Below are 576716 nucleotides of genomic sequence, written 5' to 3'. Positions count from 1 at the left end.
AATTTATAAAGCATACAATTTACAGAGAATAACAAAATAGTCCTCTATAATTACAGTTTATAAAGAATAATACCATTTACAGAGACATTAAATTAATAATTTATTTATATGTAATAATAGATGAATAACAAATTAAATAACACAATTTACAAAGCATACAATTTACAGAGAATAACAAAATAGTCCTCTTGATTGTAAGCTCCGTAGAACAAGCTGGTTTTCACAGAATAATGCAGCCTGTTTTTGCTGAATCCTTAGCCAACCTGTTTGCCATGGATCTAATCCCACGAACATCGGCTGATGTTTTCGTTGACGTTCAGGAGGAAGAATATAAAGCAACGAAGATGCTGAAACAAAGTTCCGATGCCAGAACTTCACTAGTTTGTCAACAGCAAATCTTTGCTGAATCAGATCATCGTTTTCAAACACGAGAAGAATATTTTCTTGACTTTTTGGTACTCTTCTCAATGTAAATGTATTTGTAAATTTAACCTGCATGATTAACACTTTTCTCTGTTATGTTCTTAAGTCTAGACAACCGACAAAACAATGAACGAGCCCCGATTCATAGTATTTGCCAGTGACTGTGGTGTAAATACTCCCACCAGGGCCAATTTCAGCCTAACCGCTGAGACATCACCGAATGAGAATTAGGAAGAGGCCCTCGATAGCACAGCATTAGTTTTATTTATTTATTTATTTATTTACTTACTTACTTATTTATCTTTGGCTGTGTTGGGTCTTCGTTGCCAGTTGCGGTGAGCAGGGGCTACTCCTTGTTGAGGTGCGCGGGCTTCTCATTGCGGTGGCTTCTCTTGTTGCAGAGCTCAGGCTCTAGGCGCATGGGCTTCAGTAGTTGTGGCTCACGGGCTTAGTTGCTCCGCAGCACGTGGGATCTTCCCGGACCAGGACTCGAACCCGTGTCCCCTGCATTGGCAGGTGGATTCTTAACCACTGTGCCACCAGGGATGTCCAGCATCAGTTTTAATCTCACCACATGGATTCAATGGACGGAAATCCCCTGGAGAGAGCACATAATAGGAAAATGTAAACTAGTTAATAGGAACTAGGAAGTTTGGGTGTTGAGCCCCTTCACTGAAAATATAATTTATTTGATTGTAAGTTGATACCATTTTTTTAAAAAAGTAAGGACTGTGTTTTAAATGGAGTGCAAAATTCCGAAAATGTAGCTGTTGGCTCTTGGACCCACTCTGAAAGGGCTCCCGTGCCCCCCGGGGTTGGCTTGTGCTGCATCCCTGGCCCCTGACCGTCATCTCTTGCATGGTACGCACTCCGTAAAAGCTTGGTCGTTCTGGGCGTCCTGGAACCAGAGCATGCAACGTGAGTCCACGTGCCTCAAACCCATCCTTCCCTCGAAGCTCAGAGAATGTTACTGCAGGAAGAAGACCCACAAAATAATCTCGTCCTGTACTTAAAAAAAAAGATCCACAGGAAACCAAGGGTGCACTGGAGCTACTGGAGAAGATGAAGAACCCCCATCCCAACCGGGGCAACTTCACCATTGTCCACTTCCTTTACTGGAGTTCTAGGCTGAAAGACACATGCACACATACATGCAGACATGTGCACATGTGTACACACACATGCACACACATACACACACATGCACACAGATGCTCAAATGCACACGCGCATGCACGCGCACGCACACACACACACACACACACACAATACTGATTTGTCCACCAGCTGGGAACACACAGGCTCAGAAGCAGCTAGAGCTCAAGTTTTCATCTTCCCCGGGAACCTGGTCTCCGCCCCACTCCCCCTGTCTCTCTCTCCAGAGCTGTGATCTCCACGTTCTCTGCATCTCTGAACCCCCAAATCCCTGACAGCTGATGCTCCCCATTGTTGCCTGCATTTCAACTGCCTGCAGAGCTCACAGTTAATAAGAAACGCGTGGAAGTGTGGGGTGGATGTGGTTCCAGCTCACATCTGTGATGGGTGGTCTACCCACGAGGGCATCTATCGTTGCCAGGGTGGAATGCGGGGGCAGAGAAGGGATGAGGGCCAGGGAAGATGAAGGGACTGGCATCCTTGGGAGAAAAATAAGCTCTCGAGTTATCCCCTAAAGTAACCAGCACGACGTTCTTATCAGCATTTCTGAGTAGTGATGCTGTTAAGGGCATTGGGCACGCATGCCTTTCTGTCTTACCCCTGCCTTGGGCTGAAGTAAGCAACGCACGAAGCTGGAATTTCTAAGGCCTGGATCCCTCCAGGTAGTGAATGACCCGGACTCTGGAACAAGGCAGATTAGGGGCAGGAGAGAAGCACCGCCCATCAGCCACGTGTCTGTGGGCAGGAATTCGTGGCTGAGGTCTGCGCTCCCATGGAAGGGACAGCCATGGGTCCAAGGACGGCTCCAGCCTCCCTGGAAGCTGGCAGAGAAGCTTCCAAGGGCTTCGTGGAAAAGGCAGGAAGTTCAAGATCCTTTTAATGAGTTGACTCAGCTTTCGGAATATCAAGTATTTGTTTTCCTAAGACTGGAAAGAAAGGGTCACCAGCCGGCTCCATCCTGGGCAGCCCAGCTGGCTTGTCCTCGATTTGCCTGGGCCTCCAAAGAGCTCCCTGTCATCAAAGGCCTCTCGCACCTGAGGCCCCATCACCCGCTGCCTGCGACACAGGGCTTGGTAATCCACTCAAATCCCCAGGCCAAACACTGGCACCAAACAGCCCTGCCCCAATGTCGCTTTGAACTTCCATCCCGGGAGGCGTTCTGGTTTAAGCAGGACGGTCTTTGAAGAGGAAGTCCCTGTCTTCTGTGAGCCGGAGGGGAGGACGGGCCTGGGCAGGGCTGAGGTGCGGATTTGCCCAGCCGGCCCTCCATCCTCCGTGGCGTGTCCTGCATCCCCCACCGGCTGCCCACCGGCCTTCCCAGGGCTGCTCTATCCCTTTAAGGGCTTCTGTCATGTTGAATTTTGACATACTTTCAGACTTATGGAAAAATTGCAAGAGTAAAGAGTAGTACACAGGATTCCTGGATACCCTTTATTCAGATGCCCTACATCTTAACATCTTACCATATTTGTTCTCTCTCTCTCTTTCCATATATACACACATGCACATATATATATATGTATAATTTTCCCTTTATCTTTCAAAAAATTAATCTCTAATGATACAATTAAACTCATTCTCCTTATAAAAAGCAAACACGGGCTTCCCTGGTGGCGCGGTGGTTGAGAGTCCGCTTGCCGATGCAGGGGGCACGGGTTCGTGCCCCGGTCCGGGAGGATCCCACGTGCCGCGGAGCGGCTGGGCCCGTGAGCCATGGCCGCTGGGCCTGCGCGTCTGGAGCCTGTGCTCCGCAACGGGAGAGGCCACAGCAGTGAGAGGCCCGCGTACCGCAAAAAAAAAGCAAACACGTTCCAGGCCCAGGTAACATCCTGCCTGACCACACCCCCTTCCCACTTGGTCCTCCCGCCGTCCTCCACAAAGGACGTTTCCCTCTGCATGCGGGTCACGCACGTGACTGGAATCATGCTGTTCGTCTTCCTGTACCGTGTTTTCCATCACTCCACACCGTGTTTTTCTATACCCTGTACCGTGTTTTGTTCGCTCAACGATTATCTCAGAGATCTTGCCAAACTCGTACGTAAAGTCTACTTCATTCTTTCTTAACTGGTGCCTTTTTGTTTTCTCATCAGATTGGCCAAAAAATTAAAGTTTGATACTATCGAGTATGAGGGAATGTGTTTGGGAGACGTTCTCATTGGTGGGAGTGTAAATTAGCAGAGAGGCTTTAGGGCAACTTGGCAAACCTACTGCAATTCAAAATGCGTCTGCTGTCTGACCCGCGATTGCAGCTCTCTGGATCTAAGGATAGATGGGGGCTCAGGCACATAGGGGCACACAGCAGGGCTCACCCACAGCCTGGCTGCATGCCAGCTTAGAAGCTGGGGGATGACGGAGGAGATCATGCCCAAGGTGGTTCTCAGCCCTGGCAGCCCATGAGAACCCCATGCAGGTGCTTTCACAAACAGCTATACTCAGGCCACATCCCCAGTGATTCAGTTTCATTTAGTTTGGGGTGGGATTCGGGCATCAATATTATTTAAACCTCCTAGGTGATTCTGCTGTTCAGCCAGGATGGGGAACCACCACTCTGATGATTGTGGTAAAATGGTGATGATGATGATGATGGTGATGGTGATGATGAGGGTGATGATGGTGATGATGGTGATGATGATGATGATGGTGATGGTGATGATGATGATGATGGTGGTGATGATGGTGATGGTGATGATGATGATGGTGATGATGATGGTGATGGTGGTGATGATGGTGATGGTGATGATGGTGATGATGGTGATGATGGTGGTGATGATGATGATGGTGATGATGATGGTGATGATGATGATGGTGGTGATGATGGTGATGATGGTGATGATGGTGATGATGGTGATGGTGATGGTGATGATGGTGATGATGGTGATGATGATGGTGATGATGATGGTGATGGTGGTGATGATGGTGATGGTGATGATGAGGGTGATGATGGTGATTATGGTGATGATGGTGATGATGAGGGTGATGATGGTGATGATGGTGATGGTGATGATGGTGGTGATGGTGATGATGGTGGTGATGATGATGATGGTGATGATGATGGTGATGATGATGATGGTGGTGATGATGGTGATGGTGATGATGGTGATGGTGATTATGGTGATGATGATGGTGATGATGATGATGGTAGTGATGATGGTGATGATGGTGATGATGGTGATGGTGATAGTGATCCCTCCTGACCTCTGGTTGGTAGCCAGCCAAAGTGGTACCTTCTTTATGTGACTAGACCTAGGGGTGACTTCTGAAACCCACCTTCCTGATGGTGGGAGGGGTGGCAGTCTCCCGGTAGGCCAGCACTGCAGCACTGGGGAAGCCTACCCACCAGGACTTCCAATGACTTTGCAAGAACCTAATCCCCTGTGTTCAATCCCTTCCTGCTCAAGATAACTGGAACAGTTTCCATTCCCTACGACCGAATCTGGACTGATAAGCTTCCTCTCCCACCACCCACCATGTCTCAGCCTTACTGACACAGGTCTCACCCTTTCTGCAGTAACATGGCGTTTGCCCAGTGCAGGCCTGTGTTACTCCTTCCTGGAAATTCTATAGCAGCAGTCTTTGGAGTCACCTCGCCTCTGGCTCTCCACATTATAATTCCAGCCCCTACTCCTCTGGTTGGGTTCACAGCTGCTGAGGAAGAGAATACTCGAAAGTATTTAAACATTTAAAGAGTTGACTTATCGCCAAAACCCACGACTGACGTTTGTTACCACCTGTTGGGCTTCGTCTTAAGAGCTTAAGGTACGTTAATTCACTGTTTTGTTCTAACAACCTTCTGAGGTAGGTACAAGTATGATCCCCACTTCTTATGAGGAGTCTGAGAAACAGAAGTGATAAGTGATGGGACTTCATGTGTATTTAAGGGAGAGGTGGGTCTAGGAGTCAAGATCAGGCCTTGAGTCAAGGTCACAGCAAAGAAGGGAATTCATTTTATATCACGGTCCACACACATCAAATGAAGCAGACATCTCATTAATTGACACACTTAGCATGTATTTTGCACTAGGATATTTTCTGATTGATCCTTTTCTATCTTATTGATTTTATTCTAATCCATTTTATCCAATTCTGTTCTATTCAGTACAATCTATTCTGTTAAGGCGCCATAGACTCTGATACTGTCTATTCTATTCCAATTTTATTCCATCCTCTTCTCATCTCTTCCATTCTTTCCTTCTTTTTTTTTTTTTTTTGCGATACGCGGGCCTCTCACTGTTGTGGCCCCTCCCGTTGCGGAGCACAGGCTCCGGACGCGCAGGCTCGGCGGCCATGGCTCACAAGCCCAGCTGCTCCGCGGCATGTGGGATCTTCCCGGACCGGGGCACGAACCCGTGTCCCCTGCATCGGCAGGCGGACTCTCAACCACCACGCCACCAGGGAATCCCCCCATTCTTTCCTTCTTAACTGGGATTCTAAGAGAAGTAAGCCCTGGCCCCAGCCATCCACTGTACATAAATAATTAACTTCCCCTAGGCACCTCCAAGGGTACTAGTTGTGTTCCATCCTTGAGAGAGTGGAGGAAATGTTTGCAGATCATTTTCGATGATCAAATAAGAAAGACTGGCTTGGAGTCTAAAGTGACTTCACACCGCTACTGGGTCACTCATTCCATCTGCCCTTCAGCCTCTTAGGTATGTAACAGAGTCCCACCCAGGCAGGGCTCACATGTCAATACACCTCAGGTTTTCGCAGCCCTGTTTGAGCATTTGTTTGCTTTTTTTTTTTTTTTTAACATACCCGGAGTTCCCCAAATCGATTGGCCCCCATCTCTGTCAACGTCCAAGGTGCTGACCCCTCCCTCAACATTTTCCATGGCTTCCTGCTTCTTACAGAGTAAAGTGTAGTCTCCGCATTTTGATGTGTAGGATCCTTCATGGCCCAGCTTCTAGCTGCCCCCGTTGCCACTGCCATTCCTCCTCTCTGTCCCCTGACCACACTGCTGCTTCCTCCAGGCTTCCCTCAGGGACTGCACCTGGCCTTCCATGTCCGGCTCTGGCAGCCCTTCTCTCCACACCCTTTATGCCCCAGGTTACTCCCCAGGGGGAAGGGGTGGCTGTTTGTCTGTCCTTCTGAAGCCATTTAAGCATCATCCCGAGGCCGTGTGAGGCAGACCTGGTGCTGGGCACTGGAGATGCTGCAATGAAAAAACAAGTCCCGGTCTTTATGCTCACGGAGCTCAGTCTCATTAAAGAATATTCATGATCGATAACGTCTTTATGTGGCACTTACTAAGTGTCAAATATTGCTCACAACACTTTACATATATGTGCTCACTGAATCCTCAAAACAACCCTGTGAGGCAGGTCTCACTGTAATTCTCACTTTGCAAATGAGGGCAGAGGCACAGAGAGGGTGAGTCATTTGCCAAAGGCCACACAGCTTTTGAGTGGTCAAGCTGCAACTGAACTCCTGCTGTCAAGCTCCACAGCTCATGCTCTGAAACATTTAGTTAAAAACCAGAGTCTGCACACAAAGGAGAAGTACAGAGACAATCCCAGGATCTTGACCTGGTCTGTGTACTCAAGAGAGGATTTTCTCTGTCTGTACTCTGCCCCAGGTGGATTCTGTCCAAATTTATTTACTGATGACTCCAAATTTATTTCTCAGACCCATTTATGCAGGTGCCTCCTTGATATTCCCGCTGAGATGCCTAATCGGCCCCTCAAACTTTACCCGTCACCCCCACTTCACTCATCTTCCCCACACTCATTCCCCTCCTCCACCCTCATCCTAGAACCAACAGCCTGGTCCTTCCTGTAGCTCGGCCCCCAAGTCACAGCATCATCCACCTTGCCCCCCTCTTGTGTGCACGCAGGACCCATCAGCAGGATTACACCCAGCATCCCACATACCTGCCTTCTGCTAGCACTGGTCCAGCCTCAGGGCCTCTCGTCAGACTCTGCCCAAGTCCTAACTGGGCTCCCAGCTTCCTTTCTCAGTTTCTTTCCAACACAGCAGCCACAGGCTCCTACTAGGATGCAAATCAGAAAATGCCACTCCTCTGCTCAAAATCCTTCCAGGCTCAAGCAAACACACGCACACGCGTGTTCACAGCATCACTATTCACAGTAGACAAAAGATGGAAACAGCCCGTGTCCCTCTACAGATGAATGAATAAGCAAACTCGGTATATGCCCATGGTGGAATATTATTTGACCATAAAAAAGGAACAAGTGACTGATTCATTTGACAACATGGATGGACCTCAAAACCATTTTGCTAATGAAAGCACCCAGTCTCAAAGGGTCACCTATTGTATGAAGCCATTGGTATGAAATGTCCAGAATGGATGAATCCATAGAGACAGACAGCAGGTTGATGGTGGTCAGTGTCTGGGGGAAGAGGAATGGGGAAGTGTGCAGGGTTTCCCTTTAAGGTGATGGAAATATTTTGGAACTTGAGAGAGTGGTGGTTGCATGACATTGTGAATATACTGCGTATCAACGAATTGTTCACTTTAAAATGGCTAATTTCATATTATGTGAATCTCACCTCAATAAATTATTATTTAAAAAACTCTCAATAGCAGAAACGAACACACTGTTGTAAAGCAATTATACTCCAGTAAAGATGTTAAAAGAAAATTAAAAATAAATAAATAATAAATAAATAATAAATAAAATAAATAAATAAATAAATAAATAAATAAATACCACTCAATGGCTCACTATTGACCTCAGAGAAAAGTTCAAGTCCTGGCAGTGCTCCCAGGCTCTGGACCTCGGCCTCACTGCCCTTACCTCTTGCTCTGGGCCCTCGTCCACTCCTGGATCCCTCCAGGTAGTGACACCTAAAGGCCCTCTACCCCCCTTCTGCCACAGTGGCCTCCACTCCTCCAACAGGCCAGGCATGCTCCCTGCCCAGGGCTTTTCATTTCTCTTCCATTTTTGTGGACTCTCTTGTCTGAACACCTACGTACGGCTCCTCTCGCCTCCGGTGGGTCTGTACTTGTGTCTCGCCTTCTCCGACCACTGTAGTTAAAGTGGCAGCTTCCCATGTGGTGCTCCCGTATGCTCCATGCCTTATTCCCCAACACCGTCCTCATCAGCACACAGCTCTTTCCTTACCGCTCCTGGTGACAGTCTCCTCCACCCGAAGAGTGCTTCTGTGAGGGTAGAGATTTTTGTTTTTGCTTGTGTTCATTGCTGTACTCCCAGCATTTAGTTCAGGGCTGGGCAGGCCTTCTCTGTAGAGGTTAAGATAATAAATATTTTTGGCGATTCAGACCCGCATGGTTTCTGCTGCAGCTACTCCACTCTACGGCAGTAGCTCCAAAGCACTCACAGACGGTGTATAAATGAAGGCGCTTGGCTGTGTGCTAATGAAACTTTATTTGTAGACACTGACATTTGAATTTCATATAATTTTCATACATCACGAAATATGCTTCTTCCTTTGACTTTTTTTCCCAACTAGTTAAAAAATGGAAAAATAATTCTTAGCTGGTGGGCCATGTGGAAACATGTAGCCATCTGAATTGAGCCCTCAGGCCATAGTTTGCTGACCCCTGATCTAAAACAGAGACCGGCACGTAGTAGGTGCTCAATAAATATTTGATGACTGAGTGAATGAACAAATGAGTGAAGTGACTTTTGGTTTCAGATGTGAGGGATGAGGAGGATTAACCAGGTAAGGATGAGAGAGAACCAGTGAGATGGAGGGAACAGGATGGGAAAAGTGCTGATACAGAAAGGAAAGCAGCTCATTCCAGAGCTTGAGGAAGCTCAGGGTGGCTGGAGTAGAGAAAGCTGAGTGCCGAGGATGAGGGTAGAGAGGTAGCAGGGCCTTGGCGTCCCTTTGTTCGTGGCCGTTGTCACAGTGGGTCTGGGTAGTGATGACTGATGCTGATCCAGAGTTTACCTGTGCCAGGTACACTTATACATTCCTCGACCATCACTTTGTCCTCCCAGCCCTCCAGTGAGGCAGGCACCATTCTCATCCTCAGTAGACAAATGTAGTAATTGAGGCACAGAGAGGTTAGGTCAAGTGCCCAAGGTCACACAGATTGTAAGCAGCTGAGCTAGGATTCAAACCCAGGCAGTCTGCCTCCAGAGCCATTCTCCCAAGTGCTGGGGTCTCACAGACGAGTAGGATTGCCATAGTTAACAGATAAAATATAGGACCCACCGTTAAATACAGATTTCAGGTAAACAAGGAATGGTATTTTAGTATAAGTATGTCCCGTACGCTATTTGGGACATACTTATGCTAAAATTATTTCCATTGTTTATCTGAAGTTCAAATGTAACCAGATGTTGTGTATTTCATCTGGCAATTCTATGGGACAGCCTGAGGCGAGCAGAGCTCAGTAAGTGCTGAGCATGTGAGGACGGGACTCTCTCCTGTCAGTCTGGCCCGTTGTGCTCCCAAGGACGCCAGCAGTGGAAAGTGCGGGCATCCAAAGTGTGGCGCGGCAGGATCACAGTTAATGACCTAGGAGATGCTTAGCGAAAAGGAGCAAAGCTGGAGACGGGGGACCGTACAGAGAGCCCTCCGACGCCGCACCCTGGCTGAGAGTCAGACACCCCGGTCCCTCTGGAATGCTCCACGATGGGCCGCTTCTCGCACTCAGGGTGAGAATCGGAGGCCGCTTGGTGACCTGCACAGAACCGGGCAACAGGACAGAGGGGCACAGCCCACCCGCCCTCCAGCTGTCTACCGGGCACAGTAGCTTCTAATTCAGAGGAAAACTCACGCTGGGCAGCTCAGGTCTTCATCAGGGAGACAAGGAAGAATGCTCCTCTGCTGCTTCTTTCTCTCCTGCTACAAAGAGGGCTGAGGAGAGTGGGTGAGCTGCGGTCACTACCCAGAACACTGGCAGGCTGTCCCAGCTCACCTGGCTTCTGCATTAAAAGTTATGGGCGACAGAGGCGACCTTTGTGAACCTTCAAGGCAACAGACGTCTCTTCTGGGAGCAGAGCTTTTGTTAATGAATTTATCAATGCACTCCTTGAATCCACCCTATTCCCCTTGCTAATAAGGACAATGTTTGCCCAAACTTACAACTGCTGAACAGTGTTGGGGAAAGAGTGTCCAGTGTTGCCTGGGGAAGTGGCAAGCTATCAATTCCAGTGTTTTCCCATCACGAGGACCCTGGTGATAAGTTTGGGCCCTGGGTTTTGAGAGGGCTGCTGGGAAGCCAGCATTCATGTAGACCAAAGTGGCTTAAACCTTGAAGAAGCTGGAAACTGTTATGTGTATCTGTGGGAACCAGGCAGGTGCGTGATTCACGTGGCCTTGATGTGTTACCGTAGGGATTAGTGAGGCCCCATCTGGAAGGGGACGTTGCTACTTAGCTTTGGCTGAATGTTGCCATCGGTGAAAGTAGGCCAGACCTTCCAACGTTTCAACTAAAGTTGGAAATCCAGATTTTTTACAATGTAAATTCTCCTAAATTCTAAATATTGTCAACTATATTTTTAAAGAAAGCAATGTATGGGACTTCCCTGGTGGTCCAGTGGTGAAGACTCCACGTTTCCATTGCAGGGGATGTGGGTTCGATCCCTGGAGGGGGAACTAAGATCCCGCATGCTGCACGGCATGGCCAAAAAAGAAAAAAAAATTTAAAAAGCAATGTAATATCATATGGGAAAACGGAATGCATCTGTGGGCCAGATTTGACCTAGGGACTGCTAGCTTGTGATTTCTTATTCAATTATACTGCTGTCTCTGGTTATAGCAAGAGCCATGACTACAATTCACGGGTGTGTAGGGAGATGTGAGAAGCCGTGGATAATAACACGCACACGCACACAGGTGCACACGATGAGAAAAGTGGGGTTGGAGAAATTTTATTCAAAATTGAGCGATCAGAAAATCTAGAAGGAAGGTATTATATTGCAGAGTCCATGATTAACCCTAACTGCAGGCTAACTTATAATGAGCACTTACGGTGTGCCAGGCTGGACCCTTGAGATTTTATATGCGCCCATCCCATCCTGAGGAGCATCCTGAAAGGTAAGCGCTGTTATTACCAGCCTCCTTTTGAAGATGAGGAAACGGATGGAGATTTTCACTGGCCAGGCACCTCCATCCACTTCTTAGAAGTGCGGAGGGAGGGAGGAGTTGCTGAGAAACTCACACGGGGGATGTTCTGACCCAAAGGATGCTACTGTCTCCCTCCGTGAAAGGCACTGACCCGGCCCAGGGCACCCTGAATGCCAGCGCATGTGACACCCACACCCTCTCCTGCCACGAACTTCTGAAAGCTGGTTGTGTACGTTTCCAAACGTGTTTAGGCCAGCTGTATCTGTTGCTGTCAGCGCACGTTTTAATAAAACGTAATCTCAACTGGTGAAATGTGAACGCAAAATTGTTTCTGTGAAAAATACTTGGCATACTTTGGAAAAATTTAATCAAAGCAGGTCGCCAAAAAAATGGCCTTCAAAGTCAATGTGGACCAGACAACTGACATCTCTGGGTGATAAATCATGAAATGCATAAAAGAATCCTGGGCTTGGGTTGCTCCTGAGATGCCTTTGTGACCTCACCGCACTTTACAGAGACACATGTGCCTTTTGCACATGGTTTTGCAACGAAGAAAGTGGAACGCCTGTCAGAAGGCTCCCGCCGAAGAACTCATTCCTGCACTGAACTATTAGCAAATAAATGCACATCTCCTTTCTCTGCTGTGCCGCATGGCTTGTGGGATCTTCGTTTCCTGACCAGGGATCGAACCCACACACCCTGCAGTGGAAGTGTGGAGTCTTAACCACTGGACTGCCAGGGAAGTCCCACATTTCATAGTTTTAAGTTAAAAGAAAATATTTTTGTCTCTGTGTGTTAACTCATTACCACTGTTCTAAAGTCATCGGTTACTTTCCAAAGTTTCCACAACTGAGATAATGTGATTCTGATGTGGGCGAGGTAAATTACTTTTGAAATTCACGAAGTCTACGTTAGGGCAGACCTCGTGTTATTGCCCTTCCCAGATACTGAGTGTCTATAAATTGAAGGTTTTGTGGCAACCCTGCCTCAAGCTTATTGGTGCCACTTTTCCAACAGCATTTGCAGACTTCATGTCTCTGTGTCCCATTCTGGCAATTCTCACATTTCAAACTTTTTCATTATTATTATATGGGTTATGGTGATCTGTGATCAGTGATCTTTGATGTGACCGTTGCAAAAAGATTATGACTTACTGAAGGCGCAGAGTATAGCTAGCATTTTTTTAGCAAAAAAAGATTTTTATATTAAGGTGTGAACATTTTTTAAGACATAATGCTATTACACACTTCACAGACTACAGTATAGTGTAAACACAACTTTTATATGCACTAGGACACCAAAAAATTTGTGACTTGTTTTATTGCAGTATTTGCTTTGTTGCGGGTGTCTGGAATGGAACCTGTAATATCTCCAAGGTCTGCCTGTTTAAGCAAAAAGGAGGCTCCTTGAGCTTCTGTCAACAGTGCACAGGGGGAGAATTTACTGCATAACTGGGTTTCTGTTACTGCATCATTTCGTCCCCTCTTCTCCCATGTACCTTTTCACTGCATCGTTTTCATCCTCCTGGTTTCCCCACCTAGCCAGCTCCACCTGCGTGCCGTTCACCCACCCACCTGCACAGCTGGCTTCTGATCAGGACATCTAGGCATCTAGATGTGATCAGGACATCTATGCATCTAGGCAATACGTACTGATTTGAAGAGCAAACGCTCAGTTTGCAAGGAAAAACCCTCTGCCCCAACTGAATCTCATCAAAAACACAGAAAGGGGCAAGTTGGCTAACTGTTTTCTCAGATATCCTTTGGGGGGAACTGTCTCAAAGAATATTAACTAAATCCACAACTTTTTTTTAAATTTAATTTTTATTTCATATTGGAGTATAGTTGATTTACAATGTTATGTTAGCTTCAGGTGTACAGCAAAATGATTCAGTTATACATATACATTCTTTTTTTTTTTTTTTTTTTGCGGTACGCGGGCCTCTCACTGTTGTGGCCTCTCCCGTTGCGGAGCACAGGCTCCGGACGTGCAGGCTCAGTGGCCATGGCTCACGGGCCCAGCCGCTCCGCGGCATGTGGGATCTTCCCGGACCGGGGCACGAACCCGTGTCCCCTGCATTGGCAGGCGGACTCTCAACCACTGCGCCACCAGGGAAGCCCTATATCCATTCTTTTAAAAATTCTTTTCCCATTTAGTTTCCTACAGAATACTGAGTACAGTTCACTGTGCTATACAGTAGGTCCTTGTTGATTATCTATTTTATATAGAATAGTGTGTATCTGTTAATCCCAACCTCCTAATTTGTCCCTCCCCCAACCTTTCCCCTTTGGTAACCATAAGTTTGTTTTCGAAGTCTGTGAGTCTGTTTTGTAAATAAGTTCCTTTGTATTTCAAAAAGTCTATAAACAATAAATGCTGGAGAGGGTGTGGGAAAAGGGAACCCTCCTACACTGTTGGTGAGAATGTAAATTGAAGCAGCCACTATGGAGAACAGTACGGAGGTTCCCTAAAAAGCTAAAAATAGAGCTACCATATAATCCAGCAATCCCACTCCTGGGCATATACCTGGAGAAAACCATAATTTGAAAAGATACATGCACCCAAATACTCACTGCAGCACTGTTTACAATAGCTAAGACATGGAAGCCACCTAAATGTCCATCAACAGAGGAATGGATAAAGAAGATGTGCTACATGTATAACACAATGGAATATTATTCGGCCATAAAAAAGAATCAAAATATCATTTACAGCAACATGGATGGACCTAGAGATTATCATACTAAGTAAGTCAGACAGAGAAAGACAAATATCATATGATATCACTTATACGTAGACTGTAAAAAAACGACACAACTTTCTTCAGTATTAGCCTGGGAACATATCACCTGTCAGTCATCTGGGACAACATTCCAACGTCCATCTTCAAACTTCAAAAGTCCTCCCTTTGAATCTTGCTGGGGACTCAGGAGGCACTTGGGACCATAGTGATTCAGATACACAGAGCAAATAATGATATATTCTAGGAAAATCCGGGACGGGTCCCCACTTTTTCCTTCTGCTCTCTGTCCTGCTGATAAAGATGTGGGTAACCTGACTTTTCCATCCAAACAAGCTTCAGATGAACGTAGCTCAGATGCCACAGCCTAAAACAACTTAAAGACAGTTTTTAAAGAAATACATAGACAAAAATTTCATTAAGAATGAGATTGAGCACAAAAACAGAAATATAGATCAATGGAACAGGATAGAAAGCCCAGAGATAAACCCACGCACATACGGTCGCCTTACCTTTGATAAAGGAGGCAAGAATATACAGTGGAGAAAAGACAGCCTCTTCAATAAGTGGTGCTGGGAAAACTGGAGAGCTACATGTAAAAGTATGAAACTAGAACATTCCCTAACACCATACACAAAAATAAACTCAAAATGGATTAAAGACCTAAATGTAAGGCCAGACACTATCAAACTCTTAGAGGAAAACATAGGCAGAACATTCTATGACATAAATCACAACAAGATCCTTTTTGACCCACCTCTTAGAGAAATGGAAATAAAACCAAAAATAAACAAATGGGACCTAATGAAACTTCAAAGCTTTTGCACAGCAAAGGAAACCATAAACAAGACCAAAAGACAACCCTCAGAATGGGAGAAAGTATTTGCAAATGAAGCAACTGACAAAGGATTAATCTCCAAAATTTACAAGCAGCTCATGCAGCTCAATAACAAAAAAACCTACAACCCAATCCAGAAATGGGCAGAAGACCTAAATAGACATTTCTCCAAAGAAGATATACAGACTGTCAACAAACACATGAAAGGATGCTCAACATCATTAATCATTAGAGAAATGCAAATCAAAACTACAATAAAATATCATCTCACACCAGTCAGAATGGCCATCATCAAAAAATCTACAAACAATAAATGCTGGAGAGGGTGTGGAGAAAAGGGAACCCCCCTGCACTGTTGGTGGGAATGTAAATTGATACAGACACTATGGAGAACAGTATGGAGGTTCCTTAAAAAACTAAAAATAGAACTACCACACAACCCAGCAATCTCACTACTGGGCATATACCCTGAGAAAATCATAATTCAAAAAGTGTCATGTACCACAATGTTCACTGCAGCTCTATTTACAATAGCCAGGACATGGAAGCAACCCAAGTGTCCAACAGCAGATGAATGGATAAAGAAGATGTGGCACATATATACAATGGAATATTACTCTGCCATAAAAAGAAATGAAATTGAGTTATTTGTAGTGAGGTGGATGGACCTAAAGTCTGTCATACAGAGTGAAGTAAGTCAGAAAGAGAAAAACAAATACTGTATGCTAACACATATATATGGAATGTAAAAAAAAAAATCGTTCTGAAGAAACTAGAGGCAGAACAGTAATAAAGAGGCAGATGTAGAGAATGGACTTGAGGACAAGGGGAGGGGGAAGGGTAAGCTGGGACAAAGTGAGAGTGTGGCATGGACATATATACACTACCAAACGTAAAATAGATAGCTAGTGGGAAGCAGCCACATAGCACAGGGAGATCAGCTGGGTGCTTTGTGACCACCTAGAGGGATGGGATAGGGAGGGTGGGAGGGAGACGCAAGAGGGAGGGGATATGGGAATATATGTATGCATATAGCTGACTCACTTTGTTATAGAGCAGAAACTAACACACCATTGCAAAGCAGTTATACTCCAATAAAGATGTTAAAAAATAGATAGATAAATAAATAAAAAGAATGAGATTAAGAACATCCAAATCAAAAGGGTTCAGGGTGTTAAAAATCAAGGGGAGAGATAAAAGTCTGTCATTTTTACAGCGCCTTTGTCCCGTTAGGAAAACACACCCCTCGGGGCTGATTCAGCCACTCTGATGTGAGGGTTAGCTAGCGAACTGTGGTAGGTCTGGATTAGAAGGAAGTATCCCTTCTCCAGTTTCCTGGACTAGTGCCCTTATGCAGTGTGCAACCTGCCCAACAGTACATAGCAGCCCTGAGTAATAGGAATTTCAGCTTCCTCTTCCAGCTCATGGAGCTTTGTGAAATCAGGGTCACCTGAAAGTCCCCTCTTCCCTGGTGGCTCCACAACCTCAGAGGTCCCTTAGAGTCGCTGAGATTCAGAATGTCTGGATGGTAGGCCCAGCCCTGCCTGTTCTGTTCAGGTTTCACATTGAAGCCACAGTTATAAACATGGGACAACACTGGAAGCTGTCCTTTGCTCTGAATTCTCTAGTCTTTTATTTTCAGGGTTTTTTTTTTTTCTGATTAAAATGTTAAGAAAGAACCCGACATAGGTTCAACTCATGGTTTTATTTCAATCACCAAGTTATTGATCAAAATGAAAAAAGAGCTTCGCACCAAATAAAAGAGTTCGATTACTGCTGTGTTTGTGGCAGACAGGATGGAGAGAAAATAAACCAATGTACGGGACTCGGAGGCAGTGGTGTCTTCCAAACGGCTCACACAAGCTCACAAAAGCCCAATGTTAAATGTTTAGGAATTTTGTGAGCCGGCTGACAGCAAGTTGGCGACTTGAACTCGGCCACGGTCGGAGTATCTACACTGCAGGAACTGGCAAGTGCTTCCGAGGAGGGTGATCGTTTTGCCAGCCCATCCCTGACTCAGGGTCAGAATACAGGCTGAGGGTCAGAATGCCTAGGTCCTGGTTTCGGTTGTGCCATGAAGTAGTCATGGGGCAGCTCTCCTTCGTCATGTTTAAGATCGGAAGAGAAGTAATTGACGTTCCCTGCAACACAGAATTGCTGTCAGAAGCCAATCAGAGGCGGCGCTTTGTTTGTTCATTTTTTTGTTTTAACTTAAAAGATGTATAGAAAGGAGGGTAGAGGATGTGTTTTGAAAGAGGTGTCCCCAGAAAGTCTGAGAGTGAACCCCCAAACCCTGGAACTTCTCAAGACAAACCCGATTTCTCTGGCTACAACACGGCCCCTCTGCACTGCTGCCTGGACATCCAGGCACACGCTGCCCTGCCTTCCTTCTGCTCCCGCTGAGGACCCGTCCCTGAGGGCTAATTAAAGCAGAGGTTCTCAGACACCGTCAGCCAAACCGAGCAGCGTCAGCGGCTTGGAAGGACCCGGGATGGAGGTGACCTTGGCGGATCTCCAGCCACAGGGTCCTGGGTTTGGTTCACCCTCCCCAACCTGTTTCTGTTTGTTTTTTTTTTTTTGCAGTACGCGGGCCTCTCAGTGCTGTGGCCCCTCCCGTTGCGGGGCACAGGCTCCGGACGCGCAGGCTCAGCAGCCATGGCTCACGGGCCCAGCCGCTCCGCGGCATGTGGGATCTTCCCGGACCGGGGCACGAACCCGTGCCCCCTGCATCGGCAGGCGGACTCTCAACCGCTGCGCCACCAGGGAAGCCCCCAACCTGTTTCTTTATCTTCAAGACGGGGAAAGATGACCTAAGTCAGCATGCCTGTCATCCGGAGCGCGTGGTGCGTGTCACGGAGCGCACTGCATCCCTGGCGGCTCTGGGATGCGGTCTGGTTTGAAGAAGGGCCTGCTCCATCCGGCTCCTTCATTTCCACTGAAAGCCCTCGGCCGGCGTTCTCTGTGTCTTGGTTTTAATTCTGAGAAGTTGGCAGTTTTGAGGCTGGAAAGGAAGGTGAGGAAATGCTACCTTTTATCATCCCAGTGATGGCTCACGGAACAGAGCTTATGGAGACGCTGAGGCATGGCGGGGGGGGGGGGGGGGTAGGTGAGGAGGGAGGGGGTAACCCACCACCTGCCTCAGGGAAGGGGCCCACCCACAGGGAGGGGACCCGGCCCAGGGATTCTGCCAGCACGCCCGCCTCTTAGAATGATTGAGCTCCATGGTTAGGGTGACTGCACCCCAGAGTCAGCCCCTCACAGGAGCAAACAGAGCTTCGAGCTCCCACAAGCCCCCTGGGGGTCCCCTGCAGCCACACCCCCTGAGATGACCACTGTTCTGACTCTGTCACCATTAGTCGTCCCCACCCGTGAACTTTGCACCAGTGGAAGCACACGGGACATTCTTTTGCTTCCGGCTTCGTTTCCCAGACTTGGTGTGAGTGAGATTCCTCCACGCGTGCCGGCAGCTGAGGACCTCAGTTTCCCTGCCCTTTGTGCAGACACGCCGCCATTGATCGACCCATTCTAATTCCCTGTGGGTATCCGTGTCGTTTCCAGGTGGCGCTCGGATGTATACGTTTGTCGGGGCTGCCTAACAACCACAGGCTGGGTACCTGACGGGGGCAAAAATTTGTTTTCTCACAGTTCTGGAGACCAGAAGAGCCAGAGGAAGCTGTGAGCAGGGTTGATGTCTCCCGAGGGTATGAGGGACAGTCTGACCCTGGCCGCCTCCTTGGCTTGTAGACAGCCGTCTTCTCCCTGTGTCTTACATCATTTCCTCACTGTCACTGTCAAAGGTCACTGTCCCTGTCTCTGCGTGCAAATTTCCCCCTATTATAAGGAGCCCGGTCATATTGCATTAGCATCCACGGTAATGACCCCACTTAGCTTGATTCCCTCTGTACAGACCCTGTCTCCAAATCAGATCGCATTCCGAGATTCTGAGGGTTGTGATTTCAACATATAAATTTGGGGGTGGGGAACACGACAGGTCTCTCACCAATCAGATGGCCGCGGGTCCTTGTAGCTTTTCTCTGGTGAACATATATGTGCCCTTCTGTTGGGTGATGAGTCTGTTTTGAGTTAAAAATCACGGTTGTTTCCATTTTAAAAGAAGCTTTAAGAGATGTCAACTCCACCTAGGATGCAAGGCTATAAAGCTGGGGGCTCAAGGAGAGGCCAAAGCCTTAACCCACAGATGCTGGGTCACACAGACGCTTGGAAAATTCTGGGCTGCATAGCTTTGCATCTGATTGGGCATGAAATCCTTTTAAAAATAGCTAAAATGTATTGAGTGCTGGCTAGGTAGGCACTGTGCTAAGTGCTTTACACCCAGTAGTTCCCTGCCTTTCTGGAGACCGATGAAGACACTGAAGGTCAGAGAGGCTAAGTATCATGCCCGAGGTCACACAGCAAGGGAGCGGCAGAGCAAAGCCTTGAACTCGGGTCTGTCTAACTCTAAGCCTGTGCCCTTAACCTTGGCCATGATGTCTTTACTTCCACAGGTAGCAGGAAACTGACTGCAAGAAAAGAACACCCAACTCAAAAAGGCATAAGTAGTTGGGTACTTATTATTTCACATTATAAAGGACCACAAGCAGACTCAGGGTTGGTCGTCTCAGTGGAGCAGGAACCACCAGGTTCTTTGCATCGTCCTCAGCGTGTTGGCTTCTATCCTCAGATTTGCAAGATGAGGTTGCAAGACGGCAGCTCCAAGAAGCGTCACCTCAACCAACATCTTCCAAAGGTCTGAAGGGGAGAGGTCCATCTGTGGGTGTAGGAACTTGACCCCGCGGTCCGGCGAGTCCATGGCAAGTCCATGGCTTTGAACCCAGGTGGCCTGCATCCAGGGCCACCCTTTCAACACTAATCCTAACATATGGCTCATGTTAACACAGTGTTTCCTTAATCAGTTCTGTTTTCAACCAGAATCATAACATCTCATAGTGATACCATGCACGCAGTCGTCTAAAATACGGTTTGTGCAATAAGTGATAATTCCACAGAATTACTGGCCCAACTGGCACAAAAGATGCCCCGTGAAAATCAGACTCTCTGAGTTCAAACCCAGATTTGAAACTCCCTGGCTGGGTGACGTGGGAAAGCCACTGAAGCCGTCTGTACTGTATTTCCCTTATCTCTAAAAGGAGCATAAGCTCACGCACGCCCCGCCAACCTCAGAACTCGGCCAAGGACCTCAAGCGTGACAAGGCGCAGGGTCATGCTGGAGAGCTCAGGCCAGCTTTCCAGGGCTGGCCACCACAGTGACTAACGCTGCCCTACTTCCACTTAGTGCTGGGAGATGAATGAAAGCCACACACCGCCCCCCCCACCCATAAAGGAGAGAATCTGAATTTACTCCACGTCACGTTTAGTGACAGCAAATGTTGCCTTATAAAGAATGGTTTATTCGGATTAAGTGTTTCCCCTGTCCCAGGCACTGGGACAAGTTAACCTTGATTATTTTGTAGTCACCCTTTGGAAAGCATGAAGACAATTGGCTGTATTTTTCAGTTTTGTACTAATAGCAGGCATATGTAGACACCAGTGACTGTCTGTAGTTTAAAATCTGACAGTAGCTTTGCTCAGATTATAAATCATGGCTTGAGAAGTCATCTTCTCCTTGTAGGAAGGTCAAACACCATATTATTTTTGTTATCTTCAAATTTAGCTTTAAAAATAATTTAAAAAATTAAAAGTGCTTACTGAATATTATGTTCTGCAGCTTACCTTCCTTCAAGACCTCTTCCCATCTTCCCAATTCACACTGGCCGGCGTGCGCAAACTTATCATCAATGTCACGTCGTGAACTGCAAGACCTTTGAATTCAGATGGGTCTTGGCCAGCCTGAGAAAACTTCAGAGGGGGTGGAAAGCAGCGGGATGTCCTCCTCAGAGTGGCCACTGGGACCCGTGTCTGACCCTAGAAGGTCCGGCTGCAGGTCACAGCTGCAGAAGGTGTGGGAGCCCAGGTGGTGTCCAGGAGACACCAGGCTGTGCTGGGTGTGAGAGATGGGCCCTGGTCCCACTGCAGCGTGGGGCACGGCGCCTGCAGGGCTGCAGGAGCACAGCTCCATCTCAGACCTTTCGGTGGAGACCTCAGGGATCTCTGATTGTCAGCACGGTCGTGAGAGTCACCAGCAATGCTTCCCAACAGGGATGGAGGTCTGCCCTGGAAAGAAAGCGATAGACACTTAGCGAACACTTCACTTTGTGCCGGGCACTGTGCTGAGAGCTTCAGATGGACTGCTTTCTTTATTTTTAAAATTAATTATTATTGGAGTAGAGTTGCTTTACAATGTGTTAGTTTCTGCTGTGCGGCAAAGTGAATCAGTTATACGTATACATGTACCCTTCTTTTTTAGATTCCCTTCCCATTTAGGTCACCACAGAGCACTAAGTAGGGTTCCCAGTAGGTTCTCACCAGTTATCTATTTTATACATAGTAGTCTATATATGTCGATCCCAATCTCCCAATTCATTCCATCCCCCCCCTTTCCCCCTTGGTAATCATAAGTTTGTTCTCTATATCTGTGACTATCTCTGCTTGGCAAATAAGTTCTAGAGGTACTATCTTAAAGCCGTTCCCCATAACAACCCTGTAGATGTTATGATCCCCATTTTAGTGGCAACAGGGCCCCCCAAAGGCAGGGGTAGGTGGTGAGTGGACACACCACAGTAAAGAGTGTCAGAGGTGTCAGAGAGCAGCTAAGGCTGGGGGCGGTCCCATACATCTAGAGGTGGTGTATTGGTTATCCGCTGTTTTGGAACAAGTCACCCCAAAACCTAGCAGCTTAAAATAGCAAGCCTGTATCGTTTGTTTCTGTGGTTGAGAAATGTGGGCATCTGGTGCAGGGGTCCCCCAAGGCTGGGCTACAGTTCTCTAAGGGAGGGCTGGAGCGCCCGTCTCCAAGGCGAGGTGCTGGCATGGCTGTTGGCAGGAGGCCTCAGTTCCTTGCCTTGTGGGCTTCTCCAAAGGGCTGCTTACGTGTCCTCATGAAGTGGCGTCTGGCCTCTCCTGGAGACAGTGCTCTACGATACAGCAGGGAGAAAGGCAGAGCGCCTCCGGGGACCTGGTCTCAGGAGACACACCCTATCACTTCTGCTACTATTTTATTCCTTAGAAGTGAACCTCTAAGCCTCCCCCACCCTCAAGGGAGAGGAGTTAGTTTCCACCTCTTGAAAGGTGGAATGTCAAACAGTTTGTGGACCTGTTATAAAACCACCCAAGATCTTTTTAGGGAGTGGTACCCACAGTAGCAAGTGGGCGTGACAGGCTGACGAAACACGAGTAGCCACTCCTGCAGAGACCCCCTTTCCCTGGAGTCACGTGGGCACACGCATGTCCACACACAGGTGTGGTCGACACACTGGACACACACTACGAGTGACCGTGCACCGTGTTCCCTCTCCTCTTCTTTGCTCTCTGAGTGGCTTCTGATTCTTTTTGCTCAACACATCAGCGCTGCTATGACCACTTGGTAGCGTGAAGACAAACTCAGGATCCATTCAAACGCTCAGACGATGCTCTCACTGGGGGATGTGATCCAATCACAGTAGCACAAATATTTCTTATGTCATCGGAGAATCCCAGGACAGAAACAGGCCCACTGAGCTGGGGGTGGGATGCATCCCTCTTTAGTGGGAGAGCTGACAGGGGTGTCTCAGAGACCTTTCTCAGGGCCCTTAATTGTCTCTCTTCCGTGTCTGCTCTGCAGAAGGTGCTGGACGATGTGTCCCCTGAGTAGACTTCTAGAGTCTTCTGGAACAGGTGCTTCTGAGTCAACAGAAAACCTGCTGTGCCCCTGTTATGAGCAATGAGAACTAAGGATAAGGGACCGGAAGTAAGCAGTGCCCATGAGTGGCTGAGAGCGCTGCCCTGGATGGGATGGCGGGGAAGGCCTCCAGTGGAGGTGATGTGGGTGACGTTTGTGCAAAGGCCCGCGTGCAGTCGGCACAGAGCTGTGGGCTAAAGAACCAGGGTGGGGGCGGCAGCAGGAGCAGAGAGGAGCCCGTGGCACAGCTGGGGCCTCGGGAGTGTTGTAAACATGGTGGAAACCCCTGGAGGGGTCGGGGGAGCAGGACTTGCAGGTGGTTTTGGAAGAACCGCACTAGCCTTGGGTGGAACATCGAGTGTGGAGGGAGGATGGGGGAAGGGGTATGAGTGAGGAGTCTGTGGTCCAGGAAGGAGGTGATGGGGGCTGGACGTAGGATTGGGAGCTGATTCAGAGGGAGAGATTCCGGGAGTGGCCCCGACCCACGGATAAGAAGGGGAAGTTCTTGGAAGGCAAAGCAGAGCTGTTTTATTTATTTTTTTAAAAAAAATTCAAATTTAAATTAAAAAAAAATTTTGTATTTAAGTATTTTTTTGTATTATTTTGACTTACAATCATGCAGGTGTACAGCAAAGTGATTCATATATAATATATGTAGTGCATATATGTATTCTTTTCCATTATAGGTAATTACAAGATATTGAATATAGTTCCCTGTGCTGTACAGTAGGTCCTTGTTGGTTATCTATTTTATCTATTTTATATATAGTAGTGTATATCTGTTAATCCCCAATTCTCAATTTATCTCCTGACCACCTTTTTCCTTTGATAACTCTGAGTTTGTTTTCTCTGTCTGTGAGTCTGTTTCTGTTTTGTAGATAAGTTCATTTTGCATCATTTTCTTTAGATTCCACATATAAGTGATATCACATGATATTTGTCTTTCTCTGTCTGACTTACTTCACTTAGTATCATAACCTCTAGGTCCATCCATGTTGCTGCAAATGACATGATTTCATTCTTCTTCATGGCTGAGTAGTATTCCATTGCGTATATGTACCACATATTCTTCTTTTCAGCAAAAAATAAATTTATTGTCTCCAATAAAGTATAGGGTAGACCTGGTTTTGGGAAAAACTGAATGTAAAATTCAAATCCTTTCTTCAGAGTGTTCTCTCTCTCTCTCTCACACTGTTTTAAGCATCTTAAGTTATGGGATAGGAAATATGACAAGAGCTGTACCACGTGGCATCTCGTTCATTCCTCCCCATAACTCTAGGAGCTCTGCCCTGTCATCACGCCCATTTCCCAGATGAGGACACTGAGACTTAGAAAGGTTACATGACTTGCCCAAGGTGAAAAAGCAGGAGGTGGCAGAGCCGAGGTCTCTTAGGGAACAATATGCAAGGTTTAAAAAAAAATTAAAAGATGCACTACCATTCTACTTATTAACAGAATGTGACAAAATTTGCCTAAAATCGACATAAGTAAAGCAATATTCCTTCTCCACGTGTTATGGCATAAGTGCAGTATAAACTCCATTTTTCTCATTTTAAAACAGTGTCCTAGTAAGACAACATTGTAAATCAACTATACTTCAGTAAAATAAGTTAAAAACAAACAAACAAAAAAGCGTCCTACGGTCAGCCAAGTAAAAGATGAGAGTCCATTCAAAGGCTCCACTCGACTTTTCTCTCGTACTTCATATCCCCGGTAAAGCAGACCTGCTATAAAATCACTCTATTGCTTCTGTTCCTGACTATAAAAGTGATGTCCATTCACCCGAGAAATAGTCACTAGTAACAGTCTGATATATTCCTTCTCATCTCTCTTACCCCCAGAGTTTATGTAAATGCTAGCTTGTGCATGTGTAACTAAAAAAATATTATAATTCCTGTCCAGCGAGAAGCATATCTTAAAGAAGAGAGAAGTTGTCTTGTCAACACGAGGAGATGCAAGGGTCCCGGTTGTTCCCAGATAAAGGCAGTCCTGGAGACCCTTGGAATGCCAATACCGTCCCGCCGGCCACACCACACTTCCCGGAGGCTCAGCGACAATTTCCTCTCCTCTTTGACCAGATGACATTATCATCCACTCAGCCTTTTTGTTTTGCTTTGTTATAGACTGTTTTTGAAAGTCTCCAGACTTCCTGTAGACTTGTTTGTTTTCTAAGCTTTTCTCGTCCTTTCCCTTAACTGTGTAGATCCAGGCAACACTCACTCTCAACGGATCCCCTACCTCTGGTTTTATTTAACGAGGAGCTAGGTCTATGTGAGGCAAAACGAAGATAAACAGACGATCGTGATGGTGACGATGACATCGATGACGGCAGATAATCCGTTTTCAAACACATTTATATGCCAGTTGCAGTGTTTAGAGGTTTCCATGTGTTCAGTCACTCAACGCTCATCACTATGGCCATTTTTCAAATGAAGAAACTGAGACAAGCCATTTGCCTGAGGTCACACAGTTGGTAAGGATCAAGTGCTAGTCTCTTTGACTCTAAAATGTTCCTAATCACTTATAAATGTTGCCTCCAGGGGGATAAAGGAAAAAAGAGATAGATAAAGAAAAAGGAGAACAACAAAGAAAAATGAGGGAAGATGACAGACACGAAGGTGAAGGATGTCTCTTGGGCAAGACAACCATAAAACCGTGAGGTTTCGTCTTTGCTCAAAGGTTGATTGTGTGGATGGTCAAGGAAGTTGTCTCATAAATCAGGCAGTTTTGCAGCAAAATTAGACAGAGTGTGAACAAACGCCAAAAGAATGTATGACTGAAGTTACCATGAAGAGAGATCAGTAAGAATGTGGGTTGGAGAGGGAAGGCTTCTTGAGGAGGTGGCTGTGAAGCTTTGGAAGGTATAGAGGTCTTAGAAGAATTACAATTCTTTGATACCCTTCCCATGGAGAGAGGGAGTCTCTGTTATTTCCCCTTGGATCCGGGCTGGCTTGTCACTGCTTCACCCCATGGAGTACAACAGAAGTGACCCCTGAGGCTGGGTCCCCCTTCATTCCCTGGAGCATAATCTGTGGAGCCCCCAGCTGCCACGTCAGCAGCTCAGCTACCCTGGGATTCCCACACTGGACACTCTGATGGATGGTCCCAGCTAAGCCCAGCTCTGCTGAAGCTTTTAGAGCAAGATGTTTTGCAACCCAGCAGAGTATCAATAACCAGCTTAGCAAAATACAATGCAGAAAGCAAGCCACTATCTGAAAATATTATTTCTGGATTATTTGTTCTCACAGAGTTGGGTTCAGATAGATGGAAGAGAATTAAATATTAGAACTAATTATTGTCACTTAACTTACTAGGAGTTTATTTTTTCCAGTGTTACAAGGATTCTGGAGGCAGCCTACCCTAACTGCTCTAGGGACCAAGTTCTTCTTCTCTCTTTGCTCCATTGTATTTATTTGTGACTTTTGCCCTTATGGTTGCAAGGTGACTGAGAATTGCAACCACATTCCAGAAGGTGAAAGGTTAAGGTCAACAGGCAGAGCCAGATCAGCCTACAACCCCTTAGAAGAGTTTTCCTGGAAGCCCCACCCACTAATATCTGCTTCAATCTCATTGGTCAGGATGGGTCCCATGACCATCCCTGGCCCAGAGGGATTCTGGGAAATTGAGTTCTTTAGGCACATGATGCCTTCCAAACAAATTGGGTTTCTGCTAGTGAGGGAGAAGAGGAAACTGAATATCGTTGACCAGTCCTCTGAAATTGGGCCCCCTGGATTGTGCCCCAGAAGCTGTTAAGCCTCACAGGTGGTGGGAATCGGGAGGCGCTGGGAAGCTACCAAAAGTCATTAAAAGTAATTTGGTTCCAGGTAACAATTACGCCCCACCTGCGTGGCTTTCTTCCCATCCACCCAAGACAGCTCTGGGCACTCGCCCCGCTGCTCTAGGAGTGGGGTCCAGGAGGCCCCGGGGGCAGAAACTGACGGGACAGAGAATGATGGCAGAAGCCTAGAGTGATGATGAAATTCTGAACATGAGGTTTATGATCCTCTTGCACAGGTACGAGGTCAGGTAGAGGTGAGGAGAGAGTCAGGGATGAAGATTTCAGTGGACATCTCCATGGACCACAATGGGTCCTGCTTCTCCTGGGCTCAGCCATCATCCCCGAGCGTGCACACCGCAAACCCCCGCTAGGGGCTGCAAATGTAAATGTCTCCCGGGGCTGACCTGGTAACATTACTGAGTGTATAGGCTGGGCTTGCCGTGGGGGGAAGGAAAGCCCTGCCTCAAGAGGGTGCCGTTACCCAGCCCCTGCCAGGAATCACCGTGAGACAATGAAGATGCGAAGTAGCAAAATCCTGGATTTTTTTCAAGGAAAGGAGGAAGTCAATTCATTTACTTTACATTTCCTGGTCTTTAAATTACGGCAATTTAAACAATCCAGCACTGTGCAAGTCAAACAGACATCTGAGGACAAATCTGGTCCACCTGCCGCCGGCAGATAGCCTCCCCCTCAACGTCCATCTCGATTTAGGAGATACATGCCCTGGAATACGCTTCCTCCTGCAGGACTGAAGGTTTTTGTTTTGTTTTGCTTTGTTTTGCTATTTCATGTTCTGATTGACCCTTATATGTTCCCTACTGGTTTTACTTTGAAGCAACAATGTCTTACATATGTGTCCCCTTTGTGCTTTTAAAAGGCTTTCATATCTTTCATCGCATTCGGTCTTCAGAAACCTGGAGGTAGACTGGGCCATCCCGTTTGCAAATAAAAAGTGAGCAACTTTAGTAAGCAACTTTAGATAACTCTTGCTCTTTGCAAGATCCATGTTTAAAACCAAAGATTCTGTCTGTTCCTGAGAGTAGAACTGAACGACCTACAGACTTGTTTCGAAGTTATTCTAAGACTTGTAATTCTAGATCCTTTCTACTCAACCACACCAAATTTCCATTTCTGGGATTTATTCTCATGAAACAGACCAAAGAAGACCCAGGGAGTACTTGAGAATGATACACAGATATGGATAGAATTCCCCAGCACGTTTTCTGCTGGCATGACATATTATCAAGTTGGGTCAATCCAAATTCCTCAGAGTTCAGCCTCCATGTCAGTGAGCATTCTTTTTTTGTTGCTTATAGCAACATCTTTGTCTCATTAAAGCAGAGGATCATTTACTGGAATTCTACAAGGGAGCTCCCATCAGTAATGGGAGGGCCGGAGGAAAGAAAGTAGCCCTAGGGACCTCCATAGCAGGAAGAGCTTGGAGGTCTCATCAGTTGCCACTGGGATGAATCTGCTTAAATTCATTAAACAAACAAACAAAAAAACAAAACACTTTTTTTTCTGTCCAGGCAAATGTCACTCCAATTTAAAACCCATGGGAGAAAATCTGCTGCCCATCACCGCTGGAACTTTGATGACCTGTTGGGAAAGACCTGGGACTGTCTGAAACTAGTTGAGCATTTACACCAAGCCCAAAGGCCAGTTAGTTGGCCAGATTACACATCCCCTGTGGTGCTGCCTTACTCTGGGACCATGGTGGAGGATTTCTGCATAAAGATTCACAAAAATCTTATCAAAGAGTTTAAATACCCTCCTGTGTGGGGTCTCTCTGTGAAACATAATCCTCAAAAAGTGGGTAAAGACCATATGTTGGAGGACGAGGATGTCATTCAGATTGTGACGAAGTGACACCATCCCCTTGCCCACCTGCCGGGCCAACCATAGCAGCTTTCTCCATGATCGGACACCTGACTCCAAGCCTTTCCTGGCCTTGGCAGACACTGGATCACGATACAGGGGCGGGAGAGGGAGGCACCCAAATTGAACTTCACTTGTCTTAACTTGGTGTCACCTTGTATGTTGAGCTGCATAAAAGACCTGGTTGGCCAAAAAAATAAAAAAGAAAAGAAAAGAAGGAAAAGTCCATTCGGCCAAGTTTGGATCACACGCCCATGCCTTGTTGAGAAGAGGCCAGACGACTTGATGTACAGACCCACTAAGACTGCACACTGAGGGTAGAATTCCTTAAGAGGTTGATTTCTGAAGTCCATTCTCCCCTCCTCCTTCCGGGAAGAGATCTAGTTTGGCATTCCCCAGCCTCCTTTGCAGCTAGATGTAGCCACGTTCCTCCGTCCCGGCCAGAAGAATGTGCGCAAAGGTGACCCCATCTGGCCCAGGAAACGTCTCACTTGCTCTTGCCGGGCTCTCTCCACCCATCAGCTCGCTGGAATGGTGGTTGTCAAAGGTCATCATGGAAGCTGAGGGTTAAAGGTGGCGGAGTCGAGCTTAGCCTGGGTCCCTGAGTGACCACAGGGAACGCAGTGCCCCACCCTCCACTGCCTTGTGCATCAATAAGACATAAGCTTTATCAGGTTGAGTGATGGATTCTGTGGTCTTTTAGCTACAGCAGTTTGATCTCTCTTAACCTATAAATGCTATTACCCAAATAAGGGTAAGTGGCCTTTTGGTGGTCAAAAAACAAGAAGCATCCCCTGTGTTCACAGAGAAGGAATTAAAAGGAACCTGGAAACTCATGTGCCTGGCGTGAAAGTAACATCCCCTCTTTTTTTCAACATGTTAGGAAGAATTTGGCCAATTTGGGGAATTAGAATAACCCAGCTTCTCAAGGGCCATCTGTACCAGGTCACATGTAACTTGGACACTCCCCAGAGACCCTCCAAGGAGCCACATACAGAGATCACTGGGTCCTCTCCCATCCCCCAGCTGGTCTGTGGATTCTCATAAATCCCGATCAGCAGGGCTGGTCTCACTGCTAAGCATTCTGACTTTCCTCTCCGCCCCTGGCACGTTTTTCTGCCTAATCCAGTGATAACAGAAGCTAGAGGATTTACCCACCTTCTTCCCTGCCCTTGAGGTTACTGAAAAAACATAACTCATAAACCTGGCCTCACTGGGGGCCTGACACTGTGACACAGAGACACAAGATCTTTTTTGAGCACTTGTGGGAAAATCAGAGAGAGAAACGGCTGGCCCATGCAAGCATTCCAAGCCCAAACACAATAATGAATTTTGCACACATCAGTGGGTTCTGACTCTGTTGCCAATTAAACCCTCCGTGGGGGGCAGGCAGTCCACTTAATCTTCGCTGCCAAAGACACAATCCCCCCAAATACCACAGGGGTGGGGGTGGGCGGAGGGGTGGAAACTGTATTACAAAGACGACCCCAAATCCTACCCTATTTCTCTGAAGTTTTCCTCATTCTCTTTCAGTCTACTCATCCCTGACTCTGCCCATCAGTAAGGAATGACCAGACACATGGAAGGGGAGTAAGTCCCCCCCGCTGACCTGCATTACCAGAAGTAGGAGTCTGTGTACTTCAGGTGCCAGGAAAAGAGTGGTCCAGCTACCCAAAGGGTGAGTGTTTTTGCCTAATATGAATTCAAAGGGAGCTTCTGAAACAAAAATGAAGGGGATGTGGGAGTTAACATAAGTTGTGGTATGAAATTCTGCCAATAGCGTCACTCAGAATCGAGAGGTGTTTGCGTTTTCGTTCCTTCTTTTATTTTCTTTTTAAAAGAAGAACCCCCAAGGGGTTATCAAATCAAATTTATAGTTAAAATAATCTTTAAAAACTCAGCTTAAAAGAAAAACTGGCCCCAAATGTAATGATTAAGCTGGAGCCAAACGACAGCCTGGGAGAAGCCCCCCTTTGGAAACAGGGCCTCCTGGGTTCAAGCGCATCGATGCCCCACAGTTCGCTCTTTATACTGGCGAAGCCCTGGCTGCCCCGGGCCTCAGGTTTCTAGTTTGTAAAACAAAAACAATGATTTAAAGAGACTGTAAGGTTTCTGGCACGTAGTAGGAGCTTATGCAATGTTAGCTATTACTATTGTGAGCAGGGGTGTTTAAACAGAGCTTAACTTGCATTTCCTGTAGGGACTTAATTAACTTCTTGGCTTTTAAAGAAATGTTTACGGCTGGCCTGGAAGAGTCTGGTAGAAAAGAAATAAATACTAACCAGCCTTTGTATAATATTGCTATTTACACACGCAGAAGAATTTTTGTACATACTACTTCGTTTCTCATTACAACTCTGAAGCGGCTAGAACTGGTATCCACTCTATTTTCTCTGTATTTTACAGAGGAGACTATATATCAGAATATATATTATATATATATAATTATATATATAATATATCTGAGAATATATATTATATATATAATATATCTGATTATATATCAGATACATTAGATATATGTGATTTTATACATTATACTTAATATATAATCAGTTTTCTCCTCTGTAAAATATATTTTATGCATTATATGTGAGTATATGTGGATCTATATGTATACATGTTATGTGTGTGTATGTGTGTTTACATGTGTATCATGTATACATATGTGTGTGTATGTGTGTATGGGATATCTATGCATGCATATGCGTGTTTATATGTGCTCCTGTGTGTGTACCGGTACACGTGTGTGTGTACTCACATACACAAAGTCAGGCAGGTGACAGTAGTTAGCGGTGACTGTTTCCTCACTGAACACAGAGTATTTGAGCTGAAATGTAAAGAATGAGCAGAACTGGCCCAAGGAAGTGTTTTTAAACGGGAACAAAACCCACGGAAGACACACAAGGGATAGGACCAAATTAAAAACTCTGTACAACTCTCCTGGCCGCAAACAAAAGAGAAGCTAGAACAGGAAGAAAGTACTTGCAGAGTATATCACAGGCAAAGGATCCTTAGCCCGGGGAGCCCGTGGCACATTCAGGGGGAGACGCACAGCAGGAGATCCGAGGAGAAGGGGCCCTGGGAGTCGGGAAGAGCTGGGTGGTGGCTGACAGTCACGGACAGGAGAGGTGTGCAGAGAGTGGGGAACCGGGAAAGAGCAGAGCCTGGAGGACTCGGCCCTGGAAGGGAGAGGTGGGGAGAAGAGGAGGGAGTGAGGCAGCAGGGCGGGGGATGGTAAAGTGGGGAAACCAGGGAGCAGAGGTGGGTGGGAAGGGACCAGTGGAGGTGGAGGGTAGCGAGCCAGGCTCAGGGGAAGTCACCTTCCAGGGCAGTCACAGTGGGGAGAGGAGAAACGTGGGGCTGCCGTGTTGGGGGAAGCTTTCTTTGTTGCCAGGGGTAGGTTTTGTTTTGTTTTCAGTGATGCAGGAGGCTTAGCCTCTTCCTATTCCGGAAGGAAGGAAGGAGATGGGCCTGGGGACCAAAGCCCAGGAGCCTCGGCCATCAGCCCAAACCTTGGTCTCTTTCTACAGAAAGATGTGGTCTCCATGAGAAGCTCTTCTCACAAGACCAAAGCAGCGGGCCCCGCAATAGACCGTGAAGCAAACTTATCTTTCTGGGGGAAGGAACAGGGATGCCACGGACCTGCTGAGACACAGGCTAACCCAACAACCCACCTTGATGGGCCCTTCGTCCCTGCCGGCCAGATTTGCGGCTGGAAAGAAATGTTGGCCAAGTGATGGGAAAACTACGAGATTCCACAAAGAGAATTTGGGAAGATGTAGATCCTGAAGCTTGGCCTGTGCCGGCAGGACCTCAGGGCATGCTGACGGGGATGGTGTCTGGCAGACCTCAGCGTTACAGAGTTTAGACACGCCTATTCTGTTCAAACTAGTTATACTAACGCTACGTCAATATACTTTTAAAAATCAAAGCAATACCGTGGCTAAAGAAAGGCAGGATGGTGGTGTGGCTGAGCGCCAGCCCAAGGCCAGACCACCGGGTTCAAGACCTGGGCTCTGCCCCTGCAACTGTGCGGGTCCTTGGTGAGAACTTACCTTCTCTCTTCTTGCCTTTCCCATCATTGAAATGCAGTTACCTCACAGAGCTCTTGTGGGGCTTAAACAAATTCCTACACGTGAAGCACTTAGCACAGAGCTTTGGCATAAATAGTAGCTACTCAGAAAACAGTAACACCATAAGGGCCTCGAAGGACTCCTTTGACCATCGCCCTTAATATGGTACTCCGCCCTTTCCCGTGGGAAACCATACTTGCCCGTTTCACGGGTATTCCTCTAAACCCTTTTCAACTGATTTTCATGAATATATGGACAAGAATATGACCTGGTAGATTTCCATTTTTACATGATGGCATCATATCCTATAAATCAATATGATGGTTTTTTTTTTTTTTTTTTTTTTTTTGCTGTACGCGGGCCTCTCACTGTTGTGGCCTCTCCTGTTGCGGAGCACAGGCTCCGGACGCGCAGGCTCAGTGGCCATGGCTCACGGGCCCAGCCGCTCCGCGGCACGTGGGATCTTCCCGGACCGGGGCACGAACCCACGTCCCCTGCATCGGCAGGCGGACTCTCAACCACTGTGCCACCAGGGAAGCCCTGATGGATGTTTTGACTCAGTAGCATGTCTTAGAGAGCAGTCCATGGACTGACGTGTGGGTCTAAGTGACTTTCTGGGTTGTTTTTTCCCTAAATGACTTTCTTTAATCACGATAATCTACCATATGACTCTTCCTGAGTTGAGCCATCTTTGGTCACCTGGGTCATTTCCTGTTTGTCATTATTACAGATAATATGTCTGTAACATCCTTGTTCCAGACTTTAAAAATTATAAAACATTCCAACATGGAAAAACGTGACAATAAGATAACAAAACTCATGGCCCCTGCCCCTAGATTCAACCATTATCACCATTTTATCCCAGTAGCTTCATCCATCCCTTTTCCTCTGGTCTCCTCCCTCCCTCCCCCTCCCCCTTCCTTTCTCCCTTATTTGGGATGTAATAGTTTAAAGCAAATCCCTGACTTCATGTCATTTTGCCCCTGATCTCTAACCCTAAAAAGGAACATGTCCACTCATTTAAAGTGATGGCGATGGGGTGAGGGTAGTTTCAAGAGAGAGAACCCCATTTCTCACCCTGGGAGACAGAGCGCTTGGCTGTAGGTGCTCTGACACTGCTCGGCGGGGTGAAAAGTGCCTTGCAGGTGAGAAGCGCCGTTTTCGTGATCCCTGCTGGAGAACGTTCCTGAAAATACAGGAGGAAAGCCACAGTTCTCTCCTGACTTTTTGGGCCTCACATTGCATCATAGTTGTAACAGATGTTTCGGCAATCGGGACTTACAGACCACCTGCGTCTCCTCCGGTGTCAGCTGAGGTTGGTAAATCCCTGCCAATCCTACAGCACCTTCCAGAACCCAGGGAAGTGGCTCCCACAGATATGGTGGAGATGAGCCGGCACCGTGGTGTTCAGTATGCAGACCTGCCCTCGTTGTTCACGATGGGAGGAGCCCCGTTATCATGACCGCCATTCCCCCTATTTAAAGCAAACTAGCAAAACGTGGCAGTCAGACACCCGGGGCGCTGTCGGATGGAGGGATGCGGCGTCAGCTGGCGGGGCCCCCTGGTCGATGGCAGTCACTGCTGGGTGAGAGCTGGGCCCTCTCCCTTCACAAGAACTCTGAGGACGGCAGCGCTGATAGCCTCGGCATCAAAGCTCTAGAACATGTCAAAGAGTCGGGACACGGGGCGGGTGCCCAGCCCAGCCGCCCACCTGCAGGGGCCTGTCAGTCATCCTCTGGGCAAGGATGCTCCCTCCTCTGTCTGCAGGTTCCAGAGGCCGACTGAGTGGGTTCGGATCCAACTTCTCCTCAGGCACCTCGTGTTCTTAGCTTGACCGTGTCCAGAGCAGAGCTAGCAGGGAACACTCTCCAAGTGTCGCTGGTGAGTCACCTGCTTAGGGTGATGGTGTCGGGGACACGTGAGGAGGCAGCTTCCCTGGACAGAGATTCTTTTTCACCATCCAGAGGCTGCGGGGCAATGGCTGCCCCTTGGATTCACTAGAATGGGCCAGCGCAAGGCCGGCCTCTCTGGCTGAAGCAGACGGAAATGCCAGAACACAGCAGGCCCAGGCCCAGATGTCTGAGGCTCTGGGAGCTGCTAAATTCCAGGAGTCCTTCGATGTGTCTGCTCTTCCCAGGTGAGTGGGAAAAGCAAGGACGCTTCCTCTACCCCACCTCTCCACTGCCCACCCTCTTCCCTGAATTTTCCAGTATCGTGGAGCTCCCCCGGGAAGGGCTGAGCAATAACTCCACTGCCTGCCTTCCCACAAAGCGGCCCGCGTTTCCTGCCACCCCCATCCAAAGCCGCTGCTTTGCACATCTCCATCTGAAAAAAGGTAAAAAAGGAAAACCATCGAGGGAGATAACGGGCTACACAATGCCGTGCGTCCAGGGCCCACCGCATTCAAAGCCCGTTTGCTCGATTTTACGTGCGTTTCCTGTGCCCCTCACGCCCTCCTCCTCGCTTTGTCTTTCATGTCCGAGCTGCAGAGATTCGCGGGGATGGATTATAACTTTCTTCCGAGGTGAGATCAAAGGGTCTGGGAGAGGCCTGCTTGTCGTTTTCCGACAAAGCAAACTTCCCAACGTCTGTTCCGGCCTCTCGACGGGCAGGGTGGCTATGAGGATGCTGCAGACGTGCCCGACTTTCCGGGCGGGGTTTTCAGCCCCTGCCCTCCCAGAGGTAACAGTTGAGCTCTAGAAACGCAGGGGCCCGGGTCTGGACACCGGCAAAGGGGGCAGGCCTACGCTGGTTCACACCCCACCGGGCAGCACACCTGGAGCGTGACGTCATGCTGTTGGGACAGAGCCCAGAGCCTCGCCGCGTACCCAGGCGGGGTTTTGCCTTCTTGAAACAAACATGTATGAATCCCACCTGCACCGCTTGAGGAATTTTTCCACGGGGACGTCCCCAGTGTCCCCAGCATCCTGCTCTACGTTCAGAAGTTGAGATGATCTGTCCTCCTTTGGAAGCTGCCTTTGACTCCCTACCTGTTTCCTGGGGCTTTAAGTAAAATCTTCCCTGGTTTGTGACTTCAGGGCTGTGGGACAGTAATAAAAGTGGCCGTGCTTTCTTTTTTATTAATTTTTATTTTATATTGAACCACAGTTGATTTACACTGTTGTCTTAGTTTCAGGTGTACAGCAAAGTGATCCAGTTATACATATACGTGTATCTATTATTTTTCAAATTCCTTTCCCATGTAGGTCATTAAAGAGTGTTGGGCAGAGTTCCCTGTGCTACACGGCAGGTCCTTGTTGGTTACCTATTTTATACACAGTGGTGTGTAGCGGCTGTGTTCTCTTCTTCCAGAGTTTTCTGTCCGTCTCCAAGCTTCGTTCCAGAGGCCCTGGGAAGGAGTGTGTGTGTCTGTATGTCTGTCTGTATGTGTGTCTGTATACAAGTCTTTTGTAAGTGTGCATGTGTGTGTGTTGGTGTGTGTTTATGTGTACACGTGTGCGTGTAAGAAGAAGGCAGCTTTTGCCCTCATTCTGTTTAGTCAGACTTTGTGGAAAGTGATTTGCTTTTTCAATCACAGTCCGGGCCCTTGGAGTCCAAACTGCAGTCAATGCCCTTGTTTTGACTTCCTCTGCCCCCAACAGGCCGATCAGCACAGGAAGGAAAAGAAAGATAGAACCTCCTAAGGCTTTATTTAGCATCTCCTCTTTCAGCAAGGCTGTCTGCGCCGTTAGCTGACCAGCATCCGTCTGGATTCCTCTGGTCCGGGCAGTGGCTCCTGATCAGGGAAACAGTAAGGCCCTGAGTTGAACTGTTAGGGGTCTGGGGCCCCCGGGCGGGACCGACTTCCTCCTAGCAGGACCCTGACTTACGCTGGGCCCTCAGACCCAGATTCTGGCTTTCACAGCCACTGCGTCCAGCAAGGGTCCACACGGGTGAAAACCCTTCAAAGATTTGCCAGATTCTCCCGTAAGCCTCTGTAATTGTTACCGACCAGCGTTCTTGGCCCCCTTGATCAATAGAAATTGATCAGAGGCCAGACAAGAAATTCAGGCAAGGCTTTACTGGGGCGCCTGTAGGGGCTGCTGCAGGGGGAGCGAGAACCAGTAACAGGTTCCCTTCCTTGCCTGCTCCCTGCGCGGGGTGCCGGCTGGTTCCTTATATGGGGTGAGGGGAGGGGTGTGTCCAGGGGTCGGGCTGGAGGCGTGGCTTAGGTGGTCTGCCCACCCCTTTGGTGGTGTTGAGTGCAGGGGGCATGCGCAGTGCCCTGCTTTTGCCCCCGACCCCCTGTTTTTGCTCCTGGCTCTTCAGAAGTGGCAGTTGGATTTTTTTTTTTTGGTCTTTCGTATCTTTTTGTCTATAATTTGCCAATTCTTTTTAGTCCCATATGATTTCTTTGTATTTTGTTGCTCAAGGAGAGGTGTGTCCAGGTGCAAGCCCTGCAGCAAAGGGTCCCAGGCCCCAGGTCCCAGCCTGTCTCCTAATGGTGAGAAGGGGATTCGGAAGTTGGCGGAGAATCGGCACGGGCAGCTTGTGTTAGTGGGTGCCTGTGTCACGTGCATCCCCTCACTGACCTTCATCCTGACCTGGAAAGAAGGGGTGATGATCCCATTGTGTGGACAAGAGTCTTGAGGCTCAGACTTGAGGCCTGCTGCAGCGTGGACTGCCCTCAGTGAAAGAAGACGAACACAGAGAGAGACACACTGCGTGATTCTGTGTGTGTGAAGTGTCCACCACGGGCAAGTGCATGGACACAGGAAGCAGAGTGGTGGTGGCCAGGGGCTAGGGCAAGAGGAATGCGGGTGACTGATGAAGGGGCACAGGGCTTCCTGGGGGGGGATGAAAACGTTTTGGAGCTAGACAGATGTGGGCTTTGCACAACACTGTGCGTGTACTGATTGCCACAGAATTGTACACAATTAAATGTTTAATTTTATGTAGCGTGAATTTTACCCAAGAAAAGAATATATAACTAAAAAATATAACTAAAAAAACAAAAACAGAAACTTACTGAGATATGCCTACTCACACACAAGGATGGCTAAAATGATGGACAGCACCAAATATTGGTGAGATGTGGGGCGGCTGGACGTCTGGGGCACCGTGGGCGGGCGTTTAGGACAGTGTGACTGCTGTAGTGGAGTGCTAGGGCCGCTGTGACAGAGGCCACAGGCCGAAGAGCTTCGACAACAGAAAAGGACTCTCTGGAGGCCAGGAGTCCAAGACCGAGGTGTCGGCAGAGCTGATTCCTTCCAAAGGGAGGGATCAGCTCCAGGCTTCTCTCGTTGGCTTGCAGACAGCTGTCTCCTCTCTCCGTGTCTTCACGTCATCTTCCCTCTGGACATGTCAGTGTCCAAAACCCTCCTGTTAGGAGGACCCTCGTCATGTTGGATGAGGGTCCCCCCCCCATACGACCTCCTCCGAGCTTCCTTACCTTGTAAAGCTCCCACCCCCAGTACAGTCACACTGTGAGTTAGCAATTCATCACATGAATCCTTGAGGGGACCCGATTCGGCCTATAATAACTACTCTGAGAAATTGCTTGGCCAGTTCTTAAAACGTTAAACATATACTTACCATACCATCTACTAGTTCTGATCTAAGTATTTACCCCAAGAGAAATGAAAACATATGTCTCCACGAAGGCTTACATATACATGTCAAAGCAGTTTTATTCACAGTGTTCCCAAACTGGAAACCAATGTCCACTAACAGCTGAATAGACATAATTCGCGGTATGGTTGTAAGTGGAACAGAACTCAGAAGACGGAAGGGCTATAGGTGGTTCATTCGGCGACATGGCTGAACCTCCAAAAGGATTAACTTGCTTGCTTTAGGTCCTTCCTTTAGGTCCAGGCATTTACAAAATGTTTTTTTTTTGGGGGGGGGTCAAAAAATGGAAAGACTAGAACTAGTTGAACATGTGTCTCTTAGAAGATGAGAATCTGTTCAGGGGATCAGTTATCTTTTTCTTTCTGATTTGTCAGTACTGAACCTCAAGATGGCCTTTGTACTCAGAACGAAAACATCTTCTAGTAAAGACCTCGAGCAGGATGGAGAAGATCTGAGCTCTCCAGGGTCCTGGGTCATGTGGGTGTAAGAACAACAATCTAGAAGAGGACCTTAACGGGGAAGGAGGAACGGCAGCTATCGATCAAAAGAAACAGGAGAAAAGGCTCCGTGATTTAAACGGCCATGGATACTTGCAATGAAACCACTGGGGAGAGATGTCGGTGCAATGCTGTAATTTAAATGAGAACTGGTAATGTGGAGAATGGCCTCCCGCATCCTGGTCCCTGGTCCTTGAAGAGTTTTCTTCTCCAGTAGGAGCCTCCCATGACACCATGGTTTCATTTAATTTATGTGTGTTGCTGGTGAGAGGACATAGAAGCCTGACAGGTTATAATGCAGACACTTCGTGGGGGGAGACCGAGAAACTGTTTCCCGGGATGAGGGGCACAAGCCTGAAGCCAGATGCCAGGGTGCTGAACAGGTAGAAATGCTGTCATTCCAACTTCTATCAAAGGTTGCGTCGTTAAAAACTGGGGGTTGCGTTGAGAATGGAGAGCTTCTTCCCTGAATGCTCAAGCCAGATCTAGAGTTTGTGTGTCCACCCTCTTACCTCCTGGACCCTGTGCACGCCAGCCCCCTGCCCCCTGCTCCCACCTTCTCCCGTCACGGAGCTGCCTGCATTGTAAAGTGTCAAGTGTAAATACCAGGTTGTTACGAGGATCAAATGAAATAACAAGCAGGAAAGTGACTGGCGGCGACAGGTCCCAGTTAATGCTGCTGGAATACTCGTCTGGGAGGGAGACGGAGTAGGGTCTGGTCTCGCAAGGGTTGAGTCCCACCTCTGACATTTCCAAGCTGGATGGCCTTGTCTCCCGGTTGAAGAAATGGGTGTAATGGTAGCACCTGCTTCCGTGGGTGGTGGAGATTGAGTGAGTCGGCTGGGCTCATTTCCAACAGACGGGAGTCTGCTGCATCCCAGCAACAAGGCGTGAGTGCTACGGCCTTGGCCGTGAAAGACAGTGGGAACCGTGAAGGACTCAGTGAGAAGAATTCCTAATTCCTGAGCACCTCCTGTGTCTGGCTGGCCCTAAGCACTGACCGTACCCCGTCTATGCAGCCCTCACCCCGGTCCTCTGAATGCAGGTGCTCCTACACCTTGGGAGGAAACCAAGCCACAGAGAGGCCAAGTGACCTACATGAGCCTTTCCGGCCAGTTGGTGACAGAAGCAGAATTCACACCAGGGATGCTGTGATTCCAGGACAACTTACCATGCGGTTTTCAGTGAAGGGAGACCTCATCAGCCAGAACAGCTAGGAAAAATTTTGTAGGCGTAGGAATTGATCTAAACCCAGATTCTGCTGTTTGGGTTAATTAATTGTGCCCTGCTCCCCCGGAATCTGTCTCCCCAGCTGGAAAACAAACTGGTCATTCACCCCAAACTGATTGACGTCTGTGCACCACTGTGTGCAATAGACAAGGAAGAAAAGCCAGTTTCTTAAGGAAATGTTTAGTATGAGAATAATTGCATTTCGGGGCAATGGGCATCACCACCAACACACTAGAATTCTCTTCCTCTACTACGGAGATCTCTGAAGATTTACCTCTGGGCCAACAATTCAAACCAAAGGAACGATTCGAGTGCGTTCATCCCTTTCCTTCCTTCCTATCTCCTGCCTGCTCCTCTCAAACGCACACATCCTTAGAAACACATCCCAAATCATTTTGCCCGCCCTGATATACCCCTACCGACCCTTATGCAACCAAACATTTTTCCCTTAGCAACAGTTTGAAGACAGAAGACTTTTAATTATGCCGCATTCAAATGGGGAGCTCTTTAAGTCATCATCTCTGGCGCTTTCTTTTCATGCAAATATGATTCTGGGTTCCATGGCCGGTCTTGATTTTTAAGAACTCCAGATGTTCAGAGGAAGCAATCGTCATGCTTTCCCTCTAAGTGCCTTAATGGAAAGTTTGCGTCTAGCATGTTTCAAAGTCCCCCAAAGAGAAGCTTTCATACTCGAGAGCAAAGTAACTGAATTCAAAACTTTTATTAATCACGGAAAAGGCTTGTGTGACACACAGAAGCTAGAATAATACCGGGAAATCAGAGGGGACTTTGCTTTACCAAAAAGCCTCCAGAATAAAGGTTGGTCTTGATTGGCGGGAAGGAGGGAGGGGGCTGAGTGGGATGGGGTGGGTGGCGTCTGCATGGAGAAGGAGGTCAATGTCTTTCTCTCCCTAGAACGCTAGTTCTTATCCAACTTTGAGACCAGGGTCTGCCAGTGCTGTCCTGGGACAGCACTTTAAAGCCTGTGGGCTTTAAAGGAACACTTGTGGGTATCGGTTGTTTTTTTTTTTTTAACATCTTTATTGGGGTATAGTTGCTTTACAATGGTGTGTTAGTTTCTGCTTTATAACAAAGTGAATCAGCTATACGCATACATATGTTCCCATATCCCCTCACTCTTGCGTCTCCCTCCCTCCCTATCCCACCCCTCTAGGTGGTCACAAAGCACCGAGCTGATCTCCCTTTGCTACGCGGCTGCTTCCCACTAGCTACCTACCTTACGTTTGGTAGTGTATCGGTTTTTGATCCAGCTCTGCCGACCTCCCCTCTGGGGGCAGCGTGGCTATTAAACATTTTCCCTCAACGCCCAAGCAGACCCTCGGCTTGTAACGAGGGAAGAGGCATCATTTGCTTCTTATTCTTAAAGCAGCGACTTGCCCACGTTAATACCAGGCGCTGACTGAAGCGGTCTTCCAGACGCCCACAGCTGTTTTCTCCAGATCCTTAGCTTGTTACCGAAAGTGGGATCTGTCTGCTTGCCCCTCGAAAGTGAATACTCGAGGGGCAAGGTTGGTGGAAAGGAAAGTTTGCTTTAATTTGGAGGCCAGCAACCTGGGTGGGGAGGGGGGATGGCGGACTCGGTCCAAAGTCCGACTCCCCTCTGACAATCAGGGGACAAGAGCTTTGAAAGGAGAGTTTCAGGGGTGCACAGGCTGAGGGAGGGGCTCCACGCAGAAACAGCACAGGCAGCTCCGACAGGCTCCTTGAACTTGGTCATGCGGTGGTCTGATCGCTGTCATCTTGACGGTTCTTAAGTACAGTTAATCTTTAGTTGCAGGGTCAGTTTTGTTCCCATTTCCTTGAGGCCAGTTCTCGGACTTGTGGCAGCTTGTGTCATGGCTACAGTCTGGTCATCACGTAGTTAACGTCTTCCACCTGGTGGGAGCTTCAGTATCTATAAAACAGCTCACAGGACACGGCTCAGAGTATTATTTATAGCCATGAAAGAGGAGCTAAAGGTCCTTGACTTTATCTAATGGCTAAAGTATTATTATTTTGTCCTGTTTGCTTTTCCTTGCTTCTCTGTTTTCTCACTTTTCTGATTAAACTTATTCTTTGGCTAAAATTTTTCTACAGACAAAAGGTAGGCTGAGGACATGGGTGGTGTGGGGAGGGGGGAGAGCCACAGGGTCCTGCTCTGTTGTGTGTTTGGTTTTGGAAAATGTGGCATGTTTGATTTCACTTTGGTTGCTTCTAAATAAGAGGTCAGCTAACTGACCTTGATGAAGTTTATTGAGTTATTGAAGTTAACTCAGTAACTGTATGAATTTACATCACTCTCCTCTTTTCCCCTCCTCACCCTCCTCTTTTCCCCTCCTCACCCTCCAATTATCTGTGTTCTAAGGATTATTTTCTTAAGTCTCTGCAAGTAGGAAACAAAAAGAACCTCAATTATTGTGTTGTTTCCTTTATTTGGGGCACCTGCTTGCAGAAATTTAGGTATAGTCATGATTCTGTTTGATTTTTTTTTTTTTTTTTTTTTTGCAGTACGCGGGCCTCTCACTGTTGTGGCCTCTCCCATTGCGGAGCACAGGCTCCAGACGCGCAGGCTCAGCGGCCATGGCTCACGGGCCCAGCCACCCCGCGGCATGTGGGATCTTCCCGGACCGGGGCACGAACCTGCATCCCCTGCATCGGCAGGCGGACTCTCAACCACTGCGCCACCAGGGAAGCCCTGAAACTTAAAAGCTTTTGCACAGCAAAGGAAACCATAAACAAGACAATAAAACAACCCTTGGAATGGGAGAAAATATTTGCAAACAGAGCAACTGACAAAGGATTAATATACAGGCAGCTCATGCAGCTCAATATCAAAAAAACCACAAAACCCAATACAAAAATGGGCAGAAGATCTAAGTAGACATTTCTCCATAGAAGATATACAGATTGCCATCAAACACATGAAAGGATGCTCAACATCATTAATTATTACAGAAATGCAAATCAAAACTACAATGAGATATCACCTCACACGGGTCAAAATGGCCATCATCAAAAAATCTACAAACAATAAATGCTGGAGAGGGTGTGGAGAAAAGGGAACCCTCTTGCACTGTTGGTGGGAATGTAAATTGATACAGCCACTATGGAGAACAGTATGGAAGTTCTTTAAAAAACTAAAACTAGAACTACCATATGACACAGCAATCCCACTACTGGGCATATACCCCAAGAAAACCATAATTCAAAAAGTGTCATGTACCACAATGTTCATTGCAGCTCTATTTACAATAGCCAGGTCATGGAAACAACCTAAATGCCCATCAACAGATGAATGGATAAAGAAGATGTGGCCCAAATATACGATGGAATATTACTCAGCCATAAAAAAGGAACGAAATTGGGTCATTTGTAGAGATATGGATGGACCTAGAGACTGTCACACAGAGTGAAGTTAGTCAGAAAGAGAAAAACAAATACCGTATGTTAACACACTATATGGTCTAAAAAAAAAAAAAAAAAAAAAGGTCCTGATGAACCTAGGGGCAGGACAGGAATAAAGACGCACATGTAGAGAATGGACTTGAGGATATGGCGAGGGGGAAAGGTAAGCTGGGAGGAAGTGAGAGAGTGGCACGGACATATATACACTACCAAACGTAAAATAGACAGCTAGTAGGAAGCAGCCGCAGAGCACAGGGAGATCAGCTTGGTGCTTTGTGACCACCTAGAGGGGTGGGATGGAGGGAGACTCAAGAGGGAAGAGATATGGGAACATATGTATATGTATAACGGATTCATTTAGTTATAAAGCAGAAACTAACACACCATTGTAAAGCAATCATCCTCCAACAAAGATATTAAAAAAAAAGAAATTCCTATATTTGGTAGCAGATTTGTTTTGAAGATTATATATATATGCACATTATTCCTATGGGTGCTCCAAATGGAATCCAGCCAGGCAGAGGACAAGTACTCGGCCCTCCCAGTCTTTGCCTACCACGCATTTTTGTTTTGTTTTGTTTCAGCTGTGCCGGGAGGCATAAGGGATCCTAGTTCCCTGACCAGGGCTCGAACCTCTGTCCCCCATAGTAGAAGTGCAGAGCCCCCAACACTGGCCCGCCAGGGAACCCCCATCCTAAGCAATTCTCGTGTAAATAGGATAGGTAGCCTTTTTAAATCTTAACTTTTCATTAAAGTGTAACACACAAGGAAGGGTCAAAATCATGAATGTTACCCAAAGAATTTTCTCAAAGAGAAGGCACCTTTGTAACCAACACCATACCCACAGAGAGAATTTTGCCATCTTCCCAGAAGCTCCCCTGAGGTCCAGTCACTATGCCGCTCACAGGCTGACTGCATTTGTCACTGGTTTCGTGCCGTGGATGGTGCCAAAAATGCTTTCAAAGTGCTCTTACCAACTCACACTCTCCCCGTGGGCGTCAGAGTGTGCTTTCCCGCACCTTCCCCAGCCCTGGCTACAGCCAAGCTTTTCAATCATTGCCGCTCCAAGAGATCAAAAATCATAGGTGAATATCATCTCAGTTTGGACTTTTAGAATTATTAGTAAAGCTAAGCCTTTGTTTCCTTGTGTTTATTGGCCCTTTTCTGGGACACACCTGTATTGCTCTCTCATGACAATAGGAAAAAAAGAAAAGAAAAAGAAAAACAAACATCTGGTCTCCACATCGGGATCTGGCTGAATAAACTATGGGAGTATACTGGCAAGAGATGACCCTGCAGTTACTTGAAAAGAATGAAGGTACAACTATAATTGCTCTACCAAATGATCACCCGGATATAAACGTAATGAGGAAGGCAAGAAGCCAAAGCTTGTATAATAGGATCCAATCTTGGTTCAATTTTTTTTAAAAGTATGTGTATCACAGAATTCTGGATGAATATTCCAGAAATCATTGACAGTGGCTATCTCTGTCCAGTGAGACTGAGAAGAAGATGGGAGAAGATTTTTAGCCTTTAATTTCTTCTTTTTTTTTTTTTTTTTTTTTTTTTTTTTTGCGGTACGCGGGCCTCTCACTGTTGTGGCCCCTCCCGTTGCGGAGCACAGGCTCCGGACGCGCAGGCTCAGCGGCCATGGCCCACGGGCCCAGCCGCTCCGCGGCATGTGGGATCTTCCCGGACCGGGGCACGAACCCGTGTCCCCTGCATCGGCAGGCGGACTCTCAACCACTGCGCCACCAGGGAAGCCCTAATTTCTTCTTAAATAAACATTTTATTTGGAAAGGTTTTGATTTACAGAAAATGTGTAAAGATAGTACAGAGAGGCTATGAACTTAAAAGTGTTCTAAAAACAAAAGTGCCCTCGTTTTGTAAAAAGTAGTCCAGAGAGTTCCTGTATGTTCCTCTCCCAGATCCATACCCGGCACGTCTGTCAACGCTAAAACACCAGCTCGGGGACGTTCCTCTCCCCCAGACTCCATGCTCTCCTCGGATCTCACCAGTGTCCCCATTAATATCCCTCTTCTGCCCCAGCATCCCATCTGGTCCCACACCGGATGCAGCCCTCAGATTGCCTCACTCTCTTCTCATCACGGGCATTTCAATCTTTCCTCCTTTTCCAGGACCTTCGCTGATGGGGAGGAGAAGCACTGATCAGGAATGTTATAAAGTGTGCCTCAGTTAGGGTTTGTCAGGTGGCTTTTTCTTGATGAGACTGGGTGTGGGGAGAATGCTGCAGAGATGACGTGCCCTCCCGTTTGCACCACATCAGGGATATAGGACATCCACTTGGTACCCTGGCAATGGCAACCTTGACACCTGTGGTGTCCCCACGTCAAGGTACCGCTTGTCCCTTCTGCATCCTCTCCTTAGAAACGAGTCTCTATTGGATTCCACAGATAAGTGATATCACGTGATATTTGTCTTTCTCTGTCTGACTTACTTCACTTAGTATGATCATCTCGAGGTTCATCCAGGTTGCTGCAAATGGCATTATTTTGTTCTTTTTTTTAATTGAAGTATAATTGATTTACAATGTCATGCCAATCTCTGCTGAACAGCACAGTGACTCAGTTATACACATATAGACATTCTTTTTTTTCATATTCTTTTCTATTGTGGTTTATCACAGGATATTGAATAGAGTTCCCTGTGCTCTACAATAGGACCCTGTTGTTTATCCATTCTAAATGTAATAGTTTGCATCTGCTAACCCCAAACTCCCAATCCATCCCTCTCCCTTCCCCCCTCCCCCTTGGCAACCACAAGTCTGTTCTCTATTTCCATGAGTCTGTTTGTAGATAGGTTCATTTGTGCCGTATTTTAGATTCCACATATAAGTGACATCATACATATTTGTCTGACTTACTTCACTTAGTGTGATAATCTCTAGTTGCATCCATGTTGCTGTAAATGGCATTATTTCATTCTTTTTTATGGCTGAGTGATATTCCACTGTATACATGTACCACATCTTCTTCATCCATTCCTCTGTCAATAGACATTTAGGTTGTTTCCATGTCTCGGCTATTGTGAATAGTGCTGCTATGAACACTGGGGTGCATGTATCTTTTCAAGTTATGGTTTTCTCTGGATATATGCCCAGGAGTGGGATTGCTGGATCCTATGGTAGCTCTCTTTTTAGTTTCTTAAGGAACCTCCATACTGCTCTCCATAGTGGTTGTACTTATAAAAATGAACTTTTTTTTAACAAAACAGAAACAGACTCACAGATCTCGAAATCCAACTTATGGTTACCAAAGGGGAAATGTGGGGAGAAGTGATAAATTAGGAGATGGGGAGTAACATATACGTGCTACGATATATAAAGCTGATAACTAACAAGGACCTACTGTATAGCACAGGGAACTTTATTCAATATTCTATAATAACTTATATGGGAAAAGAATCTGAATAAGAATATGTATATATATATATATATATCTGATTCACTTGCTGTACACCTGAAACTAAAACAATATTGTGAATCAACTATACTCCAATAAAAAAATAAAGAGTTAAAATTTTAAAATAAAATATTTATTAAGCAAAAAAGAAAGAAAGAAAGAAAGAAATGAGTCTCTAAGTGCGGCCCGCCCTCCAGGGGCGGGGCCGGGGGCCGGAAAGTCTCCCCTCCCGGAGGGGGAAGAGCCACACATTGTCTTTGCCAATTTTCTTTTACCTTGAAGCCCTTCTGTAGCATCTTCAACCTGTGCACATACTCCTTCCATAATTGAAAAATACAGTTCCTGGGGCTTCCCTGGTGGCGCAGTGGTTGAGAGTCCGCCTGCCGATGCAGGGCACACGTGTTCGTGACCCGGTCCGGGAAGATCCCACGTGCCGCGGAACAGCTGGGCCCGTGAGCCATGGCCACTGGGCCTGCGCGTCCGGAGCCTGTGCTCCGCAACGGGAGAGGCCACAGCAGTGAGAGGCCAGCGTACAGCAAAAAAAAAAAAAAAAAAAAAAAAAAAAAAAAAAAAAATACATATATATATATATATATATATATATATATATATATATATATATATATATATACAGTTCCTGAAACAAATGGGAGTTGCTGATTAAAAATCAAGGGTAGGTCTCCTTCATATTTTGCCAAAAGCAAATATTTTGTTCTCCGGGAAAGAAAACACGCGCAGTTCACTTCCCGATCCTGGGCAGGGGAGATCACGATGACTCCATCTCTGTCTCGAGGAGGTAGGTGTCCGAGATGAAAGACACTTTGAGCCAAGACCCCAGCCCTGGGCCAGAGGAGGCTGCCAGTGTTCCGGGACCTGCTGCTGGGGCCACGTGTTGAATGGGGGAGGGTGGAGGACGAGCGGAGCAGAGGCGCTGTCAGAAGCACGCAAGAAACCAGAAACTCATTAGCTGCAACCTCAGCTGTGACCTTTGCCCCGCATGTGACCTTGAGAAAGCCTCTTAGCTTCCATGGCCACTTCCGTGGGGATCAAGTGAGCATTCCGAGTCCTGCCTGCCTGCGTGGAAAATATCTTTTGATGACTGATTAGCTAATGCTTGGAAACAGCGCCGGCGCTAGAAGCCAGGTCCCAAGAAAGTGCTAAGCAGTGTTATTAAGGGATCAAACAGGAGGGCTTTTGTGTGTGATGCCAAGATGATTTTGTTAAATTATGAAACTTGCTTTGATAAACTGCCTGGAGGTACCATCTGTGACATGCTTAATGTTTTTTTTTCCCACTTCCCTGAACTTATTGAATTATTTGTACACAATTTATTTTACTTTCATAGGGCATTAAATTACTCTGAGACCTTGAAATATTTTACAGCCAATTCAAGGGATCTAGAGGCTGTCAGGAGAGTTTTTGATGAATTTCTGTCTTTAGGAGATGAAAGGGGGGGAGGATACTGCAAATTGGGCGGGGGGACTCATGGTGTGGAAAAGGAGCTTTCAACTCTGTTCAGCGTGGGTCCTTTAAATTCACAGCTGCTGCTGAAATGTTTTTATAAACTACAGCAAGGAATTGGAGTGCATTTCGTCATCTCCGTATCTTAACCAGAAACATTGATTGAAACCTTTTATTATAGGAAATTTGAAATATGTATATACATAGAAAGAAGAATATAATGAATCCGTGTCTGTAACATACTGCGCCCGTGACCATCAATGCAGGACCAGCCTTGTGTTTTTGCTACCCCTTCTCACTCCATCAGTCCCATGGGTTATTTTGAAGCCAAGTCCAGATATCACAGCGTTTCATCTGAAAATAAAAAAAAAAACCATTTTTTGTAGGATAAAAGATTTGTAGCCACTTCCTCTGGGATGTGCCAACTGTGACATTAAAACAAGCCCTGCTTCCCTGATGGCGCAGTGGTTGGGAGTCCGCCTGCCGAGGCAGGGGACGCGGGTTCGTGCCCCGGTCCGGGAAGATCCCACATGCCGCGGAGCGGCTGGGCCCGTGAGCCATGACCGCTGAGCCTGCGCGTCCGGAGCCTGTGCTCCGCAACAAGAGAGGCCATAACAGTGAGAGGCCCACGTACCACAAAAAAAAAAAAAAAAAAGCCCTGGTCTGTCCCTGGAAGACAGTTGAAACCACTATGAACACTTGTTTTTGTTCTTGTGACACTGAAGCAGCTCAGTGGCTGGAAGAATCCAAGCATTAAAAGGGCACCATGGTCCGGGCTGCTCAGCTTGAAGAAAGGGTTGTCCAGACAGGTGGGAGAATCCCTGGACATCTCTACCTCACTCCCACATCTAAGCCCCGGCCCTGGGAAAGCGAGCAGAAATGTTTGTCTTGGATCACATGTGACATCACAGAGCTGGGCCTCCCTGCTTGGCTGTGCTAACCCATGACCCCTCTTTCTGCAACATCTTCTTGCAAAGCAGCCTCCTCTACCTTTCCTCGGCTGTGTCTTTCAGAAGCTACTAGCAGTGCATTGCCCCAAGTATCACAGCTCTCAAACGTTTCTGTATCTCAGGATCTCCTGGGCAGCTTGTTAAACATTTTATTATCATATACACCCTACTTGGTATAAAATAGATAAACAACATGGAGCCAGTGTACAGCACAGGGAACTCTACTCGATATTTTATAATGACCTATAAGGGAAAAGAATCTGAAAAGAGAAAGAAAAAAATATATATGTATGTATAACTGAAATCACTTTGCTGTACACCTGAAACTAACACAGCACTGTAAATCAACTATACTTCAATTAAAAAAAAATCTTACCTACTCTCACACTTCACTGATGGAATTGTACATTAATGATGTAACCTATAGGAAGTGCAACTAGGCTGAAACTATCACAATTTTGAAATGCTCATATCATTTGACATTTAAAGAGTCCTGTGTCTTAGGAAGACTTGCCCATGTGTGAATGACATCCATGTGGCATATTTCTCATAGTCAAAGACTGAAAGCAACCTGCAGGGCCTATGACATAATAACATAAGTGAGCGCCCATCCACACAGGGCAATATGGTGCAGGCATTCAAAAGAATAAAGACTGGGCTTCCCTGGTGGCGCAGTGGTTGGGAGTCCGCCTGTTGATGCAGGGGACGTGGGTTCGTGCCCCGGTCCGGGAGGATTCCACATGCCGCGAGCGGCTGGCCCCATGAGCCGTGGCCGCTGAGCCTGCGCGTCCGGAGCCTGTGCTCCGCAGCGGGAGAGGCCATAGCGTTGAGAGGCCCGCGTACTGCAAAAAACAAACAAACAATAAAAGAATAAGGACCATTCTCCGAGATGTATGGTTAAGTGAAAGATCCAAGGTGCAGAACTGCAGAAATAGAATGTTGCCATTTGAGAAGGGAAAATAGAATATATGTGCATGTATTTCTGTGTAGATACAGATATACAGAGATGGATACTTATACATCTATTATACTTTCACAAAGGAGATCAAACATATTTATACACATAGGTTGTACACGCATATGTTTTATATATACATGCTTGCATATGCTCATATCTACTTTTGTTTAAAAATATGCATGTAGATGCCTAAAATATCTCTTCAAAAATACCCAAGAAATAGCAACAATGTCCAGTTCCTTCTGAGGATGGGAACTCGGTGGCAGGTATCAGGGATGGGCAAGAGGAAGACTTATTTTTCACTTCATATTCTCCAGTCCTGATGAGTTTTGCACCCTAAACATTCATTACCTTTTCGAAAAGATAAATACATGATCTGTTCAGTGAAGCTGCTTGGACCCCTGTCCAGATCTACCGAAGCAGAAACTTCAGCTGTGGGACCCAGGAACCCATATTTTGAGCAAACCTGCTCTGGGTGTCCTGATGCACTCTGGGGCTGAGAATCTCTACCCTCCAGCTCTGCCCTTTTGATCTGGACTAATCTGCACTTATGGCGTGTGCAACACAAGATCTTTTCAAGCGGGTGTGCTTTGTCTCCCCGATTACTTAAGCTTCTGAGGGCAGGGGCTGATTTTTACATGCATGCATGGAAGATAGGAAGGTTTTGAAATGCACTGACTTCAGTAAGTGGCCAAAATGCAGAAAGACAATAGCCTGATACTCAAATCAGTTCTTGGACTGTGCATGGTAGATAAGAGATGACTGCTGCTCCCCGCATTACGAGATGAAATTAAATTCCCTTTCTCTTGAATATCAGGTAGCCTCGCTGACTTGCTTCATCAGTAGAATACGGTAGAAGTAATGAGACTTCTGGGACTACATGGTATGAAGCCTTGCAACTTGGAACACTCATTCCGGAGGAAGCCAGCCCTATGTCGTAAGTCAACCTACCATGAGACCACTGTGCTCTGAGGAAGTCCAAGAAGCTCCTGCAGAGAGACCTGCAAGCCAGCGACCCCCGTCGAGCTTCCGATCAATAGGCACCTGCCACCGATGCCGGGTGAGTGAGCCCCAGGACTGGACCCTCCAGCCCTGGCTGAGCTGCTGCAGCCAACACCGGGTGGAGCTGAGACAACCCGGTCCCACCATGTTCCACCCACATTGCAGATTCTTGAGCAAAACAAATGCTTATTGTTTTTTTTTTAACCCTAGGCTTTCGGGGTAGTTTGTTGTTCAATAGTAGATAAATGGAATATTCTATGTACATGAGGCAATTGTATGCAAGTGTTGTAGGATGCGATTTGGATCAAAAGGTTCTCTTGACTCTAACTGATGAATAATTGCCCCCATTTTTGAACATTTACCATATGCCAGCCTGTATGCCAAGTACTCTCATTAAAACCTATAATTATCCTATTTTCCAGAGTTTATGGATAAGATAGGAAGACAGATGCGAAGCATGCTACCAACAGGGACGTCTATCCAGCCCTCCCTTTTCCTTGAAACAGGTTCCTCAATCATACAGATGCAGCAGCGTGTGACCAATAACCGTGTTGGGATAACATGGGTTGTCATCTAGACAAGAGCTGATTGAACCAGGAAGGGATGTTTTACCTAAGCTGGACTAGAGTCCCTCCCCTGGGAATCGGGAAGTGGACCTAAGAGATTGTCAACTCGATCTGACTTGAAAATAGGAGAGAAGTGAGTGGCTTTGGCATCAAGCAGACTAAGAAGTGATGAAGGTCTGAACTGCAGCAGACATGCCCGGGTACCACTGAGATAAGACAGGACACAGACGTCCCCATAGCGATCCTGGCCTGAGGTCCAGCTGGTCTGGAGGCACAGCTGCATCTGTCCTCTTGGGTTTCCCCAGGAGAGTTTCCATTCTTCGCTTTTGCTGGCTCTAACTGGTTTTTTTGTTTTTTTTTGTTTGTGGTTGTTGTTTTTATTTCTGGCTGCACTGTGTGGTTTGCCGGGTCTTATCTCCCCAACCAGGGACTGAACCCATGCCTTTGGCAGTGAAAGTATGGAGTCCTGACCACTGGACCACCAGGGGATTCCCAGGTTTCTGTTGGTTTTGATGAAAATAATATCATGTGTTTCAAAGAGGGTCATTTTCCTAAGGTCCCGACATCACAGCTCTCAGACTTTCCTGTGCACCAGGATCTCCTCAGCAGCTGGTTAAAAGCCTTGCTGGCCCTCACACGTCACTGATGGAAGTATCCATTAATGCTACTGCCCATAAGGAGTGCAGTTAGGCTGAAACTCTCCCAGTTTTAAAATGTGCATACCATTGACCCTGAAAGAGGACTGTGTCTTAGGAAGACTTGGCCATGTGTGAGTGACATCCATGTGGCATATTTCTCATAGCCAACAACTGAAAGCCACCTACATGGCCTGTGACATAATAACATAAGTGAGGGCCCATCCAGGGAATTCCCTGGCGGTCCAGTGGTTAGGACTCCAAGCTTCCACTGCAGGGGGCGCAGGTTCGATCCCTGGTGGGGGAACTAAGATCCCATAAGCCGCGTGGCACGGCAAAAAACAAACAAAAGAGTGAGGGGCCATCCACACTGTGCAATATAGTGCCGACATTCAAAAGAATAAGGACAGTTCTCCAAAGTGTATGCTTAAGTGAGAGATCCAAGGTGCAGAACTGCAGAAATAGAATGTTACCATTTGGGGAGGGAAAATAGAATATATGTGCATGTATTTCTGTGTAGATACAGACATATGGAGATATGGACTTGTATATCTAATTTCATAAAGGAGACCAAACATATTTATACACATAGATTACACACACACACACACACACACACACACACACACACATTTTAAGACACATCGTCACACATGCAAATGGGAAGGTCAAGGTGGAAACCCTGCTCTGTGCTCCTGACTCCTTAGTTACCATGGCAGAGGCTGGTAGACCTTCTCCTCCTCCCTCTAAGACTTAATGAAATATCAGCAAAGCTAAAGTCTCCACAACTGCACTCTCGTCTCACCTTTGGCTCTAGAAGGGCAGCCCTCTCTCCATCCATCCAGCTGACTTTTGGATAATCATTCTAGAGTAAGTTGCAGACATCAGTATCCTCCACCCCTAAACAGGGCAGTACACAACCTTCCCTAATCTTCTATTCCAAAACCTTGCCACACGCATGCCCGTGACTTGGCATTTACAGAGCTTGTTGATTTATCCAGCCGGGTGAGTGGTAGGAATTTGTAACCAACACACAATTAAGAGGAGATGCGGTTACTGCCCCAGAGCTTTCTTATACCACATTTTATTACAAAAATGTTAAACACACAGAAAAGTGGAAAGGCTCACACAACCAATATCTGTGTACCCACCACCTAGTTCCTACTATTCATATTTTCCTAGTTTGATTTATCATGTCTCTCCAGTGATTCTACGCACCATTAGCACATCTTTATAAATGCATTTTCAAGTCGGCTGCAAACGTCAGGATGGTCCTCCACACACACGTCAGCCGCAGACCTCTTGTTGCTTGTGTTCTGTAACCAAGGCATCTCATGTCCATCCCCACCATCCCCACGGTTACCAGTATATTAAAAAGGAGAAGGAATAAGCAAGCTTAGGGCATTAACTTAGGATAAACTGTGATGTTTATCATCATGGCAGGAAAGATCATTGACAGCATCTATTTCTCAATTAGATTTCCTCCATGCCAAATTCTCCCTGTGCACCCGGACCATGAAATGAAAAGAAACACCGTCCAGGTTTGGGTCTCTCCCAGTGCCTGGAATTCAGTGGCAGATCTGATTTTTAAAAAATTTGCTTGTATTTTAGAAGTTCTGTGTTATACGGGTAACCCACCCACTGTACTACACTCTTTTCCTTTTTTCCCTCTAGGGAAAGCTTTTATTAGTTATCAGATCTCTAACATGAAACATGCGGTTAAGAGAAAGTAGTCTCAAAAAGAAAGAAAACAGAAAAAAGAAAAAGAAGAGAGAGAAAATAGTCTCATGATTCTTTCCCTGCCTTCCCATGTCTGATGTCTGCATCTCCAGACTGACAGAGATTAATGTGCAGTTAACCTCGTGTCGTCTTCTCTCTGCTTCACGCTCTGCAAGTTTTATTCTTTCAAGCAGTTGTAAACTTTTGGGATCAGATACACCCAGTGGATCTTAGCAGGGCTGAGTGAAGAGAAGAGGAAGGGGGAAGTCAAAAGGAGAGTTATAAATATTGATAATAGTACTAAGATGTATTTGGCAATGACCGTGTCATGCTCTACACCAGGCCCTTTGCACATGCGATCTTTTCCAATCTGTTCAATCCCGTCAACAGTTCTGTGAGACGTACACCACAAGCACTGAGCCCTCTTTAGGGGATGTTTCTCAATTGGGTACCCAAAGCCCAGTTTAGGAATTTTCATAGAAATGAACTCTTAGGGATGGGTCTAGCTTTGGGAAGAATAACAGAATATTCATTGTGCACTTGCTACACTCCAGCCGCTGGCTGAACACACAGCATTGTGCCGTCTGAGCTGACTTTTGTGATGCTCCGAGGGAAGTCTTATTATTTCCCCTCGTTTTATACATGAGGAAAGTGAGTTACAAAGAATCAAGAGTAAATCTCTCTAGAGAGTAAATGTTTCAGAGATGGGCTACCTACAGGTCAAATTGATTCTGTTTCTGAGTTTGAAGAGCCCAGGAACTTCATCACTCAGTTCAGCTGACACGCTGATGAAGGGCTTCCCTTGTACCGGGGGCCGGGGTCGGGACGCTAAATGATGTACGGCCTTCCACGCCCTCGTTGGCATTTAGTCCAACTAGACGGATCCCTCAATATTCCACTCACGCACTGCGTGATTGGCCTCTAGAAGGAGAACCAGACAGATGGTCCAGAACCGTGGGACACATAATCAAATGATTATCGTTGGGGTGATTCGTTCCACAGGAGAAGGTGAGTGGGGCTGCGGCTCTGGGGGAAGAAAGCAGCAGACCGGGCCGAGGCGGGAGCTGAGCTGCAGTGCAGTCACTCAGAGTCAGCGCCACCTCTCCGGGGCCCTGAGGCTGGGATGGCCCTGCATGGTGTCCCAAACTGGGGCACAGGGCATGCCTGCAGGCCCCGGCATTTTCACCAGATGCCCGCCGGCCCTATGGAACTGCGGCGTGACCTTGTGCCGGGAGCTCTCTGTAGCCTGGAGATTGCAGGGCGATCGCTGGGAGGGGCCTGATGCGGAGCTGTCAGTCACCAGAGGGGGAGGTGGGCTTTCGTCCAGAAAGCGTGGAGTGCAGTGGTGCCGGGCCCCCTCAGGCTCCAGGCACTCAGGACGGCTCTGACTTCTTTTCGGCTGCACTGTCAGGTCCGTGCAGACCAGTGGTTACGTGATGAAGGGTCCTTGTTGTGGAAACGACCTGGTCGATCCTCAAAGCTAAACAGAGGCCACATGACCCAGTAGTGCCACTCCTGGGTGCGCCCAGGAGAAATGAAACCATGCTCTGCACAGAAACGTGTACACAAACACTGAGCAGCTCTGTCCACAGTGGCCCAAACGTGGAAGCAACCAGTGTCCCTTCGCCGACGACACGATGCACAGTGTGGCCTGTGCATACGACGGAACTCGACTCAGCCATGAAAAGGGATGAAGCACTGATGCCCTGGCACCGTGGATGAGCTTTGAAAACCTCGTGCCCAGGGAGGGAAGCTGGCTCAAAAGGGCATTATCGCATGAGTCCTTTTTTTTTCTTTTTGCGGTACGCGGGCCTCTCACTGTTGTGGCCTCTCCCGTTGCGGAGCACAGGCTCCGGACGCGCAGGCTCAGCGGCCATGGCTCACGGGCCCAGCCGCTCCGCGGCATGTGGGATCTTCCCGGACCGGGGCACGAACCCGTGTCCCCTCCATCGGCAGGCGGACTCCCAACCACTGCGCCACCAGGGAAGCCCTCGCATGAGTCCTTTTACGTGAAATGTGCAGAATAAGCGAGTCCACAGAGATGGATGAATTAGTGGTTTCCAGGGGCCAGGGATGGGGGCGGGACTGCTCACGGATAGGAGTTTTCTTTCGGGGATGATGGCAATGTTCTAACCTGAGATAGTGGTGGTGGTTGGACAATTCTGTGAATATAGTGAAAGCCACTGAATTTTACACGTTTAAACCTGTAAAGATATGGATTCTCTCTCTCTATGTGTACATATATATATTTAATATTTTATATAGATTATATGTTTATATTTATATATATCGTATATGTTTATATATTTAGAAAATATATATTACATATATTTATAAATGAAAGCCTTCGAGGCAGAAGGTAGGGGCTGAAAGCCTGACTCTGCTTGTGATTGTGTGACTGTGAGTAAGTTTCTCGACCTCTCTGGGCCTCTGTTTCTTCATCTGCAAAGTGGGGGCAATAACTGGGCTCCCACGGGGAGCCCAGAAGTGAAGGGGTCTGTGTGCAGGCCGTGCTCAGCTCAGCAATGGGCGTGTAGTATGGGACCCATAAGTGTTCACTGTTCCTACCCCATGTCCCTTCCCGCCAGTCCCCGCTCAGCCCCGTCATCTGGACCTGGACCGCTGCAGACACCTCCTCCCATATGCATCTTCCAGCTCCCATTTCGCTGGGGAGGGTCTGCTCTGCGGCCGCCCATCCCGCCTTCGTGCACAGAGGTTGGAGCTGCGCCCAAGCCCGAGTCCCCGGCCCTGCCACCTACTAGCTGCACCTCCTGGGTCAAAGCCAGCTTCTTTCTTGAGCCAACTTTTGCTCAGGTGTGAATGGGAATCATAAAAATAAATAGCATAGAGGGTTATCGATATCATAATTAATAGGTATAAAGCAAGTCCCGAGAATGAGAGTGATGGGGAGTTAATGTTGAACGTTTACCATGATGGTTACTGTTAACCTCCTCTCCTTTCCCTCTTCCTGGACCGGCTTGCCATCCGCATTCTAAGTTCAACAAGCCTGGAAGGAGGGCTTCTAGGTGCCAGGGACGACCCCTTTTCACTTCACCCTCACTATAACGCCGTTTGAGAGATGAAGACGCTGAAGCCCAGAGAGCTTCAGTCACCGCCTCAGGGTCACACAGCTGGCGGGGGCCAACGCCAGGTCCATCGGCCTGAAGTCTGCGCTATTTCCCCCACACACCAGTGTCTTCTAAGTGATGATATGCACCTCTGTTGGCTCACAAAGAGATTTTAGGTGTAATGCAGGTAGACATTAGCACAGAAAGGCTACTGTATTTATGTATATTTTATTAATAAGAAAAATATTTACATTTACCTCCAAGTGGTCATTTCACAGGTATTTTTGCTTATCTTGAAGCCAAGATGGAAAGTCAGTCGATTTTTTTTTAAGTTACAGTAAATAAGTTTTACTTTGAGTTTAAGTAAATAATATTGTAGATAGTAAGCGCCAAAAAAAAAAAAAAAAAATGTAAAGGCATTTCTGTCCCTTTCCCCACACACTGAACTCACAATAGGGGTCCGACGTTTCCTCCTGGAAGAGTTTCCTGCTCACAGCAGTTGCCCTGCACACAGCCCACGACTTTTTGTGCAACAAAAGTCTATCTAACAATTGTGCAAATGACCAGAAGGAAATACATGGGGGGAGGGGGACGGCGGGGGCCTGGTGGAAATTGGCATTTCCATCCCAACTGGAACCAAAGCAAATGTGACTCACTTCGGTGCATCAAGTGATATTTTAAAATCTCAAACACAGAAACCATCTGAAAAGATTCTGCCTCTGGGTTTCATCCGGAAGAGCAGGAAGCAGCCTCGCCTCAGGAGTCAAGGCTTTTCCTATTTATTCTCCATCACCGTGTGACGCTGTGCTGCTTCTCCAGCGCCAGCTGGAAGTCCAGCTCTGTCCCTTCTGTCTGTCCTCACCTGGGGCATCATTTCCCAGCCCCTCGGTGAACGGGAGGAGAAGGCAATTAGGGGACCACCAAAGGTGTGGAGGGAAGTGTGTCACCAGGACGCCCTGCCAGCCCATCCTGCCGTCCGGGTTTCTCGATGGTGGCCGGGTAGCCCTGGTTAAAGTGTGGTCACGTTTTACCTCAAAGCCTCCTTTTGGGGTGGGTGGTAGGTGAGTTTCTTCAAGACAATTTCTAATGTCCTGTGACCAGGCCATTGAATTCTAACATTCTGCTCTGCAAATGACCTTTAAGCGCTGTCTTGCAACTAAACCAGCAATGAATAATAATAATAATAACAATAATAATAATGATAGCTATTAGGTATCCAGCTCGGTGCCAGGGATGAAGTGAGCATTTTTCCAGCGTTCCCTCTTCAATTCTCACTCCAATCTTAGAAGACAGGAGGAAGGTCCCCTTTAGGACCTGGAGAAAGTAACTTTCTCCAGTTCACACACCTGGTCTGAGGCAGAGCCAGGATTTGAACCCACAGCCAGGAAGGCCCCTGCAGGCGGGGTTTTGGGGAGCTCAGCTCCATCCCTGGGCCTCACACAGCACTCAGTGAATACTTGGTCAATGAATGCATGTCGGACTCTGGTACATCTCCTGATGCAGAGGTTCTCGGAGACGAGCCATTATTAAATGAAAAACGCCCAAATAAGGAAGGAAGATGATATGGGATGCTTCCCAGGGCGTGGCTCAGCTCTGTATGTGCCGGCGAGCCCAGCAGGAAAGGTTATCAGTTCTCAGTCCACCCCTGGGTGCAGCTGACCGCATCCTAAGTCCATCAATCGCTACCACAACAGCCCCGTCCTCGGCAGCCCCAGCTCCTTCTGTGCCGGCCAAGCAGGGGTGCCCTGGGCTGTGGCCTCCCGCAGAGGAGGGGTCGGCTGGCCCTGGGAGCTGCGCATCGCTTCACACTTCCATCCTTGTGTGAGCGGCTCTCGCGGACCCGCTGGCGCCTTTCTTGTGCGCAGCAGGGGTGAGGCGGTGATGAGAAGCTTGTGCGCTTCAAAGAGCAGGCGGGCGGACAGGGCTGCCCTTTCCGCGGCTCCCTCCCAGCTCCCAGCTCCACGCAGGGCTGGTCCCCAGGCCGGGCAGAGCCTCTGAGCCCCCATGGGGCTGTAGACCCCAAGCCAAGGTCCCGGAGGCCCGGCCTCGGTCCTGGGGTCCCCCCTGGCTGCTGCTCTTTTCTCCCCCTAGAAACTCGCTCTAAGATGCTGGGGAAATGCGGGGGGAGGGGGGAGGGGGAGGGGGCGGCTGGGGCCCGTCCCACCCCTCAGGGGTCAGCAGAGAGCGTTGCCTCTCACTGTTAGGACTCCATCACTTATTAAGAAAGGAAGCCTGGGGCAAACAAGGCCTGGGACCGGCAGTGCCATCTTTTATTATTCTGAACTCAAAAGAATGGCGCAGTTGCAATAAATGTGGCCAACCCAGAGCATCAGGATTTCTCCAGAAAAATAAAGGCAATTTCCTCAGGAAACTATGAAATCCACCTTGGGTCTAATGAGAGTCATTTGCCCTTTGTAACGCAGAGGTTGCATTCTGTTAAGGCTGCCTACCTGCACCTGGTGGAATGTCCTAGGCATGATTGTGCTGCCTGTAAGGTCACCGCAGGGTTTATTTTAAAAGTACTGCCTCCCGGTCAGTACTGAGTACTGAGTACTGAGTACTGAGCTCGGCCTGGTAGAATGCGCCTTCCTTCCTTCCTACGGGCGTGTCTGGGGGCAGCGGAAGGACCCCATGCGGAGGCTGTGGGTAGGCTGGAGGTCTTTTCTGGAAGCGAGCTCAGGCCAGGCTGAGGGGAACGGCGAGGGGGTGGGGGACTCCGTGAATCCACCCAGCCAGGCCAGCCCTGGTCTCCATGACTACAGAGAATGTTCTAGAAAAGCAAGGGCGATGTTCACCTCAGGGCAGGAGGCCTGGTGAGCAAGCCGCCCGTCAAACTTCTCATGTTGTGGGTTCCACGTGAACAAGAGTGGAAAGTCCCAGGAACCCCTCCGGGGTCTGAGACCTCCAGCGCTGGGATGGGGGGAGCAGGGGCTTGGGCGTCCGGCAGAGATGGGTCCCCTCCCTACCAGGCTCCTAAGGTTTGTGTGCCTGTGTGTGTGTGTGCGTGTGTGTGTGTGTTTTGTTTGTTTGTTTTGAATCCTCCAGAAAACTGTGGTTTTCCAGGTAGCTTCAATTAAACCTTGGGCGCCTTACTTCAAGCACTTACACGGCTGACATTTCAAAGGCCTGATGCTCTGGCTTGGCCGCTGTTTGACTTTGCAGGATCCCTGATGAAGAGCATGTGTTTGGGATCGTGAGTCCCCTACACACGAACCTCAAGTTGCGAACTGTCAGAGATGCAAACCTGGGCTTCCCTGGTGGCGCAGTGGTTGAGAGTCCTCATGCCGATGCAGGGGACACGGGTTCGTGCCCCGGGAAGATCCCACGTGCCGCGGAGAGGCTGGGCCCGTGAGCCATGGCCGCTGAGCCTGCGCATCCGGAGCCTGTGCTCCGCAACGGGAGGGGCCACAACACTGAGAGGCCCGCGAACCGCAAAAAAAAAAAACACAAAAAAAGATGCAAACCTGCCTGCGCATGTCCAATCACGTAAGCTAGTTCACGTGTCTGGCGTACGTGGTCACGTGCGGGCATCCTCTGCAAGTGGTTGTGCTTTTGTGTACTTTACTGTACAGCACTGTACAGAGTACAGCAGTACAGCATCCTTATAGATAGAATTGAATCCAGCAAGGAACCGGCACCCGAGCCGTCAGCGTCAGGCGTGAGTGCGATTGCAGCTCGCCCTCCGTCTGCGATGGCTGAGGGTCCTTCAGCTCTACCATCTCCCACCCCCCTCCCTCCTCCAGTCAGTAACTCGTCCTGCCTGTTCACTCGATGCCAGCCCCCGTGTGCCAGCTGTTGTACGGCACTACTGTTCTCTTCAAGGTCCTGTACTGTAAGATCAAAAATGTTTTATTTTGTGTGTTTGTTTTGTACGTAGTATTTGTGTGAAAAGTATTGTAAACCTATTACAGTACAGTCCTGTAGAGCCGATTGTGTTAGTTGGGTACCTAGGCTGACTTTGTTGGACTTACGAATGTACTCTCGGGATGGAACTCGTTCGTCCGTAGGGGACTTGCTGTATTTCTGAACAGCAAATGAGATCCTCCAGGACCCTTAGACTGCAAGACTGGCCTCACGGCTCCAGCGGGGGCCGAGGGGACCCCTGCCGGGCAGGGCAGGCCAGGCCCACTCTCTTCTGCTGCCCCTTGGCCTAGACACCCAGGCCCTGCCCGAAATCTAGGACGCATCACTTCAGGCACTAAGGGAGCAGGTCAGGAGCAGGTTCTTGCTGGTGGGAGATGCAGGAAAACTCCCCTTTCTAGCGGGCTGTTTGGGTTTAGGTTCTTGAGTCTGTGTGGTTCCCCCAGAAGATGTCCATGTCTTGATCCCTAGAACCTGTGTCTCTGGGGAAGAAGGCATTGCTGGCGTGGTGGGTCAGGGGTGGGGAGATTACCTGGGTTAGGTCACCAGGGGCATAATGAGATGGGCAAGAAGGTGGGGAGAGGAGGTAGCTGTGATGCAGAAGCAAGAGATGAGAGTCATGCCAGGAGGGGTGGGCAGCCAAGGGATGCAGGTGGCGGCCTCCAGAGCTGCGAAAGGCGAGGGAAGGTTCTCCCCCAGAGTTGCCTCTGGAGGGATGCACCTCCTCCCACACCTTGATTTTATTGTATTGTATTTTTAAAAATTTTTATTGGAGTATAGTTATATATACAATGGAGTATAGTATATATTTACAATATTGTGTTACTTTCAGGTGTACAGCAAAGTGAATCAGTTATACATACACATATATCTACTCTTTTTTCGATTCTTTCCGCATATAGGTCATTACAGGTCATTACATAGTTCCCTGTGCTATGCAGTAGGTCCTTATTAGTTACCTATTTTACCTATAGTAGTGTGTGTATGTCAACCCCGGTCTCCCAGTTTATCTCTCCCTGCCCCTGACCCCCTGGTAACCATAAGTTTGTTTTCTACATCCATGACTCTATTTCTGTTTTATAGGTAAGTTCATTTGTACCCTAGTTTTTAGATTTCACATGCAAGTAATATCATATATTTGTCTTTCTCTGTCTGACTTACTTCACTCAGTATGACAATCTCTAGGTCCATCCATGTTGCTGCAAATGGCCTTATTTCATTCTTTTTTATGGCTGAGTAATATTCCATGGTATATATGTACCACATCTTATTTATCCTTTCATCCATCCATCGGTGGACATTTAGGTTGCTTCCATGTCCTGGCTATTGTAAATAGTGCTGGAATGAACACTGGGTGCGTGTATCTTTTCGAATTATGGTTTTCTCCAGATATATGCCCAGGAGTGGGATTGCAAGATCATACAGTAGCTCTATATTTAGTTTTTTAAGGAACCTCTGTACTGTTCTCCATAGTGGCTGCACCGACTTACATTCCCACCAACAGTGCAAGAGGGTTCGTTCCCTTTTCTCCACACCCTCTCCAGCACTTATTGTTTGTAGATTTTTTGATGATGGCCGTGCTGACCGGTGTGACACCTTAATCTTAGCCCGGCAAGACTTGTATCTGACTTTGGGCCCCCAGAGCTGTAAGACAACAGAGTTGTGCTGTTGAAGCCTCCAGGCTTGTGGACGCTTGTCCATCAGCCCGAGCAGACTGATGTTGACAAAGCCCCGTCCCACCCTGACCTTGACCCTGCTCGGTGACGGACAGCCCAGAGGGCCCTGCCCTCCTTCCATGAGGGTCCACCTGGAAAGCAGTTAGCAGATGCAGCCTCAGGACTCTACAAGCAGGAATTCTTATCCATCCCCAAAGCAGACACAGCTTTGGACCCCAAGACACCGGGATCCGGAGACGAGGGGTCTCCAGCAGGGCGTCCAAGCCCATCTCTGCCACACTCAACCCCCCCAGCAAACCCACTTTGGGCTCACTCCCCACCCCCCATCCAGTGGGCGGTCTCTGGACTTGCTGCCCTCCAGCAGAACTAATCAAGAAGATTACAGGGCAGGCCATGCAAGAGGATTCCTTGGTTTGCCGGGAGAAACCAGGGGAAAATCCCCTGGCCCCATTTCCCCAAGCTTTCCTTTGATTTTTTTTCTTTTTCTTTTTTTTTTTTTGTAAAGTGTCTTCATCACAGATTTCCGGATGCGTCGTCACTGGTGGCTCACACAAGTCCTGGCAAAAACCAAAGCCTTACTTCTCATCGGGCTGGAGGAAGTTTGAGCTATGCCCACCCCGCCACCCAGATGCACGAAGGAGTAAACTCCCGCAGCCCAGTTAACGAGCAGGGGCCGGGATGAAAGGAATTCCAGCCTGTTGACAAACTGCACTTCTCATTTCCACAGGAAAGTCACAAGGTGGAACTTGCCGTCCAGCTGGCTCGGGGAGGGGGTTAGAAATGTGGGCGGCAGGAGGCTTACAACGGATGCGGGGCCTGGGGCATCCCTGCTGGGGTCCCGAGCTGCCCATCTTTGCTCTGTTACCTGCCCCGTGGGCCCCCGGCTCACACATCCAGCCCACTCCACGCAGCAAGGCGGCTGCAGGATGGCAGGGGCGACAGGTCTGTAGCTCTTTGCAGATTCGGTCACGTCATGTGTGAGGCGGGGCTGACACCACCACCAACCTGTGGGCTGTGAGCGGGTTCGAAGGGGCACCCACGTGGAACGCAGCATCGGGCAGGAGGGTGCTCTCGGAAACGGCAGTGCTCTTGGCATCTGTGTCGTGGTTCCTTACTCCGCATCAGGACCATCCCCCGCCATGCCGCCCTCCTGGACCAAGAAAACTAGCCCCCACGCTTCCTCCTTGTAGAGTTCCCCGAGGCCCAGGGGAGAGCTGGCCACACAGCAGGTGCTCAAGAACGGTTCCTTTCTTTGATGCTGTCTGGCTGCTGGGGTTTCTCTTTTGATGTGGGATCTGCACTGCACGCCCCCAGGTGTGAGTGCAGGGGTGGGTGGCCGTCCCTGTTACATTCTACTTGCTGAAATGGGCTGGGGCCTGAGACTGTGCTCCTTACACGCTCTGTCACACACACTCACACACTTACACATGCACTCACATGCTTACACGCTTGCACATCCTTTCACACAATCCCGCATTCGTTCACAACAGGTACTCACATTCACACACTCACAGGTTTGCACAGGCACACCCCCAACCCTTGTTTGCACACATGTACACTCTCCCGCTCACACCCCTTAATGCTCACATACAGTATGCACACTCGCCCACACGCTCACACCCATCTTCGCAGGACCAGATGCCTGGCCTCTCCAGCTGTGCCCAGGGCCTGGCTGGGGGAGGGGCCATCCAGCTGGCTGTGGAACATTCCTCAAGACAGGAGGCCTGGCCCAGGGAAATTCCATCCCCTCCAGGCCCGCTGACCCTGCCCTTCTTTCCCTGGAGGCCTGACCTCGTGCTAGGGACGCTGCCCACAGGCTGGGCCAGGGACACCCTTCTTTCCCCGGGGGCCTGGGGACACATTTGCTGCCCACAGAACTGGCCCTTGCAGATGTGACACCCGGTCTGGAAAGCCAAGCACGGCCCCATGAGGCTTCCACGCCTGGCACGCCTGGGATTCCTCCCGTGCCCTTCCCAGCACCATGGGTCAGGTCCCAACTGAGAGCCCCAATGTATTCACAACCGCTTCTCACGGACGCTCCTGGAAAGTGCAGCCCATCCTTGCGGAGGCCCTAGTCATCCTGTCCACAAGCACTGCTGACCTCTCCAGGGCCTTGATGGGAGTGTGCAAGCGGGGGCCTGCCCGGAACCCCCCAGCCCCACCTCGCACTAGTCAGTGCACCTGGGGCCACAGCCGCTGGAGGCTGAACCAGGGTGAACCCCGGAGCCTGGTGACAAGCTTGTCACCCAAGGGCGGGTCCTGTAATTCTGCAGCTGCTCCTGAGGCTGAAAGACATTCCAAGGAGGGGGAGTCCTCCAGGCACCACGTGGCACACGCCGTATCCCCAGCCTCGCTGGAGTTCCCATCAGATCCAGGGTCTGCAGGGGGCTGGGGACCAATTCCCTCAACAAGCCCTATGTGAGCCAGCTTCCCCGGGGCTGGGGTGTTCAGAGGCGGGCAGTAACGAAAGGTGCACCAAGCGCTTCCCCAGCCCACAGCTATTTCTGAGTGGCCTCCTTAACAGTGATCTCCATGGAAACAGCCCAGATATCCATCAACGGATGAGTGGAGACACAAATGTGGCCCCTCCACACAATGGAATATTATCCAGCCCTATACAGAGACAAAGTACTGCATGCTACAACACGGCGTTCTCGAGTGCTCAGCCTCAAAAACACGAGGCTAAGTGAGGGAAGCCAGACACCCGAAGTCACGTGTTGTAGGATTCTATTTATAGGAAATGGACCAGAAGCGGAAAATCCGTGGAGACGGAAAGCAGAGCGTTGGCTACCAGGCTCTGGGAGGAGGGAGGGATGGGGGGTGATGACTGACAGATACTGGCTCTCCTTTTGGGGTGACGATAATGTTTGGAACTAGGTAGAGGTGGTGTTTGCACGACACTGTAGACGTTCTAAATGCCACTGAATTGTACACTTTAAAACGATTTATTTGGTCACAGGCATTTTACCTCGATTTTTAAAAAACGTGATCTCTGGCTTATAAAAGGCTAGTTAATATTTCAAAAGACACATGTGACAACCAGAAAGTCCCTTTGATCTGTGGCCCAAACGCTTAGAAGTCAGGAGCTCTGCCAATCATGGAAATTTCATAAATACCGGGCATTGGTTTTACTTGGAAAATTGGACCAGACTGCTCGGCTATCAGCTTAGTTACGTATTACATGCAAAGGGTCAGACACCTCTAACTCACAATTTCAGCTGAGTGGGGGAACTGAAGCCCCAAAGTCCTAAACTAGTATGTTAAGACAAAACCCCCTAGCCATGCTTTTCCAGTGGGCCCTTGGTGAGGGGCATCTAGTCTTCCCTGTGACAGAAGAGGAGAAGGTGACCATCCCAGATGGTGATGTGAGGGGCCGGGGGATGGGAGTCCATGGGCTGGGAATAATCAAGAAGAAAATGGGAAATGGAGTCGTTTGACTTGTGCAAGATTTTCCTGTTGTGTATCTATTGAATGTCTTCAGGCAGCAGAATTTTTCTGGGTGCTGGGAGAAAAATTCAGTATAATAGTCACCGTGGCCCCAGCAATAATAATAACACTACTAATAATAATACCCTTTACGAGGCTGTCACACGTGTCAGCTTATGCAGCAGCTGGTATGACATTGGGCAACCAATTAATCCCTCTGCATCTGCATGTCCACGTCTGTACAACAGGACGAATAATAGTGTTCACCTCGTGATGCTGTCATAAATATTAAACTAAGGCTCAACAACAAATCTTCCATTTTTTAACAAAAGGTTCAACTCACATTGACTGTCAAGCATTAATGTCATCTGGGTCCGGCTCCACAGTGCCGATAGGAGAGACATACGTTCCTTTCATATGATACACAATATTTCTAAAGAGTTTCACCTGCATTTCTCAAAGTGATGATACAATCACTAGTCTTAAGAAGTTTGCAAAGCTATCCAGAAGGTTGGACTGTGTGCATGAACAAAGAGATAATACAAAACAAAATAGTGCAAAACAAAGGAGATAATACCACAAAAATCATAAAATGCTCTAATAAAAATTATGCTGTCTATTTCCAGTGTGGTCTTGGGAAGGTCAGCTCTAGATTACTGTCCCATGCTGAATTTAAAATGTCTACTGAAATGAAGATTAGCTAGTTGTTCTAAAGGAAAGATGAAAAGATTCCCACAGGCAATGGCATAATGTTGGAGTGCGAGAGGATAGAAAATCCTAATAAAAGGAAGCGATAACATCAGGAAGCATAAATCCATTTTCTATTATTTCAGCCATGTGGCTGACAGGGTCTTGGTGCTCCAGACAGGAGTCAGGCCAGAGCCTCTGTGGCAGGAGAGCCAACTTCAGGGCATTAGGCCACCAGAGACCTCCCAGCCCCACATAATATCAATCAGCGAGAGCTCTCACAGGGATCTCCATCTCAATGCTAAGACCCAGCTCCACTCAACGACAAGCAAGTTCCAGTGCTGGATACCCCATGCCAAGCAACTAGCAAGACAGGAACACAACCCCACCCATTAGCAGAGAGGCTGCCTAAAATCATAATAAGTTCACAGACACCCCAAAACACACCACTGGACGTGGTCCTTTCCACCAGAAAGACAAGATCCAGCCTCATCCACCAGAACACAGACACCAATTCCCCTCCACCAGGAAGCCTACACAACCCACTGAACTAACCTTACCCACTGGGAGCAGAAACCAAAAACAGTGGGAACTACGAACCTGCAGCCTGTGAAAAGGAGATCCCCCCCAAACACAGTAAGTTAAGCAAAATGAGAAGACAGAGAAACACACAGCAGATGAAGGAACAAGGTAAAAACCCACCAGAACAAACAAATGAAGAAGAAATAGGTAGTGTACCCAAAAAAGTGTTCAGAGTAATTATAGTAAAGATGACTGAAATCTTGGAAATAGAATGGAGAAACTACAAGGAATGTTTAACAAGGATCTAGAAGAACTAAGGAGAAAAAAACAATGATGAACAACACAAAAAATGAAAATAAAAATTCTCTAGAAGGAATCAGTGGCAGAATAACTGAAGCCAAACAATGGATAAGTGACCTGGAAGGTAAAATAGTGGAAATAACTATAACTATAATATATAAATAATAGAATATATATAAATAATATAAATAACTATAAAGAATATAAATATATAAATTTATATATAAATATATAAAAATATATAATATAAATAACTATAAATATATAAATAAGTATAAATATAAATAACTATAAAGAATAAAGAAAAAAGAATGAAAAGAATTGAGGACCGTCTCAGAGACCTCTGGGACAACATTAAATGCACCAACGTTCGAATTATAGGAGTCCCAGAAGAAGAAGAGAAAAAGAAAGGGACTGAGAAAACATTTGAAGAGATTACAGTTGAAAATTTCCCTAATATGGAAAAGGAAATACTCAGTCAAGTCCAGGAAGCACAGAGTCCCATACAGGATAAATCCAAGGAGAAACACGCCAAGACACATATTAATCAAATTGTCAAAAATTAAATACAAAGAAAAATATTAAAAGGCAGCAAGGGAAAAGCAACAAATACCATACAAGGGAATCCCCATAAGGTTAACAGCTGATCTTTCACTTGCAGAAACTCTGCAAGCCAGAAGGGTGTGACAGGACATATTTAAAGTGATGAAAGAGAAAAACCTACAACCAAGACTACTCTACCCAGCAAGGATCTCATTCAGATTCGATGGAGAAATTAAAATCTTTACAGACAAGCAAAAGTTAAGAGAATTCAGCACCACCAAACCAGCTTTACAACAAAGGCTAAAGGAACTTCTCTAGGGAGGAAACACAAGAGAAGGAAAAGACCTACAATAACAAACCCAAAACAATTAAGAAAATGGTAATAGGAACATACATATCGATAATTACCTTAAATGTAAATGGATTAAATGCTCCAACCAAAAGACACAGACTGCCTGAATGGGTACAAAAACAAGACCCATATATGTGCTGTCTACAAGAGACACACTACAGACCGAGGGACACATACAGACTGAAAATGAGGGAATGGAAAAAGATATTCCATACAAATGGAGATCAAAAGAAAGCTGGAGTAGCAATTCTCATATCAGACAAAAATAGACTTTAAAATAAAGACTATTATAAGAGACAAAGAAGGACACTACATAATGCTCAAGGGATCAATCCAGGAAGAAGATATAACAATTGTAAATATTTATGCACCCAACATAGGAGCACCTCAATACATAAGGCAAATGCTAACAGCCATAAAAGGAGAAATCCACAGTAGCACAATCATAGTAGGGGATTTTAATATCCCACTTTCACCAATGGACAGATCATCCAAAATGAAAATAAATAAGAAAACACAAGCTTTAGATGACACATTAAACAAGATGGACTTAATGGAAAATTATAGGGCATTCCATCCAAAAACAACAGAATACATTTTCTTCTCAAATGCTCATAGAACACTCACCAGGATAGATCATAACTTGGGTCACAAATCAAGCCTTGGTAAATTCAAGAACATTGAAATCATATCAAGTATCTTTTCAGAACACAACGCTATGAGGCTAGATATCAATTCCAGGAAAAAAACTGTAAAAAATACAAACACATGGAAGCAAAACAATACACTAAATAACCAAGAGATCATGAAGAAATCAAAGAGGAAATTTAAAAAATACCTAGGAACAAATGACAATGAAAACACGACGACCCAAAACCTATGGGATAGAGCAAAAGCAGTTCAAAGAGGGAATTTTAGAGTAATACAACCCTACCTCAAGAAACAAGAGAAATCTCATATAAACAACCTAACCTTAAACCTAAAGCAATTAGAGAAAAAGAACAACAACCAAAAAAACCCCAAAGTTAGCAGAAGGAAAGAAATCATAAAGATCAGATCAGAAATAAATGAAAAAGAAATGAAGGAAATGATAGAAAAGATCAATAAAACTAAAAGCTGCTTCTTTGAGAAGATAAAGAAAATTGATAAACCATTATCCAGACTCATCAGGGAAAAAAAGGGAGGACACTCAAATCAATAGATTTAGAAATTAAAAAGGAGAAGTAATAACTGACACTGCAGAAATACAAAGGATCATGAGAGATCACTACAAGCACCTCTATGCCAATAAAATGGACAACCTGGAAGAAATGGACACATTCTTAGAGAAGCACAACTTTCCGAGACTGAACCAGGAAAAAATAGAAAATAAAGAGACCAATCACAAGCACTGAAATTGAAACTGTGATTAAAAATCTTCCAACAAACAAAAGCCCAGGACCAGATGGCTTCACAGGCGAATTCTATCAAACATTTAGAGAAGAGCTAACACCTATCCTTCTGAAACTCTTCCAAAATATATCAGAGGGAGGAACACTCCCAAACTCATTCTATGAGGCCAACATCACCCTGATACCAAAACCAGACAACGATGTCACAAAGAAAGAACACTACAGGCCAATATCACTGAGGAACATAGATGCAAAAACCCTCAACAAAATACTAGCAAACAGAATCCAACAGCACATTAAAAGGATCATACACCATGATCGAGTGGGGTTTATCCCAGGAATGCAAGGGTTCTTCAATACATGCAAATCGATCAATGTGATAAACCATATTAACAAACTGACGGAGAAAAATCATATGATCATCTCAATAGATGCAGAAAAAGCTTTTGACAAAATTCAACACCCATTTATGATAAAACCCTCCAGAAAGTAGGCATAGAGGGAACTTACCTCAATGTAATAAAGGCCATATATGACAAACCCACAGCCAACATTGTTCTCAATGGTAAAAAACTGAAACCATTTCCACTAAGATCAGGAACAAGACAAGGTTGTCCACTCTCACCCGTATTATTCAACATAGTTTTGGAAGTTTTAGCCACAGCAATCAGAGAAGAAAAGCAAATAAAAGAAATCCAAATCCGAAAACAAGAAGTAAAACTGTCAGTGTTTGCAGATGACATACTAAACATAGAGAATCCCAAAGATGCCACCAGAAAACTACTAGAGCTAATCTATGAATTTGGTAAAGTAGCAGAATACAAAATTAATGCACAGAAATATCTTGCATCTGTATACACTAATGATGAAAAATCTGAAAGAAAAATTAAGGAAACACTGCCATTTACCACTGCAACAAAAAGAATAAGATACCTAGGAATTAACCTACCTAAGCAGACAAAAGACCTGTATGCAGAAAACTATAAGACAGTGATGAAAGAAATTAAAGATGATGCAAACAGATGGAGAGATATACCATGTTCTTGGATTGGAAGAATCAACATTGTGAAAATGACTATACTACTCAAAGCAATCTACAGATTCAGTGCAATCCCTAGCAAATTACCAATGGAATTTTTCAGAGAACTAGAACAAAAAAAAATCACAATTTGTATGGAAACACAAAAGACCCCGAATAGCAAAAGCAAACTTGAGAAAGAAAAGCAGAGCTGGAGGAATCAGGCTCCCTGACTTCAGACTATACTACAAAGCTACAGTAATCAAGACAGCATGGCACTGGCACAAAAACAGAAATATAGATCAATGGAACAGCATAGAAAGCCCAGAGATAAACCCATACACATATGGTCACCTTATCTTTGATAAAGGAGACAAGAATATACAGTGGAGAAAGGACAGCCTCTTCAATAAGTGGTGCTGGGAAAACTGGACAGCTACATGTGAAAGAATGAAATTAGAACACACCTTAACACCGTATACAAAAACAGACTCAAAATGGATTAAAGACCTAAATGTAAGGCCGGACACTATAAAACGCTTAGAGGAAAACATAGGCAGAACACTCTATGACATAAATCACAGCAAGATCCTTTTTGACCCACCTCTTAGAGATGGAAATAAAAACAAAAATAAACAAATGGGACCTAATGAAACCTCAAAGCTTTTGCACAGCAAAGGAAACCATGAACAAGACAACCCTCAGAATGGGAGAAAATATTTGCAAATGACACAACTGACAAAGGATTAATTTCCAAAATATACAAGCAGCCCATGCAGCTCAATATCAAAAAAACAAACAACCCAATCCAAAAATGGGCAGAAGATCTAAATAGACATTTTTCCGAAGATATACACAGTGCCTCCAAACACATGAAAAGAATCTCAACATCACTAATCATTAGAGAAATGCAAATCAAAAGTACAATAAGGTATCACCTCATACTGGTCAGAATGGCCATCATCAAAAAGTCTACAAACAATAAATGCTGGAGAGGGTGTGGTGAAAAGGGAACCCTCTTGCACTGTTGGTGGGAATGTAAATTGATACAGCCACTATGGAGAACAGTGTGGAGGTTCCTTAAAAAACTAAAAATAGAACTACCATACGACCCAGCAATCCCACTTTTGGGCATATACCCTGAGAAAATCGCAATTCAGAAAGAGTCATGTACCACAATATTCACTGTAGTACTATTTACAATAGCCAGGACATGGAAGCAACCTAAGTGCCCATCAATAGATGAATGGATAAAGAAGATGTGGCACATATAGACAATGGAATATTACTCAGCCATAAAAGGAAATGAAATTGAGTTATTTGTAGTGAGGTGGATTGACCTGCAGTCTGTCATACAGAGTGAAGTAAGTCAAAAAGAGAAAAGGAAGTACCGTATGCTAACACATATATATGGAATCTAAAAAAAAAAAATGTTCTGAAGAACCTAGGGGCAAGACTGGAATAAAGACGCAGACGTAGAGAATGGACTTGAGGACACGGGGAGGGGGAAGTGTAGGCTGGGACGAATGAGAGAGTAGCATGGACATATATACACTACCAAACGTAAAATAGATAGCTAGTGGGAAGCAGCCGCATAGCACAGGGAGATCAGCTCGGTGCTTTGTGACCACTTAGAGGAGTGGGATAGGGAGTGTGGGAGGGAGACGCAAGAGGGAGGAGATATGGGGATATACGTATATGTATAGCTGATTCACTTTGTTATAAAGCAGAAACTAACACAACATTGTAAAGCAATTATACTCCAATAAAGTTGTTTAAAAAATAAAATAAAATAAAATGCCTCCTGAAAGTAGAAAAGGGAGGGTGGAGGGTGGAGGAAGAAATTTTGGACAGAGACCAGGAGCAGGCCTCTGAAAAGACACAACAAAGGGGAGGATTTTTTTTTTTTTTTTTTTTTTGCGGTACGCGGGCCTCTCACTGTTGCGGCCTCTCCCGTTGCGGAGCACAGGCTCTGGACGCGCAGGCTCAGCGGCCATGGCTCACGGGCCCAGCCGCTCCGCGGCATGTGGGATCTTCCCGGACCGGGGCACGAACCTGTGTCCCCTGCTTCGGCAGGCGGACTCTCAACCAGTGCGCCACCAGGGAAGCCCCAAAGGGGAGGATTTGAAGGCTCTCAAGAAGGCTGTAAAACTGTGCACCCTGCAGACCTGGCTGAGGTTATGAAATGCCTTCTGGGCAGAAAGGACCCTAGACAGAGAACTTGCCAGCCTTAACTAGGAGGGAATAGTTAGAGCAGCATGGATAAGAAAGACACATAGGAAAAAGCAAAAAAAAAAAAAAAAAAGTCATCGTCATCACAATCATCACTATCACCCCCATCATCACCACCCTCACCGTCATCACCACCATCACCATCATCACCACCATCACCGTCATCGTCGTCACCATTAACATCAGCATCGTCAGCAACGTCAGCATTTTCTGAGCACTTGCTTGGTTCCAGACACTGCAAAAAGGCTCCATGTGCATTATTTCATTGAATCCTCCCAACAGCCTTATGTTGTAGGTTCTACAATGACCCCATTTAACAGATGAGAAAACTGAGGCTCAGGGAAGCTAACAACTTGCCCAAGATCAGACACTGGGAGTGGCGGGATCAGGATTTGGTAGAAGCTGGGTGTTGTAACCCCATGTGGCCACTGGAAGTGTTGAGTGATTAAGCCGCGTGCACGGGAAGCTGGGGCTGCGTCCATGCCTCCTGGCAGGGGTCTGTTGTGCCGGGGATAATTACCAGATGTGACTCTGCCAGCTCACTGCAGTTTAGTAATTCTAAGACACGTGTTTTTCATATATTAACATCTTTGAAGTTGGGATGGTATGTCATAGTTTGCTCTTAGATGACATATAATAATGGAATCAATGGTGTCTTCAACTCAATGAAAAGTGAGGGCTTAAGTTCCTAGAAGGAATATGTTTCGTTTTTATGGCAGACACTGATTGTGTTGTTGTTACCATTAGAGTTAAACGTGAAAAAGAAAAAGCAACTCCTCGATTAGATGTGTATGTAAACGATCTGTTGTTGTGTAACAGATAATCACAGAAGTTAGCAGCTTACAACAACCTTTGTGTTTTACCTTGCAATTTTGTGGGACCAGAATTCCACAGGGCTCATCTGGGTGACTTTCTCTTCCACTCGGCACGGACAGAGTTTCCTCGGAGGTATTTACCTATGGGAAGGGCTGTTCCTGAGGGCCCAAATGACGTCACTCACTCCTGGACAGGGTTGGCTGTAAGGCTCAGCTAAGCTAGCAGCATTGACCTGAGCACTGCCTGTGGCGTCTCTAACGTTGGCCTCAAAGCAGAAGGGCATCTTCCACCGTGGCTGAAAGCATATGTTCCGAGACCCCGAGGCAGAGCTGCAAGGCCTTAGATGGAGTAGCCTTGGAAGGCACGTGGCATCTCTCTGATTCCGCGTGGGAGAGACGTTCATGAGGGCGCGGGTGTTGGGAGGTGAGGATTGGACGCCATCTTGGAAGCTGGCTCCCAGCCCAGGCATGAATAAGGCCTCCTTCACCATCCACTCGATTCACTCGATGGCTCTTATCGGACACCTACTAGCTGTCAGGGACTGTCCTCAGCAACAAATAAACAAGAGGCACACGGTTCTGTTCTCACAGCAGTGACCCTGCGACAGGAGGTGGGGTGGGGAAGAGGCGGAAATATAGCAAGTAAAACATCAATAGGGTAGTTGGGAGTAGTGACCCCCATTTTAGAGAAAGACCTAGAGGGAGTTCCCTGGCGGTCCAGTGGTTAGGACTCCACATTCTCACTGGCGTGGTCCGGGTTCAATCTCTGGCTGGGGAACTCAGGTCCCACAAGCCATGTGGTGCAGCCTGAAAGAGACAGAAAGACCTAGATAAAGCATGGAAATATGATTGATCTGAATGACGAACCGGAAGTGATTCTCTGGGGGAAGAGCATTTGGGTTGAAGGGAACAGCATGTGCAAAGGCTGTAGGGTAGAATGGAGCTCAGGTTCTCAAGGGACAGAGGACAGGCCTGTGAGGGGTGGCATGTGGGGAGATGGGGTGAGCAGCTAGAAGAGCTTAAGAGGTGGGGAGGCCAGACTGGGGCGGGAGGGCGTTGGAGACCACGATAGACGGTGTGGGCTTTACTCCAAGTGGGACTGAGACAGGGACTTGCCCCAAGGCAGGAGTCACTGGGTAGCTGGGTTTTGTGTGGCTTGCAACTAGCTGGGTACAAGCAGGGGTGAGGTGATTCAGCAAGACCAGCCTGCCCTTAGCACAGCTGCAACACAGGGGAGGCGCGTCTGCCGCACCTACACACCTCCCAGGCCCTCCCTGACGCCTCAGGCGGCTCCCTCCCGGGGCTTGCCACTCCTGCCCACATGTATCTCACAGCCATACCAGGAAACCATGTGCAGGGCTTGGCCAGCCAGACAGGGAGAAAAAGGTGCTGATTGAAGTTGATGACAAGAAAGCTTCACCCAAGAGAAGGCTCTAAAACTCAGCCTAGGAAGGATTCCTCCAGTCTCTCTGTGTTATTTTGCATGTGTCTTTCGAAAAATCAAAGGAGAAAAGTGACTCTTGTTTTGGCTGTCAGCAAGGAGCCCCAGGGTTGCGCATAAGTACAGGGGAAGCAGTTCAGTTTTTAGAGTTCTAAACACATCAGACCTTCAGTCGTGGGACATCTGAACCTGTGGTTTCTCCAAGCTTTCTTGATTCGATTTGATTTTGTTACTTTTTCATAACCCCTTTAGTCCTCCCCAAAGAGCGCAGTATACAATCGGTGCATAATAAATGCTTGAATACTAATTGTGTTAGGCAGAACAATGTCCTCCCCGCCCCACACTCCGGAAAGATGTCCGCATCCTAAACCTTGGAAGTGGTGGCTGTGTTACCTTCCAGGGTAAGAGGGACTCAGCAGATGTGATTAAAGTTAAGGATCTTGAGGGGAAATTGTCCTGGACTATTCAGGTGGGTCCAATCTAATCATATAGATACTTAAAAATGAAGAACCTTTCCCAGCTGTGATCACAGAGACGTGATGACAGAAGAAGTGTCAGAGAGGTGAGACATCAATGACTTTGAAGATGGAGGAAGGGGCTGTGCGCCAAGGAATGTGGGAGTCTCTAGGAGCTGGAAAAGGGAAGGAATGGATTCTCCCCTTAGAACGTCCAGAAGGAACACAACTCTACCGACACCTTGATTTTAGTCCAGTGAAACGCATTTTGGACTTCTGAACTTCAGAGCTATAAAAGAATAAAAATTGGGGTTGTTTTAAGCCACTAAATTTGTGATAATTTGTCAGGGCAGCCATAGAATCTTTTCCAGGAATTCTAACTCACACCTCTTTCTTCTGTTCTGTGGCAAGATGCACCTTCTTTTGGAAGGTATATTCTATTATTTTTGAGATGGGGTAGGTTTTAGCCAGGACTTTTTCATTTATGAGCCCCTGAGACCCAACTCAAAATGGCTTAAGAAACAAAAAAAAGGAGTGTATTGACTCACTTAAATGGAAAGTTAAGAGTCTGAGGCATGGTTAGATTTAAATACTATCATCAAGAAGATTTGGTGGTATATTTCTACAATGGAATATTACTCAGCCATAAAAAGGAATGAAAGAATGCCATTTGCAGCAACATATGGATGGACCTAGAGATGATCATACTAAGTGAAGTACGTCGGACAGAGAAAGACAAATATCATATGATATCACTTATATGTGGAATATAAAAACAAATGATACAAATGAACTTATTTACAAACCAGAAACAGACTCATAGATGTAGAAAACAAACGTATGGTTACCAAAAGGGAAAGGTGCAGGGAAGGGATAAGTTAGGACGTTAGGATTAACATATATACACTAATGTATATAAAACGGATAATCAGCAAGAACCTACTGTATAGTACAGGAAAAATATTTTGTAATAATCTATAAGGGAAAAGAATCTGAAAAAATATATACGTATATGCGTAACTGAATCACTTTGCTGTACACCTGAAACTCACACAGCACTGTCAATCAACTCTACTCCAATAAGTAAATGAATAAGCAAATCTCCCAGCCCTGCCCTCTTCCACACGTCCTCACTCTCAGCGTGTTGTTTCCCCACAGCATCCCTAATTTAGAGTCCCCAGCTGACAACCTCTCTGCTTCAAGACCGGTGGAAACAAAACATTCTCTCTCTCACCTGTGTGAACAGAAGTTCTCAGCTTGATGGTTATTGGCCAGGATTGGGTCACATGACTATCCCTGAACCAATCAAACGGCCAAAGAGATACAGTGCTCTGATTGGCCAGGTGTGATACCCACAAGCATCCCAGCGGACAGCGAATGATGGAGGTTGTAAATACGGAGAGAGGTTCCTCAAAATTTCGGAGACTGTTACCCAAAGATGGAGAAATGGATGCTGGGTGACAAAACAATGTCTACTACAGGAATACTGGGCATTCACTGGTTTACTAGAAAACCAGCTGGTTCAGCACTGTGGCCCCTTCCATGAAACAGTGTTTGGGGGATACGGGGGCACCGTTTGCAGAAACCATCCTTTCAGTGAACCCTCAGATCCACCCTTCCCGGTCCCTCCAGCAAGAGACGAGGACACTGTCATGGATGCTTTATTCCCATGTGAAAGTTTACCTCTGGGTCTGGTCACGGGCACTTAACCTTGGGTCTTTTCCAGTTTCTCTACAGTTTCCCATCCTGCAGCTGCCCTCCTGGAATCCCTTCTGGTTGTCTTCTGTCATGCTGGGACTAGGAATATTCACTCGTGTTTGTTTTCAAACTGGAGTCTTGGCCTTAAACCAGGGAAATAAGGCTTTTTCCATCCGCCCACCACCATCCCAAACTGGCTTCCGGAAAAGCCCTGGGAACATTGTGGGCAGGACTTCTGATGAGCCAGAGAGAAGGGTATCCCAGTTGAAGCTTCCAAACAAGCTAGGCTTCCTTGCCAGCCCTTAGCACCTGCCCACCGTGGTTGGGCTCCATGTCTATTGCCCAGGCGAAATTCTTCTTTCCTGTGAGTGGGCATTTATCCTCTCCCAGCTACCCTGGTACCTTATCAGATGCTCAGCGATGGCTCCAAATGTGGAGACCCCATGGGGACATAGAGCCCAGGGCCCAGGCCTCTCTTTCCCACAGATCTCTGTGATACCAACCCCACCTTCAAGGTCCGACACTGCAGAACTGAAGGCCAAAGTACATTCACCCCAGGACGTCAGTCCTTCAGGGCAGCAACAGAGAGCGAGTCGCAGCTAATTCTGCTTCGGCTGCCCTCAACTGGCACAGCCAGACCAAAATATTTTGGGCTAATTCATTTGGCAAGAGCATCAAAGCCCAGAGAAGATTGAGTCCAAGTTTTCTCCTCTTTTAAAAATAAAATAAAACAGAAACAAAAACAAATCCTGGCATGAAGACTAGCAAAACTCTGATTACCTTTCATCTTCTGCGTTTGCTAGAACACAGGTGCCATGAGGGTGTGACTCCTGCCTGGTTTTCCTCACCAGCACACCCCCTGCACCGAACATCATCCCTGGCACACTGTAGGTGCTCAGGAAGTGTTCGCTGGATGGAGTGCTGGTTACTATTGCTAGATAAGAAACCACTTGAAACTTAACAGCGGAAGACAACCGTGTGACTATACCCATGAGTCTGTGGGTTAAGAATTTGGATAGGGCACAACACGGATGGCTTGTCTTTTCTCTGCAGCATCTGAGGTCTCAGCTTTGAAGACTCAAGTTTGGGGGTGACTCAATGGCTGGAGCCTGGAGTCACCTGGAGGTCTCTTCACTCATGTACTTGGCATTTGCTTTCCGTCGGTTGGGACTTGGCTGGGTTGCCGGACACAACACCTACATGGGCCTCTCCACGTGGTCTTAACACATGGGTAGCTTGGTCTTCTTCACAGCATGGCAGCGTCTTCAAAAGAACCAGGAAGAAGTAGTGTCACCTTATGTGACTTATTCTCAGAAGTCTGGTAGCATCACTTCTGTAGTCACCAGCCTGCTCAAATTCTAGGGGAAGGAACATAGATTTCTCCTCCTGATGTGAGAGTTGGGGTCAACGTCACACTGTGAGAAGAGCATGTGAGATGGACGGTGACGTTGCAGCCATTTTGTGACATACAGTCTGCCACAGACGGTGAATGGGTGAGACTCCGATAGGCTAGTCAGTCAAGGTATCTTTGCAGTGACACGCTCCACCCCATTCCAGGTGTTTTAAAGTAGTCGTAGGCACCATGAAATAGCCTTAAACGTCACTAAAAGTGGACAGATTGATCTCAGATTCAGCGTTGGATTAAAGGCATCTTCCCGGAGAAAACAGCATATCAACCTGGGTGGTAACAGTGTTTGGGTTAAAAGTGAAGCCAGACCCATGTCCACATCCTGGTCATGATATTGTGCTGTAGTTTTGTCAGATGTTATCATTATGGAGGAGACTGGGTAAAGATATGCAGGCTATCTCTGTGTTATTTTTTATGACGCTCCAATTATTTCAACAATAATTTCAGTCAGAAGAATGTAAAGCCAGGCTCTTGGGATTCAAATCCCGATTCTGTCACTAATCAGCTGGGTCTGTGCACACCCACAACTTAATGTATCTGTGCCTTTCTCACCTGTAAGATGGGGCCAACAACAGTAGAGACTCCCCGTAATAGGATAAAATGTCTTTCTATTGGATCCGCAGGCATTCAAGACAACACAAGTATTCTGAACGATTGGAAAGAGAAAGCTAATGAGTACCCTGGAAATATCACCACGCCAGCATTTTCGCCCCAGAGACCTGCTGGACAGTTGTCTGTTCGCTGACTGACGTTGGCTGCAGGCATTGCCTGGGACATCGGTAAAAAGAGCCAGGGCGAAAAAAACATAGCAAGTGTTTAAAATACCTGGTCATTGGCCGAGGAGTCAAGACACACACGACCCCAAAGAACGACTTGACCGAGAACCTGTGTGCTGACCGTTTCCCAGACGCTGAAAGGCCTGTGCACGGAAAAGGGAAAATCCAAGCTCAGAATCTGAAGGGTCACGCCCTGCTCCAAGCTCTGTGGCTCTGGTCTCATATTTAGGTCTTCGAACAGCCTATAAAACACTATGATGATAGATTGATAGATTAGCTCGTGAAGGCTCAGAGAGGCTGCCATTTGCCTAAGGCCACACAGCTCAGAAGTGGAGCAAACCACGGCTGGAAGCCAGTTGGCTGGCTCAGAAGTCTGTTTTCTTCTGCTACTCCTTCCCCTAGGCCTGCTGCCAGAATCAGAGACAATCCCCTCGGCACTCTGCACACCACGCTCCGCCCCGCTCCCGAGGGGCCTTGTTGTTAACTCCCGTGCCTGCATTTTTGCCCACAGACGCGCTCACGTGGGAGCGTCTCCCCCTGCCAGGTGCAGCAACGTAAGCAATGCTGTGACTGACGGCAGCAGAGCTCCTCCAGCCCCACCCCCAGAGCTCCGCCAGGGCCAGCAGTGCCTGACCGTCGCACACGTGCCGGTGAGGGCGACCCCAGAAAAGCAGCCAGGAGGGCTCTGCAGCTAGACCACGTGTATTTAAATCCCAACAGGACGGCCGTGGCCTCAGCTTCTCCATCTGCAAAACAGGCATCACAAGAATGCCAACATCACGGGACCCTTTGGAGGATGAAATGAGGTGATACCTGCACAGAACTTTGGGCTCCCCAGAGAGACATCTAGATAAAGTGAGCAAAAGAAAGGGACGAAAAGCATCAAATTCAATGGCACGTCTTCCCTGCACCTTCCTGGACTGTCCATCTTATGCGGGGAGGGGATTCTAAAGCCTTTTCAGGACCCTCCCAAACAAAAGTGGAGGAGGATGTTTGTTCTCAGATCTCATCTGCACCCTCTCCACCCTGCTGGGCATCAAAGCAAGCTTCACGTCCGGGCTCCCTTGCCATCTGGCTTAGGGTGGATTCAAACAGAGGGAGGCTGACCAAGGTAGGCAGAAGCGGGGAGCACGGCCGGAGGAGGCAGTGTCTCGCCCCCTCTCCCTCTGCTCTGGTACATGTGGCTTTTCCTCCGTGGCTCCAGCCCCCACTGAGGGTCCCTCCTCCTGGGTCCCTCTCCTGCTGTGCAAGCCCCGGCCTCCGGTTTAGATCCGGCTGGCTTCCCAGGTCAGGCGACACCGTCTCTCCTGCTGTCCCTGCGGCCCACGCGGGTGGTGGCTCCCTGCCCCTGCTGCTCTCTGGGCGCTGACATGCCCTGTTGGGAAGCTGCAGGATCCTGTGGGGCAGGGATGGAATTTGAAGCCAGGCGTCTGCGTGAAGGCAAGACCCGCAGGTCTTGGACCACAGCATCCCTGACCCAACGAGCCTCTGCCCCGCAAACCCCAGATACTCTTGGTAGTGGGTTGAACGGTGTCTCCCCAAATGCATGTTCACCCCAGAAGGTGACCTCATTTGGAACAAGGGTCTCTGCAGACGTCATGAAGGTAAGGACCGAATGAGATCACACTGGATCAGGGTGGGCCCTCCATTCAATGATGGGTGTCCTTAAAGAAGAGGACAAACAGAGACACGTGATGACAAAGGTAGAGACCGGGATGAAGATTCTACCAGTCCAGGAACGCCAAGGACCGCCGGCCACCCCAGGAGTTGGGGAAACAAGGAACAGAGGCTCCACGAGGAGCCAGCCCTTCTGACACCTCGGTTTCAGATGTCTGGCCTCCAGACCCCTGACACCCACAGGCCCTTCATCTGGGATTCGACTCCACTGGCCGCTCCCCCAACTGGGCGCCCCTGGGAGATGGGTTCTCCACGAGGCCCAGGTACAAAGTGCACAGTTGCCCTTTAAATACATTAAAAGAGATCCTGTGAAGAGTAAAAAAAATAAACCTGATGAACAAGATAAGACTTCAACTTGGACTTGAAAGATGGGGGAAGAACAAGACGAAGCGGGGCCCGGGCAGAATCCACGCAGCTCAGCTCCCGCTGCCTCAGGCCATTAAACCACCGGCGATCCGGGGAAAACAGCTCAGCAAGGCAGGCCCCTCCCGTGTGGACGTCTGAGGCCTGTGCCTGCCCAGGCCCAGCCGTCCCCGTGGCAACGGCAGACATTGGTCAGGGCAGGCAGAGCTGTGGCCCACCGGCAACCCCAGGGCTGAACACACTCACATCGAGGGCTGATGGGGGACGGGCTGGGGTGGCAGGGGTGTGTGTGTGTGCAGGTGTGCATGGGCATGTATGTGTGAGCGTGCACGCACGTGTCCATGTGTGCTGTGTGCATGTGTGTGAATATGTGCATGTATATGTGTGTGGGCGTGCATGCGTGCACGTGTACACACGCACACATGTGTGATGTGTGCATATGCATGTTTGTGTGTGTCAGTGTGAGTGTGTGTGGGGGGGGGAGGGTCTGTTCCTTCCACCCAGCGGCTCTGCCGTCCCCTGGGGCTCTGAGGCCCCCGCTGGGTCCTCCAGGCCTGGCTCACAGATAAAGAAAGAGAGGCGACATCCAGCAGAGAGTTTGCAGGGGCCACCCTGGAAACATGACGCCACCTCCTTCCAATGCCACTGGCCACACTGGGTCACGTGGCCACGTTCAACTACAAGGGGACCAAGAAAGGTCCCATTCTGCATCCCGAGAGGAAGGGGAACGGGCCTGGGGATCACATGGCACTGCCTCCCCGCCCAGCTCTGACGTCCGCATTCTCAGTGCGTGTTTCATGTGGGGACAGCCTCCTGCCCTCCCTTATCCCACCCCTCTAGGTGGTCACAAAGCACCGAGCTGATCTCCCTGTGCTATGCGGCTGCTTCCCACCAGCTATCTATTTTATATTTGGTAGTGTATATATGTCCATGCCACTGTCTCACTTCGTCCCAGCTTACCCTTCCCCCTCCCCGTGTCCCCAAGTCCATTCTCTACGTCTGCGTCTTTATATGTTACAGCCTTGAAGCAGGATTTCTTCCTCAGGAAACCTCAGTGTTTGCTCTTAAGGCTGTCAGCTAATTGGATAAGGACCACCCACACCCCGAAGGATAATTTCCCGAACTTAAAGTCACCCGATTGTGGATGCTAACAACAGCCATGAAATACCTTCACGGCAACACCGCGAGATTAGGGTTTGATGAAACTGCCTCACCGAGTAGACACATAAACCTGACCATCACATGCTGCGTTTTTCAGATGAGAAGTTAGAGGCTCAGAGAGGTCACCACCCTGCCCAAGGTCACAGAGCTAGTGATCAGTGGAACAGACTGGGCGGCCGCGTCTTTGGATCTCCGTTGCCTGTGCTTTAAAACCAGCAAAGTGTCAACCACTTCAACTTCTTTATTGTTTTGGCCACGCCGCGTGGCATGCGGGATCCTAGTTCCCCGACCAGGGATGGAACCTGCGCCCCCTGCCGTGGAAGCGCGGAGTCCCAACCACTGGAGCGCCGGGGATGTCCCTCAACCACCTCAACTTCTGTTGACCTGAGTCGCAGGCGTGGGGCACAAGGGGGACCCCAATCTTGAGCGGGACCCAGGAAGGCAGGACATCTACCATCAAGCACGCCCTCTTGCCAAGAACTCTGTCCTCCTGCCTGAGAAATTTTTCCCTGCAAGGGGATGGATGGGATGGTGACCCCTAGGAGATCCCAGCGGTACCCCAGCCCTATCCTAGCTTTGCAGACCACCCAGAAATTTCTCCACTGCCTCTTCTCCTGAGCCCTCCTGCCACACCTAACCCAGCCCAGGCTAATGGGTCGCTACAGAAAGAGAAGTTTCCAGCAAAATGCCGTCTCATAATCCTTTTAAGAGGGGCCCTCGCAGAAGTAGGCATGCAACAACACTTAGCTCTCAAAAGCAATCCAAGAGGAAAAGCATCTGTCCCTGCATATTCCACAGACCCTCCCGCGGGGTCCCAGGGACTGTCATATTGTTTCCAGTTGTGTTTATGGTAAACTCAGGGCCATAAAATGCCTTTGTCGTCCTCGTAAGAGACAGAAGGAGTCTTAGGAGATAAATTTTCATTCCAAAACTTTGAGGTGCATTTTCCAGGTGGTGGATTGAAACAGAAAAACATGAAGTGGCTCAGGACAGACCATTTTTCCCTCCAAGCCAGAGATTAAAAAGTGAAAAGCATTAGGTTAAGATGGAAAGGAAAAGAGATATTTTGCAAATTGAGTGTATACAGCCCGAGGAAAGGGCTGGGGGTTGAGCCCACGGAATGTTGAAAACTCTCCAAACACAGGCAAGAGGGGCAGGTCAGAAAGGCTGATGTGCAGATTCTGGGTTGCAAAGAATACAACAGAGGCCCTCCTCACTGTCAAAGGGAGATGGAGGTGTTTTTGAGGGGCCGACTCCCAGCCCCGGGGGTAGCTGCCTTGGGGCTCCGGGTATCACTTAGCTCTGTGCCCTAGGGTCAGCGTCTCCACCACTCTGGCGTTACCTCATCTCACCCCCGGAAACCTGTCCATCCAGATAGGGGACTGGGGTGGCGTGGGGCTCGAGCCCTCCCACATTCTCAGCACAGCCCCAAAACTGGATGAACAGCCAGCTTGCACTCTGCACGGGGAACAGAAACCAGAACCAAGCTTGCCTCGTGTGCACCCCACACCAGAAGCCAAAAGTCAACCTCCCGTTGGCCCGGAAACCCAATCACCAAGCGTTTCAGGGAGAACAAAACCACAGCTAGGTTGAGTTTTCTAAAATGGTGTAAATATGATACTGAAGATAAAATGTTACATTGAGAAGTAAAAAACTGGAAATGATCTTAACGTCCAATACTGGGGGAATTCATGAAACATTGTGACACAGTGGAGTGTGGACTGGCCATCACAGTGATCTTTTAAAGGGATATTTCATGATAGGGAAAGATTCTCGTGGTATCTTATTGAGTGAGCAATAAAGCAGGTTATGAAAAGGTAGGTACAGTACGATTGCGCTTACAGAATCACACATAATTGCGGTAGGTAGCCTTTCCAAAAACAACACCCCACACCAAAAAGGACTGGAAGGCTCTGCATGAAACAGCAAAAGCACGGGGGTCTCTGGGGGTGGATTCCGGTTTTGACTTTAATCTTTTTGCCTGTGTTTTATGTTATACACACTTTATCTACGAACATGTGCTCATTCTGTGATCAGAAAGTAAGCTTTTATTATTATTTTTAAGACAGTTTTGTAAAAGGGATTTCTGGGAAGGATCAAATTTCAGAGGACAGCGTGGTTGGGACCGGTTTCATGATAGCTCTGTTAGTGACGCCCGGCCCCCTCCCAAGGGCACGGCCAAGGCCACCCGTGGTCTGGATTCCTGCCAACATCATCAGAACCTCATCCTGTCACCCCACGGCTCTGCCTACCGCCCCTCCTTCCTGTGACATCAGCACCACCGGGCAGGCGAGGCCGAGGACACAGTGGTTGAGTGACAGGGGGAGGGTTGTATCTATGTCTTTGCTGTGGCACTTGTGGACCCAGTGGACCAATGAGGGCCCAAAGCCCTGAGTCCCAGAGGTGGACCAAGCCATTCAGGGCGCCCCTGCTGCCGTGGGTTCTCAGCCACACAGAGGGGGTCATCGGCTTCCACAGCTACATCATGCAAACTGTCCGTGTTCTTCTTCTTAACCTGTAACAGCTCAGAAGTCACACTCCGACTAGCCCCTTCGAGGGCTCTTCCCTCCCCCCCAGCACCACATGAATGATGAAGGTCACAGGCTCTGAGGCAGTGGGCACAGGCTCTGCCCCGTGGCTCTCGGTGACCTCGAGCAGATTGCTTAAACTCCCCGGCCTCAGTTTTCAGGGCTGTAAAATGGGGATAGTAATGTCTGATCTACCTCTGGCACTGGTGGCGAGGATTAGAGGATGTAAAAACACAAAGGAAGTGCTGGGGCAGTGTTGATATTATCAAAACTGAGGATGATTTCCACATAGAGCTGGCCAAGAGTTCTTCACACCATCTGTCCATCCATCCAAGCTCTGGCCTGGGCACCACAGAAAGGGGAAAAAAAACTGAGAGAGAAAGGAAATTCTTGTCTCCAAGTAGGCAACGTCTTCAGAGGTCCGAGTCAGAGAGAACAGGACAGCGCTGGCCACACTCAACAGCGTGACCCTGATTGGAGGAGAGATGAGGGGGAGGGGACAGTCAGCCAAGGCTGGCAGGACCGGGTGCAGCGGTGTCACCGATGTCACAGCAACGTCTCCGTGCTTGTGTCTGAGGACAGACATTTTTTTGGTTTTGTTTTTTTGTTTTATGTTTGTTTTTTTTTAACATCTTTTTTGGAGTATAATTGCTTTACAATTGTGTGTTAGTTTCTGCTTTATAACAAAGTGAAGCAGTTATACATATACATATGTTCCCATATCTCTTCCCTCTTGCGTCTCCCTCCCTCCCACCCTCCCTATCCCATCCCTCTAGGTGGTCACAAACCACCGAGCATATCTCCCTGTGCTATGCAGCTGCTTCCCACTAGCTATCTATTTTACGTTTGGTAGTGTATATATGTCCATGCCACTCTCTCACTTCGTCCCAGCTTACGCTTCCCCCTCCCCATATCCTCAAGTCCATTCTCTATGTCTGCGACTTTATTCCTGTCCTGCCCCTATGTTCTTAAGAACCATTTTTTAAAAAAATTCAGATTCCATATATGTGTGTTAGCATAAGGTATTTGTTTTTCTCTTTCTGACCTACCTCACTCTGTATGACAGACTCTAGGTCCATCCACCTCACTACAAATAACTCAATTTCGTTTCTTTTTATGGCTGAGTAATATTCCATTGTATGTATGTGCCACATCTTCTTTATCCATTCCTCTGTTGATGGACATTCAGGTTGCTTCCATGTCCTGGCTATTGTAAATAGAGCTGCAATGAACATTGTGGTACATGACTCTTTTTGAATTATGGTTTTCTCAGGGTATATGCCCAGTAGTGGGATTGCTGGGTCACCATATGTGCGTGGGTTTATCTCTGGGCTTTATATCCTGTTCCATTGATCTATATTTCTGTTTTTGTGCCAGTACCACACTCTCTTGATTACTGTAGCTTTGTAGTATAGTCTGAAGTCTGGGAGCCTGATTCCTCCAGCTCCGTTTTTCTTCCTCAAGATTGCTTTAGCTGTTCGGAGTCTTTTGTGTTTCCATACAAATTGTGAAATTTTTTGTTCTGGTTCTGTGAAAAATGTCAGTGGTAATTTGATAGGGATTTCATTGAATCTGTAGATTGCTTTGGGTAGTATAGTCATTTTCACAATGTTGATTCTTCCAATCCAAGAACATGGTATATCTCTCCCTCTATTTGTATCATCTTTAATTTCTTTCATCTGTGTCTTATAATTTTCTGCATACAGGTCTTTTGTCTCCTTAGGTAGGTTTATTCCTAGATATTTTATTCTTTTTGTTGCAATTGTAAATGGGAGTGTTTTCTTAATTTCCCTTTCAGATTTTTCATCATTAGTATATAGGAATGCCAGAGATTTCTGTGCTTTAATTTTGTATCCTGCTACTTTACCAGATTCATTGATTAGCTCTAGTAGTTTTCTGGTAGCATCTTTAGGATTCTCTATGTACAGCATCATGTCATCTGCAAACAGTGACAGCCTTACTTCTTCTTTTCCAATTTGGATTCCTTTTATTTCCTTTTCATCTCTGATTGCTGTGGCTAAAACTTCCAAAACTATGTTGAATAATTGTGGTGAGAGTGGCCAACCTTGTCTTTTTCCTGATCTTAGTGGAAATGGTTTCAGTTTTTCACCATTGAGAATGATGTTGGCTGTGGGTTTATCATATATGGCCTTTATTATGTTGAGGAATGTTCCCCCTATGCCTACTTTCTGGAGGGTTTTTATCATAAATGGATGTTGAATTTTGTTGAAAGCTTTCTCTGCATCTATTGAGATGATCATATGGTTTTTCTCCTTCAATTTGTTAATATAGTGTATCACATTGATTGATTTGCATATATTGAAGAAGCCTTGCATTCCTGGGATAAACCCCACTTGATCATGGTGTATGATCTTTTTAATGTGCTGTTGGATTCTGTTTGCTGGTATTTTGTTGAGGATTTTTGCATCTATGTTCCTCAGTGATATTGGCCTGTAGTTACCTTTCTTTGTGACATCTTTGTCTGGTTTTGGTATCAGGGTGATAGTGGCCTTGTAGAATGTGTTTGGGAGTGTTTCTCCCTCTGCTATATTTTGGAAGAGTTTGAGAAGGATAGGTGTTAGCTCTTCTGTAAATGTTTGATAGACTTCGCCTGTGAAGCCATCTGGTCCTAGGCTTTTGTTTGTTGGAAGATTTTTAATCACAGTTTCAATATCAGTCCTTGTGACTGGTCTGTTCATTTTTTCTATTTTTTCCTGGCTCAGTCTCGGAAGGTTGTGCATTTCTAAGAATTTGTCCATTTCTTCCAGGTTTTCCTTTTTTTTGGCATAGAGTTGCTTGTAGTAATCTCTCATGATCCTTTGTATTTCTGCAGTGTCAGTTGTTACTTCTCCTTTTGCATTGCTAATTCTATTGATTTGAGTCTTCTCCCTTTTTTTCTTGATGAGTCTGGCTAATGGTTTATCAATTTTGTTTATCTTCTGAAAGAACCAGCTTTTACTTTTATTGATCTTTGCTTTCATTTCTTTTTCATTTATTTCTGATCTAATCTTTATGCCTTCTTTCCTTCTGCTAACTTTGGGGTTTTTTTGTTCTTCTTTCTCTAATTGCTTTAGGTGTAAGGTTAGGTTGTTTATTTGAGATGTTTCTTGTTTCATAAGGTAGGATTGTATTGCTATATACTTCCCTCTTAGAACTGCTTTTGCTGCATCCCATAGGTTTTAGGTCGTTGTGTTTTCATTGTCATTTGTTTCTATGTATTTTTTGATTTCCTCTTTGATTTCTTCAGTGATCTCTTGGTTATTACATAGTGTATTGTTTAGCCTCCATGTGTTTGTATTTTTTCCAGATTTTTGCCTGTAATTGATATCTAGTCTCATAGCATTGTGGTCCGAAAAGATACTTGATACGATTTCAATTTTCTTAAATTTACCAAGGCTTGATTTGTGGCCCAAGATATGATCTATCCTGGAGAATGTTCCATGAGTACTTGAGAAGAATGTGTATTCTGTTGTTTTTGGATGGAATGTCCCATAAAATCAATTAAATCCATCTTGTTTAATGTGTCATTTAAAGCTTGTGTTTCCTTATTTATTTTCATTTTGGATGATCTGTCCATTGGTGAAAGTGGGGTGTTAAAGTTCCCTACTATGATTGTGTTACTGTGGATTTCCCCTTTTATGGCTGTTAGCATTTGCCTTATGTATTGAGGTGCTCCTATGTTGGGTGCATAAATATTTACAATTGTTATATCTTCTTCCTGGATTGATCCCTTGATCATTATGTAGTGTCCTTGTCTCTTGTAATATTCTTTATTTTATAGTCGATTTTGTCTGATATGAGAATTGTTACTCCAGCTTTCTTTTGATTTCCATTTGCATGGAATATCTTTTTCCATCCCCTCACTTGCAGTCTGTATGTGTCCCTAGGTCTGAAGTGGGTCTCTTGTAGACAGCATATATACGGGTCTTGTTTTTGTATCCATTCACCCAGTCTATGTCTTTTGGTTGGAGCATTTAATCCATTTACATTTAAGGTAATTATTGATATGTATGTTCCTATTGCCATTTTCTTAATTGTTTTGGGTTTGTTATTGTAGGTCTTTTCCTTCTCTTGTGTTTCCTGCCTAGAGAAGTTCCTTTAGCCTTTGTTGTAAAGCTGGTTTGGTGGTGCTCAATTCTCTTAGCTTTTGCTTGTCTGTAAAGTTTTTAATTTCTCCATCAAATCTGAATGAGATCTTTGCTGGGTAGAGTAATCTTGGTTGTAGGTTTTTCTCTTTCATCACTTTAAATATGTCCTGCCATTCCCTTCTGGCTTGTAGAGCTTCTGCTGAAAGATCAGCTGTTAACCTTATGGGGATTCCCTTGTGTGTTATTTGTTGTTTTTCCCTTGCTGCTTTTAATAGTTTTTCTTTGTATTTAATTTTTGACAGTTTGATTAATATGTGTCTTGGTGTGTTTCTCCTTGGATTTATCCTGTATGGGACTCTCTGTGCTTCCTGGACTTGATTAACTATTTCCTTTCTCATATTAGGGAAGTTTTCAACTATAATCTCTTCAAATACTTTCTCAGTCCCTTTCTTTTTCTCTTCTTCTTCTGGGACCCCTATAATTCAAATGTTGGTGCGTCTAATGTTGTCCCAGAGGTCTCAGACTGTCCTCAGTTCTTTTCATTCTTTTTTCTTTATTCTGCTCTGCAGTAGTTATTTCCACTATTTTATCTTCCAGGTCACTTACCCGTTCTTCTGCCTCAGTTATTCTGCTATTGATCCCTTCTAGAGTATTTTTAATTTCATTTATTGTGTTGTTTATCGTTGTTTGTTTCATCTTTAGTTCTTCTAGGTCCTTGTTAATTGTTTCTTGCATTTTGTCTATTCTATTTCCAAGATTCTGTATCATCTTTAGTACCATTATTCTGAATTCTTTTTCAGGTAGACTGCCTATTTCCTCTTCATTTGTTAGGTCTGGTGGGGTTTTATCTTGCTCCTTCATCTGCTGTGTGTTTTTCTGTCTTCTCATTTTGCTTAAATTACTGTGTTTGGGGTCTCCTTTTTGTAGGCTGCAGGTTCGTAGTTCCTGTTGTTTTTGGTGTCTGCTCCCAGTGGCTAAGGTTGGTTCAGTGGGTTGTGTAGGCTTCCTGGTAGAGGGGACTAGTGCCTCTGTTCAGGTGGATGGGGCTGGATCTTGTCTTTCTGGTGGGCAGGTCCACGTCTGGTGGTGTGTTTTGGGGTGTCTGTGGACTTATTATTATTTTAGGCAGCCTCTGTGCTAATGGATGCAGTTGTGTTCCTGTCTCGCTGGTTTTTTGACATGGGGCCTCCAGCACTGGAGCTTGCTGGTCGTTGAGTGGAGCTGGGTCTTGGCGTTGAGAAGGAGATCTCTGGGAGATTTTCGCCGTTTGATATTACGTGGAGCTGGGAGGTCTCTTGTGGACCAGTGTCCTGAAGTTGGCTCTCTCACCTCAGCGGCACAGCACTGACTCCTGGCTGCAGCACCAAGAGCCTTTCATCCACACAGCTCAGAATAAAAGCGAGAAAAAGTAGAAAGAAAGAAAGAAGGTAAAATAAAATAAAATAAAATAAAATAAAGTAATTAAAATACAAAATAATTATTAAGAAAAAAAATTTTAAAGTAAAAAACAAAACAAACAAATACAGACGACAGAACCCTAGGACAAATGGTAAAAGCAAAGTTATACAGACAAAATCACACACAGAAGCATGCACATACACACTCACAAAAAGAGGAAAAGGGAGAAATATATATATATCTTTGCTCTCAACGTCCACCTCCTCAGTTTGGGATGATTCGTTGTCTATTCAGGTATTCCACAGATGCAGGTGCATCAAGTTGACTGTGGAGCTTTAATCCGCTGCTCCTGAGGCTGCTGGGAGAGATTTCCCTTCCTCTTCGTTGTTCTCACAGCTCCTGGGGCTCAGCTTTGGATTTGGCCCCGCCTCTGCGTGTAGGTCACCGGAGGGCGTCTGTTCTTCGCTCAGAGAGGAGGGGGTTAAAGGAGCCGCTGATTGGGGGCTCTGGCTCACTCAGGCCGGGGGAGGGAGGGGCACGGCTTGCGGGGCGGGCCTGCGGCGGCAGAGGCCGGCGTGACTTTGCACCAGCCTGAGGCGCGCCGTGAGTTCTCCCGGGGAAGTTGTCCCTGGATCCCGGGAACCTGGCAGTGGCGGGCTGCACAGGCTCCCGGGAGGAGGTGGTGGAGAGTGACCTGTGCTCGCACACAGGCTTCTTGGTGGCGGCGGCAGCAGCCTTAGCGTCCCATGCCCGTCTCTGGGGTCCGCGCTGTTAGCCGCGGCTCGCGCCCGTGAGGCTTTTTAATTAAGTGCGGCCGCCTCCGTGGCACCATCACTGTGCCCCTTCCCCCATAGGTGACTTAATGGGGACCCGGGCAGTAACCTCCTTATTGAGGTCCTTCGACAACGCCAGCCTGAGGTCCAGGGTCCTGCCTTCTCCTTTGATCTGGGTACAGGGACCAGCAGAGCACAGCCCCCGGGGCCTTAGGGCCCTGCGGAGAGACAGGACGACCTCACAGCTTGTTCACCAACCAACCTCCCTGTGTCCGTGGGTCCCTCCCTCTTCCACGGCCGGGTCTCCTGCTGGCCTTGTCAGCCCCCAAGTCCAAACCCACCACCAGCCCGCCACCAGCCGGCCCCGCGGGGCAGGAAGGTCACCCGTCTGGTCCCGTGGCAGCGCTGGGAGCCCCGGCTGGTGAGGGGGGTCGGCTCAGAGGCGGGCTGAGAATTACGCTGCTTCGGGCGAAGCGCCCGGTGGCTCCGTGCGTTTGAGACGCCCATCGCCACGGTGCGTCTGAGTTGAAGGTCGGAAGATAACGGGGCATCCGTTTCCCGACACTCGGCAGCCCTGGGCCCGCAGCCCTTACAGGGGAAAGGCCTGGATATTTAGAGGAGCCGCTCAGCCTGTCTGAGTCAGGCCAGGCCAGCGTCCTCCGAGGCCGCCGCAAAACAGCTGTTTGTGTTGGCAGAGCTGCCTGTATCCATTAGCCCGATGACTCCCCTGGCTTTAGCTTGGAGCCTGAACCCAAAGCAGAATCTCAACGAGAACCCTCCCCACAAGTCCTAAGCCAGCCACCCCGCGGAGCTTCCCAAACAGTCATTAAGCTTCCCAACTCCCATCTGTACATACAAGTATGCCCACTTCACACGCAGCAAACTGAGGCAGAGCCCTCCACTGGCTCAGATCTGGGGACTGGGCTGTCACCCAAGTGATCTTGTCTCATTGTCTAGCCTAGAAGCAGGGGTCATCCTGGATGAACTGGGACGTATTCCCCCAAGCCTTGGATCTGGGTCAGTCATCGCCTGCCCGTGGCCCCAAGGCCACACCCCAAATGAAAGTGACAGCAGCAGCACGGGGCCCACAGAGAACTGGACCCCAGGGGTCCTGTCGATGGGGACAGTGACCTCTGTCTCCAGCCAGATCTGTGCCCAGATCTGGAGATTTCTTGAGAATCTGAAAGTGCAGTATTTCTGTGAAAATATGGCAATGTTGTAAAGTTACTAATCAATTAAACTTTCTTTAAAACACTGCCCAGGCCAAATAACTCATGTGTGTGGAGTGGGTTTAGGAACACATCTGGACCGTTTACCTAGATCAGCATAGTCTGACGGAAATGTGATGTGAGCCACATATGTGATTCTCCGTGTTCTAGTTGCCACTTTAAAAACGTAAAGGTAGGGAGTTCTCCCTGGTGGCCTAGTGGTTAGGATTCCAGGCTTTCGCTGCCGTGGCCCAGGTTCAATCCCTGCTCGGGGAACGGAGATCCTGCAAGTTGTGCGGCGAGGCCAAAAAATAAGTTAAAAAACTAAAAATAATAAAACGCAAAGGTAAATTACAGGTAATTGTGATAATATCTTCTATCTAACCCAATAATCCAAAATATTATCAGCACAATGTGCATCAGTACAAGGGCTACTAATGAGACGCTTAAGTCTTTGAAATTCTGGGTGACTCTTCCCTTAGAGCACGTCTTCATTTGTACTCGAACTATCTCAAGAGAGGGCAATTCGGACAAGCTCCCATGGGATCTGGGGCTGCGCAATGGGACAGCTCGGCTTGACAGCCTATCAGATTCTATACGATTAGCATTTTCGGTAGCATTTCCATCGCCAGCACGTTATTTCCCCAGCACTCAGGCCAGAAACTCCACTCACCCAACCCCCATCTTATCCACCAGGCAGAGAGCATTTCCAAATAGCCCTTGAATGCATCCCTTAAAAGAAAATGTCCTCAACCTCTTTGACCTAAACTGTTTGAGTGGATACCTACTAAACCTCTCTACCTTCTGTCTGTACACCCTCTGCCCCAATCCCTTCACACTGCTGCCAGAAGGACCTTTTGAAAGCCAGCATCTGACCCTAGGGATGCATCTCTGCTCCCCAAACGTGCTACAAAGCTTTGAGACCCCGTGCCTTTGTGTGTGCTGTTCCCTCCACTTCGCATGCCCTTCCCCCTTTCTCAGTCTTTGGGATTCCTACCCACCTTTCTAAGACTGTTGAAATGTTGCCTTTTCTGGAAACCCCTCTCCTATCTTCCAAAACAAAACAAATCATCCTTGCCTTTATCCTACCAGCCCTTCTCTAGAAGACTCGTCACACAGTCCTGAACTTTCACGTGTGTCCTCTCTTTCCTGCCGCTACTAGTTATTAGAGCACTCGGTAGGTAGTGCCGCAGCCTGCCCAGGGTGGGGTCTAAGTGAACTGCACCCCTAGGGCTGTGTGGTGCACAAGCCGCGTAAGTGATGGAGTGTCTTTGTATCAGGTACTGCCGTTCGCCTTTACATGTTACCGTTGCCCTGAGTCCTACTATTATTTTGTTGTTAAGAAAACCGGGGCTCGGAGAGGTGAAGCAGCTTGCCCAAGGTCACAGAGCACTTACGCGGTAGAACTAGACTCCAAACCCAGGGATCTGGTCCAACCACTATGTGAGGCCACTTGGGAATTCCTGAATGGTGACAGGGAACAGGACTTCGTAACATTCTAGCACCGTGGCTGGCACTCAGAATGTGCCACGTGCTTACTGAGTAAGGACTGCAGGAAGATGCACTCCGGGGCTCGGTGCCCAGAACTTTGCCTGCCGGGCTTGTTCTTGTCTTCCACATTCAGGACAGATGTCACCTCTTAAGAGACCATCCCTGACCACCCCATCAAAGCAGTCACCCTCCCGCCACTCAGAGGGCTCCAATATATCACAGAGCTGGGACAATCAAAGTGCAGTAAGACTGGAAAATCTGCCCCATAGACACAGGCAAATAGAATCACGTGTCCCTGTGATGACCCCTCTGCTCTGAGAGGCAGCAAAGGCTTTCTCCAAAGGTCCAGATAATAAATACTTTCCACCTTTCAGTCTGGACAGTCTGTTGCAATGACTCAACCCTTATTGTCTTGGGAAAATAGCCATCTGCAAAATGTCAAGGAGTGGGTGTGTTTCGATAAAACTTTATTTACAAAAGCAGGCATTGGGTGGATCGCAGGACGTCGTTGCCAGCTCCTGCTTCGTTTAAGGAAAGAGTTGTCATATAAATAAAAGAACCAGCAGACGGCTAGCACGGTGTTTAAACATTGTCCTGAAATATAGGGCAGAGGCATATTACGTAGAGGATTTGTTCACGAAGATCTTGCCTTTTGTAAATCTGCTGCATAATTCAAGGCTAATTTTTGCAAAGAAGTACATATCAGGAAGGACCTTGTCAGTATTTCTAGCTCAAAGGGGACAGAGCTGCAGCCATAAATGCAGTACTATTGACTTAGTCTGCCGAGTTTCACATGATTTGATTTTTTTCAATTGAATTTTAAAATTGGGGTGTAGGTGCTACTATGTATAAAATAGATAACCAACAGGGACCTACTGTATAGCACAGGGAACTCTACTCAATATTTTATAATAACCTATAAGGGGAAAGAATCTGAAAAAGAATAGCTATATATGTATGTATAACTGAAACACTTTGCTGTACACCTGAAACTAACACAACATTGTAAATCAACTATACTTCAATAATATAATAAAATAAAATAAAACTGGGGTGTAGGTGACATTTTTTCCAATTTTGTTTTAGTGAAACTCTATTAATATTTGTTGTACCAACCTAGTTGACATTCACATAATGTGAATTTACGCAAAAGGCAGCCACCTTTTGGTGGCATCTGCCTCCCCCACTGGCCGTAATCTCCCCAAGAGCAAAATGCCATCTTCCCACCCACCCCTTTCCTCCAAGTGGGGGTCCCGTGCTTGCTGCGTGGCAGACACTCAACACACACACACACGCACACACGCACACACCCATGATCTGAACGGAGGATCTGTTTTACCTCTAAGAGCAAATCAGGAAGGAATAAGCTTCAACTACAGCTGTGGCGATTTCAGGGAGATACCAGCGCTTTCTGATTACAAAGAATGTTAAACGCTGCAGCTTCCGGTGGTTCTGCAGTCTTTTCTCTGGAAACTCTTTGTGTGTTTGTTTGTTTTGTAACAGCCATTCATGTTGGATGGCATAGAGACCCGACCTGGCAGGAAGCAGAAGGAGGGAGCAGGAAATATTCCCGATATCCTTCCAAACTTAGCATCTAGGATCTGAACATTCCTTCTTTACAAAGTATGGCCTGTGCCTTTTTTCCATACCCTGCACCAAGCACTTAAAATTCACATGTCACCGTGGCCTCGTAGCTTTAATAAACCACATCAAAAGCATTTTGCAAAGATGCTTCTTCCTCTATGAAACCTGAAGCCGTAAGTGGACCTGCTATTAGGCTGGTAATTAAGCCGCTCCCTGGGCCCAGTGGATATGCATTCAACCTGCCAGAAGATGATGCAACGCATGCCTTCCTCAGTGGGATCCTCAGGGCCTGACTCCCGTGTTCCCCCAGATACCTCGCTCCAACTCTGTGTGCAGCCGGGGAGGTACCAGCGTGTGAAACTCGGTTTCAACCACAAAACCCAACTGACCGCAGCAAACAGCTCTCACCAAAGAGCCACGGGGTGACCAAAAAGACGGCTTTTCCTACTGTTCTCCCTGAGGAAAATGCAGTCACTGCAGTCAAAATGCCGTCTCCCTCAGCTCACTGCCTTGGCTGTCCTCTGAGACACCGAAACAGACCTTACAGATGCCTGTCCAACCCCTGTTATTTTCTCCCCTGCCGATGAGGCCTGGCCCTGCTTGGGTACCTGCCCTCCTCCCCAGGGCTCCAGGGCTGCATCCCATTTGGTCCACGCCAATCACAGGGCTCTTATTGCCCCAGCCTCTGTCAAAGCATCGCCCTTTAAAATCCCAGATAGAGGGAACTTCTCTGGTTTAAGCCAGCTCCAGTTGAGTTTTGTCACTTGCTAATGAGACTCCTAACTAATGCAATGAAAAACAAATGCTCTAATACTAACAGATACCAACGTTGATGGGTGCCCCGTGCTCGATACCATGATAAGCTGTTTGCATAAATTCTTTCATGTAACCCTCCCCATAACCTGTTGAGGACATAGCTCCCATATCACAGGTAAGGAGCAGACGTTCAGAAAGACTTAGTAAGCTATCTAAGGCTGTCTACAAGGTAGGCACCAGCCCTTGTTTGAAGTAGGAAAGGATGGCCCCTCTCAGCAGAGGGCACACACCTCGGTGGAATGAGATTTCAGGATGCTTCTGCAAATTGGAAGAAGGGGCAGACACAGGCCCAGGCCAGGGAGCATGGTTTAGGAGTGAGGTAGCGGGGGCTGGATTGCAGCTCCCTTACCCCCGTAGCTAAGTGCCTTTGTGTGGGTCACGTCTGCACACCTGAACAGAGTACAGCGGATGACCCCACTCCGATGTCGCGCAACCAAGCCTGGAATCTCCATCCATCTGACCCCAAAGCTTCTTGACCAGTGTGTTAGTTAGGGGCCAACCAGAGAAACAGAACCTACAGTAGGAGGTAGAGAGAGAGATTTATTGCAAGGTATCAGCCTACGTGATTTTGAGGGCTGCTGGCTGGGCAAACTTGAAATCCACAGAGCAGGCTGGAAACCTTAGTTCTCTTATGATCTTTCACCTCTTGGTACGAGGCCCACTCACGTTATTGAGGATAATCTCCTTTACTTAAACTCAACTGATGTGGATGACAATCACCTCTACTAAACACCTTCCCAGTAATACCTGGATGCAGGTTTCATTGAAAAACCTAAGTGTCCATCATCGGATGAATGGATAAAGAAGATGTGGCACATATATACAATGGAATACTACTCAGCCATAAAAAGAAACGAAATTGAGCTATTTGTAATGAGGTGGATAGACCTAGAGTCTGTCATACAGAGTGAGGTAAGTCAGAAAGAGAAAGACAAATACCGTATGCTAACACATATATATGGAATCTAAGGGGAAAAAAATGTCATGAAGAACCTAGGGGTAAGACAGGAATAAAGACACAGACCTACTAGAGAACGGACTTGAGGGTACAGGGAGGGGGAAGGGTAAGCTGTGACAAAGTGAGAGCGTGGCATGGACATATATACACTACCAAACGTAAAATAGATAGCTAGTGGGAAGCAGCCGCATAGCACAGGGAGATCAGCCTGGTGCTTTGTGACCACCTAGAGGGGTGGGATAGGGAGGGTGGGAGGGAGAGAGATGCAAGAGGGAAGAGATATGGGAACATATGTATATGTATAACTGATTCACTTTGTTATAAAGCAGAAACTAACACACCACTGTAAAGCAATTATACTCCAATAAAGATGTTAAAAAAAAAGCAAAAAAAAAAGCTGGAGACAATGGCCTGGCCAAGTGGACACATCATGCTGACCGTCACAACCACCTGCGATCGCTGCTCTTCTCACCGTGTCACAGGTGTTAGGCTGGAAGGGTCTCTGGTCATCTGTCTCCATCTGCAGGGGTGGCCCAGACTTGCCTGGTTCCCCCTTCGTGTCCCAGCGTGATTAGTTATATGGTACGTTAATCACATATAAATCAAACCCTGCGAGCTTTTTGACCCTCCTGCAGGATCTGTAAAGCTGCCCTTTCCTTTCTATCCCACCTCCTAAGCTCTGGCATCTCTGCTTCTACCGTCAGAGGCTGAAGGGCAGCGGAAGGGAGTGATGCGGAGCCTGGCTTCAGGGTCTGCCTAAGGTCTTCAGGCTGCATGAGTGACTTAACCTCTTTGAACTTTAGTTTCCTTCTCCATAGCACGGAGATAACGATAGTCCCAACTAGGTGGGGCTCTAGCAAGGATGAAAAAAATGACAAAATTCCTAAAGGGCTGAGGACAGTGCCTGGCCAGTGGCAAGTGTTCAATAAACGAGATCACCATGGTGATCAGGACGCTGAGGATGCCCCTCTGGTTCCCTCACTTCCTCCTGGTCCAGGCAGCATCTCTCCAGCCATAGTCCTTGTGATGTAGCTGCCCAGAGTCTTCCATCACACAGGGGCATCCTAGGACGGACCCGTGCATCTCGCTGCCTGTATACACGGGACGGAACAGGAGGAGGTTCCTCAACGTCTTGAAATTATTTTCGATTTGTAATTATTACGCAGACTTTCAGGAATGAAGGGAAATAAATATTTTCTAATATTCAAGGAACAAAAAAAGGTTGAGTCTCCTCTTTCAGCTGCAACCTCGGGGATTTTGAGAGGGCACGATCTTTTGTGTAGGATGTCAGTGTGGAAAAAAGTCACCCACAGAATCATTGAAGAGACATGCATTGGGCATGGTTCTTGGTCCTGGGAATGCAGAGAGGATCGAGTTTGGAAGTTCAGCTTGAAAATTAGACTTTGAATACACATATAGATTTATATATCTGTATTTAGATTATATAATTAGATTATGCATTTAATACATGTATATTAGACAGAAAGAGAGAGAGAAGGGGAAAGACGTTGTCAGAAAAGAGAATCTTTATTCTTCAAGTTACCATTCTTAACTACAAGAACAGTCACAAAGACCTTCCCAAGTGTTATATTATGAAAAAAAAGGGTGAAATGCATGCAGGGACAGCAAAACTATCTTCCCTACCCTATTCTGGGCCTTAAAGAAAAATGGGATTTTGCATTTGAATTGTCATTTACAAGGAGGAGAGCGGAGCAGGTGATCTGAAGGAGTTTCTTTTCTGGAAGTGAAATTCACAAGAGAAACGAACTGTTTCTGAAAGCAGCAGAAATTCATCACCGCGTTTCAGATCTAGGCTGGAGGTAAAGGGGAAGCAGACGTCCTGGAAAGGGATCTGCAGCCGCTGAGAGTGGTTCCAGCAGGAGGATAGGGACTCCGCAGCTGTGTTGCGAGGCCCACCCCCATCTTTGCTTCCAACTTGTCAGCTGCTTATTCCTAGTTAAATTCAAGGAAGCAGAGGGAAGCTATAAGTGTAGCAGTTGGACTGGAAAGAAAAAGACTCGTAAATGATGCTATCGGCAGACTATCTTGCCTTCTAACCAATGACGATAAATGAAGAAATTAACAAAGAAAAGTCAAAAGGCGACTGACCAGAGTTTATACACTGGTTAATCCCAGTGCCAGACACAGTTCGAAGCACTTTGAGTTGTCTCACTTAATCCTACCCCAGACCTTATAAAGGAGGTGTTGGTATTATCCTCATTTTATAACAAAGTTCAGAGAGGTTAAGTAACTTGCCTGAGATCACACAGCTGAGGCCAGGGGTAAACCAACACAGGAAACTCACACGTGGTGTTTCCTCTACCTTTTCCTCACCATTTGTGACCCTAAAGAATCCCTTCAAACACAAGAAAGCAGAACATCAAAATGATAAGAAAGTGGCAGATGCCTCCCAGTCCAGGAGGAAAGGAAAAAAAAGCCATAAACCAGGGCTTTGTCCTTCTACGGGCTGCTGACATGATACCAAAACAGGGGCCCTTTCTGAGAGTCGGCACTGAGTTCCTGCACACCTCCTACCCAGGGGCAGGCAGGGCAGTGGAGGGAGCTCGGAGCCCACTGCCCGGTTTTGAATCCTGACTCTGCCCCACCAGCCGTGTGGTCTTGGCAAGTTACTCAGACTCCCGAACTTCAGTTCCTCACTGGGAAGTGGGAATCTCCCCTGGACCTGCTTCATGGGGTCACGTGAAAGGCTTAGAACAGTGCCTGGCATGGGTCAAATGCTCAATCAACGTTTACTCTGGTTAGCACTTTAATTATTGACGTACATGATTATTGGCTTATATTATTTCAGGCCTAACATTGTCATTGCCCAAACCCCCTGCTCACTAATGTCACGCCCTGTTGCATCCTTGATGGTGCTCTCAGCTTCCACGGACCCTGCATTGCAACCATCGTGACAGCTGCGGTGAACCCTGCACTTGTTAGCATTGCTCTAAGTGCTCCGCGTGTATCACAGCACAATCCTCCCCATGCCCTGTGAGGTTGGAACCCCACTGCTGCCCATTTTTCAGATGAGAAAACTGAGGCATGGAGACAGGAAGGAACTCTCCCTAGGTCATGAGGCTAGAACATGGGGCAGGGGATTAAGACCCAGATCCTACATAGTCACCACCACGGGTTAGAGCTGCCCCTGGTTTTGGCAAAGTGGTTTCAGACTCATCAGGGCAAAACTGGGAGGTTGGCTCTTTTCCCTTTCTTCTTAAGGCAGGACCAGGCTTGTGGGTGTATCCGCTCTGTCCCTGAAGGGAAGGTCTCCCCATCTAATCCGCCCCCCTCACCTGTGCAGGGGCAGCGGCCTCTGGAGAGGGTGGTACTGGCCTCTTTCTTAGCATCCCATCTCAGGACAGGCAATGAAAAAGGGTCCCAGGGTGGAGGCGCAAAGCAGAAAGGAAACAGATGGGAAGGTGAGTAATTAAATCAATATACACCCAACAGCCAAGGGGGGGAGGAGGGGGCGGGGCAGAAGCAAAGCAATCCCATCCAAAACTGAAGTCTGAGCTCCTATCATGTGTGTTCATTTCCAAAAGGCCGTTTCTTAAAGCTGTTTGGAATATAAATGCAAAACAAAACAAAACACACACACCCCATCCCTGCAACACACACACGCACGCATACACACAAGGATGCCCTTTTGTTTCATTTTTCTGGAATTCTGATTTTTCTTCCCATAGAATTCTCCTCCCACCCCCCGAAGCAGCTCCGTACAGAATTACAGGTTTAAGTACTTTGATGGGGCCGGTTCTGTCAGAGGTGAAGGGTCAATTTGTTTGTATTTTAGAGCAGACGTGTGCTAAGCCTTCCTATATTTTAAACAGATAATGTCCTTGTAATCTGGAAGCACTTACATCGAAGGCCGGCTTTGTCCCCTTTTTCAGCGTGTGTGTCGCTCTCGCCCGTCTCTGTTGAGATGAAAAAGAAATACTGTATCTTTAAATTAGGAGGCGCCGGATAATGAATCTTGGGCAGTGAAAAGGCTAATGCCATGTGGAGGAGAAGGAGTTTAATCTAATTTAGTTGGAGGGTGTCTGTCTGCGGTGTTGTTTTTGGAGTGTGGGAATAGAGGGGAAAGCTGTCCCCTTGAATGGTCGCTCCAGCGCCAGAAGCAGTGGGGAGCCGCGTAGACGCCAGTGATCCAAAGCCGGGCCTTGAAAGGGGGATTAGAGACATGCTCTGATTTGCAATTCACACTAATGCACCCCGTGGAACCTTTGGTAATATTTCAAACCACGTTTCAAGGGAAGTGGCCTTAAAATCGCTGTCTAAATTGTGCTGGGGAGACAGAGTGCCCTCCAGTCATCCGTTTTATGATGTGGACGCTTTGCTGTTTGTTTCTCATCGCCCCACCCCCATCTCAACCTCTTCCGACGAGTGTTTTTAGGTGGAATTGAAACTTCTGTGCCCGCTGAATCTGCTGCAGCTCGCCTGGCTTCTCGGGTGGCGCATGCTGTGTGTTTAGTAAAGCATCCCTTCAGATGACCAAAGGTATTTTCCTTGGAGAAAAATGTGGGGCGGTAGGGGTGGGGGGAAAGGGCACGCTCGCTTGGTTAGAAAGCAGAATTCTCCATGCCTGCTTTTTTTTTTTTTTTTTTTTTTTTAAATCTGATAATAAGTGTCTGCAGAAACGTAACCCAAGAGGAGGTCAGGGAAAATGGCGCCTTTTGGTATCAGAGATCGCTCTGCATGTCGGGCAATTATGAGCATCTCGTTCTTACTTGAAAGGAGAATCGGAACCGCGCTGATGAAATACAAATATTGATGATAGTAGGAGATAAAAGAAGTAACACCACGCTCACTTCATGGGATCATCAAACATCAATGTGCCAAGAGAGATGCTCCCAGCAACTGATCCTGGAAAACACAGATAACCTGAACCACTTTCTACCTTCAACTTTATTAACACCCTTCTCCTTTCCTAAACTCTGCTGATATGCTACAAGTTCACTCTCGCAATTAGCTTGTAACGTGCTAAGTCTATGGTTCAATTTCTCTCTATTGCTGAAAGAGCTAATACTTTTTATCTGAAAGAGATTACTGTGAGTTTTCTCAAATCTCATTTCAGAAAGATCTCACACAGTGCTTATAACTTCCACTGACTAGAACACCGTAAGAGGAGATACCACTTTGATTTTTAGCAATATCTGTGTCAGAGTGTTTTCTACTTCGGACCTCGCTAGAACGAGATGAAACTCTGCCTCTCTCTCAATTCCCTTCCATCCCAAAGTATGTAGTTTTCCATCAAAATATTGCCTGACTCCTGAAATCATATTCCCATTCAAAAACCTTATACTTTTCTGGGCAAACATTTGCAAGAACTTGAAGGTAGTTAATGTTTAAGAGTGTCTCTCCCATATATATATTTTTAGGCAGTTGGGGTGAAACATATATATATACAAATATATATACAAATATATATATATATATATATATATATATATATATATATATATATATATATTCCTTGTCCCGGCATGTTATTTGAAATCATGTTTAATTATAAAGTTTCATTAAAAACCTTTGCTCAAAATTTTAGAGGCCTAATAAGATTTCCATTAATTTAAACATATCGCTATTCCCACGACAGCCCCAAATGCTTTCTTTTCCCTCTTTCATCCGTGGTTAAATATGTAAATAAAATGTCTAAAGTCATTCTTCAAAGAAGACAAAAGAAAAAAGAGCTGAGGGGAGAGACAGCCATAAAATTCCTCCCAATTCTCCATAACATTTGCCAGAGGGGGGCCAGTTGCCAGCCCGGGCTAAGCAGCAGGGAACCCGCTGCTTCTTAGAATCACACATCTCAAATCCCACACACAGGAAAATAAAATAAAATATCTTTTCAGCCGGAGCCATCAAAAGACCCTTTTCATTTATTAGTTACAGAGTTATCTTGCAGTTGGTGATTTCTCAGAGCCTCATTTTTCTATCATAATGTCTATTTGTTGGTTTCCATCTCAGCTGGGCAGAGCGAAGCACTTCTGCAGACATTTTTTCTAAAAAAAACGAGAGAAGAAAGCAATCTGAAGTGGTTGTAGTGAAAATAATGGGTCTGAACATGGCCGAATTAAAACAGCACAGAAAAGATCAATTAGGGGGCACCTTCTCAAATAGCTAACACCCCACTCCCGGTGTTTGGCACTGCCCCTGACTCTCTCACATTTATATTTTCAGAGCTTCTGAGGGAAGGAAAGGAAAAGGAAAAGAAGGAAAATGATGTCCAAGGAAGGATCTTGGCAAGGAAAATTCTAGAAAAGCCAAGGGATGTCCACTGAATCTTTTTTAATGGAAAGGTTTGGAAAACAGCTCACTAGACTCAAAAAATATATACACACGCACAAAAAAACGCCCATCCCCAAACAAACTAACTATCATAAGAAAACTGGCAGCCTTGGAAAAAGCATCTCGGCAAACAATCCAGTTGAAGGCGGTTGTTCTGACTGCCTTAGCGTTCACCTCGACCACCTTTTTCTCCACTCTCTTCCTCACCCGAACCTCTTCCAACACCTCACACTGAGATCCAGGGACACTGATTCAGTGCCCGGTGCAACTCCCAGCCTCATTCGTCTCAGTGTTTGCTGGATGGATGGATGGATGGATGGATGGATGGATGGATGGATGGATGGATGGAAAGAAGGAAGGAGGGAAGGAAGGAAGGAAGGAAGGAAGGTGGATATGTGAGTTCTCCCAAGTTTACTAGATGTAAAATCCTGAGACTTGTTTCAAATAAAAGCCAATACTCTAAAAAGCCTTCTCAGAGGAAGTGCCCCACTTCTGCCCCCGCCGACAAGAAGCTTCCTAGCAGTAGTGTTTCCTTCTTCGGCGCTTCCTAGAAATAGCCAGGGACCCGCAGCGCCCGCCGCTCCTGCAAAGCCCCGGGGGTGGGGGGGAGGCGGGGGGGGCGGCAAGACCGGGGGCCCCCCGCACCGACTCTCAGGGATGTCTGGACACACGGTACACCCCTGCAGAGGGCTAACCCCAGAAAGGCAGGAGGACAAAGGAGGCCCCGGTCCGCAGGGCCCGCTCCTCTGACCTCTCCTCCCGCCCGGGAAAGTCCTCCAACTGCCCCCGCTATGCGTGATCCTGGGAGTTTCCGGAAAACTTTAAGAGATCTTGATCTCGAGAGCGGCTAAGAGGAGAGAGGCCCGGCCACCCCCTAGGGGTCCTGTTTACTGAAGGGTTAATACGGGCAGCCAGGTGACGCGACGGGCAAGTTCTCTGGAGGTGGGGCGTGGGCGTGCGTGGCCGAAGTGACTTCGTCCCCAATTGGCGCCCCCCATCCGAGGGGGGTGATCTAAGGGCACTGGGCCAGGGCGCTCCCTCCGCACCTTTTAAGAGAACTGAGAGGCACGGGCGCCTCCCCTTGCCCGGGGAGTTGGGGACCCTCGGAGCGAGCTGACTCAGCGCCCGCCCACCTCCCACCCTCAACGCCGCAGCATCCCGCGGGTCTGCAGCCCAGGAGGGAGCAGTCGGGCAAATCACTGGCCAAATAATATAAATACCCGACGAGCGAATGACTTCCTATAATAAATAAACCCAGCCGCCCAGAAGAAATCAGCAGCCCTGCCTGGCGCGAGGCCCCTCAACTCCGCGGCGCTGTCGGGGGCGCGGGTCCCTCTGCTACACGCCAAGCCCCCCACGGCCCGAGGCGGGGGGGGGGGACCTAAAGAGCCCCAGGAAGCTGCCCGCCCCTCCCCCTCCTCCTCCCCCTCCCCGCCTTCTCCGCGGAGACCGCGGAGGAGCGGTCCTAAAATCTGGATTCCCAGAGCCCTTCCCCCCCGGCCCTTAGCTCTACTCTTTGAAATTTCAAAGAGACCCCTCCCCGGAGCCGGAGACCCGACGCAGGCCTGGTAACTCCGCAGCCTCGGGAAGATGCGAGCAGGTTTACAAGCTAAGGGGCCACTTTATGGCCGAGGCCATAAAACGCAAATCCCACCTCGCTTTGAAAGCGCCCTCCGCCCGGGACCCACCATAAAAACCAGGGGCGACGCGCCCCCAGCCTCGGCCGCGGACCAGCCCGCCCCTCCTCCGGCCAGGCTCCGAACTCCCAGTCACCCCGGCGTCCTTGGGCTGCGGGGGACGAGGCCGGGGGCTCCCCGGGAAAGGGGGCGCAGGCGGGGAGGCGGCGGGAGGCCAAGTTGGAGGCCGGCGCAGAGGGCGAAGGAGCGGCGGGAGGGACGCACGGGAGGGCGGCGGCGCGGGGCCGGGGGCCGGGGGCCGGGGGCCGGCGGCGGGAGCGGGCGGCCCGGAGCTGCGCTTTCTCATGCAAAGCAGCGGCGGGGCGGGGCGGGGCGCGCGGCCCGGGGGCGGGGCCTGTCACCGCTCGGCTGTTTCCCCCTTTGCATTTTCGCTCGGCGGCTCCGGCCGGGACCAGATCTCCGAAAGGCTGCGGGCCGGGCCGGGCAGAGGCCGGCGCGGGGAGGGCGGAGCCGCCGCCAGCCGCCGGCCCCCGTGCGCCCGCGCCGCCCGCCCTCTCCGCGCGCTCCCACGAGAGGCCAAAGTTGGCGGCGGCGGCGGCGGCGGCGGCCCGCGCGCCGAGAGCTCCGGGGGTCCTGTCGCTTCCCGGTATTGTTCGCAAACTTTGCTCGTCTCCTCCGCGGCCTCACCTCGGCGGAGGCGGCGCGCGGAGAGCGGGGCCGGGGGCGCTCCGTGCGCATCGCTCGGGTTGAGCTGGGCGGGCATGGGCGGGGGCCCGAGCGGGGACGAGGAGCCGGAGCCGGCAGCCCGAGCCCCGGAGCGGCGGCTCTGAGGGCGGCCGACCTCCCCGCGGGGACACCTCCGACGCCACCATGCAGCGCCCGGGCCCCCGCCTGTGGCTGGTCCTTCAGGTGATGGGCTCGTGCGCCGCCATCAGCTCCATGGACATGGAGCGTCCGGGCGACGGCAGGTGCCAGCCCATCGAGATCCCGATGTGCAAGGACATTGGCTACAACATGACCCGCATGCCCAACCTGATGGGCCACGAGAACCAGCGCGAGGCCGCCATCCAGCTGCACGAGTTCGCGCCGCTGGTGGAGTACGGCTGCCACGGCCACCTCCGCTTCTTCCTGTGCTCCCTGTACGCGCCCATGTGCACCGAGCAAGTCTCCACCCCCATCCCCGCCTGCCGGGTCATGTGCGAGCAGGCCCGGCTCAAGTGCTCCCCGATCATGGAGCAGTTCAACTTCAAGTGGCCCGACTCGCTGGACTGCAGCAAACTCCCCAACAAGAACGACCCCAATTACCTGTGCATGGAGGCGCCCAACAACGGCTCGGACGAGCCCGCGCGGGGCTCGGGCATGTTCCCGCCGCTCTTCCGGCCGCAGCGGCCGCACAGCGCGCAGGAGAACCAGCTGAAGGACGGGGGACCCGGGCGCGCCGGCTGCGACAACCCGGGCAAGTTCCGCCACGTGGAGAAGAGCGCGTCGTGCGCGCCGCTCTGCACGCCGGGCGTGGACGTCTACTGGAGCCGCGACGACAAGCACTTCGCCGTGGTCTGGCTGGCCGTCTGGTCCGTGCTCTGCTTCTTCTCCAGCGCCTTCACCGTGCTCACCTTCCTCATCGACCCGGCGCGCTTCAGGTACCCCGAGCGCCCCATCATCTTCCTCTCCATGTGCTACTGCGTCTACTCGGTGGGCTACATCATCCGCCTCTTCGCGGGCGCCGAGAGCGTCGCCTGCGACCGGGACAGCGGGCAGCTGTACGTCATCCAGGAGGGGCTTGAGAGCACGGGCTGCACCCTGGTCTTCCTGGTCCTCTACTACTTCGGCATGGCCAGTTCCCTGTGGTGGGTGATTCTCACGCTCACCTGGTTTCTGGCTGCGGGCAAGAAGTGGGGCCACGAGGCCATCGAGGCCAACAGCAGCTACTTCCACCTGGCCGCCTGGGCCATCCCGGCCGTGAAGACCATCCTAATCCTGGTCATGCGCAGGGTCGCGGGGGACGAGCTGACCGGCGTCTGCTACGTGGGGAGCATGGACGTCAACGCCCTCACCGGCTTCGTCCTCATCCCGCTGGCCTGTTACCTCATCATCGGCACTTCCTTTATCCTCTCGGGCTTCGTGGCCCTTTTCCACATCCGGAGGGTGATGAAAACGGGCGGGGAGAACACGGACAAACTGGAAAAGCTCATGGTGAGGATAGGGGTCTTCTCCGTGCTCTACACGGTGCCGGCCACCTGTGTGATTGCCTGTTACTTTTACGAACGCCTCAACGTGGAGTATTGGAAAATCCTGGCCACGCAGCACAAGTGCAAAATGAACAACCAGACTAAAAACCTGGACTGTCTGATGGCCGCCTCCATCCCCGCGGTGGAGATCTTCATGGTGAAGATTTTCATGCTGTTGGTGGTGGGCATCACCAGTGGCATGTGGGTCTGGACATCCAAGACTCTGCAGTCCTGGCAGAACGTTTGCAGCCGCAGGTTCAAGAAAAAGAGCCGAAGAAAACCGGCCAGCGTGATCACCAGCAGTGGAATTTACAAAAAAGCCCAGCATCCCCCAAAAACCCATCTCGGGAAATATGAAATCCCTGCCCAGCCTCCCACCTGCGTGTGAATGGAGGGAAGGCCGGCGCGGAAAACTTTCCCAGGGAGGATGCAGTGGCAGAGTCAGAGCCAAACATGGTGCTTTTCTCCGTCGGTTGGTTGCTTGCTTGTTTTTTTTTAAATAAAAGTAAAAGGAAAAAAATAAAAAGCTTCTACCCTGAAATTCAGGATGCTGTGATAACACTGAAAGTCAAAATGTACTTAAAGGGGTTTGTTTTGTTTTTGTTTTCAGTGAAGGAGAACCCTCCCAGTTAAGTAGCCTCTTGTGTAACTAATTTGTGGTAACATAGTTGATTCAGGCCCCCAGAAGAAAACTTTTGTTTAGAACCTTCCATAAATATACATCTGTGTGTTTGAGTTGGCTTTGCTATCCTTTTACAAATCAGAGAAGAGATAACTTCTTTGCAAATTAAAGAGCCTCTGCTGAGTTTCAAAAAGGGAGAGAGAGAGAGAGAGTCACTGTCCGGCAGGGGAGCCCAGGGCCACCCTCAGGAAGGCTGCGTGTAGACAGCAACTTCTGTGCCAACAGGAAGAAAGAGAAAGCCTGACAACTCAGTACCCTCCAGTGGATTTGGAGTCACTTAAAAGAGACTCCAGCCTCCACAAATGGTCTTTCTCCGACATAGAAACTTCCACCAAACCTCATATTGGTCAATGCCAACGATGTGCAATACATTTTTTTTTCTCTTTACGTGAAAATCAAAAGAGAAAAAGTATTTTGCTGTACATAAAGACAACAAAAGAAATCTCCTAACAAAAGAACTAAGAGGCCCAGCCCTCAGAACCCCTTTAGTTTTACAGTTCGTGGCTTTTTAATGGAAACCAAGCCAATGTGACACACGTTTGGACTGATTCGCGGAAGGGTGGGTGGAGAGGGGGGAAGGATCCTTCAAAAGTGCCCAAAGGGCTCATTGACTCTTTCTATTGTTAAACAAATGGTCTCCATGAATAGACGCGGGAAGCCATGTACCAACCTTGGAGTTTATTCTCCTCACCAGGAAACGCCAGGAAAGAGTGGTCCTGCTGGTGTCTATCTGTAATATATGATATTTTTCATGCTTCACTATTTTATTAAAAATAAAAGATGTTCTTTAGTTTGGCGCTGCTCCCTTGTGCGTTGTTAGGTGACCCTTCTCAGTGCGTGGAGAGAACAGAGAAAACTTTCTCCTTCTGTTTGCTTTTCAAGCAAATCCTGCGTGTGCATCTCTGTCTAGAGGTCATTGGTTATCTATGTGAAATGGCAAATGGACGGATTCCAAAGTGGGCACAGGATGATTTAATTTCAGGCTTCCTCCATGCAGGAAGCGGCTGTGGTTGGAAGTTGTCTCTTGAGCGGCAGGATGCAAGGGCTCGGTTATAGCACAGTTCATTAAGGAGCAGCTTGGGTACCAAGCGGGGATACACTCGTGCCCCTGCACTAGGATCCGGAGAATGGAGCCAGCCAATTAGGAGAAGTAAATCAGAGTAGGGCTCAGTTGACCTGCTGGGGTCAAATTGTACTGAGATAGAATGGTATACAGCCGTCCAAAGGATGCTGGCTTTACAGCGACTCCTGGACGCGTTTACAAAACAGACTGTAGGTCTGGACAGGATAAACTATCTGCCATGAGTGCTGAGTCATCAAGGAGAAGTTCGTCTGCTTTGCACACCCTCGTACTCGCTTCTCCTCCCGTGTTTGCTGTCTGAGTTGTGTGCTGTAGACCTCAAGTGGGCCTGGGTTCCTCTTGTCAGAGGCACCGCTAAACTCAAGTTCGAACCCAAGGGCACCGTTCAGACCAACTGCCCTGGGGATCTGGTAGCACAAGCCCAGCCATCTGTGGGTCATCCTGATGCCAAGGTCCAGGTTGAACAAAGAGCTCTTAAGCATGTTGAGCATTGATTAAACACTTATCAAGGATGGACAGAAGCCTGAAGGACAGGGCAGCCTGTTTCCTGCAGATGGTGTTTAGGAATTAAGCCTGAGGACCCAGGCCACCCTTGCATCAATGACACTAGAATTGAACAATGGTATCAATCTTTTTTTTTTTTTTTTAGGGGGGCTCGGAGGGGGGTTTGCTGTAGCATATACAGGAGCAGGGAACTTGGATGATTTGAGAAACAGCAACTAGGTAGGTCAGGTAATTTAAGGTTAAATCCAGAATAGCCTTCAGTGCATTAAAAAAGAAAAAACGTTTAAAACAAAAATGCCCACAAAGAGAAACCTATTTGTCGACTGTTCCCATGTAGCTCCCGAAAAGACTAAAGATATTTACGTACGTGTGTAAGTATGTCACGTACCCTTTCTGTAACTCCGAGGAAAAATAAAAAGGACATTTGGGGAGCTCGGAGAAGTCGAGGAAGGTAACTGTCAGAGCACTGCGGTGAGAGTCCAAGCTGGGTACGAGCTTAAAATACTCAGTTCTGAAATCATTAGACTAATTGGCGGTTTCGGGTCTGCCCGTGTTCAGGTACGTAGGCTTTTGACGGTGGGTCCAAGGGAAATCAAGGCATCCATGAGAGCCTTTGCTGTTGTTTAGAACAGCGGTCCCCAACCTTTTTGGCACCAGGGACCGGTTTTGTGGAAGACAATTTTCCACGCACGGGGTAGGGGGCGGGGGCACGCTTCAGGCGGTCATGCGTGTGAGTGACGGGGAGCCGCTCACCTCCTGCTGTGTGGCCCGGTTCCTAACAGGCCACGGAGCCCTGGTTTAGAATGTGCAGGATTTCGAAAAGGACTGTTGACTTCCTTCGTTTGGAGACCTCCCCGCACCAAAGGCTGCGTGCGGCCTTTAGCTCCAGGAAAATGGAAACCTGCCTTGGGTGACAGATCGGAGGGGTGAGGTCCTGGTAAGAAGAAGCTCAAAGAAGGTGATGGGCCAAGGTCACGCTGCTGGCCACAGCTGTCCGCTCATTCTTTGATTCATTCCGTTATCCACACGCAGGTATCCACCACCCAGTGTATATGCCAGGGCCCGGGAAACAGAGAAGCAGGCTTTGGCTTCAAGAAGGTCACAGCCTGGTAGAGGAAACCTGCGTAGCTATAACGGGCGCTTGGGCACGACGCATCTTATATGTACTTATATTCTGAGTCAGGGACGCATCCCAGGGGTGGCTCGAAATTCACAGAAGGCAAAAGACTCCAGGCGTATAATTTCACTGCAGGGTGAAATTGAAGCTACGTGTTGATGGTTGAGTTACACACAGGGAATAGAAAACTGCATGAGGACCTAGACTATGCCCGGCACCTCAGAGTCGTAATAATAACTACAACAGTAACAATGATAGTCACAGTGTAGCAGACCTTTCAGAACACTTCCTGTGTGCTGAGTGCTTGACAGTGTTGTGTCATTTAATTATCAGGACAATCCTTTCAGGTAGGTACTCTTATCAGCCCCACTTCATATATGGAGACCCGGAAGCACAGAGAGGTTACGTAAACTCCCAGCGTCATACAGCAAGCAATCAGAGCCGAAACAGGAACCTGGTAGTATGATAATAGATCGCAGTTCCGTACGTAATTGTTGAATGGAATGATAGCTTAGCCCTTTTTTTTTTAGCTTAGCACTTTGTACCAGCTACTACGCGAAGCACTTTACATGCACTCATTCAATTCTCTAGCAAATTTTGGTAGAGCTATTCTTATCCCCCGTATTATAGATGAGGAAATTAGAGCACAGAGAAGTCAAGTCACTTGCCCAAGGCCACAGGGTAGCAGGCAGGGAGCCCAGAATGGGAACCCTGGCTTTGTGCCTCCAAACCTGCCCCTCTGACCACTAGGCCCTCCTGCCTCTCTCAGTGGTTCTGAGGACTTGACGTGGATCAAATCATTTCGTCTTCACAGCAGCCCTCCGTGCCTTTGCTGCAGGCAAAAGAGGCCCAGGATCACGTTGGCGAAGTACAAAGCTCCCTTCGCCAGCATGGGAGGATGGAAAAGCAGGGGGTGTGACAAGCCGCCTCTCTGCACTAGTCCTGAAAGTGAGTTGAGGACATAGCAGCGGGGATGAGGAGAGGGTAGATCGAGAGGCACTTAGAAGGGAGACGCAGCAGGGCTTCGCTTTACGCAGAGAAGGAGCAAGAGGAAGTGGATGGTCAGGGAGGACCGTGTTTCTGACGTGGGTGGTCAGGGGACCAGCGTGAATGTCCCCGGGACAGGAGGAGATAAACAGAAGAGAATGGAGCGAGGCGTGTGATGAAGGAGGAAAGATGAATGCGGTGTAGACACTTGGATCGTATCTGATACCTCCATGTGGACAAGGCTGTGATGGGGGTGTCACACAGGTGGGTGTCCAGAGATGGTCAGGGCTGCAGGGGAGAATAGTCAGGCGGGTGGGGGTCTCTCCAGGGACAGAGGAGGGAGGAGGACAGAGTGCAGTCAAGCCTTGACTTAACCCCTCAGGCTCCAATTCATTTTTATAGTAAAAGGATCGTAGGAGATGATGGAAATGGTCTCATCCAGAGTCAGCATATGTGATCCAGATAGAGATAAGGGGGAGTTAGGGGGCTGAAGGCCTGAGACCCCTCCTCTCTTACCCGCCCGTGCCTGGGGCACTGCCTCTTTCTCTTTAACCCTTGGGCCACCCGAGCAAAATGGACGTGAGCCCCACAGGCTGGCATTCTTTAATCCTCGCACCTACTGAGCTGCTCCAAGATGGAAAACCAGAAAACAAAAATCAAGACGTATTATCGAGACAATAGATATGATGCTATTGACCATATGATTTTTTAGAAGAGAGAGAGAGAAACGCAGCAAGGAATAACAGGTCGGAGTGCAAACTGGCATCTTACACTTAAAGGACGTGGGGCTATAACACAGTTTAGGATTGAACAGTATCTGGCTCCAGCTATGCCCTGGTGTCCAGTCTGACGCAGCCCCTTGGGAAGTTGCTTTACCCTGGGCAAGGCTGCTGCAACTTTAATCCATAAAATGGAGGTGATCGTGGACCCCCTCCCTGGGCTGTCACTCCCTAGGTGCCCAGTGGTTTCAATAGCTCTCTATGCATTAATCTGTCCATTCCTCACCACAGTCCAGGAGATATGAGATTCAATAAAATCATATGTGTAAAGTGCTTCGAAGATTGTCGGCATTGAGTTCGTCTCAATAAACACTATTATTGTTTATTTCCCCTCCCCCAGAAAGTTCAACCCTGCGCGCTAATAAGTAATGATCTTTAAAGAGAATGAGTTTTTCTTTTGTTTTTCTTAGAGAAACACTTTTTCCAATGCCCGTGTTCAGGTTCCACAGAATACCCCGCTGATCTTTCAAGTTTAAAAGGCAGGCACAGTGCCTCTGCAGCAGTGGAAAATATTCTCTGTCTTTCTCTTTGAACACATTCACATCATAGCCGACTTCCCAGGAAATCAGACCTCACGCGCGGACGACGCCTCTGTACGCAAATGGATAAGATGGCTGTAATGTGGAGATGGAGAAAAACGGCCAGACTTCAGGGAAACTCGCTGAACACACTCTGGCAACATAGTGTGGAGTGTTTTTTAATGTTTTATTAAGAGTGTGAAGGCCAAGCTGGAGGGAGGAGGGAAGGAGATGCGTTTGAAATCTGCAAAGAATAAGTTTCAGTTGCCGAGGTTGTAATTGGGGACTTAAACAGTCCCACCCCTACGAAGATGATGCTGTTAGATCCTGCACAATGGCCACAGCCCGGTCGGACTTTTCCAAAGTCACTGAGTTTCACTTTGTTATTTTAAGACATTTGGGGGGGGGGTACCAGGCTGGCATTCAGGGGGCTTCGGTTTATAGGAAGGATTCATTAAAATCCATGCTTGGAACACACCCACCTCCATCCCACCCAAAGGAAGTTTTGCAGTCGGTGGCTTCAGGGGTTCTGTAATGGTGGGAGAGGATGTTCTCAGGGGGTCTCTGACGACAGGTGGTGTCTCAAAACAGATGTCCCCAAAGGGAGCAATTTGTGGCATTTTAGGGACTATTTGCACTAAAAAAACAAAAACAAAAACAAAACCCTTAAAAACCTATTCTAACAGAGTTTTCAATAGTTTAGGCAGAACTACAAAGTCATCAACCTGACAGATGATAAATCAGTGTCTGCTTTAAAAGGTGGGAGCCGGTGATTATGAGGTGCAGGTGCCGACTTTGATCAGAAGTGACAAGCCCTGGGGTTGGGGCCACTCTTCTCCCCTTCTCACCCCAGGGCAGAACAGCCCCTGTGTACCTTCCAGGGCCACCCCTCTCATAAAACAGTTGGATTTTGTTGGCTTTGAGTAAGATACTTCATTTGCAAGGTGATTTTCTTCCTGCAGCTCATCTGAAGCCATATTCCTGAAGCTGTGTCAATATCATGTAGGTTTCATTGGCTTCCAGGTTCATAGCAGATGGCTTCAATTTGAACTAAATTCAGAAATAGTTTTGGCCAACTGAAATATTGTTGTTGTTGTTGTTGTTTCTGAAAGGGACTTTCTTTAAAAATTGAGAAAATAAAATCCACACACGGCGTAAAGAGAACATGAGAGATTTGTGAGGAGTTTGTACTTCTGATTTTGCTATAATGGTGACACAGGTCGATGCGGACCAAACAAAAACAATATGGAGGATAGAAAAAACCAATTATAAAGTTTGCCATTCTTTTATGGGTGTCATGATTGCAACCCTTTTTTCAGTCAGCAAAACCCAATATGCAGCAATGCTCAGAGTATTGGGTCACATCTCTTGGGTAAACAGAGGATATTAGAAAAAACAGGAGAGCATCAAACAAAGTTAGATGTGTCATTTTTACTTTCAACCCACCTCTCCCTTCTAAAGGTTTTATTCTTACCAAGGCAAAATTTTCCCACGTATCCCAGGGGATGAACCAAAATTATCAATACTAAATCAGGTAAAATAATCCCACTGGATTAGGGGTGTACATGTCACTCAGACCAGTAAGTGAGATGTAAGATAAGTTCTCCTGGTGGGATAGAAGAATGGGAATGTGCAGGTGGAAGTCAGGGAAGATTCAAGGAAAGATTCTCCTAGATGATAAAAAGACAGATGTTGAGGAAGCCTGTCGTTTTCCTCACAGAATGTGGAGTGTGAAAGCCGTATGTGGAGCTACTGCAATCATTTTGTGACCATGAGGCAATAAACTCAATATTCAAGCCCACACTCCGAGGACGGTAGGTGCAAAACAAGAGCCAACTTTGTGATGACTCACTGAGCTACTGCACTTCCAGGCTTCTTGTTATTCAAGGTAATTAACTGCCTATATTCTCTGAATGTCAGCAAGTTTGGTGTTCTGTGACTTGCAGGAAAATATATCTGTTAGAACCAAATAGTCCAGTGCTTCCCAAACCTTAAGGTGCATACAAATCACCTGGAGCTTTCACTAAAATGCAGATCCTGATTCCATAGGTCTGGGTGGGACCCAGGATTCTGCACGTGTAATAAGCTCCCAGGTGAGGCTGACGTTGCTGACTTTCCTGACCCTACTATGATCTACTAATAACCACCACTTGGGTGTCCTATCTTGGACTAGCTCTCAGTTTTGTTTTGTTTTTTAAATGGCAGTGCCACACTTTTTTTAAAAAAAAAATAATTTATTTTTGCCTGCGTTGGGTCTTTGTTGCTGCACGCGGGCTCTCTCTAGTTGCAGCCAGTGGGGGCTACTCTTCGTTGAGGTGCGCAGGCTTCTCACTGCGGTGGCTTCTCATGTTGCAGAGCACGGGCTCTAGGTGTGCGGACTTCAGTAGTTGTGGCTCGCGGGCTCTAGAACTCAGGCTCAGTACTTGTGGCGCACGGGCTTAGTTGCTCCGCGGCATGTGGGAACTTTCCGGACCACGGCTCGAGCCCGTGTCCCCTGCATTGGCAGGCGGATTCTTAACCACTGCACCACGAGGGAAGCCCTAGCTCTCAGTTTTAAGGCATGTCTTATATTGAGTCAAAATCTGCTTCCTTATGACTATTTCCTACTAGTTCTACTTTTATGACAGTGGTCCTCCTATAACACATCTGATGCATTTTCCATATGAAAGCACCTTATGTCTTTGAAGTTGGGTGTTATGTGCTCTCTGCATCTATTTTGATTCTTAAAACTGCTGCCCAAATAACTTGGTTCTCCCTTTGCTGACTGTCCTCAGAGTGTGCTTACCTTGGTCTAAGCCCTTGCTAAGGAAGATGCCCACAAGTGGATGCAATTCTCCAGGAATTGTTTGACAAGGATACGATAGAGTGGGATCATTGGACACCCACAGCAAATATTATACATAATAATGGGGCACTAGACGCATTTTCATCAAAGCTGGAACCGAACAGGGCTGTCAACTATGATTCGATGTTACCCTGGCCGTGTTAGGCCATGCAGTAAGGCAAGAAGAGGTGAGACAAGGTAAAATCATTGGAAAGTGATTGAAAGGAGAATTAGCCAAAAGTGGAATGGATGAGAATTGATAAGGAGACTTAGACAAAACAGATCTACAAAAATCAGTAGCTTCCTGTATACCATCAGTAGCCAGTTGAAAATAGAAACAAAATAAAAGACCACCTTTACAATAGCTACAAAAACCATAGGTACTATATATAAAATAGGTAACCAACAAAGACCTATTGTATAGCACAGGGAACTATACTCAATATTCTGTAAGAACCTATAAGGGAAAAGAATCTGAAAAAATATATATATATATTTCACTTTGCTGTACACCTGAAACTAACACGAAATTGTAAATCAACACTTAAATTTTTGAAAAAAGTGTAGGCAGACTACCTAGAAATAAACTTAACAACATGCAAACGTTTTGAAAAAAATGTTGCTATCTTACTAAAAAGCATAAGTAATTGGAAAAATTATGCCATGTACCTGGTAATATGTCAATTATCTGCCAAATTAATTCCTAAATATAATGCAATTCCAATTTTAAAAGCTGTAATTTTTGGAACTCTACAAAATGGTAGGAAATCCATCGTATTTGAACAAATACCCAAGGGGGGGGAAAACTGTAAAAGTGATGAGCAAGGGCAAAATCTATTAGATAGTGAAATGCACTGTAAACCTACAGTAACTAAAAGAGCATGGGACAGGCATTAAAACAGACAAATTAATGGAACAAAATATGGTGACCAGAAAGAATTGCAACTGAATTTGGAACTTTATTTCAAATAAGAAAGAATGGATTATTCAATCACTAGTGTTGAGGCTTGTTTTAGATTTGGGGATATTTTTATATTAAACCTTTACCTCATGCCTTTTATCAAAATACATTTTGGATTGTTAAAAGATTTACATTTATAAGATTTAAATCTAAAAATAAGACTACCAGTAGGGGGGAAAAAAGTTCTCTAAAATCTTCATTCAGTAGAAAGGAAAGGCAGGTGAATACTTTTATAAACTTATCAAGAAGCAGTTTTCTGGGCTTCCCTCGTGGCGCAGTGGTTGAGAGTCGATGCGGGTTCGTGCCCCGGTCCGCGAGGATCCCACATGCTGCGGAGCGGCTCAGCCCGTGAGCCATGGCCGCTGAGCCTGCGCGTCCGGAGCCTGTGCTCCGCAACGGGAGAGGCCACAATAGTGAGAAGCCCGCGTACCGAAAAAAAAAAAAAAAAAGAAGCAGTTTTCCTAGCATGACATCATAGCCAAAACTATTTTTAAAAGTCATGATTTGGCTACATAAAAATATTAAAATTCTGTATGACAAAAAGTTAATAAATAAAAAATTTAAAGATGCAAAACCTCCATTACAAAAAAAGCAAAAACTGTAGTTTCCTGTCTGGGTCTGTGCATCACCAATTCAAATTACAAGAAATACTACTCACCCATAAATCTGCGGAAAGATATTTAACCTCACTCACGATAATCACAGGATACATGTGTAAAAACAAGATTTTTGCCTAACAGATTGGTACTTTTTTTAAAGGCTGTTAATACGTAGATTTGGCTTGGGTGTGGAGAAACGGGCTCCTCATACCATGCTAGTGGGAATATAAAATGGATCATCCTTTCTAGAGAGCAAATGCAACATGTAGCCAACATTTAAAAAATATATATGTATCTTCCGACCCAGCAATTCTACTTCTATTAAATGTGTTGAAAATCAGGAACAGCCTAAATGTACCCCAGCAGGCTGACTGTTCAATTACAGTAAATTCTTAGAAAACTGTGTAGTCATTGAAGTAATTATGTAGAACCATGTTATTAACATGGGAAAACGGCGACCACATTTTACTGAGGCTGCTAACGTCAGCCAGGACGGACCAGCACAGCCCGCTGGCTGTTTACGTTTGGCATGTTTTCGGATTTGTTCATATCTCTGCCATATCAGTGGTTAAACATTTTGAATATTATCCCTGTTATAAGTTGACAAAGCAGGTTATATAATGCATTCTGTGTAGCAGCATTTCAGTTTTTGGAAAATGTGTGTATGTACCTGGACAGGCATAAAACGTTTACAAAGGATGTTTGGTGCAATTCATGGATAATCTTTACCTTCTTCTTTATACTTTCTCAATTTCAGTTTTTGTCAATAAACATGTATTAGATAGATAGGTAGATAGGTGATAGATAGATAGATATAGTAGATAGATTAGATAGCTAGATAGATAGAATGTTAGATGAGAGATGGATGGATGGAGAGAAAGATGAGAGAGAGATTGCAGAGCAATAAAAAATAGTGGAATAGGGCTTCCCTGGTGGCGCAGTGGTTGAGAGTCCGCCTGCCGATGCAGGGGACCCGGGTTCGTGCCCGGGTCCAGGAAGATCCCACGTGCCGCGGAGCGGCTGCGCCCGTGAGCCATGGCCGCTGGGCCTGCGCGTCCGGAGCCTGTGCTCTGCAACGGGAGAGGCCACGGCAGTGAGAGGCCCGCATACCGCAAAAAAAAAAAAAAAAAAAAAAATAGTGGAATAACAAGGTACGACTGTATAGCACAGGGAACTATATTCAATATCCTGTGATAAACAATAATGGAAAAGAATATTTGAAAAAAGAATGTATATAAATGTATATATATATCTGAATCGCTTTGCTGTACACCAGAAATTAACACATTGTAAATCAAATATACTTCAATAAAATAAATTTTAAAAAATAAATAATATTTTTGATGCAAAAAAGTGGGATAATCACCTACTTTCTTCTAGATCAGGGGATGCAAATTAAAATATCTATAGGGGCTATAGGAAGACAGTGCGTGAAACAGTATCAGACAATAGACAAGGAGTGTTATAGGGACTATGGGATCTGTGTCTAAAAGGGAACCTACAGCTAAGTTCCAGACCATTGTTGCCATTGAAGATTTGAGAGCTTGGTGTTAATAGAAATTCCGATTTTTCTTTTTTCTTTTTTTTTTATTTACGGTACGCGGGCTTCTCACTGTCGTGGCCTCGCCCGTTGCGGAGCACAGGCTCCGGACGCGCAGGCTCAGCGGCCATGGCTCACGGGCCCAGCCGCTCCGCGGCACGTGGGACTTTCGCGGACCGGGCCACGAACCCGTGTCTCCTGCATCGGCAGGCGGACTCTCAACCATTGCGCCACCAGGGAAACCCTAGCATGCTAATTTTTAACTCAAGGTTTTATCCTTGAAAGAGGCAGCTTAGGAGCGATTTTGTCAACCGTGCTGACAGGTTTGGACTCCGGGTCTGTTCACCAGGCCGGTGAGGGACATTTTTTGTGGGCTGAGTTTGTTTACTTCTGGAAAAACTTGGCTTCCTGTTTCTAAGGGGGAACAGGTTTAAAAGGCCTCATAAAGAAGGGCTCTGAGCCTCTAACCATCCAATGGCTCTTAGAGAGCAACACTTGATGAGTTAAGTGTAAAGGAATCAGCAACATAAGGGTTGAATTTCCTCGCAGATACACAAAGGTTATAAATTAAGGGGGGAAGAGTCATGTCAAAACATGTTCCAGCTCGGAGCCAGAACTGAAAACATTTGGAAATTGATTTGGAGATGGTGGAGGGACCCGTGTCCTATCTCAGGACATCCTTCCTGGTTTGTAAGATTTATTTATTTTTTACAGAAACGGCACAGGAGTTTCAGACACAGGGGCGGTTCTCGTGTAAATCACCAAGGTTTTTTGTTTTGTTTTGTTTTTTCTTCCTGAAAGATAGTCCTGCATGGGGGCGCTAAGCATTCTTGATTTGTGTTGGTTTTAACTGAGGTTTCAAAGAAAGGACTGTAGCTTTTGTGCTTTCAGTGTGTTTCTTATTTCGATGAAGACCTCAGGAAGCATAAGGCTCATTAAATTCAGGGCTCTATCGGAGTGACTACGTGGCCTTTCTTTCACCTGTTGTCAGATTTATTCATCGACAACCTTTACATTTGATTGTGGGTAGAGGAGATTCTCTCACTTGGCACGTGAACGAAGAAGAAGTAGAAACCCCAAGACTGAGGGGGCAGATGCCCATGAAAAGAGAGATGTGGGAACTTCTGCTTGAGACAATATTCCTGGGAAATGTTTAATGATCTAGGACTGCAAAGACATGAACACATTATTTTTTTCTTTTAAGATTTTTATTTAAAAAAAAAACTTTGAAAATCTCACTGTTATGAAAAATGGATATGCTACTGCTGTCCAAAGTGGACTTTTTAAGCACATACATGTCTAGCGTGCTTACGTAATTTCTTGAATTCATTTACAAAGGGTGGTGTGAGCTCTGAGCAGATTGAAAACAAAGCCAGGATACCAAGGGGTCCACACCAGAGACATTTGTTTCCCTCCCATCTTTAAAAAATAAAATTGGCAAGAAGAATGTTTTCCTAAGCCACTCCACCTACTAATTATGTCGCACCACCAGCTCCGCTCAGCAGAGACCAGAAAGACTGGTCACCAGGACCTGAAAAACAGCATAGACTTGTCCTCCTAAACCACCTTCGGCCAAGGTGCCGGCCGGTAAGATGCTCGCGATTCCTAGAACTGCCTGTTAGTTCCTGTTCACAGGGATGCCTAGCAGGGATGACACAGGGCACAGACGTCGTCACGAGTGCAGCTGAGTTCCTTAAAGTGGCAGGTAATTATTTGTCACCGGCTGGATACCTTTGTCCATGCTTGGTGCTGTAAATATAAGAAGACTAGGGACTTCCCTGCCAGTCCAGTGGTTAAGGCAGTGCACTTGCACTGCAGGGGGCATAGGTTCAATCCCTGGTCGGGGAAATAAGATCCTGCATGCCTCGTAGCACAGCCAAAAAAACACACACAAAAACACAAAAACCAAGAAGAATGGAAGGAACCACAGATGATGTAGGCATCCATCACTAACTCTATCTGGGTTATTTGGGAAGGTCCAAGTCCCTCTAAGGACCCCCCCCCCCCCCCCACACACACACATTCTCTGCTGCTTCTCCATTTGCTCCTTCAGATTCACTCTCCTCCCTCTCTGTTCCCTGGGAGGCTGACCCCTGCTCTCTGTGTCTCCCAAGGCTCCTTGACCTCTGGGTTGGGTCACTTTTGGCCAATGGGAGAGCAGAGGATGGGAGAAGGGTGTGCCCAGGTCCAGCGTATTTCCTCTTCATCCTGGCAGTGGAGGGATTCCTTGCCCTACAGCCCCACTCCTGTCTGGCTGCGGGTCCTCTTCAGGGCTCCATCCATTGCAGGGTGCCCTTGCTCACCTCTCCTCTGCCCCATCAGACCAGAGGCTTCATGGAACCCCTCTTGGCGGTTCTCTCAGGGCCCTGCCATTCACTTTTGGTTCTTTTAAGCGTTGCCACACTTCCATCAAGAATCCCTCCTTGGGCTTCCCTGGTGGCGAGGTGGTTGAGAGTCTGCCTGCCGAGGCAGGGGACATGGGTTCGTGCCCCGGTCCGGGAAGATCCCATATACCGTGGAGCAGCTGGGCCCGTGAGCCATGGTCGCTGAGCCTGCGTGTCCGGAGTCTGTGCTCCGCAATGGGAGAGGCCACAACAGTGAGAGGCCCGCGTGCTGCAAAAAAAAAAGAATCCCTCCTTTAAACTCTCCCCAGGTAAACCCTCTCTTAGCTCAGGCTGCTATAACAAAATACCATAAATTGGCTGGCTTCAACCACAGACATTTACTTCTCACAGTTCTGGAGGCTGGAAGTCCATGGTCAGGATGCCAGTGGATTTAGGTGCAGGTGACGACGCTCTTCCTGGCTTATGGATGGCTGCCCTCTGGCTGTAACCTCACACAGCCTTTCCTCTGTGTGTGCAGAAATCTCTCTGTTTTCTCTTCTCATAAAGGCACTAATCCCATCCTGGGGGCTCCACCTTCATGACCTCATCTCAACTGAATCACCTCCCAAAGGGCACTCCTCCAAATACCATCACATTGGGGATTAGGGCTTTAACATGTGTATTTTGGGGCAACACGAACGTTCAGCACATAACATCCTCTGAGTGCCATCCGTCTTCTTCAGAAGCTTTACTGAACCGCGTCTCCTTGCCATGTAAGAATTTAATTCATTTCCACATTCATTGAATGTCTATCTGTGGGTAGGCATGGGAGAAAAAAGGCAAAGCTTACAACTGAATGTGCGTTAGGGTTATAAAGTGTTTGAAAGACGTGATCTCCTTCCGTTCCCACAGAGATATGGTGTTATCCCCATTTTACAGGAGGGGAAAATGAGGATTCAAGAAAAGAAGGAGAAAGAAAGGACACAAATAACAGAGCAGACACTGGTCGTCTAAGAGCTCCTGGCATGGGCTAAATTGGCTCAGTCAATACGCAGAATTTTTTGAGACAGCAAATACACGGTAGAAAACAGTGAGTGGCGAGAACTGGGGAGCCCTTCCCAGAAGTCAAGAGAGAACAAGCATCTGGTTCAGGCAGTAACTGGATCTGCAGTGTCATCTCCTAAATATAGCGCCGGCAGCCAGTTGCACTGGGGCTGCTTACAGTTTGCAACCTGATGATTTCAAGGCTTTTGCCCTGGAGGTGGAGACAGTACTCCTGCCAGGAGGGGTCTGTGTTTCCCCTGAGGTGTCACCTGTCAGAGCGGTCTGCAGCCATCCGCACCTGCCCTGCAGAGCCCCAGGTACGTGACTGCAGAGGTCAGGCTCTCCCCAGCTCTGCAGCTCGGGGGGGACACCTGGTCACCATGGTGGTCGCGTTGACGGATCTCCTGGAATTCCTGGGTGACCCGATTGGTCCCACTGCACACTTGCTTCCCTCCCTGCTTCACTTTTAGGTGGATTTTTCTTTAAATAATTATTGAGGTGAAAGTCACATAACAGAAAATGAAGCATTGGAAGTATACACGTCAGTGGCACGTAGGGCATTCACTGCGTTGTCCAGCCAGCACCTCTATCAAGTTCCAAAGCATTTCCGTCACCCCCCAAAGAAAAGCCTTTCTATTTAGCAGTTGCCCCCATTCCTCCCCACCACCCCCACCTCCTGGCAGCCAGCCATCTACTTCCTGTCTCTGTGGTTTAATCAGTCCCCGATATTTCACATAAGTGTAATCGTATAACATGGGGCGTTTTGTGCCTGGCTTCTTTCTTAGCATTATGTTTCCAAGGTTCATCCATGGCGATCAGAATTTCCTTCCTTTTCAAGGCTGAATAATGTTCCAAGTACGGACGGGCCACCTTTGTGTATCCACTCACCAGTTGGTGGACCCTTGGGTTGTTTCCACTTTGGGGATACTGCGAATAGTGCGGCTGTGAGCATTTGCGTACGAGTTTCTGTGTGGACGTGTGTTTTCATTTCTTGTTAGGTTGATATTTTAATCCAGTTGGATGGTAGGTTTGTTTCGTGTAGAGATTAGATGGTTCCAGGGAGAAAGTTTGCAAAGAGGAGGGAAGCATTTCTCTTACTTTAGGACAGATGGGCTATAATAGAAAACCACGCTCTCCCACGCTGGCTGGGCCCCTTCTGCTCCTCTGGGGTCTTTCTAGCCCCTCTGATTGGCAGCCCCGTGTCATGGAGTGTCATCCTCCCCAGACCCTGAGCTCCACCGGGTGCTCACACGCTCATCAAGACCAGCCACACTCCTCCCTGCAAAGCTCGAGGGCATGAGGCCACCGTGGATCCCAATACGTGACAACTGTCATCACCCTTCTCTCACTCCTGCCTTAAACCCAAGTCTGTGCCCTTGCCTAAGGTGGATCCCCCATGTGTTCCCTCGTTCCCAGCCCCTCCTGTGTTTCTCACGGTTCATTTCTTTCATTTCCCCGTCCCAAACGGAATGAATAAACTCCCCTGGAGGGTTTTGAATTGGGTCCTTCAGAAGACACGTCTGAGTCCTGACCTCTGGTTCTGGGAATGTGGCCTTATTGAGAAGAAAAAGGTCTTCTCAGATGTAATCAAGTTAAGGATCTTGGGATGTGATCATTCTGAATTTAAGATGTGCGCTCAGTCCAATGACAGGCGTCTTTATAGGAGAAAGGAGGGGACTTCCCGGGCGGTCCAGTGGTTGGGACTCTGCGCTCTCACCGCCGAGGTTCCTGGTTTGATCCCTGGTCGGGGAACTAAGATCCCGCAAGCCACCCCCCCGCCAAAAAAAGAAAGGAGTGGGAGATTTGAGACGCAGAAACACGGGGCAGAGGACCAGGTGAAGATGGAGGCTGAGATTGGAGTGATGTGGACACCAGCCGAGGAGCCTGGCATCACCAGGAGCTGGAGGAGGGAGGAAGGAGGTCCGTGGACAGAGCACAGCCCCGCCCACACCTTGGCCTCACACTTCTGGGCCCCTGAACAGTAAGAGAACAAACTTCTGTTATTTTAAGCCATCGACTTGGCGCTCATTTGTTACGGTAGCCCCGGGAGGCGAAAAACAAAGTATGTTTAACGAGTGGCTGTGACGACACAGATGCTCGAGTCGCCCGGGCTGAGTCCAGACCCCGCCTCCTGGTATCCACGGGCTGCATGGCCTCGGGCGAGTCATCGCACGTTCGCCGGGCTCACTGGAAAATGAGGACCCGTGGCCGTGCTTCTCGGGGCAGTGAGGACCGCAGTCCGTGCACCTGTCCAGAGCATCGCCTGTGACTCAGGGCCAGGGAGACTGGCAGCTGCGGTCCACCCCTGCCGTCTCAATCCGTGAATAGCACATCCTTATCCAAACCCAAACCCTTGGCCACCATTTTTAAAATGCGAGTATCATTGATTTACAATGTTGTGTTAATTTCTGCTGTACAGCAAAGCGATTCTGTTATACATACATACATATATGTATATATATTCTTTTTCGTATTCTTTTCCATGATGGTCTATCACAGGATATTGAATGTAGTTCTCGATGCTCTACAGTAGCACCTTGTTGTTCACCCATCCTATATATAATAGTTTGTATCTGCTGACCCCAACCTCCCACTCCATCCCTCCCCTAACCTCCTCCCCCTTGGCAACCGCCGGTCTGTTCTCTACGTCTGTGAGTCTGTTTCTGTTTCATAGACAGGTTCATATGTGTCCTATTTTAGATTCCACATATAGCTGATAACACATGGTATTTGTCTTCCTCTGTCTGACTTACTTCGCTTAGTATGATCATCTCTAGGTCCACCCATGTTGCTGCACGTGGCATTGTTTCATTCTTTTTTATGGCTGAGTAGTGTTCCATTGTACACACGTACCACATCTTCTTGATCCTTGGCACCATCTTGAATCCCTCCTTCCCTGTCCCTGTATCCAAGGAATATCTGTTCTGCACTGGTCTGTAAGAGCGCTCTCCTGCTCTGCTTTTCCGTGAGCCACGAGCCGATTTTTCAACCCCCACCTACCATCTGGACCAGTGTACTTGCCTCCAGATTGGTCTGGTCGCCAGCATTCTCTCACGCCCCAGTGCGTGCAATGGAATTTGCCCCTCAGGGATTTTTGGAAAGGCAGTGAGTGTGGCCTTCTCCCAAGTCCTGCTCCCATGGGAGGCACGACCCCATGTCTTTTTTTGGCTTAAGAAATGTGAAATCTGGGCTTCCCTGGTGGCACAGTGGTTGAAAGTCCGCCTGCCGATGCAGGGGACGCGGGTTCGTGCCCCGGTCCGGGAAGATCCCACATGCCGCGGAACGGCTGGGCCTGTGAGCCATGGCCGCTGGGCCTGCGCGTCTGGAGCCTGTGCTCCGCAACGGGAAAGGCCACAACAGTGAGAGGCCCGCATACCGCAAAAAAAAAAAAAAAAAAGAAATGTGAAATCTGTGGGTACAATGATCTGAACAGGGTGAAGAGTGGGGCTCAGAGAAGCACCCTGGGGTGGGCACAGAGCCTCCAGGTGGTACCCAGTGCACCTGGGACGGTCCCAGGGGACACCTGTCCTGTCTTCCCCCCCCAGCCCTCCCAATGGCAAGTCACTCTGGGGACGAAGGGCTTTCGCTGTGTCAGCCAGTTGTAGCCACTTCAGAGACACAGCAGAAGCAGGACAGCATCAGGAGGTAATGGGTGATGATGACCTGCTCCCAGGCCGGCCACCCTAAACCCTCTCTCCACGCCGCAGTCCCTCTGGGAGCAGAGCGTGGAGTCTTGTCACGTGACATCAAACAAAACAGTCACCAGGGTCCTGTGGCTTCAGGATTTAGGCTCTGAAATGCAGGGCATGTACCGCCATGTGCCGCCTGTGTTTGTCTCGGGGTTATCACGTGTCTGCATCTTCTGGAGAGATCAGAGATCGCAGGGGGCTCTGCCTGCCTGGTCCCGCCCTGGCTGTCTGCAGTCTGGGGGGGCGGGGGCTAGAGGGGGGGCTGCACCTGCTGAGGGTCCGTTGATGGATGTGGTCCACCCCGCGCCTCCCTTTTTCCTGGACACGGGGCAACCTGATGATTGAAGGCACGGAACACGGAGGTTCGGTTGCTCCAGAATCAAGGAGGCAGAGCTGTTTCTCCAGTGACGTCATCTTCCCACGGACTGCGACCCGAATTCCAGATGAAACGCAGCAGACAGAGCCGGGCCCTTCCCCCTCCCCACCCCGGCCACCCCTCGTGCTGACTCAGGCGTTTGGGGACAAGCAGGCAGAAACAACTGCCCCCGGGCCTGGAGTGAAGCGCCGGCTTCAAAAGTCTCAACAGCTGTTTGCCGGGACCTGGCTGCTCGACCCCACCCCCCTCCGAGCTCGTCCAGGGTCGTCCCGGCCAATGCCTGGCCCGCTGGCCGCGGAGCAGAGTCTGGGGGACATCTGACCATCCTGCGTCCAGGAAAGCAGAGACGGCGACCTTAGGTCATTTGTCATGATTTTCAAAAATCCCATTCTGCTGGCCAAGCCTACCCGGCTGCCATCCCCAGGCTGAGCCGGGTCAGAAAGGACAGGAAGCTCTTTGGGCTTCTGTAGTGGGGAGTAGGTCTCCAAGACAAGCTCTCAAGAAGGCTGAGGGATGCTTTCTTAGGAAAAGAGGGCTGGATGGTGGTAACCCCTCCCCACGAGAGGGCAAACCTCAGCGGTGCGGCACAGCGCATCCTGGGAGACACCCAGGAGGGCAGTAAGTAAGCGTGGGCTGGCCCTAACTGGGCCACGGTGGTATTTTCCTCTCTCTGTGATGCCGGGCTCCACCTGAGAAGCCCTATATGATCCAGGCGTCTATGGGTGTCTCCCCTCCCCCTCCACACCTCCCCTGCCTGGCCTGCCTTCAGGGGTCTCTGCAGAGGGCAGCCCAAGTTCACGCAGCTGGGGCTTGGGGTGGGTCCGCATCTGGTAAGAGACGGGGCCTCGACACAGGCTGGCCTTACATCCTGGGAATAGGCAAGCCAGTCCCCTAAGAGAGCGATGGGAGCCCTCTCCCCTGCTCCGGCTCAGACTGCAGCCCAGCAAAAGACACCAACCTGGGGACTCTGACCTTGACGCGGCCTTCCCAAGTGCAGGAAGCCGGGCACCAGACACCCGATCCAGCTTCAGGCGGATAAACAATGCTACGTCCTGAGCACGCGCTTTTCTCCCCGGCGGCATAAGTCACCGCAGAGATTTCCTCTCTGACCGGTGCCGGGATACCTAATAGGTCGACTAATGACGTGTCTGAGATGCCAAAAAAGTGGGGCCGCCAAAAATGCAACTTTAAGAGTCTGATATTTCAAAGGGAGCATTAAAGACCAGTCTGCATGGGAAATCCTGGACATTCGCTGGACCTTTACTTACCTTTTGTTTTGAACTGTGTCCAGGGGCAGGGGGTTACTGTAATGTTTCCCAGCGGTAGACATCTCTGAAAACCTATCCAGCCCGGCTCACCAAGAGAAGGGCCAGTGAGACTTCACAGCGTGACACTTGAAGCTGATAACAAACTGCTTCTGTTCTCCCCTCGTTGGGGCAAAATTAGAAATTACTTTGTTGTGGTTCTTTGCTTTCCGCGGGTGAAAATTCATTTGGCTAAGTTTCCACTGATGTTTAGTTTTCCTGCAGCTGAGACCGTCCGCTGACTTAGACCCCTGGTTCTCAAAGTGTGGTCGCTGGGCTGGCAGCATCAGCATCGCCCAGGGAATTGGGTGCAAGTAGAGAACAAGCCTCACCCCAGACCCGCCAAATCAAAGACTTGGGAATCACTGACTTAAGTAAAATAAATCGAGAAATCACACCACTGTATCTCACAAGGATAGCATTCCTCCAGTCCACACAGGCCACTCACTTCTTCCTAGGAGGATCCCAGCCACCCTGGAAGAGGGGCTGGTAAAAGAGGAAGCCGATAATAATTGCATGGAAAGTTTTTATTAAAATGCGTTACTTTTTAATGAATTTGGCTAGTACTGAGAGCTTTACTTTATTCTTCTTGAAGAACCTGTACATTTATTGAGGTCCTTTTTAGATGAGCCTCAGAAAAATATTTTAGTTTTCTTCCTGGTTTTATACGTTATTCCTGGAAAACAAAATAAGAACAACAAATATATAAAGGGTGTGTATGTGTTGTGTATTTTTAAGTATATTTAGAAAATGTTTGGGTTTCTTGTATCATCGATTTGTTTCTTTTACTTCGATTTATTTCACCTTTTTACTTTAATTATTTTTCATATTTGCATTTATTCCTCATTTTATTGTATTATATTCCTTGGAGAAATATGTGTGTGTATAAATCACTTTGATATATTATTTGTTACCTTTGTTAGATTCTTGATTTAAATGGGTGTCTCTGTTTTGCTCTTCTTCTCTGAAGTATTCTTTCTTTTTTAAAATATTGAACTAATTGGGGATCAGTAAAACTTCCCGTGAGATCAGCTTTGGACATATCCAATACGTTTTAATATTTCATGTTTTTGTCATTATTCTTCTTATGTCTCTAATTGAAACCCTGTTTCCTCTATTCCTCAAGAGACTTTTAGAAGGTACATTTTTATTGTTAGAAAACTGGGTTTCTTATTTAAACCTTTATAATTCCTCTCGCATTCTGGTCAGAAAACATGGCCAATGTCAACACTTTTTGAATGTATTAAAGCTTCTTTGTACCCAGTTGTTGTTTCATCACTGGTCCACAGGTACATGAGTGAAGGCTCTATTTCCTGGGGGGCGGAGAGTTATGGCAGTGAGTTGTGGTCAGTCTTAGTGTTGGATGTTTCCTCTTTTCCCCGTCTTCTAGAATTTAATTGGGAAGTCTGGGGGAGTCACAGGGGGTTGCTGCCAGTGCTATTTTGAACAAGAGGGTCAGCAGAAGGAAGACGAGGGGCCTTGCTGCTGGGATGCGCTGCTGCATCTAAGCAACGCCTTAACTGGAAAATGGGGAGAGGAGGAACAAAATAGTATTAATAGTCACATATTTTTCTCATCAGTGTAGCTATTGTTACTTAAATACCTACAGCCATGCCATGTTGTCATCTGAGGCAGTGACTTTATGTACTAGGTGGGTAGGAACTGTCTTCATTCAAGGAGGCATTTCACGGGGAAGCTGTGGGCAGAGAAATCTCCACCTGCTCTAAAGGAGAAAGTCAGACACGACTGATCGTGTGTGTGTGCGCGTGTGTGGGTTGTGTATGTGTATACGTGGGCTGTGATACAGTGAACAGAGAAAAGCAAATCCAAGGTGTTTCTGGAGACGCTTGACTGACAGTAACACTTCTCAAACTTTGGGTTTCAAGACCTGTTTATACACTTAATAATTACTGAGGACCCCAGAGAGCTTTTGTGCATGTAGGCTATATTGTATACCTTGTTGGAAATTAAAACTGACAGTTGTTAAAATAATTATTTATTCATTTAAAAATAACAATAATAAAACCATTGCATGCTAACAAAAATAACATTTTGTGTTACAAAAAACATTTTTTTACAAAAAATGTCATGTCAACCCTTCTCTGCCATGTGTGTGTCATGAACACATTGTGTGGTTTCAGAAATAAAGCAAGACGTGGCCAGAGGCCCCAGATCCTATGCATCCAACCAACAAGTGCCTGCTGACTATACTTTCCTGGGAGTAAAGCAGAATTATCCAGGGCCGTTCTTAGTTTTTTCTATATTTTAGTTAGGATGCAGGCAAAGCTGCAATAAGAGGCAGAAGTATACTGACTGATGAACATTTAATTTATTTCTGCCACTTGTAGAGTCACAGAGGTGGGTGGCCCAGGGTGGGCAGGTCTGTCTGCTCCACGAGCTTATCCAGTGACCCAGGTTCCTTCCGTCTCATGGCTCTTCCAATCCCTAGAGCCTCACCCACATCTGCCCGGTAGCAGCTGTTTCACCAGCACCCCATGGGCGCTCAGCCCGCCGGAAGGGGAAGAGGCATAAAGGATGAGCAGTTAGAGCCCTTCCTCAATACCGGATGGCTCCAGGGCTGCACACGTCACCCCATGTGCAGACTCTCCCTAAGTGTTCACTTCAAACCCAGGAGGATCTATTTCTACAAAGAAATAGGGAATCGGGGAAGAACGGATTCTTGGGAGCCTCTGCCACATCCTGAGGCCTTTGCAATTTTAGTCATTCTGCCTTTGGCCTTTTGCCCTGGGTCCCAGGAACCCATCCCAGTGGTAGGCAAGGTTTAATCAATATGGACATTTGTTTCTGAGAGAGGCAACTCATTTACTGAGTGCCTTAGTGGGTTCAGGCTGCTAAAACTAATTACCATGGGCTGTGTAGGTTAAACTAGAAATATTTATTTCTCACAGTTCTAGAGTCTGGGAGCCCAAGATCAGGGTGCCGGTACCGTCAGGTTCTGGGTGACAGCCACGCCTCACTGTGTCCTCACTTGACAGAGAAAGCAAGCTGGCTCTTCTTTTAGGGCACTAATCCCATTCATGGGGGCTCCACCCACATGACCTGATCATCTCCTGAAGGACCCTCCTCCTAATACCATCTCACTGGGGATTAGATTTCAACACTGAGTGTTGGGGGGACACAAAGCTGTGCTTAGCAACATTCCTCTTGAGGTGACTTTCTTGATCAAGAAAGGTGGCTTCTGGTGGAACAAGGCTCTTTTAGAAGATTTTCCCCATTTGGTCTGGTTTGGTTGGACTTTTTTTGGTTTCCATATTTGGTCTCTGAGACCTTTGACCTGCCGTGCCTAAAATCTCCATTCTCGTGTGGTCGCCTCCTTGTGAACCAACACAATATGCCATCTCCAAACAGGGCAAAGCAAAAACAGAACAAGACAATAACCCAACCCCTGCATAATCACGTCGGAGAACACCGAGCGTGGTCTCGGTCAGCTCACGTTCTGATTTGTCGTGTGGCCTAACCAGTATTTCATTGCCAGGAGCCGCCTCAGAGTGTCTGAATGGACAGGCAGCTGCACACAATGAAAGCGGCTCCTTAGAGCTATTTTTGTCACAAGGAGTCTGCAGGAGGCAGCAGTGCGTTCATCCTGACCCACTTCCCTCGGTCCCCTCCCAGGTGCACGCACAGCCAGAAGACATCATTGGAAAGGATTTCCCATCAGCACCTCACCGGCTTCCCCTCTTCCCCTGACTGCCTGGGATGGAGAGGCTGCCTGGCTCCTATTAGACTTTCAGGTTATTAGACAGCCTTCCTAAAAGTAAGGAACGGGACGTAGGGACACTGGGTGCTTCACAGTCTTGCTAACCCTGCTGGCTCCTGCAGACGTATATCTCCATTTACGTCTCAATCACGTTTCCCCGTCTCACATCTATGACCTCAGCTCAACACCTTCACTGAGAGGCTAGTTTTAGGAAGGAAGATGCAGAATACTTTTGGGCAATGAGTTAAAGTGCTGAGAAGGAGGGAAGAGGAGAGAAGAGCATGAGAAGAAAGAAATAGTGCTCAGGAAATAGTTCCACACTCTTCTAGAAACAGAGGCCACCTCAGAGGATTTAGAGCATGAAACAGGCATGCAGCACAAAAACTAACAATCTCTTAGAAAATCCGTTGTTTAGGAAGTCGGATAAAGTACAGAGCCTCCGAAAACCAAAGGAGCATTAAGATGTTACATAGCCCATGCCGCCGTCTTTGAACAAAAACTTGTCCCTCCTCGAAATACAGCTGCTTCCAGGAAATACTCCAAGGGCAGGAGTCTATAACTTATCTCGGTCAGGTGCTCATTTCTTGAGACCATATTGTTGATAAGCTCTTCCAAATGTATATTTCCCCTGTTCTGATTATAGTTTGTGATGATAACAAAGGACCACTCCTAATTCGTTATTTCACCAGCTTTAAGGTGGTTAATTAGGTCTCCAGACGCGCCCTGTTAGATACTTCCCAAACTCTTCCAATCAAAGGGCTACTTCAGTACAGCAAAAGATGCCTCCCTGCCTCACGCTGCCATAAAATAATAATCATTAATTGGAAAACTATTGCTCTTGATAAATGAGTACTTTATTAAATATCATAAATTTGATATGACATTTATTAGAAATTATAAATAAAATGTTATTTCATGCCAGCACTGGAGTGTAGAAATTACTGTAAACATTATCTTGTCAAAGGAGCTAACATAGTAAGATGATGCATTGGGTTGATTCGCACTCCATCTGAAGGACTGTCACGCTGCTGTGTCACCCACGCCTTTAGTTATCCCATTGGAAATTTTAACTCAGAACCACACTCCAACCCCTTCATAATCATGTCAGAGAACACCGAGCATGGTCTCAGCAGTAATTCCTAGAAAACTGTTCTCCAAAAGTACTTGCATAAGGGCACATAGGTGTGAGGACAAAGAGGTTCATTGTATTATTTTTGTAATTGCAAATAAAATAAAATAAAAAGGAAGCCAGATGTTCACACGTGGTTAACGAACGTATTTCATATTTCGGATGAGTATGGAGCCATTAAAAGAACAGCTAAGGTTTACAGAAGCTCACAGAAAAGTCTCCAAGACATATATTTAGTGGAAAAAAGCACGGAGCCGACAAGCAAGCAAATCACGATCGTACTAGTACAAAAATAGACGCGTGTGTTCATTTACTCGCGTGAATATTGGGTTGAGGAAATGGCGGCACACACGGAAATCTTAATAATGGTAACTTTATGGCACGGGGGTGACAGTGAATCTGTGTGGGCATCAGCTGTGTAAAGAGGGGCTTTTGGTCTTTTCCTCTGTATTTTCTTCTGTTTTTGTTTTTGGTTTCATATTAATGATACAAAAATACAAATTTATAAATGGTGGGAAAACCAACAGTCTTTAACAACAACAAAAAAACCTTCAGCAATAATTGAGGAAATTGAACACAGTCTGGGTATTATATTAATGAATTACTGATCATTTTGTTGAATATGACAGTGGTATTGTGGTATATTTCAAAAAAATTCTTATCTGTTAGAAATACATAAGTATGTGTAGATAAAGTGGTACATGTGGCTTTAAAAACTCTCTCTGAAAAGGAGCCCTCCTCCTACACTGTTGGTGGGAATGTAAACTGGTGCAGCCACTGTGGAGAACAGTATGGAGGTTCCTCAAAAAACAAAAAATAGAGCTACCATAGGATCCAGCAATCCCACTCCTGGGCATGTATTCAGAGAAAACTATAATTCAAAAAGATACATGCACCCCTGTGTTCACTGCAGCTCTATTCACAATAGCCAAGACATGGGAGCAACATGAATGTCCATTGACAGATGGACAAGAATGAAATAATGCCGTTTGCAGCAACATGGATGGACCTAGAGGTTACATACTAAGTGAAGTAAGTCAGACAGAGAAAGATAAATATCATATACTGTTTATATGTAGAATCTAAAAAAAAAAGATACAAATGAACTTATATACAAAATGGAAATAGACTCACAGACATAGAAAACAAACTTATGGTTACCAAAGGGGAAAAGGGGGGAGGGATAAATTAGGAGTTTGGGATTAACATACACACACTAGTATATATAAAAGAGATAAAAAACAAGGACTTACTGTATAGCACAGGGAACTCGGCTCAATATTCTGTGATAACCTATATGAGAAAAGAAGCTGAAAAAGAATATATATGTATAACTGAATCACTTTGCTGTACACCTGAAACTAACACAACACTGTAAATCAACTGTACTTAAAAAAAGTAAAAAAACATAAAAACTCTCTCTCTATATATATACATACATATATACATGCGTAACATGTATATAATCTACAAAAAGTAAATAAAATTATATTATATAAAATTTGCAGCTATTAAATAAGTATTTTCAAGATGACCAAATAAAGAAACAAACAAAATGCTATGCAGTTTTATCCTGAGAAGGGGCAGAATTACAAGAGCCTCCAGGAGCCAGGCAGGTGATGACAAAGAGGAACTATCAGGTATGAGGTCACAGCGGGTGGAGGGGTCCCCGCTCCATTTCCAGGGCCAGGTCCACCTCAGAGCCAGCCTCCGGGTCCACGTGAGGATTCTGGCCCCATGTGGTCAAACCTTCTGAGTTCTCAAAAGAAAGTCGACGTCCAGACACTGGGGTCTGACTCAGGGGAGGCTGCGAGGGGCTTGGGCTGCCAAACTGAAGGCGGCATCACTCTGGGGGCTACCCCACCCTCGCAGACCTCAGACTGAGCCCCACTCAATGATGTTCCAGGCTTCCGCTTGCCCCCAAATCAGGCCCTGTCCAGGCAGGGTATTTACATCCTAATACGTAAATACTGAAGATGAATACAATTCTGTGTGTGTGTGTGTATGTGAGTCTGTATATGTGTGTGTGTATATGCGTGCATGCCTGTGTATGTATATGTGTGCGTATGCGTGTATATGTGTGCATGTGTATATGTGTGCATATATGTGTGTGTGTATGTGTGTATATTTACACGCGTGTGTCTGTGTATGTGTGTATGTGTGTGTATATGTATATGTGTGTGTGTCTGTGTGTGTATGTGTGTATATGTATGTGTGTGTGTGACTTGTGTGGTGAAGGAGACCGTCTCTGAGGGCAGTAGAAGACCAGAGTGACTTCTCAGCTAAAAGAGTCCCTGTGAAGGGGCCCTTCCCTCCCACAGGGAATGAGACCCAGCAGCAAGTGGCTGGGTACTCAGGACCAAGCAGGTGGTTAAAATTTTGCCCAGAGCTCCTATAACCAGTGGCCAGAGGGAAAGGTCACTTCCGACCACTTCAAGGTTGGTCTGCACTCATCTCGTCTCTCTAAATGTGTCCTTTGCAAATATTCTGTTCAACAGAAGCGTTTCTTACCCCAGAGACAGCTACCCCATCCAAGTCACTCATGTTTGAACCCCCTTACTGGGTATAAATGCCTTTATAATTTTTTTTTTAATATAAACTGGGGACATGGTCCCAACACTTGAAACGCTTTCTGTTACCTCTTCTACAATCTGAAACCTGAACATCTAGGCCTTGTCGGATAAACCTCAGGGGAGAAAGACACCTTCAGTTTGGAAAGAGACGTGGCCTTCGAGTGGACCCAGTGGGAAATTACAACCCAGGATGAGTGCAGGCATGTGGGGCTGTGGGCCCTGAGGGGGACAGAGGTGCACTGGGACCATGATACAGGAATACCACATCCCATGCTGGCCAAGGGGCTGGTTTGCCATCGTTCAAGACTCAGTTTCCTGAGTGCACGGGACAGGCACCGTTCTAGGCACGGAAGATGCCACTGTGAACAAGACAGAAAAGGTTGTCCTTTTTATCATGGGGATTTTAATCTAATAGGGCTGCAGAAAATACACGTGGAAAATACAAGTCCACAAGGAGATAAGCTAGATCATCCCAGGAGGCACTCAAAGAAACTGAAACAGTCTCGTGTGAGGGGAAGTGATGAAAGGCTGGACCCAGGGCAGAGTCAGAGATCTGGGGGTGGAGGGGAGAAACGGTCCGGTGCTCTGCCCTTCTTAGTAACTCCAGGCTGAATCCCCGCTCATCTGGGTCACTGCCACGTATGCCATCGACAAGGAAAGTTTCTCTAGTGCACGGGGTGCAGGATCCATAACAAAAATCCCTTTGCACTCACCCCTTCTTCCCTTTGCTCTCTGATTTTTTATTTCCACCCTCATTTCTCTCCTTAACTTGCTCAGCTAACTGGCTTCCGTGCTTGTCTTCTGCATGAAAAAGATTCGGGCTTATGTTGCTTGCTGTGTTTGGGGCAAAGCGGTGAGAACAACGTACCTTGGGATGGATGTCCACGTAAGTTGAGCAGGTGATTGTGTTCGATACTGTGACACTGGAGCAATAAAAAATCTGCCTCATGCAAAACGAAGGGGCTTTTTAGACGCGCAAGCAGGTGGCTTCCCTTTTTCTTTAACTTTAGGCTTGGAAAATGCTGGGGGAGGGGCGCCTTTGGAAAGGTGGGGAAGTCTTTTACCTCAGGTTTGCCTGAGTAAGAGGTTCCCGCGGAGACACTTGAAAGCCCGACAGACACGTCTGAATTTATAATACACCCTTGAAGTGTTCATTCATAATCCTGAAGGGATTTTCAAAGCCATGAAGAGGATGGATGACTTTTGACCGGCTCACGTGTTGGGGAGTGTGTCTACGAGGCTCTCAGTGCAATGGTATTAAACAGATTTGGGGGGAAACGGCAGCCCTAGCTATGAATACTGAAAACTCCCTGGCACTTCATTTGATTCAGATACTTAGTGTGTGCTGTCTGTGGAGTACAGATTTAAAGAGGGCAAGAAATACTCCGAGGTGCATGTGACTCAGTTCCTTATCTGAGTTGGAAGGAGCATCGGATAATCTTTCCATTCTCTCTGTATGTGTATGTGGTCCCTGCTATGTCCAGAGCTCTCTGCTGAGCGCTGGTGTCCAAGAGCTTCCCACCCGGGGAGTGGAGAGGAAGATGCGTACTAGTAAGAATGCTGATAACTGCTGCTTACAAGGGCTGCCATGTGGCAGGCTCCGCTGGCGGTGGCTTACTTACGTTACGTCATATAAACAGATCATTACAAAAGAACAAGGTGTGTGAATGGTAGGAATATGAGTGAGGTATTATGGAAACATCAAAGAGGAATTCCAGGGCTTCCCTGGTGGCGCAGTGGTCGAGAGTCTGCCTGCCGATGCAGGGGTCGCGGGGTCGTGCCCCGGTCCGGGAAGATCCCACATGCTGCGGGGTGGCTGGACCCGTGAGCCATGGCCACTGAGCCTGCGCGTCCGGAGCCTGTGCTGCGCAACGGGAGAGGCCACAGCAGTGAGAGGCCCGCGTACCGCAAAAAAAAAAAAAAAAAAAAAAAGAGGAATTCCAGGTTGCGGTGAGTGTGGGCTGGGCTGGGGTCAGGGAAGGCTGCTTGGAGGAGCCGATTCTTGTGGGAAAAGGCAAAGGACTGAAAGAAGTAAGTAATGCTAAGAGGAAATTCATTCCACAAACACTCACTCAAAAGGTTATTGAGCCTCTATTATGTGCCATGTGCAGTTGTAGACCCTGGGGATAAATGAGTGAACAAAACCTGCTATCATGAAGCTTACATTTGTGGACGGGTGGCATCGATGACCAGATGGTATGTAAACTACAGAATTTGTTACTGATGAGTGCTAAAATGACAAGGAAAAAACAGGAAAAACAAGGCTGGGGTGTCCCCTTTTTAAATAAGGTTGCAAGGAAAGTTGTCACTGAGCAGGTGGGATTGGAGTCAAACCCTAGAGGAGGTGATGAGGTGAATCGTAGGAATGTCAGGGAGAGGAGTGCTGCAGATAGCAGACCAGATAGTGCAAAGGTCCTGAGGCAGGGACTGCCTATCCAACAAAAACAGGCAAGAATGCAGAATGAACGTGGGAAGAGGGATGGAAGAGGAAGTTATAGACGGGATGGGGGATCCACTATACTGAGCTGTAGTGACCACTGAAAATTCTTTGGTCTGCTTTGAGGGAGGTGGGAATTGTTGAGGTTCTATGAGCAGATATTCCTGGCGGGATTGGCTGGCCAATTAGATGTGGGATTTGAGAGAATGAGAGATGTGGAGAATGATTCCAGGGTTTGGGGGGGGTGAGCCAACAGAAGGCTGGGATTGCCTTATGTTGCCATGGGGGAGACTGAAGGAGTGACGGGTCTGAGGCTCAGGGCAGGCACTTCAGAGAGTTCATTCCGTACAGACGAAGCCACGGGGATAAAGCAAAGCAGCCAGGATCATGCAGTCATGTGCGTGGAGGGCCACAGCCCCTGGAAATCACAAGAGCAGCCGTGGGCTGGGTGAGGTCAGAGGTGCCATTCCATCCATCCCAGCTTGGAGTGTTGCTGGGCAGGTCTGGCAGGCAAGAGCCATGCAAGGACTCAAGGATGCTCCTGAGAATCTGTGTGTCATCCCATCTACGACGGCATCAGTGGTAAGACCTGTCACTATTTTAGGTTCCTTTAAGAAAGAAATGATGCCAACACTTCAATTGTGGTCTGAATACTGTGTTATCACGTAGAATGTGCATTTTGTGCATAATACATGCATATTAAAGGCACTCTTTCAGACTTATTTACATGTAGAGATTCATATCATCTCTCTCCACGTGCATATGCAGAAAAGGAAAACACAAAGTTGGCGAGGGTGTTTGCGCACTTCGTCACATTCAGAGTTCAGCTCCACTTCGTCACATTCAGAGTTCAGCTCCACCGAAACGTTTTGAGACCAAATCATCAATTTCCAGGTTTTCCCACACACCTGGTAACCACGTGTGATTGGGGGCAGTGGGTGAGGCTGCCTTTCTGGAAAGAGTTCTCGACGATGGTCTCTGCTTTTCCCCCAAACCACCGATAGCCATCCTGCAAGTATTAAAGCTTTGTAAGTACTTGCTTCTCTAGGACAGATCAGGAAGAGCAAATACATCACTGTTGCCGCTGGACACAATCAACTGTAAGATATCCTGAGATCAGAGATGTTAAAATACAAAAAGTACACATTATGGAACCAGTGGCATATGGTTGGATCCAATGGCATATGGTTGGATCCAATGGCATATGGTTGGATCCAATGCCTGATGAGAGCGTCCAGACTAGGAAGGGGGAAAAGAGAACTCAGAAGAAATGGATGTAATGAAGCAGGTCTTGAAGCTGTGATCCGGCTAAGTGCAGTAACGCGCAGCCACAGACCTTCGCAAATCCCGGTGACCAGCGAGCGTCTGCGGCTCACACATCTGGGAGGGTCCGTGGCCAAGTGACTCTGGGGGATTCTGCCAGGCTGGCTCACGTGGGTGGGCTGGGTGTTGGCTGATGTGGGCTGGCCTTGGTTCCACGTGTTTTTCACTGTCCGGCAGCATAGCTCAGGCTTGTGCCCTCATGGTCAGGACCACCAGGGAGACCCAGTGGAGACGCACAAGGTCTCCTGAGGCTTGGGAGTAACACACTATCACTTGTACCACATTCTATGGTCCAAAGCAAGTCCTGGGGCCAGCCTAGACTCAAGAGGCAGAGAAATCGACTCTGCCTATCTCATGAGAGGCACTGAACACTCACGTGACAAAGGGAGTGGATACAAAGCTGAAGAAGATTGGGAGTCATCATTCCCATATGTCACTATAAGGTTGAAGAGAACTTGTACTTGGAATAACATTGTGACAAGTGCAGGGTAGAAGGACGCGGTCAGACTCAACAAGGTTCTGGGGTGAGATTATTCCAGGTGCTGCTAAGATGAGGGTGTGTCCCTTGGTGTGGGTGACTGAAGCAAAGTGGACTTAAAGGGGAGTCAAAAATCTCTAGCTGTGACTGTTGGAAGGGTTGTCTTCCTGGAAGGTTAAGTCTCCTGGGATTGTGGTAGGATACAGGATGGAGAGGGTATTAGTGTATTAGTTTCCTGCAGCTGCTGTAACAAAGTACCCCATGCTGGGTAGCTTAGAACAAGAGAAATTTATTCTCTCACAGTTCTGGAGCCCAGAAGTCCCAAATCAAGGCTTCAGCAGTGCCCTGCTTCCTCTGAAGGCTCACAGAAAGGGTCTGTTCTGTGCCTTTCTCCTGGCTTTTGGTGGTGGCCGGAAATCCTTGCCTTGTAGGTGTATCACTCTAATCTCTGTCTCCATCTTTACATGCTGTTATCCTCTCTGTGTCGTGGTGCCTCTGTCCTCTTCTCATAAGGACACCTGTCACACTGAATTTAGGTCCCGCCCTCATGCACTAACTCATCATCACAAATTATATCTGCAAAACATTATTTCCAAATAAGACTGCATTCTAAGGTTCTGGCTGGACGTGAATTGGGCGGGGGGGACATTATCCAACCCAGTGCAGAGAGGAAGACTGAGTCGGTTCTCCAAGTCATCAGTGAGAGGGAGGGATGGAACAGGAGGTTGGTAGATGACAGAGATGTGAGAGGAAGAAGTAGTACGACCAGATGGTGCAGGCCGGACGCTAGGGGGCCTCGGGCTTGGTGATGTCACAGATCGCCTCTAGTCACTGGCTCAGCCTGAACATCCAATTAAAATGCTCCATTCCCTCCATCCCATCACCTTGGTGAGCTCAAGATGCTCCAGGGCACTGGGGCTGGCTGGCTCTCTGCTGCCACCCCTCCGTGTCCACTCCAATCCTTGCTCTCCGAACACTCAGAGGATCGGTGCTTCTGACCTTCCCTTGATTCCTGGACCATCCTTGCCCAGATACAGGCTCTAGCCCAGCATCCCTTGGCAGAGCTCCAGGCACACTTACTGTTCAGGAGAGAATATTACACATCAAAGGAGTATGAAATTTCACACGAGAGGAGAGGAGAAATGGTCCGGAATTGACGATGGAGACCAGGGAGATGTTCATTCCCAGCTGTCCCTGGATCGACAGTCGGAACAAATGATGACATCTGAGGACACAGCTCCCTCATCTGTGAATGCTACGGTCTGGTTTAGAAGACCGACCATTAAGGGTACCTTTATAGCTAACATTCTATCAGTTTAAAAGCAGGAGTGGGCAAGCGAGGCATTGGACAGGCATTTCTGATTCCTTGTCTGTCTTTACAAAGAGTATTTTTCCCGCGACGGCTTTAATTACTCACCTCTTCTGTGGAAGTAGCTCTCAAATCTACAATCTGCAGGCAGTAACTCGGTTTAATGAATTCTACTGGAAAGAGAAAACAGCTAGTATAGCATAGATGTTTTAAATTCCTCTGTAATTCAGTTTCCATTTTATTGGCATGCTAGTATCACTAGTTTTGTATATACAGGTTGTGGGCAGGATAATGAAATTATGGCCACCTCCCAAAGATGTCTATGTCTTAACCACAGAACCTGTGGATATGTTAGGTTATGTGACAAAGGGGAATTATGGTAGCAGATGGAATTAAGGTAGAAAGCATCTGACCTGAAATAGAGCATTCTGTATTCTCCAGGTGAGACCAGTGTGATCACTCAGGGCCAATCTGACTCTATGTACACCTTCATCCACTTTCCCCAACCCTTTATTCTTTTATTCATAAATATTTCAGAGCGTATCTCTAAAAGATAAGGATCCTTTCTTTGACATAACTATGATACCACTGTCTTAAGGTAACAATAAGTCCTTGATATCATCAAAAATCCACTCAGTGTTCAAATCTCCACCTGCCTCCCCTACATCATGCGTCATCCAACCACATCTCTATGGTTTTATTTTTTAATATTATATGTTTTGGTTTGAATTGGCAGCTGAAATATCTCCTCACATGGCTGCTGGTTCCAGTATCTCTAAAGTGTCTTTTAATCCCTACAGCCTCCCTCCATCTTTTTTTTCCTTTAATATTTATGGAAAAACTATTTTGTTCCTTTTTATGGCTGAGTAATATTCCATTGTATATATGTGCCACATCTTCTTTATCCATTCATCTGCTGATGGACACTTAGGTTGCTTCCATCTCCGGGCTATTGTAAATAGAGCTACAATGAACATTTTTCGTACATGACTCTTTTTGAATTATGGTTTTCTCAGGGTATATGCCCAGTTGAGTTATTTGTAGTGAGGTGGATGGACCTAGGGTCTGTCATACAGAGTGAAGTAAGTCAGAAAGAGAAAAACAAATACCGTATGGTAACACATATATATGGAATCTAAGAAAAAAAAAAAAAGGTCATGAAGAACCTAGGGGTAAGATGGGAACAAAGACACAAACCTACTAGAGAATGGACTTGAAGATATGGGGAGGGGGAAGGGTAAGCTGTGACAAAGTGAGAGAGTGGCATGGACATATATACACTACCAAACGTAAAATAGATAGCTAGTGGGAAGCAGCCGCATAGCACAGGGAGATCAGCCTGGTGCTTTGTGACCACCTAGAGGGGTGGGATAAGGAGGGTGGGAGGGAGGGAGACGCAAGAGGGAAGAGATATGGGAACATATGTATATGTATAACTGATTCACTTTGTTATGAAGCAGAAACTAACACACCATTGTAAAACAATTATACTCCAATAAAGATGCTAAAAAAAAAAAAGATAAACTAGTTTCTTTCATCCCACAGTGCTTCCTGGTTTGGCTTTTACCAATTACGTCTTCGTGGTACCCGTTTAATAATTTTCTCTGTCTTTTGTGTTTTCTGTAAACTGGGAGTCAGATCGACAGGCTTGATCAGTTCTGATTTGAATTTTTGGCAAGAAAACGACCCAGGGCATATTGTTCCAGCAGGAGATCAAAGTCCAGCTGTCCTTCCTTGAATGATGTCAGGAGACACCGTGTGCAATGCCGGGTCCATTATTTCAACAGGGGTTGCGGAATGTTAATAATCTGTTCTTTCTTCTTCCTCTGTTTGGCAGAATAACTCTACAAAGAGAAGATTCCCTTCAACTGCTCTTTGGTTATTCATGGCCAACCTTCTTAGAGTTGTTTTTTCATGAACAAACATCACCAACAAACTTAAGATTTGCTGTATGTGTGGAGCCTGAGGGCTCCATGTGTTGAAGACTCATAGCTCTGGCTCCCTGACGAATTCCAATACGTCACTCATCGTCATTGGGTCATTGGTTGGGGACTGGGAGATAGCGGATAAGGGGATGACCACTGTCCCTTTGAAAGGTCCTCTGCCTCCAGAGTTTTTCTTCCTTAAGACTCCTCAACTTTTCCATCTTGGCTTGTGTTGAAGTGTGTCCCTCCTCCCCCCAAATTCATGTGTTGAAGTCCTGCCAGATGAGGTCACATGGGTGAGGCTTAATCCAATATGTCTGTCCTCCTTATGAAGAGGAGACATTTGGACACCGACACACACATGAGGAAGGTCACGTGACAGGAAAGCAGGGGTTGGAATGATGTATCTACAAGCCAAGGAATGCCGAAGATTGCCAGCAACCACCTGGAGCTGTGACAAAGGCAAGGGACAGATTCTCCCTCAGAGTCCTAAGGGACCGGACCCCAGCACAGTTAATTCGTGGCAGTGTTTATGGACAAGATAAGCTACACCTACATCTCTCTGCCCACTTCTCCTCACGCACCCTTGTTGCATCTCCTGCTTATATAGCATTTTGCATCTACACAGCATTCACTCAACAATATTAATCCAACAAATATTTATGGAGATCTTAGGTGATGCTACTGAATGATGAAATCAAGCATGTCCCCTGCCTCCATGCTGCTCACAGAATGCTTGGGAAAATAGGCACATAAATAAATATACGCCACGGTCACTCGTGACTCCTGCATTTTCATGTGAGCGTGAGGAAAGGACGATGCGCCGGGTCTGGGAGGCAGGGTTTGGAGATTTGAATGGGGGAAGGCTGAGAAGAGGGAGGGGGTGAGACTCCAGGGTCTGCAGCCCAGGTGCTTGGAGACACAGAGGTACCAGCCCCCAAGATGGAACTACAAGAGGAAGAGGGGTTCAGATTCAGACTTGTTGGGCTGTAGTGCCTGAAGGATATCCAGGTGGAGAGCTCTAGCAGACACCTCCATAAATGAATCCGCAACTCCAGGGAACAGGCTGGGTGAAGCTCTGGAATGAGGCCCCTTGAGCCAAGGATGGAACCCTGGGGACAAAAACCTCTTAAGAGCATTCTTTTAACTTCAGAATATATTAAGGCCGGGGGTGGGGGGATGGTATTCAGATGATTCAAAGACTTCCCTGTGGTTTCATGTGTCAACTTGTAATCCGTTAAGGGAGAGAATATTAAGTAAAACCCCTGTAGTCTCAACAGAGCTCCTGAAATTGGAAGAGGAGCCAGGCATGATTACTTTTCCTGCATGAGCTGCCTAGTTTTGCTTTTTGTTTCTCCCGTATTCCTTTCCAATACTGGGATAGGAGTAAATTTGGTAGCAGCCGTGGGCACGCCACCAAGCCAAAACCACCAGCAGGAGAGCAGCGGAGGAAGAAAGAACATGGGCTTTGCAAGTAAACAGGGCTGAATCATCATTCCATTCCCATCACTTACGAGCTCAGTTTCCACATTTGCAAACTGGAAATAATCACAGGGACTTCATGGTCTCATAAAGAGCGTTACATTAGACTAGGTTATGCCTAGCTCCAAATCATTCCTTCTTCTCCTATTTATATAACCACCCTTACCACATTACATATATTTTTTTCCTTTACCAAAATTGGGAATAAGAACACAAGGGTCTGTGAAGACGAAAAGTGGTCTGAGGTATTTGCTGACGTCCAAAATACCAAGCTCCCAAATGAAAGAGCGAAAGGGACCCTCTTCATCTTGTGTCAATCAGAAAAAAAAACACTAAATTTTCATCAGAGGACATCATCTTGCTTTGTGGCTCAGAAGTCCCAGATTGTGTGGACGGCGTTTGTGTCCATATCGTAGTTTCTAGATCCACTTAGAAATGCTTCAGATAAAGTTCTCAGGAAGCAAGGAAAGTGGAGGCGTAGTTTCTGTTCTCACAGCTAAATATATTGTGCCTAATAGGAGAAATATGTTTAACATATGCGAGCTGAAGCACGGCTCCCCATTTGTCCACTTAGCTCTTTTGCGGAAATCCCTGAATTCTCGCAAATTCTCCAGGAAAGACTGGTCATGGTGGAGGAGAAAGCACGTTCCTGGCTTTGGGTTTTTGTGGGGGATTTTTTGGTGGTGGCAGAACGAGACGAGTTGGAGAAACACAGCACACGTGAGTGTGTAACAGGGAAGAACAGCTCTGACTCCATATTAGATCTGCTCTGTTGCCTGTGCTGAGTCGTGCTGGCTCCGCCCCTTTTGTAAAAGAATGTTGCCTTTAGCCCGAAATATACAGGAGAGCCCATTCTCAGGGCTCTGACCTTTAAGAGTTGATTCATATAGAGATAAAAAGTTGCAGAACAGAGAAGAATACTTGTTTTATTGGAGGTTTACAGGAACATCATGACCTGACCTACGTGCACAGCTGAGAGAACAAAGGATTCCCAACACCAAGAAGTTAGCAGCAACCAGCCACAGCCCTGCCCTCACCTGGCCTTGAAAAGTGTTTTGCTGAAACCCTTCGAGGAATTTGAGATTTTTTAGGCATGAGCCACCGGTCTCCTTGCAGGGCCCTGCAATAAACCTTTCTCTGCTCCAAACTCTGACATTTCGGTTTGTTAGGCCTCGCTGTGTGCCGGGCACACGAACTTGGGTTTGTTGACAAGCGTAGTTGGGAGAAGGGATGAAAGGGCTGAGATGGCCCGGGCAGCACAGCTTGGTTGACAGGAAGGTAAAAGGCCCCGTAAAAGTCCAGTTGCCTGAAAATAGTTGATAAAACTCTGTAGTACGTGATGTCATGCTGTAAACACGCAGACCTCTGTAAACATTCAACACGGACAGGAGAAAAGCCCAACGTTTTGTTTGGAGCCTGCTAATTACATTTAACCCTCCTTCAGGACTGGAATATGTGGGAGGGGTCCTGCTTTGTCAGAATCAAAGCAGGTGTCCCGAGTGTGAAGGCTGTCTCTGCTTCCTGCACACTTGCAGTGATGGGCAGGCAGTGAGGCTCTTGATGGAGTCCAGGGAGGATATACTGAGTAGAACATCCCACAGCTGGTAAATAGAGCATCTGAAGAGAGGTGCAGTCTGGGGCTGGCCCAGTGGGCCCGTGGCTGCCGGGAGGGACACGGGGAGAGAATTCTGTGGGCAGAGTCTGCATATATTGGACGTCCCTTCCAGACTCCAAGCATTCAGCTGGCTGAACCCTCTCTGGGAAGGACTCCTTCCAAGGTGGGAACCACAGGGCTGTATCAGAAATGGTGCCTGTTTAAAATAAAATGCAACCTCCACCAGGGGGTTCCTACCTGAGCTGGCATGTGCAGCGAGGGTGACCATTCACCCTGGTTTGCCTGGAACACGGGTCCTTTGGTACCGGAACCTGGCAAGTCACCCTACCTGGGACCACCTCTCCTGTGCACTGCCCTCACACACTGGGGGCTTTGGGCATGTTTCTGGAACACTGGCCCTTGCTCCTCCCTCTGTCTAGAACACTCTCGCCCCCTAGTCTTCGAGTAGCAACCTGACTGTTGTCATCCAGGTCTCAGTCCAAAAGTCACCTCCTCTGTGAAGCCCTCCTGGATGCCCCCACCCCCTCCTCACTCTGCTTTACTTTTATCATAGCAGTTGGTTATCTCTACCGGGAACGACTTCATTTAGGTGTTTGTTTACTTGTTTAATGTCTCTGTAATCCTCTAGGAGGTGAGCTCTTTGAATATTCAATGAATGAATGAAAAGAATAAATGAAAACATAAATCGGAAGTAGTATTTTGGCTGGTATTGAAGCGAGGGGAAGGGACGAGGGGAAGAAAGAATCGAAGAAACCCCAAGCCCTCAAAAGCACAGGTTTCCTTCGTCCCCACTGGTACCCTGCACACGCAGGCACGCCCACAAGTGTAATTGCACGAAAGCGGGCTGGCAGTCATGCATGGGGGGTGGGGGGATGGTGTTTTTAAGTGTGTGCATTTCCTGTTTGTGCCAGGGCAGCTCTTCTTCTGACTGCAGGCTCTCGGTTTACAGTTTCACCGTCCTCCTAGCTCTTAATGCTATTACATCTTTATTTCCCAACTGGGCTTTTTGAGATTTATATCCACCCGATGGCATTTTTCACCACCACCACCATCCCCTTTCTGTTCTGCTCCCTCCTGCTGGCAAACCCATCCCTGCCCCCCCGGTCTCTCCCACTCTGCCCATCCGACCCATCACCTCTTCATTTGCTCGATTTCCTCCTTTTCTCCAAAGATAACTTGGGCTCTAAAATGTAGGTCTCAGACCCAAAATTTGCTTAGGTTTAAAAAATTTTATCGGTATTTCTTTTTCCTTTTTAAATAGGCTTTTTTTTTTTTAAGAGCAGTTTTAGGTTCACAGCGAAATTGAAGGGAGGATCCACAGATTTCCCGTATCCTCCCTGCCCCACCCATGCACAGCCTCCCATTATCAACATCCCCACTGGAGTGGTGTTTGTTACCACTGATGAACCTACAGTGATACATCATCATGGCCCAGAGCCGTAGTTTACATCAGAGCTCACACTTGGTGTTGGTTGCTCTGTGGGCTTCGAAAAACTGTGTAATGACACGTATCCACCATTATTATAATATCACACAGAGTAGTTTCACTGCCCTAAGAACCCACTCCTCTCTGCCTATTCATTCCTCCCCTCTAACCCCCGGCAACCACAGATGTTTCTACTGTCTCCGTAGCTCTGCCTTTCCCAGCATGTTGTATAGTTGGAATCATACAGTACATAGTAGTCTTTTCAGATTGGCTTCTCACACTTTGTAACATGCATTTAAGGATTCCCCATGGTTTTTCATGGATTGGTCCTTTCTTTTCTGTTTTTTTTTTTTTTTTTTTTTTCGGTACGCGGGCCTCTCACTGTTGTGGCCTCTCCCGTTGCGGAGCACAGGCTCCGGACGCGCAGGCTCAGCGGCCATGGCTCACGGGCCCAGCCGCTCCGCGGCATGTGGGATCTTCCCGGACCGGGGCACGAACCCGTGTCCCCTGCCTCAGCAGGCGGACTCTCAACCACTGCGCCACCAGGGAAGCCGGATTGGTTCTTTTGATTTTCTCCCTGTACCGTTTGTCCTCTCATAGAGCATCTAGATAACTCAGCAACCCAGATGGGGTACAGACAGACTGCTCAATCCAGTGCAGTCTCAATCCAAGGAAGTGAAGGAAGAATCCTGGAGCTTCAGAGTCTGAACCAAAAGGATGTTTTGGGAACTTCCATCCTCTCGCAGGTCCTCACTGGATGAGCCTCCGTCCCCAGATTCTCGTCTCACTCACAGTCACCCCCCAGCAACCCATCAAGTCCCATAAAAATACCAAACGAGAAAGTAAAATTTCTCTCCGTTTTTCAAAAGCAAATCTTTAACGAAGGGTCTTTGATCCACAAATGTAATTAGCATTAGAATTGGAGATGGAAAGGATATTTGTCTAAAAGCATTAATTTAATTCCTGGCCCAGTTTTTTTGCTTTTTTGTCTTATCAGTGCTCTAATTCTAGCAGTGCCTGTGGCAGAATCAGAAATCAGAGGGAAAGGACAAGTGGGTCTTCACACAGCAAGAACACAAATAGAAATTACATTGAAAATATTTTCCAAATCAAGACAGATGGGGGGACCCAGGGAAGTGAGTTGATCTTGCATATTGTCAACCCCAACTTGCTCCCAACATATGAGTGACTGAGCCGTGTAACTGTCTTCATACTCCCTGCTCATATTCAACAAGTTCGAAAATAGAGCAAGGAGGATGCTAAGGACAGAAGCTTCAAGCTATTGTCCGTTGGCCCCCAAACCCATGTGCCCCCAGGTTTCTTTGGCTGGAATTTTAGGAGTCACTTTGATTTATCATCTAGAGTTTACAGGCCATTATCTTACAGCCCAGGTTGTAAAGTTCCAACGAGGATTGGGGGGATGGAAGATGCTTTTTATTATTTAAAGTGGAAATACATGTGAATTTAAAATTCAATTCTTCTAGCCACCTGCTGTATCACAAAATATCACAGACATTTATTTTTTATTTTTGGCTGCGTTGGGTCTTCGTTGCTGCGCGCAGGCTTTCTCTAGTTGCGGCGAGCGGGGGCTCCTCTTCGTTGCGGTGCGCGGGCTTCTCATTGCAGTGGCTTCTCTTGTTGTGGAGCACGGGCTCTAGGCGCTCGGCTTCAGTAGTTGTGGCTCACGGGCTCTAGAGCGCAGCAGGCTCAGTAGTTGTGGTGCACAGTTGCTCCATGGCATGTGGGAATCTTCCCAGACCAGGGCTCGAACCCGTGTCCCCTGCATCGGCAGGTGGATTCTTAACCACTGCACCACCAGGGAAGTCCTCACAGACATTTATTGTCTCACAGTTCTAGGAAGTCCAAGGTCGAGGTGTGGGCAGGGCTGTTTCCTCTGAGGCCTCTGCCCTGCGCTTGCGTGGCAGCCTTCTTGCTGTGTCCTCCCATGGTGATTCCTCTGTGATCACCCACCCCTCCTGCCTCCCCCTCTCATAGGGACACCAAGGACATTGGATTAGGGTCCAGCCTAACAACCTCCTTTTAACTTAATCACCTCTTTAGAGAACCTCTCTCCAAATACGGCTGCATTCTGGGCTCCTGGGGGTTGGGACAAATGAATGTTCAGCCCATAACATCCGCTCAGACGAGCATCCTTCAAGCCCCAAGTACGCGTCTCACCAGCAGGAAACCCGTTTCTGTCTCTAACTCATGAGTCCTCTCTGTGAACCTAAGTTCATACAGTACAGGGGGAAATGCAGAGTGTTCACAGCCAGCAGAGAAGCCAGAAGCCGCCCCAATTAAGCCACCCATCCTCTGCCCATCTCAGATAACCGACCGCTCCCTAGAAGCTGGAGTATGTGAACTATCCCACGTATTTACACCCAGTTTTCCTTTGCTCCTTAGAACGTACTGCAAAGCCTGCAGTTCAGCCCTCATCACCCTGATGTCTCTCTCCTTCGGCTAGAGGATTAACGGTTTTTTAAAGGTTAATAACTTGTAGGTGTTTCTCCACTCCCTTGATGGTGTTGTGTCATCTTCCATCTTTTTTCATTTCCTAAGGAGGAAAATAACTTTGGCGGAACAAAGGCTGAGTGACTGAGCCAAAGGCGGCCCTCAGAACTGTATCAAAGCCCCACCGAGTGGGAATAATTACTCGGGCTCAGCTGGGGGTGCCAGTGACACCATCTGAGCACGAGGATCTCTCACGCCTTTCAACGAGGAGAAATTAAAAAGAAAACACAGGAGAGATTCTGGGGAGCGGCCAGCTATTCAGAGACAACCGAGGCTGCTGGTGGTCACCCTCTCCCGAGAGCGCCCCACGGGCCCTGCCGCATCAGCTGTAAATGGTGTTTTTTAAAAATTGTAATATGAGAAAGAAAAAGGACAAAATCTTCCTTTATCTTCCATCTTGAAATCAGAAAATCCAAAAGGTTGACTGGTGAGGACATTGTGGGTTAGTTGGAAAACTTTCCCTTCTTTAATAATTGGTCAGGCAGCTCTTCAGAAAAGTCGGCTCTGATTCCACTTTTATTTCAAAAAATGTATAAACTTGTGTAAGAGGACAGCTTGAAGCCCTCTCTGGAAGTCATGGGGTCCACCTCCAGCCCCCGGCTAGACCCTGTATTAATTTGCCAGCACTTCGACCAGAGGATGGGTTATGTAAGTCCCCACATCAGGTCGTGCTCGAAGGCAAATGATGTCACATCCCTCCATCCTTTGAAATCTCTGTCCGAGGGGCTGCACCCCCAGAAGAGCACGAGATGTGAGCAGGGACCCTTAGATAGAGACCTGGGGTGTCACACTGGGTGAGGGCGAGGGCCAGAGTGTCTGTGCATGAGTGAGTGTGTGCACGTGTGCACACAGTGTGTGGGAGTGAATGTGTGCGGGTGTGTGCGGGTGTGTATGAGTAAAGTGTGCGTGTATGTGTCTGAGCGTGTGCACACGTGTGTGCATGTGTGAACATGCATGTGTCGGAGAGGGTGGCACACATGCATATATGTGTGTCTGAGAGTGTATGCACACACATATGTGTATGAGAGTGTTGCATGCACGCATCTATATGTGTGTATGAGAGTGTATGCACACATGTGTGTATATGCATGTGCGTGTGAGAGCGTGTGCATAGGCATGTGTGTGTGAGAGCGTGTGCACGCATGCATGTGTGTGTGAGAGAGCGTGTGCATGTAAGTGTGCACAGGCATGTGTGTGAGAGAGTGTGTGTGTACGGTGTGCCTTCCACCTCCACAATCACTCTGGACCTGACGGTCTCAGCGCGGGTAGACCCGACGGCCTTGTCCGCGGTGACAGCTCCTCTCCTCTTCCGGGGCTGGTGACGAGCAGCCAGCGAGCAGAGGCCGGTCTCTCTTCCTCGTGCTTTGTTCATGTGGATAATGACCCTACCGCTCATGGAAATGAGTCCCACCCGCCTCTCGGATTCCCACTCCTCTGGAGATCAAAAGCCCTGCGTAGTGGGCTGCACAAAATGGCAGGGGAACTGGGATGAAAGTCACAGGGAAGAACCTGGGAAACGGCTGGACGGCGGACCTGCTCTGGGGCAGCGACGTAACCACTTGCTAAAGGGGTCCCTGGTCACTACCCTTAGAGATCTGGTCAAACAGCCGACTGCCAGCATGACGAGAGAGGGCTCGCAAGCTTGAAGGGTGGACGGTCTGACCTGCATGCAGAGAGAGGGAAAGGCGTTTCCCTCCCAGGAGGAGGCACCCCGTTCTGCAGGAGGGGCGGCCCCTGGGGTTGCGCATCCCCAACCTGGGGGCCACGCAGTCGCCAACGTCCAGCATCTCCATTCAAAGCTGAGCAGCGAGCGCCCTCTATCGCACGGCTATCTGAACTGCTAGAATACAAAAAGATCTCTGGCTATTTCGTAATCCCTCAAGAATAACAAAATACGGTCCTCGTTCTGATAAAGACAGGCGAGGGCAGTCAGGGAATACGTGGAACGAAGCACCTTTTCCTTTTCACACGCAGCCTTTGTAGCCAATGTAGACAAACCCAAGGCAACTAGAGAAATGGTGGATTACGTGGGCAGGAGAAAATGAAGCGAGAGTTCCTTCAACCAACGCTTCTAGCCTTTGCCTACTTGTGGAAGGCGCTGGATGAGCCCCTGTGGCCCATCCTAGGTTCTGCTTTCTGTCTTTTGAAGTGATCTAACGGCAAGGCTCACCGCACGAAGGCAGGTCTCAGGTGGTACTTCAGAAGGGGGCTTCCTGCGGAGGTCGGGGTCGTGATAAAGAGCAAAGCCCACGCAATTGTGAGCTTGGGACGTGCGCGGGATGAAGACTTCCTTTCTGGAATAAACAAGTTGATGGCTCTCCTCCCGCGTCCCCTCGGCTGCCAGTCTGCTTAGATTTTCTGTAACAGAAATAGTCCGTGCAGGGCACGTGTTCGGGAAGGCTGGTAGAACCGTTTTCCAAATGAGTTGAGTACCAGGGGGAAAAGTGCTCTCCATTGTCGAAAAGAAATGGTTGGTAGGGCTTTCATTTTTTTTTTTTTTTCCCTTCAAAAAAAGCAGTAGCTACTTTCAAAGTCAGGAGAGGCAATTTTTTTTTTAACACAAAGAAAGAAATAGTCACAGCGGGGTGTTGCCTCACTCTGTCCCTTTAACATTCCAGCTTCAGGAGATGCTATTAATTTTCTCCTTTCTCTTCTGGCATGAGGTTGTGAAAAAGGCCCGTGGTGCTTGCAAATCTCCAGGCAAGTTATCTTAAGAGGGCTTCCCACGCTGGATAGGGAAGGGGGAGGAATTCCTTCACCAGCTGCCCCCTGCCCCAGGCGCTGGGCACCCCAGTTCCACCCCAGGGGTGACTGGTGACCACATGGCCCGAATCCTGCTGACTCCCCCTTACAAGAGCAAATGATAAGTTCTGTGTCCGCTTTGCCCCAAGAGGCAGGGATGTGTCACGCGGAAGCAGGTCAAAGTGCCAAACATCAATAGCCACCATCCCGCCTAGCTACCCACCCTCTGCCAGGAATGTAAACTGCTGCAGTGCGCTGCTCACCTTTGCCCCCTGCCAGCCTCATGGCTCCTCCCTTCAAAGGATGCTCTTCACGGGGAAAACGCTTTATGGAGAAAACAATGGCCATCGCTACACCATTATTTTAGAAGCTCGACATTGTATTTTAACGGAGGGCAGACGGCCTGGCTGAAGTCTGGAGGGCTTTCAAGATTGAGATCTAAATCCCGAGGTTCAGAAATACGCAGGTCAGAAGTACAATCAGCCCAACGTACGAAGCCTATTCTTTGCTCCTTGAAATATATTAAATTAAAGACTGAGTCGCGGTTTGACAACTCACCTCACCGTTTTCAAATAAAGAGGACAAAATCCCAGTGCTAATGAAGCCTTTTTTTTTTTTTTGAGAGTTGGATTACACTGATGATTATTTTATAGCTCTTCGAGCCTTCCAACAACAGGCACTTTGAAATGTCGGCTGTGCCGGGAGAGGAGGCTGTTGACCTCTCTGTACGGGGATTTCTCTTCTGGATTTCACAGCCTAACCCTTTCCTTGGTGAAGTATAATATGAAGATGCTACATGTCAGCTTTGCAAAGGGGAACATGGAGGACAGCCCAGAGCAGAGAAAGTGAACGGCGCAGAATCAAAGGTACCGGTGGGCTCAGTCCCGACATCACCTGAAGCTCAAACACGTCATTGGGGAAAATGTTAATTCAACAGGAGGGTTACAACAGTAACCACAGTAGCACGCCGTACAAAATGGGATCCCACAACTCAAAGAACCCACCTGTCACCTAAAAGAAAGCATCCAAGGGAAGCCTCCAAAGAGAGATTTTGAATGATTGAGTAAAAGAATGAAGGAAGGCATAGAAAACACAAGCGAAACCAGGGATCTTCTCCCATGAAGCCAGAAAGAAGCACATTTTAGATCAAGCCTTTTGAAGGATTTTGCTCTCCCAGTTCTATTTTAAAAGATTATCTATAGAAGTTGGAACAAATGCTTCTTTTTCTCTTAAAAATTTCCATCAGGATTCTGGAATGGGAAGTGGCATGGCACTGTTTTTAACTCTCAGAAGTTCCTCGCGAAAATATACAGAGAGATAGGAAAACCAAAGGCTCATGGTAAAATCTACAATAAAACCAATGATGAGAAAAGCCCCACGAACCTCAGAAGACACACGGGAAGCACGCATGGGAGGGGGCAGACCACCAAGAACTACCATACGTGTCAGCAGCCGTGCAGGAGACAGAGAAAGAATGGGACATCTGATGGACCTGAGGGTTTCCAAAGAAACTGGAAATCTTGGAGGACTAACGAAGACAAGACGCTGAAACAGAGGGATTTTGCTCCAAGAGGAGGTGAGTTCAAGGGGTCTAAGTGTTACCGAACTCAGGTCCGGCTGCTAACTGCTCAAAAGCCAATCATCTGAGGGCTTCCCTGGTGGCGCAGTGGTTGAGAGTCCGCCTGCCGATGCAGGGGACACGGGTTCGTGCCCCGGTCCGGGAAGATCCCACATGCCGTGGAGCGGCTGGGCCCATGAGCCATGGCCACTGAGCCTGCGTGTCCGGACCCTGTGCTCCGCAACGGGAGAGGCCACAGCAGTGAGAGGCGCGCGTACCGCAAAAACAAAACAAAACAAACAAACAAACAAAAAAAAAAACGGAAAACGGGAGGAAAATCTCAGGGAATCGTAGAGGCAGGAGGGTGGGTTCTGCATCCTATTCTGTTGTGTGCAGATTGGCTGACTCTTCAGATGTTATTTTGCCCACGTGATCCCCTGCAGGATTGCCAAGGGAACTGCTGGGGGTAGAGGGCTAGTCTTGTTTAACTACTTAATTCTTCATTCTGACTTCTTTTAATCTAGGAAAAGAATCAACAGGTTAGGCAAGGCATGAGTGCATTCAGGAGAGAACACGTCAGAGTTCAGTTAAATTGCCTAGTGATCTCTTTCCTATAATTAGGTTCTTTTAAGGTCAGAGGGGAACAGAAATGTACAGACAGGAAAGAGGCAAACGTGCTGCCTTTACAAGGAAGGTCGGAAGGGACAGAATCACACTGGACCCCACGAACTCTTGAAACTTAGAACTCCCCTACAGGGCAAAGCTTTACACCAAGAAGAAACTTCTGGAAATAGAATCCAAACTGGGGGCACTGGGACACTACAGAGAAAATGAAGAGGGGTCCGTCAAAAAGTGTGCTGGAGAACAGGAGACATGTCATCTCAGAAAGTAGGTTGCCGTATAGTTAAAAACAGAAGAGAGAGCTCGGTAACTTGGCGCTCAGAAGAGGGCCTCTAAGACATGCCTCCTTCTCAAATTTTAAGAAAACTATGTTCCCATGACACTGAGCAATAGAAGGGATTGGGATTAAATCCTATAAACCGTTAATATAAACGAAGACAGAAGAGGCAGAAAAGTAACCCTACGGACAGTGAAAGCACAGCGTAAGTCAGAAGAGAATGTGGCTCTTTTAAAATCAAATGACACAAGACTTTTAAAAAAGAACAGTATAACTCAGAAATGAGATGAGAGAATTTAGGAAAGAATTATAAATAAAAGGCAATATTATTTTAGTAATGAAAACCGTACTAGAAGGAACACAGAGTGAATAAATACATCAGAATGCCTTAACGGATATGGAAGTGGAAAGGAGGACATTTTTGAAAATTAAAACGGAATGAAAGAATATTTAAGAAAAAATATTTTCGAGAAAGTGACAAATTTAGAAGACAGGTAAAGCAGATGCAATCAACATAAAATTTAAGTCCCCAAAGAAGAAAATCCAAGCAAGCAAAGAGGGTCAACACTAAAATCATGAGGCAACAAAAACATTCATGAGATAAAAAATAAATAAATGAAGTGATGTATGGAGAGCACACATCCCTTATTTGAGAAATTTGCCCCAGAACATGAAGTCACTTGTAAAGAAAAGTTAAATTGTCATCAAATTTTTAAATGCCAACATTCCTTATTCAAGAAGAAGAAATGTAATCCAAGGGTTTTAGATCTCACCTGTCGACTTTTCAGGAATAAAGGTTGCCGTCAAATTGTTGTCACCCGGTAAGAACTCAGGGAGTATCACTCCGCTGAGTCCTTCTTGAGAATCTATAAGAATACAGCTTCAGACAACCAAAATGATTAGAGAGATGTCAGTATAACTGGTGTGACCTATGAATATGTGTTTATTTGTAGGTGAGACTAACTAAGGGTCATAAGAAAGTATAGTACGTAATCACTGCACGTGCTGACAAAGTTAACAGAGGACACCTGTGCAGATCAGGAAGTGGACGGGAGAGCAAAGACAAAAGGGTTTTACTCTCTTCAGTGGGGGGGTGTTTGCTTCGTGTTTCTGAGACTCATGTGTGTGATGCGGCATAAAACAAATAAATAATTACGTGATACACTTATCTGGGATTGAGAACCAGGGTCATCTCTGTGGAAGGTACGTGAGACAATGTAAAATAGAACATGTTAAGTTAAAAACCTACAGTCCTGAATTTGAACTGGACGGATCAGTATGAACGCGGGAGAGAGTTTTTTTCTTTGCAGAGCTAGATATGGAAACATACAGTTCCTAACTCTGTCCATTGAAAAGGCCTAGAATTAATGAACAGACTCATAGAAATGAGCCTAGAATTAATGAACAAACTCATAGAAATGAGCACCCTTCGTGTCCAGATTGTGGTTTCCAGGATGGGGGCAAGATAAGTAAGGATGAGCCTGGAAGGTCTTGTCATTCTAGTCGGTAATGAAGGTATGAAAGTCTTCCAGAGTTAAGTAAAAATATCTCAAAAACCAACTTGAAGAAATCCCCACTAACTAAAGGTGAGAGAAGTTGAACATTAATAAGAAAAACAAATGCAATGAATTGAAACCTATGACGCATGTTTAAATCCATGAGTTCATAACGATGCTCCTAGAATAGAACTGGTTGCCTTTGAACGTTAAATTAACTCATTATTTTGAAAATAAGTAGCAGAAGAGGAAGAAGACAGTACTATATGAATTGTCCTGTAGGAGACGTATCACTAGATAATCCAATAATAGATGAGGGAAATTGCCTTCTTATGAAATGATTCCTGCTAATAAAGAAAAAATAATAGAATTAAAATAGCATCATTGTGCTACTTCTAATAAATGAATGGTTCTCGGCACCGAGGATCCATGTCTGCTGACCTCAAAACAAGGAGACAATCCGTTATCATGTCTCCTGATGGAGAACCACCATGCCACCTCTGAAGCAGTCTTACTGGAAAAAAAAAAAATTGAACCGGAACCTTATTAAGTTTATGTATTCCACTACTCGCTTACAGGAAATACAAAGAACAGAAGAACGTTAGATCACACCACAGGGGTGCTTTCAGGAATATTCCAACCATGGGAGTAAAGCATGTCAAACAACTTGGTTTCTTCAACAGATAAATTACATCGAAAAGAAAAAAGGAATAAAAGAGAAATCTATAGGTTTTTTTAAAAAGACTTAAAAGACATATTAAAGCGGACAAAACCAAACTACGGTGTTTAGAGATGCACACTAGAGTGATAAAATTATAAAGGGAAGTCAGGAAGTGATTATCACGTGATCAAGGTGGTGGTGCTTTCCAGAGTGGAAGAAAGGGCTGTGAGTGGGCCAGTGTGTACAGACCCTCGTGGGATGGGTGGGGGACAGGGGAAGGGGGAGGCAGCAAAGTTCTATTTCTTGTCCTGCACAGTAGCTACAAGGTTTCAGTTATAATATTTTATTAGGCTACATGTTTTCTTCATGTAATGTTCTGTGTCTATTCTATATTGTATACTACACTGTAGACAATAAAAAGAAAAAAATTTCACATAACAAACAAACATGTTCAAATTTATTCTGCAAATTCTAAAGCTGCACTTGAAAAACGCCCTGTGATTCTCTATTGATAACACCCTTGGGATGTGTTTAAAAAGAGACCATTTTGCTAGTGAAGATGGTGAAAAAGGAAATCTAAATGAAGAAATATAGTGTGAATAGTGCTGTAAGTTGTGAAATGGTAAAAGGTAAGGAGTGAGTGTGTGCGTGTGTGTGTGTGTGTGTGTGTGTGTGTGTGTGAGATCAGTCTGGTGAAAACCCCCAGTAAGAAAGAACAATTAACTACTCTGCTGCACGTATGTCTAGTCTCAAGGCAATTTATTTATTTAAGGTGTTTTGTCTTGATCAGAAGTATTATCGCAGGAGCATATCTGATGAGCCTGGCTTCCTGATGTACAGGGCAAGAGCTGTTATTGTCAAATACAAATGTAAAGGTTGGGCGGCTTCATTCACTAAAGGAAGAACTCTTTATTTAAGTCAATATATAAACAGCTTTGGGAATAAAAGTATAAATAAAATCTGTGAATGTAGATGAATAAGAGTGAATAAGTGCTGTGAATATTAATCAGGGCATTTCCAAGACTAGCTATGGGACCTTCAGCCAGATTTTTCCTTCGTCTTAGCTGTAAAATGGGACAAGAGTACCAACCGTGAAAGGACATTTTGAGCATTCCGTGAGATGATACATTCCAGATGCATGGTAGATATTCTTTGAAAAAGCCTCCTAGTGATTCTGATGCAAGTTACTGGAAAAAAAGATGAGCTGGAGGGAAAATAAATTTCTACCTGGAGATAGATTCAGGGCTGTTGTATCAGCGCAGGCAACAGAGTGGCCCAGGTGCAGGAGGTGAAAGAGACAAGACTTGACATCCAAGCGGATAGGATTGGGAGCCACTGACATCAAAAATGACCCAAGAGGAATCAGACTTGGGTCATGGGAGAGTGAATTTAATAGTAGACTTGTTACATTTGACATACCTAGATACCGCTTAGAATGTGACATTCAGGAAGCACTTGGGAAATAGCATTGGCTCAGAAGACAGGCTGGGGTGCAGTAACAGAGTTCACAGTGTGGTAGCAACTCCAGGAGCAGATGCGATGCTCAGGAATGGTCTGCAGAAGAAAGAGGCAGCAGACTGACCAAGAATGGGACTCAGGGCAAATGTGTCTGGGGACAGGAGGGACGGAAAAGGAGTAGCAGCCAGATGGGCAGAAGGATAATCCCCCAGAAATCAAAGAGAGGAAGAATTTTAAGAGTTGGATCATCACAGTGTCAAAAGCTCCTAGGAAATCCGATAGGATGAGAACTGAAGTTACACATGGCACCTGATCATCAGAAGGTCAAAGGGGACCTTCACAACATCCATTTAAGAAAACTCTAATTTGAAAGGATACAGGCGCCCCTAAATTCACAGCAGCACTATTTACAATAGCCAAGACATGGAAGCAACCTAAATGTCCATCGACAGATGAATGATAAAGAAGATGTGGTGTATATATATACAATGGAATAGTACTCAGCCATAAAAAAGAACAAAACATTGCCATTTGCAGCAACATGGATGGACCTAGAGATGATCATACTAAGTGAAGTAAATCAGACAGAAGAAGACGAATACCATACGATATCACTTACATGTGGAATCTAAAATACGACGCAAATGAACTTAGTTACAAAACAGAAACAGACTCACAGACATAGAAAAACTATGGTTACCAAAGGCAGGTGGGGAAATAAATTAGGAGTTTGGGATTAGCAGACACAAACTACTATATATAAAATAGATAAACCACAAGGTCCTGCTGTATAGACAGGGAGCTATATTCAATATCTTGTAATAAACTATAATGAAAAAGAATATATATATGTACACCTGAATCACTTTGCTGTATACCAGAAACGAACACAACATTGTAAATCAACTCTACTTCAATAAAAAATTAAAAAGTCCTGCAAAATCTCAAAAAGAAAAAAAAAACAAACCCACATCAATTTAATTAGAGGACACTGGGGATGGAAACCAGGCTCATCACGGGTTGAGGGGTGAACAGGAGAATGGGCGTTTGGGATGCCCTAGGTGGAGGGTAGTACCCGCTTGACAGGAAGCAGCAAACAGGGAAGAGTTTATTTAGCTCAGAAGCAGGTGGAGGTACATTCGGTGCCTGAAGGGAAGCAAGGGCGTAACCATAAGAGCATCAGTGGGGGGATAACACGAGGAAAGAAGAGGTATTTTGTTTTTCTCCGAAGAAGAGATTGGGTACCACTGTAGAAGTGTTTATAACCAGAGGATGCGGAAGTAGGGGGGCATTTTGGCTTGAGGACCTGTATTTTCCCTGCGAAGGAGAAAGTCGAAATAATGGATTTTGTGGGTGGCCAATTTGTACAAATTGGGGCAGCCACCCAGAAACACACAGAGAAATGGTGTCTTATGAATCCATCTTTAGGGTGAGCTATATGTGTTCTTTCTTAGAAGATGGGGGTGGGTATTTTGGCCCCTGAGGTCCATTTTTACCTGCTGATTTGGGGAAATGCCTTTTAAGAACTCTGGAGAAAACAGGATTAAAGAAAATGGGGCTGGTACTGGGAGGGCCTATGGTCCTGGGGTGTTTGGTGCTTTATGGATGTAACTAAAAATTCCACTTCTGAAAATATGCCAACGCTAAACTCAGGAAAAAGAAAACGCATTTGTTGACAAAACTGACTGTTAGACACTTTAATTTGGAAAATATTTTGGAGTAGGGATTTCCTTTCTGGTCCCTTAAGAGGTAATAGAGACAGATCTGAAACATCTTCCCCCATGTTCTGAAACAAGGCTGAAATGCTTTCATCGTTAATTGGATTGTGGTTGGGTTAACAAAGAATGCATTTTGGTTTTCTCTCTCTCTCTCTCTCTCTCTCTCTCTCTCTCACACACTGTGTGTGTGTGTGTGTGTGTGTGTGTTTGCGCGCATGCGCACACGAGCTTGCTTCTCTCTTCTCTCTCTTTAGAAAAGGCATATGGCCCAACTTTATTATTCATTAGACATTTTGCTTCATCCATTAACTTTGCTCATAAAATGTTTCTGAGATTCTAAAATGAGACGAACACATGCATTCTCCCCATTCCCCTCCCCTACCTCCTTTTCTTCCTTTCCGGGATCACAGCTTCCTTTCACTTCACTCCTGTTTGCAATCCTTCCTCCTTTTGACACTGCACATCTTTGCAGCTACGGTGTCTAGAAAAGGGAAAGCATTCCAAGCTGAATTCAACTCAGCCTACAGATTTTAGCATTTAACCGCTTCTGGAAAAGCAAAAAAAAGAGTCAGAAGAGGTTAAAAGATGAGTGAGATGAGAAATAGATGGGTCCCACAGCAAAGAGGAGAAGGAAGGTTGAAGGAGGACCATACTCCGGTTTTGACTCTTTTCTGCTGGAGAAACAGGTGGGTCTAAGGGCCAGAGACAAACACCTACTACGTTCTGGGGGAATCTAAATAGGGCAGGTGGAGGAGGTGGCAGAAACAGAGTCGTGAAGGTGATGAGCTTTTTCATTTCAGAGCACTAAGCAGAAAAGAACCATTCAGACAGGTAACATCCACCTATGAAGATATCTTATGAATAGAATTGTCCTGGGGGGATGCGAAAGGACAGGTCATTCCCACCAAACCTGAAGGCTATTATGAAATCAGGACTCTTCCAGTCCAGGCTGTGGTCTGGCCATATTTTATATTTCATCTGCACCAAATCATCTTTGTGTGTATAGAATTTCTGCCCCCAAAACATTCCCATGAAAACCTAGAGGTCAGACCGAATCAAGTGACAAAGTGTAAAGTAAAAGTCACCTGCCCAGCCAGTTCTCACCTTGGTGCCTTTATTTCTACTCCCTAGTGGTCACTCCTCTGAACAGATTGCGCATATCTTTCCAGAAATTTCCTAGGCATGTGCGAGAATGTATATAATATGGATATCCTTTCTTTTTTTAAATTGAAGTGTAGTTGATCTACAATATTGTGTTAATTTCTGCTGTACAGCAAAGTGACTCAGTTATACATATGTATGTATAACTGATCCACTTGGGAGTTATTATCAAGAGTCCAGAAGAAAAAGAAAATAATATATTATTTTAAATTACAAAGTTTTACCTACATATGTAGGTAAAACTTGTCCAATATCCATCCATCCATTGACACATCTATCAATCATCTGTCTATCTATCCATCCATCCATCCATCCATCCATCAGTCAGTCATCTATCTATTCGGCCATCCGTCCATCAACACATCTATCAATCATCTATCTATCCATCCATCCATCCATCCATCCATCAATCAATCACCTATCTATATAATTGAAATGACATAGAATTCAACAGTGCTCACTTCCACTGCCACCCACTGGTCCAGACTGCCTTTATCTCTCACCTGAATTATTACAGAAACTCTCTGACTGGTTTCGCTGCTTCTGCTCTTACTAACTCCCTCAGTTTATTGCCCATACAGCAGCCAGAGTGACCCCATAAAAGCCAAAGTCATCACTCCTCTCCTCTGACCCTTCTAGGAATTTTCCACCTCACTGGGAGTAGAATCTGAAGTCCCTAAGACTTCTCCGAGGCCTTTTGTGGTCCTGGTCCTCTTACCTCTTCAACTTCATCTCCTGCTCTAGTCTCCACACATCCTCAATGGTCCATGTTTGCCCTACCTCGGGGCCTTTGAATTTGCTGTTCCCTCAGCCTGGGATGCTCTTCCTTCTGATAGCCACTTAGCTCCTTCCCTTTCCTCCTAAACTCTCTGCTCAAATGCACTAGGTCTCTTCTGGAATCACTGTCGAAAGTTCCAGCCTGTAACCCCGGCACTCCCTACCTTCCTTCATTGCTTTCTTCTTTCCATACCCTTGTCACCATCTAACACACTGTATACGTTAACTATTGATCTTATTTAACCCCTGTGTCCACCCACTAGAAGGTTAGCTCAGGAAGGCAGCCCTTTTTGGTGTGTCTTGTTCACCACTGTGTCCTCAGCATTGGCAACAGTGTTGGCACACAGTAGGTGCACAGTAAATATTTTTTGCATGAAATGAATGGATGAAATTATAATTTATAAATTGGGTTTATAAACAAAGTGAAGTCATGATAATAGATGAGAAGTTTCTCTTTTAGGATAAAATAAAGATGGTGCATTCAATGGACTTTTGTGAGCTTAGCACCCCAGGGTGCTGAAAAACCAAATAAAGAAATGTCCTATTCCTTTACGTACCGTCTCCTTTTAAAATATCATCAAGAATCCTGTTATTTGGGGAAGCTGGAAAGTTCAGACACTTTGATCGTGATCCGTTCATTGATTTTTCAGGAAGAACTTTAGGTGGGGTTTTGACTGTGTTTTATGTACCTGATTAGAAAGCGAAGGTTCTCCCACCTAAGTTTCTGTTTTAAAAGCCTAGATCTCTATGTAGATGCTCACAGAGGTGTATTCTGCAGACTTCAGTGGGTTCATCCAAGGATCAGGTTTTGTTCATTTGGAAGGGAACAGCATCTAAAGGATTTTGAGATTCACTCCCACTTCTTGGCTAAATTAATTTTAGAGTCAGCCCTCTCTAGTCTTGAAGGTGGGAGATGTCTTCCTGCATTTTGACTTAGAGCTATGCTTAGCTGGGGCATAGCATGGGTACCTTTGAGCAGAATCCTATATTTTTCACTCTGCAGATTGCTGTGGTCATGGGGTAATGACCCAGGTTTTCTCATCCTCTTTGGGCTCTTTCCTCTTCCTGGGAAATTGTCAAACAATCCCTGAGAGTCAATTACTATTATTATTCCCAACCTACAGATAAAGACAATAAAGTTCAGGAAGTGTAAGTAACATGCACAAGGTCATATGCTAAAAAGCACTGGAGATATTGAGGTTTTTTTAACGCATAGTCATATTTTAAAAGAAACTGGCGAAATCACCATTTGGCAAACTGCAGTAATGATCGTTTCAGACAAGAATCATCAACGGATGCTAAAATTAGTGGGCGAAAGTTTGATGAGAAACAGCATTATTCACGTAGTTTCAAAGTACCCTCCTCATAAGATACTTATTCCTTACAAAGGGAAGAATAGTAACTTTACAGAAGAGAAGTCTGGTCAACCCCATCTTAGAGTTGCATTATTCATTCATCCAGCATTTACTCCCTGCCTCAGAGGATGTAAAGTTGAATAAACCACTATCCTCGACTGAGAAGTCACCGAGAGGAGCAATCACTCATCTCTATCTTTCTTCTGCTGTAAAGGATGTTTGAGGTCAAGGCAACTTTTATTACTTGTTGAAAAGATTAAAAGAGTAAGTGTGAAGGGTGGGGCCAATGCTGATAGGATGAGGTTGTATAATGAACATGTTGTATGTCTCTACTCCCACCAGGCACAAGTCAGTAACCTGGAGAGAAAATCCAGTAAAGTCGTGTTTATGTCAAGTCCTTCTTCTGTGAAGAGTTAAGCAAACAATGAACTGTCCTTTCACAGAATGCACACATTCACAGAGAATTCCATGTTTCTCCCACCTATAAAATGTGAAGATTAATAACAAGGACTACATTTTAATTATCTCTGTGTCTTGACGAAATGGCACATGGTATTTGGTGTCCTATAGACTCCATGACTATTTTTGAATGAATTGATTGATAAAATCATAGGTGTTCCCTTAATTTTGAATCTCAGCTTCTTAATAACGACTCTTGTTGTGGTGGGAATGTAGATATCAGCCATTATTTAGGATAATAAAATGATGTAGTAAAGTTGAATCCAAGTAATCGATTTTTATTTAAAAATGTACAGAAAGGGGCTTCCTTATACTAGATAGTTAAAATAGAGCAAGACGCTTTTCAACTGTGTTCTATGAAACCAAAAGGTGTTTTGGAGGACACCAAGTCATCCTGTCTGGGTATTTCACTAGTGGAATGAAGTCTCCATACTTTAAGTGTTTTGAAAGCCTAGTTTCCAGCCCAGTTTCTTCCCGCCTTCTATCTTCAGGTTACCTTCTCAGGCTTAGATTGTCTCCTCTGCAGCATTCATTTGTAAACACCTCCTAAGCGCTGACTCATTTATTTATTGAGTTAATGCTTACTGAATGCCCACTCTGCCTCAGGCGTGTACTGGGCTCTGTGGGAAACCTTAGTAAAACCAGGTGAACCTGCTCACGGGAAGCTTAAAGTCAAGAGGAGGAAACAGACGTTGGATAAGCGATGGCAAATGTGGGCATCGGGCCAGGCAGGAGGCACAGGAAACGCCTGGGGAGACATCCAGTCGCTGCTCCCCAAGGGACTCAGGGATTCCTCCTGAGTAAAGAAATGAACAATAATCATGACACTAGGAGGAGATACCCAGCTATATGCCATTTACAAGCGACACATTATAGATATAAAATGTGTGAAAATAAAAGAATATAATAAGAGTGTAATATTAATATTAGACAAGTAAATTCTCAGGGAGAGTCCAGAGAAGAAAACGGTAACCTTAGATTATCAAAGGTATAATGAGTAAGAAAATGTGACAACCACAAAATCTTAAGCCCCAGAAGTTATGGGCCAATCTTGCACGTGAATATAAATACAAATTTCCTAGATAAGTGTTAGCATCCCGGGTCAGCAACACATTAAAAGGGTAACACATCATGCCAAAGTTGAGTTTATCCCAGGAGTCTTTAAAATGGTGAAAGAAATAAAAGAAGGAACGAGAAAACCAGAAACGAATAGGACACTTTTTGTTTGTTTGTTTTTTAGAAAAGTATAGATTTGCAAAAGAAGCCCATAGAGATTCCAAGGTGAAAAAATACAGTGATTGAACCAAAACACTTCATGGATGGATTGAAGAGCAGATCGGATTCAGCTGAAGAAGGAATTATGGAACTGGAAGATAAAGCTGAGGACATACCCACAATACACCATGGAGATAAAGGGATGGGAAATGTAAGAGAGAAGTAGAGTTGTAGGATCTGCAGGCACATATACAAGTCTGGTCCTTAGTCTGATGTGACTTTCCGTTCTTTTATATTGCTCTGATCTCCCATCTGCCCTTTTTCTCATTCCAACCTCTTTGCACCTCATAGCTTTCTATGTGCTGTTCCCTGTGCCTGGGTCTCTTTTCTCCTGACTCTTCACAGCAATCATTTCCATTTTGCAGGCGTCTGCTCAAATACCACTTAATTCACCCAAAAAATATCTGCTGTGTACCTACTGTGGTCCAGGCACTATGGATACAGATCCAGAGAGCGTCCTTGTTCTCATGAAGCTTGCATTGAAGATCTGGAGGTGGGGTGGGGAACAGATAATACACAGAATGTAAATTAAGAAGTACAGTTTAATTTGTGATGAGTGAATGAAGCAAATAAAACAGGGCCTTTTCAGGGAGGCTTTCCTTGCCCATCTGATCTAATGTGGCCCCACTACTCTCTAAAACATTAGCCAATTTACTACATCTATTGAATAATATCTTAATACCTGATAATTCAGCTCCCTGAGAGCAGAGACCTCAGCACTCTGTCCATGGCTGTATCCCCAGTACTAAGAATGCACTATGTGCTGGTCCAACAAAGGAACTTTCAAACCAGTAAATGACTTTCTGGCTCTCAGATGCAAGTGCTGGCGTCACGTGGCTACATTTTAGCCCAAGCACCTCTTGAGTCATCCATCTCCCACCACCGGCCCCCAACATGGCCAGTGTGGTGCTGGTAAATGTTTAACAACCAACTCTTCAGAGAAACAAAGCAACAGCAAAAATAAGTACATTTTAAAATAACCTTGATTTACAACGTTTGCCAATTTCCATGGTTTAAACACTCCCACCTTGGTCAATTTCAAGACACCAACAGGACATCACCAATTAGAGCTAGAAAGAGATACACTGCAGCCTTGCATCAGGTAGCACTCCCTCCCTAGGGATAAACCAGACGTAATTAACCTCAAGAACATAGGTCATAGTAAAATACAGCAAAATAATTAGGAACTGATAAACGTTGAGGATTTACCACCTTTGTTTCTAATACACTTTACATAATTGTAAATATAAAATTAAGTTTTTAATAATGGCTACATTTAACAACTGGCTTACAAAATTCCTGAAAAGTAACAATCAGTTCTCACGAGCCAGCATGAACTGATTCCATCACACCACTGCCTAATGCTGAGAATTACCAGAAATTTAAGAGAGTTGAAGAGAAGAAGCCAGGCTGTTAACCCTCGTATGGCTTAATATCAAACCACACGAAGCATCTTCATTCACTGACACAATGAAGGGCAAAGACACGTTTTAGTACAGAGGAGGGGTGCAATATGCCATTTGATTGTATTAATGGAACCCAAATGGAACCCAATGGAACCCAAAACCTCCTTTTGTGAGCCCTATTCTTGCAGAATCTGAAATAAATGGGTTCCGTCCTCCAGAATCCCAGCTAATTCAGCTAATAGGAATGCAAACATTGATCTAAACTGAGGCCCAAGAATGGTCTCTTACATCTTCCTCGCCCCGGGGGGGATGAATGGGAAAGATTACTTGCGGATTATAATTGCTTAAAATAGGTCGTGATGTAAAAATCTAATCCCGTCTCCTCTTCAGTAGTAAAGTTCTACAGACAGAGAAATTATGCTTAATGCCAGTGTCTTGAAGGTAAAAAGAAAATTCTGTTCTCCCTCTGGGGGATGAGAAAGGACATCTTTTTAGAGCTGTCAGAATTCACAAGCCATAATAAATTATTCTTTTTCATTACTGATTTATTAAGCAGGCTGCTTGGTGTAAAGGCAGAAAATTTCTGTTTAATTTTCAGAGTATTAGACTACTGTGATTCCTGATCTGAAATCAGCTTGAGTTATTAAAATAAGGGAATGTACTTAACATGATGCGTTAGGGTTTGTCTTTACTAAATTCTCCCAAGTGCAGGGTTGAAGCATTTATGTAATATGGTCATTGTTTGGCTGGACGCAAGGCATCAGCCGTGTTCTTGGGACAGTCTCCATCAGGTGTGAACACCTCAAGACTCTGCTCTTACAGTGACTGGCAGGTAGATCACCTATAAAATACTAAAAGTGTGTCTGGAAATCCCAAGGCAAAGAGTCCTAGGAGCCAAAGAATTCTCATTTTCACTGGAATTAGAATTGTTTTTAATGACAAGCGATCGACGACAACGTTAGAATCATGTAGCTAGAATTTGGGTAAGTGTAGGATGTTTCAGAAACCTTTCAAATGCATACATAAAATTATAATTATGTGAGCAATGTGTGAGACCATGAGAATCAAAATTTATTCTGTTTCCCTGTATACATCGCCTCTGCTGATGAGATGGTCTCAGACTGAATTTTCTTCCTTCCACTCACAGATCTTCTATAAAACAGCATTCACCAAGCTCTTACTAAGGAATGCTCCAGCCCACCAGGAGGTTTTGAAATATCCTGGGGAAGACAGCTGTGTATAGGAGGTCCAGATGACATACGAGCTGTACAGGGCAGGTGTGGGGAGGCGTTGAGGAATCAGTGACCCATACCCCCTGGGAGGATCTGCTGATTCTCACTCACCAGGTGCATCGCAGCTGTCTTTATGGATTTTGTGGAATTTACCTGAAATGGAAATTATAAATAAATCTGGTAGCTTATTGCCTTTTTTTTTTTTATTATTGCGGTACATGGGCCTCTCACTGTTGCAGCCTCTCCCATTGCGGAGCACAGGCTCTGGACGTGCAGGCTCAGCGGCCATGGCTCACGGGCCCAGCCGCTCCGCGGCATGTGGGATCTTCCTGAACCGGGGCACGAACCCGTGTCCCCTGCATCGGCAGGCAGACTCTCAACCACTGCGCCACCAGGGAAGCTCTGGTAGCTTATTGCCTTTTACAATGAGACATAACTATATTTTACTGAACTGGCAGAATGACTGAGTAAAAGGGTACTATCCTATTCCAGATAGTATAATTTCTAGATTGTTCTACCAGGGCTCATTTTGTAATCCACCTCTAAATTTGCAGAAACTGGTCAGGTATAAACTAAGCGTATGATTGTATCCAACTGAATGAACTTGGGACTTTTAACCACATTTTAAATATTGCCTTTGGGTATGCACGAGAATATTCACCTTTTTCTGATTTAGTTGGCCAAATGGTAGAGACCGTTCCTGGCATCCTCTATGGTGCTCTGCTCTTGAAACAAACTTTAAACATGATGCTCTTTTAAAAATTGAAGTATAGGGCTTCCCTGGTGGTGCAGTGGTTGAGAGTCCGCCTGCCCATGCAGGGGACACGGGTTCGTGCCCCGGTCCGGGAAGATCCACGTGCCGCGGAGCAGCTGGGCCTGTGAGCCACGGCCACTGAGCCTGTGCGTCCGGAGCCTGTGCTCCGCAACAGGGGAGGCCGCAACAGTGAGAGGCCCGTGTACCGCAAAAAAAAAAAAAAAAAAAAATTGAAGTATAGTTGATTTACAATGTTGTGTTAATTTCTGCTATACAATAAAGTGATTCTGTTATATGATCAAGAAGATGTGGTGTATATATATATATATATATATATATATATATATATATATATATACACACAATGGAATACTACTCAGCCATAAAAAAGAATGAAATTTGCAGCAACATGGGTGGAACCAAATGATGCTTTTTTATTACTAGGGCCACACTGAGGACAAATACCACTCATTCTCTATGAATAGGGGGACTCTGTCTCAATCACTGTGGATCACTCACCACCTAGAAGCATGCCTGGCACACAGGGAACATTCAAGAAGTAAACACTGGGCTTCCCTGGTGGCGCAGTGGTTAAGAATCCGTCTGCCAATGCAGGGGACACAGTTTCGATCCCTGGTCCGGAAAGATCCCACATGCCGCAGAGCAACTAAGCCTGTGCGCCACAACTACTGAGGCTGTGTGTCACAACTACTGAAGCCCGTGTGCCTAGAGCCCGTGCTCCGCAACAAGAGAAGCCACCGCAATGAGAAGCCCGCGCACTGCAATGAAGAGTAGCCCCCGCTCGCTGCAACTAGAGACAGCCCGCGCGCAGCAACGAAGACCCAACACAGCCCAAAAATTTAAAAAAAGTAAACACCGAGTGAACAATACCATCTGGGCGCCCAGTTTCCTGCAACGTGCGCTCAGCGGAAGGAATTGGCTCACCCACAAATAAGTTAATTCAGGTAAAGGTAAATGCTTTGAAAAGAATAAAATGAAGAGATAGAGAGGAACATCGTGCCAGACGATTGGGTGAGGGAGGAGGTGCGTACATGGATCCTTGAGGGCTGCGCTTGGCCGAGGCCCAGCTGAACAAAAGGGCCGGTCTTTGAAGAGGGATAGAGACAGCAACCAACATGGCGCCCGGCGGAGAGGGATGGCCGAGCAGAGTGCATGAGAGCTGGGCAGGCGCCAGGCCATGCAGGGCTCTGCAGCCACCCACTAAGGAGTCTGGATTTCCTTCTAAGAGAACTAAGGAGCCACTGAGGGTTTAAGCAAGACAGTGATGTGAGCTTCATTTTAGAAGGATCCCACCGGCGGCAGAGTTAGGAGGGCCAGAGGATAGGAAAGGGAAGGCAGGAGACCCTGAGACTCAGATTGTCCTCAAGGCATGAGATGAGCCAGCCAGGACTTGAGCGGGAGTGGACAGGAATAGAAGTGGTGTCCTTGGGACATATTTTGGGGGTTGAAACAACACATCTTCCCGACTGGCTGGATATGGGTGAGAGGGAGGGGAAGAGTTAGTGTCAAGAATGACCCCTACATTTTGGGGACATGACACTGGTGGATGGACTTGCCGTGACATCGCATGAGGAAGACAGAGAAAAGAGCAAGGTTCGGGAAGGGGTGGATAAGGACGGAGGAATCCCCTGCCTGTGGGATGATTCTGTGCTTGTACTTTTCTGCCTCTGACCAGCACGATCCCCTGGGCCCGGGACGTGTAACCACCGCATCGGTCCGTGGCCGGTCTCCCAAGATGGTGCCAAGAAACACAACAGTGAATCTTCAAGGAAAGAGAGACGTTCCCTGCCAAGGAATTCCAGGCCGTTTCAGAGGAGGTGAGGTTTGTTTGAATAAAACCCAGTCCTCCTGGGTTGCCACCATCTGTCTCTTCCCCAGGAGCTCCGCCTCCGTGGACACCTGGATGCTTTGGTCTTGGGGTAGGTGGTCGAGTTTGCAGATGGCGGAGAAGGGGTAGGAATTGTATTCACAAAACCCAGCGATCCAGAAAACCATTGTGAGGCAGGATTTTCAGTTTCAACGAGGGTGGGGGGGAGAAGAAGCAGAAACAAAAATAACAAGGCCATTAATCTTTCATTAAGTTAAAGGGATGAAAAGGAACTCCTTTAAAGTATCATTCTTCCCTTGCACCACAAGCATGTTGCCCCCTGCTGACTTCAAAGGCCCTGACGAGAAGTTGGTTAATGTTGTTGGCACAGTATCAGGCCGTGGTTTACTTTTGCTTAAGTATGATCTTTTTTTTTTTCCTTTTCAACAAAGAAAGCGTCAGGGTCGGGCACTCTGATGGGAGGAGGCCCACCACGGAAAAGATGCCTTTGTGCTGCGTGCAGAGGCCTTCCGAGGTTGGCCCTGCCGACACGTGCTGTTTGCACACTGTCTGTCACAGACCCGAAAAACTGCCACACACATACACACAAAGGCCTACCAGAAAGAGCACAGAGAATAAGACCATTGTCCTCGTTCACTCTCCGCTTCCTGCCTCTGGAGAGTCAGGCCTGTTCCCCAGCTCGGCATCTGGGCTCCTGGTGGCCTTGATGGAGATGCAGTCTGCAAGAAAGCAAGCCAGCAACCCCACTGCTTCTCAGCCCAGCATCTCTCACCTGTGCGGGGGCAGCGGGGAGGGACCTTTGCTGCTTTGGGAGGCTGTATTTTTCTCCAGGGTAGCGCTGTTTGTACTGAAAGCGAAGCTAATTGGCGGTGAGTGGCAGGGTTCCGTGGTCAGGCCCTGGCTCTGTGCTGCCAGTTGCTGAGCGTTTAGGGCAAGCTGTCCTACCTGGCAAGTGCAAATGCCCTGGAGCAGCAAGAGGATGAGGAGGGGGTGTCGGGAGGGTCTGTGACCTGCTTGAAGACTCCATTGCTGGAAGCCCACCAGAGGGCTCCTGCGGTGTGAGGAAGTTGTTTCCAGGCCCTTTTCTTTTTGTTTTCATGAGAAAGGCAGGGAGAGCATGAAGGAAACCAGTTGCTTGTCTTTTTTTTTTTTTTTTTTTTTTTTTTTTTTTTTTTTGCGGTACACGGGCCTCTCACTGTTGTGGCCTCTCCCGTTGCGGAGCACAGGCTCCGGACGCGCAGGCTCAGCGGCCATGGCTCACGGGCCCAGCCGCTCCACGGCATGTGGGATCCTCCCGGACCGGGGCACGAACCCGTGTCCCCTGCATCGGCAGGCGGACTCTCAACCACTGCGCCACCAGGGAAGCCCTTTGTTTTGTTGTTGTTGTTGGCTTGTCTTTTAAGAAAGATTCTGCAAATTTGATTCGCTAAGTGCAATGTTTGTTGGGTGCCATTGCAGGTAAGCGTTAAGTCTTTCAGTCCCAGAGAGGGAGAGGCGACCAGTGGTCCCAGTTTTCCCAGAACTGTCTGGAATACACAGAATTAAGAGTCTCTGCAATCCTCGACTTTCGCTTTTTGAAGCACCTTCCCCCGGAGTCAGATTAAGCCGGGTGGGATCCCGGCTCTGTCCTCACTCCTTGTGAGATGCCGAGCAGGCTCCCCACACCCCAGCCCTGCTCTCCACTTGGTAAAGGGACAGTAACTGTCCCCAGGGTGACCGTGAGGACCGATGGGGACAGAGTGCGTGAAAACAGCCGGCTCCTACACGGGGTTCAGTGAGTGTGGCTGGTTCCCGCCATCATCACAAACATCGACTGCCCCTGCTGAATGCCCGTGCGAAAGGGCACAGCCCGTGTTAACTCTGCCCCCAAATATTGACTTTAGAAAAGGGAGGGAGGGTATGGTTTGTTCTTTAAAAATACCACACGTAGAGGCTTAAATAGGATATCATGACAGCTCCCCTCTGCATAGAGAACCAAAGAGGGCACCGTGGGGAAGCAGAAATAAGCTATGGGGGAAGGGAGGGGTGGAACAAAGGTCGATCCCACCGCGCGGGCTAGGGATGCAGCATCGGAGCCCGCAGCCACTTGGGAACCACACGCGGCAGGCTCCTCCCAGGGCTTTTGTGAACAACAGAGGCCAGGGCGCCTGCGCCCAGCACCACTCAGGGTGAGCGGTTCACGTCATCAGCACTTTTAATAAGGGAGCTGACCCAGCTCAGGCCCTTTGGAGCAGAGAGCTCCTAATTTGGAGTTCTACGGGAGGTCTGGATTATTACCATTTAAAAAAATTTAAAAACTTTTTTAATGTAAATTTTTTTTAATTTTAAAAAAAATTTTAAAAATTGTAAACTTTTTATTGGGGGGATTATTAACAGCAGCACGGTGAGGAGTCCTGTTCTGCTAGGTCCCTTTTTTCCCGCTGGAATCCCCGACCAGCGTATCCTCACATGTACGGCTTTGCCGTTGGGATTTTCAGGGCAGAATCAGAAGCTGAATGGGGGTCTCTCTGCCCCGGTGAATTCTGACCTGCTGCTAACTTTCTGCACCGGGTCGAGCCCTGGTTGACCTTTAAAGGCGCTCCAGCTGTCCTTGTGTCTTTGCCTGGTGTCTTCCTCCTTCAGCTGTGTCCGCGTGCCATGTCCTCACCTGGATCGGATGGTCAGTAAACATTTGATCCATCGGGCTTCAGCAGGACAGTCTACCTGGGGCCGAATGGAAACAACCAACACCGATAGGCAGGTGGGTAGGCAAATGGGTATGGGCGTGGGTATGGGCATTGGCATGAGTATAGATATGGGTATAGATATGAGTACGGGTATTGATATGGTTATGGGTGTAGATATGGGTCCGTCTACAGATATGGGTATGTGTATCGATAAGGGTATGTGTATTGGGTACGTGCATGAGTATGGATGTCGATACAGATATATAGATACAGGCATAGGTACAGATACAGATATATGGATAGAGATATAGATACAGATGTAGATATAGCATGTTTTTTTCAAAACAGGCCACTGGTGGAGAGTCAATAGCCTTCCAAGGCTCGGGGGATGCTGACAAGAGAGGCATTTGGAAAGCACTGAGCATTTGAGAATTTTATAAATAAGCGATTCCAATGCTGCTAGTAAAATAGGCATTTTTTTAAAAACCAACTTTCTTAACTGCCGGTTAACTTCTCTTCCTTTCAGTTTGGAGAATGGAAGTATTTCCCAGCCCATAGTGTCTGTAAGATAATCACCGAAATACCGAATTCCCCACCCCTAATCCCGGACGCTATAATTCAACCATGAGCATCTAGATCTATATTCACATCTGTGTGTCTGTCGGGATAGGCTAGGTCAATTGCACTGATAAACAACTGCAAGACCAAAGTGATGAAAGAAACCAGGTTTCTGTGTCGCTCAGGCTCTGAGCCCATCATGGATCTCTGGGGGTCCTGCTTGTCTCGTCCCCAGTCGGGGTGCAGCTGAAGCATCCACCACACAGAAAAAAGCGATGTGAGGGGACCTGAAGGTGACCCGGGGCCTGGGAATGACCCACACTGTTTCTATTCAACACTCAAAGCTCAGAACTAGACACGGTCCCACCCGGCTGCCGGGGTGGGGGTGGGGTCAGGAAGTGCAGTCATACCCGTATGTAGCATCCGGTGTACCAGCCTCAAGATTCGGAATACTACCGATACCCAAGCACCACCAGCACTCCTAAATTCATCCAAAGTCATTTCTCCAGGCTGAACCTCTTCCCCGAACTCCAGACTCACATATCCAACTGCCTTCTTAACATCTCCATTTGGATATCTTCAGGGTAGCGCTGTTTGTACTGAAAACGAAGCTAATTGGCGGTGAGTGGCAGGGCGGTGAGTGGCAGGGTTCAAAGATCTCAAGGGTAACATTCCAAAACCCAAACCTCTGGTATTTCTCTCCAAACATGCTCCTCCCACAATGTTCCTCAATTCAGCGGATGGTAATTCTATTCTTCTAGTTAGTTGTTCAGACCAAAACTCTTCAGCTCATCCTTGACACAACCCTTTCTCTCAAAACTCACACCTAAACGATCAGCAAATCCTGTAAGCTGTCTCCTCAAAATACCCAGGACCTGGCCTTCCACTGCCCCTGGCCTGCTCTGAGACACCATCTCTCTTGCCCAGATTATTGCAATAGCCTCCAAACCAATCTCTCTGTCTCCATCCTTGTAAATCTTCAGTCTAATTCCTGACATGGCAACAAGATGGTCCCTTAAAAGATAAGTCAGTCCAACACCTCTGCTCCAGCCTGCCAAAGGCTTCCCATGATAAATCAGAGTGAAGGGTTTTGTGTTGACAATGACCTTCGAGGCTCTCCATGTTCTGGTCGCCTGTTACCTTCATAACATTATGTGCTCTGTCCCCCACCACTCACTCCTCTGCAGCCACACTCTTCTTTACACCCAGCAGGCACTCGTCCACCCAGAGGCTCTGCGTGTCCTGTTTCCTTTGCCTGGTGTCTTCCTCCTTCAGCTGTGTCTGAGTGCTGTGTCCTCACCTAGATCAGATGGTCAGTAAACATTTGATGAATCCAAGAATGAATGAATGAGCGAAGGTTTATGTTCACTGGGAGTTGAAGCCTGGGCCATAGAAGGTGCAATTTAAGAGTCAGCGTTAAAACTACTAAATCTTTCGAGAAGCAGTATGTATTCGCCACCGTCCCCTAGAAGGGGGACAAGCGATTGTGCCACATGAGGGCAAACTCTGATGGAGAGGAAATGAGTGAGCTTGACACACAGTGTGGAGCACAGGTGACTCAGGGGCTGTGCACAGACTGCTAAACGATTTTATCCCCAACTATCCCCCAGTTTTACGTGGGCACGTGACCACCCACCTAGAGACGCTATTCTGTGGCTCTTCCTGCAGCTTCGTGTGGCCAGAAGCTAAATTCAGATCGATGGATGTGAGCAGAAGAGGTGGAGGCAATTTCCGGGTTCTAACCTTCCAAGGAGAGCCGGCGGACGGGAGGCTAGTGCAGCCAGCTTGGCCCCGGGATAGAAGGCATGTGTCCAGGTCAGCAGAGCCCCGTCCACCCCAGACTGCCTCTCTGCACTGAATGGTGAGAGAAAGAAGCTTTGTTCTTGTCTCTCGTTTGAACCGGTCTATCTTGCGGTCCCTTTGTGATTTTGCAGTTAAACCTATACCCTTAACCGTATTAATACAGAGCTAGGGGCAGGGCCAGGGTTGGCCTTTCAATGACAGTGGCGGATAAAGAATGAGGGTCACCAAGGGGGAAATCATGGCCTAGGAAAGTGGACATTGTCCCCTAAAGTGTGCTGAGAGATATTTTATCAAGCACACATATTTTCAGAACAATTAAGAGACCACGGTCTTTATGTCAGCAGAAAATAAGAAGAGGCAATACATTGAAATTTGGGGGAAGATAGCCTTCTAAGAGTTTTAGCACAAGCTTTCCTTCACCTAGTTTCCTCGACTGGCCTCAGGTTTTACATGAGAAAGGCCTTTGGAAGGCAGAACAAAGGAACTGTATGCCTTTAACCTGTGCATTTACGTATCTATATACTTACACATTTTCCCCTTTACCCCGTAGCCCATGTTACTAACTTCAGATGTTTGTCCATTTCAGAATTTCATAGATCTGAAAATTGAAGATCCTACATATCTTTGTTTCCTGGTCTGGTCACTCTATTCTAGAATAATATCTTCCCCGTTATCGAAAAAGCATTTCTTTGAAACTGTCTCCTTAGAGAGTTGGCTTACACATGAAGAACTGTGCGCATACCTACCGGGCTGGGAAAGGCATTAGGGTACAGAAGTGATATTGCATTAAAGTAGCACAGGAGAGTGGGGTGTCTTGAAAATCACAGAATCAAAGGAAAATGAGCCAATATTTCAAACAAAATCACGTCTCGTGTATTTCTGCTCCATTACAATAGGGTAAGTTAGATCTAGTCTTACAGAGGCTGCTATCTTAGACGTGGAACTCTGTAAGTGCTTGAAATGTCTTCTATTTTATTACATATACAAAGGAGCTCTTTAATACAGCCACTGTCTGTGACACGGAAGTCATATCTCAATTTTCTTTTTCAACTAAAACCACTCTAAACTGGAAAGCTATCCCACTACTGAAGAAGTTATCTCCCCAGTATTCCCCACAGGCGAATAGGCAATACACCTTACCCTTTCTTAAAAAGGAAACTGTTCATTGGCTGAATTATCCAAATAGTCATATGTGAGTTGCATATTTTTATGAGTTTTAATATCTTCAAAATATTTTTTGGTCAAAACTTAAATCTGCAAAGTAAGCGTTTTCTCTAAAATTAAAAAGGAAGCCCTTTGTAATTATAAATAGTTTTTCCCCTCTCTTTGTTAAGCTTTGAAGAAATTTAAATGCTTAATGGTTTTAGAAAGTAAACTTTCTGGGATGTAATTACTTTTTCATAATTTATCCATAAGCAGACCGTCATAAAGGCTCACTGTCTGCTCCATAAAAACAAATCTAAAGTTAGTGAACCAAAAAAATGTTGCAAATCTAAGACCAAGTTTATGAGATGCATGACACATGTATCCTTATAAATGACTAGTTTTATGCCCACACTCTGACGATCATGGCTTTGGTCGTCCTCAAATATATCAATACAGGAAGTAACATGCAGCAGCTTTCGAGAGCTGGCTATAAAAACGTGGTGTGGAATCTCAGTCTTTTCATATTCATTCAACGTATGCTCATTGAGAATCTGCTATGTGTTGGCAATAACACTGTCTCTGTTCTCATGAAATCAACCATCAAATGAGACCGACCACGAATAAACATGTGTAAGAGATCTGACGGTCCTGCACTAGATCCCTTTTTACTGGAGGAAGCACAGAGCATCATGGGACTGTATAAAAGGGTACCTTGATTGTGATGTTGGGAAGATTTACCACAGAAATGACATCTAAACAGATTCCTGAAGAAGACGTATGAATTTTCCAAACTAAAAGTAGAAGTTACTTTCACCACACTGAGCAGAGGAAATAGCTTGAGAAGCAAGAGAGAAGAGCAATTTCCAGGGACTGAAAAAAATTTCGGTGTGGCTGGAGTGTAGGCCATGAGCCAGGGATGATGTTAGAGAAACAAGCAGGGGACAGGCGATAAAAAACTGAGCACGCCCGTGGGGATGGAGGAGCGACTGCTGTGAGAGGTATTTGGGTGTTGGGATAGATAGAACTAGATGCTTGGTTAGACAGACGGGGGGTTGGGGAAGAACGGAGAATGACACAGATTTCTGGATGGACAAAGACAGGGAACCCAGGGGAGGGAGGGAGAAAGTGAGTTCCAGTTTGGATCTGTTGAGTTAAGGTGTCTGGAGATCTCTAAGAGAAGATAGACAGTTCCCAACTGGACACATGACTCTATAGCTCAGAGACCTAAAAGTCAGTGAACTGAGTACCATCACCAGATGGGATGGTGCCCGATGTGATGAGAGACAGGCTTGCTTCATTTGCTAACCAGGGAACCCAAGAGGATCCTTTTTCATCTCATCATTTAAAGGCTCAAAAGATTCTGAGATGGGAGACTGTAAAATGAGACAAGACAAAAGTGATGGAACCACGAGGGTAGACAACCTCTAGCAGATGCGCAAAGAAAAATGAGTCAGCAAAAGGGACTTGGAAGGTAACCAAAATCTAGGAAGCGGCATCTAGAAAGAAGGGATAGATTGGACACCGGGGAGCAGGAGGAACAGGGACCAAGGGTCATCCATCAGGTAAGAACAGGGACAAGACAGCAGGGAGAAAGGAAAGCAGGTAGGATGAAAAAGGAGGAGGAAAATCTACCCTGCTTCTCGAGGAGTTCGCTGTGTGGGGAGAAGAGATTGTGCAAAAGGGAAACTGTATCGCAGGAGTGTTTTGTTTTCTATTGCTTTGTTTCATTGTGTTTTAAGACGGGAGGGACTGTAAGTCTTTCAACTCACGTCTGTGTCTGTGAGATTCCAGAGGTGAAGGTATTTTACACATGCATTTCCTGTTCACTGCATTTTAGATCCTAGTTACTCTACAGAGCCCCCCAGTGAACTTACACGTCTCAGTATGGAAACTCACCTTTAACCATCCAGGTTAAGTTACTACAAAACCCTACCCAGGAATATCCAGGCAGACAAGGCATCAACTCACTCACCCTCGTCCCTGTGCGTGTTGCCGCTGTTTCACTTTTTCTTGCTTTTTAACTGTATTTTGTTAGACACAGGCTTTGTCGACTCCCCATTAGAACCATAGAAAACAAGCTTTGTAAGAAATCTTGAAAGTTAATCTTCTCCAACATGTATATCCTTCATGTAACCCCATCAAGGAGCCCCCCAACCTCAGCCTGAAAATCTCTGGCGACTAGCTAGTCACAATTTCCAGAAGCAGCCTGGTCTGTCTTGGAGCACGTATGACTTCCAGAAAGTTCTCCGTTACATGGAGTTCAGACTGGTCTCCTGACAAGTTTCTTCTGCTTGGGAATGATGAGTAGAAACTTTCACGTCAAACTTGATAGTTTCCAATTCCTGCTCTGCCAGTAACGGGTCATGTGACTTGGGCAAGAAACTTGACGTCAGCTGCCTCAGTGCATTCATCTGTAGAATGGGCATGAATGTCAGAACCAGCGTCACAGGGCTTTTGCTCAGAGGAATCCAGGTGGTCCACGCAAAGAGTCTGGACCTGAGCTCAATAAATGTTAACCATTTAACATTTGGTTTAAATGTTAATTAAAATTTTTTTAAAAAATCCAATAGCCTTGATATGCCCTAACCTTTGAAATACTTCAAGGAGACTATGTCAACTCCGCATGTTTCACTTTTAAATTCCATGAGTTTCTTCACATCGTCTCATCTGACACAGCTTGACATGCCTTCACCATCCTGCTGCCTTTCCTCTGGACACTGGTTTATTTATATCCCCTAAATCCAGTTTATTTATACCCCTCCCCTCAGAGAGAGCGAGGGCCTGGAATAGGATCAAATACTCCAGGATGGTATGTCCTGAGCAAAATGGAGAGAGCTTATCACTTCCTGTTTTCTTTATGCTGAAGTGCTATGAAGGGCACCCGAGGTGCCCTTAGCTTTTGTTGTTCTTATGGTCACGGCACACAGCTGATGCCTGTGGGACTCGGTACTGAGTCCACTGTAATCCCCGAGCATTCGCACACGTGCTGTGCCTGTCCCAGGTGGAATACACAGCAAACTGAGGCAAGTCCTAGCTCCGTCCCACCAGCTGTGTGCTGGTGAGCGCACTTTCTGTGCCTTAATTTCATCATGTATAAAATGGTATAATTATAGTTTTCTCCGTATATAGGCCCAGGAGTGGGATTTCAGGATCATATGGTAAGTCTATGATGATGCAATCCCACTCCTGGGCATATATCCAGAGAAAACTATAATTCGAAACGATGCATGCGCCCCAATGTTCATTGCAGCACTATTTACAATAGCCAGGACATGAAAGCAACCTAAGTGCCCATCGAGAGATGAAGGAATAAAGATGTGGTACATATATACACCATGGAATATTACTCAGCCATAAAAAAGAATGAAATAAAAATAATGCCATTTGCAGCAACAGGGATGGACCCAGAGATGATCATACTGAGTGAAGTAAGCCAGAAAGAGAAAGACAGATACCGTATGATATCACTTACATGTGGAATCTAAAATATGATACAAATAAACTTCTTTACAAAACAGAATGAGACTCACAGACACAGAAAACAAACTATGATTACTAAAGGGGGGTGAGCAGATAAACTAGGAGTTTCAGATTAGCAGATACACACTACTATCTATAAGACAGGTAGACAACAAGGACCTACTCGATAGCACAGGGAACTCTACTCAATATGTTGTGATAACCTATAAGGGAAAAGAATCTGAAAAAGAATTTATGTATATAAATATATACACGCTGTACACCTGAAACTAGCACGACATTGTAAATCAACTCTACTTCAATAAAACTTTTTTTAAATGGCACGATGATAACTACACCGACATCACAGAGGCCGTTGAGATCGAGAAGGGCTAATACATGCCAGTTCTTGGCAGTGTGCCCAGCAGACAGTAAGCCCGGCACAAATGTTAGCTATTATTATTGCCCTTTAAATTAGGTTTTCTATCCCACGTGTAGGATGTTACAGAATTCTGCCCTAACGCGTGTTTCAAAAATACAAATTTGTTCCCGCGCAACTGGTGTATTAGGGGACAATTTGAACATAACACGGAACTCGTATTTGCTCAGGGGCGATCTCGTCTTTGAGAAATGCTAGGGGAACACAGAAAACTGCAGGCAGCTGAATCAGGCATGGAGAAGACACACAACGCACACACGCACACACATCAAACACCCACCGGCGACCCCAGCTCTCTGAGGTTTCGTGAGGCACTCCTGACCTACCGGCTGACATCTCTTCCTTCGATTTCAGGGAACCCTTTCCACCATTTCATGGTAACTCACCAGTTACCACGCTTCCGAGGCCACAGGCAAACGTCAGTTCTTTTCCCAGGTAGAGTGCCACAGTCATTGTAGTATTGATGTGTTTTTTAACCATTTAACATGCATAAAAGCATGCTGGCATTTTTACTCTGTTCTTATTTTTTTTAAGCGTCACTGACGAAGTTTCTGAGTGCTGTGTCCCAACCCCATTTTTCTAGTAAACCGTGAGATTTTTCATAGCACCGTGGTTTCTCGCTAGGCATATGACCCGTTACAGCAGAGCTGCCTATAATTCTCTCTGCTAAGATTTGCAAACTCTCAAAATCTTTAGATCCTGATTTTGCTATTTCCAGTCTTCGTGTTATGCATGAATTTGATGTGACTATAACACCAAATATCTGTAAATCATCGAAGGGAGAGGCTATGTGCTGGGGGAGAATCTGACAAAAAAATGAAACAGGCATTTCCTGCGGGAGAAAGTATTTTCAGGATAATAATGAAGCTTAAAGAGTGTTATCAAGCACATAAGCTATTCTCCAATTTAGCTTGAAGAAGGAAAATCTGAAAACCTCAAGCCCTGTGGGACTGGACTCTGGATGGCTCATGAGGAAACATCTAGTCCAAATCTCTTTGCTCGAGGTGAGTCAGCGTGGCTCTGGGAAACGAACGCCTTGCTAAGTTCGCCCAACTTTACTGGTGGTGATGGAGCCAAGTTTCACGGCTGTTCTTACGATCCCAGGCTGACTCCCAGTTACATGTTGTACAACTTTATATCCTTGTAATAACACGACAGCTTATCCCAAACCAGACCTACCCATTACCGCAAGGATGGTTTCGTACAGTAGGCAGCTTCTCAGACTGTACGGGGAGCAAGAGAGGTGACAGCCTTCAGAAGAGGACAGACAGCCTGATGCTGCTAACTGGGCAGCCACATCCCTGCCCACGCCATCTGCCGGGGGTGGGGCAGTCGCCCCAAGACGGAGCAAATGCTGGCATTATAACCTCAAACCTATAAAATGACGACAAACCCAGCTCCTCCAAGTAAATCTCTTCAATTTCTTCTCCTGTAAATTGGGTTCGTCCTTTTTTTTTATGAATTTTTTTTTTTTTTTTTGCGGTACTCGGGCCTCTCACTGTTGTGGCCTCTCCCGCTGTGGAGCACAAGCTCCGGACGCGCGGGCTCAGCGGCCACGGCTCACGGGCCCAGCCGCTCCGCGGCATGTGGGATCTTCCCGGACCGGGGCACGAACCCGGTCCCCTGCATCGGCAGGCGGACTCTCAACCACTGCGCCACCAGGGAAGCCCTGGGTTCGTTCTTTTTGAATCACTGGCTTGAATTGTTCATTCATTCGCTTGTTTGTTTGCTTAGAAGAGGTAATGCCTGCACAAGGCACAGATTTTAAAGGTATTAAAGCATATACAAGGAAAAACAGATTACCTTTCATTTGTCGGCTGGAAAAAAGAGAGTACGCATGCTCTATTGGTGTTGCTTATAAAATGGTAGAATAAAATCAGACGCAATGACCTCAGTCACTTTCTATAAGCATACCCTTGTTTTTACTGGAATAATTCGGATTAATGCTATGTTTGTACCATCAGAGTTAGTTAAGTGATTAATCTCTTTATAAATCTATTAATAGAACTTGTAGGGGGCCTCAGCAGAATATCTTAGCCATTCATGTACTTGTTTACTGATTCATTAATTTAGCTCTTCACTTATCTCTGGGAAAGCTCCTGGCGTGAATTATCCATTCATTCATTCGTTTGTTTGATTACAAGAGGTAGTGTGCACACAAGGCATATGATTTAAAAGGCATTAAAGGGTGCACAGGGCATAATAGGTCAGTTTTCCTCCCCTGTTTCCCCTTCATACTTTTTACCAGATGAGAATTTTGTGTTCCTTTCAGGATGGTTCCTGCATTCACAGTTGTGTGTGTGTGTGTGTGTGTGTGTGTGTGTGTATGTGTGTGTGTGTGTGTGTGTGTGTGTGTGTGTGTGTGTTAGAGAGAGAGAGATGCAATATACTATATATACATGTCCCAGTGGTCTCACCTGGGGTGGCTCTGCCTCTCAGTGACATTTGACAATTATGGAGACATTGTTCATTGTCACAACAGTAAGTGGGCTGTCGTTGGCATCTGACGGGTAAGAGACCCGGACGATGCTCGGCACCTACAATGCACAGGACTCCCCCCAACAAAGGATGGTCTGACCCAACGTGGCAGGAGTGCTGAGGTTAAGAATATCCCGCTTTTCTCACACCCGTCAGAATGGCCATCATCAAAAAATCTACAAACAGTAAAGGCTGGAGAGGATGTGGAGACAAGGGAACCCTCTTGCACTGTTGGTGGGAATGTAAATTGATACAGCCACTACGGAGAACTGTATGGAGGTTCCTTAAGAAACTAAAAATAGAACTACCATATGACCCGGAAATCCCACTACTGGGCATATACCCTGAGGAAACCATAATTCAGAAAGAGTCATGTACCAAAATGTTCATTGCAGCTCTATTTAAAATAGCCAGGACGTGGAATCGACCTAAGTACTTAGTCTATCAACAGATGAATGGATAAAGAAGATGTGGCACATATATACTATGGAATATTACTCCACCACCAAAAGGAATGAAACGGAGTTATCTGTAGTGAGGTGGATGGACCTAGAGACTGTCATACAGAGTGAAGTAAGTCAGAAAGAGAAAAACAAATACCATATGCTAACACATATATATGGAATCTAAAAAAGAAAAGAAAAGAAAAGAAATGGTCAGAAGAACCTAGGAGCAGGACGGGAATAAAGACACAGACCTACTAGAGAATGGACTTGAGGATATGGGGAGGGGGAAGGGTAAGCTGTGACAAAGCGAGAGAGAGGCATGGACATATATACACTACCAAACGTAAAATAGATAGCTAGTGGGAAGCAGCCGCATAGCACAGGGAGATCAGCTCGGTGCTTTGTGACCACCTAGAGGGGTGGGATAGGGAGGGTGGGAGGGAGGGAGACGCAAGAGGGAAGAGATATGGGGACGTATGTATATGCATAGCTGATTCACTTTGTTATAAAGCGGAAACTAACACACCATTGTAAAGCAATTATACTCCAATGAAGATGTTAAAAAAGAAAGAATATCCAGCTTTTATTATTATTTTTACTTCTCAAGCTATTTTGACTATTGTTCCTCTAACAATTTAGCCACAGGTTTCCTTGGAGTGTGGAGAGAAGCAAGTTTTAAAGTCACTGGAGAAGAGAAGCTTAATTTCGTTTTTGGACCCCCAGCATCTGGCGGAGAGCTCGGCTGTCAGTGAGTATACTTTGAATGCATAGATGATTAATTCGTTGTGGGTGGAGACCTTTGAAATAAAATAAAATAAAATAAAATAAAAAAATAAAATATCCCGTAAGCTGTGCTTTCTTCAAATCTGAAATACCCACTTGCTCCGGAGCATTGATTAGAATTTGACTCAAGTGCCGCAGAGGACGTTGCAGCTCTAGAATATTCTTTGGACCCTGAGAAAACAGTGTGGGTTCCAAAGGAAAATTTCTATTTTGGAAACAAAGTTTGGAGAAATTAGCTGCCTCATCGAAGCCCCCCGTTCCTTCCCCTGTCCTCATTTACAAAGACAAGTTATTAAAATAAACAGAAAGCTTGCCTGACTTTTTAAATGACGAGGCCAGCCAGCCTCCCTAAAAACGTTAGAACATACATCGCTGAGAAGGCAGAAGGTGCTTCAACTTCATCAAAAGCCTTGAAAAGGAGGACATCTTTTGTATCTGTGCTTTCGAAAGTTTTTCAGGGCTGATATTTATTTTAAATCAGAACCACTTACAAAGCGAACCTCCTTCACAAACGGCGTTGGATGGAGTCATCCTCGAGATGACCTCTATCATTCGAGGCTGGACGGAAATATTATTTTTATAGAAAAAAAGAAGGATCTCTTTAATCAGCTTTAAAAAAACATTGTGAACAGTCACTTCTCTTATTTAAAAGTTTAACTTTACTTTCATCAATTTATAATCAGAGTTCCTCTGGTATGTTTGATTCCTGACAAACAAGGATAAAAGTCTTGTGCCCCCATTGCTAATGAGATGATAAAACAGCAGGGATCAAGTTTTTAATTACTACAGGCAATGCACTGGAGAGGTACCGATGATATTTTCTATTGCATGTCTAAGTTGTAACTTCAGGCTTATGACAGTCCTGCTGTGCTCCACTGCCTTTGATGATCACTCGTTTTTGTCTCCTGAGAGCACACAAAAATTTCTGAGCTAGGATCCTGGGGGGCTGGTAATTATTGGCGTAACCTGGTGCAGGTTCCCCTCTTCAACCAGGATGTTCAGTAAGGATCCAGGATCTTAATGCAGGCCTTTATCCCGAAAGGGAAATTGGACATTTGAAATATCTGTGAACTTTCCTACTCAAATGATACCCATTCTCATTCTACCAGCATGGGCTTTCCATTAATAATAAAATGTTTAATTGAATTGGGAGATTTCTAGTACGTACATTTTCCTTTCTTTTCAAAGTCGTGCTTGAAATTTTTTCAAAAACCTTATTTTCATACACTTTTGTAGACGTGTATTTGTCACCGTAAGCTCTTTCAACACATTTCTGACAATGTTCTCTTTGTTACTGCAGACAGTTGATAATTGACATTTTTAATGGTGTCATTTGCGATCAAGTGTGTGTCACACCAAGGTCACATGCTCTTATCCTGATGGAAATGGATTCCATTAATTCTCAGTTTCACAAGACACACACACACACACACACACACACACACACACACACATCCCTCTGAATGGCCATAGTACTTGACAAATAAAGCTTGCTTTATTTTTAGCTATAAAAACTAGAGCAGAGAATTAATCTGACTTGGGGATAATCACTAACCCAATCTGAATCCAACTAACCAGCTTATCGATCAGCTACTCAGAGGGTCAAATAACTAATCTCTGATCACTCAAGTCATTTCTAAATCGTAAAGTAAGATTGAGTGTCAGAATCACAAGCACTGACTGAATCTACCAAGTGGTTTAAACTTCTAAGATTTTGAACCGTAAAGATAAACATGCAGGCTCAGCTCCTACATTGGGAAAAGCCCACAAATGAAAAGAGATTTCCAAATAATAAAAGTAAATGGACCTTCTTTTGGGCCAACACCTCTCAAAATCAAAATGAACCCTATCCATTAGAATTCCTATTTTTATCAATATGACTTACTTTGGCCTTTAAAACTATCATATATGTGAAATGTAAAGGCCAGATACTTGCAGTTTATTTTCTTCTCAACAAAGAGCAGTTTAAAATGTTCTGATTGTGTAATTTATATGGAATACAGGATTCATCTTCCTTGTATGAGTCAGGATGGACCAAGTGTTGAAATGAACAGTGCAGAGCCTCAGGGGCTGAATACAGTAGATGTTTGTTTGTTTCTCTTTTTTCCTGGAGTTTGTAATTTAAAAATTTTTATTGGAATATAGTTGATTTACAATGTTGTGTTAGCTTCAGGTGTACAGCAAAGTGAATCAGTTGTACATATGCATATATCCGCTCTTTTTAAAATTCTTTTCCCATATAGGTCATTCCAGAGGACTGAGTAGAGTTCCCTGTATTACACATTAGGTCCTTATTAGTTATCTATTTTATATATAGTAGTGTGTCTATGTCAATCCCAATCTCCCAATTTATCCCTCCTCCTCTTTCCCCCTGGTAACCATAGATTGTTTTCTACATCTGTGACTCTCTGCTTTGTAAATAACTCATTTGTACCCTTTTTTTAGATTCCACATATAAGCGATATCCTACGATCTTTGTCCTTCTCTGTCTGACTTACTTAGTACGACAATCTCTAGTATGACAGCCGTCCATGTTGCTGCAGATGGCATTATTGTGTTCTTTTTTATGGCTGAGTAATCTTTCATCATCTTGCTTCTTGTTTGTGGACGTCCATGTGGATGGGCCTGGCTGGGCAGTGTTCCTGGGCTGTGGTCCCCAGGACCAGTTCCTCCCATGCAGTAACGTTCCCGTCTTCTCAGAGGGCAGAGTGCGATGCTGGAATCGTTGTACTGGCTGGCAACAGAGGAGGGGCCGGTTTGAAGACGTCCCGTGGGCTTTAGGAGCCATGCCGAGAAGTGGTGGTTTTCCTTTGCCTCCCTTCCATGGATTGGAAGGGGTAGCAAGGTGTCCCTCAGGTGGAAATGGGCCCAGCAAGAAAATGAATTGGTTTGGCAAGCAAACTTAAGGGACTTTTCTGCATTAATTATGGTGATACATTACCTGTAGTAGGATGCTTCCTAGCTGTTGATAGTTTGATGCTAACTCATTTTATCTTCAGAGTCTTGGAAACTAGCCTTGGAAATTATCTATTACTACTTACAGATAAGAAAACTGAGGTTCAAAAATATTCATTTTCTTGCTAGAGGTCAGACAGCTGCTAAGAGTTAGAACCAAATGCTGGTTTTCTTATTTCTCTTCTCCTTTGATATTTGGTATAACATTTGCTCACCTTGATTTAGGAAGTCTATTGTTCTTTAGAAATAGTTATTATAAGGCTATCAGAGATTCAGATAAACAGTATCAAAAGACATTTAATCCTCTGCCTAACATAGCTTGTTGTGAAATTGACCATAAAATTCTAGTAATCTAAGCTACAGGAATCATTCTCGTTTTTAATGTTCTACCCATTCACGTAATATGAAGACTACAAAATTTGGTAAAATGTGTACACAGAGAAAATAAGTAACCCCAGCTATCGAAGTGATGTATCTTGAAATTTTGTTTACAGATCTTACGCTATTTAGGACCATATCAGTCTTAACTAGTGCGTGGCTAACCTTGGCATAATTCTAGTGACTGTGGTGTAGTTAAACCTTCATATTCCTTTCATGATGTTAGGCGGACCAGAGAACAAGGGATAGATATTTAAAGTAAAGCAATGATCTAACATAATGGTCAGGATTATTCGTACAGCTGACTAAGGTGGTAAAAACATGAGTGGAGACTCTTTCTGAGAAGTTTTTCCTTTGGAAACACATAGGTCAGAGCCCTGTAATTAGTCAAACTGCTCAGCTATGACAGTATTTTTAGCAAAACCGTTTATGAAGCAATTTAGCTTTGGGGCAGGTAGGAAGGTTAAAGCAGATCATTGCTGGGATAGTTCAAAACCGGGGTTGAAACCGTGAATGCCCCAGGGTGTAGCGGTGATGCCAATAATCGTAGACATTGACTGACTCCTGCAGAACGCCAGCCACCGTACTCAGAATCCCATGCACGTTATCTCGAGAACATACAACAAAAGGGCAAGGTAATAGTATTATTCCTCTCCTCTTTCTTTGCATCAAAGCCACACGAAGGGAAAATGATAGGTAGAGCCTTATTTCAGGTCAGATCTGGCTGGTTCCAAAGGCTGTACTGGGCTTATCGAAATTTACAGTACAACTCTCAGCAGGAGAGACAACCCTGCCACGTGTCTCTGCTGCAGAGTGGCCGTACAGCCCAGTGGTTAGGGGTGTGGGCAATGGTGCCAGACCTCTGGGTTCAATTCCCCCCCGCCTCCTGGCCAGATGACTTAACTCTTCAGTGTGTCAGTTTGCCTGTTTGCAGAGTGGGGGTGATAATATCTCGTTGTGTGGATTAAATGGGGAAGATGCACATGCCAGGTACAGAGGAACCAGGCTGGCTCTTACTATTATGCCTCCCGGCTCGCCAAAGTTCACCAGGAGATCATGAGTCACTTCAGGGGCGTGTTCAAAGCACCACCACCAGCTTGCACATCGGTCCTTGGAAATCCGAGGAAATCGCATCATCATTTATGGACTCACATTTTCAGCAGCCGGCAGTGTCCTCATCCGTCCTCTAAATAAAGATCAACTTTGTTCACAGCGACAGATATAAGCAGTCCACTCCTATCGAGATGTCGGTCGGGACCAAAGTCGACCTATGACGTCAGAAAGGAAAGCTCTTCCCAGTAGGGTTCACATTCACTTAACTGGGCAGGTTCTCTTGAGCCCCTCCCTGTGTACCAGACCCGGTACTCGTCATCAGGAGCCTGGTGACCTCACACCCAGCAGAGATGGCAGAAGCAATTGGAAGTACGTCTGCCTCACATGCGTGGATTTGGGTAGAAGCTCACTTCGTATACAGTTGGCGCCGAGACACCCATACCTGGTCCCTGTCACCCTTCTGTGCATTTAATCCACGCAGGGCTCGATTTGAACAGGAGTGAATTCAGGGCAATGGTTCTGAACTTGCCGAATTTGAGGCACGGGAGAGAATCACATCCTTGGTGTAATTTCCTGATTCCCTCTCCCCACCCTGACTATAAAGGTTGCTGTCTGGCCCACATGCTAAGTCCCCTCCTCTATCACCCACCTCCATCCCCTCCACTGGAAGGTGGATGAGGCTGTAACATGGGACTTGGGCATGAAACCATTTCCAAGCCAGGAGGCCATCGGTTTAAAAATGTTAAAAAGTACTGATTTCCATGAAATATAAGCTATGAAATTGAAGGTATCAATAAGCCGCCTAGTACATAAAAATTACTATACCTGGCTACATTATAAAGTTCTCTACCATCTCTAAGGATGACAGGAAAACATCTTCTTTATTTGATTTCTTTTTGTAATACAAAGTTGACTAAGTAGGTACTCCCAACAATCATATTTGTCCCTAATATTATAGATTCAAGAGGAAACCACTTAAAATATCTTTGAAATATCTTCTATGGTGTGATGGCTAATGTTGCCAGCCAGTTGGCTGGGCTAAAGGATGCCCAGAGAGCTGATAAAACATTATTTCTGAATGTGTCTGAGAAGTGTTTTTGGAAGACATTAGCAGTTGAGTGGTAGACTGAGTAAAGAGGTCCCTAACCCACATGGGCAGGCATCATCCAATCCTTTGGGGGCTTGAATAGAACCCCCCCGCCCCCCCCAAAAAAAGGCGAAGGAAAGATGAATTCTTGCTCTCACTTCTTGAGCTGGGATGTCCATCTTCTCCTGCCCTTGAACTTCGGAGTTCCTGGGTCTTGGGCCTTGGGCTCTAGGACTTAAACCAGCATCCCTCCACCCGCCCCCAACCGGCTTCTCAGGTCTTCATTCTCAGACTGGAAGAGACACCATAGGCTCCTCTTATCCCCAGGTCTTTGGACTCAGACTGAATAATACCACCAGATTTCCTGGGTCTCCAGCTTGCAGACAGCTAACTGTGGGACTTCTCAGCCTCCATAACCACATAAGCCATTTCCTACTTTATATATACCTCCTATCAGTTCTGTTTCTCTGGAAAAACCTGACTAACGTTTATGGTTTACAACATATCCAGCCCAACGTCCTACATTTGGTCAGAGCTGCATTATGCCTCACGGGTGCTAAGTACTTTTGCCTTCATGGCCTCTTTCTTCCATTAAAAAACTGATAATATTTGTGATTGTACTGGTTTAAAGACTAATGTAATCCAGGCCAGATTATATTCATTTTTTCCTTCTGATTTTAAAAGAAATTAAAATATTTCTGTGGGTTTCTAAAGGAGTCAGGGGTCTTGTGCCTACTGTACATATGGCTCAGTCCACTCTGTATCTGGCCCTTAAATATTAGATAGCAAACATTGTCACTGAAAGTAATAGCCCTCCAGAATTAGAATGTTTAATAGTTAAAGACCTGAGTTATTCATTACCTGCATGTAATAAAATAAATGCTTTTCTAGAGCTTACTGGGTGCCAGGCATTTTTCTAAGTGCTTTTATATTTGCAAAGTCTTTTAATGGTTGGAGCTACGTTATGAGGTGGTTGCCATCAGCATCATGATCACCATCACCACCACCAGGCTCACCACTGCCACCATCTCCACCATCATCGTCACCACCTCGGCGATCGTCACCATCTCCACCATCATCATCATTATCATTATCATCATCATCATGATCAGCATCACCACCATCAGCATCATCACCATCAGCATCACCATCATCACCATCATCATCATCACCACCATCATCACCATCACCACCATCACCACCATCACCACCATCACCATCATCACCATCAGCATCACCATCACCACCATCACCACCATCACCATCATCACCATCAGCATCACCATCATCACCATCATCACCATCACCATCAGCATCACCATCACCACCATCACCACCATCACCATCACCACCATCAGCATCACCATCATCACCACCATCAGCATCACCACCATCATCATCATCACCATCATCATCATCACCATCATCAGCATCATCACCACCATCACCACCATCACCACCATCATCATCATCACCATCAGCATCACCATCATCACCACCATCAGCATCACCACCATCACCATCAGCATCACCATCATCACCATCACCACCATCACCATCAGCATCACCATCATCACCATCATCATCATCACCATCATCACCATCATCACCACCATCACCACCATCATCATCACCATCATCATCACCATCAGCATCACCATCATCACCATCACCACCATCACCATCAGCATCACCACCATCATCACCATCAGCATCACCACCATCATCACCATCATCACCACCATCACCACCATCAGCATCACCATCAGCATCACCATCATCACCATCATCACCATCATCACTATCATCATTATCACCATCATCACCACCATCAGCATCACCACCAACACCATCATCTTCATTTCTATCGTCATCTCCATTTTACAGGGACGTAGAGTGACTTGTCCAGGGTCACACACCCATTAGTGGCAATGAGGTGGTTTAAGCACAGGCCACGTGACTGCAAAGTTCACACTTTGAACCTCTCTGCCACACCACCTCTCATTCGCATACTACTTGGTAGAAACAGCCAAAGTAGACTTATTATTAATATCTTCCTACTGTAAAGTGTGAATATTTAACAGAAAGACATTGCATGCAAAAATAAACAAGGAAAATACTTCAGTCATTGGGTTATGATCAAGAATTTTTCACTTTAATGAGAAGTTTAAGATATATGCAGAACATTTTGTAGAAAATATTATTTTAATAAATATCAACTTTATCTGTGTTCTCTTTTTGTACTATCTTGTTAGACTTACAGCAAAATATAGACATAATTTTTCCTGCTTTTTACTCCTTAATGTTACTTTTATGCAGTGTTCTCCTATAATAATATAGCTGCTCTACAAGAAAATCTGAATATTTATATCGTTTTCAATCTTTTAAAACTATTTTATTGAAGCATAGTTGCTTTACAATGTTGTGTTAATTACTGCTGTACAGCAAAGTGATTCAGTTGTGCATATATATTCTTTTTCATGTTCTTTTCCGTTGTGGTTTATCACAGGATATTGAATAGAGTTCCCTGTGCTCCACAGTAGGACCTTGTTGTTCATATTCAATCGTATTGATAAGTGATAATTTCCCTGAACTTTCCCCAGTTCTTTTCCAATTGATCACCATTATAAATACTCAGGCTATAAATACTCTGGATAAAATATTTTGAGATGAGTGGTTTCCTGGGTTATATTCCACAGAGTGGGATTTTTAGGTCAAACGTTTTTGGGTCAGGTTTTTAGCTGCTTTTACATATCTCCTTCTGAGGGTGTTGATTTAAGTTTTCTAGCATATGGAATATACAATTTAAAATGACTTTTACAATGTAATTATATCAGTTAGGATGCCTTCAGCTACAAGTAACAGAAGACTATTCAAGATGACTTAACAAGACATTTGAAGGAAAAAATGGTATCAGGTATCCGTTGGAACCCCAATTTTTCCCACCTCTCCCTCTGCCATCCTTTATATGATGGTTTGTCCTTTTAAACTGACTCTCATCGGGGTCCCAAGATGGCTGCCAGAGATCCAGAAGCAGAGCAAGGGGTTGGAGGGGAAGCATGGCATCTGGTTGTCATCACCAGCAGCCTCTATAGCAACAGTTTAGGTGAAAGATCGTTGGTGCTCAGGCCAGAGTGGGAGCAGTGAAGAAGTAGTCAAATTCCAGAAATTTTGTTTTTTTGACCACACCGCGCAGCATGCGGGATCTTAGTTCCCCGACCAGGGATGGAACCCGCGCCCCCTGCAGTGGAAGCGTGGAGTCCTAACCACTGGACCACCAGGGAATTCCCTCTAGAAATATTTTGCAGACAAAACGGAGAGAATTTTCTGATGGTTGGATGTGGGTTTTACGGGGGAGGCATTGAGTAGGATTCCGAGATGGAGTTGGTCCACCCGGGCCCCCAAGGAAAGACCAGCAGGGAAGATTGTTACATGAGAAAACAAAAGTCCCAGACAGCACCTCTCTATGGATGTGTTCACACAGATCTAGGCAAATAGATAGAAACAAATATGGAGGCAGATGACAGAGCAATGACTGCCATTACCCTTGGGAAGAAAAGTTGGACGTGGGTGTGGGAGGAGGGAGGGAGATGAAGGACTTAGAGTTTTTACACGGTATATTTTGCTCACATGTTTTGCTGCAAACATTAATTCCTCTACTACCTACGTAATGTTTTAAAATGTTTGAAACGATTTCCAGAAATTAAAATTTCAGAGTATGCATAATAAAAAAATAGAGAGCAATTCTAGGGTGAAGATGAGCTTATACTATGATGCTATTGGAGTATTTTTTTAAAGGACACATCTGCAGAGACAGACAGATGGCCAGAGATGATCTCTGGGAAAGCCCAGAAGAAACTGGTAAGAGGACAGCCTCAAGGCAGGGGAAGCGGAAAGTTCCAGGTCTGGGGTGAAATGAAAACTTCCTTATACTTGGTACCATTTGAATGTGCACATATTAGCTATTTAAAGTTAATTACTTAAATGTTAGAATAAAAGATAGAAAAATGTACATGCCCAAGTAATAAATTAACACACATAAAACAAAAATGAAACCATCCCAAGAAAGGTTAAGTTCCTGTGGTCAATATCATTTCTTGAGATTGGTTTTAGGTGAAGTCTGAGTGAAAAGGTGAATAGAATAGGTAGTTGGGGAAAGTTTCCATGAGCCTAAGATATTCTATAATCTCTCTCTTTTTTTTTTTTTTTTTTTTAAGCTGCACACAGGCCTTTCACTATTGTGGCCTCTCCTGTTGCAGAGCACAGGCTCTGGACGCGCAGGCCCAGCGGCCATGGCTCACGGGACCAGCTGCTCTGCGGCATGTGGGATCTTCCCAGACCGGGGCATGAACCCGTGTCCCCTGCATTGGCAGGCGGACTGTCAAACACTGCGCCACCAGGGAAGCCCTATAATCTCTCATTTTAAGGCATGGTAGAAATTGATTTGGATAGCTCAATTCCTAAGTTAAAAGAGGAAATGGACTAATTCAAAAAGCATCCAATCAACAAAGATCAGTAGATATTTACTGAGCTATGGCGCTGAGTTAGGCATTTGATTGCTTTCTAAGGGGAAAGATGTAACACTAAGTTATTTTGGTCGAAAATAGAAAGAAAACACTTCAAGTAACAACAGTGACAACAAAAACACCAATGGTTTCCATAACTCGGAAAACAATTTGTGTTGTTCAGGATACAACTCTTTGCCTACAAAAGGACAGCAGAGGATCTAGTAATCGCTATTACCTGGTGGGCTTGTAATTTCTGAATATGTTTAAATGTTTGCCTCTTTGGTTAGAAGCGCTACCGTCGGTCTACTTGCATTTGGTTTCTCTTCTTATGAAATCACAGATTAATCCTCCCGTTTCCCTTCAGCATTACTGAGAGCAGCTATGTAAGAGATGAGAAGGAAAACTATGGTTTGGTAAGAATTGCCACAAAACTACGGTGGTGCTGGTGAATGAAGGAATCGGGGCGAACAGCAAATGATTCACATTTCAACAGTCTGAGATCCTTTAGAAGCAAACTTGTGTGCCAACGGCCCAAAAGCAAACACGGAAAAATCCATCTCACGATAAGGGGAGGGAAAGGGTTAAGCTGTTGACAAGATCTTGGCTTTCCTTCCAGATTGGACTGCGGTTTGTATGACATCAACACCTTCTGAATGGCAGATTAGTCAACAATTTCAAAAAAATATTAAATTATCTAGTTAGCAAAAGGTCTGGTGTACAGACACGGGTCAATCTACCCCAGGGCTAGGAAGATGAAAGCGCTTTTCCCAGCCATTTGCAGTGGAGTTAGCACATTACTCCTATCTCTCCATACCCGCCCGATATTCACACACAGTGATGCTCTGGAGACAAACGCGAAGCCGTGTGATTTCCCCCTGCTATGTTAAAAATGCTTTTCTATTTTTTCAAGCGTGCTTCCGTGAAAGAGGGCACATCTGTTTTAAGTCCTCTTTTATGAAAATTACTAAGCTTCCTCAGTGTGCTTATCTTTTAATTTTGAAATTCTTTGTAGCAATAACTTGAGAAAATAACCAACCATATTTCTGGTCCCTTTACAAAATAAAGGGTTGGAGGCGGGAAGGAAAAAAAGAAAGCACGAACGAGCCATTTTAGAGCTTTGAACTCCCTCTTCTAATCCTCCCCCTTTAGGCCTGGGTGGAAAGGGCCCCCCTCATCTGCGTTTAGAATGGCTGAGTCCCGCCTTGATGGCTGTCGGCTCGGTCCCCCAGCCAGACCCAGGCTTATTCATCAACTCCCCGGCAGGGGGGAGCGCTTCTCACGCCAGCGCTTAGCCGTCAAAGTTCAGCTTCCCTTTATAAGCTTCTTTATTCCTCCCTTCGTCCACCCAAAACCGTTTTTTACAAAGTTTCTCACCCTTTCCCTCCCTCCGGAGGGGTTCCTTGAATGGACAGGACGCTGGGTCACTGTTTAATACCTCAGCCTCCCACCCCCAGCATTTTTGTTTTGAATAGCACATAATAGACAGGGGTTTATTGGCCATATGGCTTTCTGCTTTTAAACTGGGGTTTAAGGCTCAGACATAATCAGCGATGGAGCAGAGAGTTGGATCCAAAACCTTGAGATTCCTCCTCTGGACTTCAGGTACCAATTCTTTTCCTTGCTTTTGCTCTAAGCAGTGATTCAAGGAGAGGTTGGAGCGCACGGTGGGAAATAGGACAGGACGTGAGTCAGGCAATTAAAGAAGAGATGGGGCATCCTGTAGGTGTCTGTTCTGTGGCTGACCCACTTCTCGGCTTCAGTTTGATGACTCTCTGCAAGACGCACAGTGAAATTCTCGGTTTTCCTCCCTGTCAGGTGAGGCTGATGACATGATAATACATCCAACAGTCTTATAACAGTCTTATCATCCAAAGCAAGGGATTCCTGAACAGCCAGAAAGTTTTCCTGCGTGCTCTGTTGAGAGGCTGAAGATTAAACAAGAGGAAATAAGAGGTAATTGAGCGCTTCTTGTCCGCCCACTTAGCGAGCCCAAACACCTCCGTCCCGGAAGCCCTGGATCGCGTTGCAATATTCACGTCCACGACATTGACTTGGAAGTTTCCTGGCTCCTTGACCACATAAGGCAGGAGATGTTGGTCCCATTTAGAGAAATTCTATGGCGTTTGATGTTTTCCTCCTCCCGTACAATGTCAGGGTCTTTCCATCCTTATCTTGGAGGAAAGGGTCAAAAATAGAAATGAAATCTAAAATTATTAGTTCTGCTAGGTGAGCAGCTCTGATGACCAGTATTTGAACGCGACTGGTGGTAACTTGTGGCTTCCGCTCACAGCACTTACTTTGCTTCATCATAGGATGTCGGATGTTAAATTTATACACTATTTAGAAAATGAACTGAGTCAAAAAACCTTGCTCACCATAAATAGCTATTTATTGTGCACCTACTATATACAAGAAACCTCTAGGCTAGGCACTCAGGAGAAATGCAAACCAATAGAGAGATGGTTTCTGAAGACTCCAAATCTAACAACAAGGACCTACTGTAGAGCACAGGGGACTCTGTTCAATATCTTGTAATAACCTATCATGGAAAAGAATCTGAAGAAGAATACGTATATAACCGAATCACTCTGCTGTACGCCTAAAACGCTGTAAATCAACTATACTTCAATGAAAAGAGACTCCAAATCTAGTTGGAGAGAGGAGGTCTGTAAAAAGAAAAAGTACAAGCCCTAATTCAGGATATTATTTGATCAATGTCAAAAAGAGGTTCAGGAGGGCTTCCCTGGTGGCGCAGTGGTTGAGAGTCCGCCTGCCGATGGAGGGGATGTGGGTTCGTACCCCGGTCCGGGAGGATCCCACACGCCGCAGAGTGGCCGGGCCCGTGAGCCATGGCCGCTGAGCCTGCGCGTCTGGAGCCTGTGCTCCGCAACGGGAGAGGCCACAACAGTGAGAGGCCCGCGTACCGCAAAAAAATAAAAAATAAAAAAAATAAAAAGAGGTTCAGGAGCATTTATTCGGAAAATAATGCACAATGTTATTCTTGGTTCTGGGAATATAATAATAAATAAGACATGCAACATTTCTGGTGTCATGCAGGCTACATACTAACTGGGGAGGAGGGTGAGGATAGACAGTAAACATGCAAATAAATAAAACAATAATTTCAGATAGGGATACAAGGGATGAAAGAAATAGAGCGGTGTCATGAGCTGGGGGGTGGTAAGTGATACTGCCGCCACCTCCGGGAAGGTAACACTGAAGCTGGGGTCAACCAGATGAGGAAGCAGAGCCAGCAAGGTAGGAAAGTCAGTCAGCCAGGTGAGGAAGGTAAAGCTGGGAACAAGCTAGAAGAAGAGAAGAGGCAAGGAGGGTGGAGAGAGGCAAGGGCTGGATCATCTAATGCTGGGTTTTGCATGCTTTGCTGTGCCTATGAATCGCTTGGAGACCTTGGCCAAATGTGGATCCTGATTCAGGAGACGTGTGTTTCAGGGAGGGTGAGATTCTGCATTTCTAGTGAAGTGATGTGATGTTCCCCTCCAACCACACTCAGAGTAGCAAGGACCAGAGCCTTGGTCTTCCACCTGGAGAGAGAGAGACAGAGAGAGAGAGAGAGAGAGAGAGAGGGAGTGTTCACAAGACACAGGTGACTGTGATGAGCAACCCGGCTGGGCTAAGTGTGAGGGTTGTATTGTCTCTGCCACTGGAAGGGCTAAGAGCCACCCACTGGCCTCCAGAGAAGGTTTTCAGCGGTAGACCAGAAGTCTAGTTTGAGCTAGACCATGACAGGTATCACGTTCAAAGGTGTCCATTTGAAATGGATAAAATGCATAACCAGGTTTCTCAACTTATGCATTATTAACATTTTGGACCACATGAGGCTTTGCCTTGGGGGCTATCTTTGTATGGTAGGATGTTCTCAGCATCCCTGACCTCTACCCACTAGATGCTAGTAGAACATCCCCTCTAGTCCAGAAATAACTAGAAATGTCTCCAGACATCGCCAAATGTCCCCTGGTGGGGAGGTAGACCCCAGTTGAGACTGGCATGAACAAAGATGAAGAGTCAAAGGTGCACCCATCATCTGACCGACGTTCAATAAATATTTGTGGTTAATTGTTCTGGAAAGCAGTGAGCTTTGGGAGTAAGTCCCTCTCTCTGAAGCCAGATGAAACACATTTTTAGGGCATCAGCAAAAGCAAAAAATTTTAAAAGAAAAAAAATTGACGTTGAAAAAGGAAAAAAGGCTCCCAAGTAGACAATGTGGGAAGAATCAGAATTCTGCTAGTCTTCTTTATACTGACTTTATGCTTTCATAGTTCCTTATTTGAAAGAATGAGCTACACGCAACAACGTGGGTTCATTCAACAATGTTGAGGCCAGACACAGAAGTAAATCATATTTGAATCCATGTACGTGAAGTTGGAGAACAGGCAAAAGCAATGTGGGGTTTTTGAAGTCAGATTTGTGATTCCCCTGGTGGGGTTGGGGTACTGACTGGGATGGGGCCCAAGGGAGTCTTCTGGGTGCTGGAAATATTTGCTGTCTGGAGCTGGGTGGAGGTTATACAAAAGCATATGGATGTAAAATTCACTGAGTTGAATCCTTGAGATCTGTGCCCGTGATGTATGGTATGTGTACATAGAAGACCTCCTTTTTACTGAGCTTAGAGCTCCTCAAGGTATTTCCCCGTCTGACCCAGGGAACGCCTGGTTTATTTCTGGCTGGATGAAAAGAACTACGCCATATGGTTGTTAGCTGGGTGCAGAGCTTGGTGGAGGAAGCTTATGATGAAAAGGCAAGTGTCAAGACGGGCAACACTGTCCAACCCATGAGGGTGGCTGGACTTCTGCTGGGGAAATACAATGCACTCTTCCAGCCACTGGGATGTCTTACCCCAAACAGGCTCGAAGGAGATATGTCTTCAAATCCTCTCCCTGGCAGAGAGCAGCTGACAGCAAAAATTAGGTTCTTGGCATCAAAAAATAGAGATGGATTGATGGATAAATAGAGACATGGAAAGACAGGGAGATTGAGGATTTTGCAGATCTATCCTCAATGTAGCACCTAGGACGTAGGCACTGGGTGTCCCCTCTACAATTCTTCCCATTATTCTACATGTTTGAAACATTTCATAATGAAATCTTGGAGAAAAAGATCAGACCCCTTGTCTTTCTGTTTCTGCCAAGCGAAAACAGCCTGAGAGCTTATATAATGGAGCAAATATCATTTTAAGACTCCATTATCGTTTTTAAACCGTTGTTAAAATCACTAGCAATGAGGTGATTTAGGGACGTAATCTAAAACAGGATATCCAAATACATTTCTGGAAATACATTTCTTTTTTCATGTGGAGATGCTTTCTCAAGAAAAGACTTTTGCTATCTCCTTGGGGGCAATATATATAAATCTTTGAAATTCAGTTGTCTAGAAGAAAATGCCCAGAGTCTCCTTCCTAAAGATGCCCAATTAAGGATGAAATGAATTGCTGTTTTCTTTCCTTGCACAACTTTGTTATAAATAGCTGAGTTGGGATGAGACCCCTGTGCTGGAGCCGCTGGGAGCCTGTGAGGTCATTGGTGAGAGTGAAAAGAATCTGACTGCCCTCAGGTGTTGGGGGACTCTGTCCTCTTGGGAGGGGGATTTAACAAAGGAATACATTTCAAAGGAGACACTGTGTTTTCCACTCTTTTTCTGAAGTGTTTTCAAACACATTCCCAGCTCAAAATTCTTAGAAGTAAGAAAAGGAGGCAGCTATCAGACGACCCCTGAAGCAGCTGACAATTCAGAGAGAAAGAAATAGGGTCAGATTTGAGAGACGAGAATCCCAGTACATTCCCACCGTAGGAGGGCTTGATTTATTTTTGCTCCACCCACTGGGGTCTCAACTCTGAAATGCTCAGTACAAAAGATTTTTACTAATGCCCTACTTGCATGCATTCTCTTCTAAAATGTGACACGTCTTACTTCCATCTTATCCCAAGCCGGCGCACAGCATCTTTATTATAAAAAGATGTGGCATCCGCTTAAACTCACACACCTCTGGAAGGTGACAGAGAAGGTAAATTATAAAACAGGTTTGTTTCTTGTTCCATGGGTGTGTGTGACGTGTAAAGCAGTACACACATCTCTATTAAAAGAAATCAAATCAAACATTTTTAAGGTAAAACGTAAGGTTTCCCCCACCTCTGATCTTTTCTCCCTTCTGTCTCTTTCTCTGGAGATAGCGGTTGGGTGTGAATATTCTAGGATGTGTAGGAAGAGAAATTAGCTACACTGGACTTTATGCATGTGCATGGGACTATTTTAAAAGAAAGTTTATAGGGCTAATGTAATGGAAAGCATTTTTTAAATTTTATTTATTTATTTTTTGCTGCTTTGGGTCTTCATTGCTGCGCGCGGGCTTTCTCTAGTTGTGGTGAGTGGGCGCTACTCTTCGTTGCGGTGCGCGGGCCTCTCATTGCGGTGGCTTCTCTCCTTGCAGAGCACAGGCTCTAGGCGCGCAGGCTTGCGTAGTTTTAGCACGCGGGCTCAGTAGTTGTGGCTCGCGGGCTCTAGAGCGCAGGCTCAGTAGTTGCGGCACATGGGCTTAGTTGCTCCGTGGCATGTGGGATCTTCCTGGACCAGGGCTCAAACCTGTGTCGCCTGCATTGGCAGGCGGATTCTTAACCACTGCACCACCATTGAGGTCCCAGTGTAATGGACAGCATTTAAATTAGGTTTTGGCATGAAAAATACCTCTTGTTCATGATTCATCCTCAGACTCCTGGGTCTTACAAAGGGGTAGAGATGGTGCCTGATAGGTTTTCAATTTAACTGGTCTTTACTCGCTTACATTTTGGTAATCAGTTAAATTTTTCATAATTTAAATATATTTAAATCTTACTTTCATTTATAATATTTAAAATCATATGTACAGTTTATACAATCTATATAATATAGGTTTTACATGGTATAGTATGTAACATTAATCTATACTATATATAAGAGTACTATTATATTATTAAATAATCTATTATTATATACAGTAAAGATGATTTGTGATGTTACTAACATTATCAAGCCAAAAAATAACCTAAAATATTCAGACTTAGGATTTCGAATTACCGATGTTTATAGCCACCAAGGTAAGGCAATCGTTTTTGACAATGAGATGGTCTCAAGCTTTTATTTTGAAAAAACCCAAATAATATTCCTCCAGTGATAAACTTTTTGCATCAGCAAGATGTCAACTTGCAGGACAGGTGTAACTCGGTCACTAGTGTTTCCCAAACACCACCACGCAGTGTGGTTGCCCATTTTCCTAGAATAATTGGAACAGAGACTTATGCTTGACCCGGCGCCTTGAATTTCCACCAAGTGTCCAAAGCCTCCACCCCAGTATGTCGGTCGTGGGAGCTCGGACTTCATTTCTGGAAATTCTCTGTCAGAGAATCAGACGTTCCGATTAGCAGTAGTGTGAAAGCCCGCATCACCTGTTACCCTTTCTGTTGTCCTGGAGAAAACTGAAACGGAATAGTTTTGATTCTTGCATGGTGTTTGGCTGAGATAGGAAGCACACTGCCAGGAAGATGAACGCTGACATGCATGAGTTACGTTTTATTAAAAAAATCTACCTAGTTTGATGCTCCCTATGTTTCTGTATTTTTCCACTAGTCCACTCCAGCTAGCATTTCCGTGGCATTCACTATACGGCTGTGCTTGACATGGATGGTACCTTGACCCTTCTCCAAACTCCTTAGATATGTTTTGAAACTGGGGTTTTGAAACTGGGGTATGTTTTGAAACTGGGGTAGCATATTGTAATAACCGTTTTGAAACTGGGGTAGCATATTGTAATATGTTTTGAAACTGGGGTTTTGAAACTGGGGTATGTTTTGAAACTGGGGTAGCATATTGTAATAACAGTAATATCTCTACTGTGGCATTGTGTGTGTTCACACTGTGTGATATCCTGTGTAAGGCTATAGAGAGCCTCAGTTCTTGTTGCCAAATGTAGGGTTTCTCTTTGGATTTAGGCAAAGAGAGAATTATGGGTTTGGATTAACTCATTTAACTCTCAGAACAGCCCTATGCAATAGATACCATTTCCACTCAGTGGATAAAGAAATTGAGGCACTAAGAGAGTAAGTTATTTGCCTGAGGACACATGGCTGATGAGTGGTGAGGCTGGGATGTGAACCCAGGCGGCCAGTTCCAGGCTACATGGTCTTCACCACTATACCACACCGCCCGGCACTTTACATATATTGTTATCTGTGCAAAAACCAGAAAACAAAAAAACCAGAGAATTACCATATGACCCAACAATCCCACTCCTGGGCATATATCTGGACAAAACTATAATTCAAGAAGATACATGCACCCCTGTGTTCACAGCAGCACTATTCACAACAGCCAAGACATGGCAACAACCTAAATGTCCATCAACAGATGAATGGATAAAGAAGATGTGGTACATATATACAGTGGAATACTACTCAGCCATTGAAAAGAACCAAATAATGCTATTTGTAGCAATATAGATGCAACTAGAGATTGTCATACTAAGTCAGACAGAGAAAGACAAATATCATATGATATCACTTGTATGTAGAATCTAAAATGTGACACAAATGAACCTATCTATGAAAGAGGAACAGACTCACAGACCTAGAGAACAGACTTGTGGTTGCCAAGGCGGAGGGGTTGGGGGAGGGATGGAGTGGGAGTTTGGGGTTACCAGATGCAAACTATTACATGTAGAATGGATAAGCAACAAGGTCCTACCGTATAGCACAGGGAACTATATTCAATATCCTGTGATAAACCACAATGGAAAAGAATATGAAAAAAATATATACATACACAACATTGTAAATCAACTATACTTCAATAAAAAAAAAATAACCAATGCACAACAACAACAAAATACCCCCTGCGTCTTCAGGTCTTTATTTTAATGAGCATCACATTATATTGTTCTGTGCAGTTTTTGTCAAGCTGTCACATTCACCCAGACATATATGAATGTAAATGTCATGTGATGTGAATATAGTGGAAAGAAAAATTTGATGGCAAAATGACATATTAGACTTTAGAATCTCTCACCTCAATGTGTATGAACGTCAATCAATTTGTCCTTTGAATTCAAAAGTACATTCATGGCAGTGTTGTTGTAGATGTGTTACAGACACTCCTGGGCTACAACCTTGTCCGGGTAACTAAAAGTATTTTGTAACACACACACACACATGCACACGCACACGCACACACACACACACATGCCCACACAAACTATTCTCTGCAGATTCCTAAAAGAGACAGCCTGGGTCCAAATTCTGCTCTAATGTGAACCCACATGTTCTTGAGTTATCTATACAGTGTTTCTATGCCTCAGTTTTCTCATCTGTGAAATTGGACTAGTACCTGTATCTAGATCATTGTTATAATAATCACACAGCGTTTTCTCCATGGCTTTGACGTCTGCACCTCAGCCACTTTCGGAGAACTGACTACAGTCGTATGCCTGGCTTCATGGGAATGTGCCTTCCTCCAGTTTATTCAACCCTGGAAGCAGGACCATGGGAAGTGAGACAGAGATTTCCTGTCCAGGTGCAGGCTGCCCTTTCACCTCCAAGCTCACACTGCCAGACCACAGCCAGTGGGCAGTCAAGGACCCCTCCTGCCATCCTCTCATTGTTTCTTTTTGTCCTTCTCTCTTGAGATAAGGACTCTGGGGGCATAGGAAACATGCCACCTTCGAGGGTAAATGAGGAAATTCTGTAAACCTCCCCAGGACCCTAATGATGAATCCTAAACCAATAATCTGCTTTTAAAAGGGTTCCCCTAAGAGCAAACAATGCCTGACCTGTATGAGCCAGGTCACTGCCAGCAGACTAGCCGACAACACTATCACCCAGTTCAGACAGACAAGTTGCGTTCCACGAACTTGGAGCAAGTTCTTACTGAAAACAGTTTAACAATTTCAAAATCTTCTGCTTTCTAAATTGGGGAGGAGGGTCATTAAAATACTATTATTACTGCTCCTGCTAACACTCATATTGGACACTGAATTAATCATTTGGAATAAGTAGAAATGACATTGCTCAACTAACATTTCTTTACCAGGAAAAGCTTATTTTTAGCAGTTTTCTGTACCACTGGAAGCTTACACTATTCATTTGTGATTCCTTTGGGCTCCTGTATCAGTCAGGATGGTCTAGGTTATGCTGCAGTAACAAATAAGCCCCGACTCTTAGTGCCATAAAAGAACAAGAGTTTATGTCTTATTCTTGTTGTGAGTCCATTGGGAGTTGGCTGCAGCCACACCAGAACCTGGTAGCGCAGCCCTCATTTGCGTTGGAGACGGGTCTCTAAAGCAGAGAGGAAGAGGAGAAACACAGGGGACCAAGCCTGATTTGAACGCCCTCTGCAGGAAGTTTCATGTGTCTCTTCCACACTTCCTTGATGAAAGCCTGTCACAGGGCTGCTCTCGATCTCTAAGGAGTGAAGAAGTACCTCCTACCACATGCAGAAGAAGGAACGTGAAAGCGTGGGGTGAATAGCACAGATCATCACATAGTTATCCCGCATCTTCAGAACCCCTGGCTGAGGTCTGAGGAATACCCCACTCGATGCAGCAAGGACCCACCTCCCACTACGGATGCCAACAATGGCAGATACACGTGTCCTCAGACTCTCCTGCAGGTAGGTGACCCAGGCTCTGACAATCAGGGACATCCACCAGAGATTTGGGATCTGCTGCTAGCGTCGCAGAGAAGGAGAGATTGCATGCAAGCCACACTGACAGAGAGGGACGGGGCAGCAGTGGGATGCAGCCTCCAGAGGCCGTACTGGTGATGATATCATCAGGACACACTGCGGCATCCACGCCTAGTGATGGCTTCAGCTCTGCAGTGGAACCTGCACTGCACCCCTGCCCGTGGACCTCTAAGCCTCATGCTCTGGCTGTCCTAGAAATTCTAGTTGCTATCAATATCCTTTTTAAAAAACTGGGGTAAGATACAAATAACATATACCATCGAAACCACTCAATGGCATTTAGTACATTCACATTGTCATGCAACTATCACCCCCATCCATCTCCAGAACTCTTTTCACCTTGCAAAACTCGATACCTCTGAAGCAATGACTCTCCATTCTCCATTCCTCCAGCCCCTGGCAACCACCATTCTCCTTTCTGTCTCTGTGGATTTGTCAATATCCTTTTAGTAAATCCCTTTTCTGCTTAAATTATCCCGAGTGGCTTCCGGTGCTTAGAGTGAAGAACTTGAGTGGTGTTGACTGTAAGTGCCCAGAGGGCAGTGGTTATATCCCTGTCCTGTTTGTTTCCTCACTGCCTGGTAGACAATTGTTGAGCTGAACAGTTGAAATGATTAGAAGCCCATCATTTCAAAATGAGGCTGCTCGAACAGGACGCTGAATAATCCACTTCAATGCTGAACACATAGCTTTTATGTTCTGCCTGTAGGATTAAAAAGAAAAATCCTTTTTTTTTTTAATCAAGAAAGGCAAAGTGAACAGTTAATAAGCATTTGGTTTTCTGAAGAGATGATACATGAGAAATAGAGAATATATGTCCTTGTGATGTATTGATGCTTTTAAGGGACTTCAAAATAAATCTATTTGGCATAATAATCAGGAATGTGGGTATGAACAGCTGGTGTATTGCCTCATTCGAGCTCTTGCTGTCAGATTCCGCACTGGCTTCACAACTATTGAATCTGCAGGGAAATGTCATTTGATCTGAGATGCATTCTTTTTTAAAGAGGTTCAAACATCCAATAGAATCAATCCAACAACTAAAGAAAAAATGGGAAGGAATACTGAATGTGCCATTCAACAGAAATCCCTAAAAAGAAAGAGGGAGAGAGAAAGAACCTGCTGTAGATTGAAATATGCCCCCCAAATTCAGATGTTGAAGCCCTACTTCCCAACGTGATGGTATCTAGAGTTGGTCGTCTTTGGGAAGTAATTAGGGTTGGATTAGGTCATGAGGGTGGGGCCCTCATGATGGGATTAATGCCCTTGGAAGAAGAAGAAACACCAGAGAACTTGCTCACTCTCTCTCTCCACCATGTGAAGAACCAGCAAGAAACTGGCCATCTGCAAGCTAGGAAGAGAGTTCTCACCAGAAACTGACCATGCTGGCACCTTGGTCTTGGATTTCCAGCTTCCAGAACTATTGTTTACAACCCCCAGCCTCTCGTATTTTGTTATGGCAGCTTGAGCTGAGAACCTTTATATGTATCTTTTCTGATAATGGATCAGAAGCCTAACCATGGGGGCCATACATGACACTGAAGGAGTTCTACACCTTGGTCTATTGATACCTTGGGCAGGACAGTTGGTGGCCGTGGACGAGAGTCAACCCAACCTGTAGACTAGCTCTTGTCCAGGGAGTGTCTCAGAACAGCGTAGCTGTTGGAGGATTTCTTTCCTTGCTGATCACCTGAGCAGGTAGCATTTTTCTCATAGGTGGAAATCATTTGTCCATTCAAGATACATTTATTGTGCCAAGCATTGCCCTAAGGGCTAGGCATGTAGCAGCGAACAAGTCAAAGCAGGTTCCTACTCAGGAAGCTTGCACGTATGTATTTGGGTTGCCCAAAAAGTGCCTTTGGTTTTTAAGTAAAAATAAAAGACACATTTTTCATTTTCACCAAGAACTTTATTGAAAAACATATTCACCCTTTTGTTCCACTACCTTCTGACATTTTTCAGGCAACTTCATAATTCCATCTTCCCAAAACTTTTTATCTTTTTGAGCAAAGAACTGTTCCAGGCGCCTTTTACAGTCTTCCAGCGAATTGAAAAATTTTCCATTAAGAGAATTTTATAAAGATCTAAATAAATGGAAATCCAAAGGTGCAATGTCTGGTGAATACAGCAGATGAATCAGAACTTCCCGGCCAAGCTGTAACTGTTTTTACCTGGTCATCAAAGAAACATGCGGTCTTGTGTTATCCTGATGGAAGATTATGCGTTTTCTGTTGATTAATTCCGGACGCTTTTCATCGAGTGCTGCTTTCCGTTGGTCTAATTGGAAGCAGTACTTGTTGGAATTAACCGTTTGGTTTTCTGGAAGGAGCTCATGATAGAGGCCTCCCTTCCAATCCCACCATATACACAACATGAGCTTCTTTGGTTGAAGACCGGCCTTTGGTGTGGGGCCTGTTGGTTCATTTCGCTTGCCCCACGATCTCTTCCATTCCACATTATTGTACAGAATCCACTTTTCATTGCCCGTCACCATTTGTTTTAAAATGGAATGTTTTCATTACATTTAAGTAGATAATCACATGCAGAAATATGGTCAAGAAGGTTCTTTTTTGCTTAAATTATGTGGAACCCAAACATCAAAGTGACGAACGAACGTAACCAAGCTGGTGCAAATGATTTTCAATGCTTGATTTGGACATTTTGAGTATGTCGGCATCTCCCGCGTGGTATAACGTTGATTGTTCTCAATTAATGTCTCAATTTGATCGCTATCAACTTCAACTTGTCTACCCGATCGTGGAGCATCGTCCAGTGAGAAATCTCGAGCAGGAAACTTTGCAAACCACTTTTGACACATTCGCTCAGTCACGGCACCTTCTCCATACACTGCACAAATCTTTTTTTTGCAATTCGGTTGTGTTTTTGCCTTTCTTGAAATAATAAAGCATCATATGCCAAAAATGTTGCTTTTTTTCCTTCCATCTTCAATATTAAAATGGCTACAAAAAATTCACCAATTTTGATAAGTCTTTTATTAAATGCACGCTGACATGACAGCTGTCACATACAACCTAATAAAATTGCTTCGAATTGGACTTCCCTGGTGGTGCAGTGGTTAAGAATATGCCTGCCAATGCAGGGGACAAGGGTTCGATCCCTGATCTGGGAAGATCCCCCGTGCCGCCCGTTCACCACAACTACTGAGCCTGCGCTTTGCAGCCCGCGAGCCACAACTACTGAAGCCGAGTGCCTAGAGCCTGTGCTCTGCAACAAAGAGTAGTCCCCACTTGGCTGCAACTAGGGAAAGCCTGCGTGCAGCAACAAAGACCCAATGCGGCCAAAAATAAATAAATAAACATTGCTTCAAATGAAGTTAAAGACAACTGAGTGCTATTAGAGCATTATTACGGACAAAACCGCATGAACCTTTGGGCCAATCCAAGTGGAAAGTCGAGGTACGTGTTATGGAAAATATTTAGCTGCGAGGGGAAAGAGAAGGACAGAAGGACGTTATTTTAACTGGGCCGTCAGGGAGGCCACTCTGTGGAGGCATCACTTGAGTGATGTATCAGTGTAGGTCCAGTCAAGCCACAGAAACTGCAGCAGACACTTCCACAGGTGGGATTCGATACAGGAAATGGGTAACATAGCAGGGGTTGGGGGCTGACAAAAGTCAAAGGCACATGGAGGAACCCAGCAGTTGTAACTGCAGAAGCCACTGCCACGCTAGGACTGGGGACCAAGAGAGCAAGGTTGGGGTGATCAGTACCCAGAAACTCAGAAGAGGGGGCGCTGCCCAGCTGGTGCAGGTATATCAGAGCCTGCAGGAGGGACTCTGCTGCTGGAACACGTGGGGCCGCCTCTGGGAGTACAGAAGAATTTCCGGTAAACCAACTGCTTCTGTGGGGATGAAGGGTCCCCAGCTGGAAGCAGTGCCATGGCTGGGGGAGTCTGACCATGACAGCAAGCAAGCAGGGAGGAACAGGCTCATCTTCCTCCTGGCCACCTCCCTCTAGCGCTGACCCCCTCCCCCTCACTGGCTGAACCAGCCAGCAAAGGAGAAACACACTCGAAAGGGTCCCAGCCCTGGCATCACTGGGCAGAGCGTGGCAGGAGTGTTTGCAGCTGATTGAGGATAGCTCCGTAACCAGCATGAGCAGAGATCCAGATGAAGTGAGAGAATGGACCATGTTGATGCCTGGGGATAAAATATTTCAGACGGTGCAAGACCCAGAGAGGGGAGTACACCTGGTACCTTCAAGGAATGGCTCGTGTGGCGTGACCAGGGGTTACTTCTCTATTTTCCTTATATGATGGCTCACGTTTGCCAGGTAGAAATGCAAAGTCATATTTCCTTCTTTATTCCCCAAGTAAATTAGCTGAGTCCCGCTATTGTCTGATTCTCTAAAGAGTTTCTTAGAACCTGTCATTAAGCAATTATTATACTAGTCGCCTACATTTTATGGCCCTCCTGAAGATGCTAAACACTAGGTGTGGGTTATTTTTTTTTAATGTCAAAAAGTTATAGAGACTGATACTGCCATAAGCGCTCAGTTTCTAATTTATCTCTCATCTGGGATCTTCTTTCTCTCTCCTGCCTGGTACAGATGCAAGTCCAGACCATTGGCAGCCATCTTGCAACCATGAGGTAACCATGGAGATGAAAGTCACTCTCTAAGGATGAAGGAGCCGGAAGATGAACAAAGGCTCAGGAACAAGTTAAATCATGGAGTTGAAGCATCGCCTTGGCTTTCCTCTCTCTCGACTTCTTGCTATCTGACCAAATAGATGATTGTTGATATTTTAACTCAGTAAAGTTTGAAACTGGTTTGTTAGCTACTAAGAAAGAAAAGTCCTGCCAGATAAAGTAAGGCACAAAGAGTTCATGATAACCTCCTGTGACACATGAAATGGTTGTATCATCTCCTCTTGGCTGTGAAACTCCTGTCATCTCTTCAGACAGATTTGCAATCCCTTTTGCCATGAGCTGCACTGCTTGGCGTGTGGTAGCCAAGCCTTTTGCTCTTATCTCCGCTTCATCTCTGTGTGGGTGTCTTTACTTGGATCCCTGAAAGCACTCGGATGTTGCTTGGGAAGAAAAATGTGGACCTGGAGTCCTTCCTCTAAGACAAATATTTGTGATATCATATCTAGTCTCACTTTCCAAAGCCAAATCACAGTGTCGTTTTGTCGATAACATTTCTACCACCGCTAAACTCAACACAGGGAGAGTGCTGACAACGTGCGGTAGTCAATGCAGTAGTAAAAGGGTGAACAGCTGCAACCAACTTTGAGCCCAGGCAGGAATAATGACAACTATGTCACAACTGCCATCTGCCCCCCTCCCCTCCCCTCAACTCCAAGACACCCTTGAGCACAGAGCAAGTGTAGATTTCATGGATGACAAATGTGTCTTAGAATCAATGAAATACAGACCAAGTCCTTAATGAAGGTTGCTGTAACCATTGAAATTGTTATTTTACCACCACTGAGGGCAGGTGTGTGACTATTTCATGACTGAATTTGAGATACGCTTGAAAAGGAAAAACCAAGAGTGGGTCTTTAAAAATCTAACTGTTAGATTAATTTGGTTTTTTTCTTTGTAGAGGTACTTTGTTATTTTTTTAAATTGAAGTATAGTTGATTTACAATGTTGTGTTAGTTTCAGCAAAGTGTACAGCAAAGTGAATCAGTTATATATGTATTCTTTTTCAGATTCTTTTCCCTTATAGGTTATTACAAAATACTGAGTAGAGTTCCCCGTGCTATACAGTAGGTCCTTGTTATTTCTCTATTTTATAGATAGTAGTGTGTGTATGTTGATCCCAAACTCCTAATTTATCCCTCCCTCCCTTTTCCCTTTGGTAACCATAAGTTTGTTTTCTTTTTTTATATAAAACTATTTTTTATTGGAGTATAGTTGATTTACAATGTTGTGTTAGTTTCTCCTGTCCAGCAAAGTGAATCATTTATACATACACATATATCCACTCTTTTTTAGAATCTTTTCCCATATAGGTTATTACAGAGTATTGAGTAGAGTTCCCTGTGCTCTACAGTACGTCCTCATAAGTCTGTTTTCTATGTCTGTGGGTCTAATTCATTTTAAATTAGCATTCATACCCCCAAAATTGGGCGGGGGGGTATTTGAGTAGGGTAAACAACCTAACCATGGGTAAACCAGTCAATGAAATTACCAAACGCATGAGAAAACATTTCAGCTGGTTACATGGATTCTGTGGAATTTGGTTTTGAGGACAGGGCCAGGGCCACCTGCATCTCCGTCCTATGACCTTGTCACTCATCTCTTGTTCACTTCTGCCCCCGCGTGCTCAGCGACCAATTCTGAGGTCCCTCCGCCGAGACCCTGACTGTCCAACCAGGCTTTCCTTCCTGTCCCCCTCCTTTGCGTTGCTGCCCAGGTCTTCCTCCATCCATGTCGTCTTCCCTGAATCACACACCCTGCGTGGCTCTGTCTGCTGCTCCCAGCACCACCACTCCACACCCGTGTGGGATGAGCAGTTCGACCCTGCCCAGCACCCCCACTGTATCCTGGCCCCCCCCCCGCTCTGGGCCCTGCCCATCTGCCTCCCTCTAGCTCCTCCGTGGACTGTGGCCCGTCCTCTCCCATACGTGCGGTGCCCTCGGGGGACCTGCGCTGCTTCTCCCCCTCCCCCTGGGGCCATGCTTATTCATCCTCGAAATCAGCGTTTTTCAAACATTTCTGACCACAGGTTTTTGTCAGAGAAGCACTTGATGTCATAATTGTATAGCATTTGACCTATACATATATCACTCTGACATGCCCTCTGATATTATGATATTTTTCATTCTGTTTTATTTATCTTGATAAAAATGTATTAATTAAAAAAAAAGACTTCTGGGAGGACGGCTGACTACAGCATGGAGTTAGCATGAGAGGTTTTTTGAACCCACTGGATACTGGTCCAAGCCACCTGCAATCCCCACCTGGACAGTAACAATGGCCTCCCCTCCTGACTGGCCTCCCTGCCTCCCTGCCTTCCCCCCAACCCTCACTCACTCTCTTCTCAGTACAGTGGCCCTCTGTGTTCTTGCTTTCACTCAGCTTCGGAGCCAAAGTCCCCACTCAGCCGCAAGGCCCTGCCGGCTCTGTCTTCCCCTTCTGAGGGCAGCACCCACACTCCCTCATCCCCTCCACTTATCCGCAGTGCCTCCTGGTGGGGGCTCCAAACCCACTTCTGCCTGGAGTTTTTTGCATTTGCTCTGCCTTCTGGCAACCGCGTGGCTGGATTTGAAAGCTATTTAAGGAGGTTAGTAGCTAGGACTTGGCTATGAGTGAGAGTGAAAAGCTGCTCCACCCCACGCGTGGGGTGGAGGGTGCAGGGCCTTTTTCTGCAGTGGCACCACTGGACGAGGCCCAGGCTGGGCGGGGTAAGACCGTGACTTCAGTTCTGAACGTGTTGAAGTTGAGATACCTGTGAGTCATCCAAAAAGAGACAGCAAAGAAGCAGACAGATATTCAACGACATGACAATCAGAGGAGAGGTCCGGAGGAGAGATGTGAATTCACATCTGTTTACTTACGTGACCTCCATGCGGGCGTTAAGTGAAGCCAGGTGGGTGGATGAGATGAGAAATAGTGTAGTGAGGTGGCCAAGGACCAGCCTTGAAGAACTGCGACAGAGAGTGACCTTGAAGAACAGGATGAGCTTACAGAGGAGAGGGGGAGAGAGGCCCGGGGCGGGGTGCCGAATCAGAGCGGAGGGTGGATGAAGGAGGACGTGGCCAGTGGGGAGGGAAGCAGCAGACCTGTTTCACAAGCTTCCCCATCTTAGGTGGAGATGGACAGTGCCCACTTTCTAAGGTTGTCTCGGGAAGTCAATGAAACATGACATACGCTAAGGGTCAGCATCACGTGTGGCACATATCAGAGGCTCTTACATGGAGATGGCTCTTCTGATGGGCGTGTTCCCTAGGACTAGTGTAGCTATTCATCCCAGTTTGCCCAGAACGGTCCTGGCTGACACCTGCGGTCCTGGTGTCATTGCGAACAGTACCAAAGATCCCCATTTGGCCTGTAAATGATATGTTCGCCCCACCTATGATGTGGACCATTAGAAGCACAGGGATAGCACAGCTTAGATGAGTTACAAAATAACCCCCAACAGGAGGATCCCATAGAGAGCCTGCTTCAGGACCAAGAGTATCAAGTCAGGCTCCCAAATGAGACATTCCCAGTTATCCACGCAATAAAATAAATAAAATCCAATGTCAAGGTTTTAAAAACAGATGACATTTTTTAGCCTAAAACCACCTACAGATATTTTCACATTTAAATAGCCTTGTAAATGAAATTCCATTGTGAAATGCAGCTTTAATAGTCTAGCCTTGGAGAAAAAATATCCTATCATGGAGATTTCTTTCCACTCGTAAATGAGACATGCATTTGTGGAGCATGCAGACTTTTTATTTTTAATTTATATTCCTTTGATAAATAGCTACCTATGGTGACGAATATTCTATCCCTTTCTCCAGAGCCTCAGAGATCACATCCTTTTCACAGGATGCGATGTTATAGATCATCTTACACGGATTGATTAATTCTCAACCAGAGGTATTAAAAAAGATTTATAGTAGGTGAGAAGCATAAAATTGTTTAAAAAGAGCCTTTGATGTTTACAAACAAAAATACTTTATTTCATCGCTGAGAGGTAATTTTTTTAAAAGTTGAGATACTAGGACATGTTTAAAAGAGGAGAGAAAACGAAGATGAGAGTGACAGCATTATTCAATTAAAAATAATTTGTTACATTTTTTAAAGAAATTTGACCATTGTGCAAAAAAAGGAGACACCTCCCCCGCTGAGGACACCCCACCGGAAAATAAACACAACTGACCCGACTTAGAAGGATATAAATTGTGTGGTAAAGTGACAGTAATATGGGTTGATTCTCAAGGGAAATTCCAAGATGGCCAAATAATTTTGTTAAAATATAGATTTTTTGTTTTACAAAGATCTTGGCAAGATCTGAAGAAAATAAACTATTCTCGAGGATCTAGAATCTTAAAAATAGATTTATTGAGATATCACTCACAGGCAATAAAATTCAGCCTTTTTAAGTTTACGATTCAGTGGGGTTTAGTATTTTCACAGAGTTGGGCAGCCATCACCACTATCTAATTTTAGAACATTTTCATCAGCACCGAGAGAATTCATATAACCATTAGCAGCCACACGCCCTTCTATGTCTCCCCAGGCCTAGGTATCCATTAACTTACTTTCCGTCTTTGTGGTTTTGCCTATTCAAGACATTTCATATAAGTGGAATCATATACTATGTGGTCTTTTACTCCTGGCTTCTTTCACTTAGTGGAATATTTTCAAGGTTCGTCCATATTGTAACAGGTATCAGTATTCTATTCCTTTTTTTTTTTTTTTAGTTTTGTGTAGTTTATCTCTTTCATATCATGTCTTAACTTTCAAAACTTAAAGAGACAATACTTTAAAGAATATTCTTTGATTTAATTATTTTTTTGAATTTCATTTTATTTTTTATGCAGCAGGTTCTTATTAGTTATCTATTTTATACATATTAGTGTATACATGTCAATCCCAATCTCCCAATTCATCTTCCCCCCCACCCCCGGTTTCCCGCCTTGGCGTCCATATGTTTGTTCTCTACATCTGTGTCTCTATTTCTGCCTTGAAAACCGGGTCATCTGTACCATTCTTCTAGATTCCATATATGTGCGTTAATATATGATATTTGTTTTTCTCTTTCTGAGTTACTTCACTCTGTATGACAGTCTCTAGGTCCATCCACATTTCTACAAATGACCCATTTTCGTTCCTTTTTATGGCTGAGTAATATTCCATTGTACATATGGGCCACATCTTCTTTATCCATTCATCTGTTGATGGGTATTTAGGTTGTTTCCATGACCTGGCTATTGTAAATAGTGCTGTGATGAACATAGGGGTGTATGTGTCTTTTTGAATTATGGTTTTCTCAGGGTATATGCCCAGTAGTGGGATTGCTGGGTCATATGGTAATTCTGTTTTTAGATTTTTTTTTTTTTTTTGCAGTACGCAGGCCCCTCACTGCCATGGCCTCTCCTGCCGCAGAGCACAGGCTCCAGAAGCGCAGGCCCAACGGCCACAGCTCACAGGCCCAGCCGCTCCGTGGCACATGCGATCCTCCCAGACCGGGGCATGAACCCGTGTCCCCTGCATCGGCAGGCGGACTCCCAAAAACTGTGCCCCCAGGGAAGCCCTAATTTTAGTTTTTTAAGGAACCTCCTTACTGTTCTCCATAGTGGCTGTATCGATTTATATTCCCACCAACAGTGCAAGAGGGTTCCCTTTGTTTATAGATTTTCTGATGATGCCATTATGTTGAGGTAGTTTCCCTCTATGCACATAAATGGGTGTTGAATTTTGTCAAAAGCTTTTTCTGCATCTATTGAGATGATCATATGGTTTTTATTCTTCAGTTTGTTAACAAGGTTTATCACATTGATTGATTTGCATATATTGAAGAATCCTTGCGTCCCTGGGATAAATCTCACTTGATCGTGGTCCATGATCCTTTTAATGTGATGTTGGATTCTGTTTGCTAGTATTTTGTTGAGGATTTTTGCATCTATATTCATCAGTGATAGTGGTCTGTAATTTTCTGTTTTTTGTAGTATCTTTGTCTGGTTTTGGTATCAGGGTGATGGTAGAATGAGCTTGTAGAATGAGTTTGGGAGTATTCCTTCCTCTGCAGTTTTTTGGAAGAGTTTGAGAAGGTGTTAGCTCTTCTGTAAATGTTTGATAGAATTCACCTGTGAAGCCATCTGGTCCTGGAATTTTGTTTGTTGGAAGATTTTTAATCAGTTTCAATTTCATTACTTGTGGTTCATCTGTTCATATCTTCTATTTCTTCCTGGTTCAGTCTTGGAAGGTTAGACCTTTCTAAGAATTTGTTCATTTCTTCCAGGTTGTCCATTTTATTGGCATAGGGTTGCTTGTAGTAGTCTCTGAGAATGCTTTGTATTTCTGTGGTGTCCATTGTAACTTCTTTCTCATTTCTAATTTTATTGATTTGAGTCCTCTCTCCCTCTTTTTCTTGATGAGTCTGGCTAATGGTTTATCAATTTTGTTTATCTTCTCAAAGAGCCAGCTTTTAGTTTTATTGACCTTTGCTATTGTTTTCTTGGTTTCTATTTCATTTATTTCTGCTCTGATCGTAATGATTTCTTTCCTTCTACTAACTTTGGGTTTTCTTTATTCTTTCTCTAGATCCTTTAGGTGTAAGGTTAGATTGAGATTTTTCTTATTTCTTGAGGTAGGATTGTATTGCTATAAACTTGCCTCTTAGAACTGCTTTTGCTGTATTGCATAGGTTTTGGATCTTCGTGTTTTCCTTATCATTTGTCTCTAGGTATTTTATGATTTCCTCTTTGATTTCTTCAGTGATCTCTTGGTTACTTAGTAACGTATTGTCTAGCCTCCATGTGTTTGTGTTTTTTATGGTTTTTTCCCTGTAACTGATTTCTAATCTCATAGTCTTGTGGTCAGAAAAGATGCTTGATATGCTTTCAATTTTCTTAAATTTACCAAGGCTTGATTTAGGACCCATGATGTGATCTATCCTGGAGAATGTTCTGTGTGCACTTGAAAAGAAAGCGTAATCTGCTGTTTTCGGATGGAATGTCCTATAAATATCAATTAAATCTATCTGGTCTGTTGTGTCATTTAAAGCTTCTGTTTCCTTATTTATTTTCATTTTGGATGATCTGTCCATTGGTGTAAGTGAGGTGTTAAAGTCCCCCACTATTATTGTCTTACTGTGGATTTCCTCTTTTATAGCTGTTAGCAGTTGCCTTATGTCTTGAGGTGCTCCTATGTTGGGTGTATATATATTTATAATTGTTATATCTTCTTCTTGGATTGATCCCTTGATCATTATGTAGTGTCCTTCCTTGTCTCTTGTAACATTCTTTAATTTAAAGTCTATTTTATCTGACATGAGTATTGCTACTCCAGCTTTCTTTTGATTTCCATTTGCATGGAATATCTTTTTCCACCCCCTCACTTTCAGTCTGTATGTGTCCCTAGGTCTGAAGTGGGTCTCTATTAGACAGCATATATAAGGGTCTTGTTTTTGTATCCATTCAGCCATCATCTTCACTATCATTATGCTGAATTCATTTTCTGGGAGGTTGTCTATCTCCACTTCATTTAGTTGTTTTTCTGGGGTTTTATCTTGTTCCTTCATCTGGTACATAGCCCTCTGCCTTTTAATTTTGTCTATCTTTCTGTGAATGTGGTTTTTGTTCCACAGGCTGCAGGACTGTAGTTCTTCTTGCTTCTGCTGTCTGCCCTCTGGTGGATCTCCCTTCCTTTTAATGACTGAGTAATACTCCATTTTATAGGCATACCACATTTTGTTTATTCATTTGTCCATTGATGAACATTTCGGTTGTTTCCACTTTTGGGCTATTTGGTACAAGTTTTGAACTGAACATAAATTTTCAATTCTCTTTCAGAATGTATCCTCTCACAATTCAGGAGTCCGGAAGTCTGAAATCAAGGTGTCTGCAGGGCCAGGGTCCCTCCAGAGGCTCTAGGGGAGGACCCTTCCTTGCCTTTTCCAGAGGCTGGTGGCCACCAGCATCCTGTGTTCCTTGGCTCCTGACTGTATCCCTCCCTGCCTCTCTCTTCCCACAGCTTTTCTTTCTGTGTGTCTCTCTGTTCTCTCTTCCTGTGATAAGGACACCAGTCATTGGATTTTGCCCCACCACCACCCCCAAATAGAGGATGATTTCATCTCAAGATCTTCAACTGTGTAGATCTGCAAAGACTCTATTTCCAAATAAGGTCACATTCTGAGATTGTGTGTGGATACGAATTGTGGTGGGGGGGGGGCGGATATTACTTGATCCGCTAGGTGGCATCACCCAGGCCTCCTGTCTGACTGCTTTTGAGTTGGGTTCAGTCAATGGGGCACCGGCCAGAAACCAGCGGGCAGGAGGAGATTAGGGTGGGGTGTTCCTTTCTACAGCCTCTCGTCTCTGCATCCTAGGGGTTTGGCAGTGGCTGTGTCCCCGCCCATCTGCACTTCCTCCGACCAAGCCCACCTCAAAGGCTCTAGGCCCCAGTGGACCCTGCCTCTCTCCCCCTCTTGCCCCTGAAGGTCTGGGGTGGTAACACTCTGTACTGTTTTGTGCCCCTCGGTGGCCCCCTCTCTTCTGCTGTTTCCCTTAACCCTAGGAACCTTTGTAGGAACTCCCTTTGCTAAAATATCCTCCAATGAACATCTTAACCAAAGAAATTCTTTTCCTGCTGAGACCCTGACTGATACAAACATTATATTTACTTACTTTTCCCAGAGGAAGAGATAAAGATCATCCTTACTGGGATGAGTGACTTTTTTCACTTTATCTACAAAATAGCAAAACGTGAGTGTGCTGTGCTCAGCTCTGCACTCTAGCAATACTTCTAAATTAGAGTTAGCTCTAAAAAAGGGGAGTCTTTTTTAAATTTTTATTTTATATTGGAGTATAGTTGATTAAAAATGTTGTGTTCATTTCAGGTGTACAGCAAAGTGATTCCGTTATACATATACATGTATCTATTCTTTTTCACATTTTTTCCCATTTAGGTTAACACAGAATATTCAGCAGAGTTCCCTGTGCTATACAATAGGTCCTTATTGATTATCCACTTTAAATATAGCAGTGTGTATATGTCAATCCCAAACTCCCAATCTATCCCTCCACCCACCATTCCCCCCGATAACCATAAGTTTGTTCTCTATGTCTGTGAGTTTGTTTCATTTGTATATTTTTAGATTCCACGTATAAGTGATATCATATGATATTTGTTTTTCTCTGTCTGACTTACTTCACTTAGCATGATCATCTCCAGGTCCATCGATGTTGCTGCAAATGGCATTATTTCATTCTTTTTTATGGCTGAGTAGTATTCCATTGTGTATCTGCACCACATCTTCTTTATCCATTCCTCTGTCAATGGATGCTTAGGTTGCTTCCATGTCTTGGCTATTGTAAATAGAGCTGCAATGAACACTGGGGTGCATGTATATTTTCAAACCATGTTTTTCTCTGGGTATATGCCCAAGAGTGGGATCGCTGGATCATATGGTAGCTCTATTTTCAGTTTTTTTAAGGAACCTCCATACGATTCTCCATCATGGCTACACCAATTTACATTCCCACCAACAGTGTAGGCACATTCTAAAGAAAGGGGTCTTAAAGGACAGATGTTTTAGTTAAATCAGCTATGATTTTCACTCTCTTCCCAAGCTGTTTAGTTCTTCGGTGTCTCTCCCATCCTGGGCACTATCTTCCCCATCAATCCTTTTGGTTTGCTTACCAAGCACTGTTGGTGTCCTGTTTGGTAATATCCCTCTGAGGAACCAATCCTACAAACCGTCCCTTTGCTGCCACTTTCTGCCATGCTCACTGGGCCTGGAAAAGGGAAGGAGCTCTATGATTCCAGTTGTGAGGCCTGGCTGCCAGAGACCGGAGCACACCCATCTGGGAGACACGGATTCATTTCTGAAGGAAGAGGGTCTTATATTTATAACCCCCTACGGAAGTTAAGTGAGGGAATAACCGTGCCTGAACCAAGAGACCGACAGATACCGTCTCTCCCAGAAAAGTCATTTCAGAAAGACACAGCTGAGAACGAGGACCTCTAGAAAGGGGGCTGTTCATTACCTGTTGACAGTATGATACTGGCCAGACAGTTCCTCAGAATGATTGGGTAAATCATTCATATGTATGCTGTTTGCTCTTATATGTCACTTTTTTTTTCATTAAAAATGTACTCTGACCTTTTGACAAGCCATGAAGGATCCTTTTGTGACTTATAGATAATTATTGCACAGATTTCCATTCAATGTCTTTTATTAATTAGCCAGTCACTTCTCATTGGGCATCTGACTTGTTTGCAGATTTTCAATACTATGGGTAGTGCTGTAACATCTTTGTTACCTGTACATTTTTGAGCTTATTTTTGGCTGTTTCCTTAAGCCGAGTTTCTCATGGTAGAATTCATATGTGAAAGGTTTGCATGCTTTTCACTTTGATATACTTTGCCTAAATGCCCTCTGGAAATATTGTGCTAATGTAGATACTCACTAATGGGTTATTATCTTTCTAGACTTTGCAGTGTGATGAGTATAAAATGAAATACCTTTGTTCTTGCATTTCTTTGATTACTAGTGAAAGTTACTATTTTTTTTTATATTATTATTAGGCATCTGAGTGAATATCTATTCTTTTTTTTTTTTTTTTTGTGGTACGCGGGCGTCTCACTGTTGTGACCTCTCCCGCTGCGGAGCACAGGCTCCGGATGCGCAGGCTCAGCGGCCATGGCTCACGGGCCCAGCCGCTCTGCGGCATGTGGGATCTTCCCGGACCAGGGCACGAACCCGTGTCCCCTGCATCGGCAGGCGGACTCTCAACCACTGCGCCACCAGGGAAGCCCTGAGTGAATAGCTACTCTTTACTCGCCTTTTCTATCGGGTATATCAGCTATACTTTGTTGATTAATAAGAAGTGTTTATATTTTCAAAATTTTAAACCTTGATCAGAAATATTTTTCCTTGTGAGTCATTTGAGTTTTCAGGTTGCTCTTAAAATTCTTTAATTTTATGGAAAAGTTTAAATGTTTATGTGATCATGTCTATCAATTTTTTCTTGATATCCTTTGAGAGAATTGCCTTTTTTATCCTTGGAAAAGTATTCTTCCCCATGGAAACACAGATATATTCATGTACTATTGTGTCCTAGTATTTCCTCGGTTTCATTTTTTACATTTAAATATTCAGACCATCTAAACTGTATTTAGAGAAAGTTATAAATTGGGGGTTTCCATGAATTAATGTTGTTCTAAATGGTTATCTAATTGTGCCAAAACAAGTTATTAAGTAATTCACCCCTTACCTCTGATTTGAAATGCTATCTTTATCCTTATTTGGTCTTGGTCTTGTGCTTAACTTTGTATCCTGTTCCAATGACTGTTCAAAACCTTGCCAGTCCCCCTCTATCTTAGTTACTAAAATTAAAAAAAAAACTCTATCTCTATCTATCTACCTACTTATCTATCTATCTATAAAATCAGTGATGTAAGTTCTTCCTTGTTATTCTTTTGCAAAACACACTTAACTTTGTAACAGTCTGTAAGTAATATGGACCTACTGTACAGCACAGGGAACTTACTCAATACTCTGTAATGGCCTGTAAGGGAAAAGAATCTAAAAAAAGAGTGGGTATATGTATATGTAGAATTGATTCACTTCACGGTACACCTGAAACTAACACAGCATTGTAAATCAACTATACTCCAATAAAAATTAAAAGAAATAGAATAAATAAATAATTTTGTATCAGTCTGGGTATAATCAGGAGACAGAAACTGCACCATGATTTAAAGCAGGAAAGTTTAATATGAAGAATCATGTAATTATGATAAAAGATTGACTCTAAGATACAGAGTACCTTAGCACTGCAAGAGAAAGGGCAAGGAAGGACCCATCAGAGGGCCCCTCCTTAGCCTGGGCTCAGACCTCACTGGAGAGAGTGCAGGGGGAGCTCTTTGGATGACAGAGAGGTTGCCTGGTTTGCAGAAGTTGCGAGGCCAGTCACTGGGGTGGCAGGAAGCCCCCTGCTGAGGCACAGGTGAGTCCCAGCCGGTGCCCAGGTACACGGCATGCAGAGAGAGGGAGATGCCAGTACAGGCAGGAGACTGGAGCCCACAGTGTCTATGCCAATGGTTGTGGGAGCTGATTGCTAGGTTGGGCCAGGGTTCAAGGGTACTGAGGAACCGTGTTCTGGGGGCATGGCCGAAGCAGGATGTCACTACCCATTACGCCTTGTGCCATGTTATTCTTCTATATGCAGGTTAGAATCATTTTTATCTAGTCCCAAAATTTATCCCATTGAAATTGAATTAAATATTTTCATTATTTTAGAGAAATTGATGTCCCTGTAATTCTCAGTATTCTTGTCCCAGAATACATATTTCTCTCCATTATTTTTATAGCCATCAGCAAAAATTCAGGGTTTCTTCTTGTATATTGTTTATTCCTTTTAGTCTCTTCCTTTTTGCTACTTATAGCTCATTTCTATTTCTTGTCTTCTTGCATTAGCTAAAGCATGATCAAATATGAATAGTGATATTTAAAATCTTTGATTCTGATCCTATGGGAATGTCTTCACCTTAGTTTAAGGTTAATATTCATTATCATGTCAAGGCCGTATCTCGCTGTTCCTATAGCTTCCTCTGTGTTCTATCAAATGCCTCTCTAGCATTTATCGGGCTGATCAAGTGGTTTTCCTTCTTTTACCCATTTCATGTGATGAATTACATTAATAAGTTTCTAAATAATGAGCTATCCTTGTTCCATCAAATTCAGACTTAATCGGCCATGCGGCATGATCTTTCAGCTTAGTACTGATTTTGATTTTCTAATATTTTGTTTGGGATTTAGAGATCTTTCCCTGTAAAGGGGAATAATCTCTATTTTCTTTCCTGAACTGTTAGGTTTGGGAATTGGGATTAGGCTGGTTTGTGAAACAATCTGGGAAGGAGTCCATCTTTTTCTACGTGTATAAACGAATGAGTTTTCAAGTTTTGGAATCTGAACTCAACAGTCTTTCCTATCATTCCCTCTTCCCAATCCCTGTGCACCCTCCTGCTTCTGGTCCATGCCACCTCAGATTCCTAAGCAGTGTCTCTCAGCCTCCAGTCTCTGCCCCTGCAAAGCTCACTGTAGGCGTTACGCTTCAAAACCTGGCCCCAGACCCATGCCTTCAGTCACCAACCTGCACGAGGATCCCGTGTCCAACAGTGAGTTTCAACTGCCTGACCACAAACCCTGGCCCTACCACTTGCTGTGTGACCAAAAGCAAGTTGCATAACCTCTCTGTGCCTCTTTCCCGATTTGTAAAAGAGAATCATAGTAGCCCCTTTGTGTTCATTTCCTGTGGGTTTATTGCGGAGAGATGAACACAGAAATTGCAAGTAAGCATTACAAGTAAGCATCACTGCTGTTGGACAGTGTTGCTTGCTGACTCTAATTTTTTAAATTGAGCTTGTATTTTGTATATCTTTGTTTTTCCCATTTCACTTTTCTGGGAATTTATTTTTATCCTGTTTTACAAAAGCGGCAGTCTGTTGCACATTGGAAGTAAACACTTACACAACGTTCCCCCACTATTGATAGTGTGGGAAGACTACTTTAAAGAGCCTGGGCAGTTCACCTCTCCGGAAACTCCAGAGTCCTGTGGATCACGCTTGAGACAAAGTCAAGACCAGCAGGGCTGTGCTTACACTGCTCGCCCATCGTATGTGAAATACGTCACATTTAAAGGATCTTGTTAGGTATCTAACATCCTCAACGCCAAACTGAGGCTTAGACATGTATTTGCATAAATCACATGAGGGCTCAGATCTGCGAAGCAGCAGAGACAATTCAAACGTGGAGCTCTCAAGTGCTGAAACACACACTCTTGCCATGTGACTGGTGAACTTGGCGGGGGGCAGCGGAGGAGGGACAGGAAACAGGGTGGAGATGGGAGATGATCTGTCTTGATGACTGACGAGCAGATGCCGCTCTCTCCATCGCCAGCCTTCTTCTCCGAGCACAATTAGATGGATTCCTCATCTAGGCACAGTGAACCCACAAGCGCCCTTTTTTTACAAAACCAGGGCACTATCTCAAATATTAAGTAAGAATCAAGAGGTGTTGAGCCATTCCGTCAGCCCACAACCAAAGCACCAGAATGATGGTAGTTAGAAAAAGCAACCTTTCAAACCTTATCCAGGGTGCCAGTCATCTTTTTATTTTTTAAAAAAAAAAAATGACAAAATGTAGCTCCAAGATCCAATATTTCAGATGCTCCGATTCATCCTGAGCTGCAAGACAATATTTTCTCCAGCATAAGCCTGTCTGCGGATTAAAGGCAAACATTTCAAAAATTATTCTGTAGCTTAAGAAAACATACTTCAACAATTACTGTTTCCTTTTCCATGTAACCAAATTCACTGTACATTACAACTTTAAAGCTGAGATCTAAGGTTTTGATCAGCCCTTTAATCCTGCCTGTGGCTTCGAGTCCTTCCTGCTCTTTATGAGAAGGGCTCCAGGCCAGCAGCTGTCTGTGAACTAAAAAAAAAAAAAAAAAAAAAAGGAGAAAAAGAGGGGAAAAAAAGAGGAAGAACTTAGCTGACTGGGAACAAAGTTCTAAGGCATTAAAAAAGGTTAAGCCATGGCATTTGAAAATCTGACACTTGAAGAAGACGTAACTTAATGACATGACTCCACCTCTGTGCTCTTCAGAGAGCTTTAGGTCAAATGAAATCACGAAAGAGAGAAGTGGCATTGAATCTCCTTCTTGTCCAGTAAGTTGAAAACATTTTCCATACCAGGACCACCTAACATCGTTTTCAGAAATTGAATCTGCGTTTGTCTTTATTTGGTATGCCACGTTCCAGATTTACCCAACTTTTCTTCTTTTTCTTCATTCATTGCTCTTCCTCTAGGTCAGCTTAGTTTCACTCCTGTGTATTAAGACGATGCCATCATGGGGGGCGGGGCGGGGGATGGAATCCAACAAGATTGCTGAAATCATAGCTCATGATTCAATGCAGATGCTTCATAAAACACGGATTCGTGCACAGACATTTGAATTACGACTCATAACTTACTAGTACGTGACCTTGAGCAAGTTGATTTATCTCTCTGGGCTCTCCACGCTACCATCAGTAAACTGGTCCCAGGAATATCTACCTTGCAGGATGACTAGGGAAACGAAGTGAGATGAGAAAGGTCCAGTGCCTACACCACCACCTAGCACTCAGGTTTTGCTCATGACACGTGTTGTATAGACCAGGGCTCCATGCTTCAAAGTGCAGCCGCCAAGTTTATTGTCACTCAGGCAAAAATTTGCCTTAGAAGCTCCATAGAGAAGGAGACTTACAGAGCCAGACCCTCTTAGAAAAAGAGAAAATGCCCTGATTCTACATCTGTCCCTCAAAATCTACCTTAGGGAGTCAGGAGACTTTAGTGTCAATTGTACCAGCTGAAAGAGGAAGTTCAGGTTCAAGGGTGTCCTGAGAAGTCTCTCCCTTTCCTTTTCCTTATTCCCCTCCCACTTTCACACCATTTGCATATTCATCAGAAATGTTGATTTCCTGCTCAGGATGTTCGAGAATGGATTTAACACAAAATCGGAGACCATGCTGTCTCCCAATAAAAATCAAGTGAGTAACAAGATTACGGTTCTGAAACAACTCCTGACATCCTAATGCCAGCCTGGTCCTGTTATATGTTCCAGATTTTCTTAAACAGGTCCAGGCCGTGTCAAAACACGGCAACATGTAAAGATTCTCAAATGAAGGTCAACCCGACCCTTAGCGGCTTGGGAAGGTCTTCCATTCCTGCGCCTTCAGCTCAAGTCATCATATCTTACAAATCACACAAAGAGGTGGTGTTCAGACCTGTTCAAAAGTCCATTTCTATTTACCTGAGCTAACGCCTCCTGGGAAAGCTGAATAAACCAGATGCTCGCTGGATTCTGCTAATATAGATGTAACTTAAAATAGAAAAAAGAAAAGGCAGAGTTTTCCTCTCACCCTCTCCTGCCCTGTAAGTCCTTCCTGTACAAATCCACTGACGGCCCCATCTCCCCAGAGCTCCCGACTACACGCGTTAACAGCTGTCTACCCAAGCTATTCCGGTCTCCCCAGGCATCTCTTTTCCTGTTTATACTTGTACATCAAATGTGCCTTTGGAAAATTCCCTGATTTCTTTTGTCCTGTTTTCTTTGTTCTGTTTCCATTTGGAAATGACATGTAAGGGAAATGGTTTATTTCAACAACTGGAGATGATGGAAAAAGCCATAAGAGTAGGCAAAAGAAAACGCACACACACACACACATACACACACACACACACACACATACACATACACACACACACATACATACATACACACACATACATACATACACACACACACATACACACACACATACATACATACACACACATACAGACGTACAAACACATACACACACGCACACGGAGGCTATGAGAAAGCAAATCTCCAATTCAAGCCTTCCTAAGTAAGCACTGTCTGCTGCTCCTTACATAGGATCAGGTATGATAAGGTGTGGACTCCTTTCGGAGGAAGTTTGTACAAAATGACATAAGAGCACAAGCTTCTCTGGAACTTTCAGCTTCAAAACTACTTTGTTTCTGCAGATAAACAAGGTCCTACTTTATAGCACAGGGAACTACATTCCCTGTGATTACAGGGATTGTGACGTGATTACAGAATATTGAGCCTAAATGGGAAAAGAAATTGAAAAACAATAGATGCATGTGTATGTATAACTGAATCACTTTGTTGTACACCTGAAACGAACACAACTTTGTTAATCAACTGTACTCCAATATAAAACATAAATTAAAAAAATAAAAGGTGAAAGAAACATTTAAAAAATCCTGTAATGGAAAAGAATATGAAAACGAATATATATGTATATATAACTAAAGCACTTTGCTGTATACCAGAAACTAACACAACCTTGTAAGTCAACAATACTTCAATCAATCAATCAAAATAACCGCAGTTAATTATTTAGCATTTAACCTTTAAGACCTTAATATCTTAACAATGTTTTATCCTTATAAAAATATACCCTTTTGTTTTGTAAAAAAAAACTAGTTTGTTTCTGATTATCACCAGGCGAACCTAAATACCAGGCTGTTGGATGCTTCCAGATACCCCTTGACTTCCGGTCTCTTTGTCCCACAAGAAGACCTGGGTTCACAGCGTGCAGACAGCCGTGATGCTAAAAGATGAACGACTTGGCAGTGGAGGGAGGGGTTCATCTTCTTCAAAGTCACCCCAGGGACTTCCCTGGTGGCGCAGTGATTAAGACTCCGTGCTCCCAAAGCAGCGGGCCTGGCTGGGTTCGATCCCCGGTCAGGGAACTCGATCCTGCATGCATTCCACAACCAAGAGTTCACATGCCACAACTAAGGAGCCCGTCTGCTGCAGCTAAGAGAGGGCGCAACCAAATAAACAAATAAATAGATAAATATTTTTAAAGAAAAAGTCACCCCAAATGAGCATTAACACTGAAGTTTTTACTTTTTAGGGCTTTTGCTTCCTATGCACGGGGGCAGCCCCGCTGCCCCCAAACACATGGTCATCCCTGATCGAAAGGAAAACGGGGAGCTGTCACCTTTTGCTCCAGCGCTGTGACAGTTGAAATCCCTAAGAACATTCGCAGACATTTATTTTACTTGGTAGAGTTGAACAGATTAGGGAGCGGCCAGGAGAAGACAACCTGGAACACTTCCAAACTAAAGATAATCCATGTTGTAAATGTAACTTTGGGGAGTGGCGTTTAAAACCCTTAATATTTCATGGAAGTGATACTGGTGCTTACAGGTTTGGTTTTGATTAAACTTCCCAGCCCTGCACCTCTCTTCCCTCTCCCGTGGCAGGGCACTTAAAGAATATTGTAAAGAAGGCTTTGATAATCTTCCTGTTTATCTTTGCAACAGAGCTGAGCTCAGATGATTCACAAATCATATTTCTGTGGCTTTAGCCCCCTGACCCCCCGCGAGAGCTCGGCAGGCTGCCATATAATAAAATTCCCCACTGTGAGGAGAAGAGCCCAGTGCAAGTTCAGCGCTAATCAGGAGAGGGCATGCCTTGCATAACTGTGCTCTGTTTTGATGAAATATTCATCTATATTGATATCGAAGCAATAAAAATTAGGGTTGAAAAGTTCCATAACCTCTTTGTGAGCTCAGTCCCGACATGTGAAATGTCATCCTTTCCAAGGGTCACCGAGATCGTGATTTGGTGCGATCCGTTCCTGACCTTGACAATGAAAACTAACCCACAATTGAACCCTTTTGAGCCGCTAGGGTAACGTCAGTTGCATATACGGTCTGATTTTCTTTTTAATGGAAAGAAGCTGCTGTTTTTATCATTTTCAAAGGAATGTATGTCCACAAAAACTCAAGAAAATGTGTGTGGTAGGAAATAAAAATGGTGTATGCTGTCAGCATCCAGGAGATCTAACCTTCCAGACTTAGAGACTCACATGCAACACACACACACACACACACACACACACACACACACACACACACACACACTCTCACAGGATGTAGTTCTAAACGTATGGAGAGAAAGAGAAAGAGATAAAGGAGAGTCAAGAGCAGAAGGGAGATACACTAAAGAGAGGTCATCTTGCACGGAGCTAGCTTTTACCAGTAACGATGAATTGTGTACGTTTTTTGCCTGCCAGGGAACATGGGCCTGCACATAATTTTTAACAACTCTGTAGATACCCTCCATGCCGTAACTTATTCAAGCATCTTCCACTAAAGGCCATTTCTGTTAGTTGTCGCTTGTTCTCTTCATGGAGCCTGCATTTCAAGGACGTTTGTTCTTTATGGTTTTTAGGTAGAGGTGGTTCACACCAAACTCTTCTTGGAGCGCATGAGGAAAAGTCATGTTTGAACAGAATGATCAGTTATCTCATTCTCAGCTGTTACCAGCTTAGTGTGTAGGAATCGTTCCCTTAGTTTTTTAGGTCAGATCTCCTCAAGGAACCAAAAGGATTGGCATAGAGAAGACATGAGCCTGATCTAAAAGAGAAGAATAACGACAAGAATGAATGAGGCCGGATTTGGGAACCACTCTCAGAGCCTAACAGGAGTTGTATATATAAGTACTGTAAATATATCGATAGAATGTACATCTATAAAATTGGTGTATTTTGTATATGTTAATAACATTGTCAACCGTCTTCTTCATTACGGTCTCATATACCTCGAAAGTGTTTCATTTTTTAAAACTGTGCCAAGCCCCCAATCCAGCCATTTGTCTTGGGAAGCAAGGAGCACACAAGCAACATTAATTACTTTATGTGAATCTACAAATATCTTTTCTTTGTATTAATAGAATCATGCAGAACTTGATGCCCATCAACTATTACACTGAGAATTGTGTCAACATGGTTGTAATGTCTTGATGTGCTGTGCACTGAAATATGCGTGTATTTATTTAAGCAGATAAATACAAACACATGTTCGAGCTCTTTGTGCTCAAAAGGATGTATCCCTCAGCCATCGAGAGCATGCACTTTAGGCGCAAAGAGACACAGACTCAAACATCTCCAGCTGCTAAATATGTGTCTTTGGACAAATTATTTCTTGGTCTGTAAAGCAGAGATAGTAACACTGCTTACCTGGCAGAGGAGTGCTGAGAAGTAAATGAATAATGTTCTTAAACCACTTAGCATAGTGCCTGATGCAAAGCAAACATTCAATAAAAAATACCATACGGTAGGGCTTCCCCGGTGGCGCAGTGGTTGAGTGTCCGCCTGCCGATGCAGGGGACGCGGGTTCGTGCCCCGGTCCGGGGGGATCCCACATGCCGCGGAGCGGCTGGGCCCGTGAGCCATGGCTGCTGAGCCTGTGCATCCGGAGCCTGTGCCCCGCAACGGGAGAGGCCACGGCAGTGAGAGGCCCGCGTACCGCAAAAAAAACCCAAAACAAAACCAAAAAAATACCATATGACCATGATGGTGATGATGAAAACGATGAAAGCATATTTTAAGTGGAAGCCAATGATAATAAATTCTGGACACGCTGAAAGATTTTCAGGTGAGCAGTGACATGGTCCATCATGTATGATCTAAATGAACTGAAGTAAAACATGTATTGGAGTGCCACGTCCTTCTTTCAGATGGAAAAATTAAACCTTATAAAGATGTCAGTTTCCCCCAAATGAGCATGTAGGTTTCTTCCATCACCAATCACAATAGGACTTTTCCAGGAGCTTGATGGTGGTAGTAGCATCTTTACTAGTCATGGCTGTCCTTTAATGAGAGTTCAGGATATACCAGATACTGTACATTTCTCTACATTATCTCATTTTATCTCCACCACAGCTTTGTTGGGGTGCCATACAATCTGCCCATTTAAAGTGTAAAATTCAATGGTTTTTAGTGTATTCAGAGTTGCGAGATCCCCACAAGTTTAGAACATTTTCATTATCCCCAAAACGAACCTTGCATACATTAATGGTCGCCCCCAATTTTACCTCGACCTATTGAGCCCTAATAGATAATCTCCTTTCTGTCTCTATAGATTTGCATATTCTGGACATTCATATAAATAGAATCCTATAATTTGTTGTCCTTTGTGATTGACTTCCTTCATTTAGCATCATGTTTTCAAGGTACATCCACAAAGTAACATGTGTCTACGCTTCATTCTTCGTATTCCCAGATAATATTACATTGTCTGGATAGACCGCATTTTGTTTATCCATGCGTCAATGGATGGACATTTAGGTTGTTTCCACTTTTTGAGTTTTGTAAATAATGCTGTTATGAGTATTCCCATACATGTTTTTGTGGGATATTTTTTTATTTCTCCTCGGTTTAAATCTAAGAGTAGGATTGCTGGGCCATGGATCCCTCCATGTTTGGCCTATTGAGGGAATTTCAGACTCTCCCAAAGCAGCTGCACAGTTTACATTCCTGTCAGCAGTGTATGAGGGGACCTATCTCTTCACATCCTCATGAACACTTGTCTTGTCTATTATAATCATCCCAGCGACTGTGAAGTGGTATCTATATCTCATTGTGAATTTGATTTGAATTTTCTTGATGACTAGTAATACTATCTTTCATATGCTTATTGGCCATTTCTAAGTGTTTTCTCTGTATCTTCTTTGTCCATTTTTAATTAGATTATTTGTCTTTTTATTACTGAGTTGTAGGAGTTCTTTATATATTCTAGATACCACTCTTTTATCAAAAATACAATTTATAAATATTTTCTTTCATTCTGTGAGCTGTTTTTTTTTAACTTTCTTGATGGTGTCCTTTTTTTACATAAATTAATTTTATTTATTTATTTTTGGCTGCATTGGGTCTTCGTTGCTGCACGCGGGCTGTCTCTAGTTGTGGCAAGCAGGGGCTACTCTTCGTTGCAGTGCACGGGCTTCTCATTGCGGTGCCTTCTCTTGTTGTGGAGCACGGGCTGTAGGTATATGGGCTTCAGTAGTTGTGGCTCGTGGGCTCTAGAGCGCAGGCTCAGAAGTTGTGGTGCACAGGCTTAGCTGCTCCGCAGCATGTGGGATCTTTCTGGACCAGGGCTCGAACCTGTGTCCCCTGCATTGGCAGGTGGATTCTTAACCACTGTGCCACCAGGGAAGCCCTTGATGGTGTCCTCTGAAGCGCAATTTTTAAAAAAATTTTGATGAAATTCAATTTATCTATTTTTAATTGTGTTTGTGTTTTTGGTGTCATAGCTAAGAAACCACAGCTTACTCCAAAGTCAGGAAGATTTACTCCTATGTTTTTTCTTAGATTTTATAGTTTTAGCTCTTACATTTAGGTCTTCAATCCAATTTGAGTTAACTTTTGTAAGCTGTGTGAGATAGGGGTCTAATTTCATTCTTTTGCATGTGGCTATCCAATTATCCTAGCATCATTTGTTGAAAAAACTATGCTTTCCTCATTGTATTGTCTTGTTAACCTTCTCAAAAATCAGCTGATTATATATGTAAGCGTTTATTGCTGAATTCTCCATTCTATTTCATTGTCAATGTCTATCCTAACATCAGTAAAAAAACAATGTCTTGATTAGTGGAGCTTTGTAGTAAAATTCGAAATCAGGAATTATAAGTCCACCAACTTCGTTCTACATTCTCAAGACTGTTTTGCCTATTTGGGGTCTCTTGCATTTTCATGTAAGTTTTAGGGTTAGCTCGTCAATTTGTGCAAAGAAGACAGTTGGGATCTTAATGGGGATGGTGTTGAATCTGTAGATCGATCGGGGGGTATTTTCATCTTAACAATATAAGTCTTCTGATCCACGAACATTGCACGCCCTTCCATTTTTTTTTAGATCTTCTTTCAAAAACTATAATACTTTTTAGTTTTCAGAGTATGTATTTTGTACTTCTTTTGTTAAGTTATTCCTAATTATTTTACCCTTTTTGATGCTGGTGTAAACAGAATTGTTTTTTAAATTTCATTTTTGGTTTGTTCATTGCTGGGATATAGACATACAACTGTTTTTTTGTATATTGATATTGTATCCCATCACTGTGCTGAACTTGTTTACTAGTTCTAATAGTTTTTGCGGGATTCCTTAGGATTTTCTATGTACAAGATCATGTCATTTGCAAATAGAGATAGTCTTACTACTTTCTTTCCAATCTGGAGCCTTTTGTTTCCTTTTATTGCCTCATTACCCTGACTAGAACTTCTACTACATCGCTGAACAGAAATCGTGAGAGCAGAATTCCTATCTTGTTCCTGATCCTGGAAGGAAAGCAGTCTTTCACCATTAAATCTCATATTAGCTGTGGGTTTTTCATAGATACCTTTTATCAGATGAAAGAAGTTCCTTTCCATTGCTAGCTTGCTGAGTGTTCTATCATGAAAGAATACTGAATTCTGTCAAATGCTTTTTCTCCATATATTAAGATGACCCTGTGTTTTTGGTTCTTTAATCTATGGATGTGGTATATGACATTAATTGATTTGTGGATGTTAAATCTACCTTGCATCCCTGGAATAAATCCCACTTGGTCGTGGCATATAATCTTTTTTATATGCCCTGGATTCAGTTTGCTAGTATTGAGGATTTTTGCACCTATTTCATAAAGAATGTTGGTCTATATTTTTCTTGTGATAGCTTTGATTGATTTTGCTATCAAGGTAATGCTGGCTTCATTAAACACACACACACACACACACACACACACACACACAAACCTCGGCAAATGTTCCTTCCTATTTTGTTTCAAGTTTGTGAAGAATTTATATTAATTCTTCTTTAGGTGTGTGGTTAAATTAACCAGTAAGGAAAATAAAGCAAGTGGGTAAAACGTTTCATCAGATATTAAAATACATTAGAAAACAATAGTAATTAAAACAGTTTAGAACTGACACAGTTTTATATACAGTTTATTGGAAGAGATTCAATAACCTGGAATACACGCTGACATATATTTATTAATATATGATTGTAGTGGTTGGAGCAGATATTGTCCCTGGCCTAACCAGCATCCCCAATACCCTTTTCCCCCTGCCTAACAGAACCTGAATTTGTTCAAGACTGTACCCACCTCCACCCCACCCGCATTGGGCTATGGACCTCAGACTGGCCTGATCTTAGGGAAATGTCACATCCTTGCTAACAATTGGTTCATAAAAGCATGTGTCACACATTTCTGGCCAATGAGACATGAAGAAAGGTTGTCACTACCTCTGAACCAATGGGTCTTCAAGATTACACAACCACTGTGTCTCAAGACCTCCTTGAATTATCATCCTGGAATTTCCCTAAACTATTATCCTATCTGGAACTTTCTCTTTCTTGGTTCATCCCTTTATTGTTTTGGTGAAACGCATTCTGCAGTGGCTTCCTGAGAAAGGGAAGTAAATTATTAATTCCCTGCATTTCTCAAATGTCTTCATTTTATCCTTAAACTTGATCCATGGAGAGAGTTAGTAGAACATTCTAGGTTGGAAATCACTCTCCCTTGGGATGTGGAAGACATTCTTCCCTGACTTCTAGCTTTCAGTGTTGCTATTAAATAGTCTGATGTTATTTTGATAAAAGCAGTTCTTGATTTGTGATCTCTTTTTCTTCCCTATAGATACTTTCTTTTTATCCCTGATGTTACTGTCTTTTGCATCTTACTACTTGAGAGATTTAACATCTTATTGGCCATTTTAATGCTCCTTCCTGAAATATCTATTCATATCCTTTTCTTGCTGTTCTAATGGATTGACGAGTTCTTCATATGTTATAGCTGTGAACACTTTGTCATCTGTGTTCCAGATTGTTGTCCCCAAATGTCATTTGTTCATGTGCTTTATTCATGGTACCCTTTGCTGTACAAAATCTTACATTCTTAAATATATATATATATATATACACACACACACACACACGCATACTTATACATACATAGTTTCTGGGTTTTCTAAGTTATAAAGACCTCCTTAACCCATAGGCTGTAACTTGCAGTCTCCCAAGTTTTCTTCAAATATTTGTATTGTTTATTTTTTACGTGTAAATCTTTAGTCCATCAGTAATTTGATTTTGTATACACTGTAAGCTAGAAATGCAATGGGGTTTCCTCTAGAATCTGTGTTGGTTGTGTCAGCCATTTATTAAAAACCCTTTTTCTTACCAAATTAAAAAATCACCTTTGCTCTCTCAAATTCCATTTATACTGGGATCTATTTCTTATCACCCATTATTCTCACTGGTCTATTTGTCAATTCCAATGTCAATACCATATTGTTTGGAATCAAGTCTTCATACTTGGTAAGAAAAGCTACTGCCTTGTCATTATTTTCCTTTTTTATGAGAGCTATTCTAATTTATCCTCCCATACAAATAATAAGACCATTTAAAAAATCTCCCCAATACAAGCTTTAATTTGAATACTTTCAATTTATAAATTAATTTAGAGGAAATGACATTTTAAATTTTCTTCCCATCCTAGAACGTGATGTGGCCTTCTATCTATTCAGATCTTTTTTTTTATGCCCTTCAATGTGACTTTATAGTTTCTGCATGTAGATCCTACATTTTTTGCTGAATGATAAAACCCAGCACTGGAGAGGATGCAGTGAAACTTCCATCTACTTGGCTAGTGGCAATGAAAAGTAGCCCAATCAACTCTTTTTGAAAAGCAATTTTACAATATACAAAGGGCCCTAAAAAAAACGAACATTTGATTGGGAGAGAATACATGGATTAGAGAATTTATCCTAAAGGTATTTCTAAAAGAAAGAAAAAACTACATGTGGGGTGAGACATTGTTTACAATGTTGGAAATTTAGAATCAATATAAAAATGAAGTCAAAAGGAGATAGTTTTTCAACTTATGACAAGCCCACCTAATAGCATGTCATTAAAATGGCATGTGAAATTTACATCACAGGATCGTTATAGGATAAGAGGGAAATGGGATATAAAATTCAATGCATAGCTACAACTGAAAGAAACATACATATAATCATAGGGGAAAGCACAGATTAGAACACACCAAAATGTTAAATGCATTATTGGTTTCTTGAGATGATAGATGAGCTTTTCCTACTATTTTCCAAACTTTCAAAACATTTTATTTTTAAAAACATTAAGTGTTACAAATCAGGATTAAATGGAAGAGTAACAGGTTTGATTGGAGGGGGGAAGGAGTTTTGGAATGTTTTCTTTAAAAGGCAACTTGACTAATTTTAAACATACATAGCAACAAGGATAAACTGCCAACGATGAGTTTACAAATAGAGGTTCACCTCAAACAGATAAAAGTAATGTACTAGAAGCAGTTTATATGCAATACATGATGCAGTTTGAGAACAGTTTTCTCTCTTAAGCAGGTTAAATCTGCCTCTGTAACCTTGCTCACACCATTGCTTTGCATCTGACACCCTCCTTGAAGTTCAAAGATAAACTTCAACCCAATTAAGACTACCTTATCCCTGGTTCTTATTAACAAAATTTAACATAGCAAAAATTTCTCATGCATCATCACTTATCACATGAATAAGGTTTTGTGTTCATTAAAGTAAAACCAAAGTACTGTAACTTTGTCTACCTGTAACTCTGATTTCTAGGTCCCCATTCTCAGCCCAGCACTAAGATCTATTGTGCACCTGCACTATATGAGGAATGGTTTTAGGCGTTTTAAGTATATTATCTCATTTAATTTTCATGATGATCCTATGAGGCTGGAATTGTTTGTTCTAATATAATAATGAGACACTGGGTATCAGAGAGCTGTGATTTTCCCAGGCTCACACACCCGTAGATATGTATTCCATCATTTATTCATTCAACAGATGTAAACTGAGCCACTATTATTTTTTAATTGAAGTATAATTGATTTACAATGTTGTGTTAGTTTCAGGTATACAGCAAAGTGATTCAGTTATACATACATATATATATATATATATATATATATATATATATACACATATATCTTCATCAGATTAATTTCCATTATAGGTTATTACAAATACTGGATATAGTTCCCTGGCTATACAGTTGGTCCTTCTTTTTTAATCTTTTTTACATAGAGTAGTGTGTATCTATTAATTCCTAATTTATCCCTCCTCTCTCCATTTCCCCTTGGTAACCATAAGTTTGTTTTCTACTTCTGTGAGTCTATTTCCGTTTTGTAAATAAGCTCATTTGCGTCATTTGTTTTAGATTCCACATATCAGTGATATCATATGATATTTGTCTTTCTCTGTCTGACTTACTTCACTTAGTATGTTAATCTCTATGTCCATCCATGTTACTGCAAACGGCATGATTTCATTCTTTTTTATTGAACCACTAGTTTTGTGAGGTTCTAACAGTGGCAGCAAATGGTGGCGGTAAGGGAGGGCTTAGCTACCCCCATAATCTATCAACCATGACCCAAGCCAGCTCGTGTACATCTAAAACTTAGTCGCAGCAGTGTGCTTGCCATGCAGACGAGCTTCCAGACGAGGGCCCCAGTCCCCTTCCCCTCCCATTGCCCCTCCTAAATAGAAATGCTATTGGTGTCACTAGTATAGGCTGGGCACTTAGGATGCAAAAATACCCAGTGTATTTGGGCTTCCCTGGTGGCGCAGTGGTTGGGAGTCCGCCTGCTGATGCAGGGGACACGGGTTCGTGCCCCGGTCCGGGAAGATCCCACATGCCGCGGAGCGGCTGGGCCCGTGAGCCATGGCTGCTGAGCCTGTGCGTCCGGAGCCTGTGCTCTGCAACGGGAGAGGCCACAACAGTGAGAGCCCCGCGTACCTCAAAAAAAAAAAAAAATACCCAGTGTGGTCAGCCTAGCCCACAGCCAGAGTAGAGCTAGGGATTCATTAGGGTCCAAAACATCCTGAAAATGTGTGGGAAATTGCATGCACATTCACGTATATACATGTGAGTTTCTAAAACCAGGTCCACAGCTTCCAGAGTTCCAAAGGTTTGCAACCACTGATATCATATACTCAAAGCAAGGTCTGTCTACTGCTAAAGTCCAAGCTCTGCTCACCGTATGGTACAAATCGCCCCAAACTTACACTTTCAGTGTAATTCTCTATGACCCTTCTGACCAATGTAAGAAGAAATCCTCACCACGTGCATTTCTTCACAATAGATCAGTGATGCCTCAGGTCACAGAGCTCAAGCTAACCGATCATAATTTTGTAGCAAGCAAAACTGTAAGGGTTTGGTTTTTGCTCTTTGAATTGAAGAGAAGATGGATGAAATGAAGAGAAGATGGATGAAATTTCAAAGGGACCAATATGTAAATAATTAATAGTATAGATTGGGTTGACCCATCATGACCCAAATCATTCCTGCCTCTGCTACTGGTCGGTTCATATGCTAGAGAGAGAGACGTATTTATACTAGTTAGAAAGAGAGACGTATTTATACTAGTTAGAAACCCAGAGTAACTATACTATTAAACATAGGGAGAACCTGAAATTTCTACCAACAAATTTAATTATGTGTATGTAATTTTATTATTGTTATTCAAGACAACCTGAACCTTTTTCTGAATGATATTTTTCAAAGTATTCTCTCACACGTGGGCTCCACATACTACAGATGCTGAAACGTGACAATTTTTACTAACATACAAAGTAACTTGGATATCAGTGGAGGTAGACGTTCAGCTTTATTCGGAATAGAGATTAATGAGCAATGGATGAATATAACAAGAGCATATATTTTAGGGTCGTTGTTTACTTCAAAATAGTCACCCTTGAAGTTTACCAAGATAGGCAACATGTTTGTCAAAATGGGATGTTTTCCCAACTAAATTCTAAATTTCATTTCTGCTTCAAAATTTACTCAAAAACATAACTTGGATCCCAGAATTTGATCTTATCTACTGACATGAGAATCAATTAGAAAGCCTTCTAAAATTTGAAATCCCTGCAATCTACAGGCGCAGTTCAATTCTATAGGATCATTGTTCAGGCTTGGAGCTGGGACTGCTCACATGCAAGTTCCTTGGGAGCAATGACCCACGTTTTGGGGTGGGAACATCTTGACTTAGGGTGTCTTGGGCGGCAAGATCAGCTTGACATCCTTGATTCAACTGGCTTCAGCCCTGAAGAAGAGCTCTCTCGCGTTATGTTGCTTGGACCAGCAGCTCTGGACATCATCTACTTCAAAGTCTGGAGCCAGGATGGATCATCTCTTTGTTATGCCTTCTTTTTCTTTCTTTTTTTTAGTGACCCCAGCTGACAGCCTCTCATGGGTCTTTGGCCAGAGTTGTTTCACATGCCAATGTCCGAAAGCATTCACTGGCAAAGGTTTGGGAGTCATCATAAGTAGTTGAGACTAATAGAAAACGAAACCCAAGTTGCTGGGGGCGGGGTTATGAGCGCAAGGAGGTGGGAAATGGCCCTTGGGAGTCCCAGGTATGAGGAAATTGCACTTAATCTAATTTGAGAGTAACACAGCCAGTTGTTACTGCCACTTCCAAACAAAACAGCACAGCCCAAAACAAAAAACCCACAGCTATTAGCAAAAGGAAAAAAAAAAAGTTCAGAGAGAAGGACACGTTATTTGAAGGAGAAATAAACACACGTGTTAGAGAACTTAGAAGCCAACAGTAAGTGACTTAGACCCTCCGGCTGACTTCTGAAAGGCACATGAGAATGGAAATGAGTAAGGTGCCTAAAGGCTTTCAGTAAAGCCAAACATTGCCAGCTGGGCTCATTTATTCAAGAAACATTTCCTGAGTTCCTACGCTTGCGGGAACTGGGCGACGTGAAGTTGAGTGACTCGGGGATTCTGTCATCAGTGAGAGTTCAAAATAATGAAGGAAACTAACATCCATGCACTTCCTTGACAGTACAGAGTGGTGAGCGTGATCCTGGATACATCACAGAGACGAAGGGCTCCGGATAGGAAGACGCTAATCCAGCAGAGAAAAATTAGGAAGACACCTGGGAGGCGCGCCTCGGAGCTGTTTTGAAGTTCACTGCCACAGGAAGTCAGAGCTGGGTCGTGGGAGAGCAGTGGGAAGGGACAGAGCTGCACAAGCAGCCAGAGGGCAGGTACACCAGGCTGCAGATGTGGACCTCAGCTTGCAGCCCAGTGGCCTCCAAACACGCACCCATAACAGCAAAACTTGGAGCATGTGTTTATTTGTAATACACCAGTACACATGTTTACAATATACCACTACGTTAGGCACATGATAAAATACACTCCAAAATAAAGATCAAAAATTAAAATCTGGATAAAATATACTCCGAAATAAAGATCACCTTTCATCTTAAAGATGAAATTTTTATTTAATAAAAGCTTTTTATCACTGAAATAATTATTATTAATAATAATATTTGTCAGGAGAGCAATGTGATTGTCAAATCTGAAGAATTCAGCATTTAGGACTGCCAAGAGCTTTGCACCATGAATAGAAGTATTAGCTCTACGACGCTTTTGTTGTTCCCTTATGTTTGCATTTTTTTTTCTATTGTTGTTTTTGGCTTCTTTTATTCAACATCATTTTTTTAAACAACTTTATTGGAGTATAATTGCTTTACAATGGTGTGTTCGTTTCTGCTTTATAAGATAGTGAATCAGCTATACATATACATATATCCCCATATCCCCTCCCTCTTGCGTCTCCCTCCCTCCCACCCTCCCTATCCCACCCCTCTAGGTGGTCACAAAGCACGGAGCTGATCTCCCTGTGCTATGCGGCTGCTTCCCACTAGCTGTCTGTTTTACATTTGGTAGTGTATATATGTCAATACCACTCTCTCACTTCTTCCCAGCTTACCCATCCCCCTCCCTGTGTCCTCAAGTCCATTCTCTACATCTGCATCTTTATTCCTGTCCTGCCCCTAGGTTCATCAGAACATTTTTCTTTGTTTTTTTAGATTCCATATATATGTGTTAGCATACGGTATTTGTTTTTCTCTTTCTGACTTACCTCACTCTGCATGACAGGCTCTAGGTCCATCCACCTCACTACAAATAACTCAATTTCATTTCTTTTTATGGCAGAGTAATATTCCATTGTATATATGTGCCACATCTTCTTTATCCATTCATCTGTCAATAGACACTTAGGATGCTCCCATGTCCTGGCTATTGTAAATAGAGCTGCAATGAACATTTTGGTACATGACTCTTTTTGAATTATGGTTTTCTCAGGGTATATGCCCAGGACTGGGATTGCTGGGTCATATGGTAGTTCTAGTTTTAGTTTTTTAAGGCACCTCCATACTGTTCTCCATAGTGGCTGTATCAATTTACATTCCCACCAACAGTGCAAGTGGGTTCCCTTTTCTCCACACCCTCTCCAGCATTTATTGTTTGTAGACTTTTTGATGATGGCCATTCTGACTGGTGTGAGGTGATACCTCATTGTGGTTTTGATTTGCATTTCTCTAATGATTAGTGATGTTGAGCATCCTTTCATGTGTGTGTTGGCAATGTGTATGTCTTCTTTGGAGAAATGTCTATTTAGGTCTTCTGCCCATTTTTGGATTGGGTTTTATGTTTCTTTGATATTGAGCTGCATGAGCTGCTTGTATATTTTGGAAATTAATCCTTTGTCAGCTGCTTCATTTTCAAATATCTTCTCCCATTCTGAGGGCTGTCTTTTCATCTTTTTTATGGTTTCCTTTGCTGTGCAAAAGCTTTTAAGTGTCATTAGGTCCCACTTGTTTATTTTTGTTTTTATTTCCATTTCTCTAGGAAGTGGGTCTAAAAGGATCTTGCTGTGATTTATGTCATGGAGTGTTCTGCCTGCTTTCTTTCTTTGTGATATCTTTGGTTTTGGTATCAGGGTGATGGTGGCCTCGTAGAATGAGTTTGGGAGTGTTCCCCCCTCTGCTATTTTTTGGAAGAGTTTGAGAAGGATAGGTGTTAGCTCTTCTCTAAATGTTTGATAGAATTTGCCTGTGAAGCCATCTGGTCCTGGGCTTTTGTTTGTTGGAAGATTTTTAATCACAGTCTCAATTTCAGTGTTTGTAATTGGTCTGTTTATATTTTCTATTTCTTCCTGGTTCAGTCTCGGAAGGTTGTGCTTTTCTAAGAATTTTTCCGTTTCTTCCAGGTTTCCATTTTATTGGCATATAGTTTTCCTCTAAGAGTTTGATAGTGTCTGGCCTTACACTTAGGTCTTTAATCCATTTTGAGGTTATTTTTGCGTATGGTGTTAGGGAGTGTTCTAATTTCATTCTTTTACATGTAGCTGTCCAGTTTTCCCAGCACCACTTATTGAAGAGGCTGTCTTTTCTGCATTGTATATTCTTGCCTCCTTTATCTAAAATGAGGTGACCATATGTGCATGGGTTTATCTCTGGGCTTTCTATCCTGTTCCACTGATCTATATTTCTGTTTTTGTGTCAGTACCATACTGTCTTGATTACTGTAGCTTTGTAGTATAGTCTGAAGTCAGGGAGCCTGATTCCTCCAGCTCCATTTTTCGTTCTCAAGATTGCTTTGGCTATTTGGGGTCTTTTGTGTTTCCATACAAATTGTGAAATTTTTTGTTCTAGTTCTGTGAAAAATGCCATTGGTAGTTTGATAGGGATTGCATCGAATCTGTAGATTGCTTTAGGTAGCAGAGTCATTTTCACAATGTTGATTCTTCCAATCCAAGAACATGGTATATCTCTCCATCTGTTTGCATCATCTTTAAGTTCTTTCATCAGTGTCTTACAGTTTTCTGCATACAGGTCTTTTGTCTCCTTAGATAGGCTTATCCCTAGGTATTTTATAATTTTTGTTGCAGTGGTAAATGGAAGTGTTTCTTTAATTTCTCTTTCAGGTTTTTCATCAGTAGTGTATAGGAATGTAAGAGATTTCTGTGCATTAATTTTGTATCCTGCTACTTTACCAAATTCATTGATTAGCTCTAGTAGTTTTCTGGTAGCATCTTTAGGATTCTCTATGTATAGTATCATGTCATCTGCAAACAGTGACAGCTTTACTTCTTCTTTTCTGATTTGGATTCCTTTTATTTCCTTTTCTTCTCTGATTGCCGTGGCTAAAACTTCCAAAACTCTGTTGAATAAGAGTGGTAAGAGTGGGCAACCTTGTCTTGTTCCTGATCTTAGTGGAAATGCTTTCCGTTTTTCACCATTGAGGACAATGTTGGCTGTGGGTTTGTCATATATGGCCTTTATTATGTTGAGATAAGTTCCCTCTATGCCTACTTTCTGGAGGGTTTTTATCATAAATGGGTGTTGAATTTTGTCGAAAGATTTTTCTGCATCTATTGAGATGATCATATGGTTTTTCTCCTTCAATTTGTTAATATGGTGTACCACATTGATTGATTTTCGTATATTGAAGAATCCTTGCATTCCTGGGATAAACCCCACTCGATCATGGTGTGTGATCTTTTTAATGTGCTGTTGGATTCTGTTTGCTGGTATTTTGTTGAGGATGTTTGCATCTGTTCATCAGTGATATTGGCCTATAGTTTTCTTTCTTTGTGACATCCTTGTCTGGTTTTGGTATCAGGGTGGTGGTGGCCTCGTAGAATGAGTTTGGGAGTGTTCCTCCCTCTGCTATTTTTTGGAAGAGTTTGAGAAGGATAGGTGTTAGCTCTTCTCTAAATGTTTGATAGAATTCGCCTGTGAAGCCATCTGGTGCTGAGCTTTTGTTTTTCGGAAGATTTTAAATCACAGTCTCAAGTTCAGTGCTTGTGATTGGTCTCTTTATATTTTCTATTTCTTGCTGGTTCAGTCTCGGAAGGTTGGGCTTCTCTAAGAATGTGTCCATTTCTTCCAGGTTGTCCATTTTATTGGCATAGAGTTGCTTATAGTAATCTCTCATGATCCTTCATGTTTGCATTTTTCATTGGGTTTTTTTTTTTTTACCACCCATGGTTTCTTTGCAGTAATCTTTTCAAGCTGCTTTTGCAATTCGTGAGGGTTGGTTCAGAGAGAGTTGGAAAATGTAACCCGAGCCGCTGCCCGCCGGGCCACACACAAGCTGCAGCCCATCAAAATAGTCTGACAACAGGCGGGAGATGGGATGTCTGTCACCCCCTGCATATGGTGCCTCACGTAGAGATGCAGGCGCCCCAGAGGGCACCAGTGTCATCTACATCTTAAACATTATTAAAGTTTAATTTCTCTTTTTATTAAAAAAAATTAGTTATAAGTAGAAGCTCTTTCCTTACCTCCTACAGCTGTCCTGCAAATTCTGCTTACAAGACCACTTGCCAAAGCAACTGAAGACGGGATTAGTTCAGACAGAGTAACTGCTACTAGAATATACTAATACAAAGCTCAGGGGCTGAACACAGGCTTGACACAGACTTCATGAAGCTGAAGAGATCATTTGATGTCATGGTACCCCAAAAGAGTGAGACACCCCAAAAGACTGAGAAAGGTGGTAAGCTTAACCCCTTAGCCCACTGGTCAGTCCAGTGGTTCTCAAACTATGTGGTGAATTGGAATCAACTGGAAGCCTGGTTAAACATAAATTTCTGGCCCCCCACCCAGCGTTCCTGATTCAACAGATGTAGGGTGAGATCCAAGAACTTGCGTTTCTAACAGGTTCCAGGTGAGGCTGATACTGCTGACCTGGGGGCCATATATTGAGAACTTTGGTCCTCATTGATATTTAGGAGACGGGCAGAAGAAGAAACTCGCATGAATCATACAAAGAAAGACCAGCCAGGGCTTCCCTGGTGGCGTAGTGCTTAAGAATCTGCCTGCCAACACAGGAGACACAGGTTCGAGCCCTGGTCCGGGAAGATCGCACAAGCCGTGGAACGACTAAGCCCGTGCGCCACAAGTACTGAGCCTGTGCTCTAGAGCCTGCGAGCCACAACTACCGAGCCCGCGTGCCACAACTACTGAAGCCCACGCGCCTAAAGCCCGTGCTCCGCAACAAGAGAAGCCACTGCAATGAGAAGCCCGCGCACCACAACGAAGAGTAGCCCCCGCTCGCCATAACTAGAGAAAGCCCGCGCGCAGCCACGAAGACCCAACGTAGCCAAAAATAAAATAAAAAATAAATAAATTTATTTAAAAAAAAAAAAAAAAGAAAGACCAGCCAGAGTGGAGGAAGAGAACCCAGATCAGAGGAGGCAAGGTGGGATGTTGTCAGGATAGACGGAGCCAGCATCCCTCTCAAAAGGTACCGAGAAGACAGGTTGGTCCGACAGGTGTCCACTGGATTCGGAAACAAGGTCTCTTAGAGAAGCTAAATCATACTGTGGGAGGGTAAGAAGTGGACGGGAGGCGATGGGCCAGAAAGAACAGTTCTTTCAAGGAGTCGGACTAGGAAAAGGGGAAAGAGAAAGGAGCAGCGATAAGGGTTTCTTTTCTTTTGGTTTTTTTTTTTTTTGTTTTTTTTTTTTGCGGTACGCGGGCCTCTCACTGTTGTGGCCTCTCCCGTTGCGGAGCACAGGCTCCGGACGCGCAGGCTCAGCGGCCATGGCTCACGGGCCCAGCCGGTCCACAGCATGTGGGATCTTCCCGGACCGGGGCCCGAACCCGTGTCCCCTGCATCAGCAGGCGGACTCTCAACCACTGCGCCACCAGGGAAGCCCTGTTTTGCTTTGCTTTTAAGATGAGGAAGACTCACGCCAAGGAGAAAGCCCCAGTAGAGAGGAGAGCTGAGGATAAAAGTGAGGACTTGTGATAGAGAGAAATCGTGGAGGCAGCAGGAAGGGGGACCCAGAGCACAGACGAAAGGGTTCAGCTGGATGAGGCTGAGGGAAGTCTGACACTCAGCTCTCATGGCCATGACCTCACCTTCCTTGGAGCAGTAGAAAGGCCAGTGGGGTAAGGACTGTGGGGGGGGCTTGTGGAGACTGTGAAGGTTCGTGACAGCCCAGAGTGGGGAGGCAGGTGGAATTAGCCAGGAGGAAGGGGAACACGATGGTCAGTGACGATGCCGAGCTGAAATCCCTACTGTTGGAAGAAGGACCACAGAGCGGAGATGCTGAGGGCACGGGGGCAACAGTGGGAGGAGTGATTGCACCAGGGTCTGGCTACTGTTGGAGTAAAGGGCGGGACTGTGGATTGAACTCATTCATTCATTTATTCATTCATTCATTATTTCGTTAACGGAGATTCTTACAAAGCTTGTTGGGTGCTAAGCACCGCTGTGGAAACTGGGAATATCCGTGTGGACGCAGCCCATTCCCTGATCTCATGGAGAGTTTATCCTATCAGGCTAGACAATAATAAATAAGCCGGTAATGTCAGGTAACAAATGACCTTGACAACCAATAGAGCAGGATGTAGTGGGTAGGATAGTGTGTCCTAAAAATCCGTGGCCATCAGGAACCTCAGAATGTGACCTTATTTGGAAGTAGTATCTTTAATTAATTTGTTAAGCATCTCGCGATGAAATCATCCTGGATTTAGGGTGAGCTCTAAATCCAGTGACTGGTATCCTTCTAACAAGAGGAGAGGACACAGGGACACAATCAAGGAAGTCAAATGAAGACAGAGAGCAGAGACTGGAGCAAGGTAGCCAGAAGCCAGGGAGCATGTGGGGCCACCAGATGCTGGAAGAGGCAAAGACGGATTCCTCCCTAGAGCCTTCAGAGAGCATGGCCCTGACAACCGACACCTTGATTTCAGACTTATGGCCTCCAGAACTGGGAGACAATAAATTTCTCTGTTTTTAAGCCACCAAGTCCGTGGTAATTTGTTACAGAGTCCTAGGACCTGATATGCAGCGTGAGGGTTAGGGTGATGGGAGGTGGGTAGAGGGACACTCAGGGAAGGGCCCTGGGAGCAGGGGACATTTGTATGGAAAGCAGTGACAATCTAGGGGAGAGAGCTTCCAAACAGAGAAATGGGAAGTGCAAAGGCCCTGTGGTAGCAGATGAAGGAATGGACTGGAGAGTGACTATGTGGGGAGGGGGGCCCTGTGGATGGGTGTTCAGGGAAGGGCCCTCTGAGGATGGGGCATGTGAACAAAGACCTGGATGAGAGAGGAAGCCAGTCCCTCCTGGAGGCAGGTGCCCCTAACAGAAGGAAGAACCAGGTTAGAGCCCCAAGCAAGACTGAGCTTGGCATGTCTGGCCCCAAAGGCCAGTGTGGCTGGGTGAGGTTGTTTGCAGAGGTGAGTGGGGGACGTCTTGTGGGCTGGGGGCTACTGGTACTGACTCTGACCGAGAAACTTGCTGGGGTTTAAAGCTGGGCAGTTAGAAAATTTTTAACCACTTGGGGGAGCCTGGAAGCAAAGATGAGACCACCGAGGGCACTGTTCCCACGCCAGCACCTCTCAGCCGTAAGTGGCAACAGAATCACGAGGAAGGCTTGTTAATGCAGAGCCCCGGGCACCGTCCCAAGGATCCTGTTCAGCAGGTCTGTGCAGGGCGCGCCTGAAAATCTGCATTTTGTACAAACTCACAGGTGGAGCTGCTAGTCCACAGACGGCACTGTGAGAAGTGCTGGTCCAGGCCAACGCCCCCTTTTCTAGAGTGGAGGAAACTCAGAGAGCTTAAGTGGTGCCCAGGGCCACTCCTTACAACAGAATCGGGCCAGTTTTGTAGACCCAGGTCAGTGCTCTCTTTTCCCGACCCCAAAACATCCCACCTGTGGCCAGACTGTGATATTCATTAAAAATTTGAATTTAGAAAACAGATAAACTCTGGCCTCACCCATCGCCCTCCCTTACAATAAATATCCCCAGGTATTCAGTGTGTGTGTGTGTGTGTGCGCGTGCGCGCACGTGTGTGCATGCTTGTGCTTGTGTGTGTGCGTATGTGCTTGTGTGCGCTGTGTGTACGTGTGTGTGTGTGCACGTGTGTGTGTGTACCTCGGGGCACACACCCACCTTTCCATTCTGCTCCTCTGGGTAGGTCAGGTACCTAAGGAGGTGAGAAGCTGGACAGTTCTGTAATTCAACAGAACCAGATCAGAACCAAGATAAATATGAAGGGAGGGGACAATTGCTTTAGAAAATTACGGTTGAAGAATTCACGGTAACTTGCTCTGAGTTTTTTTTCTTTTTCAAAGGCTTCATCTATCACTTTACCTAAAAAGTCTGGATTATGATTTTAAAGAGGTTTTGCCATCTTGGAATGAAAGGAACTAGGTCAAAAAGTGCTCTGATTATGTGGTTTTCGGCTTTAAAAATTTCAGAAGCTGATGGGTTACAGAATACGGTCGACAAAACTCCTGCATGTAGGGCTTGGGACTCACAATGACTGACCAACTTTCTTTTCCAGCCAGCAGTTTCTGACGTACCTGCCACCATCAACCAAGACCATATTTACCAATTTGTACCTAAACTAACTTGGGATTTTTCTGTCTGTTTCTCTCATTGTGTTTCCTTCTACTGGAAAGCTCTTCAGAGCAGCTGTCATGAACTTAATGGCCGTGGGCTGAACAGGAATCCACAAAGGTTCCTGCTTCTCTGTAAAAACATTAGACCCATCCTTTGGTGGATGAATGGATAAACAAAAGGTGGTCTATCTGTACCATGTAATATTATTCAGCCATAAAAAGGAATGAAGCGCTGACACGTTCTACTACATGGATGAACCTTGAAAACATGATGCTGAGTGAAAGAAGCCAGACACGGAAGGACCACATGTGATTCCATTTATATGGAATGAACTGACTGGATGAATCCATAGAGACGGTAAGTAGATTCATGCTGGCCAGGGGCTGGAAAGGTGCGGGGCGTGGGATGGGGAGTGACGATGTAATAGGAACGGGGTTTTATTTTGGGGTGATGAGAATGCTCTGGAACTAGATAGAGGTGTGGTTGCCCAGCACTGCAAATGTACTAAATGCCAATGAATTCTTCACTGTGAAATGGTTAATGTTATGTTATGTGAATTTCCCCTCAATGGAACAAAACAAACAACCACAATGAAATCTCATTAGACCCAGCAAATCTGGTACCTCATTCCTCTTGGTAAGGATGGCCTGGGACCCAGAAGTCACTGACCTTTTCAGGTACTGTTGTTTAGGCTCTCGTTTGCTACAGCTGCTGCTTCTCCTCCTATTCGGCGACCGGCCCACCTCTGATGTGTATTCCAGATGGTCTGGCCTTAGCATCATCAACAAGAAGACAGAGTGTATTTTATTCACAGCAGCTAGCAGGGTGCACCCAGCAGTCAGGATGTTCCGTTTTTGTTACTCACCTTCTAGAACCTGGTCTGTCCCTTCAGTGGCATCACCTGTCACATCACCATCAAATGTCCCATCACTCCTGCTGGACTAACTGCAATTCCCTAACCACACTCTGTCCGTACTTTCCCCATGGCTCCCTGCAAACCCCATTCAAGACTTTAACAGCATCGTTTCCACGAAGCATCTTCCAACCCACCCTCCCTCCAAGCACTCAGAACATTTTTTGTACTCTGCTCACTTTCGGTGTTGATTTGCCCCCTTGACCCAGCTCCTGGGAGGAGAACCTACATCCGTTCCGTTTCCAGTTTCCAGAAGCAGACACATACATCGCTGTTCCCCAAACTGATGCCACTGGGGTCCTGGTCGTGCTGTCAACATAGAAACCTAAAAGAAACAAAATTTCCCAACCCTTCTCTCTCTGAGCTTTTCTTTTTAAGTTTTAGGTGAGCTTTGTGAGATGTGATGTTTGCAGCATCAGAAGAATGATGGGCTTTGCCTCCATCTGCTGTCTTACTTCTTTAGAAAACAGTTTCATACATTGCACACACCAAGACGCTCAGTGGTATTTCAGACAAGCACTGTATCTTCAGCAGTTCCAAGAAGTATCAGGCATATAGAGAAAATAAACAGAGGGAAAAGTGTCACTTCTACCCTCTAATGTCCATTGGCGATATTTTTCTCCCCTACTTTGAGTTGAGGCTGTAAAGATATATTTCTTGTTCTACTGCGCCATCTGCTGGCAAAACGTCACAGAACATCTTTCTACTAAGATTTTACGTCCTCCCTGGGAAAGTTAAAGTTCATATTGTATTCCAAATTGAGCCCTTAAAAAAAAAAAAAGGTGAAAACCTTTGTGAGGCCATTTCTCCCTCCAAACTACTCCTCGCTTCAAGTGTCTTGCCTTTTCTCATGAATTCTTTTTTTTTTACATCTTTATTGGAGTATAATTGCTTTACAATGGTGTGTTCGTTTCTGCTTTATAACAAAGTGAATCAGTTATACATATACATATATCCCCATATCACCTCCCTCTTGCGTCTCCCTCCCACCCTCCCTATCCCACCCCTCTAGGTGGTCATAAAGCACCGAGCTGATCTCCCTGTGCTATGCGGCTGCTTCCCACTAGCTAGCTATTTTACGTTTGGTAGTGTATATACGTCCATGCCTCTCTCTCACTTTGTCCCAGCTTCCCCTTCCCCCTCCCCATTCTTTAAGCATCGGAGATGTCAGGATCACAGAGCTTGCCCCACATTTCTCAAACTTCTCTGAGCATAAGAATCACTTGGTGTTACTTGTTGAAAGAAAATTCCTTGCTGCCAGCCCAAACTTACAGAATCAGGGTTACCTGGGAATGTGTGTGTTTTCAGAAGTTCCCCCAGTGGATTTTTTAATAATCAAGCTACTGTGGGAAACACTGAAATCCAGCCTGTTCCTTTCAGCTCACGGATGAGACTGCAGCCCTCTCCAACCCCCGCCTCCGCCGAAGTATACCCTCTTAATGAATAAGAAACAATATTTTTGCTGTATAAACGCCCCATTAAAGCCAGTCCCTAGACGCACTACCCCTACCCCCCATTATAAAGAAGTTATTGAATTATTACTGGACTTCACTAGTCACCTGGTCACCAACCGTCCCACTTCCCAGCCTGACAAATAATTCCGTTCTATTTTACAATATTTACAGCAGCTTTAACTGTGTTGATTTTTGCCCAGTGAGGAAATGAACTCCTGTTAAGGGCATCTAGCTTGCTCAGTGCCTCTGCTATCAGCGCAGACGCTGGACCACCTGCATCAGCATTTTCTGCAGTTTGTCGGAGATGCAAATTAGTGGGTCCCACCTGTGGAACCTGCTGACTCAGAGTCTCTAGCGGAGGCAGCGGCGCGATCTGTGGTTTAACCAGCCCTCCAGGTGACCCTGATGCAGGGCAAGTTTGAGAACCACTGTCATCCACAGGAACACCATGCCCTCAGCACCCAAATGTGTTGACGTGGAAAGTTAAATGCGTAGGTACACACCCGCTGGCATTCTGGCTCTAGAATGCAGTTTTACTTCTTTGGGGGCAAAATTCAAATCTCATTTTCTTATTTGGTAAATGAAGTACCTTATCTTTTAAGGGGTCAGCCCAAAATTGAGTCCTTTTTTTTTTTTTTTTTAAACGGTAGGCCTCAAAACACACACTTGGTCACAATTTCACGGTTTACCGAGGGCGTGCTGAGTGCATAGACCTGCTCCACGAGCAGGAACGAGCCGAGCACACCTCAATCCTCGTCCACACCTTGTCACAGATGCTCCAGGTACAACGGGAGGCTCGGGCAAGGAGTGGGCGGGGTCTGGCGAGGCAGGGGCGGAGCCTGGGCGGGGCTCATCTGGCCCTGCCTCTGCCTGTGCCCCACTGAAACCGCCATCCGCGCAGCAGCCAATCAGCGCGCAGCGCGGGCCGCCACCCGCCTCGCCGTTAGCTGGGCGTCACGTGCGGGGCAGTTTACCCCTTGAAGTCAGTGTCCATCCGCCCAGAAAAAGAGGATCCCGCCCATTTCCGTCGGCTCCCGCGCCCCGCAATCGCCCACAGCGGACGGCGAGGTGAGAGCGGGCGGCGCGGCTCCGTGGTGCCGAGAGGCACCGGGGTCCGTTTGGTCCCGTGTCGGGGCGCCAAGTCTCAAGTCCCGGCGCGGAGGGATCCGGCGTGAGATAACCGTTGGCAGCGCGGCGACAACTGTTAGTGCGGCTGGGGCGTTGGCGAGGCGGAGGGTCCTGTGAGGGCGTTGCTGCGGACTGGCACGGCGGTTCCTCTCCCGCTCCAGCCTGTGGGCCTGGTGAGGCCGCGGACCTGCGGAGGGGTGGCCTCCACCGTGCGGTCGCTCAGCCCATCGGCGGCCGGGACTGCGGTGGCCTCTGCCCTCCTTGGGCCTGGGTGGGGGCGGGGTGGCCGGGCGGGCTGGGGGGCAGCGGCGAGCGGCTGCGCTTTTGGGGTGGACGCTAGTGTCCTTGCCCCCGGGGAGGACGTCGACTTGACCCGGACGTCCTTTGTAGCTGGTGCGGTACCTTTGAGCACCAGCTGGGTTTCTCACTTCCAGGTGGTGGGGTAGCTTGTGGTCCAGCCTGGGGGATGCTGAAGTGGGGAGGACGCAGCTGAGCCCCGCACCTGTGCAGCGGGTGGCATGGGGTGGTCCTGCCCGCCCCGCCTTTGATGCCGTGGGTAGCGTCCTCCGGGGTCCTCGGGCTCAGCGATCATCAGAAGCCCCTGCAGCCTGCTGAGCACGGGCTTCTGGCTCAGGGCGGGGCGTGGGACCCCCGTCCCGTTCGCGTTGGCATCCCGTTCCAGGTGTTGCCCGTCAGGGATCACGCTTTGAGAACACTGCTGCACTGGTTAGAAAGAACTCGCTCTTGGGGCGGCAGATGAGCTCATTACTGGGTTTTTCACACACACCCAGTCACTGCTGGGTTGCCCGCTCTGGGCTTAGGTGCGAGGGGCTGCACTGATGAGCCGCCAGGTGTGGAGGAGCTCTTGAAGTGTGTGTGAGGGAGGGAGGGAGGGGGAGGCTGATCTCCCGTGCCGTGCGGTTGGTGTCATCCGCGTGCACCCAGCTTGGTCCTTAAAGGATAAGCTGGGTTCTTCCATTTTAGAGAGGAGGGTGAGGCGCTTCAGCAAAGGATGTGCGGGGGGGCCAAAGTGAACCGTGGAATTTATCATGGCTGCTGAGTGGAGGAAAGCCACGTTTGCTAGCGTCTCAGGCAGAGGCCTCCGACTTTGATTCTGTCCCCCAGTAAGAGACCGCCATGTATGCCAGTGTGCTCAGCGTGTAAGTTACGTATGTATAGCCGCGGTCATGGTCTACGTAGTACAAATACAGAATACTTTATAATGGTATGAAAAACTCGAATATGCTGGTGCCTCCGCAGGTCATATCGTGGAACCTTCTTGGGGAGTTGCTTGACTTGGGTTGGTTTTTACAGTGCGGTGAGCTACTAATGTATTTTTAGTCCTTTAGAACATGCTAGGAAGTCAGAGAGGTCTTTGAAGAGACAAAGTGGAGAGTGTCGTTAGATTTGTCTTTCTAGGAAGCTTGCCGTGGAACAAAAACTTTCAGAAGCTGAGAAAACAGACAAAAAAGATACCCTGACTTAAAGCAGAGTGATCTCAACTGTAAATAATGTCATAATCTGCCCCTGTTTGGAAGCTGCAGTAGTCTCACCTTGAATTGAACATCAAATCCAAGCTCATTACACTTCAGTCACACTAGGCATCTTTCCTTTCTGCAGACAAGCCGAGCTGTCAGCACTTAGTCACGGGTTGTCCCCTCTTGTCCGAAGAATGGAACCACCTACCTTCCGGTTCCTAGTCCTCCAGTGTTAGCTTCATCGCAGACAGGCCTCTTCAGTGTGTAACTTAGCTTCTGCTTTCCTCTTTGTAAGAACATGCTTCTTAGTTCCTTTGTTAGACTTAAGAATTTGTAGTTTATCTGCCTTTTCCACCGGGGCTCACATGGGTGGAATTCTCATGGTGTGCCAGGTATTTTGTGAGCTGAGCCTTTATGTGTGTTCTCATTGAGCCGCACAGTTGACCTGTGTGGTATAGGTTGTTACAACTGTTTTACAAATAAAGACGTGAGTTTTGGGTTATGTGATTTGCTCAAGGTCACTTACATGAAGGAGTAGCGTTCAGACAGTCTAGCTCTGAGGTCTCTCCTGGTGATAACCTGATGATACTGCTTTCTGCCCTGTGGTTGGGGGTGACTGGGTGGGGAACCTCTATACATAGTACTAACAACATATTTGATGCCTGACACAGATCCTGGCTCACATTAGGTACTCACTCATTACACATGGTGGTGTTGGGTGTTGAAGAAATGGAGAGAATTGTTGATCAGATGTGGTAGGCGGAGTAAAGGAGTAGTCTAGAGACGAATGACTCAGTCGATTTTCTTTAGAGACGAAGTGGATGCCCCTCACCAAGAATGAAATTATGGGACATAAATGATGTGGTAGAAAAGATTAAGCTACACATGGAATTGTGGGAAGATCCTGGAAGATACAGTAACGTATGTATAAGAATTATGTAAAGAGCCTGGCATAAAACTTGCCATTGGTGCCCTCTTTCATAGTAGGTTACACATCCAGATGTGAAAGAAAGAACTAGTCACCAGCACCTTCAGTCTCTTAACAGTTTTATCCTCCTAAATCTCTTTATAATAAATAATCCAATTGAAAAATGAAATAGTGTAGTAGGTCTTCCACTTCAGTGCCACCACCTAGCACAGGAGCACTTAAGTTTATCGAAGGTGGGGATATTGCCTTTGACTGTATGTTAAGAGGTTAGAAAAGTATGGGATTACCCGGGAGCTTATTTTAGAATCTCAACCAAATCCGTTTAAAGGTAACGTTGTAGAAACACTCAAATATAACAGTGAACACTGAGTATTGTCTTCATGATTATTTCCTCTCAAGAAAAAGAAGAATGACTGGGAGAGCCAGAGCGAGAGCAAGAGGAAGGGCTCGTGGTCAGGAGGCGGTGCAATGCGTGGGCGCCGCTGCAGTGAGTGCTTTCCCCTGTCCTAACTGCGGAGGCGTCTTAGACACAGTGTTCTTAATCCTTCATCAGCTTGCACTGGCAAAAAGGAGGTTAAGAACCGTGTCCTGTGAAGGGATAAGGGCTGAACCAGGAAGCTGACGTTCTGTGTCCTGTGGATATTGGAAGCTGGGGCTTGCCTTCAGTTGGCGACCCTTCTTGAAGAAATTTTTTTCTGAGGATAAAATATTTGATTACTAATTTAGATCGGTTTTGGTTAAATGCCCTGGACTTGTTTGAGTAGTTATTGCCTCTGATACCTGTAACCTTTTGACGTGAAAAGAATGCTGTTCTTCATTTGCATATAACTGCAGAGTCAGCAGCCTGGTTATATTCAGCCTAGACTGCAGCCGCCACCAGACGAGGGGGAGTTAGTTGGCCGCGGACGACAGAGAGGAACAGTAGGAGCGACAGCCAAGCCACAAGGTGAAGGGAGAGTGAAGGGGCTGCGTGCGTGCATGCGTGTGTGTGTGCGCGCGCGCGTGCGCACTGGCAGCGTTAGATGTGCATGGCGACCAAAGCTCTGTATAAGGAGAAAGGACCCCCAGCAGTCCTTGAAAGTGTAGCCGCATCTCCCGCAAACCGTGCAGCCTGCCCCTGAGTGCAGGGCCACAGGATTGCTTTCCTCCTTGGAAATGAACTCCAGCCTACCAGAGCCCCACACTGGCTGTTCCAAAGCAAATTCTAAACTGATTACAATTTGCTTATTATGCATTAATCATTTTAGAACATTCTCTTGGCATCTTTAGTGACTTCATCAAAGCTGTACCAACTTTTACATTTGTACCTTTGACTTAGAAAACATATTTTCACATGTGTTGGTTCTGTTCATCCTGTTTCTCAGTTGCAAAAACTGAGGTCAAAGTTGTGACAGCCAGTAGAGTCAGAACACCGGTTCTGATTCCAAAACTTGTGCTTTTTCACTGCATTGTTGCGAAAACTAATTAATTGGATGCTTGGTGTAAGATTCTGCTACAGTTACTAAGTTTGGTTTTGGTATAGGAAAAGCAGACCCATGTAGACATAGGGAGAATTAATATAGTCACATTGGCTTTTAAACCCTGGGATGGGCGTGGGAAATGGGCAATAAAATAGTGTTGACGCAAAGGGAAAACTAGAAAACAAACCTGGTTCCTTGCTTTATGCGTTCCATGTACTCTGAATATTTAGTCATAACCAATGAAATCCATAAAATTAGAAGAAAACATGAATGACTCTAAAATGAGCTTGAAGTGGTGTGAATCAAGCTATGACAAATAACGTCAGTGTCAGAAGACAACCTGGGAACTTAACTGAAGTGATGGAAGAGCTCATTTCTCTGATACACAGAGCAGTCTTATGAATCTGTGATATTAACAAGCTGCTGGCCAAGTGGACAAAGGAAAGGGCAAAGCAGTGAAAGATACAAAGGCCAGTAAAATGTTAAGCCTTATCATTAAGTTTAAATTAAACTGAAACATTTTTTTAAAAAGAATAAACATCTGTTTATTCTCCATTTTACTTTTTGCCAATGTTGGCAACTGTGAAACTGGAATTTGTGCTCCCCGTGGGATTGTGCTAACGTTTGGATGGCGTTTTGTAATGTGTAGCAGCAGTACGCTTCTATTAGCAGTACATTCAGGGTAGTGCCCCCAGACCCTGGAAACCCCTACCCAATAAGGGTAAAACCCGCTGTGCTTTAACAATAGAGTACCCTTTAGCCATTTTCAAGAATGTAAAAACTTGACTGAAATGAAAGCAGCTTGTAAAACAGCTTTGTGTTTTTAGTAAATACGTGTTATGTGTGTGTATATATTTTCTGTATAGAAAATTTTGGGGAAGAATACATCAGTGGTTAATAGTGCTTCATTTGAAGAATCTATTAGAAGACAAGGGGCCTTTTATTTGTTGCTTTATGTATCTAATTACGTCTGTTGCTTTTGTGGTACTACAGGATGTTTCAGACTTCAAAGTGCCTGATGACAATTCTTTTATGGGAATTAATCGCCTTAAATTTATAGGGTTTTATCCAGTCACTTTGTCTAGATGCCTCAGTTCTTTCTTTTTTAAATTACCCATTGAATCCAAAAAGTGAACAGGGGGGTACAATCTGTTCTATTAGAATAAATATATCACAGTAAATTACAAATGTTTCTAATATTAGAAACTTGCATGCGTTTTAAATATACAAGCCAAGTGAGAATTCTGTATCCAGCATTATAGCAGGCTAGATATCCTCCAACTAAATACCTTTAATGTGCTAAATTTTAAAATAACTTTTTAAAATTCATCTGATGTGGCTAGAGAGTTGGAAAATCTTCAGAGGCCAGAAATGACAAGAATAAATCCAGAGTGGGAGTCAAGTGCTGAAACCAGTGACTCCAAAACTCACCTCTAGGTCACTTGCTTTTATCATTTTTACCCAGTTTTATTGAGGAAATAATTGACACACATCACTGTCTAAGTTTAGGCATACAGCATGATGGTCTGATTTACATGTATTGTGAAATGATTACCACATTAGGTTCACCTAACACCCACCTTCTGATAAAGATACCATCAAAAGAAAAGAGGAAAAAATGTTCTCCTTGTATGAGAACTCTTTGGATTCACTCCCATAATAAGTTTCCTGTATGTCATTACAGCAGTGTTAGCTATAGTCATCATGTTGTGTATTATATCTCTAGTACTTATTTATCTGATAACTGCAATTTTGTACTTTCAGACACTTTCCTCCAACTCTCCCTTCCCTTTCCTCTGCCTCTGGTAACAAGTCTGATCTCTGTTTCTATGAGTTTGGTTTGGGGTTGTTTTTTGTTTGTTTGTTTTTAGATTCCACATATAAGCAAGATCATACAGTAATTTGTCTTTCTCTGTCTGACTGGTTTCACTTAGGATAATGCCCTCAGGGCCCATCCATGTTGTCACAAGTGGTCGGGTTTCCTGTTTTTATTATTTCCTGAATAATAATCCATTATATATATGCACCACAAACTCTTTTATCCATTCATCTGTCAATGGACAACTGAAGTTGTTTCCATGTCCTGGCTATTGTCAGTAATGCTGCTACCAACATGGGGGTGCAGATATCTTTTTGAGTGAGTATTTTCATTTCCTTTGGATATATTTCCAGAAGTGGGATTGCTGGATCATATGGTGGTCCTATTTTTAATTTTTTAAGGAGCCTCCGTACTGTTTTCCATAGTGGCTGCACCAATTTAAAATGCCACCAGCAGTGCACAGGGATTCTCTTTTCTCCTCATCCACGCCAGCCTTTGTTATGTTGTCCTTTTGATGGTGGCCATTCCGACAGGCGTGAGGTGACAGCGCATTGTGGGTTTAATTTGCATTTCCCTAATGACTAGTGCTGTTGAGCATCTTTTCATGTGCCTGTTAGTCTTTCATATGTCGTCTTTGGAGAAATGTCTGTTCAGGTCTTTTGCCTGTTTTTTAAATTGGCTTATTTGGTTTTTTGCTATTGAGTTGTATGAGTTCTTCATATATTTTGGATATTAACCCCTTATCATGTGCAAAGTTTGCAGATATTTTTCCCATTCTGCAGGTTGTACTTTCACCTTGTTGACGGTTTCTTTTGCTGTCCAGAAGTTTTTTATAGTCCCACCTGTTTATCAACTATTCTGTTGCTTGTGCTTTAGGGGTCATGTCTTAAAAAAAAAAAAAATCATTACCAAGATGCCGTGTCAAGGAGCTTTTCGTTTTGTTTGTTTTGTTCTAGGAGTTTAATGGTTTCAGGTCTTACATTTAAGTCTTTAATGTATTTCAAGTTAATTTTTGTAAGTGGTGTAAGATAGGGGTCCAGTTTCATTCTTTTACATGTGAATATCCAATTATCCCAGCACCGTTTATTGAAGAGACTGTCTTTTTCTTTTAACATCTTTATTGGAGTATAATTGCTTTACAGTGTTGTGTTAGTTTCTGCTCTGCAACAAAGTGAATCAGCTATACATATACATATATCCCCATATCCCCATATCCCCCCCCTCTTGCGTCACCCTCCCTCACACCAGTCAGAATGGTCATCATCAAAAAATCTACAAACAGTAAATGCTGGAGAGGGTGTAGAGAAAAGGGAACCCTCTTGCACTGTTGGTGGGAATGTAAATTGATATAGACACTATGGAGAAAAGTATGGAGGTTCCTTAAAAAACTAAAAATTGAACTCCCATATGACCCAGCAATCCCACTCCTGGGCATATACCCTGAGAAAACCACAATTCAAAGAGACTGTCTTTTTTTCCATTGAATATTATTGGTTCCTTTGTCAGATATGAGTTGACCATGTATTCCTGGGTTTATTTCTGGGCTCTTGATTCTGTTCCATTGGTCTGTGTGTCTGTTTTTGTGCCGGTATCATACTGTTTTGATTACTGCACCTTTATAGTATAGCTTGAAATCAGGAAGTGTGATGCCTCTTGCTTTGTTCTTCACAGTTCTTTTGAAACTTAGAATATTTGACATGTTCAGCAGTGTTCAACAGAGCAAAATTTCATTGAATTAAAACTCTGGGCAAAAGGATGCGCTGAAGCTGTTTTTTAAAAAACATATCCTTATTATTGTAGCATTAAAATGCAAATAAAATTTCTGGAAACACTTAAATCTAAACATTCTTTGTATTGATCTTCACTAATACTTTTTTAACAGTTCTTATGAATTTAAATTTAATTCTGTGAAACTTAGTTCCCTACCTATGAAAAGGTATATATTGCATCTTTATAGCTGAGGACCACTGTGAAGATCAAGTGATACTCAGGGTCACAAATACAAGGCCTGACTTTACCGCCTTTCACTGGTCTTGTAAGTATCATATCTGAGAAGTGCTTCTCACAGTAAATGTTCAAGTATCTACTATGTTTTAGAGCCCGTTAATGAGCCCTTGTTTGAGACCTCGACTTTTCACTCTGTGAAGGGGGACAGGGCTCCATTGCAGGACTCTTGAATGGAACAGCAGCGTGATCGATGGGATCCGTGTTTTTAGTAAAGCGCTCTGGCAGCTGCCTGGAAGGGGAATTAGCAAGGTTTCCAGTTGTATCCATTTTGAAATGTGTCATCTTTCTAGATTGACAGTTAATCAAGTTTTGGCTAAAATGTTAATAATAGCGGTGCTATATGTAGAGAGGGGAGCAAACTTCATCATTGTTTATATTCAGAAACTTGCAATCAGGTTTTCACATCCAGAACTGATACTTTTTTAAGAGAAACTCAATACCTGACCTTTGCTAGTGTAATTAATCCATGGATACCTTAAGCTGAAAGACTTCGGGATAAAAAGTTCACTAAGGGAGACAAATACAAACAGTTGCATATTAAAAGGCTTAAAACAGAGCCCCTGAAAATCAGGAGGCACCAGAACCAACCCATTTAGCAGGACCTTTAAAGCGCCTTATAAACGGAGTTCTCGTTTAAAACTTACTACATCCTGTAAAATTTATTATAATCAATTTTTCAGGTGAAGAAATTGAAGCTCACATTAAACTAACATATGTTTTGTTTAAGCTGTGTTACTTCTCCTCCAGAAGCTGGCAGTTCTGGGCTAGTTCTGGCATTTGTTGTCAGAAGAGAACTGGGCTCTCATCTTTTTGTTCTCTCCTGCCAAGTCCATGACCTCCGTCATTAAGACTTAGGTTTTGTTCAGAATGTCTGCTTGAGCTCCCTCCTGCCATCACATCCAGATTCCAGGCAAGATTGGCAGCTAGGGGCCTGGACAACAGAAAAGCCAGCTATTGACTCCCCTGTGGCGCTTTCCCTGACATTTCATCCGGTAATTTCTGCATAAGTCTCTTAGGCCCTCCTTACCTGCAAGGAAGGTGGAAATTCTAGTCTTTTAGCTGTATTACTCCCCAAATAAACTTTTAAAATAAGAATGAAAGATTGGTTATTGGGTAGTCAGTAGTCTCTGCTACACAAGACAACATGCCTATTAACTAAAAGCTAGAACTTAACACTTGACTACAAAGCCCATGTTCATTCTTTGGCCCACAGCATACTATTGATATGAGATACTTCATAATATATTTCATGCAAATTAAAGGACTTAATAATTTAGGATATTTTAGCCACAGCTTTTACAAGTAAGCATGAACTGATGGTTAACCTATCCCAGTAGATGTGTGTCATGACCACAGGATATACACAGGCCCATCCCATCTGCTCTGCTGGTCCGTAAGGGAAATTAGTGAGGAAATTACATTTTAGACTTAACGTTTTCTAATTCAGGTTGCACATTTAAATCATATGAACTACCAATTCCTACAGCTATAATTACATCATAAAAATTGTGAAAAATACTGATATTAAGGCCCAAGGTGGTTATCAGACCTAGAGACAGAAAAATAATTACCCAGTCAATACACATGTGCTCCTAAGTTCTTGAATCACTCCAGTTGTCTTGATCTTGTAGAGGTATACATGTCTTGTGAAGGAGCTGAGTTTGCCTAGGGCAGTGACAAGAAGGGCTTCACGGAAGAGGTTATGGCTGAGAAGCTGTTCTCTCCTTTGGCTGGCAGTTACCTGGAACATTCGGATGGGATTGTTACACTCTGTCTTTAGCACCTCAGGAGCCTTTGGGTTTCAGGTAGTAGAGTACTTTGGGAATCGTCATGCTTTATTTCATGCTGCATATTACTTAGATGTATAATTTTTTTCTTTTTTTCCTTTTTTTTTTTTTAAGAACTCCAGATATCTGCTGGATTTCACGAGTTATCATTAGCAGACAGAGGAGGTCGTCGTAGAGACTTTCATGATCTTGGTGTGAATACAAGACAGAACCTAGATCATGTTAAAGAATCAAAAACAGGTAGGTTAATTACTAAGAGGACAGTTTTCAAGTGCACAGGACAGTGAATTGAGGCACTTTAATTTCGGTATTTATTTGTACGATGCATTACTAGGGTGAAGGAGCACATTTGGTCAAGGATTTTGCATGGATGGCTTTTGCATTTTCCTCTCTCCCTTTTGGTTTTGAAATAGGTTATAGATGTCGTTAGCTGCACTGAAATGTTGTTTTATTACATAGATCACTTTTTTCTTTTAAAGCTCTTTGCTGTAAAGAGATTTCATTGGTTCGGTTGTAAATTACTCAGTCTAGGGAGGATTTATTTCTAAATGGATGCTTTTAGTAATTTACCTAAGTGGAACAGTCTCCAGCGTCAGATGTCTGAGGACTTTTGTGTTGTCTGCTGCTTTTAACCCCTTACTTACAGAACTGTGTCTGCCTTGTCATGGCAGTGAAGATTTCAAGGAGGAATAAACTTGCTATTTCATTAATTGAATGTGACTGACTTTTACAGGTTCTTCAGGTACTATAGTAAGGCTGAGCACTAACCATTTTCGATTGACATCCCGTCCCCAATGGGCCTTATATCAGTATCACGTTGACTATAACCCGTTGATGGAAGCCAGAAGACTCCGCTCAGCTCTTCTTTTTCAACATGAAGATTTAATTGGAAGGTGTCATGCTTTTGATGGAACGATATTATTTTTACCTAAAAGACTACAGCACAAGGTTATTTCAGTTGTCGGGTTGGGGAGAGGGAGATGGGGAGTTCTACCTCAAAGCTAAACTGCCACAGTCTGGGGTAGCTTTAGAGAAACCCCAGTGGTCTCCTGTCTCTTAGGACTTGTAATACACCCATGGGTGTATTTGGCATTATTATACCATCCTCAGATCCACCTGAGTGACTTAACGATTACAGTCAAGTAATAAGAAGGCACTTGATTGCTCTTTTCTCACGCCCATTCTCTTACTCTTTTCTCATAGGCATTCTTTTTTTTTTTAATCTAAAACTTTTCCATACTTTTCACTGTTGCCTTATTCAACAGGCTTATGTGATTGGCCCTATTTTAACAAAATTAAAAGTTTGGTTTTCCACCACTCTGGCTTCAGGTTACCGAAGTTTTTAGTCAGACCCGAAATGGAGAGCATGTGAGGATAACTGTCACCTTGACAAATGAGCTCCCGCCCACATCACCAACTTGTTTGCAGTTCTACAATATTATTTTCAGGAGGTATGTTGGCATTTTTAAACATTGTATTAAGAAATCTTAAACATAATCAGAAGTTGAAAGACATGTACAATAAGTACCTGTATACTTAGTACCTAGATTTTACAATGGTTGGCTAGGATCACTGGGTTACCCTGAGTTTTAATCGTTTTTAGGTGCAGTGTACTGGTGTAAGTCTCATTTATTTGCTTCAAGCGAGCGTCATGTCTTTCACTTCCCTGTTTGTGTTGAGATTAGATCTTTCAGATCCCATCTGAGCTTATGTTAAGAGCACACGTTCTCTCAGCACTTTAACTTTATATTCCTTCTGTCCCACAGGGGGTGCCAGTTCAGAAAGCAGGGCAGGGTTTAGGTCCGTTCCGATTTACTTCTTCCGTCGTAGGACACGTACAGTGCGTGCTCCACGATTGGCCTTCAGTGTGGGTGCTGTGCTTTCCAAACCCAAAGTTGTTGGGCACAAGTTCCGTGAAGGCCCCCCGCCCCTGCTGTCCCCCTGCTGAGTGGGAAGCAATCTGGATGAGCCTGAGCTTGGCGTGAGCATAGTGAGACGTAATTCTTGGATTTGTAATTTACCTAAGTTGGTCATGAGATAACTTGTCACTGACCCATTTTGGTGGATACTTGTTTGAATTAATGTAATGGAAGATTTATTTTTCTGTAAATGATGGGTTGGCAAACTTTTTTTTGCAAAGGACCAGATAGTAAACATGTTAGGTTTTGCAGGCCATGTGGTCTGTGTCTCAGCTATTCAACTCTGCTGTTGGATCACAGAAACAGTCATTGGACATATATGATCATGGCTGTGTTCCAATAAAGCTTTACTGATGGACACTGAAATTTGAATTTCACATAATTCATGCATCGTTAATCTTTTGATTTTTTTTCCAGACCTTTAAAAAAATGTAAAAAGAAAAAATAGTTCCTAGGCCATACAGCAGGTAGGCTGGATGTGGCCCCCTATGAGCCATAGTTGGCCAACTCCTGCCCTAAACAACATGCCATTGTGACTGTAGTGTCAGAGACACTTACCAATATTCATTTCTCTATTCTGACCTTTCAAATTCTAGGCTTTTAAAGATGATGAATTTGCAGCAGATTGGACGGAATTATTATAACCCAAGTGACCCGATTGATATTCCAAATCATAGGTTTGTATGAAGTGGAAAGTTTCTGTTCCTTAGGTTTAATCACAAACTTTGATAGTGATGCTCTGTTTTGAAATGATCAGATTTACTCTGGCCGCTAGTGGTACCCATCACATTAAGTGGACATTTAACCTGGCTTAAATAATGAAGGAGACATCCCAGAATTTTTGGATTTTAAAAAATCATGTGATATTTATTTGTCATGGGGGAAAAGCATAAAGACTTATCCAACACAAAGTTTGTATTTGCTCTCAGGTAACAAAATTCATCAGCTAGTGACGATTGCTTCAAAAGTTACTGCAGTGTATCAGGATTGCAGCTCAAGTGGTTTAGGTTTATTATAATAAATGTAGATGCTTTCAATTAGAGTTTTCAAGTCTTAGATCAATATAAGTAATAAAATTTAATAAAGTTAGTATATTAAATTTAAAATGGAACCTATAAAGTTATTATATTATTATAAACATTCATTGTTGAAGATCTTAAAAAGATCAGTCTTTATCTGGAACCCTGTAAAACCTGAAGCTAAGTAAATGTACTCAAAGACTTGTACTTTGACCCAGTTAATAATGTGAAAACCATAACTTGATACATACAAAACACGTTTGGATATTCATAGAGGTCACTTCATGGCATTCATCGTCTTTGACAGGTTGGTGATTTGGCCTGGCTTCACTACTTCTATTCTTCAGTATGAAAATAACATCATGCTTTGCACTGATGTCAGTCATAAAGTCCTTCGAAGTGAAACTGTTTTAGATTTCATGTTCAACTTGTTTCATCAAACTGAAGAACATAAATTTCAAGAACAAGTTGCTAAAGAGCTGATAGGTTTAATTGTTCTCACCAAGTAAGGCTTTTAATAATGCAAAATAATTTTACAAGTCTGAAGATATTGAGGCTTTCTAGTCCTATAATGTTAGATGGAGAGAAAGTAGGGTTTAAGTTGAGAGGTGGGAATAGCACAAAAACGGGAGGGATATTTATAACCTTTTTCTCAAGAGCAAAAGTTTTGGGGGAATATACTCATCTTAAAAGGAGAAATAGCCAATGATTTCTATTCTTTTTAGTTTTAACTTTATTTTCTAATAGTTCAGTTAACTTCCCCATCCATCTAGTGTATAGCATAGTCTTTAAGAAATTATTTTCCCTTTATCTTTCCATAATATTGTATATTACCAAATGACTTGAAATTTTATTTTTTAGAGAGTACATAGTGTCTAGCCCCTCTTTTTAATAACATTTCTACATATTTTAATCAAATACCAATAAAATCTCAACTCCATAGGTATAACAATAAAACATACAGAATAGACGATATTGACTGGGACCAGAATCCAAAGAGCACCTTCAGGAAAGCCGACGGCTCTGAAGTCAGCTTCTTAGAGTACTACAGGAAGGTAAGGTGCTACTGTGCACTCTTATCTTCGTACTGGGAAGGGCTGAGACCTTAGGAGAAATCTCTACAGGAAGGTGAGGTGCTACTGTGCACTCTTATCTTCGTACTGGGAAGGGCTGAGACCTTAGGAGAAATCTGAAGCATCTTCAGTAGAATTTTCTAACAGGTGTGCATATGGAACACGTTGCCTTTGAAGCTGTCTATAAATGTTACTAAGGCGGTCACGGCATAGTTAGCTCGTTAGCAAATGAGCTGTGCCCGGTCCTGGTTCCTTTTCTGCAGTAGAATACAAGGTTACATTTGAACTTCGGCACGTGGAGGGCCAGTAGGAAAACAGTGCAAGTTAACAGTTTAGCATATACTGTGTCTTACTCTGTAGCCAGCACTTCTTTTAAACTTCATCTGGCGGCGTGGGCTAGAGATCTTTGAACCCTTAGCATCCGTTGTGATAAATCTGCAGATGGGTTAACTCTTACTTTTGTTTTACATGCTGACAGAGTGAGACAGACTTGTCTCATGTGGGCTAGATCAGGTTATTGGGTGGCCCCCAGCCCCAGTTTTATAAAGATGATTCTTGCTGTTTGGCACAGTGATCACTAAACTGACAAAGACACGAGAGACAAATAGCAAGAAAGAGCAGCCACTGACTAGAAGAGAATAAAATGTTTCTCCAGGAAGGCATCGGAACATTGCTGTAGCGTTCAGAGAGAAGCAGATCTGCCCCTATATCCTTAGAAGGTCTCATCCCATTTGATGTGCTCTGTTAAACGTGCAGGAAAAGTATTTAAAGAAAACACATTAATTAAAATCTTAAAACCTGTCTTTGAAGGGCTAAAATTTATTTCATTTTTTCCTACTTTCTCTAGATTATTTCCTTTTTCTAAAAAGTGGAGTAAATGAACTATTATGTGTTTATATTTTGTGTCAAAAGTACACATCCGACTAGTGACCTTTGAAATGTCTTTTTCCTGAATATCTACTGTTGCCTGATCTTCAGCTGCTCTCCTGTGAGTGAGAAGATCAGATACCACTCTGGAGGAAAAGGATTCTCTGAGAAGTCCCATTAAGAACTGGTCTTACTCTGGGCAAAAGGAAAACAGGCCAAGGGTCATTTCAGCTTGATTTCCCTACTGCTGTTTTCAGCCTCTGAAAACTCCTTGAGGAATCCAACCATGTTTGACCTAGATTCTTCTGGGTGTCAGAGGTTTCTATGAGAAATGAATTTTGGCATTTTTCTGTAGTTCATTTTAATAATCATGATCAGAGATGGGAATAATTGGTATATACCAACAGCAGATATAAAGAGGACACAGTTGAAAGTTTGATTTAAACCTGAAGCGAAGTCAGGGAAGATTCTCCCCGCCTCTGACCAGTATTGAACCTCACATGCCTGCTTATTCTCCCTTAAGGGACCTTCTAAGTGCTGGCATACTTAAGGGTTCTGCGTCAGCTCCCCAGTTACTGTACACGTACACTCTCCAGGTGATCTCCAGTCTATGTGAAGACTTCACACGTGACGTGTTAGCAAGTCTCAGGCTTCTATCTCTAGCCCTAGGCATGCCTCAACCTACTTGTTCCGAATACTTGGATGTCTCAGAGATGCCTTACCTGTGACCAGCGCTGAACATGTGATATCCCCCTAACCTGGCCCTGTGCGGCGCTCTTCATCAGAGCAGGGAACACCACTTCCACCAAGTCAGGGACTTTATAGTTTATATACGCCCCAGTGCCTAAGTAGGCACTCAGGTATTTGCATGAACAGGTGAATGATGGATAATTCAAACCTCAGATCACCATGCTTTGTATAACTTACCTTGTATAACTAATTGTCAGACCCTATCACCCTACCTTGCTTATCTGAAGTACCTTCGTTTTCCTCCTTTTCTAAGTGACTGCCACCTCCTGTCTAGGCCCCATTTCTCTCTCTCACTCAGCTGGTCTCGTAGTTTTCATTTCTTATACTTCTGATCCATTTCAAAACTCATACAAATCTGATGTTACACTTTCTACCCAAAGTAACTAAGTGGCTTCCTGTTGCTCCTGTGTCTTGTTAGGAAGCACATTTTTCCTTATCCGGTGAAACCCTGAATGATGTAGCCGCTATGTGTCCTCATCTTGTCACTTGCCCAGCCGCCTTATCCAGCCACGGGGCTCCCTCTGCCTGCCAGCGCTGGCTCTGCACGCTTGACTCTTAGGGTGACATCTCAGCTTAGGTTAACTTCCTCAGGGAAGATGTCTGTCACAACCAGGGGTAAAGGTGTCTAGTAGACCTAATTAATCCAAAGGGGTGGGCTTGAAATATTTGAAAGAATCAAGGTATTCTTAGAACTTCCTAGCAGAAATGGAGTTCGAGTAGTAAGTGATGGCTTAGTTCTTGTGTATTGAAGATAATGTCTAGGAAGCACTCAGTGGGAGAGAAGGGCCTTTGGAAGGGAAGACCATGGTCCATCACTTTTAAAAAGAAAAGGTTTAACAGTAGTATTGAACAAATGAAAGTGCTAGTTTTTCATACGTAGGGGAAAATGTTAAAAGAACTGGCGGGAAATCCCACAGCTCTGTAATTAAGAACTGCATTGAAAGCCCTTTGGTGAAGCAGAGAATAGGAACGCTTTGAAGTTACTACCACGTTTCTACCTGTGTATGTGCCCAAGTGAATGACGTGTAAGCAGGGTGACCGTTAATAGACCCGTAATAAAGTAGTGGGACAGATAAGTGGAGCAGAGGTCAGATACGCATGTTCTACTTGGAATTTTCTTGTCTGAAATGAAAGCGTTTCTGTGGGTGGTTGGTAAAGAGTTGAATGTAGGACAAAGTCAGTGACAAGCTAGAATTCATGGTCTCTTAATTCATGATGATAGATGGCCAGGACCTTGACTGTACGATAGGAATAAGGAACGGTCAGGTACCGTAGTCTCTTGAGAGACCGGGACTCATGAAATGGCCATGATGGTATTACTGTCCTGTATGCTTAGTGGAGATGTGGTTGTTTTAAAGATAAAAAGTTAGAACTAAATTAACCAGGTTAGTAAAAGATGGTAGGGGAGGATACAAGAGATGATGGAAACAGGGTCTTTAAGACACAGGGCCAGGAGCTCTAGGGAAGACAACTTGTGAGAAGTCTGCGCGGTCTCGAATTGCAGAGCTGAACTGGAGGCGGGAGAGCCGGTCTCGCACGTTTGTTAGACTCTAAGCGTCAACATTTTTGGTCTCTTTACGGGTTGTAAAAACTTACCCTAGATGGTGATTACATGTGGGGAATCTTAATAGCACTAAATGGAAGTTCAGCTTCAAAGGAGAAACTTTCCCTAATGAAAAATGTCCCGTAGTGTGCAAACCCCCTCCTTCCACCGTTTATTCTCATAGTGAGGCGACTTTCACAAGCTAGTCCTCGCTATAATAAGAGTAGTTTTAGAGGAATTACACTGTGGTGAAGACTTGGAGTTACACAGACTGCTGTTTCTAAACCAAGAAGTCAAAACATGAAGTAAATAGAACTGTGACTGAAAGTCAAAACTTAGAGCCTTACTGTCCTTGACCATCTAAGTTTTTAGGAGAAAAGATGAGGTACTCAGCAGAGCATATAAATCACAACCGGGTTTAGTAGGATTAAAAAGACAATTTTTATACTTGGAAACTGATACTAGCCTTGCTGTTGGCATCAGTTCTTAATTAAAAAAAAAAAAACTTTTATCGTCCATTACAAAATGACGTGTGACTAAAGGCATTTACTGTGAACAGTGATACTTTCTTCCCTTGAATAGCAATATAACCAAGAAATCACCGACCTGAAGCAACCAGTTTTGGTCAGTCAGCCGAAGAGAAGGAGAGGCCCCGGAGGCACATCACCAGGCCCTGCGTTGCTTATCCCTGAGCTCTGCTACCTCACAGGTACTGCTGACTTTTCTTTACTGGAATGAAACCACAAAGCTTATTTTCCCCGTCTGTTCTAGAAGTCACTAAACATTCCTTCACACCCTCCGTCCCCTCAAAAGCCCTTAAAGCTGCTTTGTCTCCTCAGAATTCTTTCACTCACCACCACCTGACACTCCAGATACTTAGACACGATTCTTGTTTCTTTAACCGTATCCCTTTAAACATTTTGTTTAAAGGTCTAACTGATAAAATGCGTAATGATTTTAATGTGATGAAAGACTTGGCTGTTCATACAAGACTAACTCCAGAACAAAGGCAGCGTGAAGTAGGAAGACTGATTGATTACATTCATAAGTAAGTCATCTCTGCTCCACTGGGATGCGGCTTCAGTTCAGTTCTTTATTTTACGGGGGTTTGGAGGAGTGACAGAAGGTAACTTTGTTTCGCTCTGTATTTGCAGTATTCAGGGTGGGTTCTTCATGTTTCTAAGTGAGGCTGCTGTTTGTCAGGGAATAATTCAACCTTGTAGCCTGTGGTATTTCTAATTCTTCTGTTAGAAAAAGAATAGAAGAGAAAGCAAAATTGTTTGGGACAAGTCTGTGTTTTTCTCTTTGTTGTAACATTTTGTTTACTTTGAGGAGGAGATAGTTTGGGCATCAGGAATGTTAAATGAAAGGATATCATGAAGGGAAACATAGCTGGGAGGAGAGAAAAATAGATTGTACGTCTGGGTTTCCTAGCGTTCTCGGCGGGGTTTTAGTCCTGAGAGAAATCTGTTGTAGGTTGCAGCGGGTCTCTGTTTGCTTGTGTGCGCTAGTTTTCCTTCTCTCTCTTTACACTTAGAGGCATATGTAAATATGTTAAATTCACAGAGATGATAACGTGCAGAGGGAGCTTCGAGACTGGGGTCTGAGCTTCGACTCCAGCTTACTGACCTTCTCAGGAAGAATTCTGCAAGCAGAGAAGATCCATCAGGGTGGAAGAACAGTAAGGCAGTTCTTAACTTGTCCGTCCATCAGATTTGGGTTAGACTCCCAGCAGAGCGAGCAGGAGTGCACACCCTAGTTCATGCCAGGGCAGCCCTCTCCTCCCCCGCACCTCCACGGTCCACTGACGTGAGCACAGAGGGGGTGAAGCCTGCAGCTTGGTCCTCAGGCCGTCCGTGAGGCTTAGCTAAAAGGTGGCTTAATTTTTTAGAATGAGCTAAGTTACTTAAATTAAGGTACAGTAGAAGTCTAAGTATCTGAATGGGTTGGTATTTCGTCTGCCACTAAAGTGATCTTTTTACAGGGAAAGCTCCCAATTTATTTGGCTTCATTTTTGCATGGACCGCTTGTTTGTTAGGGATCTATATTAAATATTGTGATGGCTTTTATATTCTGTCTTCAGAAAAGGAAGGCAAGTATTCAAAAAATATGTTTTGGTGTCACTGAAGCACTACAAGTACCCAAATTGTAAAAAGCTGTGCTCTTCTGTCTTCTAAATGTTCTCTGAATAACAACCTAATCATGTAGCTTAATACTTTAATTGCAATTGTTTTTATTACCCTTTGTAGTTAATATATATTCCTGTATAAGGGGTGTTGCGGAGGTGAGTAGGACATGTAAAAAGCACTGGGTTTTTTCCTCTATGGTCAATATTTCTAGGGTCACTGTGCTTTGAGTCTGTGAGCTTTCTGCCTTGCCGTCAGATGTTTTCACAGCGTGCTTTCGGTATCCGACACCTCAGTCATAAAGTTGCTTAGCTTATAAGGCCTCATTTTTTAATATCTTTATCATGAGGGAAATAACACTTATCCTTGTAAGAGTGTAGAAAGGTTAAGAAGACCGCAGCTTGAGATACTTAGAGTAGTTGGTGCAGGCAGGTAGGCACTTGAGTGGCAGCTGTTAATATGAATGTATTTTAAATAAAGTTGACATAACCCTTTGAGTACATTTTTGTATCTTTTTTCCCTCACTAAGGGCATTTCGTCTGTCACTGCAGTTCAAATTTAAGAGTAGTACTCCGAGGTTTAGACTATGCCACGGTAGAATTATTGAAGACTTTCTGGCTTTATCACCGAGAACTTACAATGGAATTTACAGTGTCTCTGAACTTTCTTCTAGTTTGATTACAGTCCACAGTTTGCAGATTGGTCAAAGGAAACAAGAGGTGCACCATTAATTAGTGTTAAGCCACTAGATAACTGGCTATTGATCTATACTCGAAGAAATTATGAAGCAGCCAATGCGTTGATACAAAATCTATTTAAAGTTACACCAGCCATGGGCATACAAATGAAAAAAGCAGTAATGTAAGTTTATCAAGTCATTTCTACTCTGAAAATTGATTAGCAGTCATTTGGAGGGTGTGGGAACTCAAACTGTTACTAAAGCTATCAGAAACATGAGATGATCTTAGAGGTCTGATACAGCTCCCTGTAAGGTGGACGCAGAACTGTACCTGAGTCACTGAGGGTGGAGGGAGGATGGGCCGGACTGTCGCTCAGACTCGCGCTCCTGCGAGTTAGAAGCAGCCTTTTGACTGCACGGCTGCGCCTGGTGTTTTATTTCACGTTTTATACAGAAGTGTTTTGTGTGTTATAATCTGTAGGAACCTTTACCACACAGTACGGTTTTTGTTTCTTTCTGAATGTTGATCACGTATTTCCATTCCAGGATTGAAGTGGACGATAGAACTGAGGCCTATTTAAGAGTCTTACAGCAGAAGGTCACGTCAGACACCCAGATAGTAAGTAGCTACGTGATGTGGAGGCAGTTGACCTGGAATCAGTTGTTGTAAGTCTTAGAACTTGAGTCCGTTGTTGTAAATGTGATAATTAGGTTCCCAAACCGGTCAGGAAATACGTGCTTGACCTAAGATGGCTGAGTTAATGCGGCTCTACCTGTGCGCCTAGGAGCTGTTGTTGTGCACTGTGAACAGTGAGCAGGGGGTGGAGAACAGCAAAGCCATCTCGAATTTACCGGGACTCAGACGCTTCAATTATTCTAGAAAATCTGGGGGGAGAAAAGGCACAAGAGTGAAAAACAGTACCTAGCTGTTCAGCACACACAGTATAGTTAGGGTATCTGTGGTTACACTTAAGTATAATGAATGAGGTGGCAAAGACAAATTTAATGATAAACAGCATATCTGTGTTACTTTAAACCCAAGAAATGAATTGGCTTCTTCTAATGGATTCCTTTTAGTCCTTTATCTCATACTTAAACGCCACAGCCAAATTGCTATCAGGTTGTCTGGAATAAGAGAGACACCTAGGGTAGGAAAGTGATTTTATTGGGGGCCATGGAAAGAAAGATAAGAATCTGAGAATATAAATTGGAGAAGACAGCAATGAGTTAAAGAGCTGGATTCAGCTCCAAAACTTAAACTTGAATCCTCAGAATTTGGGCAGGTGTGGGTGGCTTGGTTGGTTGGTTGGTTGGTTGATTTTCCAGCTGTTTTGCGATGTCCTTGACATGTAACATTGTGTGAGTTTTAAGTGTACAGCGTGATGACTCGATACGTGTACGTATTGTGAAATGATGACCACACAGGGTTAGTTAACACCTCCATCACCTCACATAATGACAGTTCTTTTTGTGTATGTGGTGGTAACAGTCAAGATCCACTTCCTTAGCAACCTTCAAGTATATAATACAGTACTGTTAACTGTGGTCACCGTGCTGTATGTACGGTAGGTGCTCAGAGCTTAGCGTTTAGCTGGAAGCTTGTGCCCTTTGACCAACACCTTCCCGTTTGGGGCAGGGGTCTGCTTAGGTCAGGTGCTTCAGCTTCCCCAGCAGTGCCCATGGACTTCCTAGGAAGTTTCATAGTTTGATCATATTCTCAAGCCAGAGCTTTAAAAGTTTAAAAGCCGTGATTCTCGGTGGGTCATGAGTAAGAAAATCGTGAGCATTTTAGGAAATCTTTTATTTGTCCACCTACAGGCTACCACTAACTTGTTTTGCCCTATTCCCTCCCCCTGCAGTGTTCCAAGCTGGCAGTAGAGCATTTTTAACTAAGTTCTCCAGTTTTGAATGATTGGCTTAACGTGCTTTCTTTATTAGTATCTATTACCTAGTTGAACGTGATGGGCATTAGCTAAAAGTTAATGTCATACTTACTAGCTACATGGCAGAGATGAATAGTAAAGTCAGTGATTTTGTGGGTTTGGTTTCCTGTCTTCTTCCTTGAACTTAATTATCAGTTTCCTAATTCTTTGTAATGAGGGCGTTTTGTTCATTTTTAGGTTGTTTGCCTGTTGTCAAGCAGTCGGAAGGACAAATATGATGCTATTAAAAAGTACTTATGTACAGATTGCCCTACTCCAAGTCAGTGTGTGGTGGCCCGAACCTTAGGCAGACAACAGACTGTCATGGCCATTGCTACAAAGATCGCCCTGCAGATGAACTGCAAGATGGGAGGAGAGCTTTGGAGCGTTGATATGCCTGTAAGTTTGATTTAATTGGTGGATAAAAGTTTTCATTGTTATTTAAGAAAAATGGATTTTTTAAATACTGCTGGTATTCTGTTGTATCTAACATTACGATGTTTTTGTTGAAGCTGAAGCTCGCCATGATAGTTGGCATTGATTGTTACCATGACACCGCAGCTGGACGGAGGTCAATTGCGGGCTTTGTAGCAAGCATCAATGAAGGGATGACCCGGTGAGTGGGCTTTGGTAGCCGCAGATTAACTGTAGACATACGCAACACAGCCCACGAGTCCAGGGGCCAGTGTCTGGGGAGGACAGGGGTTGTGTTAATTCTTTACCTTGATTTCTCTTACGTTAGATCCAGTAAAAGAGAAAAGTTAGAAAAGGAAACCAGTTATTAGCTACCCTACCATTTTTAATGTCTTTCACTGGCCCTTAACCTGATGTAGCGGTCAGATTGCGTTTCAGGTTATTTTATTATTTGTATTTGCGGGGAGGATGCATCTCTTTAAATGTGACTGTCTCTAAAAACTTCTTTAATAATTTTATTGACCACTGAATGTAATTTCAAGTTGTCATGTTAACTTTATTTTGGAAAACCCACTTGAGTTTACCCAGTCACTTGTATTTCAACATAGTGAAATTATTTTTCAGTGCTTTTCTTAGAACTAATAGAATTGCCAAGAATAGGAAGAATGAAACTTGAAGCATTGATGTGTTAGCGTTACTAATGGGCATATTTCAAGGTGTTTTATCTTTTAGAAAAGTATCTTTTATCAAGAGTATAGTAGTAAGAGTGTGCTTCTGTGTTTTTTTTTAATAATACTCTTTTTTTTTTTTAAACCCCACATTTGTTTATTTATTTATTTTTGGCTGTGTTGGGTCTTCGTTTCTGTGCGAGGGCTTTCTCTAGTTGTGGCGAGCGGGGACCACTCTTCATCGCGGTGCGCGGGCCTCTCACTATCGCGGCCTCTCTTGTTGCGGAGCACAGGCTCCGACGCGCAGGCTCAGTAGTTGTGGCTCATGGGCCTAGTTGCTCTGCGGCATGTGGGATCCTCCCAGACCAGGGCTCGAACCCGTGTCCCCTGCAGTAGCAGGCAGACCCTCAACCACTGTGCCACCAGGGAAGCCTGTTCTGTGTGTTTTGAGGTGTAAACTTAGGAGGCAGCTCTGGCTTAAATTTTATTTTCTTCTCAGTGATGGAATTATGGGACTGATTTATAATGAAAGAAAGCTTTATGAAGATTTCCTGTATCTTGTAACCCTTCTGCTTAAGATTTCAAAAAGGAAGTTAAAGAACATGAATGGCTAAGGGTAACATAGATATAGCATGATTCAAAAGTGAAGAACTTCTAGACAGTTGCATTCTCACCACGGCCATGTTTTTTCTCTGAATAGCTGGTTCTCTCGCTGTGTATTTCAAGATAGAGGGCAAGAGCTAGTAGATGGGCTCAAAGTCTGCTTGCAAGGTGAGTCTCCTGTTGTGGTTTCCGTCTGCCCTGTGAATTAGAGTCTTCAAGAGATTGTCTTAAAGCTATGTTTCTGATAAAATCCTGTGCCCAGAATTTGGTAGAAGCACATTTTTGTTCTGTGTTATTGTAGTTAACACTTGTCTGGCTTTCTTTCAGCTGCTCTGAGGGCTTGGAATAGCTGCAATGAATACATGCCTAGTCGAATTATCGTGTATCGGGATGGCGTAGGAGACGGTCAGCTTAAAACGTTGGTGAACTATGAAGTACCACAGTTTCTGGATTGCCTAAGATCTGTTGGTAGAGGTTACAAGTAAGCATGCAAAATGTAATCATTTTCTCTTTATAAAATTACACTTTTGTATCTTTGAAAATAATGTCACAGGGTAAACCGGTGAGAATCTAACCTTACAGGTGCGGTCAGGCTTGAGGTAATGGAAGAGGTTTGGGTTGGGGGGGTGTCTTGTGGAGAATTTTTCGTGGAGGAGGGGCAGGCTGGAAATGTAGAGCGGGAGCTCCTTCAAGGAATGACGCATGGAGATGCCTTACCGATCGTCTGCCGCCGCCTTTTCTCTCCTAGAGCCTTGAAGTACGAGGGTCTGACTATCCCAGTACAGCCGTAGGCATCCACAGAATTGGTTACTGGAATATGTATTCCAGATAGTCTTAACTTTGTTTCTACCTCATTGTACCATGAACGCTTGTTTGATTTCTGTGTGAACTCAGCTGGACTGGTGCTTGGTGGGTAAGATGTTGGGCGTGTGTTTGGTGTCACAGGGGAGATGGTTCCACTTCGCCCTGTTAGGCGGCCTGCAGAACCCAGGGCAGCTAGTGCTCCTCGTACCTGAGCGCTGCCCATGTCCTCCTTTGAAAGCGGTACTGGGCTTCGCCTTCCTCTGCTCTCCTACAGAGGTCATTGCTCGTGCTATTTGGCAGTAAACTGCATACCATCTCAAGACAGCTGTTTTAATAAGTTACGTTGTTTAACTTTTGCTGTTTTCTTTATCAGATTGTAAGGAAGTCCAGATCAGGGACTGTTTAGTAAGAGCTGAGCGCATAACGTATTAAAGATTTGTGGATTTGATTTTTAAGGATACTTAGAAAATCCAGGAGACCTGTTTATATGTGCTTGCACGTGCATGTTTAAACACTGATTATTTTTGCCAGACTTTTTCAGCCGGTATTTGTTATCATTATAAAAAATGAGGGATTTTGAAAGTCATTTGGCTGTACTTGGGCTCGCTGTGATTTATAGGCCCATGGGAGGGGCATTAAGAGCTTGTTTCTAGCTGAATTGCAGAGTGCTTCCAAGTCTTCTCTGGCCAGATTCTGAAAGGCCCCTTCTAAGTGTTGATTCTCCACGTTTCTCAAAATGAGATCGTTATGCCAGTAAGTTCTCAGAGCATGTCGGGGGTGTTTTTTATCTCTTGTGAAGTAATTGTGTTTCAGATTAAAATGCTAATAGGCATTTTTTAATACTTTGTAAATGAAGGTTAATGTTCTTTCCTGTCATCTTAAAATCCCTAGTGCTTGTATTTTCTCATTAAAATAATGGTATTTATTTTATTTTGGTTTTTGAAGTTTTGTAAGCCTTAAATTGTGTTCTTTCCCTTAGATTTTCTGTCCTTCTGGGGAGGGGTGATGTGGTGGAAGGGAGTAGAGGAAGGGCTCAGATGGACCACTGCTTTCTTAGGTATTTTTTTAGTTGTTTACTACTTTAGCACTCAGAATTTTCTAGTCTTAGCTGCTTTTTTTCTCATATCTAGAGAAAAAGAAAATTTCAAGAAGTGAAGAGTAGAGGTAATAGTGCAAGTTCATCTTATTTCCTTAGGCTGAATATTTGGGATACTGGGAACATAACACTGTTGTCCCTGCTGGGGCCTGCATCTCTGGTTCTTTGAGTCTTTTGAGCCCTTTGGGTTGGGTCCCAGAAGGACTGGCAGCAATAGTTCTCAAAGAGGAGACTCTAGCCCTATAAGTGAGTATCTGTGAACAGGGTCCTCCTCTACAGGGGGGTGGAACTGGGCCTGAGGAGGCTGGGATTTCCTGCTCAGCTTCCCTTTAGCGAATAGGAACCCACGTTGCAGGGAAGGAGGGTTTAGATCGATCGCTTGGACTAGTGTATAACAGACGGTTGCACGAAGTAGGTTTCACGGTGTGCATCGCGCCGTTGTTTGGCGGCTGCAGAGATCAGTGGTCAGGAGCCGTATGTCTGAAATCAGTCGGGTTAATCCCAGCTTTGCCTTCACCTGTGAAACGGGCGGCAGCTTAACCAAGGTTGATGAAAGGAGTAAGTCAGGGTGTTTAATGTACTTCACACAGTGCCCAGTAAGCGCTCAGTAAGCAGTAGGTGATGCATCTAGAAACAAGTTTGGAGCTGTCTGCAAAGTAAAACAATACCCAGGAATTGCTCCTCACTTCGAAGAGTTGCAGAGTTTGGGCTGTAATGTTTGTAGTTACCTTTTTGTTTTTTATCCTTTCTGTTTTGTCCTATTCGTTTTTTAATTGAAATGTTGATGTTAACTTTTTATAAAGATGCGTCATGGATTAGTTGATTTAGAATGTTTGGTATAGGAGCAAATCAAAGAGTCACTTTAGTGTACTTTGACTTTTTTTTTTTTTTTTTTTCGGCTGTGTTGGGTTTTTGTTGCTGCGCGCGGGCTTTCTCTAGTTGCGGTGAGCGGGGGCTACTCTTCGCTGCGGTGTGCGGGCTTCTCATTGCGGTGGCTTTTGTTGCGGAGCACGGGCTCCAGGCACGCGGGCTCAGTAGTTGTGGCGCACGGGCTTAGTTGCTCCGCAGCATGTGGGATCTGCCCACAGCAGGGCTCGAACCCGTGTCCCCTGCATTGGCAGGCGGATTCTCAACCACTGCACCACCAGGGAAGCCCCACTTTGTCTTTTGATTCCTGAGACTGTGGCTCTGTTATACCCAGATGTGCTGTAGCTGGGCAGTGAGAGGTCTATTGTACATGGAGATGGTGATATTCCTAAAAACTTCTTCCATTTACTTAAGTAGAATCGCCTTCCTGCCCCTTGTATATTTGGTTACTTCTACCGTGAAGGAGCACATTAAGTTTATGACTGAACAGAAGTTCCCATCTGGGGATCTTTCAGACCATCAGTCCAGACAGTGTGTTGTGAACGACCTACCCAAGTCAGACATTACCAGCCAGGTCCATACCGCATGTGAAGCCCTCTGCTTCCCAGGTTTAGAATACAGTATATTTATGCTCTTAAGGAACTAATGTTCTAGCTGGAAAAAGAGCACCGGAAACTTGAGGCGCTGAAAATCATAACAGTCGAGGCTTATTACGTGCCAGCACCGAGCGAAGTGCTTAACGTGCTCTAATTCAGTTACTCCCGAGTGGGTGTGTGTATACAGTGTGACTGTGTCAGACAGTGAACTTGAAATGAACCTTTAAGAGATGGATAGGAAGGGTATTCAGGCTGAATGCATACTGGCAGTTACAGGGCTGCCCTCAGGAGAGTCAAAAGGCTTGCAGAGGCAGTGGATCGAACGTGACACAGAGCTGAAAGCTCCCTAGGCCAGAGGAGTTCAGTCTTGACATGGGAAACCACCTGCAGAATTGGGCTGGGGAGGGAGGGGGGAAACGGCAGTATTCTGGTACTGCTGTGTGGCGGGCTGAGGAGTGGCTGAGCCGGGAGAGACAAGAGGTCCCCGATATGTTGTCAGCCAGTCATTTTGAAAGGCAGGAAATTAGGCTTTGAGACTGCTCAAATTAGCTTACCTGTCAAAGATTTGAGAGTTAATATCTTACTTTCTACATAGAAGAAAATGCCCACCGAAAAGGCTTTCAAACTGTTAACTTTAAAAACATGCTGGGTTCAACATTTTCGTGAGACAGGTATGTCATATGCTTGGTTTAATGATGAAACATCTACATGACCTTGAGTCACAGGGCCCAAATATGCCATTTTATTTTCTACTCACAGTATTTTCCTGGCCGTAACTCCACGCCCTTACAAGTTGTGGAATCTTCCTTCACAACTGGGATAGCTAGTATGCCCCAAGAGGGATGTGCGTTTCCTTTTAAATGGAGTGTATGAATGTATGAATGCTTCAGTGCCCTGAAAATATGACTGACTAAATGCAGTTACATTCATCACCGTCTTAAGCCCAAGACTAACGGTCATTGTGGTGAAGAAACGAGTGAACGCCAGATTTTTTGCTCAGTCTGGAGGAAGACTTCAAAATCCACTTCCTGGAACAGTTATTGATGTAGAGGTTACCAGACCAGAATGGTAAGTTCTGTATTAGATGAAGATTGGTTTCTGTTTTGTTCTTTAGCATAGGCTCTGTACTTTATCACCTTTAACACATTTACTTGATAGTTCTTATATTTTATTTCTTATAAATACTAAAGTCTTTCATTAGTTTGATCTAATAATGCCCATGATTTACTTAGTCTCTGAAATGGTGAACAGAGGTTTCTGTGCCATCTCTCTCTGGGGGAAGCGGGTTATTGTTTGTGGTATTAGTTATACAGCCTGAGTTTAAGAACAGCTGCTCTAGATTGCTTTTGCATTTTTTTTTTTTTTTTACATATGTAACCTCATCCATAGATGGTTATTTTCCAATCAAAATTTTTAGATCTGTAATGCACTTAGTTACCCACAGGTCAGAAAGTGTCATCTGAAACACAGTTGCAGGTAGAAAAGTGGCTTCTGAGCAAACACTTTTTATGTAACCGGGAGCTGCACTCTGCTGTAAGAAAGCCAGCTAGAACCTTCAGGGGCACACGGTAATGATCTTATTAGCACACGAGGGTTCAACTGTAAACTCACGAAATTTGGTTCCTCGAAAACCCCTTTGTGGGGAATGGAGTACAAGGCAGCAAGTCATGTTCACGAAGGCAAGTCATTGGTCAGTCCACATGAACGCCCTCTTCATGAGAGTGAACAGCTGTGGTGCTTTTGTCTTCATATATACATTTTTGGAGCTCTTTTTAAAAAGGGCAACTTTAATCAGGGTAAAGTGTCAGCCTAGGTGCAAAGTTTAAATGTGGAATGCTTCTCCTGTATGAACCTTAGGTAGATGAGGCGTTACTGTACTAAATTTATGTAGACAAATGATAATACAGATTTTGGTTCTGTTTAGTCCTGTTATCTGACAATGTATAGACATTTTTATTTCAAGATGCATTATCTTGGATTGTGTCTTTCTCTCAGGCAGGTGTTAGTTATCAGAAGGATTCTAACCTGTTGGGGAAAATCGTTGAAGGAGGAAGACAGAATGGCTAAGATAGTAACTAAGATATTACAATTTCATTTCCTGTAGGATCTCTTTAATGATTCAGAGTGGCCTCATGATACTTCTAACGTTACTACTACTCTGATAACCAAAGCTCAGGTGTAACATTGACCTAAAGACATAATTTTTTTTTAACAATTTGGGTAAAATCCAAGTTGAAGTATAAAGTATGAAAAAATTTGATTACTTTTTACTAGATTTTTTTTTTTTTTTTTTTTTTTGGTGGTACGCGGGCCTCTCACTGTTGTGGCCTCTCCTGTTGCGGAGCACAGGCTCCAGACGCGCAGGCTCAGTGGCCATGGCTCACGGGCCCAGCCGCTCCGCGGCATGTGGGATCCCCCCGGACTGGGGCACGAACCCGTGTCCCCCGCATCGGCAGGCGGACTCTCAACCACTGCACCACCAGGGAAGCCCTAGATGTTCTTTAAAACTTAACAGCTGCCGTTACTACTCAGATACTTGGCGAAGCCCACTTTGAACGATAATAACGTGCTTAAACTGGGAACAGGTTTTGATTCTAGCTCTTTTGTGATTTGTCTGTTCTTTTGGGCAAGTCATTTAACATTTCTGAAACCCTCATTTTGCTAAATAACCGTAATCTGTTGTAGATCAATTCTGATTTTAAAATTTGTCTAGTTTCAATGGACATAATAAATTACAGTTAATTTCTTAATATCTGTATCAGGTCAGATTACAATATCTCTGGATTGATGTTTAATTGGTACCAAAAAAATGAAAAAACAAAACAAACAAACAAAAACCCTGATGTTCCTTTACGTTTGCACTACTTGGTTCTTGATTCTAGAGCCTGTTGCTGTGCAGTCGTCTCCCCCAGATGTGGAGTGGAAACAGTGACCCGGCACAGTGGCACCGTCATAGTTAGCAGCCGTGTCAAATGTTTGCTAGTGCCCCGAGGCATCAATGATAGATATTTAAAAGTATAAATAATAGTAGTATCTTAAACCTCTTTCACACACAAGCATTCCAAAATGGTTCATGAATAACAAGTTCTGAATTCAAGGAAGCATATTATGTTTTGAGAAGATTAGGTCACATTTTAGTATACCGGATCTTTTCACTGTAAGAAACTTGAATCATCTTAATTTTAGCTTTCAAAAAGATGAGCCTTACACCCGTGTGTTTCTTTCTTTTGTAATTTCCAGGTATGATTTCTTTATCGTGAGCCAGGCAGTGAGAAGCGGCAGTGTTGCTCCCACACATTACAACGTCATCTATGACAGCAGTGGCCTGAAGCCAGACCACATACAGAGGTTAACTTACAAGCTATGTCATATCTATTATAACTGGCCAGTAAGTATTTTTTTAATCAATGTTTATTCACGTCAATGAGATTCATTTTTCAAAATGGAATTGCTATGTTGTCTAAGGCTTTTACAGTTTAATACCGAGGTTTCAGTTTAGAGAGCTAGATTCAGAGTAACAGAACCTTTTCTTTTCCCGCTGAAGGGCATCATCCGTGTTCCTGCCCCTTGCCAGTATGCCCACAAACTGGCTTTCCTCGTTGGCCAGAGCGTTCACAGAGAGCCCAGCCTGTCACTGTCAAATCACCTTTACTACCTCTAACCTACAGGAAGAAGACAAGATGTAGCGGTTTGTTTTCTTTGTGAAATTATAACTTTGGGATTTTTTGAAGCTTTTATTTTTTAACTGTTATCTTTCCAGGTGAAACTTGGGAAGGAAATTAGGAGATCTAGAGTCTTATTTCTAACAGTGCTATTAACTGACTTATTTTTATTTTATAGGTAAAAATTAGGATTTTATATTTTATCTTGTTTGATTCTCATAAATAGGTTGTGAGGATTTTTTGTTTTGAAAAAAAATGTGGATAAGATGCTTTGTATTATAAACAGACTCTTAAAATATTGGAAAAGTTGGGATTTACTTGAAATTGCTTTCAGGAGTGAGCAAGTCCTACTTGTAAGGCTATATTAACCTTATTTTTGAAATATTTATTTTGAATTTAAAGGAGAGAAAAGGCATAAAGTGGAGGCTCAGTACAATCGTACGGTAGGATTTTATTTGAGCGTCTGATGATCTCATTTTAAAGAAGAAGCTGCCATTAAATAACCTATACAAGGTATAGGGAAGGCGTGAGACTGTGGAGAAATAGGCTTATTTTTATTTCATTTTTGGGGCTAGGTGTTATGGGGGTTAAAAAAGAAGATAGTTGAGGGCTTCCCTGGTGGCGCAGTGGTTGAGAGTCTGCCTGCCGATGCAGGGGACACGGGTTCGTGCCCCGGTCCGGGAAGATCCCACATGCCGCGGAGCGGCTGGGCCCGTGAGCCATGGCCGCTGAGCCTGCGCGTCCGGAGCCTGTGCTCTGCAACGGGAGAGGCCACGATAGTGAGAGGCCCGCGTACCGCAAAAAAAAAAAAAAAAAAAAAAAGAAGGTAGTTGAAAGTTTTAAATTTCTGTCCAAAGATACATTTTAAGACTCCTTAATGAAAGAGGCCAGTAGTCTATATAAACGTTACTTTTTGTTTTGCAACTGGGACATCACGCCATTTGTTATAAAATAAAATTGCAGTGATTGTCATCTTATTTGAATATAACAGTGAGTTTTTGTTTTTACTGAAAGCATATGCGTTTTCTTTCCATTTATTATATTTTTTAAAACTGCTGGAGAGTACACTCAGAGGACACAATTCCATTTATAAAAGCTAAATTTGGGTTACTTACGAACTTCAGAGTAAAACTGTCAGGAAATGCTGCAACCTCAAAATTAACAGTATAAGACTGGAAATCCTTGACTTGTAAGAAAATGCAGACTAAGAAGTCTGTGTTTTTGTGAAGTTGATAATTGTAATAATTCACATCTACACAATTGCAGGACTTTTCAGGGAATTTTGCAAAGAGCAGGCTCGAAGTTAATGAGTGATTGTATGCCATGAGAACACCTTTACACGTTGCTTGCAAGCGTGATGAGTGTAAACCTTAGTGATCATACACGAGCTACAGGAACTATGATTTCAAGTGATGCCATTCAGTAAAGTTACTTGTCTTGCCATTATTGTGCTTGTTCTTATCAAATAACTGCCTTTGGATTTAGCCTTATTAACATATTATGAGTGAAAACCATTTCATTTTCCCTTTAGTTCTTTGAGCTAATAACTGTTGTTAACATTGTTTTTGGCTATTAGCCGAAGTTCCTTAACCTATTTGATTTCTAGACGTTAGAAGGAATGAAACACAGGAGATTGTGACGTTTCAGAAGAATGCCAAATAAAGACAATAAAATCGATGACAGTTGCCAAATGTTGTCACAGTATTAAGGAACGTAAGGAAGTCTAATTATACAACTGTAAAAGGTTGATTTGGGGCATCTTTTATTTATGGATTTTTAGGGCTAGTCAGTAACTTAAGTCATTAAAGTCTCATACTTGGCAGGTTTTAAACTATCCTTTAAAGTTGAAAGGCTTTAATATCTTTAAAACTATGAAAAAATGATAAATGTGGTAATTCCGGGAAAGGTGCAGTATTCAAAAGACCCTCATTATATCATAAAGACTTTGGTCTGCAAGGGACCGAAACAGCCTCAAATTAATTTCAGCCAAAAAGGGCTATTGACTGGCTTTCTCAAGTCATCCTAGGCAGTGGTTCCCAAACGGAATGTTAAACGTGACCTTCTTTGCTTTGAAATAACATAGACCACTGGGCTCCAGACCAGATCCAGGAATCAGAACTTGTAGGGGAGAGGCCAGGTGAACTACTAAACGCATCCCAGGTGGTTTGTCCGGGAATTTGGGCAAATGCCGGTTGAGAAGGTGTATAGAACCTATAGCTGATGGAATGCTATCGGGGATCTGTCACTCGCTCTGCTTCCTTCTGGGTTGGTTCTAATCAGATAGGATTACAAAGATGGTCAGAAAGCCTAGGTTTATGTCTCAGCCCCACTGCAATGAAAGGAACACCTCGTCCACAATGGTTGCAGCAAAACTCAGGCTGTCTACACATCCTTGAACCTGAGGGACACACTGCCCTGATGGGGACTTAATAATAGCTGTTGGGTCAGATGAGGCCCATCTAGGAGTGGGTAGAGGAATGGTTCCCCAAAGGAAAACTTAGGTGCTAAAACCAGAAGATGGAACAGACAAGTGAACACAGTGGATGCCTACTGGGTGTCTGCTTGTTTAACAGCAAGTCAGCTTGTGATGGAAGTCGGAGTTGCCCTGGTCGCTAGAGGGACAATTACAACCGAGCACCTGTACGGGAATTGATTGCAGTGCTTCCAAAGAACACAGCCAAAACTCTGAAATCCAGGTTTCTCCTTAAAAGAGCAACATGCACACCCGAGTTCTACTTCTGAAGGCCTCAGCATTAGGGACGCTTCAGGTTCTCCCTTCTCAGTGCCTGGTCTGACCCATCCAACCTGGCCGTTCCTCAGGTGATGAAGCAGTTTGTTGGGGGTGGTCCCTCAAGTGCATTACGACGGGTAATCTGCCCAGTTTTTTCTGGGTACACGGGCTTTCTTTCCCCTCAAAACTCCAAAAACGTGCCCCTCATTGAAGCTTTCTGTTAGTTTTACGTGCTGTTCCTTAGAGCTCATAGAAATCTTGTTTGAGGATTCCGGAATTTCTGTCGGGAAATAGTGTCTTTGTTGTCTCTGGGTTGAATAGAAAGTCTGTTTCAAATTCAGTTTCAGCCTGATGCTATGATATGAATCTTCAGAAGTTTGTGGATTTTTGAGGTGTAATTCTTTCATGTAGCCATAATATTGTCATTCAGATACAGTATTTCAAGGGCTTGGTTTAGGTCTGTTTGCATTCATCATTCCAACCCAGTTAAATCGTTTAAAAATCCAGGGTGAAAAAGAGAAATGTTAAAATTCGGAAGTGGTGAAGTCAGTGGAGAGGCCACGTGCCGCTGCCTTGTAGCACGGTGGTGGCTCCCTGGGCCGCAGCGCCTCTGCTCCAGGTCACGCTGCCCCTCCCAGCACCCTGTGCTGCCTGCGGCCGAAGTCCCGTGGGAGCTCCAGCCCGCAGCCTCTGTCTGAGACCCCCCCCCCCTCCGCCTCCCGGGGTTCTCAGTCTCTCGCTGGTTCTTCCTGGTCTCCCTAACTTGAGAATGTTGGAGTGCCTCCAGGCTCAGAAGCAGGGTCTCTGAGAAGCAGGAAGAAAAGAGTTTCTTTCTACTCCTCCTCCCTTGGGAATTCCATTCAGTCTCATAACTCATTTCTGTCAAAATGCTGCCAATTCACATCTCCAGCCCTGGCCTCCTACAGTCAGATGTGTCCGAGTGTCTGATACAGTGGCTCTCAAGCTCTTTGGTCTAAGGACTTCCTTACCCTCTTAACTTGCTGAGGACCCGGAGAGGTTTTGTTTATGTGGGTTATATTTATTAATTGTATATTAGAAATTGTATTTTAAAAACGATACAGAAACCCACATTCCATTAACTGTTAGACTGATGCTGTCGTCATGTCATGAAGCCTCTAGAAAATACTGTACACTCGTGAGAGAACACGAATGAAAAAGGCAGATGGCCTCAGTGTTAACAAATCAGGTCCTGTGGTCCCCTACTCTGGTCCTAGCCCAGCCAAGACCCTCTGCCTTGGCAGGGAAGGTGCTTTTCCATTAGGGTTCACACAGCCAAAACCAAAACTGAACCTGAGATCGGTGCAATGCAAGCTTTATTCAGTGGCCAAAGAATGGAGAAGTGGGAATTTAGTTCACAGGTCAACCTCTCACTCACGCTCACGTGGCGAGGGGGATTGGATTGTAAAGAATAAGGACGGTGCGGGGAGGAGCGAGGCTGATGGTGGGGAGGCATTTGCATTGTTCTTCTGGGGGAGGGGCGGGGTTTCCCTGAAATGGGATGCCACCCTTTTTCTGTCCTTTTTTGGTCGGCAACTTCCGGTCATGGCCGCTGGTAGGTATGTCACTTAGTAGCTGATGCAGTAAAAACAACGTAGATGAGACTCCGGGTCTGTTGAAGGTCACATTCGTTGCCATCTTGGTTCTAGCTGGTTCTCGCTGGGTTTTGTTTTTCTCTTCATGTCGCTTCGTTACTTTGTTTGGGACCCTGTGACTCAAAGAGACATGTTAGTTCCTGTTCAAGGGAGGGGTTGGCAGCCTTTGGGCAAGAATCTGGAGTCAGCTCTGGCCACAGCAGGAAAAGAGTTTTGACCACAGAACCCTGGAGGAGTCGCAGGGTACCCCAGGGGTCCCCTGGCCACACTGTGAGAACCTCTGGTTGAATCATTCAGTATGCCTGGAACTGAACTGTGATTTCTCTCAGACCTGCCCCAGTTCAGTTAATTGGAGCTCCGTTTTCCCAGATGTTCAGACCAAAACCCTTGGCATCTTTCCTTGAGTCCTGTCTTTCTCGTGTCACACTTTGGGTTCCTCGGTAAGTGTTATAAGCTCTGCCTTCAAAAGATCATGAATATCCAGCCACTGTTCCTGTCCCCTCTTCCAGGCCACCACTGTCTCTGAATCACTACCACAGCCTCCTAAAGTGGTCCTTTTGCAACAAAGTGATCAAGTCGCACACCTGCTCGTCGTGCGGTGGGTTCCCACCTCGGGAAGACAGTCGTTGCCAGGGTGTGGCGTCGTGCCGCCCAGGTGCCCGCGTCCTGCCCCGGGACCTCTGCTGCTGCTCCGGGCCCAGACTTCCACATGCTCCTTCAGGTCAGCTAAGATGTCACCAGCAGAGGGACCACTTTCTAAATTTTCAGCATCCCACAGGCAGAGACATAGCCTTTCTGCTCTCTCCAGCTTTGCTGGTATCAGTAGCATATTACTTGTTGTGCTTTTTCTACTCTGCTCCCCCACTAGAATGCAAATGATTCCAGGAATCCAGGAGGGCAGGAATCTGTGTGTCTTGTCCACTGTTGTCTCCGAGCGTCTTGATCAATGTCTGGCACGTAACAGGCTCTCAGATATTTATTGAAAGGACAAATAACTAATGTAACTTAACTCAGTCAGCCAGCCCCTGTACTTCTTATGCATGTTAATGTCAAGGGAGCCCTGTATACTCCGCAGTGGTTCTCGTCCTGGGCTGTGTGTTCTGGTCACCAGAGGGCTTTAAAAGCTCCTAATGGCAAGCCCCCACCCGGTTCTCATAAGTGAGACTCTTGGCCTGGGACTTGGACATAGGAGCACTCAGCAGTCTTAGCAACAGCTGGAGTAATACTATACGAGGCAAAGAAGCGAAATCATCCATGTGGGTAGCAACCAGTCAGGCTTCCGAGAAACCTGGATCCTAAGTCCCAGCTTCTGGCCACACCTCAGGACCAGATGTTCTGCCACTGGATTCTTCTCTTCGTGGGTGCCTGGAAAAGGAGGTCCTGCCCAGTCCCTCTTTGCCCATATGCTCCCTGTGCGAGGCTTGGTCAGGTGTGGCAGGAGGGAGCCCTTTGGAGGGGGTATGGCCTCCGCTGTGGTGCGGCAGGGCTGCCCTAGCACAGGCAGGCACTTGGCTCCTGGCCCTGCGGTGAGCAGAGACTGCACCTGCCCAGGAAGCAGCCAGCCCGTAGGGGATCATTCCTGGGCTACGAGGCACCTGACTGAGGAGTTGCATGCTTTCACCCTTTCTGTTGGGGGTCAGCCTCTTCCCGTCTGGCCTCAGGGGCCTGTGAGGCTGGGGGATAGGGGTGGTATAGATACCTTCTTTCTGGACGACACACGAGCCTTTGAGCACTCGAATCCTGTTCCCTCCTATCCAGCTTACATGCCATTGTTCTAAATCAACTTTATTGTGATTTACATGTAAGTGAATGCAACTTGATGAGCTTTTGACCATTTTATACACTCCAGTGTCTCTGCCACCATCGAGATTTAGAAAAATGTCCATTCCCTCCCACAGAAGGTTCCTTCTTGCTTCTTTGCAAACAGCCCTTCCCACCTTTCCCCCAAGCAGCCACGGTCTGCCTTTGACCTCCTCTGGTCTCGTGTGAACGGAATCCTACGGTGCGTGAACTCCTCTGCGCCTGGCTGCTTCTGCTCTGAGGGCTTCAGAAGTTAACCTGTTTAATTGTCTGGTTGGTTGGTTTGCTGAAGCAGGGTTCCACTGTAAGGTCGTACTTCACATTGTTGATTCACTGTGGACGGATGGGTATTTTGGATGCTTCCTATTTGGGGCTATTATAACTCTAGAAAAATTCTGTGCAGGCCTTTGTATGGACACAGTTTTTCTTTCTTTTGGGTAAATACATAGAAGTAGAATTGCTGGATCTGCATGCTAAGTGTCTCTGATTTTATAATTAGCTGACAAGCTGACAAGTGACTGGACGCTTTTCTGTTCTCCCCTCCAGTGCATGAGAGTTCCAGTTGCTCCACATCCTCGCCAATCTTTGATGATGTCAGTCTTTTCATTTTAGTGGGTGTGTAATGTTATCTCACTTGGATTATTAATTGCATTTCCCTGCTGACTAATGATACTGAGCATTTTGTGTGTGCATATTAGCCATTCTTCTAGCTTCTATGAAGTAGCTGTTCAGACCTTTTGCATATTATCTTTTAAACTGGTTGGTCTTATTGAATTGTAAAATTTCTTTGTGTGTTCTGGGTAAAAGTCTTTTGTCAGATATATGCACTATGAATGTTTCCTCTCTGTTGCTGGCTTCTTGTTTTGCTTTCTTAAGTATCAAAGAGAAGATATTTTTGAATTCGATGGAGTCCAGTTATCAGGGGTTTTTTCTCTTATAATTTGTGCTTTTCGTGTCCTGTATAAGACATCTTTCTAGCCAAATTTCTCCTGTGTTTTCTTCTAGAAGTCTTATAGTTTTAACATTTTCATTTAGGGCTGTGTTCTGAGTTAAATTTTGTGTATCATATGAGGTAAGAGTCAGTTCTCCCTCCTATGAATCCCCCTTCTTTCTGCAGAATTTCTGGAAAATACCATATTTCCCCTGTTGAATTGCTTTGGCACCTTTGTTGAAAATGAACTTACTGTATATGTAAGCATCTGTTTGTTCCACTGATTTATATGTATCTTTATTTCTATATAGCTGTGTTTTACATGCAAACACCACTGCCTTGATTACTGTGGCTTTACAGTAAGTCTCAAAATTAGGCAACGTTAGTCTTTCCCCCTTGTCCATCTTTTTCAAAATGGGTTTGACTATTCTAGGTCGTTTGCATTTCTGTATAATTTTTTATTCAGTTTATCAATTTCTGGAATAAGCCTGCTGGAATCTTGACTGCCATTTCACAGAATCAGTAGATTTACCGGGAGGAAACTGGCATTTAACAATACTGAATCTTCCAAGCCATTAACATCTCTTATATCTCTATTTAGGAGCTTTTTCATAGTCTTAGGCAATGTTTTACATTCTTCAGTATATAAATCTTGTACGTATTTTGTTAAATTTGTCCCTAAGAATTTCATGTTTTTGATGCTACTATAACTGCTTATGTTGATTTCTTCCTTTATTTTATATCAGTTATATCTATATTTTAACTTCTGTCTAATTGTTCCCTGCTGGGGAGAGTGATACAAAATATGCAATTTATACAGAAATACAATTGACTTTTGTATGTCGACCTTGTACCCTGTCACCTTGCCAAATCCACATATTAGTACTAACCGCGTTTTGTAGATACCCCTTAACATTTTCTGCATAAAGTCATGTCATCTGCAAATACAGACTGTTTTACTTCTTCCTTTCAAAAGTGTATGACTTTTCTTGCCTTATTGCAAGGCTAGAAACTCCAGTATAGTGTTGAATACAAGTAGTCAAGTGGACGTCCTTGTCTTGTTTTTGACAGAAAGGGCAAGTGGTCAGTCTTTCATCGTTATGTGTGTTGACTGTTAACCTTACCACGTTGAGGTAAATTCCTTTCTTTTCCTGGTTTCCTGAACAGTTGTTGATTGTGTCCAGTGCTTTCCTTGCATTTATTGAAATGACTGGGTAGCTTTTCTCTTTTGTTCTGTTAATACAGTAAAACACATTGATTTTTCTTCAGCGTGTTCAACCAACCTTCATTCCTGGGTTGAACCACAGTTAAATATAGTGTATCATCCTTATATATTGTTGGATTCAATCTGCTAATGTTTGGTCAAGGATTTTTTTTTTTAATCTACATTCATGATGCTATTGGTCTGTAGTTTTCTTACAATGTCTTTGCCTAGTTTTGGTATCAGGATAATGCTGGCCTCATGAGTTTGGGCATTTTTCTTTCTTCTCTCTTCTCTGGAAGAATTTGTGTACAGTGGGCCGTATGTATTCCGTAAATGTTTCATAGTATTCACCAAAGCTAATAAGTCCAGTTCATGATCACTTTGGGCTTGCCTACATTTTCATATTTTAGGAAATTTGTAAATGTGTTCAAAACATTCAACCCTGGCTACTTTTACTGGTTTTACTTTACTTTATGTTTTTGGAGGAGCTGTCATGAATTGCTTTTTCCTGTGGTAAAGTGTACGTAACATGAAGCTTCACCATTTCAACCATGTTAAGTGTGTAGTCGCGTTAAGTACATCCACACTGTCGTGTGGACTTCAATTTCTTATACTGGTATTTCTTAAGCTGGAATATTTTTAAATTAAAGACATTCCATTTAATCTAGCATTTCAGCTTTTTTTTTTTTTAACTTAAGATCTCCAGAATTGATACCATCTTGTGCAACTTAAACTTTGTGCCCTTTGACCCACATCTCCCCATTTCCCCCACCCTCAGCCCCTGGCAACCACCATCCTACCCTCTGCTTCTAAGTGTTTTTGACTGTTTTGGGTTCCACGTGTGAGTGAGATCATGCAGTATTTCTCCGTCCTCAATTATTCAAACATAACCTTTTTTGTAAATGCGTTAGGGGAAAACATAGTTCGCCGTGAATGACGTTATGATAGCAGTCATTTTACGTGCTTGCATACCGTTCATAAAGTTATGCGTTTGAATTATATTTTCACCTTGCACGTTGGTCTTACCTCTTAATGATAACAAACCCTATTATTGGGAGAATTTTAAAATAATTAAGGATTTCAGGAAAATGCTTTGTATCTGAAAAATTAAGTTGTGTTTTATTATATTTAGCTGGTGTAGCTCTTTACTCAGATCATTTGAATTCTGGAGTTGCCAAAGGGAGATGTCGTGAATATGGTTTGAACTCACTCTCGACATCTTTGCTGCACGTGAGCATTTCACAAGAAACACTCGGGCGCAGCACCTTTCTTTTGCCACTGAGTGGATCGTCACCAACAATGCGAGAGTGACGGCACTTTGTAAATGACTCCCAGGTCAGAATTGCTTTAGAACAAAAGTACTGCCAGAAAAGGTAACGTTATAGAGTTTTTCTTGTACGTATAGGAGAAAGGAATTCAGTTATGCTGCTATGATTTAAAAAAAAAAAAAAGCGTTCAAAACAAACACAGAATAAATGGCGTTGTATAAAATAAGAAATTTTATTTCTATAAAATATTTTACACTAGCTGTACACATGCACACACCCACACAGAACTTAACCACACACTGGGTAATTTCCTTTTAATAAATCTACCACATACTATTATATTGCAATTTACAATATAGTTTTTGAAGACACAATGGGGAAAGCGTCATCATTCATTTATAAACCTCCCATAAATTACAAAAGAAAGGCAGTCTGAAAAGTATGTATAAAGAGTAAAAACAATTTACAAGTGGACAAGAATTACAAAATAGTGACCATCAAATACATCTGCCAGCAACTCTGTAAATCTTTGTTGTTGTTGTTCGGGTGCCAATGGTGAAGACTGGTGTGGAGTCATTCTGAACAGACTTAAAGTTAGTATGTTTTCGGTGTGGCTTATGTGGATTGCTTTACGTGTAGGCTGTTCATTGTTGATTATCTGTGTATGGCATTTTGACAAATAATGAAAGTAACGTAAGTCCATATGCCACAAAATGTAACACTGAAAGCAATGAATATTACCAGCTTTTTGGCAGGTTGGAGTAGTGGTACTTTACCAAAGTTACTTCCTCTCCTCTTTTTTAAATGATTTGAATAAGTAAACATCTCCTGTGTGTCGCCTGGCTTGCTTCGAAAGACAGAAAACCAGGATCTTATCATTGCACAGCCTGTGCAACTTGGTCTCAAAGCACTGTGTCTGTGAGGGTGGAGGGCACTGAATGCACAACACATACAACGTGTACACCGTAGCTTTTATTGGACAGTACAGATCACTGTGCATGTATAAGGCAGGACATCAAGGCGGTTAAACTAGGAATTTCAAGACCAGAGTTCAAGTGAGAGTTATGCGTCATGAGGCAAGCATTTCTGAAAAGGGAGCGAGGTTGGAATCATTCCTTCAAGGGCAGATGACAAATGCACAAAGGCTGGGGCCCCAGGTAGGGAGTGAGCTACAAAGAGCTACTGGCCGCCCTGTGTGCTCACGAGACAGCCCAGCTCCCGCCAGGGCCCGGCAATAACAAGAGCGATGGGCGCGGAGGCCCGGCGGGAGTACCAGCAGCTCTGTGTCCTGGCGCTGGGTTTAAAGTGGACGGTAGTGCAAAGAGCATTTCTCTACTGGTGTCAGGGGAGAAGATTGGTTTTTTAGGAAGTACTTGAGTCATGAAAGCCCTAGTTTGGAATTAAAGAAAATTACATAGATTTGGAAGTTGTCCGGAAGCACGTGAATCATTTCACTGCACCCAGCTTTTTCAGCAGTTTCTTGCCTTTGGAAAGCAGCCCCTTTTTCTTTCTCGAGGACATTTCCCTGCCTCTCCCAGGACTACCAGTACCCATAGATGACGTAGGTGGCCCAGAATGGAGATGGGCTGTGGGAGATGGTACTCTCCTGGCTGTACCTGAACCCTCAGGAGGAACCTAGTAGGCACATTGGTACAGGTCACTGAGTGCGCGAGCGCCGGCAGCACCCCTCCGCTCGCCGCGCGGCATCAGTGACGCCACACGGCCCCGCTTCCCACCAGGCAAGGTGAGCGTGGTTCGTTTCTTCTCTGAAGGGTTGAAGTATCCCGTGAGAGGCACACGGCCCTCCCACGGCATAGCTCAGAGGGGGGGTCTGAGGGCCCCCAGACAGAGGGCCAGCAGTGTGGGGTTTTCGGTTTCTTTGTGTTCGGGGGAGGGAGTGGCCATTGCTCTGGCAACACAGAGCTGGGTAATCATTGACTTTGTAACTTAAGACCAGAAGCAGGAAGGAGGAGTCATTTTGAATTAGGTTGAGAGTAAGACTGGCTGAGTACCCGTCAGTAATCTTAAAAGCAAAAGTTCTTAAGGGGAATTTCGAATTTGAAAACTACTTGGGCATGTGAGATCCTGACGTTGAGTACATTCCTGGGTTAGTATACTAGAGAGATACTGGAGATGGCGCACCGGTTGAAAGAAAAATAAATAAAAAAAATAAAATGAACCTTAATTTCAATCAAAGAAAGCTTAAAGGCCCTTATTGTACGCTCTCATCATTTCCAAGGTATTAAAGGTGCGTTTTTGTCGATACAGAGCACATGGTAGGGTTTCCGTGCACTCGAGTGCTTCCCGGTGCCTCGCAGGAGCGGAACTGTATTCTAACGCGGGCATGATGACGTGGGCTCACCCGCGTTTACGGTCGCATGCATGCCTGCGATTACATAACACCACCTTTCCTCTTGCTCCCCTACCCCACCAGAGCAAAGCTCTTTCTAATACGAGGACTCGTTATTCATCAGGCAGACAGGAGCCCAGGGGCTTCAAGCTTCCTTGGATTTAAAATCAGGGTCTAATTCTAATGGAGAACACCTACTAAATCATCCCAAAGTACACCTGAAGATACCATCTATTCCATCTAATGCAATCATTTGAGCTGCATGTTTCATTAAACTTGGTATTGCATTGGTATACCAACAAAGCAGTCTTCCAGCCAAACGCCTGCGTGTTCAGGACACTTGCTTGTGCTTTGAGGAGACGCATCAGCTCTCCCGTAAGGTAGAGGGACGGTCACTTAAGAAAAAGCTGCCTGCCATTCCAGGCAGCATGGGGAGCGTTCAGAGGCAACTCTAGATCACCTCGTGTTCACTACTCATCCGCTCGATCTTGAGTTGCGGGGTTTTTTTTTAGGTAAAATTTCCAGAGGAAACATTTTATTAGGTTGTGCTTTTCCCAAGAGTGGCTAACAATGCAATATGCAGCTTGAATTATGACTAGACATTGGAACACTGTGTAAACAAACAATTAGCCTGTTAAGAAATATGTTCCCAATGTTGGCCTCTTCCAAATATTCTTAACGTAAATCGTAGGAAATGATTATCAAAGCTGATTTATTTCTCTACAAATTCAGTTGCTTTACAACTGAGACCAATAACACTTTAGGTCCAGTGAGTTTTTGAGACATATTTCTTCTTTTTTTTAGCCCCCCAGTGAAGCCTTAAGTCTACCGCATTGGTCCACTGCAGGTAGCTTAGGTTGCTATGTTTACAGGTATCTTCAGTTGCTCACTTACGTGAAGGCTACATTGCCTGATTAAGGGGTGAAATGCACACTCTTCTTCTGTTTCCAAGCAGATGAGCAAAGAAATAAAATATATATAAAAATATAATATATAAAAACTCGCAGTGATGAAATAAAATAAAAATGAGACACCAAACAAATGTAATCTGACAGTTATATATGGCTGAGAAGTTCTTTGACCTTTGTTGAGAAGATCTGTTAAAACCCTGACAGGGCAAATAACCATTACTGCCCACCGAGTCTAAGGACTATCGCCATCCCCGTTTCACTCTTAAACTGGACTGTGCGTCTGTGACGTAGGATGGCAAGTTCCTTTGTGAGCAAAGCAGACTGATTAGATTGAAAGGGGCATTTTGGTGAAACAAGTAAACTTGATTTGGAATTAGGAATTTTCAGGCACAACCCCCATGGGAGGGCAGAGGAAAAATTCAGGGTATATGCTTTTCGACCTAAGACGTAAAAAGCAATGCAGAGACTGCAGTAGACCGTCTGTGGCGGAGTGGGACAGGGGTTAAAAGTGCTGAACACACGTGCTTACCCTTTTCGTCTTCGAGCGCGTCGGCGTGTCCTGCGGGTAGTGGGGCGGCGCGTCAGAAAGATAGACTTCTACGTCATCGGGTACTTCTTCTAGGAAGTTGGAGGGTACGAGGCCTTTCTGCCCATTAAGCTCCCCCTAAAAACACAGGGGTGAGAAGCACAATTGACTCTCTTTTTCCAGAAACCTGCTTCTTGCTTCAGGTAAAGGAGTACAGCTCAGAGCAGCGAGTTTCTTCTGGCTCAGAAGTGGCAGACAGACCGGGACGCCAGTGCTCCCGGACTCCCCTGACCACAAGAGTGAGCTCGGCCACGTGCTCGAAGCGCAGGGTCCCGGCGCCTGCCCTGAGGTCTTGAGCTGGCCTGTCTGGAGCGGAGCTGAGGACCTGTTTTGGCCAAGGGGCGTGGGTGGTTCTCAGGGTCAGGCACGCTTAGGAACAGTCCTGGGGAGCACCTCACTTAGAGGTCCTCAGCCCTGACCAACCTCTGAGTCCCACGGGAGCTTGCACAAATAGCGTTGCCTGGGTGCACTGAGAGAGGGGAGTGGGGGGCGGGTGTCACATGCGGGGGCAGGATTGAGGGGGCCGACCGGTTCCACCTGGTATCTTTCATCCTGTGCGTCGCTACAGCCTCGCTGTAAGAATGCACCCAAGAGGGGAAGGTGAAGGCGTTGGCACCTCCTCGAGGTGACTGCTTCAGGTCGGTATATATCCTTCCGGACCTGTCTACGCAGTCACGTGTCCGTGCATGGAACACAGTTCCAACTGCCCACTGGACGTCAGTCCCGAGCAGCTCACAGCCCACCACATCAACCCCCCCAGTGCCACCTTGCCCCACAGAACCCAAAACCAAGCTCAAAACTGGCCCCAGACAACCTGGGAGTGTGTTTCTCTGTCCAGTAGGTGTAGGAGACGGTGGCAACTTGAAAGAGACAGCCTATAGCATCAAAATGAAAAACTGCATCCAGGAACATGATGAACAGAGTGAATGGGAGAAAATGCTTGCAAGTCATGTATCTAGTAAGGGGTTATAAAGGATATATAAAGAACTTCTACAACTTAACAAAATAAACAACCCAATCAAAAAGTGGGCGAAGGACTTGAACAGATAATTTCCAAAAAAAAAAAAAAAAAAGACAGATGGCTAAGTAGCACATACAAGATGCTCAGCATCACTACTCATTAGGGAAACGTAAACCAAAACCTCAAGACACCACCTCACATCCATTAGGATGGCTACTATAAACGTATTTTAATGTTGGTGTAGATGCGGAAGAATTGGAGCCCTCGTGCACTGTTGGTGGGACTGTGAAACGGTACAGCCACTATGGAGGAAACAGTACGGTGGTTCCTCAAAAAATTAAAAATAGAATTACCATATGATATGATCCAACAATTCCACTTCTGGGTGTTTACCCAGAAGAACTGAAAGCAGAATTTTGAAGAGAGAATTGTGTACCTATATTCATAGCAGCATTCTTCACAATAGCGAAAGGATGGAAGCAACCTAGCTGTGCATCAGCGGGTGAATGGATAACAAAATGTGGTACAGTGGAGGGTTGTTCAGCCTTAAGAAAGGAAGGATATTCTGACTTATGCTACAACAGAGACGAACCTTGAGGACACTATGCTAAGTGAAGGGTCATAAGCAGACGTATACTGCGTGATTCCACTTACATGGGTCCGGAGAGCAGTCAGAGTCTAGAGACAGAAAGGAGAAGGGTGGGCGCCAGCGGGAGGGGACAGTGGGGACTTGGTGTTTGACGGGGACAGAGTTAATCTTGCAAGATGGAAAGAGTTCTGGAGATGGATGGTGGTGACGGTTGCACGACAGTGAGTGTACTTAACGCTGTTGAACTGTACACTTACAAGTGATTAAGATGGTAAATTATGTGTATTTTCTCACAATTAAAATTAATTCTTTTAAAAGAGGCAGGTCCAGGTACCCCCCACGCCTTCCTGTGCGATAATCCCTCCTGAGCCCGACAGCCACGTGCCCAGTCGCCCACCAGCTCCTTCTGCCTAGACCCTGAAGATCCCGCCCTCCTGTTTACCTGTGGCCGCTTCAACCCTGCTTTCTCAGGCTCCACTGTTAGCTTGTCTTTCTCCGTTGGTGTTACTTAGGCACTCTTTCTAGGACAGCTTTGCTTTTTGCTGTACATGTCTCCCTGGTGATTTCTTCCACACCAGCGCTTGCAGACAACATGTATATATGCGAAGGCGCTGGAACGTCTGTCCAGTCCAGACCTCTCAGTAGGTCCACCAGCCAGATTTTCCCTCCAGCACCAGAGGTAAGCACCAGACGGAGCAGCTGGCTCGTGGTGGGGGCTACATTCTATGAAAAGGCACAGCTTTACACACACATCCCCATCAGCACCGTGTTCACATCTCAAGAGGCACCTGTGTGAACCACGACCGCCAGGGGCCTGCGTGTTCAGGCTCCCGGGCTGAGCCCTGCCCTGGGCTCCCCGATACAGCGGTGGAGGGACCTGCCTGTGCTCTTCATTGTTTCCTCTCTTCTCTCGAGCCTCCCAGCACAGTTCTGCTAAATCACACGTCAAAAGTGCACACGACACGACTTCACTGTTGGCGTCCACCGCCACGTACCCCGGCACAGGACGTGGTCGCTAGAATCACGCTCCTGCGTGAGTCCCCCTCCACGTTGGAGAGGCTCTGTAGCCCCAAGCTCAATAGTTTCTAAGCCATGTTTTCCTCGCTACCGTGTCCTCATTTCTGTGTTCCCAAGGGCGCCCATCGGCTGCGGCAGAATCTGCAGACCCTCCTGGAAGATGTCACAGCTACAGATCTGAGCCCTGCGCGGCCTCGAGCCTATCTCTGTCAGCCTCCCCCGTCACCGTCTCAGTGCAGGCCCTTGCCCGTCACCTGGGCCGTTCCATCGCCCGTCGCCTGGCCTCTTGGGACTCGCACCTCCCTTACACGGTCCACTTGCGAAGCCCTTGACCACAATAACATCTCCCCCACTTGCAGACCCTTCACAGTCTGATCTCTGCTCCTCCTCAAGCCTCACTTCTACCGCTTTTGTGTTTGAAGCCGGATACGAACCGTGTGAAGACCTTACAGTTCGAACAGGATTGGAATCCGCTGGGCTGGGCTGAGCGGCAGAAAACGTTACAGTCTACCCGGCCCCTTCTTCCCCATGCCCAGTCAGCACGAGGCCCCATCACGCTCGCACACTTCTCCTCCTTTGCTTCCTTTAATACTTTAGAATGCTACTGTACGGCCTGCTTCCCTCTGACCTATCGAAGTAGATGATCTAAGAGTTTGGGTGTTGAAACACTGGGCGGTGCAAGCGTCTGGCTAACACAGCGTGAGGGTTAAAGCACTGTGGGGTGCTGGGAGTCTCAGATGACTGGAGACAAGGCAGGGACTTCACTGGGGATGCCGTGAGTTGTGGAGGGGAAGGCCCAGGTAGACAGCAGAGGCCCCTCTGTCTACACTCTGTTCATTATGGGAGGTGGTGGAACCGAGGAGAGACTAGGAAGACATGACAGGACGAGGTCCCATGAAAGAGCTGCAAGTCAGCTCTCTCGAGAGCTTTCAAGACTGCACGCGATGTCAGACAACGCAGGTGTGGCGAAATTTAAGATGTTTGGTATTAAGTTAGGTATCCGCGGTTCTTGTTTACCAAATAAAAAATAACTGCACTGGGCAGTCTACTCAGCAAATTTGACCAACAAAATAATACTAAAGCCATCTGGTGGAAAGAACTAAAACGTGTACATATCAATTTAGATCTGATTCCTACTATCATATAAAATTTAGGTAGGCTGTTCAAGAAAATAAAGTAGATAAAACAGTGTAGGAATGGGAACATGCAGATCATATTAGAAAAATATGTTTAAATTACCAGAAAATACTATGTCCAGTTTTGTCTATATGTTTGAAAATCTAAATGAAAGGCATGGCTTTCTAAATATATATAAAGTATTAAAAATTGACTCAATAAGAAGATAATTATTTCAGCAAGTGAAAACTTTTGTACAACTGCATCCTAAAAAGACACTGAACCTATAAGATTTTTAGGTAGGTTGTAATAACCTTCATGTAATTGTAGGACCTTAACTATGTCCTTTAATCTGTTCGGAGCATGAAAAATACTGGAAGCTTACCAGTTCATTCATAATTCTAGCATAATCCTGATACCAAAAGCCACAAAAAAAGATACTCCAATAAATATAAATCAATATAATTTCTGGAATATAAACATAACTTCTGAATAAAATGGTAGCAAATCAAATCCAGTGCTTTAAAAATAATTGTAAAAAAAATAGTTGTACACCATGGTCAGTAATTTACTGACAAAAAAAAGGTAAGTTCAGCAAATGAGAAACAGGATGCTTAACATGATAAAGACCACCTATCTTTATCGATAATCTAGCCTAACACATAACAGTGTAAAGATTAGTGATATTCCTACTAAAATACAGACTGTCAGGGATCCCCTGTCCCTGTCATTCAGAATTGTTTTCAATGATGCAATAATAAGACAATAAAAAGAGATGACTGATAGATACTGAAGAAAAGACAAAATGTCATGATTTGGGGAACCCGAGAGAACCAACTGATGACAATGGATATAAATGCATTCAGAAAAAAGATTTGCAGGGGATCATAAACACACATGCACATAAACAGGCACACAGTGCATACATATGCATGCACACAAACATGCACAAACATACATACACACACGCGCACATACATAGGCACACGATATATACACACACACCCACATGCATACGCACACACACGTGCACGTGCATAGGCACACGATATATACACATACATGCACATAAATAGGCACACAGCACACACACATGCATACTCGCGCACATACATAAACACATGCACATAAATGGGCACACAGTGCACACACATGAACATGCACACGCACACACATGCGTGCACACGCAATATACACGTGCAATACGATTCATGTACACGTGTACATATGCATGTACACGTGCGCACACACGTGTACGTTGCACACATACACATACACACACTGATACATACACACACACACATTTCCAACATATTTTCTAAATAATCAGTAAAATATATACCAGAAAAAAATCATAACAGCAAGAACATAAGAATGAACTTTGAAAGATATATAAAAGGATGTGCAAGAAGAAATTCATGAACCTTCTGACAGATGAAAGGGAAAACTTAAAAAATGTCAGACACACCATGTGTCCAAATCAGAAGACAATATTATGTCAAGTTCCCCCCAGTTTAACCTAAAAGCTAAACGCACCTCTGAACAAAATACTATGGGTTTGCTGTAGGCAGGCTCTTTACAAAAACGGTTCCTCCCAAATATGAAAATGAATTATAAAAATACAATAATTGAGATAGTGTCAAGTAGCATTGAAGTCCAGAAACACTCTAGGTAGGACTGCAGTTCATAGGAGAAAGATGGGATCTTTAACCAGCGGAGAAAGGTCGGATTATTTAATAAGTGGTGTGGGGACATTAGTTTCTCCAATTAGAAATCAAAAATAAAGTTAAACACTTGAGATTTACATGTGAAAATGAAGCTATAAAAGTGAAGAACCAAAGTAAGATAACTTCTATCAGTCGCCTTGAAGGACTTTTTAAGCATGACTCCCAGGGGCAGACGAAACTGACTACGACGCATTTAGAACTCCTGCTTCAGAAAGGAAAACAACGTAACAAAACTACACACACACAAGGAAAAGCTACAAAGCAGACAATGACCTAGAAAAGAACGATCTGCAACATACGGGACAAAGTATCGAGACAGGCTGGGACCTGGGACCTGGGACCCTTTGCTGCAGGGCTTGTACCTGGACAGATGTCATCTCCTCAAGCAACAAAATACAAAGAAACTATAAGGGACTAAGAATAACCGCATGCATGCACAGTTGGGGCAAATTATGGACAAGGTACAAAAAGACCAAAAAAAAAAAAAACCCAACTGCCCCTTCTGAAGAGCTGGGAGCAAAAACAGGGTGTCAGGAGCAAAAGCAGGGCACTGCGCATGCCCCCCACACTCAGCACCACCAAAGGGGTGGGCAGACCTCCTAAGCCACGCCTCCAGCCCGACCCCTGGACCCACCCCTACCCTCACCCCATAGAAGGAACAAGCTCGCACCCCCTCAGGGAGCGATCAAGGGAACCTGTTACTGGTTCTCGCTCCCCCTGCTGCAGCAGGGGCCCCAGTAAAGCCTTGCCTGAATTTCTTGTCTGGCCTCTGATCAATATCTATTGATTAAGGCGGCCGAGAACCCTGGTCGGTAACGGTATGAATAGTCTCACTAAAAACTATACTCTTAAAACTCAGAAACTGCGCAGAGGAGAGAGCTTTGAAAGGCCACGTGGGCCTGAGTTTGTAAAATCCCTTTGACCCCAAGGGAAACCTGCCATAGAGTTTCTCAGCTACTTTGATTATTTTAGAAAAAGAAAAGAAAAAGGAGGAAGGTTGGACTCTGATGCAAGATGGTGACCCCACTCCCAAGGCAGGGGACAGCGGTGGGTGTCTGGCCGGGCAGGAGCCGCCAAGATGACCACCTTCTCTTCCTCGGGGATTATCGGGAGACCGGCTCCTCCACGGGAAGGGGAATGAGAAGGAAGGAGGCTGGCGCCGGCGTAGAGCCAGGACTGCCCCCCAGAGGCTGGGTCCACAGGGCTGCGCGAAGGAGGTCGGCGAGGAGGCTTTTAGTTAATTAATTATGCTGCTTTGTATCTCTCCCTTTTCCTATTTGAAAATGTATTTATGACCTACGCAGTAAGTAATCCAGAACATTAAACTGTTTGGTAAAGGTCTGGATGGAGGAAATTTTAAGTGTAAACATGTGAATACCCTTCCTTTGCTGACAGCTTGTATACGTCAAAAATACCCCGATTAGAAAAGAAGGAACCGTGACGATTACACGAGTGCCGTCCTGTAGTGTACGTCCTCAGGAGGGGAGACAAGCAAATTAGCCAACCCGCCAGCAAGCCATGCAAAGTTCATACGTGATTTCAGGGAAAACAACAGACAACAAAATTATATATATATATACTTGACGCTTCAAAACTTACATAATAAAATCCATCTTCATCAATTTCACCAAAAACAGTAATAATATCTCCAGTGCAAAATGTAAGTTCAGCCTGTAGAGACAGAACATAAAGTTAAAAGTGTTCTCCTGGAGACAGAAGCTGCTTTTTTAAAAAAAAAAAAAAAAAAAAAGTTCTTCATGATTTCTGGTATGATTTCTCTTTTTCTCTTATTATTTTGGTATGAACCTATTCTTTCAGTCAAATAAGGAGGAGAGGTACAAATCTGATGAATGCCTCTGTCCCTAGCCTCTTAGAAAGTAAGGATATGTCATGATGACTCCAGCCTACAAGAAAAGGGCTGCCGGGCTCTGATTCTCGGCCAGAATTCAAGGTCGTCCCCATGTTCTGCCGGCGGCACATCTTTTGAACCAAATAGTCAACTTAAAAAACCCGGAGCCTCAAGGAGATGTTCTCTGCAGCGTAGGGACCATTGCACAAACAGCCTTTCAGTGAGTGTAAAAAAAAAAATCAGTAATTAAATGTCTATTTATTAAGTGTCTACTCTATGCCAGGCTCCAGGCTAGAGGTGGGTGCATAGAATCCAGCAGAGGATACCAGAAAAAACTGCATTTTTATCTCTCGACGCGGAAAGAGGGACTAAAGTTCACACGTAAGAGCCATCAGGCATCTACGCGCATCGAGCCTGTAGAGATGTGAATACACCTGAGCTCTGAATCGGAGCCATGAGCTGCTCGCCCGTCAGGCGGAACAGAAATACTGAGGACCAGGGATCGGTACACATCTCGCCATCTAAGAAAGCGGCCCCACGGACTGGAAACCTAATCGTTCATTTCTGAAGGCAAATCCTTTTCAGTTTTCACAAAGTTCCTAGGACCCCAAAACTACATGCACGGAGAACACCCATCCTTTCTTCTCTATCTTCCTTGAATGTGTGTGTGGCGGCCATGAGGGTCAGCGGCCACATGCAGGGGACTTTGCTTTCTCTCTCCAGGACGACCCATCACCACCAGGTGTGGGTCACAGGGCTTGCCCGGCGCTGGTCCAGGGAAACCCAATGTCAGTGGCTGCCATGTCCTGAGCGTGTCACCAGGCTCACGACCTCTCTCCTGCCTGCCTGGGTCCCTATTTACTGGTCGGGTAGCCCTGCCCTCGGACGGGTCCAGAGAAGGCAGGGAGGCAGCAGTGCTGTCAGCAGAGGTGTGGGGCGCTTGGCCGGTACCTCGACATCGATGTTGGGCGAGCTCTCCCTCGGGTCGTAGTCGTACAGGGCAACCATCCTCCGCGTCGCCACCGAGGGCTGCCTGATGCTCCTTCTGTTTCTCTCTGTTCCCGTCACAGGAGAAGAAGAAAGACACCATGAAGTGATTTCAGAGCTGGGTCACAGATGGCCAGTGTGGCCGAGGCGACCCCTGGGCACTAGTGCCAGCAAAGCCAGGGCAGCTCCCACCCCTTTCTCCAGCACATCCTTGAACAAGGGACACTTAGACTGATCCTCTGCAACAGTCGATCTAAACCGTTCAGGCCGGCACCGGGTGGGTGCAGCACGGGCAGGACCACCGGGCTGGCTGGAGGTTGGCAGCTCGCTCGCAGGAAGCCCCGCAAACGCCGGGTCAAAACTGCTGCCCGTGTAGCTGCCGTGAAGCCACAGAATCAAGTCATTCTCGCTCAGACCAGAGGCACGGCCACCGGCCTGGCATCAAGAGAAGCAAGAGTCCATAGAAAGCGGCACCCTCTCTACCCATCGCAAGGGTCCCTCCCACCGCTTTCCCCTCTAGCGCCCTGCCACTGTGCTTTCAACGGCTGCCCCCGAAACGATGCCGCCTGTGGGGAAGGCTCTGGGGAGGCCCCTCCCCTTGCCTGGCTGTGATCTGCCACAGACGGAGCCCCAGGGCACTATCCCAGCACACACGGCAGCACAAGCCGGGAGGGGAGAGGAAACCCCGAGCAGAGCAGAGGCGAAAACTCTGAAAACAGCCGTTTATAAGAAGGGTCCGTGGAGAACCGTGGGATCTGGCCCAGACTGTCGAACTCCCTGGCAAACCCGCTGTTGTCTGGAGTTCTAAATGATATTTCTCCTGGAGAAAGCCGGCATTGAAGCATTTCTTCTAAACACAGCTGCTTTTCACCTACAATGAATTTTTGGAATTCAAAACATAGAAATGAAAACTCTCAAAGGCAGGTGTTTTGAAAGCAACTAACGTTAGTTACGTGGCTTTGCAGTGGCTTGTGGCAGGTATAGGGCCTGCAGTGGGTGTGCAAAATTCAACCCTCAGCTCCTGGTCAAGAATCACTGCTTTCGGGGCTTCCCTGGTGGCGCAGTGGTTGAGAGTCCGCCTGCCGATGCAGGGGACATGGGTTCGCGCCCCGGTCCGGGAAGGTCCCACATGCCGCGGAGCAGCTGGGCCCATGAGCCATGGCCGCTGAGCCTGCGCGTCCGGAGCCTGTGCTCCGCAACAAGAGAGGCCGAGATAGCGAGAGGCCCGCGCACTGCGATGAAGAGTGGCCCCCGCTTGCCACAACTAGAGAAAGCCCTCGCACAGAAACGAAGACCCAACACAGCCCAAAATAAATAAATAAATTTAAAAAAACACAGAAGAATCACTGCTTTCATTTAAAATAAGCAAGCACACCTTTGCAGGACCTGCAGGACATATGTTTCCTTGAAGCAAAGTATAGTGATAACCAGAGGTTAAGTACAGTGCTGCTAAATATTGCGGATTTCACGGGGGATGTTTTCTGCAGGGATGAATTTCTGAAGGGGGCAATAACAATATGCATGTTCTGTACTGAGGCGTAGTTTACATACACTACGATTCACTCTTTCTAGTGCCCACTTCAGCAAGTTTTGATAAGCTCACGCGGTCTTATAACCACCACAGCCGTCAAGATATTGAAGCTCCGTCACCCCCCAAAATTCCTTTATGCCCCCTTGTTGTCACCTCCAGCCTGGGTAACCACTGGCCTGTTTTCTGTCCCAACAGTTTTGCCTTTTTCAGAATATCGTTTAAATGTCATCACACAGATGTAGCTTTTGGAGACTGGCTTCTCTCCTTTGGACAATGCATCTGAGATCCATTCATGTTACTGCACGGATCAATAGTTTGTTCTACTTTTAGCGGTGAGTAGTATCCCGTTGTACGGAGGCACCATAGTTATTTTATCCATTTACCAGCTGGAAGACATTTGAGTTGTTTCCCCTTATCAGTGATTATTAGTCAAACCACCATAAATACTCACGTACAGCCTTTTGTGTGAACGTGTTTTCATGCCTCTTGGGTAAGTATACGGGAGTGGATAGGATTGGATTGTAAGTGTAGGTTTAACTTTAGAGGAACCCACACCTGTTTTGCAAAGTGGTTGTAGCATCTTACACTCCAGGGAAACCGAGCAGAACCCTACAGGGCCTTCCTGGGGACAGACCCCACCCCCTGCCACACGGCGTCCCCTGCCTCTTGTTTGTAGAAAAGCTATAGCCTCCTAGGCCTTCCCCAAGTTCCAAAGAGCAAATGTAATCAGAAATGCGAGAAAATGTGGAAACAAGGGAAAAAGGTCAAGCAACACAAAATAACAATAGTTTAGCCAGAAAACAATGTCAAGGATCCTTAGTTCCTCCTCAAGGTTATAGGTACCATTCTGAGAGCTGTTTTACAGATACTAAAACCTCCACCAGGTGGAAGTAGTTAACTGCAGACCACCAGCACGGACCCCAGACTGGTTGGAACCAGAAGATTGATGATGTTGATTCCCAATTACCTCACCACCAACCCATCAGAAGACGGTCCACAAGCTGACCAGGCACCCTGAAGCCCCCTCCCTCACCTTGCTTCAGAGACCCTTCCCTGAAAGCCACTGGGAGTTTGGTTCATTTGAGCATGAGTTGCCTGTTCCCCTCGCTTGGCACCTGCAATAAATGCTATACTTTCCTTCACCACAACCTGATGTCAATAAATCGTCTTTGCTGCACATCAGGTGAGTGGACCCAAGTCTGGTTCAGTAACACCGCAAGCAAACGAGAGTTCCAGTTGCTCCACGCTTGCCAACACTTGGTATGAGCAGTCGTTTTCATTTTAGCCATTCTAGTGGGTGTGTTGGTTTCTCATCATGGCTTTATTCACTAATGATGTTAAGCATTTTTCCATATGTTTATGTACCATCCAAATATCTTCTTTGGTAAGGGATCTCTTCAGATCCTTTGTCAACATTTTTACTGGGCTATTTTTTTATTTGTTAATTGATGGTTTTATTTATTTTTTATGATAAAATTTTTTTAAAATTTTTATTGGGGTATTAGTTGATTTACACGTTGCATTATTTTCATGTGTACAGCAAAGTGAATCAGTTAGACATATACATATATCCACCCTTTTTTTTTTTTTTAGATTCTTTTCCCATGTAGGCCATTGCAGAGTATTGAGCAGAGTTCCCTGTGCTCTACGGCAGGTCCTTATTAGTCATCTGTTTTGTATATAGTAGTGTGTCTATGTCAGTCCCAATCTCCCGATTTGTCCCTCTCTCCCCATCCCCTGGTGACCATGAGTTTGTTTTCTACATCCGTGACTCGACTTCTGTGTATTGGGTTTCTTTTTATTGTCAAGTTTTGGAAGTTTTCTCTGTATTCTAAATATAAATCGCTTTCTGCCGACTTGCTCGCAAATATCTTCTGCCAGCTTGTGGCTTCTCTTTTCATCCTCTTAACGGTGTCTTTCTAAGCTGAGAAGTATTTGATTTTGATGGCGTCTAACACAATTTTAAAGATACATCATATCAAAGAAATGGTTGCCCTATCATCACAGGTTTTCTACGTTTTCTTCTAGAAGTTTTACAGTCTTTGTTTTCATATTTAAGACAGTGCTCCGTCCTAAGTTTTTTAATACGGTGAGACTATGGCTTGCGATTGATTTTTGGCCCGTGGATGTCCAACAATCCCAGCACCTATTATTGAATAGACTCTCCTTTCTCCACTGAACTGCATTTTTGCCTTTGTTGAAAATCAACTGACCGTGTATGTGTTGATCTGTTTCTGGGCTCCATTCTGTTCTGTTGATCTGTGTGTCTGCCGTTCTCCAATACCACATGGTCTTGATCAGTTTGCCTTTATAGTGAGTCTTAAAGTCAAGTTACGTTGAGTCTTCCACTTCTGTTCTTCTAAAAAACTGTTTGAGCGATTTTAGTTCCTTTGACTTTTCATGAAAGATTTAGCTTATGGATTCTACACAAACCTTTGCGCAGAGCTTCATTGCAGTTGCGATGAAATCTATAGGTCAGTTTGGGGATATCTGACATCTTAATATCTTAGCAGTATTAAGTCTATGAGCATTCTGTCTCTATTCACTCAGGGACTCCTTGATTTCTTTCATCAGTGTTTTATAGTTTTCAGCATACAGATCCTGCACGTATTCTGTTAGATTTAACCGTAAGTATTTCACATCTGCATTGTGTTACTGTTAAGCGGTATTACTTTTTAAATTTAAATCTCTGATTTTTCATTGCTAACCTGTGGAAATACCATTGCTTTTGTATCCATTGGCCTTGCTAATCTCACTTGTGAGTTCTAGGAGCTTTATTTATAGATACGTGAGATTTTTAAAGTAAAGTTTCATGTCACCTTTTCCTTCTGTGTACCACTGCTTCCTGGCTCTCCCCGTACTGCACGCTCTGCGTGATGCTGGAAGGAAGAGGTGAGGGCAGACATCGCAGCCTTACTCCCAGTCTTGGGAGGAAAGCACTCTGTCTTTCACCATGAAGAAGGCTATTTCCTAATAATAGAGGGACAAGCAGATATCTCAGCGTGGTTCCCTCAACTAGTCATATTTAGAAAACTAAAATGGAATAAAAAGACATTTAATCTAACTGATCACGTAAATCAAGTTTCTGTTTTTTAGCAGATCACTCCTAGGCTCCCTGGGTCTGTGGTGCACAGAGCCCGCTCCCTCTATGAACACTCACTGTCCACTTCAGGAAAGAAGACAGCAGTGCAAGGGAGTGGATGGTGTGAGGGGCTCAGAGAGCTGCAGTCTCGTGGATTTAATCTGGGCAATTTAATCATATGAAACCTCGACTATTCGACGTGGATCGTAACTTGAGACCATGAGCTCATTAATACCAAAAAGTCTGAGGCGTTTTATTTGATTTTGTGTTTATCCTTAAAACCATGCATATTCTTTAACCACTGAATTTTGTCTTTGGAGTGTCATTTAGAAGTGAATCTAACGTTTTGAAGTATTAAAACTTTAAATATGAATGACACAAAACAGGTATATCTGTCTACAGCTATTTAGAAAAAGTAGAGGCCTTTTGAATGAGGAGATTTTCCTTGCACAGGGGAAAATATAAAGATCGTAAGTGTAATGTTGCTGAAAACAGTTTTGCTCTTGGTTGGCTCACTGGTGCTGCAGAGTGGTTCAAGATAAACGAAGGCATTTAATATCCAAATTAAAGGGTAAAAATCTTTTATGCCTTTTGGATAAGCAAAATTCACCTGAAGAATGGAAGGCATAACACTACCCCATCATCCTTTGAAATTTATCATAGATACGCAATGTTCAAAGTATATTACCAGTGTCTTAGTCCATTCAGGCTGATATAACAAAGTGCCACAGACTGGGTGGCTTAGACAACAAATATCTATTTCTCACAGTCCTGGAGGCTGGGGGTCCAAGATCAAGGTGCTGGCTGACTTGGTGTCTGGTGAGGACCTTCTTCCCGCCTTCCTGGCATACAGACGGCTTACTTCTCACAGTGTCCCCACATGAGGGAAGGGGTGAGGGGCCTCTCTGCGGTCTCTTCTATAAGGGCACTAATCCCATCCGGGGGGCTCCACCCTCATGACCTCATCACTCCCAAAGGCCGCACCTCCTAATCACACTGGGGGTCAGGATTTCAATGAATGAATTTTGGGGGGACACAGTCAGTCCAGAACAACCCAAAAGCAGTTGTTTATTTTCTAGATGTGATAGACCTTTAGTAAGCAAGGCTGTACTTCATCTTCCCTGAGAAGACCATCTGTGGTTTCATAAATACTTAGATGCCTATACGTCCGTATCGCAGCAAGACTATTACAAGCCTGGTTTACCGAGTGGGTTTTGCCCAAGAAAAGCCAATGGTTAACACTCGGATTTCCCTTGACACATTCAGACGGTGCAGGTGGGATCCTGCGCAGCGCTGTCTCCTGCTCTGAGCTGGTGTTTTTGCTATGAAACCCTCAGGAGGGCAGGAGCCTCGCAGCCTACAGGTTCATGGGTGAGCCAGGGGTTGCCTCTTACCTATTTTCTCCACAGGTGTGTTCAGGGGGAGGAAGCCTTGTCTGAGGAGCTGCTCCATCACCTCTTCATCGTCTGCCTGGATTTCAGAGACCATGTTACAAGGAATAAGGCCAAGCCGGGCGCAGGTTTCCCCGCGGTAGAATCCATCAGCGTCTTTTTCGCCGTAGACCTGGAGCCATGGGAAGAAGTTAAGGCATTGGGATGGGCTGGTTCAGAAATACATCAGCTCTACTCACGGTAGAGTCACACCTGTCAGAACCAGACTTGAAGGACACGGCACGCGGGTGTAAACGTGTACACGTAGCGCTCGCCCTACACATCTCTACCTCAAGAACCTGTTTCTCCTCCAGGGTGTGGACAGCCCCTGGCCCTCCCATCAAGGGGGGGGGGCTGCTAGCTGAGGCCAGGTGATGAGACCCCACCCCACTTAGAAGTGCAAATGGTTCTTCCATAAGAAGACAGTGCCTCTGTCGGATATTCTAGAAGTGAAAAAAATCTCAACAGAGATTCTGCGGGTACCATTCTGTGGGGTAAGCATCACCATCCTTTAAAGGCCCCGTTTTATCAGACAAACATTAGGACCATTTTCAAAGGCGAGTTGTCAGTGCCCTTGTGGAAATTTGCAAACTTAGGACTCAAGGCTCTTTCCCCTCTCCTGGGGAGCATCCTGCTTCTTCGTTCCGACTGCAGACTCAGGCCCCCCTCCTCTGCTGAGAGGAAGGCTGAACGTCGAATGCAAAAGAAAGCAGCTTGTCGTGTGATGTGTGAAGGAACTTGGGTCTGGCGAGAGCCCCTCCCCATCCTTCCCCCTTACTCCCCCCCCACCGTGCCCTCCCCATCACCCCCAGCCATGCCCCCACCTTGATGATCTGCCCTTCTTTAAAGGGAAGCTCCTCTTCCGCAGCATCTGGGTTCGGGGACATGGTGAGGGGATCGTAGTCGAAAAGAGCCACGAAGATCCGAGGTGGGAGCTCCTCCGCCCCAGGGTCCGTCTCCGACTCTTCGTAGAAGTCTGGAGAAAGCCGGTTCCGCCCACCGTACTCATCTGGGAGCGTGTGGGATAAAGGACAGGGTGCTAAGTAATTCCCGCGGCCACCCCCCAGCTTTACCCAGAAACATGAGCTGTTACAGGAAGTGTGGTTTTAGAAACGCCCACACTTTGGGAGGCTGTGGCACCTTAACTTTTGTCTTTTTAAAAACATGGGTAGCTTGGTATGCAGGCAGAAGTGGATCATCTCAACAGAGATGGGTTTGACAAGCAAATAACTAGCACACAACACAGGCACCAGCATGACCCTAGGTGTGCTGCGTGTGAAGACGGGGAGAGAGATAAAGGACTTTGTGTCAAAGACCTCCCTGCAGGGCAGGCCTGAGCGCCAGGGGCGGCAGGTGGGCGAGCCCTTGGGATTAGGACGCGGCCGCACAGGCCTGTTCAGGGGCCAGAGACCCGGAGCCCCTCTGTGTGTTTCCGTAACAGCCGAGCCAGAGTACCTGGACGCTGAAAGGCATCTGTGTATTAGTCCAAGTTTGATATAGGTGACCAAGCTGCTCACTTAGCCCCAAATAGCTAACTGGCAACAAATGCATTACAGCAAATTAATGACTTCCTAGCGGGACTGAGTTTCAAGTCTACCTACCATTGAGCTTCTAAAGAGAATTCTTTTTGAAATCCTTATATGCACACGTATTATTAGATATCATCATACATGTGCATATATCTCACTACATATGCACACGTTTAAATATATATAGAGAGAGAATGAACACCTGCTGGTAAATTATACTGTTCTGACCACATAACAAGGGCTCAGAACACCAGCGTCTCTCCATGAGTGGCTGTGATGTCGCTGCACTGTTTCCTCCAGAGAACGTATACTAGAGGCTGTACGAGAATCAGACCTCATGGGGAGAGAACAGTGGCCTCCGTGGAATGTGTCCATGGAAACCTGTCTTCTCAGGGACCAAAGTGGGCGACCGAGAGGTCCTTCTCTTTCTTGGTGGCAGGCTAGACTCAAGGAAGAACTTATCTCCAGCTGCTGGTCTGACCTGGGAGTGGGCGCTCCTCCCTCTGCCCCGATGTGGAATGTCCTGGCCCGGGGTGGGAGGGGGTCTTTGTCAGGAAGGAGGAAGGGTCAGCACGCCACGTGCAAAGCCGGGGCTCGTGACTGGCCCCTGTCGGCTCCCGAGGCCACCTGTGCTGCGAATAAACATCGTCCTTTACAGGTGAACTGCTTCCCTCACTACCCGACCAAGGGCACTGCTTCCACTGTCACTTCTACGGAGGGAAAGGGGGTCACCTATGGAACATACTTTACAGCTGTTCATCTTCTCCTTGCAGGGAAACCAGGGAGAAGAGTCTCCTTTCTAGAGGGCCAAGTTTTGTTTCTTTAGTTATTCATTTTTCTCATCCGGACACAGAGAAAATGCGTTCCATTTCCTTCTGCTCTACAAGGTCAGTAGCCAAAGTAACTGGGGAAAATGGGGCGGGGGGGGGTGGTGGAGACCTGCACAGTCGGTCAGCAAGAACAGAGTCCTCCTGTTTAGAATGGTATATACCCTCGGGCCTTTTCACCTGACAGGTAAATAACTAGATAAATGCAAAGACGAAACATTATAGAGGAAGAAACCAAACCCAGTGAAATCCTCCTTTGGGGTCATTGATCAAGGTTATGAGGCCTTCCTTATGCTAATTACATGATTTAGAATTTATTAGATGTGGAGCTATGTAATTTTTATCTTTTTAAATCAGAAGGGGCATTGTTTTCTTAATTTAGGAAACCCGGGGTATATTAAAAGTATGGTATATTTTAACTGTGACTGCACTGCTTATTAAAAATATACTTAGGAAGCATATGGTCTATAGACTTCAGTTCCTCTGAAAAAGAAAACGGATGCTCTTGGAGTACGGCAGGTTTCTAAAGTATTAATCGCTGACATTTGCACAAGAAAAATATAACTGAACAGGTGAAACAGAGCAGGGCCCTATGGTCCTTGCCCGCCCCGCCATGTCCTCCGCCTGCCTTCTGTCTGCGGAAAAGCTTTAGCAAAGAAGAAGTTTAATCAGAGAAGTGAGAAAATGCGGAAGCAAAGGAAAACAAAGGAGACCAAATAATAATAGTTCAGTCATTAAGCATAATCAGGGACCTTCAGTTCCTCCTCAAGAGCTATAGATCATATCCTGAGCCGTGTCCTGGGAGCCGTCTTGTAGACTCGGAAACCCACACCAGGTGGAGAAGTGAACTACCCGATGACCAGGCTGTAGCCATGACATGAGCTGCCACAATTCCGAGAACTGGCCTCAAGGAAATGGGAACAAACGGACCCTGGAACTGAAGACTCACTGTACCTAAAACCATCAAGATGACGCTGGTCAGACGACCGATGACCAAGTTCAAGATGCCTGTCGGGGCTGCCTGTGCTGGTTCTGCACGGAGCCCCCTCCCTCCGTCTATAAAAGCACTTGCCCCCGACTGTCGGGGGAGGGGGGAGTCGGCCTTTGGACAGGTGTCCCCCGCCACCACCTGGTTGCCAGCTTCCAAAATAAAGCAAACTTTCCTTTCCACCAACCTGGCCTCTTTATTGGCTTTTGAGCAGCGAGCGGCTGGACCCCACTGCCGGTTACACAGGGACTAGATCTAGGAAAATAGTCTGTTCACACGTCACTGACTGTTCACTTCCTAGGGTTTGGGGCATGATTCTCTTCTTTTCTGGTAGCTGCTGAACACGATTCACTTTTGTTTTTTTTAAATAAATAAATAAATTTATTTTTGGCTGCGTTAGGTCTTCATTGCTGGGCGCGGGCTTTCTCTAGTTGCGGCGAGCAGGGGCTACTCTTCGTTGCGGAGCGCAGGCTTCTCATTGCGGTGGCTTCCCTTGTTGTGGAACACGGGCTCTAGGCGTGCAGGCTTCAGTAGCTGTGGCTCGCGGGCTCAGTAGTTGTGGCTCGCGGGCTCTAGAGCGCAGGCTCAGTAGTTGTGGCGCACGGGCTTAGTTGCTCCGCGGCATGTGGGATCTTCCCGGACCAGGGCTCGAACCCGTGTCCCCTGCACTGGCAGGCAGATTCCTAACCACTGCACCACCAGGGAAGTCCCACGATTCACTTTTGTCTTCTGAAATTATAATAGGTTCTCCAATCTGTGTATGTATATATGTGTATGAATATATAAAGTATTCGGTGTTAATTACGCCTCTTACATGATTTCTTGCGTTTCTCCATGAGGAGAAATCAGGTACAATGAAAGCAACTGTATCACGGATTTATTTAACATGTTTTGAATTCTATTATTAACAGACCTTTTGGTTAAGCTGTTACCACAGCACTACTCTGTTTTTGCCAACGTAGCTAGTGTGTTACCGAAATTAAGACACGTGTGCAGCCTTCTGCATTCTCTACCTTAAGACAACACTGACTGAGTGAGTGTTAGAGACTCCGATGGGGAGGCGGTGGGTCCGCCGAGGTTTTCCTTGACGCCCCTGCCCAGCTGGGAATTTGCAGCACCGTTATTTTCAGTCCTGTAGACTCTCCTTCTCCATCCTAGGACACCGGAGTAGGAGACCCACGGGACGTCCTGCAGAGCACACCCCTGCCTGGTGCCGCGGCATTGATCTGCAGCCACGGGAAGGGTGGCAGCTCACATGATGAGCATTCACTCGTTAAAGTCACAGTCGAACGAGGACTCAGGAACCAAGCTAAACAGGAAGAACAGTCTTGAACTGGTCCCCACCTCGTTCCTCAAGACAGTCAGTCTGGACAAGTCATTTACCTTGCAAGCCAGGAGCACCTACCTGACCTCCGTAATTGCTACGGGGGAATTATACACACATCAGATGAAGTTCTGAGCGACGTGGCCGCAGCTTACAACACTCGAAACCAGAGTGAGCTCAGTACACACAGAACGCTGCTAGTGCGTCTGCAGTAAGTGAAACCGGCGTTTTCCAGCTGATTTTGTTTATATTTCGGCTTATTTTGCTATTTTTCAGCTAAATGAATACGCTCCGTGTTTTCAAAGGTCGGTTAACAGTCTGAAATTTTTTACTGATAAAAATAAAAACATTCTAGGGCTTCCCTGGTGGCGCAGTGGTTGAGAATCCACCTGCCGATGCAGGGGGCACGGGTTCGTGCCCCGGTCCAGGAAGATCCCACATGCCGTGGAGCGGCTCGGCCCGTGAGCCATGGCTGCTGAGCCTGCGCGTCCGGAGCCTGTGCTCCGCAACGGGAGAGGCCACAACAGTGAGAGGGCCGCGTACCGCAAAAAAAAAAAAAAGAAAAACATTCTAAAAACTGTAAAGATGGAAAAGGAAACTTTTGTTTCCCTATTGTTTGGACTCCATGAGGAAGAAACGCCTGAAAGAAGGACGAAACTTCAGGAGATCTGTATTGCTGTATAAAGTCTTTATTTTTGGCTGATGTGAACGATGGTCTTTTAAACCTTAGCTATTCAAATGTGATTGGGGCTGTGTTTTCAGGTGTCTGGACCTCCATGGGTGGCTTTCCTTGAGCCTTGTCTCGCCAGATCAAGATGTTTTGCTCTCATCTACTTCTGTTCCATGAGTGGGTCTCTTGCTTTGTTTCGTGTGTGTGTGTGTGTGTGTGTGTGTGTGTGTGTGTTTTCACACAAAGCTAGTTTATTTGTGCTGATTACCAGATTCCATTATCTTGTGCATAATACTTTTTAGAATTGTTTTGCCGGGGTTCATTCCAGTAGTAGAAAGATTCCCATCTGACCTTCAGCCACGTTTCCCTCTTAGCGGACTGATCAGAATGACTACAATGACAGCTTTCAGCACGGCTGGCTGAATTCCAAAAAGTAATTAAGAGAATGGAATTGGATGCCAGAGGATGACTCATGCACAAGGAGGTGACCAGATGGACGGGGTCAACACACAGGTCAGGGCACACATTCAGGCCTCCTGGCGTTTTTCATAACTTTCAACCCCAGTTGTCCAAGGGTTTCACGCATACAGATAACCCTCCTTTGACTCAGGGCTTGTTTAGATATCTGGAGTTCGGCCACCATCCCCGCCTCTGCCGCTTTGACCATGAGCAACTCACGAGAGCATGACCTAGGAGGTGGGGAGGTGGCCCGTCACCATCTCTTCAGTGCCTACCATGGCAGCCTCTGCAGTGAAAAAAGAAAAACTGGTAGGGAGAAGATTGCTGTCAAAAGTCAATATATTTTGAGAATACTTGAATTTCGGTTATATTTATCTTGTGCTGTTTCTGCCTTCTTCTGCCATAAATAACCGAGGGTGTTCTGTATTTAGTTGAAAATGCTATTCCTAATGACTTTTTTTTTTTTTTTTTTTGGCAGTACGCGGGCCTCTCACCGTTGTGGCCTCTCCCGTTGCGGAGCACAGGCTCCAGACGCGCAGGCTCAGCGGCCATGGCCCACGGGCCCAGCCGCTCCGCGGCAGGTGGGATCCTCCCGGACAGGGGCACGAACCCGTGTCCCCTGCATCGGCAGGCGGACTCTCAACCATTGCGCCACTAATGACTTTTTAAAACTATTTATATGGAGGACCAAGCAGCCACGTGCTCTGTGCTTAAAAGAAAGAGGGAGGCCTCCATCAGGCCCACTAACCGGCAGACGGGACCATCATTGGCCGGGACCTGTGGCGGCTGGCACTGCCGTGGGGAAACCTCCGGCCCACGTGATCCACCCGATCAGCCCGTCCAGCAGTCACCGGGTTTCCTAAAATCTAAAGACAAAACAACAACACAGTCATGAGGCTTGCCAGCCGCGGGAAGGAAAGAATTGTCAGCCAAATCAGTTCAACTTAGAAGCAGAAGCTCTAAAGGCAACTAAACTTAGCTTTTAACTGAAAGGTTAGCTGAATAACCTGGAAGAGGAAAAAGGGCTCACCCCAGGCACCCCGTCTTCTACAGCACACGGGTAGGGGCGAGAGAGCGTCCCTCGGGAGGCACCTTTCTGTTGCTGCTACTGCCGCTGACGCCAAATCTTTTGAACCACAGTGAGAGTGGCTCACAGACGACTCATCACACCTTCAGCCCCTCTTTCCTAGTCTCAGCACAGCCCCTCCAGAGACCACAAAAGCGGGGGAAACACTGCGTTTCCAGATGTCCCGCCTGGGCAAAGTTGCATGTGAGGTTACCGAAAACTCAAAGACAGAAGTTTCTGTGTGTAATCAGCTTGGAAGCTCATGGCAACGTCTTGGCCCTAATGCAAAGACACCAATCCCATTCCAGGGCTAACCTGAACGGCCCTCCTTTACGGGTAAGTCGGCCTCTGATTCACACTACAGGTTTGCATCGCATCATGTATGAGAATCAAAGCAAAGCCTCCAGCTCACTGGTAATTTGAGTCAGGAAGTTTTCAGGGACACAGGGAAGGAACCGGGGTTGGGAGTGACGGAAATTAGTCTGTTACAGGCGGGGAACAGGGAGCGAGCTGCAGTTTGCTGGTGTCAGTGGGCTGTGGATCGGCGCCCTCTAGTGGACATATCACAAACTGCACCGGCTCAGACCCAGGGCCTGGAGCCCCGGGATGTCTCACCTGTGTTTTCATGGAAAAGTTCAGCATGACAGGAGCAAGTGTTCTGAAAAGAGGACACAATATAGAGATGAATGAAGCCTTGAAGGAATCCCTACTCTTGAAAACCACTCACAAGCCTGGAAGACAAGGCAGGGGGATGGGTCTAGAGCTGATGATGGAAAAGTCATTCTGAAAACTGGTCGCAGGAAAGAAACCGGGGGAAAAAAAGAAAAAGAAAACCTTTGGAAACAGATGCAAAAACGGATCTCTTCAATCATTGTTCCCTATTTTTTTTCAGTTATAGGTGAAGGCCAAAACCAACCACAACCAAAAACCAAAACCACAACGAGAGAAAAACTTTCAGTAATACCAGTAAGTCATAAGTAAGTCCCCACGGTTCGCTTTGCAAAGTATGTGTTGCCAAACTTTTGGAGAATCGTAGTTCAGCTAACCCTTAATTAAAATTTAGATTCAGTTGTCCTTTAATTAAAGCAGCCACACTCATCACTGATTTGGGGGTAGGCGGTCATCATTCTAAAGCAAAGTAAAGAAATCATCAGCGTGCTCCAGACTGGGAAGCTGCATAGATCAAAGATGCATGGAAAATGCAAGAGAGCCAGCAGAGAGCGTGCCCGGGATGGACACCAAAATAAAAGAAGGTGAAAAAATGAAAACGGATTGGTTTGGCAAGCGGATGTGAGCGGGAGGTTTACTTCACACACCAAAGGACCGTCTGCAACCCGGGGAGGAGGCTGGGCGTGTCGGGCACTGGCCCTACTGTCGGACATTTTTATGCTTTTCTTCCAGACATCCCGGAAGTCCTCCTGGCCCGCGGGCTCGCCCCAGCTGCACTTGCTGGGGGTGGACCGCTCCGGGCTCGGGCGGGCCTCACTGCTGCTGACGACATGGCCGGGCTCCGCTGGCTCCCCGACATCTTCTTCGACGCTGCTCTGCCGGGTCAGCGTCCGGCGCCGGGCCAGCAGGGGCCTCAGGCTCCTCCTACAGGGACAGTGCCCGGGGCCGGGGCTGCACTGGGCAGCGGGGCTTCTGAAACTAAACCGTATCTCCTCCTCTTCGCTCCCACAGTCCAGGCCGCTGTCCGGGCTCCTGGTGGCCGAGCGGCTGAACCGACAGCCTCTGTCTTCGAACACGAGGTCCTCGGCCTGGGGGCCCCTGGGTCTGGCAGGGACCCGGGAGCCAAGCGGGGCCTCGTGCCCCTTGCAGGGCCTGGCGGGCTTGGGCTCTCTGGCCAGCCGGGTCCGGGCCCTGAAGCCCTGCTTGTACAAGAGCTCACAGGGCTCTCCATCCTCCTCGGCTACTTCAGGGATACTGAAAAGCTTCTTACTGTGCTGGGTCTGCTGGGGATTCTCGGGCAGCTCCAAGAAAGCACGTTCAGTGGTCCTATTCTTAGAGCACTCCTTAAGGGGGTGGTGTGTTAGAACAGGTGCCGGGAGTCAGTGTGTGATCAGATATGAAGTGGGGCAGAGGGAAGGAAAGAAAATACAGACAGAATTAGTCTCCGAGGCCATGAGGGACAGAAAGCATGCTTGTAGTCGTGGCGGGAGGGGAGCGGAGGGGAGGGCGGATGGCATGCTCTGGCCGGGGCTCTGGAATGAGAACAGAATGGGTTAGACGGATGGGGCCGGAGCAGGGTGGGGTGGGCAGAGCACACGCAGAGCGGCCTGACACCCTCAGGACCAGCCATGCAGCCCCAACAAGGGAAGAGTGGCAGCTGGGCCGCGGGTGCAGGGAGGATGGTGGCAGGAGGCCTCACGCTGACCGAGGCGCTAGGATCTGTGACACGGCTACACCCAGAGGCAGGGACGTCTGAGTCCGCTGGCTGCACCTTCAGAAACTCGGAAGGCAGCTGCCGTGGGCCGCCGGCAACAGGAGATGATTCACAAAACGGGGACCCCAACCCGGCCACGCCACTGGACTCCGCACGTCCCTCTAAGCTCTCAGCGCTCTGAAATCCATCCTCATGCGCAGTAACCTATGGCCTCTCTCCCTGGCTCAGATCTCAGGCTGTGAACGCGGGGACCTTGGAACCGGGCGCCCCAAAGTCACGGCTCTGGGGACGGTCTTGCTCTGTCCGTATTGGCAAAGGCTGCCTGTCTCTCCGCCAGACCCCGGACCTCGAGGCCCCCAGCGAGGAGCCGCGTCCCCGCCAGTATGGTGGCTGGCCCACTCAGAGGGGCCTAATGGACATCGAGGGGCGGACACCCCACGGCCACCGTCCCGGATGTCGGTGTCTCTCCGGATTTGCCCTCAGCCCCCTCCTCTGGTCCCGCTGAACCGGCCCGCTGGGCGCCCCTCCCGGGACACTCCAGCGACTCCACGAAGCCGTAAGCCCACCGTTTGCCCTGCCACGGGCCTCCAGGGGTGCACGTTAAAGACGCCTCTGCGGGGGAGCACCGGATTTGCTTCCCTGCCCCCAGCCCACCGGCCTGTGCGCCCCTCGCGCACGGGGACCTAGCGGGGTCGACTCAGGGCCACGTCTGCCGCAGGTCTGGAGCCCACGAGGGCCAGGCGAGGAGGGCGTGGCACACGCTTCGCTCATTTGCTCACAAGCGCCCCACGGAGGCCGTCTACTCCGGGGAACACGGAGGTGGAGAGGGAGAGCGAGGAAGCAGCGACCCAGCCCCGGGCGCCAAGCGGGGCGCACGTGAGCCAACAGGGCTGCCACGTGGGAAGGTGAGCCCGCGGGCCGGATCCCCAAGCTAAGTCTTGGAATTTCTGAAAAGAAACTAGGAGTCCAGATCGCTGAACTTGCCCTCTAGGCCTTCTCCCCGGGAGCCATGGTGACCTTTGGTTTCTCTGCTAACGCGGCGCAGGAAGTACCATCCCAGAAGCGTCATGGGGGAGGGGAGGGGAAGGGAAGCAGATGCGCTTCGCCGGCCCAGCTCGTGGGGAAGCATGGGGAGCGGGTCAGGCTGGACCGCGGGCAGCTTGGGACCTTCCTCCAACAAGAAAGGTCACGGTGAATCCTGCTGGACGGCGGCCCAGGGCGGGGAGGAGGGGGGCCGGTGGGGGGTGTAGGAGCTGCAGCCGTGCGGGGTTTGCACAGGCATCTGCAGGTTCTCCAGCGACAGCGTCTCCGGGGCCCTGCGGGAGGCCTCTGCGGGGAGCTCGTCAGGCAGCCTGGTCTATGCAAGCGGGCACTGAGCGGGTAGTCAGATCTGGGAGTTGCCTTCCGTCCACCATTCAAAATGCGTGGCTCTGTGTTCCCAGAGGAAGGCCGGGGTCGGGCGGGGTTTTTCTCTCCGAGGCCTTTTTCACGTGAAAACCCCACAGCGGCCCGACCAGCTCTCCAGCCCTTTGTGTGTCTCCCGCGCTGGGCTGGGAGCAGCTGGAGGTCGGAGGTCATGTCCATCCTCATACCCCAGCCTGGCGGAGGGCCTGGCGCACAGGGGCGACCAGCTCGTGCCGAGTGAACAGATGCTCAGCTGGAACGGGCAGCGGCAGCAGCAGGACGGCTCCTGGTGCGTCCCGGGGCCTGGAGCGCGATCTTGGTCAAGGTGACCCCGCGTCAAACCCTTGGCTGACGGCTACGCCAGAGGCGGAAGCAGAGGATGCCGGGGCCCCGGGTGGGAGGTGTCTGAGAAGGGGCTGGTGTGTGGACGCCGCTGTCCTCCAGGAGGGAGGACCCTCCTCTGACCTCCTCTGACAGCCCCTCTCCCTGGCCCTCCTGCGGTCCAGCAGCGTCCACCGCGGTTGAGAATCTTTGCGCGACTCGCTCCCAGTCTCCAGTCTGCCTCGGAGGCGGACTCGCGCCCTCCCAGGCCCTGCCCGTCTGCGGATGGCCACGGAAGCCAGGGCGTTGGCAGGGTGGGAATCTTCTTTGTTCTATTCTTTCCGATTCAGTTCTTGATGCAGAGGTGGGTGCCCCTGGGGGTGCCCAGTGGATTCTCCCAGACTCCTTCACCCAGAATTTGGGGAAAGAGGAGGGACAGGAGACCCCGAGCGCAGACTCAACAGTGAGCGAAGCCCGTGCGAACCTGTGGACTCTGCTTGCAGGACCAGGTGCTGCCTCTGGAGCCGGCCTCGTGGCCTGGCAAAGGGACAGGGATGGGGCGGCTGTGGGGACGGCGGGGAGGGGCCTGGTGCCCCGGCACTGACCTTGAGGGCACTGCGGGCCGCGCCGCCGGGCCGCCTCCGGGCCGCGTCCTCCAGCTGCATCTCCGAGCACAGTTCTTCCTCGTCTTCCTCCATGATGTCCGAGAGGTCGGACCCCCGGCTGCTCTCTGTGTGGTACTCGTCTCCATGGCAACAGTGTGGCTGGGCAGGAGAAGGGGATGCAGATGGAGGGGCAGCTCCAGCACGCGGGAGTACCCGGGGCCCCTCCTGGCTGGCCTCCCCTGCTCTGCCCACTTCTGAGCTCAGAGTCGTGTCTCGGTGTCTGGGTGAGGTGCTCACCCCAGAGGTGAGGGAAACACAGTCCCCAAGCCTGCGGCAAGCTGGGATGGCAGACAGAGGACCAGCCCAGGCCTCCCAACTCTAAATCCAGACGGGCCCAGGCAGAGACCCCTTGGGCTCTTGGCAGGACAGAATGCCAGGGGGCTCACAAGACACACAGGAAAACATCGCTTTTCTGGGTACCGTCAGCCTCTCCAACTTAGTGGCTGGACAAAGGCTCAAGCGACAGGTCGTAAACTCAGGTGGCAGCATGACTCGAGGCCCCCCGTGAGCGTGCAGGTTGCATCTAGGGGCAGGGAGCAGAGAGTGCTGGGTGGCAGGGGTGCAAATGCACCATTAAGGGCGCCTAAGAGTTTTAAGAAAACCATGCAGTCTGAAATTCACACACGTGCACACACTGGGTTGTCAAAGAACAGCCCGGTCCGGGCGGGGTGGGACCCCCCACTGTGTGGTGTGCCCACTCTGTGCCCAGTTTGGTCACTGACACCAGAGAAGGCCCGCTGCTGGGGGTGCTTCGGGAGGAGTCTGGGGACAGCGGAAAAGGGTCAACAGAAAAGCAAGGAAAAGTAGCTTGCTAACATGTAAACTGAACCACCAGCAGCCCTGATGGGGTCTGGGGATTTGGGGGCTGGTCCAATTCAGCGGTCCCGTCCCCACCCTCGAAGCAAGCGCCCATTATTCAGCGTCTCGAGTATTTGCAGCAACTCAAACTGCACACCCTACGAGCTCAGACTTATGAGCCCCAAACATGCATAAAGCTGTTTTGTTTCTGCTGGATGGTGTCCATTAAGAGCAATTTCTTTATTCTCCTGGTGGGCAACCAGACAAGTGCCTTTAATAGCATCTCGAGACATGCTTATTAAAAATACCCCAGTTTCAATCACTCCTCTAGATAAAGACATGTCAGCACCTGAGTGGCACTAAGTTCCTGGCCCGCTGATGGGAAGGCAGCGTGAGTGCCCAGGCTGGGGGTCCCGACCCAGCTGAGCCCTCAGAGAAGTGGCCCAGATGCTCTCAGCCTGGGAAGTCTGTGTGTCAGCATTTGAGCTGCTCCAGCCCTAATTCTTTCTATCAGGCACTGCAGAGAAGACGTAAAGGTGAACTGATTTTAAATGAATAAACGAAGATCAGGTTGGTTTGAAAGAGGTCTCCCCAAGGCAAATGGGAAGGAACTCTCCTCGAGAACACAATCTCACTGGATTCAAACCCAATGATGAGTTAGTAATAAACCCGTGGGATGGAAGGAGGTGTCTGCTGTTTGCCAAATACATCATGGATAAGCCATTCATAGGACTCCTATTCCTCTCTTCTGCCCAGTGAGATGTCACGGGGAGTCTTGATGGAGCTTCTGGAAAAGATTTTTCTACCAGTTAAAAGAGATGTGCCTGAGAAGAAAGCCCCCCTCCTTTTTCCCTTCCCTCCCTCCCTCCCTCCCTTCATTCCTTCCTTCCTTCCTTCCTTCTTGGGGTGCTGTCATATGAAAGTGTGACGACTGGCGCAATGGCAGCCACCTTGTAACCATGAGAGAAAGGCTAAAAGAATGGAAGATTCAGAACCTAGAGCCAGGACACCACTGAGCAGCTGAATCAACCTTGCAGCCTCCTACCTGAGACTTCCTGCGATGTGGGAGAATGAAATCTCTTTGTTATCTTAGTCATTATTAGTTGGGCATTCTATTTCTTGTGTTTAAATGAATGCAGATAGACTTACTTTAATCTTTTAGATAAAGAACCTGATGGTTGGAGAAGCTGAGTCACTTGCCTCCTACTAGCAGTGACAGAGCCAGGAAATGAGTCCAAGTCTGTGAGATTCCAAGGCCTCTTCCTGGCTAGGTTGTACACTGCCTTGCTGCAGAGCTGTGTGTTGAGGGGGCTGGAGGGTCTGACATCTGAGGGGTCTTCAAGCTCTGACACCTCAAGATCTCAGGACTCTCCAGGCCCCACTCTTCCTGTTGCCCAGACTTAGGTCTTGACACCATTAAAGAACATTTCCATTAGAATACGCATAATCAGAAATTGGAGACCAAACCCACATTGGATGGATTTGTCACTCGTGAGCCCGGTCTGGGACAAGAAGCCCTGACATTTTTGTCCCTCCAAGGGTGGGATGCTGACCGTTTAATTTCTGAATCTCCCATGATGCTTAGCACTTAGCAGACGCTCATCACACATCTGCCTGATGAACGAAAGTAAAGAAACGAACGGTAGGTTTTGCCTAAACTGAGACCAGGCGGTTACCTGGAGACTCACCTGAAACACAGAATCAGCCCATGAACGGATACTCATACAGGGCAGTCAGGGAGGGCAAAAACCTCACATTCTGACTTTTGAAACTGTCCCCCGTGAGGTCACAAATACGCAGGCACTGTGCAATCTAAACTTTCCAATGGACTGTGGCTGCTGTCACCCGGGCCTTGGGGCCATGCACCCAGGAGCTGCACTCACCGGCTTGCCTAGCTCCGAGCCTTTCAGAAACTCGTCCACCGACGCGCCCCTCCTCTTGGCGTCGGGGGACTCGTAGCTGTCTTCCTCGTCCGAGTTTGCGTACTGCCCACTGCTCCTGTCCAGGAAGACGCTCCTTTTCTCTAGCTTGGAAGAGAAGAGGGGAGGTGTCAGGGCAGAGGCCGCCTGGCCCTGGGGATGGGCACAGGGGCAGGCGGCTTCCAGGCCCGACAGGGCTCCATCCTTTCCTCTGCCTCCTCGGAGCCACTGTGTGAAGGGACTTGGGGTGAGTGACCCGCACAGGCTGGCGGGCGTTTTCTGATGCTGCCCTGGGTGCCCGCCGCCCCTCCCATGCCCACCAGAACTAGCTCCTGCCTTTGCAGGAGGTAACGCGTGGGTGCTGAGGAAAGGCTCCTCTCCCTCTGTTTGCCACCCTGGCCCGGCTGTTTACGTGACCAGTTAACCTTTTCTTGAATATGGAAGCTCAGAGGTTTGCTTTCTCTCCACACCTTCTAAAAGGGGAAGGCAGGCCGGGGGGAGGTGGGGAGGTGGCGACTGTCCCAGGCATTCCTGGGCCCAGCCTCTGGCTCCAGCCTGCTCTCGGGGGTCCTGTCTGGGAGCTCAGGGTGGTGGGATGCGTGGCTGCTACCTGAGAGGGCGGGGGGGGGGGCGGTGTGCAGAGCTCCCCGCCCCCCAGCCCCTTCCTACACCAAAGCACCTGGGCTTCTGCTTTGCGGGAAATCAGGGCGGAGTGCCAGGGTGCCCGTAATAAAGGTGCACATTCTGAGGCATTTCCTTTAGTCAAGGGTACAAACTGCTGTGTAACTATTAACAAATCGGGAGATTCCACAGAAAGCCTGGATTTCCAGCTTCTCAACAGGCACTGAAGTGCTGTCACGGTACCTCTTACCCCTCCCGGTTGCCTGGCCGTGGCCCGCCCACCTCAGCTCTGACCTCTAGGGGTCTGGCCTCTCCTCAAGTTCCTGACCCGGCCTCCAGCCCGGAGGGGGCCTGGCCCGGGCCCGGGGATGCCCAGGAGGTGAGGGTCTCCCGGCACCGACATGGATGTCTCCACCTGCATCTCAGAGAAGGCACTGCCAGGGGCTGCCGTCCAGGAGAGACCCCCATGGGCTGGCTGGGCGGAGCTGAGAAGACCACTGACCACCACTGTCCCCTCTGCCAGGGCCCTGACCTTGGGCTTGCAGCAGACAAGCTGGGCGCCCTGGTAGACAAGCGCACCCAAGGGAGAAAGATGGGGGTTTGGCCCAGGCAGGGAGGGGCCCGCGGCCTAGCCCAGGTCCACACCCTCCTCTCCGGCATCACTTCACGGCTGCTTCTTACAATGTCTCGGCTCATTGCACATTTCCTCTGGGCAGTGGCCACACGGTCATGCGAGTACTCATCCCCACGGTCCAGGCGATTTCTAGCAATGGGCATGCAAATATACTGATGTGCGTGCATTTCTACGCGTAGGTATCTATGTATACATACGTGTATATAAACGTGTGCGTGCATGTATGTACACGCACGCACATGTCTATCCGTGTGTACACACACGCACAGGCACATGGCCACATGCGCAAACACACACACACAGCTAGAAGTCTGAAGTGAGCCAGCCAGGAGGTGACCCTCGTTTAGGAAGATGTGCCCCAAGCCCACTCCCAGGCGGCACCTCTCAGATCCCCGGACACAGGCCAGAGCCTGGTTAGCGGGCTGTTAGCTCGTCTGCTAAGCCAGGCTGGTGGATAACCCTTTCCTCTGGTTATCTGGGTCTGTATCTACGCAATGGAAACACACGTTGATTCCGACAGGCTCAGGCCTGGAATGCCCTGGAATGCAGCCCTAGGGGAAAACTGGCGGATGAACACGGCATCCTTCTCCCCACGTCAACGCCGCCACTCTGGGTGCTGAGAGTTCGGGGCGCGTCTCCCCGCCGACTCGGGGTGCCGTGGAAGGTCCCATCCCCGCTGGGCTGCAGGGACGGACCGCACGGCACGGGCAGCGGTACCGGCGAGGAAACGCCCAGCCTTACCCTGCTGCTCTCGGCCACCCTCTGCGCGGCTTCCCGGGCCATGGCCTTGGCGACGGAGGTGGAGACCGGGGCGCCCTGCGGCTGCGGAAGGATGCGGCTGGGCGAGGGCGACCGCCGCCCCGGGCCCGAGCCCTGCAGGCCGGGCGGCTCCAGCAGGTGCCCGTGGGCCGGAGCAGGCGCCCGGCCGAGCTCCCAGGCCTCATGCGCCGCGGCGTGCGGACCCAGGTGTTCATCTTTGGTATCGGGGGCTCCAGCATTTGCTAATGGCTTCGGTGTGGGAGCAGTTCTCAGGTGGGGGGCAGGAGGCACCAGGAGGTCGGGGGGGATGGCAGCGGTGGCAGAGTCTACGGACTCGCCCTGGGCGGAGAGGGTCCGCACGGTCACACCCTTGGCTTCGAGGCTCCGCAGCCGCACCAGCTCCACGGCCGTGCTGTCCGCCGTGGGAGAGATGATCTCAGCCACCTGCGCGCAGAGAGCGGGGTCAGGGGTCAGGGGTCAGGGGTCGCCCGGGCGCCTCTCCAGCAGCCAGGGCCCTGGGCCCCGCCTACATCCCCCTCAAACCACACCCCCCGGCCCGGAAACCTCGCTAGGCGGCAGCCCCGCCTCCCGCCCGCCGCTGGAGGCCTGCGGGCGCCGCTGAGCACACCCTCTTCTTCCGCGTCCACAGCCAATCCGGGAGCAGCCGCGGGGGCGTAGAGCAATCAGAATGCCGGGCGTGTCACTGCCAAAGCGTGGCCCCGGGGCAGTGCCGGCGGAGGCCAAAACGGGCTTCCGGCCGTGGGGGACACGTGACTGCGGCCCCTCTGGGCCCTGCCTGCGGGGCTTCTGCGGGGAGCTGGGAGGAGAGAGGGCCGTGCAGCGGCCGCTCTCTGGGGGCGAGCTGGGACACCGCCCCGCGTCTGATGCAGCAGCCCTGGCCCTGGGGCTGCGGGGAACACGGTGGGCAGTGGAGAGCAGGCAGAAGCTTGCTCCAGCCCCGCCTCCCAAGGGCAGCCGTGTCTGTCTCCTGTGCCCGGACCGGCTGGGGCTTGAGATTGCGGGCTCCCCCACAGCGGGCATTAACACTTCCCTGCAGCGTTTCCGGGGCATTTGGACTACCGTCTCGCCAAGAATCGTTTTGGTGGAATCTACTGAGTGGGCCCTGATATCGTGGGGCTCGAAAGATGTGAATTTTTGGTACCCAGGGGAGAACAAGAAAGGTCCGGGGCAGGACAGGTAGTCACTGCGGGAGGAGAGCAGAGAGCACTCTGGGCAGGAGGACAGCGCAAAAAGGATGGAATTCTCCGTGTCCTGCAGCCGAGCCCGGGATGGCGGCGCAGGGGGTGCTTAAGTAGCTGCTGGTGGGTCTTGGGGGCTGAGGAGAGAGGGAGAGTCGCGCGTCACTGAGCGGAGAGTGCTGGGGTCTCTGGGGCGAGCACTGCCCCCGCAAGGACTCACCCTCTGTCCTTTGGCATACACGCCGTAGCCGGTGACGTTGGCTCCATTGGACAGCCCCGTGGCCGTCAGCGCGGGCGGCTTCCAGGAGACCTGGACAGTGGCTGGGGTGGCCGCGGCCTGGACGGCAATGTCCTGGGGAGGGGCGGGAGGACCTGGGGGACAGAGCAGATGGGCTTTCAGGACGCGGCCCTCTGGCAGAAGAGCTGCTACCACGCACGGCTGGGGGCGCCCGGAAACGAGATCTTCTGTCAAAGCCTCCAGGGGTCGCGGGCAGAACATGAAGCGTGAAAGCAGGGCAGGAGAGTGAGAAGGTGGCAGCTACCGGACACGCGCGGTGCCCTCCTGGAACCCCGCTCACGGGTGCCCCGTCCCCAGGGGAGCCCGTGACCCGGGCCAGGCCAGCCGGCCACGAGGACCCAGCGTTTGGCAGAGGAAAGAAATCCCTGCCGCCTCTCCATCCTCTCCCGCGCCCCTCCTCCCTCCCTCTGTCCCTCCGTCTCTCTCTTCATCAGACTTGGGGGCAGTGAGCTGGACCGCACATCCCCCATCTCACCGCCTTGCGGGACAGGACAGAACCGGAAGCTGGAGAGAGACGGTTCTGATGAAGCCACCCGGCCCTGGACACCGGCTCTGCACACACACTGCCCGGCTGACCAGCTGGGCCGCTTCCTTTGCCCCCGAACCGTTTGAATCGCGCTCACCATGGAAGTCTTGAGTAGCTACTTCAACCAACAAGGAGGCCAGGGTCATGTCGCTGGTCCTTCCAGGTGGCCCTTGGGGACAGCAGGACCACCTGTCTGCCCTGTAACCCACAGGCAGCTCCTTTCCCCCCGGGTCTGTCTGGTGCAAAACCCCCATAACTAGCGTTCTATTTGGAAAGGAACGTGTAGCTTTCCGGAGGAAGGTATGCGCTTCATCCTCCAAGACGCGGCTCCGGCCCGTGGATTTCTGGGGGGGGGGGGGGGGGGCGGGGGCAGTGGCTGTTTGCTGAGGATTTTCTCTGTGCAGCTCATTCTGCTACTCACTTTGGACTCTTTACATCACTTGATCCGCACAACAGTCCTGTGAATTCAGCGCATCCTTGTTTTGCAAATGAGGAAGGTAAGGTTCGAGGGAAGCTGCTGGGCTATTGTGTGTTGGAAGCGCCGGCGGCGTGCAGCTCAGTGCAGCTCATGAGAAGGGCTGATGCAAGCCACCCTCAACACACTGCAATATGGGGCTTCTGAACTTCCCTACAACCGGCTTCAGAAGTTAAATTCTACCGGGACGGTCCATTCAAACATGACAGATGGGTTATTCTTCTTAAGGGCGAAGGTCAAGAACTGAAACTGGCTTGGGAGTTTGCTGGGTGCCCACTTCTACCACAAGACCAATGACAGCGGAGGGCCGGGGTTTTGTGGGTGCGGAAGACTTGTGTAGCTGTGACCTGCCAGCTCCAGCCCATCCCTCCAGTGGCTGAGAGGTGAGGGGGTCGCACTGACGTCCATCACGTGGGGACACCTGGTCCAGCCACGTGCCCGATGACGCGCTCACGCTGAACGAGGTTCAGGGGCTGCCCTCCCCACGCCTCTCACTTGTGACATTTCCACAGTCCAAATCCTCCTCTGCCTGGACAGGCAAAGGCACTAGTCTGCTGTGGACTGCATGTTTGCGTCCCCCCAAATTCGTATCTTGCAATCCTAACCCCCAAGGGGATGGTGCTTGGAAGAGGGGCCCGTGGGAGGTGGTCAGGTCGTGAGGGGGGAGCCCCCATGAGCGGGATTCGTGCCCTTATCAACAAGGCTCCAGAGAGCTCCCTCACCCCGTCCTCCAGGTGAGGACACAGTGTCTTCACCGTCTAGGAGGCAGGAAGTGGGCCTCGCCAGACACTGGGTCTGCCCACGCCTTATCTCGGACCTCCAGGAGCTCCAGGACTGTGAGAAATAAGCGCGTGTTGTTCATAGGCCACTCAGTTTACGGCATTTCGTTACATCAGCCGAGCTGACTAAGACAGCCAGGAATTGGGCGTGAACCCATGGGAACAGGCCCCCCCTGGGCTCAGCATCTTCTCCTGGTCCCTCTCCATCTCGACCTGAGCTTCTCCACAAAGACTCTCCCGGCTGTCCCAACGTATGTGCTCTTGCCTCTCCTCGGAGGCCCTGGGGTCTCTGGGTTTGGTGTCTCTGGTTTCTTCACCCCCCAGCACTGACCACAAGACTTCCCACCAGGAACCAATGAAAAGCTCAAGTCCTCACTCGCCCAATATCCACGATCTGACATCCCGATAGGCAGGCAGGAAACCCAGCATCACCTTACAAGATGAATGAACTGACCCTTCATAAATGAGTTCCTACTCAGACCTGCTTCCTCCTCGAAGTAGTGTCTGTCCCGCCTGCCCCTGACCTTGCTGCTTTGTAGGTCAGACTCTAGTTGATGATGGAGTTCAAAAAGACGGGAGAGCACCATGGAATTAAAAGCAAATCCAGTTAGCCGGAGATGGAAGGCTTTCGGCAGTTGGTAGAAATGATCCTGGAGAACCACTGGATTGTTTGTCAACCTGCTGACAAATGAGGTTGGGCAGAGCTGGGTTAATCAATCACAGAAGACAAATCCGAGGAGAGTGACAGGCATTCTGAGGGAATTCTGTGAACATCACAGGACTAAAATAAGCCCTCGAGGTATCAGAATATGCCCTCACACATCTTTGCAGACACAACCTTTGCTCCAGGAAGGCTGCTCTTCCCCAGGTGTTCGGGCTCCCATCCTGCGCACAGCTGCCTTCCTCGGAAGGGCTGCCCTGTACGCGAGCCCCAGGCGAGATCAGCATGACGGAACCTCGTGGAGACGGCGGTGACAGCTGCCCCGTGGATAAATCAGAGGATGTCCATCTCAACCCATGTCTTTACAGTTTCCTGGGAGAGAGTGGGGGGGGGGGATGGGAGAGGGGTGCATTCCTCCTCCTGTTACAGCTGGGAGTGCAGGGAAGGAAGCCAAGATAGCGTCTGCAATGGAACTTCACGTCTTCGCAGATTCACCCGCATGTGTGAGATATATCCGCGTATGTGTATGTATAGCAAAAGCAGACACGAGAAGGGAGAACAATTCTGCGAGCGCTGTGGGCACCCCCTCCAGGTTCCTCTCTGTGAGCGCACGGCCAGGAGTGGGTGACACGGGGGAGACGGAACCCTCCAATGGCCCAGGGTGCTCTCATTTCCTCCGGTTTTCTGTAGGACGAGCCTCTTACAGACGCAAGCGTTAAATATTTCCGACAACACGGCCCCTGAACAGAATCCAAGCTTTCTCTTTCCCTCTCACACACACAGAGGCGTGCGTGGGTGTATTCCGTGGTCCCCGGCTGATGGAAGGATGCTCCGGGACGGCGCCGGCTGTCGGCAGCGGCTCCCCTTCCGCTCCCCCCGCCCCTCCCCTTGCACAGGGCAACATCCCGGCATCCCCTCCCTTGGGGACTACCTCCTCCCCGACCCCCCACCCCGGGAGGACAGCTCACCTGCCGGCAGCGTGGAGAACTCCACGAAGGCCTCCTTCCTCTCCCTCTGCTCCAGGGGCAGTTGCCAGGGCACCTGGTGGGGCTTGGCCAGGACCTTCACTTTGTAAGCCGCGTTGGGCCTGAGGTTGCAGAACTGGTACTTGTAGCTGGTGGCCCGGACGACGTCCAGCTCCTGCTCGTTGAGGAAGATGACATGGCTGTAGTTGCTGTTGGTGGGCATCCAGGAGAGCTGGGCGGAGACCTGCGTGATGTTGTCCACACGCAGGTGGGATGGTGCCACCACCACGTCCTTGCCCACCAGCAGCGTGCAGCGCAGCCCGTCCGAGCTGCCCCGGCTGGTGGCGCACTGCACGGAGATGCGGTAGGTGCAGGCTGCTGTGTCCAGCTTCTCCACCAGGGCCTTGGTCCTGCCACCCAGCGCCAGGCTCAGGCGCGTCTCTGCGTCCACCAGCACATTGTAGGTGCCCACAGTCCCCCAGCCCGGGGGCACCGCCGGGGGCTCCCAGCCCACAATGACACTTTTGGCAAGTTGTTTGATAAGGGTGATTTTCCGAGGGTAAGGCACGGTGTCTTCTCCGATGTCATCGATGTTCATGTCCAGCGTCCCCGCCCCGTGGTCGGAGGGGCCAGAGTCCGTGTGCGTCGGGGAGTGGAGGTCCAGGATGCGCTCCCCGTCCGAGCCGACGCCGGCATGGTTGATGAAGTTCTGATCCTGGTCTTTCCCCAGAGTGCTTGCCAGTCGAGACTCGTCCTGGACAAAATCCACGAAGTTGGAGGGCACCAGGCCCCTCTGCCCGTCCAGGAGCTCGCCTGTGGGGTACGAGGACAGGGTTACCGCCCAACTGTCCCATGGGGGCCCGAGGGCCTGCAGTGGAGTCTGCGCCTCCCCACAAGGGGACTGCTGTACGGAAAGCAGCAGGGTCACAGTGGATTCCTCAGCCCTTTACAGGAATCACTCCAGCATCACCTCTTCGGGACCCCCGCCCCTGCGTCAGCACCCCGCAACCTGCCATCTGCCACCCCACCAGTGAGGCTGGCTTCCCCCCTAGCGCCCAGCACACCACGGCCAGCCACCCGCGTATGTGTGTCAACGCCCCCCTTCCAACGGGGACGAAGCTCTGGGAGGACAGGGACTCTGTTCCCTGCTAGACCTACAGGCACACCTGGCACAGAGTAGGTGCTCAGTAAGAGTGTGTCAGAAGGACAAACAACATGCAAACTGCGTGGGTTTGGAGGCTAAAAAAATTACACACCTTACTCTGATTCTTGATTAGGCGATCACACAAACAGGAATTAAAAGGTGAATTTCCTCCCCCCGCCCCTTGCAGAGCAATGTGTCTGTCTTGGCGAAATTCCCGACATGTGTCCGTTTGGTGAGAAACGATCAGTTTGGTCCCAGAACCACCTGGAGGCTGAGTGGCCCGAAGAACGCCACCAAACTAGCTCTCGTGGCTGCGGGCAGTCACAGCGGGGACCACTTTTTATTTCATGAAATAGATCTCGTGGCTGCGGGCAGTCACGGCGGGGACCACTTTTTATTTCATGAAATAGATCTCGTGGCTGCGGGCAGTCCCGGCGGGGACCACTTTATTTCATGAAATAGATCTCGTGGCTGCGGGCAGTCACGGCGGGGACCGCTTTTTATTTCATGAAATAGCTCTCGTGGCTGCGGGCAGTCACGGCGGGGACCACTTTATTTCATGAAATAGCTCTCGTGGCTGCGGGCAGTCACGGCGGGGACCGTTTTTTATTTCATGAAATGGTCTAATTTCTTCGCGTTCTCTTTACTCGTGGGGCTCGGAAGCTGCTGAGAGCAGAGCCGTGGAAAACTGAGAAGCGCTCAGAGGAGCTTCAGAGATGACACCGTTTGGGTGATCTCGCGACACCAGCGGGAAAGGGCTGTTTCCCCTGGTGCGTCGCAGAAAGGGCTTGACTGGGGGTCCGGGGACCCGGGAGGCTGGGCAGCGTGGAACGAAGGGTGGGGTCTGCTCCCAGTAGACACACGCACACGTCAAGGGACGTGCGACGGGCCCGGGCGACAGGGATGCTGACCACTGAGTCAGTCCCGAGTCTCCCAGGATCAGTGAGGATCTGTTTCTGCTCCTGTCCCCAGGGGCCGGGTCTTGAGACGTCAGTCTTTGCCTCGAGGATGCTCGGAAAACAGCGTCATTTGACACAGGGAACGCCGAGAAGGAGGAGGGTGGGAGTGACAGCAAGTCCTGTGTACCAGGCCGCGTCCTCAGACCCCACGTCTGCTTCCTCATTTATCGCCACAGCCGCCCCTTAAGGTGGCCACCGCGGCCGTCTGCATAGCGAGGGGAGGTGAGCTTGCCACTGTCACGTGGACAACGGAACGCTGAGCTCTGCCGCCTGCCTTCCATCCGGCCTCTGGAAAGTCTATGTGAGCACAGTGCCTGGCGCAAATACTCTAGAGAACTCCAACAAGGGTTACCTGGCAGCCGCCTTGGGCACACAGTTCTCCCCTGGTGCGCACGTGGGTGACGGCAATGTGGATTTGTGTTAAGAGTTCCAGCAGCTTCGCCACCAGTTGTGGTGAAATTTCTCGGGAGGCCCACCCACAGCTGTGCCACTGTTTTTCCAGTAACTAATGGAAACCAAGAATTTCAATGACCCCAGGCTCTGGCACCTTCAGAAAAACAGCCCAGGCTGGGCTGCCGCTCACCGACCTCAGCGGAGGCCACCTGATCTCGGAGCCCATCAACCCCAGGACAAGAGTCAAGAGTGTGGCCATCAGCTCCAGGGAAACTCCAGGAGGTCACGCTAGTTTAGCAAGAAACAATTTTTTTCTGCTCAGAGGGACAGGAGGAAACCGAGACCCTTCTGTTAGGGCAATGGGAGAGTTTAGGGAACCGAGGAATCTGGATTTATGAAGCTCCTGGGGATGTCCCATGTTCATCCTCTAGCTACAAAAGTGACCAAGGTTATGAGTTTTGGGCAGAGGAATTCCCATTTCCTGATCTCACACTGCGCAAGGTGCAGGAAGTGGTCAGGCAGGACACGGGGCTGGACCACCCTAGGTTAACAACAGAGGCTGAAGGTCAATGGGATCGCTGTGAACCAGACGAGGTCCCCTGAAAGGGTCCCCGGCCCTGCCTCGGAGAAGGTGCTGGGCTGCAAGAGAGGCGGGGAGGAGAGACCCTCATCTGTCAGCCCCACGTATCTGCGGGAGCTCCTGGGAAGCTCTGTGAACGTGAACATGAGAAGGTATCCACCCCGTGTCAGAGGGCTGCTTGGGGCTAAAAATAGGAAACCCCACTCAATCAGACAAAAGGGGAACAAACACCTCGTAACTCCCGAGGGCAGGAGGGTCAGAGCAGAGGCTGGGGTGGCCGGGAGTGATGGGCGGCCCGGCCCTGGCCTGGCCTGTGTGCGCCACCTGCCCACCACGCTCTCACTGACCTTCATAGAAGCCATCCTCGTCCATGTCTCCATAGACGTAGAGGTACTTCCCCGCCGTGAGGGGCAGCTCAGCCTCTGGGTTCTCATTTGGCCCGTCAAAGGGGTTGTAACTAGAGAGAGAGAGAAAACCCATTCAGTGATGCTCTGGATGGAGACCGACCCCAGCCCGTCCCTTGCAGAGCTCGGGGCCTCCTCCCTGCTGTCGCCAGGACGTTTTAGACCCACGCGATGGTTCGGTGCTCGTGGATGGTCAATGCACTGAAAACTCAGGCCATCGGCAGCTCAACTCACACAGATTCCATGCTCAATGGTAGTTCTGGAAGCCAGCTCTACACTGAGTCCTTTGTATCAGATGACATTTAAATGACTCCAAATTATATTTTTAAATAAATTTCCAAATCAGCAAGCAAATAAAAAAGTAATTAATCCTATCATTGTTCAATATATATTATTGATCACAGGTAGAATCATATGACGTATATGCTTCAGTCACCTGCTTACTTTTTACACTTTGCAATATGACATGATTATGTTTCCCCTCATGAAATATTCTATCATATCCTTTTTGATGGCTGTATAATACTCCACTGAAGAGATTAACATACTTTATTTAACCAATTCCTTATGTTGGGCATTGATATTTCTTCAAACTTTTGGCTGATATAATCAGTGCTGCCTCCAATATCTTTATCAACATATGTTGCACACCTGCCCACTTTCTTCCTAAAGATAAGTCCCTAGGTGGTATATTTGTTTGGTCAAAGACCTGCACGTCTTAGGGGCTTAGGTGTGTGCAGCCAGAATGTCCTAAAAATGGACGTACGTTTTATCTTCCCCTCCCCACTAGGACTGTAAAATGCCCGCTTCTCAAATCCTCCAAATATTGGAATTAACATTTTTTTTAAAGTCATGTCCAACTTGCAGATAAAACATGTGAGATGAATTTTTGATTTTCTAGTTAAAGGGTCAATTAATTTAAAATAACAGGAAAGGACTCAACAAGAAAATCCAAATGACATCAGTGATCGTGGGAGATGATCACGTAAACAAAAAGAACAAAGGGTGTCACTCAGTGTCCTGTCACACAAAGGGTGAAGCCGCTGCAGCTCCCCTGGGGGCCAGCAGCCCCGTGAGGTACCAGCACTTTCCTCTGTGTGTTTTATCTGATCCCCACCGACGCTCAGTGAGGAGAGCAGAGATGATATTATTTCCATTCCCAATTCTCACGGCCAGCTGAAGTGCAGTGACTTGTCCAAAGCCACACGCTCATTAAGAGGTGTGGGTGGGAGCAGAACGAAGGTCTCCTGTCCCTCACCCTGCGTGGGTTTAACCACACCGCGTCGCCCTGTCCCTCGGGGTCCAGAGGTCCAGGGACGCCATCCAGCGCCCTGAGGGTTTTACTGAGTCAGTGACTGCTGGGGCATCTGCATCGGGATGGAAAGCCAAGCAGACGGATGTACGATGTGAAAGCCCAGCGGCTGGAGTGAAGCCAAACGTGGTTTCTGGCAGAGGGAATGGCACGTGCAAAGGCCAGGAGGATGGGAGCGGGGTCCCCTCAGCTGCTGGAGAAGGACGGGTGAGGGTGGGAGCGCTGGGGGCCGTGGGTCGGAGGGGCCACATCAGTGTGGATTTAACCTCCAGAGCTAATAGCCATCGGGAAGGAGGCGTCACCTACGGAGTGACGTGATCGCATTTGCGTTTTGCAGAGGGGTCCCTCTGATGCCGTGTGGATGGGGTCTAGCTGGGCAGGGAGTGTCCTTAGAGGAGATGGAAGGGGGGGCTGCCTGGGTATGAGGGCAGGGGTGCAGGGTCCCGGCGGACTCGAAGCTTTCTGGCCTCATGAGGTGCAGATGTGTGTGCAATTACTGGGCAGGGGCTGGCGGGAGCGGGGCTGGATGCGGGGAGACGGGAGGCCCAGGGTCCAGTTCCAGGCGCCTTACACTGCCTAGGCTCAGAGAGGCTGTGGCTGCAGGTGGAGCCTGGAGTGGTCCACGTGCAGAAGAGGTTGCCCAAGCGGGGAGGATGGAGCAGGAAGACAGGGGACGGGGCCCAGGCTTCAGGAGGCCGCACATCACTCTCAGGAAGAGAAGTCTCAGCTGGTGGGAAAGAGGGTGGAAGAGGCCAGCATGGGGAGGGGACCGTGGGCACCAAGGGGAACTGTGCACCGACGACAGGGTCCACATCCATTGGGGGTTGATGGATAAAATGCAGTCTCCCCGGGCTTCCCTGGTGGCGCAGTGGTTGAGAGTCCGCCTGCCGATGCAGGGGACGCGGGTTCGTGCCCCGGTCCGGGAGGATCCCACGTGCCGCGCAGCGGCTGGGCCCGTGAGCCATGGCCGCTGAGCCTGCGCGTCTGGAGCCTGTGCTCCGCAACGGGAGAGGCCACAACAGTGAGAGGCCCGCGTACCGCAAAACAAACAAACAAACAAACAAAAAATGCCATCTCCCCGAAGTCCGCTGTGATCCGGGTATAGAAGGGGACAGAGCTACAGCGGGTGAGCCTTGATGACACAATGCTAAGATGGGAAGGAAATGTCCAGAACGGGGAACCCACAGCGACTGAAAGGTTAGTGGTTATTTGCGGTGGGGATGGAGCGGATGGGCTGACACCTGAAAGGGACGGGGGTCTTGGTGAGCGGACAGGAATGTTCTCAACTTGACAGTGGCAAGGATGGCACGTACTGTGCGTTGCATCTAGAGACCGTCATACAGGGTGAAGTAAGCCAGAAAGAGGAAAACAAATACGGTGTCATATCGCTTATAGGCGGAATCTAGAAAAACGGTCCAGATGAACTTATTGGCAAAGCAGAGAGTCACAGACGTAGAGAACAAACTGACGTTGACCAAGGGGGTCGGGGGGTGGGACGAACTGGGAGATTGGGATGGACACAGACACACTACGTAAAACAGAGAACTAACAAGGAGCTACTGCAGAGCACGGGGAACTCTGCTCAGTACTCTGTAATGGTCTAATGGGAGAAGATTCTAAAAAAGAGTGGGTACATGTATATGTACAACAGATGCACTTCGCTGGGCAGCAGAAACTAACACAGCATCGCAAATCAACTGTACCCCAATTTAGAAAAATGGGGGGACTGTAAGGTATGTGACCGACCCCTCAATAAAGCTGTTTAAAAGGAAGGGTGCGGGAGGCCTGCATCGGGTGCCTGCAGAACTTCTGGAAAGGGGCCCCCTGGAGCCTCAGCGGGGCTCGTCCTGCTGCTGGGGGAGGGGACTCCGGGCTGAAGAGGGGGCAAGAGATGGGGAAGCAAGGCCGCTCCACGGGCGGCTGCACGAGCAGAGGTGGGAGGAGGGGACGGGGCCACGGGGAGCAGGGCTTCTCCTGTTTCGAGTTTGGGGAAACTTCGAAGCAGGGTGCTGAGTAAGGACAGTGTTTAGCTCTGGGGGGGAACACCCCCAAACTCCCCTTACCTTCGAGCCACTCCTCCAGGGATCCGCAGGGTGTTTGGGGAACTCAGATCCGCGCGACTCTGTCTGGGACTATTGTCTGCGCTGCTCACCATGTGGTTTGATGTGGCTGGGCGTCAGGTGGAAAACACCCAGAGCGCCAGCAGAGGATGGAGGTGGGGCTCACCGAGCGCCCTGGCTGCGGCCCGCGGTGTCGGCTATACACCGGCTGACCGCCCAGGCTTTCCCTCTGCCTGCTTTCACGCTGGCTGTGGATCCAGCCTCTGGGTGCCCCCACTCTTGGGCACCTTCCCCAGAATAAGGTCTCGTCTCCCCAGGAGAGCGGAGGGAGGGCGTGCCCAGGGAGCAAGGGGCCACCGCAGTCTCGAGGGACCAGGCTCATCGCTGGGAAGGGCCCAGCTGGCAAGGGAGACAAACCTGGAAGGCAGATCGGCGTCCCGGCCGCGGCCCCAACTGGCCGGCCCGGAGGGCTCTGCCTGAACAGCTGTGCCAGCCCAGCTCCACACACACAGAGGCGGAACCGCCCTCCCAAGAGACATGGGGCGGGCTCAGCCCTCCTTCCTGGGCCCCAGGACTGGCGTCCTCAACGCTCTCTCCAGCGATGTGGCGATGTCCCCATGGACCCTACGAAGGATGCGGGCGGGGGCATGGGGGGGGCCCTCCTCAGGGGCCGGCTGGCATCCTCATCCATGACGCCCCAGCCCAGGGCGGCTACTCCACGGGCTTCCATTATCTGGACGTCAGAAGTGGGTTTGCATTGGTGAAATTAGTGGATCAGCGGAAAATAATCCACGGACAGGCAGCATAGTTATTAGAAACGGTTCTCACTGGAGAAGGCACACGGCACTGAAGGTGCGCAGACGGGCTCAAAGGAAGCTCACCCCACCTCCTCCACGCGGACAGATTCTAAGGAGCTAGTGAGGGAGGCATCCACCCTCGGTGACGGCTCCTGAGGTCTGATTCCTCAACAGCTCCGTGCACAGTCCAGTCCCCTCACGGGGGACTCTGGTTGCCCGTCGCCCACTAAGAGGGCAGTGGCGTCTGCCCCCAGAACACTGCCCTTCCTGCCCGGCCAACCCAGGAGGCAAAGGGTCACTGGAGCATCTGGAAACACAAGAGCCCAGGTCCTCACTGAGCATAAAATACAGGAGGTCTGACTGTTTTATGTCTGCTTTTGGTGACTATTGATTCATCCGTGTCTGCACACCCGGCAGACTCTGGGCATTATAACGCCTGTCGCATTATAACCAGGCAGGGAAGTTGCAGGGAGGCGGCTACCTTCATCCATCTCAGGGTTTTCAGTGGTAACACAAAGAATCTGCGGGCCGTGCGTGAGCAGCCCGGCTCACGGTGGTGGACACAGACACCCAGGTCCTCCAACGGGAGCTCAGCTCTGCAGCTGTAACAGCTACGTGACGTGGCCCAGGCACCGGGCGGACAGGGACGAGGCCGGAAAGGCACCGAGCAGGGGGCTCTGGGCAAGGGGGCCCCTCTTTGAGTTTCAGCTTGCCGCCTGTCGTGGGGTGAACTGTGTCCCCCCAAAGAGACGTTCAGGTCCTGGCCCCCGTGGAGGTGAGCTTATTTGGAAATAGGGTCTTTGCAGGTGGGATCACGTTAAGATGAGGTCATACTGGAGTAGGGCGGGCCCTAATCCAGGGACAGGGGTCCTTATAAAAAGAAGAGGGAACACACAGAGACCCACAGAGAAGAAGGGCACGTGAAGACGGAAGCAGAGATTGGAGCGGCGAGTCTACAGCTGAGGGACGTCAGGGATGCTGACAGTCAGAAGCTGGTCGTCCCCACACCCTGATTTCCCACTTCGGCCTTCCAGAACCGGGAGAGCACAGGTTTTTGCTGCTTTTAAGCCACCCAGTTGGTGACAGTTTTGAATGGCAGCCCTGGGAAACTAACACGCTATCCAAACGCTTGCTATCAGAACAGACAAACCCTTGCCACCCTCCAAAGCCCGGATGAACTGGCCGCTTTCTCTCGGCACCTGGGAAGGGTCCCCTCAGCTCACGGAGCGTTCCCACCCCCATCACCCCACTGCCCAGAGGCTGCCCGTGCTTCCGGATCTCAGAGGATGTAGAGAGGACCGTCGCTCTTACCTATAGCGGGCGACACACAAGTGGACCTTCCCCGAGTATCTCTGCTTGGCGGTACTGGAATTCCATTCATTATCCATCTATTGGAGACACAATGGACGTGCAGGTCACTGAAGCTCTAGGCGTCACATTTCATGCCGGAAGCACGCAGGAGATCCCTTCCACGGTCCCCCTGGGCTTTTCAGCCTCAGATGGTGGGACCCCCGTGAGATGCGGCCACACCCGGGTTCTTGGTCTTGGGTGTGACCCAGAGATGGGGGCGGGGTCCTTCCCTTCGGGCTTCTTGGTCACACAGAGGACAGTTATAAAGAACTTGTCTCCCCCAATACTGTATGATATCACTTCTATGTGGAGTCTAAAAAATAATACAAATGAAGGTATGTGCACCACAGAAACAGACTCACTGACATAGACGACAATTTTGTGGTGACCAGAATGGGGGAAGCGTTAGGAGTATGGGATCAGCAGATACAAGCTACTCTCTATAAAACAGATCAGCAACAGGGAACTACAGCCACTGCCTTGTCATAACTTACAATGGAGTATAATCTGCAAAAATACCGAATCACTATGCTGACACTGACACAGTACTGTAAGTCAACTATACTTCAATCAAAATTGATGAATTAATTAAAAGCTACTTTTAAAAAGACCTCATCTTCCCACACCCAGATTGGACTCAAGGTAAGGACCATCCCCCAACATAATTTAAGGCCTGAGATGTCACTGCCCCAGACCCTGCCAGGCTCCTCGGAGGACACATCTAGGTAATGCTTTGTGCCCTCAGCCCTCAAGGGCTCCGTGCAGGGAGGGGAGCACGCGTGGATGGTGCCCGGTGCCCCCGGGAATCCTGATCAGGAAAAGGGACACGGGGGCTGCTTCCTCCCGATACCCCCCCACCCCGCCCCGCTCCTCTCTGCTGCCCGAGTCTGCCGGGCACCGGGATGCTGCCTATAGGGGTTTCCTTACACCGGCTACAACTGTCTTGGGGTCGGGGAAGGGAGGAAAGGGCACCAGGGGAGGGTGGGAGTGACCATGAACCCCGCCCACCCCGGGAGAAGAAGGCCGGGTCCCTCCTGACACTCCCGCACCGGGGAGAGGGCTCTCCTGGGGGTCACAGGACGGCACTCCCCGTCTCAGGGCCTTCAGTGGTTCCCCCTGAACTTGGACCAAAAGTCGAGAGCTTCCCTGAGGCCTCAAGCCCCCTCCCCAGCTCCCAGCTCCTCTCCAGCCCCAGCGGGCTTCCCCTGGGCTCCTTCTCACAGATAAACAGACCACGAGTGGCCAAGAAGGGCCGCCCTGTCCTTCACCCCGTCCCTCCGGGTCACCGGCTTGTTGGGTTCATGACATTCGCTGTTACCCGACTTTTAGGTGTTGACTTACTTATGGTCATTCAGCCCATGAGAGCAGGGACTCCCCCCACCCCCATCTGTAAAACTGGGGCCACACGTCCTGGCACATAGTAGGTGCTCAATGAACGGGGGTGAAGGCAAGAAAAAGGGGGGCTGGGGAGAGAGGGGAGGGCCGCCAACACCCACAGCGCGCATCACGCGCTGGGGCAGCTGCCTCAGCCAGCACAGGACTCACGTCGGCTTCAAATCTGCATCTTGGGCCACCAGGTCTCGACAGAAAGGGGGGCTTGATGGACAGAGGTTCTGGCTTGTCACCTGGGAGCGGGAGGGGCCGGATAGATTCACCGATCACAGTGCGGCTTCCAGCAGAGCTCTCCTGACCTGTACACCAACATCGGAGCAATTTGAGAGAAGACACGAAGGAAATAATCAAAGTGCACTGGTCACTTGCCTTCCCTGTGGGTCTTTCCCTGTCTTTGGCATCAGTCCTGGACTTTTATTTTGGGACCCACCCATCTCCCACTCTTAATCTACACCCCCGGCTCTGGGCTGTCCATCCGGCAGAGTCCACGCCTGGCTACACCAATTGTTTGGTGGAGGTGGTGGTGTTGCACATGAGATGGGAAGGTCCAATCAGAGAGAACTTCGTGGGAGTCATGGGCAAAGAGGCTCTCTTTTTCTCTGGCTTAAAATGGAGAGGAGATGAGACTCAGTGATACTGCAGCCACATTGCCACCAGGAGGAGGAAAGTCCATCTGAGAATGGAGACTGCTCATAGAAGGAGGAGCTGAGACGGAGAGGGAGGAACTGGACCCCAGTGGCATGGCTGGAGCCCCTGAATCCAGCTGTACCTGAGGCTAAACCCAGGCTCTTCACCTACTCTATGGGATAAACAAATTCCTTTTTGCTCGCACCAGTTTAGGCCGGCTTTGCTGTCACTTATGACTGAAAGAGACCTGATTTATACACAAAGTGGCCAAATGGTCAGGTTTATGGCTAAAAATTATTCTTGAGACTCACTAGGACCAGAGCAGATCTGCCCACCCTGTCCTCATGGGGCTGCTGAGCCCCAGCCCAGTGACATGTGGCAGGGCGGGGAGAACTGAGCACCTTGACCAGTGCTGGCCCGGACTGTCGGGTTAAATCAGGCATGTTTCCTTAGGACCGGATGTGAATTACAGAAGCAACCATTTCCCTTCCCCACGTTCTCACTGCCTGGTGGCCTGCGGATGCTCCTTTCTGGCTCTGTCTAGTCTCTGGCTGGCTGTGGCTCTCCCATCACAGGGACAGCTCCACTGAGGAAGACGACGCGCTGAGCCCAAATCAGGAAAAACATACAGGGTGAGAAGTGCTCCCGCAAAGGCTGTGTAGAAGTCACCCCCAGAGAACCCCCACTCCCCTAGCTGATTAAGAGAACTGAGAACCTTGGGGGACCATCACTGCAACAAAGAATTGATGCTGCAGTGGACCCAGGGTCCCTGCTAGGAGGCCACATCTCAGAGCGCAGCGGCCTGGCTCTGGTCACTGCCCAGGACCCCTAATGACCACAGCAGCCAGTGCTTGGCATAGAGCAGGTGCAAAGTCAATATCTACTGAATTAATTGACTCCCTCTGAAAGCCGGCGGAGGGCGTGGCCTGGCTGCAGGGTGCTTCAGTGCTGCAGGGGAGGTGTTTCACCCCGACACAGGACTCGCCCAGGCCAACGAACTGTGAGTGGAAGAGACGTGTCCTGCTTTGGGGCAGAAGCCTTTTTGAGCCAGTGTCTCATTTGTTATGCTTCCTTTCCCTTGCGATGGAACATTCCAGATGGGAAAGGCTCAGCATTCCCCAGTGAAGAGAGTGTGGAACCCACTCCCTGAGCCAACCTGAGATGGATGTGCAGTGTGATCGAGAACAAGACTTGTTCTCTTTCAAGCCCCTGGGATTTGGGGATGTTTGTTACTGCAGCTGAACCTAGCCCATCTTGACTGATACACTGCTGCCGGGAATAGCAGGGGGTGACACCACCAGCAAAGGTGAAATGAGTATAGTAGAGTCATCTCATATTCACATTTTAACTTAAACAAATCCAGTTGTCTAGACAAAAATATTTTGTTGCATGGGGCATTTTACCTGCCCTTCTGCTCTCTGAGTGGATGTGAGATTAGAGACAAAATCATGCAGTGCCCTCAGCGGCACACCCCTTCATGCTCCGCGTGTTTCAAGATATGCCTTTTCTGGAAAATATGGCCACTAAGGTCAAATCAATGACTTTATCCAGTGTTTCACCAAAACCCAGCTCCAATACTGGAAGGAAACTGGCTGTGTAGGGGCAGCCCTGGGAGATGACATGCCCCCTTCCTAGGAGATTTCTGGGGATGATTCTGTCCCTGTGTGATTTCTGCCTTGCTGGTTGCAGATGTGACTACTGCACAGAAGGCGAGTCCCTTAGGGACTCACGGTCAAGCGGTCCTTGTCTTCCTCAACCTTGGGCGGACCCAGCCTCAGGCAGGAGGCCCCCAGGGGATGCACGGCACACCTGCCGGGTCCTGCTCTGACCCTGCACTGGCCCTGCTTGCTCCTCTGCCCGCCCCACCCTCCCCTCCTGCGTAAGGAGGGGAGGCCAGCCCAGCGGCGAGTTCCCTGTCACTCTCACCCTTAAAGAGGCCCCTGCCATCTGCCGTCAAGGAATGGCTTTGAGAGGGGCTTCAGGCCTACCAGGCACTCCTCCCACGGCCAAGCGATGCTAGCACAGCAAGGATGCGGCGAGGAGGAGGCCAAGCCTGTCTGGCTTTGCCAGCAGGGGGCCCCCGTGGGCGAGGTAGCGCTTATCAAATGAGCTGGTCTGTTATCACGATGGCTCTTCCACGGGGCTGAACGGAAGCCTCGGTGCAAACGTATTCTTCTGCCGGGATCGGAGACAGCGTCCTGTTTGGGTTTTGTTGGTTTTGTTCTCAGCATCCATCTTCCTCCGTCGTGAATTAGATCCTTTTTTCCAGATCATCGCAACACCGACTGAACCAGGTCACTCACTGCTCTCCTCCCCACCCCCACTGACCCACGAGCTCGCCCTGGACTAACACATTCTCACGCTGTGCTGCAAGGAATCCGCGTAGGGGGCCCCTGGCTGCCACTTTTAGAAGGGCCCGCTTGCAAGCTGGGCTGGGCTGTATCCGGGAACACAGCTTCTAAAGTGTTCCTGCACCAACAGGAAAGGCTCCCTAAGTGACGGGGTGCTTCCCTGTAACCAGCCTGTTTGCGCCGCCTGGTGTGTGCCAGGCGCCTGCCTCGCTCTGGGGGGCCTGGGGTTCCGGTGTGTGCCGGGCAGAGGTGCCCACGTGACCAGCCCCCAGTGCACCCTGGAGGCTGCATCTCTACTGGGCGTCCCTGGGCCTCACCACCGCACGGGGTGGTGCTCGTGGGGCGCTCTGGGTGGTCCTCCCAGAGGAAAATGGTACCGACTGTCTGCACGTGGATCCCCCCGGACGCCCGTCTCTGCGGGCCCACCGTGTGTCTGTCCTGTGCCGCCGGAACAGTTCTGAGCCAGGAGGACACGACGTTATGCTGAGTCCCGGGACTTACCGACTGCTCGCGACCCGGGGACCCTGAAAAACGTGCATGGCCGAGATCACGTGAACCGGCAGCCCCAAAGCTTCTCACCCCGTGGGAGCTGGAGAAACGGTCTTCTTTCTGGGAGGCAACCTTCTCTGACCACCCCGTCTAAGTGGCCCTGGGTCACTTGCTCTCTTGTCACCTGACCTCCCGCGTCTGTCTGAGTGGGAAGCTGCCCAGTCACTCATCTGTCCCCTTGTTTCTTGTCTGTGCTCCCCCCACCCAGAGGGGCTCCACCCAGGGCCTGGCCATCTGCTCAGCATCGCGGCCTGGGGGGGTACCCTGTGCTCAGAACTTGTCTGTTGGGTGGGGGTGTCCCGACCCCCCTCTCCTCCTGTCTTGTGTTTCGTGGCCACTTAGCATTCTCCTACCGCATGAGCAGCGCGGGAAGGGAGCAGGAAGCCAGGAAACATGATTTATCAAGACACAGGCAGCATCACCTTGTTTTCAAAATGAAAAGCGTCCAGAGAACTTACCCTACGTTCTGACAAGACCCAGAAGAGATGTGGGAATTCTCTCTCTTTTATGGAATTCCAGAGTGAATATCTGACACTCGTCTCCAGTAAACTTGAAAACATCGGCTGTTTTACAGGAGGATAAAACTGGGCCTGCGACCCGTTCCACCTTCAGTGGAGAGAAAGTTCCCTGACTGAGCAGGGTATTCTGTTGCCTACACTGGGAACCTTCCATGACGTTAAATTCAATGCCTCTGGGATCAACATTCCCCTCAACCACGCAAATTCAAACCTCCCTGCCCCCCACCTCTGCATCCTACACACAAATGTGATGGGAGGGCATTGAAATGCACCGCTGTTAGTACCGCGGCCTTTGTCAGAAGGGAAGTTCCAAGTACATCACAATGTCAACGAGAGGCCACTGGATGAAAAGAGGGGAAACGAGGGAAGCTGAGAAGCCCACCTGGCAGATCCCAGCGTAGACCCCAGAGCCAGACCCCTGGGGCCGAGCCCCGGCTCACTGCCCGGCTGGGCGACCCACTAAGCCCCTCCACCCGTGTTGTCTGTAGAACGGGGCTCAGAAGGTGTGCGGAGCCACGCTGGTCGGCACCGTCAAGGGCTGAGGACGAGGTCTGGCGCGTGGGGTGGACGTGGGAGACGCCGGCTGGCCTGTACCGCCCCAAGGCCTGCTAGGCTGGTCACCGCCCCAGGTGTGGTGAGATGCTCTGTCACACACCTCCACCCCCGACCCTTGCCAGCGCCCCTTCTCCATCCCGGCTGCCGTGCGAGGGAGGGAGGGAGGGAGAGAGGGAGGTCGGTCGGTCCAGGCGCTTACCTTTGCCAATGGAGGGAGCCAGTCCGTTCATGAAGCTCCGGAAGGGCTTGCCGGGGGACGAGGGGACGTCCAGGGAGCTGCCTCCCTGCAGGTCGATCTCGCCCGCGTGCTCCCGGAGCCGACCCAGGTCCCGGGACAGCAGGCTGAACTGCTCACTCTGCGCGCGGCATTTCTCCTCTAGCTCCCGTGCCCTGCGCTGCGCGCGGAGACCCGGACCCGCGGTCAGCAGGCGGCCTGGCCTGCTGGGGCCCCGCGTGTCTGCGCACAGGTGTGCGTCTGTGCGTGTGTGTGCACGCGTGTGCACAAGAATGCATGCCACGTGTGCATGGGGGGATGACAGTGCGTGTGCGTGTGTACTGTGTGCATGTGTGTTGCATGGGTGTGCACAGGACTGAGTGCCGTGTGTGCATGTGTTAATGACAGTGTGTGTGTGTGTGTGTGTGTGTGTGTGTGTGTGTGTGTGTGTGTGTGCAGGAGGGCTGCCTCTTTCCTCCACGCGAGAACGGTGTCTGAACAAACTAAGCTTCCTGTGCACCCTGGCCGTCGGCCAGGTTTCCTCTCAGGGCGAACGTGGGAAAGCACAGGAGCCGAGAAACCTTGCAAACACTCAGATCCCAGCAGCCAACTGCGGGTTGTTCCGGGCTCTGTGTACAGCCCAGGCACTTTGCGGTTGGCACGCCTCACTGTAGCTGCTTGAAATTTGGAGCGTGAGGCGGTGACACAGCCCAGCTTTGCGGACAGCTCAGTTGCTAACCCCTGGATGCAGTTTTCTTGTAAGCTGCAGAACCCCAAAGCACCCCGCTTTGGCATTAAAGGGAAGTGCTGTTTGCTGGACTGGCTTAGCAACATCGCTGCCATTTGCAGACATCGGAGACATCTCGGGAGCACCAGGGAGCTGGGAGCGTCCCCTGGGCACATGCGGCAGGGAAGGGTGCCCTGGGCAGCTCCCCCCATTAACCCCCAGGGAGCTGGGAGCGTCCCCTGGGCACACGCGGCAGGGAAGGGTGCCCTGGGCAGCTCCCCCCATTAACCCTCATCTCTGCCTGCTCTGGGTTCTCAGCTGGGCAGGCGTGACCCAGCCACTCTCCTCTCCCTGGGGACCCATGGTGCACACTCCCTACACCTCCTCCCCTGGCGCCCTTTCTCCTGCTGTCAGAACTCCCTGCCCTGGGCCACCGGAGGAGGGGCACAGGGAGGGTCCGCTCTGCCCCCTCCCCTGCAAGCTCCCTTCCTGGCACATTCCAGTAGCTCCCTGATTACTTCTCGTCTGCCTCCGTGACTAGATCATTTATGCGCCAAGCTTGTGCTTTCTGGTTCCCTGAGACACCCACGACGCGCTGCATAGCACTGGCACGTGGCAGGTGCTCTGTAACTGTTTGCTGAAGCAGAGAAGAGGGGACCCCCTGACTTGCAGGCATCACGTTCCTAGAGGCAGCAGCTTCTTTCATCTGCATGGAGGTCCTGCCTTGTCTCCCTTCCTCAGTCTGTGATAAGTGGAAAATCCCATCTGCTGTATTATTAACCGTGGGCACCGTCTGGCTTCCTCCACTAAAATGTCAACTCCACGAGGGCAGGAATTTTTGTCCGCTTCTCTACCGCTGTGTCCCCAGCACTCGGACTAGAGCTTGGTACCAAGTCGGGGCTTGAGAGATGTTTGGTCTCATGGCGGTGTGCACGCAGGGATGCAGGACAGTGGTAGACCGATGCTCTCTTCCTCTTCCCGTCCCCCCCTCTTCCCTGTCCCTCCTCCACTGGTGTTAAGCTTTTCAGCTCCTTAGGCCAGAATGAAGTGCTGTTTATGTCTGAGATCATGGAATTCTAAAAATAGATCTAACAAATCCCAAACCAATAATTAATTTCTTCGATGCATTTAACAAAATCAGCAGGATTCTTCTCTTAAAAGGCTGAATGAGCTTGGCTACGATTGCTGTCACCACCGAGGAAGGCACAGAAGTGACGCTGGGCGCCCCTGGGCACAGGTGGGGACGTGGCGAGATCCGCCTCCCGCCCGGGCACCCCCCATCGGGGAGACGCGGCACCCGCCCAGGAGCAGCGGTGACCCCAGGATGGCGGCATCAGATGCCTCAAGGCCGAGGGTTCTGGCTCTCCCTGCTCAGCCCTGAAGACGAAATGTTTGCTCCAGGGCTGAGCGACAGGTCCTCAGGCAGGGAACAGTCGCCAACAACCCAGCCTCAGGCAGGAAGGGCATCAGAAGAGCCCTGAGCTCACCCGTTCATCCAGGTGTGCCGCCAGGTGCCCTGGTGGCGTGTGTGGGAGGGTGTCAGGTGAACGTGGAAGAACACAAATGCCACTTAGATGGCCACATCCTCATTGTAATGTGCACAAGAAAAAGACAACTGGTAATCAGGTCCTTCATGTCACGCGGTGTGTGAAAAGTGAACCAACCCAAAAAGCAGATAGATTTTTCATTGATGTAACATTCGTGAAATGACGAGACTAAAGCAGTGGAGAGCTGATCAATGGTTGTCAGGGTCTGGGGTTGGGGGGAAGGTCCGAGTACTAGGAATTAAGATGAGGGCGTGTCTTTGGGGGTGGAGCCATCTGTATTCCCGGTTGCGGTTCATGAATCTATATGTACCATCAGATTCCACAGAACTAAGCGCCAAAGGAAGGGCAAAGAGTGAGTCTCTGTGGTTTGGTTACTGATAACTGTGCCTGCGTCAGCTTCCTGGTTTCTACAATGTACTCTGGTCACCTACGACGCTGTCCTTGGGGAGGTGGGTGAAGGTACACAGCGACCATCTGTGCTTTCGTAACTTCTCGGGAGTCTCAAAATTATTTCAAAATAGAGAGTTCTAGAAAGTGAATGGATTTAAAGAAAATACGAAATAATCATGGAGAAAATCTCCAAGGCGGTACATGAAAAGCTGGCGTTGTGGGAACATCAGATCAGGAGCCTTGAGCGTTAGAGCGGCCGAGGTCTCAGGAGCCCACGTGGAGGTCGGGCATCCGAGGCGCCTGGAAACAGGCCCCTGGCGGGAGCTCTTGAATTACTGGGGCCCGGCGCGGGCGGCACAGAGAGGGAGGAGGGCAGGCTGTGTGCTCCCAGCAGGCCCTGTGGGACTCAGACCAAAGCAGAGAGAAAGGTCGGGGCTCACGCAGGGGTGCTGAACCGCTGCACGTTTTAGGTGCTACGGTGAACCCCACCTCCTGGGCGCCACTGCCGGCCCGCCAGGACCCCAGCTCTTGGAGCGCCTCCTTCCAGGGAACGTTTCTTTGTTCAGGGTCCCCTTCACTGATGGGGACTGTGGCAAGCGGTTCTCCCCGGCAGCTGGCACAGGACGTGCCTGTAGAAAGGGGGCCGGCTCTGACGTGAGTGATGAGGGGAGGGTCCTGGAAGCAGGTGGATCGGAGCTGGCGTCAAACCATCTTTAAATTGAACATCCCCGGAGGTGGTGGGAGATGCCCAGGAGAGGAGGAGCGAGGCAAACCCCCAGGATCTTGGGGACCAGGGGGCTGGTGGAGGAGGCTCCTAAGGGGCAGGGAAGAGGGATGTGCCTTCTCGTCAACAAGCGTTTCGTGACACACGTCTGCACACGTGCGACAACTGGGCTTGAGACTTGCTTCCATTGTGACCCGGGAGCGAAGGGGCAGGGCCAAGCCTCTCCCACCCGGCATTTCTACCCCAAAGATTCCACGAGTCCTGCGTGATCACACCTAATTCTTTGCCCCTCTCTTATCAATTCCTTGCTTTGTTTCTCCTCTGGGTATCCGAGGACACGGCTTCAAGACAGCAGGAGGACGATTCCCCAAAGTCAGGCAGCTTCCAGATGCCTCTTCTCACTAATTTCAGGGGGGAAACGGTCTGAACAACTAGGAGATGAGGCGTAGGGACCCGTTAAACCGGAAGAACATCCCACAGGTGAGCGCTCCCTCTGGAAAGTTCACCAAGCTTCCCTGCTGTTGCCCCCTTCCAGGAGGGAAGCAGGTGTCCCTTCCAGAGCCTCCACGGACACCCTCTCCGGGCCTGGCTGCAGCTGGCGGCGGCTGGGTCTCTGATGCTGAGCCCGGCCGCTGGGGCTAAGTGCCTCCGATGGTCCCCAAGCTGCTACCAGAAGGAACTGCTTCCAAGTGATGCAGAAAGCAAACAGCAAGCCCACTGCTGGGTCCGGCCGGCTTACTGGGGTGCCAGGATTGATTTCAGGATTCAGGGCACCATCAGCTCCTGGCTGGGTGGCGACACCGGTGGGGCAGAACCACGCCCGCTTGAATTAACCAGTCTGCTTGAGTGTCGCCATCCCGGTTTGTCCCGGCCCCGCTTCTCCTCACCCTGACCCGCCACCTGAGCATCGAGAGCAGAGGGCGGCTGCATTCTGACCGCAGCGGGGACAGACGGCACCGTCACCCGGCAAGTAAACCCCGACTGGAATCAACAGCAGAGACTTGCAGATGTGGCTGCGGGCATTTATAAGGACGAAGAAAACACGTTCAAAGATGCACCTGCCAGCATTCCCAAGGTCCTCCACTCTGTATGTTTCATCTGCTTTTGTTTTTGTTTTGTGGTGCGCGGGCCTCTCACTGTTGTGGCCTCTCCCGTTGCGGAGCACAGGCACCGGACGCGCAGGCTCAGCGGCCATGGCTCACGGGCCCAGCTGCTCCGCGGCACGTGGGATCCTCCCGGACCGGGGCACGAACCCGTGTCCCCTGCATCGGCAGGTGGACTCTCAACCACTGCACCACCAGGGAAGCCCTGTATGTTTCATCTGACTTCCAGGCTTCATAAAGGGGAGCAGATGAGTACTGTGCCCTGTAATTAGCGTCCAAGCCAGGACAATTTTGAGGGTCCAGGGATGCTGTGAACACTCACGCTAGCACAGCCAAGCCAGGGGCGTCCTAGGCAGTGCAGGAGGGATTTGGAGTAAGTTGTTCTGTGCGGTGTCTTTAGGGGTAAACAAGATTTGTGGTGCTATTTATTGCTTAGTGAGTACCTACTGTGTGCCAGGGCCTGCCAGGGGCTCTCTACGCACGAGCGCTGATGGCCAGAGAGACTCCCTGGGGTAAGTTGGTGTGAGCCCGTTGCATGGCTGAGGAAGACCAGGCCAGATGGACTAAAGACCAAGGTCACACACCCAGTAAGTGGCAGGACACACCCAATCCTCTCTGACTCCAGGCTCTGGGCTGTGTCTAGATCCCAGACCCCCGCCCCCACTCTCTCACTCACTCAGAGGGCGTGGAGGAAAGTCACATAAGCTCACTGGGCCTCAGTTTCTTCATCTATAAAATGGGAGAGAAGCTTCCTTCCAGAACTCTGGAAAATTGTAAGTCCAGACTCTGGCGGGCATGGTAGGGGCCCCATGAGCAGAAACTAAGATCTTTTGTCCTCTGCGGGCAACGGACAGCGCCAGAGGGATGGCTAACTAGTGAGCCAATCACCCTCGCCTCTCAGACGGCCGAACTTCTGCTTTCAGCAAAGGTGATGGTGCATTTCAGCCCATGCAGGTAGATTAGAATCTCCCCACTTTTTATCATCAGCGGGAGACACGGAGAGTCTCTCCATACTCTTTCACGGTGATTCCCAGTTAAGAATTAGCCTCCACTGCCAGGTTAATACCCACACCCGCGCCCAGCTCTTGCCTGCAACTGTAATGTACACAGAAAAACCCCATCAGTTCATCTGAACCGGCTCTGAATTCCAGGATCTTGACAAATAATTGCTCTGAATCTTTACAGGACAATGCCATCCTGATACTAAAATGTAACAAAGTAATAACCAAGGGGAGACTTGGGCGAAGGTGACTTTTTACTTAATGTTTCGCATCCTTTAATGTGTGTGGAGTCAGCACTATTAAAACACAAGTGTCGTAAACGTTTGCTTTGGTTCACACGATTAATGCCTTTATCGAATTGTCCAACCAAAGCACAGTGAGTTCTGCTGCTGGTGGGTCTGGGTCGTTTGAGTCTTCTGTTTCTGTGTAGACGAGCATTAGTCGCAGAGGCGCCCTGTGCGCAGATAGACGCCCTTCACGGATGAGACGTCAAACCCTGGGGCTTCCCGTTGACCGCAGCTTTCGTCCTCCCAACGGCGGTTGGGAAGGGGAGCGTTAGGGAGATAAAGCTGGAGCAGAGGTAGTCCTGGGTGGCTGAACCCCCAGACACCTGCCCCAGTTCCTTTGTCCCTAACAACCTCGTCCTCCAGCTAAGACTCATGGGCGCAGGGTAGCCAAGTCTACCCTAGGGAGGCAGAGACCCCATCCCCACAATTCCCGGAGGACAGAGAATTCTTAAGAGATTTAAAGGCAGAGCATTAAGTATCAACTTCTTTATCTGTGCACGTCTCAGATTCTCGACTTAGCTAATATTCTGTCTGTCCACTTTAGTATCAAAACTGCATTGCTCTGTGAAGATTCGAGAATTCAGACGTGGCAGAGCCATGCCACCAGGCCCCCACCCAGGGAGGCTGCACTCCCCAGCCTGCCCTGCAGCGAAGCGGGGCTGGGTCACTAGCTCTGGCCAGCGGCCTGTAAGCAGAGGTGACACCCGTGCCTTCTGTAGCTGAGACATGGAAGAGGTCTCCCAGCCGTGGTGACCAGGAAGCCGTACGCTCCGGATGACACAGCCTCAAGATGCAGGGAGCCTGGATCCCTGAGTCACCATGTGGAGTGGAGCTTCGTGGAGTGTTCCTATATCTGCACTGGCAAGAAATGAACCTTTGTGCGTTGAGTGTGAGACTTCGGTGTTTGTTACTGCAGCACACCCTGGCCTACCCTAACACATGCACCAGAGACCAAGTTCATCTGTTTGATGGGACCAAACATATTCATTTACTCACAAGCACGCTCCCTTGCCAGACGGTCACTGAGCATCTTAACACAAGCCAGGCAGCAGAGGGTACCTGAGGCCTTGTTTAGGGACCCACAGAAATGGTTTCATTTTAATTTCCTTTAAACTCAGAGGAAAACTGCATATAACAATAATGAATCCAACCTGGATTATATTCGTCTTTGCACCTAAGCAGATGTAAAATATAATTTTTATGTTTTTATGGAAGAAGGGACCCATGAAAGCAAAAGGAGCCTGGGGACCAGGAGAGTCACCGTGCAACTCAGATGCTGGACCCTTGCCTCCAGATGAGCCCTGTCTCCTTTCGAATGAGACTCAGGGATGAATGGAGCCTGTTCAGGCTCGTCCTGGCATCGCCCGCAGGTGGATGCCTTGGTCCAGGAGGACGGCAACAAGTGCTGGGAGTGAGGCCATAAATACCTAGGAAGGAGCCCTGGAGAATCAGCCACAAAGCATGTGAGACGCACATGCGAAGCACTCAGCACTGACACGCTGGCGGGAAGCAGCTCACCATGGGCGAAAGTCCCCTGGCAACGGACCCCAGAACTCGCTGCCTCCTACCCAACAGGATTTAGGGTTCACGGGCCCCACAGTCACGGGCCATCTCTTCTCTGCACACTCTTTTCTCAGTGACTTGCGATGGTGTTACCCGTGGACCCTCAGGGCCTAGGCTCTGCTCTTAGAAGCTGTGTGTCCTCGGCAGGTGGCTCAGCGTCTCTGTGCCTTGGTTTTTGATCAGCGAAATGAGGAGGTTGATACCAACCTCCCTGGGTGGTATTAAAAGGATGAAATTCCATCACTCTTGTCACTTGTGGCCGCGTGGCGTGCGTTCCTGTCTCTGCTGCTGCTGGGGAAGGGCAGCTGGGCTGCTCGGCCAGCGTTTCCAAGCCTGGCTGCTGCGGGAGCTGATCCACCTTTTGGTACAGGTTTGCTGGCAGGAGACCTGACCCCACCTCGCAGGGAGGTCAGGATTCCGAGATCAGAAGATGCTGCCGTGCAGTGGTGGAGGGTTTGGATTCTGACGCCAAACTCCTGGGGCTTTCGCTCCTGATTCTGCTCCTGACTAGCTCCGAGGCTTTGCGGAAGTCATTTCTCCTGCCTCGGTTCCCCTGGTTGTCATGGAGACTGAGAGGGACAATACGTCCGTTATCTCCTAGGTAACCTGCAGATGCACCCTTAGAACAGTGCCCGGCTCAGAGAAGGGTTCAATAAACATTGCTGTTGGCACCGTTGCTGTTGTTATAACTATTTTCTTTTGCTTCTTTGTCTTAAACTCACTCCCTCATAAAGTGCCAAGGAAGCTATGTGGCTAGTACCTGCTCTTAGGCTGTTAGGTCTGCAAACAGCAAACCTGGATTCTGATTCCGGATTCTGAAAAGCTCTGTTCTATTTTCAGTTGACTCCTGACCCCTGTCTTTGCTCAGCCCCCAAGCCAGCCCGGATCGGTCCTTGGGTGTCCTGACCAGGAATAAAGACACCCCACCCCCCCATCTCCAAACATCCTGGCCAATCGTTCATCAGCAAACAGCACTGAGAAACGTCCACAGAACCGGATGTGCGCGTGTAGGTGTTTTGAGGGGTTCACCTAACACGTCTTCCGGGGCAGCCCTTCTCCGTCACTGCATTCTCTCTAGCTGCGCAAGGAGGTGGGTTGTTCTGCTCGGTAGAATATCTGACTAAAGGAAGTCACCAGCCTGCCAAGTAGGAGACACAGAGAACGAGAACTTCCAAACGAAGACTACACTGCCCCCTAGGGATGCTCGGAGGATCGGCGGGCGGGGTCGCACTCGGGTTATTCTTGGTCAACAATTCTGGTTCCTAAGGTGCTGAACCAGGATTGGCCAAGAGTCCCAGGGGGCTTACCCCTCCAGATATAGTTCTTCCTGTAACCAGCCTGGCACTCTCCAAACAACGCTTCTCGAAGTACCCGGAGGGCTGGTTAAAACTCAGATTTCGGTCCCCCCCTCCGGGTTTCTGACTCAGTGGGTCTGACAAGCTCCCCAGTGATGCCGATACTGCGGGTCCCAGAACCCCGCTTTGGAAACCACCCAAGAGTGAGAAAAGTCGTTGGTTCTACAAATTCACGGCCAAACTCAGAGTTTTGGAAAAGGCTCAAAACCCTGTTTGGAGGGACAGCTCATTTCTCTTCTTCCCCAGGCGGACGCCTGTGAGAACAAGCAAGGGTCCCCAGCTGCTGGGAGGGTCGCTGCCCTCACTCGACACAGAATGGGAATGGGACCGCTCAGGTGCAAGGCTTGAATTCCGATGACGGACCCACCAAATTCTGGGCTCTTGGCCGGGCTCGAAAGCACGTGGCTGACCCAAGGGTAGAATCATCCCGACAATTCTCCTCCCCGAGGTCATCTGAATTCACAGAACGTTCTTCCAGCCTGAGAATGGAAGCCGGCTTTGCTGGCCCCGCTCATCACTTCAGAGGACAGAGCCCTGGGCCTCAATGCCCAGAATAAAGCATCTCCCTGGGGTGGAGCCCCCAGGGGCAGCTCCTCGGCTGCCCTGGCCCCAGGGAGCCCCAGGCACCCAGGACCGACCGCATCAGAAAGCTGCCCATTTTCGGAAGAAGGGGCGGATGGAGCGGGCCCAGGGGTGCGCGGCTGGTCCACGAACGGGGAAGCAACACCAAACACACGGGGAGGGGGAGGGGCAGACATCACTCCCTAAAATACCTGCATGCTCTCCAGCGTGTTCTGGGTGAAAAGCAAAGCGAGACACAACGACAGGAAGATGTTGTGAATAAAAGAAGACACAGATTCTCAGTGCATCTGCACTGCCTTTTCCGTTTTTCCAACCGAAGCACGTTACGCCCATCCCCACGTGCCGGGGCACGCACGGCCGCCAGCGCCGGGGGACATGACCTCTGCGGGGCTGTCACAGAGCGGCAGCTCAGAAGGCGGATAAAAACAACACGGACGATCAGATCGATGGGCTTGGGGTGATGGGAAAAGAGAAACTGCACTTCCAGCCAGGAGACTATGTAAATCAAAGTGCGGTGAGTGATGCTGGCGGGGGAATGAAGTGATTTTTCAGGGAGATGTACGGCCCTTTGGAGGCCTGTTCCCAGTCTCCTGGGTTATATATTTCCCACTCTGCAATTTATTACTCTCAGCTCTCCAGATATTCATTAGCTAATGGACGCTTTCAAAAAATCAATTTTAATACCTATGACCGCAATGATGAAACCTTTTCCTGGGGGAGGAATAGATTTTAAAAGGCAACGCAAGAGATGAATATATTCTGTTTTAAGTGGCCGCTGGTCCCCTGGGGACGAGAGACAAGGTCATCTTTAAGAGGACAGGTGCTTCCCATGTGCGGCGGTGGCAGCCCGGCGGAAAGGCCCTTTTGGCCTTTCCTGATGGGACGGAACTAGGGGAGGAGGCCTCGTGGGGCCACCCCAGCTGTGCAGACACAGCCCGCTGCCGTGTCTGTAGTGAGGAGTCAGGAACTGGGTGACCTCTGTCTTCGGCAGGGACACTCCTTACGTCCATTTATCATATGCATGAGGAACGCAGACGGCAAAGGCCCCGGGGTGATCCCAGGAGTTCCCCCTGCTCCCGAGGATGCTGGCAGCAGGCCATCAGCCAGGGACAGAAGAGTGGTCCAGACATGCCCCCCACTTCCGGCCAAGCCCCCACCACCAGGGCCAGTGAGAAAGGCCTCTGGGCAGCTGGGGAGGGTCGCTCCCGCTGTGCTCACGGGGACGGTGCCCGTGGCAGCACCTTGACCATGTTCACTGCTGTGATTCCTGCCAACGCCCCCCTCAGATGCCAAGTGCTTCCTTGGGCTTAGTGCTGTCACTTACAACTCCCCCATTCATCTGTCACCCATAGGAATGGCCCATCCCCCGACCTTTCTCCTCGAGGAAATCATGCCCCCCAAGTGAGCGGGCTCACCCTCCTTGCTTTCCATCCAGGAGGAGCCAGCAGAGGAGAGCAGACCACCTCTGAGACCCACAGTTCTGATGCTGGCTGTGTGGCCACAGGAAAATTGCTTAACTTCTCTGTGCCTCACTTCCTCACGTGTAAAATGGGAACCATAATGGCGCCTATCATATAGGCTGCTTGAGTAACCGGTACCCAGCGGGCACTCAGTAAAGGTTAGCTATTGCTTCCATGAGGCATTAACGCAATATCCCCTGACCTCGCCCACCCCCAGGAAGAAAGCCGTCATGGCCGGTTCGCTTACCTCTAGCAGCTGCACTGCGCCTTCGTGTTCTTTCTTAGCTTCAACCTGAGCCTTTTTTGATGATAAAAAAACAGAAGAGTGAACGTTTAAAGGGAGAAAAAGAGAATTAAAGATTAATGTCTAAATTATCCGGGAGTGTGGGTCATTGCTTTTTATTCCTCTAATAAACCCCTAAATTCTAAGGGTCTAAAGCAGTTCTCATTTGTCTCTCCCTTTGGGCAAGAGGAATGGATTCGGGTTTGATGCTCTTTGTAAAAACTGGAAAGCGCCCCTGATGTGGCAGAGAACAGGGAGGCAGGTGGGATGCAGCTGGTGCAGGAGGGGAGGAGCCGGGTTCTATTCTTGAGAAGGGGCCACACACACGGTCGGAGGCTGAACCCAGACGGCAGGCTCATTCTTCCCAAAGCCTCAGGGAGCACCATAATTTTCTCAAATGTCCTTAACTGCTTGAGAAATAAAACACAATCATGCGAACTTGACCCCTAGATAAACGAAGGTCTGCTGAAATCCCACCAGGTCCTGAGAAGGAGCTGCCCGGGTGGTCCTGAGCGTCCAGGCTCTCAGCTGTAGCAGGGGGGCTGCCTTCTTCAAATTATCTGACACAAAGCCATCAGCTCCACAGAATAAGAAATTGTACAAGTTTCACCAAAGAAATTTCTCAGGACGGCTGCTGCCCAGGCCACACGGTAAGTTCACACAAACCTGAGATGCAACATCATTATTTCCTGTCCTCACGGACCCTGAAGTTCTAATACTGTGATGACAGTAAATATCTGTCGTGTTTACCTGCCTGGAACTATGTCCTGGGAAGAGGTCCTGACTTTGCTGGGGATGCACTGAGTACATGAGCAGGGTTCTAGACTCACAGTGATGGGTTAGTGGGTGAGTGCATGATCCAGTTACAACAAAGAGACTCTGCCTGGGAATGCTGGGAGGAAGGGAGGCCCCTCGCCTTTGGAACTTGAGGCCGAGTGGAGGAGAGTCTGGAGCAGCTGCAGCCACCTTGCCACCATGAGGGGCAACCTTGGAGCAGCCAGGGGCCTTGACGTGGAGACCAGAAATGAAGCCAAGGGAGAGCAGAGGCAGGAGAGCCACGGAGGTCTGAAGGGATTCGGGAGGTGCTGGGTTCAACCATGCCTGAAGCCAGCTTGATCTGGGCCCTGGACCCAACCGCACCTGAAGCTAGATTTTCAGTTGCGTGTACAACCGAAATTCTCTTTTTGTGTTTTTTTGTCACTTGAAACCAGGAGTCCTAATGAGCACAACTGTCAATTGCTGAAGGCACGACACCCCCCGTTTTAAAGTTGGAGACACCAAAATTTAGTGAGAGGGTGCGGGTGTCGTAAGACGGAGGAGGAAGGCCTGTCCCCACATCACCACCTTGATGCCTCCCATCAGACTGGTCTCCCAGGTCTCACAAACGTTTAGAGATGCTCTCCTGGCGCTGTAGGGTAGCTGCCTCTGAACACTGAGCACTAAGGGAGAGTCCGTGTCTCAAACTGAGACTCACAGTTAGAATTCTCATTTCTGGGGGTATACTTTTCTCCAGGTGCCTGGAGAATAATGAGGAGAAGAGGTCACATCATAAATAAGCCAGTGAGCGCTATCTTAACAGCTTCTGCTTCTCACTTGAAAACTTCCGTGAGTCGGAAAGAGGGAAGGGCTTGGCTTCTCCAGCACAGACTAAAAGCGAAAAGTAGCCTGAGATTTCCATAGAGTTCATTCATATGCATTTCATTCTCACATATTTCCAATGAGGCTGTTAAGAGCTGGGGAAGTGAACAGAACCCAGCAAATTAACTAGACCATTCTTGAATTCAGCTCCGTCTTCAAAGGCTCAAAATTATTCCTTTCAAAGCAAAAACAACAAGAGGGACAATAAATCACGAAATAGGAAAAAAAGACAAACAACCAGAGAACGTACAAGGATTATATAAATAACACCATCATTGAGCCACTTGAGTCAAAGATAGTTTTCAAATGGCAGAATGAAAAACAACTAAAAACGCCATCGCAGGCTGTTAAGACAGAGCCAAGCTGGCAGTGACAACTTCGTTTCTGGCTTCAAGTGAAAGTCAGGAGTTCGTTTTTGTAGGCTACTTGCAAGCTGGCCATTTGGGCATCAGAATAGATGGTTAAAATTAACAGTTAAAACTGGCAGCACTGAATCCTTGCAGGATCTAAGCAACAGCCTAAGCAAGGCTCACTTCGGGGGCCACTGCCAGCGCACAGGGGAAGCTGAGATCTTCACGCAGACACGGTTTCCTACGGAACACGGTGAATTTGAGAGGGACCATGACTCCTAGGGAGGCCCGCAGTCCTGCTGTCAGAAGAAGGGGCCCGTCATCCAGGGGACCAAATGTCCAGGGGGTGGGTTGACACCGCAGCGAGCACATTTGTTTCAGGGGAGGCATAGCTGTGTAGAGGGGATGTAGCTTTCCCGCTGCCAAAGCTCTGGACATGCGGCTCAGACAGACTGGACACGTAATACTCAGAATAATAAGGACCCAAGCACCTTGGTGATGGGGTTGGGAGTGTGCATGCTGGTTGGTATGAGCAGGGGGACGGTCATTTGTGGGTGCTGTTAATCTCAGCTCCACAGAAAAGTGAACACGATTCATGGACTCCAGACTGAGGGCTATACAGACCCTCAACTCAGGTCCCTGAGTTCCACAGAGCTGAGGAAGCCATGAACCAATATTCCAGGCATGTGTCATAGGAGAAAACAAGAACTGAATGAACTCGGAGGGTCAGCCTGCGATCCCCCCTCCCACCATCCACGTACAACGACTAAATCCAACACATCCAAGGGGAGCACTTGCCATGGAGGCAAAGCGCTCTTACGGGATGTGGGGGGAGTTTGGCTTCTTTTAGCAACCCACGTGTCAGTAATGGCCTTAAACCTGGAGCCTTCATTTCCCACATGGGAGGAATTTGAAAGGACAGTCACATTGATCAAATCTGCAGACGAATTTTAAATGTGGAAAAACTCTTTTGCTCATACATCTGGATTATTATAGCTGCTAATTGTAATAAGACAAAGACGTAACCCGCACGAGAAACTGGAAATCCAAAGCAGCTAAAGCAGCTGGACTCCGGTCGCCGTTTCCCTAGAGACATCGGGGTCGGAGTCAGGCCTCCAGGTCCTGCATGTAAGGGGACCCGCATCCCACAGGTTCCGGGTGACGGCTGACCGCTGCCGCCACTCATGCATTCAACAGACATTCATAGAGGATTGCCTAGAACTTAACCGTCAGTTATCCTGGTAATTTCATATGACCATGAACTACATCAGTGGATGGAATCTTACTAGGTCTCCCATTCGTTCATCCACTCATTCATCCAAAGTTCCCAAGCATCTCCATTTATTCACTCATTCATTCCCCCAGTAATTCATCCATCCATTCATTCATTCATTCATTCAAAGTTGCTAAGCATCTCCATTTATTCATTCATTCATTCCCCCACTAATTCATCCATTCATTCATTCAAAGTTCCCAAGCATCTTCATTTATTCATTCATGCATTCCCCCAGTAATTCATCCATTCATTCAAAGTTCCCAAGCATCTCCATTTATTCACTCATTCGTTCCCCCAGTAATTCATCCATTCATTCATTCAAAGTTGCCGAGCATCTCCATTTATTCATTCATTCATTCCCACAGTAATTCATCCATTCATTCATCCATTCATTCAGTTCCCAAGCATCACTTGTCGAGTACCTGCTCTGTGGCAGGCAATGTTCTGCGAGCGCAGGCAATAGGCAAATAGGTACATCAGAGAGCAAGTGGCATCACTACACGGGCTGAGGCGCAGAGAGCAGCAGCGCTGGCGGGAGGCCAGGTGGAGACCTCAGTGACAGCAGTAAGCCAGCTCTGCCGTTATCTGGGGACCAGGCATTCTGGGTGGAGAGTGACACAGGACAGGAGGAGACAGAGGCAGGCGGGGACTTCAAGATGGTGACACGTGCATTCCAGGTACTGGGCCCAGAGCGTGCTGCACTGAGAGCAGATGTTCACGGCGTAGCTTTTCGTATTACCGCCATGGTGCACGGCCTACGTGCGCAGCCTCGCGCACGCTCACGGCTGTGCCTTAGCCCCTATGTGGCTGACACAGGATGCTCAGGCGCTCTTTCTGAATGAATGGAAGTGAGGATGCTTGCCTCAGCCCCTGGCACCCCGATCTCCACGAGCAGGCGTCCCGTGGAGAAGTCCTCGTAGATGGGACTCGCTCTGCTTGGACTTTGAATTTTTAAGCTATGCCTCCACCAGCTACCAGAGATAAGGGGTGGCTGATGGCCCTATCTTACCCTGATTCCCATTAGAATAGCCGCGGGCAGTTTGATCATTCGTTCATTCTTTAACCGAACAAGTGTTTCCACTTGCACATTCCTTCACCTGCTTCTGCCAACCACCGTATTGAGCGGAGGGATGAGCTGAGCCTCCGGGGGGAGAGGCTCCCTGGGGAAGGTTCCGGGCGCCTGACCTTCCAGCTGGCTGAATGCCCAGACCTTCCTTAGGGTGGCCAGGTCCAGAGGTGAGGCTGAAACCACAAAGGGATCTCCAAGGAGTGTAAAATGTCAAAAAATCCACCTACATTTCGTGGGAAAACAGCTTCCTTAGACACATCCTGTATATCAAGAAAAAAATATATTATGGGATCCAGGAAGCAGCGGATCCAACAACGTACAGAAAGGCGTGAAGGGAATTCCCAAGGTGACGGCGAAGGGCATTTCCAGGCCCAGCTCGCATTTGGCCTCCGGAGCCACCAGCCTGCACAGGAGGAAGAGGCCGGGCTCCAGGCAGGACGTCTCAGGGGAAATGGAATTAAAACGTCCCCTGGAGCAGGACATGTCGAGAGGAATTCTACAGCTCTGGCGGAAGGTTTAGGAACAGGGGAGTGATGGGTACACAGAGGACTGAGCAAACACACAGAAGGAGGCAATTCACTCCAGGGAAAAGGAAAAGCGGTACAAAAAGGAAATGCTGCCCTTTGCAGAGCCTGACAGGTCGTGTGCGGAGCACGCGTTGCGGAGGATGGAACAGAATTCAACTGGGTACATGACGCTTGAGATCGTCCAAGCTGGATGTCTAGCTGGACAAAAGAAGTGGGGTTCAGAGGCAGAATGTGACTTGGAGAACCGAATCTGGCGGCTGGCACACAGGTGGCATTCAAACCCACGGGGACCTAGCGAGTGTAGGTCAAGAAGAGACGTGGTTGCGGACTGATTCTTGGGGATGTTCAGAGGGCGTCTGTGGGGAAGGAGGAAAGCTGGAAGAGGGTGGGGCCCTGGAAGCCTGGGGGGTGGGGAGGTGGACCCCCTCAAACTGTGCCTCTGGATCAAAGAGGATGAGGGCAGGGCACTAACCACTGAGCAGGACGTCCCGGGTGACTGAACAAGAGCCACGGCACTGGGGAGATGAAGGTGGGGCCCATGGGAGTGGGTTCAAGAAATATGGGGATTTTCAACAGCACGGATGCAACTACAGGTGATCATACTAAGTGAAGCAAGTCAGACAGAGAAAGACAAACACCGTAGGACATCACTTACACGTGGAATCTAAAATACGACACAGATGAACGTATCTGCACAACAGAAATGGACTCACAGACCTACAGAACAGACTGGCGGTTGCCAAGGGGGAGGGCGTTGGGGAGGGATGGAGTGGGAGGCTGGGGTGAGCAGAGGCAGGCTCATCTATGGCGTGGGTGAACAACAAGGTCCTACTGTAGAGCACAGAGAACTATATCCAGTATCCTATGATAAACCATAGTGGGAAAGAATATTAAGAAAAAGAATGTGCGTGTGTGTAACTGAATCACTTTGCTGTGCAACAGAAATTAACACAACGATGTATATCAACTATACTTCAATTCAAAAAAAAAAGAAATAATGGGAGTTGTAGTCAGAGAGAATAGGCGGCCCCTTGGAGATATCTCACACTGTGGTCTCATGAGAATCAAATTGGAACTCAGAGAGCTCTGGTGACTTTTACTGAGGTGGGGGGACAAGGGCTAGACTGTCCTTCCATACGACGTGAGCACTTGCATAACGGGTGTCAGCCACACATTTCAACTTCACCCCATCTAAAGCCGTTGCCCTCATCAGTCTCTCACTTCATTCATTCTCTCATTCATGGGTTTTCCTTCATGCATTTTCTTGATCTGAACTTATTGAATTCTTCATGTACTTGTTCACTTACTCTCACTCTGTAAGGCAGAGGTCTTGTCCTACCCTGAAGGAAGGAAGGAAGGAAGGAAGGAAAGAAGGAAGGAAGGAAGGAGGGAAGGAAGGAAGGAAGGAAAAAGGGAAGGAAGGAAAGAAGGAAGGAAGGAAGGAGGGAAGGAAGGAGGGAAGGAAGGAGGGATCAGGGCAGCAGGTGCAACACGAGGGCCATCCGTGCTGTAAATCAAACGGACGCGCAAACGCTGGAGAGAACTCATCGGTCTTTGCTCCATTCAAGTCTCAACCTTTCTCTTCTAACACTTTTTTTAAAAAGAAAATCAGAGCTCTAAGAAATTACGAAGTTGACACATTCATCCTTCATTAGTTTTTCTTCCTGTGCTCCCCCACTGATGAAGCATCCGTGTGTCCAAAATAGAGACAAGGATGAACACAGGGGGAAAATGAAGCACAAGAAGCTGGACGGTGCTCAGGGGACACTGGGAGCTGAATGACGGACCTGGCTCTAGTGCACTGTCCCCGGCATCAAGTGCTTCGTAAATAAAACTCCAAGCTCGTGGAAAATGATGCTCTGCTGAGAAAATTCGACCTGTCTCCCTTGCTGGACAATACTTGTATTTCTGTCGGAGTATTGTCTGTCCTAGAAATTCCCAGCCTGGGGGCATGGCTTCTGGGGAGGCAGTGAAGGAGCGCGCATACCAGGCAGGTCTCTCCAGGCACCGAAAGGTCCCTCACACGTGGCGGAGAAGATAAGAGTAACATCACTGTCTGCATCTCCCAGCAATGTCCTTTCTGGATAGCATCTAATGAAACACTGCTGCTCAGCGGGCCAGCCAACTCGCTATGACAGGTCACAAGGACTGCAACTGTGTCCATCGCACCGGCCCGGTGAAATCTATCCTTAGCGCGAGGTCTCCGTAAATGATAACAGAAACAGCATCAGAAGTTACCTGCCCGATGCCACACGCTCCGCTAATGAACTCGGGAGCAGAAAAACCACTCTGACAGATAGGGGTCACCACCCAGGCAGGGTAAGCCATCGTGTCCTTTATTTGAGATCAAAGACCTGGAGGGACTGTCGGGGGATGGAAGGACCCACCGACTGGAGGAAGAGGTGTCTGCTGCGCATCCCATCTGGCGCCGGGTGGCGTCTGGGACCAGCACCTGTGCCAACGGTCACACTGTGCCCTGGCTGGAAAGGCCGGCTGCCCTCCCACGGGTGGGGGGCACCGGGCTTTGGGAAAGAAACGTAGTGAGAGATAGACACAGGGACCCAAGACCCATGGCTCTGAAAGAGGAATCCTCAGACGCATTTGGAGAGGGCCAAGAGGACCGAGGCCTGTGACTAAGGATGGGGCAGGAAGGAACTTTCCTGGTCCCCAAACCATCACAAGTGACATGGGGATACACATTCTGAACCGCTCAGTGCCCCAATCCCCTCCCCGCCTCCCTCCCTCTGGTTTCTGTTCTTTCGTCTTCCTCCCCTCTTCTCTCTCCTTATTTCTCTCCTTTTCTTTCTTCTTTCTGTGTTACCTGTCTCTCTCTTTCTCTCCCTGTCTCTCTCTCTCTCCCTGTCTCTCTCTTTCTCTCCCTGTCTCTCTCTCTCTCCCCGTCTCTCTCTTTCTCTCCCCGTCTCTCTCTCTCTCTCTCCTCGTCTCTCTCTCTCTCTCCCCGTCTCTCTCTTTCTCTCCCCGTCTCTCTCTCTCTCTCCCCCTCTCTCTTTCTCTCCCTCTCTCTTTCTCTCCCCGTCTCTCTCTCTCCTCGTCTCTCTCTCTCTCTCCCCGTCTCTCTCTCTCTCTCCCCGTCTCTCTCTCTCTCTCCCCGTCTCTCTCTCTCTCTCCCCGTCTCTCTCTCTCTCTCCCCGTCTCTCTCTTTCTCTCCCTCTCTCTCTCTCTCTCCCTCTTGTCCTTCGTTCATGAGATCACGCTGCACATATTTCTCTGAAATTTGATTTGCTCACTTAGCAGACTGTGATGTAAACCTCCCCAAGAGAGCAGCTGCAAACCAAAATGATTCCTCCCAAGGCTGTCGCGCCGCTCTGTGGCATGGATGCCCCGCGATTCACACAACCACACCCTGGGGTGAGCATTCGATTTAACCCCGTTACCTGTGCCCACACTGCAGGACTGCAGACCAAACCAAACCATCATTGTGAACGGGTTCCTGTGTCTCTTACAGGGCATATTCGGCATATCCCCAGAATGGAAGGTTGCAGGGTCAAAATAGACCTGTGTTTTTAGCTTTCATTGACGCTGTCGGGTTGCTTGCCCCCAGAGCTGAAGCAATTCATACCCTTTTCCATAATCCACAGGCGTGCCATTTTCCCTACAATTTCGCCAGCATCGACTGTTAGAGCTTTTCCTTTGATTTTTTTGCAGTTTAGAACATAATCGCAAGTCAACCTGGGAGAAACTAGAGAGCACGGGGACTCGTTCCGCGCCAGGAAGGGGAGGCAGGCGCTCCCTAGCCTGCGAGCAAGGGCTCAGGAGAGCAGCCAGCCACCCGCACCCAGGCCCCCTCCGCCGCCCGCGTCCTCCCAGCCGCCAGCCTCAGCCCGGCTCACCTTCTGCAGGAGGTCGATTTCCTGCTGCTTGGCGCTGAGGACGGCCAGGGCTTGTTCATGCTCCAACTGCAGCTGCTGCCGCCGTTCCGCGGCCTCTCGCATGTGCTGCGTTGGGGGGAGGGCAGGTCAGGTCAGCCCAGCGCCCGGCAGGGAGCTGCGTCCTGGGTCCCCACGGCCGGCTCCCCACTCTGACTCACCGCCTGCATCCCCGGCTTCTCCCGAGGGCAGCAGGGACCAGCCGGGGAAACCCTCACACCCACAAGCCTCCCTCCCCCGTTTTCACATTTTCTAGTTTACATGCCAGGAGCACGTGAGCAGAGCTGCAGGTTCCCGTGCTGTGGAGGTGAAGCTCTCTTCTTCCTGTTTGGAAAAAATCCTCCCTTCTCTCCGTGTTTTTCCCCCAGGTCTTCTGCAAATACCAGCCAAGACCTATGGACTTTTCCCTACATAGGGGTACTGTTCCAAGCTGTTTACTACCATTTAACTCATGTCATCCACAATAATCGTAGGAGGCAGGTACTGTAACTAGCCCCATTCTACAGATGGGAAAACTGACACACCAAGTTTTCCTTGTTTGTCACACATGGTGAGTGGCCGTTTGGGATTCAAATCGGACGCCTCCGTGGAGCCTCTGAATCTCAGGGTTTGGTCCTGTCCGCTCGCCCTGGGGAAGCGGGGTGCTCAGCCCCAGCAAGTCCAAATGCCCCCTCATTTGTCCCTCTGCAAAGGTCCCACCGAGGCAGGGAGTCCCAGGGCTGGACCCTTCCTCTGATCGGAACATCTTCTCCCCACCTCTGATGATTTCTTGTCACCCAAAGTCATCCCCCAGGAGAACCCACCAGCAAGCATCCCAGGACACCGGGACCTCCCCGGCCCTAACAGCGACCACCTGTGAACCCTGGTGGGGAGGAAATATGAGAAATGACACCATGTAGAAAAAAGGCGTGGGTGGGATAGACTTTCACACAGGCAGAATCACAGGGAATGCACAACATTTGGATTCAGCTTCCTCCCCTCCCTCCCTCCCTCCCTCCTTCCCTCCCTCCCTCCCTCCCTTCTTCTTTCTTTCCTATTTCTTTTTTATAACGAGATCTATGCCAAAGATGGCTTAGCAATCAACATTTTAAAAATCTGGATCTTTTCCCAAAAGTTTTAGCGATGTGTCCCACCCGGAAGGGCTGGCAGAGGCTGAGTCAGAGCTGTTCCCTTCCCGAGCACACGCCTCCTTTTTGCCGCTGTCCCTGCAGACCCAGTCTCACCTTCCTGTGACCTGACATCTGAGGGCATGACCCCTGTTATACAGACAGGAGATACCTTGATATAATGGGGAAGGGACCCTAACATACCTTCTTCCTTAGGTTGAATTTGTTGATGACTTATTATTATTACTTCTAAATTTTGTTTTAATTCTTTTACTTATTTTTATCCCCCAGGCTGGGGAAGGGGTCTCGGAGAGATAAGGGCAGAGAGGCAAATTTATTCTCTTCACCATTTTTCCCAAGTCCATCCCACCCACTGCCACCAAAAGCTCTTTCCTTCCGGGAAAGATCTTGGCACTCAACACTTTTAACCACAGATGGGGAAGCTTTGCAGGTTCACATCCCAAAGTTCTACTTTTTTTTTTTTTTTTTGCATTAAAAAGTGAAGTCTTCCTGCAGCCCGTGTTGCACGTGTTACATGCGTGGCGACATCACGCTCTGGCTTTGTCTCCAGTTTGGGGCTAAACAACCTTGCAGCCCCTCTGCTGTCTCACTTCCCTGGGAAGTTGCAATTTCTTAGCCCCTCGGTGGACGAGTGCTGGTTTCACTGTTGCTATGGAAACTCTCACCAGAACCCAGGATCCTGGAAAGTTAGAACCCCTCAAACATGAACCAAATCCCCTGAAAAGGTGGAAATGGGTGTGTTTGTCAGTGACTATAACCTGCCCCGAGCTGGGACTGGAATGGGCCATTTGTGTCTGTATGTGGGCGGGAGGAGAAACAGCACACATGCAACTTCTTGCGTCTGCTCCAGTCTCCAGCCTTCCTGGTCTGACTGCGCCTCGCCTTCCTGGGCAGGAGAGGGGTTATTGCTACGTAGCTTCCCAAGAGCCAGTCTTGAACACAGCTCTCCCGGCCCTGCGGAGCTCTGATTACCAACTTGGGCCTAGCAATTTCTAATGACCTCTTGTGGCAGATTCGATTCCCCCCTGCCGACCACCAACCCACCCTGATTCCCCGACCGGTGGCCCAAGGCACCAGGCATTTTCAGGAACACTAAGACGAACCCCCAGAGCCTTTAAACATGTCAGGAATTCTCTGAGCTTCCAAGAAGCTTTGGAAATTCTTCCACAAACACTTCTCACCGACTCAGAGGGATATTACTTTTGTCTGGTATTGGGTTTCTTCTTAAGGGCACTAGAGTTCATTAGTACTTATCCTCCACCAACTTTCATGGGGTTGTCAGAGGGTCGATGGGACCGTGTGTGTGAGGCTTCTCGCTCTAGAGAGGAGTATTTCTGTTCCATTCCTTCATTCATTTACTTCTGTATATTTATTCATTCAACCAACATTTACTGGGTACCTGTCATGTGCCACGACGCTGGGCATCAAGAACAACAGGGTCCTGCCTCCACGGATGGACATTCTAATTGAGCGAGCGGGTAAGAAAGGACATAGCAAAGCAAATAAACAAGGAAATGTCAATTGCAACAAGAAGCGTTAGGCTGAGCCACTAAAGTTGATATGCAATCATTCTGACCTATAAGACTGGCTATTTCACATAGCCTAATCCTGTGATGAAAGGCCAATCCAATACTATAATGAAGATTCACTCGCTCACTCATTCATTCATTCAACAAACAATTACCAAGTACTTGTCATGTGTCAGTCACCACCCTGGGTTCTGAAGGTGACAGCAGTGAAGACAAACACACACAAAACCAAGTCTCTTGGAGTTTACACTCGAGAGGGAGAGACAGACCCTACCCACGTATATTAAACAATGTGGAGTGTGTCAGGTGGTCCTAAGTGTTAAGGAGAAAAATACGGCGTGGGACGGGGGGCTACGGAGCTGCAGGTGTAGCAGAGGCTGGCAGTATTCACTGAAGTGGCCGGAGCCTCCCCAAGAAGAAGCGGAGACCAGAGGCTGGTGACGGAGCTCCGCCCCGCTCCCCGAGGAAGGGCTGTGGGTGGAGTCCAGGCGTGGGAACAGCATGGCGCCTGGATGCCGCCCATTCCCACCGAGCCGAGGCACTGAGCCAGGCTGCTAACAGGACTGTGGAGCACGGAGGCTGCACTGAGCTCCTAGGAAGCTTCCAGAAGGTTCCCTGCTCCAGACACCGCTCTCTGGTGCGGACAATGTCCCACAGGAGGGAAAGGGAGCCTTTAATCCTCCATCACTTCAAGGAGGAACGTCTTTCCAGAGTGTGCCTGACGATTTCCCCTTTGGTCTTTTTGGCCCAAACTGGCCAGATGCCCACCCTGAGGCCAACCCCTGGCCGCCGCAGGCTGAGGGGTCTTTGCACCCAGAAGGTGGGTCGTGCCCCTCCTCTGCTCAGAGCCCCTCAGTGGTCCTCATGACACAGAGTAAGACCGCAGTGCTGCCGTGGCGGTGAGGCTGCACTCTGCCCGCCTCTCCCGCTCTGCTACACACACCCGGGCTTTCCTACTCTTTCCAAAGACCAGGCAAACTTCCACCTCAGGGCCTTTGCACATGCTGTTCCCTCTGCCGGTCACACTCTTCCCCCATCCCCAATACTGGAAGCGCTTGTTCTCTCAAAGTCCAGGCTTTGCCCAAATACCACCTTCTCGGTGAAGCCATATTTAAAACTATAACCAACCCCCCTGCAGCATCCTTTTCTCCACCCTGCTTTATTTCACTCCAGAGCACTTCTCACCATCTAATATATTTCACACTTTACTAGCGCACTGTCTGCTTCCCCTCCCTAGGATGTAAACAGGCTCCTGTCTCAGGCTGTGGTCCCTGCCCTGGACAGGTCACTCAGTAAATAAGCCATCCGTTGTGATCTTCCCTCATGACTCCTTGGACTCAGCTCTGACCACCCAGTCTGTCCCAGTAACACTGGCCTCGGCCCAGCTCCGGGAATTTTCTGAACATTCCCCAACAGGTGCTTGCAGGGACAGTGATGGTGGAGGTGTGTTTCCGGTATCTCAGGTCAATAAAAGTGCAGGGTGAGGTGATCAAGAACCAGACTGCCTGGGTTCAAATCCCAGCTCTGCTGCCTCTAGCTAGTGACTTAACCTCTCTGGGCTTCATTTCCTTCTTCGGGATGAACTGTTTATTAGCACATGGATCAACTTTTCGATGGGTAGTTAACAATGTTGATTAGTTAATTAGGAATGAACACCTGCTTCGAAAAGGGGTTCTGAATATGACATGACTTAGGGTAGTACCTGGCATCTATGAAGCCTATTACCTTTCACTCTGAATATAAGAAAACCCCTTCCCATGGACCTCATGCAGTATCATGTAAGGCAGGACCCTGTAATGCAGCTTCGTGTAATAAAGTGTCATGTGATACAGTACCATGTGGTAGAGCATGATGTAATTTGGCATCGTGTAACAGAGCATCACGTTATGAAGTATCACGTGATGCCACTTCAGTATAAAACTCAAGGTGCACGGGGCAGGGGGGTCGGGGTAGAAGGTATTCGGTGACCAGGGACTCTACCAGCAAGGCAGTGAGTGACTAGGATGATGGCATTGGTAAGGTGGTGCAGTTAAACAAAATGTGCTACCATTCAGTAAGCACTTACTGAGTACCAGGCCCTGTCTCACCCAGTGCTGAGAGCTGTGTGCTGTGCTCACCGTTACAACAGGCCACAGACTCAGGGAAGCTGAGCGCCTTGCTTAAGGCCACACAGGGTGCTGCAGCAGAGCCTGGAAGCCATCCCAAGAACGGCAAACCACAGAGCCAGGGTCCGCCCGACCACTGACCCTTTGCTGGCCTCAGGCCACTTCTCCTCCATGGCCATCTTCACCGTGAAACTCTACCAGGGGCAGATCCACTTTTTCAGGCTCCCAAAGAGCGAACCTGGCTGGGATGGACAGTTAGGCAGCCGTTCCAGCTAATCTTTGTGCTTCTGTTTATTCCGGAAGTGGTCAGTGCCAAACGCAGCCTGTGTAATCTTTATTTAGCTTTGAGGGAAGTTATTAGTGGAAAGAAGGAAACCATCTTCCTTACGAGGATTCATTAGAAAGACGAACTGAATACAAAATTGCTCCAGGTGTGCTGTCCCAGGCATCGGGGTCACTGAAGGACAGAGGGGCCACAGACACTTAGCGGGCTCCTTGCTTAGAGGCAAAAGGGAGACGGGGGTGTGTAGGTCAGGTGCATGGGAACAGCTGGGATGGAAATAGCTGTCCTCGGGCTGAGGGACCAAGTCAATATAAAGTAGTTTTCAGGAAAGGAAAGTGTGTAAAAATCTATGCCCCTCGGGGGTGTTACAGATCAGGGTTCTTGGCGCTCCTTAATTAACAGAAATTGATAGAAGGCTGGACGAGAAATTCCCGCAAGGCTCTAGCGGGGCCTCTGCTGCAGCAGCGGGGAGCGAAAAACGAACAACAGGTTCCCTTGCCGGCTCCTTATCTGGGGTGAGGGTAGGCGTGGGTCCAGGTGGCTGGGCACCTGGCTTAGGTGGTATGTGCACCGCTTAGGCGGTGTTGAGGGCAGGGGCCCTGCGCAGTGCCCTGCCTTTGCTCCTGACACCCTGTTTTTCCTCCAGGCTCTTCAGAAGCAGCAGTTGGATTTTTTGGGGGGGGGTCTTTTTGTATCTTTTTATCCATAATTTGCCCCAACTGCAGATGCAAACAGTTATTTTTAGTCCCTTATAGCTTCTTTGTATTTTATTGCTTGAGGAGACATTTGTCCAGGCGCAGGCACTGCAGCAAAGGGTCCAGGTCTCAGCCTGTCTCAGAGGGACATGGTGTTTGAGGTTAATTATGATGGGCGTCGCAGCTCGGGGGACAAGATTAGCTGGGAACTTTTTTAGTTTCTTTTGCATCTTCCCACATCCTACCTGTCCCTTCAAAGCCATGTTCCTCTCCAGCAGCTGCCCATGTATCTGCTTCTTTTCTCAACACACTGCTTACGGGGTGTCTCTACTCACTGTCTCCACGACCCCACACCCCACTCGCCCTTTAAAGCTTCTTCACCTTGGCTCCCCTACCACCACTCAGCCGGCAGCCTCCTGCCAAGATGACCAAGGGGCTCCCTGCTGTCCAAGCCAGCGGTCACTTCTCTGCCCAGGGACCCCATGTCTCAGCAGCATGTAACATGTAACATGGCGGAGGGTCACGAAACACCCTCCGCTCCTGGCCCGGGGATCTCTACGCTGGCCCGGTGTCCCCTCTTCCTCTCCACTCCTGTCTGATCTCTGAACACTGGAGTGGCCGCTGCTCTGTTGACATTCTTTCTTTACGGGATCTTATCCCACATCACAGTTTAACTGCTGTTTACAAACTCACGCTGCCAAATGAAATGTTTCTCTCTACACTCATATCCAACTGTCCACCCCTCACCTCCACGTGGACATACAGGAGGAAGCTCAGACTCAGCCTGTCCAAAATAGACTTTGACCTTCTTTCTCCAGCCACCTGTGTCCCCAGCTGCCCCGTTCCAGCAAGGACCCCACCAGCCACTCAGTTCCTACAGCCCAAAGCCAGGAGTCACTCTTGCCCCCTTCCCTCCTTTGCTCGGCGTCCAAGGCTTTAGAAAATCTTGCATTTGCACCAAAACCCTTCCTGGATTGGCTCCTTTCTCCGTGTCCACTGCCGTCACTGCCCGACCGGCCGCTATCACCCCTCGGCCGGACCATAAGCAGACTTGGAGTTGGTCTTCCTGCCATCGGTCCTGCTACCTGACAGGTCCCCAAGAGAGGCCAGGGTGCTCTCTCCCAACCACGGCCATCTGTGATGGCTAATTCTCTGTCAACTCACCTGGGCTGAAGGATGCCCGGAGAGCTGGGAAAGCATGACCTCTGGGTGTGGCTGGGAGGGTGCTTCTGGAAGAGACTAGCATTTGAATTGGGGAACTGAGGACAGCAGATGGTCCCCACCCCACCCCCGTGTGAGAGGACACCATCCCATCTGCCTAGGACCCGAACGGAATGAGAGGCAGAGGGAAGGAGGGATTCACGCTCTCTGCTTGAGCCAGGACATCTATTTCTCCTGCCCTAGGACATCAGCCTCCTGAATCTCATGCTTTGGGGGTCAGACTGGGACTTACGGCATCAGCCCCTGAATTCTCAGGCCTCTGAACTCGGACTGAATTTACACCACCAGCTTTCCCGGTTCTCCAGCCTGCAGCTGGCAGGCAGATCGTGGGATTTCTCGGCCTCCATCATTGCACGAGCCGATTCCTAGAATAAAGCTCCTCTTGTATCTCCATGTCTCTCTCTGTATATGCGACTGGTTCTGTTTCTGGAGAACCCTGACTAATACACTGTCTTCTGCTTCCAGCACTCAATGACTGCCACTGCACTTAGAACAACGTTCAAAATCTTCGCTGCAGCTGATGGGTTCCTCTGTGATGGGGCTGCTTCTCTGCCTAATCCCTTCACTACGCCTTAGCCATGCTGGCCTCTGGTCAGCTCCACTGTCACGTCAAGATCATCCCCACCCCCATGTCTTAGCATATGCCATTCCACTGCCTGAAATGCTGGTCCCTGCATCTTCACATGGCTGGCCCTTCACAGCATGTATCCCCTCCAGAGATTATCTTGTTTATTTATATGTTTATTTATTCTATGTCTTCCCTCCCCCTGCTAATCTGTGAGATCCACGAGGTTAGAGAACTCATCTCCATCTGCTGATACGCCCCAGGGTCTAACACAGTCTCTGGCACACAGTGGGATGGCATAAATGACAGGACAGTGAAGTCCCTTATGCAGAACATTTCCCCGTGGCTCCAGCCCACCCTCACCTCTGGTCTCTCCATCACTGATGGTAGCTATCGTTATTCTGCATGTAACAGATGTACTGTCATTATTATTATTCTGCATATAATGTACGCATTATTATTATATAGGCACTATTATTCTTCTTCTGCATATAGACTATAATCGGCTTTGCTCTGTTCTGAGTTATTTTGTGTAACTCTCACTTTCTCAGTTGGACTCTGAATGTCTCTTCCATGCCCACACTCCACAGGCGGTAGAAGCCGGATTCACGTTTGCCAAATGGAATTCAACCAATGCTTATGGATGGAAGATCCACCCTGAGGCTGTCAGGAAACTAGATTCTGCCTTTGGAGAGACTAGAGGAGATACAATTCTCACCACATTTTCACCAAACTGTGAACCAGATACATCAACTAACTCTCCCGGAGGGAAACCATGCCGGTAGGGTGAGTGTCACCCATTTGTCCAATGTCCTCTAGGAGGTGGGCTTTGAAGACTGAGGAAGAGTAGAGTTAAATGGATGGTGAGAAAAAGTGTAAACTAAAAATAAGAGAGAGATTGGTTTTTAAGGCTGAAATCTGTGGAGTTAGGTGGACGGTGGAGAGAAAAAATTAACTCAGGCGACGGATGGGGTTGGACCTGCGAGCTGAACATTAGTAAGATCTGTGAACCAGCTAAAGCGGAGAAACAGACAAGCCTCAAAAACACACGCACGCACTCAACACACTCATATGTCCTGGCATAAGGATATGCTACTGCTTCGTCCAGTACAGCACTGACTTTCCAAATAGAGCCAGCAGATATGCCTACGTTGAAACACACATAGAAAACCACAGCGTTACAAGGTTCATATTTTTGAGATATTAATATTTCTTTCTGTCTCTCCTTCTATTTCTCCTCCACTCCTCCCCCACGTCCCAACCAGATGGCAGGTCCATTCTGCACTCATTGCCTCAGGGAGGGTGCACAGGGTGAAGGGCAGAAAAAAGGACCCTCCCGGGCTTTGGTGCACAAGCCCTACACCGATGAACTACTTGTGAGAACGACCTGAGACTAGAACGTCCCTCCTCACCCGCAGAAAAACAGTGCTTCATCGGAGGTTGACAGACAGGCTCACACGTGCATAGACACTGGTGAATTCCGGAGAGAAGGGCTTTGGCTCTGCTTTCTGGAAAGTTCCAGAGAGGTGAGACCCTAGAGGACTTATGGCTAACAGGTGAGTCCAGAAAACAAAGCTTTGAGCCACCCGGCAGAGGTTTCTGCACTACACGGGCATAGCCAAGAGTCAGTATGAACCCATACGACTAAACAAGTCATCTTTAGTCCTTTTGTTAATTATACCTTGCAAGTTGCTAAGAGAGTAGATCTTAAAAGTTCTCATCACAAGAAAAATAATTCTGTAACTATAGGTACAGTGATGGATGTTAACTAGACTTACGGCAGTGATCGTTTTGCAACATAGACAAATATCAAATCATAATGTTACACCCGAAACTGATACAATCCTTTGGTCTCATATTTTACAATGATGTCATGTAACTTTAAGCCTTGTCTCCAAAATGATGGGAAAAAACTGTTAGACTGTGGCTTGTGGATTTTTAAAGCCTATATGTAAATAATAAGAACTGGACAGAATGGTGGAAATCTCAGCATATGCATGCATGGGTGGGTGGGAGATGAAATCCTCCACCTTTTGGTATCATGTGGCCCCAACCCCAACTTAGGTGTAACCCTGGTGTGTGCCGGTAAACTGTCCTAATGCTCTCAGATCCACTCCTCCCCCTTCCCTGCTTTGCTCACAGAGAACTACATTTCCCAGACGGCCCTGCCCCTGCTTCTTGGGGACTGGCCAATTGGAGGCACCAGAAGGTGGGAAGAAGCGAGAAGCCAGGTATTTCTCCCTCTCTCTGCTTCCCGTGTTGTCTCCAGAGGTGGCTCTTCCTCCCCTGGGGCTCTAGCTCCTGCTGGGCAGCCCTCATCCATGGCTTCAGCCTCCGGCCCTTGGGAAGACCATCACCCCGCCCCCATCTCCGCAGCCTTAGAGGTGATATATCTCCAAGTGCATATTTGACTTCTCAGCTCTTCTTCTGCCTGTGTAACCAATCCTCTGCGTTAAAGTCCCTCCACCTGAAGACACCTAGATTGCCGTCTGCCTTTCAACTGAAATCTGGCTGAGAGACTGAAGGAAAAGGATGAAGCCAACTCCAAATTGACATTACATTTCTAGCAGTCTTTCAAAATGAGCGTCTTAAGGGAATTAAGTAACTTTGGGGGGAAATGTTATATTTCTTTCACTTGAGTTTTTACAATTAGATTCAAATCTGCTTTATAGATTTACTGTGACAACTGGAAGAAAAAAATGAAAACCCACTGAAATCTGAACTCTGCTGACACCCTGCAAAGTAAAGATTCATCAGTCCCGGAACATTTACAGCCTGAGAATGGCTTCATTTACTTACCCACAATTTCACTGGTTTGTTTTAATATCCCTTCGTTACTTTGCTTGAAACTTTTCCTACCAAAAAAAAAAAAAGATGGTTTTGATGCTTCTTCCCAACTAGGAAAAGTTGTTCCTTTCATTCTCAGTGTAGTTGATCTTGGACTGAGAGCTGCTTTAATGAGTCTGTATTATCTCCTCCCCTGGAAGGTAGGGCACAGACGTGCAATCTCAGTGAGCCCTGAAGCCTGGGGCTTATGCAGAGTGGTGGAAAAAGTTCAAGGATGACAATCCCTGGGTCCAGGCCCCAGCCTTCTGTCTAGGAAGTCTTCTTGCCCAAACACCAAAGGCTGAAAGCTCAGCGGGCTGAGAGCTTACTAGAAATGGGACAAGACACAAACACCTTTCCATTTTATTTCTGACATACACCCATCTGCTGAATACTGGAAACCTTAGAAATGATGAAAAATGGAAACAAATACATCCTTCTGTCTCATTTTTCACCTTCCCTTCACAGTTACTGTGAAGATGTCCAGTGGATGGATGGATGGATAGATGGACGGATAGACGGATCGATGGAAGGATGGATGGATGGATGGATGGATGGACGGATGGACGGACGGATCGATGGACGGATGGATGGGTGGCTGAGTGACTTTGACACCTGTAGCTGTCCCCACTTCCCTCACTGTCCAAGCTTGCCAATCAGCCCCTTGGCAGGCCACCAAGTACCCCAGGGTTGGGCTAGCTTTCATGTCCCAGTAACGTTTCAAGGTCATTTCTGCCTCCCTGACTTCAATTAGGAGGTTCCCTCTTCCCTTAATGGCCTGATTTTCTCCTAAATATTCACGAATCCCCCTGTGCCCCAAGCCTAACTCAAACTTCACTTTCTCCAATTTGTCCCAATTACTCTCATCCTATTGACTTCCTGTTCTGCAATGGACAGCTGCTAATCTTCTCTGCCCCGCATGTATTTCCTGTTCAAATGGGAGCAGTATCCTGAATTATCCCAAGGACATCAGCCTTTCCCTACTCTCAGCCTCACGTTTTTCAGGGAGTAACCCCAACCCTTGGCTCCGGGGTTTGCATGTGATCTACACTCTTCTAGGCACATGAGCCCAAAGCTAGACCAAAGGGACAAATTTTGGTTTCATGAGACATTTACTGGAAATATTAGGAAAGAAAGAGACATCCTCTTCCGTGGTGACTAAATTGGTAGGATGCAAGCCAGGAGATGTTGGGTACCATCTTTGACGTGACTTGGTGAGAGCCTGCCTGTGAACTGGACTGACAGGAAAAAGCAGAGATAAAAGATGAAGAGAGACTGTTCTTGGTGACATCACCTGGGCACCTTGATTCAACCTTGCCTGAAGCCTAACCTCGCTCATATTTCCCACTTTATAAACCAATTATTTCTTTCTCTTAAAACCATTTGACATAGGTTTGCATGAACTTGATCCCAAATGGTCCTCACTAAAATATTTTTCAACAGCATTTACGACTGCCACAAAACTTACTTAATTCTATAATGTCTCATTTTTATGCACTGAACCTTCATAACTTTTTAGTCTTGTTTCTCAAAATAAAGAGACAGCTGGTGGATCGTGACAGTTTTGGAGTCCTTTCAATTCCCTGTTTTGGGGAAGAAGCAGCCAGAGACCCAAAGGAGCTTTCCAGAAGTAGAATGACAACTTCTCGGCAGCAGAAAGAGGATAAACTGGGGTGCAAGGGCACGGGGGTGGAGTGGGGTGCAATGAGGTGGGGCTGGGGCAGGTGCTGGGTACCATGTCTCTCCTGGGGCCAGGAAACAAAGTCCTAAGATCAAAGTCACTGGCAGCAAGTTTCGCTATTCAAGGAGATCACTCTTATCCACAGGGTACCTGTGGTGTGTAGAGGTTGAAACCCATGAGTCCAGCATCTGAACCACCCAAGGGGGTTCCAGTGAAACTCTGGGCTGGATGGTGGCCAGGCCAGAGGATTGAAACAGAGACCACATTTAAACCCGCACTGGAGCTCTGCCACCCTGGGAAAGGGTTCGGGTGGAAGGAGGGAGAGACGTGGGCAGCCGTGAGCCTTCACGGGAGCTCCTGATACCGTGTGTGTGGCCCCCGCGGTCAAAGCCTCCTTGGTGTTTATTGCAGGTGGTACACCTGGTGGACATCGACGTCCTTCTTGTTTCTATAAGCAGACTGCTGGCATGCCTTTCCCAGAGTGTCCTGCCCGAGGTCCTAGCCCCAGGCAGCACCATCTTCCTTCTCGTCTAAGCGTGTAACCTTTACTAAGTTCTCGAGTACTGTTGTGCTAAGTATTTAACACATATAACATATTGAATCTTCACAACAACACTTGAAGCAGGCAATATTTTATTCCCATTTACAGCGAAGGAAACCGAGGCCCAGAGAGGTTAAGTAACTTGCCCAAGGTTGCCCAGCTAGTAAATGATGAGGCCGTATTTGAACACAGATCTGTGCTCACATTCTCTCCACTCATCTGTCTGCTCTACGGGAGATTTCCGGCAGGACCCCACCCTTATTTGTGGGATGTGCTGACATCCAGCAGACTTGGCAAGAAAGTCAACGCAAGAACATTTCCTGGAGTTACTTCAGGTCCCTCTGGGGTTCTCAGGCCACTGAAGACACGCTGCCCTTGGCCACGTGACCAGTGCGCAGAGCACTCGGCGTTTCTCCAGGGAGGAAATTTACATCATCATCACTGGTATCAATTCCACAAGCCGTCATGATCCAGGCTGTCCCTGGGAGCACGAGGGGCCCATGGGTCCTTGCAGAGAGTCTGGAAATGCCCGGCTTTCATTCCAAGACAAACTCCCACCAAATTCCTAAGGTTTGGCTTCTGCTTCCTTTTACAAACCTCTTCCCAATTCCAAGGGCACAGGCCACGCTCCACGGGAACATTTCACATCAGAAGTCCTGAAGATCGTGCGCCCCAGCGAGAAGTGCCCGTTTGATATGCTTTGCCTGTGGCAGGATGTATTTTTAAAGCGGTGATATTTATAGCTGGATGTCGGCATTAACACGAGTGCTTAAGTAGCCTCCAAGTGTCAAGATGCTGCTTCCCCGGGAAAGCTCAGATGTGACACGGTGGGAACGAGTGTGGAGCAAACGGAGTCATCTCAGCCGCGTTAGAGCAAAGGGGGTTTGTCTTCTGCTTTGGCTCCTGCCCTGCCTGGTAACGAAATTCAGGAAAGACTCACTTCCCTCAACAGGAGTTAACAGCGATGCTCCTAACGTCACATTCATGGGATCTGGTACTCCTGGTGGAAGTAATGAAGCATTTCCGTGCCCACGATTCCCTTTTACAAGACACCCGGTGGGAAGAACACAGCTCTTACTGAGTTCATGTCTTCAAAACCAAGGAAGAAGGCATTTAAAGCCGTGTGTTTTCTATGCCTTATGACTCCCTGTCCCGTCTGTGGAAGTCAGACTCATTCCTAATGAGGATCGGTGTGGGAAAGAGCCATGGAAGGCAAAATATATTTTAGCCGAAGTATCTTCGTTTCTCAAACTGGAAAAAATTAGGAAGTCAGGAGCCCCCTTATCAAACACTGGAGCTCTCCTGATTCCTGATCGTCCTTAAGCCTCCAGACAAGCCTCTCTCCTGCGCATCTGACCCTGACGGATTCTGGAGACATGGGGACAGTGGCACTCAGGGTTATTAAGATCACCTTTCCGAAGCACGGTTTTCGTCATGTGCCAGTGGTCCCTGCCTGCCAGGCCTGGGGATTGAGGCCAGCCAGGTGCAGGGCATAAGGTCAGCCAGCCCTGCCTTCAAATGTCGTTTCGACCCCTTATAAACTGTGTGCTCGGAGGTGAGGTGTGTACCTCTTTGAGCCTCAGTTTCTTCACTTATCGAGTGAAGGAGAAGAATCCAACCTTCCCAAGGTCATTGCAAGGACCAGATGAGATATGAGCTTCAAAGTGACCTGCACAGTAATGACCTTTGATGCAATTATGGGTCAGTGTTGATTTCGGTTTTCCCTTTTTTTTTGTTTTCTGTTTGTTCCCTCTCCTTTCATCGCTGTTTCGCCTTTCCTGCTTTCTTTCCAATGATCTGAATGCTTTGTAGTATATCCCATTTCAGGTCTTTATTGGGTGACTATATATTTTTATACACCTCTTAGTGGTCGTTCCAGGGGTCTCAATATACGTGTTTAAATTAAAATAATCTATTCAGAATTAAACTGTGCCGCTCCAAGTGGAATGCAGAGGCGCTACCCCTGTCTCAGCACCTTTACTCTCTCTCTCTGTCACTGTCTTCCCATGGATCCAAGTGGAATGCAGAGGCGCTACCCCTGTCTCAGCACCTTTACTCTCTCTCTGTCACTGCCTTCCCATGGATCCAAGTGGAATGCAGAGGCGCTACCCCTGCCTCAGCACCTTTACTCTCTCTCTGTCACTGTCTTCCCATGGATCCAAGTGGAATGCAGAGGCGCTACCCCTGTCTCAGCACCTTTACTCTCTCTCTGTCACTGTCTTCCCATGGATCCAAGTGGAATGCAGAGGCGCTACCCCTGTCTCAGCACCTTTACTCTCTCTCTCTGTCACTGTCTTCCCATGGATCCAAGTGGAATGCAGAGGCGCTACCCCTATCTCAGCACCTTTACTCTCTCTCTGTCGCTGTCTTCCCATGGATCCAAGTGGAATGCAGAGGTGCTGCCCCTGCCTCAGCACCTTTACTCTCTCTCTGTCACTGTCTTCCCATGGATTACTACATCCAAACACAGAGAGAACCCTCAGGGTTATAATTTTTCTTTGAACTGTCATACATATTTTAAAGGACCTAAGAGGAGAAAAATAGGCTATTACATCTCCCCAGCTACTTACCATTTCTGTTTCTCTCATCCACCCGGGACTTATTGAGCGCCAAGTATGTGACAAGTGCTAGCAACACCGTAAAGACAAAAACGGAAGTGGTCCTGGCTTGTGTGGAATTCACCTTCTAGTGGTGAGGATAAGGGTTAATCAAATAAGGCTAAAAAACTGCAAACTTGTGACAAGTGTCATGAAAGAGAAGTGCTGGATGCTGAGAGTCTTCCATCACTAAAAGATGAGCCCTGGGGACGTCAGCTTCCCTGGGGAGGTGACAGACGAGTGGATTTTTGAGGATGCATAGGAGTTGGTTAGAAGAGGGAAGAGCAAAGCGTTCTATGTAGAGGGAGCAGTATGTGCAAAGGCCCTGTGGCAGAAGGGATCAAAGCCAGGTCAAGGGTGAAGGAAGGCTGGTGTGACTGGCATGGGGGGAGAGATGCAGAATGTTGGAGGGGAAGCCAAGGGGGCCGACAGGGACCAGACCATCAGGGCCTTGAAGGAATGTCATCCTCATTCTCAGAGCGATGGGCAGCCAGGCAAGGATGCAAGGATGTGGGTCAGGGTATAACATGAGGGGATCTGTGTTTGCAAAGACTGTGGTATGGAGAAAAGATCAGAGGGGAGCCAGAGTAGAGGAGAGGAAGAGGCAGGAAGTTAGGGAACATTTAATAGAACCTGAGCAAGCTGTGTGCTCTCAGGCAGCAGGAGTAGAAATTGAGGACAGTCAGGTTGGCTCAGGAGGTTTCTGGATGGCTTGCTTTAAATCTGTAGGACTTTCCATGAACTGCACTGCCAGTACGAGGGACAGGGAATTGCACACCTCCGGCTGGAGCAGCTGGGCAGATGGTGAGACAGGGAAACAGAATCCGATTGGGCTTCTTATTTCAGGGCCTGTGGGTTTGTGCTGAAATGGAGTTTACCTCCTGGACACGTGCTTTCGTTCATGCAAAAATAATAATTATTAAATTATTAATTATTTAATAATTGTGAAATTATTCTTTTAATAATTATTACATTAGTAAAAATAACAATCTAACTCTAACCCTAGCTGAACACTTAACTCTGTGCCAGATACTCGATGTCTGGGATAGAATAACGAGTAAGTCAAAGGTCATCTCTGTTCTTATGAAGTTTACATTCTGCTGGGGAAGGGTATGCAGAAACTAAACAAGGAAGCTGGCAAGTAATAAGAATTTCAGAGATTGATAGAGGAGAGAAAGCGAGGTGACGTGCAGGGGAGAGAGGCAGGTGTACCGATTCTACTCAAGCCGGTCAGGGAGGTGATATTTTAGCCGAGACCTACATGACGACAAGCAACGTTTTGAGGAAAGCTCTGGAGGCAAGAGCCAGCTTGGCGTGTGTCCACTGGCTGCAGGGTTGCGAGGGGCTGGGGGTGGTGAGAGGTGAGGCAGAGGGGCAGATCTGGGAACAGATGAGGTGATCGCCCTGCTGTGGGTTCAGTTCTGGACAGTTCTGGACAGCTGTGGGTCCAAATGGACGTGTTGAAGCCCTCACTTGACTACATGTCTTGGTCACTAGATACGGACGTGACTCACTTTTAAATTATTGCCTGAACGGTCTGCTTTTGGTGAACATCACGGTTGCATGGCTAATGCTACAATAAAGATCTGGGGCACACAGTGGGAGCTTTATGTCTCTGTACGCTCCCAGAAGGGAGACTGAGGGAGAAGAGTATGCTGAAGCTGAACATGGACAGTTCCAGAAGCCAGAAAGACTTCACCTTCGGCCGGCATCGTGTAAGCATGCCTGCTCCCCACTCCTCGCTGGCCCTGGGCACTGTCACTCCTAAAAGTTTCTTCATCTGATGAAGAGATCGGCATCTCGCTGTCGTTTTAATTTGCATTTTCCTGATGATCAGTGAAGTTGAACACTTCATATGCTGAGTAGCTCAGAATTTTGAAGCGCTGGGTGGGGATCCCAGCAAAGGACAAAGAGCTGGGCTGCCTGCTGCACGGAGAAAATCGTCAACTCCATGGTGGGGTCCAGTGCGGGGGGGGGGGTCCGAGCCTCAGAATGAGATCTCGTCCCATCCTTTTGCTGGATGCAAAGAAGGCACGTGTGTGTCCCACAGCACTAGCCGATGAACTGGCGGTGCCTCTTACCTAAATCTCTCCCCATGGAGACAGGAGCGGAGAATGAAGATCAATACATTTCCTGCTTCTCGCCCGTCTCTGAACATCCAGATAAAGCTATCATCTATTCACATCAAGGGTTTTGCTGGAGACGGAGCCCTAAACATTATTCTCATGTTCAGAGAACGCTGGAGGGTTTTATTGGCATTTGAGTATCAGCACATAGAAAATGAACTCCAAAACCTTAATTAAACCTGACAATGACCGCAGGCAGGTTTGTGTTCGTAGGTATAAGGATGAATCTCCGTGCACAGATGCAAAGTAATGGGAGGGGAAGAGGGAAGGAGCTGGAGATAAGGGAAGATTGTCACCTCGAGAGTTACTTATTCATCCCAGATAATCAGTTGTTCATTAACACAAAATAAGCGTCAGATTATCGTCACTGAAATTGACTAATCTGTTGATTGTGAGAACAAAATCTGGTCCAGAATACTTTTTCCCTTGTCTTTGAATCATAAACTATAATGGATTAAGTTTAATTAATCAAAAATATTTTTACAGCCCTGGGTCAGATTTCTAGAATTTGCACTGCGTGCTGGTCAGATAACCGGAAAGGGGGCTGCAAAGGTTCCCTTGTAAACCTGCCGCCAGCACGGCCGGTCGACAAAGTGCTCAGGGGTCCTTGAAGTCAAGGAAAAGGATGGTCCTGATTAACTCATGGTTTTTTAAAATTAAGTGAAAGTCAGCCTTGAAATACCTCACTCCACGGTCTTACTGGAGATGTCCAAATACTTAAATGATTTGGGGCTTCCCAGTGGATCAGTAGGGATGGGACGGAATAACACACACTCTCTCTCTCCAGGAACTTTTTTCCGAAAAAGGTGACACTCACAGCTTCTGGGTGGATGTGAATTTGGGGGACGCTCTTCATCCCCACACAAAGCCGTCCAGTAGCTTCTCCGTGACTGCGGTTCCCACTGAGCTCCAGGAACTGCCCGCAGGCCCAGGGAAGGCGGGGACAGCTGCCCGCTCTGCTGGTCTCTCTCTGCCTTCCCACCCCTGTCGGTTCCCCCGGCCCACGCCTCTCGAAACGGTCTCTGTGTTGACCTCTCTTGTGTAAGTTAGACACTTGGAGTGTGGCATCGTTCCCTGTCAGGATGCTAATGCTGTCCTAAAATAGAGACACACGTCTCTGTTGCATCTGACAAATGCAGCCATCTTTCGGGTCCTGAGTAAGAAGACGCAGGGAAGAGAGGCAGGATGCGCTCCGATCAAACACAAAACCCGGAGCTTCGCACGTTCCTCTTCCACTTCCGTGGAGCTGGTAAGATGCTAAGGGTCTAGACGATCCGAAATATCCGGCAACAGGAAATTTACATGAAAACACCAGCTTTTTTTTTTTTTTTTTCAGAATCCTTGAGTCCAAGAAGCTTGGTTTACTCCGTTCATCACAAGGGCAGACACTTGTGCCGAGACCTAACCCAGGGGCTGCTGGGCTTGAAGGTGGGGAGCTCCGTGGGGGGACACCCTTGCCAGACAGTCACCCGGCCTGGGCCGAGCAGGGGCTGGAAATCACCAACTCTCCTGTGGTTTGTCCTCTTGGAGAATCTCAGTCTCTGCCAGAAAGAGGCTGCGCTTGATTTGTGGCTGCATTTTTACAGAAGCACTTGTAAGCCCCAAAGAAGTGACCCTTCTAGACAAGCTTCCTCGACCACAAGCCTTCACCTGCTCCATTACTCTCCACGATGGCAGAAGGTGTCTGCAGTAACAGGCCATGTCAGTATCATGCGGTCTCTCGCTCACACGTTCACTCATTCACTCATTCATTCATTTACTAATTTAATCAATCAATCAATATTTACCAAGTGCCTTCTAGATGTCAGATTTTGTCCTATGAACTGAAACAAAGTCTCTCTCAAAGAGGCTACATTTTGGTAGGAGAAAACAAACAATATACAGATAATTAAAACCAGCAAGATAAGTTTTCTTGGAAGAAAATGAATTGGAGGATGTGATAGCAACTTCTTATCACAGATAAGGTGGCCAAGAAAGTCATTGCCAAGTAAGTGACATGAAACCAAGACCTAATTAATTGACCCAGAGTCAGAAACACAAAGTGCTGAGGGAAACAGCCTTCCAGGTGGAAGAAGCAGTAAGTGCAAAGGCCCTGGGGTGGACGTGAGTGCAGTAAGTTCCAGAAGGACAGGGATGGCCACTGTAGCCGGCTCCAGGCTGTAAGGGGTCATGGTAGGATGAGGGCTGAAGGATTACGTGGGGGCCACAGAGCACAGGGTCCTGCGGGAAAGAGTCTAGATGTTCATCTCTGTGCAGTAAGAAGCAATTGGTGGGGCGGTAAGCAGTGGGAACATGACGCAATTTCTGTTTTATCAACGTGGCTGTGGCTCGACACCAGGGGATAGCCCATCTTAGGAAGGGCATATATGCCTGAAGGCTTTGCAAAGCGGAGGGCTCACCTCTTGGCTATTGTAAGCAAGGCAGACTTGAGACTATCCTACCTCCCTCTCTCATTCGTTCAGCCCACAAACATTTATTGTACGGTTTTCCTACGCCAGGCTGGGCACTGAGGATACAACGATAAGCAAAAAAGACATGGAACTTGCCCATATTGTGCTTCTCCTGGAGGGTAACCAGGACAAAAGCAAGCCAGACAGCAGACACAGCAAGTGCAAAGGCCCTGCGGTGGCTGGAGCACCCCAGGAAAAGACCGGAAAGGAGGTAGTGTGTCTGAGAGTGAGGAGGGGGCCTGGCCTTCCACACCTCAAGTTATTTGTCTCCCTGGCCTCCTCTTTTAACCTTCTATCCCCCTTTTCATTCTATTTCTGCAACTCTGGCCTCTGCTCTGTTCCTCAGACATGGCAGGCCCTCTGTCTCAACCCTTTGTATCTGCTCTTCCCTCTGCAGGAACATCCTTTCCCCAGACTTCTCACAACTGTCTTCTTCCCTTCACCCAGGTCTCCGTCCACATGTCACATAATCAGTGAGACCTTCCCAACCACTGAATATAAAGTAGCACTTTCATCTTCATCACCCTCTAACCCCTTGTGTTTGTCACCCCTGATACGTACATCAATCTGTCTATCAACTCTCTGCCAGAAGCAAGGACAGCACCTAGGAAGTGTTTGCCACATATTAGGTGCTCAATAAATACCTGTTGCATGAATGTGTCTTTTTTTTTTTTTAATATTTATGTGGTTGCGCTGGGTCTTAGTTGTGGCATGGGGGCTCCTTAGTTGTGGAACGTAAACTCTTAGTTTCAGCATGCATGTTGGGATCCAGTTCCCTGACCAGGGATCAAACCCGGGCCCCCTGCATTGGGAGCACAGAGGCTTAACCACTGGACCATCAGGGAAGTCCTGAGTACATCTTTATGTGTGGGTTTTCATCAGGGCTATTACACTGGAAGGTCTGCAGGAAACCAGTGTCTGAGGCATCTGGGACCCATTTCCTCTGAATATCACCATATCTGGTCCTACTTTTCTGGCTGTTCAAGTGCAAAGTTATTTGGCGGCCCCCCTGATAGAGCAGAAAAGGACGCTGAAAAAAAAATTAACATATCGATGTGCTGCTGCACTCCTGCTTTACATAACCCATTACAGACCTTAAGGCGCACGTTGTCTTTTGCTAAATTGAATTATCAGTATGAAGACACGTGGCCCATCAGTGATATTTGGAAACAAAAAAGCCGACATATGGACGTGATCAATGGAGTAATTATCAGCTCAGACAGACGCGTAACGCGTGTTGGCCCAACTCCAGAGCTCTGTGACACCACATCAACATAAAATGCACGCTCTTCCTTTACCGAATGGCATGTCCTCTCTGCCCCCATCACTCTGAGAACTTGGAAGAAGACGGTGTCAGGCACAAGGCAGCACAATTTAGTTGACTGTGACCACCAGATGTTCAAAGGACAGGACGCCGTGGTCGCCTTCAGAGCTTCACACTTTAACCCCAATGAATTGTTCCTGCCTTTCACGTCACCTGATAACTGAATGAAGCCGCTTCCTGAGGATTAGCAGGGTGGTCCCCAGCGTGAGGACGGAGGTTCTCCCGCACCAAGGATCCCCTGCTCACGGTGCACTCCGTCTCCAACACAAGGGGGTTCCCTGACCCCCAGTCCAAGCCCCTAATGATCTGCGTCACAGCCAACGGCTCCGTCCCTCACCCAAACACACCTCCGAGCCCTTGGCATCACCCTGGGCCCTTCCCTATCATACCCCACGGCCAAGCTGTCAGCAAATCCTGTTGATTTCACCTTGAAAATATACACAAACTTGACCGCTTCTCTGTCCCCTCTGCTCCTGCCTTGGGGGAGGCACCCACATCCCGTGTCTGGAGAATCCCTCCTAACCCACCCCCTGGCTCCCACCCCTGCTCCCTGGCTTCTTCTCTCGGTGCGGCCACTGCAGTGACCCTCGACAGATGAAAAGCGGATGCGGTCCATCAGCTCTCCAGCACCCCGCCCCGGGAGCATCGATCCCCTCGCCGCGTGTATCCACTGGCTTGGTAAGGGGACGTCACACCTGTTCCTGCATCTCGTGAAACCAGGCCGGCCTGAAAGTTGCTTTGGCCGATGGGAGAGAGGGAGGGAGGGACTTGCACCCTTCCGGCCTGGTCCTCCCGCGCCCTCCCGCGCACCCCTCTCCTTCGTGGCCCGTTATGCCGCTCTTAGAAGCCTTAGTTAGCCTGCTGGGGGTTGGGACAGCAGGGAACCAAGCCAGTCACCCTGACCCAGACCGTCCGGCGTCAACAATAGCCGGCCAGGTCCAGCCAAGACGACAGCACCGGGCAGCCAAGCCACGGCCTCGGGGACTGTACGAACCGTTCTTGTTTGGAGCCACGGGCTTTGGGCTGGTTTCTTACGCAGCAGTTTTGTGACAAAGGTGTCTGACGACACTTAGAGCAAATTCCAAAACCCCTGGATTTCTACTCGGGCTCATAAGACTGCCAGACCTCACCCCAATCTCAGCTTCATCTGCACCCCCCGCCCCTCGGTCCCTGTCCACCAGCCACCTGGCTGATACGCGGACACGTCGAAAACCTGCCCATCTCAGCTCCTTGCACTGTCCACCTGCCGGGTGTTCCTCCCCTGAACGTGGACAAGCCCCCTGCACCCCCTTCACTGAGAGGCACTCACTCTGCTCAGTTGATGTGTCTGGGAGAAGCCCCCTCCCAACCATTCTTTATTTTATTAAAGTGTACTTGATTTACAGGTTGTGTTCATTTCTGCTGTACAGCACAGTGACTCAGTTATACATAGACAGACCTTCTTTTTCTTATTATTTCCCATTATGGTTTATCGTAAGATATTAAATATCGTTTCCTGTGCTGTAGAGTAGGACCTTGTTGTTTCCAGCTACTTTTAATTAATTAATTTATTATTATTTTTTTTTTTTGCGGTACGCGGGCCTCTCACTGCCGTGGCCTCTCCCGTTGCGGAGCACAGGCTCCGGACGCGCAGGCTCAGCAGCCATGGCTCACGGGCCCAGCCGCTCCGCGGCATGTGGGATCCTCCCGGACCGGGGCACGAACCCGCGTCCCCTGCATCGGCAGGCGGACTCTCAACCACTGTGCCACCAGGGGAGCCCTCCATCTACTTTTTAAAAGGGTCACTACATCACTTCCTACTGCCTCGCCCTAATGTATTGTCCTTCAAAGCGCTTACCACTGCCTGACACCACGTTACAAATGTGTGTCTTCTTCTGCACGGCGTCTCCTCATTGACTCTGCTTTGCTAATTACAACGCTCCTGCTGCCGGGAACCGGGCCTGGTACACAGGCAGTGCTCAGTCGACATGTATGAGTGAGTGAGTGAGTGAATGAATGAATGAACGGTCATGTAATAAACACTGTGGGCCAGGGACACCACTGTTTGTCCTGACTACGCAGACCCCTGTTGAGATGCACGGGTACATCCCCTTCTCCTGGTAAGGCCGCTGGGTGTGGGGTGATTCCCAACCAGATAAGGTGGACAGGCGAAGGGGAGCCTTCTTATCCCATCTTTGCTCAAACTCTGATGTTTTCCATCTCTTGCTATTTTTAATTCCGAAGAACAGGAATGGGTCCAGGAACATTACTTTTCCTATTCTTCAATTCCCACCACGAAGAACTCTTCCTGGGTTCTTCCTAGGTGTGGGAAATCTGGCTTTAATGATTCCTCCCAATTTTCCTTGCTAATAGCTCAGGAAAACGGCCTTTAGGTCTGCTTGCCCAAAGAAACCCCCAAGAAAGACACATGGGAAAATTGCTCCTCAGTAGCTATGAAGGTGCTGCTGAAGACATCTCCTACTACATTGTCCTGCATCCCCCTCTGAGGTATCATTCCAAGTAAGAAAATCACGTTTAGTCCTCCATGCTTCGTTTTCCTGGGGAAACAGTAGGTTCCCCTCTCTTAGGGAGTGAGAATTACGTAATTGCCTATATTTCCTTTTATATCCAGGCTGCATGGAAACACAGGCCAAATTAGAATCTTAGAGTAACTGTGTCTAACCTCCAGGCTGGCATACTTGAATGCTCCTTTCTCTTTATCTGAATGTTTCACTTCCATTCAGAGCATCTGAGCATGTTCCATTACATGTGACAGTTTCGGTGATTTGACGACATTCTTGGAAAGAAGCATGATAAAAACATATACATAGATAATGAGCTCATCAATTATTATTTTTAAAAGTATAAAAATCAGGATGAATTCACATCAGGTTAACTATTTTTGGTTTGGTTCGTGCAGGGGGTATTATTCTCATTGGATTGTCTTAGAAAACAGCCCCAAAACCTGTCTTCTCTGTTTTAGGAATAGTTTTTGTATTTTGAAGGAAAACAGACATTCCATTCACAATCTGGTAAAAACCAGTGACAGTGTGATTCTGCGGGCCACTCACCAGTCCCTACCCCAAACTAGCTGCTCAGCATTTTTGCTTCTCCCAGATGAGGGTGGGGGGTCAGCCAGCCCGTCCAGGCTCGGCGGCAGACAGGTTGAGATTGGAATCATGCACCACCCAACCTCCCCCTCACGTGGCCCCCGAGCCTGGAAGTTCTCTTTGGTTCTCAGCAAATCATGCTGATCGACACTGGTTTGGGGATCAAATTCCATTCAAATCAATGACAACTAGAGACCATACATCAGACTCCGGGAGTTCTGGGGATGTCCAGGCAACTTCTGGAAATGCAAGGTCATCATTTTGCCCAAGTTTACAACAACGCCAGGATTTTCTAAGCCAAGTCAGCTGCATCTCCGCCCAGCATGGCAATCACCTCCTCCCTTCCCCATCGCCCACTGATGGGCTTTGCCGCTCAAGAAAAAAAGAAAGAGGCTTCCCTGGTGGCGCAGTGGTTGAGAGTCCGCCTGCTGATGCAGGGGACGCGGGTTCATGCCCCGGTTGGGGAAGATCCCACATGCCGCGGAGCGGCTGGGCTTGTGAGCCATGGCCGCTGAGCCTGCGCGTCCGGAGCCTGTGCTCCACAACGGGAGAGGTCACAACAGCGAGAGGCCCACGTATCGCAAAAAAAAGAAAGAAAAAAAGAAAGGCTAAGGTGGAGTGGGGAGGGATGGATTGGGAGTTTGGGGTTAGCAGATGCAAACGATTACACTTAGAATGGATAAACAACAAGGTCCTACTGTAGGGCACAGGGAGCTATATTCAATATCCTGTGAAAAACCATCATGGAAAAGAATGTGAAAAAGAATAGATACCTGTATCACTGAATCACTTTGCTGTACAGCAGAAATTAACACAGCATTGTAAATCAACTCTACCTCAATGAAATAAATTTAAAATAGAATTAAAAAATAAAATACAACCACCAAATTGCAAAACAGAAAGAAGGTTGATCTTGAATAGCCCTCTTATTATCATGACCAAAGTATCAGAAGGAGAACATGGAAACCGCTGTGCTTTCAGTCGGTCCAAACTGAGGCGATGCTGAAACAACATGCAGCTACCGCGCTTGGGGGGTTCTCTGAAAGCAGCAAAGTTCGGCAGGTTCTGTCCGGAGCCCAGCGAGTTCAGCCACTGTAGTGGAATCGTCACCTCCCCGACCTCTCCCTCCTTGCTCTCAGCCCCACAGGCTCTCAGTGCTGGGTGTGGGAAAGGGCAGATCACACAGGGTTTTGCAAATTTTCAGGGCATGCGCTTTCCTTCGCCCGCCATGGAATCAACCCCTTGCAAAGGACATGCCTCTCCTCACCTCCGGGTCTTCTTTCTCTCCCTTTTTGCACAGAGCGAAACTCTTTTGAGAAAGAGCTCCGTTTGCTCCCAACAAGGCCCCTGCCCCAGGCCAGCCTGGCTCCATCGTCAGTCACTCACTGAAATGGTACTGAGAAGAACTTTATGGAGAAGGTGCTCAGGGCCTGGCGGGGCAATGGGGGAGGATGGAGTCAGGGCGGGAGGGGAGGACAGGGGTCCCGAGAGGCGAGGGCAGCTGCAGGGCTGTGGCCAGGGAGGCACCAGGTTTTGGGTGAGTGAGCTGGGCTGGCGGGTCCTGCGGAGGGTTTGCGGGTGGTGCTGGGACCTGACTTCGGTTTGGACGGTACTGCTCTGGCCAGCCCGTGAAGAACAGACTAGAACAGCACCGTGTGGGGCGGTGACCAAGAGAAGGCGAGGGCCAGAACCCCGGCCCTGTGACGCTGCCACTTGTCCCTTTGGGCCCCTCACGGCCTCCAACCTCTCCCCCGCTTGCTGCTTTCCTGGTGACGAACATGACCGTGTCCCCTGATGACTGCTCACAGCCTGCCCATCAGCTACCCAATTCCACCCTTAGAAAGGGGGCCAGAGGAACACGCCCATCCACAGCCCACACGCTCCCCTCTGGACCACAGTCCAGCTCCCCGGACCCTGGAATGCCCCCGCCTCAAAGCCCCCAAGCTCCCCCGCCAGCTCCTGCACAGGCCCCCTCCCTAGCCTGCCCCCCACAAGGGCAGGTGACACCCCTGGGGTGTACCCCCTGGGCAGAGTGGGCAGCCGAGGAGAGGGCTGTTTGCAGGGCGCCATGGGCAGAACCTGGACGTGAACTCGGGGTGTCTCCACGCGTGCAAGGCCCTGGTGATGAGGCTCAAACCCCAGGTCAGAAGGAAGGACGGCGGGCCCCACGAGGCCAGTGAGAATGCACAGCCCTTCACCCACTCCAGGTAGCAGGAGAGACTGGCCTGAAGCCCGGCAGGCAGGAGACAAAGACGGGAATTTCACGCCCCGAAATTATAAACAGGGCCTCCTCTACCCACAGGTAGCATCAGTGCTATTGGTCGCCTCCTTCAAATACTCTAGAAGTGGGGCAGGCTGAATAATGTTCCCCAAAGATGTCCACCTCCCAGTCCCTGGGGCCTGTGACTACGTCACCTTACACGACAAAGGGACCCTGCAGATGTGATGAAGTTAAGGACGTTGAGATGTGGAAATCATCCAAGTGGACACCGTGTAATCACAGGGTCCTTATAAGAGGGAGGCAGGAGGTCGGAGAGGAGAGAAGATGCTCATTGCTGGCTCTGCAATTAGCAACTTCTAATAACAGGGAGGGGCTGGGAGCCACCAGAAGGTGGGGAAGGCAGGGAAGGTCTCCCCAAACCCTTCCGAAAGGCAGGCAGCTCTGCTGACACCCTGATTTTAGCCCCGTGTGACTCATCTTGGATCTGACCTCCTGAACTGTAAGAGAATACATTTGTTTTATTTCACGTGGGGACAATTTGTTACGGCAACAGTAACAAACTAATTCACAGAGCTTCTCACCCTCGGCGCCAATGCTATTTTGGGCCACTTATCTCTTTGCCGTGGAGGCGGTCCTGTGCGTCGTAGGAGACTTAACAACATCCCCGGCCTCTGCACACGTGATGCTAATAGCCCGCTCCCCGGTCCCAGCCAGCAAAAATGTCTCCAGATTGTCAAATATCTCCTGGGGGCATAGTCACGTACACTGTCCTTCATGCTGACTTTACTCCAACAGACCCTCAGCAAAGCCCCCGGGTGCACCTGGATTCCCAGTCCATCCGCCACTGAATTCACCAAACCCTGACTTTCACCAAACCCAAGCTTTACAGGTAGAGAGCTGAATGAAACACGGTCGTTGCCTCAGAGAACCTGCAGTCAGCGGTCGAGGTAGCTGCTGAAATGAATAATTACATGGTGGAATCTCATCCTTTATGGCTGTTCTAAACTCAGAGCAAATGGTAAACAGCAGCATGGTCAGGGTTAGCCTTGGCCTTTCCTCCAGAGAGTGTCAGGTGGACACACGGGGGCATCTTACATGCCACCAGCACTGGGTACAGATCTGCCACCTCCTGAGAGCCACACGAGGGGCGTGGTTCCCCTTCAGGGCCAGCAGTGAGAGAACAGGGCATCTTCCCTCTTAAATTGAGATGTAATTCACATCCCATAACATTCACCCTTTGAAAGTGTACATTTCAGAGGTGCTGGTACATTCACAAGGTTGTGTGATCATCACACTAATTCCAGAACATTTTCATCACCCCCAGAAGAAACCCCGTATCCACTTCCCCCCTCACCAAATAGTCCCAGCCAACCACTGATCTGCGTCCCCTCAGAGTTCTAGAAGTTTCCCCCAAATAAGCTATAGATGCAGTTAAAATCACTTCCTGATGCCAGACGGTGGGTGGGTGCAGCATAGCTCTGTTCCATGCGTGTGAGATACAAAGGCTTAATCTAGGTACTAGATTGTAGGATTGCAGGTGATGATTATTTTATTCTTTTATGTTTAAATATTTTTTCCCACTATGAGAATCCAATAAAATTTTAACACTCAAAAAAAAAAAAAAGCCAAAGAATTCATTCAGCTTAACTCAGTAACGTCAATAACAAACCAACCCACCCATTAAATATTGAAGGAGATCCCAGCTCATCAAGAATGCATGAAGCTATCCAATTACCTGTACCCTGATAAAGCAATTTTCTGACTTAGCTATTCCCTTTATGACAAAGGTCGTTAACCATCTGAAGAACAGCTTAAAATTCATGAAGTTTGAAAAACCAAAGGTAGACACCTCTGGTCTTCAACATAAGCCCAATTTCCATTCCGGAGCGCTGCCTACCATCTCTTGTTCTGCAGTGTTTGACATTCCTAAGAAATGGAAACGCATAATCGGTTTTACAGGATCGCTTCCAGAAACATTCACATTTTCTTATTTATTGCTTCGTATGCCACAGGGAGGGTAAAAGCGGCGCCAAGAGCCCTGAATTCTGATGATTTTGAAACTCAGAAGGAGTTTCAACCACTTTCTGCTTTGGAAGTCCGCAGCCCCTCCTTCTTCACGCTCACGCTCAGGAAAGCGGAAGTGAAGCCCATCCTACCTTTAGGACCTGTTCTAGGTTCTCCAGCTTGGCTTGGAGTTGGTGTTTCTCCTTCACGGCCAAATCGCGTTCTCTGGTCACTATGGTGAGCGTGTGTTTAAGTCGAGCATACTCTGCTTTCACCTACAAGTAGCAAGGATGGAGAGAAGGGGCTGTTTACAACATGCATAGGAGCTGCGGTGGGTATTTGTCCCCAGCTGTCATCTGTCACCTCCCCTTTTTGGAGACTCTTCCCCTCTGTCATCCTCAGTCATGGACTTCATGGTGGGTCCACTCCTGCTGGGGTGAATACGTGTGACCAAAGGCTGGCCAGTCAGCACATAGCCTCCTTCTTCATCCCACCCATCCTCGCCACGGCCACAGTGATTGGCTCGGGACTGGGAATGTGACCCAGGTCTGGCCAATCAGTGTAATCCCATGCCCTGGATATGGTGATTGGTTGGGGCAGGGCACAGGACCCAGGCGCATCCGTGGAGAATGAGATATTGGCCTTGTGTAGGAATCCGGGAAGAGACTCTCTCTTTTGCCCTCTGGACTTGGAAAGTTGAGGACAAAGGCTGGAGCTACTGTGCCATCATGAGGGAAGAACTCAGCTGAGAATAGAGCCAAGAGAGGCCGAGGGAGAAGTAGGGTCCTGATGACATCACTTGAGCACCTAGATCAAGCTGTGCCTGAAGCTAGCATTTTCCTTTCCTGTTACTTGGGCCAATAGATTCCCTTGGTTTGCTTGTACCAATTTGAATTGTCTTCTGTCCCTCTGAACTGAAAGTCCTAACAGACAAAAGGTTACCCAAATTGTCGAGCCATACTAATTTCTGTCATCTAAAATTTTCACCCCGTCTTAAAAGTGGACAAAAGGGGCAGCAAGGCTCCACATGGATTAGAACGGTAGGTGTTCCAATAACCTCAGAAATCACGTCCACCCTAAGCCCACAACCCCCAGGACCACATTTAGAACTCATCTGGGAGGCTCCACCGATTCTCCATCTCTCCTCTGGCTTCTTTGAAACAGATAAGGGCAGCCATTGACGAAGAAGTTATCTGATTTATTTTCCTTTATTTTAATTGTGCAGCGTATTTTAACCCAGCCACAGGATTTTAATTTCTCTCCCTCCTCCCCAAACATTACAACATGAATTGTGTCTTCAATAACAGACTGTCACAAAGTCACTTTTTTTTGTTTTTTTTTAGCTACAAAAGTCCTGCTTCAAATGCTTTAGGTACAGAGTGCTCGTTTAACCTTACAATTTCTGTGGCACAGAAAGAAAGGAAGGCGCCCACTTGGCATTCCTAAATGGAACAGGGTTACATGGAAGCTGTTATTAAGAGGTCGTAGAGGGATCTGATTCCCAGAGGTATTTTCACGGCATTTTGCTACAGCATGATGCATCAGGCGATGAACGTGGGGAAAAATTCACACGCTCCCTTGTGAAAATGTCATGACCTATAGGAATTAAGCAGTACCCGCACTTGAACCTCAACACTGGGTTTGCTGGAAAGCCATCACTTCTCATGTTCTGGCTAATCAAGGAAACTAGACTTGGGACTGGTGTTCGACTACCCCAGGTCCAGTCTCACACAGTAGCCAGCACTAGCTCTCCGGAATAAAAAGCAGATCTTGCTGCTTCCTGACTGAAACCTCCCAGGCTGCCATGGAGATCGGAATAAAATCCAGACTCCTGGTGTGGCCCCAAAGTCCTGTAGCATCTTGCCCACCCACCTCTCTGATCTGACCCGCAACCATTCACCATGCTCAGCCACCCTGGCCTCTTTTTTTCCCTTGAACAAGCCAAGCTTATTCCCGCCCCAGGGCCTTTGCACGGCTCTTCCCATTGTGGCACATCCCTACCCAGCTCCCACTCCACCCCCCCCGTCTCTGCCAGTCTGGCTCCTTCTCATCAATTATGTCACTCCTCAGACAAGCCCTCGGGTACCAAAATCCTCCCCACCTGTCTGCCTCCTTTCCCCTCACTGCTTTGCCCTGCTTTATTTTCCACGGGCGTTTATCACTATGTGAAATTATCCTGTGAGCTCTTTACGTTTTTCTTGGGGTTTCTCCTCATTAGAATGTAAGCTCCGATGGGAAAGGAGTTTTCTTTTGTGATCCGATTCCCTGTCGTCAGAGAGGAGAAGCAGAGTGAACAGCCAAAGTCCACATAAGTCAGGTGTTTCCAAGAAACTCAGATTCACGTGTTGTAGGGAATCCCCCGACTTGGGTTTCAGGCTCCGTTTGCTGACCTCATTTATTTCCATACATTTAGTTTTTATCCAGTCCCTTATAAGAGCACCGGGCAGTCAGGAATCACCCTCCCGAGGGCACTGACCAGGCCTTTGGCCAAGAATAGCCAATCCCCAACCTGCAGACAGACCACAGCCCAGATGTGAATCTGCTAACTGACTGGCAGGCATCAGACCTGCTCTCCCACAGGGATGTTGCCAGCGTGGTTAGGACAGACGTTAGAGGGTCAGGCCCACCCATAAATCCCGCTTACCCCACATGGAGCTAAAGTGCTGTGCTTTTGTTGTGGGAAACACTGTGTTCGTTGTATATAGTAACTTAACAGAAAGCAATACTGTTGGGGGAAAGAAACAAGCTTTATTTGTCTTGAAGACAACGCTTTAAAGGACAGCAGCTGTGGACGAGGAAGAATCTACCAGAGGACTTCTGGGCAGCTAAAAGCCTCCGCAAGTCGTTGGCATTTGCACTTTAATACATCTGATACACGTCATCTCATGCCAAGATTGTGGTTTTGCATTTCTTTGACTTAAAATTTTCCATTGTGTCCCCTTTATGTTTATCGGAATGATTGAGGTCACTTCCCCGGTTTGCAACAATGGAAAGAAAGTCTGCTGGTAAGGAGACAAAAGGACAGATTTGGGGAGAGACTGAGGTAGGCTGAATAGAGACCCCACAAGGACGTGCACATCCTAACCCTGGAGCCTGTGAACGTTACCTTACGTGGCAAAAATGACCTGGAAGGGGTGATTAAGATAAGGATCTTGAGATGGGGAGACTGTCCTGGATTATCCTGGTGGGTCCAGTGTAGCAATGGCAAGGGTCCTGATGAGAGGAAGGCGGAGAATCGGGTCGGAAAAGAGATTTTAAAGATGCTGCACTGCCGGGTTTGGACAGGGAGGAAGGGGCCACGAGTCCAGGAACGCGGGTGCCTCTAGGGGCTGGAAGAGGTGAGAACGCAATTCTCCCCTGGAGCCTCCAGAAGGGATGAGCCCTGCCGACCCCTTGATTCTAGGACTTCTGACACCGACCAGTCTGGTTCCAGTGACTCCACAATTAAGAAAGGAAAGGAAAAAGAAAGTGTTGGAAACATGAGGTTAAATTGGTCTTGGAAATCTCAAGGACTAATCTCTCACATGAAAAAAAATACCTGTTTGTGAACATCTCTGCTCTTTCCCAAGAAATGAAAATTCTCCACTGTCACTGGTCACGTCACCCTCCAGCTCAGCTCCCTTAACTCACCCACACCCACCTAAATGGCCCTTAGTAACGCTCCCCATTGCTTTTCGAGGTGCGTCATCTCTTTCCGGCAGGGACCCAGACTGAGATGCCGTGTGACCCCATTCTCCGTGACAGGCCAGCGGGAATCTCTGGGGGGCAATGACCCCACGTGAACACGATGCTTTATAAGAAAGGCTGGGCTGCTCCAGCTGCAGCGAGGACGGGACCCTCAGCAATGCTGCGGTGACCACAAGAGCCGCGGTCCCCGCGGGACGACGCTGCAGGGGCGCAGGAGCCTGTGTCCCCGTGCGTCTCCAGCAGGTGCCTCTGCCCTGGGCTCTGGGAACTTCTGGTCGCATGAGAACAAGAATGCCCCCTGGGTGTTTACGTCACCCAGCCTGGGTCCCTGCTACCTGCAGCTGAAAGAACCGCCGCTGACTCTCGCAGAGAAGGGGGCTCTCTCTGATCTGGTAACAGCCGATCCCGTCTGGAAACAGGACCGAGGCTCCAAACGAAAAACACTCTAAATGTCGGCTCAACGGGCTGCTTGCAGCGCTGGAGTCTCAGGACCTCACGCCACTGCCCAGCCGGCCTTTCCAGCCCCGCCCGTCCCGGGAGCCTTGGAAGAGAGGCCCATCGGCTTACAAGTCCCTGGTCCCCGGCTGCCCAGTGTCCGGAGCTCAAAGCCGGTCACTTTCATGACCAGAGAACCCCATAGAGCCAAACCTATGTCCTGGCAGCTGGACTAGAACATTCTCCTGGGAATCAGCCAGGTTATCTACTGAAGGAGAAGGAAGTCTCGGACTAGCAGAAAGGATGGGAAGAGATTTTCACTAAGACCTATAAACTCCCCTCCTCCACAAAAAGGAAAAAAAGTTTTCAGATGTTCAAGCTTAAAAGCCCAGACAATTCCTCCTAAGGTGGAAAGCTATGAACAGTGGACCCTTACAAGATTTTGTTTTTTAATAAAGGAAAAATAGATAATGATACTCAGGTGTGCCCGCTGGGCTTTTCCAGCCAAAGGTGTGTGGCTCCACGAATCCCAAACATCCACGTGTGGCATCCGACAGATGCCCAGTTTTCTCAGTAATGCGATGAAGAAGAGAGACCACCAGCTAGGGAGTGGCATGACCACTGTCCATACCAGTCATTTGTAACCGAACCCGGAATTCCAGCCAACCTCAGATTTCTGGCCAGCAGGTAAAAAGAGTTCACAGGTCATAGGTTCACAGGTCATGAACTTAACACCCCACACAGTACCTGGCTTCAGAACATGGGTGCCACCGTGTCCTGCTTGCTGCCCGGGACCTCCCACCGCACACAGGCACAGTGGCGCACTCCTGACTCAGGCACCAGATCCCGCCACTCGACTCGTCTCTATATCAAAATACAGATTTCGGGGGCAGCCGCGGTAGCACCAGGCGGGAAAGTAGCTTAAGACATTAGGCAACAGTTACTCAGTGAGAAAGCCTGAACCTCCAGTTAGCTACCGGAACACCTGCCCAGTTTGGGGGGTGGAGCTTAATGGGCTCCTTTGAACCCAGGCAAGGAAGAAATTTGAAATCAGTTTAAAAAAAAAAAAAAGTTTGGTGTGCAGGCTTCGAGGGCATTGACCCCATCCTTTGCACTGTGTCCTGCATTCCCAGCTCATTTGTTTCCTTCCACAGGGCTGCCTGCCCAGGGGAATTCAATGCAATATTCCAGATAGTCCAATATCCAATTTTGCACCTACGAGGCAATCCCATCTGGGCAGGCTTCAGGGGACACACTGACTGCATCCCTTTGCCTCAATAATTAAGAGCTCTGAGCATTAAATTTGCTTATTTAATCAAGGCGACTAAAAAGCAGACTGCAAATCCAAGCCCGAATCAGCTGGGGGAACTGGGAATTCCCAGACGTCTTCCAGAGAACCAGGAAGGCTCCTTGTGTTTCTACAGGTCACAGGGGCGGCCCCCCCAGTGGATCTGGTGCTGTGGTTGTATGTTTTCAGCAGCACCACAAACCGACCTGCCCCTTGCACATCCCCAAGTTACCCCAGGACACAGACGCTGGTCCCTGAGGGCCGTCTTTTTTTTTTTTAACATCTTTATTGGAGTATAATTGCTTTACACTGGTGTGTTAGTTTCTGCTTTAAACAAAGCGAATCAACTATACATATACATATATCCCCATATCTCCTCCCTCTTGGGAGTCTTTTAATGCTGAAGGGAGCTCATTTTCTGGGCCTTGAAGCTTTGTTTAAAAGGCCACGGTGGGGCTTCCCTGGTGGCGCAGTGGTTAGGAATCCACCTGCCAATGCAGGGGACACGGGTTCGAGCCCTGAGCTGGGAAGATCCCACATGCTGCGGAACAACTAAGCCCATGAGCCACAAGTACTGAAGCCCGCGCTCCTAGAGCCTGAGCTCTGCAACAAGAGAAGCCACCACAATGAGAAGCCTGCGCACTGCAATGAAGAGTTGCCCCCGCTCGCTGCAGCTAGAGAAAGCCCGTGCGCAGCAACGAAGACCCAACGCAGCCAAAAATAAATAAATAAATTTATAAAAGGCCACAGTGTGGAGGCAGCAGGGGAACACGTTTCAAATCTTAAAGTGAAAAAATAATGTCGGATTTGGTGAGAGTTCTATGGGAGCAGGGGAGCCCCTCAGGGTAGCTAGAGAGACAGGTCCGGGAATGAGACGGTGGTGGACCCACCACCTGGATCTGCTCTACGAGAACCACACTCCGGGTGCAGGAACCCAGCTTAGGAGCGGACAGACGCGCACATGGAGTGAACTGAGTGAAAGAGAGAAGCCGGAAAGAAAAGGAAAAAGAGAAGGAGAGAGAAAGCCAGGACCAACCCTTCCTCTGGCCAGCGTGCCCAGCCCTGTCGTCAGCCCGCCTCCGATGCCGAAAGCACCACCATTTTTTTTCATCTTTGTTCCTGTTTAAATACAAAGACTCTTGGGCTGAGAAGGTCACTGAGCCTCATTATGGATTCACACTTCAGCGTGAGTGAGTTTATCAGAGACTTTCCTGTTTGGAAGGAAAAAGGACAGAGGACACAGGGCCTGGCAGGAATAGGAGGCAAAAGGGGAACTAAAGGGAGAGTTGGGGGCGTAGAAAAAACACATCTTTTTTTTAATCGTGGTAAAATACTCATGACATAAAATTTAATGTCTTAACCATTTTTAAGTGTACAGCTCAGTGACATGAAGTACGGTCACACAGCTGTGCAGTCATCACCACCAGAACCTTCTCATCTTCCCAAACTGAAACTCTGTCCCCATTGGACACTAACTCCCCATCCCCCCCTCCAGCCCTGGCACCCACCATCCTGCTTTCTGTCTCGAGGAATCTGACTGCTCTAGGGACTTTATATAAGTGGGATCCTACAGTGTTTGTCCTTCTGTGACTGGCTTTTTTCACTGAGCGTAATGTCCTCAAGGTTCACCCGTTGCAGCACCGCTGTCAGAACTTCCTTCCTTTAAAGGCTGAGTAACAGTCCATTGTACGTATATACCACCTTTTGTTATCCATTCATTTGTAGATGGACACGGGGGCTTCCACATTTTGGCTATTATGAATAATGCTGCTATGAACAGGGGTGGACAAATACTGCTTCTCAGTCCTGCTTTTAATTCTTTTGGGTGTATCCCCAGAAGTGGAGTTGCTGGTTCATGGTGTGACTGCATTTTTAATTTGCTAAGGATCTGCTATCCTGTTCTCGGTGGTCCCTGCACCATTTTACATTCCCACCAACACCTGCTATTTTCTGAAAAGCACAACTTTTGGGGGGGGGGAAGAAAAAAAAAAAAGGCCAAACAGGAAGGCAGGAAAGTAAGTGTGTAATCAAGAAACTCTAATTTTTATAGTAACTGAAATATGCTTTAGTACATCTGTGAAATTAGCGACTCCAAACCACCAACCAATCGTTAACTAATATCTACTCTGAGCACCCACGATGTGTCCCGTTAGATCAGGTGCTGGCGATACAGTGATGGATATGAAGGCAAAGACCTCTGCTACCTGGGAGGTGACATTCTTATGGGGGGGTGGGGACAGACACACACATTAGTGAAGACACATGATCGACCAAGTAATAAGAGACACAAGAAGACAAAAGCCAGGTGAAGCCACATGGTTAGAAGGAGGAGGAAGGAGGGACGCAGGTGGGAAGCAGGGAAGGTCTAGCTGAGGACGTGACTCTTAGGCTGACATATGAAGAGCGAGAAGCTGACGGCCATCGGAAAAGAAGGGAGTAGAGCTCTAAGCAGGGAAAGTCATGGCCTGCCCAGGCAGGCCTGGTGGTCAGAGGAGCAAAAAGAAGTTCAGGGTGGACAGAACTTCAGGAATCAAAGGTCGAGAGGCAGGTGACAAGGCTGAGCAAGGTGGCGGCCGTGGGGAAGAGACGCATTCCTATTTGGGAGGAAGTGTACTCAGAGGAGCAACACCGCCTGGCTTGAATCACCAGATCACTCTTGATCCTGCCGGAAAATGACTGTCGGATGTCAGGAAGGGTGGTAAGCAGGCCGTGTCACCATCTGGGCCAGAGAAATGGCGGCCTGCATTGGTGGGACACAGTGGGGATGGGCTGTTCAGAGTGAGGTGCAGGGGTGAGGAAAGGAAGAATCCTGGACGGCTCTCAGCGTCTTGGCCTGAGCAGCTGGGCGATGGCCAGTCACTGGGATGAGAAAACCAGGACAGGCAATGGTTTGGGGATCGGACATGGGAAGTTTTGCTGCGGCCCCGATGTGACCGAGTAGACGTCTAAGTAGGGATACCTAGCAGACAGCAAACGAGACGTTTCCCAAGTGCTTCGGGCAGTGGCCGCATGATGAAATAGAAGAGGCGGGACCCAGCGTCCCGGCCACCCTCCTTTGGGTGGGCTGCAGTGAGTCTCCCTCTTCGCCTTCCCCAGGTCCCTGCCTGACGGCCCCCCTCCCGGTGGCCCGTCAATAGTGGCTGTCGGTTACCTTGTCCAGCTGCCGGGCCCTTGCGGGAAGGCCTGCATGATGGGGTCTCAGGCGATGGTCTCCCTGGGCAGCATCCTTCAGTGCATTTTCCTAGAACAAAAGGAAAGGGCACGGTGAGATGAAGCCCCAGCCTCCAGAGACACGTGGAACAGTGGTGAAGGGTTCTGATTCGAAATCAGACGTGGGTTGGGTGTGGTTCTGCGATTTACAGGGCTTGTGGTATTGGACCGGTTTCTTCTCTTCTTTCCGGACCATGAGTTTCCTACTCCATAAAACGGGAGGAATGACACTTCACGACGATGTTACAAGCAGATGATAAAATAGTATCTATAAAGCCTGTAGTGAAGTGTGAGAAGGTAATTCACATCCGATCCACGGCGTGCTGACCTGCATTACACGTTCGTGTCCTGAAGCGGCAACAGAACCGCTCTCCAACTGCAGTTTATCTCAAGCTTTGACCCGCCCCCTCTCCTCACAAACACTGCTCCAAGCACATTGCCGTAATGAACGGTAGACAACTGTCTTGCTCCAAAAGAAGATAAAAATCTACGAGGACTGTGGATGGCTGGAACACATGTGGTGGTGGAACTCCCAGGACCCGCCAGACTCTGAGTCCAGAAATGGGCAGAGAGAATGAGGACCCCAATTTTTCTTGCTACGCAGGACTGGAGGCGTCCCATTTGAGGCTAGAGGCCTGAGCAAAGGTCACCACCTGACCCGAGACTGAGGTCAAGTCCCCAACCCCAGAGCTCTAGCTCACATAAGGGAATTCCCTGGAGAGGCAGAGGGACCAGACCCCCTGGCTCAGTGATATCACCTGTGCAGGAAATCTGAGCTACCAGTAGTAAAACTGGGAGCGTCCACAGGGTGGGACAGGACTACAAAGAAGTAAGATGAGCACAGAAAGAGACAGATCGGGGGTAAAAATGTCCCATGAAAGGTGAGTCTGAAAATAGAAATTCCAAAACCCAGAAAGAAAACTCACACTACTAAAGAGATTTAACAAAATTGGTAACCAGGGTGAATTGACTCCAGAAGAAATAAAAATGACAAAGCAACCTGCCAATGACATCAGCGAGCAAAGTTGAGGGTCCCCGCAAAGGTAAAGGAAGGGATGACGTCCACTCAGAAAGCATAAGGAAGCAGCAGCAGGGACGATTAGTGGCCCGCTGTGGAAGGGGACGGCAACGGCCACCAGTAGTCAGGTCTGCACAGTTTTCTTGTTTGCTTGAAAACAAGTGTGTTCTCTGTTCACCTCCTAAGTGAGTTACTCTCCGGGGAGCACCCACGTCTGAACTGACCCGGGAATCTGCTCTGCAATACTTCGAGAGTTCTGAATTTGGGCTCATTCACACTCGCGATAGGAAAGGGGCAGCAATCACACGGTTCTGAACACCTCCCACAGGAAGAAAGGCTCCTCCTGGCTGTTTTCAGGTCCCGTATTTCAGTCAAGCCCCCTTCCCCTCGGCCACCGTCGTTACCATCTCCTCCTCTCCATGGCATCTCCCAGGTTTCCATGGTGATGAAGCACATGGAAGCAATTCCCACGCGCCTCGCCCGTGGGGTCTGGTTCTGGAAAACGATGGTCCCCAACCCGTGGGAAAGCGCCTCGCTCCTCTGAGATGCCCCAGCGGCGTAAATGCATGGTTGTCTTTCTTAAGTCAAGCAGTTACAGTGGAGTCCCCTGCCAGCTCCTTGAAGGACCTGGAGACATTCTGAGATGTGCCACGTGTGAGAGTCACCAGCAATCACAGGGATGGGTGCACTGATCCAGACACCTGACGCCTGGCCTGGGAGGGCTTGGATGCCCCAAGGTGAACTACGGTGGCCATGTCTCAGGGAGTTACAGGAGCAACTTTAAACAGGGTTAGGATGTCAGTTCTGCGGTCAAACTGGCTCAATACAAACTCTAGCTCCTCTGTGTGTTGTCCTGTGACCTCCGGCAGGTTGTCCGATATCTCTACACTAAGACGGAAGGATGTAGAAGTGTCCACCCAAGCGGCCTTTGGGAGGATTAAAGGAGATGGTTCTCGCAGAGCACCAAGCGCTTCCCTGCGCACGACGGCAGCTCAAGCAGGGGTCCCCTTCCCCACCGGAGGTACCACTGTCACTGTCCACACCTTCCGCATTCTGCCATGCCCGCCATCACCCCCCTCTGCAACTCCCCTAGAAAAGTGGATTGCAAGAAGGGGACGTCGGGAAGAGGAGCAGTGCTAACCCTTTCATCCGGTTTTACGGTGGTTGTAGAAAAGTTACATTCATCTGTTTTACCTATATTCCATCTCAGTGATCAAGGTCAGCTGCTTCACCTGATAAAATCAATCTTCACAAGAAAAAAAGCCCAGGATCTAACTCCAGTCCGGGAAGCACCGATCCACAGTGTCACCAGGCAAAAGGGAGGACACGTGGCCATCGCTTCCCCAAATCAGTCCAAGCATGAATCGGCAACTGGGGTACAGCTTACTGTACTGGTTCCCCAGCTGAGAGGAGCTGGGAACAGAAAGAGCTGCTGAAAAGCAAACTCATCCCCAGACGAACAACCCTGCACCCCACAGAAAACTCCTCAGCAGAAGGCAAAGCCCCTCACACAGTGATGCTGAAAGAACCCATCCAGCAATCAACACGCCCAGGTAAAAGCCCGAAGAAGGGTGAAGATGCCACGTAAGCCACGCAGACTACGCGATTTCTTTGCCCGATTATAGCATCTCATTTATCCAGACTTGCCGATCACCACTGAAGAAGCCGAGAGGCGAGCATGGGGCAGGGGACACATGTGGTCTCGCCCTCAGTGTTGCGGTGACGGCAGACGTCGGTCCTCCCGCCCTTTGGAGTAACAGAGCACGGACGCCCCTCAGACATGCATGCATCTTGCGTTGCTCGGGGGAAAATTCAGAAAAAGCCTACGGCTCACGCTTCCAGTCCTATTGAGATGCTGAGGAGCAGCAAGACTTACCCTGGAAGCTTTCATCACTGACACCGTGCAGGACCAGAGCTGCCCACCCGGGGAAGCTGTCACCTAGCCCTTCTGGATTAATCAGCGCCACCAAAGCAGGGCTGTCAAGCAGGAGACGGAACACCTCACGTACTGGCCGCATGCTTGAGACCAGAAGGCCCCCCAAAGATGTGGGCTTTCAGTTGCAACACGACAAAATGAGACTCGCCAACAGGCGCGGGTGCACAAGCTATGACAATTCACTGGAGGAGGGGGACGGCGAGGACTTAATATAATCTGACACTCCTGCTGAGTGACGAGGTTCCTCACAGCCTGGGGTAAGGCAGCCGGCCACACCAGCGCCCAGATCACAGGTGTGCACACACACCTCCCCCCGCCACAGTGTGATCTGCGCCACGCTGGCTTCCCCTGTGCTGGGGGTTTGACACTGTTGACTACTGACCACATCTGAGGGCCCAGGAATTGAATCTGACAGCCCACGCCCACCGCCTGGAGATGCAAAGCCAGTGACTCATGCATCACCAGGACTGTGATAACAAAGAACTTTCCGAACACCAGCTGTATGAAATCACCCTTTAAGCTCCGTCTTCCCGACCTGAAATAACGATTGTTAAGAGAGAAAAACCAGCCTCTGTGTATCTGTTCGCTTCTTCGGAAACGGTGCAGCTTTCCTGTCCTTGGGAGACTCTCAGCGTCGTGATGGGAGCAGACTGAGTCTTGGATACTTTACATTTGAAGCCGTCCAAGTAAGAGGGTTTAGGGTTCACAAACAGTGGGTGCCCGAGACAGGCTCTACCCTGGAGGAATCAAAACACACAGTTTGTCGAATCTAGTTGTCTGCAGCCACAGAGAGAAAAGGGCACAGTCCTTTTTTCCACTTTGTAGGTGAACGTTTGGAGGTTAGGACCAGCTCCCAGAAGGCTGATCAGGAGCTCCGGTACTGAGTTGAGGACACCTGGGACCAGTTACCCCTGAAGCCTGAGTCCCGGGAGTGAGTGCCATCTGCCAGTGAGACTAAAGGGAGGACCCCGGACAGAGTGAGAGAAACACAGATACTACAACGGGCAGAAGAGGCTCCTGCAGAGGGCTGGGCAGGAGTGATGGGAACAAGGAGCGTGACGTCCTATAAGCTAAGGAAGCACAAACTTGAGGATGAGGGTCCACAGCATCAGATGCTGCCCAAGCCAGGTGAGGACCATAGGATAGACGTGGTCTTAGTGGGTGCAGCATTGAAGACGTCCCCCATGACCTTCAAGAGAGGTGCTGAGAGAGAACCCTCCTACGATCTTGATGGGAATGTAAATTGGTGCAGCCACTATGGAGAACAGTATGGAGGTTCCTCAAAAAACTAAAACTAGAACTACCATATGGTCCAGCAATCCTACTCCTGGGCATGTATCTGGAGAAAACTCTAAGTCAAAAAGATACAGGCATCCCAGTGTTCATAGCAGCACTATTCACAATAGCCAAGACATGGAAGCAACCTAAATGTCCATCGACAGATGAATGGATAAAGAAGATGCGGCACATATATACAATGGAATATTACTCAGCCACAGAAAAGAATGAAGTAGTGCCATTTGCAGCTACATGGATGGACCTAGACATGATCATACTAAGTGAAGTAAGTCAGACAGAGAAAGACAAATACCATATGATAGCACTTATGTGTGGAATCTATAAAAAAAGTGATACGAGTGAACTTATTTACAAAACAGAAATAGACTTACAGACATAGAGGACAGACTTATGGTTACCAAAGGGGAAGCGGGGGAGGGATAAATTAGGAATTTGGGATTAGCAGATACACACTACTATACAGGTAAAACAGATAAATAACAAGGGTCTACTGTGTGGCACAGGGAACCATACTCAGTATCTTATAATAACCTATAATGGAAAAGAATCTGAAAAAGGATATATAAATATATATGCATAACTGGATCACTTTGCTGTACACCTGAAACATTGTAAATCAACTCTACTTCAACAAAAAAAATAGAAAGTTTTAAAAAGTTTTCAAAAATAAAATAAAAATACAAAGACAGGTGCTGAGGATGGAATAGCAGAGGTCACCGTGTGACAGACGGGAGAGGTCCAGAAACCGAGAGTCGAGAGTTCTTGGAAGAATACTGAGTTGAACAGGAGGAGCGAGCCCAAGATGAGCCTCCGAGGGACGTGCGTGGCGCGGGAAGGCGGAGGAGATGCAGGCTGGGCAGCAGCAGTGGTAGGTAACAAGACCCAGTGGCTCCACCCTCCTCCTGCAGGTAAGTGGCTGTTGGCGGGTGATGGAAACAGGGACACTCGCGGGAAATCCAGTTAAGGCCGCAGGTGGTGACGCTCACGCGAGCGGCAGGCCACACTGGGAAGGAGCGATGGCAGGAGAGAAGCACAAAGCACTTCGGGGATGAGACCACGTGAGGGGAGACGAATGCACATTCAATCACATCACGGCCGCAATGCACACAGCTCCTACTCTGAGCCAGGAGCTGACCTAAGCTCGTTGCTTCCTTGTTTTTCTTTTTAAAAGCTCATCCAATTCTCACAACATCTCCGTGAGGTGGACACTACTATCCCCACTTGGTATACGAGGAAACCAAGGCACCAGGGGTTAAGTAACCTGAACAGGTAACCTCCACGTAGCAGGTGGGGCAGCTCCCGAGCATTGGACCACGCTGCTCCCTGCACCCCCGTCGCCCCCAACTCTCTTTCTGAAGAGCAAAAGGTCCTGCAGCTTTCCTGGTCCCCGGAGCTGCCAATGGGCTCAGAAGTGCCTCCAGCTGGGAGGAGTGGGTGTCCTGGGAGACCTGGGACAGCGTTCCTCAGGCTGGGGGCTGAAGATACAGTCTTGGGGGGTGGTCTATGAAAATAAAATGTTGGTATTTTTTATTTCCATGAAATCTAAAAGGAATAAATATAAGCATATCCCTTGCCTCCTTACCACTCTACTGAATTTCAATGCTTGTGTGTGTGTGTGTGTGTGTGTGTGTGTGTGTGTGTGTGTGTCTGCACCGGCTTGAAGAATTACCATCTTGACTGCCCCAAGGTAATGAAAAGATAACAAAGGCTAACGTAAATGGTGCTTTCATACCAAGTGCGAGCCACATGCCTTCACATGTGCTTAAGAATCAAAGATTTTGCAGGAGTTTGAAAGAGATCAACGGTAGGAATGTTGAATCAACTTTCAGGCAGCTGTCACCATCTGCCTAAGCAAAGTTACGTAAAGGGCACCATCTTTACTTATAGAGGAAAATTCAGTTTAAATAAAATAATATCATCCGACACATTAAATTACAATAAGTTTGAATTTTGAACTTTATTGGCTTCTCTCATTTGTTTCTTTCTAACCTGTTCATTTGTGGCGGCTGTATGGTTTAGAAAAGCTGTAAAAATTTTATAAACCAGTTTTATCACTGTGCACGTGTAATTACATTATGAATTATAAATATATAATCACACTGTGTTTAAATATAATAAAGACTCTGTTGTTATAACGTGCAAGTCTAGTAGGATCATATTGTGCAAGAGTGATATAATTACCAATGATAATAATATATAGTAAAAATTAGGAAAGTCAACACTGGGATGTGCTTGATAATATTTTCCTTTCTGAAAAGTCTTCCCGGGTGGCTCTAGCCTAAAGGCATGGGCGGGGAGGATGGAGTAGCGCAGGAGAGAAAGGAAGGGGGAATAACAGGATGGCGCGGAGCGCCTGGGGTGAGAGAGCCGGAAGGAAGGGGGAGGAGCTTGCTTTGTTCCTGTCCAGGGTCCTGACCATGGCTGAGCCCCACTCCTGCCTCTTGTGGTCAAGGCCCAGGACAGCGTCTAAGTCATCACATGCTTTGGAGAAATACTGGGACTCAGGAGACCTGGGTTTGAGACCTAATTCTAACATTTACCAAGTGTGATTCTGGATAAATTCTTTAACCCTCTGAGCATTCCTGGCAATTTAAATGAGATAATGCACACAAGCACACTTGGCAATCTGTAAAGGGCAACTTGAATGTGAAAGACTGTTATGCAAATAAAGGGACTGCCTCTGTTTTCCTGTAATGCTCTGGGGGTCGGGGCAGGGAGAGAGAAATCCAAATCTCTAAGTCCCCGTCTGTATTCAGAAAAACCCATAAATGTGCACTTGGAATACTCGCTATTCCTTGACCTGTTTGATATTCAGCCATCGTACATATGCCAATAATGCAATTACGGAGAAGCACCCCGTGCTATTTAAAAGCTATTTTTCTAATACAGGTTAAAGACGAGCTGAAATGGAAAAATGTAACACACCAAGCAGGCTGTAATGCTAAGCTCATGACCCAGACAGACACTTGTATTTTAAAGAAAGCGTCTCTCAGTGATTGTATTTCATCAGTTTACATGTACTTACGATGTGTGCTTGGTCCTTCTAATGGTTAAATATAAGCACAGTGAAATTTATGCTTGGTTCCCATTGGTCACTATCGTCAGTACACAGGCTGGCCCCAAAGACAGCTCTTCTCTACCAAAAACGGTGGGACTGGACCTAGGAGAGTTATTCGACACGGGATTAACAAGGGTAGGGGAGCACGGGGAGAGGAAGAGAGGACAGTTAAAACGTAGAAGAGTTGGAACTTTCCTACATTGCTGGTGGGGACATAAAACGGTGCAGCCGCTGTGGAAAAGAACTGGATGTTTCCTCCAAAGGGTTAAACAGAATTACCTTATGACCCCGTGATTCCACTCTTAGATATATACCCAAAAGAACTGAAAAAAAGGGGTCCAAACAAATCCTTGTACGTAAATGTTCACAGCAGCACTATTCACAATGGCCAAAATGTGGAAAAAAACTCAGACAGGTGTCCATCAGCTGAGGGACGCATAGACAAAGCGCGGTCTCTCCATGCAACGGCATGTCATTCAGCCATAAAAAGGAATGGAGCACTGACACACGCTACAAGGTGAACCTTGAACACATCCAGCTAAGTGAAAGAAGCCGGACGCGAAATGTTACATACTGTGTATATTTGGTATGAAATACAAAAAATAGGTAAATCCAGAAAGCACGCTTCTGGTTGCCAGCGACTGGGGGGAGCGGGGGGAGCGGGAGTGATTGCTCAATGGATACGGGGTTTCCCTTTGGGGTGATGAAAATGTTTTAGAACCGGATAGAGGTGGTGGTTGTACGACGCTGTGAACATGCTTAAATGCCACTGAATTGTTTACTATAAAACTGTTAATTTTATGTTGTATGAATTTAACCTCAGTTTTTGAAAATTGTCATCAGTTCCTCCAGCAGCAGAGCCTGAAGTGCTGTGAGACAAGAAAGGTTATTCCCCAACTGTTTCTCCACAAGCTCTTCCCGTTGGAAGTAGCTCCCGCATTGAGACCCACTTGGGACAACTGGTCTCCTAGATGTAAACAACACTGCATCTGGTCCTCAACCAATAAGCAGCAGTCCCGCCCAGCGCTAGAGGGAAAAGCTGAGACCTGTTAGGTTCGTCTCCAATATGGCTCCTGCCAAAGGGACCTTCAGGAACCCGTTTTCTGTATATGACTTCGGCATAACCTGCTGGCTTTGGAACTGAATGCTGGCATAAGATGCAACTCTTCCATAGGCTTGCTCGGCACACACAACGCGTAAGAATTTTAAAACCATCTTCCACCTACTCTCCGAAAAGAATTTAAAGATGCCTGTAATGAAATATTTATGCAATAGGGTGGTTAAGAATTTTTAAAAAAAGAGAGAGAGTACAATATATAGAAAAACGTATAACCAGGGAATCACATAGAGGATTCTACCCATTGACTGAACATCACATTTGAGCACGGAGCTTGCCAGCTACGAACTGGAAGGACAAGTGATCAGATAGAAATTTGTTCATGGAAAGGATAAGCCTCCTAGGATCCTTCCGCAAATAACACGGCGATAAAAAAATACTTAAGTGCCTTTTAAAAAAGTGTTTGCTTTTTCAAGAGAGAGTTTATCAGTAACCACATTGTTACAACGTTGTTACACAGTGGTACCGCTCCGTTAAGAGCTTCAGCGTCTTACACTCCTGCCAACCTAGGGGCTTTCTTTCCTTCACCACATTCCAAATTCTTGATCGTGGAAACTTGGAGTTATACAAGCAAGTGGAAACAGTCGTGCTGCAAACTGGCCCAGCCAGGCAGAGTCAGGCTGTAACCCTGGGCAAACTGAGCAGCCACTCACTCAGTAACACCAAGTGTCTCCCCCTAAGACCCATCACTCCGACTGATTAGTGACCGGATTTGCCTTACGACTCAGAGACCTCCAGGTGTTGGAAAAGACATATTTGAGTTTAGGTCCAAATCTGTCTTCTGTCCACATCGTGGTACATCAAACGTCATAGAAAACAGACCAAATTCCTTTCCTACCTGGACGTTCAGATATTTTTTGTTTCTGGCTGTGCCGCACGGCACGCAAGATGCAGAATCTTAGTTCCCCGACCAGGGATTGAACCCGTGTCCCCTGCAGTGGAAGCGTGGAGTCTTAACCACGGGACCGCCAGGGAAGTCCCTGGATGTTTCAGGTATTTTTAAGATAACTTTTTGTTTTGTTTTGTTTTGTTTTTATTGAGTTATAATTAACATGCAATATTATATTAGTTTCAGATGTATAGCATAGTGATTTGATATTTTTATACATAATGAAATAATCACTGCAATAGGACGAGTTACCATCGTCACCATACAAAGTTCTCACAGTATTACTGACTCTATTCCTTACGTGTACATTACATCCTTGTGACATCTTTCTCTTATACCGGATGTTTGTACCTCTTAATCTCCCTCACCTACTTCATCTGACCCCCCAAACCACCTCCCTTCTGGCATCCACCTGTTTGTTCTCTGTATCTATGAGTCTGTTTCTGTTTTGTTGGTTTCATCTGTTTTGCTTTTTAGATTCTACATATAAGTGATACCGTATGGTACTTGTCTTTCCCTGTCTGACTTATTTCACTTAGCATAATACCCTCCGGGTCCGTCCATGTTGCCACAGATGGGAAGGTTTCATTCTTTTTACAGCTGAGTAATACTCCATTGTACACACACCGCATCTTCTTTATCCATCCATCTATTGATGGGTACTTCATTAACTTTTTTATTTAAAAATTTTTTTCTTTATTTAAAAGTTTTTTTCTTTGTTTGTTTCTTTATTTTTTTGGCTGCATTGGATCTTAGCTGCAGTATGCCGGATATCTGTTGAGGCACGCGGGATCTTTCACTGCGGCATGGGCTCTTCGTTGGGGTGTGCGAACTTCTCTCTATTTGCGGCACGCAGACTTTCTCCCTCTAGTTGTGGCCCGTGGGCTCCAGGGCAGGTGGGCTCTGTAGTTTGCGGCATGTGGGCTCTCTCACTGAGGCGCGCGGGCTCAGTAGTTGTGGTGCGAGGGCCTAGCTGCCCCGCGGCATGTGGGATCTTAGTTCCCCAACCAGGGGTCTAACCCGTGTCCCCTGCATTCGAAGGCAGATTCTTCACCACTGGATCACCAGGGAAGTCCCTCACTAACTTTTTAGATTGAAGTAAAAAACACATACACAAAAGTGTACAAATCATAGGCATACAGCTCTGTTAACTTTCAGAAAGTGCACACGTCAGCACAATCACAGCCCAGGTCACAACAGAGAACCTTTCAGTAGCCCCCAGATTCCTCTCCTGTCTCCTTCCTGGTCAAGATTCTCCCAAAAGGTAACCCCTAATTGTTCTGCCTCCTTTCTAACTCTATGTAAATAGAATAAAAATAATTGACAGAGGTAGGGGTGCATGTGAGCCAGAGAGAGAGGGAGAAGTGGGGAGGGGAGGAGAGGGGAGAGAGCGGGACTGGCTTGTGGAGCTGGAGGGAGGTTCTCACCCACAGACATTATGTTTGGTCAAATAAATATCATCCCGTGGTTACTGCCTTCTGAAATGCAGGTGATCCTAGAATAGGTTGACACTTTTAGTCCCTAGACTTAATAATGATTGACTCAATTTATCCCCAGATAGAAGCTCAAAAAGGAAAACCAAACTCTTTGTTGATTTTATGAATCCTCCTCTGGGAGCGGTTCCCGAAAGGGCTTGAGAATCCTTTTTAGGCATCAAAAAATTCACAACCAAGGGAACCTTCCTACACTGTTGATAAGAATGTAAATTGGTACAGTCACTGTGGAAAATGGTACGGATGTTCCTCAAAAAACTTAAAATAGAATTGCCATATGATCCAGCCACCCCACTCCTGGGCATCTATCCAGACAAAACTATAATCCAAAAAGATACAGGCACCCCAGTGTTCACAGCAGCACTATTTACAATAGCCAAGACATGGAAGCAACCTAAGTGTCCATCGACAGATGAATGGATAAAGAAGATGTGGTACACACACACAATGGAATACTCCTCAGCCATAAAAAGAACAAAATAATGCCATTTGCAGCAACGTGGATGGACGTAGGGATGATCATACTAAGCGAAGTAAAGAGAAAGACAAATACCATACGATATCACTTACGTGTGGAATCTAAAATACAACACAAATCAACATACCTACAAAACAAAAACAGACTTACAGACATAGAGAACAGACTTGTGGTTGCCAAGGCAGTGGGGAGGGGAGGGAAGGATTGGGAGTTTGGGATTAGCAGAGGCAAACTAGTATATATAGGATGGATATAAAAGAAGTTCCTACTGTAGAGCACAGGGAACTGTATTTGAAATCCTGTGACAAACCATAATGGAAAAGAATATGAAAAAGAACATATATATATACATATATATATATATATATATATATATATATATATATATATAAAACTGATTCACTTTGCTGTACAGAACAAATTAACACAACATTGTAAATCAACTATGCTTCAACAAAATTTTTTAAACATTCAAAACCAACACTCCAATTACATGATTGCATCCGGACATTCATTTATTTGGGGCATTTATGGATTGGCTGACTTTGGCAATAAGCTACCCCCCAGCCCACCTCCACTACTGGAGTCCAATATGGTAGCCACCAGACACATCTGGTTGTTTAATTTTAAAGTTCACTAAAATCAAGTAGAATTCCAGTATAGAGCTTAACTACCCTCCTCTTGAGTATGGACTGGACTTAGCAACCTGCTTCCAGAGACCAGAATATGTTTAGAGAAGAACAGCAACTTCACAGTGGAGAAACCTGGCCGACACCAGCTTAACCAGGAGATCAAGGTCAACGTCACCCGTGAGAACATCATCATCACATTGACATCATATGATGGGAGGAGATGAGAAGGACACTTCACCTCTGTGGTACTTTCTCCAAAAACCTATAACCCCAGTCTAATCATGAGAAACCCCCAAACTGGGGATGTTCTAAGCTTCTGAGAAACTCTCAGAAATCTGAGTAGACTACGGAGGCAGGATGACTAAAGGCCATGTCGGGTCCTGAGTGGAATCCTGGAACAGAACACTGGGACACCACCAAGGCGACCTGGGCCCTTGTACCTAGACACGATGTCAGCTGTAGCTGCATATTTGCAAACGCTGGAATTGGTCCATGGAATACTCCTGGGCAGACAGGAGAACCACCTGACTTTGCCCCCAAAGTTCGCCTCTGCCTCTGTAGCTGACATTTCTGAGTAGACTTATCTTCCATGAATCCCATTTTGCCACTGGCGATGCAGGATGGAGGGTGCTGGGCTGGGAAGAAGGTATCAGGTCCCAAGTATGAGGTTGGTGGAGATTCAGAAAAAGCAGATTGAGACTCGACCTTGGAGGGCCCCCAGCTCACCCAGTGGCCAGCTGCATTGCTGTCAGCAAATTACTTAACTTCTCTACTTCTCCCTCCCTTCACCTATAGAAATGGGCATCACAACCCATACCCTCGCAAGGTCATTGGGAAGACTGAAATAAACAGTCTACACACTAGAAAGAAAGCAAATGTAAGTTTCTAGTGTCCCCGTGCAGGATTCTCAACCCAGGCTGCACAGCGTATACAGCGCATCTCAAATTGCAAAGGAAAATCTTCTCCTATCACAAATTCCTCGGCCTCGGGGAACAGGAAGCGTCCTGATCTCTTTTGATGGAGGAAATGAGACTCTGCCTCTCTTTCTGGCATGGAGATGTCATTAGAGGGTCCATGTCAGTGCTTAGAGCTAAATCCAGATCACTTTTTAAAACTTCCCCTTTTGCTGAGGCTGGACCCACGGTGAGAGCCTCGCTAGTTTCAAGCACGTTTGCTCTTACTCTGTCTCTCTCTGGATGGGACTGTCAACAGATCTGCCGTCTCCATTTTCATTCACGCAGGATCACTTGACTCCAAGAGCTGACGGAAGCAAAATGTATGCCTGTAGAGTCCTTCAATGTGGAGGGAAAAGGACTAAAAATTTCTCAGTGTTTTGCAAGGGAGGTTATTCAAAATGGCAACATATGACTGGATTTGCCCCACCATGGTTTACGTGGCCCAAGTTATCTAAAGAGTCATCAACGTTTTAAAATAGAACATTTATTATTACTAAAAAAGGAAGATTTACACTTTCCGGTGAAAAATCAGAAAATTTGGCGAACTTGGGTCTGCATTTCCACATGGTCACAATTAGCCATAAACCCCGACGCTTCTTCATCTTTGGTCCTAAGTGTCCTTACTCATCCCTGAGCTCCTCAGGGAGCTGCAGCTCAGAGAGGGCAGACGACGTAAGGAAGCTCACACAGCTGGCCCGTGCCAGAGGCTGAAGCTGTATCCACGCCCCCAGCACCCCTCCTCCACGCCCTCAGCACCCCTCCTCCGCACCTGCCTCCCGCCCCCCCTCGCCGAAGACTGAGCCCGCGCTCACGTCAGCACACGCTGCTGTGAGAGCATCCCCTCCGTGCTGCCCTGCGGCCAGAGTCTACACACTTGAGCTCTGCGACGTCTGAGCACGTTTCCTAAGATAGAGTTTACAGGATCTGCAGTAGAGTGAGTCACGAGCATCGCAGGTCCACTGCCGGGCCAGCCAAGAACTCAACCGACTTCACGTGCTTAAGTCAAGGGGGTGACGAACTTGGCTTCTCCCTCCCATTCTTCTTCTATCCCGTTGCCAGGCGGTCATGTTTTGGGGTGGGGGGACCACGATGTAGTACCAAGTAAGGAGGGAGGGGGCTGGGCAGGGTGAGCCCGAGCGTGATAGAAGGGCAGGACGTGCCTATGGCTCTGCAGACCCTCTGGGGCTGGTCGTCAGTTACTTTCGGTGCCTTCCTAGACCAGGCATCAGCAAGCCACGGCCCACAAGCCAAACCCAGCTTGCCTCCTGTTTTTGTGAATAAAGTTTTACTGGAACACAGTCATGCTAATTCATTTACAAAGTGAACTTTTTTCAGAAGCGATTCAATCACGCAGTGCAGGACATGGTGATCTGTGGCTCAGAGATGCTGCCATGTCCGGGGAGAGAGGCCCAGGACACCAGAGGCTCATAAACAGTGAGCAGAAGGTATATATATATATATTATCGCCACAGCTCTATAATGATAGAGACTTTTGTAAATATATACACGCTTATTTGTTGCTTGCTCGCTTCCTTCTTATTTCTCTAGGCTGTTGACCCTTAAACAACACCGGGGGTAGGGACGCCGACCCTCCGTGCCATGGAAAATCCACACGTAACTTGTAGTTGTTCCTCCTCACGCGTGGTCCCTCCATATCCACACGGTTCAAACTCATGTTGTTCAAGGGTCAACGAATTGTACAGCATTCGCTTATGCTATGAACACTACATAGGGAGATAAAGAAGGAAACAAATAAAGAGATTTCTAGAAAAATGCAATCAGGGCAAGTGGCTCTGAGAAGGGGGCATCTAAGCAGAGACCGAAAAGCAATGAGGGAGCGAGGTGGACATCTCGGGGAAGGACGTCCAGAGCAGAGGTGATGAAACAGAGCAGGACCCTGTGCGGCTCCTGGGCTCCAAAGCCTTTCAAACTGTTGCTAATCAGGGAAGGGAGGGGATGCAGAGACAAGGGGGAAGCAGTCAGGACACAATAGTGCAGGCTTGGGGCAGGTCCTGGTTCCGCCTCAAGGGATACACAGAACAATAGCTTTGAGCTCTTTTAAAGAACTAAAACCCCCAACAAATGGAAGTTGTCAGCATTCTTCGTTCCAGAGAAGATCACAGTTTGATCACCTTGAGAAGCTCATCAAGAAACCCCTGAGCTCCGATGAAAGGAGCGCAGGCCCTGCACACACCCTGATTCTCATCAGCAACCCCGCCCTTGAACCACTGCTATAAAACTCCTCACCAAATTCTCCTGGGTTGGGACACACAGTTTTTGAGGGTCACAAGCCTGCTGTGGCCCCCGTTTGCCTGGCAAAGCTATAAAGCTATTCTTTTCTACTTCACCCAAAACTCTGTCTCCGAGATTTGATTCCACACCTGCACAGAAAGGCCAAGTTTTCGGCATCAGTGACAGCAAGTGCAGAGTCCCCAAGCGCAGCACCGGGACAGAGAGTAGAGAACGTGTAGACGGCCAGGCAGCCAGGTGTAGACTATGGCAGGAGCTGGGGTTTTATTCAAAGGTTGATGGAAAGCCCTGAAGGGTTGAGAGCTGGGGAGCTGCAAGATATAGCACAGGTCTTGGAAGGATCACCTAGAAGAGGATGAACAGGGAAAAATGGGTTGTGGAGGGATAAGGAAGGGACCAGGCAGACCTGCTGGAGGCTGGTGCAGCTGGCCAGAGAGAAGAGGGTGGGCTGGGTTAGGGATGATGAGAGAGGAAGTGACCAGGGGCTGGAGGATGGGTGGGGACCTCAGTATACGCACATTTGCCGTGAAGCAAAGTCTCTAAACTTCAAACCAACTCCACCAATTCTCTACCTGAACCTGACATCAATTTTTATCACAGGGTATCGGTTTAATCCCTTGCTTTTGAAAACACACATAATGATGTTGCAGAAAAAGAAAACAGCAAATGGAATTTGAGAAAAGAGGGTGTTGGATGAAGAAGAGTTTCTGAACTCCATGGTCTCAAAGAATCACTAAAGAAATAACCCTGTTGTCAGAAAGGATTCACTCTGTATGACAATCATATTCTAAAACCCGCAGTCAGAGGTAGGGGAACACCAGGCACCAGTCCCAGCTAGACACCTGCTCTCCGTAGCTTCCTTGTGACGACAGAGCATAATCTCACTTGACTAATGCTATCTGGTCTCAGAAACAATGAGTTTCCTCCACTGGGACCCCAGGTTTCCAATGGGACTTTTTAATTGTAAAAGGGGAAAATAGCCTTGCTCTCGTAAGCAGGAGCAAAACTGATTTAAAACGATGCTTTAGAAGAATGGAAAACCATGGTCTGCCTGGCCATTATTCTTCACTGACCCATTAAAGCAACACCCCTGTGGAGCTGGGGACTTGGTGTTTGGACCTTGAGCCATCACATATCTGGGGGAGGGCGTGGACGCATCACTCCTTCACACGTAAAATGGAGCTGATCCCATCTCTCGGGGTTTTGACGATGAAATGAGAATATGTCTGGCTGTCTTCCTACACAGTCTCTGGACCCCATGCTTAGTCTTCAGTACTCTGCCCTGCGTAACACTGTAAGGCTCGGGCTGGAAGGCGGAAACCACGTTTCCCAGACTCCCCGGCTGGAACTGGCAGGAAGTGGCAGGTGGGAGTAGGGTAGGGTCGGGGGAGGGGGAGGGGAGGGGGCTCTTTCTGCTTCCTATCTCCACGTTCCTTCCAGCAACAGCAGCGGCAATTCCAGCATCTTAACGTTCCCAGCTGGGCAACATTCCCTAGAAAATCTGAGCACTGGCTCCACCGCACCACCCTGGTGGTCCCAGCACAGTAGCAGCCCACGTTCTAGGGGGCCGGATGCTGAGACAGCCCCTCCTCCACGCTCCTAGTGACCCCACCGCCTTCCTTTTGTCCCCCAGGCTCAGGAGTGCTGGCTGCTTCCTGCAGCCGCTAATCTGTGGGTTAACTCAGCTCTCCTTTTCGGTTCTTCTAGCTTTGCAACATTGTATCATAAATATCCTATATGAAAACTCCTGTAGTGACACTTAGAGGCACCTGCTGGCCTGGCAGCAGCAGCAGGGGAAACCTTTGGTCTGGCCCAGGGGGCACAGTCGCTCCTCTGGAATATTAGCACAGCATCCCTAACAAAGCACCGTGGACTGGTGGCTTAAAACAACAGGAACGTATTCTCTCACAGCTCTGGACGCCGCAAGTCCAAAAGCAAGGTGTGGGCAGGACCACGCGTCCTCTGAAGGCTCCAGGGGAGAATCCTCCCCGCGTCTTCCAGCCCCCAGTGGCAATCCTTGGCGTTCAGCTGGTTCCCTCTCCGCCTCGACTGTCACGTCGTGTTTTCTCCCGTGTATCTCTGTGTCCGTTTAATAAGGACACAGTGACTGGATTAGGGCCCACCCTCACTGTAACTAATTACATCGGCAAAGACCCTAGTTCCAAATACGTAAGGTCCTATTCACAGGTTCTGGTGGACGTGAATTTTTGAGGACACCATTCAAACCAGTACACTTGGCCAAAAGACGTCAGGCGGCCTGGCCAGGGAAGGTCCTTGCTGCCAGCATGCACATCAAAGCACTGCCCCACAGGCATCAGACGAACCACACACACCAAAATAGAAAAGGCTCCGACCAAGCAACTTGTGCTGGGAACCAGCCAGCGGAAGCAGGCCAGGACCCACGTGCTAAACCTATAGAGAAAGTGATGTCCGCTCCATCACCTTCCTGTGTCTGAAACCCTCAGAGTGGTTTCCGGCCCTGAACGGTACAAGGTATGTGAAAGCATTCTGACCATGACAAAGTATGACACACACACAGGGATGTTACTATTTGATTTAGATAAGTTCCACGTGTTTCCAAATGAAGAGATTATTTTCTTTGAAGACCTGTAGATATTAAGCTAGAGAGCAGAGGCACTGAATATACATTTTAACATATATAAATATATAATACATTAATATATTTTTGTATATTATATACCATTTTTCTTTTGAAAATAACTTCATGACAAAGGATTTATGAAATCTAGAAACTGCAGAGAAGAAAAATCAGCCGTGTTTTCAGTGGCACTGGAGATGCCACCCTTCACATTATGTTACACTTACTGTCAGCATTTTTTCTCTCAGATATCTAAATATTCATATCTTTTTTTTTTTACAAAGTTAAGACCATATTGCATGCGTTGTTTCAAAACTTCAAATGTTACAAGTATTTCCACAGGTCATAAAATATTCTCCTAAAACACAATTTGTCATATCTGCAGCCCACATCAGGCTGGCTCTGCCTGCTGGCTCCGTGGTCTGGACGGGTGACAGCAGAGACAGAACAATGGTCTGGCCAAAAAGGGCCCCTGGATCTCAGAGTCACGACATTGGCAGTGACCCGGCTGTGACCTAGTGCATCATGTCCTACCTCCTGAATGTGTATGTGTCTTGGGAACATATTTTGGGGGAAGTGTGTTTGGCAGGATAGGATTCTTGGGACTAAATTTTATCTATTAAACGTTATCTTCCAACTGTTTCATTTGTAAATTTTAAAGAAAAACAAGACTGCAAGGTCCTTAAAGGCAAAACTTCTCTTAAAGACTCTGGGACCTAAAAGCATGGTGAGCACACGAGACGCCAGTATGTCTCCGGATCACATCAGATCTTCGCTGTCTGGGGCGGTGGCCTCTAGTGGCCCATGGCTGTTGAGCATTGGGATGAGGCTGGTCCCATCCGAGATGTGCTCTGAGCTTAAAGCACATCCAGATTTTCAAGACTTAATACTGAACAAAATGTAAAGTAAAGTATTAACTGTTCTATATTGATTTCATACGGAAGTGATGCTATTGAAATACGTTGGGTGAAATAAAAATATATTATTCCAATTCATTTCACCTGTTTCTTTTTACTTTCCATAATGTGGCTACTAGAAAACGTAAAACTATATTTGTGCCTCACATTCGAGGCTCCTGTTGTATTCCTATTAGACACACAGGATAGGAGAGTGTCAGGGGAAGAAGCCCGATTCAGAATAACCATCAAATGTCGCATCAGTGGCAGAAAAGGGACGTTATCATACGAAAACCCCTCCGGAAAAGCCTTCTTTTAAGCTAACGAGCCCCCGTCTCTGTATCAGCAATGAATGTCACCTCATCACCAGGGCAGGCATGTGAGAACATCGATGTTTTAATTCCTTTATACAGGTGTTAAAATGTTATGTTCTGTGCCGTCATCCTTCTTCTCTAGTTTATGATACTGTGAAAAAGCAAAAAGCCACAGAACTGGGGATTCATCAAGAAGGACTTCTCAGCACAGCGCCTTGGTTGGAAGAAGCAAATTGCATCAAGCTCGTGTAAGGAAATGAATAAGCATCACAGAAGCAGGACGGCTTTGCTAGGACACCTTCTCCTGCAAGGGAGTCTACTTCCCTCCCAGGACATCCTGAGCGCTTGTAGAGATCACTCCTTGTTTCTTTCCATCGACCTTCTTTCTTCAGCCGAAGATTAAGAAACCACGAGCATCTTTTTTATTTTGCCTCAAAGGCAACCTCCTTTGAGGGCAAAACTAAGCTGACTACGTCTATGAAAACACTGGGCAACTGGCAGCCCAGTGGCTGAATAAGGCCTGTGGATCACTTAGTCCACACAGCATTTTGTGTTTGTTTTGTTTATCTTTTGAAAAGAATTTTTATTGGAGTATAGTTGATGTACAATGTTGTGTTAGTTTCTGCTGTACAGCAAAGTGAATCAGTTATACATATACATATATCGAACCTTTTTTTAGATTCTTCCCCCATATAGGTCATTACAGAGTATTGAGTACAGTTCCCTGTGCTATACAGTAGGTCCTTATTAGTTATCTATTTTATATATAGTAGTGTGTATATGTCGATCCCAATCTCCCAGTTAATCCCTCCCCACCCCTTGTTATTTGCCAATCCTTCACAAATCAAAACAATTCACATAAAAAATCTGAATTTCTGTCTTCTCCTGAAAAATCAGAAGCGCTGGCACCTGTGGTGGATTGAAGGCGTAAGGAGGCCAGCCCTGTGAGATGGGATGCCCACCCTTCGATTTGCCCCAATTCCCACTACTCTCTACTGTCTCCCCAACCCTGAGGATGATGAGAGGACCAGTGGTTACTTATTATCACACTTGTGCTGTTATCTTTCTCATATTATGAAAACATCTCCCTGTACCCCTACTTCCACAGAGATTATGAAAATGAAATGCAGACTGGGAAGTTAGTTCCTGTGTCCGCGTAATTTTCGATTATATTCTTTGAATGAAGATGTTTCTGTTTTCCTCTTATAGAGCAAAACTCGGCATGGTCAAGGCTCTTTATACTGAAGACAATTAAAATCATTTTTAAGCATGTGTACATTCCTATGTAAAGACTTCTCCAGGCCTTGAGTTTCTTTCTTATTACTTAGTATAGTTGGTTTTCCAGCCAAATAATGGGGGAAAAAAACTCTCGACCACGGTTGTGTAGACTGTTTAGAAACACCCGCCCCTGATTTATTAGTATGAACTTCAGTTGTAACACAGAGACCAAAGGCAGATGGTTTTCTCACCATCATATTTTATTTATCATCCTGTTAGCGGACTTAGTATGATGTTAATCAAAGGTCTACATTCCACGCTAATGCTGGCTGCAGAAATTACTTTCCAACAGTTTTCCATGGGGAGGCCTTGGGACATAATGAAACCCAACAGAAGCAATTGTGGCCTGGCAACGAGGTGTGTGAGATTACATCGCTCCCTGCTGCAGGAGGGAAATGAAAAGCCTGGTTTACTTTCTCACGTCAAGCCCGAAACGGGGAGGATTCAAGATATGGCCGCATCATTAGCTGTTCTCAACCGGCTCTCACTAACTCTCCCGATGCCAGGGGGATCTCTGGGAAAACACGATCACAGAAAACTGCCCAAGCCGCTTCCTGCTCCCGAGGATTCTCCTGATTTTCTTCCCAGTGAAGACAGACAGAAGAAACTCACTCTATTTCAGAAATACCCATTTCAGTTGCTAAGCAGGAGGTTTCCACTGAGAAAGACCCAATGCCTCTCTTAGCTCTCCTTCCTTCTCCTAGATAACTGTTTATTCTGCTGTTGACGGTGCCCAGACCTTCCTGCCTGGGGCTCAGATAATCGTCTCGTGAGTAGTGGCCACTGTGGAGCACAATAACTTGCCCTGGTCAGCCTCCAATAATTGGCCATTATCCAAAAACCACTCAAGACTAAAAACCACTCTCCTTCAAAGATTGAACGGAAGCAACAGAAGAAGAGAAATCCATGACTGGTTTCACTGTGTCATGAAATGAAGAATTTGAACGTGAGTCATAGACGGGATTCTGAAACATGAAAGATACAAAGAACAAAGGAGGGGCAAAGAGCTGAGGCAGAGAGCTGAGATCCCTTCCTGACCTCCGTAATTTCTGGTTTCCTTTTCTGCCACCTCTTCCTGGTATGAACTCCTACTTTCACTCCAGAGCTGAAGCTAAGATTTTGATCTCCCGTCAATTAGATGACAGAATGTTTTCAAATGCTCTTTTTACCACTTCCATGAAACGTCCCGTAAGATTCCATCTCTGATGTTTCCTGGGAAGGATGCTGTTCACATCCATCTTACCTGTAGGACTTTGTTTGAATCAGGTTAAGACCCCTCTTGGGATACCCACTCTTGGGTGGCAGCTGTGTGGTGAGACATCTCTCAAAGGACTTTTGCAAAACTGACTTGGTACCAATGATTCTGCAAAAGTATCTCTGAGAAAACTTCTACATCTGTGCTAATAATTTCATTTCCCCTTTAATTAATTAATTAAACTATCCTAGGAAACTGGTAAGAAGTGCTGACACAGTACATTTTATTCAATGTGCTCTCCATTTGGGGGAGGACTGGCCAACTCAAACATGTCACCCTAGGCTCACAAGTATTTTGTCATTTTCTGTAAATCTGAACGAACAGTCAGCATCCTCAAATCTAAATAAAAATTCCCTCTGATAGATGGACTAAGCAGACACCTGATGCCCATTCTGGGGGAATCATGTGAGAACTTGGCCTTATTTATCTATTGCTACAATGAAGAGATGAAACGGCATGCACTGGCAAGGTAATTCAAACACTCCGCAAAACCAAGTGTAGCTATAATTTACACATGGGCTAAAGTAAGAGAAAGGGGATAAGTATGCATGTTTATCTTGTGCCAGGGAGGGAATGTCTTCTGCCTCAATTGCCACTTGATATCATGCCCACATGTGTTCTGCTTCTCTGTCTCAGATTCCTAGAGACTTCCACCTCAATCCCCTGAAAGTTTCAATGTAAAAGACATGCAGAGAGAAAAGTTAAGATGTTCAGAAAGCTTCCTTCCCCCACCCCCAGAAAAAAACCAAAAACAGGGTTCTGGGAACACCGTTTGAGATGTCAATTTCCTGGTTTTGATAAGTGTTCGGTGGTTATGAATGATGTAATCATTGGAGTTAGATGGGTAAAGAGTATACAGGATGCAGCAGAAATGAACACAACATTGTAAATCAACTATACTTCAATAAAATGAATTTTTTAAAAAAGGACACAGGAACTCTCTGTACTAATTTTGCAATGTCTATATGAGTTTCAACTTGTTCCAAAATTAAAAGGTTTTAAAAATTAAACCATAAAATGCTAGACAGAACGTGGGTTGTTCTCTGCCAATTAGTCTATGATTTAACAAATAAACACCTAAGGCAAGGTATTAAGTTTGGTAGGAGATTCTAAAAGATGTACAAGAAGTAGCCTCTGTCCAGAAGAACTTTATAGTATACTTGGAAAAACAGAGTCCAGAAATACAGGAAATGTTTAAAATTGATGCTAATGGAACATACGTGACATTACAAGGTCGCACATGACTTATTACAGAATTACTGAGCTGAAAAGCGGATGTAATATGTTCAACGGGAAAAAGCACGTGTGCACATGTTAAAACGATGGCTTGCTGTATTGTGACCTCCCAGACGGTGGTGTTTACAATGTGCCTTTCACTTCTGATTCCCACATCACCTGACACACAATAATCACTGAGTCAATTTTTATTGCATGAGCGATTGGATATGAATGAATGAAGATGCTAAGGGTTTAAATGGAATTGAATGGATCAGGAATTATAAACAGAGGATGACCTGAGTGGGACCTCCAGGTGTGGAACTCTACCTGGGAAATACAGTCTCTGCCAGTTGGCCTGGCAAGTCACATTTGTAGAGATAGTGGGAATAGGCTGGACTCAGACCAGAGAGGGGCTTCAACGCCAGAAAGAGAATTTATATGATTGTGTCATTTCCCCAGGACCCCACAAAATATTTCACATGATTTAATTAATACACAATATTTCTCACTTCATCTCTCCCATCTGTGTACATGTGTACATGTCCATAGGCACTCAGATTTTGTATGAATAAGAATTGTTAATTTAAAAAATAAATGAGTTTTGTTTACTTATTTTTAAAATAATAAAATGCAAAAAAAATGATAATTTTGTTCTTACTTGCCAATTCTTCTATTTCTTAATTATTTTTCTTCTTTTATTGCTTTGGCAAAGTCTGTTAGTCTAATGCTGAATTGTAGGAGCGATGTCAGGCCTAGTGACTATAGCTGTCTATGTCCAATTCACTGAAGTATGTATTCTTGACCAGAAGAAAAAATCATGAATATAGTCAGGGAAGAAAGGGACCAGAGAAAACCAAGCAAGAACTCCAATATGTAAGCATGCCAGTGGGTCCCTCCAGTGTTGCAAAGACCTAGAGGATGCTTCAAGTAAGATTTCCAGTTAAAGGTAATTCTTTTCCACAAAGGGACCTTCCAGTTATCCTACAGGATTTTATTCATATGTTAAACCCCCCACCAAATACCAAATGGTCTAGTAGTTTCATTTAATGTTAGCAGTAAATTATGAAATACAAGCTTAAAAGAAAAAGTTTCAAATGACAGAAGCACATCCAGTAATTTCAGATCCTACATTAATTACATGAATCATTAAACCCTTGTTAAAGGAGTTTCCAAGGCATGGGTTGAACTGGATAATGGGCTGCTTGTGCTGATAACTGCTTCAACACCTGTAAGATGTGTTCACTGGGATGATGCTAATTCATGGCAGTGACATAAAAATCAGTAACACGGCCTCTAATAAATGCAGACATAAGAACTGATTCATGTGTTTTACTGGAGAACCTACGAAGTCCACATTCTCTGAAATAGTTTTGGTTAGTGGGGGTGGGGGGAGGGGGCAGTGTGCAAAGTCTCAGTTAAAAAAAATTATTTAAGTGACAATCACATATGCAGAGCTGCGTTTGACACAAAGTATCTCTTCTTTCCAAAGGGGCTTGATAAGTAAATACATTCATGAAATAAAATTAGCATATTAATATATTTTCTGAGACAATTACACAACTGCAGTAAATTAGGACAAGATTTGTGTCTAAAATGTAAGGGGAAATAATAATGGCAATAAAGATAACTAGAGTATTCTTTTCCAAAATAATACTTACTAAAATAAGACATTTTAAAAGCTGTTGGTGAGTTGATAAGGAAAAGGGCATCATTAATCCTGACACTAGGAATTAATATAGCAAGGTCATATTTTCATAACAAATCAACTTGTTGATTCTGCCTGTTTCATATAAAAGTCAGTAGACAACTCAGTGATTTAAAAGCATTAAGTTTGTCTTTGGTCTGCGCTGATCACTGCAACTGATTAGAAAATTGCCCCCCAAACTTGACGGACCCTTGGGCCCTGTCCAAGGTGCTGATTAGAAGATGGCCAAGGCCATTCCATTCTGTAACAGCAGTTATTTCTGAGTAGATTTGAGGAAAGCGCAGAGAGAAAGGACAACATATGTCTGGCTAGATCCACACCAAAGAGGCATTTGATAAAATCTAACTAGCGTTAATATGATACTGATTAACACTCACTGAATGCCTCTGTGTGTCAGCTTCCGTGCTGAATATTTTCCCAATGTTTTCTCTTTAACCCTAACGACAATCTTACAAGACAGGTATTATTAGCCCAATTTTAGTATGTGGAATTTGAATGTTAGGGGTTACATAATTTGACCAAGGTCATAAAGTTACCAAGGGGTAGTTCTGGGACCTGAACTAAAACCTGTCTCTCCCCCAAACTCTACACCAAGATGGAGAAGCTGGGAGGAAACTATACTTAAATTCACTTCATTGGTGGTGGGATCTAAGAATACTGAAAATGTATGGAATTTAAGGACTCCAGAGTTATGACATCACAGTAAAAGTTCCACGGTGGAAAGCGGTCAATAATCGTTCATACGTCCAGCAAACGGTTATTGTGGACCAGCCGCGTTCCAAGTTTAGTGTATGAACAGGGGACAGTCTGTTAACTCACTGATCTTGGGGAGCAGAGAGTTGCACACAGACCAAAAAAGAGAAGACACGTATAATGACAAAGGACAGCAGATACGGCGATCCCGGTTTCAAATCCCCACTCCACCTTCTACTTCGCTGCGCAATATTGGATCAGTCACAACTGCTGTCAGCTGTAGTTTCCTCAATTCTTACCCAACTCCTAGGCCTTTTCTGGGCCCTAAAAAATTCATAATTCCGATTCAACACTTGTTACAATGCCTAGGACATAGCAAGTGGTCAGAGAAAACACTAGAAGTTACTATCTTCCTGTTCCATCATTCAAGTATCTTTAGTGACTCTCCTGAGATTAAGAAAAAAAAAACAACCTGGTAGAGAAAGGATATAAACTAGATATGAAATCTCACTTTTGCGGTTACGGAAAATGGATATAATACACAGTCCTCCTAACGTGACCATATTAACATCACTCTCATGACTCAACGACAGTTCCTAGGCTGAAGAATAAAACTGGATGAGAGAAGTTGTTAGTGAAAGCACTATTGAATAGCATTCTTTTTTTAAAATTTCATTTCTACAGTATTCTTATACAGCAACAATATTAGTTTGCTAGGACTGCCATAACAAAAGTACTACAGACTGGGTGGCTTAAACAACAGAATGTATTTTCTCATAGTTCTGGAGGCTGGAAGTTCAAGATCAAGGTGTCCATAGGTTAGGTATCTTCTGAGTCCACTCTCCTTGGCTTGCAGATGGCCCCCCTTCTCCCTTGTGTCTTCACTGGTCTTTCCTCTCTGTGCATAGCATCCCTGGTGTGAACAGCATTCTTAAATATTTATTTTATTCATTGGACAAACATTCAGATTCATTTATCGTGTGCTGTTCTGACCATTTTAGAAACACTGATTTATTCAAGGCTCATAATGGCTCTGTGAGGTAGGTGCTATCACCATGCCCATTTCGTAGAGCAAAGACTGAGGTGCAGCACGTAAGATGGCTTTTGCCTGATGTCACAGAGAGGCGAAGGCAAAGCCGGGACCTGAACCCAAGTAGGTAATCTTGCTCCAGGGCTCGGCGCCTCACCACTACCCTGACCTGGGTCCTCTCGGAGAGCTCCTGCCTCTGTTAAGATACATCAGGAAAGAGTCAGCATAAAGGACTAGCAGGAAAAACAAATTCCACAAGCCCATTTCAGCCTCTGGTTATGGCAGCCGTTAGGCAAAATCAGGGACAGCGAGGGCTTCACATTCTACATCCCTCGCTGGCTTGGACACAAATGACCTTTAATATTTATATTTGAGCCTCTGGAGTTTATTCCATCTAATGAACTCAAGGATCATAAATACAGCTCTGAGCACACACCACTGCATTTCATTTGATGGCAAAGACATGATCACATTACAGAGAAATGCACGACGTGGCAACTAACCAAAGTGTAAATATATCTATTTCCCCAGAAAACAATGTAAATGGCTTATCATTTAACGGGGGACCTATCTTAGGGGGGTGGGGGTGGAGGGCGGACCAATATTCAATCAACAGCCTCACCACTGATTTACGGGAGGCGTTTTATGATGTTATTATGACTTTGACCTTGGAAGGATTTCTATATAAAACAGCAAAGACACAAAGCTGCCCATGCAAGGCCACACAAACCAGAGGAGGGAGATTGTCTGAGATCTTGAAAATGATGCTCCATGTCTGGCGCAACTTAATAATCATCTGCTTCCACTGTGAGCGACATCATAAAAGGCCCCCGTGCAGCCCAGCGCCCAGAAATGCACTTCAACAAGCCAGGCTCACTGCCACGCACACAGAGGAAGCGGCGCCCACAGGCACGTCCGCGGTTGCCACGGCAACCGCAAGGCACCGCAGGTGAGTTTCTGGGCCCCCTTGTCCTTTGGAAAGGAGGAGAGAAAATGAACAAAATTAACCGCGGTGTATTCGATTCTGACTAGGGTTCAAGGCCTGCTGTACTTCGGTTCCTGGCTGCAAGAGATTCTATTTTTAAAAAGCAGGGTTCTTTGGCGTGTGTGCGTGTGTGCGCGTGTGTGTGTGTGTTGTCATCACATCACAGCAGGACCGCCCTGGTGGCATATATATGCGCTCCCTTTGGCCAGATCTTCATTAAGAGTAAGAAGCAATGCAGCCATGACCTGCTCCTTTCATTGCTTGCACAGGATAGATTCACAGCCGATAGATCAAGGGGTTTCCAAGCAGCCCTGGAGACCTGTAATCCATTCTAGCTCTTTGCATCATTTTTCTTTTACCATGTGTCTAACACAAATGATGGGAACTTGGGAAGTGGTATCCATCAGGGTGCTACCTAGAAACAGACGGCTCCTCCAGCTGGGCTTTTAAACAGTTAAGGAAGGAACTGTCTAGAAGGGTGTGGGGAGGGTGGATGTCCCACAGGGAGGGGCAGGGACCCCGTGCTCAGGCACCGTGGGAGGCCACTACCAGCCCTGTGCCTGAAGGGACAAGGCGACAAGCTGGAACCATAAGGGTAGGGTGCAGCCCGGCCGGAGATACCGCATCCAGGGAGGGAAGGGGAGGGGAAGAAACCCCTGACCTCTCTCCCACCGCCCTTCAACCTCGGGGTGGTTCTTCTCTTTGGACGAACCCACCTGGAAGGTCCAGGGCCGGGAGCCCAGGCGGGGCAGTGCACAGGATCAGTTCCTGGGGTCACGGGATGGGATGGAGAGGACTGCAAGTGGGTCAGGAGGTCAGGAGGGGAGAACGCAGAGCACAAGACCATCGGGTGCGACCCGGCATTACTGGATCTCAAAGGCCAAGGCTTAAAAGACGTATCACCTCTTTGAGTCTCAGTGTCCTGACCCAGAGGAAATGGCTTTACCCTGTTATTGTTTGAATTGTGTATCCCCAAAATTCATATGCTGAAGTCCTCGCACCCAGAAACTGAGAATGTGACCCTATTTTTACATGGTGTCCTTGCAGATGTAATTAGTTAAGAGGAGGTCATACTGGAGTAGGGTGGGCCAGATGCAATACGCCTGCCATCCTTACGAAACGGAAACCCTGAACATCGACACACACCCAGGGAGAGCGCCACGGGAACATGAGAGCAGACGGCGGGGTGATGCCTGTGAGCCAAGGATTGCCAGCCACCCCCAGAAGCCCGGAGAAGCCCCTTCTCAACCTCCTCCGGAAGGAGCCTGCCCCACTGACAGACACCGTGGCCTCAGACTCCTGCTCTCCGGACTGTGTGAAAGGAAATTTCTGTTTAGTTCACCCTCTTCGTGGCCCTTTGTTACGGCAGCCCTAGCATACCGACACACGCACCACCAGCCTGCCTATGAACACGCAGGCAGGGAAAGTCTGTGGATCTGGGTAAAGACAGAAGAGAAGCACCAGGGACAGTAAACTGCATCGGTGAGTGCGGGCGACGCCAGATCGGAATAAAAGAATGTCTGGGTCGGAGAATATGGGACGGAATGTATTTCTCCTTAAAACAATGAAATGCCTACTTTATTATCTAACCCTCCCGCAAGAGAGACAGATACATAGACAGATGATGGATAGATATAAATGACAGATGATAGACAGATAGATAGACAGATGATAGAATATTTTCAATGGATTCTTTCTCTCTGACTGTGTAAGAGACATCAGCTCTCCTGTCTACCCTCTGTCCAATTGGAGAAGCAGAAACAATAACTCACAAGCACTGAACCCCTAAGTAGGTGCCATTCTAAGCCTTTTATCTGTATCTATTTTAAGTTACCAAACACCATAAGGTGGGCACTACTGTTACCCTTATTTATTTATTTATTTTTGATACGCGGGCCTCTCACTGCTGTGGCCTCTCCCGTTGCGGAGCACAGGCTCCGGACGCGCAGGCTCAGCGGCCATGGCTCACGGGCCCAGCCGCTTCGAGGCATGTAGGATCTTCCCGGACCGGGGCACGAACCCGCGTCCCCTGCATCGGCAGGCGGACTCTCAACCACTGCGCCACCAGGGGAGCCCTACCCCTATTTTATGAGTGGGAAAACCAGGGCACAGGGAGAGGGTCCCTCACCCGATGTCACACGCGAGCCGCAGGTGGAGTCGGGCATAAACGGGGCAGCCTGACGCCCAGCCTGCCCTCCCAGCTGCCTCCACACAGCTGCCTGCCCAGCAAAGACTCAACACTGCCGGCGGCGGAAAGCATCTTCTACGGCCAAGGCGTTTGGATAAGCCGACCGTGAGGACACGGGAAGAAATGACCTCCCAGACTCCGCCCCTGGCTTTCCGTGTCACAGCCAGGTGCATTTTTAACCGGTCAAATGAGGACAGACTTGGTCGCCAGGAAGGCAGGATTCCTCTCAGCCCTGAGCCTGGGCCACTCAGACAGCAAAAATGTTTGTTTTCATGATTGCTCTTTTAACAGAAACCTTTCCATCCTCGTCAGCAGCCGGTCCTCTAGCGTGGTCCGGGGTGGGGTCAGTGTTGCCGGGGCGCGAGAGTTCCCTGGGTGGAGGGCGTCACGCACCCAGGCCCCAAGAGGACCAGCTGATCAGTGCTGGAAGACCCGCTCTTTTCCAGCCAGAGCTGGTGGAATGAATGGTGTCCTCCACCCAAGCCGTTCCACTGCAGGTTGAAGATCCTTTATAAAGTGCCTCGAAAAGAGGCGGGTCCTGAGAACGTGCGCAGTGAGGCCAGGTCTGGGCGCACAACTTAAAATCCGGGCTTCAAGTCCAAAGGTCAGAAAGCTGTGGCCCCTGCAGTGTCTCTGGCCCCACCTCCCCAGCCCCACACTCATATACATCTTGCCTCAGACGCGGTGCAGCAGTCCACACTGAACCCCCAACACCGTGGCGCCTCGGTCACCGGACCTCTTCCTTCGTGACTGCTCCCATCTCCCCGTCTGCTGGGGTCTTTAAAGTGGGAGGACGTAGCTCAGTAACTCTCTCTGGGTTTTTTGTCCAAAATTGTATCAGTATTCCCCGCTTATTCACCACTCGCACTGTTGATGGCGTGCCACTTCCAAGATTAGGTCATTAAAAGACTGTAGGGTGTCTCCGGTTCTCTCTCTCGCCTTGCGTCCCTCACTCTGGGGAGAAGCAGCTGTCATGTGGCAAAAGGCTTTGTGGGGAGCCCCATGTAGACGTCTGCGACCAAGAGCCAGCACGGAGCTAAGCCTGAAGCAGCTGGGACAGTGAGCGGGGGGTGATCTCCTGACCTGCCCCCGGCCAGGTGAGTGAGCTGGGGGTGATCTCCTGACCTGCCCCCGGCCAGGTGAGTGAGCTGGGGGTGATCTCCTGACCTGCCCCCGGCCAGGTGAGTGAGCTGGGGGTGATCTCCTGACCTGCCCATGCCAGGTGAGTGAGCTGGGCAGAGAATCTCACCCCAGTGAGATGCCTGCTGCCCCAGCGGACAGCTTGACTGCAAACTCATTATAGACCCTGAGCCAGAGACCCAGCTAAGCTGAGCCTGGATTCCTGACCCTCAGAAACTGTGAGACAGTGTGTGTGGTCCCACGCCACTGACTTTGGGGTGATTCATTACAGAGCAGTAGGTGACTAGTACGGCTACCTTGAGAGACTGATAAAAAGCTACATTGTTAATCATGTTTTGTCCCTGGAGCTGTGTGTGGTCAGTACCGTGACCTTGCTCCACAGCTGCCCTCTCCCTGCCCATGTGGTAGCGGCTTTGAGCAATCTCTTTAGCCCCCGTAACTCCATTTCCCCCTCTGAAAAGTGCGGGTGACAATGTCACCTATGTCATGGGGTCGCTGTGACAGATAACTAAGCAAACAGGTATAAGTATGTACCGAACACAGAGCTCAGAACAGGGCCTGGACAGAGCACACGCTCACTGACTATTAGCCTATTGTTACTATCATTAGGTTGCCCATGATTCGATTCTGTTCACCCAGGAATGAAACAAACAAATTTACAGCACAGTCAATTTTCCTGGGGCCATTCCTGAGCGTTTTTTCAGCTGACCAAACCCACCCGAATCATTCTCTCTCATTGTCTCACGGAGAATAGCTCACTAACGACATGGGAGCCATTAGCACCCCAGATAAGTCTGAAAATAAACATCTCCACGGTTATGATCAGTTTGGACGTACGGCATCATAACGTTTTGTGATCACCGACAAACACACCTCTCTCTGCAAACAAACACAGCTGCTGGGGTGGAGCTGTGCTTTCCCACTTCCTGAGATTAAAGGCATGAATTCCCTCCCTCCCAGCGATGGTGACAGAGGGAGAGCCGCCACTGGCCACCTGCGGCCTACGGAGGTCCAGTACTCATCAAGCAGGTTTGTAGCAGAAGAGTCAGAGCCGGCTCCGGGGACCCAAGTAGAAGAATGTCCTGCCAACCTAAGGATGGAGAGTCTGAGAGAGGAGGGACAGGGCAGCGGTGAAGTCAGCCCTACCTTAACTCACTGCTCTGGGTTCAAGTGCAAGGGGCAGGTGGCCTGACAGGAGCCCTTCCCAAGTCCCAAAGGGCCACTGAGTCGCTTTGTGAAGAAGGTGGTTCTGATCTACCGGCGGTAGGAAGGAGCGGCAGGAAGGAGCCTGCGATCCGCGTTTCTGGCCACCTTCTGGGTCGACACTTTCCGTTGCTGAAATGCTGCTGTATTTTACCGTCCACACTATGTTTTCTCAAATAATTTATCTACGTGGTCATGATACTGAAATTGTCAAGTAAACCCAGACTTCTCTTAACAGCCACAGTTCCCACCAGCCAAGGGCAGACCGCGCACTCAGCACGGCTGTGGGATCCTGACTTACACGAGACCTTCCGTCTTCACGGCTCTGCGGGTGCAGGGGGCGGTGACCAAGGATCCCGGCTCGGAAGTCTCACCACCCTGAAACTAGCGAGGGCTTGGATTTCAACTCCACTGCTTTCTTTCCCTGGCCCCAGGTTTACTGAGATGGAATTGACATGTAACACTGTGTAAGTTTAAGGCGTACAATGATGATCTGATACATGTATAGATAAAGTGAAATGATTACTAAATAAGGTTAGTTCACACCTCCATCACCTCACATAGTTACCATCTGTGTGTGTGATGAGACCATTTAAGATCTGCTCTCTTAGCAACTTTCAAGTCTATGTAATGCAGTGCTGTTAACTCTGATCACCATGCTGTACATCAGATTCTCAGAACTGACTCGCCCTGCAGATGGAAGTTGTTCCTTGGACCACTTTCACACATCCCCACCCCTCCAGCCCCTGACAACTGCCTTTCTTCTCTCTGTTTCTATGAACCTGGCTTTTTCACGTTCCACGCATAAGTGGTATCATACGGTATTTGTCTTTCTCTGGTTCCTTCTCTTAGCATGATGTCCTCAAGGTCCGTTACGTTGCAGATGGCAGGATTTCCTCCTTTCTCGTGGCTGAACACTATTCCACAGTAGACATACGCCTTCTCTATCCATTTACCTGTCTATAGACACCACCAACTCCACCACCTTCCAACTGGAGGACCTTGAGCGAGCTACCTACCTGCTCTACACCTCAGGTGCTTCAGCTGTAAGATACAAAAGGACACTTGCCTCGGGGAGTTGTGCACGCGGAGTTGTTCCACACGTGGAACTAGTCATCCACGTGTGGAAATCTATGCAGAGCACTTACAGCATGGTAAACACACATGAAACGTCACCTCTTAACACGATCATTGCACCCACTTTATGGAGAGGGAAACTGAGGCTTGGAGAGGGGGGTAATTTGCTTTGGGGCAAACAGCTGGTATACACGGCAGCACGGGAACTCAGACAAAACACAGTGCAATGCCTGAGGCTTAGACTGTCTTGGGCGGCTCTAAAACCAGGGGAGATGGCCCCTGGCTGCAGGGTGGGTGCACAGACTGAGAGCATGGGAGCCACCTGGAAAGCGGTTTGGCAGGAATAAGTGGGTGGGGGGGTGGAAATGGATGTTAATAAGCAACCAGATGTCGTGTCAGTTCCGTAGGAATCGCCTGGGTCTGACAGCTTGTCAGAGTTCCACTGGGCACCTGCCAGAGTGCAGGGAATTTGAAAGGCAGAGGAAAATCGCTGGGCCAGGGGCAACTCGCTGTGCATTTAATAAAATCTAAACAGAAACCTCTGACAGTGTGACCGTTGTGACTGACGGCTGGCGGAGTCCGCTCTGGACTCGGCTGATCTGATCTTTCTGTCTAACCCAGGACTGAACTAGAAGCTGTAAACCCACTCAGGCGGCACAAAAGGCATGCGTGGAAAAACTGTTACCTTGTATTCCGTTCTAAATCTAAGCGGGCTTTTCAAACACCACTTAGAAGTCTTAAGTGAAGGTGACACGAAAGGACCCACCCAGTGGATTTTGTAATATTTCCGGTGCCCTTTAAACCGGGGTACGTTTTTCCTCCACAAAGAAGTGAACTGCCAGACGCTTGGAACACGTTCCTAGGCTCCCACTGAGGCTTTTTCTCAACAAGATATCTAGGTGACACCTCCGGCTCCACGTCCAATAACTAGCTTGAACATGAGGAAGCGGAATCGGTTCAAATGCAAAACGCAAGGAAAGATCAAATGTGTGTCTCAATGTCGATGGGGTTGAATTTCCAGATCAAAAGTTAATAGGAGGGCTTTCCTGGTGGCGCAGTGGTTGGGAGTCCGCCTGCCGATGCAGGGGACACGGGTTCATGCCCCGGTCCGGGAAGATCCCACGTGCCGCGGAGCGGCTGGGCCCGTGAGCCATGGCCGCTGAGCCTGCGCGTCCGGAGCCTGTGCTCCGCAACGGGAGAGGCCACAGCGGTGAGAGGCCCGCGTACCGCAAAGAAAAAAAAAGTTAATAGGAGAAGGTTTGGGATTCATCGCCAGTTACTAATGATGTCATTCAAAGGAATGAACAGAGGAGGTACACAGGGAACAAAATATAAAAATGGTAACATAATTGAGTCTGTGTTGCGAGCTTTTATATAAATGCTAATATCCTTTGAAAGGGTAAACCAGTACACCTTATTGCAGCCAGGGCTCTATACGAGAGCAATTATTTTTTCCATCATGTTAGTTAAACCAGGTCAGCTGCTTCAAACCCATGGCTAAATCATCCCCTATGCAAACTGAGTAGTAATTGGGGTGTATATACAACCAGCATCCCTCCTCCCTTATCGTAATACCATATCTCCCTCCACCCACACAGCTGCTAGGGCTCCTTTGAAACTGTAAGTCAGCTTACATCATTTTTCCATTCAAAACCCTGCAGTAGTTTTCCATTTCTTTCTTTCTTTTTTTTTTACATCATTGCTTTACAATGTCGTGTTTATAGTTTCTGCTTTATAACAAAGTGAGTCAGCTATACGTATACATATATCCCCATATCTCTTCCCTGTTGCGTCTCCCTCCCACCCTCCCCATCCCACCCCTCTAGGTGGTCACAAAGCACGGAGCTGATCTCCCTGTGCTATGCGGCTGCTTCCCACTAGCTATCTATTTTACGTTTGGTAGTGTATATATGTCCATGCCACTCTCTCACTTCATCCCAGCTTACCCTTCTCGACCCCTGTTTCTTCAAGTCCATTCTCTACGTCTGCATCTTTATTCCTGTCCTGCCCCTAGGTTCTTCAGAACCATTTTCTTTTAGATTCCATATATATATATGTTAGCATACGGTATTTGTCTTTCTCTTTCTGACTTACTTCACTCTGTATGACAGTCTCTAGGTCCATCCACCACATATATACATTGGAATATTACTTAGCCATAAAAAGAAATGAAATTGAGTTATTTGTAGTGAGGTTTTCCATTTAATTCTACAAAAAAAGCCAAACTCCTCCAAGGCCTACAAATGTCTGTATGATCTGAGTTCTTGGACCTCATTTCCTGCTACATCCCCCCCCTCCTCCCCGCTCATTCTGCTTTAGCTGTGCCTGCTGTTCCTGAAACACGCCAGGCAGTCCCTGCCTCAGGGCCTTTGCGCTGGCTGTCCTTCCTACCTGGGAAGCTGTTCTCCCAGAAATCTATTTGGCTGTAACTCCTCTACCCCTCCAGTCTTGGCTCATATTTTCTCTCTTTGCAGAGGCCACCCTGCCACCTTTTAAAAAATCTCCAACTTCTGGGCTTCCCTGGTGGCGCAGTGGTTGAGAGTCCGCCTGCCGATGCAGGGGACGCGGGTTCATGCCCCAGTCCGGGAAGATCCCACATGCCGCAGAGCGGCTGGGCCCGTGAGCCATGGCCGCTGAGCCTGCGCGTCCGGAGCCTGTTGCTCCGCACCAAGAGAGGCCGCGATAGTGAGAGGCCCGCGCACCGCAAAAAAAAAAAAAAAAATCTCCAACTTCCTTCCAGCCAGCTCCTCCCCATCTCGTGTCCCTGGTCCCCTAAACACTATATTTTTTCCAAAACATTTCCCATTAAAGTATGCAACATCTTTGACTTCTTTTAAAGATTTTTTTAAAAACTGAGGTGAGATTCACAAAAAATAAAATTAACCCTTGTAACATAAACAACCTGGTGGCATATAGTCCAATAAACGGCCCACAAGCATCTGAGAAGATGCCCGACATCCTTAGTCATTAGAGAAATGCGAATCAAAACCACAAGGAGACACCGCTTCACACCCACTGAGATGGTTATAATAAAAAAAAAAAAGGAAAATTACAAGTGTCAGTGAGAATGTGCAGAAATTGCTAGCAGGCCTGGGAAGCAGTACAGCTACTGTGGAAGAAGTCTGGAGGTTCATAAACACAGAATTATCGTATGAGCCAGCAAGTCCACTCTCTTGCTCTTTGATTACGTATTACTGTTTTCTGTCTGTCCCCAGTAGAATGGGAGTTCTGGGGGAGAGTTGTGCTTTGTTTTCAAAGGATCCCAGCACCTACAGCAGGGCCTGGAAAAGAACAGCGGCTCAATAAATTGTTGTAAATTAAATAGATAAACATGGAGATGACCGGCCTTTCTCATCTTAGAAAAGCACCAAGCCATTCCCCACTTTCTTGATATCTGTAGGATAACTCAGTGTTTCTGCTGATATCTCAGCTACAAAGCAGACCCATTTCCTCCTCTCTCTGAATTTTTTTGGCTCCAAAACATGTATGGGGCCTCACTCTGTAGATCTTTTTATTTATTGGAGCCTCACTTGTTCACACAGCAGCACAAAAGTTAACACAAGAAGAACAGTCAGGGACTTCTGTGGTGGCACAGTGGTTAAGAATCCACCTGCCAATGCAGGGGGCACGGGTTTGAGCCCTGGCCCGGGAAGATCCCACATGCCACGGAGCAGCTAAGCCCGTGTGCCGCAACTACTGAGCCTGCGCTCTAGAGCCCGTGAGCCACAACTACTGAAGCCCACGCACCCAGAGCCCGTGCTCCACAACAAGAGAAGCCGCCGCAATGAGAAGCCCGCGCACCGCAATGAAGAGTAGCCCCCGCTCGCTGCAACTAGAGAAAGCCCACGTGCAGCAGCGAAGACCCAACACAGCCAAAAGTAATTAATTAATTAATTATTTTAAAAAAAGAAGAAGAATAGTTAATGAAATAAATAGAAACCGTGTATCTCCAGGTTGTAACCACACAACGCCCCAACTCTGCTGGACAGATGGGGAGAAGGAACCGATCCCCGGCCATATTGGATGGGCTTTTAAGTAATATTGCTTTGACTCTCAAGGAGGAGTGGGAAACAGCTGAAAACTTGTACTGGAGGCAACGCACTTTGTATCCAGCAGTTTGTCAAATACAGGCACCATGCAGTGGAATCTGTCATCAATGAGGAGTTAAATCTGTGAACTAGCTACACCTACAACTTGGGCAGTGAGGGCGGGGTTAAGTGTACAGAACAGGAGAGAAGAGAAGATACTTTTAGGGCAGAAGGAGTTGGGAGTATAAAGGGGGGAGTATAAAGAGACTAAAAGGAGTGAGGAAAGTTGGTATAAAGATTTGTGACCACAGACATAGAAAACAATCTTATGGTTACCAAATGGAAAAGGGGGTGGGGGGATAAATTAGGAGTTTGGGATTAACAGATGCACACTACTGTGTATAAAAGAGATAAACAACAAGGACCTACTACTGTATAGCACGGAGAACTATCTTCAGTATCTTGTAATAACCTACAAATGAAAAGAATCTGAGATATACATATTCTTTTTCAGAAGCACCTTGCTGTACACCTGAAACTAACACAACATTGTAAATCAACTATACTTGAATTTTAAAAATTAAAAATAAAAGTGTTGTGACCAGATTTAACTTGCTTATGTAAACAGTGGTTCACTTTGGAAAAGTCTGAAACACAAAATACAGTCCAGGAGAACAAAAATTCTTTATAACAAAGGGATCTTTTGAAATATCTAAACTGTTGAAAATGTTATAATGAGAATGTATTCATATCAATATACTTACATCCTGTAGATTCATAAGACACAACAGTGATTTAAAGACACAAAAACATGTTTCTAGACCTGAGGTTTTCAGGCAGGGGGTCTGGCACACAGGTGTATGATTACAAGGCAAGGTCAACTGTCCTACAGTCAATCTGTCACTACTAATAAAGTATGTGGATGTTTATTAGTTTGTTTCTTTTCTTATAAATTAGGGTTTATAATGCCACTATATTACGATTGACAGTCCTGTGCATTCTGGTATCCTTGCGGGAAGGCGTGTTGTCTGGCACTCAAGCCCACCCTCTCTCCTCTGCTCCCTGTCTGACTCCGCCAGTAGGGGGTGCTAGGGAGACAGGAAGGATGGAGGAAGGAGAAGGGCATCATCTCTTAGGCTGTCCGTCACTGTTGTCCCTGCCCCGGCACTTAACTGGACACGGGCAGGTTGTTCCAAGAGCAGCAGTTGGTGCCTACTTGGAGTTCTCCCATCATCGTGTCCCCTGGGGGACCAACAACAGTCAGCAGCCCTCACTTGAGGCTCTGGGTCCCATCCACCGTGCCTCTGAATGTTCCTAACGTCAGCCACTCAGCATCCCCCTTTCTGCCTTTGTCATTCTCTAATACCCGGGTCACAGTTCTGCTTGTGTACGTGTATACGCATATATAATTCTCTGTGTTGAAATAACTGGTGTGGTCCCCATCCCCTGACTCGACCCCTAGTGATACAAGTGTGTCTTTCAAATAAGCCTCAGTCCCTCTTATCCGCGCCTTGAAGCCATCTTGTCAAGATCACCTGCCATGTGTCAAAGAAGGAAAAGGAGAACTGTCACAGAACTGCCGTCGATGCTAGGTATCAGCCAAAAGAACTCCTAATCATCTGAAATCTAACATCTCCCTCCCTTGCACCTTAGTCAAGCTTCTTCCTTTGCAAGCAACAGAAATAGCCTCGGGCTACCGTCAGCTGGGATGGTGGGGTCTCGAAACACCCAAAGCCAAGTTCAGCAGCCAACCTTGCCAGACGACAAACCCAGGATATCTCAGGGGACCCAGCAAGAGGAGCTCAAGAACCTTCTCCCCGGAGGGCTGCTCCTTGCTTCAGCACCCCGAGACCTTCCGCTCTGAACGGTAAATTCCCAGGAGCCCAAATCTGACGGCCAGGCACGGATCCGTGGTATTTCTGATCAGATCTGCTCCAGCAAGTGGACGGGTCTCGCAGTCCCTACACCGACTCAGGGCCAGTCCCTGAGCGCGGGGAACTGTTGTAAGCTCAACCCTCCACCCTCTGATCCTAACTTTTCATACCAGGTGAAGGTGACAGGCTGCCCTGTGGGAAACTCAGAAGAACAGAGAGACGGGCTCCCGAGACCCCATCACAGTCAGAGCAGCTGTCACACTAACAGACCCTCTTGCTAACTCGATATGCACGTTTCTTCCCAGGTGCTTAAAGCTAAATGCTCTGCTTTGAAACATCTGTCGAAAACCCTTCCAGTTCCCTGACCCCACAGACACATGTCTTATGGAAGTGGCTTAACACGCTCTCTCTTCCAGCCGGATCCTCTTCTGTGGGCAGAGTTACCTGCGTGCCAAGCAGGCGTCTGCACAGGTATAAAACTATTTCTGGACAGCAGGGTGTTATCCAATGGGGAAAAACAGAGACGGTCCTGGGGTTGATTTCTAGAATGCCATCGACCCTCCTTACACAGCCAGCCCAAACATCCAAGCCAGTTGTTGATGATGGGAACATCTATTGGCCATCTACTTCCTTTGCAAACCCTACATAGCAGCTTGGGCAGGCGTCCCTGTATTTTATAGTTGTCTCAGTTCCGCGTATAAATATTATTCATATCAGATGAAATGATGCACTGGGAACACCGCAGAGGCGGTCAGCGCTCTGCTAGCCTAGGGTACGCCGACCCTGCGGACACCTGCCACAGTCTCACGTGGCTCTTCTCATGTCACTAGTGAGGCACAATGACCTTGATCATTACCTAAAGGGCAGGCACCTCATACCTAAAGAGACGACTGAGGGAGCCTTCAGGAGAGGAGTAAACCTCCACTGGCTTAGAGAATAAAGCGTCTCCTCCAACCACCTAACTACAGAATTCCAGGGCTCCCTCTCCTTGGTCCTTGTGCGACCCCAAAGACTCACTGCACCCCACTGATGCTCTTGCACAAGTCAGGGCTAAGCCACAGACCCTGCAGCAGGGGATCCCAACGTGGACACAAATCCAGTCTCTGGAAACTGGACATGAGCGGGCTGACGCCTGGATCAGAAGGCATCTACTGAAGGGTTTATGGCAACGATGACCTTGTTAAAAACCAGCTTTGCCACACACGAATTCGTTTTACACACAACTTTACAGGGAGAGAACACCACCACTTTGGCCTCAAAATGACATATCTCAGTCGTTTCTAAAACTCAGACGCTAAGGAAGAGGATACACAGGTTTGTTGGACACCTTATTTTTTGCCCTCGACGTGACTCATGAAAACCTGAACTTGTAGACCTCTTATTGGAATAAACATCAGGAAGGAGAAAAATGTTGATATGTCAACACCTGCAGAAACATCAAACAAAGAACGATATCATGGGATAATTAAGAGGTGGGGCCCTGGGATTCGAGAGAGGCTTGAGCGGAAGTGCGAGCTCCTACAGGCGCTCTGTGAGTGAGCGTCTAACCCGTTCACGTGCTCACCTCTCCCTGTGCTGGTTCCCACGCCACATACAGTTCTAGTAAGTCAAGGAGACGCGTCTGGCCCGATCTGAGCACTCGTCACACTTCCATCATGATGATGATTTACTACAGGAAAGATCAACAGAAGTCCCACAATAAAAATGGCAGCAGCAATGAAATGGGAAGAGTAATGGTCAACAGTAGTCAGTGTCTGGTTTTTTTTCAGTAGGTGGAAAAAGTACTAATTAATTTAGCACATACTTCTTACTGGCACTGCTGTAGGTGTTGGGAACACAAAAATGGGGGGAAACTAGGCCAAGCGCCCGCCCTCCTGGAGCTCAGAGTTGAATATGCAGCAGAGACCGAGAGAAAAATGCCAACGGAAATAGAACTGGACCACAGTCATTGTCCACGGGCTCGGCAAGCAGCCGGAGGGGCTTTGTCTGACAACCTAGAAGTTCAATCGGAAGTACGGCAGGAGCTCGTGGTGGGACTGGGGTGGGAGGGGCATGAGAGCAAGTGGTGAGAACCCCGAAATTCCGCTGCAGAGATGTCCTGCTGCATCGACAGCAGGTGAACTGTCCACAGCAGCTGCAGCGACTCAGGCGCTCACCTTCCTCGCGGGCTGACACGAACCGCCGCCAAGCAGAGGCAGTAAAGGAGCCCAGTGCCTCCCACACAGGGCGCGAAGGGGGCAGATGCCAACGCGCAGGGGAGCAGCAGAGCGAAACTGCGGCGCTGCAGGGCGACAGCGCTGCCAGGAAAGGAAATGTGTGTATGTATACGTGTGTTTTCATATCTACGTGAACAAACTCATAGAGCAGAGGGGAGATGAGAAAGCAGAACTGATGGATCAGTTATCGATTTGGGGTAGGATCAGAGGTAAATACTTGCCTTTATCTAGAAATGTTCTTTAATAGACGCACAGACGTAGAAAACAGACTTGTGGTCGCCAAAGGGGAAAGTAGGGGAGGGATAAACTGGGAGTTTGGGATTAACAGATACACACTACTATATATAAAATAGATAAATAGAATAAATAATATAAAAATATTATATAACTAAATATTTATATATTTAAAGCAATAAATAATTATATTATTTATTATAATTATAAATAAATAATAAATATTATTAAAATATTCTACAAATAAATAATATAAAACAGATAAATAACAAGGAAGTACTGTATAGCATGGGGAACTATATTCAATATCTTGTAATAGCCCATAATGGAAAAGAATCATATATATGAATTATATTATATATAAATCATATATATATATACATATAACTGAATCACTTTGCTGTACACCTGAAACATTGTAAATCAACTATACTTCAATTCAAAATAAAATTAATTTTAAAAATAAAAATGTTCTCTATTTTTGGTATAATGATTTTAAAGATAAATCTGTGTGTGTGTGTTTGCTGAAGATCTAGGTGAGCTAATAACATGAGCCATATAAATGAATTAATTATCTGCAGGATCTGAGTCTGATCAGCCATCAGCAATGGGTCTTTTTTTTATTTGGCGGCACGCGGACCTCTCACTGCTGTGGCCTCTCCCGCTGCGCAGCACACGCTCCGGACGCGCAGGCTCAGCGGCCATGACTCACGGGCCCAGCCGCTCCGCGGCATGTGGGATCTTCCCGGACCGGGGCACGAACCCGGGTCCGCTGCATCTGCAGGCGGACTCCCAACCACTCCACCACCAGGGAAGCCCAGCAATGGGTCTTAAAATAACTTTTTCACCCTTTGCTCCCTTGCCCTTTTCTTTGAAATCTGGAGACCTGGCTCTAGCATAGGGCAGGAGGAGGGAGACTGGGCGTGTTTGCTGGGGGCAGGTGACTATTTCCGGTCCCTGGTGACAGGAAGCAGCTGAGGATGGGGACAGAGCAGCGCAGTGGAGGTGGCGCAAGCAGAGAAACGCTGCACGCAGCCCAACGCTGCTCAACTTGAGATGGGGGTAATTCTGAAACCTCTCCGGGGCTGTGCCCGGACTCAGAGCCGACTGTTCGGTGCAGAAATCCCCCTTCAGCTCAAGTCGCCCCCGGCTCTCTTTCCAGCCTCTGCCCACGACTCTGCAGGCACGGGATGGAATTCAGAAGGAAAGGAGAAAAAAGGCTTGCCATTTCTGAAGGGAATGAAAATGGCAAGCAGAGATCGAAGCTCTGCCGTCTCCTTGTGAGTTTTCATTTAAACAGATTATCACCATGCTCACGTGACGCTCCTATAATAAGGTCAAGCTTAATTGTTCTCCCTTCAAAAGGATTTCTAGGGCCTCCCCGGTGGCGTAGTGGTTGAGAGTCCGCCTGCCGATGCAGGGGACACGGGTTCGTGCCCCGGTCCGGGAGGATCCCACATGCCGCGGAGCGGCTGGGCCCGTGAGCCATGGCCGCTGAGCCTGCGCGTCCGGAGCCTGCGCTCCGCAATGGGACATCACCAAAATGAGGGGGGAAATCCTCAAATGGATGAAGATAAAACCCCGTCATACACACCACATTGTTTCTGGTTGGAGATATATAAGGTCAAGATGCAGCATTTGGAAAACAAGGGTGAACCTCCCTGCAGGAAGAAACATCCAAGTGGATGAGCTACCAAGTCCCCAGAAACATGGACGGCGGGGAAGAACGTCCCTGCCCCTGCCAGCTGAAGAAAATCCTCACACTGGGGACTCTAATTCTCATCTCATTCTGTTCCCAAAAGAGCTAGGGGAATTCTGGGGCAAATTACTTCCTCCTAGAGCATTTCTGTCATTGCCATCGTTTTACTTCTTACATAAATAAAATTCCCCACGTGTGTGCACTGCTCCACGTGCAATGTGCCTTTCCAGGTGCACCCCTCTGGGTTCAGACTGAGGGTCTCTAAGCCCAGCCCCAGAGGCAGATTTGCATTTTTGGAGTCCAGGTGAGAAAGAGGTTTCATAAGCTGCACCCTCAGTGGCACACGGGGATTCAGACTGCCGGGGACCTAGGGAAGGTGTGACAGGTGGTCTGTGACTTTCCTCCTGGACGCCACAGGGGGTACCTGGAAGCCACGAGCAGCCCCACCTTACAACCCAGTCTCCCTTCCGCTCACAGGGAAGACTGAACTTCCTGGACCCCTGTGTTGGGTGGGATCACGTGACCAGTTCTGACCAATTAGTTGTGAGTAGAAGTAACAGGTACCACTTTCTGGACCAGAGGACTCAGCAACTGGAGCCAGGTGCTCCCAGCTTGTGCGCCTCTGCAGGACAGCCAGCAACGGCTCAGACAGTGGCTGCGAGGGGCCACAGTGAGCAGAGTCCTGCCATCCCAGGACAGCCATGCAGCTTGAGCAACAAATAAGCATCCGAAGTTGGGGGATGTTTGTTACTGCAGCATGGTCGAAACTTCTCAGGCTGATACAGGATTAGATGCCAACTATGTGAATCTCTAAGCAACACACGTGAAATTTCAAACAAGGTAAAGCCAGGTCCCCTATCAATCAAAATACAAGATGTTTCCAGGGTTGTTTTTTTTTTTTTTACTGTTCCGAACAATGCTACGTTATATCTATTTATGGTTAATAGTTCTTCCCCATTCCTTGAATGCCTGCAACAGTCGGGCACTGTTCTAGGCACTGTGCATCCTGCAACGAGCAAAACAGACAAAGCCCCTGTTCTCATGGAGGGAAGAGACACACAGCAAATGGACGTAGCAGGCCAGGTAGTGATGAGTACTATAGAAAGAGAGCAGCGTAAAGAAGATGGAGAATGAATGAAAGAGGAGGGATGTGTCACTCAGGTTCCCGAGACCCGAGTCTGCACACCTCCTCCCAGCTCTGTGTTCAGTGAAGTCACCCAGTAACTCGAAAACAATCCCAGTGGAAGTACCTGCACCATGGAAATGGGCAAATGCTACAAACCAGAGTTTCGGGGTGGGTGGGATTTCTTCCCCAAGGAGATGGTTTACCAGAAGCCCCCTGGATGTCTGGACGGAGACAGAATTGGGAATGAGAGGGAGTAAGGGCGGGAGTGAAATGGTTAGGAAGGGCATTGTGGGTAGAAGAGACTGCAGTGCAAAGACACTGACATGGGGATGAGCTCCATCGGCTGGGGTGGCATGGAGCGGGGAGTGGGGGTGGGGGTGGGTGAAGTGCAGGAGGAAGGGCTGCAGGTTACACAGGGCCTTGTAGACAATGCGAGAGCTTTGAATTTTATCCTGAGTGTGGAGACATCTGACAGTCCTGTATCTTTAAATGTAGAGTTTAAAGCTATAAGACCAAAGCAAAGACAAAAAAGAGAAGGAAGGAAGGGAGGGAGGGAGGGAGGGAGGGAGGCGAAGGGAAGGAAAGGAGAAAATGCATGGTCTCATGTCCAGGGCCATGGGAGTTTCACGGAGGAAATAAGTGGCTCGCTACTGAATGTGTGAGATGCTCTGGGGTGCGGCTTCCACCCCTCATGTGTCTGAGGTCTCCGCAGGTTGGCCGCAACCCTCAGAGCCTTAAGTAACCGGCCCGCGGGAGCGGCTCAGAGGGTAGCATCCCAGCCTTGAGCAGCCCCAGAGAGGTGCCTCCTTCCCCTCTCCAGGGCGAAGAAGATGGGTCCCTGTGTGCGCTTGTTCATACCCAGGACCACAGAAGTCACCCAAAAAAGAGAATCGAACCAAACTGTTCTCGTCTCCCCAGCCAAGTGGTGGATAAATGTATGGAAACCGGAGCAAGACGGGGATTAAGACGGAGCTGGCAGGGCAGGAGGACGGTCGGGGCCCTTTAGCACCAGCTGCTGCGAGCGCCCAGGAGCCCTGCCGCGGAGCCAAGAGGCATATGCACTCTCCACATGCCATCAACTGAAGCCCGAGTCCTAAATGAATCACACCAGGAGAGAGATTGCAAAACGGCGTGTTTCCACTGCAGTCGGGCAGGTGCCTGGAAGCAAAGATCTTTGTGTCGAAAAAAGCCTGAACGAGTGGCTGAGGCTGGGCGGGCAGAGCTTTTGGACAGAGACGAGCACAGAAAGGAGCAAAGGATGGCCCAGACCCTCTCGCACCATCTCAGGAAAAGCTGGAGGAGCCCATGTGGCCGGCTCTGGCCCCGTGTTGGCCTCTCTGGGTCCATCTGGTAGGGCTGGGCCGGGCTGTACTTTCCTCTCCCGGCCTGGGAGAACCGCCCATCTCGTCTTCCACTCCAGCTGTTGCCCTGGGCATGGGTCTTGGGATCAAAAAGATGCAGCAACACTGAGCTCACAGAATTCTGAAGGGAAGACCCATCCCTGCTGTGCCTGCACCTGTACCAGTTCTGCCGCGTTTCGCCTGATTCACTCATTTCCCTCGACCCGGCCGCCTAAGCTTCAGAGCTCGCAACCCTGAGGCAATAAAGAGTGTCAGTAAGAAAAGACCAAGAAAAAATGGACCGAAGTAGAGAGTGGGAGACCGGCTAATTGTTTTTCTACTTATCGATTTCCTCAGTCTTTCTGAAATGTGTTTAAGCAGCTTAAAGTTATTTTGAAAGTCATTTTTAAAATGCCCACAAGCCCTTTCAGTGATCCGCCAGGGGATATGCAATAGAGCGTCTCTTACAAAATCACTGGGTTTCATAGCTTTGTCCAGCCCTGAGGGGAATTTGTACATTAAGATGGAGAGAGTCAGGGAGAAGTGATGTCCCTCACTTGCTGTCACACCCAGACGGCTGGCAGCTGCCCACAGCACACTTGCAGGCACGAATCATCTCTCCGCTCCTTCCCTCCCACACAAGCCTGCAGGTGTCTCCCAGGCAGAAGCTCAGCTCTCAGAACATTCCAGCACCATTCCTATCGCCAAGGCTTTGCACCCACTGTTCTCCCAGCCCCTGCCTGAAATGTCCCTCCTCCTTTCTAGCCCACCATTCCAACTCCTCGCCAATCTCCACGACCCCACTCAAGTCCCACCTCCTCCAAGAAGCCTTCCTTCCACCCCCTCCAGCCTCCAGCCCCTTCTCGAGCGCTGAGCTCCACATCAGTGTTTCCCAGCCCGCAGGCAGGCAGCTCCCCCTTCCCTATCCGTGCCATATCCCCATGCCACCTGCGCTGTTCATTTGGAAATCTTTTGTATTTAGGTCAATTCACTTTCTATTAACACTTTCTCAAATAAACTCACTTTCCAGGAGACCTGATTTCATTACACTGAAATGAAGAACAAGTAGCATTTATTCTAAATGGTAACCATGAAAATAAATACAAGAAAAACCGAACATCATCAGGTCTTAGCTAAACCCCTGGCCTGTCCCAGTCACTGCGCCCAACACCTGCCCTTCACACCAGAGCCGAAAGGAGATTGACTCTCACGGGAGAGGCGGTAATGATGCTTCAGCACCAACCCGAGACGCTGTCATTTTCAGTATCAGAAAGATTGCAGGAGACGCAAGAGGGAGTCATTCAGATACACGGGACTGATGTTACCTAAAGCATCTGGGGCCGCCTCACTTCACAGCGTGGTCATTTTGTCACCTGATTACATCTATTGTCCTGTCATCAGTTTAACATAGGAGTTTCTGCTTTCATTCCCAAAGGAAATAGTGAGCTCCATGAAGTTTCCCCTAGGCGTCCACCGAGGCAACCACACAGCTGAGCTCACAGAACGTATATGCAACGTATGTTTTGATGAAAGTGGCGTCCCAAATATGATTAAAATTCTCCTTTGGTACCCGCAGGTCCCAGGGAGGTGGGATTTGCAATGGCAAAGTCAGGGATTCCTTCCGATGTTAATCTCCTCCAGGCTTTGTGTAGAGCAGCCCGGGTTAAATGCTTGGGAGCCTGGCCTTGTGTCCTAAGCCCTCTCTGCGAAAGTTGGTGACTGAAAGTAGATCAGACTTGCTAACCAGGAACTGAAACATCAATACTCTTATCTCCAGGACTTTCCCTTAATAATCTAGCTCCAGTCAGTAACAGCAAGGAAGCAGGGAAGACCCTCACAGGGGCCACCAACCCTACTCATCCCAGCAACGTACCGTGATCTCCTTAAATAAAAGATTCTACACACACGCACACGCACTTCTTTGTTCTGTGGTGTTTTTCTCCTGCTGAGATGAGTAGAAACAGACTCACTTTTCTCAAAAGAAATATTAACAGCTCTCAGTGAAAGGCATGCATTTATGAACCCAAGGAATCACTTCTCCTTCTGCAAAAACAGCTCCACACGCCTCCAACCAGAGTCCTCTGAAGTCCCGGCTAGAGGAAGGGGTCGGCGCCTAACCCAGATGGAGAGCGTGCCTCTCTGCTCCTTCAACACAGGCAGGTGATTCCTGGTGAGTCCAGGACCCGGTCAACCCCGCCTTAGCCACACAGCCCCCTGACAAACACCGCGCACGCCAGCTGGATGGGCCAGGCCCTGCCCACGAACAGGGCTGACTGACCGTCCTGGTTTGCCTGGGACTAGGGGTGGACCCCGGATTCAGGGCTGAAGCTGGTAAGCCTCGGGGGGAACTGGGATGAGCTGAGCACCCACATGAACACCCCTGGCATGCCACCTGAGATGCCCTCTGTGGCATCTGCGTGGACCGGACCTCACCATCCCCCCAGGCATCCTGAAAGCCCCAGCGCACGAGCTCGCCTTCCTGTGGGTTCCTCCACCCTCAACAGGCACCCTACGTGCTGCCTTGGGCTGTGTGTAGCCTGCTATTTCATAACCCTACAGCTCATCTCTCCAGAAGCTTCTAGAAGGCAGATCCTGTGGTCTCCCCAGCTTTCCCCACAGGTGGCAGGTGGACAATGGCACGGGGCCCACCCAGCTTCTTTTCCTCCTGTTACAGGACTCCAGCATTCACTGTCCTCCCTGGAAAAGCGGCCCCGTCAATTCCTTCAGCATTCCTATAGGTTGAGGGTTTTATTCTGTGACATCAGGTCTTTAGTCCATCTGCCATTTATTTCGGGGTGAGGTCTGGGGAAAGAATCTAACTGCATATGATCTTCAATTCAGGTTGACAGGTGCTCGAGCCCAAATCCCTTTATGGAATGGTCTTTTCTTGTGCTGCCGACTTCAAAAGAAAACAGTTTCAAATCTCAAATTCTCACGTGCAATAGTAACAACATTTCCTGAACACGCACCACACGCCAGGCGCTGTGGGGGGCACTGTGCACACGCTCGATACTGTCGTTAACCCCGTTTTACCGACAAGGACGCTGAAGTGTCGACAGTTTCAAGCAGCAGTTTTCAAAGTGGGGTTCCCCGACCACCACCCACAGCATTGCCGGGAACTTGCTCGAAACGCAGCTGCCCAGCCGCACCTGGACCCAGGAGTCAGAGCCTGGGATGCGGGCAGCCGCTGGGGTTTGACCGGCCCCCCAGGTGACCCCACGCACCCTCCAGTTTGAGAACCCCTGGTGGAAGGAAGCTGCCCAGTGTCACTTGGCAGGTAGGTAGAAAGAAGAATCGGACCCAAGCAGCCGTATTCCTGAACACACGGTGTCAACTCGGGGCTCATTCCTCCCTCAGAAAGGCATGTGGGTCCCCGTTTTCTGAGCGGGGTGATTGATTGCCAGGTTTACTCTGACAAGAGTGCCTCCCTTTGTATCCTCTGACGCTTTAAAACCTCTAAAACTCAGTAGCCAACCCAACCCTCCATCTCAGGACAAATATTTCTTCCTTTTTCCACATCTTTATTGGCGTATTTATCTTTTTATATCTTTATTGGACTGTAATTGTTTTACAATGTTGTGTTAGTTTCTGCTGTATAACAAAGAGAGTCAGCTATACGTATACATATATCCCCATATCCCCTCCCTCTTGCGCCTCCCTCCCTCCCTCCCTTATCCCACCCCTCTAGGTGGTCACAGAGCACTGAGCTGATCTCCCTGCGCTATGTGGCTGCTTCCCACTAGCTATCTATCTTACGTTCGGTAGTGTATATACGTCCATGCCACTCTCTCACTTCGTCCCAGCTTACCCTTCCCCCTCCCTGTGTCCTCAAGTCCATTCTCTACATCTGTGTCTTCATTCCTATGACAACTATTTCTAACCATCATCATTTCCTCCACCTATAGCTATCAGCCAAGCTGGGAAGTTAGTAATAGTAATAATAAGAAGAAATAATCATGAGAAAATAACGGTAACAAAAACTAGCTACCACTCGCTAAGAGCTTACACATGTGTCAGAAGTTTCCATGCCTTACCTCGTTCACTCCTCGTAAGGACCCTACCAGGTAGGTCCAATTACAGCTCCTCTTTTCAGAGGAGAAAACTGAAGCATGGAAATTCCAAACAACAGCGTCCAGCTAACAAGGGAAACAGCCAGGACCCCAACCCCACTGGCCAGGGCACCCCTATTACCAGGGGCTCCAGGGGACCAAGGAAAATAAAAAGGGTCCTGCTGCCCGGCACCAGGGAAAGGTCTGGGTGAGAGCAACCTGGAGGATGAGGCTGGCCTGAGTGCCCCGGGTACCTCCATTCACCCCATGAAGAAATTTAGTCCCTGAGAAAACCAGGCTGCCTTCAAGCCATGGTCCCCAGCCTCACCTGCATGCTGGAATCACTGGGAGACATTTTAAAACAGCCAAAGCCTGAGCTACATCCCAGACCAGCTAAACCGCAGTCTCTGGGGAGGGATGCTGGCGTCAGTGGGTTGATGCCCTCCGGGTACAGATGTGGTTAGGGACCTCTGTTCTCAAGCATATAAAGATATAAATCTTCACAGGAAACCCATGAAAAGAGTTTTCCTGTAGAAGCCTCTACACCAGGAAGGCAACCCCCATGCCAGTGGACAAAGGGAAGCTCACCGTTAAATAAGCCAGTGAAAACTGTCTCTGTGATGAGAGTTCTCCGCGCATCACTGAATGCCCCGGAGACGGAAACCCACCCTGAAGCACGTTATCCCTACACCCTCCTCGGAAGCTCAAGTCCACCCCCAGCTGACAACATGCTTAATTGCTCCTAATTAGCCACCATCTTCCCTGGAGAGCCGGTGAGAAAGCACGGAGGCCAGACAGCCCCAAACCAACAAGTGCCCTGCGGCTCTCACTCTCTCTCTCTCTGCTTCACCATCAGGGCCCCTGCAGGAAAAATAATTCCTGCAAAGCATCACTAAGACTTCCAGTCTCCTCCAGGGCTTTCTGCAGCCCTTGCTCACCAGGACAAAGCATGCCTACGATGGCTAGAGACAAAGCTGACAATTTTGCAACTCAAGAAGGACAGCAGTTGAAGTTAGAAGGATAAAAGGTTCACGTCTGAGTCTGTAGACGGAGCTCCTTGCATTTCTCCTGAACACAGACCTGGTGTGTGTCCCTTTGGAGACCGCCCTTGCTGGGAACAGCCAGAGAATCTCACCTTCTGGTTTGTCTCTGATACCTTTTAAGCCATGCAATTGTTAAAGATTATCCAGAAAAGGCTAGAATTGTAAAGACTCCATCTTCCATTTTACGAGCAAAGCAATCCTCCCCCAGCTGAGGGCACACTCCGTGAACCTCTTGCGGCGAAGCAGGGGGTCACCTAGAGCAGAGCTGGGCTGGGGGAGCATGCAGCGTGGAGGCCAGCACCCAGCATTCACACACGACAGCCCACACTCCCACCTCCAGCAAGGGGATGTCCCTCGGGGGACGTGCCTGCGGCTCCACTTCATTGGGCCTGCTTGTTTCTGCTCCTAAAGAAACTGATTAAGCCTAATTTTCCTGGATCCCGAGTCCAGAAGCAGGAACTCACTTTAAAAATTAGGAGGCGAACAGAAAGACAGACCACCGCCATCCGCAGACTGATTCTGCAGGCTCTCACGTGGGCAGAGTACGTGTGAGCTGGAATCAGAGAAAGTCCCTTCCCCAGAGAAAGCAGGATCAGCAAAACATCTTCTGGAAAAAGCCGGAGAATGCGTATATTTTTAGGTCTTGCAAGCTGGGCTGTCTCTGGCACAAGGGCTCAGCACCACCACCGCAAAGCAAAGGCAGCAAGTGAGTGGGCGTGGCTGTGTTTCAATAAAACTTTATTAACAAGCACAGGTGGCTGGCAGGATTGGGTCCACAGTCTGCCAATTCTTCTAGAGGCTGGAAAAGTGGAGAAAAGAGAACCTCAGAGACCCCACAACCAAAGTATTTTGAAGGACGCCTGAGAATAAAAATCCCGCCATGACCCAAGATTGCTGGTCACTTCTCTGAGAGGGCCTGGGGTTGCCATAACAAATGACCCCTAACTTGGTGGCTAAAAAACCCAGCCATTTATTCTCCTACAGCCCTGGAGGCCAGGCGTGTTAGCAGGGCTGTCCTCCCTCCAGAGGCTCCGGGGGAGGATCCCTCCTCGCTTCCTCCAGCTCCTGGGCCAGTCTCTGCCTCGGTCTTCATGTGGCCTCCTCTCTGCCTCTTGAAAGGACACTTTCCATGGATACAGGGCCCGCCCAGACATTCCAAGATGATCCCGTCGAGAGCTCCATAACTTGATTACCTGCAAAGACCCTTTTTCCAAAGGTCACATTAACAGGCTCTAGGGATCAGGGCATGGACACATATTTGGGGAAGACACCATTCAACCCATTACAGATACACAAAAAATTACTGGTTATTCCGAAATTCAAACTGAACTGGGCATCCTGTTGTTTATCTGGCAACCGTACAGAGGTGTTGAGTCTCAGCCTTTCTTGGCTGTTCTGCCCCTGCTGGGCAGGTCCCCGCGGGCCAGAGCAGCAGGGAGAGGACCGTGCTTGGGGTGGAGGCCAGCAGCATCTCTGTGAACTCTCCACTGTGTCTGCAGGTGAACTTGGGGCTGGACCGAGGATGTGTGGATGGGCGCCAACAGCATCTCTTCCGACAGACATGCAGGAATGTAAAGGTGTGGCGTGACCGCTTCACAGCTGAGTGGCCAGCACATGCTAGGAACTGGCTGGGCCAGTGACCTCTTGGTTAGTAACATCCTAATCCCACCGTGCAGCTGAGTCAGAGCAAGCTTCTTTGCCCCCAATTGTTACTACCCAGCCCCGTGTGAGTTATCTGGAAACGACATTTTCCCCTGAGTCCCAGTGCCAGGGAGATTGTTAACAAAGGGCATGGAAGGCAGCAGAGTTCCCTCTGTTCTCACTCAACCTCTGCCCTCAGTCAGGGAGGGGGCACAGAACAGGGACACCGCGGCCGATGCTTGGACCCGTCGGGCTGCGTGTGTGAGAAGGATTTACGGGGCAGGAACTCAGTAAGACGGGAGCCTGCGTGCAGGTAAAACATGATGGCTGCAGTGTTGCCCGGCAACAGTGGCTTCTACTCTTTTTTTTAAATTTATTTTATTGAAATATACTTGATTTACAATGCCGTGTTAATTTCTGCTGTACAGCAAAGTGATTCAGTTATACATGTATGTACATTCTTTTTCATATTCTTTTCCATGATGGTTTATCACAGTATATTGAACATAGTTCCCTGTGCTCTACAGCAGCACCTGTTGTTTATCCATTCTGCATATACTAGTCTGCATCTGCTCATCCCAAACTCCCAATCCATCCCTCCCCCACTCCCTCCCCGCTAAGCGACCAGCAGCTTCTACTTCTGACCTCCGGTTTCATTCTTTATTTTGCAGCCATAGAGAACTCCAAACACCCAAATCCAGTCACTCTGTTCTTCCGCTTAAAACCCTCCCAGGGCCCCCTCTTCGGTTAGGAAAGACTCCAAATCCTTCAAATGGTCTCAGTTCCTTGAGGGCGGCTGTTCACTCCTGTGCTGTTCCTTCTTCCCGGAATATTCCTTCTGTTTCTCCCTGGTTGATTCCCACCCGTCCCTGATGCCTAAACCCAAGGGTTACCTCCCGAGGAGACTCTGTTTGTGTGTGTTTCTTCAGATTTATCAAAGTATAATTGACGGGGGGGGGGGGGGGAGGGATAGATTGGGAGTTTGGGATTAACACACTACTATACATAAAAGAGATGAACACAGGGAACTAGATCCACTATCTCAGAGTAACTTACAATGGGAAAGATTCTGAAAAAGAATACTTATAAATGTAGAACTGAATCACTCTGCTGTACACCTGAAACATAAATCAACTATACTTTGGCCCTGAACCAAGATGGCGGAGTAGGAGGACGCGCTCTCAGTCCCTCTTGTGAGAACACCAGAATCACAACTAGCTGCTGGACAATCATCGACAGGAAGACACTGGAACTCACCAAAACAATACCCCACATCCAAACACAAAGGAGAAGCCACAATGAGACGGTAGGAGGGGCGCAATCACAGTAAGATCAAATCCCGTAACTGCTGCGTGGGTGACTCATGAACTGGAGAACACTTATACCACAGAAGTCTACCCACTGGAGTGAAGGTTCTGAGCCCCATGTCAGGCTTCCCAACCTGGGGGTCCAGCAGCGGGAGGAGGAATTCCCAGAGAATCAGACTTTGAAGGTTAGCAGGAGTTGATTGCAGGACTTCGACAGGACTGGGGGAAACAGAGACTCCACTCTTGGAGGGCACACACAAAGTAGTGTGCGCATCGGGACCCAGGGGAAGGAGCAGTGACCCCATAGGACACTGAACCAGACCTACCTGCTAGTGTAGGAGGGTCTCCTGCACAGGCAGGGGGTGGCTGTGGTTCAAGGTGGCTGTGGGGACAAGGACACTGGCAGCAGAAGTTCTGGGAAGTACTCCTTGGCGTGAGCCCTCCCAGAGTCTGTCATTAGCCCCAAGGAAGAGTCCAGGTAGGCTTCAGTGTTGGGTTGCCTCAGGCCAAACAACCAACAGGGAGGGAACCCAGGCCCACCCATCAGCAGACAAGCAGGTTAAAGTTTTACTGAGCTCTGCCCACCAGAGCAACAGCCAGCTCTACCCACCACCAGTCCCTCCCATAAAGCCTCTTAGATAGCCTCATCCACCACAGGGCAGACAGCAGAAGCAAGAAGAACTACAATCCTGCAGCCTGTGGAACAAAAACCACATTCACAGAAAGACAGACAAGATGAAAAGGCAGAGAGCTATGTACCAGATGAAGGAACAAGATAAAACCCCAGAAAAACAACTAAATGAAGTGGAGATAGGCAACCTTCCAGAAAAAGAATTCAGAATAATGATAGTGAAGATGATCCAGGACCTCGGAAAAAGAATGGAGGCAAAGATCGAGAAGATGCAAGAAATGTTTAACAAAGACCTAGAAGAATTAGAGAGCAAACAAACAGAGATGAACAATACAATAACTGAAATGAAAACTACACTAGAAGGAATCAATAGCAGAATAACTGAGGCAGAAGAACGGATAAGTGACCAGGAAGACAGAATGGTGGAATTCACTGCTGCGGAACAGAATAAAGAAAAAAGAATGAAAAGAAATGAAGACAGCCTAAGAGACCTCTGGGACAGCATTAAACGCAACAACATTCACATTATAGGGGTCCCAGAAGGAGAAGAGAGAGAGAAAGGACCAGAGAAAATATCTGAAGAGATTATAGTCAAAAACTTCCCTAACATGGGAAAGGAAAGAGCCACCCAAGTGCAGGAAGCACAGTGAGTCCCATACAGGATAAACCCAAGGAGAAACACTGAGACACATAGTAATCAAATAGGCAAAAATTAAAGACAAAGAAAAATTATTGGAAGCAGCAAGGGAAAAATGGCACAGAGTAATCAAATTGGCAAAAATTAAAGACAAAGAAAAATTATTGGAAGCAGCAAGGGAAAGATGGCAAATAACATACAAGGGAACTCCCATAAGGTTAACAGCTGATTTCTCAGCAGAAACTCTACAAGCCAGAAGGGAGTGGCATGATATACTTAAAGTGATGAAAGGGAAGAACCTACAACCAAGATTACTCTACCCAGCAAGGATCTCATTCAGATTCGATGGAGAAATAAAAAGCTTTACAGACAAGCAAAAGCTAAGAGAAGTCAGCACCACGAAACCAGCTCTACAACAAATGCTAAAGGAACTTCTCTAAGTGGGAAACACAAGAGAAGAAAAGGACCTACAAAAACAAACCCCCAAAAATTAAGAAAATGGTCATAGGAACATACATATCGATAATTACCTTAAACGTGAATGGATTAAATGCTCCAACCAAAAGACACAGGCTTGCTGAATGGATACAAAAACAAGACCCATCTATATGCTGTCTACAAGAGGCCCACTTCAGATCTAGGGACACATACAGACTGAAAGTGAGGGGATGGAAAAAGATATTCCATGTAAATGGAAATCAAAAGAAAGCTGGAGTAGCAGTACTCATGTCAGATAAAATAGACTTTAAATTAAAGAATGTTACAAGAGACAAGGAAGGATACTACATAATGATCAAGGGATCAAACCAAGAAAAAGATATAACAATTATAAATATATATGCACCCAACATAGGAGCACCTCAATCCATAAGGCAACTGCTCACAGCTATAAAAGAGGAAATCGACAGTAACACAATAATAGTGGGGGACTTTAACACCTCACTTACACCAATGGACAGATCATCCAAACAGAAAATTAATAAGGAAACACAAGCTTTACATGACACAATAGACCAGACAGATTTAATTGATATTTATAGGACATTCCATCCAAAAACAGCAGATTACACTTTCTTCTCAAGGGCGCATGGAACATTCTTCAGGATAGATCACATCTTGTGTCACAAATCAAGCCTCAGTAAATTTAAGAAAATTGAAAGCATATCAAGCATCTTTTCTGACCACAATGCTATGAGATTAGAAATTAATTACAGGGAAAAAAATGTAAAAAACACAAACACATGGAGGCTAAACAATATGTTATTAAATAACCAACAGATCACTGAAAAAATCAAAAAATACCTAAAGACAAATGACAATAAAATCACGATGATCCAAAACCTATGAGATGCAGCAAAAGCAGTTCTAAGAGGGAATTTTATAGCTATACAAGCCTACCTCAAGAATCAAGAAACATCTCAAATAAACAATCGAACCTTACAACTAAAGGAACTAGAGAAAGAAGAACAAACAAAACCCAAAGTTAGCAGAAGGAAAGAAATCATAAAGATCAGAGCAGAAATAAATGAAATAGAAACAAAGAAAACAATAGCACAGATCAATAAAACTAAAACCTGGCTCTTTGAGAAGATAAACAAAATTGATAAACCATTAGCCAGACTCATCAAGAAAAAGAGAGAGAGGACTCAAATCAAAATTAGAAATGAAAAACGAGAAGTTACAACAGACATCACAGAAATACAAAGCATCTTAAGAGACTACTACAAGCAACTCTATGCCAATAAAATGGACAACCTGGAAGAAATGGACAAATTCTTAGAAAGGTATAACCTTCCAAGACTGAACGAGGAAGAAATAGAAAATATGAACGGACCAGTCACAAGTAATGAAATTGAAACGGTGATTAAAAATCTTCCAACAAAAAAAAGTCCAGGTCCAGACGGCTTCACAGGTGAATTCTATCAAACATTTAGAGAAGAGCTAACACCCATCCTTCTCAAACTCTTCCAAAAAATCGTGGAGGAAGGAACACTCCCAAACTCGTTCTATGAGGCCACCATCACCCTGATACCAAAACCAGACAAAGATATTACAAAAAAAGAAAATTACAGACCAATATCAGTGATGAATATAGATGCAAAAATCCTCAACAAAATACTAGCAAACAGAATCCAACAACACATTAAAAGGATCATACACCATGATCAACTGGGATTTATCCCAGGGATGCAAGGATTCATCAATATATGCAAATCAATCAGTGTGATACACCACATTAACAAATTGAAGAATAAAAACGATATGATCATCTCAATAGATGCAGAAAAAGCTTTCAACAAAATTCAATGCCCATTTATGATAAAAAAACTCTCCAGAAAGTGGGCATAGAGGGAAGCTACCTCAACATAATAAAGGCCATATATGGCAAACCCACAGAAAACATCATTCTCAATGGTGAAAAACTGAAAGCATTTCCTCTAAGATCAGGAACAAGACAAGGATGTCCACTCTCACCACTATTATTCAACATAGTTTTGGAAGTCCTAGCCACAGCAATCAGAGAAGAAAAAGAAATAAAAGGAATTCAAATTGGAAAAGAAGAAGTAAAACTGTCACTGTTTGCAGATGACATGATACTATACATAGAGAATACTAAAGATGACACCAGAAAACTACTAGAGCTAGTCGATGAATCTGGTAAAGTTGCAGGATACAAAATTAATGCACAGAAATCTCCGCATTCCTACACACTAATGATGAAAAATCTGAAAGAGAAATTAAGGAAACACTCCCATTTACCATTGCAACAAAAAGAATAAAATACTTAGGAATAAACCTACCTTGGGAGACAAAAGACCCGTATGCAGAAAACTACAAGACACTGATGAAAGAAATTAAAGATGATACCAGGGTTTCCCTGGTGGTGCAGTGGCTGGGAGTCCACCTGCCGATGCAGGGGACACGGGTTCATGCCCCGGTCGGGGAAGATCCCACATGCTGAGGAGCGGCTGGTCCCGTGAGCCATGGCCACTGGGCCTGCGCGTCCAAAGCCTGTGCTCCGCAATGGGAGAGGCCACAACAGTGAGAGGCCCGCGTACCGCAAGAAAAAAAAAAAAAAAAAAGATGATACCAACAGATGGAGAGATATACCATGTTCTTGGATTGGAAGAATCAACATTGTGAAAATGACTATATTACCCAAAGCAATCTACAGATTCAATGCAATCCCTATCAAATTACCAATGGCATTTTTTTACAGAACTAGGACAAAAAATCTTAAAATTTGTATGGAGACAGAAAAGACCCCGAATAGCCAAAGCAGTCTTGAGGGGAAAAAAACAGAGCTGGAGCAATCACTCCCTGACTTCAGACTATACCACAAAGCTACAGTAATCAAGACAATATGGTACTGGCACAAAAACAGAAACATAGATCAATGGAACAAGATAGAAAGCACAGAGATAAACCCACACACCTATGGTCAACTAATCTATGACAAAGGAGGCAAGGATATACAATGGAGAAAAGATAATCTCTTCAATAAGTGGTTCTAGGAAAACTGGACAGCTACATGTAGAAGAATGAAATTAGAACACTCCCTAACACCACACACAAAAATAAACTCAAAATGGATTAGAGACCTAAATGTAAGACCAGAGGCTACAAAACTCTTAGAGGAAAACATAGGAAGAACACTCTTTGACATAAATCACAGCAAGATCTTTTTTGATCCACCTCCTAGAGTAATGGAAATAAAAACAAAAATAAACAAATGGACCTAATGAAACTTAAAAGCCTTGCAGACCAAAGGAAACCATAAACAAGATGAAAAGACAACCCTCAGAATGGGAGAAAATATTTGCAAACGAATCAACAGGCAAAGGACTAATCTCCAAAATATGTAAACAGCTCATGCAGCTCAGTATTAAAAAAACAAACAACCCAATCCAAAAATGGGCAGAAGACCTAAATAAACATTTCTCCAAAGAGGACGCACAGATGGCCAAGAAGCACATGGAAAGCTGCTCAACATCACTCATTATTAGAGAAATGCAAATCAAAACTACAATGAGGTGTCACCTCACACCAGTTAGCATGGGCATCATCAGAATATCTACAAACAACAGATACTGGAGAGGGTGTGGAGAAAAGGGAACCCTCTTGCACTGTTGGTGGGAATGTAAATTGATACAGCCACTATGGAGAACAGTATGCAGGTTCCTTAAAAAACTACAAATAGAATTACCATATGATCCAGCAATCCCACTACTGGGCATATACCCAGAGAAAACCATAATTCAAAAAGACACATGCACCCCAATGTTCATTGCAGCTCTATTTACAATAGTCAGGTCATGGAAGCAACCTAAATGTCCATCAACAGACGAATGAATAAAGAAGACGTGGTACATATATACAATGGAATATTAGCCATAAAAAGGAACGAAATTGGGTCATTTGTAGAGATGTGGATGGATCTAGAGACTGTCATACAGAGTGAAGTAAGTCAGAAAGAGATAAACAAATATCGTATATAAACGCATGTATGTGGAACCTAGAAAAATGGTACAGATGAACCGGTTTGCAGGGCAGCAGTTGAGACACAGATGTAGAGAACAAACGTATGGACACCAAGCGGGGAAAGCGGCGGGGTGGCGGTGGTGGTGTGAAGAATTGGGCGATTGGGATTGACATATACACACTAATATGTATAAAATGGATGACTAATAAGAACCTGCTGTATAAAAACATAAAGTAAAATTCAAAAAAAGTTATAGAAATTTGTAAAAAAAACAAACTATAGTTCAATTAAAAAAATTTTTTAAGGTATAATTGATAATAAAAGTGTATGTAGTTAAGGTGCAGAACTGATGCTTTAATGCACATATATACTGTGAGATGATTGCAGTTGAGCTAATGAACATTCCCATCATATAGTAACCATGTGCGTTTGTGCGTGTTGAAATCACTGAACATCTCCCCTCCCTAAGAAGGTTCAAGCGGTCTCTTTACTAACTCTCACGGCAGCCTGCCCTTGTCCCTCTAACACCTTCCACATTCACACACCAGCGCTGCATCACTGCCGCGCTGCCACTGCTCAGGGGAAGATCCATGGGGACAACTGGCGCGCTTCCTTTGTCCCCCATAGCATACCTGACGGCAGGCGGAGTGCCAAGTACCCTGGAGATGCACTATAAACACATCTGCATCTCTGGGTTAAGAGACGGAGCTTATTACTCCCGGGATTGCCTAAGAACACGGTCCATGCAATAGTCTGCTTCTGCAACTTCAGGGGGGAAGAATGAAAACTTTTCTCGCCAGGAAGTGAAGCTTAGCCTGGAAGAGGCCAGAAAGTATGCCCTTGGTGAAGATGAAGAGAGGAGAGTTTAGATGCCCTGGAGGCTAGGTGGCTGCGTGACACGGATGGCTGTGTGCTCCCAGGGACAATCTACAGGGCATGTCTTGCAGGGCACATTTTCTGATTTTTCGACAGCACTTGGAAATCCTGACTTTTATGTGAGTTCTCTCAATTTTGAAATGTTAGCTATTATCTTTATCTTAAAACATTACGGGGACTTCCCTGGTGGCGCAGTGGTTAAGAATCCCCCTGCCAATGCAGAGGACACGGGTTCGGGTCCTGGTCCGGGAAGATCCCACATGCCACGGAGCAACTAAGCCCGTGTGCCACAACTACTGAGCCTGCTCTCTAGAGCCCGCGAGCCACAACTACTGAGCCCGTGAGCCAGAACTACTGAAGCCCACATGCCTAGAGCCCATGCTCCGCAACAAGAGAAGCCACCACAATGAGAAGCCCGCGCACCGCAACGAAGAGTGGCCCCCGCTCGTCGCAACTAGAGAAAGCCCACGTGCAGCAACGAAGACCCAACACAGCCAAAAAATAAATAAATGAATTTTAAAAAGTTAAAAATTCTTTCAGATGTAGAGAACAAACGTACGAACACCCGGGGGGAAAGTCAAGTCGGGGCGGGGAGGGGGTGGTGATGGGATGAACTGGGAGATTGGGATTGACATGTATACACTTATATGTATAAAAGAGATAACTAACAAGAACCTGCTGTATAAAAAAATAATTTCATTAAATTTTAAAAAAACAATGTTGCGTTAGTTTCAGGTGTACAGCAAAGTGATTCCATGCATCTATCCTTTTCAAACTCTTTTCCCACTTAGATTATTACAGAGTATAGAGCAGAGTTCCCTGGGCTCTACAGCAGGTCCTTGTCAGTTACCTATATTAAATACAGCAGCGCGTACGTGTCATCCCCAAATCCCAATCTATCCCTCCCCCCACCCCTCCCCACATAACCACAAGTTCGTTCTTAAATCTCTGAGTCTGTTTCTGTTTTGTAAATAAGTTCATTTGTATCATTTTTAAACGACGTTTAAGGTTATAAGGGTTCTCTTATGGTAGCTTGCTTGAGAAATTTCTTCTAGCTCCACACTGTACCTCCATGATACTGCTGCTAAGATGATCTGTAACACCAGAAGGCTGTGTCTTTATCCATGAAACCCTTGACACCCATAATTTCCTTTTATTCCCGTAACATTCTGGTGGCGCAGAGTCATCTGTTGTAGATGCTCAAACAGGAGTTGCTCTGACCTTCCTTTCTTCAGCTTTCCAAGGCGGAGTGAGTCTCAGCTTACCGGAGGGTCTTGCCTAAAGTGGCAGGTTTTCTGCTGGCCAGGCTGTGCGGGGATGCCTGACCCCAATCCTAATTCACCACCATTCGACAGATCTCTCAGACGGGCCTCTTTCTAGGAAGGTGTCCTATAAAATGCGGGTCACAACTCACATCCGTTTAGTGGGTCATGACCAGTATTTTGTAAACAAAGCAGAAGAGAATAAAACAGGATGGAATGGACTAGAAGCTCCCAGACTGGACTGTACGTGGAAAGGCAGGCATGCTTTCATGAAACGTGTCTTTTAAGGGGTGTGCGTGCGTGTGTGTGTGTGTGTGTGTGTGTGTGTTGTGTGCGTGTTTGTACATGTGAATACTGCATCTCCTTGTATATTTCTTCCATAATTCACAGTCAGAAAGTCTGAAAACCCACTGTTCTAAAGTATCAAACTCCCAGAGATATTTTGGATTTAATTTTAACTTAAAATCATCTTCCACCTCAGTTTGGGATGTCCTGATAGTGTCCTGAGCAAACTACTGTCCCCAGTAAGTAAGAAAATGATATATAGCAACAACAATTACAATAATGACCGCAGCTCATGTCTATTAAACTGTATACACTGCCAGGCACTGTGTGAATGCTTTATCTGTATTATTGTTTTTGTTTTTGTTTTTGCGGTGCGCGGGCCTCTCACTGTTGTGGCCTCTCCCGTTATGGAGCACAGGCTCCGGACGTGCAGGCTCAGCGGCCATGGCTCACGGGCCCAGTCGCTCCGCGGCATGTGGGATCCTCCCGGACCGGGGCACGAACCCGCGTCCCCTGCATCGGCAGGCGGACTCTCAACCACTGTGCCACCAGGGAAGCCCTACCTGTATTATTAATACCTTTACTCCTGTAACTACCCTGTAAGATAGTCACTAGCTGGTACCACGTATGACCAACCGAAAGCACAGTGAAGTTAACATGCCCAAAGACCCACAGCTAGTTGGGGACAAAGCCTGGACTTGACCCCAGAAAGCCCGGCTCCAGAGCTGCACTCACAACCGTCACACACGGCTTCTCACAGCAAACCCTCCCCAAGCCTCATCTGCATCCTTCAGCTAAACTCAGTCTATTAACATTACATTTTTTGGCAAACACTTCCAATTGCCTTGAATAGTTAACAGCGGCAGTTGCTTTGGAAACGGCAAGAGCCTCGTCGTGTTAGGAGCAGGTGTACCTGTTCATTCACCAAAGACGAGGAAAAGGGGGAAATGTCACCTCGAGATTTTGGCTGCGAGACAGGACTCCCTGGTGCCAATGAGGGCAAACCCCTGGTGGCCAGAGAGGAGAGGAAACGTCTTCGACAGGCCTGTGGAGAAGACTTCCGTTCTAGAAATAAAGTGCACAGGGGGCTTTGGAACAAAAGGACTCCACAGGCATAACACGGAAATTGGGGGCTTACCAACACAACAGAATCTGATATTTATACCGCGTGACACCCCTTCTTTCTGAAAACCTGCTTCAGCACTCCCTTGCCTGTCTGAACACACCGTACTGGACAAAAAGTCGACTAGAAAGACCTCTGAGTCACCAGAGCAGACGTTGCAAAACTGTGTCCCTGACTTCATGCAGTTTGCTTCCTAGAAGCCCATGTCAGACCCTCACTCAGCACCTACTGACTCTTAGTTTGTACACAGTTCTAACTAGTCAGCTGGTTTATTCTTTAAATTCACAGCCACATGGAAGCAAGCAGGCAGTACAGCACTAAACAGATCTCTGCAAATCTGTTCATAAAGACGACATCCACATTTATTGAGCACTTACTGTATGCCAGTTATACCAAGGGCGTTACTTGCATTTTCTCGTGTAATACTCACAAAACCCAGTAGGGGGCATGATTAGCCCTCATTTCACAGGCGAGGAGCCGGCGCAGAGAACGTTGCCCAGGGACACACAGCCCAGAAGTTCCAAGGCTGGAGTCTGAACCCAGACGACAGGGCTCTAAAACTCACATATATGACTACTACCCATAGCATCCCCTCCCATTGTAGGCAAAACTGTGAAGAGTGAACACACCAGTGTACCAAGTGCAGAAGGCTAGAACGATTGGCTTTTCTGTTTTGTTTGCTGCTGTAGTCCCAGTGCTTCAAGCAGGGCCTGGAACGTAGTAAGTGCTCAATAAACATTTGTGAAATGAAATATGGACACACATTTTAGGAGCCCCTAGCAACACCCCTCATATTTCTGTACCATTGGGAAAATCATCATCATGTCCCCTGCTCTCTGCAACCTGACACGAATGACCAAAGTCCACTCAGGAAGAAACACATCACTTGAATAGCTCTACATTTATTAAAGAAATGTAATTTGTAGTAAAAGGCTTCCCACAGAGAAAACTCCAGTCAAAGATAGTTTCACCAGGGAATTCTAACAAACATTTAAGGACAAAATAATCCCAATTCTGCACAAAGTCTTCCCAAAAAATTGAAGAGGAGGAAACACTACCCAACTCATTCTCTGAGGCCAGCATTACCCTGATACTAACCCAGACAAGGACATTACAAGAAAACTACATCTCATAAGCACAAAAATTATGAACGAAATTTTAGCAAATTGAATCCAACAATATATCTAAAAAGGGTAGCACAGACTTGGTCTCAGGAATGCAAAGTTAATTTAACAGTTAAAAATCAGTCGATGTAAGAAAATACAATAAAAAGAAAAATCATATGATCATCTCAATAGACACCCAAAAAAGCATGTGAGAAATTACAGAATCCATTTCTGACAACAACTCTTAGCAAAGTGACGATGGAAAGAAACTCCCTCCACTTTCTCGGTTGTGGTGATGATTTCATGGGTGTATAAACATGTCAACACTTCCAATTCAAATATGGACAGTTTATTGCCTCACAATTATTTTTAAGAGTAAAAGTAGTGAAATCACACCTGATTTCAAGCAAGGAATTTAAAAGTTTGGGAAATAAAAAAACTATAGGGAGTTCATTTTAACTGGAAGATGAGTAAACATTTCCTTAAAATTCATGGAAGCAGAGAAGGAGCTTGTTTTCTTACTACAGGCTTCTTAATGATGTATGTTGTAGCAATGTTATATTTTGACTGTAAATATATACATTAGACAGGAAGGACATATTTCGATGAAAATGTGTTTTTGTTCATGCCTTGCAAGCAAAGCCATCAGACTAAATAAGCACAAGGAGAAGATGCTTGAATAAAGCTTTTCACACGTGTGCTTCACGCCCACTCCACGAATTCCCTGAGTGGTTTCTATAATCTTTTGCTGCATCACGGAGAACTCCAAGACTGACCTAAGGCAGCCATCTTTTGCTCAGGATCATCTGGAAGGGCTCAGACGGTGGGTGGTTCCCCTCTGTTCCACGTGGCATCAGGAATACAGCTGGTGGGTGAAGAAGCTGCACTCCCACTCCCGTGCCCGTGCCTTGGTGGTCCTCGGTCTGTCTGTCTGTCTCTCTTCCACCTGGCTTGCACCTCTCAGCATGGTGCCCTCAGAGGAGGTGCACTGCTGACTTCCAGAAACTAGAAGCTATTGAGCTAGTTAGACACACCGCTCCCAAGTCAGCATGACCTCTCTAGTCTGTTAGGGCAGCCCCAGGATCCCCCGAGGTTCCAGGGCTGGAGACACGGACCTCAGCTCTGGGCGTGAAGGGAGTGGTCACGTTGCAAAAGAGCAGGTAGAATGGGAGATATTCTTACGACCATTTTTGGAAAATAGAACCTGCTAACGGTAATAAGGTCCTCGTTTCGCTCACGTATGTTACCTACTCTGTGGACGGCTCTCCACTCCCGTTCCGTCCTCCACCCTGCCTCGTGCCCTAGAGTGGGGGGCGGACCTCCGCGGGCTCCATCGCTCAGCTGGCTTCCTTACCCTTAGGCGTCCGTCCGTCTGGCTGATTCAGCCAGAGGCGGCACTGGCAGGCAATCAGTGGGTGGTCAGAGAGAAAGGTCAGAGGACTTATTCCTCTGAGCCTGCTCTGTTTTCCACCGTCCTGGCAATCGTCTCCCCTTTCCGTGCCCACGGCTTCTGTCGGATACCCCTGGCCTCGGCTCCAGGAGTCAGCCAGGCTGCCCCATCGCTGCCTCTCCCCCTTGGAGTTTGTGGATGATAACAGCTTCCTGCTGTCACCAGACCCTGACTGCATCACCTCTTACTGGTTATGCTAATCGTTCCCACACACCTATAAACGGTTCCCTGTAGGCTCTCCAAAACCCCAGTTGAGTGGGCCCTTCATTTCCCGCCAGACCCTGACTCAGACATCTTCTGCGATGCCACACTCCTCTCCGGGTGGGCACTCATCACACCCTTCGCTGAAATGGTGAGACAGTTTGGGAATTGGGCTTGGGTAACCCACTTACCACCAAGGTTCAGTCACTATGTGATTTAACTAACTAGAAGAGCCACCAGCAATCATTAAGATCACTAGCTGAACAGAGTGAGTCCAGGTCCCCAGCATTCTTGACCTTGAGTGGGATCAAACAAGCCCTGCCAGCTGCCTGGAGCCCCAGGGCCAGCACTCACGCCAGGTTGGGAGGAGTGGGCACACTCATGGCGAATGTGATTATCTCTTTTATTTCCTGTTGGATTGGCAGCCGCTGGGTTGTGGCACATCCGTCACGCTGAAAAGTGCGCGACGTCCGTGGATTAAAAATTAATTTACCGTCCAGCCTGGCTTGCAGCTGGATTTCTTAATTGAGTTTTCTTGGGACAGTCTTGCTGGGCTCCAAGGCATCATTTAGCCCAGTCTCGAGGCCTCGGTGTTGGGAGAGAGGTTTATGAGCTCTGTAAGACAATTATCTTTGAGCACGCACAGAACGCGTGTCTTCAAAGTCACCCACGATTCATCCTGGGCTCTTTATGCCTATGGAACTAGGGATCCAGTTATGGACCTGCTTCCGCAAAGACACACTGAACAGTCTTGAGTCTCAAGGGGAAAGATCCTGTTGTTGGGAGAGCCCTTCTCTGGAGAAGCACATTAATTAATCCAGTGAAACATTTAATTGAGTGGCTACTATATGTTCAGTACGCAAATGAATGTGACATAATCCCTACAGAAGCTTACAGCGATCCTTTTAGCCAAGTACGGTATCAATGACGTGGGCTAAAGGGGCAACTCTTTATTATTGGGTAACAATAAAGTTCTCCAGAGCCTGCTTTCTTTATTTAAGAGAGATTTATTACAGTGCTGGCTCTGCACCACTGGACCACCAGGGAAGTCCCTGTACTTTACTTTAAAAAAAAAAAAAAGAAAACTCCCAAATAAATAAATAAATAAATAAATAACTCTGAGAATGTTGAATTCCTGGGATGGCCACCATCTCACTATTTTTCCACCACTAACTGCCCAGAAGAGGTCGCAGAAAGGAAGCACTGAGTTTCCAGAGATGCCTAAGATGCCACATGGGAAGGAATGCATTCATCTACTTCATTTCCTAACTCCAACCAGGAAAGCAGATCTTCACGGCTGTGAGGGCACTGGGATTGGAGACACAGAGGCAAAGGGGACGCACTCCAAAAGGGATTCTGCCGCGTTCTCTCTTCTTTCGTAGCAAGACTGGTGGTGGCTTTCGTCCAAACCTTATCTGAAAGTGTGCATGTCGTGAAATGAACATTTTCACAGCAAGCTATAGACTATGAACTTGAGATATTCTAGAACTTACTTCTCAGTTTCAAATTATACCTGGACAGACCTTTGTCCTGGTGCAGAAGGATGTCTTTCACTTGAGCAAAGTCAAAAATAAAAGGTTTAAAAGGCCACAAGAAAGAGTCCAACTCAAGTGACAAAGGACTCAAATTCCATAATGGAAACACGGCTCGTCCCGAGTCACCAGCCTCAGCCGCTGAGATGAGGCTCCTCAGCTGAGTTTCATTTCTCTGCGTCCATGTGGTTTACATCCCGTGACAAGCTCGTACACGGCATTCGGCCATGAACCTGAGCACCCGACAAATTCTCCTGGAGCGTCCTGCCCGTGTTCCTTCTAGAGGGAGGAAGAGCTCTCCAGATGACAGCGTGGGCTCGGATCACAGTGTGACAGCCGACCGGGATTCGATTTGATAGGCTGCGCTGTTTGGTTGACTCCCTCACACTCGCCACACACTGCCCCAGCTAAGTGTCCCAAGCACTTGTAGATTTCTTTCACAGGATTTCTGCAACATTTCCAGACCGGGACGGTGTTGACATGAACACATTGCTTATTCATGGTGCTTTGATCGTCTCCCGTGAGTTGCTTTGCGAGAGGTATGGAAACACCAGCTCCCTAAGTCATCTTAACAGGCGACTGCTTCTCCAGGCTCAGCCTGAGTGAGTCAGACACAAACGCCTCCCGGGCAAGAGGCACACGCTGGTCAGACAGCACTGGGCAGCCGTGCAGGGGAGCCCACCAAGGCACCCACCCAGCCTGGGCTGCACTCAGCTCCCTTCTGGCCTCTTCTCTCAACTCTGACTGAAGCATCGTTATCCCAGCAGCTTAGGTTCTGTACTGGGCAAGCAACAGAAAAGAAATCAAACTGTGGCCGACCTCATCAACAAGAGAGTTTATGGGGAGGATGTGGAAACACCCAGGAAAAGAAAAACTGGAAGACAGGCTACAGGGATGTATCGTACAACACGGGGAATACAGTCAATATTTGTAACAACTGTAAATGGAGTGTAACCTTTAAAGATTGCATTTAAAGAAAAAAGAAAGGCTGGAGAACCAGACTCAGAAAGCAGAGGGCTGCCCCAGAGTTGTGGAACTGCTAGAAAGTTCCTATCCCCCAACCTGGGAACTCGCCATTGAAATAAATATTCCCCAAATGTGGACTTTTCCCCTTACTTCACTCCACAAAGATTCAGAATTCCAAACGAAAGCACCCAACTGGTCAAGCTTACATATCCAACCTCCCCCTACTTCGATACCAGGGTGGGAAAACAGAAAAATCTTGCAGGAAGAGCCTCTAGAAAACGCTGGTTTCTCCAGTGAGTGGGTGAGGTACCTAGGTAACCAACTGAATAAAGCTGTGCACAAAAGGGGAAGAGGGGAGATGCAGTGGGAACCAAGGCCCGTTAGGAGGAGAGGTTAGATGCTGGGCAGGGATGCAGGGATACGGGAAAACGGGGATTGGATGCCGTTGTGTACCCGAAGCCAGTCCAGTGCGTCTCTGAGAAGCCGTCTGCCGGACAGTTCAGGCCGTGGGACCTGCGGCGATCTGGGTGCTCACAGGGACAGTTTGAGAGGGTGGGGCCCGGGACACGTCACACTGCACAGCTGGCCCGCTGCACTGTCACATCTCTGGGCCAGAGAAGAGGCCTGCAGACAGGGCATCTGCTGGGGATGGCCTGTGGGTGTATCCAGGATGGAGAGCAGACTCACCTGCGGGCCTCACAGACGGCGAGGCTTGTGTGTGCCCCCAGGCATGTTCCCGAAGGCCAGGGAAAGACTTTTTTCCCACACCCCCACTTAAATACCTTTAAAAACATTATATTGGCTTTTTCATCAGGTGCCACCTTTTTTCTCATTCTTTTCCATCTACCTGGTTTGGGCAAACCGTCGGGTCAAGGTGGGCAGGTCACGGTGCGTGAGCTACTCTCTTCTGTATGAATCCCTGATCCAAATGGTGTGACGGGGTCTCAGCGAAGGAAAGCAGCCCTGGGTCAGGGTCCCCAGGACCACCCCCGGGGGCAGACACTCACTGGCGGGAATCACAGGACACAGTCGTGCTTGGGACTCTGATTTAAGACAGCAAAGGACAGGAAGCAGAACTAGCGAAGGGAAAGGGCACGGGGCGGGATCTAGGGGACCAGGAGCAAGCGTCCAGAATCTTCTCCTGGGAGTCACGCAGGACAAACGTAATTCCCACAGCATCGAACTGTGACAGCCCGCGGAGACCAGGCGCCCAGGGCTCACCGGGAGGTGGTCACGTAGGCACCTCTGCCTGGGATGGACCAGAATCCCAGACGCCCGGGGGGAAAGCAGGTGTCCCCGTCAATGAAATCGCTTGTGCAAACAGTCTGGACACAGCAAGCCACCCTGGTCAGGTGGGGAACAGTGGGAACCCTCTCGAAATCCCAGATCCCAGACGCCAGACAAGGGCCAGCCTGGCTGGCAGACTTTGCAAAGACGGCAGCCTCAGGCCCGGGGCGGGAACCGTCCTGCCCACGCGTGGCTCCCAGAGCAGAGCGTGTTTCAGCCTCCGCTTCGCCTGCAGCCCAAGCCCACGTGCCGGGCAGGGTGAGGAGACACGGAGCCCGATCGCTGGACAGCATCGTCGGCTCGGCCAACCCAGGCCAGCTCTGGACAGTCGGGGGCCCTGTCCACGTCCGTCTTCCATGCAGTTGTTAATAAAAGCGCAATCTTCTTTTAAGCGCCAACTGTCATCTTGTTTCCTACAGCAGCTAGACGGCAGAAGACACTGCAGGCCCCGCCTCGCCCCGCGATCACGGCCGGCCCCGCTCAGCTCTCACGTTCCCCTCGGCGTCCCGAGACTCTGGCCCCCAGCCCCACTTCAGCCACACGTGAGATTCTCTCTCTCTCTCTCTTTCTCTCTCCCTCTCTCTCTCTGTCTGTCTCTGTCTGTCTCTCTCCTGGTGTCACTCATTCTACCCCAAAACCTAACTGCACTTTGGAAGAAGCAGGAGGGACAGCGGCTTCCCCAGGCTACATTATGAAAAAAATGGTGTTATTAAAAGAATGTTTAAGCAGGACATTTTAGCAGGACAACTAAGACCTGATGCAAAGACTCTGAAGGAAGCAGTGCGAGTGTAGCATCAGGAGAAACGTGGGGAAGCCTGTCAGAGTGGCCGCGCTTTTCATGGATGGGCTCCCCCGGTGCCCAGCAGGGCCAGCCTCGGCCCTTCACGCCATCCGGCTGCCTCCAGGCCCAAAGCTCGGGCACCTCCCCTTCTCCCCCTCCCACCAGCCCACAACTAGCCACTTAGTCCCTGATCATTACAAGAACCTCTAACTGAGCTCTGGTCCACCGGCTCGGACCTGCTTACACGCCGTGAGCGAGCTGACAAAAGGCCATTCACACGCACTGGTCCCTCGCCTTCCCCTCCTGTACGTTTTCCAGATCCCCGTGTGGGCAAAGACGATCCTGTGATTTTCTGATCAACAGGGAGACATTTCTGATCTGTAGGCAGGTTGTATCTGTCAGCATCCAGGACAAGACAGACGCCCCACTTTGGGAGTAACGGAGAGAATTTATGGGGGGACGGAGGCAGCAACGTGGGTGGGCTCGGGGCCAGGAAGGAGGACGCAGCCCCAGGGACCGGCAGCAGCATTTCCGCTGTCACCACTCGGGCTCGGGGGCCAGTGGGGCAGCAGTAAGTACCCCAGCCTCTCCAGCCTCCATCGGCGAGAACAGAGGATGCAGACTCCCAGGGCACAGGGCAGAACAGGAAGGCGGAGAGGCTGGGTCTGGGACACACCCGGAGGACACCCGTCTCGGAGCCGTCCCGTCCAGATACAAAGACAGGGTCCTGCAGAGACAGCCCTCCCCCTGCGCTTCTGCTGTCTTCACGATGCCTGAAGGCGCCGCAGCCTGGCCACGAATACAGCAGGGCACCCGGAGGCTGTGCGCTTGGAGCCCGGGCCCCCCCGCCCCGGGGTGGCTGCCTCCAGACTTGCCCCGTCCCCTTCGGGCAGTGTTGCAAGGCTCTGCTTGCATCCGGACCCGACCACTGCACCTGTCGAGTCTGCACTTGAACTTCGGAAATGCTTTGTACTTGGCGACACAGCCCCGTGTGTATCCTCTGATTTGAAGTGAGAAAAACGAATGCTGTGCCCTCTCCCTAAAGAAAGAGCTAAGGGAGTCACCCCTGAGAGGCAGCATCACGGGGATCTCCTGACACGCTGCATCGAGGTCCCCCCCACCGCCCGCCCCGCTGCTACAGCTCCCGCTGTCCCCGGCCCGCTCCAGGGCCACGTGACTCCGCCCAACTCGGAGCACACTTCCTTCCTGCCGCTCAGGCTGCCAAGACAGTCTTTCCTCCAAGTCAGGACCACTCCTTCTTGGAGGTCAAAGACTGCTAAGGTGTCCTAGAAGAGGAAAACTCAATGATTAATAAACACCTAGAGTCAGGGAGCTGTAAATTAAATGACTAACGTAAACAAACTCCGATGATGAAATACGCCATACACGTGCTAAACGACACGATGCTTCTCACACAGCAGATTTGAAAACGACATGAAAGAATGGTAACACTCAGTGCTGGTGAGTTTATAAGGAATAGGAAACTCCATCTATAACCGGTAGGAAGGTCAATTCCTAGCGTCTTTTTGGAAAACCATCTGTCAGAGGCATAAGTTAAAAGAATAGAAACATATTCTGACCCATAAATTCCTAGAAATGGATTCTTGAAAATAAAAATCATAAGAATACAGCCACAGGATCTTTATGATAGCCCTGTAGAGGCAAAAAAATGGAATGTCTTTTAATATAACAGTTGAATAAAATTGTGGTCTATAGACAACGTCCTATTTCCACGATATCTCCGTAAAGCTGGGGGGAAATTTCAATTGTGGTGTATCCGTACCATGGGTTACCACAGAGCAAATTCAAAACAATGAATTAGGAATGTCTACATTGGCATGAAAAATGTTCATGACACACTTTTGAGTAAAACAAGTTACGGAAATAGATACACACAGGGCACGTTTCCATTTTTACTAAACCAACTGACAAAACACAAAAAGGCCTAAAGGTGGGCACAGAGGCATTTGTGCTTGATGCTACAGCCGGGAGAAAGGTGTGCGGGAGCCACCTTCGTTACCTGGGCAGGGGGGAGAGTGATGTGAGAAAAATCTAGAGAGGAGAGCTAAGGAGAAATAAAATCTAGAGAGGAGAGCTAAGGAGAAATAAAACTAATGAATGCAGGAAGTGCTGTTCTTCATGGACAGTGGCAGGCCTCTCCCTGCGGTGATGGGCAAAGGCTTCAACCCTCTGCCAGCATGACTGTCCGGGCCATTAGTCCGTCCGGACGAGCTGGGAGCGGAGGCCCCCGTGTGGACACCCCGGCCCCCTAGATGCCCCGGTCCTTCTGCTGCAGACAAAGGCGTTTGCTCCCTCACTTTGGACAGGCAGGAATCTTCCAGCCCAGCAGGAGGGGGAAGCAGGGGAAGCACACGCTCCACAAACATCTTGAATTTTTAAAGGAACCTACAGACCCGGTGCTCTGTGCCCATGAGCAAAGGATGTCTACTGTTACAGACTCCGGCACTCTGTCCGCACACGGCTCACAGGCCAGGAGGGGAGCTGTCCAAGGTCTCCCGTTCCAGACCCAGACATCAAAGAGGAACCCCACCCCACCCCCCCACACACACAAGCACACTTTCTCTGGCTCTCTGGCTCTCTCTGCGTCTCCGGCTGCCCCTCTCCCTCCCTCTCCCTCTCTCCCCATTTGTCTCCCTCCCCTCACTGCCTTCAGGAGGACTCACGACTCGGGCTGGTGTACAATCACCTGGATAACAACCACAGCAGCACTTACTCACACCCTTGTCCCCAAACCTGTCTGCAAGGTGGGTACTACTGTTAAACCCATTCGTCATCCAGGGAAACTGAGGCACAGAAACATGCAATCAACAAATGTCTGCTAAGCTCCTACGATGCACCAGGAGCTACTGCAGGAAGCAGTGACCCAGACAGACAGAGGCTAAGGAACTGCTCACCCCAGCTGACACAGGGCGGAGCTGGGGCTGGCGGGAAGCCGTGAGTGTCCTGAGACCTGGCCAGCACGGAGCCCTGGGGCCCTTCCCAAGAACAGCGCAGCTCTCCTCCCTCGCGTCTCTATCAAGCAGGGAGCTGGACTGGGCAGGAAAACAGATCCAAAGAAGCAGCAGCGAAGGGAAGGCAGCTTTATTCTCCAGCACAGAAGCCGCAGAGAGCTCGGCCAAAGCCCTCTCCACTGAGGACCGCTTGTATGGACGGCTGGTCCGCGGACACGGTGTCGGCCGCCAGCCTGAAGCTGGGGTGCCGGGACCCCATTCGTCCTCATGGAGCCCACCGCATCCCACTGCCAAGATGCTGCGTCCCATCTCCTAATATTTTAGAACCTCCAACCTCATACCTCAGGGCCAATTGTTCTGAGCCCTTCCTGGGGACCACACCTGGCGCTCAGACCTTACCAGTCTTATTGCATTTAACCCTCACAAACAAACAGCTCCCCTGAGATAAGTGCTACAGCTCCCATCCTGGTTAAACACACGGTGATGGGTAGGTTTATGGAAATTAAAACACAGGCCCACATCCAATAGCTGGTAGGTGATGGAGCCAGGATTTAAGCCCAGGTCTGTCTGCAACCAAATGGCGTAGCTGTCTTCCCTAGACTACATTTCTTTTCCCCTAGCAAACGCTGCCCTAGGACGTGAGCTGGGAGTTCCACAAGAGCTCTGGTCTACAATATATCCAGCTCTAAGCACACGCCAGTTGCTTCTCTCGGCAGAAATGACAAATAGATTTCATCTCACATCGACTTTCTTTAACGCCGTTATTTAGTGGCTTTGAGAAGGGTTTAGAGGCTGTGACCAGGCTCGGCAGGAAAGAGCACCACAGAGAACCAGCAGTATATGCTATGGGCAAGAGGCTGGGGAGTATTGTACGTGTTGGTTAGGATAACTTAGCTTTCAAAGAGCCACGAGAAGGGCTTCAGGTAGGGTTGGATCAAGTGGCCTGGATGACACAGCTCAGCTGCTTTCCAGCGTCTGGGCTGCCTTCCCCAGGGATGGCTTCAATACCTAATTCCGATTCCAGGCTAGGTGCTAATAGGTGCAGGTGTTTTAAGCATTCTTATCTGCTGGCGCGAAAAGGAGAATATCTTTATCACAGCACGGCAATCACATGCCCCAGAGGCACTCCGATTGGACTAGCTGAGGCCACACACGGGGATCTGAAAGTGGCCGGAGAGACAGAATGCACCCACCACTGGCAAGGTCCCACGCTCCAAGCCTAGAGTCAGGGGTAGAGTCAGCTTCCTCCCAGCCTCGGGAATCGAGAAACTAGAGGGAGTGATGGAAAGGGGAGTGGAGTTGGACAGGCAGTCAACAAACCTCCACTCTGCCACGTACGTATGTGACATCACTCCCCAGAGGCTCGGTCCTCCCTCCCAGGAGAGCACAGGTGTGAGCCGGAATACCTCCTTTCCCCTTTGCATGAAATGCAGACCTAGGAGGCTCCTCTCCCACTCTGGTTAGATGCTCTCTTTTTCCACGAATCCACCTCCGCAGAGATAAAGGAAGGATCTTCTAATGTCCCTCCAATAATTGATCTCTATATTAAAGACCATAACCAGGGCCCGGCCCGTGGAGCGAGATGAAACACCCTACAGTACATCCAGCCTCCATACCTTCTCTTAAAAGGGTAACTACCACGTGTAACATTTCAACCCCATTTTCTCTGAGAAGGCCTTTTTGTGTTGATTAAACCGGAGTGAATGTAATGAAGGGGAAGCATCGAGTGCCGAGTACACAGGAGGCATGAATGACTGTTTAGACAATATATGAAGCCCCATCACTGATACGGTTACGGACAAACTGCCAACTCAAGGCCTGGAGAACATCATTAACACTTATCTGCAAAATTGCTTTGGTCCTCCAGGAGCTTCTTATGAGAGTTACACTTCTGAAATATCTCAGAGCTCTTAAAAAAAACCAAAAAACCAGAAACCTGCAAATCAGTTGATTCATGCAAATTTTTCTAACCCTTGAACACCATCTCCAAGTTGCCCACACAACTAAGCTATTCCTGGTCTGCCGAAATTAATTCAGGTACCTCCTGTTAATTCAGAGCTTGGTCCATCTGAAGACCTCAGAGGACAGAGGCACTCGCTGTGAGTGTCAGAGCAGAGATACTCAATCTCCTTGCTGAAAGGGCCAGGACCCCCCCTCTGTTCCTTCACTGAGCCTCCAGGTGAAACAAGAGCCAGACCACCGCCCCTGAAAGAGAGGCATCGGGAGGGAGGCTTACCCTCCATCCCCACCTGGCTGTGGAACACGACGGAACTGCCCCCTTTGAAGCCAAGAGCCCAGTTTCTTACTCAGTGCCTTTCCCCACTGGTGTAATTGCCATGAGAGGATAAAAAGAATTCCACATTGACTCTACTGAAAAGGTTAACCTTTGACCTTTTTTTTTAACATCTTTATTGGAGTATAATTGCTTTACAATGTTGTGTTAGTTTCTGCTGCATAACAAAGTGAATCAGCTATACATATACATATATCCCCATGTCCCCTCCCTCTTGCGTCTCCCTCCCACCCTCCCTATCCCACCCCTCTAGGTGGTCACAGAGCACGGAGCTGATCTCCCTGTGCTACGCGGCTGCTTCCCACTAGCTATCTATTTTACGTTTGGTAGTGTATATATGTCCATGCCACTCTCTCACTTTGTCCCAGCTTACCCTTCCCCCTTCCCGTGTCCTCAAGTCCATTCTCTACGTCTGCGACTTTATTCCTGTCCTGCCCCTAGGTTCTTCAGAGCCTTTTCTTTTTAATTCCATATATATGTGTTAGCATACGGTATTTGTTTTTCTCTTTCTGACTTACTTCGCTCTGTATGACAGACTCTAGGTCCATCCACCTCACTACAAATAACTCAGTTTCATTCCTTTTTATGGCTGAGTAATATCCCATTGTATATATGTGCCACATCTTCTTTATCCATTCACCTGTTGATGGGCACTTAGGTTGCTTCCACGTCCTGGCTACTGTAAATAGTGCTGCAGTGAACATTGTGGTCCATGACTCTTTCTGAATTATTAACCTTTGACCTTTCACCTTGGATTCATTCACCTTGCCACTGCTTTCCACTCCGCCAGACCCCACACAGGATGGTCCTTCATGGAACCCATGGTGTTTTCAGGGACAGACCTGTCAGGCATTTCATTAGTCTCTGAATGATAAACCATAGAATCATAACTGTTTTGATATTCTCTCTCAGTATGTTTTTCAACGAGAAAGGCTCTGCTTGGCACTGAAATGTACCTTTTCGTACCTCTGTGACACTTGGTTATCTCCCTTTCGGCGTAGGTGCCACAGGCATCAGGTCTGAAGCCTCAGGTGGTCCCCGGAATCCAGCTGGATGTGAACAGCAGTGCTGTTTTCCTGCTTCTATTTCTAGAAGGATTTTCCACTTAATCTAGTGATATAAAGGTTTTTTCAAATAGATTTACCCAGTATATTAATTTAAAGAGATATAATATTATTATAAGTAATAGTAAAGTTCTAAAGCAGATAGGGCAAAAATCAGGAGGGTGGTGATTCTCCCAGATAAATATTTATGAAACTAACGAACACAGTTCTCTCTCTTCCAAACCCGCAGGTTTCCAACTCCCTTGTCTAATGCTCCACAATGTTTGCTCTCACCTTCTGCCTGGGCTCGCTGGCTATCACTTTCATGAGCCCACATCATCTTCTCACAATATCAGGTCCATGGAGTGGCTAGTTCACGTCTTACTCGTTCCTAAATCTCCCACAGCACACGAGCAACGGCTACGGTCTCACGAGCTGAGTCTTCCCTCTGCCTCTGTGAGTCCAGCCTCTCTCCCAGGGCTTTCGGTGTTCGTGCTCCAGAAAGCCCTCCTCGATCACCCTGGCCCGTGATGTCCTTGTCTCTATGCAGAATCTGCTTTGCTTTGCATGCATCCATTCCCCATTCTCCTAGTTCTAACGTTCCAAGTTGTCTCCGGGAAATTATCGTTCTCTTATCCAAGCCAGAGTGGGCGCGTGATCCAGACCCGGAGAAAGTGCCTCAGCAAAGTAACTGTTAAGAGACAGATGATGCCTCAGGTGATGGCCAAGTTGGTCCCATCAGAGACAATCTTGGGACTTCTGCTGAGCTATGAGAAAGAAGCAGGACCCTTTCTTCCTGCTTAGGTAGCTAGGAAAAGAGAAGGTTAGTCTAGAGCTGCTGGTGGCCACTGTGTGGAAAGAGCCTGCTGAGGTGAAGCTGGTGTGGAAGAAGGTGGGTTGGGAAATGGAAAGAGACTAAATCCTGATGACATTGCTTCAGCCCCTGGATCCATCCTTGCCTGAAGTCCTTCTCTCAATAAATATCCTGTTTGCTTAAGCCAGACTGAGTTGACTATTCATGAACTTGAAACAAAAAAATCTGTGACTGATACACCAACATTTGAATCTCAGAAGTCCATCTTCTCTGTACTAATCATCTGAATAGAGAAAGATACTGTATCTCTGTGTCTTCACACTGCCTTCTTACAAAGATACCAAGTCACTGGATTTAGGGCTCACCCTAATCCAGTATGACCTCATCTTAACTTACATCTTCATTACATCGGCCAGGACTCTATTTCCAAATAAGGTTATATTCACAGGTAACAGGGGTTAGGATTGGAACATATCTTTTGTGGCGACTAAATTCAACCCATTACAGCTACCACCTTGCAACTCCTGAAAGGCAATTTCAAGGTAAAGGAGAGAGAGAAACGAGCTGGATATATTTGTGATAAAACATCTAGCCTCACCTCAGTCAGATTACATCTGGACTTGCCCTAAAATATCTTTTCTTATTTAAGCTAATTCAAACAGATTTTCTATTATTTTTAACAAAACACGTTGTAACTAAAACAGGTATGGAGTTTCCCAAGTAGCTGATCTCATGAGGGTAGGATGGTCTCCCCAAAGCAGGACAGGTTTCTGGGCAAATTGACCAAAGGACTCAAAAATCTTCTCACCCTCTCCTATTGGTAAAGACAAAAAGATCGGTTCCTCTTCATTCTCAGGTTTTTTTTCTCCCTCCTTCAACTTTCCTGGTATGGGCTTGTTCAGCGGGCGGGGAAGGATTCCCACTCTAGCGTCGCAACGGGCCGTGTCGCCTCCTTTCTACCTGGTGCTACCTGCTCCCAGGGGCCTTGCACTTTTTCATACCGCGTGGCCACGTCTGAACAATCATGCTGGCAGCCGATGGGATTTCAAAGAGAAATTCAGGCAAAATGCCTCTTCAAAAGCGTTGAGATAGGAATTTTTTTATAGCTTTGTAATGTAAATAACCTTGAAGCCAAAATTCCAGCAACAGAAGCAAATGTAAGACTGCACATGAGAAGGACGGAAAAGAGAGCTTTCAGTCATATTCAATTGTACAGTGATCTTGCTAATAATGCAAGGCGCACAGCCCATCTAGAAAGAGAAGGAGGGAGGGAAGGAGGGAAGGAGGCAAGGAGGCAAGGAGGGAAGGAGGGAAGGAGGCAAGGAGGCAAGGAGGCAAGGAGGGAAGGAAGGAAGGAAGTTAGTTTGAACCTCCAGCCCAGACTTTGATCAGAGATAGGTCTTTGTCTAAAAGCCAGAAATTAACACCTCTCTTGCCGTTGAAGTTTCTGTGTTTTAAAAAAAAAAAAATTACTCTGTAAGAAATTACCTTCAAAGTATGGCATCAAATTGGAAAAACTGGAAAAACTACGTTTTTCTAGCATGTTGGTGTTCATTCAGTCATTTCATGATGCATTCAATCAATTATTCAACAAATATATGTGCTTGCTGTGTGTCAGGGAAACATCCTGGGTGCCGGAACCCTGAAAAAATAAGGCAAATTCCCTGCCCTCATGAAGCCTCTATTGAAGTGGGTCACACAGTCCACAGACAAGCAAATAAATAAACACGGTGTCAGGGGGTGTGGAGGCTGTAAGATAATTTCTTCACAAAACCAATGGCTGCAGCTCATTATCGAGAACTTTTCTTCCCTCATCTCTTCCAGGACGGAAATCGGGATGCCCTTTACCTGCCCTGCCATGATTGATTTCTCAGTTCCTTGGGAAACAGACCCTTCAAATTCAAAGAAACCTAAAACTGCCCCGTTTACAGAGTGGAGCTTCTGCCTGCGAGTTACCGGCCCTAATCAAACAGGGAACTAAAGCAAGTCGAGATTTTAGAAGCCACAGTTCTGGATTAACAGCCTGGGATATTTTTATCTGAATATCCGCTACTTTCCACAGTGACTGACTCACATGTAGCCTTAATCTGACAAAGCCATGTCGTCATGGGAACCAGACCTGGTCCATGGCCACAGGTTAAAAATTAAGCTCCACCTGTGATAATGTGCCCTTCTCAATCTCCTCTCGGAACCCAAAGCCCTTCCATTTACTTCGGGCGGCTGGCCACCCTCTGTTGATAGCGTCTGCCAGTGGCAAAGGCTCTGTTGCCTGGTTACTAACCGGTGACGGGGACAAACCCTGGCTGGATCGCAGCAGGTCAAAGACGCCTGAAGGCTGGGCGTGCTGACTGGAGAGTGTCCGTGAGGATGCGGCCCTGCAGCCAGCACACTGTCCTTGGCCCTTTGTACTCGGGAGCCAACATGAGGCCACGTGGGGCAGGACCCTCATCCCAGGAGGCTCGTGCAAGTATGAAGGATCCCACTCGCGGCCGCCCACAGCGCGGCAGTGTTTCCCTGGGCTGCGCTCCCTGGCACCACGATTCGACGCAGGAAAGAAGGAAGCAAGAGGCTCCTGGATCCGGAGAGCAGCCGGGCGCACAGGCCAGCGGAGGCTGCGCTCACGCTGCTTCCAGCCAAAGCGCCCGGCTTCACTTTGAACGTGGTCTGGTGAGAATGGCAAGCATGGCGTCCAGCCCCCTCCAGCCACAGGATGAGAGAGACCCGGACCAGAAAGTGTCCTGACTTTAAGTCTTGAGCAGAGACACCCAAACACCAAAACCAGTGTCTGCAGCAGATTCGTTCCTCTGGGGTCATTCTGAGGGATCAGCCATTGACACCCACTCCCCAGATTGCCAAGTCCTCTCCTTCCTGTTGACTCTTCTAGAAGGTGCCTGGTTTTGAGACTGCCAGGATTAGGTCGTGCTGTTTGCACCCAGAGACCTTGTGTCTACTCGCCGGGGCTGCTGTAACGAAGCACCGCAAACCGGGCGGCTAAAAACACAGGCTTGTGTGTCTCACAGTTCTGGGAGCTGGAAGTCTGAGACCAAGGTGCGCCTCCTGAGGCCGCGCAAGGGGGTCTGTCCCTGCCCCTCCCCCAGGTCCTGGCCGTCCGCTGGCAGCACCCCTCGACTTGTAGAAGCATCAGCCCACCTCTGCTTCTGCTGCACACGGTGTTCTCCCTGTGTGTGCTGTCTGTGTCCAAATTTCCCATTTTATAAGGACGTCCGTCCTACTGGATTAGGGCCCACCCTGATGACCTCCTTTTGACTTCATTACCTCTGTAAAGACCCCTTCTCAAAGAAAGCCACGTTTTCAGGTACTGGGGCTCAGACCTCTAGCATTTGGAGGGGGGAACACAATTCAACCCATAATAGATCTCTGAGTGATCCAGACTGGACCACCCCATACAGCCATGGCGAGCACGTGGGAGCCCACAAACCTGGATCCCGGGGTGAGGCCGGGACCCTGTGAGTGCTCTATGGAACAGGTATGTTAGCCACGGGCAGGTGAGCAACGTGCCTGGTGACCTGGCTGGGTGGAGAGGGCTGCAAAAGCCAAGCACACCTCTGTAGGGAGGACAAGGTGGTCTCCTGGTGAAGGATGAGTGCGTTTTGTACCCCCGTCTCCCAGGGAGCGTGGTCACGCTTATAGGGGAGGTAACCTTAGCTGAACTTGAAAACTCTTGATCCTGATCACAAGGGTTCAGGAAACGGGTCCTCGGAAACAAGAGCATCAAGCTGGTAGAATGTGGGTGGATCCTCTCCGTGAGTGAGAAGCATGGGGCCCAAGAAATGATGATACCAAGTTCTGCTGCCTTTTGAGCCTAATTGTAGAGATGCCAAGTCAATGGGGGGAAAGCCCCAGGCCTGTGAACCCTAAATGCATGGTTAAGGGACTCTGGTGAAAACTGAAGCCAACACACAGGAAGCTGGCTCAGAAACCCCAAACAGAGTCTGAGGTCCTGGATCAAGCCGTTCCTGAAGTCAGAATCTACACTCTCTTCGATTAACTCCCCTCTGTGCTTAAGCTAGTTTGAGCTGGCTTTCTGTCATCTGCAAGCTAAAGGGCCCTGGCACACATGACAGCGTAGTGCGTCGCGGGCACCAAAATCCTTTCCGAGAGCACAGCCACGCCAGTAGCCGCACTTCTCTTTCTGCAGGGCAAAAGGAGCACGTCAGCTACATTCCAGGGTCTGGGTTTGCCAAGACGGCAGAGTGAAACAGACGCTATCAAGACCCGTCTACTGTAGCTGAGAGTCTGAGTTTCACAGCGTTTCGGAAACCCTTGCCAAACACCTTTGCACTCTCTTGATTTTTACTGCCCTTGCAGGCCCAGGACGGCACTAACGATCATGTGACTATAATTGGCCCTGAACTTCCACAGCAACAGAGCCCTTTCCATTTTGGCTCGCCTACTTAAAAAAAAGGAAACAAACAAAATGAAATTTAAAATACATAACTGCCTTAGTCATGAAGAGTAATTACATTAAGAGCCATTTTAACTAGACATTTCCACCCAAATGACATTACGCTGAGACAGTCTGTCCTGAGGTCCCAACCGAAAGCGAGACCCCGGAACCTGCAGGAAGTACAGTCTAGCGGTAGTCTTCAGTTTGGTCCTGGAGCCCAGGAACCCCCTGCAGCTCACAAGGTTGCATTCTCTGAGGTTGGAGGAAACTTGTTTTCTGCAAATATCACAGGTTTTGCCATTTTTGCGTCCCACCTAATAACTGCCCCTTTTTCCTTAAACAAGCATGTGTGTCTTATGGACATGATGATATTGAAAAAGGGAAATTTTATCTCATTGTGGTTTTGATCTGCATTTCCTTGATGATCAGTGATGTTGAGCATGTTTTCATGTGCCCGTTGGACGTCTGTATGTCTTTTTTGGAAAAATGTCTATTCAGGTCCTCTGCCCGGTTTTTAAGATTGTTTTGTTACTGAGCTGCCTGAGTTCTTTATACATTTTGGATATTTACTCGCATTACATATATGATTCGCAAATACATCTTCCCATTCGGCACGCTGCCTTTCGGGCTTGAGGACGGTTTCCTTTACTGCGCAGAGGCTTTTTAGTTTGACGTAGTCCCAGTTGTTTATTCTAGTTCTTGCTGCCCTTGCCTGTGGAGTGAGGTCCACAAAAACATCGCTAAGACTGATATTAGAGAGGGTTCCACCTGTGTTTTCTTCTAGGAATTTCATGGTTTCAGGTCTTACATTCAAGTCTTTAATCCATTTTGAGTTAATTTTTATGTACAGAAAAAGAGACAGTGGTCTATTTTCACTCTTTTGCTCGCGGCTGTCCAGTTTCACACCTGTCGTAATGGCCATCATCAAAAAGACCAGAAATAACAAATGCTGGAGAGGATGTGGAGAAAAGGGAGCCCTTGTTCACTGTTGGTGGGAATGTGAATTGGTGCAGCCACTAGGGAAAACGGTATGGAGATTCCTCAAAAAATTAACAATAGAACTAGCATATGACCCAGCTATCCCACTTCTGGGTATTTATTCAAAGAACGTGGAAACACGAATCTAAAAAGATGCACGCACCCCCGTGTTCACTGCAGCACTATTTACAATAGCCAAGGTATGAAAACAACCTAAGTGTCCATCAACAGAGGAATGGATGAAAAAGATGTGGTACATGTACACAATGGAATATTCCTCAGCCATTAAGAAAAAAGAATGAAATCCTGCCGTTTGTGGCAACATGGATGGACCTTGAGGGCATTATGCTGAGTGAAATACGTCAAATGGAGAAAGACAAACACCGTATCATTTCACTCATATGTGGGGGGAAAAAAAGAAAGAACAAACAGTAAAACAGAAACAAACTCGTAAGTACAGAGATCAGATTAGTGGTTACCAGAGGGGAAGGGGGTCTAGCGGGAGGGTGAAATGAGTGAAGAAGGGGGTCAGCTATACGTTGAAGGATGGTAACTGTACTCAGTGGCGGTCACTCCGTAGTGTGTACAGCTGCCGAACTACAATGCCATACGCCTGAAACTTACATAATAAAAAAAGACTGAAAAATACATTGGTCGACTGTGAAATAATTAACCTAATAAAGATGAAAGGTACAGATTTATTTCTTGAGAAAAGAGAAACTTTATATTACTACCATGAAAACACTGGTTAATGTGCTACTTATAATTTTTTAATAAAGAATTCTATTTTTTCCCAGTAACACTATGACTGTATCTGGGCTTGGGCGACTGTGTTTGTCTATTTGGTTACCTGTAGAACACTCTGGAAATATTGGGCTGGCCGACAGATTTAGGCTATGCCTTCCCCAGGCTGACGGTCACAAAATTCTCCACAGAAGCAGAGAAGACAAAATTTCTCTCTCTCTGACCCTCAGGGCTTGGATGGAATGTCTGTTCCATCAGCTCAGGGCACTGAGTGAACAGTCAGCCGGCCCCAGGACACAGGAGGGATACAACTTATGTAAGAGGCGGAGTAAACAAACAGATGGGGTGGCCCAAGTGCCAAGTGCATGGTGGGTCCATTTCCTCCCAGCTCAATGACCCCCGGTATCAGCAAATATTGACTGAACGCCTATAATGTACAAAGTCAGGCTGTTACACACACACACACACACACACACACACACACACACAGATGTGTAGGAAAAAGGTCCGGAAAGACCAAACTGACGACACTGGTGAGATTGGTGAAAGGGAGAGAGTCAAAGACGCTTGAGTTTTTACAAACTGAATATATCGATTTCCTGACTGAGTCGCGGACAATGAATTTTAGAATCACAGAGCAGTATGTGTGGGTACTTGGGTACATATATCAACGTATCCCACGTCTGTATTAAGACATTATGTCTGCGTGTAGATCTGTGTGCGCATGGGAAAGGGTCTGGAAATTCTAAAAGGAAACACCTAACTGTTAATAGTGATTATTGATGGGGACCAGGGATGGGAAAGTTATACAGGAGACTTTAACCTTTTACTTTATACACCTCTTTAAGATGTGAGCTCAAGGAACATCTCTTGTCCTTGAAATATGACAAAGGAAAACGATTTTCAAGAGGTTTCCGCACATTCACAACCTCTATGAAAGTGTTGTTGATGACACAATTTCTCCAGCTTGGGTCTAGGAACAAACAGTTTAATGTTTTCATTACACAAAGGGGCCCTGGCCCCTGTTTAAAAGAAGGGACACCATCCTATTGAAAATAATGATCACGACAGATTTAGATATGTGCTGCCCTCGGCAAACTTAAACCTCAGTGACTGATCGCCAAGGTGTGCTGAAGGAAATGTTAACGTCCTCCACACTGAAGGTGCCCTCAAGAGCCTTCTCCTCTGAGTCAAACATGCAGCGCCCTCTGAGACTCGCTGGCTAGTAAGTCACAGGGATCTGTATTCTAATTGCTTTCCCTTCGCAGTGAAATAATTCAAACATTCCATCCCCTTCCAAAGTGAGAACAAGAGCTAAATTTAAATGCAATAACGTAATGGTGCATCTGCAATTCCAAGCAGCCAACGATCTATCAAAAAAAAAGATCAGCCCGTTCCAAATATAGGAGAGATTCACACACACGCACATCACCCCTCTCTGTAGCTTCCAACCCCAGAACCACCAAATTTAAAAACCTAAAGTAATAAGCTCCCAAAATAACCTGCCTGCTACCCCTAAAAGAAGAGAGTAACTTCTAGGTCCCCCAGGCCAGGTAGAATAAATGAACTTGAAAAAATTACACACAAATAATAACCCGCATCACTCAACTGAGACTATCCTCTTTGAACGTGTTCTTAATGACACAATTTGTCTGCTGAGGGCGTGCAGGTAAACGCCTCTTCTTATAAATGATATCCACTGAAGAAACAGGTAGTGTTAGATTGATCATGATGAAAGATAAAGGGTCTGGAATATTATCCAGGCATCTCCCCACCTCCAAGGACCCTGCCTTTACTAACTAAATGTTGGGGAGTTTTTGGCTCTATAGTGATGGGAAACGGATGGTTACCAAGTGTATATCCTACATGTGAAACAGCTTAGTCTCCCATACAGACTCTTTCTGCTTCCTGCCAGGGAAAATGAACACAGAAAATAGAACTCACAGGACTGGGTGTGAATTTAAGTCTAACAAACACATCCTGGCTGGGGCCATTCCCACCACCACCATCACCATCACCTTCGCCATCACCATGTCTAGCATCAGCACCTGTATCATCCCCACTAACCCCTACCACCGTGTTTACTGTGTTCAGACCAAGGCTCCACCCAGGAACCCTCAAACCTGAACCCCACATAAAGGAATCATCGAGCCAGCCCAGATTTCTCTCCTGCACTGTGGACCTGCCCATCTAACTGCTGCTTTCCTCCCCAATCCCCCACCTGCCCCGTGTTTAGGTGTAACTCAAACTCAAAACAGAGTTTCAGCACAAAACTGAATCTGAATGTATCTTCCCACAAATCTAATTCTCTTTCAGTCTTTCTCATCGTAGGAAATGGCTCTCCCCCTGCACTCTCTTGTCCACATCAAAGTTCTGGACGTCACGCTTGTGACCTCTCACTCTTCGTCCACCCCGGTCCATCACAATGACTGGCAGACTGTACTGCCCAAGTTCATCTGCAATGTCTCCGGTGACCTTCACTTCTGCCACCAATACCCTGATCCAAGCCACCGTGGCCACTCATTGGGCTACCTGGTGGCCTCCTAATTCTCCTTGCTACCACACTTGCTTCCATCTCCACTCAGAATTTGGGGTGATACTTTTAGGAGGCAAATGTTGATCAAATGTCACTTTCCTATGCAAAATCGGTCACTACTGGCTGGCCATTGTTCTTAAGACCTAAAACCTATACCTTTACACAGCGTATAAGGTCCTGAATGGGCTGCCCCTCTCCACCTCTTCCCCATCTGCGTCCAGACAAACACTTTTCACGCATCAAGCTCTATCTTGCCTCAGGACCTTTGCACTGCCATTCCCCCACGACACTGCTGTCTCCACAGGAGCACAGAGGTTTGCTCTGGTCACTGTTCTGACCTCCCCACCTAGATGACATACAGTTGGCCTTGATAAACATGTCTTGAAGAGACCCTTAAACAATGAAAAAACGGACACAGCCCTGAATGATGCAGTGGGTAGAGCCTCAGATGGAAGAAAGGACAACTCAACACAAAGTTCCACTGTTGGGTTCCAGGTGTCAGGACACAGAGTGGGAAGTTCCCAAGTGGGCCTTCCAAAGGTTGGGTCTGAGCAAAGGTGTCTTCTGGACCCACAGGCTGCAGGTATGATGGGTCATTTCTCGACTATAGGAAGAAGGGTATAACCTTCTATCACAAAGAATGGCTTATGCGTGAGCTTTTCTGCCTCTTTCACCTTCCTCTGTGCCTAAGACACAGGCAGAGGCAAGGAATACGCTCTTACTTTCTAGTTCATAGTGTTGAGGGCTAAGTAAGTGACACAGCTGAGACTTAGCTCGTGGTCTTCCCAGCCTGACACTTTCCTTCCCTTCACCCAAATGTCCTGGTGTAGAATAACACAAAAATATGCACACACCCTGGCACTAAGCTTTCACGACTCTCTGAGTAGAGTTCCACATTCCTGAATGTGACAAGATAAACTGTGTGTAGGGCTAATTACCCCTCTTTGTATAATGGTGACATGCCACCAGCTGATGACAAGAGGGACAGAACGGAGACCCAAGTCAACATGCTTGCTCTATGCGTTCCCTTAACTATAGCAACTATAGCAACTATAGCAACAGGCTTGCTCTATGCGTTCCCTTAACTATAGCAACGTGACGGATGCCAGAGGATTATAAGAAGTGTTACTGTAGGTCAAATTAATGAATAAAAATCAACATAAAAACCAACGAGCACGCTGCATGCAGCAAACTCTTGGGAAATTTCCATCTTTCTGCCAAATATTAAAAACAGAAATTCCCATATTTCAGCAGACCTTCAGGTTGACATAAACAATAAAAAAACAGAAGTTATTCTACTTATTTTGTTAATAAAATGTCTTTAAACTTCGTAGAACTGCAGAATAAGATGATATGTTGAATTATCTTAGGTTTCATCCAAAAGCTCGGAAGTGTCTCAGGTTCAAAGTAAGCAGCCTGGGCAAGTGGAAGAACTAACAGCAAGCTGGGCTTTAGCTTGGAATTTGGAACCAGAAAAACAGTGCATAGGACGAAAATTCAGTTTATTTCAACACAGCCAACATCTGCTGAGCACCTACGAAGGTCCTGGCGGCTGTCAGACCCAAACATCGGTAAGACTGGGTCCTTCCAGGACCCACAGTCTGACAGGGGAGGCTGGAACATGCGTGTGTGATTTGAATTCAAGCTAGACTTTAATAAGATTTAGAATGATGTGCAAAGGAGATGTGAGGGGAAGGTGTCTAGACAGGAGACTGGAGGTTTATTTCCTGGACGTAGTGAATGGCAGAGCTCAGGACGAAGAGGCAGCAGGAAGAGCTCACAGCAGTGGAGTGCTGTGAAAACAGAGAAATTAACAGAGGCTGCCTGTGGAGACCCCACCCCAGCCCCGATGCGTGGCGGAAGTAGTTGGGCATTTCCCCACACGACCCTCAAGCCGCGCAGGAGATTGGAAATATCACCCAAGGGCAAAGACCTCCATATGGTGACACTGGGAACTTCCATGACAAATGTCTGGTTCCCTGCAACTACCCTGGAGTGAGCCCACCACTGACAAGCCCCACAGACGTCCACCAGGTCGTCACGATCTTACTCTAAAACTGAACAACAAACGAAGCCATGAAAACGCAGGGTGGTCTCTATACACCATCAGGTGGGCCAAATGGAAAGCGATTCAAAGCACAGAGATCTCCAGTGAGAATCCCACCGGCAGAAGCACTGCATCTGTGTTGACCAACTCCTCTTAATGCAAATCCCCCAAGACCTTCCAACGAGGTCTCTCTAAGAGAAATGGTTAAAGATGACATAAAAAAAAAAAAAGAATACAAGAAACCATGAAAACTTGCAAGTTGTGCGAATATTTCCTAATTCTGTGAAAGAGAAAAAATAAGTGGGACAATAACTCCTAGCTTCTCCATGCGTTTAGTGAATTTGGGTGCTCTCTGCATAGATTAAGCAGATTCACCTCTTCCCTTCCTTCATTTTTCTGGGCTCTGGGATCATGCATCTTCAACCACCTTTCCGCTCTCTGCCCCTTCTCCCCAGCCCACTCCTAACAGGGGCTAAGCGGCTACAACGTTGCTCCCTTTCACCAAGCCGACTGGAGAGCTTGTTAATATAGCACAAAAAAACCCTCTGCGTGCTTACATGTGAAGTATGATTATTATTAATTCAAAAGTGGTCCGGCAAGATAATGCCTTTGAGGGGATGTGCAGAACCAACTCTCATGAGTCTGAAGTGAAACGATGTACGGCTCGACTATCACTTCATACAGAGTTTTAATTAACAGAACTGTTGGGGCAAATAGGGAAAGAAAAGCAATGATTTATTAATGCACAATTTACTGCTGCTATCAAATGCCAAGCGACTGAAAACACTGCCCGCCTGCTTTGCCCTATAAACACGTCCATCACGGAGCACGGGATAAATCCTTCCGCCATGAGGGAAAATCCCGTTCTAGCTACTTAATGTTCAGAATACACTCCATTCATTTCATCTACCCATTTAATACCAGAGTAAATAGGAAAAATAGAATAGAATCCACTGGCCTTCTTAGAAAACAAACTTATGGTCACCAAAGGAGAAAGGTGGGGCGGGGAGAGACAAGTTAGGAATTTGGGATTGACATGTACACACTACCATAAATAAAACAGATAATCTGCAGGGACCTACTGTAGAGCACAGGGAACTCTGCTCAATACTCTGTAACAACCTATATGGGAAAAGATTTTGAAGAAGAACAGATACATGTATATGTATAACTGAATCACTTTGCTGTACACCTGAAACTAACACGACATTGTAAACCAACTATACTTCAATATGAAACAAAAAATAAATACATACATATATACATACAATACACAGGATACACACACACACACACACACACACAAAGAATCCACTAGTCTAACAGCCAGCACATGCTTCCTGACATTTTCACACATATTATTTCAACAAATATTGCACTTACATGATATAAAAATACTACGATGACATTCATTCTCTAGTTATATTCATTACCTGAAAACTTCACAGTGTCAAACCCAGTCTCACAAGCTGGGCTTAAAGAATTGGCCAATGCTGTCCCCAAACTGAACACAAAACAAAGGTAGAAACGTCCACCGGAGACACTGCAACTCGAAATACGTGCTGTTTGTAACGCCCACCGTGTGATGCTCAAATGAGCAAAAGCAAATGGTCTCCCCTGGAGCAGAGCTTCCCTGAGCAAGTGAGGTTCGGCGGACAAATAAGGAGCGCTCCACACTTCAGCAAACGGAACAGCTGTCTTTGTCCTGAGGGACAGTATATTTATTCTGAGTGTCCTGTTCACAATTTACCCAATGAACTGACCCTTGGTGCAAAGGATCCTTGCAGCCCTGACGCTGGCCTGGGGACAGATTGGGAAGTAAATGAGTACAGGGTAGCAACAGGGATCGAAGCCACAAGTAAGACCCAAAGGCTTTGAAACCGGGAAGGAGCACCGTCTCCGAGGCTGCAGAATAGCTCTACCTGGGTCTCGGAGCGGAAGGGCAGTTCTCCAGTCTTGAGCCAGCCCAATCCGGGAGGGTGACTTTCCTGCCTCTGCGAATAAGCCGTATCTCATTAACCCTGCAGACCCTTCCCCATCCCCCAAAGCGGGTACTTACAAGATGCTGGGGATCAGTGCCCCAGTGTAGCAGACGCACTAGCCTGGGCTGCCTGCCCCCCAGCCGGCACCAGCTTCCTGGCCCCCGCGGGCACCAGCCTCTCCAAGCCTCCTCCGATGTTTGTGCTCGGCATCGAACTGGAAGACTGTTTACTTATTCATGCACTGCCCGAGCCGGCCACGAACTGCTTTGTGTCAGCTGAATAGGATGGTAATTCAATCTCCAAATGGGAACTGCTCGGCACATGGCATATCTGTCATAATGAGTCACGCAGATAAAAAAGAACATGGCTTTCAGAGCCACGGGTGAAACGTGTGTTTTGACAACGAATAGTGTTACAGGACCCTTCCTCCATCACTCTTCTCCCCTCCGAATCAGCCCACCCCAAACACATCCTCCATGAGACGCAGGACAGAGAGGGAGCCACACTTGGGGACTGGATTCTGGGGAAAGGAACGAGGATGCATCTCTGTTCTCTTGCCAGAAGCGTGCACCGTTGGAAACAGAGAGAAGGGGGAGATGTTTGGGAATCCGCAAGAAAAACTGAAGGGGCGATGAAGCCGGTGAGCAAAGAGTTCATCTCTGTCAGAAGTTTTCCATCGTGGAATGCCTTACATGCATCCGCTCAGTAACAGCGGGGGCTCCAGCACGCGGAAATAACGGCATTAATTAAGTCACAGGCTCCCGAGAATGGTCTGACGTTTAGAGCTGAGAAGACTCAAGTCAGGTGGCAGCGTGAACGACTCCTGGGCCCAGAGAACCCTAAGCAGTGGAGGTACCCTCTTAATTCTCATTCCTGCTACTGTTCCTGCCTCCTGGTAATTTTTTCTCGAGAATGTAAAACCTGTGTTTCATCTGATTTCTTTGTTTCGGCCACAGGAAGCCCTGCTACTGCCCAGGCTCTTCCTTCTCCTCTGCCCCACCCCCCAACAAGCCCCTTCCTCTCTTCGTTTCCTTACCCACATAGCTTGGATTCTGCCCTCCAAACTACCCTCTTGTCAGTGTATCCTAAGCTTTTCTTCCCTCTGATCCCCAGGTATCAGCCTGGCGAGACCCCCAACCCCTAGGTTAACCAACAGCCCACCTTCTCTATACCTACTGGACAGGCTGCTGACGACCGCTGTAGAAAACCCACAGCCCAGGCAGGCCCATGTCCCAACTGCCTGTCCCCCAGGAGACCATAAGCCCCATGAGGGCAGGGACCTTGCCTACCATGGTCTGTGTGGTATTCCAAGCAATCCACACTGTCCAGCCAGAGAAGCTACTCAAACATTTGTTGAAACACCAACTGAATGAAGTCTTCAATGTTGCCTTGAAACATGTATCAGTCAGGATGGGCTTGGTTATGCTATGGTAACAAATAGTCCTCAAATATCAGTGGTTTCAAATGACAGAGGTTTATTTCCCACTTATACTCTGTGTCTGTGGAGGGTCAGCTATAGCCCTGCCCCACATCTGCCTCACTGTGGGACCCAGACCAATGGAGTAGGAAACAGAAAATCAAAAATAGGAAAGTGTTTGTAGTGGCGTAAATAAAATATTCCATACTCCATAGCCACTGGATTTCTGCCCCGAGATGTTTTGCTGAACTGAATCTTCCATTTTTCCCCACCCTGCTCCCTTTCTGTCTTCAGGTCTTGGCTCAGACATCGCTTCTCCATAGAAGCTGTCCCCTGACCATTCAGTCCAAAGCACACAGCAGCTACCCAGCCCCCACCAACATCAATGAAAAATGTTTATCTTCTGTGGCCCCATTAGAAGGTCAGGTCCCTTATCCATCTCACGCCCCACTATGTCCCCTGAGACTGGTGCCTGGAACACGGTAAATGCACAATAACCATGTGTTGAATGAATGAATGAATGAATAAAATAGCAGATTACACTGGAGAAAGCACAATATTTTGGTGTAATTAGTTACAAAATTAGTGAGTTCAAGAAGCAGTCTCATTAAAATGGAAGCAGTATAATATAGTAAGAGTAGCATAATGAAAACAGAAGATTTGGGCCACATATAAGGAAACCAGAAATTAACGAAGATGAAGGACTTGTCAAAGTATTCCCTGCATTGTTTGCTGGGAGAAAAAGACTTGTAAGACTTGATCGGAACCAGTCCTGATGAACAACAGAGTGAGATGGAGCTATAGAAGCTTGGCGTAAATATCCTCTAGCTATCTGTGTGTGTTGTTTTTATTTGTTATTCATCCAGCAACCTTCTTACCTACACTTGGATCTCTTCGTGTACAGCTCATGAGAAAAGGAAGAAAGATTGTCCAAATTACTAGTACCCTGTATCATACCAGCTCTACTGATTTTGGTTATTAAGAATTTCTTAGTTATTTGGTTATTTGGTGAATTTTGTCAGTGTTTTGGCCATTGGATAGACTGCTGAGAAAATCAGGTTTTGCAACATGTGAATTTAATGACCGTGGGTTGTAAAGATCCCCCCTCCCACTTCCTTGGTGTGGCGACATCAGTAATATCTATTTGCTACAAGATGACATTAGGTGAATAACTTGTGAATTACTCAATCCACGTCCAAAAGCATAGACATCCCCCAATGTTTCACCTGCCTGATTTCTCTGGGGTCGCCCTGGATCAATAGATAGGAAAGCTGTCCTATTTTGGGAATATCCACTGCTGGGATCTGAAATACCCTCCCAGGCACCCAAGATGTCCTTCAGTGGGTGACGGATAAACAAACCGCGGTCCATCCCGACAATGGGTTGATTCAACACTAAGATAAAATGAGCTATCAAGCCATGGAAGGATGTAGAAGAACCTTAAATGCATATGAGCAAGTGAAAGGAGCCCATCTGGAAGAGCTACCTGCTGTGTGATTCTAACTCTGTGACATTCCGGAAAAGGCAAAACCATGGAGAAAATGAAGAGATCAGTGGTTACTGGGGGGTGAGGCGAGGGAGGGAGGGATGAATAGGCAGAGCACAGGGAACTTTTAGGGCAGAAAAGCTGTTCTGTATGAGACCGTAATGGTGGACACATGTCATGTACATTTGTCCAGACCCACAGAACGTACGACACCAAGAGTGAACCCTCAGTAAACTCTGGACTGTAGTTAATAATAACGCATCAGCACATCAACAACGAGGTCCTGCTGTAGAGCACAGCATCCTGTGATAAACCATCATGGAAAAGAACATGAAAAAGAATGTATATGTGTAACTGAGTCATCTTTCTGTACAGCGGTAATCAACACAACGTCGTAAATCAACTATACTTCAATTAAAAAAATAAAATCAAATTCATTGAGCTTATGACCATAAATAATAATAATAATCAGGTATCAACGCTGGTGCATCAACTGTGATAAATGTACCCACTGATGCAAGATGTGGGTAATATGGGCAACTGTGGGCCGGGAAGAGAGGAGGTCCATGGGAATTCTCTACTTTCTGATCATCATTTCTGTCAGCCTAAAACTGACCTTTTGTAAAAAGTCTATTGATTTTTTAATTGACCCCAAAGGTATCCCCACCCCTTTCATTGCTGTTCTTTTGCACACAACAAGCTTCTACCCCACTCTGGGTGAGTGGATTTCTTCCTCTTCACCACGTTGAGGGCATCGGATGCGCCCAAGGAGGATACGCGCTCTCCGACGGCCAGAGCTCGGGACGACCCTGTCATGTCCCCGGTCCTCAGAATGGGCCTGGCTCACGGAAAGGGCTCTGTGACTATCTGTTGAATAAAAGATTTCATTTCTTGTGTTTCTACTTGGCCATGAGTGACAGTACATTAACTAGTGAAAATTGAAAGCCGAGATAAAAACCTCCCCCAGGAAAAGTAGTCCGGCTGCTACATTCTCCAGAGATGTAAGTCAATAAAATAATCCTAGAGTGCCGCAGACGCGTGGACCACGCCACAAAGGATGGTGTGCGAGGGCGCGCCCAGCATCCGGCACTTCTGATCTGGGATGCTTGCCCCCGGGGCTGCTCGCTTACTTTCTCGTTGGCCCTCCTTGGTTTGAATTATTAACTCTCCCTTCAGACACACACCCTGTCTCCAGGCTGCACGAGGCGCCCCAGGGCTTGCAAACCCACTCAGTGGATTCCTCCATTTCAGCCACGAAGGAACGCGGCGAAAGACCCGCCACCTGGAAGCATCAACGTTGCTCAAAGATAAAGGCCCTGAGAACAAGAGAAAGGGGCCACCGCAGAGGACGGTGGGTACCTGAGCCTAGATCCCAGGGGCAATGCCTGCATTTAATCACACACGTTTACTGCACAAGAGCGATTTCATCTGCTTAATCATCTTACATGAAAATAAAGTTTGCTCTCCCTAAAAGCCCTGGAACAGTTGTGTGTCCACCCGTCTACCACAGATGAGGCTTTTCTTCAGCCCAATCACTTCTTTATTTTCAAACTGAAGTCCAGTGTGTGGCGTTACTTTCCTTTCTTTTTTCTTTTTGTACGGCAGGTTCTTATTAGTCATCCATTTTATACACATCAATGTATACATGTCAATCCCAATCGCCCAATTCATCCCCCCAGCCCCCACCCCGCCACTTCCGCCCCTTGGTATCCATACGTTTGCTCTCTACATCTGTGTCGTTATTTCTGCCCTGCAAACCGGTTCGTCTGGTGTTACTTCTAAAATAAACTTATTTCAGGAATTTGATTTTCTGTTTTAATGTTAACTATTAGCATGAATGAGAGCAGCTATGACTGTGAGGACTTCTTATATACCAAGCACTGCTCTCAGTAAAGTGTCCCATTGAATCCTCAAAGGACCCCCGAGGTCAGTACCATGATTCTCTGCACATATTACCGGGGAAGACCCCGAGGCACAGAGAAGTTAGTCACCTTTGGGTCACACAGCTTGGGAGGCGAGAAGTCAGGATTTGAACTTACTGTGGCAGCCTGGCTGCATGGACCGCACTCGGCCACAGGGCTTTACTGCTGCCCCGCGACGAGCAGCCCCGTAGGTCAGACGGCCAGTACAGACCGAGGGGAAAGGATAATGGCCCTCAACTGCCAATGTTTTCAAAGAAAAAAGCCTTCTCTTTCCAAACGTGAGAAACAGCCTTTGGAAATGTTGAACTGAAAACTTTAATACTAGAAAACTTGTAGGAATGTTCTAAACCAAAGACAAGAAACACCTACCCCTGTTAGAGCTGAATCAAGGCAAGACAGCAGCCCTCCCGGCACCCAGAATGACCTCGGCATCACCATCAATTTAAACAACTGTCACACATCTTTTGTGAGTCCAGGGCCCTGTTTATTCTGAGCCACTTAAATGTGCGACGTCGTAATTACAAAATTACCCAAGTGCCAGCGTCCTGTTCCTAGTCTGCTGTTTGCCATTTCAAGGGAGAAAGCTAAGTGATTACCCAGACCACACCACCCGACCCGAACCGCGGGGGGCAGCCCTCCAAGCGGCCGGAGGGTGACTGTTTGACAGATGACGTGTGGAACGTTAAGCTTGATCTCACACCAGCTTGTTTTGGGATTAGGACCCTCCCTGTCCTTCCCTTCTTCGGCATCAGAATTGTCCCACTCAATGCCTCTCTTCTAATCAGCCCCCTGAGCTGAGAGGCCCTCATTAGTGCCTGAGAATTGACAGGACTTTAAAGCAGAAAAACAGATTGCGTATATGCTGGTCTCAGCCTCGTAGGGAATGAAGAGCGTGGCCCTGCTGGGTGAGCCCTGGAAAATGAGTCAGTGCCTTGAGGGCCCCTCAACTTCCCCTTACAGGTAGAGGGCAGAGAATGTACCACAAGCACTGCAGGCCGTGGTCAGCACAGAGAGGGGTCGCCAAGCATTGCTGCACCGGACCTGGGCCCCTGGATGCTGGGCAACGAGCACTGAGCAGCACAAGCACGAGTCCAGCATACGTCCATCTACCCCCATTGTACAGATGAGAACACTGAGGCCCACAGAGGTCACACAACTTGCAAACAGCAGAGCCCAGGGTCGAACCCATGTCTAACCACAGCCCTCTGCAGCCTGCTACCCTCGGTGCCTGAAAAATCTTTGCATTTTTGCAAAGACTGGGGACAGTGTGGAACCATAAGGCCGAAATCATTGCAAAACCCAGTGCCATGAAGCTTTCCCCTTCTGCTTTCTTTTGGCAGTTTTATAGTTCCAGGTCTACATTTAAATCTTTATCCGTTTTGAGTTGATTTTGGTGTATGGTGTAAGAGTCCAGTTTCATTCTTTTGCACGTGGATATCCAGTCTTCCCAGCGCCATTTGTTGCGTGGCCTTGGGCCCCAGTCAAAGACCAGCTGACTGTGTCTGTGTGGGTTTATTTCTGGACTCTCTATTCTGTTTCCCTCATCCAAGATGATTCAGTTCTAGAGACCTGCTGCAAAATGTTGTGCTTATAGTTAACGATGCTGAATTATGCACTTAAAAATTCTGTTAAGAAGGTAGATTTCACATTAAGTGTTCCTACCTCAATAAAAAACAAGTTTAAGTAAAATAAAAATAAGGAAATTCCATGGCGGCCCAGTGGTTAGCTTTCCAAGCTTCCACTGCCAGGGGCTCGGGTTCGATCCCTGGTTGGGGAACTAAGATCTCGCAAGTCACATGGCGTGGCCAAATAAATAAATAAAATAAAAGATTGACTGAATATGATGTAACAGAAAGAGACTCACAGATACAGAGAACAAACTAGTGAGCAGCAGTGGTGGGGGAGGGGCAAGATAGGGGTGTAGGATTAGAGGTACAAACTAGCATGCATAAATAAATAAGCTACAAGGATATACTGTACGGCACAGGGAATATAGCCAATATTTTATAATAACTTTAAATGGAGGATAATCTATAAAAATATTGACTCAAAAAAAGATACCTAAGTCCTAGGGATGTAATGCACAGATGATAAATATACCTAACACTGCCGTATGCTATACAGGAAAGTTATCATGAGGCTAAATCTTGAGTTCTCATCACAAGGAAAAACGTTTTTCTATTTCCTTAATTTTGTATCTATATGAGATGATGGATGTTCACTAAACTTAATGGGATCATCACCTCGTGAGGTATGTATATCAAAACATCATGCCATACACCTTACACTTGCACAGTGCTACATGCCAATTATACGCAATAAAACTGAAAGAAAACAAGATTTTTAAAAAAATTTTAAAGACTGATTGAAAGAGAGAACGTGGTTTCTCTATCCGGGATGTCCCAAAGGGTAGCCCAAACTACAGGAAGGTTCCTTGCTCTACCTGGAGCTCTGAGTTTAGTTTTAGAAGCCAGGCTGTCCCAATAAAAATAACAACTTTTGTTATTTTAACAACCAACATCAACTAACATTTATTTATCCTCTTCTAAGTACCAGGCCTTATTCACCTCATTTAATCCTTATAGAAACAAATTTATGAACCCAGTCCTCTCATTATATCCATTTCTTGGATGAGAAAACCAAGCTACATGTTCAAGATCACACAGCGAGGCAGCAAGCATTCCCTCTTAACTGAAACACGTGCTGTAACCACCGCAGCACACCGCCTCTCACTGGGAATGAGGGGTTGGTAGGAAGCCAATAGAGTCCTTCAGCTCATCGCCACCAAAGCTTTTCTCAGACCCTAGCTGATTGTACAGATTCATAGCCTCACCTGAGAGTCTTGGACCCATTCTGAAATTCCCCACTCTCCAAACACCTGATTGTCCACCTCTCACAGCTACCCTGGGGGTGCTGACTTGTGGACTGACTGACAGTCAGTCAGATGAAGCCCTTCCCCCTTTAAAAATTTGTATGGAAATACAAAAGACCCCAAATAGCCATACAATTTTGACAAAGAAGAACAGAGGTAGAGGAATCAGGGTCCCTGACTTCAGATTATACTACAAAGCTACAGTCATCAAAACAGTAGTACTAGCATAAAAACAGACATAGAGATCAACGGAACAGGATAGAAAGCCTAGAAATAAACCCATGCACGTGTGGTCAATTAATCTACAGAAAAGGAGGCAAGAATATACAGTGGAGAAAAGACAGCCCCCTCAAAAAGTGGTGCTGGGAAAATTGCATGGCTACTGGTAAAAGAATGAAATTAGAATATTCTCTAGCACCATATACAAAAATAAAACACAAAATGGATTAAAAAGCTAAATGTAAGAGGAAAACATAGGCATAACATTCTTTGACATAAATTGTAGCAATATTTTTTTGGATCCATTGCCTAAAGTAAAGGAAATAAAAGCAAAAATAAACAAATGGGGCTTAATTAAACTTAAAAACTTTTGCACAGCAAAGAAAACCATAAACAAAACAAAAAGACAACCTACTGAATGGGAGAAAATACTGGCAAATGATACGATCAATAAGGGATTAATATCCAAAATATAAACACTAGTATGAGCTAGTTGAGTAGCTCATACTACTCAACATCAAAAAACAACCAACCCTATTAAAAAATGGGCAAAAGAATTGAAGAGACATTTTTCCAAAAAGGAAATAAAGATGGCCAACAGGCACATGAAGATGCTCAACATCACAAATCATCAGGAAAATGCAAATCAAAACCACAATGAAATGTCACCTCACACCTGTCAGAATAGCTATCATCAAAAAGAACAGAAATAGAAGATTGGTTCAAGATGGTGGAGTAGAGAAACGTGCTCTCACTCCCTCTTGCGAGAGCACCGAAATCACAACTAACTGCTGAACAATCATCAACAGGAAGACACTGGAAGTCAGCAAAAAAGATACTCCACATCCAAAGACAAAGGAGAAGCCAAAGTGAGACGGTAGCAGGGGCGCAATCACAGTAAAATCAAATCCCATAACTGCTGGTGGGTGACTCACAGACTGGAGAACACTTATACCACAGAAGTCCACCCATTGGAGTGAAGGTTCTGAGCCCCACGTAAGGCTTCCAAACCTGGGGGTCCTGCAACGGGAGGAGGAATTCCTAGAGAATCAGACTTTGAAGGCTAGTGGGATTTGATTGCAGGACTTCAACAGGACTGGGGGAAACAGAGACTCCACTCTTGGAGGGCACACACAAAGTAGTGTGCGCATCGGGACCTAGGGGAAGGAGTAGAGACCGCAGGGGAGACTGAACCAGACCTACCTGCTAGTGTTGGAGGGTCTCCTGCAGAGGCGGGGGATGGCTGTGGCTCACCGTGGGGACAAAGACACTGGCAGCAGAAGTTCTGGGAAGTACTCCTTGGCATGAGCCCTCCCAGAGACCGCCATTAGCCCCACCAAAGAGCCTGGGTAGGCTTCAGTGCTGGGTTGCCTCAGGCCAAAGAACCAACAGGGAGGGAACCCAGCCCCACCCATCAACAGTCAAGTGGATTAGAGTTTTACTGAGCTCTGCCCACCAGAGCAACAGCCAGCTCTACCCACCACCAGTCCCTCCCATCAAGCCTCTTAGATAGCCTCATCCACCAGAGGGCAGACAGCAGAAGCAAGAACTACAATCCTGCAGCCTGTGGAACAAAAACCACATTCACAGAAAGACAGACAAGATGAAAAGGCAGAGATAAACCCACACACCTATGGTCAACTAATCTATGACAAAGGAGGCAAGGATATGCAATGGAAAAAAGACAGTCTCTTCAATAAGTGGTGCTGGGAAAACAGGACAGCTACATTAAAAGAATGAAGTTAGAACACTCCCAACACCATACACAAAAATAAACTCAAAATGGATTAGAGATCTAAATGTAAGACCAGACACTATAAAACTCTTAGAGGAAAACATAGGAAGAACACTCTTTGACATAAATCACAGCAAGATCTTTTTTGATCCACCTCCTAGAGTAATGGAAATAAAAACAAAAATAAACAAATGGGACTTAATGAAACTTAAAATCTTTTGCACAGCAAAGGAAACCATAAACAAGACGAAAAGACAACCCTCAGAATGGGAGAAAATATTTGCAAACGAATCAAGGGACAAAGGATTAATCTCCAAAATATATAAACAGCTCATGTAGCTCAATATTAAAAAAACCAAACAACCCAATCCAAAAATGGGCAGAAGACCTAAACAGACATTTCTCCAAAGAAGACATACAGATGGCCAAGAGGCACATGAAAGGATGCTCAACATCACTAATTATTAGAGAAATGCAAATCAAAACTACAATGAGGCATCACCCCACACCAGTTAGAATGCCATCATCAGAAAATCTACAAACAACAAATACTGGAGAGGGTGTGGAGAAAAGGGAACCCTCTTGCACTGTTTTTGGGAATATAAATTGTTACAGCCACTATGGAGAACAGTATGGAGGTTCCTTGAAAAAGTAAAAATAGAATTACCATATGACCCAGCAATCCCACTACTGGGCATATACCCAGAGAAAACCATAATTCAAAAAGATGCATGCACCCCAATGTTCACTGCAGCTCTATTTACAGTAGCCAGGACATGGAAGCAACCTAAATGCCCATGGACAGATGAATGGATAAAGAAGATGTGGCACATATGTACAATGGAATATTACTCAGCCAGAAAAAGGAACGAAATTGGGTCATTTGTAGAGACGTGGATGAATCTAGAGACTGTCATACAGAGTGAAGTAAGTCAGAAAGAGAAAAACAAATATCATACATTAACGCATGTATGTGGAACCTAGAAAAATGGTGCAGATGAACCGGTTTGCAGGGCAGAAATTGAGACACAGATGGAGAGAACAAACGTATGGACACCAAGGGAGGAAAGCGGTGGGGGGGTGGGGGGGGTGGGATGAATTGGGCAATTGAGATTGACATGTATACACTGATGTGTATAAAATTCATGACTAATAAGAACCTGCTGTATAAAAAAATAAATTAAATTAAAAAAATAAAAATAAAAAAAGAACACAAATAACAAATATTGGAGAAGATGTACAGAAAAGAGAACCTTCTTAGACTGTTGGTGGGAACCTTCCTAGCTACACCTAAATTAGTACAGCCACTGTGGAAAACGGTACGGATGTTTCTCAAAAAACTAAAAATAGAGCTACTATATGACCCAGAAATTCCACTCCTGGGTATATCTGAAAAATACAAAAACACTAATTCGGAAAGATACATTCACCCCAATGTTCACAGCAGCACTATTTACAATAGCCAAGATATAGGAGCAACCTAAGCACCCATCAACAGACAAATGGGCGAAGATGTGGTACCTATATACAACGGAATACTACTCAGCCATAAAAAAGATTTACGTTTTGCTATTTGCATCCTCATGGATGGACTTGGAGGGCATGATGCTAAGTGAAGTAAGTCAGACAGAGAAAGACAAATACTGCAAGATATAACTTACATATGGAATCTAAAAAATACAAAAACTAGTGAATACAACAAAAAAGAAGCAGACTCACAGAAACAGAGAACAAACTAGTGGTTGCCAGTGGGGAGGGGAAGGGAGGGCAATATAGGGGTGGGGCAGTGGGAGGTACAAACTACTGGGTATAAAATACACTCAAGGATGTACTGTACAGCACGGGGAATAGAGCCAATATTTTGCAATAACTGTAAATGGAAAATAACCTTTAAAAATTTATAAATTTGAGTTCCCTGGTGGCCTAGTGGTTAAGATTTAGTGCTGTCACTGCAGTGGCCCGGGTTCAATCTCTGGTCAGGAAACAAGCTGTGTGGCATGGCCAAAATATAAAAAAAATAAAAAATAAATCATAATAATTTTTTTTAAGTTTTTATTAAAAATTTTTTTTAAATAAAATGAAGCCCTCCCCTAAATGGCGACCTGCCATCCCACCTCGTGTTCTGAGATGACAGGGAAGCCCCTGCCTGAGCCATCCACTGTGTAAGGCACGTGCACAAGTCCTGGCCACGGTCACACAGGCCACGGAGGCTGTTGTCATCTGTGCCCTCCATGACGGGTACGCAGTTTACATCAGGAAGAGGCCAGCCACACCGACAACCAACAGGACAGACTGGGGGAGGCGGGTGGCAACTATCAAACTGGGAAGAAGAAAACAGGTTTCTCCAGAAATCACCCAGGCTGAGGGCAGGCTGCCCATATTACAGATGAGGAAGCTGAATCCCACAGGCGTGGAGGCAGAGAAAGCTCGCCCGGGGCAGGCTTCCTGGAAGTGGAGAACTACAGCTCTTCACTCACCTATTTACTCATCCATTTAAATGTGTGGCCCACCTACAGCGCAGGTGCAGCGGTGAACAAGAGGGAGAGAAAGATAAGGTCTTGGCCCCAAAGGAGTGCACATTCCAGTGGGAGAGAGAGACAACAAACATGCAAACAAGACAATCTCAGCTCACAAAACCGAGGAGGAAATAGAATAAGAACGTGTGAAAGAAAAGGGTGGGAAGTCTAAGGGCGAGCTATTTTTTTTAACCTTTGTTTTTAATTGAAGTAGAGTTGATTTACCACGTTGCGTTAGTTTCAGGTGTACAGAATCTATATATTCTTTTTCAGATTCTTTTCCCTTATAGGTTATTACAAAATACTGAGGTAGTTCCGTGTGCTATACAGCAGGTCCTTGTTGTTTACCTATTTTATATATCTTAGTGTGCACCTGTTAATCCCAAACTCTTAATTTATCCCTGCCCCACTCCCCCAAGGGGGAGCCACTTTAGAAAGTGTGGTCAGGGTGGGCCTCTCTGAGGAGGTGTCCCTCCTAGAGACTGATGAGAGAGAGTCTCAATGCTGAGACATGGAGAGAGAGAGCATCCCGGGCAGAGGGCACAGCATGTGCAAAGGTCCTGAGGCAGGCACTAGAGTCTACAGCCACTCTGTCAGAACACTGCCCTCTTCACTGAGGACTCCGCCTCTCCCTGCAAGAAAAGCTAGCTTGTGAGGTCCTGGAGTCTGTCACCCTCCTCCTTTAAGACAAAGGGGAGGAAGTGGGGAGGCAGACTAAACACTGAGGGCCTCAAATTTGCTCAAAACGATACTTGCCATGAAACTGGAAGAGGGAGGAGGTGGCAGAAGGAGACACATCATTTCCTCCATCTGGTCTCAGATGAATTAGCTCTCACAGCCCTCTCGGCTTTTCATCTATTAAGGCAGACCTGTGTAACCTTGGTTAAGAGGGCAGGAAAACCCAGCCCTGAGGTGCATGCTGCATTCAAAATACAATTGCATACTGATTCAGACTCGATCAGTGGCCTTATTCATTATCTAGTCTAGGAAGACTAACCATTAAAAAAGTCTATATCCATGGGATGGGAAAGACGAAAAGCATCGTTATTTCAAGGGGCCTCAATATCAAGGACAAATTAATTTGTGCAGGCATCACACTCGGATCCAAACTGAACAACTGCAGTGACGCATAGGGATTACTGGAAGAGGTTTCAAGAGCAGAGGGTTCTAACCACAGGTAGCCTTCAGAGTCAGCACGGCCAGTAAACAACATCAGAAAAACCACAGGACGGACCCCCAGCTCTCGAGTCTGCACGGCCACAGTCACCACATTGCTTCCGTGCATCCTGAAGTCATCCTCTAGGAAGAAAAAGTTTCACGAAGTCCTAGGAAAGCGCCCTTTAGGAAATTCCAAGTTCTGCCTGACATCAGGTAGCTGTAGCCTGTGGGTATTGCCAACTTGGGTGGGTCAACCAGGTACAACCAGCTGCAAGTTACAGAGAAGCTCCCAACAGTGTACTGAAGCCAGAGGCCACTTTCTCCAACTGTTAAATACTCAGGAAAGTTGATGTTGAAGCAGCTGTAGCCTGAAATCAGCTCCCGTTGGAGGATTTACACCATGGAATCAGGCGAAGACTTCAAGCAGTGCTGTTTTTTCCCACAGAGCCAGGTTAGCAGGACGCCATCTCCTAAAACCCACTTCTATTATCCAGGCAAGAAGATAATCAGAATGAAGACTCAGACTCCATGTATGCTGTAGAGTCTGCCCCCGCCCTGCACCTTCTCCAACACTGGCTCCATGTGATGCTGGGGGCTGATGTGTCTCCCCAGTGTCCATGTGTTGAAACCCTAAGCCCCCAGGTGATGGTGTTAGGAGGGGCGGGCCTTTGGGAGGTGATCAGGTCATAAGGGGCAGGCCTCATGAATGAGGTTAGTGCCCTTATCAAAGAGGCCCCGGAGAGCTGACTCGCCTCTCTGCCACACGAGGAGAAAACGGCCACCGGCAACCCAGAACAGAGCTCACACCAGAACTTGATCATGCTGGCTGGCAGCCTGATCTCAGACTCCCAGCCTCCAGAACTGTGAGAACTGAATTTCTGCTGTTATAAGTCACCCAGCATGTGGTGTCCTGTTATAGTGGTCTGAACAGACTAAGAAAACCGACCGATATGTTCCATTTCCCTAACTATGGTAGTGAGGCAGAGGTGAGCCTAGGACCTGAGCCGGTCCAAAGGGAACCTTAAGATTGGGAAGTCACGCTCTTTCCCACTGGAATTAAGCGATCAAGCTCGTAGCCTGCGGGAGCTATTAGAAGCCATCTCGTGGGACTTCCCTGGCGGTCCAGTGGTTAAGAATCCGCCTTCCAATGCAGGGGATGCGGGTTCGATCTCTGGTCGGGGAACTAAGATCCCCTGTGCCTCAGGGCAACTAAGCCCACGCACCACAGCTAGAGAGAAGCCCACATGCCGCAACTAAGACCTGATGCAGCCAAAAAATATAAATAAATAAAATTTTTTTTTAAAAAAAGAAGAAGAAGTCATCTCCTGAGCCAGGAGGAGCCAGCTTTAGCCCAAAGACAGCACAGAGAAGGATGGAAAGAAGCAAAGTCTTGGCTGACAACATTAAGTCTCTGGATCAAACCATGCCTGATGGCTTCCTGATCTACGGACTTGGAGGTTATTTGAGTCTATACTCTCCCTTTTAATATTTAAGTCTCTTGGAGATGTGTTTTCTTTTAATGGAAAGATTCCCAACCAATAGAAATCTGAAACCAAGCCTTTACATGTGGCTTCTCCTTGCCTAACTAAGTGGATTCACCAAAGCTCTTTCAAATTACTAAATCACTTAATAGCTTTGTTTGTACTGCCAAGCTTTTAAGGAGAAAAGAAGAATAACGCCACCAGTGAACCACACTTCACGTTGCACCCGAGCATTGAAATCCGTGAACGCTGAAGCACGTTCACACAGCTGAGGTGATTCATTTGGTTTTCCACACTCTTAATGACTTTCTGTTCCCACTGCATCCTTGAGGCGTCAGTCTAAAAGATGCTTTTCTGGCACCAGTCAAGGTTGCAAAATACATGCATCTCTGGGATGGAGCAGCAGAGGACCGAGGACATAGCAGGGACGTTTCAACTTCGGAGCTTTAAACAGGGGTGTTGTCAGGGGAGGGGCTGCCTCACTTAAAACATAAAATCATACAAAGCTACGGTTGGAAAAAGCCATGAGAGTCATCTACTCAAGAACAAGACGGAGAAAGCAGGCTCTGAGGCTGAGTGACTTACTGATGGTCTCACAACTCAGAGTCACAGAGCCAGGCCCTGGAGCCCGCTCTCCTGACCCCGGGGTCACAGGCAGTGAAATCTGGGCTTCGCCACTCCCCACATGCTGGTCTAGGGGACTGGCGTTGGCCTATGGGATTCTCGTGGGACACACCTGTGCACACGTGCGCACACACACTTCATACCATATATTTCTGGATTAAAGAGCATCACGAAAATTTCAGCACTGATTATCACTGAGTGCCTCTGTCACTAATTACTGTTTCCTTAATTTTTACACATCTTTATTTTCTAACTCTTCTCTAATAAATAATGACAAATGGAAACAATTTCCCCAAGGCTTTCAAGACAAGAGGAGAAGGCACACCTTGTATACTGCTAATGGGAGAGAAAGTGGACACAACCTATTTATCAAACAGATACACTATCAAATCTAAGCTGTTTGTCATGCCTTACAAACATGTCTATCTTTGGAACCAGAAATTCTGCTTGTGTAAGTTTATCTTAAAGGATAATAATGGATGTGACTGAATCATCTTATCTTTTAGAATTAAACACATAGTGTATTCATTGCTTAAAGACAGAAAATCACTAAGCATAAAGATGAAAACTACCTAGTATCCCCCCAAAATACATTCAACCCATATACATGTTCTAAATACTCCAGCAAAATAAGATTCAAGCTATAAATATCAAGTGTTATCTGTGAGGATGGTGCCGAGGTATGTTTATGGATGATTTAATTTTTTTCTAACTTATTTTCTACACTACAAAAAATTCTGCAACGAATATATATTACTCTATGAGTTAAGTAAAAGCAATCTAAAATTCTATAATTTAAGATAGATTGGGAGAGTTTGGGATTGACACGAACACAGTAACTATGTTTAAAATAGATAACAAACAAGGACCAGCTGTAGAGCACAGGGAACTCTGCTCAATATTCTGTAATAACCTAAATGAGAAAAGAATTCAAAACAGAACTGACACATGTATATGTATAAGAATCACTTTGCTGCGAACTCAACACAGCAAACAAACGAACAAAACACTGTTAATCAACTATATGCTCCAATATAAAATTTTAATTTAAAAAAAGAAAGAGAAAGAAAGGAAGGAAGGAAGAAGGAGAGGAAGAAATGGCACGTGCACAGTGCACACTGTCACAATTGTGACAACTGTCACGCAAGACGAGTTAAATAGTGTGGGATGCAAATGCTGCTTTTCCGGTTATCACAGAGCCGTGTGGACCCCATGGTTCCTGATGGACCCATAGCCTGGAGGCACCAGTAACAGCACTCCCAATTTCACGCGCTACAGGACAGGGATAAGATCAATTGGGGAGTGGGGAGTGGGGCGGCGGTAAGGGGGGAACCGATAGACAAGGAAGTAATTGAAGAGGGTTAGGGCTAGGGTGTTAGTCAGTATAAAACTAGCCTCTTTACCGAGGGAGGCACTGAAGTGTGGGGTTTAAAGGAATATGCATTTATTCCTGCTCACGAAACCATCAATGCAGGTGGTCCTACCTGGGGGCAGCTTCCCTGCAGGCAGCAACCTGGAGACCCAGGCCCCTCCCATCTTGTGGGTCCCCTGGGGGCTCACAGGCCTCACATCCGGCCCACAGGTGGGTTACAAAGGGTTGTGCTTCTCCATCAGCTTTGCCCAGAAGCATCACACATCACCTCCTCTCTCCTCTCATTGGCCAGAACCATCCCGTGGACCACCCAGACCTGGGGCTGCCCCAAAATGGGCTCCTTAGCTGAGAAGCAGCTGAAACACCTTAGATGAACAGCCACCTCCTATTCCACGGGGAGACAGCGTGGGCAGCAAAGGAGACCCCCCAAACAACGGGCCCCCTTCCTGTGACCAGCTCATCCTGCTTTGTCCTGGACCCTCCCAATTGGCACTGAAAGTCCCCTGCGTCCTGGGCAAACCTGGAGAGTTGATCATTCTACACCTACTCAGGAGTCTGACAAGATAACCTGACAAGGGGTGGGGGCCTGAGGCCTGGCTGCCCTGCCCAGAAGCGGACGCAGAGGCCTGGGAGCCCTGCACTCAGTGACTCTCACAATGGCAGGTGCAGAAACCTCCCCCACAGGCCTCCCGCCCATACTCTCAGCGTAATCGAAATTGGAACCTTGTCCGCAGGTCAGAGAGTAAATAGGAACAGGTGTTCCAAGGCTCTGAGAGAAGACAGGTGTACACCGAGTCTACAGCTGAAGCTGAAGATGCCAGAGGTGGAGATGTACCCAGCAAGTGTGGGGCGAGCTGATCTGACTACAGCTGAAGCTGAAGATGCCAGAGGTGGAGATGTACCCAGCAAGTGTGGGGCGAGCTGATCTGACTACAGCTGAAGCTGAAGATGCCAGAGGTGGAGATGTACCCAGCAAGTGTGGGGTGAGCTGATCTGACTACCGCTGAAGCTGAAGATGCCAGAGGTGGAGATGTACCCAGCAAGTGTGGGGCGAGCTGATCTGACTACAGCTGAAGCTGAAGATGCCAGAGGTGGAGATGTACCCAGCAAGTGTGGGGCGAGCTGATCTGATAACTTGCTCGGGAAGGTCCAGCGGGGCTGGACGGGGTAAAAGGAGAAAACTGCCTCTGCTCCTTTGGCACCAAAACGGAGGGCCATGTCCTGGGTGGGCAGCTTGCAGGCTGGGCCATGGGGTATGTCTCTGCCCCACACGTGCCCTGTGCTCCCTGGGGGCCGACGTGCACCCCTTCTCCCAACAGCCAGCTGCCAATTCCATTCGTAAAGTCCTCCAAGGTCATGTTGAAGCACCTGCAGCAAAGTGTCGTTAGCTCCCAGTCTGGGCTCCGGATAGACCTGCTTTCAACATGACACCCGTGCTGTTTCCGCTCAGCACAGCCCTCGGCATCTCACAGCATCTTTATCTGTGGACTCTGCCAGGGAAGCCCTCCCACAGGGTGTGACCCAGGGGCAGGGTCCCTCTGTTTATGGGGGGTGCGCACTGTGCCCCATCAGGCAGTGCAATGGGCCCATATGCCCTGAGCTGGCACCTGAGGTCCATGTGGAAACATTCTGAAGATCCTGCTTGCACACACAGATACTGACCTCAACCTTTTGCCCAAGGAAGCCCAAATCTCACTTAATTGTCTGAAGTCCCTTTCACCACTTCAGTAAACAGGAAGGGTTAGGGTTGTTATCTTTTTTTTGTTAATTTTTATTGGAGTATAGTTGCTTTACAAATTTGCATAGACGTGGAAGGACCCAGAGACGACCGAGTACAGAGTAAAGTACATCAGAAAGAGAAAAACAAAAATCGTACAATATCGCTTACATGTGGACTCTAGAAAAATGATACAGATGAACTTATTTGCAAAGTAGAAATAGAGTCCCAGACATAGAGAACGGATGTATGGATACGGGGGGGGCGGGGGGGGCAAAGAGGGGGTTGGGATGAACTGGGAGATTGGGATTGACACATATACACTACTGATACTATGTATAAAATAGATAACTAATGAGAACATACTGTATAGCTCAGGGAACTCTACTCAATACTCTGTGGTGACCTAAGTGGGAAGGAAATCCCAAAACAAGGGGATATATGTATACGCATAGGGTTGTTTTCTTAACAGATCGTTGTTTCCTGGGGGCGCGGGGAGCAACGAGGAGAGAGATTTCGCTTCAAAACAAGTGACAGCATCTAAAATTTATATTTCGCATTTTAAGCCTGTGCCCCGAAAGGAAATTGCCAGGAATAAATGCAAGCCTCCTGACCTCGGAGGCAAATATCAAAGAGATTTCAAGCAGCGTTTCCTTGAACAAAAATCTGCACAACCCTGTCTTAAAAATAAATAAATAAATAAATAAACCTGCTGTGTAAATGTCACAGGAAGGATGCTAAGTGCTGGTGAGAAGGCTCCAGCAGAGAGAAGGGCCACAACCGAGTCCAGCACTGAGAGTCCAGGCTCTGGGGTCTTATGAGAATCTCAACTTCCAGAGTGATGCTTTCTGGAGGGGCATTTTGGCGTTTGCATCCCACAAAGACTGACACTTTTCCATTTCACTCTGCAGAGAAACGGGGCTTCCAAACATCTCCCAGCACTGCCTCTGGAGCCCTTACCACGGGAAAGGGGGGGTAAGAGCAGGGAGCACCCCTCACTGGCCACCAGGGAGACCTTGGGGTTCTCAGGAAGACAGGCTGAAAAGAAGAAATCGTTAGAATGAGGTGCACGGCCCATGATAAGACGGGCAGTGTGATGATGGCAATAAGGATGCTGATAGACATCGTGAGTTTTTCCCGTGAGCGGGCAAGAGTTGTGCGCGTGGTATCTGGTCACCTGCCAGTGTATGAAGTCATTTAGTCCTCACTGCCCCCTGTTAAGCAGGTAACACTGTCATTCTCATTTTATAGATGAGAAAATTGTGAGCAACACCAAGGTTGAGTTACTCATTCACAGCCCATAGTCCGGAAGTAGAGGGGCAGGTCCAAACCCAGATGGTCCACTTCCCACGGCACCGTCCCGGCCCCAGCAGCGCCATCCTATGACCTAACAGCACGGTAGCGGCTCCAAAGGAAGAGACCCCAACTTCACCTGCGCAGAGTCTAGACTCAGCCTCTGAGCTGCGTCTGCCCAAAGAACCAGCCCTTTTGGACCAATGATCCACACACCACAGGCACCAACCCAAGTCAGGTCCTTCCCAGGAGAGACGAAAAGCTTAAGTTTACATGAGGCTGCATGTGGGCCTGGGTATTCTAATAGCTAAACCAGTGTCCCATGAGGGACCAAAGACAGAGGATACTCACTGCCTGAGAAGAGTCAAAGGCATCGATACGAGGTTTCATCCGAGGGGACGGGAGAAGCCAGCCTTACAGCGAGGGTTTCTCGGGGGCAGTGAGAGCAAATAAAGCTTTATTACACTCCTGAGTCCTTCCTGTTCGACCTCAGAGCTTTCATTCTTTCACAGAGTATGTGGTTTCCAGTCCCTGAGGTTACTTTGAAGCAGCCGCCTGACTGCGTTTCTTTTTAAATGTCCCTTTTGGTATATATTCTATCTTGCTTTACATATGCATATGCTGAGAATATTCAAAATCAGAGAATAAAGGCTGGACGGGAGCCAAACCATATTCCAAACACGTGTATATTTAGGAGCAGATAGTTTCTTTCATCTGATGCTAAACCCCAAGATGCTTGACTTCCCTCCTCTCTCCACTACTGTATTTGACCTTCCCAGCACCTACAAAAGACACCCTCACTAACAATTAGCTCATGAGAGGGGCTTGGCCACAGGAAGGAGCTTGCAGCACCTGGGGGCCCGAGGCAGCCTGGTGAGGTTGGCAGAGGCGGGGAGACCTGCATAGCCAGAGGACTTGAATTTGGACCTCCAGGTTTCTCATCCGGCTGCAACTCTCTCAGCTGACTTCACCTGCCTCCCCAGGTGCTGAAGCCAGGTGCTAACCCTACCCTGAGACATACTCCTGCAGGCAGGAACGGGAAATTTATTGTTTGCATTTAGATACATTTAGATATAAATACAAAGAGACCCCAAAACTCTTACATCTTTTCCTTTGTGCGTTGGGAGAAAATGCAGCCTATTCCACTACGAAAAAAAAAAAAAGAGGAGACAACATTTTGGAAAAAACGAGACCAGGAGAATCATATTTCACCAAGTAAATTGACAAAAGGTCAGAAAGCTTGATCTTTGCCACTGGCGTGCTCCGTCTGAAAGCAGAGCTGCCATTTAAATATTTATAGGCAAGAGCCGCAGCTGCAGCCACACGTCCAGATCCGAGCCAGGCTGGGACCACTTTCTGAGAAATTAACCAAGTTCGCTTCGGAGGGAGATTCTGGGAAGGATTCCGCCAAGCACTCACTGCTGTCCCTGGACCCTAAAAGAACACAAGTGATGCTGCGGGGTAACAGACCAGGTGGAGGATGCAGACGTGCAGCTGAAAAGATGCTTCAAGCCTGGCTCTGCGGCACATTCACCCGACAGTCCTCCCCCTCCTCCGTCTCCCCCTCCGCAGCATTCCAGCACCCGTGCTCCTGGTCAATCATTTTAATGCCGCCTTTGAGGAAAAGATCAGAAGATCTGGACAAAGCAAGATCAAGAGAGGCGTGCGTGAAGCGGGCAGGCGTGGCCTAAGCCAGGGCCGTCCAGGAAAAAAGATAACGTGAGCTATACGCGGAATCTTACACTGGGAGTAGGGGGGACTTTTAAAAAAGTAAAAAGTAACAGATCAAATTAATTTTAACAGTACACTTTCACTCAAATATCCAAATAGATCTGTAACCAGTATAAACATTGCTAATGCTGTTTCACATTCTTCTTCTCCGAGCCTTCGAAAACCGGTGCACGTTTGGTCATTACGCGTTTCAATTCAGACTGGCCGCATTTCGAGGGCGTGACGGCCACTTCTGTGATGGGCAGGCAGGGCTGAGAGGCAGGAGAAGAGGTGGGAAGGGCGGGAGTCTGGATTGGGGAGGAGAGACTTGGGGAGGAAGGAGCGGTTGCTGGCATAAAACCCCTGAGACATCGGGACACAGGAGCGCTGGCAGTAGTGCCTGGGCTCAGTCACTGGGATTTAATTAGCCCAAAGATTTTGCCTCGTACCTCTCTCTTCTTTCCTTGTGTTCTCCTCTTCGGCATCTCACGGAAACCTCCAGTTCAGTGACTGTCTTTATACAGATGCCACGTGAGCAAGGGAGCTGAGGGAATGTGTAAGGTCCCTGAGAAGGTTCCAGTGCAAACTGCAGGGCGGGGAATCGTGGGAGCCACAGCGGGGTGAGGCGGGGGGGTGATAGAGCGGACATGAATGTGAGGAGGTCTGGTCTGCACTGCGGGAAGCACAGTGAGAGTCTCCTGGCTCTGGACCAGAAGGAGTCCGCATGCAGGATTCATCTGCCTTGAACTCTGAAACCAGTGGCAGAAACGCTCTCTCACCAAACACTGAAGTCTGCAGGAGGGGCAAGTGCTTTTGTGGCCAGGAAAGCCTTCACTGGACCCTCTGCTTCCTCGGACCATTCAAGGGTAAGAGGCCAAGAGCCCGTGTACCCTTGTGAGCAACTTTCAACGGCAAAGCCCACCGAGGCTCCTGGAAATGTCACTGCCACGAATGAGAAAACACATTTCCGGGTCAGGGAGATCTTGTATTCGGACATCCCTCGCCTGCCCTCTTAGAAGCCATATGATCTCCAAAATTATATAACGGGATGGGGAAACGGCTCTTAAAACAGAATACAAACAGAAACTAGGGAACTGAACTGTATTTCAAATGAATACAAGAGCCCGTGAAGGGCAGAGGGGGGTTCCCTAAGTAACTTATAAATGCAGTACTCGGATGTGCCCAAGACAGAAAGAGCTGTGAATACATATTAAACGCTCCTTAGCGGCACTTTTGTCTTCTAGGGTTGAGCATAGGAGTAGATATCTGGCGTAAAATGGAATCCAGGTTTCTCACTGTCAGAGAAGGGGGTAAGACACGTGGAAGGCAGGGGTGGAGGGAGACTGCAGGAAACCTGTCGAGTCAGATTGGGTTTGTTCCAGTATAATCATGAACTCATGGTTTCAGTAGAGATAAACAGATACATAGATAGACTTGGAAATAGAAACAGACACAAATACACACACTCAAACACACACACACACACACACACACACCCTAGCTCTGGCTGCTGAGTGGTCCTAGAATCATGACACCCCAGTTGCAATGATCACACCTAGCACCCAGATTTTGGTTTCTAAATATCATTCTCCACAAAACAAAGCCTCCTTCGAGAAATGGCTTCTACGCGGAATCTAAAATAAAAAAAAATGGTACAAATGAACTCATTTACAAAAGAAATAGAGTTGCAGATGTAGAAAACAATCTTATGATTACTGGGGGGAAAGGGGAGGGATAAATTGGGAGACTGGGATTGACATATGCACACTACAATATGTAAAAGAGATAACTAACAAGGACCTACTGTAGAGCACAATACCGCGTAATGACATATATGGGAAAAGAGTCTTTAAAAGAGTGGACGTATGTATACGTATAACTGATTAGTAACACAACTATACCTCAGTAAAAAAAAAAAAAGAAAGAAATGGCGAATTCCAGGACTGGAGCAGGGCAAGCAGAGGCTGAGCTGGAGCGACCTAACAAGCCAGAAAGTAAAGAAGAGCTAAAAACCGATGGTCACACATCAAAATGACACAGAAACCAGCTTGAAGGAGTTCCCAGCGCTCGTTAAGGTGAGCACTAAATACATAATGATAGTAAATGTAACCCTTGAATAAAAGAATAATCCATTCATCTAAACTGACAGAAATAAACATCAATATAAAATGGAGGGAAAGAGGCACGTGTTCCCTTACGGAGGAAAACCAACTAACAAGTACTGAAGGAATGACAGAAGAATCAGCACTTTGTAACTGTCACAAACAGTCGTTGATGTGGATGAGTCACCAACGGATGCTGAGACATGAAGAACAAATATTTACATGATCTCAGTGCACCTCCCCACAAATCACTCGCCAATTTACAAAAGGGACCAGAGCAATTCCACAGCAAAGGGGCTCAGTGGGCGGCACCTCAACCAAGTGACCAAGTCCACATCCTCAACCATACGACAAACTCACATCCTGTGTTCGCGCTGCCAGGATACACCACGACACAGGCAGCATCACCGCGGCAGTACCCCTGCCGAAATGCACAACCAGCATCTTGTCATGAGAAAACATCAGACCAACCCGAAGTGAGGGACGTTCTATGAAGTAACTGGCCTGTATTCTTCAGGGATAGTCAAAGTAAGCAGAGACCAAGAAAGGCTGAGCAACTGTTACAGAAAGGAGACTAAGGAGACAGCACAGCTGTATGTAGTGTGTGATCCTGGGCTGAATCCTGAACAGGAGAAAAGAAGAAGGAAGGGAGGGAGGGAGGGGAGGGGAGGTAAATGTCCCTGTGGGGAGGAAGCAGACTTGACACACCCTACTGCATCCTCACCTAAACTGGGTAATTTGAAGAGTTGACTAGGGGAATTGTTTACAGAGTGGTGGGCAAGGTACAGGAACCAAAGAGATGGGGAGGTCCGCCGGGCCAGTGACATCTGGAAGCCCACACCCACCCCAGAAGAGAGAAGGGGAGGAGTAATGACCACACTCCAGGGAGAGCAGAGGTGGGAGAAGGGCCAGGGCAGGCGCTGTGGGTTTGAGGAGGGACGGAGCAGATACCTGGCTGTCCCAGCCCCAGCCCTCATGTGAGGACAAGGCAGGCCCTGGAGGTCAGCCTGCTGGGACACGCGCAGAACGCAAGCACCGCCAGGACACACGCAGCTGCTGGTGTGCAGTGAGAATCCGGCTGCCTTTGCCCCTGGTCCCAGAAGGCAGTCTCTGAACCCTTGGGACTTCCCAAGGCACAGGACTGTCCTTGTTATTTGGGGCTGCCAGGGCCATACCTGAGTTGATGCTAACGAGGTGGGTCCTGGTGGGACCACAGGCTGTTTCAGGGCCAGGGGCGGGGGTGGTCACGCAGGAAAAACCTTGTGACCAGAGGGCTGGGGCTTTGAGCGAGGTGATGTCAGCCTGACCCTCCAGGACGGGAGGGGCTGGGGATCGTGTAGAAATTTGACCGAGCTCTTTGCAACCAGCGTCAGCACCGCACTGCAACTACACACCCAAATGCTGAGCAGACGGTGACATTTGCATGCTTCCAAGGTACCAGGTGCTTTACCAACAATATAGCATTAAACCCCACAAACAGCCTGTAAGGTCGGCCTGCTTTAGCATCCTCACTTCACAGACAAGGAGGCTGTGTCTCAGAGACAGCGATCTGGGATTTGAACCCACACGGCTCCACAGCACACGAGAGAGACGGCTGACGGTTTTGTGTCCTCCCACACTGCGGCTGCGACAGAGGACGTGCGGGGTGGGACCCACTGAAGAGAAGAGGGAAGAACTTTCCACGTGGGGAACAGCCCGAGCCTAGCTTAACCAGACAGGACATTCAGCCTTGGCCAGGGGCTTCCCTGGTGGCGCAGTGGTTGAGAGTCCGCCTGCCGATGCAGGGGACGCGGGTTCGTGCCCCGGTCCGGGAGGATCCCACATGCCGCGGAGCGGCTCGGCCCGTGAGCCATGGCCGCTGAGCCTGCGCGTCCGGAGCCTGTGCTCCGCAACGGGAGAGGCCACAACAGTGAGGGGCCTGCGTACCGCAAAAACAAAAACAAACAAAAATAGAATATATATATATGTATAAGTGAGACTCTTTGCTGTACAGCAGAAATTAACACATTGTAAATCAACTATACTTCAACAAAAAAAATTTTTAAAAGATGTATCCATATCCTAAACCATGGAAATTGTGAATGTTATATTATTTGAAAAACTGCTGAAGTGCAATTAAAGATCTTGAGATGAGCTCATCTTGAATTATCCAGGTGGACCCTAAATCCAGTCACTGCCCAAAGAAGACAGACACACAGATGGAAGAGCAGGAAGCGGTATGACCACGGCCGGGGACACTGAAGTCACAGGGCCACAGGTTGAGGAGCGTCGACGGCCACCAGAAGCTGGAACAGGCAAAGGACGGAGTCTCCCCGAGAGCCTCTGGAGACAGTGCCGTCCCACAAGCACCTGGGTTTCTGGCCACTTGATACTTCTGACAGCAGGAACTGTTGCTTCAAGCCAGTTTGTGATCCAGCTGTGACTGGTCACAAATGACCCAGTTTGTGGTCATTTGTTACAGCAGCTGCAGGAAACTCACACAGCTCCTGGGATGCTCAGAGAAGCAGATCTTCCTGGCAGCGACCATCGCGTGGGCACGTTCCTTCAGGAAATTCGTGAATAGGGTGATGGAGAATCTCATAACAGCATCAATGTTTCTCTTGCTCGTCTGGCCCCAGCCTCCAGGGCCCTACACGTGTTTTTCCCCTCCCTCTGGGACACCTTAAGATCTCAGCTCGAATGTCACACGTGCCAGCACCCTAAAGCTGGCTGACCTGACACCTATCCCCAACATCTTTCTCCCACTAGGGAGGCTAGAAAGGATAAATACTAACTTATCCAACCTTCCTGGCAGCCCTCGTTGTCATGTGGCCTAGGTCTGCCCACCGGCTCATAATAGTTTCTACTCTTCCGATAGGCGAGCTACATGGGGCTGGTGCCATTTTCCCCACTGTGTGCACAGATGTGATGCCTGGAGCTACAACAGCCGTTTTGTGACCTTGAGGGAAAAACCACAAGAGACTTACAGAGCCCCTGACCCTGAATCAGTGTCAGCAGCTACCCGCTTCCAGACTCCTTATTAAGTGAGCAATTAAACCCTCATTTGTTTCAGCCATGGTATGTCACATTTTCTTATTTTAGACGATACAATTCCCAACTGATCTATTTCCTCACCCAAGTGGACTTCCATAACTACCCTAACCAACATTGTCCCCTCCAGACAGCTATCTCTACCACATGACACTGATTCATTTCCTGTGCTGCAGGAACTAAAGTTATCTTGTTACTTTATTGCCTCTCTGACCTCCTCTACCCCACAGCTAGAGTATAAGCTCCATGAGAACAGGAATATTCTCTGTCTTATTCACCACCTTGTCCCCAGGGCCTAAAACGGTGCTTGTGAAAGAGAATACACCCAGTGAATATTAGTTTAGTATTCAACCTCAGCCCTATGGAAGTGTGGGGCTGGAGAATTATCCATTGCACAGGGCGGTCCTGTGCACTGTGGGATGTTTAACAGCATCCCTGGTCTCTGTCAGCTGGCTGCCAGCAGCACACCTTCTCCTGCCCCCAAGACTATGACAAACAAAAACCTCTCCAGACATCACCAAATGTCCCCCAGGGACAAAATCTCCTGGTTGAGAACTGCTGATTTAATGAATGGATGAGTGAATGAATGAACGGCCTTCTGTAAGTGCACACAAAAATTATACCCTATGAGATGCTGGCAGATCACACAATCTCAGGAGAAAATGCCACTTAGAAGAAAATCATTTATCATCAGAGGAATCAAATGATACGATGGTCAACGGGCCAGGATCTTTGCTTATTTGCCCTCTGACATAATTGAAGATGGAAGGTGATACGATTTCAGGATGGAAAAGGGTTGCATTTTTCTCTCTCCCACCTCCGATGGAAGCTTAGAATTCCACAGATTCGCCAAGGTTGTTCGGCTCAAAATGTGTCTCCAAGTCTCTCAGTCGACGCTCTCGAGAGTTCTAAGATAATTCCAGTTAAAACCTCAAATCCCTCACTAAAACTGCACTGCTCTAATTCTAAGGAAAGTTCCACAGATGGAGACAGAAATAAATACACGCTCCTGGCCAGGTCTGATTCTCGCCATACGACTCATTAAATCAATTAATTCACTTGCTTGGCAGGATTATTTACAGAAATAAGAAATCACTTTCCATCAGCAAGTTTGAGGGTGGCTAAACGCCATGTCCAGATTGGCGGGGTGAGCTGAGCTCCTAGGCACCTCGTTTGCTTGAACCAAACCTTACATTTCTTGACGCACCTTTAAGGTTCCCAAGCACTTTCAAATTCACCCAGGACCCCTCCCCTCCTGTAACAGCCTTGCAGTGGCTCCTCTGGAAGGTGGGAGATGGAAGAATGAGGGAGTTCAAAGGCTTGGCCAAGTTACCAACAGAGCAAGAACCGCAACCTGAGGGATTTAACAGTACATCCTATGCCAGGGGCCGAAGGCGGAAGGCAGGCAGGTAGTGGGGGTGAAAGAGGCAGGCTGGTGGGGAAATTTTAATTTAAAGAGTTGCTGCTCCCCCATGCAAGCTGACTGTGGCCACGCAGAAACTGAGAGAGCGTTGCCAGAGCCTCTGACTTTCTTCAAGAAAAGTGTCAGGAATCTGGAATATCAACGAGAAATGTTGGTGCCTTTTTTTAACATTGGCCGTGTCTTCAAAACTGAAAACACAGTGTGTTTGCAGACCTTAGCAGGGCATTTAGATCGAACCGTTGCGGTCCTCACCTTTTTTCTTCCCACACCTTCATTCCTTAAGGGGCAGTTTCGACTCACTTCCTTCTTCTCACTTAGGAATTTGTTCTGCCCTCACACACACAAGGAAGTCCCCAAGGAATGGGTAGTCTATGTCAGAGAGGAACCGAGATTCCTCAAAGGAACAGCTCTCACTTGGGAATCTAAGAATCACAGCGCCCGCTGCTGAGCCTTATAGAGAAATATACCTGGGGCTAAACTGTTAGAATAGCCACAAAACCGCTCTCTGTCTGGGTTCCCAGGAAAGCACAGGAACTACTGTCAGCAGGGGAGGTGGGCGCCCAGCCCGGAAAAGCCCATCTCAGCACAGGAGCTGGGCACTGCCTGCCTCCCCAGGTGCTAGCGTGCCAACCTGGAGAGGCATCCCTCTCTCTACCCCAGGCACAAAGAGGCCAAACGCCCATTTGGTGAAGCCCTGGACAAGAGATCCACACCCCTAATCAAACTTCAGGCTGGAACCAAGCGGCCGAGATGGTGTGGAAATGTGTCATCACTATGCTATGAACGAATTCCAACGGCTCATCGTCTCACTGGCTGGGAAAACTCAGCGCTCAGTGGGCCACTGAGGTTTGCACGGAAAACACAGGTGGGCTCGTGCATGAAGCACACGGGCCGACACAAGCCCAGCTTCCAGCCGGGAGGAAAGTGGCTAGAAACTGAACAGAGCTTTCTCTGGGATGAGGACGTGACCACACAAAGCATGGCTGCCACACAGGGGACAGAGCCAGGGCGGGTGGCTGGTAACACCCGTGCCCACCGGGGCACAGGATCCCATCGGCAACGCCGGATTAACCAGGAGTGAGGGCGGCCTGTCCCCCAGGTCATCGTACCCATCCCTAACATTTACTTGGTGGTACTTACTCCAGGAGGTTGTTTCTAAATTAAGACAAAATACACACACCATGACATTTACCATTTTAACCATTTGAAAGTGTGCAACATGGTGACATTAAGTCCATCCATAACATGGCACACAAACGTCACCACCATCTACTTCCAAAAGTTTTCCGTCACCCCCAACAGAAGCCCCACCCCCTGTTCCCTCTCCCCCAGCCCGACATCCACTCATATGAATTCTGTCCCTATGGATTTGCCAATTCTAGACATTTATTTTTTTAATTGAAGTGTAGTTGGTTTACAATGTCATGCCAATCTCTGCTGTACAGCAAGTGACTCAGTTACACACATGTAGACATTCTTGTTTTATTTTCTTTTCCATCATGGCTTATCCCAGGAGACTGGATAGAGTTCCCTGTGCTACACAGTAGGGCCTTGTTGTTTATCCACTCTATGTACAATAGTTTGCATCTGCTAAGCCCAAACTCCCAGTCCCTCTCTCACCCCCTCTCCCTCAGCCACCACAAGTCTGATCCCTATGTCTGTGAGTCTGTTTCTGTTTCGTAGATAGGTTCATTTGTGTCATATTTTAGATTCCACATAGAGGTGATATCACATGGTATTTGTCTTTCTCTGTCTGACTTACTTCACTTAGTAAGATCATCTCTAGTTGCATCCATGTTGCTGCAGATGGCCTTATTTTGTTCTTTTTTATGGCTGAGTAGTATTCTGTTGTATACATGTACCACATCTTCTTTATCCATTCATCTGTCAATGGACACTTAGGTTGCTTCCATGTCTTGGCTATTGTGAATAGCGCTGCTATGAACACAGAGGTGCATGTATCGTTCTGAATTATAGTTTTGTCCAGGTATATGCCTAGCCTAGGACTGGGATTGCTAGATTATATGGCAACTCTGTTTTTACTTTTTTAAGGAACCTCCATACTGTTTTCCACAGTGGCTGCACCAACTTACATTCCCACCAAGCGTGTAGGAGGGTCCCTTCTCTCCATACCCTCTCCAGCATTTGTTACTTGTAGACTTTTTAACGATGGCCGTTCTGACCGGTGCGAGGTGACACGTCATTGTAGCTCTGATTCGCATTTCTCTGATAATCAGTGATGCTGAGCATCATTTCACGTGCCTACCGGCCACCTGTATGTCTTCTCTGGAGGAACAGACGTTCCATTTAAATGGACTCGTGATACGTGGCCTTCTGTGTCTGGCTTCTTTCACTCAGATAACATTTCCACGTTTCATCCACGTCGTGGCACGTGGCAGTGCTTCACTCCTCTTTGTGGCCGAGAAATGTTCCACTGTGTGGATGGACCACATTTTGTTTATCCCTTCACGTGTCGATGGGCGTGTGGTAGGATTTTTACATAATGTTCTCATTCACCCATTTTCATAGATCGAGATTATTATACCCATTTTAGAGATCTGACAGATAAGAAGCAAAGTTCCAGAAGAACAGATCATTGGTCCAAAGACACAAACTCTAAGCGGCAGAGCCAGGGCTGGAACCCAAGCCTCCCTGAAACACCACCCAGGTGGTGCCCAAATAGTGGTAGAAAGAAGGACGAACGTCTTGCCCCACGCTTCTCACTAGGTGGATCTGGCCAGGCAGGGACCATGGGCGCTTCTGGCTTCTGTACAGGGACAACCACCCCCAGGCCCCTCCCTCCGCCCCCATCCCCGCCAGCAGAGTGCCTCCCGGCTGAGCTGAGCTCCCTGGCGGAGGCACACTGGTCCTCACCTCTGTGCCTGTGTTCAGAGGCTCCCGCATGCCCCCAGTGCCGCGCTGTCCAGGCTCCCTTGGCCTTGCATGGAAGCGGGAGGGACCTTCCTCCGCACAGCCTGGCCTCTCCTCAGCCCTGCAACCTCCCCAGGCCTCCTCCCCTCTCCTTCTCCCCTCACTGAGTTCCGGACGCCTCCCATGAACCGTCACAGCTCTCCCCCAAAACTTCGCTCTGAGAATTGCATCCCTTGGATTGGTGTCAGCGACAGATCACGGAAAATCTGTGCCCACAGATCAAGCAGAACAAAATGCCGGTTCGGGGGCTGCCTTCCCCCAGGTCCTGCCGGCACAGCCCTGCTGGGGACAGCCCGGCCAGGGATAAAACACTCGCTCACCTGCACCCAGATCTTGCTGCCTCATCCCGCTGCCCACATCCAGCATCTTCTCCTCCCAATAAAGGAAAACCCTTTCAGCCTGCCCTCGGAGCCACCTGCAGACCGATGCTCAGAGCCCCCCGACTGCAGTGGCCCCTTGCCGCTCCCCTGGGCAGCATCCTCTCAAGTGATGCCTCCTTGCAAGGCCCAGGTGTGCTTCTTATTTTATGTTCATCATCAATTCCATGTGTCGCTCACTTCGAGACGGTGAAGAACCACCTCTGCTTCTCGTCGTCCTCTTTGGCGCAGTGAACAGTACACACTCTACACCTCTTGCGGGCTTGTTCGGAGCCCAGGACACTGAAACTGTTGCACAGACAGGATCCACGAGGCCATCGCCGCCTGCATCCCATGCGGGAAGGAGATCCACACCGGGGCCCTGAGTGTCGGAGTCACATTGCTCTGCTGGACCGATGAGCTGATCTCTGCACTTAAATCACTGCTGAGGTTAAACGCGCTCGCTGTGCCAGGAGGGGGCCGAGTCTGAGGCCAAGGTGAGGAGTTGATGATGAAGCAAATGGCTGGCACAGCGGCCCTGGCCTGGAGCCCACAGGCCTGCACACCGGCGGGGGCGTCGGGAGCTATCGGGAGCCCGGCTGCATCTTCCAACACCACTCGACAAGCCAGAGTGGCACCTGCCAGCTGGCCGGACCCCACGGAGGCGCCCTGGCAGCCAGGGGCTGGGGAACCAGATGGCTTTGGTGGCTCGGAGGAGAAGGGTGTGAACTGGAAATGGTGGTGGGAAGAGGCGCTGCCCAGGAGGAAGGGGGCTCAGCGACGGCGGAGACAGGCGGGGGGGTGGGGGGGACGGGCCGCAGCTTTCACGATGCCATTTACACGTAACCATCCGCACACACCAGCCTGGAACGCAGATGATGCCTGTAACCCCGGCGATGCGGTGATGCGAGACCAGCTTCCAGGAGAAATCGCCCTGGACAGAGAGCGTACATTTTCCTTTTCACTAATTCCTTAATGTTCTTACCTTTTTGAAACTGAAAATATCATTTTCACGATAAAAATCATACACGCACACACACGTACGTGTCGTAGTCTCTGCACATTTCAGTTTGCAATTTTCTTTCGTGAACTACAGGAAAATGAAAGGAAGAAAGAATATGTGTGAAAAGGTGGTTATTGTGTGTCTGTTCCATGTGGTTTTCTGGTGTTTATTTGACCAGATGTTTGTTTCTTTTACTAAAAGCTCCCAGGGGACTGGACCTTGGACAAAAGAGGTAAATAGGAAATAAAAGCAATGCTTTCTCAAAGCGAGATAATTTAGGCAAAATGGAAAGGTAAGAAGGAAGAAGGTTAAAAATTAAGAATCTCCTGTCATCGAGAGCATAAGACGTCCACTTTCTGCCCATATCCCCGTGTGGAAACACACATGGACCTTCACTGAGAAGCGTATTAACTGCCTAGTTTCATTCATTGATGGGAACGTTTATTGAACGTCTAGCATGCTTTGGGCGTGTGCTTCAAAGAGAGAGAGAGCGAGAGAGAGTCCCCACAGCACGATAAAGACCAACAATTAGCCCCCAGCACGCACCCAGGAATGAATCAAGGTAGCACTCGAAGAAAAGCGGGATTTTACAAAATCGCCACCATGAGACCCAACAGAACAAGCCCAAAGGGCCACACGGCCTCAGCCCGCAGGTTAGATCAACTGTTCAACCCCATTCATACCGAGGGAAGAAGGGACGCGCCACAGGGGTAATCAGACATCTTGTGAAGTCATGCATATTCCCATCAGGCTTTGCTGCCATCCCAGACGTGGTTCCCAGCTCCCAGCCTCGTCGGGGCCATTATTCCTGCCTGGAACTTACGCCAGACCCCTGACCATCTTGCCCGGCGGGTTCTCTGCACAAGCACGCAGCCCCTTAACGCATCAGTCACGTCACGGCACTCGCTGAGGCTCTGCCCGCACAGCAGAACCCACGGTGGGTACCACGCGATCTACCCATCCCCTCCCACACCCCTCTCCCCACCTCCCAGCCTCACTGGCTTTCTCATTCTTCCGACACACCAAGCTCGCCCTGATATCAGGGGGCACATGGAACATTCTAGAACACTCTGGAACACTCTCCCCCCCCCGGGGCCCCACTCACCATTCAGGTCTCCCCGTCTAAGGGCCTCACCCAGCCCATGCCGGCCACTCTCTCTCACGTCCCTGTCTTCACAGCACCTGTCACCACCTGAAACCATCCAGGTCTGGCAGGAGGCGCCTGGGACACGCTTAGGGAATGGACAGAGCACATTCCTCCTGGAGAGCGGACGCGTGACTCAGACGCCACGGCCACCGCCGGAAACTCCAGAGGAGGATAGAAATAGGCTGAGTTTTTCCTTCCGGGAGGATGTGACCTCACGTGTCAGGAGCGCATGGGCGGGGCCGCCCCCCGCTGCTGGGGCTCCTCACAGGTCGTTAGGAGATGCTTGAAGAACCCCGTGGTCCACGGGGAAGCGGGTCACAGGGATGACTTCCTCCCAAATGGGTGCTCTGTAACTCCCACGCGGTCCCCCATGAAAGGGGTGTGTTTGTTGAAGGCGGGAAGGTGTAAACGGACTTCGCTTTCCTCGGAGGTGAGCTCTTCAGACCGGCTGCCGCCCCTCCCCACAGGCTCAGGGTAAGTATAAAGCGAGAGGCCGACAGCGCCTCCAGGAGGCAGGGCTCAAGGGATCCTTGCTGTGCCTCGGCAACTCCACACAGGACCCGAAGCAGGCCTGTGATTCTGTCAACCTGCAAACGAGGTGGCTGTTCGAGCAGGCTTGCCACGGAGATGCTGGAGACGCGAGGGGGATGGGGCTCCAGGCTTCCGTGTGCAGAGCCTGCCCGCGAGCAGAGCCCCGGCCTCCGCATGCTTCCCTCCCTCCCGCTTCCCATCCAGCCTTCCTTAAAGGCCAGGACGGAGGGGACCGGGGGGGAGGGCAGCTGCCGGAGGCCCTTGCTTAAGAAGCTGAATTAGGTGGGACCCACCCCAGCTCTCAGGAGAGAAAAACAACACAGCAAGCGTGCGGTGTGCCGCACGGACGTGGTCGAAAACTATTTTTAAGTAGCGATCGGCTGAAGTTAAAAGCTCCTTCCCGGTGTGAATGGGGCTTGATTCACCGCCACCCCGCAGGTAGCTGCAGCTGTGTCTGGGGCGCGGCAGGTCGCCGATAAAGGCTTCCCGGGTGAGTGGGAGCTTGTCATTAACTGAGAGACGTGGTCTGTGGGTGCTTCGAGGGGTCTACGAAGTCAGTACCGGATGCCGCCACGATGGAAAAGGAGAATCTATTTGTTGATGGTTGCACAGAAAGAAGGACGCTGGCCATGTCTCAGACACCCACCAGCAAGAAAGGGATTCGACGGGGCACTGGCGGGGCTGATGGGCAGCTGAATGTGCCAGCGAAGGCAGCCTCCGGGGAGAGTCCTCCAGACCCGGAGACGAGGGGCGGCTTTTATTCCTGCTTCTGGAAGAAAGCCTCAGGGTTCTCAGGACAGAGCAGGAAATAAGTCGAGTTCACAGCTGGAAGCCTTAAGTCCATGGCCTCCTGGGGCAGGTGGGAAGGGAGAGGGTTCCTGAACAAGGGGGATTGGGGCGACACACTCACAGGCACGGCGGCGGTCCGAGTGCCACGGGACCCACCCAGGTCCAGCTCTCACCTGCCGCCCAAACCCCCGTCTTTGCCGCGCGTCCTCTCCAAGCCCCCTCCTGCCTGCTGCCCCTCCACCCACTGCTGCTTTACGACCAAGCCTCTTAACTGTGCTGAGCAGCGGGTGTTGAACAGCGAACAACAAGAACGATTTGATGAGTCCTTTGTTCTCTGTTTTATTTATTAAATTGTGATTAAAAACCATTAAAGGCGCCCCGTCCTGATGCATAGAAATAAATCTCACAAAGACCCTGGAGGTCTCCTTCCGGGTGGGTCCCACGTCCCGAGGGCGGCCCCATCTCCTCTCTCAAGATCCCAGCCCCACCCATGCCCTATCTCGCCGCAGGACGGCCAAACGTGAGGTTCCGGAAAGGAGTTGTCCAGACGTCAAGGCATGACCGACCGATTGGATTGTGGAATCGATTTAGGAGGTCTTAACACCATTTGTTTAAATAGCATAGAAGGGGATGGGATGGGATGAAATTGAATAGACACTCACCTACAAGTTAGGAACTATTAACATCTCCATTTTACAGACAAGGAAACTGAGAGGGAAGGTCACTCCATGAGCAAGTAGTGAAGACACGATTTAAACACAGAACTGTCTCCTATAACACTGGAGCTGCCCCCCCCCGTATTTTTATTATAGCATTCTCAAAAGTGACACATCTGACTGCCCTTCTCCCTGTGAGCTTCATGTGATATGACTTTATATGCAATCATCATGTACCAATTTGACTGAATGAATAAATGGATGGATGAATGAAATGTGAAGAAAATGCAGAGGGTGATCTCTAAATTCATTTGTCCACTTTTCCTTGCACCTCCGATGTTAAAACAATCAGCAATGACAGAAGCCTGCCTCCTGAAGGGACTCACGTAATTACACCTTTTCATCCCCACCCAGGAGGGCAGCTTAAAGATGAAGTCACCCAACGATAACACTCTTTTAAAAATGCGCTTCCGGACTTCCCTGGTGGCGCAGGGTTTAAGAATCCGCCTGCCAACGCAGGGGACACAGGTTCGATCCCTGATCCAGGAAGATCTCACATGCCACGGAGTAGCCAAGCCCGTGCACCACAACTACTGAGCCTGTGCTCTAGAGCCCGCGAGCCACAACTACTGAGCCTGTGTGCTGCAACTACTGAAGCCCGCATGCCTAGAGCCCACGTTCTGCAGCAAGAGAAGCCACCGCAATGAGAAGCCCGCACACCGCAACGAAGAGTAGCCCCCGCTCGCCGCAACTAGAGAAAGCCCGCGCGCAGCAACAAAGACCCAATGCAGCCAAAATAAACAAACAGATAAATAAATAAATTTATTTTTAAAAATGCACTTCTTAGAACTTTCTATTTTTTTTTTAAAGATTCTTTTGATGTGGACCATTTTTAGTCTTACTGAATTTGTTACACTATTGCTTTTGTTTTATGTTTTGGTTTTTTGGCCACAAGCCATGTGGGATCTTAGCTCCCTGACCAGGCATCGAACCTGCACCCCTTGCATTAGAAGGCTAAGTCTTAACCACTGGACCACCAGGGAAGTCCCAAACTTTCTTTTTAAAGATAATTTAGACAACTGGGAAAAGTCTGAGTACACACACACGCACACACACACACAAAGCCAATTCTAGCATAATGACAACCTACGACAGAGAGGATCAATCCAGTGAAATTAGGTGAACCACAAAAAGTGACGGCTGTTTATCCTATGTGCTTCCCTTTAAACGCAGTGACCCTCAACGCCAATGAAACCCAAGGACTGTGTGGAGAATCCACTCGTAGGTCCGTCACCAGAGAGGCTTAAGGGCCAGAAAATAAATGTACGCTGGGCGAGGAGAGCAGGTGTTCTGAAGACCACTGGTCTACCCAGTATGCACTCACCCTTCTTCCTTCTCACAGAACTCCAGTTGTATTGCAGGCGGTCACGCCCCAGGAAAACAGCTGTTATTTCCCAGCTTCTGGTGCAATTTGGGTTGGGCACCTGGCAGGTGTGACAAATGAGAGATAAGCAGAAGCCACTGAATGGCGTCTCCAAGAACACACACGACAGGGGGTGCTTCAGCTGTCCCTCCCTTTTTCTTGCCCTCCATCCACTTCCCCTTCTTTCTGCCTGGAATGCGGACATACCGGCTGGAGCTCCAGCCACCATCCCGAGAGCATCAAGATGAGGGTCACTGTCATCAAGACGACAGAGCAGCAACCTAGGACCCTGAGTCCCCAGTGATTCCGGGAAGCCCACACACCTGGAAGCTCTGGATTCCCCACATCTGACATTTTTAAGCCACAGAAGTACAAAGCCGTATCTTGTTTGAGGCACTGCATTTCCTTTAACGTGGAACTGAGCATAATCCTCAATGATGGCTCTAGGACGCCATGGACCAGAGGGCCATTCCATGCTGCAAGAGCCGTAATCCTCGAGTGAGATTCTCCAGGAGAGCAGCCCTGACAGCCCCGCCCGCCGATCGGATGAGGAAGCCACGACTCCCGACTCAGCTCGCTCCTGTCACTCAGCCCGTTAACGCGTCCTGCCGAGGTGGCCTCCTACTAACTCTCCAATCCGTGCACTTCCTTCATGCTGCGATCCTCATCCGGGCCGCCAGTAGCTCCCCCCGGATCACGTGACCAGCCCGCTCAGCGGGCTTTCTTCTAGCCACGCCTCCCTTTAATTCAAGCTCTGCCGAGAAGGCAGAACGGTCTTGGGAAAATGGACATCGGACTGTGTCATCCTCTTCCTTAAAGGACTTCAGAGGCTGCCCCTTACCTTGAGGATCAAGTGCCCAGTCCTGACTGCGGCTTGCAACCCAGCCCTGCCTCGTCGTCTCCAACCTCATCGTGTGGGCTCTCCAGGGAGGGGGATGGCCTGGGAGCGTGGGGTTGGCCGACGCAAACTATTACATTTAAAACAGGTAAACAACAAGGTCCCACTGTGTAGCACAGGGAACCATATCCAGTCTCCTGGGGTAAACCATAAAGGAAAAGAATATAAGAAATAAAGAATGTCTGTGTGTGTATAACTGAATCACTCTGCTGTAGAGCAGAGATTAGCACAACACTGTAAATCAACTACACTTCAATTCAAAAAAATAATAGAAGAAATTTCTGTGGGATTTCAAAAGACAGGCAGGAAGTCGTCACGGCTGGAGGCCATTGGCCAGTTTTATGGAAGGAATAACTCCGAGCTAGGCCTGGGTGGGATCAGAAGGTGGGCAGGACGGTCACTCCCGCAGGAAGGAGAGGCATGAGCCAGGCGCCTCCAGGCTCTAGGCCCCCAGTACATTGGTGCAGCCTTTCATCAGGCCATGCGGGGATGCCCGCATAGAGTCGTAAGGATGTCGGCCAACCGAGCAGGTCGTGTCCCCTCCGTCCACACCTTGCCTGGGTCACACATTTAACTGCTCGTCTTGGCTGGATCCACTCGGGCTGCTAGCGCAAAACACCACCGAGGGAGGGAGAAATGCATTGTCTTGTAGTCCAGGAAGCTGGGTGTCCAAGATCAAGGTGTGGGCAGGGTTGGTTTCTCCTGAGGCCTCTCTCCTTGGCGTGGGGACGGCCGCCTTCTCGCTGGGTCCTCACGTGGGCTTCCTCTGTGCGCGCACACAGTTCTGGTGTCTCTCTGTGTCCCCGATTTTCTCTTATAAGGACACCTGTCTTCTTGGATTAGGGCCCACCCTAGTGACCTCCTTCAGACTTAGTTCCTTGTTTCAAGGCCCCCATCTCCTTTAAAGAGCAAACAGAGTCATGTTCTGAGGTCCTGGGGGTCCTGGTTAGGACTTCAACATATGGATTGGGGGGGTGGGTACACAACTCAGCCCATAACACAACGCCTGAAGAAATAAGGGCTCCAAAGAACAGAGAGGAGTAACAGTAGCGAGGAGGAAGGACAGCACCTCTGGAGGGTGGAGAACACTCAAGGGAGAACTTCACAGTTGGCTTGGGGTCAGAACACAGGGCCTCGGGTTCCAAGGTTCCTGAAAGGGGCACCGAGCATTGGAGCATTTTGCTAATTCCAGGCCCTGAAGGCAACAGGACCCAAATCATTCATGATGGGCAGCCGCAGAATTCATTCGTTTTTCTCCAAGATCTTTGGGCCGAATAACAGTACGTCTTTTAATAATGGATCCTTAAGTTCAGTGGGAAAAATAGGTTTACAACTGATTCTGTGACCTTAAAATCAAAGAAGGGGGGTGTGCAGCTGTTGCAGCCTGCCTCTCCCCCACCATAGCTCCCGGCCAGCGGCACTGTCCGCCGGGCACGTGCCGCTCAGCCCGGCTGGCTGTACGTTCGACCCTCACACATGCACGTGAAGGGGGTCGGGAGCTGTAGAAAGAAGCACTGCAGGCAAAGGCGCCCTTTAATAATAGCACGGCCTAGGAGAAGCTCCCTGACAGCACTGGTTCCAGCTGATTTCAGCCAATAATCCAGTATGAGAAATTTCTAGAGTTCCAGTTAACCAAACAACTGCTCTTCTTAACAAAAGAATGGGACTGACTATTTGCATTAGAGTGGGCGAACCCTGGGGAATGATTTTAGGTGCATTCCAACATTGGCCCCACCAAACTCAGCAATGAAACAGTCAGTAATCAAGGAGCTGGAGGAGAAAACAGGTGGAAACGGGTGTGTGTGTGTGTGTGTGTGTGTGTGTGTGTGTGTGTGTGTGTGTGTGAGAGAGAGAGAGAGAGAGAGAGAGAGAGAGAGAGAGAGAGAGAGAGAGAGAGAGAGAGGGGGAGAGAGACTGTGTATTTGCCCTTCCTTTCCCCACCGGCATTTAAAGAATGTCTTCTCAGCTATTAATTTCTTCCAATAAGAAACACTGCACATTGCTTAAGAGAGAAGGCTCTGGAATCAGATGACCTAGATTAGAATCTTGCCCCCAGCCCCACCCCCAGTTACAAACTGTGTGACTTTGAACAAGTTACTTAAATTCCTGGTGCCTCATCCAAAGCCCATTCCTAAAACCGGGATTCATAACAGGGCTGTGGAAATTCAGTCAAATTAAAAACTCAGAGGGCGTCGAAGAGGACCTGGCTCTGTATGTTAGCAGCAGCATCATCATCTATCTCCCCTCCTTCTTTCCCGGGCCGAGACGATGAGACTGGGATTTCCAGCAATTCCCTCATTTCAGTAAATGCTGGTGCTTCGCTTTAGATGCCCCGAGAAGTTCATGATAATAGGATCTTCCCGGTAATGCTTGCAGGTCACTGGGTCACCTCAGCGGGCACAGGCTGGATCGTTTGTCTCGAAGCCTAAAATAATTGCTGCAGGTGCCAGTGTCGGAACCAGGATCACCGGGGCAGCCATTCGCGCCCTGGCTCATCTGCCTTTTACGTCGCCGCTAATCATCACGCAGGGGCCCCTCACTGCCCAGCGCGCGTGCGCTTCGCTTACTGCACAGGCGGCCCGAGAATCCTTGATTCGCTAATAAGAAAATGACAGCCTAGTGTCAGTGTTTGAAAATTACCTTTAGGAGTCAGGCAGGAAGGGTATTTTTAAATGGTCATCATTTTTAAAAAGCGTAGACATGCCTTTTGCCATCCCGCATCCTCTCCCCGAGCCACCCGCCGCCCAGCCCTGGAGGCTTGGGGACGGCGGACCCCATCCTGACTCAGCGCCAGCCTGGGCTCTGCCGCCTGGCTCTGGTGGGGCGCAACGTCAGGTGCCCAGTAATCGGGATCTGAGAGGCATTAGCTCACGTGACCGGGCTGACCTCTCCTGGCCCTGATTAACTTTCCAGCCATAAGCTGCCGCCTGCAGCCTGCTCTGGGCTCACGCTGACTTTCCACATTTTGAATAAGATTCAACAAGTCTAACTGGTGGAGTATTTGTGTGTGTGTGTGTGTGTGTGTGTGTGTGTGTAGATGGAGATTCCTAGGGGAGAAGAAAGAAAAACAGAACAGCACCCCATAAGAGAACAGTGTAGGAAGTGCAGAGGCAGGGGTAGGAGGAGGGGTTGGCTTAGGAGAGAAAGATCTAGAAGCAACAGGAGGAATCACAGCCCCAGGTCACTCAGCACGAGGCAGAGGCCTGGGGCCCGACCGCTGGGGAAGGGCGTCCCTCTGGGTGCACTGGGTCTGTCACGTGCTGGGGAAGGAGACGGCTCCCCTCTGGTTGTGTTTTGACGAGAGCTTCAGTGAAGTCCTCCTACAATATCCCTGTTCTGTGCCCCAAACGCCCCAGCTGAGCCCCCTCCTGGATGGAGCGGCACAGGAAGGCCCAGGGGCCTCTGGAAAGTGGGTGGGGGACCTTGTGGCCACGCTGACCCTCCCCTGGCACCAGGACCACGGGCGAGGGTGCCGAGAGGCGCCAGAAGGAGGGCTGAGCCGCCAGAGGCAGGGGTGAGGGGAAACCGCCTCTGCAGGTCCTCGGTCATGGCCAAGCCCCTCCCCGCGTGGGCTTTCAGACAGGCTGAGCTCCAGCCTCTTATCTGAAAAGCAAACAAACACACCTGCAGAAGGCAGCCTTTACACCCAGGAGCCGTCTTCTGTCGTGTGGCGCTTTCCACGTTTCGACCTGCTTCCTAAATGAGCTCCCGGTGATGAATCTGCCTGCCGGCCTCCAGTTTTCCCAAAGCGGGGAAGGCCCACCAACGAGCAGTGAGCGGCCTCAGGCAGGTCTGAGATCCCCAGACTCCGCGGTCCATCCACCCCAGTTCAAATCCCAGCTTTGCCACTTCCTGGCTGTGTGATCTCAGGCTAACTACTCCACCTCTCTGTGTCTCAGTTTCTTTGTCTACACAATGGTGATGGTAGCAATGGCTACTGTCTGAGTTTCCTCTGGCAGCAGTAACAAATTACAGCAAACTGAGTGGCTTAAAACGACAAAAATTCATTCTCCCACAGATCTGGAGGCCATAAGTCTGAAAACAAGGTCTCCGGGGCTTGGGGAGAGGGTCCTTCCTGGCTTCTTCCAGCTTCTAGTGCCCCCAGGCTTTCTTTGGCTTGTGGCCGCATCCCTCCAGTCTCTGCCCCAGGGTCACACGGCCTCCTCCGCTGTGTCTGAACGGGTGGCGGCATTCAGGGCCACCAGACCATCTAGGATAATAAGCTCCTCCTCTCAAGGTCCTTTTAACGTAATCCCATCTTTTGCCATGTAGGTAATATTCACTCTATTGCCATATAAGGCAATAGTCACAATTCCAGGGATTAGGACACAGATGCATTCAGCCTCCTACACCTACCCTGTAGGGCTGCTATGAAGACTTAACGAGCTAAAACCTGCCAAGTGTCTACGACGTTGCTTGGCACCCAGGGAGAGCTGAATGCCTTTGTCAGCTGTCGCAGCGTTAGTTATTGTTATTATTATTATTAACCTTTTTTACCAAAACAGGGTAGGCCTCAAGGGCCGAGCCTAGGCGAGCAGGAGCAAACCTCTAGAAAACATTAGACGTCTCTTACCTTCACTATTTTCATTGTTAGGCTTATTTCATCTAAGATGATGTGAAGATTTCATTTATGGTAATCACATAGAATTGTTTCTTTTTAGCCTCCATAAATGTCTTTAAAAAGGAAAACGAGTCCATTGAAACAGATACTAAGTCAGCAATAGCATAGGCTTCAACACCGGGGGCAAAAAGAAATTCCGAAGCTGGCATTCCGGGGGGGCAGGGGGGGCATCCACCCCACTCCAGGGATAAAGGGGCAAGCAAAGCACTGCGGCAGCTCACAACACACAGGTGCACGAGGTGGGGAGAGGATGCCTGCGTGACCCCAGCTTGGGAAACACGGGCGTGAGATTACTGTCTCCACCTTGGAACCGTGGTACCAGCCTGTTCATTACAAAACAAAGACCAGAACCCAGGGCTCCTGGGGCAGCTAACCCGTGTTTTCCAGTGCGTGTTTACTGCTGGGGAGGAAGGAGTTATGTTTCCCCCATTTGTTTGTTCCAGGATTGTGAGCCACAGGACCATCCTGGGGGTGGGGTTGGCCCGGAGTGGACACAGCTGTCCCATGGGCCAGGCGCACCGATTAACCCCCCGTGGGCACCCTTGTTTCTGATGTGCTCCTCCTTGATGAAAAATCAATGAGGGCGTTTCCTGCCTTTGCTGCTGGGTTTGAGGCTCCCGCCGTTCCTCCCTCTCCCTTGCTTCTGCAGGCCTCCAGGTCACCGTGCAGGGGAGAAGGAAGGAGGCTCGGGCTCCCCCCGCTGCAGAAACGTCCTGTCTGCCCAGACCTGGGCAGGGCTCCAAACGCAAGCATGTACCCCAAGGCCCCATGCAGGAGATAGACAAAGGGAGACCGAGCCCATCACAGCTCATCCACCCAGGCAGGGCCACACGGATGTCACTCCGTGCACAGTCTCTTCCTCCCACACAGTTTAGGCAGCTCTGCTCACAAGAAAAGGAAAATAAATAAACTGCAGAAAAATCTACTAAAAAATCTAGGTTACACTGCCCAGGAGACAACAGTCAAGACAAACTTCGAAGGACCAGTGCAATTGGCACCTCTGCTCTGGGCTCTCGAAACAGATCAGAACTGCGGGGCCCGACGTCAAGCCTGATTGTGACGTGAACTAAGCCGGGGTCCGGGCTTTAAAGGAGCTGTTCCCCAGGTCAACACGGCAGCAGGCATTTCATAAAGAAGCCACATGGGAGCCCAGCCTCCCCTCCACGTGGCCGTTTCTGCAGAGTACGCGCGTCACCAAGATGTAACGTGGCTGCTTAAACATTCAAGTTGCTGAGAGCGGGGAGAATGTGACATTTTCATCCCGTGCCAGTAGAGGGCACCGCTGAGGGAGGGGGCCTGTGCAGGGGCTCAGCTCTGCTGTCAGTCAGTTGAGCAGGTGCAAAGCTTACAGGGACTAACCCCCATCCAGTGCAGGGGGTGCGGGGAGAAGGCCCCCGTTAATATATCAGGTGCGATTCTGTCCTGTTGATACTATCCTACTAATTCCATTGTCATTTTACTGCCTGGTCTGTTTAGAATCCAAGAATCACAGCAGTGATGATATTAGCCAGCATGTACTGAGCCCTCACTATACGCCAGGCCCTGTCCTGAATGCTTCACATCATGTAACTCACTTAATCATCAAAACGCCCCATCTGCAGTCTCCCCATCTGAATGAGAATAATGGTAATAGCTAATATTTACTGAGCGCTTACTAGGTCCTGAGCACTTTTCCTGTATTAGCTCGATCCTTTGAGGAGGAGGTAGGTACCATTGTTCTCCCATTTTTAGAGATGAGAAAATGAGGCACAGAGAGGTTAAGAAACACACCTGTGGTCACACAGCCAGGAGATCACAGAGCCAAGATGAGAACCAGCCAGTGTGGCTCAAGACTAACCACGGCCAATGCCATCTACTGAAGGCCATTTCGGACAGTCCCATTTGTGGAACTAACTCCCCTTGCAGGTGCCGTAGGGAGAGACGTAAGTGCAGGGGCAGGTCAGCACGCTCCTCAGTGGCAGTGTGGCAAGGTGGTTAGCGCATGAGCTCTGCCCAAAGGGCCACAGTGAACCTTGGCTGCTTCACTCGCCGGCCACATGAGTTTGGGCAATTGGCTTCCCCTCCCTGGTCTCAGTCCCCACCTTGAAGGTGCGGAGAATAACAGCTCCCGCCTTAGAGCATTAGCTATTTCAGTACCGCTGTTATGACTGGACCCCAAACAGACTCATCACAACTGGAACTGTGAATCAATAATGCATTATTACTATGGTAATAATCGACAGTGGAATTATTCAGAAAACACCAACGGTCCCCAATGTGGCAGGACCGTATTCTGACAGAGTGATGGAGGCCTTCACCCCGGACCTCCTGCACCCCAGGGAAGAGGGAAAGAATATTCTGGACCAGTCCTGCTTAGGCTCAACCCTGCTGGCAGAGCTGACCCCAGCCAGCTGTATGCTCCTCCCCGCGCGGAAGAGAAGTTAACTGTGAAATCCTGAAATGCTAGCGAAAACACCGAGTAACTGAATTTATCCTCCAGTGATAAGATTAACTTTCCTGCTCTTGAGAAAAAGCGGAGCTAAAACAAGCTGAGTTACAGACAAGAAAGCAGCCTCGGGTGCCACGGACCTTCGGGAGTCACACGCCACCCACATCAGTGCAGTTGCCTTGCTTACAGCTCTGACCCTGCACACGCGCCGTCTGCACACCCAGGCCTCACCCGCCAGGGAATGCCGGGCTGGGCAGGAGGAGACACCCATGCCCGGAGGGGTCATGCACCCTCCGAACAGTGACCACCTGAAGGAAGGCCAGAGGAAGCGGCCCCCGACAAAGGACAAGGGGAGCCCGCCCCGCCCTCGAGGAGAGAGGAGGAAACAGGTTTCCTGCAGGGGGTGCGGCTGCACAGGGAACCAGGCCAGAAGAGACCAGCCCCTGGAGCCCCGAGCCGCCCCACAGTGCCCGGAGCCTTTGAGACCTGCCTTCAGGGGCCACTCAACCCTCCTGGAGTGGGTGCTCTGGGGTGCGGCACAGGTATCAGGATTTTAAAAACAGATTTATTGAGATACAGCTCACATAGCATCGAACTCATCCATTAAAAAACAAAGAAAGACACAGACCTACTAGAGCATGGGCTTGAGGACACGGGGAGGGGGAAGGGTACGCTGGGATGAAGTGAGAGAGTGGCATGGACATATATACACCACCAAATGTAAAATAGATAGCTAGTGGGAAGCAGCCGCATAGCACAGGGAGATCAGCTCGGTGCTCTGTGACCACCTAGAGGGGTGGGATAGGGAGGGTGGGAGGGAGGGAGACGCAAGAGGGACGAGATATGGGAACATATGTATATGTATAGCTGATTCACTTTGTTATACAGCAGAAACTGGCACACCATTGTAAAGCAATTATACTCCAATGAAGATGTTAAAAAATATAATAATAAAGTGTACAATTCAGTGGTTTTTAGTCTATTCGCAGATACATGCAATCGTCAGCACGGTCCACTTCGAGACATTTTCATCCGTTTTAGAACATGTTCGTCATCTCAGAAAGAAACCTTACACCTTTATCATTTCCCAATCCCCCCCAGTCCCCAGCCCTGAGCCGCCACGAATCCACTTCCTGTCTACGGATTTCCGGTCCTGGACATTTCATGCCGGTGGAATCATACAACAGGTGGTCCTCTGTGTCTGTCTCTTTTCTCTTAGCATCATGTTCTCGAGGTTCACCCACGGTTTGGGAGGCATCAGAACGTCACTCTTTTCACAGCTGAGTAGTATTCCCGTGTGTGGACCTACCTATTTTGTTCGTCAGCAGGCATCCGTAGTTTTTAAAAGATCTGAGAACCGTTGCTGGAAACAGAGCCGTGTGTAACTCCATACTGTTTCTCCTCCCTGCTTCTTCTTCCCCCCTTAGCTGTACCCTAGATTTCTTCCCGCCGATTTGTTCCCTCTTCTTCCCTTCAGATCCCGAGTCTGATCTCTTCTCACTATGGCCACTACTGTGCCCTGACCTGAGCTGAGACCCCACCGACACACCCCCGGGTGGCTGTGTCGGCCCCTCCCACCTCCTTGTCCATGTCTGTCCTGCGGTCCACCCACACACAGCCGCCGGAGCAGCCTACTGAAAACAGGCAGACCATGCAACCCCCTGGGGGCCTCCTGATTGCTTTTATCCTCGCCGGGAACAGATCTGAGGCCCTTCCGATCACTACTGCGTGACCTGGACCTGCTTCCTCCCAACATGTCCTCACCCTGCGCCCACCACCTTCCAGACGTGCCGGCCAGCTTGCTCGTCCTCCCTCGAGGAAGGAAAAGGTGGGCCACAAGGGCAGCGCCACACGGTGGGTACCCACTGGCTTCCAAGCTTGGCCGACCCAGGTTTGAAGCCTGGCCCGTCCCTGTCCAGCTGTGCGACCCTGGAAGGGTCCCTTCATTTCTCTTAGATGATTGTCTTGTCTGTACGATGGGTCTAAACTAGCACCAAGGCCCACCTCGTGAAGCCACAGTGTCGCACATGTAAAAAGTGAAGGCACGCGGAGATGTCCAGCCAGCAGCACACGTATTCCTGCATCTGCAGCTTCAAGAACTGTTCACACAGTTCCCTTATTGAATTCTCAGCCTAAAAAATGGCCCAGAACTGGAAAGAAGGGACACCACCCAGAGCTGATGGGCTTGGGGACTGTCCAGAGCCTGGGGGTGACAAAGCCACCCAGCCCGTCCTGCTGTGTGTCAGCTGAGCGCCTACTACGTGTCAGCCACTTGCTGGCACGGGGCATTTGGCCACGGCTATGTTCAAGCAAAGTTGGGGGACCGTCTGGATGCGGGTGGGCCAGGAGAAGTCCAAAGTGACCCCCAATCCTCAAGATGGGGTGTCTGAGTGGCAGGTGGCACTCTTCACTTTGATGTCCAGAGATTTCTTTCCAGAGGCAGTGGAGGTTTGGGAGGGAAGATGAGGTCGGTGGGCACCAGGTTTTAATCTACCTTGACAGGCAGTTTGAGACTCTCCCGTGTGGCTGCCCCGTGCCGTGGCGGACCCTGCTGTAAAACTCAGCCCACGACACTCCAAACGGCCAGCCCCGCGTGTTACCCAGAAGGACAGCAGATTGGGTGTGGTGACCGCCCGTTGTCTGTAATAATGAGGAAACATCGACAGCCTCGTTCAAGTACATGCAGCTACTCTAAGGTATGTTTTTTGCAGTTTTTGTATGTCATGGAAGAATGCCAACCTTATCATGGAAAATGTTTTAAAAACATAATTCAAAACAGTTAATGGAATAAAAATCCTCATAGAGAAAAGAAACGGAAAAAAATGCCAATATTAACAATGATTGTGTCTGGGTGACAGAACTGTGAGTCATAAATATTTTCTTCTTCCTGCTTTTCTTTTTTTTGATACTTTCTAACTTTCCCACAATGAACAGTCATTACTTTCAAAATAAAACTTAAAAGATGTCATTAAAAAAAACAAATTCAATTTGCAGAACCCATGCCGTGAGCTGGGGAGGGACTGTCTGTGTGGTTCTGATGTCAACAGAGGCTCCCCTGTCACCTGTCCAAGCCCCAGGCTCCAAGCTCACCGGCATCCCCACCCCGGAGCAGGTCCCAGCTAACTAGGTGGATGCACAGATCAGATCCTGGGCTCGTGAATCTGAGCCCTTTACAGACCTGGCACTAACACCCCAGACATAACTTCCTAATACTCCAGGGCTCCTTTGCTGGGGGCTGGGAGGTAGGAGGGAAACATCAGAAAAAAGCAAACAAAACCATTGCCCGATTTTTCTCTGCATCTCTGAGTCTGAAGTAACAACGGAGCGACATGATGGGGAGTGTTTCTGTGTTAGAAACAATCAGCCAACAATAAACATCCCAATGGAAACCAACTCTGCTGAACCAACTGCAGCAGACAATGCTAAATACCGTTATCACAGCATCCATGTCTTGGCAACAGGAGTATTTCATCCGAGGGAATCTCACCAAAGTCCCGCCGCCAGATCGGCAGCTACAAGCCGCCCTCTAAAGGCCTCTTTTCCAAAAGCAGGACAACTGGGTTTTCTTTGGCGGCACAGGATGGGGGGTGGGGCAGGGTGGGGACAGGAGGAAGGGAGAACCTTTGCACTTCAACAGCGGGACCCCCCCCCCCATAGCCAACTCCCTGAGGAAGGAACTGGCAAAGTACGCCCGCCCACTGGTTTCCAGACACTCCTGGGAACTCACAGCTCATTCTCAGTGTCCACGGGTGAAAGCTTGGGGACTCCAGACCCTTGTCCTCCCACCTGCTCCAGAAACACCCTGTCAGCACTTCCTGTACAGCCATCTAAAAGGAATGAAGACACCCTTCCTTCCTGCAAATACTCAGGGTCTTTGCACTGGTATCTGTACAGTTGGATTCTTCTCGTCATTCAGGGCTCAGCTTAATGTCACCTCCTCCAAGAGTCCTTCCAGGATCATCCCACCACAGTCTCTCAAGTCAGGCTGCTGTAAACCTCTGTATGGTGTTACCTCCACTTGTTGGTTATTTATTCACCTGCTTGTTGTCAAACAAACACACACACACACACTAATGTCATCTCCATAAGAACAGGGACTTCAGCTATCTTGCTGGCTGCTCTGTGCCCAGCCCCTAAAATGCTTCTTAAATCTAAATAGACATTTCTCCAAAGAAGACATACAGATGGCCAACAAACACATGAAAGGATGCTCAACATCACTAATCATTAGAGAAATGCAAATCAAAACTACAATGAGGTATCACCTCACACCAGTCAGAATGGCCATCACCAAAAAATCTACAAACAATAAATGCTGGAGAGGGTGTAGAGAAAAGGGAACCCTCTTGCACTGTTGGTGGGAATGTATAGCCACTAAGGAGAACAGTACGGAGGTTCCTTAAAAACCATATGACCCAGCAATCCCACTACTGGGCATAAACCCTGAGAAAACCATAATTGAAAAAGATACATGTACCACAATGTTCACTGCAGCACTGTTTACAATAGCCAGGACATGGAAGCATCCTAAGTGTCCATCAACAGATGAATGGATAAAGAAGATGTGGCACATATATACAATGGAATATTACGCAGCCATAAAAAGAAACGAAACTGAGTTATTTGTAGTGAGGTGGATGGACCTAGAGTCTATCATACAGAGTAAAGTAAGTCAGAAAGAGAAAAATGAATACCGTATGCTAATGCACGTATATGGAATCTAAAAAAATGATACTGATGAAACTAGTGACAGGGAAGGAATAAAGACGCAAACGTAGAGGACGGACTTGAGGACACGGGAAGGGGGAAGGGGAAGCTGGGAGGAAGTGAGAGAGTGGCATGGACATATATACACTACCAAACGTAAAATAGATAGCTAGTGGGAAGCAGCCGCATAGCACAGGGAGATCAGCTCGGTGCTTTGTGACCACCTGGAGGGGTGGGATAGGGAGGGTGGGAGGGAGGGAGACGTAAGAGGGAGGGGACATGGGGATATATGTATATGTATAGCTGACTCACTTTGTTATACAGCAGAAACTAACACAACATTGTAAAACAATTATAGTCCAATAAAGATATAAAAAAATAAATAAATAAAATGCTACTTAATATTTAATAGGTGCTCAGATGTTTGTGGGATGAATAAGAGAATGCACTAGGCATATAAAAATAAAGGTCACAACCACTGCCTTCCAGGAACTTCATTTTAGAGGAGAGAACCGTCATGGTTCTCATGGTGAGATCTCACCCTCTCATGGTGAGGGTGAAGAGAAAAACAGTGCACAGGCAGTAACCAGATCAAGGGGAGGGGGAGGGGGGAGGGGAGGGGCGGGGGAGGGGAGGGGAGGGGGAGGGGAGGGGAGGGAGGGGAGGGGGAGGAGAGGGAGGGAGGGGAGGGGGAGGAGAGGGAGGGAGGGGAGGGGGAGGAGAGGGAGGGAGGGGAGGGGGAGGGGGACGGGAGGGGAGGGGAGGGAGGGGAGGGAGGAGAGGGAGGGGAGGGAGGGGAGGGGGGAGGGGGAGGGGAGGGAGGGGAGGGGGGAGGGGGAGGGAGGGGAGGGAGGGGAGGGGAGGGAGGGGAGGGAGGGGAGGGGGAGGGGGAGGGGAGAGGGAAGGGAGGGGGAGGGGAGGGGGAGGGGAGAGGGAAGGGAGGGGGAGGGGAGGGGGAGGGGAGAGGGAAGGGAGGGGGAGGGGAGGGGAGGGGGAGGGGGAAAGGAGGGGGAGGGGAGGGGGAAGGGAGGGGGAGGGGAGGGGGAGGGAGGGGAGGGAGGGGAGGGAGGGGTGCCCACCCCACCCTGGGGCATATCCTGTAGGTCATTTCATTTCCTTCGTTCATTCTTTCCAAAAAAATATTTATTGACCACCTACTCTGTGCAAAGCGCTTGCTTGGGCGGAAAAGCAGACCATAAAAATGCCAGCAGATAAGATATTTTCAGATGAATGTCCTTAGGCCACTCTGCTCCCTCCATCTCTCCGCAAGCCCTACTACCCCACATTGCCACAGACTCTGTCCCCTCACACGCCTGTGTCCCTGCATAGCCCCTCAGGCCCTGGAAGTCGTGACACCTCTTTCCCGGGTGGGTGAACATTAAGAGTGGGTTATTTGACAAGGTCCTACTGTACAGCACAAGGAACTATATTCACCATCCTGGGATAAACCATAATAAAAAAGAATATTGAAAAGAATGTATATACGTGTATAACTGAGTCATTCTGTTGTACAGCAGAAATTAACACAGCACTGTAAATCAACTACACTTCGACTAAAAATAATAGTAAATTAAAAAAGAAAGAATAGGTTATCTGGCCTCTCAGAATCCCAGAAGAGACCCAGCTTCTCCCATTTTAGGAGCCTCGTGGCCCAGTGAAAGACTAAGAAATGTCAAGACAGGTTTAAATTGTTACTTTTCAGGTATCCATGTAATAATTAATGTATAATGTGTGGATGTATACATATAACGTATTAATAATACATTAACTATAACCCAACAAACTCTAGTACAATATGACTGACCTATGAAGAGGGATCCACACAGGTGGGTGGTCCAGCTGCTGGGAATGGTTTAAGGTCACATGAGAAATAACTTTTTCTTGGAGTCTTCTCAGTGGATCTTGGCGACTGAAACCGTAGCTTTTAACGTCAAGGGTTAATTTGAGACTCTTTGTCACTGCGAGGCTGGGCGAAAGGGTCCTCCCAGATCCCCCTGAGGACCATATCCAGTTATCAAAGAGGAAGACCCATTACCTACGGAGCCTGAGACACAGGGCAGGCCTCCTAAGACGTACGAAGAGACACAGCCCAGTTGCCTGGACATGCCCCCCCGACACCCACAGATGCTAGTTTGGAACCGTAGTGTCTGTGAATGTTCACTCCCAAACCTCCTCAGGGAGGACCGGACCTACAGGGGCTGGAAAAAGTCATTGCCAGCATTAGAAAGTCAGACAATGTGAAGTGTTGGCAAGAACTTGGGGAAAGAGGACCCACCCTGCAGAGCAAGCTGGAAGAACTTGATGAAATGAAGTCGACACGTCCCCTCTGCCCCAGCGATCCACTTCTGAGACGCACCCAGAACGATTCTCACGTGGGACCGTAAGGCACACGTGCGAGGATTCTGCCGCAGCAGCGTCTGTGCAGCAGGGCTCTGGGGCCAACCTGGTGGCCTCGATGGGGATGGGCAAGCACAACGTGGTCCATGAGCTCTATGGAATATTTCCCAGCAGTTAGAAGTAACTAACCAGAAATACACACAGCCACATGGATGGACTGTAAAGGGACAGGGCTGCATGAGAGAAGCAGGAAACAGAACAAGGTCTAGAGCACAATGGGATTTATGTTCATCAGAACACCTGCGAATACAGCAGCACTAACATCTCACATAGATGCAAATTCAAGGGTATATATCAAACATGTTGAAGGGACTGGCTGTGATGGAGAAGGTAAAGGAGGTGGGGACTGGGGTGAAAGGGAAGAGGCCAGGGAGAGACAGAGACAGAGGGTAAGAGAGGGGGAAAGGGAAAAGGAGGCCCTGTAATGACAGCACATTAAGGACCAAGGAGTGTGGTTCACCCAAGGCAGCGGCACCAACACCAACAGGCCGTTGCTTGTCAGCACGAAGCCCAGATGAGCTTGGAGCAAATGCCTAACAAGATCAGGCAGCTTTTCAAACCGATGGGCACAGGCGAGGAGAAGTTAGGGAAACACTGCTCATAGAATACAACGATCAAATTCAAAAGGAACCAGAGAAATGAAGAACAGAGTTTTCTAGAAGTCGGTGTCAGCCACTCCGGTGCACCCACCACAGACCAGTACAGCAGGTGCATCCTTCACTGGGCTCTCAGAACCACACAGGTTCCAACCTTCCAGCTACACGGAAGAGGCTGGGAAATTCCGCGGTAAAATCCTCCACGTCTCCACCACCGGCATCAGCTGCTCGAGTGGCTCTGGAAAGGTGTCTGCTCGGTACAAAGGAAGCTCCAGCATTTACGAGCCTAGACCCACCTGAGGGGCAAGGGCCGTGCCAGAGTCACACTTCATTTACATCCGCAACCAGAGTCAAGAGCGCGGAGGACGACTCCCACAGATGCTTAACCGCCGTGGGGTCACGCCCTAGCCCAGCGCTTCTCAGAATGAGGTCCCTGGGCCAGCAGCGTTAGCACCAGAGACTGAGAGACGCAAACCCTGGAGGACCCGTCCCTAGCTCTGCTAGCAGAACTGTTTCCACTGCCCGCCCTCCGATGACTCGGGTGCTCCCCCACTAATGAAAACTTCAAGCTTCGTTCCAAAACACAAAGGAGGGAGGTCTGGAAGTGGGAGCTCAGGAAAGAGCCTCCCTGCTCTGTGCCCCTCCCTCCTGCCCTTTGAGCACACGCTGTTCTCCTCCCAAACGCCAACCAGGCCCCGAGCAAGAGAAATGAGACTAAAACCCACAGTGGAGAGAATCAGCTGAATTGGTTTGCTGCCCTTTTTTTTTTTTTTTTCTTTAATTGCTAGTTCTCAGCCCAGTCTGCACAGGGCCTCACGTGGGGAAGCTTTCAGACTCCCCCTGCCTGGGATTCGGATGTGGCCGGGTCCCCGTCTTCGCAGGCTGGGTCTGCGGGGAGCTGGACACAGGCCTCTGGCTGGGGTCTGGCCCCTACGGTCCCACCATCTCCCCTGGCACACTGACAGCGCCAACCTTTCCCTGACCCACTTTGTCATCTTCTCAGAAGGGGAGGGTGGTAATATCAGCTGGCGGCCACTTCCCTGAAATAACCTCAAAATGCTTTGCTCTGTGTCCCGGGTGCAGTGCCGTAGGGCTGGCCAAGCAGCCCTAGACCCTGAGGCCCAGCCCAGTCACCAGGGCCGTCTGCCGGCCCACCTCCTACAGCACAGCCCCGCGCCGGAGACACAAGCCCAGATGGCGCCCAACTGCCCGCCCCGAGGCTCCCACACCCCACTCCCAGGTACGAAGCCCCAGATACCAGGGACCAGCAGCTGGGGCCGGGACAGAAGCCAATTCCAGGAGATCCCGGAGCAGGGCTGGGGCGTCTGGGATGGAGAGGAGGGTCCTACCAGCGGGTCCCCAGCCCCCGGGACTGGCCACCTTGCAATCAGGCTGAGCCTGAAGGGCGCCCCTCCCACTGGCACCGTGTTCACTCCTGGCTCAGAAACTGGACGGGAGGAGAGCTGGTCCACGGCCCACACACTCAGAGGCTCGCAAGCCGGGACAGCCCTCCTCGCTCCAGCCCACCTTCCATTTTCAGAGCCCACCCACTCTCGTCTTCCTCGGCCTGCTCCCCCGTGGGGACATTTTCTGTCCCTTGATGAGGTGGGGCCTCGCTAGTGAAAGGTGATGATGCAGAGAGAGGTGAGGGTGGACCCCTCTCCCCAACGCCCTCCCCTCCTCCCTCAGCCGGCCATCCTAAGAACCCGGGGGCACGCAGACCCTGCCCCGCATCCCTGCATGACCCCCCGGCAGCCCCGATGCCCTGGGCCCAACGACCCGGTGCTGAGCTGCGTCCACCCAGCCCGTGGGGACACCCTGGGGACAGCAGCAAGCCTGACTCTACAAAGGCCTCAGCGTGAGGAGAACAAGCCGCACCCTGACCCCACTGGACCTCCCAAACCCAACTTCCCTCCGGGCAGGTGGTCCTGTAAACACTGGATCTCCAGGTGAAAACACGGCTTCCAGGGGGAGAGTGTGCCCCAGCAAACAGCCTGCCGTGGGCGCACACACACACGCACATTCTGCCGGGAACATCTGTTTTGACAAACATATTATTCAAGTCAGTCTATGGGACATGAATTGACAAATTCTCAACGTGCAAGCTCCTGGCTCAATGCATTTCAAATCTGAGCCGAGCTGTGGACGATACAACTCTTATTTTTTAGTTGTTGGCCCCCAACCCCTTCCCCCTTCAAGCCCCACCCCCAGAAAGACCACTTCCAGAGCCCCCAGAGGCTCAGATGTGAAACAGTCCAAGCTCACACTTCTGAGTTCGAAAGGCACTGCCTGGTGTGATGTCCAACTGCGCCCAGAGGGGCTTTTCTGCAAAGCTGAGGGGTAGGGGGGCGGGAGGGGTCTCCGGGAACCCCACGGCGACAGAGAACCGTCAGCCCTGCCCTGGGAAACCAGATCCACGGGGACCAAGCCGCAGCACCCCACATCCGCGGGAGGAATCGTCTGGAAACGGTCCCCCCCTCCCCGCGGCTCTCCTGCACCCGGCGTCCATGGCAGCTCGGTACCGGGACCCCGTGCTGAAGGGCAACCTCAAACCGCTGGAAAATAAACTTTGTCGGCGCAGACAGTTTCCGGCTATCGCCCGGAGATCACCGCCGCTGCAGCGCCGGGTGCGTGCGGAGGGGTGAAAAGGGAAACGTGAAGCTATTTTTAGGAGAAAAAAATAAATCTCAGCCTACCTTAGAAGCAGCAGTGCCAAGACTGGGAGGTTCACCCAGAGACAACTGCAGTCTGCTGTGTCAGATTACAAACTGGGGCCGAGGGAGGGAGGGGAGGGAGGGGGGAGGGGAGGAGAGAGAGAGAGGGCCTTGGTGTGTCTGCGCCGCTTGGATTCGGCTAGAAATGATTCATTAGTTTTCTGCAGGCAGGCAAGCAGGCCCACAGAGAGAAAGGCGGGGGGGAGGAATCATCCGCCATGCAGCGGTACCCAGAGCCTAGGAAACGTCAGTGTTTAGACACACACACACACACACACACACACACACACACACACACGCGCGCGCGCGCACACACACACCCCAAGATGGCTCTCGTCTCCCTGCCAGTGTCTTTTCCACCGAGCTGCGGCCAAAAGCTGGGACAGAAATGAAGGCGAAACAGCTCTCTTAGCCAAGCAGGGCTCGGGGTCCGGTGGGTGATGCTCCCTCCCCGGAATAACAGCACTAGCTCTCCCCTGCTGGCTGCCGGCAGTGGGGGGGGGGGGGGGGGGGCGGGTGGCTCCTGCAACCAACCGGCCCTCTGGGCTGCCAAGGGGAGGGAAAACCTGCCCTCGCGCGCCCCACGAAGCTCAGAAACTCAAGTGCAGCTAGGAATTAAGTGATTATGTGCAACCAACCACCCAAGCTGTTCAGGTCTGCACCCGCTGGTCTGGCTCCCCCGCTGCCCCCCAGCCTCCCGAATCCAAAGAAAATTAACATGTGCTCTCTTCATCCTCCCAGAAGTTCAGACCCTTGCACAGAGGTACCAGCTACCTAGCAACGCGGCAGAGACAGTGAGAAAATAGGAAAATGTGCGTGGACTTCACACACACACACGGGCACACACAGTTTGTTCCCTGGGATGAAAACCCCATCATGTGTGATTTAAAGATGCTAAACAATTTAGCTCGTGGAAGGAAAGCCCCGTGTTGGGTCCCATGAACCTGGACTGTGTCTCTGAGGGGTCCCAGTGCCGCCTGCCTGGACAGGGACCGCGGGGTGGGAGGCAGGCATACACTAGCTGCAGGTCCTTTGTACAAAAACGAAAGGGTCTCCCGAGATGCTTTCTGTTGCTTCTCCTATTAACAGGCTTACCAAACGGGCATCGGGAAAATCCAACACACCCTCCACCACGGTGGTTGGGTTGTTTGCCTCATACAAACCACCATGAGCTAAAAGCTAACTGGGGAATTCCCTGGCGATCCAGTGGTTAGGACTTCGCACTTTCACTGCCGAGGGTGTGGGTTCGATCCCTGGTCGGGGAACTAAGATCTCACAAGCCTAGCGGCGTGGCCAAAAATTTAAAAATTTTTTGAACTTCTTAAAAAATAAATAAACGTAGTATAAAAAATAAAAAGCTAACTGGTCAGAAGGACACTCCTTCCCCAAACGACTTCTGTGTCACCGTGGTACACAGGTGGAGTGGAAGTTTTCCTAATCAGGACCCGCTTTTGCTTCCCAAGGATGGAGAGCGCCTGAATTTGCCTGCAAGACGGAAGGCTTCCTACAGCTCCGTATACGCTAGGCCAGTCCCAGCCTCTTTCTGTTGGACCAAGAGCTCTGTGCCCCTTTCAGGAGGGGGAAGCAAACCGCCCCACCATTTCCTTTTTTTTTTAGAATGAAGTAATTTAATTATGAGGGTCAAGGTCATAAATTTGTCACCAAACTCTAAAATACCAGGCACAGAAGCAATTTGCAAATGCTGCTCTTTAATGTTATTGAATATAATTAACAGGCCATATGGCAACTTGACATTTAACTCTCTTTATGAAGCGTACACCATTCCCTTTTTCATTCTGCAGGCAGAGCCATCAGTTCCCAGTAACCACGACCAGGGAAAAGGAGGCAAACGCTTGTACACCCCTGTTCACAGCAGCTCCTTTCACAGCAGCCAATGGGTGGAGACAACCCAATGCCCGCTGATGGGCAGATGGATCCACAGAAGTGGTCTGTCCAGGCAGTGGAATACTATGCAGCCATCAAAAGGATGGAAGCACAGACACAGGCTACGGTGTGGATTAACTGAAAACATGCTGGTAAGGAAACAAGCCACCATCAAAAGGATGGAAGCACGGACACAGGCTACGGTGCGGATTAACTGAAAACATGCTGGTAAGGAAACAAGCCAGATACAAAAGACCACGTGTCGTATGATTTTATGTAGATGAAACGTCCAGAATAGGCAAAGCCACAGAGACAGAAAGGAGATGAGTGGGATGGCCGCCTGGGCCTCGGGGGAGGGGAAGAGAGGGGAGGGGGAGGGGCTGCTAATGGCCACAGGGTTTCCTTTGGGGCCTGTGAAAACATTTTGGAATTAGACACACGTGGTGGCTGCACGACATTGTGGAGGCACTAATGCCACTGAATTATTCACTTTACAATGGTTAATTTTATGCTACATGAACCTCATCGCAAATAAAAAAGTAAAAAAAAAAAAAAAGCACATGAATTGGGAGTCACGCTGGCCAAAGTCTAAATCCCAACTCCGTGTGACCTTCAACAGGTCAGTCTGTTCCCTCAGCTACAAAAGTATCGTATCTGCTTCTTAGAGAGCATCCACCCATGGGGCTATCATGGGAGAAAAAGAACAGGGTTGACGGAAGAAAATAAAACTCTCCCCACCTTAGAAATTTTAGAAAAGAACTCGTTCTTTGAGAAGGCCATTCAATGGTATGAATATGGCTTTCTCCTCCTCTTTTCTCAGCAGGTTGTTTTGAAGCAATCCATAGATCAGACAGGCCTAAAGTCCAAGGTTCTGAAACAATTCACCTACAAAAGCACATACTTTTAAGATGCTGAATCCTCCCCACGCCGGGCTACGGCCACTTGAACCAGCCTTGTTGAGACTCCAGAATCATTCTCCCAGTATTTCATGTCAACGGAAGTTGCTCACCCGAGGGTCTCTGTGCGAGCCCACTTAGAGGACCAGGCACGCTGAGGCCAGGAGAGGACACTGCCCCGTCCAATCAGAAAAGGAAGGCAGGTGGGAATATAAGTTTGTGTAGCCACTATGGAGGACACTATGGAGGTTCCTCAAAAAACTAAAAATAGAACTACCATATGATCCAGCAATCCCACTCCTGGGCATATATCCAGACAAAACTCTAATGCAAAAAGATACATGCACCCCTGTGTTCATTGCAGTACTATTCACAATAGCCAAGACATGGAAGCAACCTAAGTGTCCATCAACAGATGAATGGATAAAGACGATGTGGTACATATATACAGTGGAATATTACTCAGCCATAAAAAAGGACGAAATAATGCCATTTGCAGCAACAGAGATGCAACCAGAGATTATCATACTAAGTGAAGTAAGTCAGAGAAAGACAAATACCATATGAGATCACTTATATGTGGAATCTAAACTATGACACAAATGAAGCTATCTATGAAACAGAAACACACTCATGGACACAGCGAACAGACTTGTGATTGCCAAGGGGAAGGGGTGGAGGAGGGATGGATTGGGAGTTTGGGGTTAGCAGATGCAAACAATTATATATAGAATGTATGAACAACAAAGTTCTACTGTACAGCACAGGGAACTATATTCAATATCCTGTGATAAACCATAATGGAAAAGAATATATATATATATAACTGAGTCACTCTGCTGCACAGCAGAAATTAAACACAAAATTGTAAATCAACTACACTTCAATAAAATTTAAAAAAAAAAAGAAAGAAAAGAAAAGGCAGGCAGTGATTCCACCTCCGGGTACCATGTTCTAACTTCACAAAAACCAGGTGAATTCTGGGCTTAAGACACTGTTGAATGTAACAAAGCAGAGAATTTCACAGGCAGAGGCTCTTGGGTAAGTCACGATGTAGAGGAAGCCACGCTGCGTCTGTGAAGAACGAGGGCATGAAGACACAGCGGGAGAGGATCACCTAGGTCTGGAAGATGGGCTGCCAGGGCCGAGACTCGCTTCCTTGAAGAAATCAAAGAAGCTCACCCCTTCCACACTTATTGGAGGCAACTCAGAAAACAGACCCCACGAAGGCACCCCTATTAACCGGGCCTGTTCGGTTGTTAAGAGTTGCTATAAATAACGCGCCGTTTGTTTATCTGATCCCGAATGCAAAGAGTGTTTGCAAGACGACAGAGGAGCGAGCACCAGATGCAAAGCTGCATAGCTGCTGCCCAGAGCCTTCCAGTCGTATATATGGAGAAAGCACAGCTGAGCCGGAGGAAGCACATTTGGACCGGCTCTCCGAGGAAATGCCAGGTGTCGGCGGCAATGTGGTTCTGAGGGTTCAGTATTAAAGCAGCAGAATCTACGATCGTCGTGGAGCTAAGAATAGGTCCTGAACGTCAGGGTCTCAGCAGGCCCTGAGCTGCCACAAAGCACAGGGGGCTTTCCACTAGGCCAGTTCCAAGGCCAGCAGTGAGGTGTGCTCACCTAAGTCGCTTTCAAGTCGCTTTTGTAGATGCTATGATTGTCTACTGGGAAAACCCATGTGAACCAAGAAACTGTTACAAATAAGAACAGAACGGAATGGAACAGTATAGAATACAACAGAATAGGAAAATTCTTCATGTATTCCTTGATAGAATACAATCAGGTATTATTTTTGTTCCCAGAAAAAAAATTGCGTATCATTGCATTTAATATTAATAATACGTAAAAATCCATAGCTTTCCTGTATAGGAAAAACACCCAGTTAGGAAATATAATGGAAAGGGAACAAAGTCCCATTTCCGGTAGCAGTCTGCAAAATGAAACACATTCCTATGAATGATTTGCATGAGAAATATGTAAGAAATACATGAAGAAAACTGAGGAACAAAAGAGGAAAATTGAATAAAGAGAAAAGTATACCCTATGCTTGGATGGGATGCTTAGATTCTATAAAATTCTTCCTAAATCAATCTTAAAAATTAACGTCTTTACACAAGATATACAGGCAGGATGTTCTTAGACCTGTGGAAGCTGATTCTAAACTCTGTATGAAGATAAAGGCACGAAAGTATAACTTGGAAGTTTTTAGGGTAGAAAAGGGTAAGGAAAGAATACCAGCCTTACCAGACATTATATGTAAATAAAACTGTTGGTCCTGGTGCATGAACGACTTGGATGAATAAATCCTATCACATAATAGCATTTACTACATGAGAAGGTGTCATTTCTAATCAATAAGAAAAGGCTGATCATTCAATATATGATATTCAGAAAATGGGAAAATGTTTTTAAATTCTTACACAAAAATCATTTCCAGATGAATCAAGTATCTAAACACATAAAGGAAAAATGAGACATCTTTGAAGAAATCATGAATTTTTTTCATTACTTTAAAATGAAGGAGGACTTTCTAACCAAGACAGGAAATCAGGGATGATGAAAGGAAAGGCTGATTAAATTTGACAACATGGAAATTTAAAACTTCTGCACAGTGAAAAAAAATGCCATAAATAAAATCAAACGCTAAGTTACAAACCAGGATAAAATATTTGCAACACAAATTTCAGACTCAGGTATGGGTCCAGGTTTTGGGGGACCTGGAGTTTGTTCAACTTGGGGACCCTGTTTAAGAAAAATAAAAACAAAAAACAAACCCACCAATGCAAAATGGTACAAACATGATCACATCTAAAGAATGAGAAAATAAATCACAACAAATTCCAGACTTTAAAAAGCTGACGAACCCCATAAATATCACAAAATCTAGAAAAATAACATTATGTTTGTTTAACTAAGTGCCTGAGACACCTCTATAATACTTTTTTTTCACATTTTATTAGCTGTGTAATGTTTAATGACCTCTCCATATGACAATGATTCTGTGGCATTATTCTCTTTTGAGAGAGTAAAAGAAAAATTCTTTCCCAGCATAATTCATCAAATTTGGGGTTTTTTAAAGTTTTTTTTGTAGTTTAAAAGTTTTCTTCATATGTTCCAGCAATCCCACTCCTGGGCATATATCTGGACAAAAGTATAATGCAAAAAGATCCATGCACCCCTATGTTCACAGCAGCACTATTCACAATAGCCAATGGAAACAACCTAACTGTCCGTCGACAGAGGAATGGATAAAGAAGATGTGGTGCATATACACAATGGAATATTACTCAGCCGTAGAAAAGAATAAAATAATGCCATTTGCAGCAACATGGATGGACCTAGAGATGATCATACTAAGTGAAGTAAGTCAGACAGAGAAAGACAAATATCAAATGATATCACTTATAGGTGTAATCTAAAATAGGACACAAATGAACCTGAACCTGTCTACAAAACAGAAACAGACCCACAGGCATAGAGATCAGACTTGTGGTTGCCAAGGGGGCGGGGGGAAGGGGATGGATGGACTGGGAGTTTGGGCTTAGTAGAGGCAAGCTATTACATTTAGGATGGATAAACAACAAGGTCCTACCGTATAGCGCAGGGAACCATAGCCTATATCCTGGGATAAAGCACAATGGAAAAGAGTATAAAAAAGGATGTATATATGTGTATGACTGAGTCACTGTGCTGTACAGCAGAGATTAACACAACACTGTAAATCAACTATTCTTCAATTAAAAAAAAATAAACTATCTAAGAATTTTTTTAAGTTTTCTTTAACAAATGTATTCCACATACAACTAACTTTAGCAGTAGTTCCTGAACTACTATTCCAGGATGTGTCCAAAACGCAGAGGAATTCTGATCAACTTTATTTGATTTGATTCCCATCAAAAAAGAAAACAAAATGTACGACGGGTTATATGGGTGTTGGCTGGATTACCGACGATATTTCAGACAGGAAAACTTCCTGTTGGTCATGCGTTGGTGAGAAAGGCTTCTCTGCTTACAGCTGTACATTGAGAACTGGAAGACTTTTCCATGGACTGGCTTTCATCTCTGTACATCTCAAACCTCTTTTCTCATCCACTCCCCACATGCTTCCAGCGTCAAATGCCTAAGATACGCTCACAGTATGATACGATCTTTGGCTACACAGGGTGATGAAGGATAATTCGGCAGGGAGGGCAACAGATGTATTCCAGAAAGCCAGCACATACCATGACGGCCAGTGATCATTTATACCCAGAAATGGCAGAAACGCATTTAACATATCTCATTAAACCCCAATTAAATGTCACCTTAACTGGACTTTCTCTTAGCTAGATGTCAAAAATGCCCACAGCCTGTCTAACAAAACGAGCATGAGGGAAACTCTCAATGAAAAGATATAGTTGTCTTAAATGACTGCAGTTAAAATAACTTAGCTGAGTAAATTTTGTGAACGTGTTGCTAGGATCCTTTCAGGGTCTTGTAAGGGTTTGTACAGGTGAGGACAACTGAAGCTTAGACTTCACTGGCTTCATGTAAATCTGCCTCTTGACAAGCTAAGGACTAAGTTCCTTAATATAAAAAGAGCTCTTACAAATCAATGAGACCTACAATTCAACTGAAAACTTGGCAAAGGCTGTATATACACAGCTCAGCACCCCCCAATACAAACAATGATGAGGTGTTGCCACCATACAATCTCCAAAACATATTCAGTGAAGAAAGAAAACAGCAAATAGTGTGCATGCATTCTCTAGTCTGCATGTAATAAAGGAACGTCTATGCGTGCACAGACTGTTCAGAAAGCTTGCAACACACGGGTGGCTGCCTCTTGAAAGACAGACGAGGGACGAAGGCTTTGAGAGCGAAGGCTCTCTTCTACTTTGATGCAGTGTGAATTGCTTACCAAGGGCAGATACGCTTTCGTTTTTACTCCAAGTGCTATTATTTACTAAAACTCAATGAACTGTAAGCCTAACATGGGTAAATTTAGCTGTATTTAAAATTAAAAATATAGGTATTTTAAAACATGATTATTAAAAAGATATTATGTAATAAATATAGAGTAAATTAATATATGTATGTGTATATATATATATATATACACACACACACACACACGACCAACACACACACACACACACACACACACACACACACACACACGGGACATAATGAAAAAAATGCCCATTATTTGACATTTGCTTTACTGTAGCTACTGGATTGAATAGGGATAGAGGTAATGCAGGGTAGTATAAAACTCTAAAACATTTACACTAGATTTGAAATGTGTTACTGTTACTCTTTGCATCAGGTTTACCCCATAATCCTGTATAAACCTAAAGACTGAACACATCAAACTACTGCAATAGAAAGACAAGCAGAAACGCAGCTAAGACAAAAATGACCCTTGGGAATCCACCAAAACAATGGTTCCCGTGTGAATAACGGAAGGTTCAAATCCATGTTAGGTCTGGACGCACCCCAGGCGTCTGGAACCCCGAACGGCCCCTCCACCCAGCCTGAGCACGTTGAAGGCCACACTCGCGTTTGCTTGGGCTTCCCGCAGACATGGCTGCCGGTCATCTCTGCAGCCTAGCAGTACTTCCTGCACTAGCAAAACCAGTCCTTCAGGGCACGGTGGCCAGGCCATGGACCACGGGGCATCTACTCAGGCAGCTTCTGTGTGCGTTTGTGGAAATGCTTAGGAAGCTGCTGTCCAGCACACAGCAGACGCCTGAGTCTCCTTCTGTTGGAGAAATGGGCTCTGAGAGAGAGAAACAGACAGACAGACAGAGAAGGGGAGAGGGATGGACAATCCCTGGCTGCAGGGAGCGTTCCACCACCCTGAGACTCTGCCTGTAGCCATTATGCCCACCACCAGCTGTTCTGAGCTGCAGAGGGAATACCCAGCTGGAGAGAATCAGTATTTCCACGTCCTCAGTATGTATCTAAGGATCAGCCTGGTCTCTGTTTAAATGCATCCACTCAAGGCGTTTACTCCCTCGAGGAATCCTTTCCAGCTCTCCCTGTGCACCCTGACCTGCTCCAGGCGCTCAGAATACAGCCCAGATGAGACCCAGTCCCTGCTGTCATGGGTACATGTGTCCTCGGGACAGGGAGGGGGACGACGCACAGATACAGAGAGATTAGGAACCTGGAACGTGGGTTGTGATGGGGCCACAAAGACACGTGAAGCTTGGGACTTCCCTCGTGGTCCAGTGGTTAAGACTCTGCGCTCCCAGCGCAGGGGGCCCGGGTTCAATCCCTGGTCAGGGGACTAGATCCCACACACCACAACTAAAGAGCCCCCATGCCACAACTAAGACCCTGCGCAGCCAAATAAACAAATACATATTTTTAAAAACCAGACACTTGAGGCAGCTAAGGGGGTGGACAGAGGTGGGCTGGCGGGGTCAGGATGTCCACGCTGAGAAGGTGACAGCAGAGCACAGACCTAAGGCGAGGGAGGGAATAAGACGTAGATGAGGGGCATCTCCAGGTGGGCACAGCCAGGGGGAAGATGAGAACACGCCTGGACTGGCGTGGGCGGGGGGCTGGGGAGCGCACAGGGCCCAGGGCTGTTGCAGGGGGCACAGGACGGCAGCTGGAAGTGGGGGGAGAGCTTTACCGTGTGCACTTTATTAGACGTGGCAAGAACTCTTATTTCTCTGAGTGAGATGCCAGCCACTGGCGGTTCTGAACACAGGCACACAACCTGATGTCCTCTGTTTTCAGAAGGTCGCCCCAATAGTCCCCAGGTGGGAGGGCCATGCCTGGGGACCAGAAAGCCACACATCCCCTTCTCCTCCACTGACTCCAATGTTACAGAGTTTAGTAAGGGCCAAGAAAGAAGTCAGTGTAGAGAGAAGGAAACTTGGAAAGAAGCAGCAAGATTGCTGGGGCTCCCATGTCAGAAGCAACAGTGGGGGGACTTCCCTGGTGGCACAGTGGTTAGGAATCTGCCTGCCAATGCAGGGGACACAGGTTCGAGTCCTGGTCCGGGAAGATCCCACATGCCGCGGAGCAACTAAGCCCGTGCGCCACAACTACTGAGCCCGCGCTCTAGAGCCCGCGAGCCAAAACTACTGAGCCCCCGAGCCACAACTACTGAAGCCCGTGCGCCTAGAGCCCGTGCTCTGCAACAAGAGAAGCCCCTGCTGGCCACAACTAAAGAAAGCCCACACGCAGCAACGAACGCAGCCCAAAAAAAAGAAGTGACAGGAGGGAGGGAGGTGGTGGGTTCGGGGAGGCTGGCGTTTTCCCAGCATCACTGTCCAACCCCAGCAGAGGAGCCAAAGGACCTGCCGAGAACCCGCTGGCCTGGCCCTTCCCCGGCTCAGCCCCTGTTCTCACATCCGCTAAGACAGAATGCTCAGACCCAAAGATCCCAGCCGCAGTTTCTCCCGTTTTACCTTTCTCCTGCTCTGAGCGCGTGTTTCTCTGGAGTCCCAGTGGAGAGTGGTTTCCAGCAGCTGGAATTGCTCCAAAGGCTTACAGAGAGCATTGCTTGACATCCCACAACACAAGGCACTGGTGGCCCCTGAAGGGGCCCGGATGGGGGATGTTTCAGGCTGTCTTAGGCAGCCGTGAATCGTTTCACCTCCTCTTTGTTGGCTCCCGTGAAAAAACATTTAAGAATATCCCACGCGAGAGCAGAGGCGAGGAGTGGAGGGGGAGTTTGCGCCTGTGATTTTAGTTGGTTGGGAAACTCCCATCAGGAATTTCAAAACTGTATCTTGCCGAGCACAGAGACGGTCCAGAAAATCGGGAACCCAACAGGCTAAGACAAAATGAGCTGATCTTCCTTAGATGCTGCTTTAGTATTGACAGAAGAGCCTGAAGTTTACATCAGGGTTTGCAGAGTCAGATGCCTACAGGCAGCAAATGGACTGAGGGTGAGAAACAGCTTCCCAGCACAGATCCGTCTCGTCCGACTTTTTTATTTGATTTTATTGGAGTAGAGCTGATTTACAGTGCTGTGTTAATTTCTGCTGCACAGCAAAGTGACTCAGTTATTCACATATATTCTGTTTCATACTCTTTTCCATTCTCATTTATCCCAGGATATTGAATACTGTTCCCTGTGCTCTACAGTAGGACCTTGTTGTTTATCCATCCTATATATACTAGTTTGCATCTGCTAATCCCACACTCCCAGACCTTCCCTCCCCTCCCCCCCCCTTGGCAACCACAAGTCTGTTCTCTATGTCCGTGAGTCTGTTTCTGCTTCATAGACATGTTCATGTGTGTTGTATTTTAGATTCCACATAGAAGTGATATCATATGATATTTGTCTTTGACTTCCTTTGCTTAGTATAATAACTTCTGGGTGCATGCATGTTGCTGCAAGTGGCCTTATTTCATTCTCTTTATGGCTGAGTAGTATTCCATTGTGTGTATATATGCACCACATCTTCTTTATCCGTTCCTCAGTCGATGGACGCTTAGGCTCCTACTTCTAGCAGAGACATGGGTATTTAAAATGTCACTTTCATTGTATTCTACTATAATGAAAATGATAAAAATTCTACTATAATAGAAACAATAAGAACGAGGCATAGTGTTAACAGTTAGGTGTAAGTTAATAGAAGGAAAGTAGCGTCCATTGACAAGTAGAGTACGCCGAGGGCATTCGTTTGCTAGGGCTGCCGTAACGGAGTACCCCAGACTGGTAGCTTAAACAACAGAAATGTACTTGTTCACCATTCTGGAAGCTGGAAGTCCTAGACGAGGGTGTCAGCAAGGCGAGGCCTCTCTCCTGGACCTGTCGGCGGCTGTCTGCCCCCGTGTTCTTCCCGTGTCTTCCCTCTGTGCGTGTCTGTGTTCTAATCTCTTCTTGTAAGGACACCAGCCAGACTGGATCACGATTCGGAGGTACTGAGGGTTAGGACTTCAACCTCTACTTTAGGGGGACACGATCCAACCCATAGCAGTGAGAGGCCGTGAGCTCAGCATCATTAGGAGTCACTGCCACGCCCAGGATGCCTCGCCAGGCCCCTAGGACACAGCTGCTGCCCAGAGGTTGGGGCCACGAAAGGAGATAGTGTCTGGTGGGAGCTGAAGCCACAGACACACGGCCACGGCTACACGTGGGTCTCAAAGCAGGGCAGTGGGAGAAAGCGCCGGCTTCTCTCTGCTTCTGCTCTCCCGTCTCTGGCCCATGCCGCCCCCCCTTGGCCGAGCCCCCCGGAGCCACTTAGCAAGGACACCTGGGCGTGCAGGATGGGCTGAGGGCAACCAGGCGGGGGTCAGTGTAGGGGGGTGTTCCAGGGTCGCCCTGTGGGAACCTGATCTTCTGATTCTGCAGGACACACCGGGCATCTGCATTTCCATCTGCTGTCTTCCCATTATTTTAACTCCGTGTAGGTCTCCAAGGGGCAGTTTCATTTAAAGTGACAGAGAAGACTGATACAGGGTTATTCAGACCTGAGTCACTCTGTTACTCTCCTGGCCTGGCAGCACCACGGTGGGACGACGACTAGGGACCCCGGCGAGCCACAGGCGCTCACAGGCCCCACTGGGGTCCTGGGTAAAGGGGGCACAGGAGGACGCATCGGAGAACTCGAGGGCGAGCGTGCGCTCGAGCTGAATTCCCAAAGTTCCTAAAACGGGATCTTCAGCAAACAGCAGCAAGGATTCTGATCTCACAAGGCCACGTCCCCGGCCCACGACGGGTCAAGATGACACGACACATGACAACCGTCAAACTTGCACAACCTGAGACGGACGACATGGGGTTTGGGTCCAGCCCACGGGGAGGGTACCAGCCAAGCTCTCAGTGGAGAAATAATGTCAGATCCCCCAACCCCCATCACGGTCTCTGTGACCACACCGAGGTCTCCGTTATTTGTATTTGGTCCCTAAACTTTTTTTTTAAGATTTGTGTCTTCATGTAGACCATTTTTTTTAGAGTCTTTATTGAATTTGGTACAATGTTGCCTCTGTTTTTATGTTTGGGTTTCTTGGCCACGAGGCATGTGGGAGCCTAGCTCCCCGACTAGGGGTCACACCTGCACCCGCTGCGTTGGAAGGCAAAGTCTTGGCCACTGGACCGCCAGGGAAGGGCCCATAAACTTTTTTCACTGAATCTGATGGCACGACTTTTTAAACCGTATGCAAATCTACATTTCTGACTTCTGTTGAAAAACTAGGTTGACGGACAGGGACCCTGATGCCCTGAGGTCACGAGCTGACAGTGTGAGCAGCGTGTGCTCACTCTTCTCAGGTCACCAGCTCTCCTGTTCGCCTCAATCCCACCTGCCTGGCCCCGGGAGCATGTGAGTTTCTCAGCTCTGAGTCACATGACCTAAGGCCATCGACCCCTGCCAAACTTACGGGCACATCACACAGATACAGCATATTATACAACAGAGGAAGAAGGAAAACAGATGTGTCCCCGTGGGGAGGGAGACAAACCAAGGGACCCCTTTCCTCAGAGAAGACCTCATGGCAGGAGAGAGACCCCCCCCCCCGAACTTGACCTCCATCTGACCCCACGCTGTCTCTAACACTTGACTCCAGTTTGACCTTTCCTCCTAAGAAGATTCTCTTCCCTTCCTGGGTGCTCTCAGCTGTCTTGTGAAAGGAACATTCTCTTGGGATGAGAGACTCTGTAGCTGGGTTTTTTAATGGAATTAACTCAGCCTTTCCTGGACAACTCCAAAACCTCAGAGATCAAAGCCACAGGATGAAGCGTCCATTTTAACTTCTAAATCGAAGTTTCGATCCCCTTTGGAAAGGAAAAAAATCAAAGTACAGAGCGGTGGTTGAAGATGTCAATCTCTACTTCTCCCTCACCATGACCCTCCCTGTTAGATTAAAAGGGAGGTGACACCCCTGCTTGCTCCACTGGGGACCCACTCTTAGTAGAACCATTCGGAAGGGTATTACCATTGGGGGACAGTAATCTCAGACTAGTCCCACAGAGGAATCTTCCACAAACCTCCCTCCTTGAGAAATAAACCAACAGACTGTCCCCAACCAACACTCGAGCCTACTTTCCCAAGACATCGCTTACAACCATCCCCCGCAAGTAGCTTTGGAACTAGAAAGCTGGGGCTCTTGAACATCCCAGAATCAGCTACCAGTACGCTACTGTGATCCAGAACTGGCCTGCCTGTTTCAGGCCGGATACCCAACCTGCAGAACCGAACAGAGCTAAACAAATCAAGTTAATAACTACGTCCTTCCAAAGCGACCACATTCCTTGGAGTGAGCCTTTACCGTGACGGAGGTTCTTTCCTTGGCATGTGGCTAACTGGGGCACTAAATAGAAACATCCTGATTTGGTTCATTTTCCCCCTGGGATTTCACATTCTATGCCTACGAGAGATAGGAATTCTAGAAAGCGATTCCCTAATTGTCAACACTTCACAAAGGGGAGGAAAAGAAACATGATTTCAGGGTCACGTGAACCCATCCACGTGGGAAGTGGTAATTGGGAGAGTTCAAGCCCCACCAAAAACAATTCCAGTTACTTCAAAGTGTGCCAAGTAAACAAACCACGGTTCCCGGCTGGGGGCCTTCTTGACAGTTTCTAGGGGAAAACTTCTTGACAGAACTAAAGGGGAAGGGCTTCTCTGGTGGTGCAGTGGCTAAGACTACAAGCTCCCAATTCAGGGGGCCCGGGTTCAATCCCTGGTCGGGGAACTAGATCCCACATGCATGCCGCAACTAAGGAGCCCGCCTCCCACAACTAAGACAAATAAATAATAAACAAATATTTTTTTAAAAAAACGAACTAAAGGGAACTTGGCCTTTCAAACCTCAGTTGATGTCACAGCAACTTTGAGATTGTACATCAGCTGCTACATAATTTGATTCATCCTTTGAAAATCCATACACCAAAAATTAAGACCCTGAAGTTTCGAGGTCAGACCCTATAAAGTAAGAATATCACCCATAAGGGAAAATTCCTGGGCTTTAGGGGTAGATCACCGACGGTGGTACAAGGTACAGGTCAACAAGCTGCGGCCCATGGGCTAAATCTGGCCCACCACTTGTTCTTGTAAATAAAGTTTTATTGGAACACTGTCCTACTCATTTGTTTTCATTTGTCTATGGTTTCTTCCACGCTATAAATCACAAAGATGAGGAACTGCAATAGAGACTATACAGCCAGCAGAGCCTAAAATATTTACTGTCTGACCCTTTCCAGAAAAAGTCTGCATTCCCTGGTCAAAGGTTTTCAAACTTTTTGATCAGATATCCCTACTGATAAAAAGTATGGACCGTGCAGCCCTATTATACAGCTAAGTTATGGGATATTTATATAGCTTCAAATATCTTCCCACAGAGGACAGGCCAAAATCACGTGTGTCCTGGGATAACGCCCTAAGAGGTCACCTCAGCATCACCTGGGAAGCAATCACACCAAAAATGCAAAAGTAAATCGAATCGTGAGGAAACTCGGCAAACCTGAATCAAGGGCGAGTCTTCAGAATGATGGGCCTATCTGTCCTCTTTACACGTGTCAAGGTCACACAAGGCCGGGAGGGGCTGGGGACGGTTCCAGATTAAAGGAAACTGAAAAGACATAATGACAACATGCAATGTGTCCTGGACTGGACACGGGGCCAGGAAAGAAAGTGGCTGTTTAGGGCATTATGGGGGCAGCTGGTCAAATCTGCACAGGGGCTGTGGGTTGGACGCTGCTAATGCATCAGTGTTAAGCCTGCAGATCACTGAACTGTGGTCATGTGAGAGGGTGGCCTTGCTCTTAGAAAAGCACCTGAAATACTTTAGGACCAAGGGGCAATACACCTGCAATTTACTGTCAGATAGATGGTTTTGAGGGAAAATCTCTCTCCCTCTCCCACTGTGTGTGTGTGTCTATAAACAGATGATTGTGTGTCTATAAACAGATGATTGGTAGATAGATGATAGATAGATGACAGAGAGATAGATAAAATGATAAAGAAATGGGGGTAAAATATAAACAACTGATGAATCTGAGTAGAAGATATGAAAGCATCCTTTATGCTATTCTAGCTGCTTTTCTGTAAGTGTTAATTACGTCAAAATAAGACTTTTTAAAATGCAGGACAAAAATCCCCAAAAGCACCCCCAAGGACAGAGCTCTTGTCTCTGACTCATTCCTGGCAGCTCATGCCCTCCGCGTTCATTTATTTTCAGGCCAATAGCGCAAAGTGGATTTACCCTGCGGCCCCCAGGTTGGTCCCTCGGGCTCCCCCTCTTCATGCCCCAGGTACTGATTTCTGGGTGCCTGCCCAGCCTCGCTTCCCTGGGTACCTGCTGCAGGGGCTGGGTTGCTCCGTGGAACTTATGACCTTTGGATCCAGTGGAAAGCAGCCTTTAGAGTGTGTTGTCCTTTTCCCAGATGAGACACAGCATGGGTAGTTCTCTTAAAACAAAAAAAGAGAGATGCTGAAAGTTGTACAAATTTTGCTTTGGCTGGTGTGGCCTATACTGCTACTAATCCTTTCTAATGTCCTTCATCCCTTTTTCCTGAACTAACAAGATACCGATTTATTTAGGTGGCAATGTACTCAGGTTCTGCAGAAGTAACCTTGTTGTGCTGTTCTGGCCAAGGAGCTGTGCTGATTGGGGGTCAGGAAGGAGAGTCTGGAAAAAACGTTTGCCTTCCTCATAAAGGGGAGTAGATGAGGTTACTGTTATCCCCCATTCTATTTCCTGTCCCGATTAGAGATGTGATGGCTGGAGCTGTGGCAGCGGTCTTGCAATCATGAGGGAAAGGCCAGGGGGCTCACAATGGCAGCCTTGCCATCCTTGAGCCATTGAATCATGGCCAGCAGCTGCCTACTTCTCACGTGAGAAAAAGTAAAGTCTTGTTTGTTTAAGACACTGTTAGGGGTGTATTCTATTGCTTTTGTCAAACCCATTTTTAACTGATAACACAATAAATCTTTCCCTTTTTTATCAGGCTCCAGAGAAGAGTTGTGAGAAAATATACTGCACGATATTCTCTTGGGGTCCCTTCCTGTTCTCCCTCCCACAAGAAGAGAATTTTCAGTTAAACTGTGGACTTAATTCTTCAGTCCTGATTCAGGCAAAAGTCCCACGGGGAGGGTTCTCTGCATAAAGTTGAAGATTCCTATTTTCCTTCCCCAAACCGAACATTTTCCACTTCTGTTTAATTATTAATATGCTGCAGATACATTTAAGATGCGACCCCAGCATAAAGTGTATTTAAAACTCCAGCAGGATTTCCATTACGCTGATAAATAAAGAATGAGTCGCTCCAGCCTGCCCTCCCCTCGTTGCTCAGCTGCTCCCACACGCTTCTCGCTTTGCTGGCAGCTCTTCCGCCTGGTCTGTTTGTCCAGCCAGTTGATAGGACGATCACAAGGGTCACGCTCGGAGGAGTTGGGAGCCCAGGACTCCACGGGGAAGATGGCAAATGTGAACGCCAGCCAAGAGGCTGTGTGTGAGGTTCGTGTGTCAGGACAGATCTAAAGAGGGAGACTAGTTCCAGAAACAGATTCTCTCCAGCCTGACTCAGGATGGGGCACAGAAAAGGGTCCAGCCTCTGCCTACTGCCCACCCTAGACCTCGTGCACGATCCAGAAACACTAGCAACCGGAACGCGTAGACCGGGACAGGAAAAACCAACAGATTCCTGGGAGCGGAAACAGCAAAGTGAGACTTGGGCACCAGCGGAAGCTCCAGGATGAAACATCAGTGTCAACGTGGCTCAGTCAACAGTTTATTTCCCGCAGGTCAAAAATTCTACAGCTGCTAAGTATTCATCTGGGTTGAGATACTATGATTCCACTACAGTACAACACAAATGAATCTATCTACAAAACAGAAACAGACTCACAGACATAGAGAATGGACTTGTGGTTGCCAAGGGGGAGTGGGGGTGGGGGAGGAACAGACTGGGAGTTTGGGATGAGCAGATGCAAACTAGTGTATACAGGATGGATAAACAACAAGGCCCTACTGTAGAGCACAGGGAACTGTATCTAAACTCCTGGGATAAACCATAACGGAAAAGAATATAAAACAAGAATGTACGTATCTGTATAACTGAGTCGCTTTGCTGTACGACAGAAACTAGCACAACATTGTAAATCAACTATATTTCAATAAAAATTACAAAAACCAAAAAAAAAAAAAGGATACTATGATTCCAAAATCCCCAAACAACTGGACATTTTTCTGGATAGATTACAGGGGACGGGAGACCTCAGCAGCTTTGTAGTACTTTTATAAAAGATTGCACAGAGCTGGCCATGGAGGAATGGGCAACAGAAGAGGTAACTTCTGGTAAAAGCAGAAAAAGAACCTGGTGTATCAGGTGGAGAAGGTAGCAGGGCACAGAGATTCCTGTGGCACCAGGGAATGGGCAACACTGACAGAGGTCTGGGGGCAGATGGGGGATTAAGGGAACCGGTCTCACCAAAAGAGATTTGGGGACATCAGGGGACAGGCATCACTTAGAGAGACCCTGGGGACACCAGGGGACTGGGCACCAACTTATCAGATTCTGGGGATACGAGGGGGACAGGCATAACTGACGGCAATCCTGGAAGCATCAGGAGGTATAACTGTATCAGATGTATGAAAGGTGTTTGCACAGTTGACCTTCCCCTTGTTCAGCCTCTGCTCCATCATAAGATGGCCACGCCCTTGGCAGTAGCCTCGCCTGCAGCCCGATCCCCAGAGTGAGACATTTACAGGAGACCCCGCTGAACCCCGAGCCTGAAGCAGAGCCATCCATGCATGCCTGGCCCACTCTGCTGGGCTTCACTTGACCTGCACACCCTGATATGAGAAGCCAAGTGCTGTCTTCTCTGACTCAGAGACCTGGGAGTGTTTGTTACGCAGCAGTCACTGATGACTAGCTTCCCCTGCTGAAGAGGGGCTACCCATGTCATGGAGGGGAGCAGAGAAGTCTGTGATCTGTGCTCAAGAACAACAGTCAATCCATACAGCCTATTAATCCCATCTGCCTTTGGACAGAAAGAAAATCATTATATGGTAACGCAAGAGATTTTACGCTTCACATGGGAGGTTACCCCAGGGTGTCCCATTATAATTTCATAGACTGAATATCCATGTGTATCACCAACACGTGTCTACAAATGTGAGTTAACATAATAACGAGCTGTTCGCTGGTTCATCACAACATGCATGACAGACTCCTCAGCCACCACCACCCCAGCCTGCCTTGGTTGTTTCTCAGGGCGCCTGGGGGTCTCCGTCCCACACGTGGTCCCGGTTAGTCCTTGTTTTACAGAATCAAATAGACAACCTCCAAAACACACACACAGACATGTACGTCTTATTTCCTCTATTTGATGTCAGGGACTCAAGAATTTATTCTGTTTTTCAACTGTATCGTATGTGCCACTCCATTGTACAAGCATCTTTCACTTCATGTCTCAACAATCCTGAAGAAAATCAGAAGCCCAGTGGGAAACTGCTTTCCAGGATCCTATTTTCTACTATTTCAAATTGCAAAAGTTATTACACGTTACACATCAACCCAAATGCCCCAACCAATTTCCTAAATGTTACTTTAAAAAAGCAGTAAAACTCCTACCTATACATAACCAACTGTCCTGGGAGCAGGTAAAAATCTTACAGCATCAATTCCTGACTATCAGACAATTCGCGGTCCCTCTGGGATATGTGAGCTGCACGGCCCTTTAGCCTTTCCAAATACCTACACTTGATTTTGAAGTTCTACCACTTGTATTTCGAGTATACGTTGAAACTTTGTCCTCTTATCATTTTGTTTAAAATGCCATCTTGAATCGTGGGATCCAAAATTTATATTTCTCTTTAAATACATATCTGAGAAGTGATATATTTATATCATATACCTTATTATATTCTACATTATGTATGTAATATATGCATATACATATACATGATGAAATTTGGTATTAAAAACCAACAAGTGTACTTCCGGGAACATATTTACAGGTGAGACACTGGGTGGGGTATGATTGAAATTTCAGAGCTGGGATTCCAGATCCTCCCGGCGCTGTCTGAATCTCACATCCTCCACTACGAAGCTCTGTGTGTCCTAAAGTATGCTGTGTAAACTCCGTTTTTTCTTGCATGAAACAGAAATACTATGCTGTATACCTGAAAGTAACGTAATATTGTAAATCAACTATACATCCATTTAAAAAGCAGAAATAATATTACCTAACAGGTAGCATTGTGAGGATTAAATGAAATTAATGCATATGTTTCACAATAACTGGCCCCCGTTCTTATGAGAGGAATGCACAGGTACATCCCCCCTCTTGACCCAAGAGGGCCACGTTCTTGCTTTGGCCAATGCACTGGGCGCAGTTTGGGTGTGTGTCACTTCCGGGTAAAATGCTTTCAGCGTCACCTCTGGTTTGCTATTTTCTCTGTTTCTCTGTTCCTCCACAGTCATGGGAACGTGCATTGACATGGATCTCCCTTCTGCCCAGGTCCCTCAGAACTACAGTGAGCAGAGCCCCCTGGTGACTTGTAACAGGCAAAAGCATGATTCAAGAATATACATACTTTTAAACCACTGAGATTTGCAATTCGTTTGTTACAGCAGCAGAAGCTAACCCATCCTGACTGATTCTACATGGCTCATATGAAGCGTGTGATAAATCTAGCTTTGGGTAGCTTTGGAAAAGTTGTTTCGTCTCTTTTTTAAATTTAATTTTTATTTTATAGTGGAGTCTAGTTGATTTACAGTGCTGTGTTAGTTTCAGGTGTACAGCAAAGTGATTCAGTTATACGTATAAATATATCCCCTCTTCTTTGGATTTCCTTCCCATTTAGGTCACCACAGAGAACTGAGTAGAGTTCCCTGTGCTATACAGTAGGTCCTTCCTTGTTGCTTATCTACTTCATTTATAGTAGTGTGTATATGTTAATCCCAATCTCCTAATTTATCCCTCCCCCCCTCCCCACCTTTCCCCTTTGGTAACCATAAATTTGTTTTCTATGTCTGTGAGTCTATTTTTGTTTTGTACATAAGTTCATTTGTATCCTTGTTTTAGATTCCACATGGCCTGATGAAAGACTGTACCAGCCTATTGGGGGCCTAGAGCCTGGAGGCGCCTGGCTCACGCCTCTCCTTCCTGCGGGAGTGACCGTCCTGCCCACCTTCTGATCCCACCCAGGCCTAGCTCGGAGTTATTCCTTCCGTAAAACTGGCCAATGGCCTCCAGCCGTGATGACTTCCTGCCTGTCTTTTGAAATCCCACAGAAAATTTTTTTAATTAAAGTGTAGTTGATTTACAATGTTGTGCTGATTTCTGCTGTACAGCAAGGTGACTCAGTTACACACACATATCGACATTCTTGTTTTATATTCTTTTCCATTATGGCTTATCCCAGGAGACTGGATATAATAGTTTCCTGTGCTATACAGTAGGACCTTGTTGTTTACCCGTTCTACATGTAATAGTTTGCATCTGCTAATCCCAGACTCCCAATCCTTTCCTCCCCTACCCACCTCCCTTGGCAACCACAAGTCTGTTCTCTATGTCTGTGAGTCTGTTTCTGTTTCACAGATAGGTTCATTCATGTCATATTTTAGATTACACCTATAAGTGATATCATATGGTATTTGTCTTTCTCTGTCTGACTTACTTCACTTAGGATGATAACCTCTAGGTCCATCCATGTTGCTGCAAATGGCATTATTTCATTCTTTTTTATGGCTGGGTAATATTCCACTGTATATATGTACCACATCTTTATCCATTCATCTGTTGATGGACATTTAGGTTGCTTCCATGTCTTGGCTATTGTAAATAGTGCTGCAATGAATTCTGGGTGCATCTATCTTTTCGAATTATGGTTTTCTCTGGATACATGCCCAGGAGTGGGATTGCTGGATCACATGGTAGCTCTATTTTTAGTTTTTGGAGAAACCTCCATACTGTTCTCCATAGTGGTTGCACCAATTCACATTCCCGCCGACAGTGTAGGAGATGTTTCATCTCCTGAAGCTGCAGTTTCCTCGTCTGTGATACAGGAGTGATAGTATGACACCTGCCTGCTAGCACTGCAGTGGGACAGAAATGCACAGTCACACAGAAAGCCCACAGCACAGTCAGGGGCTACTATCATCGTAGTCACTATTATCATCATCTTCACCATTTCAAAGGTATTCAGTGAACACTTTTAGAATTTAGCTGAACCAGATTTACCTACTCTCATTAATGGGGAACAAAATCTATTGTATTTGCTGAGAGGCCCTACCCATCCATCTCTGGGCTGTGTGTCCCAGCTCACAGCATCTTCAACTGACCATACTGTGTAGATGATACCAGTCCTGTCGTTGTTACTATTATGACTATTGTTACTCTTCACATCTCCTCTACAGGTCGGAATCTGGGCCAATAAGATCTGATTTTATCCTCCTGCTTCATCTTCTTTCTCCTCGGAAAATAAAGCCGCGCAAAATTCTTAGCGAAACTTTCCACTGTTTCTCTCTCCACCAATAACTTCTCTGGCTGTCTTGCAGATCCTCTTCTCACTGTTTCCACATGCCTGAGATGAGCTGATTCTTTTTGAAATTGTGAGTTTATTGTGGTTCTCAGTGCCTTTTTATTTTTTAATTTTGAAATAGAGAGACAAGTCAGTTTGCTTTTTTTTTAAGTACAACATTGGCTCATAAGTGATGCCTGTTCATGAACAAATCACATGTAACACTAACAGCATAAGCTGTAAAGTCTGAAAAGGCCTTCTGAGGGGTTGAAGGCTGAATTTTTCTTTTTTTAACTTTTATTTTATATTGCAGTATACTTAATTGTTGTGTTAGTTTCAGGGGTACAGCAAAGCGATTCACGTGTCTATCCTTTTTCAGATCCTTACCCATTTAGGTTGTTACAGAATATTGAGCAGAGCTCCCGGTGCTACACAGCAGGTCCTTGTTGGTTACCTATTTTGAATATAGCAGTGTGTCCACGTCAATCCCAGCCGATTTTTAAGGGCAGGTGTTTATGAAGCCTTAGGGGCACTCGGGTGCACTGGATGGTAGTAATTCGTCCTTGTGTAGCTGGGAATTTCCCCCATTCCAGCCACAGGGAGCTGAGCCAACACAAATGCCAAAACTGCGGACGGGCCGGATGAACCTGAGGTCTCTGAGGACATGGGACTCACCTGGGCCGGCCTGGCCACAGCTTGCGGCACTTGCTGCCCTCTGGCGCCACCTACTGGTTCTCTTCCCCCTCCAGCCCAGAGCTTCCTCACGCTCAAAAATCAGAAACAAGGGACGATTTTGAGCTGGTCGCATTCTCTTTCATCAATATAACAGTTGTGGGAGTGGAGAGATGGCGTTCTGATCCCTAAAGTGGTACATCCATGCCTGCCCTTTGTAGAACATACAAAAACAGCCCAAGGATAAATCCCAGCTATAAGCAAGGCCCTCCCACCCATAAGGCGCCACTTTGAAGTAACCACTGTACTTATTTTTGGTACCAACCTTTCCAGTTTATCTTATGACATTATTTTCTTATGTGTATTATATGCATATTATATTCATTATAGGTATTTTCTCTATATATATAACATTAGGGGAAGATTAGTGTTCCTTTATTTTGTTTTTCCTAGATTTTGTTTCGTAACCTGACTGGTTCCACTTAATACACTTTCCCACAAAATAACTTTTTCTTTTAAGTCGAGGGGTCTGAACATGGTCATCATAGAAACATCCCGTCACTGTGTAATATCCGCCTCCCATTGTTTGATATTTCACTTGGTTCTGCATGATACCCTTGGATACAAACTTGCTTGCTAGGAATTTCATGGTTTCATGATTTCATAGCAATTTATTCCTAGGAACCAAATATCTGAATCCACCGACTGTAGGTTTTTATATGGCTCTGGGTTCTCACTGCCTAACTGCCACCTAGGATGTACCAATTTGCATCCCCACAAGCAGCGCCTCTTTCCCTGCATCCTCACCAACATCTGGTGTTATAATTTGCTTGGGGGGCAGTGCAGTCCAGCCGCAGACCAGCTGTGTGACCTTGGGCCAGTCACCTAACCTCTCTGTGCCTCCGTTTCCTCGACTGTACAGTGGGAATAAAGGGAGTAGTGATGCCTCCTAGGCTTGTGTGAGTCTGGAACGAGCCAACATGTGGACAGCCCCGAGGACAGCGGCTCACGCATAGGGCAGTGTAAGCGTCCCTCTCCCTGTTTCCCTCGGTTAACTAGAGAAGGGCTGCATTTCTCAGTAATCTGTTCGGTTGGGTGGGTGTCATTACCCCAAGCTCACAGCAGCTCTCTTGAAACAGTATTATTTATTTGTGAGCAACACTGGTTTCTCTGACATTTACCGTCAGGAAGATCTGATCTACATTTTACCCAGAGGAGTAGAAAAGACTTTAGGATACTAACCTGAAGGGATAACTTCCAAGTGTATGGCCCTTTAGAATTTGAAAAGCTGCTTCTGATTTAAAAATAATAATAACAAGATGTATTCAGAGATAGATAGTATGACGGGGAGGCGGATACATTTGAGCTAAAGCAAATACAGCAAAATGCTAACTGCAGAATCCAGATGGTGGGCATGCCTGTGCTCGTGACACAGCTCCTTCACGTTTTTAAGTGCTCGACAAATATCTTAAAAGTCATTAATGGGGGGAGCTGCTTTTGAGACATGATTTCATTGCTTCACTCTGAGCAAGCAGATGGCTTGGTCTCTTGAGCATATCTGTCTTCCCTGGCTGGGTTCTGAGTGCTGGGGTCATGGGGTCTTGCCTGTGACCCTTCCCCTTTGTAAATCTGCTTCCCCCAGCCAAAGGCTAATGGCCCTGGGGGCTCCAGCCATCCCTCACCCACACACGTGTCTCCAGTACCTGCCCCTTCAGGGAGGGCCACCCGACACTGACAGCCACGCACAGCCCTCCCCCGACACACCGGAGCGGCACCTCAACTTCAACCAGATCAAAACCAGAGGCACCATTACCATCAAGAATCTCAAGTTCTATGTATACACAATGGAATATTACTCAGCCATAAAAAAGAATGAAATCATGCCAGTTGCAGTGACACGGATGGACCTATCGTACTAAGTGAAGTCAGTCTGACAGACAAAAACAAATATCATATGATATCTCTTATAGGTAGAATCTAAAAACTGATACAAATCAACTTTTTTACAAAACAGAAACAGAAAACAAACTTACGGTTACTAAAGGGGAAAAGAGGGGAGGGATAAATTAGGAGTTTGGAATTGGCAGATACACACTATGTAAGATAGATAAGCACCAACGATTTACTGTACAGCACAGAGAACTCTATTCAGTATCTTGTAATAACCTATAATGGAAAAGAATCTGAAAAAATGTATATATATGTATATATATACACACACACATATATATAACTGTATCACTTTGCTGTACACCTGAAACTAACACAACGTTGGAAATCAACTTCAGTTAAATTGAGAAAAAAGAGCCTCAAGTTTCCCCCAATCCAGCCCCACTCCAACCCTCTCTTGCAGCTCGCAGCCCAGCGCTGGCATCGTTTGTGCTGCAGCATCCCAGGACCACCTTCCCCTCTGTCCACGAGAATAAAATAACCCCATCGCACGTCAGCACTGCAAGCACCGGGTCCGATCTCTCAGGACACGACACCCCTGAAGAATCAAGGTCCAACTCTTTCACCATCTGGCCGACCTCAGCTTCCTGAGGGAGAATTATTAACAAGACAGCGGCCGGGGCAGAGAGAGTTCACATGGCACAGGTGGTTTGTATGGTTTTGAGCTTGGGGACGCCGCAGGGGCTCAGACCACCACAGGGCCTGCGGACAAGCTCACCGCTAAATCACTGGCTCCTGCTCTGGTCACCTAGGTACCCCTTCCCTCCTTGCCCCGCTCCCCGTTTCCAATAGGATTACGAGACGCCACTAAGCATTGTGGGAAACTCCCTCCAATTCCCTTCTCAGGAGGCCTTGATTATGAAAGCCCAGGCCCGGTGTTTTATTCCACCTATTGACCAGAGAGTCCCCTGCTGTCTTGGGATCCTTCACAGGCCTGAATAGGCTCTAGTTTACAAAAGCAGTCGCTGCGGGGGAAGCTTTAGACGGTGCCGTCCTACAGGTAACCATTGTCTGCGGATTATTCATGTCCTGCTAACTTTGGAGGCCTGAAGTCGGAAGGGGCCCGCCTTCAGAAGCGATGATAAACAGCTCTTAAAGGGTCGCACAGGTCAGTGAGAAATGGGATTTGACTGACACCGATTCTATTGACCCAAGGATTTTAAGAACAGTTGTCAGGGAGAAAAAGAAGCCGCATTCCACAGCTGGGCAAAGAGCCTGGACTCAGGGACTGTGACAGAGCGCCCTCTGCTGCTCATTCAATGCTCTGCAGGCCGTGAAAGCAAATGCAGAGGAAAAACCCTCGAGACAGCAGAGGCCACGGGGACCAGCTAAACGTCCTCATAGTCCAAGCCCTGCGTTTCTTTAATGAGTTTTTTAATGCACTTTCATTAGGCTATGATTTACACCCCCTTGTAAAGGTAAGTTGGATGGTTTTTAGTACATTTCTAGTTATGCAACCATCACCACAATCCGGTTCTGAAATGTTCCCATCACCCGGCACCGTTTCCATCCTCAGGAAACCAGAGCTGCTTCCTGCCTCTATCGTCGTGCCCACCCTGGGAATCTCACATAAATGAAACCCTGCAGTCAGCAGGCTTTTGCATCCGCCTCCTTCACTTCATGTAATGATTCTGAAGTTCATTTATGTCGCTGCAGGGCTCAACAGTATTCCTTCTGTAGAGCACAAGGACCTCTGCTCACTACTGTGTAATGACCTCTACGGGAAAAGAATCTGAAAAAGAGTGGATACACGTATATGTAGAACTGATCCACCTTGCTGTACACCTGACACTAACGCAACATTGCAAACCCACTGTACTCCAGTACAAAATGGAAACAGATTTTAGAGAGTATTCCTCTGGATGGATTGACCACGTTTTGTGCATCCCCTCACCTGTTGGTGGACATCTGGGTTTCTGACTTTTATGAATCCTGTTACCAAGAACATTTGTAGACAAGTCTTTGTGTGAACGTGTGTCTTCATTTCTCTCGGGTAAATACCCAGGAGTAAAATTGCTGGGTCACAGAAGACTATGCTTAGCTTTTTCAAAACCTGCCCAATTGTTTTCCAAAAGAGCTGCATCATTTTACATGCCCGCCAACAAAGTAGGAGGCTTTTAGTTTCCCTGCGTCCTGGCCATCACAGCCCGGGCACGCCTGCTTCCCGCCTCTTAGGGAGGGATCCTTTTCTCTGGACCTGTTCCCCATTCTGGGGGCTCAAGTCCACTTAAGAGGTTCCCCCTCTCTCTGCCCCACATTTGACCCACAGAAGGGAGGTTCTCTACAAAACAGAAATAGAGTTACAGATGTAGAAAACAAACTTATGGTTACCAGGGGATAAGGGAGGGGAGAGATAAATTGGGAGATGGGGATTGACAATACACACTATTACACATAAAACAGATAACTAATAAGGACCTACTGAACTCTACTCAGTACTCTGGAACGGCCTATATGGGAAAAGAATCTAAAAAGGAGTGGATATATGTATACGTATAACCGATTCACTTTGCTGTACAACAGAGACTAACATAACATTGTAAATCAACTCTACTCCAATAAAAAATAATTTAAAAAATAAATACGAAAATAAAATCAGTTGCAAAATTTTTTTCTTTATTGAAGTAGAGTTGATTTACAATGTTATGCTAATTTCTGCTATACAGCAAAGCGACTCATTATACACATTACATTTTTTTTATATTATCCCGTTGCTTCTTTTTATTTGTTTTTGTTTTTTGTTTTTTTATAAATTTATTTATTTTTGGCTGCATTGGGTCTTCGTTGCTGCACGCGGGCTTTCTCTAGATGCAGTGAGTGGGGTCTACTCTTCGTTGAGGTGCGCGGGCTTCTCATTGCGGTGGCTTCTCTTGTTGTGGAGCACAGGCTCTAGGCACGTGGGCTTCAGTAGTTGTGGCTCGTGGGCTCAGTAGTTGTGGCTCGCAGGCTCTAGAGTGCAGGCTCAGTAGTTGTGGCGCACGGGCTTAGTTGGTCTGCGGCATGTGGGATCTTCCCGGGCCAGGGTTCGAACCCGTGTTCCCTGCATTGGCAGGTGGATTCGTAACCACTGCGCCACCAGATAAGTCCCTACATTCTTTTTAATATTCTTTTCCGTTATGGTTTATCCTAGGAGACTGGCTATAGTTCCCTGTGCTATATAGTAGGACCTTGTTGTTTATCCATTCTAAGTGTAGTAGTTTGCATCTGCTAACCCCAAACTCCCAGTCCATTCCTCTCCCTTCCCCCCTCTCTCCCTTGGCAACCACAAGTCTGTTCACTATGTCTGTGAGTCTGTTTTTGTTTTGTAGATAAGTTCATTTACAGCTGCAACATTTAAATGCCCTGGTGGTGCAGTGGTTAAGACTCTGCACTCCCAGTGCAGGGGGCCCAGGTTCAATCCCTGGTCAGGGAACTAGATCCCACATGCATGCCACAACTAAGGAGCCCGCCTGCCACAACTAAGGAGCCCACATACTGCAACTAAGGGCCCCGCCTGCTGCAACTAAGACCCGGTACAACCCAATAATAAAATGTTTTTTTTTTTTTTTTTTGAGGTACGCGGGCCTCTCACTGTCGTGGCCTCTCCCGTTGCGGAGCACAGGCTCCAGACGCGCAGGCCCAGCGGCCATGGCTCACGGGCCCAGCCGCTCTGCGGCATGTGGGATCTTCCCGGACCGGGATACGAACCCGTATCCCCTGCATCGGCAGGCGGACTCTCAACCACTGCGCCACCGGGGGAGCCCTGGAATGATGTTTTAATAAATAAAATAAATGCAAAGAAGTCTCACATGAAGACCCGGACGGCCAGCTTCTCCTGAAAACGTGGACGTTGCCGGCAAGCCTGCCCCGTGCTCCTGGCTGGCAGCAGTCAGCTGGCACTGGGTGGCAGCTGCTGCTTCAGATGAGCCTTGTGTCCTGGTCCCCACAGTCCACTTCCTGCTGCCTCTGCATCCCTGAGGTCAGGGCCATTGCCATGTGCCCCGCTGGGTTTTTTTAATCATATGGTTAGAATAAAATTGGGAAACTAACCAGTCCTAGAGCGTATTTGAAGAAAAAAATGGGAGAAAACAAATTTTCCCTGTGAAAGTAAAGGCCATGTCTTTGTTTCGTCCACCTGCTCGAGGTCACTCATTTGGGTCCCCCGTGATGCCAGTGGCATTTGAGCTGGTGACTCCTGGCTCTGAGCCTTGATTATTTCATTCTTCCAACAAACAGGTACTGAGTTCAAGTCCAGTAAATGGCCCCCAAAATACACATACAATGGCTCGTGAGATGCAGCCAGACTGCATCATCTGAATGTTAATTATCCATGTTGATATTAAACTTGACCAACGTTTAATCCCAGGACAGCTTCCTTCCGGTACCCACAGCCCAGGAGGTTTTCTCCTGGGATATTTCCCACCACGTCGCTCCAAATGCTTGCTTCAGCCAAAGGTAATTTAAAAGCCACACAGTGACTTTCAAAGTTTCATTGTTAATTATTCGTCCTTTATTCTTCAGCAAAAATACTCAATTCTGTGGACAAAAGTAGGTTTCAAAGTACTGTTGTGTGATGTAACACAACCCCGAATCAGGTCTGAGGTCTATGGTCTCAGAGACTTCGGCCAGTTCGACAGCATCCAAGAATCCAGGGTGGATTTT

At 47.4% G+C, this 576716-nt stretch overlaps 3 protein-coding genes across 3 annotated transcripts; 2 read left to right on the top strand and 1 right to left on the bottom strand.

Annotated features, from left to right (window-relative positions):
* Positions 1-106592: 106592 nt before the first annotated feature.
* Positions 106593-109068, top strand: FZD10 (frizzled class receptor 10). Its single transcript, XM_060029336.1, has one exon. The coding sequence runs from the start codon at positions 106593-106595 to the stop codon at positions 108336-108338; it is 1746 nt and encodes a 581-aa protein (XP_059885319.1). The 3' UTR covers positions 108339-109068.
* A 144996-nt stretch (positions 109069-254064) lies between these two features.
* Positions 254065-281335, top strand: PIWIL1 (piwi like RNA-mediated gene silencing 1). Its single transcript, XM_060029335.1, has 20 exons — positions 254065-254142; positions 254490-254601; positions 260843-260968; positions 261462-261676; positions 262058-262179; positions 263244-263324; positions 263974-264171; positions 264610-264721; positions 268482-268608; positions 268830-268947; positions 269466-269580; positions 270699-270886; positions 271251-271323; positions 272825-273025; positions 273139-273242; positions 274409-274479; positions 274639-274792; positions 278617-278742; positions 280915-281062; positions 281219-281335. Exons 1-20 carry the CDS (start codon positions 254065-254067, stop codon positions 281333-281335), a joined length of 2586 nt encoding a protein of 861 aa, XP_059885318.1.
* A 9495-nt stretch (positions 281336-290830) lies between these two features.
* On the bottom strand, positions 290831-528936 carry RIMBP2 (RIMS binding protein 2). The gene is made up of 22 exons (XM_060029334.1): positions 528843-528936; positions 402209-402298; positions 393800-393922; positions 365228-365332; positions 356481-356531; positions 345480-345675; positions 340834-340979; positions 339250-339326; positions 333713-333822; positions 330293-331102; positions 326806-326957; positions 325369-325830; positions 323337-323480; positions 320596-320754; positions 317199-317894; positions 315565-315682; positions 309844-310028; positions 308984-309152; positions 302941-303044; positions 301740-301811; positions 294674-294808; positions 290831-292518 (listed from the first exon to the last, which is right to left on the bottom strand). The coding sequence occupies exons 4-22, from the start codon at positions 365327-365329 to the stop codon at positions 292330-292332; spliced, it is 4077 nt and encodes a 1358-aa protein (XP_059885317.1). The 5' UTR covers positions 365330-365332; positions 393800-393922; positions 402209-402298; positions 528843-528936; the 3' UTR covers positions 290831-292329.
* Between the last annotated feature and the right edge of the window lie 47780 nt (positions 528937-576716).

Source organism: Delphinus delphis, chromosome 13, assembly GCF_949987515.2.
Source record: "Delphinus delphis chromosome 13, mDelDel1.2, whole genome shotgun sequence".
Lineage (NCBI taxonomy): Eukaryota > Metazoa > Chordata > Mammalia > Artiodactyla > Delphinidae > Delphinus > Delphinus delphis.
The sequence above is the reverse complement of the archived record's forward strand: the minus strand, read 5'-3'. Positions and strand labels throughout refer to the sequence as shown.

Excerpts from the sequence above, each read along its gene's own strand:
- FZD10 (XM_060029336.1), top strand. The coding sequence starts at position 106,593 with ATGCAGCGCCCGGGCCCCCGCCTGTGGCTGGTCCTTCAGGTGATGGGC.
- PIWIL1 (XM_060029335.1), top strand. The coding sequence starts at position 254,065 with ATGACTGGGAGAGCCAGAGCGAGAGCAAGAGGAAGGGCTCGTGGTCAG. Across the intron at positions 260,969-261,461 it reads TGTTAAAGAATCAAAAACAG|GTTCTTCAGGTACTATAGTA; the intron begins GTAGGTTAATTA and ends TGACTTTTACAG. Across the intron at positions 263,325-263,973 it reads ATTGATATTCCAAATCATAG|GTTGGTGATTTGGCCTGGCT; the intron begins GTTTGTATGAAG and ends CGTCTTTGACAG.
- RIMBP2 (XM_060029334.1), bottom strand. The coding sequence starts at position 365,329 with ATGCGAGAGGCCGCGGAACGGCGGCAGCAGCTGCAGTTGGAGCATGAA. Across the intron at positions 339,327-340,833 it reads GATGCAGATTTGAAGCCGAC|ATGGATAATGAATGGAATTC; the intron begins GTGAGTCCTGTG and ends TGTCTCCAATAG. Across the intron at positions 320,755-323,336 it reads GCTCGGAGCTAGGCAAGCCG|CCACACTGTTGCCATGGAGA; the intron begins GTGAGTGCAGCT and ends TCTCCTGCCCAG.